Source organism: Peromyscus californicus, unplaced genomic scaffold (genome assembly GCF_007827085.1).
Source record: "Peromyscus californicus insignis strain IS unplaced genomic scaffold, ASM782708v3 Scaffold_6__1_contigs__length_162567912, whole genome shotgun sequence".
Lineage (NCBI taxonomy): Eukaryota > Metazoa > Chordata > Mammalia > Rodentia > Cricetidae > Peromyscus > Peromyscus californicus.
Window position 1 is genome coordinate 12933131 of NW_026294584.1, and position 520671 is coordinate 13453801.

At 40.3% G+C, this 520671-nt stretch overlaps 5 protein-coding genes across 16 annotated transcripts; 2 read left to right on the forward strand and 3 right to left on the reverse strand.

The window, feature by feature from the left end:
- Positions 1-27744: 27744 nt before the first annotated feature.
- LOC128099286 (multidrug resistance protein 2) lies at positions 27745-97753 on the reverse strand. 4 transcript variants are annotated; one of them, XM_052721106.1, is made up of 28 exons: positions 97468-97753; positions 96998-97068; positions 92301-92349; positions 90610-90772; positions 86979-87036; positions 83972-84163; positions 83142-83313; positions 82035-82159; positions 78549-78720; positions 67317-67430; positions 67059-67169; positions 66741-66866; positions 66450-66653; positions 65999-66169; positions 64908-65069; positions 63609-63782; positions 61489-61635; positions 60382-60489; positions 57252-57329; positions 55349-55432; positions 52653-52856; positions 45159-45259; positions 43823-43963; positions 40844-41000; positions 38853-39050; positions 34013-34219; positions 30172-30318; positions 27745-28444 (listed from the first exon to the last, which is right to left on the reverse strand). In XM_052721106.1, exons 2-28 carry the CDS (start codon positions 97060-97062, stop codon positions 28244-28246), a joined length of 3831 nt encoding a protein of 1276 aa, XP_052577066.1. In that variant the 5' UTR covers positions 97063-97068; positions 97468-97753; the 3' UTR covers positions 27745-28243. The 4 variants fall into 4 exon arrangements, with proteins under 4 accessions (XP_052577066.1, XP_052577067.1, XP_052577068.1 ...); XM_052721107.1 differs by lacking the exon at positions 92301-92349 and having other exon boundaries at positions 97468-97752; XM_052721108.1 differs by lacking the exons at positions 90610-90772; positions 92301-92349 and having other exon boundaries at positions 97468-97751.
- A 25458-nt stretch (positions 97754-123211) lies between these two features.
- On the reverse strand, positions 123212-288230 carry LOC128098531 (ATP-dependent translocase ABCB1). Of its 3 annotated transcripts, none has more exons than XM_052719764.1 (29): positions 288096-288230; positions 206297-206338; positions 205823-205893; positions 202302-202350; positions 191598-191757; positions 182327-182375; positions 180166-180357; positions 178991-179162; positions 171219-171343; positions 162012-162183; positions 158165-158278; positions 157910-158020; positions 157622-157747; positions 157331-157534; positions 156887-157057; positions 155524-155685; positions 153601-153777; positions 152607-152753; positions 149206-149313; positions 147261-147338; positions 143987-144070; positions 139621-139824; positions 135101-135201; positions 133376-133516; positions 131118-131274; positions 130486-130683; positions 127955-128161; positions 124511-124657; positions 123212-123788 (listed from the first exon to the last, which is right to left on the reverse strand). In XM_052719764.1, the coding sequence occupies exons 3-29, from the start codon at positions 205885-205887 to the stop codon at positions 123582-123584; spliced, it is 3828 nt and encodes a 1275-aa protein (XP_052575724.1). In that variant the 5' UTR covers positions 205888-205893; positions 206297-206338; positions 288096-288230; the 3' UTR covers positions 123212-123581. The 3 variants fall into 3 exon arrangements, with proteins under 3 accessions (XP_052575724.1, XP_052575722.1, XP_052575723.1); XM_052719762.1 differs by lacking the exon at positions 288096-288230 and adding an exon at positions 209160-209202 and having other exon boundaries at positions 206307-206338; XM_052719763.1 differs by lacking the exon at positions 206297-206338.
- Rundc3b (RUN domain containing 3B) lies at positions 231675-394184 on the forward strand. 3 transcript variants are annotated; one of them, XM_052719765.1, is made up of 11 exons: positions 231678-232120; positions 251338-251453; positions 276854-276987; positions 285667-285752; positions 301216-301305; positions 305693-305773; positions 341076-341244; positions 364815-364972; positions 379087-379233; positions 388857-388978; positions 391808-394184. In XM_052719765.1, the coding sequence occupies exons 1-11, from the start codon at positions 231996-231998 to the stop codon at positions 391951-391953; spliced, it is 1374 nt and encodes a 457-aa protein (XP_052575725.1). In that variant the 5' UTR covers positions 231678-231995; the 3' UTR covers positions 391954-394184. The 3 variants fall into 3 exon arrangements, with proteins under 3 accessions (XP_052575726.1, XP_052575725.1, XP_052575727.1); XM_052719766.1 differs by lacking the exon at positions 305693-305773 and having other exon boundaries at positions 231675-232120; XM_052719767.1 differs by lacking the exon at positions 379087-379233 and having other exon boundaries at positions 231683-232120.
- Positions 394185-422436: 28252 nt separating this feature from the next.
- Positions 422437-450909, reverse strand: Slc25a40 (solute carrier family 25 member 40). Of its 4 annotated transcripts, XR_008214275.1 has the most exons (13): positions 450705-450909; positions 446210-446280; positions 445967-446090; positions 444061-444120; positions 440395-440501; positions 437266-437333; positions 435425-435549; positions 434117-434290; positions 430919-431028; positions 428750-428831; positions 426717-426799; positions 424390-424470; positions 424073-424106 (listed from the first exon to the last, which is right to left on the reverse strand). XR_008214275.1 is itself a non-coding variant. In XM_052719768.1 (12 exons), the coding sequence occupies exons 3-12, from the start codon at positions 446064-446066 to the stop codon at positions 424000-424002; spliced, it is 1014 nt and encodes a 337-aa protein (XP_052575728.1). In that variant the 5' UTR covers positions 446067-446090; positions 446210-446280; positions 450705-450909; the 3' UTR covers positions 422437-423999. The 4 variants fall into 4 exon arrangements, 3 of the variants coding, with proteins under 3 accessions (XP_052575728.1, XP_052575729.1, XP_052575730.1); XM_052719768.1 differs by lacking the exon at positions 426717-426799 and having other exon boundaries at positions 422437-424106; XM_052719769.1 differs by lacking the exons at positions 426717-426799; positions 430919-431028 and having other exon boundaries at positions 422437-424106; positions 428750-428824.
- Positions 450910-450995: 86 nt separating this feature from the next.
- On the forward strand, positions 450996-481895 carry Dbf4 (DBF4 zinc finger). Of its 2 annotated transcripts, none has more exons than XM_052721324.1 (12): positions 450996-451273; positions 452416-452588; positions 462390-462569; positions 464183-464233; positions 465909-465978; positions 466159-466235; positions 468655-468691; positions 469786-469831; positions 472745-472873; positions 473294-473408; positions 478728-478852; positions 480557-481895. In XM_052721324.1, exons 1-12 carry the CDS (start codon positions 451228-451230, stop codon positions 481491-481493), a joined length of 1986 nt encoding a protein of 661 aa, XP_052577284.1. In that variant the 5' UTR covers positions 450996-451227; the 3' UTR covers positions 481494-481895. The 2 variants fall into 2 exon arrangements, with proteins under 2 accessions (XP_052577284.1, XP_052577285.1); XM_052721325.1 differs by having other exon boundaries at positions 469789-469831.
- The last annotated feature ends 38776 nt before the right edge of the window (positions 481896-520671 follow it).

Genomic DNA, 520671 nt, shown 5'->3' on the forward strand with positions numbered 1-520671 from the left:
GCAGTATCACCCTGCATGGGTTGACAATGTCACTCCCAGAAAATGGGTTATTAGATGAAAATCACAGAATAAGGCATGGGATACCCCCCTATGAATTACTGGTCAGGGAGATTACCAAAGACTATTAGGGTCCAGCCTCTAATAGTCTTTTCCCAGGGTTTCCAGATTAGATGCCACCAACGGCAAGAAATAATCTGAGGGAATGAATCTAAGTACACCAAGCTCTTCAGTCCATTCACTTTATTCTTCTCATGCAAAATTCTATCTACACAGCTCAATTTTGTTCTCATACTTAGCTCCTCTCTGTCCCTTCTCCTCCTGTCCTCTCATAGTTTATCTAAGTTCTTTCCATCTCATTCTCATCTTCATCTTCGTTCCTCTCTCCATCCTCATTCCTTCCTCTCCTCTTTCTGTGACTCATGTCCATACACCTCCAATCAGCAATACTCTGGCCCTGCTGCTTTCTGGTCTGCTCCGAGCTAGGAAACCTGCCTCAGAGCTTGAATGCACCTGGTATGAAAAAGCCATTTTGTTCTAAGTTAATAGTTGGAGGGGAAACCTGGGGGTGCCACTAAGACTGTGTAAGAAAGGAGGGTCTGAGCTTAATTTGCACAAGAAACAAGGTCATGTACCTTATCTCTGCCTGGCCTAGACAGTGTCTCAATATGGATATTTACCTTAATTCAGGAGACCATCAGGTGGTGGTCTGGAGTGCTTATTCTGTTTGTTGTTTGTCCTTGGATGTAGCTAAAGGAGATATCTGATTCTAATGCTAAAAAAAAAAAAGAAAGAAAGAGAAACAAAAGGCCTGGAATCAGTAAGACCTGCCTGTGTGGCTGTTATCCAAATACCTTAATTGTATGTGCCCAAAGAATGATCAATCCACAACTGTTTAGAAGTTCTTAGGAGAAGAATCAATTGGGAAAGCTGCCATAGCACACAGAAAATCATTGCAGGAAGCAGCTAGTGTATATTCAAAAGGCTAATATCACCTAGGCTCCTTGAGGCTTGGCTTTTTCCTCTGGAAGAGCCCCACTTCTTCCAGGTATAGTCAGCTGAATTCCTGCTTCATGTTTCTGTGTCCCACAGTGGAGATCACAGAGTTCTCTAAAACAGTACAAGTTATCATGCTTGACTGCCTTTGGCCATCCACCAAAACTATATTGTAAGACCCTGTTACTGAAGACACCATACACTTCGGTTGCAGGAAATGGGGAAATCAATCTCAAATCAACCTGGAAACTCCCTCCCTGCTGGCTTGTTTTCACAGTGTCAAAAAGTGCTATGCAGGATGTTGGGAGAGAAAAGACATAGATGGTCTTAGTCTTACTTAGCACTGGACTCTACATGCTACAAACAATAGACTTGATGGGCAAGATGTGCAATAATGGTATGACAGTTTTAGGAAACTGCTTTCTGGTTGGATTTGAGACCTGTCCCACAGGAAGGAATCTCATGACTGAGCCTATAATTCTGGTCAAAAGCCCATGGCTGGGGAGATCATAAATTCTAGAATAGAACCCAATATTACCTTTTCCTTAAATGTTCAAGGTGTCAAATTGCCTTCTGAGTATTCATACCCATAGACCGTGGCTGCTCACTGCCTTGGTCAGAGAAGCTTATTTTTGCAATGAACAGCTGTCAATGGATTGATGCCTAATTGATCAAAGTGCTGAGAATAAAAAACTGAATGTTCAGCCCTAAATCGAGCATCTATATTAACACTGCACCCCACAAAGCTTAAGGCCATCACAGAGAAGGAGGCAGAAAGAATGTTAGCACCAAAAGATGGAGAGGAGAGCTGTGCTGTGTCATCTTCTGGACATGACATGGGTATTGCATTCATGACCTCACAGCAGCTGTGGTTACCTGCATGAGAACTATACAAAATCAGAATGCCTAAATTTCAGCTTAGATGGAGTAGATGACCTCCAGGCCCCACCCCTTACTGAGGAGCTATTGGTAGTGTGTAGTTGCTGGTGTAGGCATGACCATTTTTTGAGGATGTGGTCACTGGTAGGTTTCCCATGTCAGAGGGTGGTCTCACATTCATGCACATATAGGCATGAGTTAATGGAATATAATATTAGACATGGAGTTGGGGAAGTGCTTGGGGGACATGGAGGAAGTTGGCAGGGAAATGGAGGTAGATGTGATCATATTTGACTGTGTACATGCATGGAATTATCAAAAGTACAATAAAAAAGAAAACAGTCAAGAAATGAATTGTATAAACGTACACACTGTGGTTGGCTGATGTGTACACTCAGTTATATCACTGTGGCCATATGAAGTACAGTGGCAAGGGACTGGAGAGATGTCTCAGCAGTTCAAAGTGCATAGTGTTCTTACAGAAGACCTGAGTTTGGTTCCCAGAACCTATACCAGGTGGCACACTACAGCCTGTAACTCCAGCTCCAGAGTGATCCAACACCTCTGGACTCCATGGGCACCTGCACTTACATGTACCTCTTTACACACAGGCACACACACATATACACAACTTTAAAATAATTTAGAAAATAAATCTTTGAAATACAGTGACAGACATAGTCTTCTGGTATGATTAATCACAGATCTTACTGGATCGCCCCTGCACATGCAAATCACCCAAGGAGTCAAGGTCCTGAGAAATTTTATCTTTTACAAAGGCAGATATTCAAAGAGGAGAATGCCATTTGTTAAAGAGGTTGAGCATTTTTTATACACACTGGGTGCTTCCATATGAGGTATGTGGTGTGACAATGCACTTTAAATTTGCAAAAGATGCCTAAAACAAATTAGGGGTCTCTAAACATCCGTATATAATTTATATTTCAATGTGGAGACTGACTGACTAAAAGAAATATGTACCAGTGGGTAATAAAGAATAAGAATTAACAAAAATTTTGAAAAATAAAAATACGCCTCAAGAAACCAAAACACAAGAATAATGCTGAAATTTAAATAATAACAATAAATAGGGTGGCAAAAGTTAAAAACAGAAAAGAACATTTGACTTTCAGGATTTTAACATTTGGGTTTTTATCTCTCAGGATCCTGATTTTGGGTGTTTGAGATCATGGTGTTGGGGAAGGTGTCTTTTAGGATGATGGTGAGCACCAGTTTATCTGTATCACAACTAATTCAGGGTGCCTTCTGCGTTTCTTTGATAACAAGGAACTAGTCTATCTTGTAAGTCCCTCCAGTTACTCGTGCATCAATTAGCTTAAACCATGGTGACAAACTGTATTTCTTTGTACTATACTACTAAAAGAACTCCCCAGTGTGTGTGTGTGTGTGTGTGTGTGTGTGTGTGTGTGTGTGTGTGCACACGCGCGCGTGCACGCGCCTACACTCGCCTATGTGCATGTGTATGTGCGTGCAGGCATGCTGGATGTATGTAAGCACATGGGTGTGCCAGTGAACGCACACATGTGCATTTGGAGCCCCAGAAGCTGATCCTCAGGAGCCACCCACCTCGTTTTTTGAGCCAGCCTTTCACTGGGACCTGAGGCTCACCTATGAGGCTTGACCGACTGGCCAGCAGCAAGTCCCAGCCGTCTGCCTTTCTCCACCTCCCGAGAACAGGGGTTGTGAACGTGCTACACGGGTGCTGCTGACTGCACTGAGGCTCCTGAGCTTGCTGCTGACTGCACTGAGGCCCCTGAGCTTGCACAGAAGGACTGCACTGTCTGAGCTCTCTCCTGCCCTCTAACTTTCTCTTCATGGCAGGATGTTTAGACACCTGTACACCGATGACGGAGGTTGGTCTTTGTGTCTTTCTCGTAATCTGCTGTCTTACGGTTCCCATTTGTCCTGTGAGAATTTTCCTCTCATATCTGGATTTTTTACTTTCTTCAGATGAATTTTTTTTAATTATTGATTTCGTTTCTCCTCTTTTATTTAGCAGTTTCTGCCGTCATCAGGATTATAACAGGCACTCTTGACTTATCATTGTGCTTTTTACTTCCAGGATAAAGCCTGGATTCTAGAACTCTCAGGCTCACTTACTCCACCCCCAACCTTGACACTAAGTTACGCCATGTGCTTTAATTTTATCTATGTATTTGTGGCTCTTGGAATGTCATCACACCATGAGTTGATACTTTTGCTTTTGTGTGTATATTTATCGTCTTCTTTCTTTTGGTTTCTTCACGCCTCAGCACTCCTCTCTTGGATCATTTTCCCCAGTCTGATGCATTCACACCTGACCTACTTCAGCTGTCTTGGATAATTTTCTTTCCAGCTGAAGACCAGTCTTTTACACTTTTTTTTTAAGTTGATGAATTTTCTCAGCTTTTTCCCTCTGAAAATTCATTTCACTTTTAATTTGAGAAATTATAGGTTATTTGGGAGCTTGGTTCACTGGATATGAAAATTCATCATGCAACTACAGTAATCAAGAAAATGTGTTCTAGAAAGAGACAAAACTAAGGGAAAACAGATCTTATACCTGGTGAGACTTGTCTTTTCTTCAAGATGCCTCCTGAGACACTTTTAACTACAACCTGGAGGCAAGGAAGACGAGACAAATATGTAAGACAGCTAACCACGCTGTCTTTATTTCAGCCTCCAGCCCACCAACCTTTGCACCTGCAATGTTCTCTGTGCCCCCTCTCCTTCATAATTGAAGCTGCAAGCAGCCACATCCCCCTGGCCCTCTCGGTCCTCACAGCCCTGGAAAGCCCCAGTTTCCCACCATAACCCCAAACCATGCAGCATCCTATATCTGAAAAGCACAAACCACTTGACTAGTCTTACCAAGGATTCAATTCGTCCTATAACATATTCTTGACATGCTTACATTTTTCACTGCTTGTCAACTTCATGGCATGTAGACTCACAATGATAAAATTTGTTTTCTGTGTCATTCATTGATGCATCCCAACAATCACAAATATTTTTTTTAGTTCATTCATTCTATCGCTTTCCTAGGAAGTTATCTTCTCAGACCTCTGTCATTCCCTGCCTTTGCATTCTACTGAATCATGGCAAGTCTTATCGTACTGATTAATAAACAGAAGCGATCATAAGGACATTGGCCCTCTTGCCACATCTGTACTCATTCTGTGTCTTCTCAGAGAGGGTGTTTCTCTAAGAGAGCTGATCGTGCCCCTGTGTGCGGCTGTCTTCCTTTGTGTTTCTATACCCTGGAGTCCATCCTTCTCACCAGCTTAAGGAGCTCCTACGCCAAAATAGATGTCATAGCTCGTCGCCATTCCCGTCCCTGCACCCCACTCCTCCTAGCATACACGTGTACCTCCTTCCTCCTTCCTCACAAAACTCTGTTGACCCTCTTCCCTCACAAGCTACCCTCCCATTTCTCTCCTCTTTGAAGGCAGACTTCTTGAAAGAGATGTGCCATGACCTTTATTTCCTGTCCTCTTGTTCTTTCTTAGATCCAATCTAAACAGGAATTTGACCCTTTAACACTAACGAAACTGCTCATGTCAGAGTCACTGATAACCTTTAGATTGCTAAATAGAAAGGTCTCCGTCCCTTTTCACTTGAGAAAGTCAAGGGTTTGATAACTTGACCCCATTGTCTTCCTGGTTCTCTTTCTGCAGCCCAGGATGCTACCCATTTCTTGTATTGTCCACTGCTTTCTCCTCATTCTGTCTCGGTCTGCTCTGGGAGCCTCCTCTTTTTACAATGTTGTTTTGTTTTATTTTTGAGATTACAAAAATTACAAGATTTCTCCCTTCCCTTTCCTCCCTCCAAACCTACACCCCTCCCCTCTCTCCTTCAAAATAATAGCCTCCCTTTTCACTAATTGCATGCATATATGTATATGTATAAACATATTTCTAAACACAACCAGTTCAATCCATGTACGGATACCTGTACGTAAGTTTTCAGGGCTGACTATTTGGCACTGGAAAACCGATTGCTGTGCTCTTCCCTGAGGAACCACCTCTCCTGTTCCTAGCTTTCCTTGGTTGCCTGTAGTTCCTTGTGTGGTGTTGAGGTCTCGTGGGTTTTTCCCTGTCCAGTTTGGCATGTCCACTGATGTCTCCTTGTTCAGCTCACATTTGCACAGTCATGTTGGTGAGACTTTACAGGTATTTCTGATATAACTAGGAGACACGATTTCACAGCCAACTCCCGGATCCTACAGTCTTTGTGCCTCCTTTTCAGCAGCGCCCCCTGAGTCTTAGATGGAGGAGTGTTTTGTAGATGTATCTACAGGGAACCCACTCCACAGCTCTGCGTTTGAATTGCTTGTGTTTTCTATCCTCATCTCTGCTGGGGCACAGGAAGTGGAACCTTGTGGAAGGCTAGTGGACAACTGCCGCCCAAGCATGATGCCCGGACTAGACTGGTGCGTTTGCTGTGGGACCTGGGCCAGGTCTGCTGGGCTGTGGATAAATGAGGCTTGGAGGGCAGGGAGTACTCACCAGGCTAGATGGCAGAGGAGGATGTGGAAGGCTGGGAATGGAGTGAGTGGTGGGGTGCCCTTTTTTAAAGTGACAGAGGTGCTCCACAGCTCACTTATTGATCTTTTATCTCTCTGTTCTCACATTCGTTGTTCGTATCCAACAGTTTCTTGTTGTTATTTTTATCTTAGAGCTCTTTCCCAAGTCCTACCTTTTATGTTCAAGACATCTTGGATGATTGTATTGGGTGTTTAGTGGCACCTCAAATTTAGTATGCTCACTTGACTTGTGATCTGTCCTTCAAGGTGGCCCCTCCCACGGGCCCCTCCTCAGTTGGCAGTTTGAGTTTCCTAGTTGTCAACACAATTAGAGTCACCTTATATCCTTCTATTTCTTTGATACCCCATAATCAGTCAGTCTGGAACGTCTGTTGATTTTGCTTTAGAATATGCCCCAAATCTGAACGCTTCTCCATGTGTCCAGCCTACCACCTCCACACAAGCCACCGCCATCCCTTGCCTAAGTTATTACAAGAACTTAATTGTTCCTCTGCTTTGGTCTCTGCCCCATCTTCTGCCTCTGTCTTCTTTCCAAAGAACAGTCTGGTCCAGTAGCGATTGGGAGGTGAGTCAGCTTCTGTTGCTCCTCTGCTCACAACTCTTGAGTTGGCCCAGTTCACTAGTCACAGTGCTTTGCCCTCTCCCTGACTTCTCCGACCTCACTTTCTTCTTCTTTACTTGCCTAGCTCCGCCACACCCACACTTGTATTTTGGATTTTCCTCAAATAAGAGAGGCAGTAGATACACCAGGTCTGCCTCAAATTCTCTTTCTTCAGTATTCACGTGGCTCACACTTTCGCTTCCTACGAGTCATTCTCCGTTATTATCTTTGCAATGACAGCAGCCCAGTTTCCACTTTAGAAGCTGTATTCCACAGTCCTTAGTCTCTCAGTTCCATCCTTTCCACTTGGTTTGATTTCTCTACAGCATTAACTGCCATCACGTGAGCAAAGGTAATTTTCTGTTTCGTTCAGAGACATCCGACAATCCCACACCTGCTATGTTTCTGGCTTCTTGTTAGAGTGCGAAGCTATAAAGAAAAAGCGTGAGAGTCCTGTCCGCATTCAGGCATTTCCACCTGCCCGACTTCGGGGCCCCAGTGACAGCAGGACACGTCATCATCAGCCGCCAAGACGCGACTGCTGCGTCTATGAGTCACATGTGCTATATCCCCTTGTACAAATCAAGCACTTTCTCTCCCCACTCGTCCTTCCACTCTTGCTCAGAGGCGGCCTCTGCACCCCCACCCCCACCCCCAATAAACCTCTCACATGGGACCTGTTGCATGGTATGACTCCTGGAGTCATACTGTGGAGCTCCTCAGTTCCAACTCGCCGAGGTATCTTCTGCCATTAAATTTTTACAACTCCAGTACAAAAACCATTCAGATTTATATGGCCTCTTGCTTTTAGTACCATAACACATGTGTATATGATATCATCTGAATCTCAAAATAAAAGACATGTTTAAATAAGGAAAGTGCTAGTATTTTCAGCTTAGAGGGGGAAAACAGGAACTTCCAAAGAGTGAGTGGATTTTATACAGCTGGTAAATGATAATTGGGGCTCTGCTTCTGGCCACACGACTTCAACTTATTCTTCTATATACCTGGGGAAGATTACAGCCACTCAGAAACCATGCTTTTTTTTTTTTTTTTTTTTTTTTCCGTTTTTCGAGACAGGGTTTCTCTGTGTAGCTTTGCGCCTTTCCTGGGACTCGCTTGGTAGCCCAGGCTGGCCTCGAACTCACAGAGATCCACCTGGCTCTGCCTCCCGAGTGCTGGGATTAAAGGCGTGCGCCACCACCACCCGGCGAAACCGTGCTTTTTGCTGTTGTTGTTTTGTTTTCTATTAATGCTCCCTTAGCATAAAGGGGACTCATGTGTGGAATAAATCAATGTTTTCAACTATACAATAAATTATTTGTATTACAAATAAAAATCTGCTATGGTAAAGTTCAACAGAAAGCAAACTACATTTACCAAAATATTTTAAATTTGCCAAAATATTGCCAAATACCCCAATAATAGCTTTCTCTGAAGAGGATGTCATGTTGACTTTTGATGATAAGCTCTGAGGTGTTTTCTTCCAGTATTTTGCTCTCATGACTGCTAAAGATTTGGTCTGGCATGCTCCACAAGTGCCATGTGTTAAAGGCCTGGTCCCCAGAGCAGCACTTTGGAGAAGTGGAATCTTTAAGAGACGGAACTTAGTGGAAGATGCCCAGGTCATTGGGGGCATATTGAAGGGGATTGTGGGGCCACAGTGCCTTCCTCTTTTTTTTTTTTTTTTTTTTTTTTTTTGCTGACTTGTTACATAAGCAGTTCAGCTCTGCCACACTTCTGTGCCAGGATGCGATGCTCCACTACACACAAGTAGTGTTCTGAGAACCACCAAAGAAGCTGTAGGGTGATTCATGGATCAAAGTGCCCCGCCTTACTAGCCTGCTCCCTCCTAGGTCCTTTGGCTAGAGAGTGGGAGCTTTTGTCTCTGCATGCTGTTTTTTTCTGGATTATTTCCTCCTTCAGCTGGGACACATGAGGCAACAAACCAACAAATCAGGAACTTGCTACCATGTGCTATTCTTTGGGTCCCAAGACCTTTGGCCAATCTGCCTGATTATCTCCAGTTTTTAGAACTTTCGGAAATTTCAAAAATTTCTCCTTAACTTTTTTTAGATATATAATTCAGTGTTTTTAGTTGTACTTAGCAGCACAAATAGAAATCAACAGGCCTGCTTTATTTCCCCAGAAGTTATTTACTGATTGTTTTTTAAGAGTGTGTATGATTGTTATGCTCATGGTATAGGAGGTTCAGTCCACGGTGCCTTGGCCCCATGTGCTTGGGCAGAACCTTATAATGGTGAGAGGGTGTATTGCAGAGTAACTTCTTTACCTCATGGTGGATGGGAAGCAGGGAAAAAGGAAGGGACTGAGACCCGGTATAATCTTCAAAGGTGTGGACTAGAGGCTTGCCTTTTACAGGTTTCCATGTCTCCCAAGATAGCACCACCAGTTGAGGAACAAGTGTTTACACTTGAACTTGTGGGAAACATTTAATTATTCGAACTGTAATATTCTGTCCCTAGCCCCTAAAAGACTCATAGATGTCTAATAAGAAGAAATGTATTTGCTTCATCTCTAAGAGAGCCTATACTCTTAGCAGTTCCAACATTGTTCAAGAGTCCAAATTCAAAGACTTCTGAAACTCAAGAGAAAGTCTTCATCATGAGCCCATGTAACATTAAAAGGACGTTATATATTTATGGCATATAGTATCACAGACATTATGTATTTATGATATATGATAGCATAGACATTATTTATTTGTGGTATATGGTAGCACAGAATAAACATTCCCAGCCCCTAAACTAAAGATTGGGAGAAAAACAAAAATGAATGGGACCGAAAGAAGACAGAAGCCCATAAGGTTGAACATTAAATTCTATTACTCCATATCCAGCAGCAGTGAGTTTTGAGCTCCAACAGGTTGGGGCAGCCTTGTATCTAAGGCCTCTCTCCTAGACTGTGCTCACTGTCTGTGGCTTTCTTCTACAAACAATCTGTGTTCCTGGCATCTCCAGAATCCTGGGGTCACCATTGCAGCCTAAGATTTACTATTATAGCTTCACACACAGGTACCCCAGAGGCTGCCTGAAGGAATCTGACCCCATCACACATTACCTGGCTTCTTAATGTTTCCTTTGAAAACAAGGAGGAAGCCTCCATCATCCTATAACTTTTGTACTCTTCATGCCTACACAACCAGTATCATGTGGACAATGTCAAGACTCCATGAAATTCTTTCTGCTTGTTCTTGAATATCTAAATACCTGGACCTGGGGAAGACTTCCCTAGGAGAACCTCTATGTGCAGGATCTATAGAGCTCTTTTCTCAATGTAAAGGTCTTTAAATTGGTGAAAACTTTTTCTCCCATGATCATGTTGTGAGTGAGGGCCAGCTGATCCATAAGAGGCTCTTTCCACTTCCTCCATATTTTCCCAGGACAAAATACTGAATTTCTTTAATGGTATCAATTTCTTTAATAACACATTCTATTTATCTTCAGCTCTAAATATAATAATTTTCTGGCCAAATTGCATATTTTCTCAAATAATTCTGTTCTGCTTTTTGCCCCTGATTCTCACAATAAAACTGGCTAAAAGCAGTTAGTAAAAACCATACCATATACCAAATGTTATGCTGGCTTAAAATGTCTTCCTCCAAATTAATTAGTCCATGTCTTAGTTAGGGTTTCTATTGCTGTGGAGAGCTACCATGACCATGGCAACTCATATAAAGGAAAAAAATTTAATTGAGGTTAGTTTACAGTTCAGAGGTTTAATCCATTATCATCATGGTGGGATATGGCAGTGTGTAGGTGTTGCTGGATCCTAATGGTTCCCTCGGGGGAGGGGTTGAGAAGGTACAGCGTCAACAACACAGACACTAGGAGTCAGTTGAAGGCAAACAACAAACTCGTTTATTTAATAATGGGGAAGGCCTCATATACCCTCCTCCCAGCACCCAGTCTGTGTCTCAATCTGGTGGCATTGTGTGTTCATCCCTCATTGGCTGGGCATGATCAGGAACTCTGACAGCACCTGTTGCTAGGCCTTCAGGCAGGCTCCAGGTTGGCTCATAAGGAAGTACATTATGTGCATACTTTGGCAACTGATTTGAGGCAATTTCCTTGACCCTAAATGTCCTACTACATGTAGGCAGACATCATACTGGAGAAGGAGCTGAGAATTTTACATCTTGATCCAAATACAACAGACATGGCTTGAGCACATATGAGACCTCAAAGCCTGCCTCCACAGTGACACACTTCCTCCAACAAGGCCATACCTATACTAATAAAACCACACCTCCTAATAGTGTCACTCCCTATGAGTTTATGGGGGCAATTATCTTCAAACTACCACTGTTAGCATTCAGACCCCCCCCCACACCTTGGGGACCTGACCAATAAGCAGGCAATGTCTTGGCCCACCCAGGATCCTGACAATATCATCCTACTTTCATAGCCCATATTGCTACATCCCTTCAAAAGGCAGAGTCCTGCCTGCCTTCTCTCCTCTTCTCAGCCCTGCCTGCTCCCACTCTACCTCCCTCTCCCCACCCTTTCTCTTCCCACAAGGCAGCTCTGCTCTCCCTCTCCTTTCCCCCCACTAATAAAACTCTCCATGTGAGCACTGTCTGCATCGTGTGTCTCTGTCTCTTACCACTGTGGGGCACCTTGGCTCCAACCCACCCAGGTCTCTTGCCGGTCATTTTTAAAATACAACATTTGATGCCATGCCTTAAAACTCGGCAGGTTTTCCTGGCAGTTTCTCCTGCCCACTGGCAGTCTGAGGCAATGCTGGGACCCTGGAACCTTCCAACAGCATCATCTTTCCACACTGGCATGATTGGTAAGCTCCCCACCTCCACCTCTGATCATTACCCATGAGTGAGGCTTCATTTTTCATCTCTCAGGCCCATGTGTCTCTCTGGCTCAGCCCTTTAGCCCCTGCCTTTTGTGTGATAGCGCCCTGGGCAGCTCTGGCCTTCTCTCGGACCCAGGCGTCCTTTGGGCCCCTGCTCTGTGCTTGACAAATCACTTATCAGCTCGTGCCTTCCCAAGTGATCATTATTGAATTTCTGAGATGCCAGAATTCAGCCCTTGGATCTTATTTCTCTACCTCACTCCTGGAAAATACGGCTAAACATATCTGCCTTTGCTCCAATACTCCTCATTTATCAATCCAAATGGTGACGTGCCAGCACCCAATATCTCGGTAATTCACAGGACCGTTTTTAGCTCCTGCCAGCGATTTGTGTCCTACTTGCTCTCCTCTCCCAGCAGCCTGGGAGACCCGTGGCCTGGGCTCTAGCCCACTGGATGCCTCCCTTGTCTCCTGCTCTCTGCTTCTGAGTCTGCTGACATCTCATGCTTTCGCTCAAAATGTCTCATTCTTCTGTTTGTTCTGTCTCTGTCCACTCCCTCCCTCCTGTGGTCACCGCCACCATCACTGCCATGCCACAGCCCAGAGGTTCCCTCTTCCCCACCTTGCTGTGCTGCTAAATTTCTTCTCTACAGCACCATCTCTGTGCTCCAGTGCATGAAGCGTGAAAGTTTCCTGGGAAAAGTTTTGTTCTTCTTTCTATTTAAAAGTCTATTTTGTATGTATGGATGGAAATGTGTGAGTGATGTGGGCACATGATTGTGTTTCTGACTGATTTTTGAATGCTTGAGATTATGTGTTCCATGTGTCTTGTAAAACACACACACACACACACACACACACACACACACACACACACACAAAACAAACAAACAAAACACATGGTCTGTCATGATGAGGATGACCAGGTGAGGTGGACAGGCATCATCTTGACTAAGGTCAAAGACAGACAGGTCATATGACTTCACTGCCATATTTAGTAAGGGTTACTTGTGGATTGGGTAGATTCTTGTTTGACACTTACCCTGTCCTAAAAACAAAGTTTGTAAGAGATGGGATTTAAAACAATGCTGGTTTACTGAGATATTAAAGCTGTATCTCTGCATTCATGTACAGGGATGAATCTTACTGGCAGCCAGATTTTATAACCTAAAAATACATTTAGTCCTCATGACCTCTCTGTTCATTTCATCTCCTTCTAGAGTAAGGATGTAACAAACCTCATATATTTTGGATTGGTATGCATTTTTGTATGCTGATAGAAATATAAGGCTATATTTGATTCAACTCTGGTTTATAATATACTCTATATGGTGACAGAAATTTAAAGTTATGAAGATCTGTTCAGATTAACAAAAGCTAACTTAGAGATTTACAACTATGTCTTTGCCAAGTGTTCAACACTAAGCTTCTAGAGAATTTAAATAAGTGGTGAAATATGTTTGATAAATACAGTATTTGATAAAAAATATATATATTCTATAATGGAAGGTCCCCTGAGAGGGTCCTTTCCCAGAGTTGGGCATTTGCACAGAGGCCTCCATGGCTTGTCAGGGCAATGCTGGCCTCTGTGCTCCCTCAGTCCCTGCTTGCAAACAAGCAAAGTTTGTCTAGTCAGATACACCTAATAGATAGACAAATCCTTCAGAGATCTGAGAATATGGGATTTAACATAAAAGCTTTTGTGATAGAGAGACATGTCAGCTTCTAGCAGCATCCTGTATCTCCTCTAAGAAGATGGATGGCCTCAGAAGAACTTCAACCTGGAGACTTGCTTCAGGTGTGAAAGGACCAGCCACTCAGTGAAAAGCTGCTTTGCACCTTGGAATGCTGCTGAGATCCTGTCCTGACTGGGAATAAGTGAAGCAATGGGTACTCAGTCGCCCCCTGCTACGAAGTTAAGGTGGGACAATCTCCCGAAATTCCTACTCCACAAAAACTCTGTCAGATCTTCTGGGCTAGGCAGCTAGCTAAAGGCATATACTGCTTCTGGGGCTTGTGTCCGCCCAAGACCATGGAGAGACTTGGGATTGCTGCCTGGGTAGCTGGAAGACTGTCTCACTTCTGCTCATTTACTATCCTTCTTGGATCCAATGAAGTTTGATGACCACGGTACAAACCCTTAGGGGCTCTTCAGATACACCTCCCACTGCTGTGTCAGCTCTGAGGACACCACCCGGGTGAATACTGACAGGTTAACTTCACCCACACGCCTACTCATAAAAACTCTGCTATCTCCTAGCTTGTTGACACCTCCCTCATAAAGCTTACCTTTTCTGGATTTTCAGCCTCCCAAACTATGAGCTAGATACATTTCTTTTCTTCTTGAAGTATCCAGCCTCAGATAGTCTACTATATCAATGGAACATGGACTAAAGCCACGATGTTTGTTACAGGGGTTAAGTTAGGCAACATTACATCCACTGCATGATTTATATTTCTTTTCAATTCTGACCTCTCTTACTTGACTGTGAGCTTCTTCAGAAAAGGGAGTGAAGCAAGTAGACTCCCTGAATATTCCAAGCACTGATATATGCTGCTCTTTCTCTTCAAGTTCATTCTTTTTCTACACCATTTAATTCTGGAGTAAGACCAGAAAGATGTGTAAATTTTATCTACAACTAATCTTGGTTTAATTTTAAAAAGACCTCTGAGGCTGGAACGATGGCTAGGGTTAAAAGCACATAGTGTTCCTGTAGCGGACCCAAGTTCAGTTCTCAGCACCCACACTTGGACATTTACGAGGGCTGGTAACTCCAGCTCCAGGGAATTTGATACTTCTGGCCTTTACAGGCACCTTCATCACACACACACACACACACACACACACACACACACACACACACACACGCTTCAAAGTTAAAAATAAAAACAGAAAACATCTGAATGAATAACCAGGTGGGTCTCCGCCAGCCCCTGAGACTGGAACTCAGTGCTGGCCACCTTCTACCTCACTCCACACCTTTTGAGAGTCTCATAAACGCTCAGCTGAGGGATTGTCTCTTAGAACTGTGGCCGATCTTGTCAGCATTTATTGACTTTTTTTGATGAATACAAATGAAAGAAGAAAAGGATGAAGTGAAGAGCACACTCATAGAACAAGGTTGTCCAGCTGTGGCCTGAAGAGTGCCAGTGGCTGCTTAGTGGCAACCAGGGTCACCTGGCTTGAGAGACACTCCTCCCTTCCCTCTTCGAGGGTTAGAATGCACTTCCAAGGTTTTGAGACCTTTTGTAATGAAAAAGTCATTTAACTTTTCTGGGCTAGTATTTCCGTCCCTTTTCCATCATACTTAACCATTCTCAAAAAATGTAATATTCATATTCTCTTTAACTTTGCACATGAAACTGTTTCTAAGGGAGATATGTAAACATTTCCAAAAGAAAGGAAGCAGCCCCCAAAGACAGCCAGGGGTCAGTAATGGAGCCCTGGAAGAAAGCAGGTGTGACTTTAGTTTAAGGGTGGGTAGCTGCAGTGGTTTGAATGAGAAACATCCTTCATAGTTTCATGTATTTGAACACAGGATTCCCAGGGGGCAGTGCTGTTTGAAAAAGCTGTAGAACCTTTAGGGGTGAAGTCTTGCTCAGGGAGTACCTCACTGACAAGGGTTTTGAGAACTTTCTGAGGTGTTTAAGAGCAAACACTACACGAATCATGGTGTGTGTGTGTGTGTGTGTGTGTGTGTGTGTGTGTGTGTGTGTGTGTCTGCGATGCACATATGGAGGTCAGAGGACAACCTCACAGCTTGGCTCTCACCTTCCAGGATGTTTGAGATCAGGTTTCTTAGTTGTTTTTCCACTGTGTCTGCTAGGCCGGCTGTCCCTTGAGATTGCAGGGATTCTTCCGTTTCTCCTCTCCTCTCCTCATAGGACAGCAGGGCTTAGAGATGCTCCCGCTGCATGTCCAGCTTTCGCATGGCTTCTGGGCATTCAAATTCAGGCCCTTCCACTTGCTCTGCACTCCGACTCACTGAGCCATCTCCCGTGCCCCAAAATTATGGATTTTTGTTGCTGTTGTAATAGTTGACCTGTTTCAGTCAGGGTCTCTGAGAGAAAGAAATGTCATCCTCAAGTTTGGTCATCCCTGCAGGGTTCAATGACAGAGGTTTCACAACAAAATACACAGAACACAGGCAACAGTAGGAACTCCATATGGATAATGAGCTGCCATAAGGCCACAAAAAGTTTTGAAGAGTATTGTCTCTGTAGACCAGCATGGGGTGGTGGCGGGCACAGTTACTTGAAACTGGCTTTAAGTCAGGACTGCATGAGAAGGACTGTGACCCCCCCAAGCTACCTCTTAGGTTCCCCTTCAGCTGAACCCACAGAAGTCAACTCCTAGGGCAGAGATCAGTGTGGAAAGAAGGGTAGAGACTGGACAGGAAGGGCAAGCAGAGGTATGTGGCCCATGCCTCCAGGTAGAGGAATCTGGGAACAGACAAAACCCTGACCATTTCCTGACTATTGTGTCCACTCATTTATGTGTTGCTTTCTGTGCTCAAACACGTGTTAAGTACTAGAAAGGCCTGAGGAGGCAGATAGAGACTCAGCCCTCAGTGTGTGAAAACAGCTACAGAGTGAAAACTGAACAGTTAACGAAAACATAGACTGAAACCTAAGGAGGTGTGGAAAGCTTAGAGAGAGCTCAACGCAGGTAATTTTAAAAACCAAGTCATGACCTTAGCCTTGACCTCAGTTCTGGTACATAGCATGAATGCAACATTCAAGAACTTAAATTGCATTGAAATTTAATTCTCTATATTAACTATAAGTTTCATTATTATTATCCAATACATCCTTTATTCAAAAAATAATTATTTTTTGATTGCTAGCATGCCCGCAATCCCAGTTGCTGAGGAAGATGTATTGCAGTTTTGAGGTCAGTCTAGGCAAGTTAGTGATACTCAGTCTCAAAAACAAAATTTAAAAAGGGATGGGGATGTAAATCTGTGGCAGACCCCTTGCTCAACCATGCTAGAAACCCTGGTTTCAATTCCCAGGGCCCTCCACCAATACAATGATTTCTTTCAGGATTAAGTATATGCAAAAGACTAATTAGTGAATAGTGACTAATGAAGAACATCAGTACCTTGCCACTCACACAGCTAAACACTCCTTCCAGTATTCTTCCAGGGGAAATCTTGTTTTCCCCAATATAATGTTTTTATTATTTATTTGGGAATTCTGTATAATACCCCACAATCACACTCACTTCCTACCTCCCAGGTCCACCCTCCCACCCTTGCACCCTCCCCTCCTCTTCAAAAACAAACAAAGCCCCCACCAAGTCCAATTTGTGTTCCCATGAACTCAGCGGAGCACAGTCAAGCTCCCAGTGGGCAGCTCTTCCCCAGCCCACCCCCAGAAGCCATCAACTGTGAAGAGCTACACTTCATCTTTATCACAGTTTCTAAGGACTCTCTTCAATAGCTTCCAGAGGAAATCTTTAAAATTCAATTCTCCAGGCCTGTGAGATCTGAGTTCAATCCCCAGAACTCACAGGTGGAAGGAGAGAAGTGTCTCTTACAAGTTATCCTCTGACCTCTACATGTGTGCAACACACACACACACACACACACACACACACACACCATACACACATATATATATACACATACACAAACACTACACACATATACACATATATACACATACATGCATGCACACACACCAAACATACGTACACACCATACACACACATACACAAACATACCATATGCACACATACACCACACACACTCATTTATGCACACACACACACACCATACATACACCACACATGCACACACACATCATACATACAACACACCACACACACACACATCATACACATATACCACAATACACACCACAAATACATACCATACACATTCACATGTGCATGCACACACCACACAAACACACCACACACACACACCACGCATACACACACCACACATACACAGACACAATACACACACACTACACACACACAGACACCACAAATATACCACACACACATGTGCACACACACACCACACAAACACACACCATACATACACATACACACACACATACACACATGCACACTTACACACACACACACACACACACACACACACCCTAAGTATTTTAAAATTCAAAATTAAAGTTTGCTTTTCTACTTTAACTGATTCGTCTCCGTTTGGATGCTCTCTCCAGGTTTTGTCTCTGTTTAGGAACCCGGGCTCCCTGACCACAAATGTGGTTGAATATTGCAGCTATGGGGATTTTCAGACACACAGGTAGTATCTTCCATAGCTTGGTTGAAACTAGTACTTTCTCAGAACAACATGGGAAAATCCACGGGTGAATTCTGCCTGAGTCATCTGTTTAAACTATAAAGTGTGGGAGTAATGGGGTCATTGCCCATGCTGACCAAGATTTTTCCCGAAGTCATGTTTATAATGACTTTGTTCCTGACAAAAGAGGGATCCAATCCCCAGAGATCAAGCTGAGAGTGTGACTGTGTATCTCCTAGGGTGTGTGTGTGTGTGTGTGTGTGTGTGTGTGTGTGTGTGTGTGTGCGCATGCGCGCGTGTGCAGTATATTTGTATACTCATTGCACATAATACTGGGCCCATAGGACGTTGTCAAGTTAGTGTGTGGTGTGGTCTCACCATGCCCCCCACCCTCCCATGTGTCCCCTTTCCCGCTCCTCTCAGCCTGTTCCTCCCCCTAAACAGCATGTTTTGCATAAGCCACAGCTGAAGAGTGACAGTGAGCTCTTCTGGAATGCAAACATCTTCATACTCAGACTCTGAACAAGGAAGCCTCCACTGTAAACTGGGCAAAATACAGAACCAAACAGTCACGAGACAGGTGACTGTTGTTCTTTTCTTCACTTTCTTTTTCCAGCTCCTGACTAAAGAGGAGGAAGAGGAGGAATTGTGCCCCCTCCAGGCCCCCATACCTCCCCTCCCTAAGAAAATGCTCTGATTCCTGCCCTGAACCCAGGCCACTGTGTGTCTGCCCACGTGTGGAAACTGAAACTCTAAGAGGAAACACCCTCTCAGGCCACGCACATGCCCAGCTACAAATCGGGGTTCCTAGCGTTATTCTTTCCACCTTCTTTTGAAATATGTACACGAGCTGCATTTTTATCTCTATAATATGAATTCAAGGAATAAAATGTTACCTGTACAGACGTTTAAAACGTGACTTCACCACTTGGGAGGCAGAGCCAGGCGGATCTCTGTGAGTTCGAGGCCAGCCTGGGCTACCAAGTGAGTTCCAGGAAAGGCGCAAAGCTACACAGAGAAACCCTGTCTCGAAAAACCAAAAAAAAAAAAAAACAAAAAACAAAAAACAAAAACAAAAAACGTGACTTCACCACACGATCTAGTCTCTTCTGTGTGGTGATTACCACACACCCTTGCCCACATCCAGCACCCCAAACTCCACCCACCCTGAATCACTTCTGTTTCTCCCCTTCCAGGTTGTTTTCTAGGCTCCTGCCCTCACCCATCCAAGCCAAGTGTGAGCTTTGTTCTCCATGAGGCTTTTTGTTTTGTTTTGTGATCTATTTAGTATGCTATGTTTGTTAGAGGAGTGTTAGATTTATACAGCCAAATTAAATGGATAAGTCAATAAATACACATTTTTATAATTCCCCACCAGAGAGGTGTGTTGGTTATAGCTGATGAACCTACACCGATATACCACGATCATCTGAAGTCTACACTTTATAGTACTTTTCCAGTAGGGTCATTATTGATACTATACGCTCTATGAATCCGGGCAAGTCTGCAATGGCATCTAGCTACCACTACAGTATCTTATAGAATAGTTTTACTGTCCTAAAAAATAAAATAAAATCTTCTCTACTCAGCCTGCCTTCCTGTTCATACCTGGCAGCTGTGATGTTATGATGCCTGTCTTTGCATTACCCAGAATGTCATGTATGAGAAACCTACTGTGTGCACCTTCTCCAGCTAGCTTTTTTCTCTTGTTTGCATTTTTGGTCTCCTCCTTATTTTTCCGTGACTCATTTCTTTTTAGTGCTCTGTAATATCCCATTGAGTGGATATACATAATTAATTTATCCAGTTTCCTGAAGAGCAGCTTGGTTGCTCAGGAAGCTTTGAAACCCTCAGAGTACTCCCAGAAGTGTTTTCTCTTATAGCTTCCCATCTCTTCCCACAGGCTTGCATCATGACACCAACACATCACTAATTCTTAAGACATGAGCTCCTTCTCTTGTGCTCTTGTGCTCCTGACTTGCATTCCAGAAAGCATCTAAAATAGTTGCTAAATTAATTAGGACCAAATAAATCTTACTTTCATCCAAGAGAACAGTATGCTTAAAGATCAAGAAAACTATGGACTATATGTCTATAAATAATAGACATTTATTTTTGCTGTGTTCTACATAATGGATCATTGTCCTAAGTGCTTTTATTATATTTAGTGCCCAAGTCACTCAGTGAAGCAGCCAGTGAAGGATTTTTTCTTTTTTCCTTTTTTTTTTTGCCAATGGGGAAACAGTGTCCTTGAGAAATAAGTAATTTGTCCAAGGAACCATATGCTAAGAAATTGTGGGCCCAAACAGAATCTTGGGTTCTTCAATTGTAGAGCCTAGGCTTCTCTGCCACTAAGCAGCAATCAATGAGAGGGAAGTATTTAAATTTGGCTGCTCACAGAGAAAGGGAAGACTCTCTGGTTTCAACTCAAAGGTCAGTTATGACCCACACTGGCTCTTTTGAAAGAGTCCAGGTGAAAACATTTCATCATTTATCTTTGCCCCTGCTCTGAGGTTTCTCTTTGCTTTCTAACTTCTCCAAGGACAGAGAGAGGTCTTTCACCTTAGTGGTTGACTTTCCAAGTGGGACATAGTAATTCCACTGTGGAAGTGTCGCAAGACAATCATTTGCCTAATCTCCTTTTCCTCCAAGAGCAGCACAAAAGATGTGTTTCATTCAACAAATATTTGTACTGTGGACTTTCGGTGTGTAGTGTTGGTAGAACTATCGGGTACAACGCACAACAACCGCCTACGAGGATACTGTAGTGCAGGATCTCTTTTGAGCAGCAGCAGAATTGCGTTTAACGAAATGCAAAATCTTTCTGGGTCTGGTTATTCATCGGCTTGAAAGGCACAGTGCTTATGATCGCTTGTAGTTGTGTGGACTGACTAGGCTCAGTTCTTGTCTCAGATACCAACTGAGGCTGCGGCCTCCTGAGGGCACGCAGGCCTGTTCACGTGGCTGGCATGTGATGCTGGCTGAGCACCAAGGGCTCTGTAGGATCATGTCACGTAGCCACCTCACAGGACTTTGGCTTCTGGTAGGATGGGGGCTTGATTTAGTGAGCAAAGAGATCATTGTCACAGCTTGGGATCTTGTCCTCAATTTCAAGTAACTCCAACTGCCAATTTGTTGGGCGGGGCTTGTGGCATGAGGAAAGGTCCCTGCTCACGCACCAGGATGTCTCATGCACCTTGTTCAACACACTCCAGCCACAGGGCTCAGTCTCGATCTTCAAATGTTCCTTCAGGTGCTAATTCCTCTGCCTGGAGCTCTTGCTCTCCTCCCCCCTCCTTCCTCCTTTCTTTCTCACTGCTCTAGCATAACTCAGGCTCCTTTTTAGAGAGTTAAGGCCTTATTACTAAATGTACCAAAACTTTTAAACTTTCCATCTGTTGTCTTATTTTTTTCTTAACTTGAGAATTGTAATAAATTAAAACTTGTAGGAAATTACAGATATCTTATACGGGGTCCCGTGTACCACGAGTCAGCATGTCCCAGTGATAATCTGTGATAATTGTAATTCAAAATCAAACCCAGAACTTTGACATCAGTACCAAACTGTTCAGGGGTTTCTCCAACTTCTTTAAAAAAAAAAAAAAAAAAGGCTACATACATGTGCATGTCTCTATAAAGATTTTCTTTTATCTTAAAAACTTTCTCTTTCGCCGGGTGGTGGTGGCGCACGCCTTTAATCCCAGCACTCGGGAGGCAGAGCCAGGCGGATCTCTGTGAGTTCGAGGCCACCCTGGACTACCAAGTGAGTTCCAGGAAAGGCGCAAAGCTACACAGAGAAACCCTGTCTCGAAAAAACCAAAAAAAAAAAAAAAAAAAAACTTTCTCTTTCATCCTGGGGACTGAGTTGAAGGTCTGACAATAACAGTAGCTCCTCTCTCTCTCTCTCTCTCTCTCTCTCTCTCTCTCTCTCTCTCTCTCTCTCTCTCTCTCTCTCTCTCTGTGTGTGTGTGTGTCTATCTGTCTCTGTTTCTCTCAGTGTGTGTGTGTCTGTGTGTATGTGTGTGTGTGTGTATCTGTCTGTCTGTCTCTGTTTCTATCAGTGTGTCTCTGTGTGTGTGTGTGTGTGTGTATGTGTGTGTGTGTGTAGAATTACATGGCTTCAGGTAAGAATCCTGTTGCTATGTCTTGTGTTAAAGAAGACTTGTTAGTCTCACTTGGGCAACACAGTAGAGCTGGCCCTGGTGGTGTGAGTGCAGGTGAGCTGGACCCACAGGTGTGAGAGCAGGAGATCTGGCCCGGCTCCTTGCTGTCTGCTGCATTGGGTGAGCTAGCTGAGGCAGTGCTGGAGAGCTCACTCAGGTAGTGACAAGGAGGGAAGCTGGCAGGCTGACCAACCCAGCTACCACCCAGGCCCAGAACCAGAACTATGAGGTAGCCCACCCCAACATCCACCTCATCTATGATTTGCTGGAGTATGTGAAGGGGCCAGATCTCCAGATTCAAAGCTACAGGATCTCCATGACACAAGGCAACAACAGGATATCCAAGAGGAGTCCCAGTGAGGGACAGTATTGAGGGTGTAGCAGAAGCCAGAGGCCTCAAACCTCAATGACTCATTGCAATGAATACTTACAAGTAAAGGTGTATAGACTAAGGGTATACTGTGTGACTCACTGGGCCATACTACAGCTTTCACACTGAGATTTTTTAAATTTGTTTTTGTTTATTTGTTTGTTTTTACTTTTAATTTTTTGGGGGAGCTTTCAAGGGCAGAGGACAGAAGTGAGGAGACAGGGATATGAGTGGGATCAGGATGCATGATGGGAAATTCACAAAGGATCAATAACAAGTTCAAAAAGAAGACTTGTTAGATCTTAATCTCTGGAAATACTGACACAAGGGTGGTACAAACTGGACCAGAATTTGGTACTTACTGCACCCCTACTGTATGCCCGGGGGGGGGGGGGGGGGGGGGGGGTTTGCCAACATCAGGAGCACAGTGCTGTAAAGTGATCCTCTCCTCCAAAGATCTGCAAACTGGGAGCACTAGGATTCTGACCTGAGTAAGCAAAAATGGATTTTTAGAAAAGGTCCTGTTATTGGGATCTGAGGACAAATAGCTGCTTTGTGTGCCAGGACAGGTTGAAGCATGGATTGGCTTAAATTCAGAGGCTGGTGAATCCAATAGAGGGCTGTCATTGTTCAGAGTTGGGTGTCATGAGGTAGCTTTTGAGATGGAGCAAGGGAAATGGAGAAGGCCAGGCTAGAAAGGGAATGAACTCAACAGAGGATACACATTGGAACCGCCTGTATTTAGTGGGTGTCCTGAGGCCTGTGTTAGCTAGAGTTTTCTAGAGGAATAGAACCTATAAAATGAATCTATACAGAGAGAGCAATTGCTATGTATAGAAAGGGGATTTATTTGAGATGCTACAGGCTAATCCAACAATGGCTATCTCCCAACAGAAAGTCTGAGAACCCAGCAGTTGTTTAGCCAATGAGGAAGGATGTCACAACTGGTCTTCAGTATACTCTCGGACCCTGAAGAGGTAGGCTCTAACGCCAGAGAGCAAAAGCTTCTTCCATCCTTGTCCTTGCTGTGAGGTGTAGGTGCCTTGAGGTAGAGCCCAGATTTAAGGCTCTTCCTACCTCAAATGATCCAGTCAACTGAAAATCCCCCACAAGTGTGCTTAGTTAATTGAGTTTTCAGTTAATTCCAGACGTAGTTGACAACCAAGAATAGCTTTCATAGGGCCACACCTCAAATACCTGTGTCCATGTAAACAAGTTGTTTTCTGCCAAAGGAGTCCTTCAGTTCCATCGGTCACAGCAACTTCTCAGCCAGTCTTTGCCTCTCCTCCATCGTGCTCAACTAGTCTTTGGGATATATATACTAAGACTAGTTGGGCACCATGATATATACATCCATACATATATCCATACATACAAGTTTCCCTCTTAATACTTCTTTTGTTTATACTGTAAGTTTAGGATTGTTATGTGCTCATTCCTATTTGGTTTAATAATTTTTTAAAAATTCTGTTTCTCATTCAAGAATGTTGTGAGGTCTCCATGTATTTGCACTTCCTAGGTTTCCTTTATTGACTTCCAGTTGTATTCCATTGTGGTCAGAAAAGATAACTGTAGTGGATACTTGTTCTAACTACCTATGACCTTGAAGTGCCAGCCCGGGGGCATGGCCTCGGGGCTACTCTTAAGACCTGAGACACACATAGGCCGCTCTCTTCTCTCCCTCACCGACTTGGATGGGGGACTGACTCAGGCAGAGGTGGCAGCAGCTGAGGACAGGACCTCAGCCTTCCAGAACCCCACAATTATTCACCTATTCTGTTCAGTGAGTTGTCTTTTCCAATTCACCTCCTAATAAATTCCTTATAACTCTTAAGTAGACTCCCTTGGATTTCTTGTTATAGATGACCATTGTTTCATTAAAGTTGATTAACATTTGTTTTACCACATAATAAAGAAATACTCAGGAAAATGTTCCATGTGCTGATGAGAAGTTTATTCTGCAGCTGTGTGATGAACAGCTCTGTAACTTTTCAGTTTCTTCTGGTCTATGGTGTAGCTAACACCAAGGTTTCTTTGCCACTTTTCTTTTTGGTTTGGTATGATGGCCACTAAAATAGAGTGTTGAAGTCTCTCATTATTATTATTTGTTAGAGCTCCTCTCTCTTTATACACGCAGTACTGCTTGCTTTACATGCTGCATTAGGGAATATAATTTGAAGCTGTCATATCTCATTGTTGAAGCCCTGGAGTGTTACACAGTGATCCTCCTTGTCTCCTGCAGGTCTGTCTTTAAGTCTCTTTTGTATTAATGTAACCAGCTGTGATTGCTTTTGGAGCTTTTTGTGTAGACTCTCTTTGCCCACCTGGTTCACCTTCAGTCTCTGTTTCCTTACACATGAAGTGAGTTTCTTACAGGGAACAATTTCCCTCTTCGGTGAACTGGTTTGTATCTTTTACTTGTGGTAATTTTAGTCCATTTACATTCAGGTTAGTAATGACATAAAAAATTACTCCTGTCGTTTTGTTGGTTTCAAATGTTTAAACTTTTTCTCTTTCCCTCTTCCTGCTCTCCCTCTCTCATTGAGACAGAATGTCATTATGCAGCCCAGGGTGTCAGGAATTCATGATCCTCCTGCCTCAACCTCAGGAGTGCTGGAGTTTCAGACTTGTGCCGCCTTACCTGGTTTAAGTAGTTTCCAGGCATATTGTCTCAGATGTGTTTTTATAAGGCCTATCTGGAGGTGATAGATTCTATCTTGGCTTATGTCGTTATTTTTATTCCATATCCTCTTGGCCTGCAAAAATTGGACTAAGAAATCTTATGCTAATCTAACACATGCGTGGTGGGCGGGGCTCAGCCCTTGGGTGGTGCTGCAGAGTCTTGCTGGCACCCCCTCCTGTATCCTCCACTGATCCGACACTTCCGACAGTTGGACTAACAAACTGTGGGCTGGATCTCTCCTTGCCAGGTCTACTTGGGGACCCACTGTGCTCCTGGGTGTGTATCCAAGAGAAGTTTCAGCTATGGTTTTATTGGGCAGGTTTTTCTATGTCCGTTCCCCTTTGCTTTTCCTTCATCTTTCGGTACTGTGAAATGCAAGCACGCACTCCTTAGAAGGAGTGGGCTGAGCAGAACAGCCATGGCCTTGATCCTATTGGCTCACATCTCTCCTCTTCTCCCCATCCCTCCCCTTCATCTCCCTCAGGGTGGACAATTCCAGGAGATGGATGTGCTTTTCTTAGAAGCCCACTCTACTCAGAATTCAGTATGTTATACATTGATATATAAGACTGTATGGATTTAAGCATTCCCTAAAGTTAAAGAAAATTCATTAGGGTAAAGGATAAGGGCACTCTGCTCTTGCTCCTATGAAGAGGAAGTTCCTGAAGCTGGTTTAGGCTAAGCCACCACCACCACCACCTATTGTTCTTTGTCTTGTTTTGTCGACCTTCACCAAGTATCAGTTTATCTCGGTCTGGGAGTCCCGAGCTGCTGGTGACTACCACCACTTATTCTTCATGGCCTATTTGGAAAACTCTTTGGTTGGTCCTTCCTTAGCTAACCTGCCTAACAAAACAATGCAAGCTCCCCTTCTGGAGCAACCACAGCACAGACTCCAGGAAGGTTTCTGAACTGGGCTGCAAACCTGTCCCTCCTAACCTTGGTGAAGTCGCTGGTGTCCCCAGCTATGGGGTCTAGGGGCTCTCCTACTCACCCTCTTCCCTGATATGGAGCTTCAGCTAGAGAACAAAGAACACGTGTGTTGGCATGCTTCCTCCCACTCTTCGGGCCGCTATCCTAGGTCTCTGTGTTGTTCGGGCTCCTGGTTCTCCCGTACTGTCTCCCTCACTGAGTAGCACCCCTCACCTCAGGACACAGCTATCCATTTGCTACTCTGCTTCTCTGGGGAAGTGAGGCAAGTTCTAGGTACCATTCAGCTGTCTGGCCTGCTCCCAATTTAGTTTTGTAAAAAATTACATACATTCCCATTTGCGACTATAATGAAAACTTACAAATTTTTGTTTCCTTTTAAAGGAGTCCATTATGTCAAGGTAAACAGATTTATTTCCTCAGTTTCTTTGAGTCAGGGTCTTACTACATCCCAGACTTGAAACTTACTCTGCAGCCTGGGTGGCCTCAAACTCATGATCCTCATGCCTCAGCCTCTGGAGTGCCCAACTGTTGTTATCATTAAAACTCTATAATTCTTAATATTCAAGGTTATGGTTCAACAGCATCGTTTCATGTATCTCTTAACTAAATTTCAAGAATTGACATCGCTATATTGAAGTATATGCTTATTAAAAACACTTGTTCTGTTGTTAATATTTAAGTTTTGATCAGTGACCCAGAGAATCACAAGCGTCATAGAAAAGATGCCTTCTATTTAACAGGAGTTACTAAGCAAGACAGCTATTTTAACTTGCACTTTTTTTTATTATTAAAATTGTACGGATTTTTGTCATGCATTTCTCAGTAGGAATGAGTTGATCATATCGTTTACTCATAGTTTTTTTTTTTCTTTTTATGAGCACTTTATATATTAAAGGTACCAATCACTTATAATAAATATGGCCCTGGAGCTTGTGATTCACAGTCGTGTTTACCTTGTGTTAGGGTTAAGATTTTTGTGACGTTTTCTTGCTTTCCTGTTTATGTCATGATGGAATGAAAATCATGGCACATTTGAAACATCTTCGGTCAGGAGGATCAGCTTTGGAAGAGACCGAAGTGTTATCAAGGAGTAATTCAAGCTACAAAATTGTAAGAATCATTGAAGAGCTCTTTCTTAGAGCAATGAAAGAAAGTTAAGCTACTCTTGAACAATCCCTACTTCACAACTGTACCTCCCTCCACTCCCTAGAGTTGCTCGATGCTCTGTGGGCTGGGTTTGAGATCCATCAGCAATGGCAATATGAAAACCAGTGGACCAAGTCCAGGGAACAGCTAACAGGCGGTTTTGTGAAGCTCCATGTGAAAAGACATCCTGAACGAAAATTACTTAAACTACTTAACCATCTCATAAAAGTAGACAGGTTCTTAAAATCCACTGTTTTGAAAGCTGAAATAATTTACAGCCTTCTATTTGGAAGAATATATAAATTCATACACATGACAGACAGGATGACTCCAAATATAGAAAATTTATTTTTATAGGCACTTTATGGCATATTTCAGAACTTTTTACAACCTTTATAATCTTTATAATAATACAACAAAGTAGGGTTGAAATTAAAAATTGAAACAAAATTACATATTTTATTTAAAAAATCTTTAAGTTTGAGCCGGGCGGTGGTGGCGCACGCCTTTAATCCCAGCACTCGGGAGGCAGAGCCAGGCGGATCTCTGTGAGTTCGAGGCCAGCCTGGGCTACCAAGTGAGTTCCAGGAGAGGCGCAAAGCTACACAGAGAAACCCTGTCTCGAAAAAAAAAAAAAAAAAAAATCTTTAAGTTCTCTTACGGATCACATAATGCAATCAAAAACACTGCCCCCATTCAATGACTTTTTTTTTCAATTTCGGTTCATTTAAATACAAAGTTGCTGGAGACTGTCATCTTGATGAAATTACCTTTAACTTTGGTTAAGTGCCATATTTAAACACCAATATTAAGACAGTCACAGTTCACGAGCGCTTTGCTCCAACCTGGACCATTGAGAAATAGATGCCTTTCTGTGCCAGCAGCTGCTGGTGGGTGCCATGCTCCTTGACCTTGCCGTTCTGAATCACCACGATCAAGTCTGCGTTCTGGATGGTGGACAGGCGGTGCGCGATCACAATGCAGGTGCGGCCCTCCCTGGCTTTGTCCAGGGCTTCCTGCACAACCTGTTGAAAGGTCACACGGAAGATTTAGGATGAAACGGCTTCCTCCTTTAGCTCCCCCTCTACAACCAGACCCAGGCTTTCTCTACCACACCCTTCTTTAACTGTGTTGTCAGAGAAGGCATATTAAAACTAAGCTGATTCTACCATAGGGAAGTCAGAGACTGACATTAAGAAAATCAAGGACGACATATTCTGAGGGGGGTAAGAAGAAAGAAAAACTGCTAGGCACTGCTGGTGGGAATGTGAACTGGAACATCCACTATGGAAACCAGTGTGGAAGACCCTCAGAACAAAAACAGAAACATAACCAGCCATAGCTGTGCCTGAGAATGTAGTAAAGGTTCTAGTCATGATCCCAGAGGTACTTGCATATCTATGTTCATACACGTTTATAACAGCCACCATGTGGACCCAGGCTAGATGCACATGAACAGATGAAAGAATAAAGAAAACGTGGCACATATGTACAATGGGGTTTTATTTGGCCATTAGGGAGAATTAGATGGCATCATTTGAAGGAAATGGGATCGGAGATAATACGCTAAGAGAAATCAGCCAGACTCAGAAGGATCAATGCCACGTTTTTCCCCTATACAGAACTTATATTTAAATGTGTATATGATGTAAAAGTACAAGGGAGATTATGTGGAGGTTGGAAAGGGTCAAGGGGAGAAGACAAAAGAAAAGCAGGTGTAAGACAGATGCAATAATACATCTTTTCTCTCATATGTGGATCTAGGTATAGCAACAACTATATGTTTTACATACATAATATATATTTTTGAGTGTGAAAGAAAAAAGGAAACTATTTGGTGGAATGCTGGATGGAGTAAGATAGTCAGGGGGTAAATAATGAGCAAAGTACAATGATAAAGATGTATAAAATATCATAGCAAAACCCATTATTCATAATAAAACAATAAACACACTGGGTGTGTTGGTGATGAATGCCTTTAATCCCAGCACTCAGGAGGCAGAGGCAGGCAGATCTCTGAGTTCAAGGTCAGCCTGGTCTACAGAGTGAGTTCCAGGACAGCCAGGGCTGTTGCATAGAGAAACCCTGTCTCTAAAACAACAACAATAATTGGTTAAAAAAAGAAAAAAAAACAGTGGTGTAAGTGAACTATGATATAAAGTTTAGAGACTGAGGGATCTACCACATCAGAAAAAAAAAAAAAAAAAAAGAAAAGAAAAGAATCCCTTTAGATAAGTTCTAAGACAGAAGATGTCTAATGCAAGGTAAGGGCAGTCTATAGAGTCCACCCTTTAAAAACACTCTCGGGCCCTGCCACACAACATCCCTAAAGCGTCCTCTAGCCAGCTCCACAGAGCATCAGGAAGCTGGAGCACGCCAAAGCCATCACAGCAGTAAAACCCCTGATCATCTACCTGTCACACAACTGAACTCTTAACCTTTCTCAGGCTGGCAGGTACCAGCAGCATGTGTCTTAGGGCATAGCCAAACTTCAGCCCAGTCTCCCTTCAGCTCTTCACGGGCTGCTGCAGAGACGCTGCCTGCAGGAGCAGACTGCTGCAAGCATGCAGCTTGTAGGCAGACATCACGGAACACAGAGGGCCCAAGATTAATTTGCCCCTCATCACTTCAGGACTCCTAAGGCCCAGCGGTAGGCATTTAAGCTGCGCTGGGAGCCAACACGAGCAGCAGTCAGCTGTCTGGCTCAGCGTTCTCCACCACGGCAGAGAAGGAAGTCAACTTAAACCCTTACCTTTTCGCTCTCGGTATCCAGAGCTGAGGTGGCTTCATCCAGAAGCAAAATGTGAGGCTGTCTGACGAGGGCGCGCGCTATGGCGATGCGCTGCTTCTGCCCACCCGACAGCTGAGTGCCTTTGTCTCCTACTCTGGTGCTGTATTTCTGGAAACAGAATTGGGTTGTTATGAAAACAGAGCTGATGACAAAGTGCAAAGACAGTGTGGCCATAGTAAAAAGAATAATTAGATGAATTTAGTTTCCGAGGTTAAAATTAGGTTCACAGAAAGCTAAACAAACCAGGAAAAAGCTCTGATGGGTAGGCTTTATCTCTGTTTTTGAAAGCAGATATTGGGGCCCCCAAATTATAGCTTTAGTGTAAATAAGCCCTACGCTCTCAGTGCAAGGATATGGCAATCCATTATCTCCCATCTCCTGGTTTCACTGTATTTGTAACAAAGACTGGCAGGAGAAAGGAAATGATTTGAACAGCTGCTCACAATAACAGGAACATCTTGTCACCAGCAGGTGACACCCTCCGCATGACTTTAAACTGAGCAAAGAAATCCTTAGACTATTAGCTTTTGGGTGTGTTTCTATTAAATTATCTCCAACATTTAAGTTATTTTAAAGTGTTGAGGAATTCCACTAAGCTGAAAACAGAGCCTTCTTTATCCGATTCCATTCCCCGATCAACCTCAACAGCAGCAAACTGTCACAAATTACTATATACGATAACAAAGACACAGGCTAAAAGATTGTGTAATATCAGAAAGCAGGCGAGGATGAGATAGCATGAGTAACCAGAAAACATACAGCCTTATTTATCTGTAGGCCTTTGGCAGGCTAGAATTAGTCACACACAGCTCTGATTTTCGTGAATTTGACTATAAAATCCATGCTCAAATAAGGGGCGCTTGTCTTCATCTTGTTTGGCAACTCCAGTTCTATGGCGGGCAGAACAAGGTCAGCATTTGTAGAGAAGAAGGGCTCTGGGGAAGACAGAACAATATTTGGAACAGGCTCCACCCCTGAGCTATGGCTGCCCCAGAGTCCAGGCGCTCTGATGGGTCCTGGCCTGGGTGAGTGCAGGGCTACCAGACTGAATTGACTCAGCAGATCCTTGGGGAGCAGAGAAGATGGTGCTGTTACCTCTGTAGGAAGCAGGATACACACTGTGGCAGAGTAAGGCTAAGTCTAAAGCTAACACTCAGAAGGAAATGCTTGGAGAATGGGGCTCAATGACAGAGTGGTAGATCGGGAGTCCAGAAAGACAGGTCCTTGTGGGAGAGCACAGTCACCCTGCTGTGTCTTCTATTCTGAACCCTAGGACCTGGGCTTTAAATAACAAATGCCTGGGTCTGACTGCCAGGTTTTTGTTCTTTTTTCTATTTTTTCCATTCAGAAGAGATAATATATGGACTGAAAAATCTGCATTTATAACAACTTCTAAGGTGAGGATTCAAGCTTGGACAAGCAGTGAATCTTATTAGCAAAGGGGTCTGTAGGCTTGTACTTTGAGTGTTTCAATCTCAAGAGTCAATCAGCCATGGCTGGACCACACTGGGGAGGAGAAGGGGACAGACCTCCTTCTAGTCCAGCAGGAGCAGCTATCTGTGGAGGAGCCACATGAAAAGATGGAACTTGGGAAGAGTTAGGGCCACTTCATCTTGCCCTCCTTGCCCATGAGGCTTCCGCCTTCCTGCCTGGCTTGAGGCTATTAAAACTTATTTTATAGAGGGCATTTCCTATAATAAGTAACTTAATTAATGATAATGGGAGGAGTATATTATTTGGGTAAGCCCTGGAGCTGGAGAGATGGCTCAGTGGTTAAAAGTACTGGCTGCAGAACCTGGAAACAACCTAGATACCCCTCAACAGAAGAATGGATTAAGAAAATGTGGTACATATACACAATGGAGTACTACTCAGCAGAGAAAAACAATGACAGCATGAAATTTGCACACAATTTGATAGAACTAGAAAATATCATCCTGAGTGAGGTAACCCAGACTCAGAAGGACAAACATGGTATGTACTCACTCATAAGTGGATACTAGATGTAAAGCAAAGGATAATTAGACAACAGCCCACAGCTCCAGAGAAGCTAGCTAACAAGGAGGACCCTAAGAGGGATGCATGGATAGCCCTGGGAAGGGGAAATAGATGAGATCTCCATGAGTAAACTGGGGATGAGGGGTGGGCAATGGAGGGTAGCAGATAAGGGAATGGGATGATTGAGCTGGAACAGGGAGGGAGGGGGAAAGCAATGAATAAGATACCATGAAAGAGGGAGATATCCTGGGGCTAGAGAGAAACTGGGTGCTAGGGAAATTCCCAGGAATCCCCAGGGATAACCCCAACTTGGACTACTAGAAATAGTGGAGAGGGCGTCTGAAGTGAACTGAACTGGCTTGCCCCAGAGATCAGATTGGTGAATATCCTAACTGTCATCATGGAGCTTTTCTCCAATGACTGATGCAGAGATCCACAGCCAGTCACCAGACAGAGCTCCAGAAGTCCAGTCGGGGGTAGGAAGGAGGAGAGAGAGAGAAAGAGAGAGAGAGAGAGAGAGACAGAAGAGGGATTCTATGAGCAAGTGCATCAGGATCATAATGGGAAAACTTCCAGAGACAACCAAACCAAACTAATGGGAACTCATGAAAGTTGATGGCTGTGGAGCCTGCAGGGGACTAGGCTCAGCCCTCTGCATGGCAAGACAGTTGTGTAGTTTGATCTGCTTTGGGGGCACCTGGCGGTGGGATTAGATTCCATCCCGAGTGCATGAGGGGGCTTTGTGGAGCCTACTACGTATGATGGGACACCTCGTACAGCCTTGAGGCAGGGGGAGAGGTTTGGACTTGCCTCTACTGGATGTGCCTCCCCATGGGAGGCCTTGCCTTCTTGTGGGGGGGAGTAGGGGGTGGGTTGGGAGAGGGAGGCTGGGGAGCAGGAGGAGGGAAGAGGAGGATCTTTGATTGGTGTATAAAATGAATGGAAAAATTTTCTTAATAAAAAATAAAAGTATTGGCTGCTCTTCCAGAGGACCCAGGTCAATTTCCAGCACATATATGGCAACTCAAAATTGTCTGTAACTCCAGTCCCATGGTATCTGATGTCTTCTTCTGGCCTCTGTGGACACCAGGTCTGAAAGTGGTGTACAGGCATACATGCAGGTAAAACACCCATACACATAAAATAAAAACAATAAAAATAAAATAACTAAAAGGGCCTAAGATAGAGGCAGTATTCCAATTTATCTAACTTACTGGAAGAAGTGAGAGGTAGTCCACAGGACAACAGCCCAGGGAACATTTTAATAATCAGCTTCATAAGTATAGCCTGGGGCCCATGAAACTCACAGTGGTTAGAAATTGTACAATACTATGGTCTTCTCAATGACTCAGCCTGAATTAGAGAGCTGTCTTTCTGGCATAGGTCCAGCTGTTGGCCTGGCCTAACTCCAGAATGAGGCTTGAAGCTTACAGAGGAGCTGCCGAGTGATAGATGGGCTAGAAATGGAGAAAGGGGAGAGGCAGTGATGAATGTGCTTTTTTGGCAGAATCAGAAGACACAGATATGGCTGCCTGGCCCTTCCCTCAGACTTGGAGAATGGGGACTATCCCCCTGGAGGAGTGGTGCCTCCAGTCTATAAGCTGTGGTCTGCACCAGGCCTCCTCCTCCTGGACAGCTCCTGAATGGATGTAACCCTTTGCTCCTTCCTCACAAAGACTCCTATGATCAGGTAAACTAAACATCTGACAGGCAAGGGAAATTGTGGTCAGATCTCTGTATACATGTGGAGTATGTTTTGACTGCTAAGTTTTCTCTGATAATCTTAGTTTGGAGAGAGACATACATCAGGCAGTGACTCGACGAACTGGTGGATGTTGGCCTCCTTGGCCGCCCTCACGATCTCATCCTGGGACACGACCCGGCTGTTGTCTCCATAGGCGATGTTCTCCGCGATGCTCCTGTCAAACAGGATGGGCTCTTGGGACACAATGCCTAGGTGGGCTCGGAGCCACTGGACATTGAGTTGCTTTATTTCTTTGCCATCTAGAAACTGGGAGCAAAGGTTCACAGATCAACTTCAGGACCAGCACGATTCAGATTTAGCAAAATCAGCACCTTTATTTCACACTTTAAGACTGTGGGTTGCCATGAGATGAAAGGAGGTTTGCTCGTGTTACTTTGGATTTTTAAGGTCTGTTCAGGGACACCATAAGTGTGCACTTTGGGGAAACACCCCATTTCTAATGTTTTAACCTTGGTTTTTGATTTACGCAGTAATAAACAAAAAATAACCCTCCTAAAAATACCCATGTCCTGAGCTCTTGAAACTGTGAATGTATTTTGTCAAAGAGGCATTAAGGTAGCACACGGAATTAAGCTATTAATTGGATAACTCTCAAATACAATGGTTGTCTCGATTATCTTGGTGCAAACAATGTATTCCTGAGGTTCTTAACTGTGGAAGAGGAGGACAAGAGCAGGCTGCTCTGAGGTAGTTGCTGCTAGCTTTGAAGATGGAGGAAGGGGCCATGACCTAGAAAAAGCAGAGCGCCTTGTCTCAAGCAATGCTGCACTACCGTCACTTGGATTGTAGCCCAGTGAGGTCCATTCTAAGGGCTCAAGGGCTACAGCAGTTTCTCTCTCTCTCTCTCTCTCTCTCTCTCTCTCTCTCTCTCTCAGGTGTGTGTGTGTGTGTGATATGTGATGTGTGGTGGGGGGAGGATGGACAAATGGACAAATGTATAGAAGGATTCATGCTATATTTAATACTGGGCCAAGAGTTGGAAGGGAAAGGCCACCTTCTCCCTAGATCAGCAGTTCACAACTTGTGGGTCACAATGCCAGAGAACGACCCTTTCACAGGGCCGCCTAAGACCATCAGAAAACAGACACCTACATTATGATTCATTCATAACAGTAGCAAAATTACAGTTATGAAGTAGCAACGAAAATGTTATGGTTGGGGTCAGCACCACATGAGGAACTGTATTAAAGGTTTGCAGCATTGGGAAGGTTGAGAACCACTGCTCCAGATGATTGTGTAGGAGCTGGGGAGGCCCCTGCATAGGTTTGCTGATTAAACTCTTTTCTGATACAGATGTCAACTAAATAGACCTCCTTTGCAAAATAATTGTTGGCGTTGAAGTGAAGGAGCTGTTAATGGCTTCTGAAGAAGATCCTAGTACCTTAGTTTTGGATAGTCAAGCAACAGTGATAAGAGTATACCTTGTGACTGGCTGAGGCCTTGCAGAGCTCTGCCCAGAACTAGGGTAGATCTTTGCCACAGGAATGCATTTCTGCTTGTGAGACTGGCAGTTATATGGAGAGAAGGCATACCATGACCTTGCTGGTACCAAGGCGAGTTGCCATAACTACTCTGCGCATCTACTCTCTTGGCTTTCTAAACATTTTAATAAGTCGAAGTGGAAAACAAAGGATGGAGAGAAGCAGTAAAATGTATGTGACTGGCATGGCAGTGCTACCCTACTTCCCTAACACTGAGGCAGCTGAGGCAGAAGACTGAAGGATCAAGCCATCCTCAGCTAACATGCCGAGTTCTAGGCCAGTTTGGAGTACGTAGCAAAACTCTATCTCTAAACAAACGCACAGCAAGAAATCCATATAAGAATATAGCTGAACAGGGAATCTTGTTAGGGGGAGGATTGTATTTTACAAATGGAAAATTGAAGAAATGAACCTTAAAGAAATCTATTCTGTCTCTATCCCTGGAAGCAAACACGTATTATCTCACAGAACCACAGGCAAGTCTGGATGATTCCAGTAAGCGTTAGGGAATCTGCACACTTCATCAACTACAATAACACTCTTGGCCCTAATTATAGCTGTAAAACACACCAAGTTTGGAATCTATTTAAAATCAATATTAGCCGAAGAATCCTTCCTCTAAGAACATGTCTGAAAGCCCAGAATATAAAACAGATACAAGCTCAGTGTCTGTGGTAGAGGCACACCAGTGGTCTGACGGGGGACCTAGGAATTTTGGAAATTGCTCACAAGATCCAAGCCCACGTGAAGGCCTGTCTAGAAAAGCAAAACTTAGTATGGGATGATGTAAGGCTAATCAAAATGATCAGCTCTTTCTACTACAGACTGTCACGTCCACTGATCACTAGTGCGGTAATCAAGTGCTGTCTATATATTACTGCATGTGTACGTACTCTGGAATAAAGTGAAAATATCAAGCACTGAAAACATTTTCAGTTCTGTGATAAGCACAATGCACACACTCTCTCATTTATCTTCACAACAACTCTTAGGAGGTCATTGTGACCTGTATCTAAAAGGGACCAAAGACCCCAGCTGTGGGGCATGGGAACAGACTGGAGAGGGGAGAAAGCCCAGGCCAGGAGCAGAGTAAAGTTAATAAAAGCGAGGTGTAGGACTTTCAAGTCCATGTGGATTATGGGAGTAGAACAGCATTCTGGGTGGGAGGGAGGCGAGGCTTCAGGCAGGAAGCCCTTCCTTGTAAGTCAGCTGCTGAAGGAGGAAGAGTCCACAATCTAAGGTTTTGGTATTCAGATTTTTTATGATTTTTTTAATTTAAAATATTCACCTTTTCTATTAGAATGTATTAATCTACAAACTACCATTCTCCTTCCTCTTCCAAAGTAGTCTATCTTCTACTTTGATGTAATTTTTTATATTAAACCCAACTTCCACATACAAGAGAAAACCCAGTTTATATAACTTAACTCTCTTCACTGTACCCTTTTCCTGTAAAGGGCATGATTTCATTCTTTATACCTGAGTAACATTCCATTGTATAGAAAAGCGGCATTGTTCTTCAGTAGTTCACCTGCTGATGGGCACCCAGGCTGCCTTCGGAACACAGCTCTTGTGAGCAGAACTTCAGTGAGCATGCACTCTGGGGGCTAGGGATGAAGCTCGGGTACTGGAGTGCTTGCTTGACCAGCAAGGAGCACTAGGATCCATCTCCAGCACCAGGAAACCCGCGTCATGGCATAGGCCTGTGTTCTCAGCACTCTTCAGGTGGAGGCAGGAAGATCGTGAATTCAAGGTTATCGTCAGCGCCAGTGTGGCACACATGAGACCCCATCTCAAAAGTTTTAAGGGGTCTGGAAAGATGACTTAGCAATTCAGAGCTCTTGCTGCTTAGTCATGAAGATTAGAGTTTAGATCCCAGCAACCCCTAGAAGTGGAGTTACAGGCAGTTGTGAGCCACCATGTGGGTGCTTAGAACTGAACCTGGGTCCTCTGCAAGAGCAGTGAGTGCTCCTGACTGCTGAGCTGTCTTCCCAGGCCTCCAGATTTCTCCTTTTGAGCTCGTTCCCTCGAGTGTCTCCTACCCCGCTGCTGTTCTTACTTACTTCTTTCAATGTTGACTGCATCATAGTCCACACCCCCCTAAATCTCCATGTTTCCTCCCAACCATCCTTCAAGCAGCTAGTCCGTTTGTGCCCATCACCTATTTACTGAGAGTACAAAGTGTTGGGGACAGTCCATTAATTTGCCACCTCCTGTCACCATTCTTCTCAGTCCTCATCTTACACAAATTCCTGTTGTGGAATACTACCTTAATTAGGTAAAGATATGTTACATTTGTTTATTCTGAATTTATTTAATGATGTAAAGGTACGTTACATTTGCTTATGCTGCATTTGTTTAATTATGTAAAGATGTGTTGCCCTTTTACCTTGTCTGACTAAGGCACCCGACTAGTCTAAGAAAAATAGCCAATAGCTTAGTCAGAAGAAGGATAGGCGGGGTTGGTGGGCAGAGAGAGGAGAGTGAAGACAGAATGGGGGAGAACGAGGGGGAGACACCCGGGACCAGCCAGACACAGAAGAAGCAGGAAAAGTAGGACATACTGTAGTGGGTAGCCATTCCAGCTTTGATCTGGAAGTTCCAACCCCCATTGAGGCTTCGGCAACTGTCACGCCTACAAGGCAGGGCCAAGGGAGGCGCCTGGAGACTCAAAATCTGGATGGGCCAGCGCTCGCTCTCTCTCTCTGGTCCTGGACAGTGGAGGTGGACCAAGCAGAGCTCCAGAGAACACCGCTGGACTGCAATACACCTTCCCCAGACCCCGCGACCTACCTATCCCTTAATTTGTAAGTTATGCCATTAAATAAATCTCTTTTTAACTACGTGGAGTGGCCTTAATAATTTCACCAATAACATACAGAAAGAAAAAGAGGTAAAAAGCCCTGAGGAAAAATGCTGATGAAGAGAAACGGGTTAAATTAAGTTATAAGAGTTAGTGGGACAGGCATAAGATAAGGCTGAGCACATTTATAATTAATATCTCTCTCTGTCTTTATTTGGGAGAAAGCCTGCTACAAATGCCCCGTTGTCCTCACTGACATCTTTTCCTTCATGGAAGACAGTAGTTGGTTTTCATCTCCTTGTCACTCCTCGACACTTTTTCTGTTTCCCAGGCTACTTTAATTGTTGATACCTTTCTCGGGCAAAGGAGATGGGAGGTAAGTAGGTCCCTCGTGAAGAAAAGAGAGGAGCAGATGGAGACGGTGTCTAGGGCAGATGGTCCAGCTCAGACACCAAACTTTAGCTGTAGGATGTTTCTCAGTGGGGTTATTATTTGAAGGCGTGAAAAGCAAACATGGCTTATAATCACGAGTTAAGAATATCCAGGCATTTGGATGTTGAAATCTAAGATGGTCTGAGTACAAAAGTGTGCTCACCACTGTGCCGGCCATGGGGTCATAGAACCGCTCGAGCAGCTGGACCACTGTGCTCTTCCCGCAGCCACTGCTGCCCACCAGGGCCAGCGTCTGGCCCTTCTTCACCTCCAGGTTCAGCCCCTGAAGCACCAGGATGTCGGGTCGGGTGGGATAGTTGAACACGACTTCATTAAATTTCACATTTCCTTCCAGCGTATTCTAAAATGATAATAAAGGTAGTCAATTTGATTATGGCAATACTGAAAACAGAGTAGAGCTGACCCTGGCCACCGCCAGCTGCCAGGTGAGATGAGACAGATCAAAAGGACCCACCTTTCCCTGAGTGCTAGGGTGAGTTTTTAAGCACTGTTAAATACTATTAACTACTGTTAGCACTGTACTGAGTACTAAATCTTTATTGTATACACCCTTTTAACCCTTCCCATGAATGATTAAAAGAGTCCAAAAATGGACTATTTGACAGGCCCTTCTCTAATTCTCTGGCTTCCTTGAGCAGAAGGCTATCAGCTGAGCAGCCCCTTCGACAGCTGCATGAACTGCCTTGATGCCACCTTGGCTGCACTGAACACATCAATTTCTGAAGGAAGAAGTATTTCAATTACAGCTGCTTGCTGCAAACGCACTGTTTCAATGGGGGGAAAAGCACCATTTCCAGCCAAACTGTTTCAAAGAGCTTGTTGTGGAAGTCACAAGGATCTCCAGCAAGCACATTCACCCAGGACAGCAGGGTAGTACCAGGAGTACTGGTACCAGTGGCCCAGCAGAGGGCCTGTAATTAGTGTCCATGCAGTCTTGCTATCTAGGTGTTGGCTTGCTACCTTTGCTCTTTCTCATTAGCAGAGTGGACTCACAACACAAAGAGGAGACGGTAGTAGCACCAGTCAGCAATGGCTGCCGTGTCAGGGAAGGGGAGCTGAAGAGTTCCAGAAAATGACATGGATGGGAAGCGGAGGTAGAGACGATAAGGACTGTGAAGAGTGTCAGATGAGAAACTCTAGGACGTGGTTGTTGGAAGAACTGCAAAGCTTTAAGGACCAGAGTCCTGACACCGTAGGCTCAAGACCTGTAATACTAACTGCTCGCTGTAGGAGCTAAGGGTCCTGATGCTGGAGTCCTGCCCTGCAGCTGTAATACTTAGCAAGTCCTGTGTGCTGCTACCACTCACCGTTGTTGGCCAGTGAGACTTATAATAGTTTCAAATTACTGGGGCAGTCGGTGGTTAAAGCCTAGAGCAATGGACCCCTCACATGAGCACCTAGTATCCGTAGTCTCTGGTTTCTAAAGTCTGGAGCAATAGGCACCCATTTCTCATAGCTCAGGGCCTGCTAGTTCAGTCCTCAAAGGCTTAGGACTCCTAACAATGAAAGAGTGCTAACCTACATGCTCATGGATTCTATCCATGGAGAGAAAAAGACCTCATCAAGTGGTTAGTAACATATGTAGTGAAATTCTACTGCAGCTGACCTTCATTTCACCAAGATAGAGATTAATAAATAGACTCTAAAAGAATCAACGCCTTGGCCGGCAAGCTGGCTCAGTGCACAGGGACCTTGTTACTGAACCTGACAATCTGAATTCAATCCCCAGGATCCACAAGGTGGAAGGAGAGAACCAACCCCTAATGTTGCCTTCTGACCTCCACATGTGCGCTGTGGCAAGAGAACATCCACACGCATATATACACCTAAATAAAAACAATTTAAAAAAAAGAAAATCAATGTATCTATGCCACGAGGCATTAATGCCATCCTAATGTATAACACAAATGCAATAAAGCTTTTCCACCATAATCTGCCTATAAGAGGATGGCATTTTATCTCTCTGTGTACTGGATTTTAATTATATATTAGTATTTTATAAAATAAACCCATGACCTGGAAAGTTTTATATTACAATTAATATATTAAAAAGCACACGTTTTATTAAATTTCTTCTTCAACTACTTTTGTCCCTGGGGTTAGCAGCTCATGAAACTGAAAGAATAAACTCACAGGCTGCAGGCCTTCGGGGCTGTAGCTGTCAATCTCGGGGATTTTTTCCATGATCGTGATGACATGCGATGCCGACACTTTGGCTTTGGCATAGTCAGGAGCGAATGAACTGGCATTCCCAGCTGCCATGGCACCGAAGACAACAGCTGAGAATACCCTGCGACACAAAGGAAAGAAAAGACCACATACACAGTCACGGCTGCTGGGACACAAGCTGCCAATTCTACACCCGGAAGCGGGATGCTGAGTGACCACTGCTCTTCGTAGAGAAAACACAAACAGAGGAACTATAAGAAACAACCATGGTCCCTTCCAGAGCCAGCCTAGATGATACCTCTCACCACCCACTTAGCCCCACTGACAATGGCACAGGCACACCAGAAGATAAAGGACCAGAGCCAGGAGCCGGCCTGATTCTCCAAGCTCTAGTTCCCTAAGGAAGAGAGAAAGACGTTCCCTGCAGCCTGTAGTTAACGTTGGGTTCTCTGTCTTACTGTCAGTGGGAACCCTTTAGAAAGAAGCCCACTTGGCTTCTCTAAGGACTCCTCCTTTACCGGAGTGGATTACAACATTTCACCAAGGACTGTGGGTGTCAGGCAAGAATGAAGGGATGTCCTCACCTGCTCTTCTCAGACAGGCCACTCCAGCCTCCCAGATCCCAGAGGCCATGCCTGAGGCCCCCACCTTTGTCCCTTCCCACATACCAATGTCTGGCAGCTGTGGCACACTGCTCACATTCTATGTAAAAGACCACCATGAGATTGCTCTATTTCATGTGTTCACAAGTTTGTTTATAAATTGAAAAACAAAACAAAAACAACCTTTTCTGTGAACACTATTAAACAAAGCAGGGGCTGGAGAGATGGCTCAGAGGTTAAGAGCATTGGCTGTTCTCCCAGAGGTCCTGAGTTCAATTCCCAGCAACCACATGGTGGCTCACAACCATCTGTAATGAAATCTGGTGCCCTCTTCTGGTCTGCAGGCACACATGCAGACAAAACACTGTATACATAATAAATAAATTAAAAAAAAAAAAACAGAGCAGGGTGCTGGCCTGTTTAGCTACAGTACTAATGGCCACGACTCAGTATCTTCATGTCAATTTCATTGTACTTATCTGAACAATAACAATTAAGGAAGTCACCCATTACTTTTTCATTGACGTCATTTTAACGTTTAGGGAAGAATGGAAAGGTACCCAGTGTTGTGATAATGAACGCTTGGTTCCCCAGCTGGTGGCTCTGTTTGGGAAGTATTACTTTTAGGAGTTGGAGCCTTGCAGCAGGAAGTGGTTACTGGGGACGGCCTTGAAGTTTACATCCTGTCCTAACTTCTGGTTCATTCTCTGTCTCCTGACTGCTGTTGCAGTGTGACCCACTGGCCTTGTCCACACTCCTGCTACTCTGCCTTCTGTCATGATGGAATGGAGCCCTCAACTGTAAGCTTGGATAACTCTGTCTCCTGTAAGTTGCTTTTGTCAAGATATTGTATCACAGTAACAGCGATAGTAGCTAATATATCCACAGAAGAAAATGCATTACTTAAAGATGTTCTTTATGGATATTTTCCTCATTTTTAAACAGCACACATTCAAAAAATAGCTTACAGTTATTGAAAAGCAGACTGAAAGCAATAACAAGTTCATAATTAGGAAGGACTACCTCTCATAATTATAAAATAACAAAAGTTTTAAATGAAACACCCTTCCTTAAATGCATGGCAGTGCGGCTAGTTACAAAACAGTCAATTCTTTCATCTTACTCTCTGACCTTTGCAAATACTTCTGTTTAAAAAATGAAGTGTGGTTTGCAACCCTTTCAATCTGGGTTTGCCTTGAAACGTACTTCAGTCAACAAGAAAAGCGGAAGTCAATGTTGTCAGTTGGAGGTTTATGACTCAGGAGGTCTTGTATGATTCGTACGCTTGTTCATTATCATTTGTGTATTCTCTCTCTCTCCTTCCTTCCTTCCTTCCCTCCCTCCCTCCCTCTCCCCCTCCCTCCCTCCGTCCCTCCCTCCCTCCACTATAAGGCTGCTACAAGATAAAGCATACACAGAGGACGACCCTGACTTTTCCCCTAGCCAACTATCTATAGCTTCCTTTAACACAGAAGGGACGTTAGATGAGAACTTTTATGCCCATCTCAGAATTCCATGTCACTGAGGCATAGTGGCTAGTTGTTGGAATGGCATCATAGTCTCACAAAACCTATGACATATGACAAAAATTCCCTTATATATCATGCCACACAGCTGCTAACAGGCCACATCCTCATCTGTGACATGGCTATCACAGCCCAGGCCAGAAAGGACCTTAGAGATATCAAGTCTAGTTGTTGATGTTTATGCTAGACACTTCCCTAAACTGACCTGCGTCTTCCGTTTTAATAGGTACCATGTTTGACTAAGTCTATCGCTAAGCTTACGTTACCCCTCATGAACCAGAACGTCTTTCCACAGGCCCTTTGCTTTGGTGGTGACCCCTCACTGCCTTTCTCCATGTGCACTTCATTATGTCATAAACAGTGAGCCTGGAACTGGCATAAAGCACGAGACTATTCCAGAACCCTGGGAATCCACCACTTCCTTTACCTGGGACTCTGTACACAGGCTAAAGAAATACAATGCAATATTAAAAACCATAACTAAATAAGACACACAGATAGTTAATTTCCCTCATATATTATTTAAACTTTTGGGGGGGATTTAGGTTTTTCAAAACAGGGCTTCTCTGTTGAACTTACAGAGAGCTCTGCCTGCCTCTGCCTCCCAAGTGCTAGGATTAAAGGCGTGTGCCACCACTGCCTGGTGTGGGATCTTTTTTAAATGGCCACTTTTCACAAGTTTCCTCTGGCCTTTACTAATTAGAAGAAGGAGTCTTACAAATCTAAAACTGTTGTGTCAGCAAATTTTATTGGTTCAAAGGCTTGGAACAAAGCAATCTATCAAAGAGTTATCTATTTAAGAATCCAATACTTACAGCATAACATTTTCAAAAGTCATTAATTGATGCACCACCAAGTAGGCACCAAACCGGAAACAGGCAGCATAGGAAAAATACATCATGGCCTGGGTGAAGGAGAATGTGATCCCAAAGACCTGTGCTTTCTTCAAAGCGTTTCTGGAAAGAAGAGAACCCAGAATCACTCCACTGCATTTCTCAGTCATTCAAGTAACTTCCTGTGGTTCACAGTGGGGCACACAAGAGTGACAGACTCAGTGGATTCCCTTTCTAAAGAATTCAGCTTGAGCCCTGCTTACTTAGCAGTGTGAATACAGGGAACTGCCTCATCTCTGAGACTCAGTGGTGCCTCCATCTTTAAGGTAGGAATTGCATCTTAGTGGTTGATAACTAGGCCTGTCACACCCCCCCCACCACCACCACTACCACCACCACCACCACCACCAGAGGAGCCTGTTTTTATATTAACAAATGGCCCTTTCCCCCACTTTGGGACTCAGCACATCTACCAACACCCTCAAGCTGTGGGTGACAGGGCAGCAGGCATGTCCTTGTACTTGGGGATCTAGATGAGGTGCATATCATCAGTGCAGCAGAGGGACAATGTGCTATGGGAAGAAAAAGCACCTAAGTGTCTGCAGCCAGGGGCTTTATAAAGCATTAGCATTCCAGGAATGTCTGAACAAGAAGGACCTGGGGGGAGTCTGGGCAGGAACAGGGTGGAGATGGGCAGCCCTTTGACCTTCCTCCTCCTGCTAAACCCACCAACTTCTTGTCTTTGCCACTTACTGGGATTTCAAATGAAAACTTTTCCCAGAAAAAGAGGACCTGCCATGATTATGACAAAGGTGCTTGGGAACCCTCCAGAAAGATCTAGTTCTCTCCTTGTCCCAGAGAAGCTGAGACTCCAAGGTTGAGTTTGCTCATGTCCTGGTCACCTTTTTTTAGAGCCCTCATCGATACTGCTGGGGTAAAGGGAGAAGAGGTCTCCCCAAGAAAGAAAGGAATAGAAACTATCCTCGAGAGATCCCTGCAGTGTCCCACAACACCTCCAATTTCATGTTCCATAGAGAACCTTCACCCCAAATACAGCAAAGAGCAGGTCCCTGTCCCAACGGGACACCAGAGGCATTCACAGTTGTCCCTTCCTCTCTCCTCCCCATTGTCTCCAGCCTTCACTGCTTCTACCTCACACATGCCCCTGCCTCAGCACAGGTCTCTTCTTTTCTCCCTTGATAATCCTTCTAGTACTTTCTTCATGTGCACACCACCTTCTGGCAAAAGCAATCCTGAAAACCGAAGTCCTTACTAGAGAACTCCTCGGAGCCCTGGCCCACTCCTGAGAGTGTCTCACCTGTATGGTATCTGCAAGCTCTGGGCATACATATTTTCAAACTTCTGCTCCCGAGTCAAAGAGACGACAGTGCGGAAGTTTTCTATCGCTTCAGTGGCAATCTGAAACACAACAGGTACAAGATCCAACAGGCAGTTAATATGAATTCTATATACCACATTAAAAAAAAGTAATTTGTTATAATGTATTTAGCATTTACTATTATCTACAAGCGTCTCTACTGAAAAAGGATATTAAATAATTTCTCAAACTGGACTTCAGATCTGTATGGGAGATCCCCATAGACGATGAAGCTGACAGGTGACCTAAAGCCACCCTCTTTACTTGGCTTTAAAAAGGTGTTTGAGAATTCAGTGTGTCCCTTACGGTGATCTTGCTTCTACAATGGACTTATTTTAACCTTACAATTGCTTTAGTTTATTTATTCATTTATTTGAGACAAGGTCTTGCAAAATATGCAAGCCTGGCCTAACACTGAAGAACTTCCTCCTTCAGTCTGGGTGCTGTTAATACTGCTGTGCACCACGATACCTGGGTTTACATGTTTTTAAAATGTGATATTTATCTCTTTATAAGTTCCGTTGTTTTAAAACATATCTGGAATATGTTACAAAATAAAAAGTTAAACATCAGCATTTTACACAGTCACTCAAACATTGCTTTTTCCCCAAGTGTGTATGTGTATATATATATGTATATATATATATATATATATATATATATATATACACATCTTTAATAGTAAAATAGATTCTGAATTCTAGACTGTTTTGATAAAGAGCATTCTCCAAGGTTATTAAATACATGTAGTGTGGTACTCTAGACAACCTTAACAATGCAGCATGTTTTCAGCCCAGCAGCACTTTCAGTTCTTATTTACATAGATATCTTTGAATGTGAGCATTTGCCGGTATTAAAATGATTTTCTTAGGAAAAGTTTTTGAAAGTAAAAACACTAGGTCAAAGAGAGTAAAAGCTGTTCGTCATTAACAAATATTAATTGTACAAATTAACAGGATTCACTGAAAGTTCCATATATCCACACATCAGGTCCATCTACCCTTCCACCCTCTCCTCACCTCTTCCAAGTCCCATGTAGTTCTCGCTCATCTTTTTAACATATTCTACTCATGAAACAAAACATATACTTGTTTTGTCTCATGTAACGTGACCTACTCCAATTCTGCTTCCCTGCAAACAACAGACCGCCCAACAATACACATATGCCACATTTGAACCGTTCATCTTTCTGGTCTGGGGCTGCAGAAAAAGAATTTGCCAGATGCTTTGAGTGCTGTGGACTCGTCATCTCCCGGTCCCTTTGCTGTCTCCAGCCTCCCTCGTCACTTGTCAGTGCAGAGCAGGAATCAGGGTTGCTCTTAGGGGCTTGGTTGTTGTAGCTGTGAGGAACTGGATTTCTCATTTGTCTTAGTGAGGTGTGGGTTGGTGTGTAGAACAGCTACTGATATGTGTGTGTTACCTTGTATCTTCTCTATAGATATATACACACACGGATATATCATGTGTATGCTTCTCTAGTGAACTCATCAGTTCTGGTAGTTTCTCAGCAAAGTCTTTTTGTGTTTAAAATATCTGGAAAGCAGGATTTCACTTCTTTCTTAATTTTATAATTTTTCTCACATGTGATCTCTAGAGCTAAAATCGAACAGTAGTGATATTAGATATCCTTGCCTTACTCCTGACTGTAAGAAATGCTTTCAGTTTTTTCTCCATTCAATATATTAGTTATATGTTTGTCATGTAACAACCTTTAGTATGTTGAGATATGATCCTTCTATACTAATAAGGCCTTTCATCAAGAAGGGGTGTGGAATTTTCTCAAATGCTGTTCTAGATCTCCTCAGAGGACCGTGTTTACTCATGTACCTCACTTCTGAATTGTGCACACTGAGCTATTCTTGCGTCCTAGGAGTAATTCCAACTCTATCATGGTGTACATTTCCTGTTTTGATTTCTGGAAACAGCATCTCACTGTGTAGCCTAGAGTATCATTACCTCATTAACCCATATTGGCAACTAGCATTCTTCCTGCCTGTCTTGTGAATGTCAAATCACTAGCATTCACCATGCCTGTCAGCACGAGCTTTTCTTAACCAGTGTTCATGTTCACTTTGCACACCTTGAAGGTTTTTACGTCTGTTTGACCAGAGACACTCTTGTATAGTTTTCTGGGTTTTTGTTGTTTGTTTTGCTTTCCTTTTCTGTCCTTCTCAGGCTTTAGTAGCTGGGTCATGTTAGCTTCCTAGAATGAAGATGGAGAGGTTTCTTCCCTTTCTCATCTGTAGTGTGCACTTCTTCATTGGGAAACTTACTATCATTCAATCTCATGTTTTTATTGTATTCTTAAATTCCTTAGATTCAATTTTGGTAGGTCATATTTGTTCAGGAATTATTCTATTTCCTCTAAATTTGCTACGTTATGAACATTTCCCCCCTAGACATGTTCCCTAATGGGTCTGGAGAGATGGTTCAGCAGTTAAGTGCACTTGTTCTCTTTCAGAGGATCCGGGTTCAATTCCCCAAACCACATCAGGTGGCCCACAACCACCTGTATCTCCAGTTCTGGAGGCATCTGACACCTCTGGCCACTGTGGACACCTGCATTCCATGTGCATATACCCACACAAGACAGATATATAATTTAAAGTAGTAAAAAATCTTAAAAAATTAAAAATCCCCTAATGATCCTGAGTTTCCAGTAGTACTAAGCATATGCTTTCCTTTTTTAAGTTCTATTTATTTAGCTCTTCTCTTTTGGCTAATTGAGTGCTCAGCAATTTGATCTTTAAAAAAAAAACACTAAGCTGGGCGGTCATGGTGCACACCTTTAATCCCAGCATTTGGGAGGCAGAAGCAGGCGGATCTCTGTGAGTTCAAGGCTAGCTTGGTCTACAGAACAAGTTCCAGGACAGGCTCCAAAGCTACACAAAGAAATCCTGTCTCGAAAACAAATAAACAAACAAACAAACAAACAAACCTAGCTCTTTGTTTAATTAGCTCTTTAAAGATTTATATTTATGTATGTGTGTATGAATGTCATGTGTGTGAAGTTCTCCACTGAGGCCACAAGATTGGATCCCTGGAGTTTGGAACCCATCTTGGTCCTTTGGACAGGCAGTGAGTGCTCCCACCCACGGAGCCATCTTTCCTCACTGGTCCCTGATGGTGCTCTTTTATGCTCCATTTTAATCGCTTGTGTCCTGACCAGCCTTCTGTTTTTGGTTTGGTTCATTCTCACCTTTCTACAAGACTTGGATGCATCACCAGGGTGAGATCTCTTTATGGGGTAGGCGTTCACTGCCATAAACTTCCTTCCTAGCACTGCCTATTCAGTTTCTCTTACTGTGCTCAGAGAAAACCACCTTGTTAATTCTTTTCCATCTAGGTAATGTACTGGAGAGTGGGATCGTCAGTTCACACACTACTCCTGCCTTGGAACCCAGACAGCCTTCGGGTCTAACAGTGAGGTCAGGTGCTCTGGCACTTGGTGCACAGAAACTTATCTTCTGATGAATCATCCCCTTAATAAATGGCAATCCCCTTTATGTATTCCGATGTTCCCTTAAACTCCATTTTGCTGGCTAAGTGTGGCTAAACCTTCTTGGTTCCGGATTCCGTTTGTTTGGACCATTGCTGTCTGTCCTTTCACTTGCAGATGCTGTATTTTACAGGTGAGCTTTCTTACATATTGCTGCATCTTGCTTCTACATCCATTCATCCAGTCTGTGCCTTTTAATTGTGGAATTAGGATCATTTACACTTAGAGTTACCACTGGAAAACATACTAGGTTCTATAATTTTCTTCTTGTTTGTATCTTAGTTTCTTCTTATTCACCTTTAAAGTCTGATGGCTTACTGTGTTACTGTTCGATTCCTTGCTATTTTTCTTTCATTAACATACCTTTTAGTGGTATTTGAAAACACACTATATTTTAGGAACATGGCAGATATACTCTCCCCAAATTTTTGCCATCCTATTACAATCTGATAACATACTACCACTAATGAGGATATTTGTTTAGTACACACATTCTTTGCCACGTTTTGGAATGTGGGTAAAGGGATGTGGAGAATGCAAAGAACAGAAATACCCCCATGAGATTTCAATCTCTGTCAGCCATGAGACAAACCACCTGTCTCATGCTTCTTATGTGTAAAATGAAGGGGATGGGTAGAAGATCTCTACCGTCTCTTCAACTCTAAAACTATAGATCACCAAGAGAAGTTCCTCTTATTGGTTCAGATATTCTTCTCTCAGGCTCTTTCACAGGTCAGAACTGATTTTAATGATACATCTCATTATGTTGTAATTTATAGAAGAATACCCCAAAATGGGAAGCCCCCTTATTTTTCACTGAATCCTATACAAAGTATCTAAATTTGGAAAGGGAATTGAAAAAATCATTTCATGTGTATCAGTATCAGTGTGTTTTGTCTGTCTGTATGTTTGTGCACCACTTGCATGCCATGTCCATGGAAACCAAAAGAGAGCATCAGATGCCCTGGAACTGGAGTTACAGATGATTGTGAGCTGCTGGGAGTGCTGGGGGGCAAACCCAGTCCTCTGGAAGAAGCCCACTCACAGAGAGGACACTCAGCCGGTAACTCAGCATGGCTGCCTCCTCCCCAGCCGATTTCTGCTCAATGCTCCGAAGTCCTGACTTGCTGTTACCTTTGTCTGCTCTTTCAACCAGTCTACTTTAGTCATTTCTGCTGCATGTTTTGAGTACTTTATTTGATGATGCATTGCTAACTATCTGTTGCTTCTATCTATCTGCTATTTGCTATTATTGCTTTACTTTAGTTTGTTAGCTACACGCTTTATAAATTGATTTAAATCTAAAGGTATGGCTATTACAGATCATTTTCTGGATGTTCAGTGTACACACACACACACACACACACACACACACACACACACATACACACACACTTCCCCTCTCACTCTCCTTGTAATATCAGCACTGGAGAAAGGGAGACAAGAGGATCCTTGGGACTTGCTGAGACAGCCTAGTCTAACCAGTGGTTTCTAGGTCCCAGTGAGGGACTCTGACTCAAAGACAAGGTGGATGGCTCCTGAGAAATGACCCCTGAGGCTGACCTCTGACCTCCCCACACATACGCAAAAGCACCCATACTCACGTACAACTGCATACTCACACACCAAACATATACGCATTTTAGAAAATCCTGAAAGTAAGGAAAAGCAAATGTTAGAGAAAAAAAATTTATCCAGACAATCTTTGTTCAGATACATTAAAATATTTTTAATTATAGGGTTCAAATAAATAGGAGAGCTTTTCTGGGTTAGTAAGACAACTGAACAAACCACAGCAGTGAGTGATGGAAAACAAGTTCCATGGTCAACTTCAATGACGTCTGAAAGACTTCCTGTGCATTGTTTCCTAAGGCCAGGCTGCTGGGGCTCTCGTGAGTTTGTAAATATCATGTATTCTCAGTGTTTGTTGCTGATAAAAATGAGAGTTTGAGGCACAGATTTTTGTGGTCAGTAAAATGACATACTATCCCACAGAATTATCTCTTCATTTAGAGGTGCAATGAAGCAATTAGGAAAAAACCTTAACCAGAAGCTTCTACCCTTATAGCTTCAATCTCCACAAGTTTTAAAGACTAAGTAATTCCCCAAATGAAGAACTTTTAGTTGGAAGAGTAAAAAATGGTACTGTTTCTTTCTGAAAGAATCGTTTACTAAATATCTTTGGAGAAAGAAAAATGCATGATTTTGAAAAAAATAAATGAATAAACTTCTTTACCCTCCCCCTCCTGCCTTCAAAAACTCATGTTTGATTATGGCTTTCACGATTGGAAAAAAACTGCAGCTTTTTTAGTAAGTGCTCAGTGTGTCCATAAGAACATGACTAAACACTGCCAAACACACGCCTTAGACGTCAAGGCTATGAGCGCATTCTGACATCACGGACTGAAGATGGTAAGCAGGCACTTAAGTTTTAGCAAGGAAGACATGCTGTCCATTAATAAAGAAATAGGACAGAAACATCAGAGGCTGATAGGAGGCATGCAATCAGCGAGTGTGAATGGCCTCTGGAAATACAATTCAGAAACCCGAATGATGTAAACAAGCCATCCGTGGTCCAAGGGAATCGAAGAGGAGTGTGATGGGAGCTGCACAAGGCCCGTGGTGGCTGCAGCAGTGTGGACCACAAAGAATGCAGTGCAAGAAAGGAACAGTCATCCAGGACTAGGCCACGTTGGGTTTGCAGCCGGGATAAAAGCTTGGACTATACGCAACTCCTTAGAAGCCACGGCAAGATTTGAAGTGCAGGTTAGCACGATCTGATATGTATCTAATAGATATGAGAATGGATTTTGTGTGAAGAATATAGAGTACAGGAGGATATGACTAGAGGGAGTAGATCAGTGAGACATCCATTACCTTGTGACTTTGGACAAGACCCAGGATCTCTCTAAATTTTGGGCTTTATCACCTCTCCAACAGGGATAATTCTGCAGAGTTACTGACAGCAATAAGTAAGAGAATACACATACAGCTCACAAGATGATGGCGGCTATATGCCAGTTATTTAATAATAAATGGTAACCTGAGAACATAGAACATAGAACAATGAGGTTGATTTTTAGTATTAAGTAGGGTGGTTTGAATAGCCACCGCCATGGTCTCTATGTACTGTATTCCCTCTGAGGAGCTACCATTGAAGTAGAACCTGACCATGACTCTGAAAGTCTGCCATAGACACACCCATCTCCATCTGCACTCCTTGCCTCACTCACGCTGAAGTAACTTCGTGAGCCTGGAACAGTCTCCTGGTTCTTAGACTTGGTTATCTTCCTACCATCACTCTACGGCATTGTAAGCACATCAGTACTATAAAATCGTAATGCTTTTCTTCAAATAAAAAGTCTTCACCACAAAAATCAAGAAGCTCAATAAACACAACACACCTACTACAGTCACTGCAAGAAATAGAACATTTACCAGGAAACCCAGAAAGTCCACCAAAGCATTTGTCAAGCTGTGAAAAAAGAAACAGGTAAAGGTGCAGGACAAACAGGGTCAAGGGAAGAACAGACGTGGGAGGAAAGCGGAGGCATGAAAAGAGGAACGCAACACTCTCAGGACTTTCCATACTGAACCTCCCCAATCATGTGTAACAGAACGCACCTACATCCCCGAACACAGAGAAGGTGGGAGAGAAGAAAAGAACGGAAGGGAGGAGAGGGCCGGATGGGAACACAGGAGAAAGTGGAGGCAGCAGCCTGAAATCAGGAAAGCCTTGACAAGCAGCTGCCAGTCTTCGAGCTCAGAGAGCTGTTGTCCACTTTTCTTCTGCTACGAATCTGCAGGAAACCGAAGTTTTCTGGAAGAACGGTTAGAACCACATCCTCAGAGCACAGCCGGCAGCAGGGAATCGCGAACATCACCACCAAGAAGCGTTTTGCTGCTAGGTAAGCATTGTGCTTAGTTTGACTCACCTTCCCAGAAACCTCTAGTTCTTTCTTGTCCTTCAGAGCATGACCAGACAACATTTTCATTTCAATAATGCCACCCAATATGATGAGCGGTATAATCACTATGAGTAAAAGTGTTAGCTGCCAGCCATAGATTAAGGATATGATAATTCCTGTCCCGAGATTTGCTACATTCTGGGTAATTCCAGCAAGCCTGGAACCCATAGCCTGAAAAACACAACAATTAGAGACACATTTTTACATTAACTGTAAAATACACGTACTCTTAAGAATTAGGACAATTTGCTTTCATGCAAATACACTAATTGTCTTCTCAGTTACTAAAGCTCTGCTTTAATTTTAAGTTTATTGTGTTTCTAAAATGAGGATTTCCCTGACTTCTACATAAATATAAAAGAGATCAATAATCCAGAACTAAGATGTTCTCTCTATTTTGATTCCTTTTTCTTTTTTGGGTGTGTTTGAATCAAGATATGTGGGTGCATGCGTGTTTGTGGAGTACACGAACATGAGTGTGTTGGCGTACTCACCCATATGGAGGCTAGAGCAGGATGCAGGGTGGCTTCCTCTGTCGTTCTCTGCCTTACTGCCTTGAAACAGGCTTTAACCATAGCTTGCTCCTGAGCTCCTGGGGTCCACCTGTCTCTGTCCCCCAATGCTGAGGTTACAGGTACATGCAGCCATGGCCTGGTTTTTTTTACATTGAGTGTTTTGGATTCAAACTCAGGTCTTTGTGCTTGCAGAGAAAGTCTTACCTACTGAACCCTCTCCCCAGCCCTGGCTGATTCTTCAATACCAAGACATCGTCATGTATCAAAGCGTGATCACTAAAGCAAGCTATGTAAAGGAGACTGGCCTGGCAATGGTGGAAGTTTCAACATTAGGCACCCAACTGCTTATAAATTAAGACTAACATTTTTCATTAAGGGTATTAATTCATACCTGGGCTCATTTGAAACACTTATTAGGTGTCATTTACTTGGACTTGGGAAAAAAATATGGAGCAAAAAATTACGAAAAATGTGTGCGTGCATGCGTGTGTGTGTGTGTGTGTGTGTGTGTATGTGTGTGTGGTGCAGTCAACTAAACTTCTACTGAGGAGACCCTTTGCTATGTTATGCACAAGTCAAAGAGCAGAGTGACCTTTAAAGGGCTCTTCCCACACATTTCTCATGTGAAGATCAAGAGAAGTGACCTGGAGACTCTGTAGGATGGGGATGCACTCAGGTGCTCCTGGTCTTAGCTCCTATAATCCTACCCAGAACTCACTCCCCATAGCAGCTGCTGATGGACAGAAACACTCAGAGCATCTCCCATGGGCACAGTAGAGGCATTTCCCTGGCCATAACCTTTAAGACATAGGCAGATCCTGCTTTGGTAGGTCTTAGGGCCAAAGAATCAAGATAGATCACAAGATGACAAAATCTGGCTATCTGAGGAAGGTGGGAGAGTCAGAGCCTTAGCACTAGCCAATCTTATTAGGATATTCCTCCTAGAAGAACTAGGAAGAATATTCCTACAAAAATCACACTTTCCCTTCCATCAGACTCCTGCCTGCATGACATCATTGAGGTCTTCCTTCCTTCCTTCCTTCCTTCCTTCCTTCCTTCCTTCCTTCCTTCCTTCCTCCATCCCTCCTTCCCTTCCAACAGCTAGGCAGTCCCTAACTCTATACCCTGCCTCCAGCCATCCTTTTGCACTTTTTGATAGTCTGACCCACCAAGAAGACTGTGTGAGGGCAAGAGTCTTGTTTGTTACATGACATACATAATTACGTCTTGTGTGTACATTGTGTCCTGCACAACTCATCTTAAGTCTTTACTGTTTGATTTACCCATTTAAAAAAGATAAATATAAAACTAATTCTTGAGCTTTACAAGGCTTTGAAGAATTTTCCAACTCGCCTATGTGGTTTCATATTCCGATCTATTTTAACAGAAGCGCCATCTATTACTGCCTGTAAAGTCAGTGTGTAGTTCTGTCTTTCAGGAGGCTGGAAAGATGAAGACTGGCACCGAGGCCCAGGGTTGAGGGGGACACAATGGGGAACATGTGTGAGTTCTCACACCAGCTTCCTGAAGACTATTGCTGTGAAGTGGTGGGTACAGAAGAAACCAACTTCAGTCAGAAATCAAAATTTGATGATGTGGCAATTCAAAGCTATTCCCTCCAGGCAGGCAACAAGTTTTAATATGTGTTTTGTTTTCTACGATCATTTTAAGGAAGATTTTCTTCCCTCTGCTCTGAACTGTAATGTCTAGAAACATGCTGACAAGATGCACATGTGTCTTTTCTTGAGTAGCAATTACAACTGTCCCTTGATTAACTTGAGCAGGAAAACAGACTGACCCTTCGAAACGTATTATTAATACTTCCCCTTCTATTAGCAACCCTCACACCTCAAATAAGCCTCCTGGGCAGGATACCACACACAGAGGGTCCTTTCCTAATAACTATCCTTGGTGGGCCCTATTAATTGTATGAAAAACAGCAATAACAAAAGAATGCCTCTAAGTTATATCCTATGCAATGTATAGTTCATCTTATACCTTAGCTACAATGCATGTGATATCCCAGTGCGTTAAACGAATATTTATGTTTTCTTAAAGACAGTCACTAATACCTATAAGGGAAAATCAGTCCCATGCTGGGGATCAAAATGGAAAGACACCACCCACCCACAGGAAGGAAGCACGTACCCCTTTAACATTAGCAGCGTCACTGGCGAGCCTGGTGGTCAACGTGCCAGTACTATTTTTATGATCATCAAACCAGCTTATATCCTGTAATATAAAAGGTATTTTTTTTAAATCAGAATGCTCTATTTAAGAAACTCTTAGATATAGGAGAATGTGACAGCATCAGCTATCACATATCCCCGGCATTTAATATTCAAAATTTAATGTTCAATAGACAGAAGAAAGTTCCTATACAAACATGTAACTGGACTATTTGTTAATTTACGTAAAAAATGTCTATTTGTCTCCAGCAGAACTCTAAGTATTAAATTGTGAAGAGTAACATGTCACTATCATCATACAGCCTCAACTCAAGGGAGAGAAGGCACAGGTAAACAAATTCACGCTGTCTTGACAGTTATTAACACTCTGGACAAAAACCTATCAAAGAAGGACAAAGAAGTAAGGGACAAGGTAGAGAAGGGGCAGAGAAGGACTTTCTAAGGGGATGTGTGAGCAGATATGAAATGAAGGAAAAGATGAGAGCCTCTGAGAGAGAAGATGTAGCGCTTGCAAAGACCAGGGCCAAGGCACACTCAATCTTAACTAAAGCTAGCAAGCTGTGTAGCCTAAACAAACAAACAAACAAACAAACAACAAACCCACTGTGTTTATCTCTAAATCTGCCTCTTCCTCTGGATCCTTTTGTCCTACTGGGGTCCCCCTGAACCTTCCACAACCGTTGTTGAAGTTACCTACAGTGTCTTGAAGACACCATGTGCTGGACGGGGGTACCATTGCAGATGACCTCTGTGAGGCAGATGGGAGATGTACATGTGCATGGCCTTTGGCAACTGTGGAGACTATGGACTTTTCCCTGATACACTGCCTCCAGATTGGGATGAGGTTGGAGGTAACACCACCAGCTAGGAGGCTGATGAACAAGTGGAGCAGAGGTGAACATATTAAACAGAAGGGGAGTTATTAGGTTTCAGTCTGAACCTCTGCAGGCCCGACCCTCATGTGCACATTACCCCACTCCCAATATACACAGAATTTAAAAAAATAAAATAAATCTTAAAACACCAATGAAACAACAGCCCAGGAGAAGTCACTGTCCTGTGGAACACTGACGCTTCTGAGCTGGGTTCAAGTGCCTCCAGCTTGCCTGGGCTAGGATGCTTGAACATTCAGTGATCATAAAAGGTTTAAAGTCATATGCAAATTTCTCACAATTGATAAAAAAAAAAACAAAAATCTTCCCTCTTTCAACTGGGCTGTCCTGGAATCCCTTTCCCAAATCCCACTTCTTTAAGGAAAACATCCTCACTGTCTGTTTGGAGGGTCTTGAAGGTGCACACTGTGAGATGCACCCTGTCCTGTTAAGTCAGGGAGCTTACACTGCATGGAGAGCGAAGAAACTAGGCAGTGAGGGGTGGTGAGTTACGGCGATGACCTTGGGTTTGTGGAATGAGAGGCATGGAGGGTATCTCCTGAGGGCAAGAGTCATGACCTGGTATCCCAGCTTCACAGGAGAAGTAAGGAAGAGTGAGGGATGAGGGCTACTGAAGATTACTTTGGCTTCTGTGGTCTTTCAATGCTGGACCAAAAGGCTGGAGGAGAACCTACTCGGAAGACTCTATTTGTCTCAAGTCAGTCTGGTTCCTTGTGCCCGCCTGCAGCAAACAGACTGCAGGTCCTCAGCCTACATCTAACTACAGATGGCCCACCAACATCTCAAGAGGAGGCTGAGGAGACCCGGGCAGCCTACATCTAACTACAGATGGCTCAACAACATCCCAAGAGGAGGCTAAGGAGACCCGTGAAGGATCTCTATTTGAGGAACTTGACAGAGCTTTTACAATCTGTGTCCACAGAGCACAAGAGAGAAGTCCTACCTCCCCACCTCCGGGTGCAACCATACCTGTCTCAGCATGGATTTGAAAACCATGTATCGGAGTCGCTTGGTGAGGATCTCTCCAGCTTTACCAAACATGAAGCCCTGTGAAGAATGAGAATGCGTCACACAGAAGGCTGACCGGAGACTCAGACACCAAGCACACAGCAGGAAGTGGATCGATGCTGTTGCGGAGGCAGGATGAATGTGGAGTCACAAAGCCCCATTCCTGGGTGTGCTGTACTGCTGTGACTCTACCCAGGAGCCAGCGATGTAGCTGGAGTGGTGGGAGGGCTAGCAGAGGCCAGTTTTGACAGTAACCCATGGCTCCCAGTCAGCAACAAGGTGTGGGGGCGGGGGGTACCACAACTGCGTGTACATGCCCCACCCACCCCATCCTCGATGAACAACAGCAAGCACTTAGAAAGCTGGGGCACTCTACACAAGCTGTAAACAAAATTTATCATCCAACGGGAACATTTGCGAGACAAAAAAGATGTGCACTGCTCATGACTGCACAAGAAGCTAAGGGGAAATCTGGGAAAAAGAAATTACAGTCGCCCCTACATGAAGGAGGCAGAGAACAGTCTTAGCTTACAAACTGAAAAAACCAAAGTTTGGGACCAAAGCAGATCGAGGAAGGTGGCTCACCAAGAGAAAGTCTTTCGCACTCTACCTCCCTCCCCATGCTTCAAGGCTACGCACTTCAATGTCTGAGGGAGGGACAGAGTAACCAGGAAAGAACAGCAAGACGTGAGTGGGCCACCATGCCAGGCCACATCTTCGAAAGGAGGTCAGCCACGTCCTCGATAGGATGACCACGGGGACAAAGGAAGCAGCAGTATTCCCCGTTCCACCTGAACTGGTAACCACAGCTGAGACACAGAAAAGCCGTGTGGGAAAGGCTGTGTGGTGCAACAGAAAGGGGAGTCCTAATTCCATCCCTGTGACCTCTGTGGCATCAGGAAGTGGAAAAGGGCAGCCAGATATTCTTCTGTGTTCCCAAGGGTACTCCGGGTGTTACTGAAAGAAGGGGGACTATGTAAGTGAAGGCCAGATGGGAACACAAACAGGTTTCTGCTGTTGGATCAAATGACATGTGATCAAAAGGTCTTCCTCACTTTGAATTTGCTAGACTAGATGGGCTGCTTACTACCTGCCTGCAGTGTGCCACAGGGAAGCTGTCACTGTTGTTTTTGCTGAGAGCTGCCTTCTGCCACACGGTGGGCGACATGATGACCTCATAACCCGATAACCATCATGCTTAAAACCAAACTGGGGGTTGAACAGTTGACAGGTTTCCAGAGGCCACAGGTCAACAGTGGCATAACTGGGGCCTACACCAAGGTATGCAAATTCCTGAGCAGGATGGGACCCAGTCTGACCTCCCGCCCTCACTCATGTCCCTGCCCACTTCTCAGATGAGCAGCTGGGCATATTCCACCCTTCCGTCATGGACTGTGCTAAGCCGTTCTGAAGTTCACCGGCTGTCTCTCAATGTGAGTTGGCAGTCTTACCACACTGAGTTTGAACTCAGTTTCTCCAACAAAGCCAGACTGTGAGGGAATAGCTTTCTCTCCTCAAGCTTCACCATTCTAACTGCCAAAGCAGGAATGACCAGCTCAAAGCCGCCTTCCTTCCAATCTCCTGCCCACTCCACATGGAGCAACTGAACCTTCTCCACACATTTGAGACCCACCCTCTTGCTGGTAGGCAGTGTCTCATTTATTCTAGCAAAGTGTAGTTCTACAATCTTATAAGCATTTAGTCAAAAAAACTCTTTTATTCATTTTTTCCCTCCAACAGTGTTCAGGAACTGCGTTTTGTCTAAGAAAATATTAATACATGTCTAGAATGCATTAACTAGGGGCTGGAGAGATGGCCCAGCAGTTAAAGGCACTGGCTGATCTTCCAGAGGACCCAGGTTCTGTTCCCAGCACCCACATGGTGGTTCACAACCATCTGTAACTCCAGTTCCAGGGGACTGGTGTCCCTCTTCTGGCTTCTACTGGTACATGGCATGCACATGGTGCACAGACATGCATGCAGACAAAACACTCTTACACATAAAATAAAATTTTAAATAAATAAAAAAATGTATTAAAAGAAATATTCAGAGTTTCAGCTAAAAGATTCCATGTGGTTAATCACTGATTCACTCAATAGGACGTTACTTCCCAATGCCTCATACATCCAGGCTTTCTCACTTGGTCATAGTTCTCTCAATCATCCTGAGGTAACCTTTCCCGTATGTTGGAGAAGGGAAGCTCGGGCAAAGGCAGCTATGGCTAATTGTTCCACAGACACATAATTGGCTCTGTGTGCAAATGACAGAAAGATCTAGGCCTAACCCCAGAGTCCACGCTGCACGCCTTTCCAAACAATAGAGCAAGAGCATTTAATGTTTTGCAATTGAATTTGAGTCATATGATTTTCAACCTACAAAAAGTGTTAAAGACGTAAGTGCTTCTCTCCTTTTACTGACTGGCATTCTTTTATCATTGACAGGGTTCTTTCTGCTGGGTGTGGTGGCACACGCTTTTAAGCACTCAGGAGGCAGAGGCAGGCTGATCTCTGTGAGTTCAAAGCCAGCCTAGTCTACAAAAGTAAGTTCCAGGACAGCTACAGCTAGTGTTGTTACACAGAGAAATCTTGTCTCAAAACTAATAAAAAAAAAAAAGAAAGGAAGGAAAGAAGGAAGGAAGAAAGAAAGAAAGAAAAAAAGAAAGAAAGAAAGAGAGAGAGAAAGAAAAGAGAAAGGAAGGGTTCTTTGTAGCAAGAGCATAGTGACAAACATCTCAAACTAGTTTTTAAATCAGTGTGATACACTTGCAGAATTCTCTTAGTTTCTCCCTCTCTCCTTTTTTCAAACATAGAAACACATTTCTCTCAGTATTAAATAGACCCACGATACTTAGCTGCAAACTTACCCGGTTCTGATGTCTCCATCTTTGTTCTAGCACATTGAACATCCCCTTACTCTGATTAGGTCGAGGGTTGTGTTTGGGGAAAGGGTAGAGACGAGGAAAGTAAGAGGTGGCAGAACCGTAGGACTAGTACAGCCCAGGTCATGATGGAGGAACCACACACACAGAAAAATGAAATACTTGTTTGCACAATCTTCAGAAATGAATACAGAAATGATGTAGACACTTACCTGTAAGAAATATGTAACAAAAGAAATCATTCCTAGGACCAGAAAAAGCAGGGAAAACAAATTACAGTTCTGTTGTTTGGTTTCAGGATCATCATCTCTTGTAAAAACCTGTGACAAAGTATTTGAAGGGTTGTTAGTTCTATGGCTGAGAAAGGTATTCCTCATGGAGCCCACTCCCCATCTCAAACAGTCTGGAGGACAAGACAGACCTTGTATACTGGAACAAGGTTGGTTTCCAGAACACTGACCTCTAAGGCATCTGTATTCTGCCTTCCTTCTAGACAGAGGGGGGGTCTGCCATTCACAGATTCACCCAACAATATTGGGGGGGGGTCCATATAGATTAATGCATGCCACCCTACTATGGAATAAATTGCAATAAATTCTCTCTACTTGGAATCTTGGCAAGGAGTAATACTGTTCAACAGCTCATTGTTTTACTCTGTAAAGATTTCAAAGTGTTCCAAGCTGTCTGGGTTGATTATTTGTACTATAGGGAGCTCATCCCTAAAGCAATGGAGTCTCCATCTCTCAGAGGCATTGATTATGGGCCCGTGTGAAATGTCACCCACTCACTTTGGCATGATGACTGGTTTGTCATTATATGGCTCTTGTAAAGGCGATTTTATTGTCACAATTTCATGGGTGCAACTCCCGTGTCATTCAGCAGCAGGTGTCCTGGTTCTCTGGCTCTTACACTCTTTCTGCCCCCAAAGGACAGCCCATTTTGTCAACTGTCTTTTATCCCTATTTCTTTGTGTTTTACCACTAAATGGACTCAGTAGGGTGTGTGTGTGTGTGTGTAACAATAATAATTATAAAAGAGTGGATGAATTTGAGAGGGGGTGGGGAGTAGACCTAAGGAGTTGGAGGGGGTAAAAGAAGATTAAAATGATGTAAATACAGTATTCTCAAATGAAAAAAATTAAGAGCTTAAATAAAAAAAATTATGTTTCCTCTTACAAATTATACTTCTATTCTCCTATCTTCAAGCCATGTGAAGAGTCATGTTTTTCTGGTTTATCGTCAACGGTACAAATAGAAACAATTCATTCACTCTTCATTGGTAAACACAAACAAATACTCAGAAAGGACACCAACACTTACCCCTATAATCCTTGAAAATATTACGGAGAACGCTGGTTGCATGCATCCATTTACAACAGCACAAAGTACACCAATGACCAAGTAAGGCCATTCAGTTATGTTTAGTTTTAGGATCTGGCCAAACGAAACTAGAGGCACATCTTCCTCCTAGAAAACACATCCATTACAATAAGATAGTTTACAAAATTGATAACGTGGGGGCCAGAGAAACATCTCAGCAGCTGAGAGCACTTGCTGATCTTCCAGGGGACCCATGTTCTAGTCTCAGCACCCGTAAGGCAATTCATAGTTATCTGTAACTCTAGTTCTAGGGGATTTGATTCTGGCCTTTAAGGGTACTGCACACACACGGTACACAGGCATCCATGCAGACAAAACACTCATACACATAGAGGTATTATTTAAAAATTGATAATTAGGTTTATCATCTATAGCTCCATCCATATTATCATTAATGAATATAACATAATTCCTTATTGACTGGCAGTACTATTTCTGAAGCTAACTCTGACAGTTTCATTTAAAAAACTAATGATGTTGTTACCAACACTCTTGGCCTAGACTTCACAAAACAAGAATATTTATAATTGGGAACAAACAGAATAGAAAATTTAGTACTGGCAGATCCACCAGCGTCTCACTCCTTTTAAAAATCATTAAACTGTCCTAACACATAATAATTCTGATATTATGGACATCTGAGGTTATAAAGAATATGTGCTTTTAACTCTCATAAGCCTAGTCTTGGTTGGCTATATGTTTATTTACATATATTATGTCTGGACCAGCTCCATCCATCTGCACAGACTCTTCATATATATTAAGAGTACAAGGGCATAAAGGCATACAGGCAGGGCTGCGTCCCACTTGCTATAGTAGATAGTAAAATGAAGGGTGGGGGATGGAGCTCATCGGTAAGGTGCCCAAGTGAAATGTATGAGGCCCTAGCACCACAAAAACAAAACAAAACAGCACGATTTTACTAATGACTTAAGATTTGTTCAACATTCCTGACTTTAGGAATTCCTGAGAGTGATGGCTAATATTGTCAATTTAACAGGACCCAGAATAACCAAGGAGATACGCCTCAGAGTACAGCTGCAAGGGGTGATCCAGATCCAGACCTGCTTAACTGCCCTGAGAAGACCTAACTCTGGGGCTGAGTCAAGGGGCAGGGAACCGAACACAAGCACATCACTCTGCTTCCATCTTAAGCCCACCACGATGAACTTTACCCTCAAACTGTGAGACACAATACACCCTTCCTTCCTCCCTGAAGTTGCCTCAGGTGGGTATTGTGCCACAGCAAGGCCATTAATAATATAGACCACTATTGTGGAATATTAGTTTAAGATGTGTTACATTCGTTTATGTTGTGGGATATTTGGTTAATGATGCAAAGATGTGTTGTATTTTTTATGTTGCATTTGTTTAACTCTGTGAAGGTGTGTTACTTTGCCTGTCTAAAATACCTGATTGGTCTAATAAAGAGCTGAACAGCCAACAGCAAGGCAGGAGAAAGGATAGGCAGGGCTGGTGGGCAGAGAGAATAAATAGGAGGAGAAAGCCAGGTTCAAGGAAAGATAAAAGAAGGAGCAAAAAAAGGAGAAGAAGAGGAGGATGCCAGGGGCCAGCCATCCAACCACACAGCCAGCCACAGAGTAAGAAAGAAAGTAAGAAGAAACGTAAAAAGCCCAGAGACAAAGTGTAGTTAAAGAGAAAAGGGATAATTTAAGTTAAATAAGAAAAGCAGGTAAGAAACAAGCCAACCTAAGGCTGGGCATTCGTAAGTAAAAATAAGTTTCTGTGTATTTATTTGGAGCTAGGTGGTGGGCCCCCAAAGAGAAAAAAAAAAAGAACACAAAAAACAAACAAACAAAAAACTACAGACCACTACAGTTTCTTTACATAAATCCAAAATTAAAAAAAACTCCTATGAATTCTGACTGTAAAATGTTTTGATTTTTATTTCTGCAACAATCTATAAAGCATGACAGAAGGCATCGAAACAGTCATATCTTGTTTTCCCTCCTACACCAGCTCCAGCTCACCCAACTAACAGAGACACAAGGAGGGGTGTGGGGAGGGTTTAAGAACTAAGACTGCAGCCACATCCATACCTGCGCCTCCTGCACACTGACTCTTCTCTCTTGGTCTTGTGGACCATGAGTACCTCTGCAAGTTGATCTCCTTATTAACGGGGATTTTGATTCTTCTGAAGTCAATTCAGAGGCCTCAGTGTCACTTGGGGATTCATAAGTTTCACTTCCCAGTTCAGTTTCATTTCCTTTAGTCTAAAACAAATAAGAAAGACGGAGAAATTGGTTAGGCACAGTTAGACAAGAGGAACAGCTCATAAGCATCAGCCTGAGGAAAACCATGAAATGTTTCAAGTTTTTATGGGACAAGACGGGGTTAAGCTGCTCTGCTTTCTCATGTGATGAAATGAAAACCGTGAAATGAAAAGGATTGCACCAAATACAACGACTCTTAGGTAGCCATTTCTGTGCTGCTCGGTTTGGCAACTGGACACAAACCCAAACATCCAGGAAGCGGGAATCTTAATGAGGAAAATGCCTCTATAAGATTGACCTTTAAGCAACTCTGTCGGGTATTTTCTTGATTTATGATTGAAGTGGGAGGGCCCAGCACACAGTGCCATCCCTGGGCAGGCGGTCCTGGGTTGTATAGGAAAGACCGAGTAAGGAGAGGGAGCAAGCCAGTAAGCAGCACTCCTCCGGGTTCCTGGCCTGACTTCCCTGGATGATGGACTGACTATAAGCTACAGGATGGAATCTACCCTATCCTCCCTAAGTTGTGTTGAGTCCTGGTGTTTTTTCACAGCAACAGAAAGCTAACTCAAACCACCTTTTTCTCTGGGGCATTCAGTCAATCAAGTTTGCTTTGAACTAGTGTTATCAAAGGCAATGTGGTATATTCCATAATGTGAGTCACACCTGCCATTTAAATTTTTCTAGCAGCCACAACAGAAAATGTGAAAATGGTAAAAAATCAATTTAACTATATATTTAATCTAGTGAATCCAAGATATTATTGTTATCCAACTTATACATTCAACATGTAACAGTACAAAAAGCTACTGGAATATTTTGCATTTTTTAATACTAGACCTTCATAATCCCAGTGTTCATTTTGTACTTAAAATATTTCAAAATCCAGATTAACCAACATTTAAACGCTCAGTAGCCACATGTGGCTACCTTGTTAAACCTTAATTATCCTTTTTAAGCTTCTCTCTTTCCCAGAAAAAGTATCACAAAACACTTGCCTGGTCCTGAATATCCAAAGCACTTTTCCTACTTTTCAAGATAATCAAATCAAATCAAACCATCCATAGCATTAAATAGTAATATATTATTACCAATGTAATTTGGGAAGATTCTAGAGTTCCACTGTACCTGTGTCATGACAAGTTTGAAGTAAATGCCCTTCTCTTTCATGAGCTCATCATGATTTCCTTGCTCCACAATGACACCATCATCAAACCCAGCAATGACGTCAGCATTACGAACTGTAGACAAGCGGTGAGCTATCACGATGGTGGTCCGGCCTTCTCTAGCCTGGAGAGAGAGAAACCAGGCTATGAGACATGAATAATTATATGTAAAAACTCATTCAGTTTATGTTTGCTGAATGTCAGTGCTTGGACAATACAAAACCAGTAAAGCTACAGAAAATAGCCTATGATTTCAACAAATATGTGGGCATGAAGTCTCTCTTTAGCCATGGCGCTCTTCATAATTGATAGCTCTGGTAAAGGAAAAAGCAGTTTTCTTCAATGGAGTAAAACTCCGTGCATCACCCATACCGCAGGGCAGGCCCGATGCTCAGGCGCAGTCAGCCAACACAAATGGGACTCTGGCTTTGTATGTTTGTTTTAAGAGAAGAGAGAGAACATGAAGTTGGGTGGGGAGAAAGGTGAGAAAAGATCTGGAGGGACTGGGGTTGAGTAAAGAATATGATCAAAGCTGGGCATGGTGACACATGCCTTTAATCCCAGCACTTGAAAGGCAGAGGAAGCTGGATCTCTGAGTTCAAGACCAGCCTGATCTACAGATACGAGTTCCAGAACAGCCAGGGCCGCACAGAGAAACCCTGTCTCTGAAAACAAAAGAATAACAACAACAAAGAATATGATCAAAATACACTGTATGAAATTCTCAAAGAATAAATAAAAACATTACAAGAAAATAAATAGATTTTTTTTTTTAAGTAGAGTGCTATGGGGAGGTAGAGACTGAAAGATACTGAGACTCATAGACCAGCCAGTGTTGCCAAATCAGTGAGCTCCAGGTTCAGTGAGACACCGTCTCAAAAAATAAGGTGGAGATCAATTAAGGAAGATAATCCATACATGTGCACACATGTTCAAGTGCAGCTATACATGCATATGCATACACACACGCACAGTCACACATACAAGAAAAAACATAAACAGTGGAATACTATTATTCTTATAATTCAGACCTTGTAAGTACAGCTCACAGACCTTATCCAGAGCGGCCTGAACCACGGCTTCACTTTCTGTGTCCAAAGCTGAGGTCGCCTCATCCAACAAAAGGATCTTGGGGTTGCGGACCAGGGCACGAGCAATGGCGATTCTCTGTTTCTGTCCCCCACTCAGCTGAGCCCCTCTCTCACCAACCAGGGTGTCAAATTTCTACAAATTATTAAAAAAAAAAAGAAACAGGAAAATGTAGTAAAGCAACAAACTACTTCAGTTCACATTTCAAATCGGAATGTGGTCATCACTGGAGCCTCGACAGCAATACAGTCCAGTTCTACCCCTAGTAGATAGGGTGAGCGATGTAAAATCCACAGTAAACTGGATTTCTCCTCTAAGGAAGTTCTTCTGATTAACAGGAGTTTTCACATGGATAGTGTCAGGCCAGAGCTCTGCTCTCTGAACCTCGGGGTGACAGCGGACAGGCACAACTCACATGGGGCAGTTTCATGATGAAGTCATAGGCGTTGGCTTCCTTGACAGCTTTCTCAATCTCATCCATGGTGACGTTTTCTCGGCCATAGCGAATGTTTTCAGCGATGGTGGTGGCAAACAGCACAGGTTCCTGACTCACCACGCCAATGATTTCCCGCAGATACCTCACATTGATGGTCCTGATGTCCTGTCCGTCAATGTTGACCTGAAATAGAATGCGTGGTTTTCACTTTAGAATCACGGAGTCAGAATGATGGGCAGTGGTAACTGCTGCTGTTGCATGCCCACTCACCACGCCCTCTATGGGATCATACAGCCTCTGCAACAGCTGGACAGTGGTGCTTTTCCCACAGCCACTGTTGCCAACCAGGGCCACCATCTGTCCACTCTGCACCTTCAGGTTGAGGCCCTTCAAGATCTGCAAAAAAGGTGAGATGCTAATGCTAGGGCAATTCCCAGACACACAGATCTATGTGTGTTCTATGAGCTGAAAGCTGAAGTCAGTACTGGGTTTAAACACATAACATACATGTGATTTTGTTTTACAGTATCTAAAGGAGTATCTCTAGCCAACAAATGATTGAATCACAGATTTATCATATCGCCGTACCTTAACTCCACTTCGAGATGGGTAGCTGAAGTGGACATTTTTAAATTCTAAATTTCCCATTATACTGTCTGGTTTGTGTCCCCTTGTTGAGAAGCTGTCAATGTTTGGCTCCTAAACAGAAACATATGTTAGGCGATCACTAGGTTACGATAACTATCTGTAGGGACACTCTGTGGAGAGAGGAAGTAAAAACAAAACTGACTCGATCAGAAAAATCTTTTAAGTAGATGGATGGATCAATGGGCAGGTCAGACTCACATTGTCAATGATCTTGAAGATTTCATAGGCTGCCCCTCTTGCGTTTGCGAAGGCTTCTATGTTTGGGGCAAGATGTCCGATACTGAAAGTCCCAGTTAATATAGAGAAGAAGACCTGAGGATGGGGGCCAAAGCAAGCCATTACTTAGTGCTCAGCACAATTTTTCTCCTTTTTCCTCTAACATAACCAATTTCATTTCAAAATGACAAGAATAATTGACAGGGAATACTGGTAAGAATAAATGGCAAGAATAGTGAGTACTAAAATATTTTAAGTTTATGACTCAGAGATTCAAGTTTAAAACCTGGTAATCAGCTATATTTACCATTCCACACTATGTACATTGATCAAAGTATTATACTGTAGTCACCAAAAGTAAAATTTTGCGATTCTTTGATTGAAATTAAAAAAATAATGTAAATTTAAATTTAAAGGCGTAATGTGCTTAGAATTTGGAGATAGTGTTACTTGCTTCATCACACAGGGTATACTTTCTATACAATCATCATAGTAAATAGAAAGGTTTTTTTCAAAGATTCAGCATTTTTTACCTAGAATTTCACAAGAATAAAATGAAATAAACACAATGAAAATGAAAGAAGACCAGGTCTGTACCTGGACGAGTACTGTACATCTTCAGGACATTCTCTTCAAATCTCTGGCCTTCAAGTTGACCTGCTCTGTCTAGGCTGCACTGGATGCCACTGACTGCAAATGCTCTCCCAATCCTACAGCACACACCTACGGTGTGACTCAGTATCCCCAGTTCACCATCCCATACTGTGTTCTTTTTGAAGTCTAATGAGCAGGTATTTGAGCTTTTGTTCGTTGTTTTATTCAAAACACTTGCTTCTTGTTACTAAAGACTCGTCTTTTCTCTATTGGAGCTTCACAAGAACTGAGGTCACTGCTCATTTCTAAGCCATACAGGAATACGACTGTGTAGCACGCCTAGTCTTCACGAGGACACTAAAAGCTATGGCACATGCTCCTGTCACATCTGTTTGGTAGAAGAGATAAGAGAAGCCAGAAGAGTTTAGACAAGTGCTCCGAATCATGGATCTGGTAAAGTCCAGCCAGAATTTGAACCCAGTGGGTCTGGTATAAAATCCTGCATGCACTTCTCGGATGTTCCTGCTTGTAAGACAGATTTGCACTCAGTGAACGTATGATGCATATTGCTCATCCAAAGCTGGGGCTGCAGCTCAAGGGTAGAGGTGCTACCTAGGCTAACATGTGTGAAGCCCAGGTTCTATATGCTGTGGGATGTCTTTCTGTATGCCATGAATATGTGTTGCTCTGCTTGGTTGATAAATAAAGCTGCATTGGCCTATGGCAAGGCAGTTTCGACAAAGGTGGAAATCCAAGCAGATAGACAGGAAGAGAAAAGAGAGGCAGAAAGATGCCATCCTGCTGTCTAGGGAGCAGTGTGTAACGGTACACAGGTAAAGACACAGAACACGTGACGACACATAGATTAACAGAAATGGGCTAAGTTTAGTAATAAAAGCTAGCTAGCAAGAAAACTGAGCCATAGGCCATGGCCATGCAATTTGTAATTGATACAAGCCTGCATGTGTTTACTTGGGTCTGAGTAGCTGCAGGACCAGGTGGGACACAGGAAAACTTCCAGCGACATCTATACTCAGCATATGAAATAAATAACACTTTCTCTATATCACAGTAAGCAGGACACAGCTCTTATTACAATCTAAGCTCTTCTACTTAGAAATATTTAACTTCTCAAAAATAAAAAACTACCTTAAGGGCTGGAGAGATGTCTCATGTTGCTCCTGCAAATGACCCGAGTTCAGTTCCCAGCACCCATGTTGGGTGGTTCACAACCACCAGCTAATAACTACCTGTGACTCCAGCACCAATGGACCTGACACCTTCTTCTGGCCTCCAGTGGCACCTGTACACACATGCATATGACACACATATATTTATACATATACATAATGAAAAATAAGATAAAATTTTAAATTACCTTAAAAACTGTAGATGGGGGGAGCCTATTCCTAATCAAATAGCCTCATAAACAGTATTGAATGGGGTTTAAAAAAAATAGAGGCGATTGGACCCTGGAATCTACAAGACCCACTCCGTCACCTAAACCCACCAAACCCATCATCTTCTCCCTGGCCAACCATCCTCCACAAAATCAGCAGCCCCGAGAGGCACAAGCACCACCTGAACTAATTGGAAGAAGAGCAGCCCATGCGTGAACAGCCCTCTCCAGCAACATCAGCAGATCCTATAGGCACAGGCACAACCCACAAGAGCTGGAAAAACAGACCCCATAGGCACAAGTAAAGCCCACACCAGCTGGAAGAACTGGACAATATGCTGGACCTAGGCACCCAAGCCCCCACAAACCTCAGTGGAGATGACCCTACTCAACCTGACAACCACCCTATCACTAGACCCGTTGGCCATTCAGGACAAAAGACAATAAAGGAAACAGACAGACAATAAAGGAGCAAAAGACTCCAGGAAATCTGGAACACCATGAAAAGACCAAACCTAAAAATAGGAATAGAAGAAGGAGAAGAATTCCAGTTCAAAGGTATAGAAAATATATTCAACAAAATCATAGAAGAATACTTTCCCAACCTAAAGAAGGACATGCCTAAGAAGGTACAAGAAGCTTACAGAACACCAAATAGACCAGACCCCCCCCAAAAAAAAGTCCCCTGGACATATAATAATCAAAACACTAAACATACAGGATAAAGAAAGAATATTAAGAGCTGCAAAGGAAAAAGGCCAAGTAACATATAAAGGCAGACCTATCAGAATTACACTCGACTTCTCAATGGAGACTCTGAAAGCCAGAAGGTCCTGGACAGATGTTATGCAGACATTAAGAGACCATGGATGCCAACCCAGACTATTATATCCAGCAAAACTTTCAATCACCATAGATGGAGAAAACAAGATATTCCAAAATAAAACCAGATTTAAACAATACCTATCCACAAATTCAGCCCTACAGAAAGCACTAGAAGGAAAACTCCAACCCAAGGAAGTTAGCCATTCCCACAAAATCACAGGCAATTGATAATTTCATATCAGCAAATCCCAAAGAAGGGACACACACACACACACACACACACACACACACACACACACACACTAACATCACCACCAACAAAACCAAAAATATCAGGAACTAACAATCATTGGTCATTAATATCCCTGAATAGCAATGGACTCAATTCACCTATAAGAAGACACAGGCTTACAGAATGTACACGAAAACAGGATCCATCCTTCTGCTGCATACAAGAAACACACCTAAACTTCAAAGACAGACATTGCCTCAGAGTAAAGGGTTGGGAAAAGACTTCCCAATCAAATGGACCTAAGAAACAAGCTGGTGTAACTGTCCTAATATCTAACAAATTAGACTTCAAACTAAAATTAATCAAAAGAGATGGAGAAGGACATTTCATATTCATCACAGGAAAAAGATCCATCAGAAGTCTCAATTCTAAACATTTATGCCTCAAATACAAGGGCACCCACTGTTAGCATTCAGACCTGCCCCTTGGGGACCTGGGCAATGTGTAGGCAATGCCTTGGCTGGCTCAGGGTTCTAACAACATCCTGCACTCATTGCTACACAGTGTTCCTGTGCATGTGTGGAAGTCCCCTCATAAAAAGTGAGGCCCACGGACCTTCTCTCCTCGCCCCCCTCCCCATCCCTCCCCACTCCCCATCACCCCCGCAACAAGACAGCTCTTCCATCCCTCTCCCTTCCCCCTTCACCACTAATAAAACTCTCCACATGAGCACTATCTGCATGGCGAGTCTCTGTCTCTTACCTGCCATGAGGCACCTTGGCTCCAACCCACCAAGGTCCCTCTCCTGCCATTTTAAAATACAACATTTGGTGCTGTGAACTCAGCAGGCCCTCCCGAAGGTCTGAGACACGCTGGGACCCTGGGACCACAACAGGCTCACCTTCCAGCTCACCCCATCACTCACACCCCCATCCACCAAGGCAACTGTGTAAGTTCCCCCTCAGTCGTTCTAAACATTTCCCTGATTCTAAATAGCAGCTGCAGTTCAGAGCTCTGGGTCAAGGCCAGTTGCGCAATCAGGCTGCCTGGTGCAGGACTGCCTCAGTCCCGGAGGGACCGGCTCCCCCACTCCTGTGCTCTGAGGAATGGAGGTACTCTCCTCACTGAGACCACACCTGCCCCACTGCCTGAGGGATGAGGAAGTGACCTTTGATTATCTGTCACCCCTCTGGTACTCCAACCATAACCCAATATGACAGGCTCTCTTCAGCTGACCCCATCCCACCATCCTTAGAGCTGCAATCCTAAAGTTTCATTAGGCCCAACAGGACTTCTGCGGCCCCATTCCTGACATTTTCCTATGGATGAGACCCCTCTTAGAGCTCGGTTTTCATCCTTGCCTTCTGGCCCTCTACCAAAGCCCTGGTACCTAGCACCGAGTCACTTCTGGCTTAGCCAAGTTAAACAGGACCCCCATTGGGTGTGCTGACGACCCTCTGAATGGCTTGGTCCTCATTCAGTCCTCTCTGAGTCCTGCGGATGCCCGCTACTACAGCCTGCAATAACCCTTTCCTTTTCCTTCTCTCATCCATGGGAACCGTGTCTTCCACACCCTCTCATTCCCCCTTAGAATGCCTCTTACAAAACCTCCAGCCCCTACACCTGGCACCCGACCTCAATGGCCCTAAACTTATTCACCTTGCAATCCATCCATTTGCTGCATACAAGAAACACACCTCAACTTCAAAGACAGACACTACCTCAGAATAAAAGGCTGAAAAAAGACTTTCCAATCAAATGGATTTAAGAAGCAAGCTAGTGTAGCTATCCTACCTAATATCTAATAAAATAGACTTCAAACTAAAATCAACTGAAAGAGATTGGGAAGGACATTACATATTTATCACAGGGAAAATCCAACAAGATGAAGTCTCAATTGTGAATATTTATGCCCCAAATACAAGGGCACCTACATTCGTAGAAGAAACGTTACTAAAGCTTAAATCACACATCAAACCCCATACACTAGTAGTGGGAGACTTCAACACCCCACTCTCACCAATGGACAGGTCTTCCAGACAGAAACTTAGCAGAGAAATAGGGGAACTAACAGATGTTATGACTCAAATGGACTTAATAGATATCTACAGAATATTCCACCCTAACACAAAAGAATATACCTTCTTCTCAGCACCTCAGGGAACCTTCTCTAAAATTGGCCACATACTCAGTCACAAAGCAAATCTCGACAGATATAAAAAAATTGGAATAACCCCCTGTATCTTATCAGATCACCATGGTTTAAAGTTAGAATTCAACAACAACACCAAGTACAGAAAGCCTACAATCTCATGGAAACTGAACAACAATCAAATGAATCACCACTGGGTCAAGGAAGAAATGAAGAAAGAAATTAAAGACTTCCTAGAATTCAATGAAAATGAATGCACAACATACCCAAACTTATGGGACACTATGAAAGCAGTGCTAAGAGAAAAGTTCATAGCACTAAGTGCCTACATAAAGAATTTGGAGAAATTTCACACTAGCAACTTAGTAGCACACCTGAAAGCTCTAGAACAAAAAGAAGCAAACTCACCCAGGAGGAATAGATGCCAGGTAATAATCAAACTCAGGGCTGAAATCAAAATAGAAACAAAGAGAACAATACAAAGAATCAATGAAACAAAGAGTTGGTTCTTTGAGAAAATTAACAAGATAGACAAACCCTTATCCAAACTAACCAAAAAGCAAAGAGAGAATAACCACATTAACAAAATCAGAAATGAAAATGGGGATGTAATTACAGACACTGAAGAAATCCAGAGAATCATCAGGACATACTTTAAAAACCTGTACTCCACAAAATTGGAAAATCTAAAAGAAATGGATGATTTTTCTGGATAGGTACCACATACTAAAATTAAATCAAGACCAGATAAACAATTTAAATAGACCTATAACCCCTAAGGAAATAGAGGCAGTCATTGAAAGTCTCCCAACCCCCTCCCCCCAAAAAAAGCCCAGGTCCAGATGGTTTCAGTGCAGAATTCTACCAGAATTTCATAGAAGAGCTAATACCAATACTCCTCAAATTGTTCCGAGCAATAGAAATAAAACAAACATTGCCAAACTCTTTTTACGAGGCTAAAGTTAGCCTGATACTCAAACTACACAAAGATGCAACAAAGAAAGAGAACTACAGACCAATCTCCCTCATGAACATTGATGCAAAAATATTCAAAATAAAATACTGGCAAACTGAATCCAAGAACACATAAAAAAAATCATCCACCATGATCAAGTAAGTTTCATCCTAGAGATGCAAGGGTGGTTAAACATACAAAAATCTGTCAACATAATCCACCACACAAACCAAACTGATAGGGAAAAAAAAAAAACATGATCATCTCATCAGATGCTGAAAAAGCCTTTGACAAAATCTAACACTCCTTCATGATAAAGGTCTTGGAGAGATAAGTGATACAAGGAACATACCTAAACATAATAAAAGCAATATAGAGCAAGCTGACAGCCAACATCAAATTAAATGAAGAGAAACTCAAAGCAATTCCACTAAAATCAGGGCCAAGACAAGGTTGTCCACTCTTCCCATATTTATTCAATATAGTACTCGAAGTTCTAGAGCAATAAGACAACAAAAGGAGATAAAGGGTATTCAAATTGAAAAGGAAGAAGTCAAACTGTCACTATTTGCAAATGATGTTATGCTCAGATCATGATCCCAAAGAGACCACTGAAGACCGTGGATGTCCAGAATGCAACAGCAAGGTTTATTCTATAGATACAAGTCTAGACAGGGAACTCGTTCCTACACCCAATACAGTGAGGCAGGGAGGAGTTGCTCATTCTTTGTGAGGCTAGCTATTTAAAGGCAAAACCCTCAAGCCCTTCAGGGCGGTTGGGGAGCAGGGGTTGGGGATTTTGCAAGGGTGCAACTCGGATTGGTTTATTTTTATCTCTGTTCTCTTTCAATTGGGTGAGGGTATGTAACCTTTGAATTTACTGGTTGGGGGTTACAATTATCATTTTGGGGGCAGTCTGGCACAAGTCCCAGGCTTTGTCCTTGAGCTGCCATGGGGGCTGGCTGGCCTAGCACGTACTGACTGTGGGGGCTAGCTCAGTGGTCTAGGCTCTGTCCTTGACTCATGCACATAACTCTAAGTTGGTGAGGGGTCCCAGACAGTAAACATCTGGCTGAACTTTGAGCAGTCAGAGTATGTGCAGAAAGGGAGCTACTGCAAGGACTATGTCTTTTGTTCACGGCCCTCCCAGAGACTGCTTGCTCAAGTCTCAGGAAACTGAAATTGAGGCCGGATCTCTGAGAGAAGACTGAGCAGCCTGTTATGGCATCTGCTTGGCCCTTTCAGATGTGACCCCAAAAGTGCTACCAGGCAACTCCTATAGCTGATAAACACCTTCAGTAATGTGGCAGAATACAAGACTAACTCAAAAAAATCAGTAGCCCTCCTTTATACAAATGATAAATGGGTTGAAAAAGAAATCAGAGAAACAACACCCTTTACAAGAGCCACAAATAATATAAAATACCTTGGGGTAACTCTAACCAAACAAATGAAAGACCTGTATGACAAGAACTTCAAGTCTTTGAAGAAAGAAATTGAAGAAGATATCAGAAAATAGATTTCTCATGCTCTTGGATAGGTAGAATTAACATAGTAAAAATGGTAATTTTACCAAAAGTAATCTACACATTCAATGCAATCCCCACCAAATATCAACACAATTCTTCACAGACTTCAAAAGAATAATACTCAACTTTATATGGAAAAACAAAGAACCCAGGATACCCAAAACAGTCCTGTACAATAAAAGGACTTCTGGATGCATCACCATCCCTGACCTCAAGCTCTACTATAGAGCTATAGTAATAAAAACAGCTTAGTATTGTCATAAAAACAGACACATGGATCAATGGAATCAAATCAAAGACCCTGACATCAATCCACACATCTACGAACACCTGATTTTTTACAACAAAGCCAAAACTGTACAATGGAAAAAGAAAGCATCTTCAACAAATAGTGCTGGCATAACAGGATGTCGACATGTAGAAGAATGCAAATAGATCCATATCTATCACCATGCACAAAACTCAAGTCCAAGTGGATGAAAGACCTCAACATAAATCCATTTACACTAAACTTAATATAAAGGAAAGTGGGAAGTAACCTTGAAGGCATTGGAAAAGGAGACCACTTCCAAAATATAACACTAGTAGTACAGACACTGAGATCAACAATTAATAAATGGAACCTCCTGAAACTGAGAAGCTTCTCTAAGGCAAAGGACACAGTCAATAAGATAGACTACAGAATGGGAAAAGAGCTTCACCAACCCCACTTCTGACAGAAGGCTGATCTCCAAAATATATAAAGAACTCAAGAAACTAGACATCAAAATACCAAATAATCCAATAAATAAAATGGGGTACATATCTAAACAGAGAATTCTCAACAGAAGAACTGAATGGCTGAAATACACTTAAAGAATTGTTCAACATCCTTAGTCATCAGGGAAATGTAGATCAAAAATGACTCTGAGATTTCATCTTATACCTGCCAGAATGGATAAGATCAAAAACACAGAAGACAACTTATGTTGGAGAGGATGTGGAGTAAGGGGAACACTCCTCCATCGCTGGGAGTGTAAACTTGTGCGGTCACTTTGGAAATCAGTATGGTGGTTTCTCAGAAAATTGGGAATCAATCTACTTCAAGACTCAGTGGTACCGATTTTGGACATATACCCAAGGAATGCTCAATAATACCACAAGGACACTTGCTCAACTATGTTCATAGAAGCATTATTCGTAATAGCCAGAACCTGGAAACAACCTAGATACCCCTCAACTGAAGAATAGATAAAGAAAATGTGGTACATTTACACAACAGAGTATTACTCAGCAGTAAAAAACAGACATCATGAAATTTGCAGGCAAATGTATGGAACTAGAAAAAAATCCTGAGTGAGGTAACCCAGAAAGACAAACACAGTATGTACTCACTCATAAGTGGATACTTTATCTAAAGCGAAGGATAACCAGGCTACAGGTCTGGGAATCACCTTTTCTGAAAATACTTCTTGTCTTCAGAGACTAAATTTTGCCAGACCTTGCAACCAAGTTAATAATATGCCTTAAGACCATTTAACACCATATAGTCACTCTGTTTCCCTACTGTGTATTCATCCGGTTTAAGTTGAACTTGCCTTTAAGAAAGCAATGTAGCCAACCTAACCATGCCTGGACTTCAGATATACTTTGCTTTTACAACCTAAGCTAAATGCATAGCTTTAATCTTAAACTACGTACTCTTCCATATTCCTGACCCAGAAGAGTGTGTGTGTGTGTGTGTGTGTCTTGAGAGAGAGAGAGAGAGAGAGAGAGAGTGTGTTATGGGGATAATTTGCTAAAAACAGACAATAAATTGAAAGTATCTTTAAAGAAAACAAGTATCCAGCATAAATGTTAGAATCATCAAGTGGGTATAGGTTGATAACATCTGCCTGCAGTTCTGAGTGCTATTTGGTGTCAGGAAAGTAGCATCTTCTCTTGTAAGACTCTATTAAATTTTTCAGTATAAAAGAATTCTTCATTCCTTGTGGGAGTCCAGCTCCCACCTTTCAATGGGTTCTTGAGGGGAGGAGAGAGGAATAATGAAGTATTAGATAGAAAGATAGAAGGAGATGATAAGAAAGTCAGAGACACAGGATAGCTTTGGGAGGGCCCTAGGGCAATACCCAGTCACCTTGAGGTTTATTCCAAAGGGCTTTTTATACAATGCCAAGGGGCAAGGCAAAAGACCTCCCCCTTTCAAGATCAAAGCACACCATACAGCCAAGAGTAGACCCTTCAAAACACCGGGTAACCATGCTCCTGGCCAAATCATCCCATTATGCAGCTCTCCTGGGTAAAGTAAACTCAGATTCTCTGACCTTGAATAATTTGGGCCCCCACAATTCTTTTCCAATACCATGTTTTTCTGTGCTGTTCAATGAATATAGAGCAAAGCCCTTTTAAGGACAGACAGACATCAGACCACAAATAACAAGACAGAAGACACAGGGTAAGAAGTGGAGAATTCAAATGTGGTCTCTAATAGGAATTCTAACCACGCCCCCATGACCGTGCATGCCCTGGGAAGACACCTAGTCATTTCCGCCTAGTCATTTCTGGGGCCATCTGTCCTCATACAGTTACGTAATTTGTGTGCAATGTGATCACGTAATCTATGCACATGCATGGCGCAACCACATGGGCCCATATGCGCATGAGCTAGGGTAGTCCGTAAAAGGCAGATCCCATGCACCCTCCCCGCTCTCTGCACATGTCTTTCAAACAGGCTCATTCTTTCCTGTTCCTTCCTTCTCCTAATAAAACTCTCATAGTGGGTTTTGTTGTGCCTCATGACTTTTCCTTGCAGGGTAAAAGCACCGCATAAAACCAACAGTCTCATTCTTAGTTGTGGTGGTTTGAATAAGAATGGCCCCAATAGGCTCATGTATTTGAATGCTTAGTCACCAGGGAGTGGAACTCTTTGATAAGATTATTAAGGGTTAGGAGATGTGGCCTCATTGGAGTAGGTTTGACCTTGTTAGAGGAAGTCTATCACTGGGGGTGGGCTTTGAGGTTTTAAAAGCCTATGCTAGCTAGACTCATTTCTCTGTGTGTGTCTCTGTCTCTCTGTCTCTCTCTGTCTGTCTGTCATTCTGTCTCTGCCTTCAGATCAGGATATAGTCCTCAACTACTTCTCCAGCACCCACCATGTGTGCCGCCATGCTCCCCGCCATGATGATAACCTCTGAAACTGTGAGCAAGCCCCCAATTAAATGCTCTCTTTTATAAGAGTTGCCTTGGTCATGGAGTCTGTTCACAGCAATGGTACAGTGACTAAGACATTGGTTTATAATGCTCCAAGAGGAAGACTTTTTTTTTAAATTCTTTAATGCAACATTGACACATAAAGAATAAGTTTTTTAAGGCATCTGTAAGAAAGACAACAATATTGATTTTGGATCCACTCTTGAACCTAGTGACTGAATGAATGTTTCTTTATAGTATTTAATGGGTTTCAAAACACATTCTTCTAAGGTTAAATTAAAACGACTTAATTTAAATGGCATTTTCAGTGAATCCTTTTATAAACCACGTATTACTTACAGTAAGCACTTGTCCAACAGAGTATTCATTTGAGAGGACCAAGGAGGTCCCGTACCAGAACGCCAGTGCATACGCTGCATACACCAGTAGGTAGGCAATACCTATGGAAATGTTGGCTGTGATCGCTTTCTTTATTCCAACATTTTTAGCTTCTTCTAAATTTTTATCGTACCTGGAAGAAAAACCAGAGATCATTACATGTTCTCATAAGCGTGGAGGAAGTATGTTAATGTAACAAGGCAGCTGGTTGACAGTTGGAACACACCAGCCCTTCACTACATGTGCTTTCTTCTTTTCTCCATACATTGCCCCTAAGATGTACTATTATTTTATTCCTTCACTGAACAGTACGCTGAGGCTTAAACCCTTTCTGGCCTTAGTAATTGTGAAATAATGAAAAATATCAAAAGCACATATTATTGCACACACACAGGGAAAACCGCTGGTCACGGCAGCTCTGCCTATAACCCTAGCACTAAGGAGACTGAAGCAGGAGGACCACAAGTTCAAGGCCAGCCTGTCCTGCTCGGGACGGAGGATGGGAGAAGGAGAGATTCAGGGTAACGGTGGAGGAGGAGGCTGGAGGAGAAGGAAGATAAAAAGGCGGAAGAATGAAGAATTTAGAAAACGAGAAGAAAGAAGGGGATGAAGAACAAAGGAGGAGGAGGAGGAGGAGGAAGGAGGAGGCGCACAGAGTTAAGGAACTGGGGATAGAATGCTAGAAATTCGTAGCATCAAAAAGCTATTCAAAGCTCCGGACCTGAAGAAAGCTTTAAGGACAGTTTGCTCACTTGGGGGTACAGGAAGACTGAGAGCGCCAGACCAGCCAGGGCCACACAGCAAAGGGCTCTCTCTTAGAAACAAACAAGCCGAACGCGCTATCTTATTTCTATAGATGTGAATTTTAAAGTCACTGATCTACAAAAATTAATTTGGCTTATGACTATATAGTAGGAACAGGCCAGGGAAGCTGCAGGCACCAAATGACAGCACGTCACAGAGGGGGCCCAGACTGGCCCGGAGGTGAGGCGGCCAAGAGCCACAGGCTCCGAGGGAAGGAGCCTGGATCAGGCTTCCATCTCACAGAAGAACAGAGCTATGGAGCTGCACTCTGCCAGCACGCCACGGACACACAAGCTTAACTAAGCTACCAAGCCTACTCATTCTCTTTCCTAACTGCACTCTGCCAGCATGCCAGGGACACACAAGCTTCACTAAGCTACCAAGCCTACTCATTGTCTTTCCTACCGGAACAAACTGATAGGAAGGACACCCCTGGGAGTGACCGGATCCACAACACCTCAATTACAAATGCTGGGTCAACTTTCACCAAAGAAAGGTGATTCAGAAAAAAACCAACTTCTGCTAACAAAGTAACTCCAGATGGACGAATCCCAACACGAAACCAAAAACTGGATGAAAATCCAAGACAGCACACACCCTCCAAAAATTACCAATCTCATGGGAAGGGATGGCACTGACAGGGACTGAGCTCAAATTCCAAACAAAGAATTATAAAATATGACTATAATCACATTCACAGACTTTAAAGAGAACATGTAAACACTTGTAGAAGTCAATTCAAGATATGGAAATAGAATTCAATAATGACAGAAATACTGAAGAAAAATCAAACCAAAATGATGCTCAAAACACAAAACTCAGTAAGTCAAATCCAAAGGCAAGTGGCAAGTCTTACCAAGAGACTGGCTAATGCAGAGGATGGTCTAGCAGGACGTGAATCAAGGTAAAGGAATCGTGTCATTCAGTCTCAAAGACATTGATAATTTTTTAACTTCTTTTTATTTTTTTAAAACATGCTGGAACACATAAAAGTCAGGACCAGAAAAGAAATTCCCCATGTCGAGTTATAGTTAAAACATAGAAAGGGTGAAAAAAAGGGAAGTGAAAGCTGCAGGGAAAAAAGGCCAATCACATACAAAGACAGAACAATCAGAATAACAGCTGATTTTCCCAGAGAAATCTTTAAAACCAGAAGGGCTTGGAGTGATGTAGTTCAAATTCTGAAAGAACACTGCTAATAGCCAAGACTATTATACTCAGAAAAACTACCTATCATCATTGAAGGAGAAACAAAATTTTCCAGAACACAATGGTCTAAACATAAGACTGGCAGATTTGAAACTGCTGGAGAAATAAAGGGCATATACTTGAACATATGAGCCTAATTAAGGACTCTCAGAATAGGACTCACTCAGGAAGTAAATCCAACAATCAAAAATCAGTGCTCCACGAAAGTCAAATGTTTCTGTATTCAGAAGGAAACACGTTCGAAAGACACATAGAAAGAAAAAAAACTGTTAAAAACTTAATGAAACTATTCTGATTACTGAATTAAATGCATTCACAATTGCGGTTAAATTTCCATTCCAAATGAGCTGGTTTCCTCCCACATGGATATTTTGAAGGGAAAGTGGGATGGACTGCTTTAGTAGAAGCTTTGTGATATCATATCCCAAGACATACTGAAGGTTTTGCCATGTTGGGAGACTTAGATGACTTGCTATCCCAGACCCCATCCCCACCCTCACTACAGGAGACTTACTCTCATCTCTCAGGTCTCATGCTAATTGAAATCTCCTCTAAGAGACATTCCTTGATCATATTTAAATATCCCCTCCTCATAATCCTCAGTACATTTCTTTTATCAAAGCATTTTTCAATGACTATGTTTGTGTGTGTGTGGGGGGGGGGGTGTTGGTTAGGGTTTCTATTGCTGTGAAGAGACACCATGACCACAACAACTCTTATAAAGGAAAAACATTTAATTGGGTAGCTTACACTTCAAAAGTTTAGTCCATTATCATCTTGCAGGCAGACATGGTGCTAGAAAAGGAGCTGAGAATTCTACAACTTTGATCAGCAGGCAACAGGAAGTGAACTGAGACACTGGGTGTGACTTCAGCATATATGAGATCTCAAAGCCCACCTCCACAGTGACACACTTCCTCCAACAAGTCCCCACCTCCTAATTGTGCCACTCCCTTTGGGAGCCATTTTCCTTCAAACCACCACAGAGTGTGTATGTGCATATGAGCAAAGATGCCCCTGGAGGCCCAAAAAGGGCATCAGGTCCCCTGGGGCTGGAGTTACAGGTGGTTGAGCCCCATAGAAACTCAGGTCCTCCCTAAGAGCAGTATGCCCTCTTAACAACTAAAAGATCTCTTCAGCCCTATCAAAGCATATTATGTCTCTCTAAAAAAATATTTCTGTAACTCTCATAGGGTCTTTTATCCCTCCAAACTGGTGTCTGTGTACCAGATACTTCCTTACTTGTAGTTTTTGTACCATCCCTTTCTTCTATAAGAATGAAAACAGGCTTTCAAACATATTTCAAAAAGCAAACAGAACATATATATCCCTTTTTCTGAAGGCATACATTAGGAAAGCATAATTAGAACTGCAACTTTGCAGAATATTAGCAATAACACTGAATTTTAAATTTGTAGCAAAAGAAACTCAAACCTTTCAAGTTCTTTCTTTTGTCCTCCAAATGCAATCACAGTTCTGATGGCCACTAAGACTTCTTCAGCAACTGCTCCAGCTTTTGCATAAGCCTGGAGTTCCTTATTAGTAAATGAAGTCAATACCTGTCAAAGTGCAATCTTAAATCATTAAAAATGCTCAACAAATCTATCTTCTGCAGAGTAAAAAAATAGATATAAAAATGTTGCTTATACAGAAATCGTACAAAGAGCATGATCTTTGAATGTCAGGTATCTTTGGGGAGAGAAAAAGTATAATGGTTTCCCTACCAGTGCCCTCTAGCTGACACAATGTATGGGCAAGGAAGAGAACCCTGGATACAAAGGGACTTCTGGGTCAGGTGCCTGACATGCCTGAGACCCTTCTGCTCTTCCTTCATGCCTGAGTTAAGGAGACAGCCTCAAGTCCACAGCAGGAAACAGCTTCTCAAACTAGTAGTGCATCTATGTTGGAATAGAGCTCACAATCTGAGAATCTAAGACATGTGCAGGGTGTAAAACGAAGGGCCCGGGAACTGAAGTGATGTGTAGACCTCACAGATTATGTTGCTTTCCCTTTTCCTCATCTATCCACAAGGTATTCTAAAACATTTTAATTTATCCCGTTCTGACACGAGGCGTTTGAACCTAACTGTTCAATGTTCTACTGAACAGGAAAATCAATTAAGCTTTGAGGCTGGCAAAGGCTGCCATGATAGCTTGTTGGGTAAAAGTACAACTCCAGCCTGATGACCTGAGGTCGCTCCCTGGAGAGTGACAGTAAGTCCTCCAAACGCTGGAGGGCCGTGCAGACACGGGAGGGACACCCGTACACAGCTGACACTTCACAGGGGACAAGGCGCTGTCCTCTACCGAGCACAGATCTTCCCAGTTCAGCACGTCTTTTCTACGAAGGTGGGAAACATACAAGGTCCCCTTCCTTCTTACCCTTTCCCCAAATAAGAGCTCAGTGGGTCTGGATCAGCTTAGCTTGCCCCTTGTTAAAATGGAAGCCTAAAGCAAGGACCAAACTCACAATCAGGGCTGCCGTGGTTTAAGACCCTCCCGTGGGGTTCTGGGGAGGACTCTGAAATGTGGATTTACCTACCTTGGCCCACATAGCAGATGACAATCCAATCAGAGGAGTGACAGCCAAAATGACAAGGGTTAGCTTCCAACCACTTATAAATCCTACAACAAAACCAGCTAGAAATGTGGTTATGGACTGAAAGCACATTCCAATTTTGTCACCAATTCCATCATTGATTTTGGAGACATCACTGAAGAAGAAAGAGATTGTGTTACAAATAATGTCAGATTTGCAAACACAGAAATTAGCCAGTTTTATATTGTATCACTGATTCTGATGTAAATTAATATGTCTACAACCATTGTATACATATATTTCATTTGACAAGCTATCTGTTTCCCCTAGATTTTGTCATTAACAGCTTCCTATGGCCAGCATGGCCTCAGAATACAGACACAGGATGTTTAAGACAATCCACTGTGAAATGACAGACAGACAGGAGCTCCTTCCTTCTTTCCAGTGTTTTCCAAGGACACCAAGGAGCCCTGGCAGGATGGCAGTCAGAGGCTGGATGGACAGGTCACCAAGGAGCCCTGGCAAGATGGCAGTCAGAGGCTGGATGGACAAGACACCAAGGAGCCCTGGCAGGATGGCAGTCAGAGGCTGCATGGACAGGCCATATTGTTGCTTGCTGCACATCACAGCTGTGCTCACTCTCTGCATGTTTCTTGACTCTGCCAGTCAAGGAGCTCCACCCCCATTCCTGCCAGGGTACTGTGAACAAGAAGCCGTGTAAGACACGGGAACTGCTCACAAGGGCGCTACTCTGCTCAGGGATGCACTGACAGTCTACTCCACTGAAGTAAGAACAAGACCGTATCTGACATCAGCTAAAACTAGGTACTCACTCTGTGAGTCGGGTGTTGAGCTCCCCAACGTCATGCACGTCAAACCAGCCTATCTCCTGATTCATTATAGCATGAAAAAACTTCTGTCTAATTTTGTGTATTTGTCTTCCAGCTGCCAGGCACCAAAATGAAACCTGGATGTAGGCAACTATGAGCACGCCAGCACCAATCCCCGTGTAATAGTAGGCGTACCTGAAAAACAAGAACACTGTACATGCTGTTTCCTAATCAGTCCTGCTCTCTGCACACAACTGAGTCTTACTCCTTCAGCTCTCTGGGTATCCCACCATCCTTAACAAACAAGAAGGGGTTGTGAGGGGCAGAGCTGTAACTGTCAGCATCCGCCCATGTCTGCACTAATATAGAGGAACCGCTAACAGTGGCTGGTGCACAGGGGCAAATCCCAGCTCTTCACTTAACTACCTTGTAAACTCAGGCAGGATGCGTAACATCTTGGGCCCCAGTTTTCTAGCTAGTAAAATGGAGGTGAGACTCGTTATACTGGCAGTCTATTGAGACATGGCCTTGTAGTCCTAATTCTATTATATCAGCATCAATTAATGAGTCTCTGCTTGTCAAGGGACATATCACAGGATTTGTCTGAAAGTGGAAACCAGGGATAGAAGTGTTGGGAAATATTATTGTAAGGTGTGTTACCTTTTTTTGTTTATGTTGCTTCTGTTTAACTCTGTGAAGCTGTGTTACTGTGCCTGTCAAAAACACCTGATGGTCTGATAAAGAACTGAACAACCAACAGCAAGGCAGGAGCAAGGATAGGCAGGGCTGGCAGGCAGAGAATACATAGAAGGAGAAAACTGGGAGGAGAGATCTAGGAGGCAGAGAAGGAGGAGGACTCCAGGGGCCAGCCACCCAGCTACACAGCCAGCCACAGAGTTAGAGTAAGATTTACAGAAGTAAGAGAGAGACAAAAGCCCAGAGGCAAAAGGTAGATGGGATAATTTAAGGTAAGGAAAACTGGAAAGAAACAAGACAAGCTAAGTCTGGGCATTTATATTTAAGAATAAGCCTCCGTGTGTGATTTATTTGGGAGCTGGGTGGCAGGCCCCCCAAAAGAGCAAAAGGGCAAAAACAACAACATAGAAGTGATTCCTGTCCCTTTGAACTACTGAAGACCTCAGCTGATAAGTGACAGATGAAAATTAACAGTATTTGTATCTGCCCAATTTGTCATTTTGAACAACCATAAAATGTTTAAGGAATCAAAGAGCACGAAAGCCTTCAAATTAAACTAAGGAAAAGGTGAACTCATGTTCCCTTATTCTGAGTCTTCACATTCACTAAAGCAAACCTTAGGCTTCTTCAATCAGTTAATATTTAGATAAAAGGCAAAGCTTCCAGCGTGAAATACAGGGTACCGATTTCCCCATCTTCAAAAAGAGAAGTTCTACTTGTTATCTTCTGGAAATTGCAGTGTGTCATGGGAAGCATCAAAATGGTTATTTAAAGTAAGAGAGTCTCTGGTGTGATGTTCACAGCTCTGCGCTCAACCTACCAGGATCCTGCTAACATATCACACCCCATTACATCATATAACTTACAAAAAGATATAGCACAACTAGAATGCTTCTCATTAATAGGTGAGTCTATAATTGTTTTTCATGTGCTAATGATATAGCAAGAGTAACCCCATTTAACAAGTGTAACTTATATTTAGGGAACAACCTGTAAGATGTTTAGTTTTACTCATTTGTTCACTTATTTCTGCTTTTTAGCTATTTAAAAAAAAAAAACAAAAAAAAAACAGGGTCTTGCTATGGAGCCCAGGCTAGCCTCAATCTCACAAGCTTCCTGCCAGTGCTTTCACAGTGCTAAGAGGCATCACCATTCCTAGCCTTGGTAATGTATTTCAAACAATCAAGATGTTGCTGTTAACTGGGCATTGTTGCTTAAACCTGTAATCCCAGCACTTGGAAGGCTGAGGCAGAAGGGCTGGCGCAAGCTTGAGGGCAGCCTGGGCTACATCAAGAGGTCAGACCCATCTCAAAAAAAGAAGAAAGAAAAAGAGGGACTTGTAGTTGTCACTATATAAAAATAATGCCTCTCTACAATAGCATTTAGAGTGTTTGCGTCTTATCGTTCAAATATGATCAAGTGTCTCCCCTTCCTTTAAACATGTCAAAGCATTCATAGGATAATGTAGAATCACGTAATCTGAATATCCTCATGGATCCTTGCACATTTGTTCAAAGATATTCTCAGAACAAATTTCAAAGCATGTAATAATTTACAAAATATTTTCCCAAGGTAAGTTAAGGTCAAAATCAAATGTTTATTTATTCTAGGATTTTTTTTGCTTTTAGTTTTTTGGAGTTTTTTATTTGTTTGTTTTTAAAGATAGGGTCTCTCTGTGTAACAGCTCTGGCTGTCCTGGAACTCGATTTGTAGACCAGGATGGCCTCGATCTTACAGAGATCGGCCTGCTTCTGGAGTGCTGGGATAAAAGGCATGTGATACCACCACCCAGTTATTCTAGGATGTTTTATTTCATTATTTATAATTAAATGCTGAGTTTAAAATTTCCTCGCTAGCCAATATTATTATAATTATTACTAGGGATACTGTGCAAGAAGCACACTAATAATTACAAAGCTATAGACAATGATTTTTTTTTTTTTTTTTTTTTTTTAATTTATTTTAATTTATTTTGCAATACAATTCAGTTCTACATATTGGTCACGGATTCCCTTGTTCTCCCCCCTCCCGTCCCCCTCACCTTCCCCCCAACGCCCCCCCCATTTGTGTTGTTTCTTTTTTTTTTTTTTTTTTTTTTTTCCCCTTTTCTATTTTAATAAAAAGGAAAAAAAAGAAAAAGGTTATAACTAACAAAAGAAAAACTATATACAAAAGTACAATGACTATATACAATATATACAAGTAATAAATTAGACAATGATTTTTAATTCAACTTCAAATCATATTATATGAGTGAGAAATTTTATAGATCATTATAAAGATTAACGAAAGAATAAAGCAAGTGTGGAATTACGTGGCCATGTCTTCCTCCAGATCGCCGCTGCTGCTGATCTGAGTACCGTTGGTTTCACCTAGACAACCAGAAAACAGAGCTGGCCCATTTATGGCTCTTTGGACCCCAGTAAAAATAAGCATATAAAGTAAACCAAACTCATTTCACTTGAAACTCTATACAAAACCAGAACCAAGCGATTCAGTTCAATTTAATTTGGTTTCCGTCCCAGTGTTAATGACATCCGTTCAAACACCTCTCTGCTGCCATGCGCAGCTACACAAAGTCTACACGAAGTGACGGTCATTTTCAAGAAGAAACCCACTGTGACAAATAAATACCAATGCGACTGAACACTTGAGCCCAGATTTAAACACTAACCCTGCATTTCTCTACTTTTATTGTTATTTCAAAATTATCATGAAGAACAGAATATATCCAATGTTAGGAAGAGCTAACTGTCTGAACCAAATACATTAGAAACTCCAAAACTTTAACCATTCACACAGACACCAATAACTACCGTTCAATATTTTTGTGTATATGCTGTCAAATTCACATGCAAAACTTAAAAAAAAAATGTGAATCTTGGTCTACATTCAGTATCAATTTTTCCTGACACTGTATGCTTGTATCAATTCTAAGTTTACATTCATTTTGGTTGTTTCTAATATCATACTGTTATTGGGAACATTGCTCAGTGAGTGTATTTACCTAGCAAACACTATGCTCTGGGTTTGATACACAGACAAATAACACTGCATAAGCATATGTGTACATATATGTGAAAATATGGCAAATATGGTATAGGAAAAATTATCATATCAAGACTGCTAGGTCAACAAAAGGCACACTTCAAATCCTGCAGTCATTGCAAAATATAAGATTATAGTATGTGTGGAAGTCAAGTAGAGGGAGGGAAAGGGAGAAAAAGGATGAGTTGCAATGTGAGCAATATGGACATGTGTGAAGACTGGGTGAGCTTCTGTGTCCCCTGACCTTTCTCCATATCCCGTGCAGGACTTAACCCCCCTTCAACTCACGTATTGTCTAGTCTTTAGTCCTATCCGACACCAATTCACTGTCGTTTCTTTAATTTCCTGGATGTCATTAGGCTTCTGTGTGTCCTGGCAGTATCAGAAGCACACACTGAAAACACAACAGCTTTTATCTAGGCCTACCTGTAGATAGCACTTGGTTCATGTAGAGATGTGAATTCAGAGACTACAGAAAGCTCCTGGTGGTTAAGCTTTGTACATACACACACACACACACACACACACACACACACACACACACACACACACACACACACAGTGGCAGAGCTAGAGAATTTCCTGACACTCAGTCATCAGAGTATGAGAGAAAGGCTGGAAAGATTTTAATATCCAGATAAAGAGAGACGGGAGTAGAATGTTAAGAAATCAGACCTCACAATAGAACAGTACGGCCAAGTCTATGCTGAGAGCAGGCAGGGTGTCGAAGAGCTCACAAGGGGACCGTGGTAGCAGCGACAAGGATGGCCCCACTTAAGTCTTTACACAGCTATCTGACCATGTTTTGTGTAAAGGCCTCTAGAACCTGGGCCTCCTTGAGCAATTAGTAAACAAGGAAGCTCTGTAGTCTAGGCCATCACATTCACAAAATGGCTAGAGTTCTAAATCAGGATAAACAATGCATTCTTCAGAAACACAAAGTGGACCCCAGGACCCATGAAAAAATCAGCAAAGGGTCCAACACACTGCAAATTGGTTTGGATATTGATGCATATTTCTTGGGAAAGGATTCAGTGTTTATCATAGACTTAATTCAAATATCAGGCTAGGAAGATAAGCCCAGTGGGAGAGCACTTGCCTAGTGTCTGTGAGGCCATAAGTTCAATTCTCAGCACCTCAAAAATAAGTTCAAATGATGTATAAAGCGAAGGGTTTGGTCTCTAATATCAAATTTTAAAAGTCCAGAGATGAGGCAATGGCTCGGGGAATAGTGTTAACTGTTCTTACAGAGGACCCAATGTCAGTTCCCAGAACCCACACTGTGCAGCTCACAGCCTCCCAAAACTATAGCTCCACATGTCCACCTGAATATCATCTCTCACAGGAATTAAAATGAATAAGAAAAGGATCCGTGTAAGCTAAGAGTATCATTGAGTTATCAAAGGTATTCTCATATAGGCATTGCCAACTTTATTTTTTTGTTTTTCTTTTTGAGATTATAGTATAATTACATCATATCCCTCCTTCCCTTTCCTCCAAACCCTCCCAAATCCTACTTGCTGTCTTTCAAATTCCTGGCCTCTTTTTTCATTAATTACACACACACACACACACACACACACACACACCCCTAAATACATAACTATAACCCGCCAGCATGTTTACTGAGTACAAACTGAACTGTAAGTCTTCCTATAGTTTACTTTAACTCAATCTCCGCATGACCAACAGTGACTGGAAAACTGAAGCTCTGACCTAGCAACCTGTGTCCCCTGAGTCAAGGGCGTTTGTGTTAGATGGAGGCAAAGTATTTCAATAGCTCACTCATTGTTGTATTTGTTGTTTTTACCAGTTATTGTCATTAATCTCTTATCAAGTCATTAATCTCTTATCATAATTTAATTAATTTATAAATTAAACTTTACCATTGGTATGCATGTATTAGAAATACACTGTAAATATATGCAGAGTTCAGTATTCTCTATGGTTTCAGGCATCCACAGGACAGTCTTGAAACATGTCCCTGGTAGACAGGAGGATCTACCAACTAGCAGAAAACATGCAGATTCCCAGTTCCTCATCCACCTGCCTTCAGATCCTGACACTCATCCACATTCCACCTGTTACTGTAGCTGCACTGCTGTGGCTCTACGCTGAGTAAGCATTCCTCTGCTCACTGCATTTGTCCTTCAGAGAGGATCTCTCTAAATCTCTTCACTCTCTTTCAAATATCACTTCCCAATTTCTTATTCCTCAAGAACAAAAGCATTACTTTTCCCATCCTGCACTTCTCCCTCTCTCTCTCTCTCTCTCTCTCTCTCTCTCTCTCTCTCTCTCTCTCTCTCTCTCTCTCTCCCCCCCCTCCCTCCCTCCCTTCCTCTCTCCCTCTCTCCCTCACCCTGACCCTCTCCGTCTCTCTCATAAACAACTGTCTCAGACCTCATTTAGTTCTCCAATCCTGCCTGGATCTGCTTTCTGACAGGCCAACCCATGACAACACCCAAAACTGCCCCTTCCTCTTCCTCATCTCATTTGAGAGTAACCTTGTCCTTCCAGTTTCTCAGGCTAAAAGCATCAGCCTCATCCTGAACTCCTCACTTACACTCACAGCCACGGACTCTCGTAACTATTGCAGCTCACCACTCACAGTTCAGATTACATTCCTGTACTTCCTCCTGACGCTTTCCAAAGCCATTTCTGACTTCACAGAGCTCCTTCCTTTCCTGCGGATCTCTGCCAACACTTCTCTTGGATGTTCTAGTGCCCACAAACATTCTCTTCTCAAATTCAGTACAAACATGAGCTAGAGCTCTGACCCTCCCCCTTCAGTGCACAGAACACAACACTGTATATTTAGTAAAGGCCCTGCAAGTGGTATGTCAAGTGAATGTTATTTGCAAAATTCCAATAAATTCGGTACCACAAATAATCCTTACTTTGATTAGTAATGTTTGGTGAAATAGTGGTTTCTGCTTTTGTAAAACTATCCGTCATGTGTCCAAACACCAGCATCAAGAGCGGAAGTGAAGTCCCATGGATAACAGCAGCCAGCGTCCCCAGAACCATGAGTAGCTTGTCGAGCCAATCCGCATAGCGAAACTAGTAGGAAGTAGAGCATAGGCAGTGAGCACATGGACCCATAGGTGGCGCTCCAAAACAGACTCCAGATTCAAGCACTCTTCAGATGGTCACTCTGCTGGCTCACACCCAGCTCCCCTCTCCCTCTGATGAACTTTGACAATAATCTCACCGGGGCTGTACCAATTTTTTTTTAATTTATTTTTACTTTTATTTACATGTATATGTGTGTGTGTGTATCTATTTGTGTGTGGGGGCACATGAATGTGAGTGCCGTCAAAGGCCAGAAAAGAGCATAAGATCCCATAGAGCTGGAGTTCTAGGTGGTGGAGAGTTGTCTGATGTGGGTGCTGGGAATTGAACTCCAGTCCTCTCTCTGTAAGAGCATCAAGTGCATTTAACAGTTGAGCCATTTCTTCAGCCCATGTAGTAATTTTTCATACTGAATTCAGTGTGTCTTTTCTTCTGTAATATCTGATGATAATTTTTAAAGTTTCCAAAAAGATGATAGCAGAAAAATCGTATTTTGAAAAGATAGAAATCATTCTCATTCTGTGGTGGCTAACATTAGCAGACACTGTGACTGAAATTACAACCACTGAGGAGAAATACCTTTCTCCACACAACTAAACATTTCCAGATTTAACTGAAGAGAGAGAAGACACCTGGCTGCTAAATCCTAGGAACCGATAATCCACCATGACCTTTATTAATGTGTGTTGCGGAAAATTTGTTCACACTGACACTCCGAGACTGCCAATAAAGTTTAACCTTTAATCAGGGGCGGAGTTAGTGACGAGCTGACCAGAGGACCCAGGATACATACAGAGAGGCACAAGAAGTAGTAGGGAGGGTTTAGAAAGAGTCGAGGGCCCTCTTGGATGAAGAGCGAAGGTCACTGGTGGCTTCTCCGATCAATAAGGTTTTTACCCCGATATTTGACTTTGAATTTTATTAATAATAAAAAAAAATTTAGATAAACTCTTCAAACATGGATACATAGGACTTTGAGTCAAACCTGCCAGGAATTCAGAGCCTTGAAGGATGGCATGTTATCAAGCATGGTGGTATACCATGGTAATCCCAGCACCCAGGAGTCCAGGGCCTTGAAGGATGGCATGTTTTCAAGTGCAGTGATACAACAGTAATCCCAGCACCCAGAAGGCAGGTGGTAGAAGGGTCAGGAGTCTGAAGCCATTTTTCCTACACACACAGCAGGCCCCTGCTGTAAACAGTACCAAAGCGATGGCATGTGATACAGCAGCTTTCCTCTACTGGCTGGCAATGACCATCAAGAAAAATATAGGTAAAAGATCACTAGCAACATAACTAACTAATTTGGAAAAAAAACTGAAATCTAAGCCAGGAAGGGAAGCTGCTGAGGTTCAGTACCTGGCAAATTATGATTAGCATTCTTCTGAAAATAAGCTAAATCCAATCAACTAACTTTACCTCCACATTTTCATACTTCCTAAGAAAGCCTTATATCACGTGGAACATCTCCGTCTTGAGGTAAGTATTTTAAATAATGACTACAGCCCAAACTCACCATCCCAAATATGCCAACGGCTGGTTTCTTTTCTTTCTTCTCCTTTTTACTGAAGAACACAACAAAGGGATTATGCAAAGCTACGAAAATGCTCCGAAAACAGCCTATTATAAACTAATGACAACTGGGACAAGCAGGTCTACACAGTACTCATTCAAACAGTCTGATACCATTTGGGAAGTGCAAATACAAATGTTCATACAGTTTAGACATTTGAATATATGATTACTATCACTGAGTATTGTATTTCTATTTTTAATGCTTTATGCGTGTGTGCATGTGTGTTCTCATGAGTGTGTGTGGGGGGGGGGGGAGACACAAACATGCAATAGTGCGTGTGTGGAGCTGGGAAACCTGGAGTGTCATTCCTGGCCATCTACCCTGCTAGAGACAAGGTCTCTTGCTATTCACCGCTGGATTTGCCAGGCCAGCTGGCCCACAAACTTCCAGTGATTCTCCAGGTTCCACTTCACGTTTCTCCACTAGGGTGTTAGTATTACAGGCAGGCGTTACCACGTCTGGCTTTGTATCAGTTCTGGAGACAAAAACTCAAGCTTATGCAGCAAGCACTGTCCCCACAGAGCCACAGCCCCTATCCCAGGTGTTGGGATTTGTATAAGAGTATTTTCTTGTGTGCTAGATGTTTTCTAATTTTTGTGATGAATACACGCAGCCACACATTTATTTGCAAATAAAATACTACACATTAAAAACGAGTTTTCTAGCCGGGCGGTGGTGGCGCACGCCTTTAATCCCAGCACTCGGGAGGCAGAGCCAGGCGGATCTCTGTGAGTTCGAGGCCAGCCTGGGCTACCAAGTGAGTTCCAGGAAAGGCGCAAAGCTACACAGAGAAACCCTGTCTCGAAAAACGGAAAAAAAAAAAAAAAAAAAAAGAGTTTTCTAATTTTTTTTTCCTTTTTTGGTTAATTTTAGTCTAATTAGAATATTATGGCTGGGCATGGCAAAGCATATTTATAATTCCAGTACTAAGCTGGCTAAGGCAGGATTATTATAAGTAGGAAGAAAAGCTGGGCTGCACAGTGATACTCTACTTGAAAAAAGAGAAAGAAAATAAATCATGTTCCAGAATTAATCTACCCAATTACCTCCTTGGTAAGTCTAGGTACAGTTTAATTACTATGTAGACATACATTTATTTATTTATATATTTAGCTAGTTAGTTTGCTTGTTTATTTATTTATTTATTGGCACTATGGATAGTATCTGTAATCATTCTCTTTACTACAGGGAGAGCAGTGATGAGATGTTGGACACAAGTATCCTAACTTGAAAGGTAATTAAATTACCCTATGAGAAAATCTAATTCTACAAGGACATCTGAGGTGCTAAGTGGACTGTAATGGAAACAAATGCAGCCTTAAAAAGCCATGTTTAAAAAACAACAACAACAACTATAAATTGCCAAAAAGCTGCCCTTACACGTAAAAAAGTCAACTATTCTTCAAAGTTGCAAATCAAATAACTCCACCTCCAACCCACGTTTCTCACCACCTGTCACTGCCGGCAGGGATGGCAAGCTATACCAAACCCATCTTAGGAAAGACTGTTTTACAAAGAACATCACTTTGACACAGACTTTTAAGTTTAAAAGTTTTTTCTCATGTACTAAATGAAGTAAGAAGATAGTTTTAAAGGGGAAAAAAGTCCAGTTTTTAGTGGTACAACATGAACACAAACACACAAGCTCAGGATGGGTCCTGTGCTGGCGCATCTAAGACAGCTTCAGTATCCCTGGAGCTAGGATGCAAGAAAAAAGAAATCCATAAAGCATTCCAGCTCTGTGCTTCGTCCTTACTTCTTCCTTCTCTGACACTGATGCTACTCGAGAGGTGGCATTCAAGGCAAGAGCTTGAATAATGCATTAAAAACTCTGAAGAAGGCACACTGTTGACCTTTGACAGATAAGAAACATGCAGAAGAGTTACTTAACTTGCCCCAGGTCCTGTTGCTAGAACAAACACTGAGATTTAGAAGGCAATCTGCTGCTGGACCACTGAGCTGTGAGACAGGAGATGCAAACCTCTGAGACTTCAGCCAGGATGGAGTTCGGGGGTACGGCATTTGCCTATCACTGGGCCAGAGATATAATTCAGTAGTAGAGACTTGTCTAGCATGCACAAGGCCCTGGGTTCAGTCCCTAGTACTGAAGGGGAAGGGTACTATCTGTAATGTATATCTATGAAATTTCTATAATAGCATGTTTGACTATCAATTTGTCTTTTTGAGCACTATGTTCTGAGATGATGGGTGTTCTGAGCAATCTACCAGGAGTGAGAACTGGTGACAACCTGTATTCTCTCTCCCAGAACTAGAACTTAAAAATGACTTAGGGGCTCATCCAGGCACCATCCTAGAGGAGATTCTCAGAACCATAAAAATAAATAAATAATAACAAAATCAGTGCTGATAAGCAGTTTAATAAGAGCCACTAAACAAAATTTAAAAGGAATTTCTCTACTTTGAAGCCACGACAGAACCAATAATATGTGTAGATTCAAACCATCTATTTTCTTTACCTTCCTCTTTGAACATCATGCAATACTTTGTATGTAATATACTTAAGAGTGGTGGTACAAACCTGTAATCTCAGCTCTTAGGGACAGAGGAGGTGGGATGATCTACAAGTCCAGGCCAGCCTGGGGTACACAGTGAGTCTGTGGACAGCCTCCACCTTGCTACACAGCAAGATCCTATCTCAGGGAAAAACAAGTCCAGTGCACACACAGGTGCCCATGTGTGTGTAAACACAGTTCTTTAAGCTATGCTGAGCAATTACCTTCTAAAACATACCACATGTTGGACATATGTGTTTCAAGCTGAGCACAAATGAGATATGAATATAAAAATATGGACTTAGTGTGAAAGAGAATGTCATCCGACTCATAATTTTTATTACATATATAAAAATTACTATGTCTAGGATACCCAAAACTTTTCCGAACTTGATTTCTTTACTTTTTAATGTTGACAGGGGGGGATTTAAAACTACAAATGTGTCTCACAATATTTCTCTTAGATATTACTAACATAGAAGCCTGGCTGGATTCAGATGAAATGTTTTTGCAAGCGCAGTCTCCTCAAATCCCACCACATGCTGAGCAGCTTCACAGCCTGCTCCACCACCACCAGCCACCACCATCAGCCACCACCAGCCGCCACCACCAGCCACCACCATCAGCCACCACCACCAGTCACACCATCAGCCACCACCACCAGTCACACCATCAGCCGCCACCACCAGCCACCACCACCACCAGCTGTGCTGCCTCTGATTACTTGGTGAAGTTGCTAAGAGGGAACTCTCTCCCTGGGAAGGACATTCTCCTCTCTGAATAGCTCCGACCCTAGGACAACCCTCACCTGATGGGTAGTGTGTGTTCCAGATAGCTGCATTTTTCTGCAAAGAAGTTTACAGAATGCTTTACCTCTCATTCCATTCTCTCCTCTCAGAATGTCAGTCAGTGAGTCATTAACGGCATTGTACCTAGCATCTCAAAGTCTTTTAGAGCAATTATTTTCTTTGAAGTTCAAACTTCCCCAACAGAGGCCAGTAGAAATTCCTCCAGCCTGCTCGCATATCTGGCTTTTTGGGTTTTTTTTTTTTTTTTGCATTTTATTTATTTATTGTGCATGGATCCATGCACATTGGAGGGCATGTACCACTGCAAGTGCCTTTGGCGGTCAGGGTCGACTTGCAACCTGCCGATGGTTTCTGCTCCCACTATGTGGGTTCTGAAAACAGTTCAAACGAGGGCTTGTCAGGCTTCGAAGGAGTTGCCTTTACCTGCTGACCCATCTTGCTGGTTCTGCTATGTCTTTGACCTGTCCATTAAATCCTGATTCATTGTTAGTATCAGATACTCCAGGCTCACTTTGTATTTTCTCTGTCCTAGATCCGGCTGAAATTAGCTGTTCTATACAGCATCCCTTTCTTTAACAGAAAGCACCAAGAGTGTTTATTTCCAACATCCATTTCAGTGGACTGAAAGTGAACAACTAAAAAAAAAAATCATGACTTCATATTGAAGTTTCTTATTCTAATTTCACATTTTTAAACATAAAATTTATTTTCTCTTTTGTACTTAACCTTCCTTACACTGAAAACTTTTTATTAATATTAATATATCTATTAATTCCTATTATCTTAGTTTACAATTTTCTATAAACAATGAGCCTGATGAGTGATGTTTTTAATTTCCTGTCACAGGCAGTCCACTGTAATAAAAAAATATACTGAAAATAATTATGTTCTCTTAGCAATTACATTTTCAGTTTTTCTAATTGAAGTATAGGTAACCAGTCTGAAAGAATCTAAATGCTGTTTTGTTCTGTTTCCCTGTCACGCCGCATTCTGTGTTTGTGTAGTTCATCAGACCACAGCAGAGGGTCCAACAAGCAACTCAGGTGCATGAGCAGTCAACAGTGCTCACAAAGCGGAGCTCGTAAAACTTAACGGATCTGAGCCATGGCCCGGCCTAGAGGCTGATCAGGAGCCTCGGTCAGTCACACACATCTGAAGGACTGCTCCAAGCAGGCCAGTTCCTTCCAGTAGCTGGTTTATGTTTCTGAAGGCTGAAATAACAACCACTAATCATTTAGTGCGGTGCTGGAGGCTACAAACGAATTGCTCAAATGTACAAGACATGTCAAGTATGAAAGTGAAACAATCTGGCTACCTCTTTTTGCCCATCTTCGAGAAGTTCTTGTCTGCTCCTCCGTTAAGGTCCTCTTCAAGCTCCATCACGACCTGGGGAGAAACCACAGTTCATCAGCCAAATACCTGCCCGCAGGGTCCAGAGCCTAGGCTGACCTCACTGCCCTGCGAGGAGCCCAGCGGGGAGGAGGAGCCCCGCCCTGATGCTGGCAGGACCGGGCCTGGAGGTAACTCACCCCGGGGATCCGGGGAGCTCCCGGGTCACCCACGTGGACCGGGTGCTGGGCTCTGGATCCTGCCGGCCTGCCCTGCTCGGAGCTGGGCAGCAGGATCCACAGCGCGGGACTGGCGCCGAAAACACCGGGTCGGGGACTCCCGGAGCGACTGGGGCTGTCGCCACTCGGTCCCCACAGACTTCCGAGGCTCCTGCTCCCCCGGACCAGACTCGGGCATCCCGAGCAGCCGACCCTTCCAGGAAACCGTCCACCTCACCTTCGGCTTTCCTTTGCAAAGTCCGCCAAAACCTGGAATTTGGAAGAAGCGACCCTGAGTTTAGCGGAGCCTGGGAAGATGCGGGCAGCGGCCTCAGCCTAGTGGAGCTTCAAGAGCCGCTGCGGGAAGGAGCCCGAGGGCCTCCGAGCGCTTGGTACTAAAGTAGTCTCCAGCCGCCGCCCCGCGGCCCCAGGGCCAATCAGCCTGGTGGGCGGGATTGGGCCAGCCTGCAGGAGAGTTTGCGAAACCAAGGTGCTTCCTGGCTTCCCTGAGCTTTGGAGAAGGGAGCTGGAATCCTCAGTGAGACACTTATATAGACGTGTCTCTACATGTTCAGGTAAGTCTCCATATAGAAGTGTATATGCCTGGATAGCACACCGTTGGATCACTGGTGAGTCATACTTAAAAGGATACTTTACCTGATGGAGCTGATCTATTGTAGTCAATAAAGCAAGCAGGGACCTTGCTTATTCTGTGAAATCCCCTTCTGACAGCATTGCTTTCTTTTTGCGTTTTTAAGGCTGGTAGACATTTTTCTGTGAAAGCCTTTCTTAAGTGTGTTTGGCATTTTCCTAAAGTACATCTATTCAGTTTTTGGCTTGGACGATAGTCCTATACAATGGGCCACTTCAGGGCAGAAATGATATTTTAAAGTACAGAGTATTTTCAAGTTTTAACTCTGGAATCAATGTCCATGTTTTCCCCAGGGAAAGTTCTTACATTTTCTGGAATTCTGATGGATTCAGCTGTTGGAGTGTGACACGACCTTTCTCCATCCAGTTGTGCCCAATGCTGGCAGCTCAGATGTGAAAGTCAACCTGAGACAGAGGTCCTTGTTGACATGCCAGTGAAGAAGCCCTGACCACCTGGAGAGAAGTGGTTGAGCCTCATTTCTTTCTTTATTTTTTTTCTTTTCTTTTTTGGTTTTTCAAGACAGGGTTTCTTTGTGTAACAGCCCTAGCTGTCCTGGATCTCGCTCTGTAGACCAGCCTGGCCTCAAACCCACAGAGATTCACCTGCCTCTGCCCTCAAAGTGCTAGGATTAGAGGTGTGTGCCACCACCGCCAAGCAAGACCCCTGTTTCTTATACTAAGCTTTCTCTGTTCTCACAGATGCCAAGAAATAGCCACAGCTGTTTTTCGTTAACTGTTGTGGGATGATCTGGGGTCTCCTTCCTTCAACTGTGTCTTACCTGCTCCTCAATGGCTTTGGGATGGGGAGGGGGCAGTGCGCCATCCTCAGTGGCCCAGACCTACCTCTCCTCTCTGGTTAGTATGGTTGTCTCATATCCAGCTACAACTCATCTTCCTCGGGATGCAGGCATCACCCGCCATTTTCACCCTTCAGCTTCCTTTTAACGGGACCATCCTCACCTCAGTGTGTGAGCAACTTGTGTTTTCCCTAACATTCCAGAGGGAGCCAGCTCCTTTGGCAGAATTAGTAAACATGACACTTTAGGATGTTATTACTTTATGTCTTCAACAATAGGGACTGGGTCAAGGCTCCACTCCATTCTCCCCAGGGGCTTGAAAAGTTCCCTTTCAATTTGGGAAAAACTGAGATTTGTAGCTTCAACAAAGAAAACAATTTCAGGACAGCCATTAAAAAGCAAGGTTGGATTTGTTAAAAAAAAAAAAAAAACAAAAACACCAAAGATGCTTCAAGAGACAGTAGAAGAAAATCACACCAGACACTGAGAGGAGCTTCTCAAAGGACCATTGGACTTGGGTTTCTTTGCAATGGGTTTGTATTTATAGGATTTGGGAGGCACACAGAAAAGAATTTCCATTTGTAAACGAAGTTGTAAGGTAGATTTGTAACGTTTGATTTAGGAGTGACAGGGGAGTGCTAGAAACTCAAGATCATACATCAGTTTGGCCTCAGCACAGTTTCTTTACTCTCGCTGACAAAATATCTTTGGAAAACATAGATTGTCAGGGGTATCTGAAGTTTCTGGTGTTTCTGAGTTAAAAAAAAAAAAAAAGGTAGATGAGACCCTGGATAAGAGTCAATTTTCCCTAATGCTTTTCTTTCTGTCCCTATAATTTTCCTGTCTTTCTGTCCTGCCTCACTTTAGATTATGATTTTTTTAGTGCTTTTGTTGATCATAGGCTATGCTCTGCTCTAAGTTATACCATATTGTGTAAAACAAAAAAACAGTTGTTTTTCAAGCAACTTTTGGTTCCTTTTTCAGGATGGAAGATGACTGTACCTTGGTGGACATACAGCACCATCTATCTGGTGTGACCCCAGAGGTTCAGAAAGACACACACGTTTCCCTCTTGTTCTGTCATAGCATGCTCACAACTTACTCCTAGCATTTAATATTTTTCATTATACTCTATTTTCAGACTGGCCAAAAATGAATTCAGTCATCTCTATTCAGATTCACAGAGCAGTGTTGATTCACCTCAGATTTTCACCCCTTTATAAGCACAGGGTGGGTAACTGTACCATGGATTCCAAATCCCCAGACTGGCACATGTGACCTCTTCACTTGTTGCCTCTCCAGTATGTCCAACCCATGGTCCTCACAGCTGAGGACAGCTATGAATGCAGCCCAACACAAAATGGTAAACTTACTTAAAGCATTATGAGATTTTATCTTTTTGTATATAAAAAAATGTTCTTCAGCATGAATGTAGTAGATCGTAATGCTGTGCCCCATTATCAAAAAACTGGGCATGTCCAGAAGAAAAAAACTTCATTGTTTGTTGGTGATAAGTATTGGATCCCTGCTGTGGGATAATGCTTTTGTGCACTGGTTTAATAAATTGCTAATTGGCCAGTAGTCGGGCAGGAAGTATAGGTGGGATAAGCAGACAAGGAGAATTCTGGGAAGAGGAAGGCTGAGTCAGGAGACATCAGCCCACCATCCAGGGAGCAGCATGTAATGGCACACAGGTAAAGCCACAGAATACGTGGTGACATATAGATTAACAGAAATGGGCTGAGTTTAAGTGTAAGAGCTAGTCAATGGTAGGCCTGAGCTAATGACCAAGCAGTTTTAATTAATATAAGCTTCTGAGTGATTATTTTATAAGTGGCTGTGGGGTCTGTGGGGCTGGGCAGGACCGGAGAAAACTTCAGCTACAGATTCCTGGTTATTGGGTAACTTCCACTGATGCAATAAGCCAATCAAGCCAAATTAATAAGTCCAGGTTTAATAAACAGAGCAGAGCAACTCCCAGGTGACTCTCAGAAAGATGGGAGAGAAAAATCACAAGGGAGGTCTAGTGACCAGGTCTTAAATATACTATTGGCATGGTCCTGAGCAGCCCCAGGAGAGGAGCTAACCCTTGGTAGGCTTTCTGAGGGGTGGGGTCTGGAATGGGCAGGTCCAGGGAGCTGCTGTTTGGCAAGCTGAGCGCAGGAATTGGGATGGGGCCCCAAGCTGGAGATTCCCAAAAACTGGTAGGTAATGATATTTATTCTTTCTGTACTTAACACACATCAACACCATGGCTTTCTATCCTTTACTCTAAACTGTCCTTGCCTTTATTTATTTATTTTTCTTGATCATGTAATCAAGGTATCATTTCTTTACAAGTTATCAATTAAACTTTATATTAGGCTACTAATTTCAGTTTTCTAATCGGCTGTTCTTGTGTAGTGGGATTGTTCACTGCTTACAGCCTTAATTACAACTATGTGGTCTAGCTGGGGCAAGTGCATGAGCCTTCATCTTCATCATAAGCATTTTTTATCTTATTCGTGCCTCTGCATTCACTTACCACATTTCAGTTTATTCAGTCTTGCTATATGGATGCTGTTTGATCCTTGTGAGTAGTCCTTATGCTACTCAAAATGATACAGGTGTGCAGGACAGCTATATGTCAGCTTGTCACGAGCTGGAGTCATCAGAGAGGAGGGAACCTCAATTAAGAAATGCTTCCTAACCAGGCGGTGGTGGTGCATGACTTTAATCCAGCACTCAGGAGGCAGAGCCAGGCAGATCTCTGTGAGTTCGAGGCCAGCCTGATCTACAGAGTGAGATCCAGGACAGGCCCCAAAACTACACAGAGAAACCCTGTCTTGAAAAAACCAAAAAGAGAAAGAAAGAAAGGAAGGAAGGAAGAAAAGAAGGAAGGAAGGAAGAAAGAAAGAAAGAAAGAAAGAAAGAAAGAAAGAAAGAAAGAAAGAAAGAAAGAAAGAAAGAAAAAGAAATGCTCCCTAGCTGGCCATGGTAGCACACAGCTTTAATCACAGCACTCAGGAGGTTGAAGCACGCAGATCTCTGTGAGTTCAATGCCAGCCTGGTCTACAGAGGGAGTTCCAGGACAGCCAGGGCTATGAAGAGAAACCCTGTCTAGAAAAAAAAAAAGAAAGGAAGAAAGGAAGGAAAGAAAGAAAGAGAGAGAGAGAAAGAGAGAAAGAAAGAAAATACTTCCATAAGGTGGGACTACTGTCAAGCCTGTAGGGCATTTTCTTAATTAATGACTTATGGTGGTATTTTATTTGTACTGAAGTGTGATTTTAATTGTATGTTAATAAATAAAGTTGCCCGGGGGTCAGAACTATTAGAGCCATAGCAAAAGCTGGGCATTGGTGGTGCACGCCTTTAATCCCAGCACTTGGTAGGCAGAGCTAGGTAGATCTCTGTGTGGTCAAGGATACAGCCAGCATTGGAGACATATGCCTTTAATCTCAATACCATAGAAGACCTGGAGGGCTGTACAACAGACAGTGACGAGGCAGTCATGTGGTTGGTTTTATAACCAATGAGAAGGCAGAACAGAAAGTTTATATAAAGACAAACAGACAGGAAGTAGCTCTCTTTCAGAGAGGTCTCTTGGCTTAAGAGGCTAGCTGCAGCAGGTGGGTAAGGCTCTTAGCTCCGATCTCTTGGCTTTCTTCTTTGCATTGGTTCTGTGTTTCTTATTTAATAAGATGTTTGGTTACATTTACAATGACTGATGTGGGAGGGCCCAGCTAATTTTGTGCGGTGCCATCCCTGGGCTGGTGGTCTGGGTTCTATAAGAAAGCAAGCTGAGCAAGCCAGTATTCTTCCATGATTTTTGCATCAGTTCCTGCCTCCAGGTCCCTGCCCTGTTTGAGTTCCTGTCCTGACTTCTTCCAGTGATGAACAGTGATAAGGAAGTGTAAGCCAAATAAACCCTTTCCTCTCCAAGTTCCTTTTGGTCATGTTGTTTCATCACAGCGATAGTAACTCTAACTAAGATATCTACCATTCTATTATATATATAATATGTATAATATAGTCTATAATATATATAATATATTATATAATATCATATATATAATGTTTCTTTGCCACACCGACATTAAAATACAGATATACAGTATAATGGACTTAAAACAATGGAAAGCCCTAGTCCCTGCTATTTTTACACAACAGTCTTTGACTCTCTTAGACACTTGTCTTACATTCTTGCCCAGTTCTTGAACAGTGGCTTCTCTCTGAGCTTAATTAATTTTCAGTGAAATCCAGTTGTCCCTGTTCTAAGTTATCAGTCATACACCTTCATTCAAATGGCTGTTTCTACTTTATGAAGTGTTCTTCTGCACAGTATGCACCTTCCTGCCATTCACCTTTATGACGTTTAACCAGCCTGTTGGTGGTCTTTCAACACTAAAGAGTGTAGCTCCACTACACTCCATCCTATTCGGACTCCTGGGGATAATAATTAACATTTATTAAGTTCTAGTCAGGTATGAGAAACTGTCCCAAGCAGTTTGAAGGGATCGACTCTAATCATCATTGCATTGGCCTTTGAACATTCAAGCACACTCCAATCACTGTAGCTTGAGTCTCAAAGTCTTCCTCCATTTAGCTGGCTGTGCAGTATGGCTCATGCCTCTGTTTCTTGTTTTTTTGTTTTTTTTTCAGGACTTCACTGAAATGTCATGCTACTTTTCTTATAGCACTTGCAGTGTCTTGCATACAGTATGTGCTTGCAAATATGCATTAGGTGAATGAGTGAAAACAGTGAGCAGGTTGACTCAGCCAGTCGTAGCCTAAGGATAAAGCACAGGCATTTGCTGTAAGAAAACATTGCTCTCCTTTTGTATATTTCTTTGAATTTTTGAAATATTTCAAGTTAGGTTTTTTGGGTTCTATCAGTGTTTTGCATAGTTGAGGCTAAAATACTTGAGAGAACAATTTAAAGGCTGGAATCATTGAGTTTTGTTCATGGTTTCAGAGGTGTTAGTCTGTAATGGTAAAGAGGGAGTAGCAGAGCAGAGACATTCATAGCTTGGGCTGGAAGGCAGAGAAAGGATAATACAGGAAGCATCCAGGGCAAGCAGTGGTTCCCAAAAACGTGTACCCAGTGATCTACTCTTTCCAACTAGGTCCTACCCTTACTTCCACTACCTTCCAACAATGACACCGTAAATTAGGAGTCACTAGTCAGAGGTCTTATAATCCTGTCTGGGAAAGCCCCCACTGACACACACAGAAGTGTGCTTCAGTAATCTCCTAATTGTTTCAAAGTTCAGCTTAGTTAAGAGTTAACATACAGGGTATTGCTCCATAAATACAGGCTTCCAGTTAGTCAGTGTCCTACAAACATTACTGAGTCCCTGCTACATGCTAAACATTGTGCTGAATTGCAGCGGATATTGTATCTGTAGAGAAATTGCAGACTTTCCACTGCACCAGATAGCTAAGATCATTGTTGCTAGGATTTCTGTCTCTTGGTTGTTGTTTAGTTTTGTTGAATGGAACTTGATGTAGTTTCCAGTGGTAGGGGTTCTGTATATACTATTGTAAAGCAAGTTGTCTTATTTTCCTTGAATTGGCTTGACATCCAAAATAACACTAAATTCTGCTGGAAACCTCTTAAGGTCCTACCTCACCTTAAGCAAAACTATATGCAAACATATACCAAATAACTCAATGGTAAACAATCTTGTCCATCTAAAATCTCATCAACTGTGTCTCCCAGTACATTAAACATATCAGAGGTAAGGTGCTAGTATTTTAGCTATACCTTTTAACTCTTATTGCCTCTTAACATAATGCACACATGTAGCTTTTTATTGAGATCTAGTCTCACTTTGTAGCCCACTTGGACACTGAACGTCTTCCTGCTTCAGCCTCTTGAGTAGCTGGGACAAACTCTGTGTGGACACTATACCACAAAGCTATCTTAACTCGAATTCTTTGCTTTTTTATTTCTGTAAATATATTGATAATACAATTATTATTGTTGTTGTTATTTTTTTTTTCAAGACAGGGTCTCACTGTATAGCTCTGGCTGTCCTGGAACTCACTATGTAGACTGGGCTGGCCTCAAACTCACAGAGATCTGACTGCCTCTACCTCTCAAGTGCTGAGATTAAAGGCATGCACCACCACACCCAGCTGTTTTGTGTTTCTTCAGTATAAAATTTCTGAGCTTTAAAATTCTTTCATTGCTAGAAAATCTATTATGTTCTATTGCCTAACAAGTTTGATTTATAAATCTGCTGTGAAGAATTCACAAGCCGTAATTGTATCTTATAATTGTCTACTGAGATAAATACTCCTATCCTAGCTTCCCTTGTCTTTTCTATTTAGTGTGTGCATATGTGTTCATGTGCACATGCACATGTAACTGCCCAGTCTCTCACTGACCTGCATCTCACCAATTTAGCTGGGATGGCTGGCCAGTGAACACTGGAGATCTTTGTTTCTGCCTCCCCAGTGCTGGGATTACAGACATGTGCAGCATGCTAGCTCTTTGAAAACATGTACAGAGGAAATCCAAACTCAGGCCTTACTTGTGCCATCTCCCTAGCCCCTTTGAGTATTTATTAACAACAAATTTACAGAAATAAAAACACTTTCCCTTGACTTTTTGCTTTAATTCTCCAGGAAGTTCTTCTCATGCCCCCTTTGACTCATTCTCCCATTCTCTTCCAGCTCCTGGTTCCCTGGTTTGAGTCCAAATTGAATACATTCTGAAAGAGTATGTTTTGTGAGAAGGAAAGTTTGTCCTGATGGACTTCTTCGCCTGATCTAGAAGAGACTACAAAAGGATCCAGCGCAAAGAGAAACTAATGCCTCCCTTGTGTAAGTGACAGGGGATGCCAGCTAGGAAGGGGAGGAATGAAGGGCTCTGGGCAGACAGTAGCTTCTTGGGACATGAATACCAGCATATTAGCTTCCTGAGTATGGAGTACCCAGGGGTCCTGGGGTTAAGCACATCTGGCATGTGATATCTGAGGGGGAAAAAATCTACTATGTTCTTATGTCTGTTAACTTTATTCCTCTAAGACAAAAGTCTATCAATTCAGCTATAGCTCTGTCAGGCATTCAGGATAAGAATAAATATAGATACACCAAACCCTTTATTCATCTACTTTATTTCTCTGGGATGAAACCCTGTCTCCATAGCTTCAGTTCCGTCCAGCTCCCTAGCTCATAGTCCTGCTAACGACTACACTCTCATGCTTCCAGCCTCATCTTTGTCCTCTGTATCCTTTCTCCATCTCTGCTACTTTCTATTCCTGGCACTCAGAAAACTCTACCCTAGATCTGCTTACCCTCTACGGAACCTCTGTCTTCCTCTTCTCTCTCACCATGCAGTTCTGTCTGTTTCTACAGAAAAGGCCTGCCCTTTCTTTCCGTGGGTACTGTGGTTCTCTGCTTCCTCAGGAATGTTATTCTACCTCTCACCTTGATGTGTAAATCCTCTTTTGTTCCCAGTCAGTTGCTCTGGAGAACCACGAGGCCTCTGGTCAGGGGGATGGTCTGAACTTCATTTGCACAAGAAGCAAAGCTATGCGTCTCTGGCCAGTTTGTCTTTGCTTAGGTGACCTAATCCAGGTACTGGCTCCTGCAGGGAAGTTACCTAAAAGTTCAGCAGCTCTGAAAATATTTGGCCATGCAAGAATTTCATAGCAGAAGACAGCTGAAATATTAAAAGTTGGATATCGCCAAATATTCATAATAAATGGCTTGCTTCTTGACAGACCCTTGGTCTGGTCAAAGTTCAGCTTTAATACACAGCTGAATCTCTATGATACATTCTTGTGGCCCGCAGGACCTGAGACCAGTATCATGATCTAAGGTAGTGATACCAGACAGGGAATTAAAATCAATCAAACAAACAAAAAGCCCTACAAAGGAAGCAGGTTTAAAATGCCGTAGTGAAAAATCTCCACACTGCTTATGTAACTCCCTTTCACGTGTGACCTTCAATTCTTCAGGAATAAGCCCACAGCAGCCTTTCAGCCAGTGGTAAAGCACTGTGTGCTTGACCCTAATTGCAAGTTAAAGATGAACCCAAGGCAGGGACTTTAGACGGGTCATAAAGCTGAAAGCTAGACTCCCGATAGTAAATACCGTTAAACCTTCGTTCCCGGCCAAAGCAAATGAAACAGACACACAGATATGAAACAATAGCTGTTGTTAATCCTCCCCGACCACACAGCCGAAAGGTCAACCAGTGACAATAAACCGCCTTAGTTCCTATCTTAGACACCTACCGATTCTTTGCCAAAGAGGACGACTTGTAGCTGGTTACAAGGGTAAACCCAAGGATTAAAGCGACATATTTTGTCCTTTGTTGGCCAGAGAGGCAGGTTTGCTTTCTCACCCAAGGCCCACCTTGCCCTGAGGGGAGCACAGTAAACATGCAAGGAACGATGGCCTCAGGCGACAGGTTCTGTCTTCCTCTCTGCTGTGTCCAACTTGTTTTCCAAGTATCTTTCTACCTGAACTCTTATGAAAAGAATAACTCTTCTCCCCCTCTCCACCTCCCTAGTCTTCAAACATGCCCATATCTCAAGTTTGCCTTGTTTGGTTTCCTCTAATTCCAAAAATCCTGTGTCAGGTTTTAAGTTCTCTCTCTCTCTCTCTCTCTCTCTCTCTCTCTCTCTCTCTCTCTCTCTCTCTCTCCTTTCTTTCTTTCTTTTTTTTTTGAGGGGGGTGTTTCGAGACAGAGTTTCTCTGTTTAACAGTCCTGGCTGTCCTGTAACTTCCTTTGTAGACCAGGCTGGCCTCAAACTCACTGAGATCCGCCTGCCTCTGCCTCCCGAGTACTGGGATTAAAGGTGTGCACTGCCACCACCACCACCACCTTGTAAGGTTTTAAGTTCTTTTGTCAATGGACCAAGAACCTGCAAAGAAGAATTTGTGCATCCTGAGACATTAACCATGATAAGTATTTCATAATGAAGTCTCCTCCCATTTATAAGTAACCGATTATTGTTATGATTTATTGTGCAGGGGACCCAGAGGGTATTCGTTGCGTGTGTGCAAGGAAACATGCTGGCGTGCTGGGCAGATGCAGCAGTGGGCTGACGGGCGACCACTCCATATGTGCATGGCAGTGGTGGCCATGTGATACACAACCCAGACGCTGCATCCACGTGGAGAACTTATTATAACAGAGAGATGAAGAGGCAGAAAGACAGGCAGAGAGGGAGAGAGAGAGAGAGAGAGAGAGAGAGAGAGAGAGAGAGAGAGAGAGAGAGAATAGGGATTGAAAGGGGTGCATACCTTGTGGAAGTAGAGGGGGAAAGGAGAGAGATGGGTGGAGTTTTTCTTTAAAAAGAGACTTATGTCAGGACACAGGGTGGCACCAAGGGGCAGGATCAGAATATTAGCAACTATTATGTGTGAAAGGTATAGTAATGACAGCAACACAGAATGACTACCTCAGCTCTTATTAGATAACAGGATTATATTGAAATCCTTGGTTTTGGTCACTTCAGAGAGGGTAGGTATTTCAGTCAACTCTTGAGTAGCACTGCAAAAGCCAGAGCTGGGTGAAATAGTTCGTGGATAACAATACATTAATTTAATTGAAAATTGATTTATTGATCGACTCTAGGCATTATCTACTGTGTAAAAACATCAAAAGTTTGTGTCAGAGGCATGCCTTAAAGTCAGGATTATCTTGCATGGCTGCTGGCTGCTTTGTCGAAGTAGCAAGCCATCCACCATGACCCTGAGATAACATTTTTGGATTATCTTTAGAAGATAGTTCCTTTTGCAAGGTGGCCCTCAACATTTCCCCAGAGAAATAATGAAATTTCTTCTCTGATACTAGCTTGGACAGGCTCCAGGTCACATGTTTACTTAAGCTCTTTGTCTACAGCATGCAGCCTCGTGTGACTGCCACATACACCTGCTTTGAGGGAAGAATTCCCTTCCTGTTCTAGAAACTGGACGTTAGGTACTGAGTACCAGGAGCTCGGGCATTCCTCTTCTCTTTGCTTTGTGGCCCTCCCTCCTCACCAGATTTTACCAGGTTGACTTTCTCCTGCTCTTTGTTTCCAGGGTATCCCATGGCCCCTTACCCCCTGGGGAAGTTCCACACAGTTTCTGTTTTCATGCTCTGGAGGATCTAATCAGTTGTCTCAGTGTCTTCCCAACCACCCTTCAGAATATGCTTCTCTCTCTGTGTGTGTGTGTGTGTGTGTGTGTGTGTGTGTGTGTGTGTGTGTGTGTGTACGTGCGCGCACGTGCGCCTATTCCCACAGTATGAGTGTAGGTCTTTGTGGATGTGGAGGCCCAAAGTTGTCTTCCTCAGTCTCGCTCCACTCTGCTGAGACAGGGTCTCAATAAACCCAGAGCTTTGGGAATGCCTGTTGCTGTCTCCCGAGTGCTGGGATTATAGGATTTTTGCTCTTCCTACCTAGTTTTATGTGGGTTCTAGAGATCTGAACTCTGACCCTCAAGCTTTTGTGGCAAGCACTTTATCCAGCAAGCCATTTTCCCAGCTAGCAAAATTTAAAAAGACAATCCAGAATTAAGCGGGAAAGGTGAACTTCAGGTGTTGTGCATTTAAGATTGGTCATTCAACAGTGGGTAATGTGCTCTCACTGGGCCTGAAGTCACTCAGTTCTTAAATGACATGAGAATGTATGATGGCCTAATACCTGGGTGTTTCAGTTCTGACTATTTATTTGCGTTGTTTTTGTTAATAAGCTAATGAGTTGTTTACTTAAATATTTTGATTCAAAATAAAATAATGAGCTTATGTGTGTGTGTGCTTAGTCGATACATTACTCACTTCTAAAGGGAAATTCATCTTCTAGCCAATAAGTATTTGATTGGACCAATCCTATTTAATCATTCTCTTTATGGCCAAATCTTTTTTGTCTTTAGACATCAGCACTGAAGAATTTCTGGCATGAAATATCAGTACCTTATAAGGCTGTCGACGTGGCAGGGTTCATGAAAGTGATTTCCTGTTTGATTCTTTTTTAATTGTCTTAGTCAACACGGACAAATCAGTTTGAGCCTGCGTTCACTCTATGTTCTTTCAAAAAGGTGTTGCTTTTTAAAAATCTTTTTAAAATATACCTTGATAAATAAGAGATGGTGTCCAGATAAGCCAGCGCATAGTTGGTTACACCTGAGTTGTACAATTGTGCTAAGTCAGGGAATATTTTATCTTAAATTTGTGCTATAAATTCATTCATTCAATAATATTGAGCCCTGCTTGATTTTATGAGCTTTTCTAGAGAGTTTACAAGTTATACAAGATTGAGCAAACCAAAACCTCTGCTCAGGTGCGTTTGATGTCATGGCTAGGCAGAAAGACAGAAGCTTAACAAGTGATTCGGTGTGTTCAAATGTGGAAGGTGCTCTGGGGACTGACAGCAGCAGCTAGGGAAAGACTCCAAATCTAAATAGCCAGATCATGGGAGAAATGAGGAGATAAATGGGCAGTCCTATTATAGAAGTTAGAAAAATGTACAGTCATATTTTGAATTCTTTTTTCCATATGCCAAATATTGTTAGTAAGAGCAAATAGAGGCAGCAGGTCAGACTTGTGAGAAATTGTTGCAGGTAGTGTGTCATTGTGGTGGTGGGCTTTGAGGTCTCTTTGCTCAAGCTATGCTCATTGTGGAAAACACTTCACTTCCTGTTGCCTGCAGATTAAGATGTAGAACTCTCATCTCCTTCTCCAGCACCATGTCTGCCTGCATGCTGCCAGGTCCCACCATGATGATAATAGACTGAACCTCTGAACTGTAAGTGAGCCACCCCAATTAAATGTTTTCCTATGTAAGAGTTGCCATGGTCATGGTGTCTCTTCACAGCATTTGAAACCTTAACTAAGACAGAAGTTGGTACCAGGGACTGGGGTATTGTTGTGACAGGCCTGACCATGTTTTTGTTTGGAGGAATTTATACTTTGTTACTTTGAGTTGGGAAAGCAATGGAATGTTTTAAGTGCTGCTTGATGCGCTATACAAGTAGAAGCCTGGAAGACAGTTGTGCTGAGTGTGATTTGAACTGTGGGAACTTGGCTTTAAGGGGTTTCAGAGGAGAAGAATTTTAGTATGTTGCCTAGAGACCGGTCATGTGATATTTTGGTGAAGAAAGTGGCTGCTTTTTGCCCTTGTCTTTAAAGTCTACCTGAGGCTAAAGTGAAGATTTTTTTCACTGGCTAAGGAAATCTTAAAACTGCCTAGTAGATGCCGGGCGGTGGTGGCACATGCCTTTAATCCCAGCACTCAGGAGGTTTGCAGGTGGATCTTTGTGAGTTTGAGGCCAGCCTGGGCTACAGAGCAAGACAGGCACCAAAAGCTACACAGAGAAACCCTTTCTCAAAAAACAAAACAAAAAACAAAAAAAAACTGCCCAGTAGAGACTCTGTGGTGTGCTTATTAGTGGTAACTCTAATGAAGATTTGTAATGGAAAGAAGCTGAAAAAGGAAAAGTACAAAATGTTCAATTTAAGGAGAAAAAGAACACCAGGAAGTGGAATGGAGCTAAGTCCTGTGTTCAAGAGATAAACAGAGTAAGAAATGGAATAAGGGGTATGGTGATCTCAGGGCAAAATCTCACCCAGCTAAGTTTCCAACATGTGAAAAGGAATTAAATAAAGGTTTAGAGCTGGATGTGGTAGTGTATGCCTTTAATCCCAGTACTCTAGGGACAGAGATCTCTAAATTTGAGGCCAGCTTGGACTACAGATTGAATTCCAGGACAGCCAAGCTTAGTCAGTGAAGGAAATAATGTAAAACAGAAAGCTGGTAAAGAAATAATTGAATGAAGGGGCCATCTTCCAGCCCCAGCAAGCAGCAGAACTTGTCAGCTTTGGCCACGTGGTTCTGGCTTTAGAGTCAAAGATACAAGGAATGGGTTATGGAATCTTCCTCCACGACTAAGAAAGCTGCTGAGCCCAGGCATGTGCCAGGGGTGTCCCTGAATAAAGGCCTAGAGAGGCCGTTGTGTGAAGCTGTGCAGTTGACTCCTGGATTGCCTTGGAGAACCTAACACGTTGGAGATGCCAGAGCTGTAGGATACCTGCTGAGAAGAGCTCCTAACAGGGAGTGGAACCAGCCCAAGAGAAAGAAGTGTGTTGTAGTCAACAAAGCCAAAAGGAGTTGGAGATCTGAAGAGCATTTTGACATGAGACATGGAGATACAGAATTTGGAGTTTGCCCAGCTGGTTTTCAGTCTTGCTTTGGTCCAATATTCCTCACTATGCTCCCTTCCCCTTGTTTTAGAATGGTAATGTGTATCCTGTGCCATTAGATGTTGGAAGTATGTGATCTGTTTTTTTAATTTCATGGAGGACTACAATTAAGAGATTGCATGAATCCCAGAAGAGACTTTGAACTTTAGACTTTTAAAAAAGTTTGAAACTGTTACAGATTATGGGAACTTTTGAAGTTGAACTGAAGGCACTTTTGCACTATGATATGGCTACAAGCCTTTGGAGGCCAGGGAGTGGAATGTGGTAGTTTGAAAGAAAATGACCCCCAAAGGGAGTGACACTAATGGGAGATGTGACCTTGTTGGAGTAGGTATGGCCTTGTGGAGCAAGTGTGTGGGGGTAGGCTTTGAGGTCTCCTATGCTCAAGCTACTACATCCAGTGAAAAAGACCACTTCCTGTTGCCTGCAGATCAAGTTGTAGGACTCTCAGCTCCAGCTCCATGTCTGCCTGAATGCTGCCATGTCCTACCATAATGATAATGGACTAAACCTCTGAACTGTAAGCCACCTATCCCATGAAACGTTTTCCTTTATAAGAGTTGCCGTGGTCATGGTGTCTCTTCACAACAATAGAAACTCAAATTAAAACACCAGGGAAGCCTAAGATCTTAAGGTGAAGTATTTTAGGTTACAAGTCCCATGTGTTATTTTCACAATTGATGCTTTCTATAGTTTGCATAGACCTTTACCCCAATTTTTACATGAGAAAGGATTGGCCATCATCTCATAATCACTTTAGATTTTATCTGTATCACATTGCCAATAGCTACTGAGTTTAAAGTGAAGGCTCTCATTGTTCAGTTCAGAAGTTTGTCCCATACATGTGTGTGCACACATATACTCACTGCACATAGTCTTGGGTTCACAGGAATGCGTTCCTACAAGTACATGTGTACCTTGGTCATGTTTGCTGTCTTTCTGCCCTCTTTCTCCTCCCCTCTCATGTTAGTGATCCTAGAGTCCCTAGACAGTTTGTGTCTACCTTCATGCATATGTACATATAAAGTTCTATGTATCTATATAAAATCTAGGACACACAAATGAATCATGTAATATCCTTTAGAGTCTGGATTTTTTTAAACAATTTTTTCCCATTTTTTTCTTTTCCCCAAATAGCATCCCCTTGTATGTCCTACTGTTTACAAAGTGAATTTTTTCTTCAAGAACATCTTTATATTTTTGGTTGTGAGCCTAACTTTTAATGGCAGAGCCATGAGTGGATATTAGGAGTAAAGTGAAGGATAACCAACCTACAATCCACAGCCCCAGAGAGGCTAGATAACAAGGAGAGCCCAAAGAGGGATGCATGGATGTCCCTGGGAAGGGGAAATAAAAGAGATCTCCTGAGTAAACTGGGGGTGGGGAGGAGGAAATGGGGTGATGGGAACTTGAGGGAGCTGGTTAGGTGGGCTGGGTGGGGGAGGTGGGTTGGGGCAGGATGAAGAGGGGGAAACAAAAGAGATGTCTTGATGGGGGAGCAATTTCTGAGTATTGGAGAAATCTGGCACCAGGGAATCCCCCAGGAATCCACAAGGATGACCCCAGCTAAGACTCCTAGCAACAGTGGAGAGGGTGCCTGAGCTGGTCATCGCCTCTAATCAGATTGGTGACTACCCTATTGTCATCAGAGATACTCTATCCAGTAACTGATGGAAGCAGATGCAGAGGTCCACAGTCAGGCACTGGGCTGACCTCTGGGAATCCTGCTGAAGAAAAGGAGGAGGGATTGTATGAGCCAGGGGGGTCATGATGGGGAAACCCACAGAGACAGTTAATCTGAGCTCATTGTCTCTGGACCAACAGTTAGGGAGCCTCCATGGAACTAACCTAGGCCCTCTACTTATGTGTGACAGTTGTGTAGCTTGGTCTCTTTGTAAAGCTCCTAGAAGTGAGATCAGGACCTGTCCCTGGTGCTTAGCTGGCTTTTGGGAACCTGTTCCCCATGCTAGATTACCTTGCCCAGCCTTGAGGCAAGGGGAGGAGCTCCATCCTGCCTCAACTTGACATGCTATGCTTTGTTCAAGCCCATTGGGAGGCCTGAGCCTTTCTGAATGGAGATGGAGGAGGAGTGGATGGGGAGGGGGGTAGATGAGAAGTGGGGTGTGGGGGTGGCAGGGAGGAGAGAGGGGAAACTGTAACTGTGGTCAGTTGGTAAAATAAATGAAAAACATGTTATTCAAATAAAATAAAATGTAAAAAAAAATGAATGTTACAATTAAAAAAAAAAAAGAGTATCTTTATTTACAACAAATTTAGCCTGTCCTAAAACTTTTAGTCCAAACCAGATGTCTATACTGACACCCCTTTTAGTTCTACTGTTTGGTCAAGAAATGGCATGAATATTGTTGCCACTGGAAACTAAGAGTTGGTTTTGTTAGTTTAAAATCTAGAATTTTTATCTAAAAAATACCAAATAGTGATAGAATTTTGTGGAGTTAGTCATTTAAAATGTGACGCTTTCCAAGTGTAAAGACTCTGTTTAAGTCAGGTAGGAGGTTTGGGTAAGGAAATAATCATAACACATTATGATTAGTGAGAAGATAAAATATCATAAATACTGTGTTTTCATTAAAATCACCAATTTAATACTAGTTTATAAAAGAAATTATACAAGGCAAATCTGAAATATGTCAGGTAGCTTCTTTAAGTTTTAGATAAAGATGTTGCAGACACAGAATCAACTGAAGAATGACTCAGACGAGCCAAGTGGACTGGAGTTTACTGACTTGGTTTCCTGTGCTTCAAATGTTGTTACCTTTTCAGATATTGATCATATTGTCTTATTGTGTGTGTGTGTGTGTGTGTGTGTGTGTCTGTGTGTGCATGTTCGTATACACGCACGAACACATGTTCATGTATGAGATGTATAGATGTGAGGTAGCACATAGGGGACAACTTTAAAAGTTGGTCCTTTCCTTCTACTGTAGATTCTGAGGATCAGACTGAGTTCATCACACTCAGGACATGTCCTCAGATGGTGTTGGCACACGATTGGGGTGGGAAAGGAGAATTCAGGAGCAATGCTATGAAGAGTTGTGGGACACAGTACTCAGTTGTACCTGATTAGGATCCTTTTAACCACAACTATGAAGAATCTTTGAGGATATAGAAATGATAGGACAAAAGTGTGGATTATTAAATCTACTTTAATCAAAAAACTATTAATCTCAAAATATTATACATTGGTATGGATTTTGGTTTATTGATACAAATTTAAAGTTAATTTTGTTATACTGTATGTATGTTTCTACTCTTGTTTAGGGTATTTTGTTTATGCAGCTCATTTAAAATTGGAACATATAATTAAGAAATACAAATTTGGCCGGGCGGTGGTGGCGCACGCCTTTAATCCCAGCACTCGGGAGGCAGAGCCAGGCGGATCTCTGTGAGTTCGAGGCCAGCCTGGGCTACCAAGTGAGTTCCAGGAAAGGCGCAAAGCTACACAGAGAAACCCTGTCTTGAAAAACCAAAAAAAAAAAAAAAAAAAAAAAAAATACAAATTAATAGGTAGTCATCTATAATAGTCAAACTTTTTATGATAGTCAAATTTATAGTCATGTTAGGTATGTTTTCAAGGTCATACACAGATGTATTTAGATAGACAGATGGTCTTCAAACACTTCAAAGACCTACAGAATATGGCATTAAAATGTTCAATAACCTAAGGCTTTTCATGACAGTGAGACATGTCTGCTCCTGACAGCACCAATTTGCTTCAGAATAGGATGATGGGCATTGAAATTCTGTGCCCAGTGCTTATTCTTACTGATGGAATTGAGAGTCACTCTGTCAGGTTCTGACCTTGTTCCACATGTCATTTATCATGTCACTTGTCCTGATAACTCACTTATATAAGAAATGGCAAAAATCATAACAATTTTATTAATACCTATTGAGTATTTAACTAGATGCCTCTCAGTGTTCAAAATACTATACAAAGAACTACTTATCTGAGAAATCAATAAAAAATAAACTGAAAATGTGTTTTAAAATAAGTACATTACAAAGATCTATTTTAAACAAATTAATAGATTTTCTGTGTAAAATTATAACTAATTAGGAAATGTAGAGAATAAAAAAGCCTGGTCATAATGCTAATTTGGAGCTCAGATAAATATGAGAGTTTAGTCAGTACTTACTAGCTCACAAATGATAAACCAGGATCTCTCTCAGCACACTCAAGTATACATGTCTTAGTTAGGGTTTCTGTTGCTGTGAAGAGACACCATGACAACAGCAACTCTTATAAAGGAAAACATTTAATTGGGATGTGGTGATAGTTTATTTGTGTACCCCAATAAAACTTATCTGAGGATCAGAGCAAAAAGCCAGCCACTATATTAAACATAGAGGTCATACAGTGGTAGCACATGCCTTTAATCCTAGCATTCAGGAGGCAGAGAGCCATCCGGATCTCTGTGAATTCAAGGCCACACTGGGAACAGAGCCAGGCATGGTAGCACACACCTTTATTCCCAGCACTAGTTAACCATAGAGATCTGGAGGTCTGTACAGACAGACAGGAAGTGATAGAGCTGGGCAGAAAGAGGAAGTGATGTAGCTGGGTGGAGAGAGGAAGTAAGATGGTAGGGCACAGAAAAGACATAGGTGTGGGTATAAAGGAAGAAGCTCTCTTTGGCTGAGGATTTCTAGTGGTAAGAATATGGCTGGCTTCTTTCTGCTTCCCTGATCTCTCAGTTTTTACCCCAATATCTAGCTCCAGGTTTTTTATTAATAAGACCATTTAGCAATTCGTCTTATATCCATTTGTCTTACATTGGAGTGACTTACATTTTCAGAAGTTTAGTCCATTAGCATTGTGGTGGGACATGGTGGCATGGAGGCAGACATGGTGCTGGAGAAGGACCTGAGTGTCCTACATCCTGATTTGCAGGCAACAGGTAGTGAACTGAGACACCAGATATGACTTGAGCATATATGAGACTTCAAAGCCTGCCTCCACAATGACACACAAGGCCACACCTAATAGTGCCACTCCCTTTGGGGGCCTTTTTCTTTCAAACCACCATAATATACACATATTACTATCTGATATGTCAGTTGCAAAACATGAATTATTTAGCACTAGTATCATGTGACTGTTAGCCATGTGCATCAATTAGACTGTTGTCAGCTGACTCTCACATGAAGTTCTGTAAAAATCAAATATGAAAGTGCCAAAAAATAAACATACTAGAGACAAACAGAATGGTGTTCATCACTCAGATCTACAGAAATCATTTTTATAAGCCCAACTGTTTTATTATTAGCAGCTTCAACAAACATCGAGTTATTACAAGTTTCTACAAAACTTTGCAAAGAATTGCCATCATTGGCAATTGCCATACTGACCTCATAGAAGGTCAGTAACAAGCAGCCTGAGACCAACTCAGGTGTGAAAGCAGTTGGAGTGATAGTAAAGATACCTACCTTACAATTCAGGGTGGGTTTAAGGTAATATAGCTCAAAGCCTGAACTCTTCTTTGTTGAGTAGGGATACCCAAGTACCCTGGTCTGAAGACCCAAAGCCAGTTTCATGAACCTTCCCAGTTACTGCCCCCAAACAATGCCCTGATTCCCTCTAAGACTTGCAGCTTCTGGGAGAGGGGCACAAGTCAATAAGCACTGAGGGAAGGAGATTCTGGTGGCCACTTAACAGTTTGGGTTTCTTATTTTATTTTATTTACACTTAGTTTTTGAGTAGGTGACACCTGGGTCATCATTCTGGAGAAGATTTCAGTCTTCATGGTTATCCAGGAAAACTAAGCCACCGTGAACAGAGGTGAAGCTGGAGGTTGGGGAAATGCTTCACAGAGGGTTTGTTGCTTTCGTTCCCCACACATTCTGTTACCCTGGAAGAGGGTAATAGCGGGGGGAAGTCAAACAGATGCACAGAGGAACCAACTGGTTGTTGATTTATAGCTTTCTTTTTTGTTATTTTCCTTCTTTGTGTACGTGTGCGTGTGCAGGGTAAATGTGGAAGCCAGAGGACAATCACAAATGTCCTTTCTCAGGAGTCACTATCTTGCTTTCTGACACTTTCTCCCTGTCACCTAGGGCTCACTGAGCAGGCAAAGCTGGCTGCCCAGCGTCTACCTCTCTCTACCTCCCAGTGCTGGGAGTACAAGCACGTTCCCTCATTCCCTGCCTTTTATGTGGTCCTGGGGACTGAGCTCAAGTCTTTTCTACGGTTAGTCACATCCTGTGAGCACCAGCATTAATTTCTTGACTTGGATGCCGTGTGACCCTTGCTTCATGCCTCCCTGCGACAATGGATTGTATCACCATGAATCCAAATAAACTACTTCCTTTGGTGGATTTTGCCAGGTATTTTTTTTTCCCAGCAATGAGAAAAAGTAACTAAGAGATATGCTGAATCACTTCCTCTGGATATATGCCCAGGAATTGATATACCTGAACCAAATAGTAATTATATTTTTAAAGATTTATTTACTTTATTCTATGTCTATGAGTGTTTTGTCTGCCTGTGTGTATGTACACCACATGTATACCTGCTGTCCTCAGAAATCATAAAAGGGCGTTGGATCCCCTGGACCTGCAGTTATGGATGGTTGTGAGTCATCATACGGGTTCTGAGAACTGACCCCAGGTCCTCTATGAGAGCAACAAGTGCTCTTAACCATTGAGCCATCTCTCCAGCTCTAGTAATTGTGTTTTCATGAACCTATATACTGTTGTCCATGGTGATTACCTTTATTCCAACAGTGTATAAAGGTTCCTTACTTTCCATATCCTTGACAGTATCTACTCTTCTTACTTATTTAAAAGGATAAGCGTTTGGACTTGGGTGAGGTGGAGTCTCAGTGAGTTCTCACTTATATTTTCCTGATGGATTGAGGATGGTCAGCGTTTTTTCATCTATTCATTGCCCATATTCCATTTGACTTTGACTAGTTTTTTGGTTGAGTTACAGAGCAATGGGCCTCATTATGGTATTTCACGCCTAGACCACTGTACTTTGCACATGTTCTTTTCACCTCAAGGAGCTCCCTTCAGCTTCCATACAACTGCACATGGGAGAAAACATCCTGTGTATTTTTCTTTTTTACCTACAACCTTATCTTTTTAGACCCCTCCTTCCCTCTCATTTCCCCTATATCATCTCCTCCATATTTTCAGCATTTGAGAGAACAAACTATGTATCTGTTCTTCTGAGTATGATCCATCCATTTTCTAGAAAACAAGATCATGTCATTCTTTTTAAATTTTTAATTTTTTTTTAGAATTTCATACATGAGTACTGTATGTCATTTCCTCTCCCTTCCCATCCTCCAAGTCCTCCCCTATCCCCGCTTCCTGATTTCTTTATCTTTAATTAGTGCTACATGTATATGTATACACACACATACATACATACACACATACATACATATATATAAAAACAGCCTGCTGAGTCCATTTTATGTTACTTTTATGTTTGTGTATATATTAGAGCTGACTGCTTGGGGTTGAATAACCTATTGGGGGATTACCCCTGGAGAGGACTGATTCTCCCTCTCCCAGTTCCCATTAATTGCCTGTAGCTCTTCATATTAGAGTAGGGCCACGTGAGATTTCCCCATCCATGTTGGTATATTAACTGGTGTTGTCACTGTACAGGTTTTGTTTAAGAGACCATGATGTTGAGGTGTCATGGTATACCTTCCCTGTCACATATAGAAGATAAAGTCTCTAGCAGACTCCACAGCAGATGTCTCTGGCTCTTACAGTCTTTCTGCCCCTTGTCCACGATGTCCCCTGAGCTCAACATGTAGGGGCTGTTGTACATGTGTCAGTTGGACTTGCACAGCCCACAATCAGTTGTTTTCTGCATTTTGACCAGTTGTAGAAGCTAACACACATTGTTTCTCAAGGTGCCGTGCAAGCTGCCAAGAGAGAAAAGCAATCACCAGTCCTACCCAGTTGTAAATCATATAAATCTCAACAAGGACAAGCATGGCAAGATAGTCCCCCACACACACTAGCGGTGGGGGTAGGAGTCCTGCTACATGGTTTTCGTTTTTGTGAGAAATAACTAATTTGTCAATTTTGATATTGGATTACTTAGTGTGTTGTTGATTTCTAGTGATTCATATAAACTGGATTAGTAACCATCTGTCATCTGCTAGAAAAGATTTTGCTCCCACTCTGTAGGTTGTCTCTTCATTGGGCTATTTCTTTTGCTGTGCAAAATCTTTTTAATTGGATATAATAATATTTGTTTACGCTTATGTTTATATCCTGAGCACTAGCATCATATCCAGGAAGTTGGTGTCTGTGTCCACATCTCAAAGTTCTTCCCCTATGCTTTCTTCAAATAGATTTGAACTTTGGGAGGTGTTTTGTTATATTAGTCTTTTACCTATTTGGGATGGATTTTGATATGTGAGAATACGGGTCTAGCTTCAGTCTTTCACATGTAGGTATTCAGTTTTTACAGATCTATTTTCTGAAGAGATTCCCTTTTCTCTGATGTATGTTTTGCACACTTTGCTTAAGAATCAGTTGGCTGGACTTATTCCTGAGACCTCTTTTCTGCTCCAGTGGTCTATGCTTTTGTTTTTATGCTAGTACCATGTTGTTTTTGTTACTATGGTTCTGTAATATGCCTTTGTAGTCAATTATTACTTCCAGCTTTATTATTTTTGTTCAAGATCATTATGGTTTTTTCATCTCTTTTGAGTTTACATCTGAGTTTTACATATGTTCAATATTTTGTATTTATTGCCATTTGTACTTCTTTTGAGAATCGCTTATTTCATGTAATTATTTCTTGATTGATCTTTTTGTGTATAATTTTGTGTTCTTTATAAATTCTAACATAATATGGTTCTTAATAGGTATTAATACTTTGTCAGATGCCTACCTGGAAAAGAGTGTTTATTCATCCTGTGGGCTATCTTGTCACTTTGTTGAGTGTATCTTTTACTGTAAAGAAACTTTTTTTAAATTTTATTTTTATTTTATGTGCATTGGTATTTTGTCTGCATGTGTGTCTGTGTGAGAGTGTCAGATCTTGGAGTTACAGACAGTTGTGAACTGCCATGTAGGTGCTGGGAATTAAACTCAGGTACTCTGGAAGAGCAGCCAGTGCTCTTAACCACTGAGCCATCTCTCCAGCCCCCAATGAAGAAACTTTTTAATTCCATGTAATCCCACTTATCAATTCTTATGATAATTATCTGTACTGCTGGAGTCCTCACCTATGCTTATATCTTGAAGTGTTTATGTATATTTTCCTCTAGCAATTTCAAAGTCTCAGGTTTTACATTCAAGCCTTTAATGTATTTTAAATTATTTTGGCACAGAGCATTGGAGAGGGATCGATCCACTGTCATTAGGCCTGTGGAAATCCACTTCCCCAGGAACCACTTATTGGAGGGACCGTCTTTTGCCCAACTTGTGTTTTTTGACACCTATATGAAAAGTCACATAGGGTGGCTGCATGAGTTCATTTCTGGTATTCTATTCCACTGATCTGCATGCTTGCGTTTGCATCAACATGTGCTGTTTTGTTAGTATTTTTCTATAATATAACTTGAAATGAGGGATTATGAAACTCAGCACTATTACTTCTGCTCAAGGCTGTTTTGGCTATTTAGGATCTCTGGGTTTCCATATGAGTTTTTGGATTAATTTTATAGTTCCATGAAGAATTTCACTGAACTGATTTGGATCACATTGACTCTGTGGGTCACTTTTAGTAAGACAGTCATCTTCTCCAGATGAGCTCTGAGTATCCGTGCACATAGGATGTCTTTGCTCTTCTAGTACTGTTTCAGAGTTTTCATAATAGAAGTCTTTCGCTTCCTTGATTAGGGTTATTCTTAGGTATTATATTTTCCTTACTTATTGATTTGTTTTGAGGCTGCTGTAAATAAGACTGTTTCCCTGGTTTTTCTCAGCACCTTATTGGTGTAGAAAAAAGCTACTGATCTACTGAAAGCGCTTATCATATCTGAGCATTTTCCAGTAGAGTGCTTAGGGTCTTTTAATTATAAGATACTCTTGTTTACAATTAGGGATACTTTCTTTTTTCCTTTTAAAATATTTTATTAGCATATATCAGACATACATGATAGTGAGTTTCACTGTGGTGGTTTCATACATGACTATAATGTCCTCCAATCATATTCATCCAGGGACTCTCTTTTGTTCTATTCCCACTCTTCTTAATCCCCTTCATCTTCTTGGCTAGTCCTTCTTTAATGTTTTGGGTTTTGATTTTGTGTGTGTGTGTGTGCGTGTGTGTGACTGTCTGTGTGTGTGTGTGAGAGAGAGAGAGAGAGCACGACAGACAGACAGACAGACAGACAGAGAGAAACTTAGTAAGTTCTGTTGGGGTTGTTAACAGAAACACAGGTGAGCGTCTGTTTATTGGTACATGGGCGCATTACCAGTGACTAGACTACTGAAGAAAATGTCTTTCTCTTTCCAGCCAGGCATTAACTGCGTACAAATCCTTTGGGTGATATGGAGCCTCATAAGCCTCCTTCCCTCTGATGCCAGCATGTTGACAGGTCCAGTCTTATGCAGATCTTGTGCAGGTCATTATGGCTACTATGAGTTCAAGAATGTAGCAGCCATGTTATTCATATAGGTCAGGATTCTATACCTCTCCCCATTCCTTTCTCCAGCTCTCACATTCTTTCTGTAATGTTCCCTGAGCTTTGAAAGGAGTGATATAGATATCTGATTCATGGCTGCCCATTCAAAAGTCACTAACTGTTAGTAGTTTAGTTATGAGTCTGCAGTCACCACTGACCACCGCAGAAAGAAATGTCTCTGGGAAAAACAGATGGGAGCACTAGTTGATGGGTTTTATGAGCACCTCTTCTTCCTTTTTTATCTTATCTCTTTAATTTCTAATAGCTGTGTGTGTCTGTCTGTCTGTCTGTACATACACATGCATTACAGCGTCTGCATGAGTGCACATGTGTGTATACTTGCCTACACAGGAGAGTATAGGGCCAGACATTGACATCAAGATTCCTCATTTGCTTTCCCCTCTTGGTTTTGAGGCAAGGTCTTTCACTGAACCTGGAGCTCCCTGTTTGGGCTGGGTGACCACTGAGCCTGCAGGGTCTGCCTCTTTCTGCCTCTGGCACCAGCGTTACAAAGGCATGCCACCACACCTGCTGTTTATGTCAGTGCTGTGATCTGAACTCAAGAACTCACGTTTGTGTATTGGGCACTTTACCCACAGAGCGGCACGTTCCCCCACAAGAATAGACTATTTCTTAAAAGCTAAAATTATCTCCAATATTCCAGTTGGTAGCATATATAATTTCACATGCATTTTGGACAAAATAACTCAAAGAATATAAATGTTTAGTTTCACTATATATATTTATACAAACGTTTCAGTAATTTTTGATACACACATAATTTGTTTAGCAAAGAAATCAGTTATAGTTACAAATGAGAAAGTATAAATAAAAGTATATATTATCAAACATTTACTTTTAATTCTTTTATGAATTTTATAGTGCAATTTAAATGATTACTCTCCATTTGATGATGAATCTATTTCTGTCCCTTTACATATTCTCTGAGGACTAAACTAGTCTAGATGCTTTTCATTGTGACAGGAAATAGATAACTGGCTATTCTAGCAAGTGCTTTCTTTTTTACTTTGATTAAATGCTATGTATTAATACAAATATTAAAAAAATATTTAACATCTTACACGGTCACAGTTCATAAGCGCTTTGCTCCAGCCTGAATGTTAACCATTGAGAAATAGATGCCTTTCTGTGCCAGCAGCTGCTGGTGGGTGCCCTGCTCCTTGACCTTGCCGTTCTGAATCACCACGATCAAGTCTGCGTTCTGGATGGTGGACAGGCGGTGCGCGATCACAATGCAGGTGCGGCCCTCCCTGGCTTTGTCCAGGGCTTCCTGCACAACCTGTTTCACAGTCACACGGAAGATTTAGGATGAAAACAGTCCTCTTCCTATAGCCCCCTCCCTAACAAGCCCCAGGATTTGTACACTCTGTCCATCAACAGTGGCCTTGGTGGTGAAATGAAGCAGAGATTAGAAACCAAGGCATCAGTCACACCAGAAGAGAAGTGAACACCAGTTTGGATGAGTTCTGAGATAGACGATGTCTAATGGAGACAGGAGATGTCTAATGCAAGGTAAGAGCAGTCTATAGAGTCCACCCTTTAAAAACACTCTCGGGCCTTGCACACAATATCCCTAAAGTGTCCTCTAGCCAGCTCCACAGAGCATCAGGAAGCTGGAGCATGCCAAAGCCATCACAGCAGTATAACAACCCTTGACCATCTGCCTGTCACAAAGCCGATCTCTTAACCTTTCTCAGGCTGGCAGGTACCAGCAGCATGTGTCTTAGGGCATAGCCAAACTTCAGCCCAGTCTCCCTTCAGCTCTTCACGGCTGCTGCAGAGACGCTGCCTGCAGGAGCAGACTGCTGCAAGCATGCAGCTTGTAGGCAGACATCACGGAACACGGAGGGCCCGAGATTAATTTGCCCCTCATCACTTCAGGACTCCTAAGGCCCAGCTATAGGCATTTAAGCTGCGCTGGGAGCCAACACGAGCAGCAGTCAGCTGTCTGGCTCAGCGTTCTCCACCACGGCAGAGAAGGAAGTCAACTTAAACCCTTACCTTTTCACTCTCGGTATCCAGAGCTGAGGTGGCTTCATCCAGAAGCAAAATGTGAGGCTGTCTGACGAGGGCACGCGCTATGGCGATGCGCTGCTTCTGCCCGCCCGACAGCTGAGTGCCTTTGTCTCCTACTCTGGTGTTGTATTTCTGGAACAGAATTGGGTTGCTATGAAAACAGAGCTGATGACAAAGTGCAAAGACAGTGTGGCCATAGAATATATAATTTTCTAGTATACAAAATATATAACATAAAGCATGGGTTTAACAGTCAAAATCTAAGTAAAAACCAAATCCATGGCTCACTCATATATATAATAACATAATATATAATAACTATAAAATTTAGGCCTAAAAGTTAAGATGGGTTGATAGAAGAAAACAATAACAAAAAAGCTCTAAAATGGTGGGTTTCATATCTCTGTTATTTTTATGGGTTTTTACATTTTGTGGGGGGCGGAGAGGGGATCACAGGACAACTTGTAATGGTTAGATCCTCCTGTGGGATCAAACTCAGGCTGTTCAGCATGGCAGCAAGCACCTTTAGTTCCTAAGCCATCTTGTTAACCCTCTGTCTCCTTTAACTGGGTCTCACTACAGGTCTCAGGGAAGTCTCATACTTACTGCATAGACCAGGCTGGCCTTGAACCCCTCCTCAACTGTCATCTGAGATGACAGATGTGTGCGGTTGCACCTTCCTCTCTCTGGAAAACAGATACCCTAAAACCATATGCTTTATGTGAGTTGACCAAAATTTATAAGTGTAGGAATTTTGCAGTGGTATTAACTGTCACCTTCTGGTCTAATTACATTTAGGACATGATTTGTGGGAAATTTAAACAGCTGTTTATTATCATCAAAGCTTGTCTTATTCACAACCTGCAGTTGATGCCCTGTGAAGTATTTTAAAGTGAAAAAAAAAATAAAGAAATTCTTAGGATGTTAGCATTGGGTCTTTGTTTTTGTTTGTTTTTTTTTTTTTTTTTTTTTGGTTTTTTTTTCGAGACAGGGTTTCTCTGTGTAGCTTTGCGCCTTTCCTGGGACTCACTTGGTAGCCCAGGCTGGCCTCGAACTCACAGAGATCCGCCTGGCTCTGCCTCCCAAGTGCTGGGATTAAAGGCGTGCGCCACCACCGCCCGGCGGGTCTTTGTTTTTATGAACCATCACCAACAATTAATTAATATTAATTAATTGGTATTAAGGAATTAATATTTAACCTTGAAAAGTCAAATATTCTCCAAAAATTTGGGTTTCACATTCCATTCAAAATTCTTCCTATACTGTTTCCCACAGTAGGCAATCATCACTAACTAGTCAATATGATGCAAGAGACACTAGTTACAGGGTGTGCATAGGATCATGTACACCTAGGAAACATTATTTTCCTATATTTGAGCCCTTAATATGCTGACATTATAGCCAAAATGTGGGCTCTGATTTTTATACCTGAATTTTGACTATTAAGTCCATGTGCTATATATGGGTATTCCTTTCTTATAGGGGTGTGTGTGTGTGTGTGTGTGTGTGTGTGTGTGTGTGTGTGCGCGCACGCGCGCTGTGTTCCTTGTGCACTTCTTGAGACAGGGCCTCTCACTGAGAACTAGAGCTCACTGATTAGGTTAGGCCGGCTGGACGTGAAGTCTGAGGGATCCTTCTATATGTGCCTTCTCAGGGCTGGGATTACAAGCATGTGCCCCATCCTGTTCTTTGCCTGGGTGCTCAGGATTAAACTCAGGGTCTCAGGGTTGTACTACAGGCACTTTAATGACTGAACTATCTCTTCAGCCTCTGGAGAGAAGGCCCCTGCTAAGGTCTGGGCAGACGCTTTATAGAGGTTCCACCCCTGAGCTGTGTCTGCCTCAGAATCCAGGTGTTCTTGATGTGTTCCTCCCCGTGTGAGTATGGAGTCACCAGACTGCAGGAACTCAGCAGTGATCCTTGTGGGGTCCATAAGGACAGTGCTGTTAACCCCAGGGGGAGGAGGAAACAGACCATGGCAGAGTAAGCCAATGGCTAGGTCTAATCACTCAGAAGGGATGCTTAGAGACCAGAGTTGGTCTAGTACACAGAGAATAGGAATCATGATGTCCATAGAGGTGCTCTGAGTAACAGAAAGAGATTCAAGTCCAGAGGTGGGTCCTTGTGGTAGTCACATACCAGAGGACAGAGTGTTTTTGAGACACTATAGATATAGTGGTTCTGTGTTGTAGCCTGAATCAGCATCATCTGAGCTTTGAAGTCTCAGAGCCCTGACCCTGCCGCCAAATTATTCTTCTTCACCAGTGATAGGGTGGAAGCTGATACTTTGTACTTCCAATGACTTCCAAGGTGACATTGATCCACATTCAGGCTTTGAAAGTCAGTGGCTCTCATTAGTAAAGGGTAACTAGGGTTTTGTACTTTGAATGTTTGAGCCTCAAAAAGTTACTAATTCTTGGTTGGACCACATTGAGGAGAGGAGGGGACAGGCCTGCTCCCAGGTAATGTGTTTGAGAGTAGTAATTATCTGTGAAAAAAGCCAAAAGAGAGGAGAGTTTTTGGGAAGAGTTTTGGCCACCCGGTGTTGTCATGCTTGCCTGACTGATTTGAGGCTACCAAGCCTTATTTTATCATGAGCACTTCCTGTAATAGTGAACATAACTAGTGATAATGGGAGAATGTATATTAGTTATGTAAGATGCATTTAAAAAAATTAAGACCTAAGAAGGTACACAAAAAGGTGAGAGGTTCAATTTATTTAACTTACAGGAAGAACTTAGAGAAGTCCATAGGACAATAGCCCTGGGAAGATTTTGGTAGTCAAGTCTAAGATTGTAGCTCAGGACCCTACAATGGGTGGTACATCAATTATAGATCATGTAACACCATAGCCATCCCAGTGACTCAGCTCTATTTGGAGAGCCTTCTTTCTGGCATGGGCACGGCTCTCTTGTCTGGCCTAACTCCATAGTGGCACTTGGATCACTGAGGGGAGCTACAGAACATTCATGCCTGCTTCCACTGCCGAAGCAGTGCAGAAACAGTGGAGACTGGATGCTGCCTGTCTACCCTTTCTTTACCTGGGAGGGGATGCTCGCATGTATCCCCAGGCCGGAAACAGGTGGATCCTCGAGCCGACAAACTAAAGGACTGTCCCAGTTCTCAAAGTTCCTGTCTCTTCTCCTTGACTCTGTCTAATATTCTGCTCCTTCCTCACAATGACAGGGAAGGAATTGGGCAAACATAATCTCTAACTTGGCTAAGAAGTATGGATAGACGCCTCTCTGCTGGTAAGATACATTTTGGTTGCTAGTCTTAGGTTTCAGATGACAGACCCAGGGGTGTAGCTCAGTGGTACAACACTTGCCTGTTACTTGCAGTGCTGTGGGTTTCATCCCCAGAATGGGGATGGGCAGCATCAAAGAATAAGTGGAAAGAGCTGCTAACTACCAGGCACAAGGTACATACATCAGGCAGCGACTCGATGAACTGGTGGATGTTGGCCTCCTTGGCCGCCCTCACGATCTCATCCTGGGACACGACCCGGCTGTTGTCTCCATAGGCGATGTTCTCCGCGATGCTGCAGTCGAACAGGATGGGCTCTTGGGACACAATGCCTAGGTGGGCTCGGAGCCACTGGACGTTCAGTTGCTTTGCTTCTTTGCCATCTAGAAACTGAAAGCAAGGGTTCACAGATCAACTTCAGGACCAGCACAATTCAGATTTAGCAAAATTACTGCCATTATTTCACAGTATAAAACTCTTGGGTTGCTGTGAGATTAAGGAAAAGGTTTCCGGTTAATTTTTAGTTGTCATATAAAATAATAGGTTAATCATTATATTTTCATGTGTATGTATCAATGAACTTTACTTTGATTTGTCTCTCACTACCTCTACAACTCTATTTGAGATAAGGTCTCACTCTGTAGCCCAGGCTAGCCTGTAACTCACACTTTAGCTCAGGCTAGCCTTGACTCCATGGGAATTTTCCTGCCTCATCCTCCCAAATCCTGAGATTATAGGCATAAACTACCAACAGCTACACCTTACAACTCTTTACAAAAATATTTAATAATATATTTAATAAAATAAATTATTTATTTTTACTGAGAATTTAATCAGAGTTTGAGAACCAACATTTCACTAATTTTGAATGTAGTGATAAGTCCTGTGTTCAAACTTCAGTGATAAAACTGAAACATGAAATCAGAACTCTCAGAAAATAGTTTTTAAAAAGGCAGTAAGGTAAGGAACAGAGCTCTTGTAACTAGTAAAGAACTGATACAGTAAGGCTGTGACTGTGTGTGTGTGCATGCACATTTATTTTTGTTTTACACCCTGACCACAGTCCTGTCCCCGCCCATCCATTCTTCCCCCGTTTCTCTTCAGAACAGGTAGAAGGCCCGTGGATCCCAGCTGTGGCATAGCAAGTTGCAGTGAAACAGGCACCTGTTAAGGCTGGATTAGGCAACAGGTAGGAGGAAAGGACCCCAAGGCAGGCAACAGAGTCAGAGACAGCCCCTGCTCCCACTGTTAGGAGTCCCACACGAAGACCAAGCTGCACACTGTAACAGACACAGAGAACCTAGGTCAGTCCCATGCAGGCTCCCTGGTTGTCTGTTCAGTCTCTGTGAACCTCTACGAGCCCAAGCTAGTTGATTCTGTGGGTTTTCTTGTGATGTCCTTGACCCCTCTGGCTCCTACAATCCTTCCTCCCCATCATAAGTGTTTTTGAATAGAATAGAAAAGAGGCCAGCCTGGTCTATAAAGAGAGTTCCAGGACAGCTAGGGCTGTTACACAGAGAAAGCCTGTCTCGAAAAACCAAAATCAAAACAAACAAACAAACAAAATTCTAAGTAGCAGTGAATAATTAGCAGGAAAGTTAAAAAGAACCGTGGACAGCAGGTAGAAATTTTCTTCTTTTCTTCTCAGTCACTTGTGCTGCCAAGGCCCCTGGAGCAATGGGCCATTTCTGATGCTTCTGCGAAGACCTTCTGAGTACTCATAACTAAACACAGACATAGTAACAATTACCTGCTCTGAATTCTGTTTCTCTCTCTCTCTCTCTCTCTCTCTCTCTCTCTCTCTCTCTCTCTCTCTCTTTTCTCTTTCTCTCTCTCACATTATTAAAATTCATTACCTTCTACAAGACTTCTCTCTCATGCTCAGCACCTAAGATGGTTTCTGAGAGGATCTCAAAGTTTTGCTGAGTATGGAATCTTGATTACCCCCTCACCATTTCAGTTGAGAAAACAAAAGGCATCCCTCCGTATTTCCATCCGCTCTCCAAATGTGTCCATCTTGCTCTGGGAGCCCCGTCTGTTTGGTTGTGCCACGGAATATGTCCTCTGTATATCAGTAGTATTGGCTTATCCTGGCCGTGACCATGCTGGGGCCTCCTCTTGACCAGTTCCCTGACCTGTCTCCCATTCCTGCTGCTGCTCTTCCCTGCCTCTTTTACCCTGGATTCTCTTCATAGTCCACACTCACTTAAATCTCCACATCCCTCTCTAACCATCCTTGAGTCACGCTAAACTGTTTGCGCCCATCAACACTTCATTGAGAGCAGAGTGGTGGAAATAGCCCACAAATTGTATTCACATTGTATCAGAAGTCCCTCCTCTTTCCACCGCCTGTGTCCTTGCAAACCACCTCTCCACTGAAACGCATCCTACCCTTGACTTGTCATCCCATTTCCATCTTCTGCAACTCTCTTCATCTTTCTGGCTACCTCAGGTTTGGCCAGCTCTTAAACTGTCAGCTCAAGTCTTACCATGGCAAAGGAGATAGGTGGTCAAAAAGCTGCTGGCAGCAGAGAGAGAGAGAGAGAGAGGCTGGGTAAACCGGCTAGTGCGGTTGGCCTGGATGAGACATCTGGGTTGTCAGATTATCTAACAGAGGCTCTTGCTGAAGGGTTCAAAAACCCATGGCCTACAATATATCCAGGCATTTGGATGATTAAAAACCTGAAATGGTCTGAGTACAAAAGTGCGCTCACCACTGTGCCGGCCATGGGGTCGTAGAACCGCTCGAGCAGCTGGACCACTGTGCTCTTCCCGCAGCCACTGCTGCCCACCAGGGCCAGCGTCTGGCCCTTCTTCACCTCCAGGTTCAGCCCCTGAAGCACCGGGATGTCGGGTCGGGTGGGATAGTTGAACTTGACTTCATTAAATTTCACATTTCCTTCCAACGTATTCTAAAATGAGAACAGTAAACACTTAGTTTGATTGCAGCGTTATTGAAAACACAGGATATGGTGTTAATTCCTAGTGCCAGGTGTTGGAAGTGAGCTTCTATCATAGTTAAGCTTCATTTCATTTCTGGAATTAAATCTAAAGAGGTAATGGTTTTGCAGCATGAATTCTCAATATAACACCAATGTACTCTCCCAGACTAGAATAACTGCATACTGGAAAGCCTAAGGAACTGGATTTCCATTTACCCTGGGCAGTATTCCTATCTCCCTGTAACATAAAAGTCATGACTATTAATATACAGTATTAACAATGATTGAAATCAGCTCATCTAGGTCTTAACAACAGCATATAATTTTTAAAATTAAAGCACCGATTTTATTAAATTTCCTCTTTGTGTCTTTTCATTGGGGAGTTAGGGATAGAGCAGACTCACAGGCTTCAGGCCTTCCGTGCTGTAGCTGTCAATCTCGGGGAATTTTTCAATGATCATGATGATATGCGATGCCGACACTTTGGCTTTGGCATAGTCAGGAGCGAATGAACTGACCTGTCCGACTGCCATGGCACCAAAGACAACAGCTGAGAATACTCTGGAAAATAAAAGGCAAGCATGAGCAGAGAGTGATAGCTACAGTGTTGGCACTGTGGCACTTCTGTAACGAAGGAGTGATTGCCATCAGAAGGTTAAAGATATAAACTCCCTCCCCTTATGTGTTCTCATCAGCATGAGAGATGCTGCAAAGTAGCCCCTTTTCACCTCTCCTGTTATCCTCAACTTTTTACAACATGACCTTTGCTAACACTTCCTTCTAAGAATTAGAAATTTGTTTTCCACTTTTTGAACCTGGAGTGGCCTTGTGACATGGTTTCATGGACAGGATGTGGTGGAAATCACAGTTCCCAGTTTCAAGTCTATGACTCAGCATATGTTTTGTTCCTTTATTTTTCTCTCCTTGCCTCTGGCCAATGAGCCTACAGCTCACTGCAGACAACATCGATCACAGCAGAGATCTACTATGCCCAACGCAGACAAGGAGAACTGACCCAGAGACTCCAAGCAGGATAAATGTTTATAGTCCCATGTCACTGAGTTTCGTTGCTAGTCATTACACAGTGTAGCTGTGGCAATCAGTAATCCATACAGTCAGTGCCGCTATGTCCAGCCTTAGAAATCCTATGAGCCACACAATAAAGAGAACCTTTTTTAAAATACATGGCTATGATGCCACATTTTAGGAAGACACTGTATTCTTAACCTCTGGCATAGTGCTCTTAAGTGTCAGCAACTTCAAAAATCTTGGAGTAAAAAATAAGCAAAAGCATGATCAAATTAATGTCCGGAGCCAGTAGTGTCTAGCTTTGACCTTGGGTATAATGACACAAACCCGCTGTGAGACATGTGCATTAGAAGGTGAATATTTTAAGTCTTGAATTAACTACAGTGTATGACTAAAGCAAATGCTTAAACAGGGCAGCAATAGTGGGTTAGCACACTAAGGGCCGGGTTTATCTGGTTTGGGGTACAATGCAAACTCTAACCACATTGCACTATTAGGTAGAAGATCTGGTCCGCCAACCACTTGGGAGCTCAGAAGGTTCACTATCACCTTGATGACCAAACTGCATATTTGGTGACATCAATAGTGTGATTTCCCTCAGGCTTGTCTTCCCATGACCAAAGTATAGTGCAGTGTCTGCAGAGACACAGAAGGAAAATTCTAATCCAGATCTTCCACTGTCATTGAAAAATTTCTTCAGCCCCTGAGGAACTAAGAGTTAGTCAGATGCCTGACAGGCAAACAGATAAGGAAAAGGGGCCACTGATAAATAATAACGATGATAACTTCTGGAGTCACCCTTACCCGCCTTCCCAAGACAAAAGGCTGGCAGGCTTTCTCTCCTCCAGCAGGGCCCCCTTATAGCTGACCAGTGCAAGCCGGTCAGATACGGGCAAGGCTGGTCCTGACATGTTTATGTAAAGCCGTGGGCTTCAGCTATCCTTTGTTTGTCTAAACTGACTAATCTGACCAATCGGAAATGATGTAAGATGAACTCATGCAAGGCCACCCATAACACTTAAAAAAACAAAACAAGACAGAAAACCAAAACCAAAACCAAAATCCATCCCTTTAGGAGAAAGGGGATTTTCAGTTTCTGAGTAACCTTCCCACTTTGTGGGGAGTCTTTCTATGTTCTCTTATTCTCTCTCTCTCTCTCTCTCTCTCTCTCTCTCTCTCTCTCTCTCTCTCTCTCTCTCTCTCTCTGTGTGTGTGTGTGTGTGTGTGTGTGTTTGTGTATGCTGTACCTATGTGTGTGTATAGATGTTTCTTTACCTTTAATATCTCAAGTTTGGTAAGAGTTGACACATCACCCACCTCTTAGCTGCCCTGACAGAAAGCTTTTTAAAAGAACCATTAGAGTCCCTGCCTTTCCAAAGGCATGGCCTTCTGGAGATCTCTAAACTGAGTCTATATGTCTAGGTACAGATTTGGAATGGTCAGATATTCGTGAGTCAACACAGGGTGTATACGTTTCTGATGAAATGTGGAGTATCAGTGGTATCACACAGACACTCAGAGGCAAAATGCCACTTTCTTAATCAACAAATGCTCTCCATGACACTTCACAATACAATTTCTCATTCTAGATTTACTTTCAGGGCTAAATTATAAATATGAGCAGAATACTTACAACAGAACATTTTCAAAAGTCATTAATTGCTGCGCCACCAAGTAGGCACCAAACCGGAAACAGGCAGCATAGGAAAAAAACATCATGGCCTGGGTAAAGGAGAATGTGATCCCAAAGATGTGCGCTTTCTTCAAAGCATTTCTGGAAAGAAGAGAACCCAGATTCACTCCACTGCATTTCTCAGTCACTCAAGTAACTTCCTGTGGTTCACAGTGGGGCACACAAGAGTGACAGACACAGTGGATTCCCTTTCTAAAGAATTCAGCTTGAGCCCCATTTACTTAGCAGTGTGAATACAGGGAACTGCCTCATCTCTGAGACTCAGTGGTGCCTTCATCTTTAAGGTAGGAATTGCATCTTAGTGGTTGATAACTAGGCCTGTCACACCCCCACCCCCACCACCACTACCACCAGAGGTGCTGTGGGATGGTCTGTATGTCAAATGTGTTGCTGATTGGTCAATGAATAAATCACTGATTGGCAGTGGCCAGGCAGGAAGTATAGGCGGGACTAACAGAGAGGAAAATTGAGAGAACAGGAAGCTGGGAGGAGAGACACTGCCAGCCGCCATCAGGACAAGGAAGATGTAAAGTACCGGTAAGCCACAAGCCACGTGGCAAGGTATAGATTAATAGAAATGGATTAATTTAAGCTGTAAGAACAGTTAGCAAGAAGCCTGCCACGGCCATACAGTTTGTAACCAATATAAGTCTCTGTGTTTACTTGATCGGGTTTGAGCGGCTTGGGACTGGCGGGTGAGAGAGATTTGCCCTGACTGTGGGCCAGGCAGAAAAAGTCTAGCAACACAGAGGAGCCTGTTTTACATTAACAACTGAAGGGTCCTGCCCTTTCCCCCACTTTGGGACTCAGCACATCTACCAACACCCTCAAGCTGTGGGTGATAGGGCAGCAGGCATGTCCTTGTACTTGGGGATCTAGATGAGGTGCATATCATCAGTGCAGCCAAGGGACAATGTGCTATGGGAAGAAAAAGCACCTAAGTGTCTGAAGCCAGGGGCTTTACAAAGCATTAGCATTCCAGGAATGTCTAAACAAGAAGGACCTGGGGGGAGCCTGGGCAGGAACAGGGTGGAGATGGGCAGCCCTTTGACCTTCCTCCTCCTGCTAAACCCACCAACTTCTTGTCTTTGCCACTTACTGGGATTTCAAATGAAAACTTTTCCCAGAAAAAGAGGACCTGCCATGATTATGACAAAGGTGCTTGGGAACCCTCCAGAAAGATCTAGTTCTCTCCTTGTCCCAGAGAAGCTGAGACTCCAAGGTTGAGTTTGCTCATGTCCTGGTCACCTTTCTTTTAGAGCCCTCATCGATACTGCTGGGGTAAAGGGAGAAGAGGTCTCCCCAAGAAAGAAAGGAATAGAAACTATCCTCGAGAGATCCCTGCAGTGTCCCACAACACCTCCAATTTCATGTTCCATAGAGAACCTTCACCCCAAATACAGCAAAGAGCAGGTCCCTGTCCCAACGGGACACCAGAGGCATTCACAGTTGTCCCCTCCTCTCTCCTCCCCATTGTCTCCAGCCTTCACTGCTTCTACCTCACACATGCCCCTGCCTCAATGCAGGTCTCTTCTTTTCTCCCTTGATAATCCTTCTAGTACTTTCTTCATGTGCACTCCACCTTCTGCGAAAAGCAATCCTGAAAACCGAAGTCCTTACTAGACAACTCCTCGGAATCCTGGCCCACTCCTGAGAGTGTCTTACCTGTATGGTATCTGCAAGCTCTGGGCATACATATTTTCAAACAACTGCTCCCGAGTCAAAGAAACGACAGTGCGGAAGTTTTCTATCACTTCAGTGGCAATCTGTAAAAGGCCACCCATTACCAGGCACAAAGTCAGACACAGGAAACGAATTGAATTCTACAATTAATAGCATTAATCTATTATAATTTCTCTTTCATGCATCATTTGGTCTTATGATAGCTATCTTCCTATCCAAAAGAATGATGACTTAGGAACCTGAATTCTACATCCTTCAGAGAGACCCCATCATGGAGTCTGGTCCTCTACACAGAAAGAGAGGCCAGGACACCAAAGTGTGAAGCACTTGTCTAAAGCCACACAGCATCTTTCCAAGGAGTCTGAATAACATTTATGGTTACTTTTTTCAAAACGTGATATCTATACATAACTTTTCCCCTGTGTAACTGTCACTCATGATAACTCAATAAAGTTTAAAAGATGTTCAGAGAGTAATGAAGATGATCAATAATTATACACTAGTATATTTCACAAAGCAGCTCACACATGTTTTTCTAAACATCTTTAGCAAAATATAGACTAAATTCTAGATTTTGCCTAGCCAATTCCAACAGTATTTTTCAAGTTCATTCAATATACACTAATAATGAGTTGGGGTTTTTGTTTTCGTTTGATTTTTTTGGTTTTTTTGAGACAGGCTTTCTCTGTGTAACAGCCCTGGCTGTTCTGGACCTCGCTTTGTAGACCAGGCTGGCCTTGAATTCACAGAGCTCTGCCTGCCTTTGCCTCAAAGTACTGGGATTAAAGGTGTGTGCCACCATGCCTGGCTTAATAATGAGTTTTTAATGGCTACTTAACAAAGTGGCCAGCTAGGCCTTACTAATAATGGCTTCAATTCTTTCATTAAAAATAACATTGTAATAAATATATCCTTGGACATCAACATTTTCTCATAGTGATTTTCTTAGAAAACATTCTTAATATTGAGATTAAGAGGTCAAAGGGAATAAATTGCCTTTTAATGAATATTGTATTTTGATGAGCATGATACATCAATTGTTTTCAAAAGATTTTCTAATATTTAGTTGTGTTCTAATTGCATTTACTGCCTCCAAGGTTATTTAGTTAGGACAATATGGCTGTCGCCATCCTTTGCGTTCTTCATAAAGGGAAGTGGAGAACATCAAGAACATCTAGGCCACACGAAGGGATTTTGCCTGCACCAATGGTGGGACTTAAACCACCCTTGCCTCTCATTAGCTTATCTCAAAGGTGAGATATGGACCAGAAGTTCTCTAAAGTCCTTTTAAAATTGTATGTTTCCAGAAATTGAAGTTTCTGGTTAAGATTCTGTGCCTCCTTCTGGTGGTTTCACTGATCTAAACTGATCCTAGTAAAAACATTCTACTTACGTAGTGCAATATGCTACTTAAAGCCATATGTGTGTGTGTGTGTGTGTGTGTGTGTGTGTGTGTGTGTGTGTGTGTGTGTACTTTCATTTATGCCTCACTGAATCTTACACAAATTATCTTATTTCAATAACAGCAAATATTTCATAATAAATTTATGAAAAAATATTTTATAAACTTTGCACATTTCAAAAATATATACTGACTTTAGAAAATCCTGAAAGTACCAATGGTAAGAAGTTAGAAGAACTAATCAACTTTAATGAAACTCCCCAAAGACAATCTTCATTTACACATATTAGAAACATTTTGAATTATAATGGTTCCAACAAACTGAATCAGTAAGAAGAATATTATAAAAATGTATAGCTACAGTTGGGAACATGTCTCAGAAGGTAGGGCTATTCCTTTACAATCATGAGGATCTGAGTTTGAATTGTGATCACACACATAAAAAAGCCTGGCATGGTCATGCCTGCCTGTAAACCTCGGAGGTGGGGACAGAGCTTGCATAGTGTGAAGACAACAACCATTTCACAGTGCAGTCTCCTCATATTGATGCACAATGAGGCAGTCAGGAAATGCCGGAAGTAGCGGCCATATCCTCCCAACTTCAGTAGAGACCCAGTCATCGCTAGCAAGAAGGAAGTTAAAGTTCAAAGAAGAGTAAACAGCACTGTTTCCTTTGAAGGGGCTATATACCAAGTTGTTCTGAAGAAAGGAAAATGAGTTTCTCAGAAACAAACTTGTACCTCTCTTTCTGCTCCAAATAACTGAGATTTGATCTGAATTTAATACTAAAAATATCAATGAAGCCGGGCGGTGGTGGCGCACGCCTTTAATCCCAGCACTCGGGAGGCAGAGCCAGGCGGATCTCTGTGAGTTCGAGGCCAGCCTGGTCTCCAAAGCGAGTTCCAGGAAAGGCGCAAAGCTACACAGAGAAACCCTGTCTCGAAAAACCAAAAAAAAAAAAAAAAAATATCAATGAGTATATTACACAAAACTGCTCATTATCCCATAAAAATGGAATAGAATAATATCAAGCCCTGATCATAAGCACAGTAGAGTTTATCTGCATGGTCCATCAATCACACCACAAAGACAGGATATGAATGAGACCTCCTATTACACTGATCTGCTCTGGAATCCCAAACAAGCACATTGTCAAGTGTGGCATGGTATGTATTCCTAGGTCAGGGCCAATATTACTTGGGCCAGAACATAGCCAGACCCCAAGTTTAGCTAGTTCCCAATGACAATCTGCTGGGACCTCACCAAAGGGTGAACTCCACAGACCCTGGCTGAGAAATACTAAAGCTAGTTAGAGCATTTCCCTGAAAGAACCAGTGAAAATAGAGCAGCAGGTCTAAGAACACGCAGAGAACAAAGCATCTTTGGTGTCTCTGGTATCTTCCTCACCTTTCACATCAGTGGGGTGCATGGAAACCACAACCCTCTCACCCGCCTGGACCCCTGCTTTGTTTCTTGGTACCTGGAACGTCAGGGGTCAGCCCTGCTCTGACCTCTCATTTCTGCAGAGAGCATGTGCTGTCTGACTAAGCTCCACCAGAGCAGAAGTTGGATTTCTAGCTAATAGGTGAATCACTGTCTGAGTTTGAATCTTGGCTCCAGGAGTGACTGGCTCTAAGGTAGAGAGGCGTAGCCTTTGTGTCCCTCAGCCTCACCTGAAAAATGAGATAATAACAGAATATACCTGATAGAGTCAGTGTAAGGAACAAAACATTTTCCAGGGAACCAAGTGAATGCCACATAACTCTGTTGAGCTATGAGGAAAAACAGCCGAGTGTGCAGAATAAACAGGACGAGGGGAAAGAAAACAGATATGAGAGGAAGGGAGGAAAGAGAGGGGGACGCTGAAGGGTGTGTGCTGGTTGCAGAGAAAGCAGGTCTAGGGCCAGATCAAGGATATAAAATGGTATGAGGCACCAGAGTCATCCCAAACTGACTAGATTACATAATCTAGAATGAAGAGAACAAATACATTTGGGACTTTTCTACTTTGAATCTCCCCAATCATTCATAATAAAATGCACCCGCCATCCTGAATACAGGGATAGCTTTAAGCCTGGTTGAAAGGAAGACAGAGGAGAACAGAAGGTAGGGTGAGTGTGCTGGCTAGTTTTATGTCAACTTGACACAAGCTAGAGTCAGAGAGGGAACCTCAGTTGAGAAAACGCCTCCATATGATAGGGCTGTAGGCAGGCCTGTGGGGCGTTTTCTTAATTACTGGTTGACGGGGAAGCCCAGCCTATGGTGGATGGTGCCACCCCTGGGCTGGTGTGTCCTGGATTCTATAAGAAAGCAGGCTGAGCAAGCCAAAAGAAGCAAGCCAGTAAGCAGTACCCTGCACCCATGGCCTCTGCATCACCTTCTGCCTCCAGGCTCCTGCTCTGGTGAGTTCCTGCTTTGGATAATGAACTGTGAGTAAAATAAACCCTTTCCTCCCCTAACTGCTTTGGCCATGGGTGTTCCATTGCAGCAACAGAAACAGTACGAGACAGAGAAGAATGAGGTCAAAAGAAAAGATGTAAAGAAGAAAAGGACTGCCTAAGAAGAGAGGAATAGGAAGACAATGGCTTCAAACACAGAAACAAACCCCTGAAAATGCAGGTGTCGGTCTTTGAAACTAAGGATATGTTTCTGTTCTCCAAATTCTAATCTCGAGATAAGTGTAGTAAATGTTGCCCCGAAGGTGGCTATTAAAACATTGTCATAGAATGAGGAGATGGCTCTGTTGCTCAAGAGTTTGCCTGGCAAGCACAAGGGCCTGAGTTTGACCTCTAGAACTCAGAGGTAAAAACAGCTCAGCTATGCATGTGGCATGTGCTTGTAATCCTAGTGCTGGGGGTGCAGGGATGGGTGGAGAGACCCTATCTCAAAATGCAAAGTGGTCCACACCTGGGAAATAATGCCCAGGGTGTTCTCTGATCTCCACACAACATGCATGTATGTGAGCTGAGCACCCACAGGAACACACACACACACACACACACCAGCATAGTCAGCGCATAGTAACAGAGCATAATAAAACATCACTGGAAAGAATATATTTTCTCTGCTTAAGTAACCAATCATGCTTAGTTTCACTCACCTTCCCAGAACCCTCTAGTTCCTTCTTATCTTTCAGTGCTTGTCCAGACAGCATCTTCATTTCAATCACTCCTGCTATGGCAATGATGGGTACAATAGCTAAAAGCAGAAGGGTCAGCTGCCAGCCGTAGACTAGGGATATGATAATTCCTGTCCCAAGATTTGCTACATTCTGGGTAATGACAGCAAGTCTGGATCCTGTAGCCTAAAAAAGAAGAAGAAATTGGAGACATGTTTTATATTCTAAAATATTTTCTAATATATTTTTAAGGATAGTAACACATTTTCATGAAAACTTTCTCACCTATGAAATAAAAGGAAAGATATACTTGTCAGAAGTTTTTGGTTTATAAAATGAAGATTCCCATGATTTAAGAATACTAAATGTAGAGTAATAACCCAAAATGCAAGTACATATTTCTATCTATTTAAATCTTTCAGTACCAAGAAAATGTTTATGTACCAAAGCATGATGATTAAACCAAACTCAGCAATCAGAATGGTAAGAATCTGGCAATTCTATTGAACTGGGAATGGTGGTCGTCGAGGTATAAAACTGCTTATAGTTTAAGGAAGAGATGTGTCAAAAAAGGTGTTCAAATATATTTGGGACTACTTGTTTTTTCTTTTTTTAATTTGGTTTAGTTTTTTGTTTTTCAAGACAGGGTTTCTCTGTGCAGCCCTGGCTGTCCTGGAACTCACTCTGTAGACCAAGCTGGCCTAGGAACTCAGAGATCTGCCTACCTCTTATTTGGACCTATTTGAAACACTTATTTTCTTGGGGAAAAATGAAAATTGAAAGTTAGAGAACATGATCTACAGTTAGCAGACTCTTTGGGTAGAATGCTGGAGGGTGATAATGCATGGCTTTCACTACTATGTAGCAATTCCCAGCTCTAAATCAGCAGTTTAACTAGTCAGTTTAGCACACGTCCAAGTAGTGTAGTCCACATCTACTCTACTTGGAATTACTCTGGTACCTCATACATTCTCATATCCCTGCTGTGGCCTCCACACTCAGTTTCTCTTCAAATAGCACATATCCTTTACCAGTCCTAATTTTTCTTTCACTTAAGCATGGCTGACTAGTCTCAGTAAAGATTATGATGTATACCCTAGGCTGGCCATTGGCCATCTCTCCTAACTCCAAAACTGAGCAGATTCATTATTTAATAATCAAAGCCTCTTCTCCATCTTGAAACCTGGCACAATTCTTCACATATCATTTAATACCTATCTGACATAATCAGTAAACAGTCTAGAGAGGATCTGCCCCATAGGGATGTGTTAGGGTGCCCAGCATCTGCAATCCCACACAGAAGCTGCTAATGGACAGAAGTACTCAGAACATCTATCCTGGACACAGTAGAGACAGTTCCCTGGGCTTATAAGCTTTTAGGCATATGCAGGCCTTGCTTTGGACAACAAAAAAAAAATCAAGATAATTCCAGAGATGATAAATTCCTTGATGTATAGGCAAAGTGAAATAAATATTTTAATCAAATAATTTTGACAATTTAAAATATATAAAAAATAGTAAAATTTTTAATGTCTTCTCCATCTATTAACCCATGGCTCTTGCATATTTTACAAAAAGTGTTTTAGCCATATGTCCATCTGTGATCTTTCTCTTCCTGTCTCTGAAGACCAGTCCCATCAGGCTTTCATTCCCACCATACTTGACTATTCTTGGGACAACCAGCTACGTACACCACACTATGTTCAACCATCTACATACACCCTGTGTTGCTCCCTCCTTACAACACTATCTCAGTTTTACTTCCAGGACACTCCTCTTCTCTTTGTGTTTTTTATTTTGTGAGACAGGGTTTCTCTGAGTAGCCCTGGCTGTCCTGGAACTTGCTCTGTAGACCAGGCTGGCCTCGGACTCTGCAATCCTCCTACCTCAGCCTTCCCATGTACTGGGATTAAAATCGTGTTCCACCACCACCCAGAGACACCATCTTCTATGCCTTGGACTTCTGATTGTCTCTGTTTATCTTCACATCCCTGAGACTTCAGAAGTCAAGACTTGCTCTTCACGTGATTTCTTGGCCATCTTTTCATGTCTTTAAAAGCTACCATCTCACTGAAAAAAATCTACAAGTGAGTATTTCCAGACCAGACTTCTCTGTTAAACTTTAGATATACAAAATGTCCTGCCTTATTGACATGTTCAACTGGCCATCTAATGTGGGCATCAATCACAACTGATTAAGTCAGACACAAAACTCTCAATTCTTCCCCAAGCCTCATCCTCCTATAGGATTCCAATTTCTTTAAAGAACAGCTTCATTTTTTTTTAGTTATGCAGGCCAAACATTTTACTTATCAATCTTATCTCTCCAATCCATCATCTAATCAACAAATTCTGAGGCTATAGCTTTAAACTATATCCAGAATCAGCTGTGACCACCCTAGGAGACTTCTCCTAGATGATCGTGATAGCTTCTCTCCTCCTCTGTTCTTGTCTCCTTCAGCTGTTATTCACATAACAGCCACGTAACTCCCACTTTGAAAACTTAGCAATGCCTTCCGATCCAATTCCTAATATGATGCTGACCACAAACCATGACTCTTCCTTTCCCTTTCATCTAGAGCTTTTGTGCTCCTTGCTGTGAGATGTAGGAACGGTCTAACCTCAGGTCCTTTATCCTGGTTCTTCTGACTACAATGCTCCTTTAGAGTTGTGCAGTAGCACCATGCTTCCTCCCTTCAGGCCTCTTGCTTAGGCCACATCACTGAAGTCTTTCTTCCTTAGATGAGGCCGCCTTTGGTCCTACAGCCTCTCCAACCCCCACCAAGCTACCGTTTGATAATATGACCTAGCATGTAGACTCCACAAGAGCAAAACAATTGTCTGTTTGAGAATGTTCAGAATTCATTCAGTGCCAGGCAGTGGTGGTGCACGCCTTTAATCTCAGCACTCAAGAGGCAGAGGCAGGCAGATCTCTGTGAGTTCGAGGCCAGCCAGGTATACAGAGTGAGTTCCAGGACAGCCAGTGCTACACAGAGAAACTCTGTCTTGAAAAAACAAAACAACAACAAAAATTCTTTCAGTGTCCATTTTCTTCTCTTAAGTTTTATACACCTGTGTCTATAGCATGGGCTCTGTCCTTTGCTTTAAGCCGAGAGAGCCACAAAAAACAGTAATTCTTAAGATTTACACTGCAGTTCCACAGTTATATGTGCTTCAGTTCATAGCTTCACTTATCACAGGTCCTGTTTGTGAGACAGGAGTGTGTGTAGTTCGGCCTCGCAGGAAGATCGAAACAAAAGGAGGCAGGGACAAGACAGCCCCACAGCAGAGATCAGGTGCCACTGAAGCCCAACACCATGCGAAGTTCAACACCACGCTTCACACTTTCGCCATAAAAATTGTCGATGGAAAAGAAACTGTCACTTCATCCAAAAATCAAAACCGGATTGTTCAACAGTTTCTATCTATATCAACTGAGGATTGAGGTAACAGCACATTTTCAGGTTTATAGTTTGCTAAAGTTTTTCTGTCCATGCTACAGTTTTAATGTGCCTTCATTGTTTTCAATGTATTTTAACAACATTTTCTTTGTTTCTTACCAAACTGTAATGTCCCTTAAGTTTCAGATAACAACTACACTATTCTTTTTTCTCCCAACATTTTTATAATATTCTCTATATAATGTCAATCATAAATATTGACTGAGTGTGGAAAGCAGAGTGACTCTGGAGGGAATGCCAAGAGTATTTCCTTTCCTAAGTAACTGTTCTTTGGGGTTCATCTTCTTTATGGCTGACACGGCAAATATAAAAGGGAATTTATAGCTATCTATATCTATATCTATATCTCTATATGGTATATAATCTTTGAATTTTAACATATTTACTGTAATGAATTTGATAATTTGTGGGCTAGAACTTGTGGTTTGAATGAGAAATGTCCCCAGATGCTCAGGTATTTGAATGCTTGGTCCACAGCTGGTGGTCCTCTGTGGAGAGGTTATGGGAGGTGCAGCTTTCTTGAATGAAACACATCACTGGCAGTGGGCTTTGAGAGTTTAAAGCCTCCTACCGCCTCCAGCTCACTTTCTCTGCTCTGTTCCTGCCATTGAAGATGTGACCCCTCAGGTCCCTGCTCCTGCTCCCATGCATGCCACCTGCTGCCCCTCTTCTCTGCCATGATTTACTCTTATCCCTCTGGAACTTTAAATCCAAATAAACTCTTCCTTCTATAAGTTGCTTTGGGTCACAGTGTTTTACCACAGCAATAGAAAAGTAATTAATGCAGATATCTAGTCACAGCATCTTCAAATGGTTACCAGGAAGTCAGTCTCATGCTAAGCCTAAAACAGCATTAGGATGAACACCCACAGAAAGCAAGCACGTACCCCTTTCACTTGAGCGGCGTCATTGGCGAGCCTGGTGGTCAATGCTCCAGTGGTGTTCTTAGGGTTGTCAAACCAGCTCACATCCTGTGGCACAAAGAGATTTGTTATCTTACAGTCCTGCTTAGGCCACTTTAGCTCTAGGAGGAAGGGGACAGAGACACTTTGTTTAGCACTCGCATCCTCTTCATTTAGCATCAGGATATAACAGCCAACAGACAAGAAAGAGTTTTTAAAAAACAAACAAAAATAGAGTATTTCATTTGCCAAAAGTATGTCTTAGTCTCAACTTTGTTTAAAGCCTGACTCTAAGTGTTGAACAATGAACACTAACAACAAAGTTGCCGATGTCTTCAAGACTTCCTAATAGAGTTGGAAGGCACACAGAAATAAGAATACACCATTTCAGATGGTAATAAACATGTTGGAGAAAAAGAACAGGGTGAGAAAGATAAAGCTGTGGAAAAGGTGCTGTTTTACAGAGTAGGGAAGAAACAGGGAAGTCCTTTCCAGAAACACACGAGCAGAGACCAAAATGAAGGAAGGGATGAGAGTATCTAAGAGGAGAAAGACAGAACACTGGCAAAGGCCCTGAGGCTGAGGCATGCTTGATCTGCTCACACACAAGTGAATTACATCCTGCAGGTAGCCTAACTTGTCCTACTGGGATTCCCTAATTCTTTCCTCCCCAACCTTTGTACAGTTACCTACCGTCCCCTGAAGATGACCTCTGTGATGTGGGTGAGGGTTGCCTTTGGCAACTGTAGGTACTACATAGGGCCTTTTTCCCTGAAAGATCCAGGCTGCCCCTAGATTGGGATGAGGAAGGAGGTAATGAAACCAGCTAGGAGGCTGATGCCACATTAAATAAAGAGGGAAGTCATGAAGGTTTGAGTCTGGACAACTGGTAGAGAGATATAAAGAGTAAGTAGGCTGAGTGGTGGTGGTGCATGCCTTTAATCCCAGCACTCATTGTGGAGGCAGAGGCAGGTGGATATCTGAGTTTAAGGCCAGCCTGGTCTACAAATTGAGTTCCAGGACAGCCAGGGCTACACAGAGAAATCATGTCTTGAGAAAAAAAAAAAGGAGTAAATATGAAGTAGTAAGCCTGCTTCAGCAAGAAAAATAAAAAATTCAAGTTCGGAAATATTATAGTGTGAAGCATTTATTAATATCAGAAGAGAAAATATAAACCAGCAGCTAGTTAACTCTAGGCAGGGCAGAATAAATGAACTGATTTAAAAACAAACCAAAAGCAACTTAGATTTTAAAATGCACATACAATGTAAAATGGGATTTTATTCATAAAACTTCTTATATTTTCATTTTTTACATGTATTAATGACTGATTGCATGTGGATGCACCAACTTGCCATGGCACATGTGTGGAGGTCTATGGGAGTTGGCTCTCTCCTTCCATCTTATGCACTCTGGGGATCAAATTCAGGTTAGGCACCTAAATGGCTAAGCTTTCTCACATCCTCATATATTTTAAAATAAACACATTGTGATTTTTAATTATGAATTTATGTCTGTCACAAAAAACTTTAGTTTCTAAGATGTTACCTGAATTGGTAAATTGTAGTAAGGAAGTAACTACCTTTTTATTTTGAAAAGCTAGAAAATGACTCATTATAGTCTACATCAATTAACTTTTTAGTATTTAAGTGTTCCCTCACCGGAACGTGACATCTTTGAAGAGAGAGACCATTCAGATTTAAATGGCTTGCAAAACTTAGTACTATACTTCATAAGTAGTGGCTATGATGTCCTTGCTCTACTGAACAGTTTTTACTACTCATACACACCATCTGCTCAGCTCTCAAAGTATAATAGGCCTGATAGTTGGCCTAGAGGCTGATGGGGTAATGGGGCATAAGGTGCTGTAGCAAGGTCAACTTTGAGATTGTTTAAGCAGAATCGAGGTTATAAATACAGCTTGAAAGCTTGTGATCCCAGAACTTGGGAGATGGAGTTCAATATTATATTTAGCTACATTGTGAGTTTGAGGTAAACTCAGGTACAAACAACCCTATCTTAAAAAAAAAAACAAACAACAACATGAGAGGATGGATATGGCTTGACAGAAGAGTCCAAGGGCAGGGAGGGACTCCCATAAAAAGTGCTCTCTCACCCATCAGGTTCTGCTTCAGCTGTGACTGTCATTAGCCATTTGTATGAAGACACCATTAGCTAACTATTCCTATAAATATGTAAGTGGTTGTAGGTGGGGTGGAAAAAGACTGTCTTCTGGAAATTTGAACACAAGAAACTGGTATTTCTCACTCTTTTTTTTCCCCCAGTGTTGGGGTCTGAATGGGGCCTTATGGATTCTAGGCTCAACCTCTGTGTTACATTTTAGTCTTGTGGAACAGCTTGCAGATATGATATATCCTTTACATATCCCATGAGTCTCATGCATCCCAGGATGCTATTAATGTGGTCAAACAAGTTTGTAGATAACAACATCACATTTTAATGTAAAAAAGTTGGACACCTCTGTATCAAGAGCATCATTTTATGGAGGTAACTAGTAATTTTGAAAGGGAAGATTTAAGATCACATACAACGTTTTCACGATTGCTAAAGTTTTCTACTTTGAATGGGACTGTTAGCAATATTGTCAGTTGTTAGGGATCTGAATGTACAAAGTGTAATAGGCACTCCTAATAAGTCATGACCAGCTAATAACACTGTAACTTGGGTTATTCTTTTAGTCTTATCTCAGCAAAGATTCTCAGCAAAGAGGAATGGGCAATGAAAATGAATCTGAATTTGGGCAAGAGGAATGCAAACTATCTCCAGGTTCAGAGAGTCATGACAGCACTCTGAATGTGCAGGAAAAAGAAGGTGATAGAGAAGCGCAAAGGCATAGCAGATCCCTTCCAACATGCCTCAATCTTTGGCTAAGACAAAGTATAGAGGATCACCTTGGCTTCTATTGCCTCTCGCTGCTGAGATAAAAAGCTGATGGAGAATCATCAGGAGACACAATAGTCTCAACACAGTCTGGTTCCTTGTGCCCGCCTACAGCAAACAGACTGCAGGTCCACAGCCTACATCTATCTACAGATGGCCCACCAACATCCCAAGAGGAGGCTGAGACCGTGCAGCCTACATTTATAGATGGCTCACTAACAACTCAAGAGGAGGCTGAGGGAGACCCGTGCAGGATCTCTATCTAAGGAACTTGACAGAGCTTTTACAATCTGTGTCCACAGAGTACAAGAGAGAAGTCCTACCTCCCCTCCCCCGGGTGCAAGCTCACCAGCCATACCTGTCTCAGCATGGATTTGAAAACCATGTATCGGAGTCGCTTGGTGAGGATCTCTCCAGCTTTGCCAAATGTGAAGCCCTGTGAAGAATGAGCATATGTCACACAGAAGACTGGCTGGAGACTCAGACACCAGGTACACAGCGGAATCAAGGCCTGTGAGAGTTCTGAGCAGGATGGGTCTCAGTCTGAGCTCCCTGCCTGTTTCTCAGGTGACCAGTTGGACATTCCATCCTTTCCAGCACTGGGCTGTGTTTACATATTTGAAATCCACGGATCTACTCACTGTTCTTAATGTGTTTTGTAGTCATGGGGGACTGTCACACCACCATAGCCAGAGTGTGAGGGGACTGCTTTCTCTCCCTCTTCTTCATCATCCCAGTTGTCAAAGCAGAAGTGACCAGGTTAAAGCTGCTGCACTTCCAATCTCTTACCAAATTCACATGGAGCAACTGTACATTTTCACACTCCTGTGACACTCTCACAGGCTGTGTTATTCTACCAAGAGCAATTTCCACATTGAATCCTTTACTTATTTAGTGAAGACACATCATCTTTTCTTTTGTGTTCCTATGTTAAGAACAATGTTTTTTTCTGTTAAAATATTAATATATTAGACTGTGTTAAATAAAGAAACCTATTTAGTTTTAGCTGAGATTATTTACATGTGTGCTAACTGTTAAAATACTAATACAAGCTGGGTGGTGGTGGTGCACACCTTTAATTCCAGCACTCGAGGCAGAGGTAAGTGGATCTCTGTGAGTTCAAGGCCATCCTGGTCTCCAGAGTGAGTTCCAGGACATTCAGGGCTACAAAGAGAAACCCTGTCTTGAAAAAACCAAAACCAAACAAACAAAAATCAAAAACCAAAAAAAAAAAAAAAAAACGAAAAAACCCCTATTATATACTTAGAATGTGTTTAATAAAGAAAGAAATTTTTAGCTTAAAAAAAATACACGAGGAGCCGGGCGGTGGTGGCGCACGCCTTTAATCCCAGCACTCGGGAGGCAGAGCTAGGTGGATCTCTGTGAGTTCGAGGCCAGCCTGGTCTCCAAAGCGAGTACCAGGAAAGGCGCAAAGCTACACAGAGAAACCCTGTCTCGAAAAACCAAAAAAAAAAAAAAAAAAAAATACACGAGGACTAATTATTGATGCATTAAGTAAGTGATCACTTACATTTTTACTCAATAAGTAGAAACATAATACTTCAAATCAGTCTGAACACTTGGTCACATGAGCTCTCTTAATTATCAAGAGGCAACATTGCCCCCGTTTGCAGATAAGGAAACTGGGGCCTAGACAGCCTAAATTACTTGACACAAAATTGTGTATGTGTGCAAATACATATTTTCAAACCTGTGTCTAACACCAAAGTCCGTACTGTATGCTTTCCACATTACACTGCGAGAGTGTTTAGTTCATTTACAAATGTTTTTGAGCCAAATGATCTGCAGGCTGCAAAAATTTCTTAGCATTTTTAAGACTGTCATTTTCTCTTTACTTTCATTTTTTTTCCTTTTGTAAGAGCTTGATAAGCTTTTGAAAACCTTTTTAAATCAGTGTGACTGTTTGGAAGTTTCATTTGTTTGCCTGTCTGTCTGTCTGTCTGTTTGTTTGTTTGTTTTGGAATACAGGAAGACATTTCCCTGACTATTCAAACTGACCAGCAGATTGTCCGTCCAAACTGATATTCAGGGCTTATCCCAAAGTCCCACTTGAGCCCCCACCTTCCATTTCCATACTAGACAGAACAATCTGTTCAATATGATTACATCACTGTTTCCATTTGGGGCATGACTGGTTGGAAAAGAGAAGATGAGGCCAGTCAGAGGCTAAAAAAACAATCTGGCTATCATTGGCCATGGTAAAAGAGGAACAATTTTATTATAAGGACAATTACACGTTTATAAATCCACCTGGGTGGATGAAGTGAAAATAAGACACTTACCTGAAGAAAAAATGTAACAAAAGAAATGATCCCAAGGATCAGAAACAATAAGGAAAACAAGTTGCTATCTTGCCGTTTGGTTTCATCATCACTAGGTTTTGTAAAAACCTATAAAAAATATTTGAAGGGTTGTTAGTTTCATCACTAAGAAAGCATTTCACATCTGCCACCATTTCACATGTTATGCAGTTTAGGAGTTGGGAGAGTCTCTGTACACTGGACCAGGGTTGGCTTCTGCAATAAAGTCAGCCTCCAATGCACCTGCATTCTGCCTTTGTTGGCTGGGGGGTGGGGGTGGGGATGTTGGAGATGGGGTGGGGCGGTGGTCTGTCATTCACAAATACATCCAACATTCTTTGCACTCATGTTCCTCTTGGAGAAACAGGTGTCATACTTCTTTGTAAGAAGAAATCAAACAAATACTCTGCTTTTGACTTTCTTGTAACAGACCGTATCATAAATCATGTCTTTGTGTGTGTCTGTCAGGGGTGAGTGCATGAGTATGGAGGACAGAGGTCAAGCTTGTGAATGGTTGCTTAGGATTTCCACTCTATGTTTTAGATTTACTATTTATTTTATTTTTCTGTGTAGGAGTTTTTGCCTGCATGTATGTGCACCATGTGTGTGCCTGGTTCCCATGGTTCAGATCCCTCTTGAACCAGAGTTACAGATCATTGTAAACCACCAGGTGAGCACTGGGAACTGTGGGTACTTTGGAAGAGGGCCAATCTCCAGACCCTCTACCTGGTTTTGTAAGATGGTGTTTCTCACTGGACCAGGGCCAATTAGGCTAGAATGGTCGGCCTGTTTGTCCTGGGGATCCTCTTATCTCCATATTTCCAGCACTAGAATTACAAGTGTGCATCACCACCCCTGGCTTTTACACTGGTGTTGGGAGCAAACACAGGTCTGCATGCTTACACAGCAAGCATTTTATTGAGCCATCTTTATAGCCCCAACTCAACTACGTGGACATCTCAAAGTGTCTGGAGAGAATATATTTACATGTTCTTGCTGTTGAAAGGAGGTGTCATCCAGTCAACCTTTCAGAGAGAAAGGTACCTTTCCCAGTATGTTTTGTAGGAGTTACAGCCAGAAAGCCAGGTGGCCATGACAGCCAACTGGTTGAGGCCTCACATAGAGACCTTTCCAGAGATAATTAGAAGTGCTAAAAAGATGTTTGGAGCTGAAAGAACTTAACAGCACAATCACTCAACATGGAAAGAAAACACACCTTTCTGTCTCTGGGCCAAATCAGTTTTTCAAGAGCAACACATTTCTAAACCAACCCAGAAAACTTTATGCTTCATAAAAAAGGAAAAAAATAATTTCCAGAAAACATTAACTCAGTTTTTCTTGATTAGTCATTTCAACATTGCACTATATTCTAGGCATGACTGAATACGCACTCACGTGTACTGGTCCTTCCATTGGGGGGCATCTGTTATATTACTGTCACCATTTTACAGAGAGAAAGTGAGGCAGAGAGATATTTTAACCTACTCAAGAGAGCCAGGAAGAGATGAGCTAAGAACAGAACCCCAAGCCTTCTGACCCAGAGCCCACTATGTGCAGTGAGGCAGATGACTGCCTGCCTATCTTAGAGTTAACGTAGTCATCAGTCACCAGATGGAGCTCTGCAGGAAGAATGAGGAAAACCTAAGTGCCATTGTTGATTTTTCTTGTCAAAAACAGGCAAAGCCATTTCCAACTTACCTTTGTTTGCAACAGAAACCACATGGCCAACAAAGCATAAAATATTTGCTCTTCTTACGCTTTACAGAGCATGTTTGCTGGCCTGTGTCCTACACTGTATTTCATAGAATCAGATGATTTTCCTTCTTTGTAGTATTTTCATAGCATATAAAAATGCCTTACACGAATTGGACACTGAGCAAACGTTTCTTGAATGACATATTAAACATGAGTATTAATCGAGCAAGGCAAAGGTAGACTAGAAGAGTTGTGTATGTTTGGTTGTATAATGAATAGTGTTTGTTTTATGCTTCTTATGGTGATGTTTCTTTCTGCAAAAGATTTTTAGCAGTAAGACAAATGTGTCTTCAGTATGATGTCTGATGGTTGCATCTGTGACTAAACCAACAACATGACCACATGGACTGTAGGTGTTCTTTAAGTGCTGCTTTTAAAATAAGGGAGACCCAGCATGTGTATTTCTACCTCCAGGGAGCTTGTTATAGTTTGCATATGAAGTCTCCCCACAAAAGGCTCATTTGGTAAATTTTATTCCTCAGCTGGTGGATCTAGTCATGGATGGGTGATTGGACAATGAGTGCTCAGGCCTCATGAATAGATGGATGCACTACATGAGCATTATAGGGAGGTGGGCCCATGTTAGAGAAAGTAGATTACATCACAGTGAGGGAAGGATTCTTACATGCCTTGTTACTTGTTCATTCCTATCTTTCTTTTGTTTCCTGAATGCCATGAGGGGCAGCTTCTGCCGCATGCTCCTACCACCACAATGCCTGCCTCAGGCTCGCAACAATGGATCCAGCTAACTTTAGACTGACACCTAGGAAACTGTGAGCAAAATAAATCTTCCCCTCTCTTGTATTTCTTCTCTGAGAATCCAGCATGGTAACACATGCCTGCACCCCTAGGAGGCTGAAACAGAAAGCTGAAGTTCAAATTCTGCCTGGGCTATACTGCAAGTTCAAGACCACGCTGGATAACTTAGAAAGACCTTGTCTCCAAATAAAAATAATAAATAAATAACAAGGGTGTGCTCAGTGGTGCAGTACTTGTCTAGAATATGTAAGAACATGGGTTCAAAGTCCCCCGAAAAAAAGAGAAAAATCCCTCAACCGTCTGTTACAGTGATGAAAAGCTCACTAACAGAGAGCTGCTTCCTTCCTTCTGTTTTAGTCTTTGGAAGTGAGTGTAGTGTGTGGGCCTGCTCATGCGCTGGCCAGTGTGTGTGTTACACAACAGGTCATTGTCAACACAGTTCGACAAACATAAAGTGTCCCAGGGCAGGTCAGTCAGGTTCATCAGATCAGTTCATGACTTTGGCTCAGAGCTCAATGTTGACAAGCATGGAAGATTAAGTCCCCAGTTCCATTGACTGTGTCAGTGAGTGGGTACCCAGGGCCCAAGTATAAAAACCACTGGGAACCCTAGATAGAAATTAATACAAACGATGTTTACAAAATTGTTCTTCTTATAAACCAAACTTCAATTATACTTTCATCCAAGTTTGTTTCATGTGAAGGAAAATGTTTTTATGGTGTGTGTGTGTGTGTGTGTGTGTGTGTGTGTGTGTGTGTGAGAGAGAGAGAGAGAGAGAGAGAGAGAGAGAGAGAGAGAGATTAAAGACAGTTCATTCATTTTTCTAATCAAGACTCATAAGTAATGTAAAAATGGATATAATCACTTACCCCTATAACCTTTGAAAATATTATGGCAAATGCTGGCTGCAAGCCTCCATTTATTATGGCACAAAATGTACCAACCACAAAATAAGGCCATTCAGTTGAATTCAACTTTAGGATACGCCAAAAGGAAACTGGGGGTACATCTTCATCCTAGAAAACATATGCATTACAACAAGATAGGTTTTTTTTGCTGGGGGTTAAAAAGGATTCTCATTGATTTTGCTCTGTAGAAGTCTTCTGTTGATGAGGCAGGGTCCTGTATATTTCAGGCTGGCTTCAAATGAACTGTCTTGAACATCTAATCTTTCTGACTTCACCATCCAAGGGGTGGGCTTATAGGAGAGGTACAAGTTTTTGGGTTTGTTTGTTTGGTTGGTTGGTTGGTTTTGGTTTTTTGAGACAGAGTTTCTCTGTGTAGTTTTGGTGCCTGTCCTGGCTCTTGCTCTGTAGACCAAGCTGGCCTCAAACTCACAGAGATCCGCCTGGCTCTGCCTCCCAAGTGCTGGGATTATAGGCATGTGCCACCACCTGGCCACAAGTTTTAAAATAAATATTTTAAAATAAATATTTTCCCTATTGTTACTCATTATCAGTCGATGTAAATTTGCCTTCAAATACAATGATAACACATTATAGTACCCTTTTACCTTTTAAGAAATGAATGATGCCTCCACAAATATTTAGTTCTTGGCATTCAACAGAAGACAAGAATATTGACCAAGAAGGATAATCGTAATAGAAACAGTCATATTTAAACACCCACTGTTGAGGTGTTCCAGGTTCTCAGCTCTACTTCTAGCATCTCTGCATTAACTTTTACTCTTAAACCTAAACTGACTATAACACATCGCCATTTCAGCTTCTGGAACACTATGGAGAACAGAGCAAAAGAATTACAGAAAATACATTGCAGTTCCCACTCCTTCAGTCGAAGCATACTCAATGAGGAGGGCTCAAGGGGAGGATGTAGGACGTACTATTACAGCTTTGTCCATACCGGGGTCTCTTTGGTACTAAGCTTCCTGTCTTGGTCATGTGGTCCATGGACACTTTTGCGAGTTGATCTTCTTCTTATTAGGCTGGATCCCGAATCTTTTGAAGCCATGTCTAAATTATCGATTTCATTTTTAGATTCACAAATTTCATTTCCTAATTCAATTTCATTTCCTGCTGTCTAAAATAAATAAGAAATATGAATAGTTTAAGCTCAAATAATGGAAATTAATCGTTAAAAATAAATATCAAGAAAAAATACTGAATTACTTAAATCAAAGGAAGGGATGAAATTAAACAGCTATTCCTTCCTGTGTGCTATACTGGGAAGAAGAACTTAATATTAAGGATTCCTTGTGAATGTGCTGAAATAAAATGACAAGCCTTTTGTGCATTGTCTCTAGTTATCTCTTTCCTGGGAATATATGGCTCAATCAACTTTGCTTTTGAAGCAGTGTGTGAATAGCAACTCAAAAGAGACTGAAATGTTTTAGATTTTTTAATGAAATGCTATTTTTTTAGTTTATTATTTTTTGTACCAGGCCTTCAGAATCTGGTGTACATTTTCACCATTTAACGTTCACTATCACACGTGGCTAATAACTATTATGATGGAACTTAATGTTTTTTTCACTTTTCCTTAATTATGCTTCATTGGTTCTTCTCTTTGCCAAAAAAGAAAGAAAAAAGTCAATCTAAAGCATTAGTCCTGGATACTATTATATAAAAGTATTAAAGCAGCAGTGATCTGTCTGGAAAGGAAGCTGAAACAATTATAATTCCTTTCCATGAGCTCCTCAAGGCCGTGCTTGGGCCTCAAGGTGGGAGGGAGAGAATTAGACAGAAATAACACAGTTCATGGAGACCTAAGTGTAACCAGGCCCTAAAGAGAAGTTTCCCTTTAAAGCATAGAGAGGAGCTTTGTTATGCATGAAAATGAGAGAAATGGGGAGAGGGAGGTAGAGGGATGAGGGGAGGGGGAGGGAAAGGAAGGAGAGAGAGAGAGAGAGAGAGAGAGAGAGAGAGAGAGAGAGAGAGAACGAGAACTGAGCCTTGGACCAATCCGAAGCACAAAGGAAAGGATTAAGTTTCCATAACCTTTTAGAAGTGGCAAGCAGGTTTATAACACATGATTTAGTTCAGCATAGTGTATATGAAAAGGCGCATGGAGGAACCATGTACCATAGATTGAGAATAATCAAGCTACAGCACAGTGCTTCTTGTTTTACTTGTTTACAACTTTTAATGTAAAGTCATTTATCAAAAGAGACAAACCACAAGATGAAAATGAAGGCAATGGAAAAATTCAACTTCTCACAACCAAAACAATTATCACATCCTTAAAAATAATTTTAAAAAGTGTTGTATATGATAATGTTGCAGATTATGAGCCATATCCAAGATTATGTCAATTTATAATTCTGAATAAAGCTTTTTTAAAGTGTGAGACTTAAAAATAATATTTTTCAGTATAAATATGTTTTATCCCCCACATATGTTTATTCTTGTACTTTGGGGTTCAGAAACAAAACTGGAGTACAGTTTACAGACTTACATCACCATTGAAGTCTTTGCTGCCATAATTATCTTTGTTTTTATGTGTAAAAGAGTCATTGATTTGTTCAGGAGTGGGGAAGTGTCTGCAAAGAGTCTTGAGTTTATTTTGATTCTCTGGAAAGGATGTCTTAAGAACCTAGAAGTACAGTGCTTCTTAACTCTGTCCTAGAGACAGCAAGGGGGCAGTGTGGCCTGCGTCAAGCTATAGAATCAGACCTAAAGGTGCAGGTCCATGTTCTAACAAATCCCTAAGTACCCTTCTCCTACGTTCCAAAATTATACAATCAAGTAACATTTATCTATAGATTAAATTTAGTGACATCAGCTTATCATCAAGATAAATTAGGACATTTCTAGAGTTCCACTGTACCTGTGTCATGACAAGTTTGAAGTAAATGCCCTTCTCTTTCATGAGCTCATCATGATTTCCTTGCTCCACAATGACACCATTGTCAAACCCAGCAATGACGTCAGCATTGCGAACTGTAGACAAGCGGTGAGCTATCACGATGGTGGTCCGGCCTTCTCTAGCCTGGAGAGAGAGAAACCTGGCTTTAGATACATGAATAATTAGAACAAAAACCACTGCCTTTAATCCCAGCACTCAGGAGGCGGAGGCAGGCTCTCTGAGTTTGAGGTCTGGTCTACAGAGTGAGTTCCAGGACAGGTTCCAGACACAGAGAAACCCTGTCTCAAAAAAGCAAACTCCAGCCACAGTCATTGATGTTTCGTGGACCAGAAGGTCTCCAATCCCATCACTCAGTGCACCCTCTCCTGGAGAAAGGGGTTTTTCAGTTTCATAGTCTTCAAGTGACATTAAGCAACTTGCATTTGTGTTTTCCTTTGGTGGACAATACTAGAAACTCTTAAAACCAGATTAATGGGATTATTTCTCTTCTCAATTCCATAGTCTTCAAGTGGCATTAAGTGACTTCCACTCATATTTTCCTTTGGGTTACAATACTATAAACTCTCAAAGCCAGATAAGTAGGGTTATTTCTCTAAATTTTCATAATCAAAATGAAGACTAATTTTCACTTGAGTCTCCATTTTTCATTTTTAATTAAAAGATATTGACATGCCTTTCAGTGAAATTTTATTTATTGTAATTCAAAAAAGAAAGAAAGGAAAGAAGGAAGGGAAATAAATAAATGAATAAATAAATCAATAAGGGCTGGAGAGATGGCTCAGCAGTTAAGAGTGCCTCTTCCCTCGCAGAGGACTGGAGTTCAGTTCCCAGCACCCACACGTGGTGGCTCGTAACTGCCACTGACTCTAGCTTCAGGAGATCTAACAACCTCTTCTCATGTTTGCGTATACATGAAAACACACACAGATATATAAATAAGAAAATAGGCCGGGCGGTGGTGGCGCACGCCTTTAATCCCAGCACTCGGGAGGCAGAGCCAGGCGGATCTCTGTGAGTTCGAGGCCAGCCTGGGCTACCAAGTGAGTTCCAGGAGAGGCGCAAAGCTACACAGAGAAACCCTGTCTCGAAAAACCAAAAAAAAAAAAAAAAAAGAAAAAAAAAAAAGAAAATAAATGTTTTTAAAGATATAGAAGGTACAGAAGTTGAACAACAACAAAAAAGATTTTGGAAGCCTAGTGCTTTTCCTTAGTTACAGGTAATAGAAGCTAACAAACGTTTCTTTCCTAAGACCAAGATTAAGAAGAGTGAACAGTGGAATACTATTATTCTTATAATTCAGACCTTGTAAATACAGCTCACAGACCTTATCCAGAGCGGCCTGAACCACGGCTTCACTTTCTGTGTCCAAAGCTGAGGTCGCCTCATCCAACAAAAGGATCTTGGGGTTGCGGACCAGGGCACGAGCAATGGCGATTCTCTGTTTCTGTCCCCCACTCAGCTGAGCCCCTCTCTCACCAACCAGGGTGTCAAATTTCTACAAATTATTAAAAAAAACAGGAAAATGTAGTAAAGCAACAAACTACTTCAGTTCACATTTCAAATCGGAATGTGATCATCACTGGAGCCTTGACAGCAATATAGTCCAGTTCTACCGCTAGTCAATAGGGTGAGCGATGTAAAATCCACAGTAAACTGGATTTCTCCTCTAAGGAAGTTCTTCTGGTTAACAGGAGTTTTCACATGGATAGTGTCAGGCCAGAGCTCTGCTCTCTGAACCTCGGGGTGACAGCGGACAGGCACAACTCACATGGGGCAGTTTCATGATGAAGTCATAGGCGTTGGCTTCCTTGACAGCTTTCTCAATCTCATCCATGGTGACGTTTTCTCGGCCATAGCGAATGTTTTCAGCGATGGTGGTGGCAAACAGCACAGGTTCCTGACTCACCACGCCAATGATTTCCCGCAGATACCTCACATTGATGGTCCTGATGTCCTGTCCGTCAATGCTGACCTGAAATAGAATGCGTGGTTTTCACTTTAGAATCACGGAGTCAGAATGATGGGCAGTGGTAACTGCTGCTGGTGCATGCCCACTCACCACGCCCTCTATGGGATCATACAGCCTCTGCAGCAGCTGGACAGTGGTGCTTTTCCCACAGCCACTGTTGCCAACCAGGGCCACCGTCTGTCCACTCTGCACCTTCAGGTTGAGGCCCTTCAAGATCTGCAAAAAGGTGAGATGCTAATGTTAGGGCAATTCCCAGACAGAGATGCATACAGAGTCTGTATGCTGGCATTTCAGTTCAATAGCATGCTGATTTTACAAACAAGCCTTTCTCTACAACCTTTTGGAAACATTTCATCTTATAGAAAATTGTCAGCATACCTGAACTTCTTTTCGAGATGGGTAACTGAAATGAATGTTTTTGAATTCCAGATTTCCTTTAATATTGTCTGGTTTGTGCCCACTCGTTGAGAAGCTGTCAATACTGGGCTTCTGCACAGAAGAAAATTATAGGTATCACTAAGTGGCAGTCATGGCTTTATGCAGAACTTTTTGATTAGCTAGAAAAAGTCATAATGAAACTATCTCTAATGGAAAATCCTTTATTAGATGGGTAAACAGGCAGGTCAGACTCACATTATCAATTATCTTGAAGATTTCATAGGCTGCTCCTCTTGCATTGGCAAAGGCTTCGATATTTGGAGATGCCTGTCCAACACTGAATGCCCCAATTAAAACTGAGAAGAAGACCTGGACAGTGTGAAGAAAAACGGCTATGTTACCTTGTTTGTCATGAGTCTCTCCTATTTCCTCTTTCATCCCATACAACTAATTAACATTTTTAAATGTCAAGGTCACCTACTAACACCAGGTGTTAAAAAAACAAAATCTCATCATTGTAAATTTCAAATATATCACCACAAAAATGTAAAGTGGAGTAACTGAGATTATCTTCATGTAATCACTCCACATTGTATACATATATCAAAACATTACACTATATCCCTCAAAGGTCATGTATGTTTTCAATTGAAAAATATAAAAATTTACAAGACGAAAACATCTTTAAACTTTTGGCAATCCCATCTAGCCTACAACACAGAATTAATCTTACCTTTTCAGTGAGGCAGTGATATACAAGCTCTATCTGAGTATTATAATAGAACATATTTCTATTTCTTCAATGACTAATCATTTTTATTTAGCTTGTGGGGGCTGTGAAATGGAAACTAACACTAAAGTGCAAAAGAGAAGACTAAGGTCCAAATCCTGGATTAGTATTAACCAGCTGTACATCTGCAAGACAGTCTTTCGGAATATTTAGTCTTTGGTTTCATGTGCAAAGACATATACGATTCTATTTGTTCTCTCTACAAGTTGTATCAGATGACATTGGCTATGGAGTTATTTTATAAGTTATAAAGCATGCAACCAAGGGATGATTCTTTATGGAATCAGTCTCCCTCCTCATCACACTGTTCCCCAAGTTTTGGAGTTATTTTGATCAAAATGTTTGTTAGTAAGGACTTGGCACTATATACTTCTGTTGGAAGCTGATGAGAACTAATATCCATTTACTTCTAAATCTTTCAGGAATCCTGTTGCTCAATAATTTGCATGGAAGGGGCTTTGCTAAGTGAGTCTGTATTCATTACTCTTTATAGCACCAACAAACAGGTCACATGATTCCTGTCACACATTTGGCACAATAGTGTTGATGATTGCTCAAACCTTAAAGCTAGTATGTAGTGCAGTTGGATGTTGAACCTATTGGGTCTGATATTAAATCTTGCAGTCTCCATTCTGAATGCTTCTAGATTGTGAAACAGCTTTAGATTCCATGAATATGAGATTGAAAGTACTTTATTCCTGGGGTTAGGACTGTAGCTCAGTGGTACAAACATATGTTAGACAATCTTCAATAAAAATAAAATAAAATCAGCTTTATAACAAAATTAAGCAGCTCATATTTCATTACAATTTAGGTTTATCCTAACAAAAACAAAACAAAACAATAAACTATTTTTGTGAATCTGTCCCTATCTAAATAGCTTCACATATGCTAGATAAAGCACAGTTCAAACAACAATAACAACAACAACAACAAAAAAAAACAAGCATTAATTATGAAATTCATATTACAAATCTGAATCCCGAGAAAGGGACCTATTTTAAGGACTCAAAGAATTATGGTTTGTCGTTAATTCCATCTCCTTATGGTTAGTCTTGAAAGACCCTAACCCTTCAGGCTTACACCCCCAAACCTCAGGAAAAGAGAAACTTCAAGCACCAGGAAATGAGAAACTAAAAATCTAGTTCCAAGGGCCACCTGACTCAGCCACTACTCAATCACCCCTGTAACAATATAACAATGTGAAAAGATTTCTGTACAGAAGGGCTTCTCTGCTCCCAAGAGCAAGAGTCTCTCTCACCTTACTGCAGCCCCATAAGGGCTTTTAAAGGAAAAACCCACAAGATTACAATTTCCATGTAATGTCATTTCGATTGATTTATGTCTAGAATCTAATTTCATAAAATCATTGTCTGGTTACAGAGTGATCACAGAGGGGGATACAGTTACATCAGTGTGCACATTTTTCTTGAGACCTCAAGGGGGGTATCAGGGCGGGAGTGGAGTTTACACAAAGGTCACAGTGGTCCTTCCTGGAACACCTGCAACTATCCCAGTCACAGTTGAGCACATCTCTTAACAGAAATCTTTTTACATTTCCTGGTGCTTGAAGTTTCTCTTTTCCTGAGGCTTGGGGGTGTAAGCCTGAAGGGCTAGGGTCTTTCAAGTCTAAGGAAAAGAAACAGACGGAATCTTCTAACAAGATACATATTTAGCTTGGTTACAAATAATTTCAATGCCTTACAATAAAATAATGTCAAGAGTAAAGTATTTTTACTTATCTAAGTTCTAAAATGCAGAAAATATTTATGATGGTGAATAATGATTGTCAACTTGACAGGACCTAGAATCACCTAGAAGGTGCCAATCCGTTTGAAAGGAGAAAGCCTAAACAGAGAAGGCCGCTGATGGTTCCCTGCTCAAAACCAACCTGCTAGGGAAGCGTTTCTCTATGACCAGCCTGAAAGGTGTACAGAGGCCAGTGCAGTGCAACTGTGGCCCCAGGACGCCAACTACACTTTGAACTGGCAATAGAACTTGGTAGCATCATCCACATGGCTTTACAGGCACCAGAGATGCAAAAGTGGTTGAGGGGGTGTGGAGGCTTGTAACAAGGTTTCAGAGAGTCTCTGAGAGAAAGTATTGTGTAGCAAGTTTGGATTCCTTGCAAGGGGGCCCTGAAAGACCAGATGTGAAACTCTAAGTGAGGCCTGTCTTGAAATGGAGACTCCAAGATGTTGAAGATGTTAGGACTGTTAGACAGAGATGCCCAAGAGGTGGGATATGTGTCCTATAGAGAACAAGCTGGAAGGATGGGGCTACCCAAGTCTTTGGAGTCAAGAGGATTTCATCAGAAGCCCCAGATGCCTCACATAGCAATGTGGGTTTTAGAAGTTTCTCTGTTTGGTTTCAGTCATGTGATCTTTCCTTACTGTCTCCATATTTCCCTTTTGGAATATGAATGCTTATTATGGGGGCTCAGTTAAAAGACTGCCTGAGTCTCAGAAGAGACTATATTTATACTTTTGGACAGATGCTGTTGGATTAAAAAAGATCATTGAGACTTTTGGACTGAATGCTTTTTGTATTATGGGACAGCCATGAGCCTATAAAGAGAAGAGAGGAAATGTTATGGCTTAAAAATTATATGTTTAGTTATCAAGTTGGCAAGGAGTAGAATTGTGATGGTTAATCTTGTCAACTTGATCGGATTTAGAATTTCAATAGAGTTTGAGTGTAAATTCAACTGTATATTTTTCTACTTGTGAACAGTAAATTAGAAAATAAAAGTGGGTGGTGGCGCATGCCTTCAACCCCAGCACTAGGGAGGCAGAACCAGGCAGATCTCCATGAGTTCAAGGCCAGCCTGGTCTACAGAGCAAGTTCCAGGACAGGCACCAAAACTACACTGAGAAACCCTGTCTTGAACCCCCCCGCCCCCCGGAAAAAAAAAAGAAAGAAAGAAGGAAAGAAAGAAAATAAAAGTGAAAATTTTAGTAGAAAGTTTGATACAAAGAAAAAAATCTCATAAAATGAAAATCCATGCTTCAGAAGTTGATAATGTTAATATTTAAGCTACACCAGGAGTTGTAATTCAAAACCCTACATTGTTATGTAAGGGATCTGGAACTCCAGATGGAAATGATAGTGAAGTTAATATTTGGGCCACAGGAGAAATTGTACAACATGTCTACAAAGAAAACTGATGCATTTAATTTCCTTTCAGCTCTTTAACCTAATAATGTATGTCTCTAGTATCTAATACTCATTCAAAGTATATTTTTTCAACACCACTCAATTCCATTAGAACTTTTAATGAGCTGCTTCTTTTTTGGTTCATGTATAACTTACAGTGAGCACTTGTCCAATAGAATATTCTTTCGAGATGACCAAGGAAGTCCCATACCAGAATGCCAGAGCATATGATGCATAGATAAGAAGAAAAGCTGCACCCATGGAAATGTTGGATGTAATCGCTTTCTTTATCCCAAGTCTTTTAGCTTCTTCTAAGTTGTTATTGTACCTAGGAGAAAGAAGGAAATAATTATGTAGACTTGCAAACCTTATGGAAATGTGTTAGTGTAACATGAGTGTTAGTGATCAGTTAGAATGTACCCAACCCTGTAGGATACATGTATTTTCTCCACATATTGACACTATGATACGTTATTCCCCATTTTATCCTCTTCTTGTAGAAAGTGATATTGAAGTGTGGAGAGAGTATTTTTCTTGTGGGAGTCTATTAAAGTTCTCTCTTTCCTCTTTCTTTTTTTTTTTTTTCCGAGACAGGGTTTCTCTGTGTAATCTGGCTGTCCTGGAACTCACTCTGTAGAAGAGGCTGGCCTCAAACTCATGGAGATTTGCCTGCCTCCTGAGTGCTGGGGTTAAAAGAATTTCACCACGACTGCCCACCCAGCCTAACAGTTCTGTTTATGTAACATTGAAATCAGGGAAGCAATATTTAGCTAGCTTCTAGAAGAGAAGGCACAACAAAACAATTATTTTTCATTCAATGAATTTAAATTAATTAATTAATTAATAAAAGAGATTTAATGTTAGAAAATCCTAAACACAAGAAGGTCATTTAAGTCTCTACAATTTAGGGAAGCTTTCAGACAGTTTTCTTCCTATCTAGCCTCCTTCTGGGATCATTGGAATGACCAATCACAGGATAACACGTCAGGGCACATTTAAAACTATGAAATGCCTAGCACAACAATTAGGGTGTTTGGCCATCCCATCACCAGAGTAGGTCAGTTCGGGCTGTCTCTCGACCATTGCCGGCAGTCTGTTGTGTGGGTATCTTTGTGGATTTCTGTGGGCCTCTCTAGCACTTTGCTTCTTCCTGTTCTCATGTGGTCTTCATTTACCATGGTCTCCTATTCCTTGTTCTCCCTCTCTGTTGTTGATCCAGCTGGGATCTCCCGCTCCCCCAAGCTCTCTTTCCCTCGACCCTCGCCTTTCATTACCCCCACTCATGTCCAGGCTGTTCATGTAGATCTCATTCCATTTCTCTGTCATTGGGCGATCCCTGTGTCTTTCTTGGGGTCCTGTTTTCCGGGTAGCCTCCCTGGTGATGTGAGTAGCAGACAATTCATCCTTGTTTCATGTCTAGTATCCTGCTATGAGTGAGTACATACCATGTTTGTCTTTCAGAGTCTGGGTTACCTCACTCAGGATGATTTTTTCTAGATCCATCCATTTGTCTGCAAACCTCATGATGCCATTGTTTTTTTCTGCTGAGTAGTATTCCATGACTAGGCCCTGGGTGGATCTCTGGGAGTCCAATTAACGAGAATGAGGAGGGTTTATATGAGCGAGAATTGTTGAGACCAAGGTTGGATAAAGCACAGGGACAAATAGCCAAATGAATGGAAACACATGAACTATGAACCAATGGCTGAGGGGTCCCCACTGGATCAGGCCCTCCGAATGGGTGAGACAGTTGATTGGCTTGATCTGTTTGGGAGGCATCCAGGCAGTGGGACCAGATCTTGTGCTCATTGCATGAGTTGGCTGTTTGAAACCTGGGGCCTATGCAGGATTGTTTGGCTCGGCCTGGGAGGAGGGGACTAGACCTACCTGGACTGAGTCTACCAGGTTGACCTCAGTCTGTGGGGAAGGCTTTGCCCTGGAGGAGATGGGAATGGGGGGGGGGCGTTGGGGGGAAGGTGAGGGGGACGGGAGGGGGGAGAACAAGGGAATCCGTGACCGATATGTAGAACTGAATTGTATTGCAAAATAAATTAAAAAAAAAAAAAAGAAAAAAAAAAACTATGAAATGCTATGCGATATTTTTGCACTTAAATAAGCTATAGAAATTATCTTTCTCCCATAGCAATTGTAAAACAAGTGACTTACTAACAATACTTGGCTTTTTTACTAGCATCCTCACCTTTCCTACTTTGCACACACTGCTTACGCATCCTTTCTAGTATTTGTCAGGCCATGCGTGCTGTGGTCGGGGAAGGGGTGAAGCACAGTAGAATACAACGTGCAGCAAAGACAGGAAAGAGGCCTGTCAACAGCCTTGCAACTGATCCGATTCATGGCACAAGTCAGAGAGAATGCCTCGAGACAGTGCTTCTCAACCTTCCTGATGCTGTAACCCTTTAATGCAGTTCCTCATGTTGTGATGGCCCCAACCATAAAATTATTTTCATTGCTACTGTTATGAATCGTAATATAACATCTGATATGTAACTCCCAGAGAGGTGGCGACCCACAGGTTGAGAACCACTGCCTTAAGACAATACAAGGAACAGGGAACAACAAGAAGAGCAAGAAGGCAGCAACACCACCATACAGAGTTGGTTTCTACTGACAGATACTTTTCCCTCCAGGTCTAACAACTTAATGCTTCTTCTCAAACTACAGTTCAAGTACTTTCAACCCTCAGAGAGTGGACAATTAAAGGAGAGTGTCCATAGCTTTACTTTCATTTGCGAGCATGATGGTCAGATAATAAAAGCTAATGGGAACCAGAGTTAGAGAAAAGGACAGACCTTTACAAATACAGATAAAAAAAGAAAATATTAGGGAACTAGGTAAGGTCACTTTTGAATCTTACTCTTTGTATCTCTTTTGTTGGTTTTTGAGAAAGGGTCTCACTCTTATTCCCAGACTACCTGGAACTCAATGTTTTCCTGCCTTACCTCCCAAGTGCTAGGATTACAGGGTGTGTGTCACCACACCCAACACTTTATGTTCTTTATTTGAACTCCTGACAAACCACAAGAGTCTTCATTGTCTTGTAGAAAGTACCTTACAATTTTTAAACTTAAAAAAAACCCATATTTCTGCATAGAATTCCTATTTGGGGAGGGGGTCTTTGCTCCATTAAATATATAATTATATGACTACTATATACTATCAATTTTTTTGAAAAATTCATTTAATCAGTAAGCACACCAAAAGTTCAAACCCTGGTTCTTGTCCTGGTGACTACATTTTTTAGCTAGTTACTTCACCAAGGCTATGATAACACAACACAATGGTTACATAAAAATCATATCTACTAAAGACTAATTCAGAGAGAATTTTATAGTGATGAAATATATATATATATATATATATACACACACACACACACACACACACACACACACACTCAAGTTAGCAGTTATAATCTTTGAGCAAAAAAATTATTTTTAAGAAACATGTTTCAGTTGTGTGTGTGTATGTGTGTGTGCGTGCACACATGCACACATTTCAAGTTAGAAGATGACCTATGATATATTTAATAATTCACTTGGAATATTTTACATGACAACATTAAGAAACTTAAAGACTTATTACCCACACTCTATCATCTCTTTTATTTCTGTTCTTGCTTACCGAGGCTAATGTTGAAATAATTTCACTGATAGGATGGTGTCCTACGCAGCCAGAGGAAACATTGGCAAAGGAAAAATCAACAAGCAAAAAATATCCATTTAGATACATACAGGTACCAGATAGGTACAAATACCAGACAAATACAGATAAGTGAAAATAAAGGGGTAGAAGAGAAAATTAATAAACAAGACTGCATTTATATAGGTCTTTTTAAAGATTAGTTTTTAAATGAACATGTCATTGATATGAAGCAAGACATAAAAATCATCCATTCATTAAAGGCTATAGTAGGGAAATGATAATTAAAAATGAGTGTGTACTTCAGCAACATAGCAGGATACAAGATCAACTCAAAAAAATCAGTAGCCCTCTTATATACAATGGACAAAGAAGTGGAGAAGGAAATCAGAGATACATCACCCTTTACTATAGCCACAAATGACATAAAATACCTTGGGGTAACACTAACCAAGCAAGTGAAGGACCTATATGACAAGAACTTTAAGTCCCTGAAAAAAGAAATTGAAGAAGATGTCAGAAAATAGAAAGATCTCCCATGCTCATGGATAGGCAGGACTAACATAGTAAAAATGGCAATCTTACCAAAAGCAATCTACAGATTCAATGCAATCCCCATCAAAATACCAACACAATTCTTCACAGACCTGGAAAGAATAATACTTAACTTCATATGGAAAAACAAAAAACCCAGGATAGCCAAAGGAATCCTGTACAATAACACAACCTCTGGAGGCATCACGATCCCTGACTTCAAGCTCTACTGTAGAGCTACAGTAATAAAAACAGCTTGGTACTGGCATAAAAACCGACATGTGGACCAATGGAATCGAATTGAAGACCCTGACATTAATCCGCACACCTATGAACATATAATTTTTGACAAAGAAGCCAAAAGTGCACAATGGAAAAAAGAAAGCATCTTCAACAAATGGTGCTGGCAAAACTGGATATCAACATGTAGAAGGTTGCAAATAGATCCATATCTATCACCGTGCACAAAACTTAAGTCCAAGTGGATCAAGGACCTCAACATAAATCCAGCTACTTTGAACCTGCTAGAAGAGAAAGTAGGAAGTAGTCTTGAACGCATTGGCATAGGAGACCACTTCCTAAATAGAACACCAGTAGCACAGACTCTGAGAGAAACAATCAATCAATGGGACCTCTTGAAACTGAGAAGCTTTTGTAGAGCAAAGGATACAGTCAACAAGGCAAAGCGACAGCCTACAGAATGGGAAAAGATCTTCACCAACCCCACATCTGACAGAGGACTGATATCCAGAATATATAAAGAACTCAAGAAATTAGACATCAAAATACCCAACAGTCCAATTAAGAAATGGGCTATAGAACTAAACAGAATTCTCAACAGAGGAAACTCAAATGGCCGAAAGACATTTAAGGAATTGCTCAACATCCCTAATCATCAGGGAAATGCAAATCAAAACAACTCTGAGATACCACCTTACACCTGTCAGAGTGGCTAAGATCAAAAACACTGAAGACACCTTATGCTGGAGAGGATGTGGAGCTAGGGGAACTCTCCTCCACTGCTGGTGGGAATGCAAGCTTGTACAACCACTTTGGAAATCAATATGGCGCTTTCTTAGAAAATTGGGAATCCATCTCTCCCAAGACCCAGCTATACCACTCTTGGGCATATACCCAAGGAATGCTCAACCACACCATAAGAGCACTTGTTCAGCTATGTTCATAACAGCATTGTTTGTAATAGCCAGAACATGGAAACAACCTAGATGCCCTTCAACTGAAGAATGGATAAACAAAATGTGGTACATATACACAATGGAATACTACTCAGCAGAGAAAAACAATGACATCATGAGGTTTGCAGACAAATGGATGGATCTAGAAGAAATCATCCTGAGTGAGGTAACCCAGACTCAGAAAGACAAACATGGTATGTACTCACTCATAGCAGGATACTAGATATGGAGCAAGGATGACTTGTCTGCTACTCACATCACCAGGGAGGCTACCTGGAAAACAGGACCCCAAGAAAGACACGGGGATCGCCCAATGACAGAGAAATGGAATGAGATCTACATGAACAGCCTGGACATGAGTGGGGGTAGTGAAAGGCGAGGGTCGAGGGAAAGAGAGCTTGGGGGAGCGGGAGATCCCAGCTGGATCAACAACAGAGAGGGAGAACAAGGAATAGGAGACCATGGTAAATGAAGACCACATGAGAATAGAAAGAAGCAAAGTGCTAGAGAGGCCTACAGAAATCCACAAAGATACCCACACAACAGACTGCTGGCAATGGTCGAGAGACAGCCCGAACTGACCACCTACTCTGGTGATGGGATGGCCAAACACCCTAATTGTCGTGCTAGAAACCTCATCCAACTACTGAGGGATCTGGATGCAGAGATTCATGGCTAGGCCCCGGGTGGAACTCTGGGAGTCCAATTAGTGAGAATGAGGAGGGTTTATATGAGCGAGAATTGTTGAGACCAAGGTTGGATAAAGCACAGGGACAAATAGCCAAATGAATGGAAACACATGAACTATGAACCAATGGCTGAGGGGTCCCCACTGGATCAAGCCCTCTGAATGGGTGAGACAGTTGATTGGCTTGATCTGTTTGGGAGGCATCCAGGCAGTGGGACCGGGTCCTGTGCTCATTGCATAAGTTGGCTGTTTGAAACCTGGGGCCTATGCAGGGTCACTTGGCTCGGCCTGGGAGGAGGGGACTGGACCTACCTGGACTGAGTCTACCAGGTTGATCTCAGTCTGTGGGGAAGGCTTTGCCCTGGAGGAGATGGGAATGGGGGGGGGGGGGGCTGGGGGGAAGGTGAGGGGGACGGGAGGGGGGAGAACAAGGGAATCTGTGGCTGATACATAGAACTGAATTGTATTGCAAAATAAAAAAAAAGAGTGTGTAATTAACAAAACAGTGCCCTAGAAAATATTCTCAATTATTATGAAGAAAATTTTAATTATGCAAATAGCTATTTGCATAATTGTGCAAGTAGCAGTTTTAGTTAGGCAAATAGAAATCAATACCAACAGAGAAAGATTTATAAGACACAAGTGAGAAAAAACATACACACAAATTTTGGGTGTGGGAGCATTCTTTGACAGGGTCTTACTATACAGGCTCAGGCTGACCTGGAACTCAGGGTCTTCCCACCTCAATTCCCCCAATGCTAAAGTGATAGGCACAGGCCACCATACTCAACAAGAAAGTACTTTTTGAGAACAACAGTGTCTTATTTGAATTAATTGCATTCACAGTTATGGTTAAATTTCTATTACAAAAAACGTAAATTCCTCATGCACCAGCTATTTTGAAGAGAAAATCAAAGACTGATGTTGACAGCATATAAGAGAGAACTAGAAAGAAAACAGAAAGATTATATTTTGTCTAATAATAATCTGGAGCTAGCAGGATGGCTCTGTTGCTGTCAAACTTAACAACCTGAGTGTGATCCATGCAACACCATGGTGGAAGGAGAGAACCAACTCCTGCAAGTTGTCCTGTGACTATAGTGTGTACCCATTTATATACACATGCACATACCAACACACTCTGACATATGTACCCCATAGTAAATAAATTGAAAAATGTAATTTAAAATCTTTAAAAAAATCTTGTCAATTCTAATTCCAGCTCCAGAATCTAGTAACTTCCCACCACCTTTTTGTCCCTACCTCAAGATCAGGTTAACATAATCCCTTTACTTGGATCATGGCATCAGCCCTCCCATTGTTCTCTGTGATCCCACCCTTTGATGCTCTCATCTACTCAGCAGGCCCCGTCCAGACAGAGAAACAGATGTATAAACCCTATGGATAGCTACTCCTTAGTTTCACACCTTCAAGACTAGCCAGCCCATACCCTTGGAATAAAATCCCATCTCTTCGCTATAGCCCCCAGATCCTGGCCACACCCCAATCTCCCTCCACTGACATGAGCTCCAGGCTCACACACCTGGTAGTATATCTCAAAATACACCAAAGCTTTTGCCACCTCAGAGACGTTGGTAGACTGTCCTTCCTACCCATGCAATCCCTATCCCTGCTTTTGAAGACCTTCCTCACCTCAGTTCTTACCTAGATAAAATCTCCTTCAACAAGAATTCTCTGACCACCATACTTAAATTTTCCCACCTTAGCATACTTGTTTGATCTTTCTGGAACACTTAAAAACTATAAATTAATGTTCCTCTCAAGTGTACCCCTTTGACTCTTTACTCTTCGTTGACAAACCATACAGCCTCTAACTGTGCTACTAAATATGTGTTCCTTTGCAGTTGTCTATGCTCTTTCTCCCCTCTCATATGAGTTTATACTTCATGAGAATATGGGCTACATCTGACAGAATGCCCTCCCATCATTCAAGAAGACTTCCCATTTTACTCATCCATAATTTTTAAAGTAAAATAGAAGATCTTGCCCTAAACCAAACAGAATGTAGATATTGTCTTCTTTGAACCATGACACATAGCTAATACAAATTACGTTTGCAGAAGTGAATTATAGCTTGCAAACAAGAGTTCTCCTAACACAAAAGCACAGTTAATTCTACAGTGACTATTCATGTAAGATCAAGAAATGCTGTTGTTGAATTGGAAAGGCTCTGGCCATATGCCCTAATCTCACCAAACAGCTTCCCTTCTCCCCCAGATATAACCACTATTATGATTTACAAATACTTCTACATTTTCCTTTATAGCTTTATTGCACAATATCTAACCCTCAAAACCATCATACTTTCAGGGATCCACTGAGTAGGAAAAGTTCCCAGGATAATAGTAGGAAGCACTTAATAAAAATATTTTTAACTTTTGTACATATTTTGGATATAGTTCAAGTGTGCAGAAGCCTGAACAAGAAAGAAACCAACTAAAAATGTCCCTACAGTGGGTAGAGAGAAGACTCAGTACTCAAGTGTGCTTACTATTCCTGCAGAGGACCAAGGTTCAGTTCCTGGCACCCAAGCCAGGCAGCTCACAAACAGCTGTGACTCTTGTTCTAGGGCATCCAATGCTTCCTGTGGCCTGCATAGGCACTGGTGCACACAAAAATACCAGGGGCACACATATACACATAAATTTTAAATTGAATTTCAATCAATTTTTAAAAATTGCCTACAGATCTTATATAAAACACTCATTCACTCTTAAGAGAATCCAGAATTAGTTTGACAGGACAAATAAACATCATTAGAGACATTTCAGCCTTAGGAAATTATTTTCATGACAATAACCATCTAGAAAATGATAGAATATTCATTGAATTAGCAGATACAAGAAGAATACAAGTACAAGTATTTCAGAGTATTCTGGCAAGTTTTCCAGAATTTTTCTAATGCCATGATATATATGTATTGACTTATTTAAGAAAATGATGGGGCTGGAGAGATAGTTTAGTGGTTAAGAGAGAGCAGTTGCAGCTCTTCCAGAGGACCCAGTTTCAATTACCAGCACCCACATGGCAGCTGAAAACTGTCTTTAAGTCCAGTTCCAGGGGATCCCTGACCTTCACATAGATATACACACAGGCAAAACACCAATTCACATAAAATTAAAAATAAATAAATAAAATTTAAAAAAGATTCTAGAGCCTTTTTTAAAGAAAACAAGAAAAATATCATAATTAACATTGCCATCCTAAATGGCATGTAGGAGAACAGAATTAATATTTCTACCAACTTGAAAGAGAAACTCAAACCTCTCAAGTTCTTTCTTTTGTCCTCCAAATGCAATCACAGTTCTGATGGCCGCTAAGACTTCTTCAGCAACTGCTCCAGCTTTTGCATAAGCCTGAAGTTCTTTATCAGTAAATGAAGACAATATCTGTTTAAAAATGAAACTTCAGATTATTAACATATTAACAGTTACAAATAAACAAATGCTGGTTGAATATTAATACATGTGAAGAATTAAACATCTTTCAGTTGTCTTTGGCCATTACATTCTATTAGCATATATTTATATACATATGCATGTATACATATATATGTCTTCACTATGTAGGACATCTCAAGTTCCTTTTTCTTCAATGAAGATGTATAACAAATTAGATGAACTGCAAAATCTCCCACTGAGTAGTTCATGGATCCTCATCAAAACAATAATTAGAGCTTTGAGAGATGTTAAATTTCAGAAAGGAAAACATATGCCGCAATATAATCATAAGCCATTACAGAAAACGGGCTTTATGGCCAGGACATGTGTGTGATACCCTAGTTCAGAAGCCTTAGGGTGGGAGAAGAATGCCGAGGACCAAGCCCCAGTTTCCTTTACTAGTGATCCCCGGAGAAACAGCACACTCATCTACCAGGAACAGTTTTTTGTTTCAACAATGTTCTTTGATCTGTCTGATTTCTGAGCATTTATAAGAAACATGCCTAGTTCCCTCAGACACATAAGATTTCATTTACTCTTCTCAGTTATAAAGGGAAATCAGTTTTCCTAGCTTATATAGAAGGAAATAGAAACTTGACAAGTTAAGTAATTAGGTAGTAAATGGAATATCCAGGATTGAAGTCTGAGTCCATGTGGTCAAAGCCTGAAGTAACAACAGCCGGAATGATCTCTGCAACATTTGAACTATTACAACAGCTGACTCAATTGGTATGGGGAAAGGACCAAACTTACCATTTGGACAAGGGATGACAAAGTGGCCAACCATGTAAGTAAGCACTACACACATCTACTTCACAAAATTCTGATTTAACAGCATTACATCCTTACAATGTGAAATCACAGTCATGTGTTCTCATTATTTAAGTAATGGGAATTTATTCCTTCTTGTCATTAAAAGAATCAAAGCTCTTTATTTTAATAGTGCATATCTTCCTTTCTTGTGTGTGAAAACAAAAGGAGCAACCACAGACATAGGAATGAGGTGATGAAGAGAAATGGACATTTATCAATAATATCTATATGTAGATATTATCCTGAAGGTATCTGTCATCATTGATGCCAGAAACAAATCCCACTGATTATCCAGACCTCAAAGACTTCTCAAAGTCATCCTCTTAGGGATGCCCCATACTGATGAATCTTGCAAAGTTCTGGGTCTGAGTGGGGCTGCTCAGCACCATCCCTGAGTGAGCAGAACACAGGGGCTCACACAACGTGCTTTAGCAAAGCTTCTGCATTTCTCTTCACTCCCTGTGGTGCTCACAATGGAGGCAGCCAACAACAGGACTACTAATAGTTAACTAGGAGTTAAAATGAGCCATTTTAATTTATTAATCTACCAAAAATATTTATGAAATCAACAAAATTTTCCACTTATGCCATTCCTTAATTATATGGAGACATGAACATGAAAAAAAATCTATATTAAATTTTTTCCTCATAAGAGATCATGTCTGTCAAAAGAAGAAAAAATTTTCTCAGGGAACCCCACAAGAGAGGAGGCAGAAAGAGTGTAAAAGCCAGAGGGGATGGAGGACACCAGGAGAACAGACGCTCTGAATCAGCATGATCACAGCTGATATGAACTCACAGAGACTGAAGCAGCATGCACAGGGCTGGCATGGGTCTGCACCAGGTCCTCTGCATATGTATTATGGCTTCCAGCTTAGTGCTTTCATGGGATTGCTGAGTGTCTGAACAGGTGGTTTCTGGTTTTTGCGCATTCTCTTAGACACTTCTCCTTCTGTTTGTCTGCTCTGCCCAACTCCAATGTGCTAGAGTTTATCTTGTATTTTATTATTATTCCTTAGAAGCCTGTTTGTTTTCTAGTGACAGTCAGAAGAGATTCAGATGAGAGAGGAGGTGGGCAGGAACTGGGAAGAGTAGAGCAAGGGGAAACTGTAATCAAGATATATTACGGGAGAAAAGAACCTATTCTCAATAATAGAAAATGAAAAAAAAGAAGAAGAAAATTTCTAATCTTTTCTCAGGGTTATAAAAAGTCAGCTTCAATTAATTTCCAATATAAAGTAATGAAAAGTTAAAAGCTGTCCAATATAGGCAATTTTATATTCAAATTAATATATTCAGAAACAATATTTTAAACTATTATAGGTGCTCTGACCTTTGTTTTATCGTTTTATAAATACCTCGTGCTCTTTAAAGATTCTGAGATACTTACGGGGTCACATGTTAAAACAATACATTGACAATATATATGTCCCTATCCAGGGTCTCCCAAAAGTAACATTTTGAAAATTACAGGAATACCATCACAATTAGGAATTTAACACTGATATAATCCAACAATAATTCAAAATTATTCACATTTACCAGTTTACACATGTGACTTTACTTCTAGGAAATGTTGTAACCTATAATTATCAAACTCATGATACAGAGCCTTCAAGCTGCTTTTATAGTCCCCACCCCCTCTGTCCACAGCCCTTCCTCTCCTCTCCCCAACATCTCTAATTTATGGTGTCCGCTAATCTGTTGTCACCTTTACATCATTTTAAGAATGTTGTATAGGACCATGTGTGGTGGCACATGTCTTAAATCCCAGCACTCAGGAGGCAGAGGCAGACAAATCTCTGAGTTTGAGGCCAGCCTGGTCTACAAAGAGAGTTCTAGGATATCCAGGGCTACAAGGAGAAACCTTGTCTCAAAAAACAAAACACAACACAACAAGCCAGGCAATGGTGGCACACGCCTTTAATCCCAGCACTCGGGAGGCAGAGGCAGGCAGATCTCTGTGAGTTCAAGGCCAGCCTGGGCTACAGAGCTAGTTCCAGGACAGGTTACAAAGCTACATAAAGAAACTGTCTCAAAAAACAAACAACAAACAAACAAAAACTAACAACAATAACAAAAAGAATGACCTATAAAATGCAATCAAATAGTATGCTACTTTTGGGGCTAGGCATTAAGTCACCTGATATAATTATCTGGAAACCTATACAGCTTGCTGTGTGTATCAGCAATATGCTGGGTGGTACTGCACAGTAGACATGTACTGTTAGTCTAATTCATCTGTTGAAGGAGATCTGGATTTTTTTCCAGACAGGGTTAATATGAATATAGTTGCTACAAACTACAGTGTGTTTTTATGTCAGCAGCATTTTCTCTCCTTGTAGACAGATGCTCGGGAATGTGGTTGCTAAGTCAAATGATAACTGCAAGTTTGGTTTTAAAAGAAACAGTTAAGGGGATGAGGGAAGGCTCCATGATTAAGAGCATGTACTGCTCTTTCAGAAGACCCAAGTTAGATTCCTAACATCTACACCAGGCAGCTCACAACCACCTAAGTCTAGCGCCAAAGACTTTTACATCCTTTTCTAGCCTCTACTGGTAGTAGACATACACATGGTCTATTTACATTGTGGTGGTTTGGATGAAAATGGCCCCCATAGGCCCATAGGGAGTGGCACTATTAGGAGTATAAGTTTGTTGGAGTAGGTGTGGCCTTGTTGGGGATGGGCTTTGAGGGTTCAAATGCTCAAGCCAGTCCCAGTGTCTCTTCCTGTTGCCTGCCAATCCAGACAGAACTCCTTGTCCTCCACCATGTCTCCCTGTGTGCCACCATGCTTCCTACCTGGCCATAATAGACTAAACCTCTGAACCCATAAGCCAGCCCCAATTAAATGTTTGCCTTTAAAAGAGTTGCCATGGTCATGGTGTCTCTTCATGGCAATAGGACATTAACTAAGGCATACACACATGCAGGTAAAGCACTCACACACATACATTTTCTAAAGTCTTTAAACAATAGCAGATTGTCCACAATACAGCTGTACCACCAGTAATCTTTGAATGATCCAGTTTCTCTGTACTCTTTCTGGCATTTGATGTTTCATATTTTTGTTTCAGCCATTCTGGGAAATGTTCAATGATACTTCATTGTGGTTTAATGATGCTAACTATTTTCCAACTGGTACCCCTTTCTCTCTCTCTCTCTCTCTCTCTCTCTCTCTCTCTCTCTATATATATATATATATATATATATATGTGTGTGTGTGTGTGTGTGTGTGTGTGTGTATAAATATATATATAATATGTATATATAGAGCATAATATATACATTGTGCATGGGCACACATAGACACACACACATAATCTCAGAGGCTTGGGCACAGGGGTGTAGCTTAGTGGTAAAGCACTTGCATAGCATGTGTTAATCCCTGTATTCAATCCTAAGCATCAGGGAGCAACATTAACTGGATAATACTTGCACAGGTCTATTCTTGGTTTCCTATGCTCTGTGATCTGTATGTCTAAACTTGCGTTGATTTTAGTAATGACAGAAATCTGCAATATCAGGTGGACTTCTTTCTTCAACTTTGTCTTCTTCAAAGTCATTTTATCTGTTTTAGTGCCCATGAATTTACTTGTAATTTTTTATGATACACTCACTTGCATATGACTACAAAAATCCTTAATAGAATTAATAGAAATTGCCAACTTATAGGTGGCTTTAAAAAGAACTAATAACTTTTTTACATTGAGTTTTAAATCATGGCTACACTGTGTCTCTTTGTCCTTTGCTCAGTCATTCTTGATTTCCCATCAACACAATAATTTTCAGTATGCAGATCTTTTTTTTTTTTTCAAGATAGGGTTTCTGTGTGTAGAGGCCCTAGACCCTAGCTGTCCTGGAACTAGTAGGCCAGGCTGGCCTCAAACTCCCAGAGATCTGTCCGCCTCTGCCTCCTGAGTGCTGGGATCAAAGGCGTGTACCACCACCACTGCTTGGCTCAGTATGTGGATCTTACAGGTGGTTACCTAAGTTTTACACTGAATGATTGTGAAAGGTATTATTTCAGCATCAGTTTCTACACATTTATCACTATCTACAAAACATGCAGTCCATCTGGCATTCTGTGACGTTTCTACACAGTTATCACACAGATTACTTTGTAGACTCCTTGGAATTTTTATAGACTATCATGTAATCCATGGTTTTATTGCTTCTTCATCAATCAATATGCCTTTTTATTTTTCTTACCTTATGGCAGCAGCTAGAGTTCCAGTGCGTCAATGAAAAAGAAGTTAGAATAGATTCCCATGTCTTATTCCCAATCTGATGGCAAAGATACCTTTTTACTATTCAGGTATCTGTGGGGGTTGTGGGAATGGCCTCTACAGAGCTGAAGAGGCATTCTTCTACTCTTACCTTCTGTGAGTTAACATCAGTGAGGGCTAGATACTGTCAGATGATATGATCATGTATTTTCTGTAGTATATAGTATCACAGATTACACGGGTCTTCAAGTGCCATGTCATTATTACATAGCTGAAATAAATCTCACTTGGTCATAATATAGCATTCTTTTTATATATTGCTAGGCTTAGCTTATTTTCAGTCAAGTTTCCCAAAACAGTTTTTTTTCCTTTTCTGGTTTATAAAAAAACGTCCTTATGCCTTTAGACTTTATGTTATGATAACTCTTGGTTATGATGTACTGTGTCATGGATTTCTTTGATTTTATCTTGCTTGGGATTGGATTAATTTCTTAAATCTGATCATTGTGTCTGTCAGCCACTGGGTCTGCCATTCATCCTAAAGCTCTATTCTCTTCTTCTTTTGAGACTCATAATGATGATATCAATATTTGGTTATTGTCTCACATGACCCCAAGGTTTTCCTCATTTTCTGCCTTTCAGATTCACTGATTCTGAATATCCTGTATTCTACTCTGTAATTTCCGTTTGCATAGACTGAACCCATTATACAGCAAGACTCTTTTTACTGTTATCTCTTTCAGTTCTCTGATGTCATTTTTTTCTTTTCCATAATTTCCTATTTTTTTAGTTGATGAATTTTTGCAATTGCCTCAAAGGCATTTAAACTAATGAAGCATTTTTATGGTAGTTATTTTTAAATCATAGTCTGATAATTCCAATATCTTATTTACCTCAGTGTGTTGATCAGTTAAGTGTGTGTGTGTGTGTGTGTGTGTGTGTGTGTGTATGATGGGGTGTTTGTGTGCATTTCCCAGTTGAGGGCATGACAGGGGCCTTTCTATCACATTCTGGACATTTTGTCTATATTAAGGAACCAGGCACATATCCTTTTTAATTATAGTCAAAACCCAAGATTAAGAAATATGCAGAAAATCATATCAAAAGAATATTATGAGCAGAGTATAAAATAAAAGTCCCAAAAGATAGCCAAGGGCTCCCTTTATTAAATAAATAGTATCAGAAGCAATGCAAGATTAGTTATTAAAAAAATAAGTTATGGTCTGTTTTCCCAACTTAGAGTAGATATCAATACATTTTAGTTTTTCATTAAGTTCTGTTGTGAAGAATTTGCACCTAATTTGTTCAATGATCTACTAAACAGAAAAATCAATTAAGACAACGGAGCTTTGCCAGCTTTCAGCTAACTGATAACCATCAGGAACACCATTTCGATTACCTTCCCAAGCAGCAAATTAACAGTGTTCAGGACTTCAGTCACTCTGTCTGCTAAACGAGTTAATGCCTAGCTATACTTCAGCCGTATCTGGTGGACACAGATGATGCCTAATAAAGGAGCGTTACTGTTTGCCATAACAAAACAGCACCCGTTAGACAAGGAATTGATCCAAAAACGTTTACCAGTTACAGCCTGATTTACTATGTGTCAGCCTTCATTTTGGTTGGACTTTCATTTCTTATCATTTTTATTACATGTAACCTCACAAAATCTAAATACTAGGCCAATCTTTCCACCAGACAGCTATACTTACATCAAATGATTTTATAAAATGAATTACATGCTGACCCAGACACAGAAAATGAATCACAAAATTGTTGGAGGCGTGTGGATGGAGTGAAGAGAACTTCTGTGTCTTCATGACAGAAAGAGGTAACAAGAGGCTACAGATTTACATGTGTCCATGGCTGGACATGTTTCCATAAACTATTTTTACTGCAATGGATTTAAATATATATTTCATACATATATGTGTATATGTATACAGAACCATTTGCACCTATGACAAAATGGTAAAATTAATTTATAGAATAAACAAATCTATACACATACCAAAGATTAGAACAGAAAATTGAATGAGGCATTTGGTGTTCACTGAATTTGTTTCTGTAAGAAAATGCCACTGTCATATTTAGTAATTGTGGTGGTTTGGATAAGAATGACCCTCATGAGCTCATATATTTGAATTCTTGGTACCCAGTTGGTGGAACTGTTTGGGAAAGATTAGGAGGTATGTCCTTGTTGGAGGAGGTGTGTCGCTGGGCATGGATTTTGAGGCTTAAATAGCCGATGCCATTCCCAGTTAGCTCTCCATGCCCCAGTCTGCCTTGTGCTTACAGATAAAGATGTAACTATCAGCTGCGGCTCCAGTGCCTGCCTGCCGGCCTGCCGCCATGTACTCTGCTATGACGGTGATGGACTAACCCTCTGAAACTGTAAGAAAGCCCCCAACTCTTCATTATATAAGTTTCTTTGGTCATGTGTCTCTTCACCACAATAGAAAAGAAACTAAGGTTGATGTTTATAGCTCTTATGGGTTCACATCTTTTCCCGTGGGAAAGAGTTTAAAATCTGGACTCACAGGCTTCACCTACCTTTGCCCATATACCAGCTGACAGTCCAAGAACAGGGCTGATGGCCAAAATGACAAGGGTCAGCTTCCAGCCACGAGTAAATCCAATTATAAAACCACCAAAAAACGTTGCCATGGACTGAAAGAACATTCCAATTTTGTCACCAATTCCTTCATTGATTTTGGAGACATCACTAAAAGAAGAAAGAGATTGTGTTACAAGTAATGTCAGAACTAAAAATGCAGAATTTTTCTACTGAGACTAGTTTTTGTTGTTGTTGTTGTTGTTGTTGAGAGGGGGTAAATTAATTCGTGCCTAGAATCTTCGCATACACCTGGTCCTTTTGGGGAGCAGTGATGGAGGAAGGCTGTCAGTTTCCACTGGGAGATTTGTCAATACAGTGGCCCATGTGGCCTCAGAATACAGACACGGGATGTTTAAGACAATTCACTGTGAAATTTCAAACTGCTCAGAGGATGTGCGCATATGGCGCTGTTCTCTATGAACACAAATCTTTGCGTTCTTCGTGTCTTCTGTGAAGCAGAGACAGACAGACAGGAGCTCCTTCCTTCTTTCCAGTGTTTTCCAAGGACACCAAGGAGCCCTGTCAGGATGGCAGTCAGAGGCTGGATGGACAGAACACCAAGGAGCCCTGGCAGGATGGCAGTCAGAGGCTGGATGGACAGGATACCAAGGAGCCCAGTCAGGATGGTAGTCAGAGGCTGGATGGACAGGACACCAAGGAGCCCTGGCAGGATGGCAGTCAGAGGCTGGATGGACAGGCCATATTGTTGCTCGCTGCACATCACAGCTGTGCTCACTCTCTGCATGTTTCTTGACTCTGCCAATCAAGAAGGAGCTCCACCCCCATTCCTGCCAGGGTACTGTGAACAAGAAGCCGTGTAAGACACGGGTACTGCTCACAAGGGTGCTACTCTGCTCAAGGATGCACCGACATTCTACTCCACTGAAGTAAGAACAAGACCATATCTGACTTCAGCTAAAACTAGGTACTCACGCCGGGCGGTGGTGGCGCACGCCTTTAATCCCAGCACTCGGGAGGCAGAGCCAGGCGGATCTCTGTGAGTTCGAGGCCAGCCTGGGCTACCAAGTGAGTCCCAGGAAAGGCGCAAAGCTACACAGAGAAACCCTGTCTCAAAAAACCAAAAAAAAAAAAAAAAAAACTAGGTACTCACTCTGTGAGCCGGGTGTTGAGCTCCCCAACGTCATGCACGTCAAACCAGCCTATCTCCTGATTCATTATAGCATGAAAAAACTTCTGTCTAATTTTGTGTATTTGTCTTCCAGCTGCCATGCACCAAAATGAAACCTGGATGTAGGCAACTATGAGCACGCCAGCACCAATCCCCGTGTAATAGTAGGCGTACCTGAAAAACAAGAACACTGTACATGCTGTTTCCTAATCAGTCCTGCTCTCTGAACACAACTGAGTCTTACTCCTTCAGCTCTCTGGGTATCCCACCATCCTTAACAAACAAGAAGGGGTTGTGAGGGGCAGAGCTGTAACTGTCAGCCTCCGCCCATGTCTGCACTAATATAGAGGAACCGCTAACAGTGGTTGGTGCACAGGGGCAAATCCCAGCTCTTCACTTAACTACCTTGTAAACTCAGGCTGGCTGCTTAATAACCCAAGCTTCAATTATGTATTATGGAAGTCAGAGAAGTAGTATAATATGTCTGAAATGTGCCCAGGCCAGAGCCTGGAACATAATAACTACTCAAAGAATGCCAGTGATTTTGAAAGATCATTAGTGTCCTGGCACATCAGTTAAGGTGCACAGTTGTAGTCTTGTCTGCTTTTACTACATCAGTATCAACTGATGAAGCCTTTAAGGTGATCTCTGCACCTTGGGAGGGGGAAAGACGTGATGGAACTTGTTAGAAAGCAGAACCAAAAGGTGGAGATGGTCCCCTGCTCTTTTGAACTCTTAGTTGAGCAGAGCTTGGAAGATGAATGACAACAGAAAATTGATAGTTTCCATGTTGTCTACTCGACTTGTTATCGAACCTCAAATGTTCAATAAATCAAATAGTTTCTCTCCCAGTTTAAACATAAAGTTGAACAAGTGTTTTCTTTATGTGTCTCTATAGCTAAAAATCCTATGGCTTTACTAAGCACTCTATATGTAGGTTACACAGAAACTCTATTTCTTGTTGTAGTTATTTTTCTGGTGCTTGCAAGGGAATCTGGGGTCTCATCCATGCTAGGAAAATATACTACCACCAAACCACTCCTCTTTCAAGGCAAATATTCTAAAATGAACCAAAGGATACCATTTGGTATATTTTTAAATGTTCTTGACTTGCTATCTTTGAATAAGAATGCTTATGCCAAGCACTAGATTTAAAAACAGACACAAAACACACAGCTAGCCTTTTATGTTATGTTCACAATTTCAAGAGCAATCTATCAGAATGTTGCTAAGTAAATCATCCTTCAAGCTGCATCTAATAGACTATATTTATTAAAGAAGATGTCATGGGAACATTAAATTTTAGTTAATGGATAACTATATAATTAATTACTGTCCAAATGATAATGCAAGAAAGAGTTCAAAGAAAGTTCCTTTTAACAAGTAGAACTTATACATGATGAAATACTGATGTACTTTACTGTAATACATTTTATCCAATTAAGATAATAGTTTCCCCTGTATTAAAAATATGCCTCATCATAGTAATATTTATAAGTATATTATTTTCATCTTTCAAAATGTTATTATATCTCTACTTCTTCACAACTATCAGAGAAATCGTAGTAAAGTACAGGATCATTATCATCTGATTCACCAACACATACCTTTGTACATCTATTACAAGGTAGTCCACAGACTAAATGTCAATATACATAAATCATTAACAAAATAAAAAGTCTGCCCAAGCCATTTAAGGCCAGAGTAACTATATTTTTTCTGGGATGTTGTATTTTCCTGTTTAGAATTAGATGTGGGGTTTAAAGAATTTCTGCTGGCTTATCTTACTTACGATTATATCAGGACTGGAAACAGCCAGGAAGCAAGCTACTCACTAGGGAACTATTGAAAATAATGACTGTGAATTCAAATATATCTAAAAGGCTCTCCATTTCTTTAATTGCCCTGCATATGGTATTTTATCTTTGCAGCTGCGTACATGAGTCTAATTTGGGCTCAATCATAACTTAGTACATTTTATGATAGAAACACTTTGCTTAAAAAAATCTATAATGGATCTTCCTTGAAAACTAATAATAGTAGTCTCAAAACTTCTAATTATATTATTATAATGTACACTATAACTATGTTACTGTAACTACAAGCAGAAAAGAGTAATAAGATAAGGATAATGTATAATTACGTGGTCATTTCTTCCTCCAGGTTGCCAGTCATGTTTGAAATGTATTCAGCTGGAACAACACAAAACAAACATAAACACTTTATGTTTCTTTGGTTTCCGTTAAAGCTCAGCATACATAAATAAATATTTTTATGTGTATTATTTTCAGGTCTTTCAAGTATATATGTATACACATGCAGAAATATATGCACACAGTTTCTTTAAAAATTGAATTTCAATGTCAATTGAGGTTTTTGCTGTCTGCGACACTTTACTGTTACAAGCTATGATGCACTACATACTGATATAATATGTAGATATTTATGGCAAATATTTTATAGGAGAAATTACCACAATTAAGACTGTAGATGAAGACTTTAAACCTTACAATCACTGCAAAAAAAAAAAAAGGTTACCGTATGTGAAAGACTCATAAAGATGGTTTGATAGGCGTGGAAAATAAATAAAAACCACCGTTGGCACACTAAGCAGAATGTATTGAAAGTCTGGAGCACATATGGAGAGGGAGTGGGGTATGGGAATGTTTTGTGTGGATGTACAGAGCAGGACATACCGTTAGAAACATAGTCTGAACTAGGCAACTATGGGGTATGAAACAGACTAGCAGACATTCAACAGTTTTGAAGTAAATGGATATAATCACAAGTGTGACCTGGAAAACTTTAGTATTCAGAGATGTCTAATTTTAAGAATAAAATTTAAGAGGCTTCAGCATTTACAAGAACATAGGGAAAGAAGGTCTGAAGGGATGAGAAAAAGGAGAAAGCACAAGACTCAAGGGAAGAGAGTCTACAGGACCTTCCAGTGGACGGAATATAAGTAGAGAGTAAAAATAACGTTGATCAAGCCCATAACGACCTGAAAAGTGCTAGTTTCAGTAGGAAACCTCAAAGAGGAGGTCTAGGAAAATTAAGGAAGATTATGAATTCAGTGTTGAACACTTTCTTTTGTAGCAGCTGTGCCATTTAATTGAAGATGTCCAGTAAGTGTCTAGAATGTGCCTGCCCAGTTTTGGAGGGAGTTCAGACATAAATACTAACGAATCCTATACTAGAGAACACAGGTAAATTTGGGAAAGAAAAATGCTATGTCTTCTTAGCTATAAAAACAAGATGTCACTCAGAGAAAACAGCAGGACATGCCTAGACACTTGGGGAACTGAAAGGGTCTGACAGAGAATGAAGGAGCAACTCAGAGCTGAGGAGGCGGCGGAGTCAGGCAGAGGCAGGGGCCTCTCCTGTGCGGTGCAACAGTACATCTTCAAGACTGCATGCTTAAGAGTTTTCCTCTTCTAATTTTTCAAATAGAAAAAAAGATAATGAATCGCTTGGTGAGGATTTTTCACAAAATCAATCTTGGAAAAATCTCTTTTTGTGGATTTTCTATCTTCTTTAGCTAGCCAGGAAATGTTTCTAGGTAATTTGTTGCCACAAACGTCTATTGCAGCCAAGTCAAGACAAAATTCTCTAACAAAACACGTTTTTTTTTCTCCGTGTGATTCTAGGTTGAATACTCCACATCTAAATACTCCTTATCTAAAATGCTTGGGACTAGAAGTATTTCTGATTTCAGAATTTCTCAGTGTGGAATACTTTCACATCCATTACTAGCATAACACCACTAAACTAAACATCTTAAATCCCAAACGAGGCCAGATGTTCAGAGACTGTCAGACTCTGGGGCAGTTTTTGAGATGGTCAGTCTGTGTTACTATTTTAATTTTATCAAGAACCAAAAGAATTTACACATATGCTCTTTGGCTATTGTGACTTCTGAGTCTTGAGTCATTTTTATACAGCTTGAAAAGAATAAAATTTCAAGGTCGAAACTGGCTCCTGCTCACATCTACCATCACACTATATCTAGTACCAAGAACTATTGCCCGAAACAACAGCAACAATGAAGAATACTTGGGAAGTATCTAAAGTTGATTTTATTTGGGGGTGAGAAAAGCCAGGGATTCTCTAGGTTACAATGGTTCTACCGGCCATTAACTTAGCGAGGACGGTAAGGCTAAACTTCTCTTGGTTTTAATAAAGTACTTAGACCCTTGACTGCTCTCCTGTCCTGGATGCTGGAGCCTCACCCTCCTAATTTCCACCACTCTTACTCTCCTGCCTCAGTTCTCCTTCACTGGTTCTTTGTGCATTCCCTATCTCCTATGTACCAGTGTTTCCCAGAATTCCATGAGCCTTGCCAGGGTGAGCTTAGCCACTTCTATAGTGTCTGTCATTCCAAAATATGAATCTGGAGATGTTCAAACCCATCCTATCTCATGATTAATGCTCTCGGTCTCCACTGTATTTTTGGTTTTTTTTTTTTTTTGTGTGTGTGTATGTGTGTGTTTTATTGTTTGATAATTCCATACATGGAGATAACATGCTTTTATCACATCTGTCCCATCTCCTCCTCTCAATTCCTTCCCTATTCCTCCACTCTTCCCTCCTAACTTCATGTGTCTCACTAAAGCCTGCTGAGTCCACTCCATACTGCCTCTATGAGCATGGGTGTCAGAGCACCTCCTGGAGCAGAAGTTGCCTCTCATGGCTCGAATTCCTAATGAAAATCAACTGTCCTGACCCAGAAGCTCTCAGCTGGGTCCAGCTCCTCAGCTAGGAGTGGGGCTTCCTGAGCACCTCCCCTATCATGTTGGGGTTCTGACTGGCTTGAGCATGAAGTCACAGCTGTGTTATCCTTGACGGTAACAAACACTTCCCAACTGCTCTTTCCACTCAGATCACGTCATCCATGTTGTCATAACATCTCACCTTTGGAAATAACAATATAATCCATTTCATTTCTAATCTTCAGTGATAGTTCGCACTACAAAAGGATACAATCTGTGACAGATACCTATATTTACCCCTTTGCAATCTTTCCATAGTATACACAACAGAAGAATCCTCTTGAAATTTTAAACATGATTTTATAGATTTTTTTTAACCTCATGTCTTTCTTCTTAATTCTTGTAGCGATGGAACTATGCAAACACTGTTCCAGCAGAGAGCTGCCATCATAGAAATAAACAAATAAATAACAGGAATATGTAAGTGTCTTCCTGGTTTTTGTATACCCAAACCCTCTTCCTTTAAGAATTGGGGAGGAAAATGACCAAAACCAAATACTGTTTAAATTCATGGGACAAAGCTCCACTTTTTAAGATTCAGAAATATTTTCTGCATGCCTTAAAGAAGAGACACAGTTGAGAACTCACGACAGTATAGACACTGAATAGTCCAGGAAAGAGAAGCCAGTGTCTGGCTGCCTACACAGACCCCAGAGTGAGACCTCAGAAAAGGAATAGATTGCATAGTGCATTGCGAAGACATCCACAGGACCTGGGGAAATTCAGAGGGAGTTGAATGATTCCAGTGCTCCCAAGAGAGGGGAACAAAAAAGCTTGAGTCAGTTCCTGCGTAGATAGTGCCAACATCATTTGGCCCTCTCACCTGAAGTTACGTTGTGGGGCTAGAGTGTATCTCAGTGGTAGAGATTGTCCATGCGTGAAGCCTTGGTTCACTCCCCAGTATCAGTCTAGTGAACGCATATATGTTGATCTCTCAGGCAGCAGCCAGTGGAAGGTAAGAGCTAAGACATCTAAGCTTCCCTAAACAACTGCCACGTGAGATATAGAGGGTCTCAGAATTTAAATTGTGTTGTATAAAATAAAAGGGTTTTTTTTTGCACCCTTGGGTTCTGAAATATCACATTCACTACATAAATTTCTAGCCTGCACTCATGGTACTTCATCATTCCCACCTGGCAGGGCTTTTCTAATTCCACAGAGCCCACTTCTGAGCATGCCGAGGAATTTGCTGTTCTCTAAGTAGTCATCTAAGTTTTCTTCGGCACTTTTTAAATTTTCTTTATTCTTTACTATATTTTCCCTCCAAGAAAACACCCCTCCTTCACAAATAAGCCAAAAAATGACCGCTTCTCAAATGGCTTTGCCTTGGCATAGTGCCTCACCTTGTCACAGAATTCCATAGCAATTGACACATGATTAAAATTGCTAAGTCAATGTAGAATGGAAATATGACTGCTTGTATCTGTCCCCTCTCATTCTCCTGGGTGTAAATTGAGAAGAACTGGGCTGTATTTTCTCTTTTTATCCCCATGCTCAGCTAGTTGAGTCGCTAGAACCCAGCTTGTTCCAAAGAGGGACAAGTAGTCTCCTAAAGCCACCACCTACGCCAGATAATTTATCAAAAATAGTCTGTCCCAGAATTCTTCTACTTGTAATGTTAAGTCACATAAGATTAAACATAAAAATAGTTTAATGGATTCTATAAAATCAAGTAAGACCCCAGAGGAACTTCACTGTGCACACAGCATGACTAAATTACACTCTATGCCCTTTAGAGATCACATCATGTTACAATTTTATCCTAATGAAGTACTTCAGAATGTTTAGAAATGTCAATTACTGAGCACTTAGGAAAAGTGTAAGTAAAAATTATGTGACACGAATGTATGTATTTAGGAATAGGTATGTCCGTATGTAACAATTTATGAGAAAGTGACTGGATTTGAAAGAGAACAAGGAGGGGTCTATGGGAAGGTTTAGAGAGGGCAGGGGAAAGGGAGAAATGGTATAATTATATTATAATCTCAAAAAATAAAAGAAATAATTTAAAAATAATAAAGCACTAAAAAGGAGAGGGAAAGTATGTGACATGAATACATTGGTAATTTTTCCTTACTGATAAATTGAGGTTATATTAGAGGTATTATTCTTTTCTCTTTTTGTAACTAAAAACTTCAATTTTTTAATAATGAAACAAACAATTCTACTATTCGAGAAGCAATCTCAGAAGAGAAAAAGCTTTCCTATAAACATAAATTAAAAGGGTATTTTTCAAATCACCTTTCACATGGTCTCATTTCTCAGCACTAGGCACACCTAGAAGGAGAACCACCCTTTCTAATCCCATTGGTTACTGTTCTAGCAGGGAATTCTTCAGCCTCTAAGTCCCAGATTTCATGAGATAAGGTGTTATTGCCGAAACTCTGGCCAAGTTTTGGTGTTATTGCCGAAACTCTGGCCAAGTTTTCCCATGAACTTCCTTTTTACCCCTTATGCTTTTTCCCCACCCAGGAAGTCCCAACAGGCAAGCAGAGAAACCAATGAACAAGACAATTTCCGGGTAATAAGTTCTGGTAAGCACAGAAGTGATGCTAACTATAACACCACTGTGAGAAGCACAGACATGGACAGACAGGTAGGGGCTGAACCACTCCAAGTCAGGAAGGAGAAGAAGTCCAAGAGCAATGAGATTTATGGAACAAATGGGGACAAACAGAGCATGTCACACAAGCCACTGAATACAAAGTGAACTTATTCCATGTTATGGGAAGCCACTGGGACAGAAGTGAACTGATTTCTGCTTTTGAAAAACTCGCTGTGACAATCTGTGGAGAACTGGACAGAAGCAGGCAGGAATGAGAGCATAGGAAGGGGTCAGGAAGACAGAGCTGTGTATGAGGAAGACTTCAGATGCAGGCTGTAGCGTCCACAGAAGGCTGGACTCTCAAAGGGAGCCCATCGCTGTGGAAGGTGGTAGAAGAACAGGCCAGCAGCAGAGACCCCAGCTCCGGATTCCCTTCTGCTACTGTCACTTGGGGCTGTCTCTCTTTGAGATCTTCTTCCTGGTGAGCGTTCAAGACAGATGCCGCTTACCTAGAGGGCTCTCCGGTTGAAAAGGCATAGTAGGCCATAGACATGTATGATCCACAAAGCCCCTTCTAGCTTTAAAACGTTGTAATTCCAGATTTCAGAATGCTTTGTCAACCACAAGCAAAAGAAACGGAACCTTTTGCCTAGATGATCCACCTCCCAACACCTGTCCAGATGGGAGCCTGCCCTCAGCAGGCTAACTGCCATGACACAGATGATCAGGCAGCCATAAACTCCCACCTCCACTCCTTTTCCCTCTAAAGAGCTGCGCCTGCTGAGTGGCCTACCCACCGTTCTGTTCTGGCTACTTTCATAATGGTGCTGATCCTACTGCCAAGACCTAACCACCTAAGCCACTGCCTCCCAACACCATTACAGCAAGAGTTAGGATGTCCCAGGTGGTTTTGAAGGACATAAGCACTCAGGCCATAGCACTGGCTGTCCTTATGTATAAGAGGCTTCTTCAGTAAAGTTAGTAATAAGTAGTACTCCTGTCAGAAAAAGTTAATTGTGTCCTTAAAGAGGTCAGAAACAATTCATGTCTAGGTGATGGAGAAATAAAGCAATATGAGACATGATAGAGTTGGAAAAAAAGACCACTAGATAAAATATGACATAACATAAAGTGTCCCTGAAAAAGTCTCAGGCTTTGTTGGTGGAAATGAATGGATCGTGACAGCCCTAACCTGAGCTGTGGGTTAATCTACAGATGGATTCACAGTTTGAAGACATTCTGGGGAGGGAATGGAAACATTTAGGGTTGGGGACTAATGGAAAGAAACTGGAAGTAAAGTGCCTGGGAGCATGCCTTTGAAGAGTACCTTGGCCTTGGGCTGACTCTGCTTCCCTGCCCACCGCCCCGCAATGTCCTTCCATCTGCTACTTCCTGGCCACTAGGAGGTGAACAGCCCATCTTCCACATGCCCTCTTGCCACTGTAAGTTCCACTTTTCCTCAGCTCCAAAGCAACGAATTCCAATAAACTCGGAATCAAATCTTTGAAAGTGTGGGCAGAAATCAATCGGACAATTCCTTTGTTTAAGGTCTTTCTTTCAGGTGTTTGTCACAGTAGAGGAAAACAGATGACCGTGACATGCTTTCTTGATTGTTGCTCATCAGAAGTCAGTTATTCCAACTTCAGGAAGTTACCTTATAGTCTCTTCCCAAACAAGATCAAATTGTAACCCTTGGATAATTTGTTGATTGACAGCTAAGTTCGACCGCTGCCCCTCATGCTGTGTTCACAGCATGTCAACAGCTCTCACACTGGTAGAGCTGGCTTTGTATTTAGACTTCACAAAACACTGGGTAAGGTTGGAATGACATAAATGCATGCATTATGTCTGCTGAGCTGCTAGAGAACCCTAAAGATGAGATTATTCCACTAGAAGCCAACGAGAGAGCCAACTTCACAGGTTGCTGCAAAGTATCAGATACATAGGATCTAAAGAATTCAGAAGGCATTGAGGACTTTCCTTGGGAGTTACAAAGGAGACACAACAGTTCAATGTTTGCACAAGATATTTTTGCAAGCTCTTTGAATATCATGGGGGCAGGGAAAAAGCATATAAATTTTACATTACTCAAAAATACTAAAAAAATTTCCAGCTCAAATCATTATTTGTATTAACAGAATTGAAGTAGCCTTATCTCAGGTAAACTATGGGTTCTTTAGGACTACAAAGAAGCAGCTTCCAGGACCCCAGACAACTAACAGAGATTCCATAAATGTCCCTATTAATATTTACATGACCATTCCCAGGGAAAAGAATCCACGGCATGCACCAGAGACTTAAAGTTCAGATGTTGACATGCAAATCTCCAGGTTTAAGCCCTAGCATCAAATAAAAAGAAAATTCCAAACATTGAAGTATCTTTATAAGCCAAGAAATATCAATATATTTTCAAGGTATTTCTTTTTGGGGTAGTACTAGGCACTGAACGTAGGATTTCATGCATCCTAGGTGTACCACTGAACTAGGGCCTCATACCTTCATAATATTTTCCCCACCTGTATGGAAACTGAGCTGTAAACCTTTGAGTAGTTTCGTTTAGTAAGAATTCAATCTCTGCTTGGCTGAAATGGCCTAAAGATTGAATCTTAGAGCTATTAATCTGTTGTTCCCCAATCAAGTGTGTAACATGCGGATTCTTTCAACTGCCCATTCACCTTCCTGTTCTCATCTTGTTTCCTATGAAGCAAATTTCTTACTTTCAAAATCATGAGAAAATTGAAGTGCAAGACCTCTTCACCACATTTAGACTTTTTGTGGTTTCAGTTTCCTGCAATCGACCATGAGACTGTAAGATCTCACGTCACCACAAGAGGAAGGGGGTGTATGAGAACAACACTGTAAGGTATTTTGAGAAAGAGAGAGAGACCATTCACATAGCTTTGAATGTAGTATATTGTTATATTTATTCTATTATTTTTGTCATTAATCTCATATTGTACTTAATTTACAAATTAAACTTTATCATGGGTATGTATGCATATGAAAATATAATATATGCAGGTTTCTGTGCTATCCATTGGTGAGGACTGCATGGTAACCGTTGCTGCTTGACAAAGTGCTGGCATTTCAACATTGCAGACCACACTTCTCCAGCACCTTTTAACTTTCATTTTTAATGTTTCTCACTATCAATGCCTTTCCCTTTGGGAAATTTTGTTTGGGCTTTGGTAAAGGATGGAAATGTGTACAATGGTAGCTTCTCTAAACAAAATTATTCTTTGGGAAAAAATCCCTGCCAATTTGGAAGCAGGAATCCCATGTGCCCTTCTAATTACACCAAGAACAAGAAAGTTAAAGATTTACTAGGCACACCTGATCCCAAGGACAAAATGTCTACAATTCAGATTCAGAACCTGAGGCCAGTAAGGGCAGGAACTTCCTCACAGTCCACCTCCTCGGGTACTCACTTTTGGACTCTGACACTCAATATTCTCTACCTCTTCCTGTTTTTGAGGATAACTGTTGCACCTATCTTATGCAAACATTTCCTGAGCACTGGCTCTCACCCTTTCTCACAAATCCTTTCTAACAAACCTCTTTATATTTTTCTTGGTCCCATTTCTCCATTCCTGGATTTGCTCCCAGAAAGCCTAACCTGTAACAATATACAAAACACAATTGCTGGTATTTGCTACTGCTAAAATCTACTGGACTCCCATCTTTCTCATCTTATTTAAGAATGATTATGTTCTTCTAGTTTCTCAGGCTAAATGCTTTAGAATCATTCTAGAATTTTCTCTTTCACCCACAGTCAATCTGCCACAGCCTCGCTAATGATCTCAGCTTTCCATTCAAGGACCTGATGAGATTCGTGTACTTCTCCCTGAAGCTTTATGGGATATTTCTTACTTCAGAGGTCCCCCTCTCTATTTCTACATATCTCTGTCAGCACTTCCACTGGTTACTCTAATGCTTGTATCATCTTCTGAAGCTCACTACAGGGATGAGCTGGAGTCCACACGCTCTACCACCTGGACCACTGAACACAGTGTACCCTTATTAAGACCCCACAAAGAATTACTTTAGGTTAGTGAATTTTGCAAGTTTCCAACACAATCAGTACCACAAACAATACTTACTTTCATTAGTAGTGTTTGGCAGGAAGTTTCCTGCATTTGCAAAGCTGTCTGTCATGTCTCCAAACACCAGCATCATAAGTGGGAGTGCAATTCCATGGATAATAGCAGCAAGAGTTCCCACCAGCATGTACAACTTGTCTAGCCAACTTGCATAGCGAAACTACAAAGAGAGGAAAATAAGAGCATGGGCATGGGTAATTTCCACAGATGTTTCCCTCTACCTCCAAAACCTCTTTCAAATCAAAACTTTTTTTCAGACTACTAGCTACTAGTCCAAGCTACCTATCCTCTTGACTTTGCCTCTTTGCCCTCTACCCTCTTACTGCAATAGCTTGATTAAAAAGAAAATGGGCATTTGATTCATTTATTGAGTTCTGTCTTAATTCTTCATATTGGAATAGCCTGTCTTCTCTTTTTATATGAGAGAACTATAAAAGTTGCTCATGAGATAATATCAGAGATATCAGGACTATTGCTCCAGTTTCTAAGACTAGAGACCACTTTTTAGTTCATGGAAAAAGTCCTGAATGCCAAAGGCCCCTTGAAGACACCAGTGAGGAAACATTTTACTAATTTTTAAAATTGTTTTTGATTAAAGATCTGTTGCAAAATGGTATTATTATATCTATAAAGTAGCTTCAACATACTTGAAAAAGAAAAATAATTACTTGGATGAATATTTCCCAAGAACATTTTTCTCTAAGAGGTAAAATATGGTCATACTGAATGACTACTACAGATTAGCACCATTTCTCTAATCATAGGCAAGATACAAGAAGAAAGCAAGGCTTATCTGAATCCAAAAAGTGATGGAGGATAAATATCATAAGAAAGGGTAAGTAAGCCCAGGGTCTGTCTAGGGGGCAGAATGACTCAAGAAACACGAATCTGAAAGAAAAAAAAGTACGAGAAAATGAAAATAGAAAGTACCGAGCTAACTGCAAGAGCCTGTAGATAATCTCTAAGAAAAACGGTTGTCATATAATGTACCATTTATCTCCAGGTAGCATGTCTGTAATCATGGGAGGGAAACCAGGTAAAAAGTCTAAGCAGGAAATGAAAGAAGCATGAAGAGCAGGGATCAGGCAATAGCACAAACTGCCCGTGAGAGTCTACAGGACAGACTCGGAAGCAGGTGGTTGTCATGTGTAGCCATGTAGCTGTAGTCAAGAGCTTTCTAACACAGGGGGGAAATCAGGTAAAAATTCTTAGCTCTAGGCAGAAAATGGGAACCAAAGTAAAGACCAGGGATCTGGGAACACAGAAACAGAAACCAAGACTTTAAAGCTTATATCGACTTCAGAATGAGACAGAACTAGCCCTCCAGATGCTCAGCAATGGTGAAGTGGAGCGAAGAGCTGAAAGGAAAGACAAGAAGTCAAGGAGCTCTGGCAGCACGGAAAGGTACTCCATACAGCAGGGGCCGAAACAAAGGCACGTTTCAGGAAACACTGAGTGAAAGCTAAGGCTTGGGATAAAAAAAACATATTAAATATTACAGTTCTTAGGTATCTGTCTTTAAATTATTTCTTGCTACTAAAAATGTAACCAAATGAGATTAAGTGTGAGTTAATGGCATAATTTTCAAAACATCATCTTCTTTACAAATTAAACCCTGAAGGAAAGCAAAGAATAGTGTCTGGGCATATTTCATGTTTGGTTGAACCACAGGCTAAAGGTCGCCAGTGCATTCCTTATTTTGTGCAAGCAACTGTCTTCTCCCTTAAAAAAAATATAGAGTAATAAATAGGTAGAAATTACCTTTTTTGTTTTTTTATTTTTTCCAGACAGGGTTTCTGTGTATAGCCCTGACTGTCCCAGAACTAGCTTTGTAGACCAGGCTAGCCTCAAACTCACAGAGATCCATCCACATGCCTCTGCCTCCTGAGTGCTGGGATTAAAGGCATACACTACCACTACTTGATAGAAATTATCTTTTTTAAAAGAATTTATTAAATACATCAAATATCATATTCTTCAGAATAAGAAGGTAAGATAATTGATAGGCAAAAATTTCACTCATCATCACCATCATCAATATTCCACCTCTAGAACTTCTCATTGGCCAAAATCAAAACAAGGGAGGCGATGTGTGGAAATACTTCCTGACTGTTTAACTCAATGACAGATATGAGCCGCAGAGTATATACCAAAGATACCTAACTTCAGAAAGCTTGAAGGCAGGAGGAAGACAAAGGAAACAGTACAGGCTGTGTGCACTCGGCATGCTTTGGCAGCAAGTGTAAAGAGCAGACATGAAATTGAGCCAATTTTCTCTCCTGTGGAAATCCATCAGAGTAAATCCCTCCTAGTTTTGAAGGGAGAGCAGATGTTTAGAAGCAAGATGGAAGGCATTCTAGCCGGAAAGAAAAGCAAGCCGAAGCAAGATAGATTCAGATGGGCTTTGAGAAGATTAAAGTTGCTCAAGTTAGAGGTTTCATTTATGAAAGCACAAAAATAAAGCATATTAACTAAGAGGGACCCTTCAAGGAGATGGGGGAGCTGGAAGAGTCAAGTGTTTGAAAGGATGGAGAGTAGGAAAGTCTCGAGTGCTGGTTGCATTCTTATCCAGGATGTAAAACCCTCGCCATCTGAGGCAGTCGTCACAGGAGTGGATGAGGTCATGTAGAAAGAGAAAGGGATGCACGGAGTAAAGACATACCTGGACACAAAGCTACAGAAATAGAATGTTAACTTCTCTTGACCTTGGGATAAAAAAAAGGAAGAGAAAAGGTAACTAGCAGATTGTGGTGCAATGCCGATGGGACTACTCAGGATGCCCTGAGTAAGCCAGACAAAGAGACAAGAGGTAAAAACACAGGAAGTAAACAGGGGTGAGAGCCTACAAAATACAGGAAGTAATTATTTCAGTAACCTGGGAAAGGGTATCATCTATAGAAATCAAAGTTAGTAAGAGAAGCAAGATAATCCCTGGATGCCGTAGGATTCCTTTTCATTGCTGGAGGAGGGTATACGAGCTGTCATCATCACATTAAACAAGTGATCAGAGAGCACCATAAATAGTGGGGAATACCTTGATTTTGATGTTTTTAGAGTCATGAGTCATAAAGGATACAAAATTCCCCTATTTAATTTTTTTTACTAAAAATGTTTCATATGAATGCAATAGAACAGTTAGATGTAACTTCTATATAGGAAAAGCCAAGCATGGAAAATAAAGTCCAATGATGTCACAGGGGAGTCACATAACTAGACTAGCAGGTAGGACATTCTACAGGCCACTGGAGCATCCCTTTCAGGCCATTCTAAAGAGAAAACAACAAAGGATGTCACCAAATGTCTTATTTTGAATAAATCAACTGTAAAACATAATTATTAGATAATCTGGAAAATTGAACATAAAAATTTTCATATTAAGAAAGTATTGCTCATTTTGCTAAATAGGGTAAATACATTATATTTTCAGGAAAAGTTTTACAGAAAACCCTTTGAAATGAATAAAATGAGAAGACTATATATGAAATACCATGAAATTTGTGGATGTAACTGAAACATGACATGGCGATATGCTAATAATTATTAGCAATACATGGTGGGTGTATGAATGTGAAGTTTCCTATTGTATCCTTTTATATTTGAAATTTTACAAAGTAAAACTTGAGAAAGAGAAGATGGTTTCCAAAGCATGGAGAGGTATTTCTCTTCATCTCAGACTGGAATAAATGAGCCAAGAATGAATTCTAGCAACAGACATAGAAAGGTAAGTCAGCTTTGTCTTATTTCTCTGTGACTTCTGGAAGAAAGAATAAGATTTGAGGAAAGTAGTAACAAAATGTTGAGTAGGATGAAAGCCTCCATCAAATGTCTAAACTTTACAATTTATGAGGAAAGAGACGGGCGAGTAGAGGATCTCTTAGAAACCTCGAGTCTCGCAGGGGACATTGATTGCAAAGAGGGGACAGAAGACTGTAAGAGTTATAAGAGCAGGGAATCTGCTGTGAGGTTGCGTCTCCTAGTAATGACAGGGGAACGTACTCAATTAGACTTAGACCTGAACAAGGACAGCACTAATAAACATGCTAATGTGGATGGAGAAAGTCTCACCTCACCTCCAGACAAAGAACTATAGACAGCTAAGAACTGCTGAGAGAGGGAGAATTCATCTTTCTCAGGGATGAACCCCTAATTGGTTCTCCAATCCCAAGTGGTCAGTCCTGACATCATGTACACACAAACAACACTAAATGGACTCAGTGGTTGTATTTATATGTCGATGTATATTTACAAAGCAACTTGGCCAGGAGGCCAGGAAACTGAGGGACTGGCACACAGAGCTGGAAATGGAATGGGGGGACATTATGTAATTATATTATAATTTAAAGAATTTGAGCCTCAGGTTTGGTATTTATAAAATTAAAATAAATTCACACACCTGTTACAAAGATTACAATGCAATACAAAAACTTTTTATCAAGAAGGTAGTATGAAACATAAAATATCCCATTACTATAATTAGTTTGCAAACATAACAATAAGAATTTACAGTCAAAGACTAAGCAGACAAAGTTGTAACATATCAGGTGTAACATAAGACTGGATAAAGGTATTAACTGGCTATAGGTGAAGGCCTTTAAAATAAAAAGGAGCTGAAAAATATTTGGTTAGAGGCTGGCAGAAAGGACAGAGAAAGTAAGCCACAAACACAAACAAAGGTAACCGGTATTGAAGACTGAAGGCAAGCCATCCCAGGGAAAAGGTGGACGGCACAGGCAGGCAAGGAGCTGAGACAATGTTCACAGCATGGTTAGCAATGTGACCCTACTGTGACCCCTGGGTTAGAGAGGAAGGTCACTGGGTTCATTCACTCATTCAACATTTTAAATTTCTTTAACAAGATATACTACGATTCACATTTGGTTTTAAATACTGGCAATAACAGTGGACAACACGGGTCACCCGTCCTTAGAAAGCATACAACGTGTGCAGTTGCTAATTAGAAATAGATACGGTCACTATCCACTCAGTATCTAGGTACCTATTAGGTCTCCAGCACTGTTCTAGACCTCTGAGGAACAAAAAGGAACAAGATGTAAAAACACCCTACTCTCATGAGCACACATTCAGGAAGAAGAAATGTCAGAAGTGAGGAAGTGGTTAAGCATTTAGAGGCTATAACTTCAGACTGAGACGGTGACTGACAGGTCAGTGAGTTTAGACTGGTAGGTCAGGGAACAGCCACAGGAAGGATGCAGTTTATTATGTAGGGATCTCTAAAAAAAGCATTCAGGTCGGAAGAGCACATGCAAAGATGCTTGGGTAGACACGAGGCTGGTATACATTAAGGAGCAAACACTACAGTAAGAACAGAGAGGGCGGAAGATCTTTCTGTGGTCAATTCATAAATAAGACAGGCCATACTATAAGTGGTTTGTGTATTAGAAAACGGCTTGGTTTTTTCACTCCGAAATTTCCCTTAAGGAAAAAGGAAAAAGCATTACAACCCTTAAGCAGAGAAGAAAAGCTGTAGAACATTTGAAGGGAGGGACTGATGTTCCCATATGACTCTGACAGGTAGATGTTGAGAAGAACCAAACTGGAGCATGGATGCTAGAAGAAAGAGTGGCCGAGAGAATAAAGCCTTGCTAGGAACGAGAGACAAATGGATGTCACTCCTAACATGTGTGCAGTCTAACCCTGGGACCCTGTCTGTGAATATGCTTTCTTGCTTTGTCTGACGTGATAAAAGAGACCGCAGGTGTTATGGATTTGGGAAGATTATCCTGGGGCATCCAGGTAGACCCACTGTAATCACAGAGGTGCTTCCAAGGCAGGAGGGTGCTCAGAGGCTAGAGCGACACAAGGAGGGGACACAGAGATGTAATTGCCCCCTAGAAGTTCAAAATGGGAAGGAAGCACATTCCAACGAACCTCCAGAAGGAGCGCAAGCCTCCTGATGCCTTGATTTTAGTTCACTCCAGAACCGGAAGAGCATAAATTTGTTTGTCTTCAACCTGTCTAGTGGTATTTTCTGTGGTAGCAATAAAAATGAATCACAGTGCCAAAAGAGAGACAATAAAGGAGCAAACTTTCCTTAGAAAGAATCAGAAACTGTAATTGAAACTGATACATTTGAGCTTACGACATCATAGACAGATGCTGTCTTAGAAGGAGAGGACCAAGGTCCTCACCCTAGTATAATTGACAAAGGAAGAGTATGGGTGGGGATGTTGTAACTGAGTCAAAGACTATAGAGTCTGGGCTTACAAGGTTACTAAAATAGAAGCATGACTCGAGCGTAGGTAAACGAAGCTGGCAAAGGAGGAATGTTATCAATTGGTAAGGAATATCATTGTAAGTGCAGAGAAGACAGAGAAATGAGGAAGAAGGTTCTGCTTGAGGATCAAAACATAATTTGAAAATGTCTGTGTAGAAGCAGATGAATGTCAACATCGTCAGTGATTCAGGGGATAAAGGATTGAGAAACTCCAAAAAGGCAAAGGTGACTCCAGAAGCCAGAGGTGGGAAAAAACCACACCATGTCATCACAGAAACAATGTGGTGGCCAGTGACAAGAGCAGCTTCAAGGTCAGACAGAGTTTTCAAATGTCCACTAAATTGAGTAAGTGATAGGAGTAGAAACCAAATCCCAAAACATTCAAGCTAATTGGCAACAAAGATGGAAGAGACTTGACAACGTAGCAAATTCCACTCACACAGACGGGGATATGGAAGAAAAAGGACCATAATAGCAATGCCGGGCCTAGAAAGGGCAAATAGGTGGGAACCAAAGTTCAAGTAAGTGATGTGTTGTAAGAATCGGGTGTGGTGGCTAATCACATTACCTCTACTAAGGAAGAAGGAATATGAGTTAGTTTCAAGCCAGCCTGGACTACACAGTAAGACTTTGCCTAAACAAGCACGCCACAGAAACTGGGCATCAGTGTTTTAACATGAAAAACAGAGTGAACAGATCCAAATTCAGGTAGGTTTGCAAGATGGTTAATGTTATAGAGGTCAAGGAGTGGTTACTCATACAACAATAAAAGTCACTGAGTGAGTAAGAGGATCAGGATTGGAAAGGAAGACTCTAAGACAGGCGGCAAAGTCTTCAATGACAGATGGTCATAAGATAACAGCATTAACAAAGAACTCTTCAGCTTCAGGGAGGTTACATTTTAACCAATCATAAGCTGTCATAAACAATTACAGTTTTTAAAAGTAATCATTTACTTGCATAGATGGACAAAAGTTGGGCCTTCCATTATAACAGGTGACCGTGACTTACAGTTCAGTACTGAACTTCTTCTTCTTCTTTTTTTTTTTTCTTTTTTTTTTTAAGTTTTTCGAGACAGGGTTTCTCTGTGTAGCTTTCCTGGAACTCACTCTGTAGCCCAGGCTGGCCTCAAACTCACAGAGATCCACCTGCCTCTGCCTCCCGAGTGCTGAGATTAAAGGCATGTGCCACCACTGCCCTGCAGTACTTAACTTCTTACGTGTGCATTTTGCCCAGCAATGCATAAGGATAAGAGGAGCTTGACCAGCACAAACTGAAATCAAATAATGCATGGAAGGTACTTACAAAGGCTGGTTCCTGACACGGATAGTATTGTCTGTTCAGAACAATGGGGACTAATATGATGCACAATGCAGCTTAGAGTTAAATCTGCCACAAATGATAACAGAGTATGTAATCTTTGAGGAGTTCACTTTGTAGGAACTGCAGACAACTTACGTTTTTCCTGCTTTTACTTACTTCCACTTTCCCAGTTTCCCCACTTGATTTCAAGTCAATTCTACATTTGTGTTTCTGAAAAGACTAAAATGAGGCCTGACATAAAGTGAAACCTAGTATAAATTTTGAGTGAGTTGTTAAACTTTGTAACTATTCTCTCCACACCTGTAAGTTCTCCTAGCAAATGTAAATTAACTCTGGGAGCAGAAAGAGTCCAGAAATATTTAGAAAAAACTACTTGAAAGATTGGTGCTTGGTTGGCATCTAGAACGTGAATCTGGGAAGGTTCTATCATTGCAGCTGGTAACTGTGGCCAGTTTGAGTGTGGATTTCGCTGAATGACTTGCTTTCTTTATGAATCTACAATTTTGGTACCTACCAGATAGAGGGTTTCTTAATAGCCAGGCCCTGGTGAAAACCTTGGCACTGTCGCTGAAGCACCCCACTGACAGAAAGCATTGTGCATCTGCTGTTACAACGTACAGCTCCTTGCTGGGGAAATGGGTGTTTTGAGTAGGTGACTCGGGGAGCTTGTGTCTGATTTCTTCTGAACCTCACTCCATGTGACTCTTGCCATTACTGTTTTGCTTTGCATTCTTTTGCTATAATAAATCTTAACTGCAGCTTTTCATAGCCAATGAGGTTTATCTAAGACGGGATTATTGCTGAGTACATTACCCAATCTTAGCTGTGAGTATGGCAACATTCTGAGTTCTGAGTCACCCTAGTAAGTCATTAGACTCAGAGTCCTTTGAAATCCCCAACACACACGTTTTACTTTTACCTAGAAACTACTAATAAGCATTGCAATAGTATTAGAATTTTACCCTAAAACCTTCTGATTATATCCCTACGTTTATAGGTTTTATATAGAGGTTAGGGTTCAGTTTTCTACATCAGTGTTTTGGGACAAGAGAAAGATGCCTGTATTGGCTAATTTTGGTTGTCAACCTGACATATCCAAGAAGAGGGAACCAAACTGCAGAACTGCCTCAGTCGGATTTCTGGCCTATGAACACATCTATAGGGCAATTTCTTGATTGCTAATTGATATAGGAAGACTCAGCCCACTGTGAGAGGCACCATCCCTAGACAGGTGGATCTAGGCTGTAAGAAAAGTATGTGAACTAGGAGCAAGCCAGTAAGCAACTTTCTAACACGGCTTCTGCTTCAAGCTCCTACCATGTCTTCCCTCAGTGATGGACTATAAGCTAAAATATGAAATAAATCCTTTCTTCCACATGTTGCTTTTCATCAGTGTTACTAGAACAACACCTAAGAAGTACAGCACTTCTTAAAAAGGTTTAGAGTACCTGCCCTTCATCCTCACCTTACTAGGTATTTGGGGGCAAGAAAATGCTTAAGGATTAAATGAGTTTGTATGGGAAGTAATTATAACAATGTCTAGTACATATTGCTATACATGTGAGATTATTGCTACTTCACATTCAAACTCTTTATTTGCATGTCTGTATGTATATGTCTCTGTCTGTCTGTCTGTCTGTCTCTCTCTCTCTCTCTCTCAGTGTGACTTGAATTCAATATTGATAGCACTAACTCTATATAGTAGTTAGGGTACATTTTCTGAAATATAAAACTCTCAAGTCTTTAAGAAATTATAACCACAATTATAAACCACAAGAAGTAAACTACGGGGATAAAGAAAGAACTTTCTGGCAGCGTATGCTCCGCATGCACAAAAGGCCTGAGTGGATCCCTGCCACCAAACAGAACAAACAGGACAACAACAAAAACCTAAACCTAAGAGAGAACCATGTCGATATCAAAGTAACTACATAAATTAAATTTCAAGAATGAATCCAACTTTAACGTAAGTTTCCTCCTATGTAAAAGTATAAGAATGAAATCTTTAAAAAGAAGAATAAAATCTAAACCAAAAAAGCTGTCATTTGGTCATTCAAGAATTATTTCTGTGATGACCTGTGCGGGATTCTTGCAATCTCAGCACTCTGGAGGTAGAGACAGGAGGATCATGAATTCAAGGTCATCCTCAACTACACAGGGAGTTAGAAACCGAGATACTTGAGCTGCTATCTCAAATTAAAACCACCAGCAATAATAATGACAAGGGCAAAAAGAGGGGTGGAGATGTGTAACAAAAGGAGCCATAGCAAGAACACATGTAAGCAGCGGAAGATATCGATGGTCTAAGATAACCAGAGTCTTCAGTGCAAGGCATGAAACTGTTTTCCTACCTAAATCTATTTTTATATTGAATGTTCAAAGATGCACTTTACATGGCACTCTTCCAGTCCTCCACACTTCATGACACGTCTAGTGTGGAAAGGGTGAATTATAAGGAGAGTGCTGAAAGACTCAATTGGTTGAGCATTGTCCCAGGTTCTGGTGCCTGGAACAGTTCATGTAAATTTGCATGAACCCTTAGAAAAAAGGAAGTGTTCAAGGAAACAGAGATCATTTTAAAAAAGCCACACCTATAAAATTCCTGTCATATTCCAAGTGAGTTTTTAAAAATGCTTTCAAACAACTAGTATGCAACCAGAAAACTCAATAGTTACTTAATTTTTCAAGTTTTACATTTTCAGCTATTCAGCACAGAATAATAATGGCATATGCTAAATCATAGTAATAAATAAGCCATTGCTACCTTTTATTATTATATGTATTTGGTACTTTGACCCTGCCAGGATGTAAGGGACATTAAAAATGTTATGCAATGTACCCGTGTCCCATAACCAGATGGCAGAGATCATGAAGAGGAAAGCTGTCTATGGAGACCATAGATCAAAGAGACCTAACTCACAAAGAGAATACTGAAATCTAGGCAGGAAGGTGTGCTTACTAAACCACAATTCATAAGTCAAATTATAAACAGTCTTCCCTTGAAAACAGGAGAACTTTAATCTAGCTTTACCTCCTCATTACGATAGTCTCCAAGGAAATACTGTAACAGATGATTTATCTCTTCTTTAGGGGACAAAAGGAGTAGATAAATTTGAAAGTATTTTAGTAATAATTTCAAAACTCACCATTGTAAACACACTGACCACTGGTTTCTTTTCTTTCTTCTCCTTTTTACTGAAAATACAGCAGAATAATTACACAAAACTTTAAAAAAACTATACAAAACCTTACAATTACTAAATCAATTTACAGAGTTTTGTTAAACAGCAAGACAAAATTCATGTCTATATTAGTCAACAAAAACATAATAGTATGATATTGATGAGTTTAAATGTAAATATGTTTGCATATATCTTAGAAATCTATCAGTGTGTTGTTATTGATGAGAATTAGAATCTTTATATAAATATGTTCTTTGTACCTTAGATATTTCTTAATTTTCCACATTGTGTGTATACACACACACACACACACTTTTTACAATGAGAAAAACACATACTAAAAGGAAAGTTTTGCTTTTTTATTCCAATTACAAAATTATTCATGCTTTTAGTATTGACCACCTTGAGTGTCATTTGAGTAATGGTGGTGATAGGCATCCTATCTATAGACTGAATGTTGCTCTTTCCGAATAGAGCACAGTGATGCTCAGATGCTTCACACAACCAGCCTAACACACAGAGTAATTCAATCAGCCTAGGAGGAAATCTAATTGTGAAAGGTTAGCTGCAGCACTAAGTGAACCATTATAGAAAGAAATACAACCTAGAAAAGATGCTCTGTAAACAGTCAAAAAGCTATCCTTAGACATACAGGGTCAATTCTTATTTTGAGCCCAGATGCAAACGATTAAACTGTTTTCACTATACATAACCGCCACCTAAGATTAAAGGCAAACTAACCATACTGAGTCTCATTGTCCCTGCATAGAAACACTGTTAGAACAGAAAGCCTTATTTTTACATGCGTTTTTAAGTTCAAAAAGAAAATTGGCTTTTTCCTTTGGACTAAATGGCATTTTTAAAAAAATCCACATTCAATACCTTTCACAAGCACTCTCCACTTAACTTTTCAGACACTCTGAATTTGGCTCTTGCTAATTTGGCTCCACTGGTCACCAACCCTTAGGATCTCAGGCACAGATGACATGCCTGACTTTTTTAATGTGGGTTTTTGTGGTTAGAACTCAGGTCCTTGTGCTTGCATGGCAAGCGTTTTACAGACAGAACCATCTTCCCAGTGCCAAGAATAAGCTTTCTAAAGAAAAAGGTCAGAGGTTGCTTGCATTTGGCTTGATGTAGGTGAACAATGGATGTACTATACACAAATATCTTCAGTTTTGTTAAATGAAGAAGTTTTGTTAAACAGACATCTTTGGTTCCACTTCATTCTCAGTGCAGACTCATTCAGTATCCCAGAATCCATGATAAGAAGAGGACAATAACCATAAATGGCAGAGTCTTAGTTCTACGCTTTTAATGCTTCCATTCTCTAAACCGATGCTATTTGGAGTTGTTATACTAATATCCCAGACACTAAGTAAGCATTCCCCATGCAATTTGTAAACAATTCTAAGGAAGGCAAACTTTATCTTTCTTTCAGGGATGAGAAAATTGCAGAAGAGTAAAGTCCCACAGCTGGAACAAAACCCAAGATTTAAACTTCCGAGTCACGGGGATAAGCTCCAAGCTGTAGGATACTTCCTCTGACTTTTAAGATTGTATGGCTTGAAAATGTACTTTTACATCAATTCTCAGCCCTACTAGATTATTCTCTATCCCATCAGCACAAACCATCTTTACAGAAGTGCCAACCATCATTTTAGAGCACTTGTATAGAGTGCTCAGGGCCTTGGTGTTGAACAACAATACCATGAAACAAACAAACAAAAAACCAACACATCATTTTTTGTGAAGAATGTATGCATATGCATATAATCCAGGTAGTACTATTACTAGTCCACCATTTTCTGTCAACAAAACTAAATGCTTCTTTATATCCTTATAAAACATAAGATTGAGAACAGATTGAAATCAGTGGTGACGAGCAGTTCCATAAAAACTGTTAAATAAACAAACAAACAAATTCTGTTTGAAGAACTGTAGGAAAAGATGGTACTAATACCAAAATGAAGATCTATGCAGGACTGGACACTCCCATTTCCTTCCACATGGCCTCATACTTACTCAAATGTCAAGTGTTTGTGTATGGATGCAATTCTTTAAACTATTCTCTGTGTAGTCCTGGCTGTCCTGGAACTAGCTCTGCAGATAAGGCTGGACCTCAAACTTAGTGCTGGAATTAAAGGCATGCACCACCATGCCCGGCAAACTATTTTTCTTTTTTTTAAGGCAAAAGTTAGGCTACTTTCCTTCTACTATGTGTCTTCCTTGTTTATTTGAAGTTTTTATTACTGAAATATGAAATAAACAGGAAAGTATAAAGGTTAGTATATAATTCACCTAGATTAATAAATTACTAATATTTGACAATATTTATCCATACAAAGAATATGTTATCAATTGTTAATACTCTGCAAAACTATTAAGCTACAAATATTACAATATTCATATATTCCACTATCATTATCATACCTAAGAAACTTAACCTCAATGTTGAGATTATTTAAAATCCAACCCACAAAGTTCCTAAGTGTGCTTTCTTTCTTCTTTACTGAACTCTGATTTAGTCAGAGCTCACACAACACATTTGTTGGTCATGTTTCTTTAGTATCTCTTAATCTAGAATCCCCCTTTTGTTGTGACACTGGCTTTTCTTAAAGGACAGAAGTGTCCCATGGTTGTGTCTGCTTCAGACCAAGCCCAGATGGAGGTATGTAGTGAGCAATGGTATTTAGAAACCCGGTATGTCACAAAGAGAGCTTATTTCTACTCTCCCTTCTGGTGGACTGAAAATGAATTATAATGCCATAAATCAGCACACTTAGATGTGTTCGGTGAGTTCATCAGGTAAGCAAGTTATTGGTCTCAGATGTTATCTGATGACATTCTAACTTGTGGGTTAATAGAAGCTTGAGATCTGTTTGGTTAATACATACATAGTCATAGGAATGTTAGGTCAGACATAGAGGTAGGCTATCAATAAGGGTATTATGGGGACTGAAGACTGCCTATGATAGTTTATAAGTATGTTCTAGACTTGCAATATTCCTTTGTAGAATTTTGAATGCAAGATATGGCTTCTTTCTTTCTGTGCTAATACAACCATTTTATACAGAAACAGCCATTGAGAGATAAACAAAACGTAATTTTTGCCTTTCTTCCTCTGCCACAAACAGGCGATATCTACGGAGTTACTTTATCAGAAGCAAGACAATGGACCACAGAAAAGCCCAAGCAGCATATGGTTCAGATGTATGAGGATCAACAGTGCTCATAAAACTGAGGTTGTAAAACTAAAAGGGTGTGAGCCATGGCTGGCTGGTCTAGAGGCTGAACAGGAGCCTCGGTCAGTCACACACATCTGAAGGACTGCTCCAAGCAGGCCAGTTCCTTCCAGTAGCTGGTTTATGTTTCTGAAGGCTGAAATAGCAACCACTAATCATTTAGTGCGGTGCTGGAGGCTACAAACGAATTGCTCAAATGTACAAGACATGTCAAGTATGAAAGTGAAACAATCTGGCTACCTCTTTTTGCCCATCTTCGAGAAGTTCTTGTCTGCTCCTCCGTTAAGGTCCTCTTCAAGCTCCATCACGACCTGGGGAGAAACCACAGTTCATCAGCCAAATACCTGCCCGCAGGGTCCAGAGCCTAGGCTGACCTCACTGCCCCGCGGGGAGCCCAGCGGGGAGGAGGAGCCCCGCCCTGATGCTGGCAGGACCGGGCCTGGAGGTAACTCACCCCGGGGATCCGGGGAGCTCCCGGGTCACCCACGTGGACCGGGTGCTGGGTTCTAGATCCTGCCGGCCCGCCCTGCTCGGAGCTGGGCAGCAGGATCCACAGCGCGGGGCTGGCGCCGTAAACACCGGGTCGGGGATTCCCGGAGCGACTGGGGCTGTCGCCACTCGGTCCCCACAGACTTCCGAGGCTCCTGCCCCCCACCCCGAACCAGACTCGGGCATCCCGAGCAGCCGACCCTTCCTGGAAACCGTCCACCTCACCTGTCTCTACCTTCGGCTTTCCTTTGCAAAGTCCGCCAAAACCTGGAATTTGGAAGAAGCGACCCTGAGTTTAGCGGAGCCTGGGAAGATGGGGGCAGAAGCTCCTGCAAACCGCTGCTTGACTGAGCCTGGGTTTTCTGAGGACAGGAGAGTACACTTGGTGTGCTCAACCTACGCCCAGGCGAAGTCCCGCCCAGTCAGAGAGCTTGACCAGGAGGTTAACCAGCTCCCGGCCCAGCTTGACTCAAGGATTATTGCAGGAGAAATTGCGAAACAGGTTGGACTTCTAGATGAAACGCGCTGTCTGGTTTCCCCTCGCAAAGGTCGAGTTGACAAACTCACATACCCCGAATCATCAGAGACACACTTGTAAGAGTCGCTTCTCTACAAGGCCACACATGCGTCCATATATAGAGTTAGTTGAGTGTGTGTAGATCTGCACTTGGCCTTCTGCACGTGACATATTCTATGTATAACGTCTAATAGTCAATTAAACAATGGGTGCAGACCCTGCCTAGTTCCCTTCCTTGAAGAGAATCCCTGTGCAGGTGCTTTTCTTTAGTATGTTTCAGTTTCTCCGGTACATCGGCTTATCTCTTTTATTTAAAAAATAAAATAAAGCAAATTTCCAGTATATAAATGGATCATTTCGCTGTAGAAATGGTATTTAAAAATATGTAGTATTTTGAACTGTTAGCTATCAAACCAAAGTCCATGTCCCTCCAGGGCATTTGAGATTCTTACAGTTCAATTTGGATTATTAAACGTAACTTTTAACACATTACTTTAGTCGCTATTTCTTTCAGTGTTTACATTTTATATTCTTCCTGGGATTTTCTTCAAACCGACCAGCAGTAAATAAATGCAGTCTTCCCAATACAAATTCACAGAGCAGTTTTAAAGCCTTTGAGTGCTTCCTTCTTTTGTAAAACATAAGGAAAGTGGTTGTTTGTAACCTCTAATTCGCATTATTTGACTCAAGTTGCCTCTGGACTTGCTGCAAGTATTGAGAAAAAGCAAAATCTGTCATTGTTTCTGCAGAACGTGAAAGTGTAACTTCTTCCTTTAATATATTTCAAAGCCATTTTCCCCCCTTTTACCCGAAAATGTCCTTGCTTTGACTCTTTTGGGAGGGTACATGTTACTGATTTCTTTAAACTAATATTGTTACAGACTTTCTAATAAGTCACTAGTTTTTTGTTCCTCTTGGTTTTGGTTTGTTTGTTTGTTTTCTCTTTCTAATTGGCTGCGCTCTTGGACAGCACCTGTAGTCTACCTGGGGCAAATGTACCCGCTCAGGTTCATCCTAAACATTTCTAGTCTTGTTTATGCTTCTGCCCTGTCTTTACTCTTCCAACTAGAGAGATTGCATCTCTCCTATATTTGGTGCTGTGCATACTTAAGGAACAGTAGTTAACTAGCGTTTCTTAAGCATTGGTCATACATGAGAAACTGCACTAAGCACTTCAAAAGGATAAACTCATTTAATCCTCCCAAGAACTGATGAAGCTGTTATTATTATTATTGCTATTCTTAGTTCCCAGTGAAGGAAACAGGTCTACATTATTTGCTAAAAAACCACATAGCTGATAAGCATCAAACCCAGAACTTGGAAGTATTGTAATAACTATCCCTTTTTTCTTTCCTTCCTTATTGTTTTGGTGGGTAGGTAGACAGTGTATCAATATATATTTCCAGATTGGACTTGAACTTTCAATATTGCAGCTTTAGTCTCTGGACTTGGATTACAGACTTGTACCACCATACCTTCACCTTTAGCTACACTACACTCTAGAACATGACTATAATTCATTTCTACCCTACCTTTTTTAGACCCATGAAACTTTTCACCTTATGGCTCAACTTTAGAAATGCTACAGTGGCCCTCTGCCATCAACTGTATTTCATCTTAGAATTTATTAGGTTTTAAGGATTGTAACATAGTATTCTCTCTACTCTTCTATTTCACCTCTTCAGACCTCCCCCCCCCCCCCCCGACACATGCATGTTCATTGCATTTCAACCAATTCACTGTACCTCTCAGGTGACTTGCTATTGTCTTTTTCCACCCTGTGTTTTCTTACATGCAAATCTTTCTGTGTTGAAGGCTTGGACCCAACACAGTAGGATTTAGAGGTTGGGCTTTGGGAACTGGTTGGATCATGGAGCTCTGACCTAATCTACTGAAGGATTCCTACTCTGCTGGACTATTGGGATTTAACTGGAATTTGGAAGGTGGGACTTAGTTCCAGGGAGGTCCTTGGTGGTCTGTCCTCAGAAATTATGCTTTGTCCTAGACTCCCTTCACTGCCCCCCACCTTGTTTTCTAACTGCCGTGATGTGAACACCTGTGCTGTACCACATAATCCCAGCCATGATGCTCCACTTCTGCCTAGCCTGTGGACTGACATCTCTGAAATCATGTATCAAAATAAACCTTTTCTCCTTTGACTGTTTCTCTGAGATATTTCATCACAATGATGGAAAACTAACATGTATTCTCTCAAGATTTCTAATTATTCAAGTTCTGCTCATGACCCTCTTGTAATTTGTGTCTCTTTCCTTGATTTCTGTAAGAATACATTTTCTCTTCTTCTCCTAGCTCTTCTGTTTAGCTACTTTGAGTCTAAATTTAATATATCCTGAAAGAGGAGCAACGTTCACCTTGATGAACTTATTTGACTTGAGACAGAAAGACTATCATAGGATCCCAGTGCAAAGTAAATGATTCACTTCTGCTAACAATAAAGGATGCACAATGTTAATGTCCACCCATTTATGTGTAACTGATTTTTATGTGTGAAAGACATATGACTATCTAAGTGACAAGGGCATGGGATGACTGTACCCAAACTCACATTACCTCTAGACTGCTTCTTAAAGTCCTGCATTAGAACAATGCCGGGCAAAGGCTCTTTCCATCAAGGCTGAGAAAGCGAGTGGAACTCCTAGAATACACATGATAGAAGAAGAGAACAACTCCCGCACATTGCCTTTGACCTCTGTATGCATGCGCACAAACAAACAAATAAATACAATTTTTTACTTTAAAAAGCTAAACCTTTAAATTTGGTAATTTCCAAAGATGTTGTCCTGTTGTCTTTTAGCCTATAATGTGACAGTCACAGCTCAAGTAGAATGGCGGTCACAATAAAGCAACTCAATTTAAAATTAAGTGATTTATTAATGTACTCTGGGCAGAGGTCATTTCTACCCTCCACCTACTCCTAATTAGCCTTGATTTTAACTTGATAATTACCAGTATTTTACCTGAGGATGGATTGTTTGTTATTTGTGGTTCACATAAAGATTACATATCTTCTTATTAAAAATACCCTTGCTTGGGTATTAGTTAGCAACAGCTTACTGAAGTTGGACTAATAGGTTAGCTGCCTGAGTTATCTTTAAGGTGTTTGGGGATTCCTTTGTCACAAAACATCTCCTCTAAGATCCTCTAGGATTATCTTTCAAACTCCATTAGAAAATCATCCCGCTGAGGAAGGCCCTGTCTTCTAAACCGACTATAAGACTTCTAAGAGATTGATAGAAAAAAGGGGTAGGCTCAGGTTACCCAGCCTTCAAAGCATGGATTGCAACATTGTTAAGCCAGAGACAACACAAGGATCTACGTCTTCAAGGAAAAAATAGGTCAAGTTTTAGAAATGTTCAGTATAAAGCATGTTATTAGCTGTACTTCCTAACAAAGATGGCTGGACACCAAGGCAAGAGTAAAGCTTAAAAACTCAAGCACCAAGTTGTAATGACTGAAACGGGGTAGTGAAGGATACTGAAAGTAAATATGATGTGAAAATAATTATAAATAATTGTTTTATATACATAAACACAGAAGCCTTTTTATTTTAAATGCAACAAAAAGTTAAATACATATTTATTTAAATTATTTCAGAAGAGCTATGTTTTAATATGTAAAGAAACTCATATAATGGATAAGAATAATACAAAGGCTCAAATATAGCTGGGAAAAAATAAAAAAGAAGACAATGCATATAAAAGGAAATAGTACACTAGAAATTAAAAAGTGGGATACCGAAATATTCATGATAGCTACAAAGAAACACAAATTAAAGCACAAATATATTTTGGAAAAGTGTGTCTATAAACTGTTCATTAGAGTAAAGAAAAATAAGGTGGTATTAAAATGAATAAAGAAACAACGTGGCCATATATATCTTAAATATATTTGATCCAATAATTCAATTTGGGAAATATATCGTAAGTGATCAAAAGCAAAAGGTTAGGGATAAGGACCAAATATATCCATTTCTGCCTTATTTTCTTCTGATAAAAAGTGAGATAAAGCCGGGCGGTGGTGGCGCACACCTTTAATCCCAGCACTCAGGAGGCAGAGGCAGGCGGATCTCTGTGAGTTTGAGGCCAGCCTGGGCTACAGAGCGAGATCCAGGAAAGGCGCAAAGCTACACAGAGAAACCCTGTCTCAAAAAACAAAACAAAACAAAACAAAACAAAAAACAAACAAAAAAAGTGAGATAAAAAGTGGCATGTTGAACCACATACGCATGGCTGGGAAAATAACAATAGTCTCTCTTAAGCTTTATTCTATTATGACGTATGTGTATAAGTATATGGTGTCTGTGGAAGAGCGCGTGTGTGCACGGAAGGCAGAGGGCACTTGTGTTGCTGGTTTTCTCTGACAAACTTTATGGAGGCTCTGGGGAGTGAACTCCTGTTGCCCAGCTGGCATGGCAAGGGCCCTGACGTGTTGAACCTTCTTGCCTTCATGTGATACAGTCTCTTAAAGAGAGTAGGAATATAAAAATCACTTACCGAGCTTGTAATGACACTGGACAATATCCATGCTAATGTTGCCAGAAAAAGGGCAAGGGGAAATTGTGATAGCATAATATTAACTACGAAAAGCAAGTCAGTCACTGCAAAACTAGAAATTAATACACTAAAACATTAATGGTTGTTTCAGTTTTTAGTGGTGGAAGTTAGATGAAGTTTTTAAAATTGAAACTCCTTATATTTTGAAAATTTCCTGCATTAAAAGTGTATTTTTTCATATTGGAAATGGTAAAAATGATTTTTTTTTTAAATTAAGAACATGGAAAAGACAGAGGACCAGAATCCTAGCCATTGTTTCTCAATGCAGTTTGCTCATAAGAATCCGCCACATTTGGGGAAGGCCAAAATTAACAGGCTAAACTAAGACAAGTGGCACTGAGAATTCCCAAGATTCTTTTTCTTAAATTTTCTCATATATGTGAAAACTTTCCTCATTGTATTTCTAATAAAAGGAAGGGAAGAGGGAAAGAAATAAAACAGAACTACATATGCACTTGAAATAGGATGAGTGAGGCACGAGATGCCCTTTGTTTTGCCCATCAACTGCTTGTATACCCTGGATATACTTTTTCGATAACTGATGAGTTCTTCAAAGCCTTAAGGAGAAGATCAAAGATCTGATCGTAACTTCCCAGAGTAAACACTGGCTATAGCTACTTGAAGAAGACAGAAGCAGGCAAGAACAATTAAGGACTTAATCGTTGTACCTCAGAAGAGTTTAAGTTCCTAGAAGTTGGAATTGTACCTTTTTAATGCTGAATGAAAGCACAGCACAAGTAATTCAGTGAACTCAGAGACTAAATTCCGTTAATGTCATTACTTCATATTTTAAAATCTATCCGGGCAAATAGAAGAACTTTAGCAGGGGAGTCATTTCCATTTTGATCCTTCACTTATAATCGTTGATTACTGTGTAGTGGGCACTTTGTTAGCTGCAGATGACAAACAGGTGCAAATCTGCTTAGGCTCTGTTTGTGGGGTAAGGAACTTAGGGCTGAAAAATCATTAGAGTAATGTTAGCACATCAGCTTTTGCAAACCAAACTGAACTTATTCATCTAAGGGAACACTATCCATTTCAGAGAAATACTCAAGGGAACTCTGTGCCAATCGATGCCAATGAGTCTGCCAAGAAATAAGATGATTTAAGATATATACATATAGATATATGTTTTTAGAATCTACGGAAATACACCTTCAGTTGAATGATGCCAATAGTAAACCTTGCTGTTTAGTAAAACTTCCTAAAAGGTTAGAAACAAGAGGTAGTCTAGCATGCTAGTAGACAATATGGATGTTAGTATCAAACTGAATTCAAGAGTCTCTGGTCTTTGGATGTCTCAAACTCTTTGGTCCCCTTGACCCTCACCCCTTAGTTTCCAGAGCAGTTGTGGCAACTGGCAGGAGAGTGGGTAAGTTATGGTTGTCTAACACTGGGAAACTTATTTTTCTTGAGACTCAAATTCCTCGTTTGTAAAATAACTTACTGAATGAAAAGCAGTTGCTTAGTATCTGAATGGTTAAATTCGAAGGTGGTTACTTGTGCTCTTACCGTTGTTAATGTACTAGTGGGTAATTTTAATTAAGAGTTTCAGTTCAAAATGAGATGTGAGCTGGGCATGGTTGTGCACACTTGTAACACTTAGGAGATAAACTCAAGATCAGGAGTTCAAATCCAGCTGGGCGTGGTGGTAGCGCACGCCTTTAATCCCAGAACCAAGGCAGAGGCAGCCGGATCTCTGTGAGTTCAAGGCCAGCCTGGTCTACAAAGAGTTCCAGGATAGCCAGAGCTACACAATGAAACCCTGTCTCAAAAAAAAAAAATTAAAAGTCAACCTGGGATACATAGTAGGACTATGTTTCAAAAATCATGATAAATAAAATAATATGAATAGCTTTCTTACCCCCTTAGCAATTTTTTTTGTCAAGATGACTCCTAAAGGGACTTTCTTTAGATATTCAGTTACCATTCAGTTGTAGCAATCCTAGTGTGTATCTAGCTCATTCTTATCTCAGTTTATAGCCAACCTTTTACCCTCAGACATCAGCACTAAGAAATTCCTGATGTAAATATAACATTATCTTTAAAAGTTATTTTTTTACTCTTGGCAGTGTTCATAAAAAGCATCATTTCCTGTTTAGTTTTTTCAATTGCTTTATGACTCACAGACTTTGAACCTGCCTAATCTCAAATGAACTTTCTCTTGAGAACAAGGTTAAATCAGTTCAAAGAGCCTGTGTTCGCTCATTTCTGTTTTTCCAGTTTTTGTATTATTTCAGGTGATATATCTATTTAAAATATACTTCCATGAGCAAAAAGCATTGTTCTAGTACATGGATTCATTGTTGAATACATCTCATTTTGCAATTGAAGTGTGTTAGTAAGTACTTTTCTGAAAACGTTTGCCTGAGGGTTTCCCTCACTCATTCAACAATGTTAACAAGTGAGAGAGTACCTCCTAGATGCTCTCTATATGCTGCCCTAGAGTGCACAGTGTATCGTGACAAGCAAACAAAAGCCTCTGCTGGGGTATAGTTGTTCTTGCATCTAGGCAATGAGACTGAAGCTTAATAAGTGATTCAGTGTGTTCAAAGACGGAAAGTGAGCTGGGGACAATGGAAAGGGGACGGAGACTGGTGGCAGTAGGTAGGGAAAGAGGCCAAAGTTGAATATGGTCAGGGGAGACCTCACTGAGGCTGTGGCACCTAACCAAGACAGAACAGAGCTGCAGGGAGTTTTGAGTGGTGCAGTTAACATTTTAGAAGTCTTCAGAAATGAAGACTTTTACCCTTGTTTAACGTGGTTTCTACTATAGGATGTTTCTCACATACCAGTGCTTCTCAATGTTGGGGCTTGGAAAGAACATGGAGATCATCTTTTGCAGTCCTGCATTCCGCTGAGTCTCTGAAGTGCTAAAGAACCAGTGCCCCACGGACAGGTAGGAAGGTGGCCTTGTTAACAACATAGGCTCTGTGACTTGGAGCTTGCAGTTCTAATGGTCAGGTTTCAGCCTGGCAAGTGTGGGTACGTGTTGGAGGGAGAGGGCAGTACTGGTCTATGGCTGTTTCCTTTTCACATCAAGTTTCTCTCATCTTGACTCTACTGTGCCATTAATCAGCTAAGCCAACCCATTTTCCTTGCCACTCCTCAGGATCCCCTAGAAAGGCTGTCAGGACAGGAACGTAGACTATAAGGCAATCTATTCATCTTTCTAGCATCTGCCTGCCGTGTCCCTAGGATTCCAAGTCTGGATAATTATGGTCAGAAGTTTATTTTAATGTACAATATTTGAAAAAGAGTGAAATAAATGTTTCTCATTACAAGTTGCATTTTTAGTCTAGTGATAAATTATGTCTAAAATATACAAAATAATATTAACATAGAAAATGAAGGATGATGCTAGTTACAGTACTCTAAAATAAATTATAAAACCTATAATTTATTCTATGACTGTCTTGAGGTCATAGATAAATTCTGATTCTTATCTTTCCAAGAGGGGAATTCTGTAATTCTGCCAAATATTTGAGTGTGAAGTCTCTATTGTTTGACATAGTATGCACACATCAAACTGCAGTATGTTCATGTTTTTAAAAAAAGCTTTATTATACAGTTGATAGTCTATCATGTGTGTTCCACTTTATGTGACCACTGCATGTTACAATCAGATAGTTCTCACCAAACCTGACACGTTGTCCTTAGAGTCAACTTTTTTCTTATTCTCTATCAACCTTGTTGTTGCTTGAAACAATACAATGTACAAGTTTCTGATGTATGGGGCTGGAGAGGGGCCTGAGTCAGGGGTGCTGGCTGTACAAGCATGGGGACCTGAGGTTGATCCCCACACTCACGTAAAAAGCTAAGTGCAGAGCGGGCATTGATCATGCCTGAACTGGGGGAGTGAAGACAAGAGGGCCTCTTGGGGTTGGTGGCCAGCTGGTCAAGAGGGATCAGCGAGCTTCAGATTCTGTTGACTCGGTCTCAGGAAATAAGGTGGAGAACAATTTAGGAAAACACCCAACCCTGATCTCTGGATTCTACATGCATGCACACACACACGTTCCCTTAATCTCCGAATTCCACATATGTGCACACACCGTGCCACTTGCATGTATGTCCACATGTATGTATATGCACACCTCTCCCACACAAAGTTATATGGTGGAATTTGCTGCTTGGGTGGCATAATGGCATTCAAGCATTGAACCTACCCAAAGATAACTCTTAATTCTGTCCCAAACTGTGCTTCCCTTTTAGCATGCACCCATAAGCACATGACACCATCATCTATCTGGTGTCAGGATCTTTGACTCCTCTTTCTTCCTCACTCTGTACATCCAGTTAGAATCCACTATATTTTAAAATAATAGCACTAATTGTCCTAACCACTATAACTACCATGCTCTTTTGGGCTACTTTAAGAGTATCATAGCCAGAGATGGTGACATATGCCTATAATTCCAGCATGTAGGAGCTAGAGGCAGGAGGATCTGGAGTTCCAGTCCAGCTTGAACTACACAGTGAAATCCATTCCTAAAACAGAAAAACCACAATACTTCTTTTTTCTATATCCCCTTTAGTCTTCTAATTCTTTTTCTACATAATAGTGGAAGTTATTTATAAAATACATACAATACAATATCATGCTCCTCGAGCAATGGTTCCTTGTTCTCAGGTTAAATTCCAAAACTCTATATGATCTGCCTTCTCCTTGGTTCTCTAACCTCAGTCCATTTGCCTTTCAAGATCCAACCAAATCATTAGAGTTTTGCTCTGAACTCAGTTATTGCTATCTTCTCTCCTGATACCATCTTTCTCTTCTTTCCTGTGACTCAGCACATGCAGTCTTGTACACACACACACACACACACACACACACACACACACACACACAGAGGAGTGGGGAGGGGGAGAGTTGCATCCTTGGCCTTGTCAACTAGCAAATAGAGATTCATTCTTTAGGCTTTGTTGAAAACTCACTTCTCTAGGGAAACGTTCCCTGTACTCAAATAGGTTTGGTCCAACTGATAGCTCCCAATTCATGAAGTACCTTGTACTTCTCTCTCCTACTACGTTTATCACAAATTGCACTTCTAACATTACAAAATGGATCTTTCCTATTGAATTATGAGCTTTGTAAGGGCAGACCATCTCTGTTTTATCTATTTCTGTTTTTCAACATAGGAAGCATATAGTAGGAACTCATTGAGTAATTACCAAATTAAGGAACGACTAAAGTGCTGTGAGTCTCCTCTTGTTTTCCTTTCTCTATAGCCTACTGGTCACCTATGTTTAGGTCATCATTCTACACTTTAGAATAATATCGCAGAGACAGTGGGAGAACATGATCACTATCATTTGACATTCTCGAAGGATTCCTCTTTGAGAACATGAATAAAATAATATATCATAGCTTTTATTTTGTAATGCTTAAAGCACATCTGTATTCTTTGGTTTACAACTTTTTATATGGTGTAAAAAATTGAGAAATGATGTTTAATGAAGGAACTGTTTTCAATTTATAACTTTACAACACATTTTAACTTTTTCATAGCATGCTACAGGTGATTCCCTCATCACAGATGTAAGAACTTTATAACTACAAAAATTTAACACATATTCATTGGTTAATTGTAGTGAATAATCTGGCTATAAGGAAAAATAAGTTTTTAGGTTTTTTGTTGTTGTTTTTTGGAGACAGGGTTTCTCTGTGTAGCCCTGGCTGTCCTGGAAGTCTCTCTGTAGACCATGCTAGCCTTGAATTCAGAGATCCATCTGCCTCTACTTCCTGAGCTCTGGGCCTAAAGGCATATGCAACCAAACCAGGCTGTAAGTCTTTGTTCTCAGAGGAGTGTCTATTGCACTGGAGAAAAGAAAGTAATAATGTTAATAATACTGACCACTAAGTTGAGTATTTTCTTAATTTAATCTTGATATAGACTATGGTTTTTTTTTTCATTTTAAAGAAGGAATTAAGATCCTGAAATAATTGAAATTTGAGTCAAGTATCACACAAAAATTGAAACTCTGTAACCCATATATTCTTTAGCTACTTTCTAATATTTCCTCAGGTTCAGAATCAGAGTTGAGATTTTCTTATTTATAACATAGTACTTAAATGCAAAACCATCTGGAGTCTGAATTTCTCCTTTTGATGTTTTCCTCATTAAATATTCATTTAAATGCATCTATATTTGTGGTGATTTGAATGAAAATGTTCCCCATAGGTTCATAGGGAGTGGCATTATTGAAGTTGTGGCCTTGCTGGAGGACATGTGTCACTGTGGCTTTGAGGTTTCAGAGGCTCGAGCCAGGCCTAGTGGCTCACTGTCTCTTCCTACTGCTTGCAGATTCAGATGTAGAACTCTCAACTCCTTCTCCAGCACCATGTCTGCCTCTGTGGCACCATGCTTCCTGCCATGATGGTAATGGACTAAACCTCTGAACTGTAAGCCAGCCCCAATTAGTTTCCCTTTATAAGAGTTGCTGTGGTCATGGTATCTCTGCACAGCAATAGAACTCTAACTAAGACAATATTGTAGTTTGAAGTGTATCACTTTGTTGTTGGAAAGAAACTTCAAATTTTCTTCATCAACATGCCAAAGAAAGCTATTCAATATCATGAAGACTTCAAATCATCTTGAAAAGCAGTTGTTATTGTCCAAAGTAAAATTTGGCTGGCCAGTGAATAAAATATTGTACATTAAAATAGTTTGATGAGTAGGTTTCTGAGTTAATTACTGGATAACTCAATACTCCAGGTGGCCTTGGAGCCTGGTAAGACAGGCAACTAAACCCAGAAAGGTGTTGTCCTAGTCTCTAAAAGGAATGTGTGATTGCTGGCAGTCTGGGGTGAGGGTGTGGACCTTAGTCTAGGTGTCAGTGTTGTGCAGTCTCATATAGTCATTGATGTTCTGTGGAATATAAATCAAGATAATGCCTTGTGTGCTGATTCATGATTCTAAGTATTCTAGATAAGTAGAATGCTTACCTAAAGACATACCAAGACTTACAGAGCTAGTAGAAATATATGTAAATTCTCACATTTATATTTGGTGGAAAATCACATGTCCTTTCTAGTTGCACAGTGGGCAATCACTTGCCGCCATGGGCATAAAGGTAAGGGCACATCTTACATGAATGAGTATCCATGACATACTAAAAACACAGAAAAATGACTAAGCTTTTGAGTCTGACCAGTCCAGAGTCTATCTGTTGGACTTCGATTTCTCTTAGATTTTTTACTATTTTAACATATAATGATCCTGTATGTTTTATCCTGGCAATCTTATGTTGTAAATATTCTAGAGTATTTCCATTCTGATTCACTATATGTAGGTTTAAAAGCAAACTGTCTAAAGACAGTCTATTTTCTGGTTCATTAGGCAAACTTTACCTTAGCTCTTTGGAACAGAGGACAACTTCTTTCAATACAATCATTTTGGCCCTTTGCAGTTTATTTTTCAGAAATTTCTAGATTGGGTTATGGCAACCTTATTATTTTAAAAATGTCTTGCCTCAGATATAAAAACTGTTTCCTTAGTAAAACCAGCATCTACAAAAGGGAAATTACCAATGTAGAAAGGTTCCTACTTTTCTATGATCCTGTAAAAATTTCATTTCCTTATTTCTGAGATCTTAACAAAATTTAATATCTTTTTTCCTTGATCTTTGTTTTGACCAAACAATTCTAAATAATTTTACTTCATGAAGCTAGATTTCTTCTCCCAACCAAAAACTTAATAAATGAAAACTGAAGTGTGATACTTACATTTTGCAGATTACAACATTTCTTAGTTTATGCCATTAAGTTCATGAGTGACCTTATATCACAAATATCAGACTAAAGATATTCAAGGTATTTGTTGAGTAAGCAGAGTGCTGTAATCTAACATAAAACACACTAAGATGTGTTAAGACTCATCCTTTTTGTCTTTTTATTTTTATTTGTTTCTTATCTGTCACACTGTAACTCAATAAAGAAAGAAACTTAGTACCCTGTCCAGCTTTATAATCCTCAAAAGTCTATGCACACAGTACAGACCCTCATAAACACTGCCTGAATTAAGCTGTGTAGTATGTCTAGCTGACAGAAGGTTAACAGAGGTCTAGGAATGAGGAAGGTAAATATGAAGATTCTCTAGAACAACTTACCTTATTGGACTCCTTGCCTGTTATCTCAGTCCCTTCTCATTCAAAACCAACCTTACTTGTACTACTATAAGGACAAATCTGACCAGGAAATATTTCATTGGCCTCCAAGAACCTAAGTGCTACTCCGAACTCTTTGCATGATACACAGTGGCTCGTGAGTTTGGGTTTCCATTTCCTGTTTCTGTGGTAGGATACCTGAGTGCAGGAGGCCATAGAATTATACAGCAGGTGACAACTAGTGTTTAATAGCTTGACCCACCAGATGAATAACTCTCTGTTGGGGAGCCCCACTAGGCAAAGTCCGTGGGGTCATTGGCTGTGGAAACTGGTTGCTTTCTGTCTGTAACTTTCTCAGGTGCCACCACTCACCTCCATAAAAAGAACAGCTGTGGGGTTCCTTCCACAGCCCATTGGTAGTGTGTTTTACATCTTTGGGCCCACTTATGGCTGTGGATGGTCAGGAAGATGATTTCTGTTTAAGCTGTATAATTCTGATGATTAGAAATAATACTAGAATATTTTTCATAACTGACACAGGAAAGTAACAGTATTCCCAGTCACAAAGACAGCTAATTTTAGATTTCAGAACAAATTTAAAACCAATTAGCTGCCCCTGCAGAGAATACACAAAGACAAGTTCCCAGGTGTTTATTGCTGAAGCAAGGTCAAAACTGAGACAACTTTGGTAGACATAACCCGAACCCTCTGCAACAATTGACTTTCTGCATGTACCCCAAACACTCAAAGTTCAGCCAACTACTGTTATTGTTAAATCCTGAATTTCAATGTCATTCTCTGTCTAGGAACACTAATGACTAAGGCAACATGCTTGGCCAAGTGTTGCTCACTGGCCAATCAGCAGGACCTTCCTAGCCTGAGAAAAACTGTGTGACTTATCATGTGTTATGAGAATGGGTCAGATCCTGAAAACGTAACATGTAATTGTCCAGAGTTTGGCTGTGAGAGGAGAGGGAGGAGTTAGGGAGTGTGTGAGTGAATGTGTGTGTGTACTGAAAAGATGTAGCTGAATCTGCAGGAGCAATGTGAGAGAGTGTGCTGAAAGAGACTGTGTGTGTGTGTGTGTGTGTGTGTGTGTGTGTGTGTGTGTGTGTGAGTGAATGTGTGTGTGTGCTGAAAAGATGTAGCTGAATCTGCAGGAGCAATGTGAGAGAGTGTGCTGAAAGAGACTGTGTGTGTGTGTGTGTGTGTGTGTGTGTGTGTGTGTGTGTGTGTGCTGAAAAGATGTAGCTGAATCTTCAGGAGCAATGTGAGAGAGTGTGCTGAAAGAGACTGTGTGTGTGTGTGTGTGTGTGTGTGTGTGTGTGTGTGTGTGACAGAGAGAGAGAGAAAGAGCTGTGTGAAGGAGCCGCTGCTATGTAGAGGAGCTGTGTAAAGAGCTAGCTGTGAGTGGGTGTTAGAATGTGTGTTTAGGTGCAGAGGAAGCTGAGGAAAGAGAATGAGCAGGTAGGCAGGAGAGAAAGCAAGAGAGATTTTCAGAAAGAGATTCTGAGATGTATGTATGTAAAGAGAGATATATAGCTATATGTAAAGAGATGTAGCTGTATGGAGACAGAGATTTTCAGAAAAAGAAACTTTTAAGATGAAGTAAAAGAGAAAGTTACCATCAGAAAGCATGTGTGTTTCCTTATTGTTCCTTCAGATAAAAAAGGTCTAGCCCTCAGATAGATAAGAATTTTTCCTAAGCCCTTGCTGCATTCATGGATTTTTTGCATATCTTGGGTAGCTGGAATCTGGCCCTACAGCTACCAATACCTGAGAGCCAGGGAAAAGAAACAGAAAATAGCATGTGGGCCAATCTATACATAAACTTGATCACATCTCTTCTGCAAAACCCTCCTTGCTTAATATGCCATCCCAGAGACCTTAAAGGAAGGACAGAGAGACTACCATGTGGTTCAGCACCACCCTGAAATAGCCTTCCTTTACTTAACAGTTTAAGACTTTAAAATAACCAACAAATAATAATTTACCATATACAGGAGACAAATAAGCCAGTTTTCCTGTGTTATCTGTCCAACTGCAGCTCCAATATCCTCTGCCCGTCTTTGCTAATGTTGGTTGTACGCTTTGCTTAAAGTGGTGTTTTGCTTTCTCTTTTCTTTTTTTAAGCGGGTACAAGGAGCCTAAACAAGAGGTTCTTTCCTCATTTTCTTTTTTATTAAGATTTTTTTATTCATTTTACATACCAACCACAGATCCCCCTCTCATCCCTCCTCTCCTCCAACTTCCCCTCCACCCCGTCTTTCCCCCAACTCACCCATCACTTCCTCAGAAAAGGTAAGGCCTCCCATGGGGAGTCATCAAAGCCTGGTACAATGTGGGAGCCCATTCTCAGGTTCCTCATGGCTTTACCCAGCAGGTCCGCATAGAGGATGATTAGGACCACGGGCCTGAGTGCAGGTGTCTGGGATGGTCTGCACTTGGCTGTGCTGGGGGAGGAGGTCTTTTGTGCCACCCCTTGGCGTCTCTATAAAAACCCTGGGGCAGAGACAGTCAGGGCCCGTTGGAAAAGGTTCCAGGCCCTCTCGAGGCTATCCTTTATTTTCTATCTGTTTATCTCCGCAAGATTCTCCGAAATAAATCCTTCTATCTAATATTTCCTGCTGCTCGCACTCAAGAAAACTCTGGGGAACTGTGGGGGTGGTTGGGTAAACGCCCCACAGTACAAGAGGGGTTTTTCTTATGTCCACAAGTGACCATTCTACTCAAGAAGTCCTTTTTTTTAAACCTCCTATGGTACCCATTAAATGTATCATGTATGTGAAGAAATGATGCATGTACTTTTTTTCCCACAGGGTCTCAAGCTAAAGATGATCTTGAATTTCTGGTCCTCTTGGCTCTGTCTTCTGAGTCAGTGCTGAATACTGACTCCATGGCCTTACGTGTGCTAGGCAGGCAAGTACTCTGCACACCTGCCACATCCCTACCCCATCAGTGTTTTGTTTGTTTTGTTGTTGTTGTTGGTTTTTTGGAGTTTTTTTGTTTGTTTGTTTTGTTGTTGTTGCTGTTGTGGGTTTTGTTTGTTTGTTTGTGTTTCGTTTTGAGACAGGGTTTCTCTGTGTAGCTTTGCACCTTTCCTGGAACTCACTCTGTAGGCCAGGCTGGCCTCAAACTCACAGAGATCCACCTGCCTCTGCCTCCTGAGTGCTGGGATTAAAGGTGTGCGCCACCACTGCCCGGCCCCCATCAGTGTTTTTAAATTATTGATATCAGTGTTTGTGTTTCTCACCTGTCTATCAAAACCTCAATGGAAGACAATGTTTTATTCATTTTTGCAACCACAATATAATGTGTGCACAGTGAATGATGAGTACATGAAATAAGAGGTAAAACTAGAAAAGAAAATTAAGGTTCATTTCACTGATTTAAGAATAATAATCAAGCACATTTTATGTGTCAAGTATATTTAGTATATTCGTAAACAAGGCATGAATTGTTCTCTGAAGGAGTTTATAGATTAGTGAGTAAAGATAAAAAGTAAACAAATACATGTGTGCAAAATATATTGAGATGGAGATAAGTGCCGTGGAGACAAAGCAATGAAAGAAAATAAGGACAGCCTTGCTGTTATTTATCTCTCCTCCCCTAATTAAAGCCTCCTCTTTTCATAGTCTTGCTTGAATCACTTGTACCTAAAGAGCCCAGGAATGTGAAATTGTATGCTTATAGCCTGATAAAGGCCTTGAAACAAGCTACTTGCCCTTTGCCCTACATTCTCCCAGATCGGGAAAGCAGTTAGAACAGACCCAGGCTACTTAAACATCTCGAACTAACCCCTGTAACCAGAGGTTGTAAATCATGATACCAAGGGTAGAGACCATAGGAGTTGTAGACCCTAACCCTAAGAATGCTTCCTGAGAGGACCTAAATCCCGATATATACTCTCTGCCCTGTGTATAAACTTTGGCTATAAAAAGATGCTTGTAGCCCCTCATCGGGGTCACAAAGTCGAGTAACTCTCCATGACCCTAACTAGTTAGAAGTTGTTTTTGTTTCCCATGGTGCTTTTAACAAAGTGGCTTCTGGTTTATAGACTTTGGTGGTCTGCTCCCTGTTATTTGTGCAATTCCAGGACCCAAGAGTATCCTGCTATTCCATCTATACTGCCCCGCCATGGTCTCTTTTTACTTTCCTGACTTCTGAAGTTGCTTCAGGATATGTAATCTCTTTAGAAGATTTGGATATAGGAACTGCAGATAAAAGATACCATGCAATGGTCGATTTGGGTTATCTTACTCAATATAATCTTTTCTAGTTCCATCCTCTTACATCAGAATGTCTTTCCTGTAGGGCAATGCTTATGTTTTCTTCTGGTAGTTTCATTTTTCACATTCAGGTCTTTGATTCGTTTAGAGTGACTTGTTGTGCAAGGTGATAGATATCTGAGCTGACAATGTTTCCCCCAAGAGCCATAGACTATCTAAAAACCCCCCAAATCAGGCATGAGAAGCCTCTTTTTGAGATGTTGCTCAGGGTTGTCCAAGAGATCCCCAACACATTATGGGCTATTGCTGTTGCCTTGGTTGCCTCTCAAGATTGAAGTCTCTATTGCTGAAGACATCATTTTCTTTGGACCTAGGACCTTGTGGACCTGAGCTGGATCTAATCTGAAAGCCTCCTTCCTGAGGACTAGTGTCCATGATGCCAGACAGTACCATGCAAGCTTCCAAGGGAGGGCAGCAACCAATAGTCCTATCCAGCTATGATGCCTATGAACTACAATGACCAATGCTGCATAATAACCCCGTGGGAGCCCAGCTGGGAGACTGGCTCCCACATTTTACGACAGGGTACTCTTTAGGAGAGGGGGATAAGAGATATTAGATAGAAGGATAGAGGGGAGAGAAACAGATAGAAACACAGGATAGCCTCGGGAGGGCCTGGATCCTTATCCACCAGCCCCTTCTGTCTCTTCTAAAGGGCTATTTATAAGAATGACAAGTGGTGGAGCAAAGACCTCCCCCTAGCTCAGCCAAGCATAGACCCTTCCAATCACCTAGTAACCATGCCTGTGGTCAAACAATCCTCTAATGCAGCTCTGCTGGGTAAAGCAAGCTCAGATCTTACTAGGAAACCTTTGTGGGCCTCCACAAAACCCTAAGGGTGTAATACTGGCACACATACCTTTGCAATAACCAGCAGCTTTCTAACTGGACTTAAGGCCTGCTCAACAAGAAAGAGTACTGTGCCTAATACCATAAACCTAGCCAGCTACCTGAGGCTGTTGCAGTCAAGGATTTTGGAGAAGAATCTACAGCTACCACTTTACTAAACCAGTATAATTCTAACTACATTAGAATCATACCCGCAGATAATGTAAGTCTCACCCTTCGTCAAAGAAACATCCTATGGCAGGATTGAGACCATTACAGAAAACCACAACTGATCAAAATGCCAAGAACAAATAACTGTGTAATGCTCAGCCCCAACTGATACACCTGTAACATAACTAAGGCTTAGGGGTCACAGCTGCAGAAGTGGTGGAAAGACTGCATGCACTAGATGAACATGAGGTCTGCTGTGAGATTGCTTCTCATGGAAATGTGAGAGAAGCTACACCCGTGATCTACATCAAGATGGCTGCCTAAACAAGAACTGAACAAGAAAGATACCAACAGACATAAAAAACATGGAGGAGCCTCATGGGCCCTTAACCCTACACAAAGAGCTACAAGCAACTAAGAGGTCCCCAACTGGTTATCCAATATCAAGTGGTCAGTCCTGAAATTACACACATATAAGTAGCATTATAAAAATTGAACAGATTGTACTTAGGAACACACACACACACACACACACACACACACACACACACACACACACACACACACACAAAAGAAATAGAGGCCATGGATTTGAGATAGAGCAAGGGGAATACATTGGAAGGGTTGGAGGGGGAGAACAGAAGGTGAAAATGTTGTAATTTTAATTTTAAAAAGAAAAAGAATTCAGAGGAAAGATGTTTACAATTTAAATTGTGTGCCAGAGTAAGTGACCTTCTGTTAATAAAAGAATGAGCCCTGTTGGTTATCTACAGTACACAGCTCAAAAGCTCTAAGGCAACAGCATCCTAGTCATATTCAAGGGTGAGTGGAAAGCCAGAGTGGATGAAACGGGGTGACCAAAAAGAAAGAACAGGAGATGATATTGGAGAAGGGATATGTTTATTAAATCCTGTACAGCCTGGTAAGTCATTGCAAGGACTATGAGGTTAACTGTGAAGGAAAGAGAAAATGCAGATTTGGGAGCAGAGCAACTACACAGTCTTACCAGTCTGCTGTACCGCCTTCACATGCTATCTAACACAAGTTGCAAATTTGTATAATAGTTGTTAAGATAACCTATTAATAAAACACAATCAAAAGGGGGAGGTGAGCAAGAAGTCATGTCAGATTCTCTAGTTTGGAAACTTGACAAGGTTTAGTTAATTTTGCACTGGAAAATGATTTTGGAATATAAACTATAAAAAGTAAAGGTCTACAAAAGCATCCAGATGGTGGTGATGGAAATCAAAGGAATAAGCAAAACTAACTTTATTTTTAACTCTTTTTAATTGAAGAGAGGGAGCCTAACAATTATCCCTGTGTTTAGCTGTGTTAATAAGTATGTTCGTAGTAAATTAGCAAATGAATACTATGAACTGGTAAATTAGCATGTTGGCCATTGCAGTATAAATGTAACAAGTTTTAAAGAAAGCAGATTTTTTTCGTGTGTGTGTGTGTGTGTGTGTATTGGGTACACTCACCCATGGGTATTTGTTCAGGCCAGAGGTTGATGTCAGGATGCCATTCCTGGGTTCTACATCTTGGTTTTGAGACAGGATCTCTTACTAAACATAAAGATTGCTATCTTGGCTAAACTAGCTGGCTAGCAAGAGCCCTGGGATCTGCCTGTCTTTCCAACCCAGGGCTGGGGTTCCTGGCATGCACCGGGCAGGTGGTGCTAAATTATATAGGAAAGCAAGCTGAGCAAGCAGCAGAAAGCAAGGAGTAAGCATTATTCCTCTGTGCACCTGCCTCAGTTCCTGCCTCCAGGTTCCTGCCGTGAGTTGTTGCCTTGGCTTCCCTAATGGACTGTGACCTGGGATATGTAAGCCAAATAAACCCTTTCCTCTCCAAGTTGCTTCGGGTCATGGTGTTTTATCACAGCAGTAGAAACCTTAAGTGAGATAATTAGTAAAAGAAGTTTCTTGAGATCTGCCAGCTTTGTAGTATATTTAAATAGCTCAAGGCCTTACATGTTTGCTATCTGTCACTTAAGTGAAAATTCAAGCATAAGCAGGATAATTTGCACCCAAGCATTCTTATTAGTCTTTAGAGCCAGGAAAGATAATACAGTTTCAACCATTGGAGAGTCTGGTGCATCAGGATCTCTTGAACACAGGAACTGGCAATATAGAGGCACCCTATCTAGCAAAACAAACAGACCTCAGCCACACAGGACATTACTGTCTCTTCTGAAATTTACTATGGGCTTTTAATGGAAATTATGGCTGAGGATTCTAAAACTTTGATGAGATACGTGCCAAGTGGAGAGTCTCACACGAGGGGAGAATTTTCCAGTAGCTTCAGCTGTTCTGAGTTAGGAAACACCTAACAAAGGCATATGACCTTATGAGCTAAAACCACAACCCTGGAAGGGCAGCAGAGTTTTTAGCACAGCTTGGTTTGCTATATGAGACTGCACCGTACAACAACCTGTTATCAGGGAACTAACGACTCAGGCTTTAAAGTAAGAAATAGTTTCTATCCACAGAGACAAAAACCAACCGACCAATGGAAAAAAAAAAAACCAAACCTCAGGTCATTAGTGAGACTCTAATGAAGTCTTGTGTGCATTTGAGTACTGCCAAATTATTGTGGACAGCACCCTGCCTGCACTGGATGTTTCAGCCACCCTCCACATCACCCAGGTGACCATTTCAAAACTCAAATCTGATCTTGTTAATCACTTCTTTCCAACCATCTCAAAGACTTCTTGTTGCTCTTAGGAGGGTGATGAAAATCTTAGTGTGATCAGTGAGCCTGTGAATAAAGCAAATCCTATCTCTAGGATTTTTAGCCTTGTAACCAGCCCCCTCCCTTACTCTGAGCTGCTTCCATATTAACCTCAGGCAGCATATTTCCTGGAGTCACAGGTCACTTGGAGATGTTATTCCTTTAACCTGGATACTTCCTCTCAGAAGCTCTTTCTTAGCTCATTTTCCTTTTTCCTTTACCTCAGCCCAATCATTAGCTCCTGCCCTGTCAACCCAGCAGGGCTGTGGTTTGTTAAACTTCAAAAGCACAATTGACTTGGTCTTTCCCAGAGCACCCAGATAATAACAGCTCAGCTGACATCTGGATTTCAACCTCAGGTGATTCTGAGCAGCAAACCAACCGGACTGTATACAGCTGACATCTGACATAGAGACCATCCAGCTAATGAATGGATGTGTGTGAGATACTGAACTGGTGAAACTTTGTATATGATGAAAACTAACAACCATAATGCACAGTCTTCCCGATGCCAAGAAGTAATTCAGAAGATAATAACATTATTATCAAGGTCAAGTTTGTGAGCCAGGATGTATTAAACATCACCTTGGGTAAGATCTGAATGATGACTCTCTAGTTAATTTCTTTTATTTATATTCACTAATTGACTGAAGTAAATATATTTGGCTAAATGTCTAAGTTGAGTGATGTAGTTAGTCAAGCTTGAAACATTAATCAGAGATTTTTGTGGATATAAGTTCATATATAAATAAATGTACACACATATATACATATATATGAATAAATTGACCCCAGGATTTCAAGAAAGAATCATTACTATCATATTCATGCATTTAAGCTTGTATATACCAAATTTACTGTGAACATTGTAGATTAATGCTAAAATAAAATTTTATTCTCTTGATTTTATAGATCTCACAAGAATTTTCTTAAAAATTATTTTAAGGTAATAATTACAATTTAGTCATTAGAATTAAGTTGGAATTTTCTTGTATCATGACTGAAAATCCCATTTAGAAATTGGTATTATTAGTTTTCCTAGTATTTTTTCCTATGTGGTTGCATAGGTGAAATGTTTGATTCTAAAGTTAAAACATAAATTGTGATAAGCTTGTTAATATCTGGCCTACAGAATTTTGTGCTTGAGGACTTTTATATGTTACATGTATAATTTTGTTTCTTTTGATGATGAGGAGAAGATTGGGGATAATGGTGTACAAGTAAGAATGATGTATCCATTAGCATCATAGGATTCCTAGAGGCTGGATTTAGTATCTATGTTTTCACATTCATCTAAGTGAATCTTATTTTTAGTGTGTATGTGTATGAAAGTGCTGTTTGTGTGGATGTGGATGTGCACCTGGGGGTTAAAGGTCAAACTTTGGGTATCCAGACATCTGTAGTTCCTCAGAAGCCCTCAACTGTTTTGTTTTTAATAGAGGTCTATTGGTCTAGATTTTGCCAGCCAGCCTTGGCTGGCTGACCAGCAAGCCCCAGGGATCTGCCTGCTCCACCTCCTCAGTGTTGAACTTACAAGTATTGCATTAAACCAGGTTTTAATTTTTTTTGAGACAGGGTTTCTCTGTGTATCCATGACTGTCCTGGAACTCACTCTGTAGACCAGGCTGGCCTCACAGAGATCCACCTACCTCTGTCTCCTGAGTGCTGAGATTAAAGGAGTGCACCCCCACCACCTGGCTTAAACCAGGTTTTAAAAATACGAGTTCTGGGGATTGAACTCAGGTTCTTTTAATGGATTTAAATATTATGCAAATACTCAAAGAGTGAATTGAAATATTTACCAAGAGAAGTTAAAAATAGTGTGAAAACTCATTGAAGTTCTATAGTAGGAGTATACTATATACTAGATGTAACTGATTTTTAATCTTTCATTTCTTGTTTCCAGATTAGTAATCTGGAAAACACTCAGACCATGTCACTCAAGGTACATAAGGGGGGAAATTCTTATCAAATGAGGCCCCCAAGTGGCAGTTTAATAACTGTCCATGTAAAGGCAAATGGATTCTTACCGTAAAAGGTTGTTAAGCAAGTATTTTGTCAACTGAACCCACTAAAAGCGATGGAAATTAACATTGTATCCTGGTAATTTAAGGTGAAATTTTACTGTTTTCAGCTAGAAATACAACTTTAGATTTCAAATGACATGAAAGTGCGCTTGATGCCTGAAATCCAGTCTCGCTTTACTTGTTCTAAAATGACTACTCACTTTCCTCCATGTGCTTCCCTTCCAAAGCTGCCAAACCAGGTTGCCTACAATTTAACTTCACATCTCTTCCCACCCTACACCTTTTTTTATAATATTTTTATTTTATAATTAATTTAATTTTACATACCAGGCACGGATTCCCCTGTCCTCCCTCCTCCCACCCCCAGCCTTCCCCCCCAATCCACCCCCCCATTCCCACCTCCTCCAAGGCAAGGTCTCCCCTGGGGAGTCAGCCCAGCCTGGTGGATTCAGTTGAGGCAGGTACACCTTTTTGAGACAGGTTCTTACAATGCAGCCTAGTATTCAATTTTATCTATGCCTTCCCCAGAGGCACAGGTCTCAAATGCTTTGTCCCCACCTGGTGGCTTTGTTTTGGAAGGTTGTGGAAACTTTGGGTGGTAGGACCTACTTGGAGGAGACAGGGCCTGAAGGGGGGCCCTCGTCTTATTGCTGGTAGATGTTTCATCACGCTACATCCTCTCAAATTTGATGTCAGCTTCAATGCTCTCCTACAGCCCCCACGCCATGAAAGTTCTGAAACACGGACCCAAACAAACCCTTCCTCCCTTTAACTGTCTGTCAGATGTTTTGGTCACAACACCACAAAGGTAATCAACAAAGCAGGGTATTCCTTCGACCTAAGTCATCAGAACTCTGGGATTACAAAAGCACGCCACCATCCTTTGCTCTAGAAATCCTCCTCGTCCTCTTCATTAATTAAAGGACACACAACCACCGCCCATCTAGAAATTTTCTTCATAATTAATAGTTTTGTACTCTATTCCTTAGACACTTACAAATTCAGGTTTAAAAATGATCTCCAGTTTGAGTTCTATTTGTCATTGCTAGTGCAGAATTTTGCCAAGACTGGCTGCATAGTCCATGCATCTGTTTTCTGGTGGCTAGTTCTGAAGTCATACCATTAGGCCAGCAAAAAAAGACAAGATGTAGCTCCTAGGAGGGGAACCTCCCGACAAGCATCTATGTCAGTTGAACAGATAGGGAATATTTGACGACATGCGTATTGACAAAATTACATACCCCTGTATGTGGAAACTTCACCTGCTTTTAGTCATGTGAAAAGTAAAGTTTATAGCCTAAGTTGTTTCATTTTAGAAATGCATAAATATTTGCTGTAGTAACTTGGTCAAGGTATGTATTTTCCCACATATATTTTATTTTAACATAATTACATTTAATAAAGAGGTGAGACTTTGTCCTGACGATTTTAGGTTTTCAAATTTTTAGAAATCTGAAGTCTGGACACAATGGTTTAAAGGCAGGTCTGAGGTGAGTGTCTAGAGGTCACAGCCTCAAGCCAAGATCCTCCCACAGGCAAGGCCGGAGAGAAAGTGGAAACTCTGCAAAGTGGTCCTTCCAAGCTGTGTTTCAGGCCTCCCAGGCAGCATTTCCCTCTGACCTTGGTCAAACCTCCCAAGGCTCACTAGCTGCTATCCAGTTCAGATCTCAGTACCCAGGCTGCACACTCACACAACACTCGTTCTTCTATGGCTGTGCTGGAGACTGACCGGGAAGATAAGGGGAAGGGAAGCAAGAATTCAGACCTAACCAGACTCATGCGATGTGAAATGCCACGGGCACATTCCCTGATGCCATGGTGTCGATCTTTGTCAGGCTCGACGAGGGCGTTGGGACAAAAAGAACCCCTCTTTTCTAGGTAATCACTTCCCAGCCCCCTCCCTGCACTCTGTCGTTCTCCTGCTGGGGCTAGGGAGGCTCCAGGACCAGGAATCTGTCGTGAAAACCTGAGACTTAGCCTCGTCAGGGGGTGCTTCGGACCAGAGTCGCTGTGGACCCGGCGCACGGAAGCCGGCTTTGCACCATCCGCACCAGCCCACCCGCTGCCTTGCAGCCCGCACACTGACGCCGCACGAGCGGGCTCCGCGGTCTGACAGCGGCCCACGCGCCGGGGCGGGGCTTGAGCGAGCGGTTTTAAAGGCGCCCGGGCGGGTCCCGCCCCCCGCCTCCCGTCATTGGCTGTCTCCTGCGCGGCCTCGTTCCCATAGGTGCAGGGGGCGGGGCTGCGTGCGACAGGCGTGGGGCCTCACCTCCGCGGCCCCGGCCCCGCTGGGAGCGTGACGCGCGGGTAGGCTTGCGGAGCTGCAGGCTCGCCCGCGCGCTCGTGCGGCGTCGCCGGGGAACCCGCACGCGCCTTCCCGGTGCACGGCGGCGGCGGAGGCGGGCGCGCGAGGGCGGAGGCGGCTCGCGCGTGCGTGCGTGTGTGTCTGTCTCTGTGTGTGTGTGCGTGTGTGTGTGTGTGTGCGTGCGTGGGTCCTGGGGGCCGGGCGCGGGTGCCCCATTGCCTTCCACACCCTGCCTGCTCCTCGGCTCCTTCCTCGGTCCCTCCCGCACCGGGGGTGGCGTACGGAGAGAAGGCCGCGCGCGCGCGCGGGGCACAGGTGTGCTCGGCGTGCGGGACCGCCGGAGACAAAGGGGGCGCGGAGGCGAGCCCGCCATGGCCTCCCGGAGCCTGGGGGGCCTGAGCGGGGGCCGCGGCGGCGGCGGCGGCGGCGGCGGCAAGAAGAGCCTCAGCGCCCGCAACGCTGCGGTGGAGAGGAGGAACCTGATCACCGTGTGCAGGTGCGGGGCTGCGGGCGCCGCGGGGAGGAGGGAGGTCCCGGGGCTGCGCAGCCGAGCTCGGCCTCTGCCCTCGCCGCGCCCCGCGTGTCCGTGGGGGAGCCGGGCGACGAGGCCGGGGACGAGCCTGGGGTCTGCCTGGCCAGGGCCCGGGTGGAGCCGGGAGGATCTGTTTTGACCGAGCCAGCCAGTGTCTGAGCAGAAGAGGGCGGAGCAAGAGCAGCAGCCAGCCGCTGGAGTAGTGGCTGAAGTCGCTCCATCGCCCCCAAATGCGAGTGCGCTCTCTTTTTCGGTTTTTGGCGGGTGGTCTTCACTCCTTTCATTCCGCGCACATCCGTGTCGAGTGTTTAAGTCTCCTCAACTACAGTACCAGTGCTGCTTGTGGGACTGTGTCTTCTTCCCCTGGCCCTAGGAAGCCCTCCAGTCAGTCATTTATTCGAAGATCCGCCTTTCCTTAAATGATTCCTGATTGTAAATGTATCTCTTCCTCTAGGAAATATAGCAAAAAATAACCACTACCTATACATCTAGAATTCAGAGGGAACTGATTTTGAATAAGCTGATATATTTTAAGTCTTATAAAAATTCTAGGCATCCATTTCTTAGGAACCACTCAGCCAGTAAGCTCTGTTAAAATTATTTTGTCCCATCATACTGTTTAATCATCAACCATGACAATTGCCAGGTAAATGATGAACCCTTTCCCTCCTCTGCGTTTTATGCCTGTATTTAAATCATTTTTCCTCCCGTAAAAGCGTGTCTAGCCTCTTAAGCAGATTGCAGATATATGTAGTAGGAGTTATATTCAATATTTAAGCAACTTTTAAAAAGTTGGATTTAATGAACGCTTATCTATCAGGAAGACCTCCACTCACAATTTGCATTATAAGTGGTAAAATAGTATGGACTTTATTTATTATTTGTGCTGTGTAGAATACAACCTTTTAGGACAGATAGGCTTTATTAAATTGAGGCAAATTTCTAAGTTAGGTACGTAGAAAAATAAGCTAGGTGGATAGTTTTATCTTTTTTCTTTCTTTCTTTCTTCTTTCAAGACAGGGTTTCTCAGTGTAGCTTTGGTTGTCCTGGAACTTGTCCTGGAACTCAATCTGTAGACCAGGCTGGCCTTGAACTCATAGAGATCCTCCTGCCCCTGCCTCTCAAGCTGGGATTAAAGGCGTGCACCACCACCACCGGCTGGATAGTTTTTATCTTTAACAGTTATCAAAATGATTTTTTTTTAAGAAGTGAGGATGGTTCCAAAACAGGTTTCAACCTAAACTGTGCTTCTTGAGTCATTTTCAAAGCTCTAGCAGAGGTGACATTCTTGATGACTTGACGTTGGAAATTGGAAGAAGCTGATCCAGTGGAAATGTAACCGAGTTCATAATAGATCATTGACTAGTGTCTTGAATACCACCTCCCATTTTCTTCCCTTTTTTTGTCATCTGTACAGCAATGCTGGACTAGATCATTGGGAATTTCAAGCAATGTGTGATCATGCTTGGTTTTGGATGTTTCCAAATATGAGCTGGATGATAATGATAGAAAAATATTTATAGCAGCTAGATGAGGCACATGCATTTTTCTTTAAACGTTTGAATTGCACTGTCACTTTGTGATTTTTTTATTGATGTTCTGGAAAAACTGAAATTTATAAAACCAGAAAAAAATGAAACCAGCCCCTACCCGCTACATATTGTATCTTATACTTAAACAGTAATGCTTTTTCCTTCCCTTAAAAAGTTAGGTATGGTTTTAGTTTAGGTTCAATGCCATTTCATAAAACTACACAATTCTGTAGATTTAAAACCATATAAAAGTACAATATTGTTACTGTTTTGGATTTTGATATTAGGCTGTGTGGTTATGTAGGATAGTCAGGAAAAGGGCTGAATTGAATTTTGGCTCATTATGATTGTGTGTTTGTGTATAATTACTTCAGTTTGTTAGAGAAAACATTTATGTATTGTATACTAAAACTATTGTATAGTGCTTGTCTCAGCAAATAAGTAAAGTTTTTAGCATATTTTCCATAGCTTGTACTGCAGAGAAAGTAGGTCATTTGAGAACTCTAAATTTTTCATACTCAACTCCAAAATATTTATAGACCGAGTTTAGTTACTCTATTTTGTGTAAAGAATCTCTATTATTTAGAACTTTGAAACATTAAGGCACTTTTCCCCCACATTTCTCCTCCCCCTTTTTTGATACATGGCCTTGTTGTGTAGCCTTAGCTGACCTGGAACTTGCTATGTAGATTAGGCTGGTCAAGCTCATTGAGATCTACATGTGTCTGCCTCCTGAACGCTGCAATTTCAGCCATGTGCACCATGCTGGGCCGGCCGGTGGGCTTTTTAACTTGCATTTTTTATTTCATGTATGGATGGTTTGCTTACATGTATGTCTGTGCACTGTATGTGTGCATTGCCCTCTGAGGCCAGAAGATGTGTCAGATGCTCTGGAACTCGAGTTACAAATAGTTGTGAGCTCCCGCATGGGTCCTGGGAATCAAACTGGAATCCTCTGAAAGAGCGGCCAGTTCTCTGAACCACCAAGTCACTCTACAGTTCAAGCTTGTCTTTTTAAACTGGCAAATTTCTTCCACCTTAGTTCTACTGGCAATACAACTAAAATCTAACTCATCTTTCAGTTTATAATGTTATATAAAATACTAAAACATTCATGTTTAACAATTTGATTACACACTTAGAAACAACATTTGTCAAACTTTTAAGTCAGTACTGGCTAGTTTTATGCCAACTTGACACAAAGTTAGATCCAGCTGTAGGCAGTCCTGTAGGGCATTTTCTTAATTAGTGATTGATGGGGGAGGGCCCAGCCCATTGTGAGTGGTGTCGTTCCTGGGCTGGTGGTCTTGGGTTCTGTAAGAAAGCAGGCTGTGCAAGCTATGAGCAAGTTAATAAGCAGCTCCCCTCAATGACTTCTGCATCAGCTCCTGCCTCCAGGATCCTGCCCTGTGTGAGTTCCTGTCCTGACTTCCTTTTGATGATGAACAGAGATTAGTGTAAGCCAAATAAACCCATTCCTCCCCAACTTGCTTTTTGGTCATGGTGTTTCATTGCGTCAGTAGAACCACTAAGACAGAAGTTAAATGGAACTTCTCATACAAAAAAAAAATCATACTTTTCCTGTCTTGTGGATAAAAAAAAGACAAGGGTGATTTAAGAAGATGCTATACAATAAGTTAATCAGGATAGAGACAAATGATGATTTCATAATTAAAGTACTTTAATAACATGAAACATCATTTTCTGTATGTCAAGATATTATTTCAGAATACCAGTGTTATTTCCAGTTAGAACAGTCCCGCAGCTCTTCAGTGTGGTGAAGGAAATAGGAGCTCATATTTTATATGTAACTAATATCCACTCTGAGCTTAAAATTCTTCCATAACCTGTACTGCTTCCATCAGCACTTCCTGTGGAATATAGTCTTCTGTATAATGAAGCTTATAATTTAACACACAATAAACAGTGTTTAGACATTTTAGATAAATTGCTTATCAAAAGAAGGTTGCATATTTTTCTACCTTTAGAGAAGAATGTTGTAACCACTGATAACTGTACTCTGGATCTGTGTCTGTGAATACATGCGCAGTGCAGTGGCTGTCCTTGGAGACTCTTGAGGTACCCTAGTATGGTTTGCTAAATGGCCCCATAGACTGTGTTTAGAGTTCTTTGTTTTGACTGCCTGCTATTTCTTCCCATTGACTTCACTGTTGTTTGTTTAGGTGTGCTTCTGGAATCCCTTTGCTTTACACTTCACATCTTGGCTTGCTCACTATAGTTGTGGTGAACTAGGAAAGGGGATACCTAAATTTGTGCCCAGAGGCACAAGTTAGCTGAGAGAACTTTAGCAGTCTTAGCATTTTTAGATATTGGATAATCAGTGGGAAATGTCTTGTTCCACTTGAACTTTGTAGGAGTTCCAGTGTAGGTATATGAACTCTTACTGAATGTATTGACAACAATATCCTTTAAGCATAGTAACCTATTCTTTGTTACTACTTGCTTGAGTATGCCTTGTAAGAGTGGCCGTACCTTGGTATGAAGAATATCAAAAGTTATTTTAATCATGATATATGTAGTAGAACATTGATCAACATTTTTGGTCAGTCCATATCTTCATAGAGCTTCTGAGTATGCAGAATGAATTGTGCCATACTCTTTCTATTGCCAATGGCTGTTATCCAGTTATACACAGATTACTTGTGTTCATTGAGAGTTAAGATAAGCAATGCCGGGGGCGGGGGGTTCTTGACGCTATTGTCAGGAGCAATGTGTATCATAAGGGTAGCTTACTTTGTGAACAGTTCTGTGAGAGAAGGACCTGTCTTATTTCAATGTTAACAGTTGCCTAATTCTAGGCAGTTGTTTTATTTACATTTATTGGGCACACTTAGAACTTTCTTTGTCCTAGATAGCTGATAGTGTTAATTCTGTGGCCAGGTTCTGAAAGATATGTGATAATTCATTCAGCTCCACTATATTTCTACATTTCAAGTATAATGAAAGGTCAACCTCAGTGTCATTCCTCAGGCATTGTCTACCCTGATTTTATGAAATAGGGGCTATTAATGGCCAGGAGGTCACCAAGTAAGCTAGACTGGCTGACTGGTGAGCCTCAGGGGTCCTCTGCTCTGCCTCCCCAGCCCTGGGATTCCAAGTACAATGCACCATGCCGGAGATTTTTGGTTGTTTTCTGGAGATTGAGCTAGCGTCCCCATGCTTACAAGCCACGCGCCTTACTGACTGGCTATCTCCTCGGCCGTGAGAATTGTATCGACTTAAAACTCACATGTTAAAAGGTACACAGAGTATAAACATACTACCCATGCACTTTTGTTCCTCCTGTTTGTTGGCTTGTTTTCACTCTACAGTGAGGAAAGAATTCCTTATTTATAAGGCAGTCTGTAAATTTCCTTCATGTTAATACTGACCAGTTTAAGTCTGCTTCCTCCCAAGTAATCGAATACTCTCCTATTTTCTTCTAAAGCTCTGTCGTTTTGCTTTTTATATCAACATTTTTGCATTTATATCAACAATCCATTTATAGATTATTTGTATTTGTGTGTTAAGTGTGGGAACCAGGATTAAATATTGTCCTTAAAAAATCAGTTGACCTAGTACCACTTATTGAAAAGATCTTATTTTGTCTAATACCTCCAAGTGTTACTTTTGTCTTAAGTTAGGTCACAGGATCCTTCTGCCTCTGTTCTGGGCTCTTTCTCTAATTTCATTAATCTATTTGTTTCTCTGTGAAATAATATCATACTGTCTTAATAACTATTATTAAGATTTATAATACATCTTGTTGTTTGATAATAAAATTTTCTAGCTTTATATTTGAAGATCATCCTACCCTTAGCCCTTTGCCAGCTAAATTATGTGATCTGCTTATCAGTTTCCATGAAAAACAATCTGTGTGTTTAAAAACTTTACAAGTTTTAAAATGTGTATAATTATGTATTGTGTTCATTTTATTTGCCTCCATCACCCCCTCTTATCTCTCTCATGCTCCCCATGGAACACTTTCTACCCAAGAAATTCCCTTTGTATTTATATGTGATTTGTTTGCTTGCTTTGTTTTGTTGTGGCCCACTGAATTTAGTTAGGATTGCTTGCATAAGCGTGGATGGGCTGTCATTTACCTGAATATGGGCAGCTTAACAGTAGATACACCACTAACGAAAATGACACCCTTCTTCCAGCAACTATTAACTATCAATAGGACTCTTGGATTTTTCTTATGTTTGCACTTACTCTATAAAGCAGTTTTTGGTAAACTTTCATATATGTAACATTAAAACATATATGTTCAATAAACATAATAAATGTTTTCATATATTTAAATATTCTGTTTTTCTCAAAAATAGGTATTAATTTAGAATATAGCATTAAAAATCTCTTCTTAAATTTATTCTTGCATACTGAATATATTTTTATATTATTATAACCAAAACCATTGCATTTTCCCCCTTTTTGCTGGTATGGAGACATAAAATTGATCTTTAAACATACTACCCTTGAATCTATAATCTCAAGTAGATTTATTAATTCTGGCAGATTTTCTATAGGTTTAAAAAGATTGATCAAAAGTCATATATGCATGTTTATTTCTTCCTTTTTCAATCTTTATCCCCCCCCCATCTTATCACTTACTACATTGGCAAGGATCTTTAACACAGTGTTCAGAAAACAGTGAAGCATGTGTGACTTCAGTGGGCATTTGCAGCAGATTTTTCTTCTCTACTATTTCTAGATTACTGAGATTTTTTTTTTAATCTTAAGTAGGTACCAAAAACTATGTTGTTGTCAAATGCTCTTTAAAAACAAACAAACAAAAAAAAAACAAGATTAAACATGATGCCCACCCCCTTTTCCTGTTCATGTAATGAATTCTGTTGTTTGACTTTTACATGTCAGACTACTTTGGAATAAAACACCAGTTGGTAGGTTATACTTTCAAGATTTCTTTGCTTTCAGTTGAGCTAATATTTGGGATTTTTACATATTTACTCATGGGAGAGATTGGTCTACACTTGTCCTTTCTCATTATATTGTCTTCTAATTTTAACCTTGTCTTTTTTTTCTTCCTTTTCTTCATAGGTTTTGTAAGATTGATACTATTTCCTTCTTTAATATACAGGACAGTTCATCAGGTAGCAATCTTGACCACAAATTTCTTTGTGGAAATAAAAAATTTCTATGAGAAAATTATTAACATATTCACTTTTTTTAGTAGATACTAACAATTCAAATTTCTGGTTTCTTTTCATCTTTTTTAGTATTTTTCCCCAGGAAATACATTTTTATATCATCATATGTATTAAGTCTTCTCTTAATGTTTTAATATTTTTTTCCTTTTTGAGACAGATTCTTGCTGTATTTGTAGCCTAGGCACCTTAAACTCAAAATCCTCCTGCTTCAGCATCTCCTGAGTGCAGAGTGCTAATGCCTTTTTATTACTTAAAAATCTGTAGAGATTTTCCACTTTTAATTCTGAAATCTGCCTTCCTCACTGTTTTCCTTACTGAGGCTTTATAGAGGGTGTTTTTTTTTTTTTCTTCAAAGAATCATCTTTGGATTTCATTAATTTTCTCTGTCTAATAATAGATTTTTTTAAAAAAAATGTTTCTTTAATTTTCAGATAAAATTCTTCTAGTTATCTTTTACTGGTTGTGTTGGTAGAAGTTTCTCTCCCACCTGCCTGTTCCCAAATACCCAGCAGCCTCTTCTTAAATGATTGACTCTGAGGCTTAATATTACTTACAGACTGTTTGGCCTATGGCCCAGGCTTATTACTGACTAGCTCTTACACTTAAATTAACCCATAATTCTTATCTATGTTTAGCCACCTGGCTTGGTATCTTTTCTCAGTATGGCATTCTCATCTTGCTTCCTCTGTGTCTGGCTGGGGTCTCCTTACTCAGCCTTCCTCTTCCCAGAATTCTCCTACTCTGCTCACCCCATCTATACTTCCTGCCTGGCTACTGGCCAATCAGAATTTTATAAACCAATCAGAGTGACAAATCTTTACAGTGTACAAAAGCATTATCCCACAGCATTTCCCCTTTTTTGTCTAATTAAAAAGGAAAGTTTTAACCTTACTATAGTAAAGCAAAAACAGTTATTAAGTAAAAATTACAGTAACAATATTCAATCCATTTGCATTTGACAAAATTAGAGAAAATACTAAGTTATCTGTCTTATCTTGGTAAGTCTAAAGTTTTGTATCTGAAGTAGTCTAGAAAGCTACATCCAAATTCCCAAAATATTGTTTATGAATGTTTATTTTTATTTAAATGGGGATATGATATAGAAATGATGAAAAAAGATAGATTATTAAATCTACTTTAATCTAAAAAACAGCTGTTAATCTCAAAATATTTTACATTGGTATGGATTTAGGTTTATTAATAAAAATTTAAGGTCAATTTTGTTATACTGTATCTATATTTCTACTCTTGTTTAAGGTATTGTGTTTATGCAACTCATTTAAAATTGTAATGTATAATTAAGAAATGCAAAATACAGTACTCTAGAATAATCAAACTTATAATCATGTTAGTTAAGTTTTCTAGGTATACAAAGATATATTTTAATTAAATAGGTAATTTTCAAACACTTCAAAGACATACAGAATATAGCATTTAAAATGTTTTGAGAACGTAGACTTTTCTGGACAATGAGACACAGCTGCTCCTGGCAGCACCAATTACTTCAAAGAGGATGATGGGCATTGAAGAAACTCGTTATGGAGTTTGCTTACAAAATGGAAAAGGCTAGCCATTTGAGCAAGAAACTGCTTTTGCCTGGACTGCTTGACAATATGTTGTTTAAACTGGACACGCAGGACCCATAAGAAAATGACCACTGAACTTTGCCAAAACAAGGTGGGATGATCCTTCAGGTTCCTGCTTCACAGAAGAAACTCCCAGATATTCTTCAGGACACAGAGAAAAGCAACTGATGAATTTTGCCCAAATAGACAGAACAGTCCTTCAAATTTCCTGCTTCATTGAAAAGTCTGCCAGAGACTCTATGCCTATAGGCTGAAGATGGATGCCCTAATATTACAAAAGAACTTTGGGTGACTGTCCAGACAGTCAGATGTCTCTGTCATTTCTAGAATTATGGAAGTTGCTTGCAATGCACTTCCTGTTTACTCAGATAATATTATATCCTTCTGGGGTCTTTGATGGAGTTGAAGACTAGATAGTTATAATTATAATTTTCCTTAGTCATGATAAAAGATAAATTAGATATAAAACTTTAGACTCACAAAAATAGGATAGATGATAGAATAATTTCTTTAATTTTGCCAAATACAAATAACTAGATATTGTAACTGTAATTCTTGCTTGATAACTGTTTTGTTATATGTAATTTTACTATGTTAAAATGAAAACCTTCCTTTTTGATTAGACAGAAAAGAGGAAGTACTGTGGGATGTCTTTTTGTATTCTGTGAATATATGTTGCTACCATTGGTTAATAAAGAAGCTGCTCTGGCCTATGGCAAGATGGGTTATAGCCAGGCAGGAAATCCAAGCAAAGACACAGGGAGAAGGAAGGTGGAGTCAGGGGAGATGCTGCTGGCTGCCAGGGAAGCAAGACGTAATAGAACACAGGTAAAGCCACAAGACACGTGGTGATACATAGATTAATAGAAATGGGTTAATTTAAGATGTAATAGTTAGCTAGCAATAAGCCTGAGCCATAGATCAAACAGTTTGTAATTAGTATAAGCCTCTCTGTGTTTATTTGGGACTAAGCAGCTGTGAGACACAGGAAAACTTCTGTGTACATGACTGTTTTAAACTTAATTTCACTCTGAAAGGTTATATGCTGAACTTCAAGCTTTTGAAATTTTGTTGATGGTTGCTTTATGACATAACATATAGTTAGTTTCCATCAGTGTTTTCTATGGATTTGCATATTCTGTTGCATCAATGTGCCCTGGAAGAACAGCTAGTGTTCATAAACATGCCATCTATGTTTAGTGTGTTGTGTCATTCATAACTTGTCTCTATCCTAATAATTTTTATATACTTAGTCTACCTAGTAATATGAGAGAGATGGTGCAGTACCTGGGTTTAGATCTGTTTTTCCATTTTGTTATTATTTATATATTTGCTATATTACTGAGTGTGTATTTAGAATTGTGTTTTTTTTTAAAAAAAAAAAGGTTTATTTATTTTTATGTGCATTGATGTTTTTCCTGCATTCATGTCTGTGTGAGAGTGTCACATCCCCTGGAAATGGAGTTGCAGACAGTTGTGATCTGCCATGTAGATGCTGGGAATTGAACTCAGGGACCTCTGGAAGATCACCCAGTGCTCTTAACTGCTGAGCCATCTCTCCAGCCCTGGAGTTATGATTACAGTGTGTTTATAATTGTGATCTTTTCCTTGTTGCCTGATGCCTTTGTAATCATGATATATCCCTTTTTATCTCTTAACAAAGCTATTTCCTTCAAGTCTACTTTGTCAGTTGCTAAAATTGTCAAAAAAGCTGTAGTTATTATTTGTATATCTTTGTCTATACCTTCACTTTTTCTGATATTTATATTTAAAAATTTTCTCGTAGGATGAGAAAGTTTTCTTTTGTTTTTTTCATGTGTGGTATGGGGCCCCAAGCAAGCTAAGTGAGTGCTCCATTTCTGAACTGTCCTTCAAGCTTAATCAACAGCATACAATGGAATTTTGTATCTTATCTAGCCTGGTGGATTTTGTTTAGGATTCTCAGCTTACTTACGTTTAATGTTATCCTTATCTTTGGATTTTTATTTTAACATTTGTATTATACTTTTTTCTTTATCTTATGTATTAGTAAAGTACTTTTATAGTTCCATTTGTCTACTATTTTAGTTTGTATCAGCATGTTAGTTACATGTTATTTTGCCTTTCCTGTGTATATATATTTACTTTCCATTCCTTTGAAATGAATATTAAAACAATTTAAAATTTTAATACATTTTATACACCCCACAAAACATATCTGTCTAACATCAGAAGAAAATACATTTACTTAGTTTTAGGGTAAGATAACAGACTAGCTTCTCCTCCATATCTGTCTAACATTGGAAGAAAATACATTTACTTAGTTTTAGGGTAAGATAACAGACTAGATGCTCCTCCATGGACTCCTTAAATGAGAAGAGTCAGAGTGGTAAAGGGGAAGCTAGATCCTGAGTAGAAAAAGAGAGGATGGGCATTGGGAATAAAACAAAATGAAAACAGGGACGGGTCAGCTAAAAGAGCACAGAGAACACAACAGTGGTGTCCGTAGCTGCAGCCTGACCTCCGGAGGACGGGGAAGTAGAGCAGCTCTGGGGAGGACAGACCCCATTTCTAGCCTCAGGATGAGCCTTAAATCTAGGGTGTGTGTCTGCATGGAGGGGAGTAGGGTTGGTGTGAGTGGCTCCTGTGGAGGCCAGCCAGCATTAGAGGAGTGTATCGCACTGGTATATCTATCTCAGTGTTCTAACCTGACGCCATTTTATGAGAAGGCCTCTCATTTGAGAATGAGCTTTTCTGGGGACCTGAGAAGAGTGAACAGTCGGGTCAGCAGTCTTTAAGTCAGCAGTCTTGGATGCCCTGCCACAACATTTGGTTGAGAGACTGTTGTGAGAGGCAGTCTTAGTAAAAGGGAAGGTTTGGACAGATCTCTCCCTCAGCATCTCCACCCCTTCTCACCAGTTTTAGTACCAGAGAGTTCAGACTGGAGGGCAAGGTGGTCAGTGGCTCCATGTCAAAGTTTAGCACAATATACTGTATAGATTACTGTGGCGATGGAGAGCTCTGAGCCTGTGCCCAAGTGATTGTCTACCTCCAAAGCTGTCTCCCTGCTACTTTTTTGCTTTGAGGAAGGACTGTGAACTCTAAGCCCATGCCCAGTGGATTGCCTAATATCCTGTTTCCTCCCAGCTGCAGGGTGGAATCTGAAAGATACAAGACTAGCTGTTTTAGTTAGGGTTTCTATTCCTGTGAAGAGTCACCATGACCATGGCATCCTTATAAAGGAAAGCTTTTAATTTGGGCTGACTTACAATTCAGAGGTTTAGTCCATTATCTTCATGGCAGGAAGCATGGCGGCTTGCAAGCAGATATGGTGCTGGAGAAGGAGCTGAGAGTTCTACATACAGCAGGTAGCAGGAAGAGAGAGACTACTGGACTGGCTTGGGCTTTTGAAACCTCACAGCCCAACCCCAATCACACAGTTCCTCCAACAAGGCCACACCTACTCCAACAAGGCCACACCTCCTAATAGTGTCACTCTCTGGTGATGTCAAGCATTCAAAACTATGAACCTATGGGAGTCATTCCTATTCAAACTACCACAGGGCCAAAGAGAGGTAATACAGTAGATTCCACTTATAACCCCTCACCTTTCATCTGGTGAATTCCAATATTAGACATAAAAGTGTCTCAAAAAATGTTAAACTTTTTAATATTTACTACTTTATTTTTAAAAGATTTATTTTTGTTTAGTGTATATGAGAAAAGTATGTGTATACACACACACACACACACACACACACACACGGGCAGGAGGGGTGGGTGTGCCCAGAGGAGAATTTTTCCAGAGTCATTTCTCTCCTTCCATCCTTGTTTTGAGGCAGGGTCTCTAACTTCTGGCTGATTTTCCTGTCTCAGCCTCCTATTGTACTATAGGAGTGCTGAGGCTGGGATTACAGAGGTGAGCCACCACATCTGGCTGTTTTTCATGGGTGCAGTGGGTTCTGTCAGGGTTGGGTGGCCAGGATCTTTTAGCTGCTGAGCTATCTTGCTGGTGCCTTTCAGTATCTTTTAAAAGTATTTTAATGGGAGCTGGAAGATGACTCAGTTTCTTGTAGAGTATCTGGCACCCACATGGCAGCCTGGAACTCCAATTCTAGGGGTCCAACACCCACTCTGGCCTCCTTGGGCACATTGATGCATGCAGGCAAAATGCTCATATACATAAATAAAAAATATTTTAAAATGTATAATTTAAAATGTATAATTCTCTTAAATTTGTGTTCTTTTTCTTTATTTTTTAAAAGATTTATTTATTTAATATGTATACAATGTTCTGTTTGCATGTATTTCTACAGGCCAGAAGAGGGAGCCAGATCTCATTACAGATGGTTGTGAGCCACCATGTGGTTGCTGGGAATTGAACTCAGGACCTCTGGAAGAACAGCCAGTGTCCTTAACCTCTGAGCCGTCTCTCCAGCCCTTTTTCTTTATTTTTTGATGTTTTGCTCTTTTCCTTGTCCTCACATTCTTTTCCTTTTCTTTTATTTAAAGCTATTTTTTCTTTTTCCCTTTTCCTAACTCTTCCTTGATTTCATTCTTTTATTATTAATATTTGTACATTTATTAACTTTTAACTTTATAATATACAATATTTTTCTCCTTTTCTGTCATTATTGGTATCATAGTGTATGTAATAATAGATTATAAAATTGTGAGTGACGTATATGTGTAGTGTATGCTTACATGTGTCAGGTACTGTGGAGGATGGAGAAGGATGATGGCAAGTGTTCCGTCTACCGTTCTCCACTTCATTCCCTTGGGGCGGGATGTCCCACTGAACCTGGAGTTGGACTGGCCACCAGCAAGGCCCAGAATCCTGCCTCTGTCTTTCATAGGCCCAGCTTTTAATGTGGTGTTGGTGCCCAAGCCCAGGCTCTCATGCTTGAGCTGTAAGTGATCTTACCTGTTTAGCCATCTCTCCAGTTACCTAATCATTAAATTTTTAATGATAATTTTTATGTTTGAAATTATAATTACATCATTTTCTCCCCTCCTTTTCCTTCCTCCAACCTCTCCCATGGACTATCCTTGCTCTCTCTGCAATTCATGGTCTCTTTTTCTTTAGTTGTGTGTTTTACACACACACACACACACATATACACATATGCACACACACACACACACATATACACACATGCACACACACAAACACACACACACATACACACACACACCTAAATACATAACTACAACCTGCTTAGTCCATATAACGTTACTTGTATATGGTCTCTGGGCTGGTCACTTGATATATGTTTTACTGTATTTTGATTCTGAGTTTGCTTTGGTTACCAAACCATTAACATTATGACTGTTAATGGTAGTTTGTTTCCTCCACTTTGAGTGGTACTAAGGATTGAGGTCTTAAAAGAAGAATACTCATTAAGCAGAGCCCCAGAAGAGAAACCTATCCAAGTGGATACATAGAAACACAAGAAATACAAAACCAGAAGGTACCAAGTAGTTTATAATACTTCAATAATTGAATCCCAATACATAGAAATGAAAAACTGACAAAGAACTCGAAAGTCTGATTTAAAATAATCAGTTAACTCAAAAGATTTATATAGTCACATGAATAAAGAAGTCAATTTGGATCCTTTATGAGAATTTCAGCAACCAGGATGAGAAATACAGTATTCTAAATGACCAAGATGAGGAAAGATGGTTGGAATATTTATGGTCTGTGTTACAATGAAAGCTATTTAAAAACCAGAAGCAGAAGGCTGGAGAGATGGCTCAGTGCTTAAGAGTGTTGCTGCTATTGGAGAAGACCAGGGTTCAATTTCCAGTACCCACATGATGGTTAACAATCATCTGTAACTCCAGTTCCGAGGCATCCTCTTCTGGACTTCTCAAGTACTAGGGGCACATGCAGTGCATATCCATATATGCAGGCAAAACATTCATGTACATAAAATAAAAATAAATCTAAAAAAACCCAAAAACAGGCAAATGGTTGAAATTAACGTGCAATATAGTCTGTATATGGGATACATGGGAAGCATTTTTTTCATCGAAATTTTTTTCTTGGTAGCTTAAAATAAAATAACACAGTGGCTGGAAATTCTTACATTATTGCTTGAAAAGGAAAGCAAAATTTTGATTTCTTAAAAAATGTCCGGTATGGAATATACATATAAAAGAAAAACTAGCTGTATTTGAACAGGTATCTCCAGGTATCATGTTTAGTGTTTTGTATTGTATTTGCTGTGACTTGTGTCTTATCACTGTGTATGTGCACATGAGTATAGGGGTATAGTGCACATATGTGTGTCTGGAGGCCAGAGGTTGAAGTCAAGTGTCTTTTCTATTGTACTCCATTTTTAAAAATTTATTAAAGACAAATTCTCTCATAGAACCTGGTGCTTAACAGTTTGGTTAGAGTGTCTGGCCAGCAAGCCCCAGTGGTCTTCTTGTCTTTGCCTCCTAGTACTGGGTTACAGGCATGTACGACTATGCCTGGGTTTCATGGGTACGAGGGTTCGAACTCGGGTCTTCATGCTTGTGTGGAAAGCACTTTATCCACCAAGTCATCTTAGCCCCTCCATCATAGCTCTTGACAGCCATTTCCTTGTTGATTATTTGAAGATTGAAATTATTTTTTCCAAAGGATGATGTGATTAAATTTGGTATGAAATAGTAGGAAAAAAACCCTTATCTTTGAATTTGCACATTCTTTTTTTTTTTTTTTTTTTTGGTTTTTTTTTTTGAGACAGAGTTTCTCTGTGTAGTTTTGCGCCTTTCCTGGAACTCACTTGGTAGTCCAGGCTGGCCTCGAACTCACAGAGATCCGCCTGGCTCTGCCTTCCGAGTGCTGGGATTAAAGGCGTGCGCCACCACTGCCCGGCAAATTTGTACATTCTTTATTAATAGTGTTAGTCTTGGACTTGAGATGCTCCCATGGTGAAGGTACTTACTGCCTGGAGAGCACTGGGGAAAGCTTACCGGACTAAATCCTAATCCAGCTTCTTGGTGAAGCATGCCTTGTTATCCTTATTTGAAAAAATGCCAGTTTGCTTGATGGTGCGCATTACGGTTTCAAATGGCATACTTTTCTTCTACTCAAGTCAGCAATAGGGGTGGAGGTGGAAGGCAGGGAGAAGGGTGGGGACATTTTCTAAGTATGACATGGCCATGGCAATTGTGAAGTCATATTAGTTACACCAGCTGACATTGGTCATAGACAACTAACAGATTCTAGGAGAGGAAATGCTATATCTAACTGTGTGCCCACCAGCTCTAATGGGTAATTCTAAACCATAAATCTGGAAAGAGATTTGTGGGGAATAAGAGGGGCTGACAAGGGGAGGGGGAAGGAAATAAGAGAGAGTGGGGGTGGGTAGTAACCAGAACGCAGTATAAACATGCACAAAAGTATCAAACAGATTTTATTAATAAAGAAGAAGATAAATTGCTGCTGTCAGAGAAGATGAAGATAAGCACCTCTAGGAACTTAGCAGAGGTGCATGTGTTAATGTCACTGAGAAAGTGGTTGTGATAGAAAAGAAGTTGTCCCAAAGGAAGTGACCCTGAAAACACACTTCACAGTAAGGGCCTGTCAGAAATGTTTCATGGCAGTGATGTAGGGTTCCACGATGGGGAGTTGCCACCATGGAACAGTTTGAAGACTGGCCAGGTAACTGACTTCACCTGGTTTGACTCTAGATGTTTGTGGTGAGTGGAGGGACTAACTCGGGTGGAATTGGTGTGACCATTGTGTGTAGCTAGAGTTTTCCTGCCTGGCCCACAGTCAGGACAAATCTCTCTCACCTGCCAGTCCCACAGACACTCAGACCCGACCAAGTAAACACAGAGACTTATATTGGTTACAAACTGTATGGCCGTGGCAGGCTTCTTGCTAACTGTTCTTACAGCTTAAATTAATCCATTTCTATAAATCTATACCTTGCCACGTGGCTCGTGGCTTACCGGCATCTTCACATGCTGTTTGTTATGGTGGCGGCTGGCAGTGACTCTGACTCAGCCTTCCACTTCCCAGCTTTATTCTCTTCCTTGTCCCGCCTATACTTCCTGCCTGGCCACTGGCCAATCAGTGATTTATTTATTGACCAATCAGCAACACACTTGACATACAGACCATCCCACAGCAATTGTGAGATCTAGCTTTTCTGATAGGTGCTCAAGAAAGATGCCAACAAAAGCTTTGCCACCTCACTTCCTAACACTTTCATAATCATCAAACACAACAAACTGTGTGTCTCTCTACTCCATGGAAAGTGAATCCACTTCATTATTGCTGAAGAGAGAAGACACTAGCAGCCAAACAGTGAATGAAATGCTCTCTAAGTAACATGTGAGAGAGGTGATTCTACTCTTTACATTAAGTCTCTATAGCATATGCTTACAAGTGTTTGTATAACATTCCAGAGAAAGAGCTTGATAGAATAAAAGTGCAGAGAGTTAATTCAGTTACAGAAAGGAATAGAATAGTTTGCCAAGGTTACACAAGAAGACTAAGACAACCACCACTCATTCTAGTCTTGATACTTGTTTTGTAAGGAAATGAAGGACTTTAATTCCCAATGTTTCCAATATTTTAAGTTACAATATGTTATAATAAGCTATTTTTCTTTTTCATTTTTTCTATATTATAATTGGCTAGAGAGTTTTTAATAGTTTCAGAAAACAAAAATTTATAAAGATCACGAAAATGTATTTTTTCCACTAAGATGACTTTTGTGTGGTTTCTGCTTTTTCTTAGCTAGGGTTATGAGAAAACAACGTGACCAAAGCAAGTCAGAGAGTAAAAAGGGTCTCTCTCAGTGACAGCTGCACGTCACAGTCCATTATTGAAGTCAGGACAGGAACTCACACAGGGCAGGGATCTGGAGACAGGAGCTGCTGCAGAGGCCATGGAAGAGTCCTACTTATTATCTTGCTCCCCGTGGCTTGCTCAGCCTGCTTTCTTACAGCACCCAGACCCACAAGCCCAGCAGTGGCTGTACCCACAGTAGACTGGGCCCTCACATCACTCACTAATTAAGACAGTGCTTCACAACCTTGCCCACAGGCCAGTCTGGTAGGAGCATTTTCTCAACTGAGACTCACTCTTCCAAATTACTCTAGCATGTGTCAAGTTGACATAAAACTTGCCTACAAATGCTTACAATCATTTTTGCAACTTTCTATAACTATGCTTAGGACTATTTTTGTTTAAAGTTTTTCTGTTTAATCTTTTTTAATATGGAAATGTAAGTGGCATTTTCTGTTTCGTTTTATTTTTTGAGAGTATAATATAATTACATAATTTCCCCATTTCCTTTCAACTCTCTCCAAACCGTCCTGTATACCACTCCTTGATTTTTTTCAAATTATGGCCATACTAAGTTGAAAATACTGTAAATTAAAAATTCATTTATATTAGTTAATTTTGTATTATTATGTTAAAACACCATGACTGAGGTAACTTATGAAAGAAAGAATATATGTGGGCTTATGGTTCCAGAGGTGAGTTCATAATGGCAGAGCAGAGGCATGGCAGCAGAAAGCTAAGGAACTTCAAGATGCCGGGAGCCCAGAGAGCTAACTTGAAATGGTGTGAGTTTTCAAATTCTCCAGGGCCACCTCCAGTAGCATATTTCCTCCAACAAGGCCACATTCTAAACCTTTCCAAACAGCGCCACCAACTGGAGACTAGGGGCATCTCATCCTAACCACCACATATCCCTGAAGAATAAGATAACTACAGCCTCGCCTACTCTTCAGAACTGTTCAGAACATTTCTGTTCATCAACAGTTAGACAAGATCATCTAACATCGTCTGTTTTATAGTGAAGTCTTAAATTCATAGGGCCATAAGATGGCTTAGTGGGTATAGGCACTGACTGCTAAGTGTGCTGACCTGAGTTCAATTCCTAGGACCCACGTGAGAGAACGAGAAAACTGACTTGTTCAGGTTGTCCTCTGACCTCCACATGTATACTGTAACCCTTTGCATGAACATGTGTACACACAGACACAAGTAAATAAGGAAATAAATGATTGTAATGAAAAAAAATTTTTTGTTTTTCTAGACACGTTTCTCTGTGTAGCCTTGGCTGTTCTGGAACTTGCTCTGTAGTTGGCCTCAAACTAACAGAGATCCTCCTACCTTTGTGTGCTGAGTGCTAGGATTAAAGTATGTTCCACCACTACCACCCAGCCCTGAAAAATTATTTAATATAATTTATTGAATAATATGCTGAGAATAAAAAACAGAATAATGATATAGATACACTTTAGCATTGTCATAAAGTAAAAAAAAATATTTAAAGTCAGAATTTTGTTTTGTTTTGTTTTTTGTTTTTCAAGACAGGATTTCTCTGTGTAACAGCTCTGGCTGTCCTGGAACTTCACTTTGTAGACCAGGCTGGCCTCAAACTCAGAGATCTGCCTGCCTCTGCCTCCTGAGTGCTAGCTTAAAGGCATATGTCACCACATCCTGACTCAGAATTTTTTGTAGTATTAAGAAATACTAAGTTATAATTGTATCATATGTTAGTTCTGATAGCTGTAATGCAAGGACAGAAAACTATCCCATTCTCCTATTTGGTACCTTTTATGTCATTTCATAACCGATGAGGTAGTCAAGCTCGCTTAGGCCTCTTTTACAAAGATACTAACGGAAGAGCCCTTCTTCCTTCTCCAACGCCTAGCCTGTTGACGTTAGTGCCCAGGGCCTCCCCAGCCATGTAGGATTTTGGAGAATGCCGCAATCAAACTTCAGCAGTGACTGGCATGTGGACTCCTGTTTTCTGTAAAATTTTAAACTTGCAGAGCACATTAGATAAACAAAATTTTCAGGATTCTTTTCCAAATACCTTCTCACTTTCATACTTAAGTGAATGGATTTACTCTCTCTAAAACAAATGATCATCTTTCTTTTTTCATAGATTTTCTGTGAAGACCCTGATTGATCGATCTTGCTTTGAAACAATTGATGATTCATCTCCTGAATTTAATAATTTTGCAGCTGTTCTGGAACAGATTCTGAGTCACCGGCTAAAAGGTAACAGCATTAATATATTATTTATTCTTCCTAAATAGTCTGTGTAGGAAAATAAACTTTTACTGTCTGTTGTGGTTTGGGTAGCAATCATGCTACACTTAAAAGAACAACCATAAATCTGACTTCATAATATCTGATCTTTTGGTCTATGTTATTCAAAAAGAATCTGTTTTTAATATTTACACTCATTTCTAGAATACATTACTAATGTTGAGTATGGATGTGGTGTCACATGCCTTTAATCTCAGCATTTAAGAGACAAATACAGATGGATTTCTGTGAGTTCAAAGTCAGCCTAATCTGTATGGGGAGTTCCAGGCCAAGCAAGGCTGTGTGATGTGACCCTGTCTCAAAACAAAGCAAAAGTGTGAGGATGGAGAGTTTGCTCTGCAGTTGAGAGCACTTGTTGCTCTCACAGAGGACCTGGGTTTGATTTCCAGCACTTATACAGTGACTTAAAAATATCCATAAGTCTGATTCCAGGCATTCCAACAGGCATGAGCATGGTACAGATACATGCACAGAGGCAAAAACATTCATATACATAAGGTAAAAAAATTTTAAACATGAGTATATCCATTGCCATATACAAGAACAAAGCCACTTTCCCAAAGTATTTACATTCAAAGCTTAAGTGCTGGCATATCCTAAGCTTATTTACTGGTTTAAGCATTAAATTGATATCCTTATTAACTGTATATGTTCTTAAATTAGATAGAGTTGAAAACTTCAGCAATAAGTACTGAAAGGCCCAAGCAGACGCCGTAACAGGCTGTCAGTCTTCTCTCAGAGATCAGGTCTCAGTTTCAGTTTCCTGAGACTTGAGCAAGCAGTTTCTGGGAGTGCCGTGAACAAAAGACATAGTCCTTGTAGTAGCTCCCTTTCTGCAAGTACTCTGACCACTCAAGGTTCAGCCGGTTGTTCACTGTCTAGGACCCCTCACCAGCTTAGAGCTACATGTATGGGTCAATGTGAAAGCCTGGGCCACTCACTGAGCCAGTCCCCATAGTCAGTACATGCTAGGCCAGCCAACCTCCATGGCAGCTCAAGGACAAAGCCTGGGACTTGTCCAGGCCTGCCCAAAAATGATAACTGTAACCTCCAACTGACCTTAGTCAATTGAAAGTTACTGACATGAATACCACTCACATAAACCAATCCTGAGTCTGTTCTTATGTAGTTTGTAGATCCCAAGCCCCCCTTGCTTTAAAAACCCTGCCCAATTGCTACTCAGGGTCTCTCCTGCTCTGCTGCTACATCAGGACGGAGAGTCCCAAGTTAACTCATAACAATACCAAGATTCTTTGCTTTTGCATCGGATTTGGTCTCTTGGTGGTCTTTGGAGGACTCTGGGTACAACAGTACCTTACAATAAAAAGTATGATTTTGATTTTGTTTTTTTAAATCAGTAAGCATATTTATATCACAACTATGAATCTTTTAAAATTTGAAGGGCAGCAGTGGTAGTTAGTGGTAACTGCCCATGCTCAAGTAAATAGCCTCTACCCATGCTTATTCCAGCCACCCTAGTTAAATGCAGTGGATCACACACAAAACACAGCAAAGTAGGAGAGTGAAGACAGGATTCAGAGGAAAGGGGACAGAAGAGAGTAAGTGTGGAATATGATCAAAATATATATATGCATGGGATTGTGAAGAAGTCATTTTGTAATTTAAAGAGTTTATGGGAAATGTTGTCTCAGAATTCATATTTTTTAATTGAAAACTAATATCTAAAGCCAGGTGTGGTGATGCACACCTTTAATCCCAGCAGTTGGAAGGCAGACACAGGTGGATCTCTGTGAGTTCGAAGCCAACCTGATATACATAGTGAGTTCCAGGCTATCTAGGGATACACAGTGAGACCCTGTCTCAAAAGTGGATAGTATTTAAAGTATAATTAATGAAAACTTATAGTTTGATAAAATTAGATCTTTTTAAATTTGTGCTTATATCAAAACATTAGGAGTTTTAATTAAAATAAAATGAAAATTTAAGTATTTAGTGTAAAATAAAATACATAACCTCTCAAAATATTTATTATATTACATTATTAAAAATAGGAAAACAAGAATTTTATAGTATAAGTCTTAATAACAACAAATAACAACTTTATTACATCAATTCCATTATCTAATCTTCAAAAGAAAACTTGGGGCCGGGCCGCCACATGCCTTTAATCCCAGCACATGGGAGGTAGAGGCAGGTGGATCTCTGAGTTCAAGGACAGCCTGGTCTACAGAGTAAGATTTAGGACAACCAGGGCTATGCAGAGAAGCCCTGTCTTGAAAACCAAAACCAACCAACCAAACAAAAATTTATCAGTAGAAAAGTATAAGGGCATCTTCAAGTTCCATGTTTAATATTGGACAGACTCACTGGACTCCTTTTATACAGCCAATAGATGTCTTCTGAGTTGTGCCTTGGTAAAATATAGAGGATGAATGTTCAGAACTGATTCCATATAACCAAATCTGTTACTGTTATTTCTGAGAAATACTGTAATGAAACTATCAAATTTAGTTAATTTATCAATATAAATTTTAGTGGTATAAGTAAGGAAGCTAATATAAAGTTGAGGAAATAGCTCAGTGGTAGGGCACTGTATGAGCAGATACAGGGCCCTAGCTTCAGTCTCCAGGGCCACAAAGCAGCAAGAGCAGAAATCCCATGGTGGCGCATGCCTTAATCCCAGCACTCAGGAGGCAGAGGTAGGTGGATCTCTGTCAGTTCGAGGCCAGCCTGATCTACAAAGCGAGTCCCAGGACAGCCAGGGCTGTCCCACAGAGACAGCCTGTCTCGACCCCCCCCCCAAAAAAAATCCCATGGACATAATAACGTATTGCAGGTTTAAGTTAAATGAGATCAGTAATTAAAAGCATGCTTTTAAAAGTGTTAATATAAATCAACTATTGTGGTTACTGTGGTTGTTAATAGATATGGATTATAAAATGATTTTTGAGACTATTTGAAAATCTCAAGTGCCTAGAAATTTCATGTTTTCCTATTTTTAATAATGTAATATAATAAATTATATTTTGAGAGGTTATGTATTTTATTTTACACTGAATACTTAAATTTTCATTTTATTTTAATTAAAACTCCTAATGTTTTGTTATAAGCACAAATTTAAAAAGATCTAATTTTATCAGACTATAAGATTTATTTTTATCAAGCTACTACTTGTTTTTGAAATAAAGATCCTTTGGCTTATACATTAAATTTTCTCCAGACAAAGATAAATATCTCCCTCAGACATAGCGTAGGCTGTGCTGCCACAGGTAAAATGAAGAGATGACAAAATTATCTAATTTTAATTCATTTTAAAAGTCATAATTGGAGAAAAGGAGACTTTTAAAATCTGTCATGTATTATTTGCATTAATCCCTTGATCCAATGATGGTCTTATTTTTTCTAGAACATAGTTGAGAAAGAAGAATTCATCACAGAATATTAAAAATAGTAAGACCTGAGTTCTGTTTCTTCAGCTCCATACCATTTAAACTTTAGTCATTTTAAAGTATAAGTTGAGCACAATAGCTCCTTTCTGTAATCCCAGCACTGTAGAGGCTGAGGCAAGAGACTGTGAGGTTGAGGCGAGCCTGAGCTATGCAGTTAAGACACTTCTTCATCTGACTTTGTGTCTCCTAATAAAAGCCACTGCAGAAGCTGCGCATGTAAGTGTTCTGCTGAAGTCAAGCGTTTAGCCTCCTCAGCAGTAACTGCATCCTCACCATGTGTTTCTATAGCGCTGCTTTAGTCAGGACAAGGGATTGCAGGATGAGAAGTAGCCGTCTCTTGTAGTCTGATGAAGAAGAAGTATGCTCAGTAGTACTTCTATTTTCTTTTTCTTTTTTTATTTTGAGACAGGAACTTTCTATGTAGTCTTGCTCTTCTGGCACTCACTTTATTGACCAAGCTGGACTCCCAACTCACAAAGTTCTGTCTGCCTCTGCCTCCCATGTCAGGGACCTTCTCTGACCTGTCGAAGGGTTCTTGGGAGGAGGAACAAGGAATGAGGAAGTATTAGATGGAAATATAGATGAGATGACAAGAAAGACAGAGACACAGGATAGTTCAGGAGGGCCCAGGGTCAACACCCAGCCACCCAGAGTTTTATTCTAAAGGGCTTTTTATATACTACCAAGGAGAGAGGCAAAAGACCTCCCCCACTTTCAAGATCAAAGCACAATGTACAACCAAGTGTAGACCCTTCAAAACACCTGATAACCACGCCCCTGGCCAAATCATCCCATTATGCAGCCCTACTGGGTAAAGCAAGCTCAGATTGTCTGACCTTGAGTAAGGCCTTACTAGGGAGCTTCTGTGGGCCGGCACACTCCCAGTGCTGGGATTAAAGGTGTGCACCACTGCATCCAGCCCACTCAGTAGTATTTCTAATTGGTGGACTTACAGCCTTTTGTTTGAACACGTCTGATCTCTGGGAACTAGTAAGGCAGTTCATGAAGGTTTTGGACAGTTTAGGTAGTTAGAAAATTCTTCCATTTATGAGTCAGCAAGATAGTTCAGGAGGCAAAGGTGTTTGCAGCCAAGCATGACTTCTCAAATTTGATTCCAGTGACCCACAAGGTAGGAGGAGAGAACCTACTTTCACAAATTGTCCTCTGACCTCTACACCTGTGCTGTGACATGTATACACACACACACACACACACACACACACACACACACACACACACACACACACAATACGTGCACACACTAAATACAATTTTAAAAATTAAAAAAGAAAATTCTTATGTATGCCAAGCCAATAAATCCCAGTGTGCTTTGCCTTTTTCCTGGAAAATTTTCAAATGTGAGCTTAACAACTGTTACAGGATTACTGTTATAAAATGCCTCTCTCCGGGTCTCCTCTTGTCACTCCCGGGGAGACAGCTGTCTGTAGACCCTTCAGTCTTCTAACTACTCCAGTGTTGTTTGTTATTCCTCTTGTGTGTCACTGATCTGTTACTGCTCCTCTTAAAAGCTGGTGCTGAGACTGTGGAAAGTGACTCCAGTGGTCTAAATCCTGTAGTTTTCATAACTTAGGAGTCGACTGTTTTAAATCTCCCATGCCACATATTTGGTTCATAGTCAAATTAAAGCCAAAGCACAATCTCAAGGCCTCCTTAAATTCTGCTTCTTTTATGTTTTATGTCACTGAATTATTTAAGTGAGATGAAGTTTCTTAGGGACAAATGCTGTATCTTAGTTATTTGTTATTGATTATATTTCTATTCTATAAAACACTGTGACTACAAGCAACTTACAAAACTTACACAAGAGTTTGGGCTTGTGACTCTAGAGGGCTTAGAGCCCATCACGGCCGGAGGCCCAGGATCAGGTAGACATGGCAGCAGGGGCAGAAAGAGGAGGACTCACAGCCTGAACCACAAGCAGGGAGCAGAGAGAAAAACTGGGAGTATTGTGAGGCCTTACATTCTCAAGCTGGTCCTAGTAACATGCTTCCTCTAGGATGGTCACACCTTCCAAACAAGGCCAGCAACTGGGGACCAAGTATTCAAATACCTGAGGTGATGGGCCATGTTTATGATTCAAGCTACCACATGCAGTTTTATTTATCTTGTCACCTACTTCAGAAATAGACAAGATGGCTATAAAATTGCAAATGTTGTCACACCTTACTTTATAATGGAATCGTGTTCTAAGAAATGCATTATTAGGCAATCTTGTCACTTTATAAATCATAAAGTATACTTCCACAAACTGAGGGGACTACATCACTAGCCAATATAATCTATGGAACTTGTCTGTTATATGTAGTTCATGGTTGACTAAAACCTTATTATATGGCACCTTATTGTAAGTGGAAGCTATATCCCATGTTTATGGATTAAAGTATTAAAAATTAATAATCTATATATACCACCCCAAACTACAGATTCTAGCAAGTTTCTATACCAGTGGTTCTCAACTTGTGGGTTGTAACCCCATTTGTGTTGAATGACCCTTTCACAGGAGTCTTGTATGTCTGATATTTATAATATGATTCATAACAGTGGCAAAATTAAAGCTATGAAGTAGCAACAAAAATAATTTTATGATTGGGGTCACCACAACAGGAGAAACTTCATTAAAGTGTTGCAGCATTAGGAAGGTTGAGAACCACTGTTCTATACAATGATAGTTTTCATAGGTGTAGAAAAATCCTAAAGTCCACATACCACTACTTAAACCCCTGAATATCTAAAACTGTCATGAGCAAAAGAAACAAAACTGGAGACTCTCTGAACCAAAATATATTACAGCTGGGAATGGTGGTACATGCCTGTGAGTCCAGCACTCAGGAGGCTGAGGCAGAATTGCCATCTGTAGGCCAGATTGGTCTACAGTGTGTGGCCCTCGGCTGGGGATTAGTGGGAATACCACAGACAAACCAGTGAAAAAAGTTGGCTTCATTTTTAACAGAGGTACCAGTAATACATGATTGGAAAAGGACAGTCTCTTCAGTAAATGATACTGGCACAACAGAATATCTGCATGTAGAAGAAGGAAATGTGTGGCCTCACATCCTATGCAAAAACAAACTGAAATGAGTTAACTATTTAAGTGTTAAAGACTTGACACCTACCACAAGAAAACGTAAGGGAAAGCCTTTATGACATTGACTAGGTAGTGATATTTTCGATGTGAATCCAAAAGCAAAAATTCACGTGAGATTATGGAAAATTAAAAAGCTTTTGATTAGCAAATGAAACAAACTGCAGAATGAAGAGATAGCCTACAAAAGAGAGAAAATATTTGCACATTGTACATCTGATGAATTAATATCCATAATATAAAAGGAACTAAAAAAACTCAGAAAATAACTGATTTTAAAAATTGGCAGTGGTTCAGGATGTACCCAGTGGTAGTGTGCTTACCTAGTGTGCTCAGAACCCTTGGATTCCTAGCACTGAAAAATGAATTATTAAAAATCAGTAATTAAAATTCTTCAAAGACCTGAAAATACATTTTATCCAAAGAAAATACAAATAACTAGTAAATGTGAAAAGATGTTCAACATCACAGATTATCAGGGAAATGCAAATTCAAACCACGGTGAAATATTTCACTCTAGCAGTAACAAGTCCTGACAAAGCTGTGTAGAAACAGAAATACGTTCACTCCATTGGTGAGAATGTAGGTTAGTATAGCCATTGTAGAAAACACTGTGAGAATCTTAAAATGATTAACAATAGAATTTATGATGCAGTAATCCCACTGTTGGCTATATATCCAAAAGCAATAGGAGAAATATGCCAAGGAGATACCTTTTACTTATGTTATTTGCAGCATTATTTGCATTGTCCAAGGTGTAGAGTCAACTTAAGTATTTTTCTACAGATAAATGGATAAAGCTGGAGATTCAATCTGATTTCAGAATTTAGTATCATGATAATAGCAGTGTACCAATGAAATCTTATACACAGATCAAATGAATAAATAGAAAATTCATAAATAAACCCATTAAAAATCTTGACTTGTTTTTTGTTTTGTTTTTGAATGTGCATGTCATTCAATTGAGAAGTTAACATATAATGCTAGAACAATGAATATATATGAGAAAAATTTTAAAAAGAATTTAAGGACCAGTGTGGTGGGATTTGCCTTTAATCCCAGCACTTGGGAGACAGAGGCAGGCAGATCTCTGAGTTCCAGGATAGCCTGGCATATAGCATTAGTTCCAGGCCAGCTAGGGCTACATAGCAAAAAGCAGAGTTTAGATCCATAGCTAGCACTATATCTGTCCATCTACCTACTGTCTGTCCATCTGTCTGTCTGTCTGTTTATCTATCTATCTCTCTATCTCTCTATCTCTCTATCTATCTCTAGCAATCAATCATTTATCTGTCTATCTGTCTATCTATCTATCTATCTATCTGGCAATCAATCATTTATCTGTCTATCTCAAATAATGCAAAGTGAAAAAAGCTTAAAACTCAAACAGAATTAACATATTTATAATGTCCAGTATAACAAAATTACAACCTGATAAAATATATTGTACTTTAAAACAGTAACAACAGCAACCACAAAATCCCTAGAAAGCCCTATTGTCTCTGCAAAGACAAAGTTAAGACAGTGGGCAAGCCGCAGACCAGGGTACATGAACTAATTACACATTTGAAGAAGGGTTTCTATTCAGAGTATCCAAAGACTTGATATATAATGTAATTGTCAGTACATAGAGAACACATACAATAAAATTAACATTTATGTAATGGAAATAAACAAGAGTAAACCAATTATATAAATCAGTAAACAAAACTGTACGTGATAGTGTGAAAATGACCAAATGACAAGCTCAGTTAAAAATACACAAAAGAGTTGAGCAGACAATATACACACATACACACACACACACACACACACACACACACACACACACACACACACACAAAATGATATGTAAGCAGCATGTAAATATGTAAAAAAGATGCTGTCAAAATCATTACTAGAGAAATAAAATTGGTCTGAGGAGCTGGGCATTGGGGCAAATCCTTTAATCCCAGCACTCGGGAGGCAGAGGCAGGTGGGTCTCTGTGAGTTCAAGGCCAGCCTGGTCTACATAATGAGTTCTAGGACAATCAGGGCTATGTAGAGAGAACCTGTTTCAAAAACATGAAAGAACAAATCCTGAGGGTGTCTCAGGATTCCCAGGCTTTAAGCAGAATTCTGTTTAGGAAAGCAAGTACTACAAAGAGAATGAATGGGCATGACACAATGATTAGCAGTTCACTAAGCTCAGAACTGTGGATTTTAATAAAATTTTCATGAAAATTGTTAAAGTGAATGGCACATCCATGGGGATATGAGAGACTGTGTTTCCCTTTAGGGCATTTATTCTTTTGGTCCTCTAGAAAAATACACAGTGAGGGTGTTGAAACCATGAATTAAGGGATAGTATACTGAATCTGAGATCTTTCAAGGCCAGAGACTTCATGAGGGCATATGTGTGGGGAAATTCCCTGGTACCTTAGGTTTTTGCTGTAGGGCAAACACCTATTTCCAATTCCAAGAATGTTTAACCACACAGGAACATTCTGAGCATTCATAGGAGCATTAGAAGGCACAGCTACCAAGCTAGAGCTGTTGTTTTGTTGGTACCTCATGTCTAACTCCTTTCTGAGACTGTTTCAGGTCTCAGGACTGATCTTACAACTGTTGGTTAAGACATTTTGTGATGTTGACAACTGAAGTTTTGCAGTGAAGACTGGGGTCAGAGTTTCGTGTTAGACTCACGGGGTCCACAAAGAGGGAACGGAACGTGAGCTGACTGTAGGACTCCCTCTCCCAGCCCTGCATTCCTCTACCTTCTGCCTAACAAAACCACGGCGAGCTTCCTCTGTACACTTACCAAATTCTGAGAGATACATGGAGAGAAGCCAGAGCTCTCATGCATCGTTGCTGGGATAAAATCCTATACAGCATCTTTAAGAAAACTTGTGATCTTTTATAAGATAAGTATACTTTAATTTCCCAGAAATCCTGGGTCTTTACTCGAGAGACATAAACACCTATGTTTATGCAAAAACTATTTAGAACAGTTTTATTTATACTTGTCAGAAACCAGAAGCAACCCAGATAACTTCCACATGATAAAAGGCTAGCTGTCATATGCAATGAAAAAATTCAGTAATAGAAAATATATTTCTACCTTGCAACATATGTGAATATCAAATGAATTATAATAAATATGTGATGCAAAATTATGAAAACTTAGTATATGATCCATTTATTTGACATTTTGGAAAAGGCTACGCTGTACTGTCCAAAACTAGGTCAGTGGTTACAGTTTGGCAGGTTGACTACATAGCATCAACATGCTGGAGGGGTTTTGGGTGATGGAATTGGTATGCATCTTTTGTTTATAGTATGTCTCCTGTGTTTCCAAAGTTTGATACAAATGTCTAGGAACAATGAATTTATTAAAAAATGAGTTTATAATTCCCTCAAGGGAGGATCGTGTGTTTTCATTATAATACCTGAAATTCAATTCTTTGATCCCCAGTTACTTTAGAAGGTTGGATAGTCCGTCACAAAGTGTAGTAGAGTAAGTCTCAAGGACCATTCATTTGCTATCACTTCTCCACGTTTTTCTTGACTAAAGGTTACTTGTTTCATCGATTTGGAAGTGAGTCATAACCTGAAGTCTCTATTCTTTTCTGGAGCAGATGCCTTAACTTTGTTATTTTGTATGTACTTTCTGGTTTTTCTTTCCATTTTAAACTCCTTACAATATTATACACATATTCATGCACTATTCTTTTTATTCCATTTATTCTGGTTGTTCAGCAACCCATCTGTCTTGGTTAGGGTTTCTATTGCTGTGAAGAGACACCATGACCACGGCAACTCTTATAAAGGAAAACATTTAATTGGGGTGGCTTACAGTTTCAGAGGTTCAGTCTATTATCATCATGGTGGGACATGGCGGCATGCAGGCAGACATAGTGCTGGAGAAGGAGCTGAGAGTTTTAATCTTTATCATCAGGCAACAGGAAGTGAACTGTGTACCACACTGAGTGTAGGTTGAGCAAAGGAGACCTGAAAACCCACCCCCATAGTGACACACTTCCTCAAGAAGGCCACACCTTCTCCAACAAAGCCATGCCTCTTAATAGTGCCACTCCCTTTGGGGGCTATTTTCTTTCAAACAACCACACTGTCCATTCTGGTTATTCAGCAACCCATCCAGGCAGGATTTGGGCTACAAAGATTAATAAGGTATGCATTTCTTGACACCTGTATTTAAAGGGTATAAAGAAGATAATTTAGCAGTGTTATATGAATGAGTCATATTTTAAATTTATTACTAATTGTGATGTAATACAAAGGAGTTAGTAATCTCTGCTTGGTTGAGGGGAAAGTTTCAAATGGGAAAGAGGCATAAAAGTGCCTTAAAGGAAATGCAGCTTAATTTTTTAAATGCCATTTGTAACTTTGCTCATTTAATGAGTTAGTAATCAACAGCTAGGGAGTCTGCATGGGACCAGCCTAGTCCCTCTGCACATGGGTGACAGTTGTGTAGCTTGGTCTGTTTGTGGGGCCCTGAGCAGTGGGGCCAGGATCTGTACCTGGCGCATGAGCTGGCTTTTTGGAACCTATTCCCTATGTTGGGCTGCCTTGCTCAGCCTTGATGCAGGGGGAGGAAGTTGATGTGCCATACATTGTTGTCTCCCATGGAGGCCTTACCCTTTTGGAGGAGTGGATATGGGGGAGGCTAGAAAAGAGGTGAGAGGAGGGAACAGGAGAAGAGAAGGGAGGGGAAACTGTGGTTGGCATGTAAAATAAAAAAAAATATTAATTATAAAAAAGAAAAAATTAGCAGTTAAGTGGTCAGAAACAGTCTTATAAAGTTCAACTGGGTGATATGGTGGTTGAATTTATTAAAGGTTATACAAAATAGTTAAGTGGAAAGGGTTCTGCAGCATTCTAAAGAGCTACAAAATAGTGCTAGCATACCACATATTAAAGAAAAAAATCAAAATGTGACATGTCATTTCTTCTGAATTAATCTGCTCATTATTCTTACAAATATTGGACTAAATGACTCACATTCAATTGGGGATTTGCATTGATCCTGAACATTTTCTCAGTGGCTCTGTGAACAGTTAATCTTTTCTTTGTCCTTAATCTACCACACTGTCCTTAGCCTTTTCACCTTTCTGACAGTACCAGGTGCATGCCAACACAGAATGTCATTGCCTGCCTTTCCCTGTGTAGGGGCCCTCTTCTAGTATGTGAATGGTCAATGCCACAATTTATTTGAGCACTACTCAGTGAGGTCTGCCCCATTCACAATGTTTAAAAGTATGAATCATCTTTCCATCTTTTACCACCCCCTCACACCTGACATCTTTTTTCTCTGTATTATTTTTAAGTCTATCTAATATATTGTATGATTTACTCATTATTATTCACTGTCCTTTTTCAGGGCTAATAACTTTGTTTCACTGTTAATATATTCCAAGTATCTGTTACATTGAGGTGGTGGATGTTCAGTGAAAATTTGTAAATTTGAACATTTAATGCAGAAACCATAATTTCCCCCAATAACATTCGAGTTCAGACACTTAGAAAGAGCTAAAACTCCCTTGGTTTGACACTTCATAATTTCTGTAATCCAACTGAACTGCTCTGATACCTAAGCCTTGGCTTCAGCCTCAAAGTGCTTCCTGACTTAGATGGTAAATAGTCACCTCCCTATGAGGCCGTCTTTTGAAGTGAGTATAAACACTCTTAGAAACAATAGGTAAAGATAAACCTGTCCATTTGGCTTTTGAGTTTTCTTTGTTCATTTCTGAAGGCTTTCCAACTTCTGAATCCTGGTTTGCACACAAAATGAGACTTGAATTGTTTCTTAGTGACATGAACACAAGTCATCCAATAAGAGCCCGTAGACTCAGGCCAAAACATGATACCAGAGATAAGAGACTGCTCTGATTGCCAGGATTTGGTGTTTAGACAATGGACAAGGCCATCTGAGAAATGCCCTTTTTAAGTTAAGTGCTTGGAAATTTAAGAAAGTCTCAGCAGATTTTTAAGTTAAAAAAAATCATATTTAAATAATTTCTGAAGCATAGTGTTTTATGTTCTACGGAAAATTCGATTTACTGTCTTAAATCTTACAGAAAATAAAATAATTATCAATGTGTCTTAGTAAATTTAAGGTTTAGTTGTTTAACTGCAGATTCTAAAAATAGAAACTCAGTTTCTAAGCCAACTTTAGAGAAAACAGTTAATCACTGGAAAACCAAGTCTTTAAATGTCTGTCCTTTTCACCTATTATTTTCAATATCCATTCTACCCCTGTGCTTTCTCTTTTCTGCACTGCAGAGCCTCATCATCTCTTGTTTTTCTGATGCTTTTTGAGTGGACTCTTGACAGGGAAATTTTATTCCGTTACTATTATATGGATGCCGGAACTACTTTACATTTCTATTAGAAGTAGAGGAAAAGCAAGGGGGAAAAAGGATGAAAGCCCATCATGATTTATATTTCTCTGTACATACCTTCATCTTTTGGGGGTACCCAACTCCTCTTTGCCCTTTTTTCTTCTCACCATTCAGAAAAGAGGTATGGCATTCAAATATAAAGTTGTAATAGTGTAAAAATGTCCAAAATTATCAAATATAACTGCAAATTACAATTTTGTGTATTTATCACCATAATTCATGACATAAAGTATACTGTTTTAACTAAAGTATACTTTTCATTGGATTTTGGTATATTTGCAGTTATGCAGCTATCATCAGTGATTCCTGCCTCCAGAACATTTTATCAGCCCTAAAAGCAGCTCCTACCTATTAATGGTTGTCTTTCTCTGCCTTCATCCACCCCCTGGCAACCATTCAACTACTGTCTATGCCAATGTATTTAGTTATTCTGGACATTTCATAAACTATTAGTCCTCCTGTATTTGGTTTTGTGTATACTTTCTTTGACTTAGCACAGGGTTTTCAAACCATGTTATTGTACATCAGGACTATATTCTTTTTTGTGATTGGATGATGGTCCATTATATGGATATGCTCCCTTTTATGCATCCATTCATTAGTTAATGGACATTTGCACTTTTCTGTATTTTTGCTCTTATAAATAATGCTGTTAGATGTATCCATGTACAAGTTTTTGTTCCTGCATGTTTTCTGTTCTTGTGGATATGATTTCCATTTTATTTTATTTTTGTCAAGTATATAGTATTTATTATGTGAACTATCAACGGTTGATTTCTTCTAAAAGTTTACTTCCTACAGACATACTGTGTGTCAGTGAAATCTATTTTTACATAGCACTTTAATTTCTTCAAAGTTATTTCCTAAAAACAGTAGCTAATGAATTATTGGAATTGTGGTTATTGAAAACAAAGTATTTATAAAATTTGAATTTTATATGTTGTTAAATTCACTACCAAAAAGGATTTTACCAACAATAATGTGTGTGATTGCTGTTTTCTTATATCTCATTTCATTGTTATTGTTAACATTAAACTTTTTGTTTCATGGAGAATAAGTATTTATATAGCATTGAAAGTCGAAAATTCTAAAACAGAGCCCCTCCATATTAAGCACTTGCTTCTGTTTGGATCATGTGATTGTTGTAGTACTAACAACACTGTATTTGAGGGCTGGGGCTGATGAAAAGCAAAAACTGTATCTCAAGTATTTGTGCTTGTTAAATGATAGCGATAAATGGCCTTCACATTTTACAACTAGATCATAGAGTTCTTTTAATCTGTGAATTTGAAATTTACTTATTTGCAGAGAATTTTGTTATGGTTTTAAGCTTAAAGCCTAGGAGAATTTTTCAACTTTATTTTATAGTAATACCACTTTTACTTTTTTTTTTTTTTTTTTTTGGTTTTTTGAGACAGGGTTTCTCTGTGTAGCTTTGCTCCTCTCCTGGAACTCACTCTGTAGCCCAGGCTGGCCTCGAACTCACAGAGATCCGCCTGGCTCTGCCTCCCAAGTGCTGGGATTAAAGGCGTGCACCACCACCACCCGGCCTTAATACCACCTTTAAAACTCAAAGAAATCATAGAATTCAAAGAAGAAATGTGTTCTACCACATATGGGGGGATTATCATTATTGATAAACATAAAACTCCATGTTTATTTATTTGTAGCCTTTTGGGTTTTCACCAGAGGAATTGGACATTTACAGCTTAACCTGTAAATTACTTGTATAAAATAATTTGCAGTTTTATAATCATCAAAAAAGTCATATTTTATTTGCTTGTAAATTTTATTATATAAAGTTAATAACAAGTTAGGTTACTTTATTGCTCTAACATTTCCTTTTATAATAAACATTTCTTATTTTGTAAAACAGAGAGAAAATTATAAAATGTAGGAGACTGTTCATATTTGGAGGGTGTCCTAATCTGAATTCTGTATTTTTCTGGTTTTCTAATTTTTTTTTTTTGGTTTTTCGAGACAAAGTTTCTCTATGTAGCTTTGCACCTTTCCTGGAACTCACTCTGTAGCCCAGGCTGGCCTCGAACTCACAGAGATGTGCCTGCTTCTGCCTCCTGAGTGCTGGGATTAAAGGCGTGCACCACTACCACCCGGCTTGGTTTTCTAATCTTAGTGAGTTGCTTGTCTTAAATTATTGGTAAATTTTTGGTATTGTTACACATTTCTAAAAAGTAGAAATCAACTGCAAGGTACTCTACCAGAGGACTAGTGCTTGGTTCCCATTGTAATCTATAACACGATCTCTTTGACACCATGATAGAGTAGTTAGTTTGGAATGTCTGTTGTGTTTGCACATATACTATACTTTAAATTGTTGAATTGTTTTTTACAGCTTTTTTGATGCTTTACATAAAACTGAAATGACTGCATGTTCAGCTGTATTTGATATATTTTGGAATTGTTTTGATTATATTCTTATTCATAAATTCAAATACTTTAGTTTTATGGGAAGTATTAATTTCCATCCATTAACAGTTGAGTCTTATATATTTACTTATCCAGTTGTCATTGTTTAGTCTAATCTATATTTTATTAAAATTATATACTTATTTGTTCTAAAGAAATTTTTATTTAAAACTTTAAGAACATTTGTATCATTTAGGTATTCATAATTTTTAAATTGTTGGGTCCATAAACACTTCTCTTCACAACAGTCTACCTATAAATAGCATGTTCTTTTATTTTATGTATATATTTATTTATATATAATATTTTATTCTGCTTTATCTTTTTAATAGTGTCTCACTCTGTGTTCCTGGCTAGCTTGACACTAACTATGTGAGCCAGGCTGTCCTCAAACTCACAGAGGACGGCCTGCCTCTGCCTAGAGAGGCTGGGATTAAAGACATGCTCCTCTGTGCCCAGTTTGCTTTTTTTCTTTTTTTTTTAAGGACAGGATTCTTTTTTTAAAAAAAAAAATAAGAGATTTTCTATTCGTTTTACATATCAACCATGGTTTCCCCTGTCCTCCCTCCTCCCACCCCCAGCCTTCTCCCCCAACCTTCTCCCCCAACCCCCCCCCCCCATTTCCACTTCCTCCAAGGCAAGGTCTCCTCTGGGGAGTCAGCCCAGCCTGGTAGATTCAGTTGAGGCAGGTCCAGTCCCCTCCTCCCTGCACCAAGGCTGAGCAAAGTATCTCAGCATAGGCCCCAGGCTCCAAAAAGCCAGCTCATGCACTAAGGACAGGTCCCGGTCTCACTGCCTGGGCCCCCCCTAAACAGTTCAAGCTAAACAACTAAGACAAGATTCTTACTCATAGCTCATGTTGGCCTTGAACTTGCTAAATAGCCTAGGCTTTCCTAAAACTCATAGTTCCTCTGCCTCAGCCCCTGTGTACTAAGACTAGATATGAGCCTTCACATTCAATTTATAAATAGCATTTTAAAGCAAACTTTTAACAGTTGAAGAAAAGTTGTATATATTTTAAGATCATTTTACATTTTAACCTATGAAATGATGAAAATGGCAACATAGAAAAGCATTGTTTTATTTTTAGCCAAATTGCAGTATGAGGTGTCACCTTACCTCCATTCCCTGCCTCCTTGTACATATCCAGCTTCCTCTGGCCTTTTTCTGCCACCCCTCTCAGCTTTTCCTTCCAGCCCATTTCCACTCCTTTGTAACACTTGATGACCCTCAGAAATACTTCATACCAGAGATACCCAGGGGCCATACTAGGCTGGGACTGAGTTAGGTGACTTTCACTATCTTTTCTGTCCTTACTTTGTTTGGTCTCTGCAGACTTGTTCTTTGTTCTGCAGCCGCCTGCTGGAAAGAGCCTGTCTTCAAAGCCCACCTTCATTCCCTAAGAACTCAGCATCTGGGTGTGGACCCAGGAAGCCCCTGTTCATTCCCACCACTCTTTTCAGCCCTTCTCTGTAGCACATCTCCCTTCATTCTTTTGTGACACTTGCTAACCTCCAGAAACACTCTTTACCAAAGACCCTGTAGCCAACAGACTTGACTGGGATTAAGAGTGAGCAATAGCAAGTGAAGAAACAGAACACTAGTAAAGATGAGACCAGATATCTATCAAGAATACTTCAGACATTGTAACTCCAGATGCCTAGGTCCTAGCACAAAAACATAATCATGATCACTCAAGATAATATGCCTCCTCTAGAAGCCAACAACCCTATTGCAATAGGCCCCGACAAAAGCAGTTTAGTTGAAGCACAAGACAAGGATCTCAAAATAGCAATTATGAATGTGATCAAGGACCTTAAAGAGGACACAAATCTGAGAAAGCATAAACAGTGGAATGAAATAATGAGAACTTCAAAACATTAAAGTAGAATTTAACCAAGAAATAAAAACCCAAAGAAAACTCAAACTGAAAATTAAAAATTTAGGATGTCAAAAACCTCAGAAGTAAGCCTCACCAACAAGGCTAAAAGACATGGAAGAGAGAATTTCAGGTCTTAAAGACAAAGTAGAAATGGATAGCTCAGTCAAAGATGTTGAACCCAAAAAACTCAGGCACAAAACATCCAGGAAATCTGGGATATTTTGAAAAGACCAAACCTACAACAATAGGAATAGAGGAAGAAGAAACCCAGGTCAAAGGCACAGAAAATACTTTTAGCAAAATTGTAGAATAAAATTGCCCCAATCTAAAGCTGCCTATCAAGGTACCAGAAGCATAAGAATACCAAATAGACAGGACTAGAGAAGAAAAGTTCTGCAACATATAATAATCAACAAACTATTGCAAACCAAATCTAAGAATCCATCAAAAAGATCACCATGATCAAGTTGGCTTCATCCCAGAGATTGAGGGATGGTTCAACATATATGAATCAGTAAATATAAACCACCATATAAACAGACCGAAAGACAAAACACACATGATCAGCTCATTAGATGCAGAGAAGGCCTTTGACAAAATCCAGCATCTCTTCATGATAAAAGTGCTGGAGAGACTAATGATACAAGGGACAGACCTCAACATAATAAAGAAGATAATGTAGAGCAAACCCACAGCCAGCATAGACTTCCACAGAGAAAAACTCAAAGCATTTCCACTGAAATTAGGGTGTCCATTCTATCTATACCTAGTAATTATAGTACTGGAAGCCTTAGCTATAGCAGTAAGACAACTGAAAGAGATCAAGGGGATGCAAATAAGAAATGAAGAAGTCAAAGTATCTTTATTTGCAGTTGATATGATCTTATATATGAAAGATTTAAAAAAAACTTCACCAGGAAACATCTAAAAGTTGATAAACACTTTCAACAAAGTAGCAAGATACAAAAATAACATACAAAAATAAGTAGCTTTAATATATATGTATACATACATACACACATATATAAAAATATACATATATATGACAAACATACTAAATTATGGAAATACTACCATTCACAATATCATCATCAACAACAAAATCTTGGAATAACTCTAACCATTTAAGTGAAAGATTTGCATGGTAAAAGCTTTAAGACACCAAGATGGACCGATCTCCCTGATTTCAAGTTGTACTACAGGCTATAGTAATAAGAAAACATCATAGTACTGGCATACAGACAGACATGTTGACCAGTGGAATTGAATTGAAGATGTAGATGTAAGTCCACACAACTTATGGACACCTGATTTTTGATAAATCAAAAATACACACTGGAGAAAAGTCAGCATCTTCAACAAATGGTACTGATCGAACTGGATTGTTGCATGTAGAAGAATACAGCTGTATCCATATTTGTCACAGTGACTAAAACTCCAAATGTATGAAGAGCATCAACATAAGACCAGATGCTCTGAATCTTATAAAAGAGAACATGGCGAACAGGCTTGAACTCATTGACACAGGAAAGGACTTTCTGAACAGGACACTGATAGCATAGGCACTAAGGCCAATATCAAGAAATAGGACTTCATGATACTGAGAAACTTTTATATGTCAAAGGACACCATCATGAGAGAAAATAATAGCCTACAGAGTATGAAAAGATCATTACCAATTATATATCTGATGTGTGGTTCGTATTTAACATATATAAAGAACTAAAAACCTGAACATCAAGAAAACATTAATGAAGTTAAAAGTGGGTGACAGAACTAAGTGGAGTTCAAAAAATGAAACACAAATGGCTGAGAAACACTTAAAAGAAAGGTTCGACATCCTTAGTCAACAGGGAAATACAAATTAAAACCACTTTGAGATTTCATCTTCCATCAGTCAGAATTTCCAAGATCAATAAAACAAATGACAGCATATGCTGGAGAAAATGTAGGTAATGGGAAACACTTAGTCATTGCTGGTGGGAATGCAAATTTGTACAGCCATTATGAAAATCAGTGTGGTGGCACCTCAGGAAGCTGGGAAATTGGTCTACTTCAAGATAACAGCTACACCACTCCTTGGCATATACCCAAAGGACACTATCCCCTATTTACAAAGATAATTTACTGATCCATGTTCATTGCTACACTATTTATAATAGTCAGAAGTTGGAAACCACCTGAATGTCCATCAACTGATGAATAGATAATGGAATGGGGTTATTTATGCAGTGGGATATTGTTGAGCTGTTGAGAAAAATGATATTTTCAGGTAAATGGATAGACCTAGAAAAAAACCATCCTGATTGAACTAACCAAGACTCAAAAGGCAAATTCTATGTTTCCTCTTGTATGTGGATATTAGCTTTTAAGCTTTCTGTATGTGTACTAGAACCTGAATAACCACAAAGGTGAGGTGCCTAGTAAGGGACCTGGGGAAGGAGAGGATCTCCAAAGGAAGGGAAAATAGAACATAAGGTTATAGGGAGGATCTCCAAAAGAAGGGAAAATAGAATATAAGATTATGGGGAGATAAAGGAGGAACTAGAATCAGAGGATTAAGTAGGGAGGGAGATGGGAGAACAGAGTAAAGGAGGGACTATGTGAGTGACAACTAACACTAAAAGTTATTTGAGAAAACATATAGAAACCTACTACTGTAGAAGCTTCCTAAAATACATATGTGAAAGGCATCTAAATGAAGTCACCGTGTAATGGAGACAGTGTCCTCAACTAGACATAAGCCACCAAGGAAACCCTTAAGTGCCAGGAATTGATTACATCTTGCTGAGTTTTTGGCCTACAGGGTCCTATGGAATTCTTCAAACATTACAGGGTATTGCCAAGGCCACTGGCTGCTCTTCACAACCTGATGTTAAGACCGTAGTGCTGAAGACAACACTTGTATAATCAAATACAAAGAAGTCTAGCTGGTGCCTATCTAGAAGCTTCATCCCTACTGAATAATGTTCATACTGTGGGAATGTACTCTGTACACTATGAGAGGAGAGAAGTAACCATCAATATAACCCGAATATAATCCATATGACCTTCAACAGTGAACTACTGCAAAATATACTGGTGCAATAGTGGTACAGATGTTAGAAAGCAACCAACTCTTTTTAAATGGCTGTAAGGCTTACTCTAGGAGATGGACTCCATTCCTGACACTGCTAAAGTGTTCGAGAACTTGAGACTAGAGAGGTTATGACCCTAGGCGAAACCTAATACTGTTATTCTGCCAAAGGAACACAGAGATAAAATTACTCCTAAGGAAATACTGCTATAGCCATAGATCCTTGCCCAGCCTTCAGAGAAGCTTCTTTTTTCAGTAGATGGGACCCAGAAAGACCCAGAGAGACCCTCAACTGGACAATACGCAGAGAGTGAGAGACTTTGGAATTATCACTGCTAAATGAGATGTCTTCATCAAACCCCTCCCCTCAAATTCCTGGGATCTCTGCAGAAGAGGAACAGAATGATAATGAGTCAGAGGTGATGGATGACTCGAGTGGAATAGCGACTTTCAGATACAACAGGAATAATACACATAGGAACTTACAGAGATTGTGGCAACACTTTTTTTTTCATTATTTACAGGAGGAGAACAGGTATACTAAGGATTTAAACATATGTGAGAAAGTCCCAGATACAGTATGTTTCCTTGAGCCTCTCCCACTTCTTTCTGGGCTGTCAGTGAGAATCCAAAACCAACAGGAAAACCAACTAGCCGATTCTCCTCCATTTGTCATTCCTATGGTGCTAGAAGAAAAATAAATCCTTGGTTGTAGCAGTCTCTGAACCTCCCTTTTTCCATCCACAAAATGGAAACACTGTGGAAACTTGTCTACAGATAACATGGAATCCATTGTATTCTTGTTTGGTCTGTATTCTTCTGCTTGCTTTTATTCTGTCTAGAATAAGACTGCTAATTATGATTATTATGATTAAAACACTTGGGGCTGGAGAGATAGTTCAGCAGTTAAGTGCACTGACTACTCTTTCAGAGAACCTGTGTTCAATCCCCAGCACCCACATGTCTGTAATGTCAGGATCTGACACACTTACATTCAAGCAAAACACCAATAAAATAAAAATAAATACATTTTTTAAAAAGGCCAGGCAGTGGTGGTGTATGTCTTTAATCCCAGCACTAGGGAGGCAGAAGCAAGTGGATCTCTGTAAGTTCAAGGCCAGCCTGGTCTACAGAGCAAATTCCAGGACAGCCAAGGCTACACGAGAGACCCTGTCTTGAAAAATCAAAACAAATCAATAACAAAAACCCAAAAAACAAAAACACCCAAAAAGCCACTTATATTCTACAAGTAAGTGTACATTTTAAATCAGACATTTTCCTATGACCTCTTCTAGTGAAGTAAAAATAGTAACCATGCTAAGAGAATAATGACCAGAAAACTAACTGTGTCATAAACTGAGTCTGAGATTCAGAAAGTTTCATCACTTTATATGACAGATCAAGCAAGCTTTGACATAAGCCTAGTTATGTAATAGGTCATTTTCCTTCAATGATATTTCATGAAAAACTATCTTTAATTTAGTAAGTTTTTGGTTCTACTAATAATAAACAATACAGCAAATCTTTAGGGATAGAGATAAGAATGGCTTAAACATTAATAAGAGACACATTCTTACTATTTTCAAGGGGAAGCATTCTATTCTGATTTGCATTTTCATGTCAGAATATTATTATACCTGGGGTTTGATATGGCTATAGATCCTTTCAGATATGTTTCCAACTTTAATATTTGTTAAACAGTTATAATCTGAGGTAAGATAGATGTGGTATTGCTGTATAAATCTTCCTTTGATTTTTCATGAAATGTCAGTGTGATTGCTTGTTGTATGGTTTAATAAAGGATCTAGTTATTTGGAATGGTGTCAGACAATGTCCCGTGGGACATTTCAGTGTTTGCTAATAAGAGAAGGAAATGTCGCCGGGCAGTGGTGGCGCACGCCTTTAATTCCAGCACTTGGGAGGCAGAGGCAGGTGGATCTCTGTGAGTTCGAGGCCAGCCTGGTCTACAAATTGAGTTCCAGGAAAGGCGCAAAGCTACACAGAGAATACCTGTCTCGAAAAACAAAACAAAAAAAAAAAAAGAGAGAGAAGGAAATGTCATTTATTTGGAGTATGATTTAAGAAATTTGGCCTTGGAGTTTTCCCATAGAAATGTACTAGAATTTATAAAACAACTTGGCCAAAATTCATGATACTTTCCCAAGTGGTGATTGTTAAACACTATATGAACTGAGCAAGTTAATTTGAAAGACGGCAAGGAAGGTAGAACTATGGCAGGGTTTGGAGGGAGGAAAGGGATTGGGGAAATGATGTAATTGTATTATAATCTCAAAAATTAAAAAGATTATTTTAAAAAATAAAATCATCTGAGAGGGATTTTTTTAAAAGTTGGAAGTTATAGCAAATACAAGTCTGTTCCATAGAGTAGAAATTTAGTCAGTGTTGTTAAACTGATGAAATTGGAATGCTGTTTCCAACTTTCAGAAAAAAATAACATGAACTGTAACATGCTGGGCAGAAACGGACCACTGCTATTTAAAAATGTATTTGTTTATAATTTACAGAAATGTTAAACCTAAAAATATGTATTTATTTTTAAAGTTAAAAGTTTCTTAGCCAGATAGTTCCAACATCATTTTTCTTAATCAGCCCTACAAATTCTAAGATGAAAAGTGAGCAAATGCATTCCGGCTCCTGCTCATTTGAGGCCCTGTAAGTTCTTACTTTTGGAGAGAGTGGTGAAGGTAAAAGAAAGAGGAACCCTTGCTGCCTTGTGGAGACTTCCACACCCCAGCAGACCAGGCCACAGGCAGCAGCCAGCTTACTGTTCTTCCTGGAGGAGAGTCTCACATTCGTCTCAATTGGGTTCATTTTATTTATCAGATGAAAGTAGTGTGCTTATTTCTTCAGGATTATATGTACATTCTTATTGGACTATTCAGTGTAGAATTATAAACTTAATGGTAGGTTTCTTAAATATCTATGTGTTGTTGTGTAGCACAAATCCTAATTGGTCTTGATAATAAGAACCTGGAGCCAGATATCAGGGTAAATGCCAAAAGATCAGAGAAGCAGAGCAACCAGCCACTAGATATGTTGTTTTTAATAATGCTTACTTTTGAAACAGAGATTTCCTAAGGTTGCAGATGGCTGGCTCATCTCCAGTATGCTGGTGATGTCTCCTGCCACTGAGCTGCATGGGAACATGGAATTGACGTTCTGGGGAGGGCTGTATCTGCCAAGCAATCTCTGCTGGTACACTGCATGGGTTGTGGAAAAATTCCAGTTTTGTTTCTTTAAATCCAGAGGGTACTGATGTCTTAAACGAATTTTTAAGATTAAAATCTTGTTTTAGGCTAATTTATATGAGTCTGTTCTTCCTTTCCCTTATGACTCTTGTGTATTTCTATTGTTTCCTTCTTTAATCCTGGTTTTATTAGAACTCACAGTCAAATTATTATTTTTCAACATCTGAAGTGCATATTTGATGATATGCAAACTGTTGGTTCAGAGAAGCTGCATGAATTGTCCAGTCACTCAACAAAACATACATGAGTTCTATCAACAATAACTGCTTTGCAATCCATTAACCTGTATCAGGAGTATATTTAGTTTCTTTTCTCCCTGTTAGAATGAACAGCTTTATTCACTCACTGAAAATATCTTACTAAATTCCCTGCCATATGCAAATGACTGTTGAACCTCTCTTTTTGTTTTTGTCTTTCGAGACAGGGTTTCTCTGTGTAACAGTCCTGGAACTCACTCTGTAGACTAGGCTGGCCTTGAACTCACAGAGATCCTCCTGCCTCTACTTCCCAAGTGCTGGAATTAAAGGTGTGCATCACCACTGCCCAGCTTTGTTTTTGTTTTTGTTTGCCTCTGTATTATGATCTAACATGTTTTCATATGTTTAACTAGAAAACGGTTATTTTTTCAAGATTAGGACAAGTGGTAAAACAGAAAGCAAGGTTTGTTTTCATTTTCTCAATGTGGATTCACACAGGTAATCATTTTAAACAGTTACTTTATCGTATATGCTGTATCTATAGCCATAATCACAATAAAAACAAGTTATATTTTATTTCTGTAGAACTGACATTTATGTGACCTTCAGCTCACAACATTCTAATTCAGTCTGTCAGCAATGAATTGTTCAGGACCTTACTTTCAGTTTAATGTTTTTGTAGAATTCCTGAATGTGTGAATGAGTAGGTCTTTGATTCTTGTGCCTTCTTTTGGGCTCTTTTCCTTCTGTTTGTTTAGTCCTAGTCCAAAGTGTTAGTTTTTGTTTTATTATATTTTATTATTATTCCTTAGAAGTCTGTTTTCTCATGAGAGACAAAGGGAGTGGATGGGATGGGATGGGAGGTGAGGAGAGCAGAGTTAAGGGAGGGAAACTGTAATTGGATATAGTGTGTGAGGAAAAAAACCTATTTTCAATAAAAGGAAAAAATAAAGGGCTGTGGTTAAATGCAAATAAATAAAATAAAATCCATAAAAATGAGGGTTTTTCACAGGTTGGTGACTAAGTGACAATCAGTGAATGACTGTCATAGGAGAGTTTTGTAGGTGACGACAGGAGAGTGTCAAAGGAGAGTAAGACTCTTAGTGAATGAGGAATGCTAATTAATTTCATTTGCTTATAGGGTCAATCACTAACTGTCTTGTGAGTTGAAATATAACCTTATACGGAGGAATAAAAGATTTGTCATCATTTATTTTCTGTTTCAAAAAGTAGAAAGGGTTTAAATCCAACTCATCACACATAAATGAGTGCTTACCAAGTGTCCAGGAAGCACAGGAAAAGTTTCCTATGCCCCAGTGAAAACCTGAGACAATAAGGTATTTTTAGTGTCCAGTTCCTTTCCATTTCATGTGAATAACTACAATTCAGAGTGGCTAAGTCAATATTCAGAAGTAACCCCAGTAAATACAGAATGGGACTGTGTTTAAGATTTTTCAACACCTCGATCAGTGTCCTTTCCTTACTAGCACACTGCAGTGTTTATTGTTCAGAATTTTACTGTTCATGCCTTTTGAGTTTTCTGGACTAGTTTAATTTATTCTGTGTTACAATTATCTCCTGAAGGTCAAGTAACCTGGTTTGGTTATGAAAGTCCTCGTAGCTTCTGGGACTATATCAGAGTGGCTTGCCGGAAAGTTTCTCAAAACTGTATCTGCAGCATTGAAAATATGGAAAATGTCAGTTCCTCCAGAGCTAAGGTAAGATTTGACAATATGAAGTATGTCTAATCTAATTAGAAGTTATTTTACCTGGACAGAAAATATATGAACTCTATATTGAAAAAAAGGTTTCATTTCTTTTCTTTGTTGCAGTTTGAACATTACCCAAGTTAACATCCTTTAGAGGTTTTATTTTTATTTTTATTTCATTGTATGTATGTACTTATTTATAATACTCCTTGTTGATTCATCACTGTTGAATCCTGAATAGCAGGAGGATATGACCGACTCACTACAATTTTCCTTTTAAGAAGCACTTTAAAATATACGCTGTTCAAGCTGGGAATGTTAGTGAACACCTGTAATCCCGGTACTCAGGCGGCAGAGGCGGGCAGATCTCTGAGTCCTAGGCCAGCCTGGTCTACAGAGTGAAGTCCAGGACAACTGTGGCTACACAGAGACCTTGTCTTGGAAAACCAACAATATATATAGTCCTGAGGAATCCTTGGGGTCTTCAAAGGCCTTTCTTTGAGGGTCTGTAATCTCCAAACCAACACACTGTGTTCCTTCCCTTTTCACGGTGTTAACATTTACACTACTAATGCACAAACAGTGGTGGTCAGACCTGCACAACGGAAGGCAGGCGGTGGCATCAAATGACACCAGCAGCCATGAGTGCTTTCCTACCGTACAGTTTGTATTAGAAGGCCAGTTTACTTCAGAATGTCTGCTCTTGACATAGTAAGTATTGATTGTTCATTTAAGCTTTGACTGTGTATTGACTACGCAATTGGTATGACAGTGTGTAATATGACTGAGCATTAATGTGCATGCCTGGAATCTCAACACTAGGGAGGCTGAGGCAAGACGGGAGAATGAAGGTTTGAGGCCAGCTTGGGAGACATAGTGAGTTCCAGCCAGCTTAGATTTTCTAGTAAACTATATCAGAAAATATTTCTGTAGCATATTGAAATGCAATGGTTGCTTCAGTAAAGACACTGCAATTGTCTGTATTGTGAGCTGATCTAGGTACTTTTGTGTGACGTTATCTTTATTTTGAGGAAACTTACAACATGTAACTTGGGAGCTGAAGAGAGAGAGACCTGTCATTTAAGTGCTTACCACACAGCATAAGGACCTGTGTTTGATCCCCAGGATCTACATGAAAGCCAGGCGTGGTGGCATATGTCTGGAATTTCTGCTCTGGGGAGGCTGAGACACACAGGTCCTTGGGGTTCGCTGGTCAGCCCAGTGAGAGGCCTCGTCTTAAATATCAGTGTGGACAGCTTTCGAGGAGTAAAGCCAAGATTATCCTTTGACTTCCATGGACACTTACACACATGTACACATGAACACAAACACATACACACACACACACACACACACACACACACAAAGAAAAATATTTTTTTTTCAGATTTTAGCATTTGGAAGACATTTCTTGAAAGAAACAGCCTTTCTTCCTAAAGAATATGTGTAATGAAACAACTGACAATATTTGTCGCTAGTGGTCAGCTTTTAAGCAAAAATTAAACTTTTGGAAAGCTTGCACTCAGTGCTTTAAGCTTGATAAAGGCTTTTCTGATAACATTGATGTTATCAGGAAATATATTTTTAAACTGTTTAATAGAATTTAATATTTGATAGACTTGCCTAACTTATATTTTCCAAGTGACCAATTCATGTGATCACAAAAAAATGCATAAGTGAATAATTCAGTTTAAGATAAGCATGTAAATTTAATGTAATACAGTATTAAAAGTTCATTGTTTTAGTTAAATACTCATATTGCATCTAACTCTTAAAAATTACCATTTGTTGAAGGTGGGTTTGTGTGTGTGTGTGTGTGTGTGTGTGTGTGTGTGTGTGTGTCTGTCTGTCTGTCCGTCTGTGTGGTGCATGCTGTATTCAAATGTACAGATGTGCATATCTGTGCATGCACATCACATACAGTAGTCACAACAGGATGTTGGGTGTCTTCTTTCATCACTCTTTACTTTGTTGCCTCAAGTTAAGTTTTCTTCCCAACTGGAAGGTTGCTGGTTAGGGCGAGGCTGCTGGCTGAGAACCTCTGGACTAGAGTTACAGGCGTGCACAGTCATGCTGGCTTTCTGTGTAGCTTGGGTGCTTACGCTTGCAGGGCAAGTACTGTTACCCATTGAGCCATCAAACCGTCCCCACTGACTGAGTTTTAGAATGTTAGGTGTAGTAAATATTAATAGAGATAGTCTAACTGAAAGCTTTCTTAGGGTCCTCCATAACTTTAAAATTTGTAAAAAACAAATCAAAACAGACTTTTTAAAATGTCTGAGATGCTAATGTAAGGTGTTTTAGTCTTAATTTGGGAAATATTTTGTTTTGTTGGGCTGTCGTAAGTAGAAAAAGAGAGATTTACAGTCTGGAGATAAGTAGTTAGTTTTTTAGAACTTTAAAATTGAAATTGCATCTCAGCTGAGTTTGTGTCAGTCTTGCTTTCCCTGGGACTTAGGAATAGTGTCTCGATTTCTTTAGGTCAAAAGATTGGTTGTATTTTGGATGAACTGAATCTATACAAGCAAAAACCTGTGGCACATAAGCGTTCTTATTTTTATTAGGTCTTTTCACTGCCTGCCTGGGATTGCAGTCAGATAGCTCTTACGAAAATGCTTAAGCCTTCTTCCTCTCCCCTCCCATTTTTTACTGTAAGCAGACTTTTTCAGACTGTAAATTCTGACTATGATTTCCCATACCCTAGTCCTCCAGTTCCTCCCCTCCACTCTTCCCATCCAGATCCACACTTTTTCTGTCTCTCATAGAAAAAAGCCAGGCATCTAAGGGATAATAATAAAATAAAGTAAGATAAAACAAAACAAGCAATTCAGAATAAGACAAAATAAACAGAAGAAGTTCCAGAAACACATATAGATGCAGAGGCACATATGTTCTCACAACGGGAATCCCTTAAAAACTCAAAACTGGAAGCCATAATATATGCACAAAGGACCTGCATTTAGGATCTTAGCTTCTCACTTTTCTATGAGAAAAGTGTGTTTTGGAATCAGTCATTTTCATAAAGAAGATCTACGAACATAATCAAAACCTTTCAAACACATCAGTTTTCCAGCGTTACTTTCCTCCAAGTCTCATCATGATATCTGAGTTGAGAAACCATGTCTAGGATTCATCCAGATTCAGCTAGATGCACTTATGTGAGGGGAAAGACTCCTCCGTAAATCTCAGTTTCTCATCTGGTAAAGGGAATAGTGACATATTGCCAAGGTCTTTTAATTTGTTAAGTTATGTATTTAATGGTCTTCTAAATATTAAATGTCAATGTTAGACAACATTTGAAATTAAGCATCACTTCTTCACATTCTTCATAAATAAATACTGTTGATGATCTAAATGGCTTTGAAAATGCAATGAATGGCAAAAGTAGGGTAGTTGGGCTTTAACTGCAAATTTTACAGAAACAAAATTTGCCCCATCTGGTGGTAAAATCAGAAAGTTAGATGCTTAAATTTTGTGAGAGAGTAGATTCCCCTGATGCCTGGGATAAGACTGAGGACCAGAACATGAAAATGCTGGTAGCTTCCACAACTTGAAAGGGGACACAACTAATAATCACAAAGACAAGAAAGGGGGCTTCAGTCGCCAACCTACAAGAGCAGAATTTGACTATCAACTGGCATGAACTTGGATGTAGATAATCCCCCTGTGGCCCCCATTGTGTGTGACCCTAAACAGGAAGATCCTGGTGTTGTCCACCCAGACTAATGCATAATGAGAGATGCTGAGTCAGTGTGCTTTATAGCCTCTAGATTTGTAGTTTACTGCTGAGCAAAAGAAAACTAATACAATTTTCTGTAATAAAACCTAGTCCTCCACTTAGTTGGCTATAAGCTGAGCTTATTGCCTTTCTTTCCCCAGCACAGCCGTGTGCTGTGTGTAACTGCTGCATTGAGAGAATGATGTTTAGCATAAATAAGTCTCTCGACAACTGGATAAAAAAGTGTTTTTACAAGTTTTCAGTATTGTATTACACAGATCAAGTCATCCTTAGAAGTTCAATAATTTACTGCTTGAAGCACTTCCTGAATCTGGTACAGCTCTTTTACTACTGGATGATGAAGTCCCCAAATTCCAATAAGTAAAGTAAATTTTAAGGGAAAAATACATAATCATAGTGTAAACACACAGAATCATGAAGAAGTAAAACAAATTCATGTTACAGAGTTTTTGAGTCATTATGAAGGAGTATCGGTTAGATCATTTACATTGGTCTTGATTCAGTGACATGCGCATTGTGGCAGGGCTGAAGAAGACCAGAAGATAGCTGTGTCTAATCTACTCCTATTGACTCCCATTTGAGAAGTTGTTCAAGGGAAGTCACATGGAACATAGATCTATAAAGAGTTTAACTTGCTAACAAAATACTTGATAATCTAAAAATAAGAAACCAACTTTTTAGTTTTCAAATTTAAAACAGGAGACATGAGCATAGCAAGTGTTGTAAACCCCTTTAATACAGATTGGAGCAATATGTACATAACTGGCTTGTCCTCAAAATTCAGAAAGTAATTGAGAAGACAACAAACATTAGAAATATAGCACTTTAATATATTACTCTTCAGAATGAGCCTTAGTTGAAGAGAGAATGTGATAACCACAGGGCCCATAATGCAGCCATGAAGTCAGAAAGCATTAGAAGAGACAGAGCATCAGACTATAGGCAGGAGAATGGGGCACTGAAGGGAAAGAGCCTTTCTTCATATCCCAAGAGGAGCTACATCAGGAGAGATAGCCACCATGTAGAGCAAGACAGGCCCCTTCTGAAGGGAGAGACATTCCAGAAAAGGGGTGGGTGCTGTTCTGACACTTAAAAGGAAAAAATCAACTGTGGAGAAAGGAATACATGCTGCGAGTCACTGTTACCAGTATCTGTTAATTCAATCAAACCAAGCATATCAAAAACATCAAGCTAGGTGTGGTGGTACATGCCTTTAATCTCAGCTCTCAGGAAGCTGAGGAGGGAGGATCCAGGGTCAAGGCCAGCTTAGGCTACATGGCAACACTGTCTCAGATCTCTTCTTCCTCAAAAAGAAAAAAAAAGATGACTGATGCTAAGAAAACTACAAAGAAATAGAACTATGTATGGATCATAAATATGATAAACTCTTAAGTAATTACAATGGCTAAAAAAATAGAAGCAAAGATGAGTATTAGGAAACTCAATGTTTTACAAGAGAATTCTTATCAAACACACATAGGACTTATACAAACATCAACCATTTGCTGAGCCGTAATTGATCTCAGTGGCCTCCGAAGGACTGGGGTCATGTGAAGCAGGTTCTCTAACCACAGTGGAAGTAAGCTGGACTCAATAACAACAAAACAGCAGAATGCGTTTATGAGTGAAAATTTGAAGGACCTCTAAGTAGCTCATCAGTGAAAGAGGAAATCATAATCAGAATTGAAATGTATTTGAAAAATGACAATGAAATACAATATATAAAAACTCGACTCAAGGAAAGTAGACTTAAGGCTTTTGTGTATGTTTGAACAACCAAAAGTGCTAGAAATCAATTAGCAAAGATTTCATTTCAACAAGCAACCACAGAAGTAGTAACCGTGAGTAGAAGGGAAGACAGAATACAGAGCAACACTTGAATCACACTGAAGCAAATTCATTCTAGAATAGCAACTAAAAGCTGATGACTGGCATAATTCATAGATTTTAGCAAATTTCTTCACGAAGTGAAATGGATTGTAGAATAGCAGGAGTGAAGACACCACCAACCCCATATATCCTGTAGACCAGTGGTTCTCAACCTGCAGGTCGAGACCCATTTGGGGGTAGATATCCTGCATATATAATATTTACACTATGATTCATAACAGTAGCAGAATTACAGTTATGAAGTGGCAATGAAATAACTTTATGGTTGGGGTCACCACAACATGAGGACCTGTATTAAAGGGTTGCAGCATTAGAACCACTGCTGTAGACAGTAAAAATCCTGTGAGGCTATTATTAATAACTTCACATTGATAAATTTGTAAAAATGATAGAAGCAGGAAAATCCTTTGAAAAATAATCACTTACCCAATCTGAAATAGAGAACGTCTGAATATCCTAATAATTAGGCTGTACTATAACTAAAACATGCTCCTACGTGCAGATCCATTTTTAATTTGGTGGAGATTTATATGAAATTAGACTTTTGTATTCATAAGTGACAGTCTTTTGCCAGATGTGTCAAGGCAGATATCTTGACTATTTGATGTCTTTTTGCTCTTTTAATTGATGACATCTCATTCTCTGGATGAGAAAGAAAGGGAGAGTTCAGAGACTGGCGTATTTGATGATGAGAGATTTTTTTCCCTCTACTAATGGCATTTTTTCTTTGTTTCATCATATAGTAAAATAAGGATAGTATCATAACCAAAACTCATGCAGTTCTTATGGGGACTATTTTAATTATACACAAAAATTTTGAACAGAGTCTAGCACGTACTAATTATGTCCTTGAGAACTATCTACATCCATGGCTTTTTTTTTCTTTCTTGAAGTCTCAATGATTCACCATTGCCAAATAATAAAGTGTAAATTTCTTAACATTACTTCAGGTTTTCTATATCTTGGTGCCAACAACCTTCATAAGTCTTGTTTTTCTATTCTAGTAAAAGCTCTTTCATTGAAAGAAAATAAATCATTAAAATTAGCACAATTTGTTACCACAACAGAGAGTTCCACACACATGCAAGGACAGGAAACTAAGTGCAGCCCAGCTCTGTGTGGATTGGAATTAATAAATCAGGAAGCAGGACTTTCCCCACATCTCTTATCTAGCCACAGCACAGCCTCCTGTGCCTAATTTTCTCTGGATGGTGCCTTCCCTTGCTTCTATACTTGTGACAGTGGAGCTTTTTGATTCCACAACGTACTGCTAGTTTCTGTGTCTGTTAGACTGAATTTCGAATGAGACTCTTGGGGCTGTTGGGCAGCCAGCAGCCTGCCTTTTCCTTCCTCTGTTTCAATCAGCTCCATCTCTGTGGGTTCCTCCAGGCTTGCTCAGAAGGAACAATGGGCTGAGTGCAGAGCACACTGGAAGTCAATGGAATGGGAAGCTCGGCTTGCAAGGCCATCCCCATTGTTGATTTTCTTCCCAGCAGCATTGCTGTTCCAGCCTGGCTGTTTTTATCACTACCTAGACTGCTTCCTTTCTTACCCACAAGTATGCTGAATTCATTATACCTGTGGACATTTTCATGCTGTCCTCCAAGCCCATGGGTTGAGCATAATGCAGATTGATTATGCACCTTTATTCCCATTGCTATTTCAATGCTGTTGTTTTCTGTGTTATTCGGTTGCCAGGAATTTTCCTGGAGATTTGGGAAGGGCTAGGTAGGAATGAAAGTAAATGAAATTTTATGTTCTCTACTGATATTATTCCTTACATTCTTTCAGTCTAAATAGGCTATGAGAAGGATTAGGGAGGTAGCCCAGTGAAATAAAGTGCTTGCTGCACAGCATGATGACTTGAATTCAAATCTCCAGCATCTACAAAAAATCCTGGTGCAGTGGCCCTGATCTATAACTCCAGGTCAGGGGCCTGGGGGATTAGAGCAGAGACAGATGGATCCCATGTGCTTTCTGGCCAGTCCAGCCAAAACAACCAAATGAACTCCGGGTTCAATGAGAGACATGTCAGAGAGAGAGAGAGAGAGAGAGAGAGAGAGAGAGAGAGAGAGAGAGAGAGAGAGAGAGAGAGAGAGAGAGAGAGAGAGAGAGAGAAAGAGAGAAGAGGGAGAGGAGAGGGAGAGGAGAGGGGAGAGAGGGGGAGGGGGAGGGGAGGGGGGAGGAGAGAGGGGAGAGAGGGGAGAGAGAGAGACACACCTAGAATTGACTTCGGACCTCCACACATAGACAGGCAAGCGCAACCACATACCCACACAGAAACACACACATCTATAAGGAATATTTTGGAGTATTAAGAAAGACTAGCTAATGTCGGGTACTAAGAGGGGTTAACACTTTCTAGTATTGTTAAATGATTCACAAGTCAGAAGTTCTTGTCTCTGATTCTGTGCTGACATATGCTAATATCTGAGTTGAGATTTTGGGTTTTTGGTGAGGGCGGTTAAAACCAGAGCCTGGAGCATGCTAAGCCAATGCTGTACCACTGAGCTACACCCCTAGTCCCTGGCTTCCTGCTGCTGTTTTCTATTTTAAAATCTTTGGTAGCATCTTTTAGCTCCAAATTTCATAGCTCATGAGATTTGGGCTTGTGACTGGTCATATAGTGTAATTTCCTATCGGTATGAAAACTTCCTCTTGGGGCATCAGTAGAAAACTCTCAAACTTGTGTTGTTAGAGAGACTATGAAAAGACTGTTTCATGTATTTTATAAGGGGACTCTTTTTAATTAGCATGCTGCCTTTGATATTGAAGTAGAATTTTATATAAATATACTATATGATTCAAAATATATCTCAAACCCAAGTAGCTCATTTTCATCAGAGGATATAGTGGTAGTTTGATATGTCATATAGCTTCTGAAAAACAAAATATGTGCTTAATAATATTATCGAAGTTTTCTGCTTTATCTTCTAAGGTATTTTCATAGTCATTCTTTGTTTTGAATTATTTGTTCCATATTGTTAATATGCATATATTTAACAGTATATAGAAAATATTTTTAAGTTTCTTATTTGATCCTTTCTTGTTCTTCTTAGGGTAGAGCCTGGATCAGAGTAGCACTCATGGAAAAACATTTGTCTGAATACATCTCTACAGCTTTGAGAGACTTCAAAACAACCAGGTTTAAAAGTCCTTTCAATTTTCTAATATTTATGACTTGAAAAATCACAATGAAGAGATAATCTGAAGTTCTCAACTTTCGGGTCATCCGTTTTTCTTGCTGCTCAGATAAATCTATTGTCTTCTTAGGAAAGTGTAATTTGTTACCCGAATATACATTTGACTTACTGGTTTGTGTAAAGGGTACGCATGGTGCCTGGGATGTCTTGTCTTTGAATCATTCTGATTATCGATCGTTCAGTGCTTGGAGCTTCATTCTCCCCATTCACTTTTCACTGACAAATTTGAAGGAAGTTTGAAATTCTTAGCTATCTATCTCTTTCTCCAGCATAGTGCTTCCTTATTTCTTTGCTTGGGGAGACGTAAATAGATCATTTATTTCTTTCATTCGTGTACAGAATTAATAGTGGCTTTGCTTTCTTTTCAGTGTACTCTTTGAAGGTATTATTTTTCTAAGGTTACATTTTAAGGGATGTCCTACTGTGTGCTCTATAAAAATGAAGACCTTATTGCTTTTTAATTAGTGGTGAAAGGGTTCATACTAGGACAACAGCCATGAATATTTAGTTCTTGTCTGGTGGTCTATATTTGTTGCTGTTGATAATACTACTTCCCTCCATCTCAGAAGTATTTGTAAATGAAAACATTTAATAATTTCATTACCTTAGACATATACTGTATAGTGCCATGGGCATAGGACACTATGTAAGATAAAATTAATAAGGATTATTTAAAATTCAAATGTAGTTATTTAGTTGCCGTGTCACATTTCAGGTACTTCATGCATGGCAAGTTGTAGAGCATTTCCCTTCTCACAGATAGCTCTGCTGGCTCAGGCTGCCTTAGGACTTCTCCGTGGGTGTGCTTCTTTAACCCTGCTCTTACTTCTGAAAAGGGTGGCAGAGTGGCGGCTGTAAATCAGCCTTGACAGAGAAAAGATAGGTACAGAGAACTCAGGGATCTGGCACCCCAGTTTCCGTGTCCTCGGATGGTGTTTAACATTGTAGATTGTGAGAAAACCTTGACATTTGCCATGTTCTTTTAGCCAGCTAAGTGATGCAGGCTTTCACTGAGAGGACTTCATCTTTGTAGATAACTAAAACAGTAAGCCTTTAACCAGCTAAGTGATGCAGGCTTTCACTGAGAGGACTTCATCTTTGTAGATGATAACTAAAACAGTAAGCTTTTAACTTGGCAGATACAAAGAAATTTACAGCCGGGCGAGATGGTGGCGCACGCCTTTAATCCCAGCACTCAGGAGGCAGAGCCAGGTGGATCTCTGTGAGTTCGAGGCCAGCCTGGGCTACCAAGTGAGTTCCAGAAAAGGCGCAAAGCTACACAGAGAAACCCTGTCTCGAAAAACCAAAAAAAAAAAAAAAAAAAAGAAATTTACTATGATAATCAATTTGATTAGGAAAAAGACGTTTTGGCTATGAAGGTGTTTTCACAAGATTAATATAATATGTATTTATTGAGGATTTTTCTTAGCAACTTAATACTCTTAGCAGACATCTAAAGATGGATGGTGAGATGATGATAAACTCTTAGATCTTTGAAATGAACCTGACAAAATGAAATATTTATGATCACAAAGAGATAAACTTAATTATGAAAGAAATTGAGGGTACAAATGCTTTGTATATAAAACTACAGCACAGTATCAGAATCTAATATGCTAAACCAAAAAAATCCTAAATTAAAATTCAGCTTACACAATAATTAACTCTTATGTAATTAAAATATTTCACCTTTTCTAAATAAACAGTAAAACATCTATCCTAAGTTGTTAGTCCTGTTTCTTAGTTGAAATGATTGGGTGTGGTAGAAATAATTTTTGAATAGATTGTTTTTGGAACAAGTAGTTTAAATATTAAAGGGAACCATTTTAGCCTTGTCTTACACCTAGCTGTACTCTGATGAAAAGGAAATGATTCAGCCCTAAACACAAAAGTCTCTGAAATAAAAAGTCTTGCAAAAATATACAAACATATTCTATTCAAAACAGAAACATGGCTTAGTGCATATTATATGCATGTACGTATATATTCATAAACATACCTGCCATAATAATGGTGCTTAAATATGAATACAGTGGCTTCATAATTTACAAGAAGGAAAATAAGCACGAAGATATTTCAAAATTCTCTTCTTGAATTCTGACCAATAAATGTGAAAACCCAGAACGTTTTTCTTTTTACTATTTAATGCTATTATTTTTACTGAAATAAAACCAAATAAACTTTTTAATTATAAGTTATTTTGAATGTAAATCCCTGGCCTACAATCACATTTGGAAGAGTGAGTTTGTAAAACAGAAGTACTGGCAAGAAGAGTTGTACATTACCTTTTATTTGGATGCTTCTTGACGTAAGTGCTTATAGAAGGAGAATTTAATCCTCGAAGGGTCTTGAGAGTGTCTGAATCAAGTGGATTTCTTCTTGTTCTGTCTAACTTCACAGACAAAGAGAAATGATAGTCTTAAAAATAGTGACAGAGCGTTTACCCCAGTGCAAGGGGAGGAGCCAAGGCAGGCAACTTTGAAGCACTAATCTGTGGCCATCCAAGGATCATTGTGGGTGGAGGAAGGGTGGGGAGCTGAAGTACAAATTCTTGGAGAACACGACTGCCTTCAAAGTATTAAAGAATTTCATGTGAACTTCTGCTGGGGTGGAAAGTGTCTTGAGGAGCAACTGAAAAACAAATAAAAATAAAAACTTCAGGAATTTGGGTGTTACAGATAGACAGCCAGAATTGGGAAGTGATAGAGAGAGTAGAATCTACTAAGATTTGTTTTTAAAAGTGGAAAATTGCTTTGATAACATCCTGGTAAAAATCTCAAGTGAAAAGTGAACTTAAAACTGAATTAGTTTGCTCAAAGATTAATTTCTGCCTAACCAGAGACTAAAAAGTAATTAGAAAAAATAAACTAAGTTTTATAAATGTGATATTTGAAACAATATTGAAAATATTTTGGAGAAGACTTTAAGTAATAAAAATTGCCAATAATAAATTTTGAAGATACAAAGATAAAATTATCTTTATGGAAACCCACATTCAGCTGCTTTAGTATTTAATTTCTAACTATAAATTATGTTATAAACAAATACCAGTTTTCACAATATTTTGGTATAAAAAAAGGAGGGAATAAAGTATAAAATAAAACTGTAAATTCCTGAGTAATCATTAAAGATGGAGCTCTCAATTTTTGAAAAGTAGATAGAATAGTAATAAGTTGCTAAATCTTTCAAGAACCAAGAAAAAATTTTAGAATCTATATATATGCTAAGTGTTTGCATTACTCATTGACCGGAAAATCCAGAAGTAATTCATACAATTTATATAACTTGTGTTACAGGTTGTTGGTAGTACTGCTTTAATCTATTGTTACTGTTAATCTCTTACTGTAGCTTGTTTATAAGTTAAACTTTACTGTAGTGTGACTATACAGGAGAATCAGCACAGCAGCTGCTCCTGGCCTCATGAAGGCTTATGTCTGAAGAAACTCATGGTGTGCTGAAAATGCTATGTTAAAACCACATTCAGTACACCAACCTGCCAGCCGCAGAGCTTAGCCTGTTGTGCTCTGACATTCTCAAGACTTACAGAAGCGAGTCTGTTTATAGATAGTCACCATGTGATGGCAGGCCTAACTGGGAGCTATAGCTCACTGCCACTGCCCAGCTCCTGCCTTGGCAAAGATGAAAATTCAAAATCTGGAACACAGTTGCTATTGAATGCCCACTGCTTTCATAGTACCTTCCGACAAACAAAATTGGAAGCCACACTCATATATTGACTGTCTATACAGATCTTGGTATTGTTTACGGTTTCAGACATTCAGTGGGTATCTTGGGATGTTCTTCATAGATGAGAAAAGCTTCTGTATTAAGGTGAAAAAACAAATATTACTAAAAGTTGCTTTGGATTGGCCTAACTCATGACTTATACAAAAACTCTTAAGTAGATCATACTTAAATACAAAATTATTGAAAGAAAACATAGGTTTAATCTTTGATTAATTCACTATTTCCTTGACATAATATCCTATGTACAAAGACCAAAAAAAAAATAGATAAATTGGACATCAATATTCACAACTTGATTCTTCCATGGACACCACCAAGAAAGTAAACAGAAGAACATAGACTAGGAAAAAATTAAAAATCACTTATCTGATAAAGAACATGTATCTAGAATATATATAGAACTTTTGCCACACATTAATAAAAATGAACAACTTTTTCTCTGATGGAGGTATACAAATTGTTCATAAATAGCAGAATGAAGCCTTGATGGTTAATTTCATTGTCAGCTTGACAGAATTTGGATCTCTGGATATATCTGTAAGGAGATTTCCAGAGAAATTTAACCATGGAGATTTGATCCATGGAGATGATCTGTGAAGAGATAACCATGAATATTGGTGACACCACACTACCTGTGGTGTCCCCAAACTGAATAAAAAAAGGAAACAGGAGAAAGCCAGAGGAGTACTCCCACTTCTGTTTCAAGATCTGCTAAAAAATGAGGATAGCCTTATGCTGCCACCCTAATGGACTCTACCATGCTTTTCCCTCCATGATGGGTTATAGCTTCAAAATGTGAGTCTCTTTAAACACCTTTCTCTTAAATTACTTCCTATCAAATATTCGGTTATAACAGTAAGAAAGTAATTAGTACAAAAAAACACAGCATTATTGTCTATAAATAATACAAATCTGAAGCATAATGATATACTATTTGATATCAAGTGAGATGCATATATACAAAAGATTATATGAAAACATGTTGATGAGAATTTAGAAATTTTGGATCCCTGCCTATATCTCTTGTTTGAAAAGTAAAATGGCATGTCCACTTTGAAAACAGTCTGCAATTCCTCAAAAATTTTAATGTAAAATTTCCATAAGACATGCCATGGTGGTGTGTGTGGATGTGAGTCATATCTATATATCGATGCATGTATATAAAATTGATAACATAGTTATAGAAGTGTACATACATCTATTTGTAGCATTACTTATAATAGCCCAAAGAGAAAACAACCCAAATGTTCACATGATAAAGAGACAAAATATATTGTATCCATTCATTCACCCATAAAAATGATTGGAGTATTGAAGTATATTACAATATAGATAAATCTTGGCAATATATAAAGCCAAAGGAGCCTCTTACAGCAAGCCAGATAGTGTATGATTTCCTTAGCTTAAATGTCTATGATAGCTAAATAAATATATAGGAACAGGACTAAGGTTAGGGTGTATAGACTGGGGTTGGGAGAATTGATGGCAGAAGAGTTAGAGGAAAGGAGGGGTAACTGCTAATAGCTGTTCTATCTAGTGTTTTGTCAAGTGACACAAGCTAGAGTCTTCTGAGAAGAGGGAACCCAACTGAGACAAATTCTTCTGTCACATTGGCCTGTAGCAAATCTGTGGGTCCATTTTCTTGATTAATGATTGATATGGGAGGACCTGGCTCACTGTGGGCAGTGCCATCTCTGAGCAGGTAGTCATTGGGGGTATAAGAAAGTAAACTGAGAAAGCCAGGGGGAAAAAGCCACTAAGCAGCACTCCTTCATGACTTCTGTGCCAGTTCCTGCCTCGGTTTCCCTCAGGGGACTGTGACCTGCTGTGGGATGTTCTGTATGGCAAATGTGTTGCTGATTGGTCAATAAATAAAACACTGATTGGCCATTGGCTAGGCAGGAAGTATAGGCGGGACAAGGAGGAGAATAAAGCTGGGAAGTCGAAGGCTGAGTCAGAGAGACACTGCCAGCCACCGTGATGACAAGCAGCATGTGAAGATGCCGGTAAGCCACGAGCCATGTGGCAAGGTATAGATTAATAGAAATGGATTAATTTAAGCTGTAAGAACAGTTAGCAAGAAGCCTGCCGTGGCCATACAGTTTGTAACCAATATAAGTCTCTGTGTTTACTTGGTCGGGTTTGAGCGGCTGTGGGACTGGCAGGTGAGAGAGATTTGTCCTGACTGTGGGCCAGGCAGGAAAACTCAAGCTACAGTGACCTGACATATGGAAACCAAATAAACCCTCGCCTCTCCAAGTTACTTTTGGTCATGGTGTTTACTTATCATAGAATTGAAACCAGAGTAAGACAGGTACTGTGACAGTTGATCTTCATTGTCAATTTGACTGGGTTTATAATCACCGTGGAAATACACTTCTAAGTGTATCTATTAGAATATTTTCAGAAAATTTTAACTGAGAGGAAAGATATACACTAAATGTGAGCAGTACCATTTTGCTGGAGTCCTGGTCTGAAAAGGACAGAGAACAGTACACTGGCTCCATGTTTCCCAGCTTTTTGAATGTGGAAGCCATATGACCAATGGCCTCACACTGCTGCCACTGTGCCTTCTCCACAGTGATAGACTATACCACCAGATCATGGGCCCAAATCCTCCTACAGCTGCTTGTCAAGCATTTGGTCACAGCCAAGAGAAAAGTAACCTATTCAGGTACATGGTTTCCTGTGGTGGAGTAATGAAAATGCGTTACCAAGAACGGAACTGGCAATTGTAAAACCAGTTAAACTGTATTGTAAGTGTACTTAAGTGGGTTAGTTTGTAATCAGTATACTGTTTTTAAAAGGCTCAATGAAGTTATGTGGATATGAAAAATAACAGGTTTTTATGAATTTTGAAAACCTTATGAAGTGATATGGCCTGTGTTCTAGAATTCTTTTTCACATTTAATTTAAATTGGAACATACAGGATACTATATTGAAATAAGTATGCATTGTGGAAAGGCTAAACTTTCTGTAATTGCTGTTTTCCAGTATATTCTATCTTGCTTTCTTCTTCAAAAATCCGACATGTCATTGTTCTCTGGACTCAGTCTTGCATTATCTTTTTTTTCTCTATTCATGTTTTTTTCTTTTTCAGGAATTTTACTCATTTTCTTGGCTTTAAATATTGTTTATATCATCCTGAGCCCACATTTAAACATCTAGATAAATAGTTCATATATGTATTCCCCCTCCAGTAACACTGTTCACTCTTATCAAACAATTTCTCTTTTTACACATGGTTAAACAAGTTGGAGTGTAAAATTCACACTTGAATTTTCCGTTGTTCCCTGCCCACTAGCAAGTCTTCTTGATCCTATCTTAAGTTTATTTGGAATCTCTATCTTTACTCTCCAAGGCTCTTAGAATAAGATAGACACCCTTTATTTCCTGCCTACATTTTTACCTACTAGTTTCCAAATTGAACTTTTACTTTGTCTTCCTTCACCAGGAGCCATACACCTGCTGACCTATCTTGAAAGTCAGAAATCATGTCAGTTTTTCTGTAGAACATTTAAATGACTGCTTATTGCCTTAGCCAGCATGTTTCAGTTGTAGGTCTTGAAATCTTTCCTGTTTTTTTTTTGTTTTGTTTTGAACTGTTGTCGTGCTGGGTCAACAAGTAATGAGTTGCTTGACTTCTCTGGAGGGTAATATATAGTGTAGCAGGCTTTCTTCTGGACTACTAACCAGTTCCCAAATAAATTATGAAGACTTGGTCTCATCTCATGCTTGTCCCACTGGAACTTATAACTTAGGTTAACCTGTTTCTGTTCATCGACATTTTGCCTGGGGCTTTTTACCTTTCTTTCATTCTGTAGGTCTTACTCTATGACTGGCTGGCAGCTGCCTGGCAGGCTAGTCCCATGTGTCTCCCTCTCTTTCTCTTTCATTCTCTTTTCCCTGTTATCCACTCTCTTTCCTACTTACTCTCTGCCCGCCAGCCCAACCTGTCCCTCCTCTGCCTAGCTATTGGCCATTCAACTTTTTATTAGACCAATCAGGTGCCTTAGGCAGGCAAGGTGAAACAGCAACACATCTTTACATAATTAAACAAATGCAGCACATGTAACACATGTGTAACACATCTTTACATAGTTAAAATAATAGTCTGCAGGATAAACAAATGTAACACATCTTTACATAGTTAATGTAATATCCCACAACAATATAGTAGCAAAGTTAAAGAAAACAACTTGAATAAAATAGTTATAATTATGCCCTATGTTCAATATAGTTCACTATTATTGTAAATCTTGCACAGCCTACAAAACCTTCTCTAATTAGACTTATATAGGCCAACATTTCAATTTAAACACTTGAGTGTACCAGTTTTTTAATGACTCCAAAGTTATGATCTCATCTTTCTCTCAACAAACTATTTACTTACCTTTTAGTATTCACCATAATCTATAATTACCTTTTTCCTTTGTTTGTTGCCTATCAATTCACTGGGTCTTTGATATGCTCCAGAGAGAAGGAGCTGTGTCTGGCCTGTTCACTAATGTAAATGCAGGAAGCAGCACAGTTCTTGTCTCATAGAAGGACTTGTGGTCATTGGTAAAATAATGAATCTCACATTCTTAGGATCTTTGTAGATTTTTTTATTTTAATAATTTTTTATTAAGATATTTTCTATTTTTTACTTACCAACCACAGATTCCCCTATCCTCCCTCCTCCCATTCCCCCAGCCTTCTCCGCCAACCCACCTCCCATTCCCACCTCCTCCAAGGCAAGGTCTCCATGGGGAGTCAGCAGAGCCTGCTACACTCAGTTGAGGCGGGTCCAAGCCCCTCCTTCCTGCACCAAGGCTTGTTTTTGTGTGTTATTTGTTATTGTGTCCCTGTTTCACATCCTTTTTAACTCCAGGCATAATATAATGCTTATTTGTAATGCTGTCTTTGTCTACCATAAGAGAAGATGTTCTCTCACATGTTCCTTACAATTCCTTGTATACAGATTAAACTGGAAACAGGAAAGACGAATGTCAGTAACACCATTTCTTCAGCTTATAAGCTCTCTTATATTTTAGTAATGTACTTTCAGAGTAAACCTTATGATCATTACAAAAGGGTAATTTAAAGCATGACATTGTTCTGGACTAACTATTTCATTCCTACCCAGAGGTTATTTGTTGTTTGTCTACCTGAAAGGCCTTAGAGAGGCTTACAGAATGAATACTCAGAAGGCATTATAAGGACTCATTTCAATTAGAGCTAACTAACATGTGTGATCAATAAAAAGTATAAAGATGCTACACACTGCTAGTCACTAACACTTTTTTAGAATGCTTCTAATAAAAATACAGATCACAATAATATAAAATTTGCTTTTAAAATTTTCTTGCATCCAAAATATTGAACAGCACTCAATGATATGCTCTTTTATTTGTGTGGAAGTTTTATGTATTTTTACCTCAGTACTTTAAATATTTATCTTCTTGGAATTCAGTGTACTGTTTTTGTTAGTGTTCTCAAAAAATATTTTCTTTAGAACAAAAAATATTGTTAACAAAGGAGTGTTTTCTTAGTGTATGCTTACTATTCTTGGGTTAGATGTCTCAAGCTTTACACTTGGCTTTTCTACTGCATACTTAGCCAACTTTTTCCATTACAATTTTTCTATGAGATAGTATTAAATGGTTGAAATTATATGATCTCTTGAAATCTTGCGAAGTGATGATAGAAGTTTTGTTAAGAACATAAATGTTAACTTCCTTCTACATCTTTTTTTTTTTTTTTTTTTTTTTTTTTTTTTTTTTTTTTGGTTTTTCGAGACAGGGTTTCTCTGTGTAGATTTGCGCCTTTTCTGGAACTTACTCTGTAGTCCAGACTAGCCTTGAACTCACAGAGAACCACCTGACTCTGCCTTCTACATCTTTAATGTATAAATATTATTTAACTAAATGATAAAGGTATGATTTCTTCAGGTTAGTTCAATTCACTGTGTTTTTACCATATTATCGCAGGCTTAGATGTACATTTCTGAAATTTTCCCTCACGCAGAAACAGTAATGGAAAGTTGAAACCATGGCAGGCAAACCTCATAAGGAGTTTTCCTCTCGCATTTATTCTCTACACCATTGGGTTACATGGTCAGGCCAGTGAGGGGTTGGGTTGAGTTATGGTTTGGCTGGAATAAGTTATTTAACATTTAGCAAATATTTCACTTAGTGTCTTAAAAATCATTAGCGTAAAAAGTTGGCTCATTTATTAATAGTAGAATTAAATTACCTCATTTTATGAAAATAAATTATATAAATATGAATATGAGAGGTCCTTGACTCAGATAAAGAGTTCTCTAAAACCAATTAATTTTTTTTGTTTTGGTATTCTCTAGCAGTCCATAATATGATGTGGACACTAGGAAACAAGTAGAATATTGCCTTTTGACTTTAAACTGTAATTTCAAACTATGATTTGCTCAAAATGGGGACTAAAAAATAGACTTTTCAGGTTTGGAGAGAAGATGGTTTAGTGGTTAAGAGCACTGGTTGCTCTTCCAGAGGACCTAGCACCTGCATGGTGGCTCACACCCATTGGTAGCTCTAGTTCCAGGGGGTCTGATGCTTTCTTCTGGCCTCCAAGGACCTAAGGCACACTAGTGGTCCATGTACATACATCTAAACAAAACACTCATACACATAAAATAAAAATAAATAAATCTTTAAAAATATTTATTATAAGAAAATAAAAGGCAATTGGATGATTCCTGTTATTAAAGAAGTAGATTTTTTCTAAGTAATTTAATTAATTTGTTATTATTATTACTATTATTATTTGTATGTAGTTGTTATTAGTTAATGTTCCATAGAATTGAATTGTCTAGAACGTCTGAAAAGAAGGTGGTACAGAGTAAGGACCAGTAGTAAGGGATAGCAGGACATAAAGGTAGTAAATTAGGTATCAGTGGTACCCGAGTATGACCTGCGCCAAGCTTCGGAAGTGTGAGTGAATCCTGTGCTTTCATTGGCCTGTGTTGTATAAATTGCATAAAGATAGCTATAAGAGACAATCAAGCAAAATACTTTTTACATTACAGTGGTTAATATAAAGAGATGGATGGGAGTTAGAGTCTGCAAATATGTGGACACCAGTCTTCAGAAACTGACTCATCAGGATGGTATGCAGGAGGGGAAGTGAGGGGGCTGCTCAGGAAAGACCATGTCTGGACTGCAACAACAAAAAACGAAAAAGAAAAAAGAAAGAAGAAAAGAACTGTTGTAGGGAAAACAAAATACAGCAAACCAAACACTAGGAGGTGGTGGCAACACCAATGAGATATGTCCACCTCCTTGAGGAAAAGGATACATGGGTAGATTCTGCCGTTGAAATAAGTGAACAATTTCATGGTAAGGATTGCTGCAGAACTTAGAACATGGCATGTTAATGACTAGTCAGAGCCTGCTTACCAGACAAAACCAGCTGTTTTTTCAATCTTTTTGTAAAAATGTGGATCCCGTTCTAGGGGATTTGGAAACTATGAGAAGTCTCAGGAAACACAGATAAAGAGGACTGCGGTGCTGATGTTGTGGCACTTCCACAGAGTCTAGTACAGAGAAATCCTCGCACATCACCCTAGACCCGTGTCCCAGGTGGCATGGGGGACACATCAACTGGGTATTTATGTAAATTAGAATGATGCTGACCTGTTCGCCTCTGAATGAGAAGAATGAGAAGAGCTTTGTGTCTTACTTTGATATATTTGTGATTTTTCTCAAATACTAGACAGTGAAACCTGCAGCTTTGGCGAATGACAGTGATTAAGTAGCAGTCTTTCCTGAACCATTAGAAAATTGTTTGAGGGGCATTCCCACTCATGTGTTTGCATCTCTGTGAAAGCATCTCTGTCCTTAGGCACTTTCATGTACAGATGATAGACTTTAAGTATGTTGGTATCTAACAAAATTAATGGTTTCTGTTATCTTTTAAATTCCGTTAATATTTTAGAGGACAAAAATAATAGTTCTAGTATGAAATGACATAAATCCATACATGTATGTCTTGTAGTTGGCTCATATTCACCTCTCTATTACCTTTTTTATGTCCCCATGATTCTAATTTCCTTTCTGTTGCCGTAATAAACAATGTGACCAAAAGCAGCTGGGGGTGGGGCTATTTGGCTTACACTTCCAAGTCATACTCTGTCATTGAAGGAAGTCAAGGCAGGAACAAAGGAGAAACTTGAAACAGAAACCATGGAGCAATACTGCTTGCTAGTTGCTCAGTCATAGGTTCATGATTAGCTGGTTTTCTTATACAGTCTAGGACTACTTGCCTTCCTGCATCAATTAATAACCAGTACAGTTCCCATAGACATGGTCATAGGCTAATCTGAGTCAGGCAATTCCTCAGTTGAGACATCCTTTCAGATGACTATGGTTTATGTCAAGTTGACAATTAAAGCTAACTAGGATACTGTGTGTGTGCGTGTGCGTGTGCGTGTGTGTGTGTGAGAGAGAGAGAGAGAGAGAGAGAGAGAGAGAGAGAGAGAGAGAGATTCTGTTTTAAGAACAGAATCTCTCTCTCTCTCTCTCTCTCTCTCTCTCTCTCTCTCTCTCTCTCTCTCTCTCCCTCTCCCCGCTGTGAGTTCGAGGCCAGCCTGGGCTACCAAGTGAGTTCCAGGAAAGGCGCAAAGCTACACAGAGAAACCCTGTCTCGAAAAACCAAAAAAAAAAAAAAAAAAAAAAAAGAACTTATACTTGAGCCCTAATCCTCCTGTGATCAACACACACACACACACACACACACACAAATAGACTCTGTTTTGTGTTGTCCAGCTACTCCTGGGCATGGGGGCTGCCTTGGAAAACTGGCTTTCCCTTTCCCAGCAGGTATCAATTACAAACAGCTTCTTAGTTAGGGGTGGGACTTTGTGTCGACTTCCGCTTCTCAGTGTTGGGATTTTATCTGTTTTGAACTTGTGCAGTTCTTGTGTGTGGTCTCATGGTCTCTGTAAGTTGATGTCTATCAATCTTGTGTCTGAAATACACTGTTTTCTTGGTAATCTCTTCATCTCCTCTTACACATAAATCCCTGAGACTTGAGAGGAGTTTAATAAAGACATCTCATTTAGGCCGAAATGCGTGAAAGTCTCTCATTCTGTATATTGTGGATTTCTTTGTTAATTATCATATACTTCAAGAAGAAGCTTCCCTGGTGACCGTTGAGTGATGCACTGATCTATGGGTATAACAATATGTCATTAGAAATCATTTTATTGCTATGCTCCTGTAGTGCAAATTTTAATTGGTCTTAATAATAAAAACCCAGAGTCAGATATCTGTGTAAATGCTGAAAGATCAGAAAAGTAAAGAAGCCAAGCCACTAGAGAGACTCCTTACCTCTACTGAATCTTTGGACCAAAAAGGCCAAGCTCCTGTCTCAACCTTGACTTATTACTTCCTCTTTCCACCCATCCATATAACTTCCTGTTTCCTCCTCCCAAGTGCTGATATTAAAGGTATGTGCCTCCCAAGTACTGAGATCAGAGGCATGAGATCTCAAGTGCTGGGATTAAAGGTGTATGCCACCACTGCCTGGCCTCTAGTGGCTAGCTCCACTCTCTGATCTCCAGGCAAGCTTTATTTGTTAGAGCACAAACAAAATATCACCGCATGCTCCTTTAGTAGAATAAAATTATTAGATTATCCCTTGTGCCTATGACCTATCTAATCTCAGGTTCTGGCCACTTAGCATTGTCATGTATGGGTTCCATCTCATCAAGGAAACTAGAATAGAAAGATTAAATTGGGATGGGGGTGGAAGAGAAGAGTAAAGAGGGAAATCTGGGGAGGAACAAATACCACTAAAGGCCTTTTAAAAAGTATGGAAACCCACTACTGTAGAAGCTTCCTAAAATATATACACGTAAGAAAAGAATCTTAAGTGGAGTCACCATATAATGGGGAAAACAATACCTTAAGTAGACATCTTATACCACCAAGTAAAACCTCCAGTGCCAGCAATATATTACATCTTGTTGAATCATTGGTCAAAGGGATCCCATAGATCACCCAGCTAAGTATCACAGGCTATCACCAAGGCTGTGAGTTACTCTTCATAACCTGAGGGTAAGACCCTATTGCTGAAGATGCAACTTACTTTATGTCATTGAATGTGGAGGTATCGAGCTGGTGCCAAACTAGTAGCTACTACTGATAAGTGCTCATGGTGCTGGAAGAGAAAAATCATCAGTTTCACCCAGTTTCAAACCCTGTGACCTACAACAGAAACCATCCTGTGAGATATACTGGTACAGTAGTAGCATAATGGTATAGGTGTAGATTTATTTTATGGTTCTTAAATCATAAAAAGCATTTGGGTTTTTTTGGACCCTATCATTTGCAAGTCCTGTACATTGTTCTTTTGGTATCTTCACACAAACTGTTACAGAATTTTTCTTTATTTGTGCCTAGTACATACCAACATGATAGACACAATTTATTGCATAGCTACAGTTTGCTAGAACAGTCAGTCTTTTATGAATTGCTTTTTAGATTTTAGGATTTTTTCTTTTAATTGAAAAAGAAGAAACATTAGAAGTATAGTTCTACAAGTCTTTAACATACTCTGATAAGAAACAAGACTGGAGCAGAAACAAAATTAATACATGTTTTATCTAAATGTATGTTTTGTGGAACACTTCCATGGAATTTATAGAAATATCACCGATTTCACTAATCTTTGTTAGAAGCTTTGCTTTTCCTCCTTTCATGTAAGTCAGTAAGAGCAATTCTCAGAAGGTGTGAGGACCCAGATGACATTTGTCCCAGCCTAGTCCCCCTGTGTGTGTAGGTGGACAGAGAGTGGTGGACTCTCATTTTCTTCTTCATAGTTTATTAATCAAAGCTTCCTTGTGATCTATAACATGGTTAAAGTTTCTTCAAATATTTTTGTTTTAAAAAAAGTTGTGTGATTTAGTAGAAATAATTTAGAGTACTGAGTAGCCTGCTTGAGCAGTTCATAAATATGAAATTCAGCAAATTGATTTGACTTTTAATAGCTGGTAAATTTCTTAATATTTCCAAAAGGAACTTTAAATGAGGATTAACCAGAGAAAATGGTCTATAGGCATCAGCAGAGGCAGATTCACGCTCACATTTTTGTTAGAGAATGGGTAGTGTCTTCTTCATACACAGGCATCTTGGTAACCATTTGCTCTGGTATCACAGCAGTATTAGCAAGATTACCAAACACTATTCTTTCTAAGTTGTAAACTTGATCAGTAACTCTTAGAATTACAGAAAGACAAAAAATTCTTCTTCCTGTACATGAAGAACTAATGTCTATACAATTTTGAAAACAGATCCTGAGAATTGAGCCTGAATTTATCACCTCTCATTTGACATTTATATTATTCCATATTAAGAAAATTTCTGGGCACCCAAGGCCCATTCAGATTATTACTTTAGAGATTTTTGTTCAGAGAGAGTGAAGAAATATTTAGGAATAATGATTTTATTTAGGGTAATGAGTTTGGATGTTCTTGATTATTTTTATTTGGTGGTCTAAATATCTTTGAAACTGCAGTGGTCAATTTTTCAAATATGAATTCAACAAAACTGAACTCTTGCTGTGTTAATTTTTACTGTGATTTCTATTCATCAAACCTTAGTTTGTTTTTAATCCTTATGTGTTCTCTGTATTTTCAGGAGGTTTTATGAAGATGGAGCCATTGTCTTGGGTGAAGAAGCAAATATGCTTGCTGGCATGCTGCTTGGACTCAATGCTATCGACTTCAGGTACTCAGGATTCAGCCAAGTGAATTCAGTTTTTAAATGATTAGACCTCATAGTTCCTACTCATGACTTCTCTTTCAGTTTGTAAAGCACAGTTGGACTTTGATATTTGATTGATGTTGTTTTCAGATCAACTAGTTTTCAAGTGGTCTAGAAAAAAGAAAATGAGGTGGCTTCTAACTTCACAGGCCTACTCTCTTAGGTTGAGTGGAAAGAGAGAGTGGACTGTCCTGCAGCAGGCCTCCACTGACAAGGAAGGGAATTTCTGGGTCTTACTCTTGGTATTTTCAGCTACTGCTAAAAAAATGTCAAGAGATAGATTCAACGCGAATTTAAAGTAAGCAAGATTCTCCTTTTTCCGTGTCTAGATAGAGAAAATTCTGGGAGAATGTCTTGAATACCTTATACCTCTTGTGTTATTAATATTAATTTGGAATATAAAGTATTGTTCATTTTTCCTTTTCTTATCAATAAGATGAATCAGTTCCAGACTGATAACAAATGCTAAAAATGGCTGTGGTTAGATTAATTTCAAGATTCTGAAAGCATCATTTTGCATTTAATTTATCTCAAATTATATGTTATATTAAAAGTAAAAAAGTTGTCTGTAAGAAAACTCAAAGATAAGAATGAAGAATTTTTTATAAGTAGAATCATTTGAAAATTTTATTTTTTTCTAGTAACTTACTTTCTCTTCAAAATATTTGCTACTTCATAGGTCTGGACTTCTCCTATATGCAATGTAGTAAGCTAGTATTAGCTTAATTTTTAGGATGAACATCACAAAGTCTGAAGGTTGTCTCTTAAAGTTTTGTATTGCATTTATTTATTTGGTATGCGTGTGCATGTGTGTGGGTACATGTAAATGTGGAGATCAGAGGACAACTTGCAGAATACCAGTCTCTCCTATCGTGGGAGCCCTGAGGATTGAATTCAGGTCATCAGGACTGATGGTGGCACCTTTACTCACTGAACTGTTTTGCCAGCCTGAAGATTGTCTTTTGATCCTCGAGTGTTGTTAACTCTTCATATAGGGTGTCCCATCATCATAGTCCTGTAAGTCCATGTTTTATGTGTTTGGAATTTTATTTCATATCCAGGCCACAACATTCTACCCCTGCTGATATACATTCATGGCCATGTCATGGTGCAAAATACATATAGTCAAACTTTTAAAGTTCCCATAGTCTTTAAGAGCCCCAACACTGTTCAGAAGTCTCAAGATTGAAGTATCTTTTGAGTCTTAAGACAGTCTTTTGACTGTAAACCACTGTTAAATAAAAGAAATAAATTACATACTTCCAGTATATAATAATACATTTCCATTCTAAAAGGGAAGAATGTGAGCATACTGAGGTTAGACCAAAGAAAGATTTCAGCAGAGTAAACACCAAAACCAAGTAGTTCTGTGTCTGTGGCTTTAGTTTCAAAGGGAATAGGTGGATCCATCCCTCCATACACCACGCAGCCTATAATATATGCCGCTTTCTTTGGCTGTTCTCACTCCTGGCGTGCAACCCTCCTCAGGATGTATTTCATGGCCTGGCATCTCCAGCATCTTGGAATCTACACTATAACCTTGCTTTCACCTTCACAGCTTCATGCAGTGGCCTCTGAGGGCCTCCTTGCGGTACTCCAGCCAGTCACACTGTCACCGTTGCCTGCCATCAGCAGTTTTCTGAATTCTTGGAGGAAGAGTCCCTGATCCCTCAGACTTACATCTTTTATGCCACCAAACTAGATTCACTGCCAAATTCTGCTTCCTGCTTGGGGTGGAAACTGGCCTCCTGGGATCACAGTTGTAGCAGTTTCTGTATGCTGAAACTGGTGAAAATGTTCCCTATACAATCTCTTTCTAAGAACAAGAAACCTCTCTCCTTTCAAAACTTGGAGCCTTTGATATGTGGGATCTTGCCCTCAGAGTGTCTTTCCTGTTGCTCCAGTGCAGAGTAGAAGGTTTCTGCTTCACAGCAAGAATCTCTTTAGCAATTAAAGTCTTTTCTTAGCACCAGCCTTGACTGTAACCTTAGCTTTCTAATGCCCCTTTCCTCTCCAGACTGTACATTTCCCCCTTTCTAACTCGTGTGTTCTTTTTCCTTGTAGAACTGAATAAGCTCAATCAGTAATAATCATGCCACTCCACTAAATGCTAGTCTGTCTTGAAAGTTCTACTGCCAAGGAAATTAGTACATTACTTTTAAATTTGATCCCACATAAGTTCTCAGAATTGTTCCTCACTGAAACCTCATTAGCTGGGCTTCTACTGTCCAGGTTTCTCTGGATTGCTCTTACCAGGTTATATTGCCTTCCAAGGCTCTTTCAAAATGCCTTATTAAGCACTGCTTACAACAGTCAATGGATTTTCCAGCTCGAATATCCAAAATCGTCCACATTCCTTCTATACACTAAAGGCCTAGAACTACATGGTGTGGTTTATCACAGTAACGATCCATTTCTGATTCCATTTATCTGTTAGTTTCTTCTCTGTTGCTGTGATACAATTCCCTGACTTGAACAGTTTAAGGGAGAAGGAGTCTGTAGTTTCAGAGGAATGAAATCCATCATGACAGAGAAGACATGACAGCCAGTAGGGACGACATGGTGACTGAAGCAGGAACCTGGAGATCACATTGTGTCCCTGCTCAGAAGGCAGAGTGAGAACAGCAAGTGGGGCCAAGCAACAAAGCCTCAAGCCCTCCTCCCTGACATAATTCCTCATCAAGACTTCACCTCCAAAAGATCCCATAATCATGTCAGACACGTGTTCAAAACAGCCTTTGGGGATATTTACATCCAAGCCACAGTGTGTGTGTGTGTGTGTGTGTGTGTGTGTGTGTGTGTGTGTGTGTGTGTGTGTGTGTACACACACATGTGCATGCACAGAGGTTAGGGAACAATTTTATGGAGTTGCTTCTTTCCTTCCACCTTTATGTGGGTTCCAAGGATTGAACCACAGTCACCGTGCTTTTGCAGCCAGTGCTGAACTGCTGAGGCATCTCACTGGTTATTACTCACTGACACTGTGTGATCGGGTGAAAGCAGATATCTAAACCATATGTTAGTAATGTTTGTGAAAATGAGGAACAACCCGTGTGAAGTGATGCCACTTTAATCTGGTCCTTATTCGAGCCTGGAAAAGTAAATGCAAACTCTTTGTATAAGTATGTTAGAAGGAATATTTTAGCAGTCAAACTTTGAAACAAAATCAGGTGAGAGTTCATAGGTGTTTTTTTTCCTCTGAAATATCAATCTGCTTTTTTTTAATGTGTTCCTACGTTTGTATTTTTGGAGGATATGATTTTTTGTTGTTTTAGTTGTTTTGAGCAAAGTTTTGTTTAAAAATTGGATAATTGGTATGTTTTACTGCACCCAACTCTAGAAGATGTGTTTTCAACAATAGTAATTATCAATCAGACACCTTTTTTATCTTTTTGTATGTGCTGTACAAAAGTAGAGATTATTGGATTGGGGTCAAGATTGGCATTGTGAGCATCACAGCATATCCTTGGGCATATTGCTTAATCATTTCCATGGCCTTATGGTCTCAGAAGAGGATAATTAGAGGATTTTCAGCACCTCTTGGAGGTCTAAGATCTAAGCTTTTTCACTTATTCAGATAGTTTAGAAGATTATTGTTTGCTAATCAATCAGACCTTTCTAGGGGATATAGAATGTCACCTGAGAATTTGTATTTAAACATGGAAAAGAAATCTTTTGAACATTCTCTGGTGATATTTTGAATGTCCAATAAAAATCAGCATATTACCAAATAGAAAAATGAAGTTTAGCTTTTGTAATGGTTTGAAGAATAAGGGTCTTCATGGCTCATATATTTGAATGCTTAGTTACCAGGGAGTGGATCTGTTTGAAAGGATTACAAGGATTAGGAGGTGTGGCCTTGTTGGAATAGGTGTTGCCTTGTTGGAGGGAGTGTGTCACTGGGATTGGGCTCTGAGGTTTCAAAAACCCATGCCAGCCCCAGTCTCTTTCTTGTGTGGATCAGGATGTAGCTCTCAGCTACTTCAGCAGCATACCTGCCCGCTGCCATGCTTCTACCATGATGATAATGGACTAAGCCTCTGAAACTGTAATCAAACCCCCCAGTTAAATGCTTTCTTTTGTAAGAGTTTCTATGGTCATGTCGTCTCTTCATGGCAATAGAACAGTGATTCAGACTTTGATTTCTCAGTAAATTTTATTGTTTCTTTACGAAACGTTATGTAATAATATATTGACCTGTCATATAATGCTTGTCATTGGTATTGAGAATTAAATACTTAAGGTATTTATTTGTAGCAAGTAATAATTAAATTATGAATAAAAACATTCCTGTGCAGTTGGACTTTAATATTTATGTACTAATATGAATATTCATTGTCTGCTTTCTTAGCTTCTGCCTAAAGGGAGAAGGATTGGATGGCACCTTTCCTGCTGTAATAGACTATACACCATATTTGAAGTTTGAGCAAAGGTACTTGCCATTTTGAAATATGTTGTTGGAATCTTAATTGTAACTTAATGCTGTCAGCAATTTTTATCTGATTTAAACTTTATAGCATTCGTTTCCTATCAGAAATTGTTAGTTAGAACCAAGGAGATGGTCGGTGAATAAAGTCCTTACTTTGCAAGCATGAAGTCCCAAGTTGGCATCACCAGAACTCATGTAAGAGATAGCCATGTGGACTGGACATGTCATGCTAGCTCTGGAAGGCAGCGAGGTGGGTGGTCTCCAGAACTCATGGCCAGCAGTCCAGCTGAACTAGTGAGCTGCAGCATCAGTAGAGACCTAGGCTTAAGAAATAAGGTCAACAGTCATACAGAAAGACACCCAAAGTTGACCTCTGGCCACTGATACACATACTCACACACACACACACACACACACACACACACACGCACACACACACACGCACACGCACGCACACACGCACACGGGTGGGAAGACATTGAGAGATTAATTACTAGTGAGTGCTGTCTCCAATTGCACTTTCAATATTTATGAAAATACAATCTTATATTAATCTCAGTATGTAGTTTATATAAATGTATCTATTTATATTGCTAAAGTAATTTTAAAACAATAAACTGTACATGCTCTGAAATAACCCATTGAAACTTCAGAACTATAATTCATTAGATTATGTTCCATTTTGTAGAAATAAATTTTACTATCTTTCTGTTGTAAAATTTCAGTTATTTTAGGTAAATTCAGTGACAAGTTTATTGACCCTTACTGTTGTATTTTAAAAAACAGCAGGAAGGAGTCACACCATACATCAGGGCCCACATAGGAGGTTTATTGAGGGGAAGGGGAGAGAGAAGAGGCAGAGAAGGAGGCAGGGACCGGTCCCTGGGAACTAGGAAGGGAAAGAGAAAGGAAGGAGGGAGGGAGGGACTGCAGGTGTACAAGGGGATATAGGGGATATAGAATGTCACCTGAGAGTTTGTATTTAAACATGGAAAAGAAATCTTTTGAACATTCTCTGGTGATATTTTGAATGTCCAATAAAAATGAACATATTACCAAATAGAAAAATGAAGTTTAGCTTTTGTAATGGAAACTTAGCGAATGCCCAGGGTGTGCTCTAGTGGCTGCAGCTGAGGAATATCCTGTCAGGTCCTAAGGACAGGCCAGTACAGATGTCTGAATGCTAACATGTCTCCCCTTTGTTTATTATAAAAAGGTGAGGAGTTAGAAAGGGGTAGCAGGTGAGGCCGGGATGAGGGTGCCGTGTTCTTGAGACTGCTTCCCACTGACCTGGGGGCCGTTGAACATCTTTGGGGGACCTGAGAAAACTAGGGTGCTGGCCACGTCCTGGGGCAGCTGGCTGTTTCACTTTGCTGTCCAGGCTCTTGGGAACTGTCCAGCACTGCTTGGACCTGGCAAGATGCTGTTCATCTGTTCAGATGGCTCCAAGTCACAGCACCAGTGTTATTTATTTAGCGACGTTATTTACCAAGCGCAAGAAAACATGAAGTGCAGCGGAATCCACTATAAGAGTTTTTATTAGGGAAGGGAAAGGGTGGAGGTGGGTAGGCCTACCAAAAAGAAAGGTGGGGGGGTTGGAGATATGCACACACTACCTCTGGTGTGAGGGGGAGAGAGTGGGAATGAGTAGAGCCTGCTTTTATAGGTCACTTCGTGCATGTGTGCATACATATATGGGCTTATGTAGCTACGCCAAGCGTGTGCATAAATTATATGGTCATGCTGCACACAGATTACGTAAGACATAAGACCCTGGAGTGACTAAGCATTTTGCCTGACTGCTGACAGCACATGCGCAGTCATGTGATTCCAGAAGTAGCTAGGAATAATAACACACTGTATGTTTCTTTAAAAATATCTAGCACCTAATCCCACTGCTAGTTTGCATAACATTATTGTGTAAGAATTCTGGATTTCCTATAACTTCATTGAAAATTAATTAGGTGAAATCTGTAGATGTTTTTGTGTTTTACTGAAAAATGATCTTGTGAATAGCATGAAATTCTATTATACTTAAATACTGTAGTCATGCCAAAGTTATGAAGTACTTTGTAAATTATGTATGCATGTAATATAGATACATAATCATTCAAGGTATATTTGTTGCATACTTAATCTTCCGAGAAAATGTCTTTACTAAGACATTTTCTCATTGTCTCTCTCTTTCTTTTCTTTTAAGACTACAGGGTCTCTTTGTAGCCCTGGCTGTTCTGAAACTTACTATTGTAGACCAGAGTGTCCTCTATTTCAAAGAGCTCCTCCTGCCTCCGCTTCCTAAGTATTGGGATTAAAGGCGTGTGCCACTATGCCCAGCTTAAAAAGACATTTTCTTAAATGCTAGGTGTGTGTGTGTGTGTGTGTGTGTGTGTGTGTGTGTGTGTGTGTGTGTGTGTGTAAAATATTAGATGTTTCTGAATGAAAGTTCATCCCCTGGCTTCAAGAAAACCACCATCTAGTAAGAGATTTCAAGTAAAAATATTTGTGACTTTTTCTGGGGACATGTGATAACAACCAGAGCAATTATTCCCTGTAAGAGTAGCTTGGTGAACCTCTGAGTTCCTCAGGGTTAGTTACATGAGCAAGCATGAGGGGTTAGTTACAGGAAAAGGAAGAATAAAAGGCAGCTGGGTCACAGGAAAGGCCACATTGCTATGGTAACGACTCAGAAAAGATGCACCCTTTGAGCTCCAGGGAAAGACTCTCCTTCCCACACTGGTGTTCACTGTCTTTATAGCCCAGGAGAGGGACTTTATGAATTGAGGAACTTGTGAGCTTCTGGAGCCTGGTAACTTTCACGAGCTTGCTGAGACCTGCTTGCCCCACCTGCCTCCTCCTGGGAGATGTTTCTATTCAAAGGAAATTGCTACACAACAAGTAGCTAGCTGTGATCACCTTCACCCTGAATGGGCAGAATCCAAAGCTGGACTTGAAGAGTAAGATGCCTCCTGAATTAGAAGTTAGGTTGTCAAGATATGAGTGGGAAAGGCTATTTTTACTGCTTTAGGAAATAGCTTAACAAAAACAAAGAGAAATGTAAATACTGATTTTATTCTCTCATATAGAAAAGTCTATAGTAATTATTACACTGAGTTTGAAAGATAAAGGAGGGGATCTCTCAACCAGTCCATTCAGAATGATTTTCATATTATAAATATGATATTCTAAATTATTGAGTTATTGCATGTCTGAAATTTTTATTTGGTGTCTTCTTTTTATACACTAATCCTAACATGTATATGTAGCCCATTCATATACTTATATGAATTCTATACCATAAAGAATTCTTATCATCTTGTATAAGGGATAATAAATTGAGATGAAAAATCTAGTTAGGAGCCAGTTAGCAATTCTTACCATAGAGGTTTCCTTTAAGAAATATTTAACAATGCTAATTGTTATCAAGAATCCACAGATTGACATTGGAATTGCCTCATTGACATGGTAGACACTTTAATCCATAAAGTTCTTAATTTATTTTAAAAATCCCATATAATTATATATAGTGTGCTGATAACTGTCTTCTGCACCAGCCTCCTTCCCTTTTTCTCACGCTTCCCCTTCTCCTTAGTCCTCTGTGTTTCCCTAGACGGTTTCACTTCTTTTCTGTCATAGAGATATATGTATGTGTGTTTTATCAATTTTCCTGCAAATATGATTTGGCTCTTCTTTATGGCTGAAAAACATTCAGTTTAGTATATGTACCATGTGTTCATTATCTATTCCACTGTTAGAGAACATGTAGGTTGGTTCCAGAACTTAGCTATTTAGAGAAGTACTTAATAAACATTGATGTGCAAATACATCTCTGTGATACACTGACTTGGAGTCCACGTAAAAGCCCAGGAGTAGTAAATCTGGTTCACATGGTAAATCCAGCATTAGTTTCTTGAAAACCTTGTACTGACTTTTATCCATCTGAACTATTTTACATTTCTACCAAAAGCATATAAGGCTTTCTCTTTTGTTCACATCCTTGCCAGCATATGTTGTTACCTGTTTCCTTTTTTCTTCATTGTATGCTGTACTGGCTGGTTTTATGTCAACTTGATACAAGTTAGAGTCATCAGAGAGGAGGGAGCTTCGTTTGAGAGAATGCCTCTGTAATATCCAGCTGTAAGGCATTTTCTCAGTGATTGATGGGGGAGGAGGGCCCAGTCCGTTGTGGGTGGTGCCATCCCTGGGCTGGTGGAGAGAATGCCTCTGTAATATCCAGCTGTAAGGCATTTTCTCAGTGATTGATGGGGGAGGAGGGCCCAGTCCGTTGTGGGTGGTGCCATCCCTGGGCTGGTGGAGAGAATGCCTCTGTAAGATCCAGCTGTAAGGCATTTTCTCAGTGATTGATGGGGAGGAGGGCCCAGTCTGTTGTGGGTGGTGCCATCCCTGGGCTGGTGGTCCTGGGTTCTATCATGCTGAGCAAACCATGACCTCTGCAGCAGCTCCTGCCTCCAGGTTCTTGCCCTGTTTGAGTTCTTGCCTTGACTTCATTCAAGGATAAACAGTGCTGCAGAAGTATAAGCTGAATAAACCCTTTTCTCCCCAACTTGCTTTTTGGTCATGGGTTTCATCGCAGCAATAGAAACTGAGACTAAGACATATGGTCTCTTTATTTTTATTTTTTGTATTTTTATTTTTAATATACAATTTTTATTATTTCAGAACTCTATACATGAATACAATGTATTTTGATCATATTCACTCCCACCCTCTCCCCCTTAACATCTACATTCACCCCCTGCCTCTCCTTTTAGACTTCAAGTCCTCTTTAGTATTCTAATAATCTGCCGAGTCCAATTTGTGCTGTCCATATACTCACAGCCGTGGAGCCATCCTCTGGAGTATGAGCCTCTTACCAGAGAAGACACCCTAAAAAATTGGCCCACCTTTGCCCAAGAACTGTCAACTATGCATGAAGGCTCACAAGCCCCTCCTCTCTCTATGCTGGGATGTTTACTGGCTTGAGACTGTACAGGCAACTTCAGTTGCTGGGAGTTCATGAGTGCAGTTGTCCTCTCGTGTCCAGAAGACATTGCTGTGCTTGGGTCCTCCCTGGTCTCTTTCCTCTTGCAAACTTTCTACCCTCTTCCTTGGGTCCCTGATCCTTGAGTGGAAGGATGTGATACAGATGTGTCCCATTTATGGCTGAGAACTCCACAGACACTTATTCTCTACACTTTGAACAATTGCGTTTTTGCCCCCAAGAAACTTCTCTGTTTAAATCTGAGAACTGTACTAACCCATGGGTATAGAGATACAAACTTAGAAAGGAAGTTTGATACTATGTCCATTTAGTGCATTAACAGTAGTAGGTTTATCCGTGGGGCCTGTGAGATCCCCAATCATGGATTATTGGTCAGATTTACAGTATTAGGCATGCATTTCCATCCAAAGCCCTGTGGCATGGGCTTTAATCCAATCAGAAAGCAATTTTTTTTATTCTTCTCTCATACATTACATCCCAACGGCAGTTTCCCCTCCTTCCACTTCTCCCAGCTCCCCCAACTGCCCTCTCCCCCAGACCCACTCCTGCATTTCCCTTCTAAAAAAGAGCACCCTCAAAAGGATATCAACCAAACACGGCTTAACAAGATACAATAAGACTAAACACAAACCCTCCTATCAAGGCTGGATGAGGAAAAGGGTTCCAAGAGCAGGCAGAAGTGTCTGAGACTCCCTCACTACCTCTGTTAGGAGTCTCACACGAACAGCAAGATACCTAACCATAATGTATATGCAGGGTCTGTGATTGCTGCTTCAGACTCTGTGAGCCCCTATGAGCCCTGCCTAGTTGATTCTGTGGGTCATGTTTTATTTTTTCATTTTTCTTTATTAAGAAATTTTCTACTCACTCCACATACTATCCACAGATCCCACCTCCTCCCTCCTCCCACCCCCCAGCCCTCTCTCCCAAGCCACCCCACATTCCCACTTCCTCCAAATCAAGGTCTCCCATGAGGAGTCAGCAGAGCCCGGCACACTGAGCCTAGGCAGGTCCAAGCCCCTTCCCACTGCACCAAGGCTGAGCAAGGTGTCACACCACAGGTACCTGATTCCCAAAAGCCTGCCCAAGAACCAGGGATGGATTCCAATCCCCCTGTCTGAGTGCCCCCCAAACAGTTCAAGCCAAAAAACTGTCTTCCATATCCAGAGGGCTCCACAGCCACTAGTCTACAGTTCATGGGCTTCCACTAGTGTGGCCAGTCATCTCTGCACGTCTTTCCATCATGATCTGCACGTCTTTCCATCATGATCTCAACGTCCCTCACCTGCAGAATCCCTCCTCTCTCTCATCAATTGGATTCCCAGAGCTCAGCCTGGTACCTGGCTGTGGATCTCTACATCTGCCTCCATCAGTTACTGGACAAAGGCTCTATGGTGGCAGTTAGGTTATTCGCTAGACTGGTTACCAGAGTAGACCAGTCCAGGCACCCTCTGGACCACTGCCAGCAGACCAAGCTACCTTGGTCATCCTTGTGGATTCCGGGGAGCCTCCCCATCACCCTGCCTCTTCCTATTCCCATGATGTACTCATCTATCATGGTATCTTGCTCCCTGCCCTCCCACTCTGTCCCTGTTCCAACTTGACCCTCCCATTTCCCTATGTTCTCATCCCCCACTCTTCGCCCTCTGCCACCTCCCCACACCCAGTTTGCTCATGTAGATCTCATCCACTTCTCCTTCCACGGGTCATCCATGTGTTGCTCCTAGGGTCTTTCCCTGTTAGCTAGCCTCTCTGGAGCTGTGAGTTGCAGTCTGGCCATCCCTTCCCTCACATCTAGTATCCACTTATGAGTGAGTACATACTATGTTTGTCTTTCTGAGTCTGGGTTGCCTCACTCAGGATGATATTTTCTAGTTCCATGCATTTGCCTGCAAATTTCATGATATCATTGTTTTTTACTGCTGAGTAGTACTCCATTGTGTATATGTGCCACATTTTCTTTATCCATTCTTCAGTTGATGGGCATCTAGGTTGTTTCTAGGTTCTGGCTATTACAAATAATGCTGATATGAACATAGTTGAGCATGTGTCCTTGTGGTAAGATTGAGCATTCCTTGGGTATATGCCCAAGAGTGGTATAGCTGGGTCTTGAGGAAAACTTATTCCCAGTTTTCTGAGAAATAGCCATAATGATTTCCAGAGTGGCTGTACAAGTTTGCATTCCCTCCAACAGTGGAGGAGTGTTCCCCTTGCTCCACATCCTCTCCAACATAAGCTGTCTTCAGTGTTTTTGATCATAGTCATTCTGACATGTGTAAGATGGTATCTCAGAGTTGTTTTGATTTGCATTTCCCTGGTGACTAAGGATGTTGAGTAATTCCTTAAATGTCTTTCAGCCATTTGAGATTCTTCTGTTGAGAATTCTCTGTTAAGCTCTGTAGCCCATTTTTAATTGGATTGTTCAGTGTTTTGAAGTCTAGCTTTTTGACTTCTTTATGTATTTTGGAGATCAGCCCTCTGTCAGATGTGGGGTTGGTGAAGATCATTTCCCATTCTGTAGGCTGTCGTTTCGTCTTGTTGGCTATGTCCTTTGCTCTATAAAAGCTTCTCAGTTTCAGGAGGTCCCATTTATTAATTGTTGCTCTCAGTGTCTATGCTACTGGTATTATATTTAGGAAGTAGTCTCCTGTACCAATGTGTTCCAGACTACTTCCGACTTTCTCTTCTATCAAGTTCAGTGTAACTGGATTTATGTTGAGGTCTTTGATCCACTTGGATTTGAGTTTTGTGCATTGTGACAGATATGGATCTATTTGCATTCTTCTGCATGTTGACATCCAGTTATGCCAGCACCATTTGTTGAAGATGCTTTCTTTTTTCCATGGTACAGTTTTGGCTTCTTTGTCGAAAATCATATTTTCATAGGTGTGCGGATTAATGTCAGGGTCTTCAATTGGATTCCATTGGTCCACATGTTGGTTTTTATGCCAGTACCAAGCTGTTTTTATTATTGTAGCTCTCTAGTAGAGCTTGAGGTCAGGAATCATGATGCCTCCAGAGGTTGCTTTATTATACAGGATTCTTTTAGCTATCCTAGTTTTTTTGTTTTTCCATATAAAGTTAAGTATTATTCTTTCCAAGTCTGTGAAGAATTGTGTTGGGATTTTGATGGGGATTGCATTGAACCAGAAGATTGCTTTTGGTAAGATTGCCATTTTTACTATGTTAATTCTATCTATCCATAAGCATGGGGGATCTTTCCATTTTCTGATATCTTCTTCGATTTCTTTCTTCAGAGACTTAAAGTTTTTATCATACAGGCCTTTCATTTGCTTAGTTAGAGTTACCCCAAGGTATTTTATATTATTTGTGGCTATTGTAAAGAGTGATGTTTCTCTGATTTCTTTCTTCACCCATTTATCATTTTTATATAGGAGGGATACTGGTTTTTTTGAGTTAATCTTGTATCCTGCCACCTTACTAAAGGAGTTTATCAGCTGTAGGAGTTCCCTAGTAGAATTTTTCGGATCACTTATGTATACTATCATATCGTCTGCAAATAGGGAAAATTTGACTTCTTCCTTTCCAATTTGTATCACCTTGATCTCCTTTTGTTGTCTTATTGCTCTAGCTAGAACTTCAAATATCATGTTGAGTAAGTATGGGAAGAGTGGACAACCTTGTCTTGTTCCTGATTTTAGTGGAATCGCTTTGAGTTTCTCTCCATTTAGTTTGATGTTGGCTGTCAGCTTGCTGTAAATTGCCTTTATTATGTTTAGGTATGTTCCTTGTATTCCTGATCTCTCTAGAACCTTTATCATGAAGGGGTGTTGGATTTTGTCAAAAGCTTTTTCAGCATCCAATGAGATGATCATGTGGTTTTTTTTTTCTTTCAGTTTGTTTATATGGTGTATTACATTGACAGATTTTCATATGTTGAACCATTCTTGCATCCCTGGGATGAAGCCTACTTGGTCATGGTGGATAATTTTTTTGATGTGTTCCTGGATTCAGTTTGCCAGTATTTTATTGAGTATTTTTGCATCAGTATTCATGAAGGAGATTGGTCTGTAATTCTCTCTCTCTGTTGGATCTTTGTGTGGTTTGGGTATCAGGGTAACTGTAGCCTCATAAAAAGAATTTAGTAATGTTCCTTCTGTTTCTATTGTGTGGAACAATTTGAAGAGTATTGGTATTATCTCTTCTTTGAAAATCTGGTAGAATTTTGCACTGAAACCATGTGGTCCCGTGCTTTTTTTGGTTGGGAGACTTTTGATGACCATTTCTATTTCCTTGGGGGTTATTGGTCTATTTAAATAGTTTATCTGGTCTTGATTTAACTTTGGTATGGGGTACCTATCCAGAAAATCATCCATTTCTTTCAGATTTTCCAATTTTGTGGAGTACAGGTTTTTGAAGTATGACCTGATGATTCTCTGGATTTCCTCGTTGTCTGTTGTTATGTCTCCCTTTTCATTTCTGATTTTGTTAATTTGAATGTTCTCTTTCTCTCTGCTTTTTAGTTAATTTGGATAAGGGCTTGTCTATCTTGTTGGTTTTCTTAAAGAACCAACTCTTTGTTTCATTGTTTCTTTGTATTGTTCTCTTTGTTTCTATTTTATTGATTTCAGCCCTCAATTTGACTATTTCCTGGCGTCTGTTTCTCCTGGGTGAGTTTGCTTCTTCTTGTTCTAGAGCTTTCAGTTGTGCTGTTAAGTCACTAGTGTGAGATTTCTCCATCTTCTTTATGTGGGCATTTAGAGCTATGAATTTTATTCTTAGCACTGCTTTCATAGTGTCCCATAAGTTTGGATATGTTGTACATTCATTTTCATTGAATTCTAGGAAATATTTAATTTCTTTCTTTATTTCTTCCTTGACCCATTGGTGATTCAATTGGGTGTTATTCAGTTTCCATGAGATTGTAGGCTTTCTGTAATTTTTGTTGTTGTTGAAATCTAACTTTAAGCCATAGTGGTCCAATAAGATATAGGAGGTTATTTAAAATTGTTATTTCAAATTTTTTTTTCATTTTTTTTAAATTTGTATTTTTATTTTGCAATACAGTTCAGTTCTACATATCAGCCATGGATTCCCTTGTTCTCCCGCCTCCCACCCCCCCTCACCTTCCCCCCAGCCCACCCCCCATTCCCACCTCCTCCAGGGCAAAGCCTCCCCCGCGGACTGAGATCAACCTGGTAGACTCAGTCCAGGTAGGTCCAGTCCCCTCTTCCCAGGCCGAGCCAAGCGATCCTGCATAGGCCCCAGGTTTCAAACAGCCAACTCATGCAATGAGCACAGGTCCTGGTCCCACTGCCTGGATGCCTCCCAAACAGATCAAGCCAATCAACTGTCTCACCCATTCAGAGGGCCTGATCCAGTTGGTGACCCCTCAGCCTTTGGTTCATAGTTCATGTGTTTCCATTTGTTTGGCTATTTGTCCCTGTGCTTTATCCAACCTTAGTCTCAACAATTCTCGCTCATACAAACCCTCCTCATTCTCGCTAATTGGACTCCCAGAGATCCTCCCGGGGCCTAGCCATGGATCTCTGCATCCAGATACCTCAGTAGTTGGATGGGGTTTCTAGCACGACAATTAGGGTGTTTGGCCATCCCATCACCAGAGTAGGTCAGTTCGGGCTGTCTCTCGACCATTGCCAGCAGTCTGTTGTGGGGGTATCAACTCTGAGCTACCACCTTACGCCTGTCAGAATGGCTAAGATCAAAAACACTGAAGACACCTTATGCTGGAGCTAGGGGAACTCTCCTCCACTGCTGGTGGGAATGCAAGCTTGTACAACCACTTTGGAAATCAATATGGCACTTTCTTAGAAAATTGGGAATACATCTCCCCCAAGATCCAGCTATACCACTCTTGGGCATATACCCAAGGAATGCTCAACCACACCACAAGAACACTTGTTCAACTATGTTCATATCAGCATTGTTTGTAATAGCCAGAACATGGAAACAGCCTAGATGCCCTTCAACTGAAGAATGGATAAACAAAATGTGGTACATATACACAATGGAATACTACTCAGCAGAGAAAAACAATGACATCATGAGGTTTGCAGACAAATGGATGGATCTAGAAAAAATCTTCCTGAGTGAGGTAACCCAGACTCAGAAAGACAAACATGGTATGTACTCACTCATAGCAGGATACTAGATGTGGAACAAGGATGACTGGACTGCTACTCACATCACCAGGGAGGCTACCTGGAAAACAGGACCCCAAGAAAGACACGGGGATCGCCCAATGACTGAGAAATAGAAGAGATCTACATGAACAGCCTGGACATGAGTGGGGGTAATGAAGGGCGAGGGTCGAGGGAAAGAGAGCTTGGGGGAGCGGGAGAGGAAAGAGAGCTTGGGGGAGCGGGAGATCCCAGCTGGATCAACAACAGAGAGGGAGAACAAGGAATAGGAGACCATGGTAAATGAAGACCACATGAGAATAGGAAGAAGCAAAGTGCTAGAGAGGTCCACAGAAATCCACAAAGATACCCCCACAACAGACTATTTCAAATTTTTTTGTGTCTGTTGAGATTTGCTTTGTGACCAAGCAAGTGGTTGATTTTGGAGAAGGTTCCATGGGGTGCTGAGAAGAAGGTATATTCTTTTGTGTTAGGGTGGAATATTCTATAGATATCTATTAAGTCCATTTGAGTCATAATGTCTGTTAGTTCCCCTATTTCTCTGTTAAGTTTCTGTCTGGCAGACCTGTCCATTGGTGAGAGTGGGGTGTTGAAGTCTCCCACTACTAGTGTATGGGGTTTGATGTGTGATTTAAGCTTTAGTAACGTTTCTTCTACGAATGTAGGTGCCCTTGTATTTGGGGCATAAATATTCACAATTGAGACTTCATCTTGTTGGATTTTCCCTGTGATAAATATGTAATGTCCTTCCCAATCTCTTTCAGTTGATTTTAGTTTGAAGTCTATTTTATTAGATATTAGGTAGGATAGCTACACTAGCTTGCTTCTTAAATCCATTTGATTGGAAAGTCTTTTTTCAGCCTTTTATTCTGAGGTAGTGTCTGTCTTTGAAGTTGAGGTGTGTTTCTTGTATGCAGCAAATGGATGGATCTTGTTTTTTTATCCATTCTGTTAGCCTATATCTTTTTATAGGTGAATTGAGACCATTGATATTAATGGATATTAATGACCAGTTATTGTTAATTCCTGTTATTTTTTGGTGGTAGTGTTCTATGTTTCCCTTCTTTGGCATTTGTTAGTGTGGGACTATCTATTGCCTGTGTTTTCATGGGTGTATCTAACTTCCTTAGGTTGGACTTTTCCTTCAAGTGCTTTCTATAGGGCTGGATTTGTGGAGAGATATCGTTTAAATCTGGTTTTATCATGGAATATTTTGTTTTCTCCGTCTATGTTGATTGAGAGTTTTGCTGGGTATAATAGTCTGGGTTGGCATCCATGGTCTCTTAGTATCTCCATGACATCTCTCCAGGACCTTCTGGCTTTTAGAGACTCCATTGAGAAGTCAGGTGTTATTCTTATGGGTCTGCCTTTATATGTTACTTGGCCTTTTTCCTTTGCAGCTCTTAATATTTTTTTCTTTATTCTGTGATTTGATTATTATATGGCGAGGGGACTTTTTTTTGATCCAGTCTATTTGGTGTTCTGTAACCTTCTTGTATCTTTATAGGCATTTCCTTCTTTAGATTGGGAAAGTTTTCTTCTATGATTTTGTTGAATGTATTTTCTGTGCCCTTGAGGTGGTATTCTTCTCCTTCTTCTATCCCTATTATTCTTAGGTTTGGTCTTTTCATCGTGTCCCAAGTTTCCTGGACATTTTGGGTCATGACTTTGTTGGCTTTAGCATTTTCTTTGACTGATGATTCTATTTTCTCTATCGTATCTTCAATGCCAGAGATCTGCTCTTCCGTCTCTTACATTCTGTTGGTTATGCTTGCATCTGTAGTTCCTGTTCGTTTACTCAGATTTTCCACTTCCAGCATTCCCTCAGTTTGTGTCTTCTTTATTGTTTGGATTTCAGTTTTCAAATATCGAACTGTTTCCCTCACTTGTTTAATTGCTTTCTCTTGGCTTTCAAGGGATTTACTGATTTCTTCCCATTTTTTTGTTTGACATTTCCTCGAATTCTTTAAGTGAATTTTTCATTTTCTCTTTAAAGATCTCTATCATCTTCTGAAGATCATTTTTAAGGTCGATTTCTTCTATTTCTTCTTTGTTGAGATGTTCAAGTCTTGCTGATACAGGTTCTGATGGAGCCATATTGATTTTCTTGTTGTTGACTGTATTTTTGTACTGGCGTCTGCTCATCTCATTCTCCACTTGGTGCAAGTGGTGTCTGTGTCTGAGGGAAGCTCTCTTGGTCTGATAGATACTCTTGGTCCAGTGGGAGCTCTTGGTCTAGTCAGTGTTGATGGACTCTTTGTCTCAGGGAGCAGCTCTTAGTCCAATTGGCACTTGTGGGCTCTGTCTCAGGGAGTAGCTGCAATCTTGGTGTGAGGGTGGGTTGGGAGGGGTGGGGCTTGTGGGTTACAGGGTCTGGTGGGGGATGGTGGTAGTGGTAGTCTGACCTGTCTGCAGTAGGTTTGCCTGCTGACTGGCCTGAAACTGGGACTGCAATGGGTGGTGGTGTAGGGGTGCAGGGTTGTGCCCCTGAGCCCAAAGCCTAGGGGCTGGGATATTCAAGTATGTGGATAAAGACTCACCTCTTAGTCTAATCGGGTGCTGGTGGGCTCTGTCTCAGGGAACAGTTCTGTGGGTCATGTTTTTGTGATGTCCTTGACACCTCTGGCTCCTACAGTCCTCCCTCCTCCTCTACTGGGTTCCCCTGGCTCCACCTAGTGTTTGACTGTAGGTCTCTGCATTTGTTTCCATCAGTTGATAGATGATGCCCCTCTGATGACAGTTAGGTTAGGCACCAATCTATGAGTATAACAGAATATCATTAGGAATCATTTCATTGACCTTTTTTTTTTTTTTTTTGCCAGTAGTGTTTGCTTCTATCCTGGGTCGCTGGGCCATCCAGGCAGTGTCAGATGTATGCTGCCTCTGATGGCATGAGCCTCAGCTTGGACCAGACAATGGTTGGCCTCTCCCACAAGTTCTGCCCCACCATTACCCCAGCATATTTTGCAGGCAAGACAGATTGTAGGTCAAAGGTTTTATGACTGGATTGATATCCCAGTCCTACTGCTTGGAGCCTTGCCTGGTTATAGAAAATGGCCATTTCAGGCTCTCTATTCCCCATTACTAGGAGACCTCACTAGAGTTACTCTCATAGATTTCAGGGAGTGGCCATTGTGCTAGGTTTCTACATAGGCCCCAAGTGTCCCCAGTTCTACTCATCTCTCCTAGTACTGTCTTTCTTCATCCCACCCACCCCTGCCTGATCCCTTCTGTTTCCATCCCCACCTGCCCCCAGTCTACCTGCAACATCTATTCTATTTCCCCTTCCCAGGGAGATCCATACATTCCCCCTGGAACCTTCCTTGTTACTTAGTTTCTCTGGGTCTGTGGATCAGAAAGCAATTTTTACCCCTGTAACATTCACGCCACTGTTGCAGCCCTGGGCATATCTTGCCATGCCAATTGTTATTTCTTTTCTTCGTACCATTCTGACTAGGGTGAGATGGAATCCCAAGTTTTTATTTCATTTTACTGATGCCTTAAGGATGCTGACCTTTTTTCATGTTCATGGGCCATTTGTATCTCATCTTTTGAGAACTGTAATTTCATTTCATTAGATGATTTTAATTGTGGTGTTTGATTTCTCGCTTAGATTCTGAGTTCTTTCATTTTTGTAGATATTAATCTCATGTATAGAGAGCAATCATTTTGATCCTATTCTGTAAGATGCCTCTTTGCTCATTTACTCAGTGTGACACTGTTGCTGGAGAGACATAAACAAACATCTACTCAAATTAAAATAGGGAACCAGTGGCAGACTGGAGTGTGGACACTACCTAAGTGCAACTTGATGAACCAATTAGTTCTATTGGGGTTACTTACAGGAATATAGGTGAAGAGTTATAGGAGCAGAAATGACACAAATACAAATGCCATCACCAAAAGCTCATCCCAGCATGGACGACATCTCACCGAAGCTGGGAACCTGGAGTGCACAATCTCCAGGCAGCTCAGCGGGTTGGAGAGTGACCTTTCTGTGACTCAGTTGATATGAACCTCTCCCAAGCAACTCAACTAGTCTGCTTCCTCAAATAGCATGGCTGGTCTCTGTTTCTCCCAGGTGACTTGGCTGGTCTTTGCTTCTCCTAGTCGACTTGTGTCTTGGAGCTTCTTCTAGGCTGCTCAGCCTGTCTGAGAGTCTTCTGGGCATATCAGCTTGTCCCTGCTTCTCACAGGCATCTTGGCTGATCTGTATTTCTTCCAACACATCTCTAGTTCTTTCAGATGGCTTGGCTGGTCTGAGCCTCTATTAAATAGCTTGTCTCATCTGGAAATGTTCTCATCAATCCATATGTTTATATTATGCTTGGGGAGAGAGGAACTTGGTGAATCTGGTCAGTTTCAGAGACTTCCTGAAACTATGGAGTTACTGACTTCCTATGCTGTATGAGCTTTCTTGCTAGATGGAATGTTTCATTTTCCTTAGACTATCCTGGTGTTTCTCCTCCACTTTAACATCCTGTTTTAAGGAGCTTCCCTCCAAGATACAAGGTCTTTATCTCAGAAGAAACCACTGCACAATACCCAGTTAACTGTTTTCTGACTGTGTAGGGTGTCTTTATTTTATGAAGTTCCATTTGTCAACAGTTGGCATTATTTCTTCTGCACTGGTGACATATTCAAGAGTACTTGCTGCATCTTCACGTGTTTTCCTGTAAGAGTTTTAGGACCAAATTGAGTATTTATTAAGGCCTCTGATTCATTGGAATTGATTTTTGTACAGGACAAGAGATGGAGATCCAGTTTCATACTCTACATATATATTTTCTAACTCTGTTTGTTGAAGAAACTGTCTTTTTAATATATGTACTTTTGGTATCTTTGTCAAAAATCAGATGGCTGCAGATGTGTGGTCTTACACATGGATCCTCTCCTCCATTCTGTCACATTGCATGTCTGTGTTTGAGCCAGTATTGTGCTGTTTTATTACTGCGATTCAGTAGCATGACTTGAAATCGGGTCATGAGTAACATCAGCATTATTCTTCTGCTTAGGATTGCTTTGGCTATCCAGGGTCTTTTGTGCTTCCATGTGAATTTTAAGATTTTTTTTGTTCTATTTCTGTGAAGAATGATTTTGGAATTTTGATTGAGATTGCATTAAATTGGTAGGTTGCTTTTGTTAGGATAGTCATTTTCATAATATTAATTCTTTCAATCCATGAGCATGGGAGGCCTTTCCATCTTCTAGTATCTTCTTCAGTTGCTTTCTTTAGTAGAGAAAAGTTTTCATTGTAGAGGACTTTCACGTCCCTTTTTCTTTTGTTGAGGCAATTGTGAATAGCATTGTTTTCTTAATTTTTGATATGAACCTCATCCCACTGAGTCAGTGGAATGGTTATTCTTACACAGCTCTACAGTGAAAAACAGCAATGGAGCAGAAAGAAATACAAAATATAGAGCTTGAAGTGAAAAGGAGCTCCAGGAACCTTTATGTTATAGCAAAGGCATGTGTTGAAAGAGAGAGACTGTAATTGTTAAGGAGGTAATCCCCATTAAACCAAGGCCTCCTACTCTGCACTAGAACAACAGGAAAGGTGTTCTCAGGACAAAACCCTACCCACCTGAGCTTCCAGATTGTGAAAAGAGAATGTTCCTAGAAATAATTGTTTCGGCATATAAAAGCTGCTGCTGAAGTGGCCCAAGGGGCACGAGTCCACCCCGAGCTGGCACCTGAACTTTGCAGTGTCATTCTCGTGGTGCTGGCTTTGGACACATGAAAGATACAAGAGTGGGGTTCTGATTCCTTCTGTATGGTTTCAGAGAGCCACTGAGCCGAGCACTGGTGCCAGTGCTAGTGTCACTGCCAGAAGGGCATCCCGGGGTACCACTGTGCGACCCCGGGTTTCAGTGGAGTGGGTTTGGAGATACCTGAGCTGTGAAATGTCTGCCAAGGAGAACTGCATACAGCGAGTGGAACCAGGCCAAGAGAGAGATGTATGTTGCAATCAGCAAAGCTGGAGGGGCTATGCCATGTAATCCCTTTGATAGAGGACACAGAACTTCAGGATTTAATGTTTCTCCTACTGTGTTTTGGTCTTCCTGTGGTCAGTTTTTCCTCATTAGACCCTCATGCCTTTGGAATGGAAATATATATTCTGTGCTGTTGTATGCTGGAATCATATAATTTTATTTTATTTTTTATTTAATAGGGGGTCATATAAGAGATTACTTTGGGTCCTAGAAGAGGCTTTGGACTTTGAAACAGTGTTGAGATGGAGAAAGACTATACAGACTTTTAAAGTTGAACTAAATGCATTTTGCATTATGATATGACTATGAGCCTATGGGGTTCAAGGAGTGGAATATGGTGGTTTAAATGGGATATACTCCTGTAGGCTCATATATTTGGACACTTGGTTACTGGTTGGTGGTGCTAGGGTTTTTGGTGGGAGATGAGTGGTATAGAACCTTGATGAGGTAGCCTTTCTGGGGGAAGTATATTACTAAATTAGGGTATGGTGGTTTGAATGAAAATGGCCCCCATAGACTCTTAAGGAGTGGCATTATTGGAGGTGTGGCCTTGTTGGAGGAAGTATATCACTATGGGCTGGGCTACCCGCCATAGAGTAGCTCAAGCCCGCATGTTGTAGTGTCTCTGCCTGCATGAGACATGAAGGAGACATGTTTTTGGCTGCATTTGGAGTTGTTTATTAAGTATTTCCAGGTTTCAGGTGGAAACTGGAACCGTTGGGTGCCATTTGTAGTTGGAGAATACTCCTGTCCCTCTGGGGCCGCAGCCACTCAGACCCAAGTAAACACACAGAGACTTATATTATAAGCTGCATGGCTATGGCAGGCTTCTTGCTATCTAGTTCTTATATCTTAAATTAACCCATTTCTATTAGTTTGTAAGTTGCCACGTGACTTGTGGCTTACCGGTACTATACATCTTGCTTCTCATGGCGGCGGCAGCTGGCAGCATCTCCTGACTCAGCTTCCACTTCCCAGAATTCTCCTCTCTCCTTATCCTGCCTATACTATGCTTCCTGCCTGGCTACTGGCCAATCAGCACTTTATTTATCAATCAATAAGAGCAACACATTCACAGCATACAGAAAGACATCTCCGGCACATAAGGAGTGGCATTATTGGAGGTGTGGCCTTGTTGGAGGAAATATGTCACTGTGGGCTGGGCTTTGAGGTTTCAGATGCTCAAGCCAGGCCTGGTGACTCATTGTCTCTTCCTGCTGCCTGCAGATCCAGATGTAGAACTCTCAGCTACCTCTCCAGCACCATGTCTGCCTGCATAACACCATGTTTTCCACCATGAGGATAATGGACTAAAACTCTGAAACTATAAGCCAGCCCCAATTAAAAGTTTTCCTTTACAAGAGTTGCCTTAGTCATGGTATCTCATCACAGCAATAAAACCCTAAGACTTGGGGCTTTGAGAATTTATGGCCTTGTGCCATTTCCAGTTTACTCTCTCAGATTGTAGTTGAAGATGTGCTCTCTGCTTCCAGCTCCAGTGTCCTCCTGCCACACTGCCCCTGTCATTGTGGACTCTTCTGCTGGAACTGCAAGCCAAATGAACTTTCTTCTTAAGTTTTCTGGTCATGGTGTTTTCTCACAGCAACAGAAAAGTAACTGACAGCTGAATCTTTTGAAATTACCTTTTAGTGTTTATGTTGCAGTCGTGTTGAGTTATCATTTCCACTGCTAGACTGGTATTTGGGGTACCAGGATAGATTTCCAGTATTCCAGTGAGAGTAGAAGAGGTGGGTGAGGGAAGAACACGGAAGGAGCAATGAGAGGTGGTGGGAAGGAGAGATGAGGCAGTTCGTGCTAAAGGTAGAATGGAAAGAGAAATAAAGAAACAGCAATCAGAATCTTTAACAGTTCCAGCTCACAGACACCCCCATCGACACAGGTTTCTCTCTGTTCTTTGAGATAGCCAATCAAAAGGAAAGGGGAAAAGGGAAAAGGAAGAATAGGAGGAAAAGGAATAAAAGAGAAAATGAAAAGAAGGGGGAAGGGGAGGGGAGAGGAAGGAGGTAGAGTATGGCCATTAACTGTCATTAGCTGGTACATAAAGGGGGAATATCTGAAAAGGAGACAGGGCTAGATAGCGCATAGAGTCTGAATGTAGTGTAGCCTGTCCATTGATTGTAATTTCACATCTCTCAGATGCGTGTCACACCCCTCCCTTCTCAAGACTGAATTTCAGATTCTGGCAAACAATGAATGGTCTCTTCACAGGTCAAGTCACAGATGCCGGTCACACCTCTGGGTGGTGTGTTAGGAGCACAGTTGAGAATGCCAGCCCCACCTCAGAGCTGTCCTTTGTAGGGATGAGTCATGGATGCTGGTTCTGGGTTCATGAGTATGGTTGTGATTGTTGCCCCACGCTTATGAGATCCTTCTATGTATCTGTTGATATGCTGCTTGGAATCCGAGTCTATACTCCCCATAGACTCTGGCTCTAACCAGCTTTCTCCCTTACTGGTTCTTATTCAGTTTCTTCCTCTCAAACTAGAAGTACTCTGCTGTCCTGCTTTTAGTCTGTGGACCCGTGCCATTTGCTCTGAGTTTCCTGAAAGTGCAGTTCACAGAGGGTCTCTGGCCACTAGATTGCTCACTTAGCAGTGGCAATCTTTTCAAGTGCCCCATGCATGACTGCTTTATCTTTTCCTGGCAGGGGGTCCCCCCAGAACCCCTTGCCAGTGCTGCTGCCAAGCACCTCCTACCTGACTCCTCTGTCTTCCTGCTCTTGGAAGTATCTGCTCTTTAAGGCCCAGTGCGGCTTTTCTGAGTCTCACTCACTTAAGCCTTGTGCTTCCAGTGCCTCCTCACAGCAGAAGAGAGAACTCCCCACTTTAGCCCAAGGATCTTCATTTTTAAAGGACATCTGCATTAGTTACTTTCTCATTTTTTATGGCTAAATATCTGACTTAAACAAAGGAGGAAAGATGTATGCATCCCTCAGTTTCAGAAGGTCTAGCACATGGTCATGTAGTGTCATGCTCTTGGGCAGAACCTCATGGTGACAGAATTAGGTGGCAGAGCCACTTCTCACCAAAGGGCAGAGAGGATGCAGAGAGAGGAAACAGAGTGATGTAATCTCCAGAAACATGTTCTCAGGAGCCTCCTTCCAGTGCTGTGCTCCCCTCCTGAGCTGCCTGCCTCCTCTGGAAGCAGTTCCACCAGTTGCATACCAAGAGCCCAACCCTGGTACTTGTGTGGACTCTTCACACTGAGCCAGAACACCATGGGAGTCTCCCCTCCTCCATACTACTGCCTTTAGGTTAGTTAGAGTAAGACATATTCACTGAGGAAAATTAAAACACAGAACGGGAGAAGGAATGATTCTGTCACTAATTATCTACCCTCAAGGAACAGCTGTTAGAAGCATTTCCAGGCTTTTCCAGGCACAGATACGTTTTCTTTAATAAAGATACAAATAACACACACACACAGACTGTTTTCTTTTAAAACCATATAAGAACAATTTCACATGTTGTGAACTCTGCTTTTATGGCATCATTGACTAAATTGCAAACATTTTAGTAGTTATGTTTGCCTGTTGGACTTTTAGAGTTTGTTCATTTATTAATTACTATGTGCAGTTTTATAGCAAACATCCTTATAAAATTTTTATCATTTTATACAGAACCAGGACTTTCTCTTATATTAAAAGAATTCCTAGTGAAGGAATTTCTGGAATAATTAGCATATGTATTATTAAAGTTTCCAAATATACTATAAAATTGCCATTCAGAGAGGTTATTCCATTTTAGTATATCAGCTATATATGAGGATGCCTGCTTATTACTCTTTCCAAATAAGTAATAAAACTGTGACCAATTTTATATGAGAAAATTATATTGTTTTGATTGCTAATAAAATTGAATTTTTTGTTTGTTTGTTTTTTGAGACAGGATTTTTCTGTGTAACAGCTCCGGCTGTCCTGGAACTTTCTCTGTATACCTGGCTGACCTCAAACTCACAGAGATCTGCCTGCCTCTACCTCCCGAGTGCTGGGATTAAAGGCGTGGGCCACCACCACACGGCTGATAATTGAATATTGTACAATGTTAAGTGAAATGCCCTTCTTTAAATAGAGGTATATCTTTCTGAAGCTACAATGTGAAATAAGTAAATGGAAAACATCTTAAAATATATTACGTGTTTAAATCAGTGTTTCAAGTTGTAGAACAGTGAGAAAATAGCTGCTTTTTATCAAACTGCTATTTGATATAATGTTAATCATTTTTCTCACTGAGTATAGTGCTCCATACCTAGGATCCCAGCATGGATTGAGGCAGAGTGGTTTCAAATTCAGGGACAGCCTGGACTATATATCAGGACCAGAAAAAAATACATTTTTCTTGAATACATTCTATGCTGACATTTCTAGTAGGAAATAACTTTTTCTTTTGTGGTGCCTTCAGTTTTGCTGTTTTCCCCTCCGTCTCCGAATCCCTTCAGATTTTCCTTCCAGTAGAGAGTCTCATTGTGTAACAAGGTAGCCTAGAACTCAGTCTGTACCCTAGGCTGGCCTCAAACTCTAATTCTTCCTGCCTCAGCCTCCCAAGTAGTGCAGTTACAGGCCTTGCCACCACACATGCACTTATTTTCAAAAATTATTTTACACTTTTTTGTGTGTGCATGCATGTGAGCATGTGGTATGTGTTCGTGCGTGTGTGTGTGTGTGTGTGTGTGTGTGTGTGTGTATATGTGTGTGTATATAGTACATGCCATAGCAAGTGTCTTTATCCACTGAGCCAACTTGCTAGCCTCAGTTTTTACTTTTAAAAAGAATATCAGGTTGGGGATTTAGCTCAGTGGTAGAGCAAGCACAAGGCCCTGGGTTCAATCCTCAGCTCCATATAAATAAATAAATAAATAAATAAATAAATAAATAAAATAAAAAGTATATCACTATTTTTTCTTTAAAATGATTATTTTCTATATTTATCTATATTATTTTCTATAATACCTGTGAATATAAATAATTTATCTAAATATATGTGTTTATTAGATATTTATTAGAAAAATTTATCTAAATAATACAAATATCTATAAATATAAATCTATATTACTTTTTATATATATTCTTTTCTTTAAATATTACTTCCTGAAGAGCTATGTTTCCACATACAGTTACTGAGTCAGACAATGTATGATTACATATGCTATTAAACGTTCCTTTGTATACTTAGAATCCCAAGTTCTCTGCCTCTTTGCTCCTCTTAGCATAATTAATGAATCGTTTCCTGTGTAATGCCAGCCCTTTGACCTGTGAGCTACATCTGACCCTCTCTGTTCTGTTAATGTCTTTGTCCCAGTAATTGTTCCCTCTCCTTCATTATCCCTTTTTCTTGATCCTCCCACATTTCACAGCTCAAAAGACCTACTGGAAAACGAGCTCCCTTACTACACAGTCACAACCCAGGTCACTTCTAATGATCTGGAAGTGCAGGGCTTTCTCTCCATCGGCAAGCAAGCATGTAAGTTTGCAGTGGACAGTCGCTGGGTGTCTATAACTCAGTTGAAGTCCTGTGCTGTCTACCTCCTTTGCCACTCTGTGAAGCATGTCTTCCTCCCGGGTATGAGAAAGCCTTCATCTGAAATAGGATGTTACCAGATATGGTAGGCCGGAGAACTGTGTGATGGCCAGTTCTAAGAGAAGAGGCAAGGGAGGGTGGAGGCATCACTCTATCTTCTGTTGCCGCTTTCAGGAAGAGAAGTTGTAGTCTTTAACAGATGAATGGAATGAGGGGGAGGGAGACCAGAACATAAGGGGACGGAGGGAAGGCCAGGGAGTCAGAAAGACAGACAGACAGGGACAGAGATACTTGGTTCTGTTTCCTGAGGCTCCAGTGCCCCAGTGTTAGAAGCCAGCCTTTCATCTCTTGCTCTGAAGCTGTTCCAAAGCTGCTTCAGGAGCCAAGGACAAAAGGCCAAATAACATTAACCTTATTGTTCTAATCGCTCAGGAAAAACAAGGACTGTGGGAGTTATCAGCCAGTAGCTATGGATGAAAATAAGTAAACAAGTAGGGTGTTGGAAGCTCCTTCCTCTGAGGTATAGAGCCCTTTTTATGAGGCTATCCAAAACTCACCAAGCCCAACCCAACACAACAGCACATAAACATAAGCACCTTAATTTTCCTCACCTGAAAATGAGAAAAATATTCCTGGTCCATATTTACTTTTGTTCTCTATCCTTTCCTTTTATTAAAGCAATTTCTCACCAGGCAGAGGCAGGTGGATCTCTGTGAGTTTGAGGCCAGCTAGTCTACAGAGTGAGTTCCAAACAGCCAGGACTGTTATATAGAGAAAACTTGTCTCAGAAAACAAAAAAAGAAAAAAGAAAAAGGCAGTTTCTCAAACCTTTGCCATAGTTTCTCTTGACCTGTTTAAGCTTTAATACCCACATCTAAAAACTACTATTGTCAATATCAGTGGTGATGTGTCTTGCCACGTATATCTAGGATTTGGTGATGAGATGTGCTGTTTCTCCTCACAGACCTGTGATTGCCTGCCCTGTTTGTTCCTGCTCTCTTTCCCTTAGTGGTCTGTCCTCACCCCTCCATCCTCTTATTTCGTGCCTCATCCTGAACTATCTTCTCTGCTTAGACTCTTTCTCCAGCTACTTTCTCATCCAGTTTCTTGACTGCACGCTGTATATATGCTGCTCCTTTGTAGGTGTGTGTTTTCACCTAGGATACACATAAACTCTAGACATACCCATATAACTGCCACCTGGACACTTTTTGAAAGTGAACCCCTAATTTCTCCTGCACAAGACTTCCTTCCTTTAGGTTTCTCCATTCTGAAAATAAAAGTTCTCTCATTTATAGTTGCTTCAAAGCTGTTCTTATCAACCCCACTTTAACCTGCTCCTGGACCTTTACAATGCTCTCCATGCCTTCTACCGTTGGCTACTAGAGTTGATTCTTGGCAAAGCAACCAGAGTCTACTTTTGAAATGTGAATCCTATCATTTTATTCCTCTTTAGAAAACCTCTTTTATGTCTTTTAGTGTAACACAAAGTAAAAGGCAAGACCTTTTGTTTATCTTGTTTCTACTCCATCTGTGACCTCATCTGCTGCTGCTGGCCCTTCCCACTGAGCTCCAGGGTGGCTCTTGTTTCTTGAGCAGTCCAGGCAGACTTGCCCATTGTGTCTGAGTCTTTCCACCCTCCACACTGAGAAAGCAGTCTCTTCGTTATTTCTCACCTTCTTGTAGACTTAGTTACAGGAAATGAGAGAAGAAATAGACCAACAGTGATTATTGTCTATGAAAAACCAAGACCAATAAAAGCCACCACCACCATTTTCCAATGACAATTGGAATGAGGTCAAAGGTAAACTTGGGGAAAGTGGTGGCTTATTTGGTGTCAGTTAAAATATGTCCTAGGAAAGGAAATAGTAAGCAGAGCTCCATCAGCAACGACGATTAGCATGCTGTGATGTCAGAACACTCGTGGCTTATGTTAGAGCTTTGCTGAATACCACATTTTTCATGAAGCCTTCACTGAGCTTCCCACCTACAATAGCACCCCACCCACCCAGACCACTTTTCCTCCTCAACCCCTTTTCATACTCTTTGTTTTTATTTAATACTGTTATATTATTTGCTTGTTTCCTTCTATAATAGAAACTACCCAAAAGCCAGTGAGTTTGTCTTAAGTGTATCCAGGTATCTATTACACATTGAGCACACCAGCCCCACACACCTGTACTCCCCCTTTTCTCACTCCTCCCCCTCACCTTTGTCCCCGACCTGGACAGTTTCACTTATGTTTACATATATGCATACATGATTTTCTTGAAACCACAAATGAGAGAAAACATTTCAGTGTTTGTCTCTGAGACCTGCTTAATTAGCTTAATATGCTTGTCTCCAGTTGCATCCATGTTCCTGCAGTGAAAAAGACAAGGACTTGTGTTTTGCTTCATTCATGCATGCTTGGTGCCTTGTATAGTGTTTGCACAGATGTGCAGGAGATATACTTTGAGAATTAAATAATGAACCTTCTAGATTTTTCTCTAGTGTTTATAAGATTAAAAATATTTATTTGAAGGAGATAATAATACTTGTAGAAACTTCATCAAAGCTTACCAGGTTAGATATCTTATAGTCTATTTTTCATTTGTCATATGCCTTTATAAAACTTAAATTTTAATTCATAAAGAAGTTAAATAAGAATCACTACCCTCTATTTAATAATTATAAATGGTGGCATGAGCAGGAGAGAGATACCCCCCACCCCACCCCACCCTAGACCATCCATGCCTGAGGCAGATGGGAGAGCTGTCTCCATTACTGATCTGTCATGTAGCAGCATGGGTGGGAGAGAGTCCCCTCACCCCCACTCAGGTTGGAGAACTGTCCCTGAGGTCCTAAGAGCAGGAGAGCTGGCCCTGCCCCTCATTGGCTGCAGCACTCTGGAGAGTGGCCCCTGCACCTCACCTGGACAGCACAGCAGAGCTGGCCCTGAAGGGGTAGGTGTGGAAGAACCGACCCTGAGGACATGAAAGCAGGAGAACTGGACCTGCCCCTTGCTCATCACTGCAAGGGTGAACTAGCCAGGGCAGTGCTGGAGAGCTCACCCTGGTGTCGAAGACAGGGGAGAGCTGGCGGGCTGACCTACCCTTGAAACTACATAGGCCCAGAACCATGGTTATGTGTTGGCCCACCCCACAACATCTACTCTATCTGTGATCTGCTGGAGCACAGGGTTGGGTGGGGCAGGGTGAGGGGATAGGAGTAGGGGGGGCATGGGGGAGGTATGGTCCTGTGGACCTAAGGCTACAGGATCTCCACGACACAGGGCAGCAACTGGGATGTCCAGGAAGAGTCCCACTGAGGGCCCAGTGTCGATGGTATAGCAGAAACCAGGGACCTCAAACCAAACCAATGATTCTCTGCAATGAACGCCTGCATGTAAAGACATATGGATAAGGGGGTTTACTTCGTGACCTACTGTGTCACACTGCAGCTTCCATGATGAAAATTTCCCTTTCTTCCTGTTTTTTTCTTTTTCCCCCTTTTTTATCTTAAATTTTATTTTGTTGGGGGAGGAGGCAGGGGCAGAGGGCAGATGCGAGGGGACGGGAGATGGGATGCATGATGTGAAAGACATAAAGGATAAATAAAAAAGAAAGTTAAAAATAACAAAATATTATCATTAAATTAAAAAAATCTTTTTCATTCTTCAGTGTAAAATTCCATTCATTTTTCAGTATAAATCTCTAGAATATTTTGATCTTTAAAGTGCTTGAGATATATTTTAAATATATTGAGATTATTTTTATTATTTAGCATGTGTGGGGGATGTTTTACCAACATTTGAACATTGCCTACATAGGGCAGAAGACCGCATCAGAGACCCTGGAACCAGAGTGAAAGATGGTTGTGAGCCACCATGTGGTCCTGGAAACCAAGGTTTCTGGAAGAACAGCCAGAGCTCTTAATCACTGAGGCATCTCTCTATGCCCTTATTTTAAAATTCTTAAATATAATTTACTATTAAAATATTTAAAGGATTTCTGTGTCATATAAACTAAAAATATATCTTAAAGAATTGTAGCTTTTTATTGATAAGTTACCTAGACTATCAAAACTTACAGATTCTCCCAGAGTTGCCAACTTACACCCTATTTAAATTTTTTATTTATTTACTTATTTTTATATTTTATAGTATAATTACATCATTTTCCTCTTCCTTTCCTCCCTTCCATGTCCTATTTTTTATTTCTCACTCATTCAACTTATTTAAACATTTGTAGCTTTGGTCATTAAAACATTGAAAGAGAATAAGATATTGTTAAGAGTCTGTTACATAATACCATTTCTTATTAGGGTGACCCTGAATGAACTGCTTATTCTTGTTTTCTTCCGTTGTTGGATGAATATTTATTTTGAGAATTCACTAATGGTACTTGGTTCAGTTTTTAAGAGAATTAATGATAAAATATTACAATGTATATGTAATGCTTAAATAAATGAAAAACATTGTGGACTAAGTATTTTTTCTCTTCCATGTCCTTAGAAAGAACTTTATTATCATTCTTCCTTTTCTATTTTTATGGATAATCATTTCTTGAATACCTAGGAAATTAAGCATTTGAATTTTAATACCCTTACATAATTATCTTCTGATTATTAATAGAACTACTATACTGAAGAGCGAGCTACGTGTCTCATTCCTTTTTTAATATTAGTATTTAAAATGTTTAATTACATTTATTTGTCTTGTCTGTCTCTGGAGTGGTGAGAGGAAGAGAAGAAAGTACAGTTGCTTAGGTCACAGCACTTACAGGGAAGTCAGAGGAGGCTTGTAGATGTAACAGTCTTAATAAATAAGAAACACAGAGCCAAATGCAGAGTTAAAAGCCCAAGAGGTCAGAGCAGTAGCTAAGAGCTGAAACTTACTTTCTTACCCTTGGCTGCTGCCATCCTTCCCCTCAGAAAGAGAGTTACTTCCTGTGTATCTGTCTTTTTATTGACTTTCTGTTCTGCCTTCTCATTGTTGTAAACCCAACCACATGACCTCCTCGTCACTGCCTCATCTATACAGACCTCTAGGTCTCTATGGTTGGTATTGAGATTAAAGGCATGTGTCTCCATGCTGGCTGTATCCCTGAACACACAGAGATCTGCCTGTCATGTAATCGGGATTAAAGGTGTGTGCCACCACCACCTGGCTTCGGCTATGGCTTGATATTAGCTCTGACCCCCAGGCAACTTTATTTATTAACATACAAATAAAATCACATTTCAGCACAAATATCACCATAGAGGCTCGCTGGTCCTCTTCTTGCACTGTGAGAGTCCCGCAGATAGAACTCAGGCCGTCAGGCGTGGTGGCCAGTGCATTTACCTCCTGAACCATCTCCACAGGCCCTGATGGGTTTTTCAACTAAGCTTACATTAATGCATAACATCCAAGGAAAACTGCTCATTGATATGTCTTGTTCTCCAATTTAAGTTTAATTAATTTAATTTTATTTAATTAAAAGTGATATTGTAAGGGTCTGAGAATTGCTGAAGAAGACTCCAGACCCAGATAGTATGTAAAAGCAAAGAGCGTTTATTCCAGCATTTGTCCAAATGATGACCCCAAAAGGAGCACATAGGTCCCTTTTAAGCTCAGCTACAGGAATTCTCGGAACAGTTAGGTTATCGCAAACACAAATGGTTAAGCTGCTGTAGCTACATTAGTACAATTTTAATTGGCTGTGGTTATAGTTTTACCATTTTGGGGCATACTTGTGCAAGGCAAAGTATGTTTTAGAGAGATTCTAGGAACAACCTTTTTGGTCACTGCCTTGAGGTACTGTGGGGGCTGGCTCAGGCCTGGTATGTGCTGTCTCCCTCCTTGTGCTTTTAGGAAACTGAAACTCAAGCCCAGTTATAAAATGGGGAAAGTTCAGACCTTTCAATATTTTTAGAGAGTGACATAAAAGATTAGGAGTTTAACACATGTTATCTGTGATTCTACTGAAGTAATATGTTGTTGTTTGTTTTTACTCTTTGGGGGGCCCACAACCCAGCTCTCACATAAACCACTTATGGAGGCTTATTCTTAATTATGAGTGTTCGGCCTTCGATTCCTTGTTTCTAGCTAGCTTTTCTTAACTTTAAATTATCCCATCTACCTTTTGCCTCTGGGCTTTTCCCATTCTCTTACTTCTGTAAGTCTTACTGTTACTCCATGGCTTGCTGTGTAGCTAGGTGGCTGGCCCCTGGATTCCTCCTCCTTCTCTGGCTGCTACTTTTTGATCCTCTCTTCCCAGATTTCTCTTTCTATTTATATTCTCTCTGCCTGCCAGTCCCACCTATCCTTTCTCCTGCATCACTATTGGCCATTCAGTTCTTTATTAGACCATCAGGTGTTTTAGACAGGCACAGTAACACAGCTTCACAGAGTTAAACAAATTCAACATAAACAAAAGTAACACACCTTAAAATAATATTCCTCAACAGTAATAGTATAGAATAATATATAAGTATACAGAAAGAAGGAGAATAGGAATGTGGTCATTGGTTGGTAATTGATAAAACACTGTCAGTTGAAAGCTTACTAAGTTCTGGGCTTTGTTCTAGTTGTTGAGGAAAAAGCTATAAACAGTACCGACAAAAATCTGTTCCTCACCGTCCTTTACATGGCAGAATATTTAGGGTCGTGATGGCAGTAAATGTTATGTCATAAAATAGATGAAAGGAGCTAAACTGATGGTTTTGGTTAAGGTATAGTTTGAAATCCAATGGTTAAAAGCTATGCAGGGAGGTAAGAAGAGAAGGAAAGAGGGAGGGAATGTTCCATGGGGAAGAGGAGGGATCCAGAACTTATACTACAGAAAGTACATTTTTCAGCCCAGAGTGGTAGCTCATACTTATAGTCTCTGAACTGAAGGGTGAGGCAGTAGGATCTGGAATTTGAGGCTAACCTGGACTAGAAAGTGAGATCCGTTTTCAGAAAACAGAACAAAAACTTAATGAATTTTTTAAAGAAAATAATAAAATAGATATCTGATAAGAACAGGATATGAGGAGAACAGAGGTAGTGTAGGAGGGTGGTGCTTTCCAGTATAAAACTATTTCTTTGAGGGTGTCATCTAAGGTGGAAATCACTCACTTATATTAGACACCTGAGCTCTGCTTGTATAAATGAAGATTTGGAGTTTGTAGCTCCACCAACATGAACATAGATTTTGATCTTAGAACCTTTTCTTGTCCTTGAGTTTCTTACCTGGATCTCACCTTTAGGCCTTTGGGGGATTTTTTCCCCTAGAAAGTGGTGTAGGATAATTGTTTCAGTCTTTTTTATTGATAAAAAGACGTGTTGTGATCTGTTTTATTTATGAAAATTTAATGTTGCATGTAAGTAAAAAGGGGCAGAACATAACTGAATTTTTACTGATATAATTGAATAATAATCTGTAAAACTGATTAACATTTCTATATTACTTATTCCATATTTCTACATCAAAGATAAAATGTCAGTGATAAATAGTGATAGTTATAATGTATTCTATAGTATTACTTCAATAAAATCACAAGATAAATATATGTGCTAAACTCATAATCTTTTACTAGTCACTCTCTGTTGTAGAACATTATTTTAAGGTGTTTTATATTTATTTGTGCTGTGGAATATTTGTTTAATGATGCAAAGATGTGTTGCATTCTTTTATGTTGCATTTGTGTAACTCTGTGAAGCTGTGTTACTGTGCCTGTCTAAAACACCTGATGGTCTAATAAAGAACTGAACATCCAATAGAGAGGCAGGAGAAAGGATAGGCGGGGCTGGCAGGCAGAGAGAATATAAATAGAAAGAGAAATCTGGGAGGAAAGGAAGAAGGAATGAGAGAACAAGGAGAGGAGGACTTCAGGGGCTAGCCACCCAACCACCCAGCTACACAGCCAGACACAGAGTAAGAGTGAAAGTAAGATATACAGAAATAAGAAAAGGAAAAAGTCCAGAGGCAAAAGGTAAATGGGATAATTTGAGTTAGGAAAGGCTGGCAAGAAACAAGTCAAGCTAAGGCCAGACATTTATAATTAAGAATAAGACTTCGTGTGTGATTTATTTGGGAGTTGAGCCCCCCCAAAAGAATATAAAGTAATAAAACCAACAACATTTTGGTGTTCAACGTAGGGCTAGAGTAAAAGAAAATTCAACAACTCTGTAAGTTAGATGGCCTTTGGACTACACTAAAGCCAGATTGGTAGTTTACAGTTTATTTTCATACATGAATTAAATGTACAAGATTAAAATTTTCATATGCCAAAACCTTTGTTAATGCCTTTTAAAGTAAATTTATATCTCTCTTAGCATTCTCCTACATCACTTTGATCATTAGAAATTTGAATCAGTGATAATTTTAATAGTTATTCTCTGGGTTTTTGTTTGTTTATGGCTTTTGTGGTGCTGAGGATTGAGACCAGGGCCTCACACATATTGTCTAAGAGCTTAACCACTGTTCCCAATTTTCCTCTGTATTCTGCACCTTGTGGGCCTAAAGATGTACTCCTTTTATTTCACACTCAACATTTCTGACAATGAATGGCCTTGCATAGACACTGAAGTGTCTTCCCTCTGACATGTTGATAATCATTTCATGTCCTCTAAAAATTTACTTAACTTGTAAATACTATAGTTATACTTGTGTATGTGTGTGTTCAAGTGTTTTTGTATAACATTGTAAGACTCCTTAGTGTTACTATATATAGATGCCACTCATCTCCACAGCATTATGATATTTTGTTATATGATACAACACAGTTATGTATCTATTTCAGTTTCAGCAGAGCAACGTCTCAATGTAGGACAAGGATGTTTAATGCTCCTATGGATTGTTATGTATATTTCCTCATATGCTTTGTACACACATTTGTTTATAAAACTGCCAGAGACAAAGGTATATTTGCCTTCAACTCTAGTACATGATATGAGATATTTTTTGAAAGATTTGTATTAAGTTAGACTCCCATTGCTGATGCTCCTCACCATTAGGTGTAGTATGATGAATGCAGGTCTGTGCTTTCAAGTGGATGTTCCTAGTTACTAGTGAGATTGAGCACACATCCATGTATTTATTGGCTGTAGAGTTTCTTTTTTCTGTGAATTGTATCCTCAGATATCCCTCCCCCCTTGTATGGTGTTGTCCATCTTTTCTTTACTGATTTATAGGAGTCATTTATGTGGACTGGACGTGAACTCTTTGTTGTATGTATGATATTTTCCAAAGCTATCTCTTGTTTTTTCTCTCTATCTGATGATATCTTTTGGTGTGTAGGAGTCTCTAATTTAAGTTTTGAAGTCTTGCATGTTCAGTTTTTGTGAATACTCTCTGAGGTCATTTAAATGAAGACTATTTTTTTCGTAGAGGTCTATTGTAGTATATGGATTATATAGTCCTCAGTTTTTTCCTGTGCCCATAGATAAAGTTTCCAGCTAATTATGTTCCAGTAACTATGTTGTTTTCAATATCTTTTGTAGATTTTCCTTTTTGAATGTTGATGCTATGTTACCTGGTAAACAAATTTGGAATTATCATATCATTTATTACTATCCTGTACACTTCTGTAGGGAGGTAATGTGCATGTTTGTGACAGGTACACATGACTGTGCCAGTGTGTGGAAGCCAGAGGTCAATGTTGGGTATCATGCCTCAGGTAGCATCCAGAGTCTCTCCCTGGAACTTTGTCAGTTAGGCTAGGCTAGCTGGCCAGCAAGCTGCAGGGATCTTCCCGTCTCTACTTCCTGTTGCTGGAATGTGCTATAGTGCCCAGTTACTTTGCTTGGTGCTGGGTATCCAAACCCTGGTCCTGATACTCATGCATCAAACACTTTATCAACTGTGCTGTCACTGTCTAGCCCCTCATGTTTTCAACACAATGGTAGCTGCTTTCGATGCTAAGAATTTAACCCCAAGAGTCTTTTTTGATATTTATCTGGTATATACTTTTTCAGACTTGTTTCAGCCAGCAAGATTGACTTCTGCCAAATTTTTAAAATAATTTAAACATTTTTTAACTTATTACTACTGTGTACATGATGTATGTGGAGGTATATGCATGGCACAGCATATGTGTGGAGGATACTGGACAGCTTTGTGGAGTCATTCTTTCTTTCCACCCCTACATGGGTCACAGAGATCAAACTCGGGTCATCAAGCTTGTGTGGTTAGATTATAAACATTCCTCTAAGATGTTTGCTTCAGAGTGTAAGCTTGTTAGCTAAAGTTAGTGAAGTGAGCATTATATTTGTAGTAATTGATCATCTCCAGGTATATATATATTATATATATATAATATATATATTATATATATATAATATATATATATGCACCTATGAAGAGCCTATGGAGGAAAATGCTACAACCAATATGAACACAGAGTGAATAAATCAAGATCTCAAAACAGAGAGTAGACACGGGGGCCCCAAGATCAGTTGAGCCCAGGAAGCAAGGCCAGCCAGAGCTACACAGTGAAATAGTGTCCAAACTGAGCCTGGTGACACAGGAATGTAATCCCAGCACTGAGGAGGCAAGGCCAGCCTGAACTGTACCTGAAGACCTTGTCAGGAAAGAGAGGGACAGGAGCAAGGAGAAGATGGGACAGAAAGAGAAAAGAAAGAGGGAATCCCGTGTGAGGGAAGAAAGGGGGAGAGAAAAAGAAAGAAAAAAAAAATAAAAACCTCTGTAACAAACAAAAATAGCAGACCTCAGTCAAAAGCATGTCAAAGGTCAGTGTGAATGAGCTAAAACATGACAAAGGTCAGTATGAATGTATGAATGAACTGAAACCACTTGATAGGAGACAAACTACCTCAAAGCAAAACCAACCATATGCTGTACCTATAAAATGATTCTAAAACATATTTTTAAGGTGTTGCTTAAAGAAAATGACAATGCTGGATGATGGTTCAGATGGTAAAATCACTTCCTATGCAAGCCTGATGACCTGATAGATTTCCTGGACCCCTTGGTGGAAGGATAGAACTGACTTCTGAAAGTTGTTTCTCTGACTTCCACATGTGTACACACGCACACACACGCGCGCACACACACACACACACACACACGCACGCACGCGCGCGCACACACACACACACACACACACACACACACACACACACACACACACGCCCCAGCTGGTGAAGTACTTGCCAGGACAAAGCAGTGTTCTACCCCTTTCAGGTTGCTTTCTGACTCGGGTGTTTGAACCTCGGTCCTCATGAATATTAAGTAAGCTCTCATCCACTGAGTTACATCTCCAGCTGTGTATTATCTTTTAAACCATTTATTATATTCCATGTTATGTATTTTAACTAGTTTTATGTACATGTGTTTTGTTTTTGCATTCATGAATGAAATTGACTTTTCCTTTCTTACAGTATTGCCTTGTGAAATAAAGTTATATTGGGGATATAATGAAAAATTTTCTTTGTTATCTAAAATTTTATTGAAATTACAAAAAAACTTGAATGTTTGATAAAATTTAGCCTGCAAAAACATTTATATAACATGTTTGTGGAAATTATTTTTGATTATTTCTTTTATTTTTGAGATTATATGTAATTACATCATTTCTCCCTTCCCTCTCCTCCCCAAGTCCTCCCATATACCTCTCCTTGCTCTCTTTCAAATTCATGGTCTCTTTTGTCATTGATTGTTGTTGTGTGCATATATGTATATGTACTCACATAGCTAATGTGTGGATGTTCTCAAGGCTGACCATGTGTTATTAGATAAGCAACCAGTGTGCATTTCTCTGGGGAAGACTATTTCTCTGTGGGATTATTTTTAGTTACTGATTTAATATCACTCATAGTCATATGAATGTTCAAGTTTTCTATTTCTTTTTTATTTATTTTATGTGAATTGGTGTTTTGTCTGCATGTATGTCTGTGAGAGTATCAGATTCCCTGGAACTGTTACAAACAGTTGTGAGCTGCCATGTGGGTGCTGGGAATTTGAACCCAGATCCTCTGGAAGAGCAGTCAGTACTCTTGACCACTGAGCCATCTCTCCACTCCCCCCCCCTCCAAGTTTTCTGTTTCTTATTGAGTCTATTTTGGCAAATTATCTCATTAATATTTAAAAAATTTTTATATAATGGTCTTCAAAGAACTCTTTTTAATGTCTTTTAAAACTCTCTTACACTGGAGATGGCCTTACTTTTGTGTTTTGCTTTTTCACCATTTCAAACCCTGACTCAGAGTCAACCTTGTCCTTCCCGCTTCCTTTTCATGTGTCCTTTTCACCTTTGTTCACCGCTGTCACACAGGGTCATGGGAATTTAAATATGGATGAGCAGTGATTGCCTGGGGCAGGAAGAGACTCCCACAGGAAAGCCACGCCCAGCTTATCTGGAGATTCTCACGGTCTCTGGGGGTCTTTTCCTTCTTTGGCTGTTCTCCTGTGTTTTATGTTAATGCTTTGGATTGTAAACCTCGCTTGAAGTGTAGGTATCTAGACGTGGCTTTGTGACCAAGGAATCAAAGGGCAATCAACAGGGCATGCTAACCTGCCATTCTTGAAGACATCTAAGTCTTTCTAGTAGAATTATTCTATTCTGTCTTTACTGCTAAGTATTGTGAGTTTGCTCACCAGTGCTTACAATACCGAAGTGTTAATTTTAAGGGTCAAATTGGAATATACCATTTCATTCTCTCCTTTTCACCCTTGATCTTCCCAGTTCTGATAGCATTAGCAGTGATGAGGAAGAACTCAGGACTTTTGGAAGCAGCGACAGTGAAAGCAGCACTCCAGAGAACGTGGGGCCACCTCTCATCATAGATGAGAACAGCTGGTTCAACAAGTGTAAGAGAGTCAGACAAAAATACCAGCTGACCCTGGAGCAGAAGGTATTTGCCAGTTGTTAAAAGTCACTTCATTTGTCTCTGTATTTCACCTTTGGACTGTCACTATTCAAAGATCCTTTAACTAAAGAAAAGTGTGTGCTCACTGCTATTCCCCTCTATTTCTGAATCAAATCTTATTAAAAATCAAGAGAGATACGAGGTGGCAGGTTAGAGGTGCCCAGAGGAACTCCCTACAAGACACAAAACAACTGAGGAGGCTAGGCATGATGGCACAAGTGTGTAATCTCAGCATTTAGGAGAAGACAGAAGGATGAGAGTTGGAGGCTAGCCTAGGCTACAGAGCAAGACCCTGTCTTAAATAAAGCCAAGGGCTGAGCAAGGGTGGCTTAATGGTAGAGCATGTACATTGCATGCACCAATCACTGGGTTCCATCCCCAGCATCACAGAGCAGCCCTTGGGGAGAAGCTACTTAAAGCTGTGACTATAGGAAAACAGTGATGCTCAGCATCCTACACAGCACTTGGAGAAATCCATGCACTTTCATAGTGAGTCAGTTTATTAGCATCGATTGTATAAGGACTTCAAGGTGAACAAGGAAGAGACCCAGTGAGCACAGCTGGACCAGCACTGTGCAGAGGTGCAGTGGGAACACAGTGACCAGATTTAACAGGATGACTAGGCACTAGAGAATTTCTCTCCACTTTTCAGCATATGTTTGGGAAGCTGTTTTGAAAAAGTCTTGTCTGAGCTTGCTACTCCAGGAATCAAAGTGCCTTGCACCTGTTTCCAGGAACTGGCAATAAACATGATTACGGTACTGAGTTGGAGCCTGGTCCCCTGGGAGAATTCTGATCAAAGTGTAACCTGTCTATGACAGGGAGGGGAACTGAGTACAGTTCCTCTTAAGACTGTCAGCTGATTCTGCTTAAGAGATAAGTAGAAACACTAGAGCCCTGGGCATTAGCAGTGACTGGCAGGGCCCATGCTGTCCAACCCTGTTGTTGACTTATAACCTCATATCCTCTCACAAGCCCCTGAGTGGCCACCACAGATAGTGCTAGGGATCCTGATGCCCTTTAGCATCCTCTGCCCCCCTTCACCCCATGAAGTATGCAGAGCAAGTGTTTGCAGAATAAACCTGCAGGGGCCTATGTACTAGCTCTAGATCTTACTCAGAGCACTGGTCCTCAACCTTCCCAATGCTGAGACCCTTTAATACAGTTCCTCATGTTGTGGTGAACCCTGACCATAACATTATTCTTATTGTTACTTCATAACTGTAATTTTGCTAGTTATGAATCATTATGTAAATATATGTGTTTTATGGTGGTCTTTGTTGACCCCTGTGAAAAGGCCATTCATCCCCCAAAGGGGTTGTGACCCACGGGTTGAGAACCGCTGCTCTGGAGCAAAGGCACTAAAGGTATTTCAAATGCTGGTGCCACCTGTCAGGAACAAGTGGATGAGGAAAGGAATGAAAAGGACCTGCATTTGCTCTCCTGGAGGGGCACGTAACTAAGAAATGTGGAAAGAAACTGATCATGGAGAGTGTGTATCTGCTTTAGTAGAGAGGACATTTTCATTTTTATTTTAAAATTTTAATTTTTTATTTGTGTGTGTGTGTGTGTGTGTGTGTGTGTGTGTGTGTGTGTGTGTGTGTGTATGCACGTGCACGCACACACATGGATGTAACTGTCACAGCATACACGTGGAGGTCAGGGGACAGCTTCGGGGAGTAGGTTTTCTCCTTCTCCCGTGGATTTCAGGCTTGACATAAGTGACTAGGCTTGAACAGCAAGCACGTTCCCCAGCTGATCCATCCCTCTGGCCTGTCTTATCTGACTTGCTTGTATTTATTCTTTTGTTGTTGCTGTTTGTTTCCTCTTTTTGTGTGGTTCTGAGGAGCAAGCCTAACATTTTGAGCTCATTTGCTTGACTCTCTGTTACTAAGCTATGTATTCCCAGCCCACACAGTAATATTTCCACCACCCTGTGCTGATTGAACCTTGGTACATACTTAAAGAACAGAGGATCTAATCCCCCAGCTGATGACCTAGCTCCTGTTAGACATGGCTGAGCTAAGATCCATTCTTAGACATCCATCCCCATAGCAACAGCAGAGAGTAAGGTTGTAGACACTGTACCTGAAAGACCTCTACATAGGCTTTCTCCAGACCCTGTGTCAGACTATCCCTTGCAATCAGATCTGGAAAACTAGGCACAATGAGTTTGTACCATATATCAGATATTCTACTGTCTGTATCACACTACAGCAAGCCCACTCTTCTGAGACCTACAGAAAAGGTAGGTTCTTCAGACTCCAAATTAGCATACATTGTATGAAAGCCCCATTACCAAGCAAAGGAGCTAAAGGGAAATAGTACACCATAAAATAAACGTACATCCAAGGTCATGTTACCTAGAGAAACTGCTTACTATGAAGACCCCTCATAAAAACTGTGACAGAATGCCTCATTTGAGAGAAATAATTTAAAGGAAAAATAAAATGTTTTATTTGGTTTCCAGGTTCAGAGTTTTCAGTCCATATTTGGCTTAGTCCATTGCTTCCAGGATGGTGGTAAAACAGAACATCATTATTTCATGAGCCTGTAGTAGACAAAGCTGCTCACCTTATGGTGGTAAGGAAACCGAAAGAGTTAAAAGTGACAAGGACAATGTGTAGCTCCAGAAACATGCATCTGCCTTCTTTTCTCAACTAGGCCCTACCTCCTTCAGTTCCCAGTGGCTTGCAGTAGTCTGTTAAGCTAAGTGGATTAACTCATTGATGAGGTTTGAGTCCTCGTAATCCAAAATCTCTGAGCAGGGCCATGTCTTCAATGAATGAGCCTTTGGAAGGCATTCTATACTAAAACTATAATAAAAGTGGAAAAATACCCATCTCAACAGATGCTTATACACAAAATTCAACATACAATTAGGAGACATTAGTGCAAAGGGGCATGATCACTTAAAAAGTTCATAATTCTCTTGTAATTGATTCCAAAGATATCAAAATGAATATACCAACAGATATGACAAATAATTAAAAAAGAATGCTTTTTAAGAGTACTTAATAACAGTCATAGTTTGACATGAATTTAATCCCAGTGCTCAGGAGACTGAGGCAGGAACATCACTATGGGTTTGAGACCACCCCGGGCTACATAGTAAGACTCTTGTCTCAAAAATGAATAGCTATTGTGAAAAGAACCAAACAGATTTCTGGGGAATGAAAATCTCAATAAGAGTCTTTAAAATGAAGTTGGAAGCTCCACTCCTAGAGTAGATCAAGCAAAAGAGGATATCCAGGCTTAACACACACCCATGTATGTATGTGTATATGCATATATGTGTATATGTATATATGGATGTATGTGTGTATGTATATATATGTGTGTATGTGTGAGTTTATATATGCATGTGTGTATGTATGTGAGATCTCTAGGACATCATTAGAAGATAAAAGGTCAGCAGGTCAGTAGGTAAATGATAGATGTGCATATAGACTGACTTAACATATGTATATGCTTATTAGACATAGAAAAGAGGCTCAAAATATAGAAAACCCTTTCACTGAAATAGTAGAAAATTTCCCAAATCTTGGGAAATACATGGCCATACAGATACAGGAGGTATTTATGACCCCAAATAGACGTGACCACAGAATCACTTCTTCATGACATAGCTGAACTGCTGAAAGTATAGAACAACAACAAAAATGAGTATTAAAAGCTGAAGAGGCCTCAACTTGAATTTCAAGGCAAACCTGTCAGAATAGCAGCAACTTTCCCAGCAGGAATTCTCAGAGCCAGGGGGTGTGGAATAGTCTGTCTGACATGTGGGGTTTGGAATAGTCTGTCTGACATGTGGGGTATGGAATAGTCTGTCTGACATGTGGGGTATGGAATAGTCTGACATGTGGGACGTGGAGTAGTCTGTCTGACATGTGGGGTGTGGAATAGTGTGTCTGACATGTGGGGCATGGAATAGTCTGTCTGACATGTGGGGTGTGGAATAGTCTGTCTGACATGGGACAGAAAGTACCTACCAACCTGATCACTGTGCCTCTCAAAGTTAACCTTCAGAGAAATAAAGACTTTCCAGTAGTGTAAGCTAAGACAAGAATTGGACCACTGGACTAGCACTCGAGAAGATAATTAAGGACGCTGGTATGTAGCTCAGATGGCAGACTACTTCCCCAGTGTACACAAAGTAAGAGAAGATGGAAGAGACGGTGGAGATAGGATCAAAGTGTGATATATGCATGTATAGAAATATCCCTGTGAAACCCATCAGTTTAAACAATATTTATTAATAACTAGTATAGAAATAAAAGATAAGTTTTAGGAAAGGCTTCTGTTAAACTTTTCATAATTTTATGTTATAAAATGAAACTTTTTAAAAATTTATATTTTTATATATTTGAGATGTTAATTCCTGTGAGCAACTTTATGAAATATTATTTATGAAAATCAGTGATAGCCTTAGCACGTAGATGTCTGCCTTTTAAATTTGACTATTTTAGCAATTCTTGTTTCCTAGGACTGAACTGGGCAGAGTAGATGAATGGAAAAAAAAAGAAGTAAAACGTAAAATAAAGAAACGTGACTGCTCCTAGGTATGGTAGAGTGTAACTAGAGTTTTCTGTCCAGGTCCCATCAAGCCCCGGCAGTCCGACAGCCCACTTATAAAATAAACACACAGACACTTATTTACAAACTGTATGGCCGTGGCAGGCTTCTTGCTAACTGTTCTTATATCTTAAATTAATCCATTTCTACAAATCTATACCTTGCCATGTGGCTCATGGCTTACCGGCATCTTCACATGCTGCTTGTCATGGCGGCGGCTGGCAGTGTCTCCCTCACTCAGCTTTCCACTTCCCAGAATTCTCCTCTCTCCTTGTCCCGCCTATACTTCCTGCCTGGCCACTGGCCAATCAGTGTTTTATTTATACAGAACGATATCCACAGCAGTAGAGGAAATGATTTATTGTAGATAAAAGGGAGACATAGTCAGAGGCAGGGACATCTGGGTGAGTTCAGAGCGGACATGTTTAGACTGAGCTGTACATGTGGGATGAAGTGGGGAGAGATGGGAACAAGGTGCAGCAGCCAGGAGACCCCAAAGGTACAAAGAGAGTGGATAACAAGCATGGTTGGATTATATAGGGAAGAACAGCCCAACGCTTTGGGCTGGAGAGTTGGGTCGTGGTACAGGAGGCCTGTGACAGAGAGTGATGGAGGATGCAGGGAGAACCTGGCTGCCAGAGTCTGCTTTGGCATGTGAAATAGGCACCTCAGCCATTTGTGCCTGGTTTGAAACCTAACAGTAGATAGACTCTATAATAGAAAAACTCAGCCTCAACTCAAGTCCATTGAGTTTGTAACCTTCACTTTTGAACCACATTATGTTTTACTTATATTCATTCTTCAAATTTAGCAATATTCTTAAGTGACATATGTAAGGAAAGCCAGGAGAATTTGCAAGAGAAATATTAGAACAACAAAAAATACAATCAGGAAAATGTTTATAAATACAAATAGATTTCCTTTTCTTAATTTTAAAAAATTTATTTATTTTTATTTACTGGTTCTTTCTTGTATACATATTTTTGTTTAATTTATTTTTTACATCCCTACCAGTTTTTCCTCCCTCCTTTCTTCTCAGCCCCTCTCTCCTACTTCCCCTCTGCCCACCCACCCTCCCCCATCCACTCCTCCTCAATTTCTATTCAGAAAAGGGCAGGCCTCCCATGGATATCAACAAAACATGGCATCTCAAGTTGCCATAAGGCTAAGCACCTCCCCTAATATAAAGGCAGGACAAGGCAACCCAGTATGAGGAATTGGGTACCAAAAGCCCACAGAAGAGTCAGAGACAGTCCCTGCTCCCACTGTTAGGAGTCCCATAGGAAGACCAAACTACACTACTGTAATATATGTGCAGAAAGCGTAGGTCAGTCCCATGCAGGCTCCCTGGTTGTCAGTTCAGCCTCTGTGAGACCCTGTGAGCCCAGGTTAATTGATTCTGTGGTTTTCTTATGGTGACCTTGGCCCCTCTGGCTCCTACAATCCTTCCTCTCCTCTTCCATAGGATTCCCCAAACTCTGCCTCATGTTTGGTTGTGTTTCCATCAGTTGCTGTGTGAAGCCTCTCTGATATCAACTGGGCGAGGCACCAATCCCAGCACATCCCATAGTCAGGACAGACTACAGGTTGAAAGTTATGTGACTGGATTGGTATCCCAGTCACTCCACTGGAAGTCTTGCCTGGTCACCGGAGAAGGCCAGTTCAGGCTACATATCCACTATTGCTAAGAGTCTTAGCTGAGGTCATCCTTGTAAATTCCTGGGAGTTTCCCTTGCACTAGGTTTCTACCTGACCCCAAATGTCCCCCTTTTTCTAGTGTCCTTCAGTACTTTTCCCCCTCTATCCCCGGTTGCCTTTTTAAAAAATCGTTGCTGCCTTTTAAGCCACAGCTGTCCAAATCAGCAACTGTTGCTATCAGCAGCAGTAGGACTGCAAGAGCTGCAGCCTGGGGAAATTCTGTTCCCTCCGGCACTGACTCTCTCAAAGCTACAAAGGGAACTTAACTAAATCTCTGTCATTTAAAGAACTCAAGATTCAAAGGGTAAAGTGGAATTCTGCTCCTCAGAGAGGCTGAATAGCAAGTAGCTCACCTCCTCTCCTTGCTTGCACCCTCCAAAAAGCCCTCACGCTTTTCTCGCCCCTCCTTAAAAACTCTTCTCCACCTGACTGCTCCCTACCCTTTCCTGTCAGCTAGTTGCTGACTCAGCCTCCTGACCGCAGGTGAATTTTATTTACTCAAACGTATCTTTGCACCATTAAACAAATGTTTCAGAGCATAAACAAAAGCAACACACCTTAAAATAATATTCTACAGCATTTTCCCCTTTTTGTCTAAACAAAAAATGAAAAGTTTTAACTTTAACATAAGACTGTACACAATAAGAACAACTATCAAGTAAAGATTACATTCACAATGTAATGAATTCCAGTTCATTTGTGTCTGGCAAATTAAAAGAAAATACTCCATTATCTATCCTATCTTAATGAATCTAAAGTTTTTTACCTAACTTACTCTCTATCATAACTAGGGAAAACTGCAACTATAACTATCTAGTCTTCAACTCCATCAAAGACCCCAGAAGGATGATATTATTGGAGTAAACAAAAAGTGCATTGCAGACAACTTCCAGAACTCTAGAAATGACATCTGACTGCCTCAACAGTCACCCAAAGTTCCTACTGAAACCTTGAATTCATCTTCAGTCTACAGGCCTAGAGTATCTGGCTGACTTTTCAATGAAGCAGGAAATTAGAAGGACTGTTTTGCCTTGTATTGGCAAAGTTTGTCAGTCACTTTCCTCTGTGTCTTGCAGAATATCTGGCAGTTTCTTCTGTGAACCAGAAACTCTGAAGGACCATCCCACCTTGTTTTGGCAAAGTTTAGCAGTCACTTTCCTGTGGGTCCTGCATGTCCAGTTTATACAACATACTGTCAAGCAGTCCAGGCAAGATTAGTTTCTTGCCCAAATGGCTAGCCTTGCTGCATTGAAAGCAAACTCCATAAGGAGTTTCTTCAATACCCATCATCTCTGAAGTAAATTGGTGCTGCCAGGAGCAGATGTGTCTCATTGTCATGAAAAACTTTAAATTAATAAAACATTTTAAATGCCATATTCTATAGGTCTTTGAAAGATTTGAAGACCATCTATCTATCTAAAATATATCTATATGATCTGGAAAGCATACCTAGCATATCTACAATTTTGGTTGTTATAAATGATTAACCACTAATCTATGTTTCCTGATTATCCTATATAGTTTTTAATAATATCTTTCAAAAACTAGAACTTCACCTTACATTTCCAAATGAACAGCATAGGCACAATACCTCAAACAAAAATAGAAACAAACATACAATATATTGTAACAAAAATAACCTTAAATTTTTATCAATATACAAAATTCCTTTAAACAAGAGTAGAAACACATATACAGTGTAACAAAATAACTTTAAATTTATATCAGTATACTCTATTCCCCTAAATGATAGCAAACATCCATAACCCACCAAATTACAAAAGCCTCCCACACCTCTCTTGGGAATGGACATCATGTTCTCCAAACTGTTTTCTGCTGTCTATGGATGAAGTTTCTTTAGTGTCACAGAGAGAAAATTTTGAGATAATGGCCAAGTCCTGGGAAGACCAGCAGTAGCTTTTGTTGATAGATATCACCGGTCAAGGTTCAGGAGGTCTCCCCTGATCAAACCTGATCTATATTATTTCTGAAGGAATCCACAGCCTCTCATTTCCTGTGGAAACAAAAGCAACAACTCTTCAAAGCATTTTTTATTTCCATTTGACAAATGTAATTTTTGAAAGTTAAGGCATTCATAAAGTATACAGGCTGATTTATTTCAACAGTCTCTCTTTCAATTCCAGGTCTCTTTGCAGCTGTCCTTTGCTTTTCAACAATCAAAAAATTCAATACTATACAAGATCCAGACTCCCTGTGTGTTTCCCATCTTACATGGCTTTTTCTTTTATATTATTTTTTCTCTCTCTTTAAAGACTTTATTTTTAAACTACTTATTTCTTTCTACGACTATCTATACTCAATTCTTTCTTTCTTAAGCCTACACACATTGTAAAACACACTGGAACCTGTTTAGAGTTTTTTTTTTCTTTTTTTCCCGCCTGGACCTCTTTTACTGCAAATCTCTTAGTCTTTTTTTGACCATGTGAGCAGACCTTTAAACTGCTAACCTATACCTGGATCCTCCACAAATTGCTCTCTGCTGGCTCCACCTGCTTCTCGGGTTGTGAAAAACAGCTGTGAAACTCAGGGCTGGTCAAAGGTTTGTCTGACCAGGAAGTGCATTCAGCCTTCCTAGAGTCGAACTCTAGAGTGACGGTGCTTGTGCTGTGGCAGGCCTTTTTACTTAGTTAATTGTTCCTACTTAATGTACCAGCTGCTCACGGGCTCGGTATCTGACAGAAACTGTCTGGCAGAAACTCTTAAAGGAGCCATTTTTTTTCTTTTCAGCTTTCTCAGGCCCTAGGGAAATTCGAGTGTCACCTTGGTACGCCAAAATGTTGTTGGTTGTCTTTTCTCTTTGGAGGCTCACCACCCAGCTCCCAAATAAATCACACATGGAGGCCTAGTCTTAATTATAAATGCCTGGCCGTAGCTTGACTTGTTTCTTGCCAGCTTTTCTTAACCTAAATTATCCCATCTACCTTTTGCCTCTGGGCTTTTACTTTTTTCTTTCTTTCTTACTCCATTGCTGGTTGTGTAGCTGGGTGGCTGGCCCCTGCTGTCCTCCTCTCCTTGTTTGACTACTTCTTTTATATACCTCTCTGCCTGCTACCCCGCCTATTTCTCTCTCCTGCCTTGCTATTGGCCATTTAGTTCTTTATTAGATCATCAGTTGTTTTAGATAGGTAAAGTAACACAGCTTCATAGAATTAAACAAATGCAACATAAACAAAAGTAACCACCTTAAAACTATATTCTACAACAATCTCCCACAACTGATCCCTCATGTTCCCATACTTACCCCCCCCCATACCACCCACAAAATCTCTTCTATTTCCCTTTCCCAGGGAGAACCAAGCATCCCCCCTTGCTCCCTCCTTGTTACTAGTCTTTCTGGGTCTGTGGATTGTAGCATAGTTATCCTGTACTTTACAGCTAATATCCACTTATAAGTGAGTACATACCATGTTTGTCTTTATGGGTCTGAGTTACCTCCCTCAGGATGTTTTTTTTTTCTAGTTCTATCCATTTACTTGCAAATTTCATATCATTGTTTTTAACAGCTGAGTAATACTCCATTGTGTAAATATACTACATTTTCTTTATCCATTCTTCAGTTGAAGGGCATCTAGGTTGTTTCAGGGTTCTGGCTATTACAAATAAAGCTGCTATAAACACAGATGAGCAAGTGTCCTTGTGGTATGATTGAGCATCCTTTGGGAGTACAGGTTTTTGATGTATGACTTAATAATTCTCTGGATTTCCTCAGTGTCTGTTGTTATGTCCCTCTTTTCATTTCTGATTTTGTTAATTTGGATAGTACCTCTGTTTTTTTGGTAATTTGGATAAAGGCTTGTCTCTCTTGTTGATTTTCTCAAAGAACCAACTCTTTGTTTCATTGATTCTTTATATTGTTCTCTTTGTTTCTATTTTTATTGATTTCAGCCCTGACTTTGATTATTTACTGTCATTTACTCTTCTTGGCTACATTTGCTTCTTTTTGTTGTAGAGCTTTCAGGTGCACTGTTGAATAGCTAATATGAGACCTCTCTAAATACCTTACGTAGGGACTCAGTGCCATGAACTCTCCCCCTAGCACCACTTTCATTATGTCCCATAAATTTGTGTGTTGTACATTCATTTTTATTGGATTCTAGGAAGTCTTTAATTCTTTCTCCATTTCTTCCTTGACACAGTAGTCATTCAGTAGGGGGTTGTTCAGTTTCTATGAGTCTATAGGCTTCCTGTTGTTTCTGTTGTTGAAATCCAGCTTTAATCCATGATGGTCCTATAGTAGGGGGTTATTTCAATTTTTTTGTATCTGTTGAGACTTGCTTTTGTAACCAAGTATGAGGTGCTGAGACGAAAGTATTTGTGTGTGTGTGTGTGTGTGTGTGTGTGTGTGTGTGTGTGTGTGTGTGTTTCCATAAACTGTTCTGTAGATATATGTTATGCCCATTTGGTTCATAACATCTGTTAGCTCCAGTATTTCTCTATTTAGTTTTTGTCTCAATGACCTGTCCATTGGTAAGAGTGTAGTATTGAAGTCTCCCACAATTAATGTGTGAGGGTCAATGTGTGATTTAATCTTTAATAGTATTTCTTTTGCAAATATGGGTACCCTTGTGTTTGGGGCATAGATGTTGAGAATTGAGACATCATCTTGGTGGATTTTTCCTTTGATGAGTATGAGCTGTCTCTCCCTATCTCTTGATTAATTTTGGTTTGAAGTCTATTTTGTTAGATATTAGAATAGCTACACAAACTTGTTTTTTGGGTCCATTGGCTTAGAAAATCTTTTTCCATCCCTTTACTCTGAAGTAATGTTTGTCTTTGATGTTGGGTCTGTTTTTTGTATGCCGCAGAAGGATGGATTCTGTTTTTGTATCCATTCTTTTAGCCTGTGTCTTTTTATTGGGGAATTGAGTCCGTTAATATTGAGAGATATTAATGACCAGTGATTGTTAATTCCTGTTATTTTGTTGTTGTTGTTGTTGTTGGTGGTGGTGGTGGTGGTGGTGGTGGTGGTGGTGGTGGTGGTGATGGTAGTGGTGGTAGTGTTTGTGTGTGTGTGTGTGTGTGTGTGTGTGTGTGTGTGTGTGTGTGTTATTTCCTGTCTTCATGAATTGTAGTTAACCTCCTTAGGTTGGAGTTTTCATTCTAGCACCTTTTGTAAGGCTGGATTTGTGGATATTGTTTACATTTGACTTTATCATGGAATATCTTGTTTTTTCCATCTATGTTGATTGAAAGTTTTGCTAGGTATATTAGTCTAGGATGGCATCTGTGGTCTCTTAGAGTCTGCAGGACATCTTTCCAGGCTCTTCTGACTTTTAGAGTCTCCATTGAGAAGTCAGGTGTAATTCCAATAGGTCTACATTCATGTGTACTCGCCATTTTCCCCTTGTGGCTTTTAATATTCTTTCTTTGTTCTGTACATTTCATTTTTTGATTATTATGTGTTGGGGGAACTTTATTTTGTGGTCCAATATATTTTATGTTCTATGAGCTTCTTGTGCCTTTATAGGCATGTCCTTCTTTAGATTAGGAAAGTTTTCTTCTGTGATTTTGTTGAAAATAGTTTCTGGGACCTTGAGGTAGGATTCATCTTATTATTTTTTTGCTATTATTCTTAGATTTGGTCTTTTCATAGTGTCCCAGATTTCCTGGCTGTTTTGTGCCAAGAACTTTTTTTTGGTTTCTCAAGACCGGATTTCTCTGTGTAGCTTTGCGCCTTTCCTGGAACTCGCTTTGGAGACCAGGCTGGCCTCGAACTCATAGAGATCTGCCTGCCTCTGCCTCCTGAGTGCTGGGATTAAAGGCGTGCGCCACCACTGCCCAGCCAAGAACTTTTTATATTTAACATTTTCTTTGACCGCTGTATCAATTTCTTCAGTCATATATTCTATGCCTGAGATTCTTTCTTCTGTATCTTATGTTCATTGTTGATACTTGTATCCATAATTTGTGTTCAGTGGTTCTGGTGACCAGCAAGTCTTCAGGTCCAATAGTATGTCTCCAATAGGGTTTTAGGTGCTCCCTTTGCTTCTGAGGTTCTGGGATTCTGGGAGCTAGCATGGCCTCTGGGATTCTGGATACTGGTGTGTTCTCTGGAGTTCCATGAGCCTGGAGTTCCCGTGTGGCCTACAGTAGAGCAGAAGTTGTCTGCTGGGTTATGAGCAGAGATATGGAACCCAGGGAAGGGGATTCTGTTGGGGACTGCTGGGCAGGGCTTAAGGATTATTAGGGGGCAGTGTCTTAACTGGGGCTCCTGGGTGAGAGTCTTCTACCAGGGTTTGTGGGCAGGAATATGGAGCCCATGGAAAGGGTGCTATTGGGGACTGCTGGGTGGGGCTTAAGGGATCTTAGAGGGTGGTGGGTGGTGTTTTAACTGGAGTTCCTAGTAGTACTGGTGTGGCTTCCAGTAGAATGGGATTAGAATAAACTGGCCTCAGACTTGCAGTAATTCCTCTACCTTACCCTCCTGGGTGCTAGGATCAGAGGCATAAGTCTCTATGTATGGTAATATTGTCTTTTCATTTAAATATTTTAATTTTTGAGAATTCATTTATAAGTAGTATAATTACATCATCTCCACTCTTCTTGCCCCCTCCCCCTTCTACTATGTTCCCCCTTCTCCCTCTGAAATTCATGACACCTTCTTCTTTAGTCATTATTGTTACACATATACACACATACACAATATGCAACCTACTGATACTGTCTTTTAAAAAAGAACAATTCCTAATAATATATAGTAATACTGAATTCATATACATCTCATAATGTGTCAATTATGAACTTAAAATTAATAGAATATCCAGAAGAAATAGTCAAATCCAAAATTATGGTTATTTTAATGTCTTTCAGAGTAATTTATGGATTGAATAGAGAAAAGATTAATAAGAATATAGGAAACTTTAACAAAACAATAAACTTACCATCAGAAAGCATGTATTTCCTTTTTGAATATCCCTCAGATAGAAAAAGTCTAGCCCTTGCTGCATTCATGGATTTTTTTTTTTTTGCATACCCTGGGTGCAGTCTTGAAGAAGGCTCCCTAAAGGCCACCAGTATTTTCCATCTCTGGTGTTCCCTCAGTTTGTGTTTTCTTTATTGCTTCTGTTTCCATTTTCAGGTCTTGGGTGGTTTTATTCATTTCCTTCACCTGTTTATCTAAAATATATAAAATCTGATGACTAGAATATTATTAATATTAACTAATTAATTTAATGTGCCTACTTGTCAAGCACAAATGGAATAGCTATGTAACTTCCAGTAAGCATACTACAGTGCAATGCTGATACTCCAAATTCCAAAGAGATAATAGTGATCACAGTATCACAGTGCAGTAAAGGCAGATGGTAGTTCTTAGTTATTTTCTCATTGCTGTTATAAAATACCCTAACAAAAGCAACTCAAGGGAGAAAAGGTTTATGTTGTTTTGTAGTGTCTAGGCATGCAGTCTATCATGATGAGGAAGATATAGCAGAGGTGGGAGAGCCATGTTGAGAGGACCATAAGGCTAGTCAAATTGTATCCAAACTCAGAAAGCAGAGAGTTAACAGGAAGTAGGGCTAGACTTTAAAACCTCAAGTCCTGCTCCTAGTAATTCACCTTCCCCAGCAAGGCTTCACCTTCTGAAGCCTTACCATATTACACCACCAGATAGGGATCAGATGTTCAAACACATGAGCCTATGGGGACATGGCACATTCAAACTACAACATCAACACACAATTTATTATCACCCTCGTATATCACGTACTTAGATTAAAAAAAAAAAAAACTTCTGAAGTATAGGGCAAAAGAAGCAAATAGAAATAATTGCAACTGAAAACAGTGCATATTGATGGATAGCAATTATCCATTATCTGTAGGACTTAGAAGAATGAAATTAGAAAGATAATTATCTAAAACATAGGCAGAGAACAAACAATTCGAAGGAAGGGAAATAATAAAATCATTGATATGGACAAAATCAAAAGAAGAGAGATTAGCAGAACCAAATGGTGATTATTTGCCACATCCAATGAAACAGAAAAGTCCATGGCAGAATAATTTATTCTAAAAAGTTAAGACAAAGATAAACAGTTTTTAAAATGAGGAGAGTAGGCAGCATAACTAAAAAGTAACCAAAATCTTATCAGTAATTATTAGAGAGTAATTGTAATAATTCCATGTCAGTGCCTTAGGAAACTGAAATGAAGAACTTCTTAAGTATCAAAACTGATACACTTACACTCTTTTGGAAAATGAACTTTTAAAAATTGTTCCCCAGAACTGACTAATGAAATCATTAGATCTGTGGTTTGGAGATACACTGTAGCAACTATTTTAACAACAGTGCTTCCTACCACATAGTGACTGTTTCTGATTCTAGACAAACCAGTAATATTCTTCAGTGAACTGATATCTGTGTGAAGTCATAAAAGTATAATGCATGATAGGAATATGATTAATATAAAATATAAAAATGGTAGTAAGAACAATTAGACATTTGATAACTGAGAATGTATGGGGCCTCTGCCCCAGCAATTCTGCTCCTCAGAACACTGGGATATGTGATCCAGGAAACATATAACTGTGCTTATAGCATTATTGTTATTATCAAGAAAATTCTGAAATCATTCTAATGGCCATTGACTGGACAGGGATTAAGCTGTAATGCAGGTGGATTTTCTCTTTCCTGCCAGTCAGCTCTGTCCCACAAGCCAGCTCCCAAATAACCACACAGAGACTTTTTATTCATTATAAATGCTCAGCTGGTAGCTTAGATTTGTTACTAACTAGCTCTTACAACTTAACTTAACCCATATTTATTAATCTATGTGTTGCCACATCACTCATGGCTTGTTACCTCATTTTGTACACATCCTGCCTCTTCTGCATCTGGCTGGCAACTCTATACTTCTTCATCTCAATGTGCTCTCAGGCTGGCTCTTACACCTAACCTCTTCCTGCCAGCTATGGGCCAGTTAGCTCTTTATTAAGCCAATGAGAGCAACACACATTCACAGTGTACAAAAGGATTATTCCACAGAATTTCCCCCTTTCTGTCTAATTAAAAAGGAAGGTTTTAACTGTACCATAGTAAAACTATGTATAACAAAAACAACTATCAAGTAAGAATTGCAGTTACAATATACAGTCCACTTGTACTTGACAGAATTAGAGAAAATATTCTATTATCTATCTTACCATTGTGAGTCTAAAGTTTTATATCTGATTTACTTTTTATCATAACTAAGGAAAACTTTTAAGTCTAATTATTTAGTCTTTAACTCCATCAAAGACCCCAGAAGGGTGTAATATTAACTAACAACAGGGACATCTGATTACCTGGACAGTCACCCAAAGTTCTTCTGTAATGTTGAGGTATCCATCTTTGGTCTTTAGGTCTAGGATATCTGGCAGACATTTTTGAGAAGCAGGGAATTTTGATCGAATGTCCTACCTTGTCTTGGCAAAGTTTGGCAGTCACTTTCTTTTGTGTCCTGCTGGTCCAGTTTGGACAGCACACTATCAGCAGTCAAAGCAAGGGCAGTTTGTTACCCAAATGGCTAGCTTTTGCCATAAAGAAAGCAAACTCCATACGGAGGTTCTTTAATGCCCATCTTTTTTTTTTTTTTTTTAAAGTAAATTGGTGCTGTCAGGAGCAGACATGTCTCACTATCATGAAAAGCCTCAAGTTATTAAACATTATAAATGCCATATTTTGTAGGTCTTTGAAGTGTTTGAAGACCATCTATCTAAATATATCTGTTAAACCTTGAAAACATACCTTTTATGACTACAAATTTGATTATATAGATAACTACTAACCTGTATTTCTTAATTATACATTACATTTTTAAATGAACTGCATAAGCACAATACCCCAAACAAGAGTAGAAAAACATACATACAGTATAACAAGAATAACTTAAATTTATATCAGTAAACCAAAATCCATACCAATGTAAAATATTTTGAGATTAATAGTTGCTTTTTGGATTAAAGTAGATTCAATAATCTAACCTTTTATCTCATCATTTCTATATTATAACCCACTATTTTCCTTTAGAAAGAGCTCTTTGAATTTAACTCTTTTATTTAGCTTGTTTTTTTGACCATAACTAATAACAACTTGTAACCAACCCCCTTTAAATGATGACAAACATCTGTAACCCATCTTTTGGGAATGTGGGCATTGTTTTCTCTAGACTGCTTCCTATAGTCTGGGAGGAGGGTGCTGTCATCTTTAGGGGACCCTGAAAAAAATCAAGATAATGGTCAAGTCTTGGCTGGAGTAGTCTGTGCAGCTAGACCATCTCAGCCAACAGCCTTGAAGCTGTTCTGGTTACAAAACTCATGAGAGAACTGCAATAGAGGCATTCTGAGATGCTAGATCGCTTGGGCCATTTGTTTTCATTGGTGTCTGGTCCCCTTGTTCTGAAAATACGTAAAGTTTCAAAGGTAACATATATATCTACATTAATACAAGTATAGACTATGTGTTGTACACAAGTCATCCAAAGATGATTTTTTTTTGTTTTATGTTTGAGCAGGTAAAATATATGTCACCTATCCTGTAGTTTTTTTTTTTTTTTTTTTTTTTTTAGGTTTACTTATTTATGTCTGTAGCCAAGATTTTCAAGGGGTCTTCCTCAGTCAAACCTGATCTTCAACCCTGAACAAATCCACAGCCTTTCATTTTCTGTGGCAACAAAAGCATAACCTCTTACCCAAAACAACATACCTTTTGACTTCCATTTCGAAGTCAAGACATTTTTAAAATATATAGGTTGGATTAATCTAGCAGCCTCCATAATCCAATGTCTCTTAGCAGCTGTTGCTTGTTCATAATATACAGAATCTAGACTCCCCTTGTATTTTCCATCATTATGTGACTTTTTCCTTCACACTAGTTTCTTTTTTAAAAGACTTTACTATTTTTAAACTATTCTCTTTTCTATGAGAAAAGAATAAACTATTGTTTTCTATGTACATAGGTTTGTACATACCCTGTCTCCTTTCCTTCTCAAGCCTATGTACATTTTTAAACACATTGTAACCTGTTTAGAGGTTTCTTCTGTCTGGATCTGTCTTTATTGTGTATCTGTAATCTTTTCTGTTTGCATGAGCAAAACTTAAAACCACTGAGCAGCTTAGCTCATAGCATGCTGGCAAGTGGCTCCCCCGACTTGGTTCCCTGGGAGCCTAGCCTCATGGTCTGGCAGGAGTCGTATTTACCACCCCAACTCTGGGAAGTTTTTTTTTCCATGCTCCTATAAGCATTTTTACCTAGTCTTATGCTATCGAGTATTGTCCCACCCACTGCTCACAAAGCCCATGCAAGTGCTTGGAGGCAAGGCCTCTTAAAAGAGCCACACCTCTATTAGCACCAAGCCTACCAGAGAGAAGGAGGTCATCAGGAAGCCACATTTGACTCAGTTCCAAACTTTTTTCAAACTTTCTCAGTCTTTATATGGATGCATGTGGCCCCACATTGAATGCCATTTGTAGCTGGACTTTCTCTGTCCTGAAAGTCAGTTCTGTCCCACTAGCCAGCTCCCAAATAACCACACAGAGACTTCTTATTCATTATAAATGCTCAGCTGGTAGGTTAGGCTTGTTACTAACTAGCTCTTACAACTTAAATTAACCCATATTCATTAATCTATGTGTTGCCCCATCACTCATGACTTGCTACTCATTTTCTGCACATCCTGCTTCCTCTACATCTGGCTGACACCACCACTCTTCTTTATCCTAGCATGCTCTCAGTCTGGCTCTTCCACCTAACCTCTTCCTGCCTAGCTAATGGCCAGTTAGCCCTTTATTAAACCAATGAGAGCAACACACATTCACATTGTACAAAAGTATTCCACAGTGCTATAATATTCATACAATGAAATAATATATAGTATTGAAAGTAAATGGACTGTTTGGCTAACCTCATCAATGTAGATGAAAAAAACATGTTTCAAAAGAATACAGACAAAACTCAGGGAAACTAAGCAATATGTTAAGACAACATTCATGATAAAAACCAGGAAGAAAAGGAGTTGATAAACACATTTCTCAAGATACTACCTTTCCTCCAGATTATAGAATATCATTATATTGACTCCTACTGTAGTGATAATTAATTGAGATAATGGATTATGTATTCTTTAATAGCTAATGTTTGAAAGTATTTGTATAAATATATAAAAAGATTTGTTTATAAAATTATTTTCAATCATTGAGATTCAATTATAAAGTAAATATATGAAATTTACTATGGAAACCAGTCTTCAGAGGCAAGTAATACTAGCCTCTATTAACAGGTATCATGAAGCTAAAAGAAAGAAAGCAGTTTGTTAATGTCACAAATGAGATAGCATGTACTGTGATATAAGTGGCAAAGCTAGACTATGACACTCAGCAGTTCATAGCCAATAAGCCTGCAGTCTAATGAAAATATGATACTTCCTCCTGATGTTATGCTAAAATGTTAATATCTATGTGATTTTTGAAAAGTAATTGCATAGAGTAAGTTTTCTAATAGATCTTTATTTCAAAGCTAGGAGGTATATACTTGCTACTATTAACAAGGCTTGAGAATTTTTAACCAAGACTTGCCTTAAATTACATATGAAATTTCTCAAATTAAAAATAATTATTTTTAGGGGTTGTGGAAATTTCTCAGTGGTTAGAGTTCCAGCTGCTCTCACAGAAGACCCATGTTTAATTCCCAGCACCCCCATGGCAACTCACTACAATCTGTAGCTTCAGTTCCAGGAATCTGAAGCCCTCTTCTAGCCTCCATGGGCACCTTTTATGCACATGGAACACACGTGTGTGCAGTCAAACATTCATCCATAAACATAAATAAAAAATTAAATATTTTTTTAAAATACCTTTAGGGGCTAGAGAGATGGCCCAGTGGTTAAGAGTGCCTGCTGCTCTTGAGAAGATCCAGGTTCAGTTGCTAGTACCCACATCAAGTAGCTCACACCCTTAACTCCAGTTCCAGGGGAACTAATATCTTCCTGCCCCTGTGGGGAACCTGCATGTTCAGTGGTACACATAAACTGACTCATACATCTACATTCACATGAATAAAAAAATCAGTAGAGGACCTGAAGGTTCACAGCATGCATCAAGGCCTCAGGGCAGGATGGGAGCTCCAAGCTGCCAGAAGCTCCCATCCTGCCCTGCGGCCTTGTTCTGTGATTTCTGGGTCCTGTCCCTCATGGTCATATGGTCTGAAGGCAATTAAACTCAGAGATGAGCCAGGAATAATGGCACCCACTTTCAATCCCAGCACTCAGGAGGCAGAGGTAGGCAGATCTCTAAGTTTCAGGACAGCCTGGTCTACAGAGCAAGTTCCAGGACAGTCAGAGAAACCCTGCCTCAAAAAACAAACAACTACAGGATCTCAGCTACAGGCACAAAATAATCTAGCAGATAAGAACAGCAAATGAGATAATAACATTGAGAATTCAAAAGTAGGAATGGCTGGCTTATCAGTGTCATACATTTGAACTGGTGCTTAAAGGAGATGTACTTGGGGTAGACTTACTTGAAGGAAAGAAAGAATTTTATTTGTTCAGGGAAAGTCTAGCCTCTTGGTGGCAGAGTGTAACTGCTCATACTGTTTCTCATTTGAGAACTGCAAAGTAAAGCAAGATGTGTGTGGATCCAGTACCTTGGGTGGCCCAGTTCTTGACTGCACCACATTTCAAAACTTCCTACTTGAAGTTGTACATACTGCTGAACAACTTACTATAAAAAAGTGAAAGGCATCCAAGACTGTAGGGCAATCCACATTTGGAAATACACAGAGAATTTTTTTGCATCATGAAAGGATATTTTGATCACCTTTGGGGCCAGCTGTTAATTTTAAAATTTTCTGAAACATCATGCTTCCTGAAGATAAATGTCAGGAGATGCATCCTTTTAGAGAAGAAGACTTACAGCTTTCCCAGAAAGGGAACTGCAGATACAGGAATGTACTGTGAGTACTGGAACTGACGAGGTACAGGAGTGTGCAGTGAATACTGGAACTGCAGAGGTACAGGAGTGTGCAGTGAATACTGGAACTGCAGAGGTACAGGAATGCACAGTGAATACTGGAACTGCAGAGGTACAGGAGTGTGCAGTGAATACTGGAACTGCAGAGATAAAGGAGTGTGCAGTGAATACTGGAACTGCTAAGGTACAGGAGTGTGCAGTGAATACTGGAACTGCTGAGGTACAGGAGTGTGCAGTGAATACTGGAACTGCAGAGGTACAGGAGTATGCAGTGAATACTGGAACTGCAGAGGTACAGGAGTGTGCAGTGAATACTGGAATGGCAGAGAAACAGGAATGTGCAGTGAATACTGGAACGGCAGAGATACAGGAGTGTGCAGTGAATACTGGAACGGCAGAGATACAGGAGTGTGCAGTGAATACTGGAACCGCAGAGATACAGGAGTGTGCAGTGAATACTGGAACCGCAGAGATACAGGAGTGTGCAGTGAATACTGGAACTCTAGAGATACAGGAGTGTGCAGTGAATACTGGAACTACAGAGGTACAGGAGTGCACAGTGAATACTGGAGCTCTAGAGATGCAGGAGTGTGCAGTGAATACTGGAACTACAGAGATACAGGAGTGCGCAGTGAATACTGGAACTGCAGAGGTACAGGAGTGTGCAGTGAATACTGGAATTGCAGAGGTACAGGAGTGTGCAGTGAATACTGGAACTGCAGAGATACAGGAGTGCGCAGTGAATACTGGAACTGTAGAGATACAGGAGTGTGCAGTGAATACTGGAACTGCAGAGGTACAGGAGTGTGCAGTGAATACTGGAATTGCAGAGGTACAGGAGTGTGCAGTGAATACTGGAACTGCAGAGATACAGGAGTGCGCAGTGAATACTGGAACTGCAGAGGTACAGGAGTGCGCAGTGAATACTGGAACTGCAGAGGTACAGGAGTGTGCAGTGAATACTGGAACTGCAGAGGTACAGGAGTGCGCAGTGAATACTGGAACTGCAGAGATACAGGAGTGGGCAGTGAATACTGGAACTATGGAGATATACTAGTATGAGGCTGAATACTGAAACTGCAATGATACTGACTATGGTAGTTTGAATGTAACTGGCCTCCATAAACTCATAGGGAGTGACACTATTAGGAAGTGTGGCTTTGCTGGAGTTGGTATGGCCTTGTTGGAGGGAGTATATCACTGTGGGGGTAGTCCTTGAGGTCTTTTGCTTAAGCTTCGCTCAGTGTCACAGTTAGTTGACTTCCTGTTGCCTGCAAGATGTAGCACTCTCAGCTCCAGCACCGTCTGCCTGCATGCCGCCATGCTCCCTGCCATGATGATAATGGGCTGAACCTCTTAAAATGTAAGCCGCCCCAATTAAATGTTTTCTTTGTAAGAGTTGCCATGGTCATGGTGTCTCTTCACAGTAATAGAAAACCCTAAGACACTGAGTATGTGGCAGAATTATGTACCAAGCAGGCCTTTCTTTCAGAATTATAAGAGCAAACAACTGTTCAAGCCAAATTCAGAGACTTTATCTGATGAACTTGAAAATGGTATCAGAGAACATGGAACTAGTGATTTTAGGGAGAATTTGGTGTTCCTGGTCCAGAACTCCAGAAAACTCCAGAACATTAAAGACAAGGTGGAAGGAGAGACAACGCAGTGGTTAGATTACTGCTCTTCAGAGTACCTCAGAGTTCAGTTTTAAACACCCACAAGACAGGCCAAATCCTTTCTAACTCCAGTTCCAGGGAAACTGGAACCCTCTTCTGGCCTCTACAGGCACCAGGCATGCACATGGTGCACAAACATTCATGCAGGCAAAACTCCCACACACATGAAAATATTGATAGATAGATAGATAGATAGATAGATAGATAGATAGATAGATAGATAGATAGATAGATAACAATGTGGAAAGGAAAGGAAATCCTGGGAATGTCTTAATTTCTCAATAGTAAAAGATGAACATTTAAAAAGTAGCTTCTTTGCTTACTCTTCTGTTTGCCTCTTCTGTTTTGGTCTACTTTTCTAAAGTGTTTACACAGTGCCTTGAACTAATCTTGAAAATATCTGTCAACGAGATCTCTAGCCAATATGTGGGAAGGAATTCTTGATTTGGCAGTGGCTTATTGGGGCATGCCTAAAGAAGTGAAGCTAGATGCCAAAGACACTTGTAAAGTCATACTTTGGTTATGAATCTCTTGTGCTCTCAGTGAGAAAAAGGTCAAACAGGTGACTCCTTCGTTACCCAATCATTACACCATGCTCCAGCCAACACAGACCTTTGCTTCTGTTAGTCACTAATAACTTCATTTACATGAGAAAGTTGATTACTGGTTGAAAGAAGGAAGTAGCAAAAACCAACAACTTTGGTCTTTGAAACAGAAGAAAGAAGTTGTTTCTGTTCCAAAAGAAATCTTTTCAACAAGCAAGGCCCTGGTAGTGTTAAGCAGTTAACCTTGGAGTCTATCAGGAGAAGACAAAAGAAGCAGATTCCAATGGAGCAGAAAACATGGGCATGCATACCCAGAAATGAAATAGTATTTTTATTCTTGGGTTTTATACCAATTATGTTAATAGTAAGTTAAGTCTAATTAACTTATTGATTAACTTCTGTAAACATCAAATATATAGTGCCCACCAATCCAGGAGAAGCAGTGATTACTTTGAAGGTGTCATCTGCCTTCTATTTCTTCCTAATGAGTGGGATCTTTAGTTGGTTTCTTGTATATAGAAAGTGAAATTTAGAGTATTGATATTTGTTTGGTTTGTTTGTTTGCTTGTTTGTTTGTCTGTTTTTGGTTTTTTGAGACAGGGTTTCTCTGTGTAGCTTTGGAGCCTCTCCTGGAACTCACTCTGTAGCCCAGGCTGGCCTCAAACTCACGGAGATTCACCTGCCTCTGCCTCCCAGTGCCAGGATTAAAGGCGTGCACCACCACTGCCCAGCGAGTATTGATATTTGTAATTAGATATTCATGGACTTAGAAAACCTGTGTTTATTATCATGAAGTCTGATTTAAGTCCTGTGCATTAAATAACCCTTTCACTCTGGCAGGGAAGACAAGGGCAGGAGATGAAGTTCAAGGTCATCTGGGAGTATATAACTAGACCCTGTGTCCCAGTCCATTCCTCCCAAATAACATTCAAAAATGGAGAATGCATATTAAGCTTCTATATATGATTAAAATCATTCATCAGTAATATATGTTTCATTATAAAATAGAAGGAAGTAATGCTGGTGGTGCTCAGCATTTATCTTAAGACGTCTTAGAATTTTGCAGTTGACATTATCTTTGTGATATTGTTTCCAGGGTTATCTTGAAGAACTCTTACGACTTCGTGAGAACCAACTTTCTGAATCTGTCTCTCAGAATAAAGTACTACTTCAGAGGATTGAAGATTCTGATCTGGCCCACAAGTTGGAGAAGGAACAGTTAGAATACATCATTGTGGAGCTTCAAGATCAGCTGTAAGTGAGATCCTTTTATAAGAACTTTGGCAATGCATAGACATCAGCGTGGAATGTGCTTTGCTATACAATTCAAATTCCAGGAAGTCTGCTTGCCTCTCAGATCTTCTCACTTTTTTTAAGGTGTTCTTGTTCCTTACTAGAAAAGTAATCTGTTTTCGTTGTGGGAAATTAGAAAAAAAGATGAAAATTAAAATACCTTCACTTGTTCTGTGTAGTATACATTCTAAAGGCATGTTTTTGCTCAAGTCTCTGTTTTGTTTTTGCAGTGCTGGGCATCAGACTTATTGAAGCACATCCTCAGCCTTTAAGCATTCATGTAGTTAATTCGTTGTTGATTGACTGCGAAAGGATTGTACATTAGACCATATTACTAAGTGCAATTGTGATGGATGAAACTGATGCCAGGCTCTGCCAGGGTATCACTGTGCACAATTTAATGCAGTTTCCTCTTTAAAAAATTCATAGCAGGCAGTGTTAGATGAACAGATTATTGTATATGGAACTGCATTCTGTATGAGCTCCTTCACCTGTCACTGTTAAAGCACTCACACTAATTCTACTATTTTGTCAAAATTATGTTAATTGTTTATAGTGAAAAATCTCCACAGAATGGTTTTTACTCTTAAAGGATGATTTTTAAATATTACTAGACTTTCAGAAAAATTATAAGGATTAGTACACAGAATTTTCATATTTATTTACCAAGATTTATCAGATTTTAACATTTTGCCTTGTAATTCTCTTCCTCTCCTCACATGCATGCAGATTTTTAACCATTTAAATATTGTATACATTATCAGACCTTCTGCTTCTATGTCTGAAGTTTGCTAAGAATAAAGATATTCTTGTGTATAGCCAAAGTTCATGAATCAGTTTTCAAAGTTCAAATTGATTAAATGCTCCAGTCTTCCCCACCATTCACATTTCAATGTCATGAATTCTTCTAAAACTGTCCCTCAGTGCAGTTTGATTCTCTGTCATCAAGTCCAGCTCAAGGTTGTTCTCTTTGGTTCTGATTTTCAGTCATTTTAAACTTAAAGCAGTTTCTGTTTGTCTCACAGGAGATGGATGCTATAAGAAATACAGGCCAGTGATCCTTATTGTATTGTGTTGTTCCTTTGTTTTTGCTTTGATAAACTTACCCTTTTTCCCCTCATACACAGAAGTTACTTTTGCCTTAAGACTGTAACCCCAAAAGCTTGTGAAGTCTATTGGCTCTTTATTAATGGTATAAATTGTAATGAGTTGAAAAACTATTCTGGAATATTCTGTCTTTTGTATGGTTGCTGCTATTTTCCTTTGTAATTTATCCATAAAATATGATAAGAGATTATGAGGCCAATTGAACATGACAGATGGCTTTTTATTTTACCTACTTATTTATTTACTTATTTATTCATTGTTTTTTTTGAGACACAGTCTCACTGTGTAGTCTTGACTGTCCTGGAATTCACTGTGTAGAACAGGCTGGTGAACTCAGAGAGATCCAAACTCCTTCCGCTACCTCCAGGGTGGTGAGAAAATATGTGCATGGCCACACCTGGCAGGGGATGGCTTTTTTAAGTAAAAAATTCTATAAGTAAACAAAAACTCACAATATTTTCTACGAGTTTGTGTGTTGATAAAAATAATTTCTCCACTCGTTGTTCCCGTTCCTTCTAATGTAGAGGCTCATCATGAGTCACACTCCATAAACCTAGCTTCTGTTAGGATGGATAAAACTAGAAAGACCAAAATAGTAAAGATGGCTGGGATTCCTTTATAATTAAAAGATTAAGAAGGTAATTATAGGTTTAAAAAGTAATACTGGTAACTTGTCTAAATATTTTCATCATAAAATCAGTCTTTATGAGCTAGACTCAGCATGAGCCTCTAATCTCAGCACTGAGGAGCTGAGAAGGTCATGAGGCTGAGCCCATCCTGGCTATTATATATCAAGACTTTGTCTTTAAAAATTAAGTATAAACAAAAAAAGTTAATTTTACTTTATTAAAAATATTTTCAATTGATGAATTAAGTTTTGATAAGTTTAATTTGCTTTTTATAATTTAAATGAAAACTCCCATTTTTTAGCATGCACTGTGTTATAGTGTAGTAAAGTAAAACTGTTATAGATCCTTTTGGTTTTGCAAAGGAACTTTACAGTTATTCCTAATACCTTTTAAAGAAGATTTTAACAAAACAATATTAATAAAGCAACAAATAAAAGTTATGTTCAAGGCTGTAGAGATGGCTCAGTAGTTAAGAGCATTGGCTGTTCTTCCAGGGGACCCAGGTTCAATTCCCAGCACCTACATGGTAGCTGACAACCATGTATATATAACTCCAATTCCAGATGATCTGATTCACTTTTTTCTTTTTTTTTTTTTTGGTTTTTCGAGACAGGGTTTCTCTGTGTAGCTTTGTGCCTTTCCTGGATCTCGCTCTGTAGACCAGGCTGGCCTCGAACTCACAAAGATCCGCCTGCCTCTGCCTCCCGAGTGCTGGGATTAAAGGCATGTGCCACCACCGCCCAGCTCTGATACACTTTTTTAACATCCATAGGCACCAGGCACAGATGTGATACAGAGACATACAGGTAGACTAACTAACCATCCATACAAATTCAATAAAATAAATATTTGGAATGTATCCATTGATAAAAATTGGACTGTTTTCTTGAACTTAGAAGTTAAGCGTTTGCCATGAAGTAACAGAGCTGTGACCTCCAGGTTGTTGTAAGTTGTCTCCCAAGATTCCTTTGCATAAAACTACTTTAGAGGATCCTGAATATTCTCATTTGACTACTTAATTCATTAAAATCATTTGTATTAATTGCTAAATTAACTAATAATTAATGGTTAATAATACTAAATATTAACCAGCAATTGAATTAATCAGTTAGTGCAGATTAGATTTGAGATGCAGAATAGTGTGAGCACTTTCACAGCTATGGAGAGAGTGAGCATTTCCCCTTATTGTTGAGGGCCTTTATCCATCGCCAAGTAGCCTGCATCAGAGAGGATACTGCGGTTCCTTTTGCTCCTTCTGAGAAGATAAAATATTTAAATACATCAGTGTAAGATTCAAAGAGGAATATTAAGAGAGAGAATAAAAGACATGTAATGCTTCTTCCTATATAGGTTGAATATCTTTTCTTGATGAGTTGAATCCTTTTCTACTCAGCTTGCTTTTTTTTTTTTGAACATTTCTTTTCTTGTTTTTTTTTCTTTTTTCCTTTCTTTCTTTTTTTCCTTCCTTTCCTTCCTTCCTTCCTTCCTTCCTTCCTTTCTTTTTCTTTCTTTCTTATTTTTCAAGACAGGGTTTTTCTGTGTATCCCTGGCTGTCCTGGAACTCACTCTGTAGACCAGGCTGGCCTCGAACTCAGAGATCCGCCTGCCTCTGCCTCCCGAGTGCTGGGATTAAAGGTGTGTGCCACCACTGCCCAGCAACATTTCTTAATATATGTAATTTAAATTACTATATTATTCTTGGATTATGTTTTTAATGCTCATAAAATGTGAACATTTTGTAGTTTTGGTTACACTGTAATTAGTAATGCATGTAATACAAGAGCATTTTGACAGTTTTTACAGATCAGGACTGTCCTCAGCTAGTAGCTGTGACCTTGCCCACTGTCAGCTTGGTCTGAATTAATGTCTTGAAGCTGCTGGCCCTTCACCTCAAAAATAAAGATAGTATTCACTTGGTGTATTATTTAAAAAGTTAAGGCAGGCCAGGCAGCACACACGGATAATTAGTACTTAGAAAGTGGAAGCAGGAGGGTTAGGAATTTGAAGACAGCCTGGAGCTTCCTAATATCCTGTGTCAGGCAACCAAAAAATGAAAAGAAATGTTAATGTTGGTAGACAAAGTACTAGCAGGGGTACTCAGATTATTATTTCTTCTGCTTTGGTTTTGAGTTTCAAGATACGAACTTTTGAGTTCTAACTTTTAAATGCCAGTTGGATGAATGATCAAAATCATTATACAAGGGTATGTTCACAGTGTATAGGGATGCATCCTGTTTAATTACCAATTAATAGGTGTCACCTGTAAATGTCATCCTTTTTCTCATTCATATATTTGATAAAATGATAAATATCTTACAAGACACTGGAAAAAAGGGCACTTTTTTTAAAAAAGCTGAGTTCACAGTTAATAAAGTTTAAAAATATTAGGATATTTTAAAATTTAAAACTAATTTTTGAATCTGAAAATATTAGTAATATTACTTCATTGTAGATACTGCATTATTCTAAGTTTAATTCTCATAGTTTTAAGATATGTGGTTCATATTGATTTTTTTTTACTTCAATAAATATTAACTCCAGTTCATGCATTGAACTTTATCCAATAAAATGAATATCAACAAGCTTACAATATTACTTATTCTTTGGATCAATATATATAAGATTTGTTATAGTAGGAGAAATGAGTTTAGCTCTAGTTAATAGTCATTTATTTATATGTATGCTTTTAGGATCTCTTGCTTAATAGAAGCTAAGAGCACATGATCTTTTCTTACAAGTAGTTTGCAAGATAGTGAGGTAGAAGATTGACATCATCAATCCCATGGTTGTTTAAAGACCATGGATTGTTATATGTAATAGGGATAGTCTGTTAACAGGCACAGATTTGGGCCCTTGAGTAGATTTGCTGTTTAAACAATTGTAAAGCACATACTACAAACCTCAGAAATAGAGATCCATAGAACAACGTGTAAAATCTGAAAATCTTGTCTTATGAAGATTTCTTATATGAAGAATTCTTAACAGCTCACGGTGCATTTTTTTTCCTGTTAATGACTTGAAAATTTTAGCAATGGTAACATTTTCTGTAAGATCTTGTAAGGGAAGGAACTAAAGAGTCTAAACAATATAAGCAGCTACTCATTGTCGAGGTAATTCAAGAATCAACCCCGTTGCTGAAGATCACAGTAAATCATTGTGGTATCATCCATCAGCCAGCAAAACATAAGTCTGTGGTGTGATACTTTGGTTCACAGTTAGGGTGAGTGCTGCAGATCCTGGCAAGAGAGTACAATGATGTCATCATTGTCTACTCTAAAGTAGATGTCATGACCTATCCTAATCATCTGATCATAATACATTTAGCAGATGATACTTGTTAATACTTAATAAAAGTTTAACTAAAATCATGTTAATATGAGTTGCATACTCCATTATCCGTATTAGAACAGATATTAAAAAAGTACAGTGAGGACTAAGGAAATGGCTCAGTTGGCAAGGTTCTGGACCTGAATTTGATCCCTTAACCTATGTGAAAAAGCCAGGTGCTGTGGCCCATACTTGTCATCTCAGCACTGCAAAGGGAAGGCAGAGACTAGCCAGTCCCTAGGTCTCTCTGGCCAGCCAGTCCAACCTGCTTGGCAAGCTCCAGTCCAGAGCTAGATGCTGTTTGAAAAATAAAAATGGTGGATGGTGCCCAAAGACTAGCACCAAAGGTTGTCCAGTAGCCTACACATGTGTGCACAGATACAGATGTGTGCACACAGACATAAACACACACACAAAGAAAGCAGAAAAAAGAAAATGCGGTCAAACTAGAAAGGTAAACCACATTGTATTACATTTTTCCTAAATATTGATGGGAAATCCAGTAGAATACTAAATTTTAAAAGACAATCATTTGATGTGAATTGTACTCCATTTCCTCTACGATATACTCCATTAAAATACAAATTTTCCTATTATTATTTTCAATTTATAACACTATTTTATTTCCACATAATTTGCAAGATTAGTGCATTTTAAAGAAACATTACATTCTATTTGGGGACAAAAATGTATAAACATGTCATTTATAGTATCGATAACTAGAGAGTGAAGACAGAAATAAAGGAAAATAGTTCTTTTATATTCATGAAGTTAAGTTGATATAAATTCAAATTAGAGTATTATAGCCTTAAAATGTTAAATGTAATCTTTATAGTAACCCAAAGAAAACATAAAATATATATGAAAGGAAGTAAAGAAATTGAAACACTGTGTTACAAAAACATGAAAAAAACAAGTATACCAGTAAATGAGGGACTTGAAAATTTTAGCAATGGTAAAACACTAAATGATAAAGCATCAAAATTTATGAAGAACAAAACAGAACTGAAGGCAAGAAAAAGCTATGTAATAGTTTGAGAATTCACTACCATTCTGAGCGATGACTAGAACAACCACAAAGGAACTAAGGATTTCACAGCACGTTAAAGCAGTTAATATTGTACCCAGCATCTGCATTCTCAAGGGCCAGGCCAAGATATGCCATATGTGAGAACACAGTTCTTAACAGATTTTAAAAGATAACATGAAGTGTCTCCTCTAGCAAATAAGCAAATAAGTAAATGAGGGACTGATAATTTATAGATATTGAAAACAAATTCTATATTGATCAGAGTCTCCATTATTAGAAGTAAAGCTCTCTAAGAAACAGATTGGAAGCATAGGACAAGAAATCATCTGGTCCATATGAACATGCAGTCTACAAGAGACTCGCTTTAGCTCCAAAGACAACAGAGGGAAAAGGATAATACACAGGAACAGTAATTAAAAGAGAACAGATATACTTACACAAGTATCAGAGGAATACTTTAAAGCTGCAAAGCTATAAGACTGTTTGAAAGACACGTTAATAAAAGCTCATATAGTTATACACTAAATGATAAAGCATCAAAATTTATGAAGAACAAAACAGAACTGAAGGCAAGAAAAAGCTATGTAATAGTTTGAGAATTCACTACCATTCTGAGCGATGACTAGAACAACCACAAAGGAACTAAGAAAGCAGACGGGGGTTTATCCATAAAATAGAACGTTAGCTAACTTAAAATAGAGGGAAATTCTGTGATGTGCCGCAACAGGGGTGAAAGGTATGCTACAACAAGGATGCTATTCATGCTAAGTGAAAAAAGTCATTCACAAAAAAACTGACTCCACTTACAGGAGTGAATTAATCACTTTTCTCCCTGCTGTGTCCAAATAACTGACAAGACACAGCTTCGGGGAGAGAGGGAGTTTAAGGAGGGATGCACTCCACCATGGCAGTGAAGTGTGGCTGTGGTAGAGTGGAGCAGCTGGTCACAGTGCAGCGTTCAGGAGGCCAAGAGAGCATGAGGGGGCCTGGCTGTCCAACCTCCAGTCTGGCTGCAGTGAGTCCCTCTCTCCACAAAGACCTCCTAAAGGTTACACAACCTTCCAAAAAGTGGCACTAGTTGGGGACCACAAGCTGAAACATGAACCTATGGAGGATAATTTACATCTGAAACATAAGCAGTCAAAAATCACAGAGACAGAAAGCAGAGTAGCTGGGCATTGTAGCACAGGCCTCACTGTCTTTCTCCTATTCTGTTTATTTGTATCATTTAGAGTCTAGAGCTATTAATGTTTTCATTGAGAAAGTATCAAATGTTTATAAAAGAGTGATGGTAAGCCCAGTTAGCCATTGCCCAGACTGGTCAGTTTTCTTTTCTTTTCTGAACTGTTTCTGAGGCAAATTATGTCCTTCCATTCCTATATTCTTCACTACACAGCTCTTTAAAACTAGACATTTTTTCACATAATCTCAGCCAATAAAACTAGAAGCATTTCTTTTTATCATCCAATCTTCGTTAATAACAAAATCCTTGCAATTGTCTAAAAATATCTTTTCTATGGTGTACTTTATTGAGTCAGAATTGACAGCTCGACTATCTCAAATTACAGCCCAACTCCTCTTATATTTCTATTAGATAACCTCTACATGTGCCTTAGTCTAAGTCATTGTCTCCATTGGCATCCTCTCTGGATGGATTAACACACTCCAGCCTAGGTTCAGAATCTGATTTTAACAAGGTTCTCCAGGGGGTTAAATGACTCATTAAAGTTTGAGGCATGCTCATATTCTGTAAAGTAGATCCTTTGCGTCCAGATTAATGAGTTCTGGTTGATCCCAGTCACATGTATAGAAAGAACTTGAGATGGAATGGAGACCAGGAGAGAATATAAATAACACAGTGAGCCAGGTCTGTTCTGTGGTTAGCCAGACCTGTGCCCAAATAGATGGCAGAGTGGTGGTGGTAGAAAAGGTGGAGTGATATTGATGGCTTGCATTAAGATCAAAAGACAAAATACTAAAAATGAGTGGGTACCTGTCTAACTTATTCCCATTCAGTTTCTAAGATCTGTAAGGTCTGTTCTTACAGTTACAGTTCTTCTCATATGTCCCCAAGTGCTCGTTTTTCTAGATTCCCTTGAGAATGTGTTATGTAAGATTTCTGCTTCTTGCAATCCTTCCCTCCTCCCCTCTGTTCTTCTCTCTGCCACCCTATTTCTCCCTATTCCTTTATCCCCTTTGTTTTCTTCTTTATCTCTGATGTAGTTATTTAATAGAAACGATTTATTATGTGTAATGGGAATAAAATAAGACAAAAAGTCATACATAGCTGAGACTTACCAGTTATTGCTTTAGTTGGTGAGAGATAGAATCCAGGCAAATGTATACTAAAAAGCCTCCCTGGCATTTCTGATATGTGTTCAGGGCAGAGAATTGCTCTCATGTAAATTTTAATTGAGCTTTTGGGACAAGAATATCTTATAGGTAGTATGTACTTCAATTCATATCATGGCATGTTGGGAAGCACAATGATTATCTCAGTTTTGATGATCCTAAGAATGAACACTGGATTTAGATGGTGACAACAGACTTCTCTTTATGAAAGTTTGTGTCAGCCTTTCATCTGATGGCTTGAGCCATGGGTGAAAAATACCTAACCAGTTCATTCACTGGTTAATTGGGGTTTATACAACGGGACTACCTCATTGTTATTCCTTCTGTACTTACTGCCTACAATTATTCATAAAGAGCTTTCCTTTACTGATTGGGGCTCTTTGATTTTTATAAAACATTCCATGGATAACAATATATTCATTCTCATTACTCTTGCTTGTACTTAGTATTTGCCTTTTTAGTGTTCTTGCATTCATTTGGTAAGCATTAATTGAAAATAATATGATAAGTCAGGCCCAGTTCCAGTTGCCGATGATGGAAGAGCAAGTAAACTGTCTGTGCCTTCACAGGGTTGCCTTGGTTCAGAGCAGTGACTAACAGGGAACTAGCAGTGTCTGGAAGATGGTTGTTTCCCTCCTGTAGCAGTAATTCCTAATGAAGTTACTTCATCTTTGATGACTTGCTCTTTCTTTGAACTTCAGTTCTTTTACTGAGATGCCCTGTATTAAATGCATAAAAGTCTGCATTACTATAGTTGTAATATATTCTTTAATTTCATTAAGGCTATAGCCCAAGATTTTTTTCAGTCTGCCATGTCTCAGAGCACTCGAATACACCAAGAATTGTGGCACATTAGACAAGGAATAGGTGGGAAATCACAGGTTTTCTGTAGTGTGTCTCAGTTCATTCTCTGATACTGTAACATAATTCCTGGAGCTGTAATTTGTAAAGAATGCAGTTCTGGAGTCAGGAAGTCCAAAAGCATGGCACCAGCCTGTGATAAAGGTCCTTCTTGTGCTGTCATCCCACAGTAGAAGACAGGAGGACACAAGTAAGAATAAAAAAAAATCCAAGTCCACCCTCAAGCCCCTTGGTTGTCCATGTATGGATTAATTGGCACTAGTATATTAGCCTGTGACTTGAACATCTCCCATGAGCATCATCTGCAACATCTTTGCCTTTGGAAGTACGTTTCCAGTGAATGCTTCTGGGTGGATGCATTCAAAGAACAGCCAATCCTCGTGCAATTGGATATTCACCTTTAAAACAACTTACACCGTGGCGTCCATGCTTCAAGTGTTTTGTTTTATCACAATTAAAGATTGTTTCATGTTGCCAGGAGGTGGTGGTGCATACTTTTAATCCCAGCACTCGAGAGGCAGAGACAGGCGGATCTCTGTGAGTTTAAGGCCAGCCTGGTCTGCAGAGTGAATTCCAGGGCAGCCAAGGCTACACAAAGAAACCCTGTCTTGAAACACAAAAACAAAAACAAATGAAAATTGTCTCATGTCTTGGACCTTTTGGACTTTTTATGAGTACTTGGAACCACAGATGTTAACTCCCTTAGTGCAAAGGATCATAAACCTTATAGTGTTTCTCCAACCGATACAAGTATGAGTTCATCGTGAACACAGCATGGTCTCTGATCTGAGAAGTGAGCAAAGTGATAGAGAGAGGATGGCCCTTCTCAGAATGTACCAAATAAGAGTCTGAAAATCTTCATGGAGAGTCAGAAAGTGAAACAGATGCTGAGGAATGGATAGAATTTGGACTTTTAAGAGATTTTTATTTTTATTTATGTGTATATGTGTATCTGTGTGAGTGTATGCCACATAGGTATATTGCCCTCAGAAAAGGCACTGTATCCCCTGGAGCTAGAGTTACAAGTGATTGTGAGCCACCCACATTGGTTCTGGGAACCAAATTTGAGTCCCTTGGGGAGCAACAAGTACTTCTAACCACCAAGCCATCTCTCCAGCCCTATAATTTGGTTGTTTTAAATATGGTTGAGGTATGATTAATGTTTAAAGAACATAGGCAAGGTAATGATAATTTTTCAAGAGTTAAGTAAACTTAGATTTTGTATATGGTTCCCTCTGGGGTCCTCTCAAAGTCACTGTTTGAGCATCAGATATGTCAGAATGTGGTTAAGCTTGATGGAATTAATCTGACTTAAAATCTGTAGCATGAAGTTCTTTCTCTAGTGATCTTTTAATCTTTGTATTCATCAATACTGAATTACATTATTTTGAGAGATGAAATTCCTGAATAATTCCTATTAAAAATCCAAAGAGAAAAGAGCTTTTATTAATTTAGAGATAAATATCACAGAAAAGTTTTCAAATTTAATTGATAATTATTGGTGAAATTATTAAAGCAACTCCACATAGTTAAAAGGGAGGTTTATTTTGTGGGGTAGCTTACAAGTGAAGGGATAGGTTGCAGAGTCTGGGAAAGGTGTAGCGCAGTCCAGCGGTGTCCTCTAGAGAACTCTGCTCGATCTACCTCCAGCGTCCAGGGTCCAGGAACCAAGAGAGCTCCTCCATCTGGATCTCGGGTCTTCAGGGGTCCTCTCTCGGCTCCACCAAAGCCTCAAGGGGGGTGGTATTTCCAGGTCAAAGCTAGAACAGCTACCCACTACAGATAATATATTATTGTTACTTAGTTGATTAAAAATTTTCTGAAGTGAACCTTTCTGTAGAATCTTTCCCTTAGTGTGACTGATAAGTTGATTTATTTCCATCACATAGGATGTTTCCACATTTAGATTAGCCGATTAATTTCAACCCTAATTAGAGTTTTTAGTAAAATATGAAGTAATGCATATTTATCTTTAGTCACTGATTTAACGTGATGAACAATTATTTGGTAATGTAAGGTAACGTCACTTTTAGGCTAGGCACAGGTAAGAACAATGCTCTTCCTTTTACTGACCTTACTTGAGTCACTTTGAATAGGACTTGCTGTCAGTTTGATATAATTTTAAGAGAAATGATGGGATTGTTTAGTTTGAAAGCAACTACAGTTAACTCTTGGCTACAATAAAATTTACTGGAAAGCTACGAGAAGTTTACAGGCTAGTAGAATGGAGAAGCAGGCCTGGAGAGAGGCAGGCTGAAAGTAGGAACTGTGGAAAGTTCTCCGCTGATCTTAGTCAGGGCCCCACTGCTTGAGTAGATAAATACCCCTCCTTTTTGTCACGCAGATTAGATTCTTGTCAAGATCTGAAATACGGAATGAAGTTTTTAATCTAACTTAACTCACATGCCTGTTCTGTGGTGTGCCCAAGAATGGAAACCTAGGTACAGTTTACTCTGGAAGAGTTCCCTATGAACCTATCTGTTCCATAGGGGTAGGACAAATGCCAGGATTTCCCGATGGCACGTTTCCTATAAAAAGTGGAAAGTGGGTACTACATGAACCAAAACTATGCCTATTCCACACACTGAAGTCTCTTAGCTCGTTTCAAAGGACAAGCAGCTGTGCATAGAAACAGTATCGTTGGGATTTCTAAGGACAAAGGTCCAAAGATAATACTGAGGGCCAGCGAGATGGCTCAGTTGCTGAAGGTACTTGTTGCCAAACTTGATGACCTTAGTTCATTTCCCACAACCCACATGGTGGAAGGAGAGACCAACTCCTGGAAGTTATCCTTACACCCCTGTATACCAGTACACTAAATAAAAGATAATTCCTGAATTCGGTTTTAAGCAGAAGTTTTCTTTGGACAACTGTTGTGTTGTAACCTTTGTGAAGCCGGTTCTGGTTGCTTCACTTTGCAATGAGAAACTGCATTATACATTGGAAATTGTGATGTTACTCGCCCTTAACAAACGGCCAGTGTCAGTTACTCACAGATGCACAGTTGCATTTCTCACACCGTAGGGAATGCTGCCTGAGATCCACTCATGACAATGAGGTTGAGTTTTCCATTGGTATTCACTAGAAACCTCCAGTGAAGCAAGTATCTAATAGAGAAAAATCTACTAGGAAAACCCAAAATAATGTAAGGTATTGTGGTAGATCATCAAGCCAGTAATCGTTATTTCTTCTTTTTCTAACAATCTTAAAATTTCTGTAAAGTTTTATTTTCAGTAAGTAAGCGATGTTAAAGTACCTTGAAAGTCTTTTTAAATGAGTTTCATGTCTTTTTCCATTGAAAAGAATTGTGGCAGCTGTCCAGGAAAAAAAAAAGTATTTTAGTAAGATTCATTCTCTCTGACTTTTTAGTTTAATGAGACAAGATCTAGTGTCTGTATTAGATGATGTTTCTTTCTGTATATAGTGAAACCCATTTTTAAAATACAGTTATAATACTATGTAAAATCAGAACTGTACCCTAGAGAACTAGCCCGTTAGAGACATGTAAACATGGCTATGATGTAGACCCACTGCTGGCAGTTAGAGGCTTGTGCTGGTCAGTTGTCTTCAGTGCAGGATTGTGCTGCCAGCTGCTCACTGAACTCTCCCCATCCAGAACAGGACTATGGGTTGTGGAGGTTAGTAGTAGGCACCCATCCCTTTCCTGTGCCTGACCTGATGATTCAGAATCTTAATACACAAAGTTCATAGGCTCCTGTTTGAGAATGCGTGCTGCCAAGGTGTTCTGTAAGGTTTTTTAGAGCTACAGTAAGACCATTGCTTTTAAATTTTCTTTAATCAGTTCCAATGTTGACTTAGTCTCATGACAATAGTCAGTTGGTTTCTATAAATTGAAATTTTGTCAAAACTTGAATTCTTTTGCAAGTTGTTTCTGTCAAGTAACAATACTATAAAAAGTAAAGGAAAACATGGTGAAACATTGCCAATTGATTGATTATAGCATTCAGTACAGTTTTGAAATTGACTTAATTATTTCATGAAACTTTATTAATAGTCATTTCTGTCAAAAACAATTTTATGGGTCTGCAGAGATGGCTTGGCAGTTAAGAGCAGCAAATACTGCTTGTGCAAAGGACCTGAGTTTAGTTCCCACCATTATCTCAGACAGCTCCAGGGGATCAGACGCCCTCTTCTGGCCTCAAAAGGCATTGTACTCATGTGCACATACTACATGCACACACACACATACAGACATAATTAAAAATTTAAAAATTAGAAGGGTTGATAAGTGAAGGAAATTTTTAAATTAAAATATTCTTTAAAATATATTGCATGAATTTTAAAATTTCTTATATTTCTATTTTTTTAATTGATTTAACTGTTCTTTTTACTTGAGTTAAATTACTTTCAATTATTACTCCGAGTTTTTAAGCCAGGAGATCCTTAGACATGGAATCTATATTTTAGCTAGCATCTGGTAGTCTGTATCTAGGATACCGTTGCTTTTGATTTAGGTATAAAGTGCTGATGGACCCTTTAATTCTTTAGTAACACCTCATTGGAGAAGACAGGAAGTCTGATTTTCAGTGGTAGTGATTGATCCTAGCCAGCACAGAAAGTCTAAAAAGCACATGCTGCAGAAGATTAAACAGCCCGAGGCCCAGCCAGCCTTGCTGTGTTTCTGCTCAGTCTATTGACATAATATTTGTAAACGATTACTTTGGGGCCTAAGTACAAGTTAGGTTCCCTGCCATTGAAAGAATAACAAATAGTAAAGACAAAAGCACTCACCATCTTAATATTCACAGGACTGTGCTAAAGAATAATGATTTAAGATCAAGACAAGAGTTAACTGCCCACCTCACCAACCAGTGGCCTTCCCCAGGAGCTCTGGATGTCAATGCTGTTGCCTTGGATACGTTGCTTTACCGAAAACACAATAAACAGTGGTATGAGTAAGTGTAATATTTTTTTCCAACTAATTACACATTTAGTTGTACCAAAACATGTGGTTATCCACTTTGGCACCTCAGTTATTTTTCTGCAGCAAAGATAGGCTTTAGAACTCCCTCAATGAGGTTCCCTTAAGAAGCAGGTGTCTGAACATTTGAAGCCAAGGCACTCTGGGGAAGCAAAGTATCTGAAGAATTCCTAGGTAATAGTGTCAGACCAACTGTCTCCTGCTTCTGTTATATTCCCATTCAGTCTTAGTTGTATCTATGGACTTGTTTTCATGAGCCATTTGTTTTTAAATTTTAGCTTTAGGATGTAGTAGCCTAGAATTAATTTTCCAGATTCTTTTTTTTTTTTTTGATTTTTTGAGACAGGGTTTCTCTGTGTAGCTTTGTGCCTTTCCTGGTTCTCGCTCTGTAGACCAGGCTGGCCTTGAACTCACAAAGATCCACCTGGCTCTGCCTCCTAAGTGCTGGGATTAAAGGCATGTGCAACCATCGCCCGGCTATTTTCCAGATTCTTAAAAATTCCATATTCCATCTCCTAAAAGTATATAAAGTTACGGTTCTCAGTGGATCTGAGTTTTGTTCATTCATCAGTCTAATTTTGAGAAGCTGTAGCACAATCACTCTACCTTGGGTTGTGATTTCTTTGTCCTGATGTTTGGCCTTTCGTTTGGTCAGAATGTTGTCAATATTGAATGAGCTGCAAAATCTCAGACAATCTACATTTGAAATCAGGTTATATCAGCAGCTCTTGGGGTTTGACACTTCTATCTTAATCATATGTTTCCACTGTATTTCTTCTTCAGTAAGTTTCTAGCTTGTGTCCCTAATCTTCCCTCCCAGCCCCTTTTATTTTTATCTTTCCTTCTATTTCTCCCTTTCACTCTTTTTCTTTCTCCCTCCTTCTCTCCCTTCTTCTTCCCCTCTTCCTTTATCTCTTCTTCTTTAGAGTCTCTGTGCTTAGAAGTCACTGGCAAAGTCATACTTTTTTACCTATGCTTCTTAGAGTGCCCTATTAGCTAGGGTTTCTGTTGGCTTGTCTGTCTGGCGTTCATCTAGTTTTCTGCATCTTGACTAGTTACTTGAACAGACATGTTTTAGCAAAAGCATAACTTCCACCTTCTTTATTCTTATGATTTGGGGGGTTGTTGTTATCAAGGATAGGGTGCAATTTAAATTTGACCTTCTGTTATTGAAAGTAGTACTAGAGACTTGAGCTCTTTCTTGTCTCATTGATTGTTAGAGACAAGTAGAGGTGAATAGACACTTTGTGGAATAAACCAGAACCCTTTTCATCTATTAAATCATTTCTTAATATGACTCAAAGTATTGGCTTTGGGCATTCCATAGGCTAGCATAGAGTTCCTTTATATTCTCATATGAAAGTTTATAGTGGCCAGGCAGTGGTGGCGCATGCCTTTAATCCTAGCACTTAGGAGGCAGAGACAGGCAGATCTCTGTGAGGTCAAGACCAGCCTGGTCTACAGAGTGAGTTCCAGGACAGCCAGGACTGTTACACGGAGAAACCCGGTCTGGAAAAACAAAACAAAACGAACAAGTTTACATAGCTATAGCCTATGCTGGGTATAACTTTACCTTTCTGTGTCACACTGAATTAGTACAACAGTTTGCATTTCAAGTTTCTGATAGAAACATGCTTTATAGAAGCATATGGTATACTTTATATGTGACACATGAGAGACTCTTAAATTTACAAAGATGAGCTGTTTTATGGCTCAGTTGATAAACTACTTGTGCAAGCATGAGGACCTGAGTTTGGATCTCCCTCACCCACATAAAAAGGGAGTAGTGTTACATACCTATAATCCTAACACTGGGAGGGCAAAGACAGGGAGATTTTGGAACCCACTAGTAAGCTAGTTTTGTCCAATCCAAGGGCTCCAGTTTCATTGAGAGACCCTGTCTGAAAATTATGCATGTGAACATGGGTGCACACTCACATGGATACATATATATGCATATATCATGCACACATGTTCACTATTGTGACAGGGCCAGTGGGCAGAACTCAGTCATGAAAGTGTTGAATGTGCCACCTTGAGGACCTATGATTTGATCCCTAGCTCCCATGTAAAAAGCTAGATACGGCTGGCCATACTTGTATTCCTAATCTTAAGAAGACAGACTCTGATGGATCCCTGGGGCTCACTGGCCAGGCAGCTCAGCCTGGCTGGAAAGCCTTAGGTCTGTTTTTTAAAAAAATGTGGATAGCTCCTATGGAATAGTCTCCAAGGATGGTCTCAGACCTGTAACCATACACACACACACACACACACACACACACACACACACACTAGGATTGCATTAAATCTGCTAAATTAAAACGTTTCTTTGCATTATCCACATCACTGTAAAAAGATAAAATATTTTTGACAGAAGATGTATGCTTTTACCTGGTCACACATTACCTATTGTAGTGTCAATAAAGAACCCGATGTGGGCCTGCCTCAGCCACAAACCCACACTCACACACATACAATAGTAGTAATAGATAAAGGTTTAAAATAAAGGCCCACAAGTGGGATGTTTATCGCTGGTTTACACTTGCATGGGTAAGGATAACTTATTTACAAAGCAGTATCACAGGAGTCCAAGTGATTGCAGTCTTGAAACAAAGGCAGGGGACCAGCCTGTCTATTCAGCATGAATTTAGTTTGTGCTTCTTGACTCCCATCATCAGCTGAGAAGGAAAGTATCCTTTTCTAGTATTAACTTGACTTGCCCTCATTATGTTCTTACTGTTTTTAGATGACCCTGTTATTGTAACACGAATCTTAAAAGGTCTTATAATAAAAAACCCAGAGCCAGATATTAGGGTGAAAGCTGAAAGATCAGAGAAGCAGAGCAAGCTATAGCCACCACCTTTTAACTCACCAACTCCACAAATCCTGAGTGAAAGCCTCTGAGTCCTCACCCAAAAAGGTCTTAGCTGAACTGCTTTAGTTCCTGTTTCCTCATGCCTTATATACCTTTCTCTGCCAGGCCATGTCACTTCCTGGGATTAAAGGTATGTGTGCCTTCTGAGTAATAGGATTAAGGGTGTGTGCCACCACTGCCTGACCTCTATGTCTAATCTAGTGGCTGGCTCTGTCCTCCGATCCCCGGGCAAGTTCATTAGGGTACATAATATATCACTACATGCTATCCCTCAGCAAAAAGTATTCAGGCGCAGTATAGTACAGAGGAGTCTGGACCCAGAGCTCAAACTCAGTGATTGTCAGTAACCACCACTAATTGATTACATTGTGATACTGAGTGATGCTTCCTTCCCTTAACTTTCTCTTTCTGTCCATATAATTCCGAAAGTAAGGCCTGTCTAATAGTCAGGTGCATCATCTGGCACTTCATAACTTCTCAGCGAGTATTAATAGTTGACATGGTCTTTTCTTTATTAATCTTCCATACAAAGGAGTGCATACTTATCTCACATTCCAAGATCTGCTTTCTGAACCTTACAGAAAATTGATTGATCCTTAATAGTTCTGAGTATGTAATCCCAATTACTTCATTTAAAGGTGGAGGTCTGGATAGGGAGCTTCCTATAAATCATGTTTAAAACTAAGCAGATTTTTCCATCATTTATGAGAACTTACAAATTATGGAGGGAATGGCTAGATCTCTTTTAATAAGGATTATCAGCTCTCTTGGTAGCTGGCCCTACAGTTCACTCATTTTGGTGTTAATAAGTTTCTCCTACAAAGGAGGTACACTGCCTAAAGCTCTAGAAGATTAATCAACCACCTAGCCTAAGATGAATTCAAGGAGAAAGTGTCAGAAGCAAGCTTGGGACAAGTTGGGCTTAACAGTGCTTATTTGAGGTACCAGCAAATTTGTGAACTAGGCAGCACTCAGAACAAGTTCAGAGAACACTCACCTAGCAGCAGAAAGCAGTGGCTTTTATAAAGGGAGCAGAAAGCAAAGTAGGAATATCATTTGACTGGTTATGTTTAAGCATGAACCTCACTTGAACATAGAGGGAAGAGGCGGTGGCCTTGTTTGGGGGTGATGTGACCAGTTGGCCCTCTGGGGTTGGCTGAAACTTGGCTTGTTGTTACTAAAAAGTATAGGCCTGTGTTAGGTTTCAGTTTGAATACAAAACTGGCTGTTACAGTTTGTAGAAACCAAAAGAAATAATGGTGCCTTTTGTGTGCACTGTGTGCATGTCTGTGTGAGGGTGCCAGATCTCCAGTAACTAGAGTTACAGTTGTGAGATGCCATGTGGGTGCTGGGAATTGAACTTGGGTCCTCTGGAACAGTCATTGCTCTTAACTGCTGAACCTTCTCTCCAGCCCTCACAATTTTGTTATTTAAACATATCCCTGTGAAAAACAAGAATTAAAAATAGCTTCTCTGTTTCCATGTGCATACATATGCCTGTGAATATCATGCACATGATTTTTTTCTTCATTCTTGTCTCATACATTATATCCCTTCCACAGCCTCCCCTCCCTCCACACCTCCCAGCCCCTTCCCACCTCCACTTTCCTCCAGATCCACTGCTCTTCCATTTCCCTTCAGAAAAGAGCAGGCTTACCAGGGATATCAACTGAACACGGCATAATAAGATGCAGTAAGAGTAGGCACATAACCTCATTATCAAGAGTGGAATAAGCAACCCAGTACAAGGAAAAGGGTCCTAAGAGCAGGCAAAAGAGTCAGAGACGTCCATCCCCCACTGCTAGGAGTCCCACAAAACCCCCAAAATAAGCTGGGTGGTAGTGGTGCTTGTCTTTAAGCCAGCACTTGGGAGGCAGAGGCAGGTAGATCTCTGTGAGCTCAAGGCCAGTGTGGTCAACAGAGTTCCAGGACAGCCAGGACTGCACAGAGAAACTCTGTCTCAGAATACAAACAAAAACAAACAAAAAACAAAGCTAACAACCACAACATATACAGAGGACCTAGCATAGACCTATGCAGGCTCTGTGATTGTCACTTCAGTCTGTGAGCCCTGCTTAGCTGATGTCTATGGGCTGTGTTCTTGTGAGGTCTTTCCTCCATCTTTTTTGTGGGGTTCCACAAGCTCTGCCTAATGTTTGGCTGTGGGTGTCTGCATCTGCTCCCCTCAGCTGCTGGGGAGGAAGCCTCTCTGATGACATTGGGCTAGACACCAATCTTGAGCTGTGAGTATAGCAGAATATCATTAGGAATCATTTTATTGACTCCCTGACCCCCACCCCTTTGGCCAGTCGTGTTTGGAACTGCCCTAGGTCTCAGGGCCATCCAGCTTCTGGTTCCTGGCCATCCAGGCAGTGTGGGGCATGAGCTCCCTCTCCTGGTGTGGACTTCAAGTTAGACCAACTCCCACAAGCTCTGAACTACCATTGCCCCAGCACATCTTGCAGCCGGACAGATTGTAGATTGAAGGTTTTTTGGCTGGATTGGTGTCCCAGTCACACCACTGGAAGTCTTGCCTGGTTACAGAGGATGGCCAGTTCAGGCTCTGTACCCCCATTACTAGGAGTCCTCGCTAGGGTCACCCTCAGAGATTCCAGGGACTTTCCACCATACTAGGTTTCCATATCTTATTCCAAATGCCCCCCAATTCCAGTTGTCTCTCCTTATACTCTCTACCTCTGTCCCTCCATCCCCCACCTGATCCCTCCTATTCCCATCCCCACCCGCCTCCAGTCCACCCACATCATCTATTCTCTTTCCCCTTCCCAGGGAAATCTGTCCGTCCCCCCAGAGCCCTCCTTGTTACTTAGCCTCTCTGCGTCTGTGGATTGTAGCAATCAGGCACATGATTTCACTTCTCCCTGTGGCTAATACTCATTTCCCTCTCTGCATCACAGAGTGTGTTGTGCAGTGACTACCAGATAATGTGAATTACTGACTTTAGAACACCTTTTGAGCAAATATATAATATAAAAACTGTATCGTTATTTCTAATCATTGACTGAGAGAAGACTACCCATGACACAAGACACCATTCTTAGTAGTTTAAATTATATTTAGCAACATAATGTATTAAATGACATGGTCTTGTGTTACAGAAGGTGTTCTTCTTGCTGCTTTGGGTTCTCATTTTTATGACCTTGAACTACTTATATTTTAAAAATTCTGTTCTGAGAAGCAGCAATATGTATTAGTTTATGTATCTCTCTGGGTACATTAAATCTCATGATGTTAATGAATCTAGAATTCTCAGGACTTAGCTATGACCTCTTAATGGCAGAACTCCCATAGACAGTTTACTACAAACCTACAAATGTTTATGAGAATGAGTCTTTTTAGAAATTGGATAAGAATATGTAATCTAACACCGTTCTTCCTCATCTGAAGCTGAAGTCTCCTTCCTACTGGTGGGTTTGTGCTTGTCTTCAATAAGAGAGGTAGAATGTACAGTAGGTACTGCTATTAATGTCTTAGGAGTAAAGGGTTAATTTAGGGATGAAATATTTGGTATTGTTTTAAAGCATCATTGTTTCCAAATTCTGTTTCTTCATTCATTTCCCTTGAATAAGTAGCAACTGTAAACTCAAGGATTGATACTGACTGGGAAAAATTAAAGAAAAAGTTTCAATATCAGTCCCTCTGAACTTCAGCTTTGTGGGAAGCTCATCCGACATTGTTATTCTCAGGGTCTCTTTCAAAGTTTCCTTCCTCTAGTAAGCAGCAGACCTGGAGATTATTGTAAATATGTGCTGCCAAACTCTGTTATGGTATTCAACAAATTCCTGTCTTTTGCTTATGAGTATTTTGTTTTTAAATGTTTCTGCATATAAATTTCAAATAAAAAATACTAACACATTTATTACAATAAAAATAGTGTCAGAAAGTCATCTTAAGCCACTAGTTAAACAGCAATAATTCTGTGTGTTGAACATAGAAAATAATTTGTGAAGATACATTTAAAATCACCCATTAGAATCCCATGTTCTGGGCCAGGAAGATGGCTTAGTGGATAAGAGTGTTGTTCTGTAAACATGAGGGCCTGAGATTGAATCCCCAGCACCCATGCTGAAAGTCTGGACATGGCTGCTTGTAGTTGGACTTTTCTTTGGGCCACCAGCTCACAAAAAAAAAAAAAAAAAATGACACTGAGACATCCTAATTATGAAAGCTTGGCCGATAGCTTAGGCTTATCTCTAACTAGCTCTTATAACTTAAATTAATCCATGTCTATCAATTTACTTTCTGCCTCATGGCTTTATTACCTGATCTCCATAGTGTCTATCCTGTTTGCTTTGTATCTCCTGGCATCTCTACCCTTCTTCCCAGCCTCCTCTGTGCCTGGAAATCCTGCCTAGCTGTTGGCCATTCAGCTTTTTATTAAACCAATCACAGTGACACATCTTCACAACAGCTGTAACCCCAAGCATAGGTTGGGACTGGATTTCAAAAGTCAGCTTCACTGAAACAACAGGCCTCCATTTCAGGGAGCAACCTCATCTCAAGTAATATTAGCCTATAGAGCACATCCGAAGGCCTGCTCTGTTGTGTGTGCATCTGCACAGGTGTAGACACACATACACACCTCGGAAAAAAGACCCCCACGTTCTTACCATCCTCTATAGATAAGAAAATACAACTTTAATGAAAGCCAATGAATTTTACAGGGACAGAATAATTAAATACAGATGCGGGCTCTTTGAGAAGACCTTCCATAACGTAGGAAGGCAGGTCCTTCCTCTGGTGCTGGAGTGGAGATGACAGCAGCTAGACGATGGTTAGGTCCAAGGGCAAACTGCTAGGGCTGTTTACTCTATGTGTGACCCTGTTTCCATTAAAAAAAAAAATAGGGGTAATAATAATAATAATTAATATCTAACTTCCTGTTCAGTATGAAATAAAATTGTATATGTGTACATATGCTCATACATGTGTGCATCATATACATTTAATTTAATGTATAGCACTGTATTTTAGCATATACCAAGTGCTTTATAAATATTGGGTATTGCTTTATTGTATACTATGTAGCTTATAAATGCATTATCTGCTCTATCAGAGTTTCCTGATCTAAAATTATAATTAAGGACTTTTAAGCACTAAACATTTGAGAAGTCATCTTAGTATAAATTGAGAACACTGTTTGTACTGTAAGTTAGTAAAGTCATTCTGCCTTCTCTTTTTCTTCTTTTTTGAGAGAGAAAAAAATGAATTCCTGATCAATGTATTCTATCACTGTGGCAGCCTATAAAATTTTATCTTAGTAAGATAGATGGGAAATAAATAATACAAAACTGATTTAAAATAATAATTTTTTTAGTAAACTTATTGGTTCCTGCCTTTTGTTGTTATTGTTATTTTGGTTGTTATTATTAATGTAATTTGTGTTCATGTTATTAATATAAAATCTACTTTTAGTAATGGAATAGTTTTCCATGTACTTTTCATTTAGCATAAGATAATATCTGGACATAAGTATTCAAAACTTTTTCCTTGAAACAGGGTCTCACTATGTAGCTCTGGGTGGCCTGGAACCTGGCATGTAGACTAGGATGGCTTGAATGCATAGAAATCCATTTGCCTCTGCCTCCCAATTGCTGAGATTAAAGGCCTGTGCCACTATATCCAGCTTTTAATATATGTTCCTTTGTCAGATCTGTGACCAGGTCTGCTCATGTTGTATACATACAGACAGCTATAAAAAGAGTTCATTTGATTCATATGTGCTTTCCTGTAAATATTATATATGTATGTATATATATATGTGTGTTTATATATATATATTTGTGGATTTATATAGGATCTGACTACCATATGAAAGACGTTCAGTTTGAAAAACCTTTTCTTAGTCCACTCATGTTGGTAAACAATGATCAATTCTGATTTTACATGAACTACAAAGGACACCAAACCTGATTATATCTTTTTTGTTGGCCTTATCCTGAAAACTAAATTAATAGTCTTTCATTAATTTTTTATTTCTAACTGAAATAGCCTCTGATATAATATTTCTAAGTAATTGGTATAATACAAAAGGGTCTTGAAACACCAGACAGATGAGGAGAGGAGATTGTCTTGACGGTCTATAAATACAATAGCTATTTATTCCTCAACATTTTTAAACTTTTAAATTGCAAGAATGTACAATATCGGTTTTGTTGAGCAGCACTGAAGGCACTTTGTAGATGACACTGTAAAGTGCTCGAAATGATAGCTCATTATTAAATTTTGCCTTTTGGTTTTTGTTTGTTTTGTTTTGTTTTCGAGGTAGCATTTCTCTGACTGTCCTGGATCTCACTCTGTTTACCAGGCTGGCCTCGAACACAGAGATCCGTCTGCCTCTCAAGCGCTGGGATTAAAGGCATGCGCCACTACTGTCAGGCATCTTTTGTTTCTTTATTGGTAGTATTCCTTAGATTAGAAGTTCCCGTTTTAATTGTCTAGATAATAGATAATCAATTTGATAATTTGCTTGACAAATTATTATTCTTTTCTGTTTTTCAATGAACAAAATAGATAAGCTTCCAAAGTAGATAGGGAGAAAAGTATAATGGAAATCACACAGAAACTATGATAAAGGCAAAATTTAGGGAAGATGTTGTGAGAAAATTCGTTACAATTTTAATGCATTATAAAACATTGAGGACTATCACAACATGTTCTTTTTAGTGAAAAGAAATTTCAATATTTTTTATCCTTATTTTCAGTAAAAGTTACCAAAGCCTTGACCAGTTATCAGCAGAAGTTAGCCTGTCTCAGGCCTCCTTGGATCCCAGCCACTCACAAGAAGGAGATGGGAAACAAGACTCATTGAATTTCATTGGTGAAGGTAAGTGTGCTAACTAGTTTTAAGTCAACTTGACACAAGCTAACATCATTTAAGAGGAGAGAACCACAGTTGAGAAAAATGCCTCCGTAAGTTTGGGCTGTAGGCAAGCCATAGGGCATTTTCTTATTAGTGATGGATGGGGAAGGGCCCAGCCCATCTTGGTTGGTGCCAGCCCTGGGCTGGGGGTGGTCTTGAGTTCTATAAAAAAGAAGGCTGAGCAAGCCATAGGGAGCAAGCCAGTAAGCAGCACCCATCCATGGCCTCTGCATCAGCTCCTGCCTCCAGGTCCCTGCCCTGTATGAGTTCCCGTCCTGACTTCCTTCAGTGATGAACTAGGATGTGGAAGTGTAAGCCAAACAAAACCTTTTCTCCCAGCTTGCTTTTATCATGATGTTGCGTCATAGCAATAGTCACTCTAACTAAGACAGGAAGGAAGTGGCTTTGGTATTCATGAGTAGTTTAACATTTCTGGTTTTTAAGAACAAAGTGTTCTTCCGTAGCCCACACTGGCTTTAAACTTGTAATCCTTTTGACTGCCTCTGGTGTTTGGGATTACAAACATGTCCCACATACATGCACATATGCAAATAAATAATCATTAAGTATAATTAAAATATATTTATTCTTAATTAATAAATTGTGTTCATTGACAATTTCATACATGGTTTAGTACATTTTGGTCACCCCTTCAGCTCTCCTTTCCCTCCCATACCTGCAGGCCCCTCCTCTTCCTTACAGATCTTTCTCTCATATTCATTACTTTCATTTGTTTCATGACTCACAGAGTTTACGGAGGACTGACTGTGTGACCCTGTATTTATAACTATCCATCAGAGCCTGGTGTGCTCACCAGGGCCTATACAACTAGATGCTGTGTGCCCTGCTCTTCCCCCAGAATGCATTATGTTGCTAATAGATCAGCAGTAAGTGAGCATCTTCCTCTCCATGGCTGACTGCTGGGGGTCCCAAGTTGTGTGGGCCCCGTGCCAGTAGGCACATTTGCTCCAAGTGCTTGCTTTATCTGTGTTGTGATTAGAAGTTGGCATTTCACAGCCGGCTCTCTACATCCTGGCTCTTACGGACTTCCTGCTCCCCTTTCTGCAAATGTTACTTGAGCCTTTAGTGATATAAATGTCTTCATCAGAGCTGAGCCCTCGATTGTTTCTATTCTCAACGTCTTGCACAGTCATTGATTTCTGCATTATTTCCATTCACCATAAGGAAAATTGCTCTCATTAAACTTGAGAGTAGCTTTAGTCTAATCTGTCCTGGTAGGTACATATGGTAAAAGATTTTAAGTGTGTAAGTATTTTATTATTTGGTTAAATTTACTTCTAAGTATGCCATTCTTTTGGATTATATTATAAATCGAATTATTTTCTCAATTTCTTTTTTTCAGATTTTTTATTGCTTCTTTTAGATTTTAAGCATACTTTTTTTGTTAATTACCCTTTTTCCCTGTCTATCTATAAAAAAAAATAAAAGTGACTTCGGTAGCTCAGAATATTTTATTTTATTTTTTATTTATCCATTCATTTATTTGGTTGGTTGGTTGGTTGGTTGGTTTTTCAAGAGAGGGTTTCTTTGTGTAATCCTGGCTGTCCTGGAACTCACTCTGTAGACCAGGCTGGCCTCAAACTCACAGAGATCTGCCTGCCTCTACCTCCTGAGTGCTGGTCATGTACCATCACCACCTGGCTTTTATTTTATTTTTTTAAGACAGGATTTCATATGGCTCAGGATGCTGAGAACTTACCATGTCACTCAGGCTAGTCATGAATGCTAAATTCTAGAACTTCTTCATATTCAGCTTTTCATTGGGGATGTTTAGTGGAAAGAGAGAACCAAAGCCTGAAAGTTGTTTTTTCACATACTCTGTGACACACACACAAATAACTAAAAAAGTCTATATTTTATATTTTTATAATTACATATAATTAAAATATATTTATTTAAATACATTATTTATAATTAAATTTTTATATAATATATAAATATATATTAATTTTAATTTAATTAATTAAATTTAATTTTAAATGTTTAAATATGTTTTTTCACATACTCTGTGACATGCACACAAATAACTAAAAAAGTATATTTTATATTTTTATAATTATATATAATTAAAATATATTTATTTAAATACAATATTTATAATTAAAAGTTTATATAATAATAAATATATTAATTTTAAATTAATTTAATTTAATTTTAAATGTTTAAATATATAATATATATAATTAAAAACTCAGACCCCAATACGCAGGATATACTGAATATAAATGGTCAGGAAGTGAGTATTGTCTGATCAGGGTAAGTTTGTTTCTAGTGCCCTTCTTAATGTAAGTATGGGATTCCCATATTCTCTCTGGCTAGCCAACAGTTAGTGTTATTTAGTTGACTGGATGAATGAGTGTGAATATATTCTCAAAAATATATGAGAATTTATTTTTGAGGGGCATGGTGGTACACACCTTTAATCCCTGTACTTGTGAGGTAGAGGCAGGTGGATCTCTGTGAGTTTGAGGCCAGCCTGGTCTACATAGTGAGATCCAGGACAGCCGGAATGTCATAAAGAGATCTGTTTCAGTAAGTAAACAAAAGGCAGCTGTTCCCTTTTTACTCTAGAATACATTATCTCAAACATCTATACAAGAAATCTGAAGAGAAGTGCACATACTCTAATGCTTTTAAGGGTGATATTAAAAACTGCTGAAAGGTGAAGTATGTTTAGCCACTCGGATACATCTTCACTCCCTTAGAAGCTATGGTCTCGCTGTGTGATTCATGAAGGCTGTTACTCTTGTGTGATTTTATCTTAACTTCCAGGTAAAGAAGATACGCCCTCACTGCTTGGTCTCTGTGGGTCACTAACATCAGTGGCAAGCTACAAGTCCCTCACGAGCCTAAAATCCAATGACTGCCTTGCGAGCCCCACAGGCGAGATGACAAGTCCAGGCCTGACTCCATCCTGAAAGACTACGTAAAATCCCAGAGTTTCTGTATTGTAAATATTCAGTTTCCATAAGTTTGGCTGCTGGGGAGATCTTTGAAATTTTATATTATTCTGGCACACACGTGGCATTTTGTCGTTTGAGGATTTCAGCCCAGCCCATGTAAAGTCTGAGGGAAAAGCATAATAGTCCTGCTATTTTTCTTTTTTTTAAATCTTACATTTGTCATTGAGGATGCTTAAAATTGAATAGGCTTTAAAGAAATCTTACAAAGATTGTCTGAATCCATTGTAAACTGTACAAAGTTGTTACTCAACTGATTTTTATATATTTGTTTAAATGCGTCTTGGTGTGCAGAGACTGGGCTCAGATTTTATTCAAGACTTAAAATTAGTGTTTTCTTTCACTCCTTTATTTAGTGGTTAAATTTGCACAGAAGATAACTAATTTCATTAAGTATTTCCTAAGTTCCGATGTCCACGTGACATGTTTGTACAGGAGAAGGCTCTCGGCCACAGTGGCACAATGGCTCTTTTAGTTTTTCTTCTATCATTTATCATTTGGTACCAACTTTTAGCATTTCATAAATTTTGTAGATATGTACCTTTTTAGGCATTTGCTGACTTAATTTGTAAGGTATGTAGGAAAAGCATTTTATATCTAAGAAAATGAATACATTTCTTGACTTACTTTCTCAGGATTTCCTTTTAAAATTATCAATTTTAAAATGTGATCAGTTGTGCCTGAGAAGTTGGAAACATTCCAAAATGCAGAACAAATGTTGGAAAGGTGTTATTTACATCAGAAGTTTAGAGTTTAGTTTAAGGATTTGAGAAACTTTTAAATGAAGGACTCATGAGTGACCAGCATGTCTGACTGTGAATATGTCTGAGCTACAATGCTATTTTCCCCCTGTGTACAACAATTAATTATATCTTGGATGTTTCACACCCTTTACCATTATACCATGACCTCATTTTTAAACTGATCTTAGTGTTTAAAAATCCTATATGTCTATGGGAAAAGTGGTTTTCTTCATATCCGTGTTTCAAATCTTTTTGCAGTTTTTGAAACAGCTTCACATGTCCCTAAAAATTCCACCCATTGAAAATGAAAATGTATGAAGTATATTTTCTATAGTGAGTAATATGAGGAAAACAAGTGTGCCAAAGAAATTTTCTATGTTGTTTACATGAGGAGGTCACAATACTTACTGGGGACTTCATGTGGCATTTTTGTTTGTTAATTTTTATATTTAAACCTAGCACCTGTGACATGTAGGAATCTGTTCCTCCTATAAAGCTGTCCGAGGAGAGCTGAACTCACATTTTCATTCTTTGTGTCCAAAGTGTAGGGATGGGAGGTTCTCGCAAATGCTTGGAGCTTAGTCTCATGGTGTGGAATATCAAGTAATTAATAGTGATGTGAGCAGCCTTACAGCGAGGCAGAACAGACAGTCATTTCAGGGGCAAAGGAGGTGTGGAAGCTCATGATAAATTTTTGTATTGGATGTGTCAGAACATACTGGGACCTTTCTTCCCATAGCTGAAGGCTTTAATACTTGTACAAATGCATACATTCTTAAAAATTAGCACCTCCAGCTGTTCTGAATAATGTACACCGCATTAAGAATACAGTGTCCAAAGCTGCTTTTAATCAATGTGACCTTGGGGCCTGAGGGAGGGCACATGGGGAAATAGATGGTCAGGAAAACTGAGAATTTCAGGCTGGTCGTGAGCACGCCTCTACTTTCCTAAGAACTATCAAAATGTTTAATGCTTTATCATCATGACCTGCTCTCACCTGACATTTATGATTCTTTCATATATTAAAACCTTGTTAAGATCTTTTCATACATTTTTATAAAGTAAAAGGGAACACCAGGTTCCCAGTTGGTACACTTTTTCAGATTTGTCTGATAGAAACACTAGTTTGTGCACATAACCCTACTGCAAACCGCAGACTGAGACATGACACATGAGGATCATGGCTTTCCCTTCATTCTTGGAGTTCTTGGTATAAAGTTCATCTGCTACTATGAAATCCAAGTTTCTGAAGTTCATTTAAAACTAGAGGCAGTTTATAAATGTTGCATGAATAAACTGTGTGTCTCAATCTTTAATTTTCAGTGGTAGTATTTATTTTTCAGAACCCCACAAAGAATGCTGAATTATGTTTATCTTTTCATGTTTATTTTGTTGCCTTGATGTACTATAATTGTTGCATGTGTATTAAAGTTTTTTAATAATACAGTAATAGTCTTGTTCCCTGACAAAAATAATTACCCAATTCAAGTGTTCACTGAATTTCTATTTCAGCAAATATAGTGAATAGTGGGTATTAGTTATACCTAAAATATTAATGAATGTGATTTGAAGAAATCCTTTTATTCAAGACAGATTATATATGTACTTTAAGAAATACTCTTTATAGACCACATGACATTTTGAGAATTATTGACTACATATAGAACAGGGGTCCCATATACTAATGGAGTTGAGAATTCCTATCCCTCTGTGATGACGTCACAACTCTTCTAATATGAAGCTGACAGAATTCTGACACTCCAGATTTATTATTATTCAAGCACTCAGGATAGGGGAAGATAAGGAAATTAAATCAATCAGTAGCTTACAGCAAAACCTTAACAAAATTATATAGTCCTGAAAATATGTTGACATGTGGTCATCTTGTGGCCATGTGATGTAATTACAATTTGGATTTGACTGCTCTAGTAAAGGTAATGCCAAAATTCTCTGAATATAGGACAGATTTCTCCTTTATCCCTCCCAATCAGGGGCATTTCTTGGAACTTTCCAGAAGTATCAGGACGTTGCCCATGGTGTACAATGGACTCAGAGATTCCTACCAAAGAGTCCCTTCTCATCACAATATGGATTGGTCTATATTATGTACATGCGTGTATTTCCTTCATCCATTTCTTTTAGATTTTCCCAGGTTAGCAGAATATATATATAGTTTAAGATATCTCCCAATAATTTTCTGAATTTTATTTATATCTGCCATAATGGCTCTCTTTTCACTTCTAATTTTCTTAATCTTGGTCTTTTCTCATGCTTTAGGCAAATTTAGTTACATTTATTTAACTTATCAAACAACTACCTTGTTTCATTAATTCTCTGTAATTTTTCATTTCCATTTCATTAATTTCTACCCTGATTAATTTTATTTTGATCTGATTTGAGTTCAGCCTTACTGGTTTTTCCAAGTCCCTCGGGTGTGTCATTAAGTGTTTGTTACTGTGTTTTCATTTTCTTTTATTTCTGGGAACGTCTGTCTAGATTCCTTTCTTGATCTCATCGCCATCATCAAGTGGTGTCATTTGGTCCCCATGAGTTTGTCACTGTTCTGTACTCTCATGCTGGTGATTTGCAGGTTTAGACCATTGTGGTCAGATAGAATTCAGGAGCTTTTTTAGTTTCCTTGTATGTGTTAAGACACACTTTCTGCCCTAATAGATCAGCGATTTCAGATAAAGTTCTTTGGGCTACTGAGAAAAATGTGCATTCTGCAGTATTCAGATGGAATGCTAGCTAGATGTCTGTTAAATCTATCTGATCTGTGATCTCATTTAATTCACGTTTTCTGTTGTCTTTTTGCCTGGATGATCCATCAATTGGTTAGAATGGGCTATAGCAATCTGCCACTATTATTATGCAGCTGACTTTACCTTTACCAGAATCTGTTTTATGAAATTAGAGCTACCAACACTTGATATGTATATGATTAGGATTGTAATGTCTTCTTGGTGGATTGTTTACTTAGTAAGAAGTGACTGTCTTTCTCTCTTCTGAGTAGATTTAAAGTCTGTTTTGTTGGATATTAAAACAGTGAATCCTGTTTGACGCTTGCTTCCATTCACCTGAAATACATTTTTCTATCCTGTCCCCTAAGGTAGCATCTGTCTTGTTTGTCTTTTGTGATGAAGTACAGTTCTTGAACACCACACACACACACACACACACACACACACACACACACACACACACACACACACACACAAAGAATGGGTCTTGCATTTTGATACACTCTATTGATCTGTGTCTTTTCAGTGGTGGATTGAGACCACTAGTATTCAGAGTGATTGTTGAGTGATGTATATTTTTGTTTTGTTTTGTTTTGTTTTTTGTTTTTCGAGACAGGTTTTCTCTGTGTAGCTTTGCGCCTTTCCTGGAACTCACTTGGTAGCCCAGGCTGGCCTCGAACTCACAGAGATCCGCCTGACTCTGCCTCCCAAGTGCTGGGATTAAAGGCGTGCGCCACCACCGCCCGGCTGAGTGATGTATATTTATGTTCTGTCATCTTGTTGATCTTGTAGAATTTGGTGTTTCCTATTCCTCTCTTGCTTAACTGCTCATCTGAAGTGGTTTGCAAGGCCTGCTGGGTGTGTTTGTCTTTCTATTCAGTCAAAGAATTCCTTCAGGTATCTTTTGCAAAGCAGCTTTAGTGAATACCTTTAGCCTGTTTTTGTCGTGGAAAGTCCTTTCTCTCTCAAACTGTTACTGGTAACTTTGCTGGTATAGATGGGGTGGGCAGTTGTTTTCTTTAAAACTTGAAAGATGTCATGCCAAGATCCAGCCTTTGATATCTGTCCTGAAGACCCTGTCTTCGTGTATCTGTCCTGAAGGTCCTGTCTTCCTTCATACATCTGTCCTGAAGGTCTTGTCTTCATGTGTCCATCTTAAAGGTCTGTCTTCATACATCCATCCTGAAGGTCATGTCATATTTGGCTTGGTGCTTCTTTCTTGCTATTTTCAATATATTTTCTGCTTTCTTAAGTTTCCATCAATATATTCTCTTAGTTCTGAAATTTTAATTAAAGTAGAATGAGAAATTCTTTTCTGGGATTGTGCCTTGTGTGTCTGCAGAGGCATCCCTTTGCCCAAATAAGGGAAATTTTCTGCTATGATTTGGTTGAAAATAGTTTTTCGTCTCTGTAAGGAAATTCTTCACATTTTTTATATTCGTGATTCTTAGATTTGATCTTTTCAGTGTGTCCCAAATACCTTAAAAGCCCAGCCCACACTGTTTAATTAATGTTTCTGACCTGTCAGAACATTGCAGATCCTCTACCTTGTCATGGGGGACAATGATTCTGAAGTATAAGCCATATAAACCTCTTTTCTTCCCAAGTTGCTTTTGGTCATGGTGTTTTACCACAGCAATAAAAAGCAATCTACAATACCTCTGGATCAGCAATATCCCAACTCACCACAGTCACAGTGTTCTAATCAGCTTTGGAATCTCTATCATAGGCATGGTATTTTTTTTTTCTGGTGCCCATTACTCATTTTTTGGCACTTGTATATATGTGTGCTATAAATACATGCATGCATGTTCACACATGTGAGAACATGTGTATGTTCATATGTAAATATGGACACATGATTGTGTATGCATGTGAGGGCCCATTGGGTGTGGTATTAGTTACTTTGTTTTTTCTTGCTGTTATAAAACATGGCCAAGGTAATTAATAGAAGAAAGAGCTTCTTTGAGCTATAGTTTCTGAGGTTAGAATCCATGACAGTGGGGTCAGGGTAGCAGCCAGCAGGCATAGTAATTGGAGCAGCACCTGAGAATTCTTATCTTAAACCACAAGCACAGAGCAGAGAGAGCAAACTAGAAATGGCACAAGTCTTTACATTCTCAAAGCTCGCCCCAGTGACTTACTTCCTCCAGCAGGGCCACACCTCCTAAACCTACCCAGTCTATGCCACCAACTGGGGACCAAGTGTTCCATTGCTGGCGACACTAGGGAACATTTAGCATTCAAACTATCACAGGTGTCTTCCTCCATTACTCTCCACTTTACTTACTGAATCAGGGTTCCTTGCTGACTCTTGAGCTTGTTAGTTCTGGCCAGTCCAGCTAGAATTGTCCCAAGGACTGCATTTTTGCCTTCCATGTGCTTGAGTTACAGGCTCTGGTCCTCACAATTGTGTGGCACACACTGAATTATTCCCCCAGCCCCCATTACTCATCTTTAGCTGGCATATTAGAATGGTAGCCTAAGAACTTAGCCTGAAGAGGCTGACAGAGATGGAACCAGGGCTTTCACCCTAGAATTCGGGTAGAGAATGAAGTCAGGGGATCACATTATAGTTTATTAATAAGCAGTGTCAGTGCACTACACTCCAAGATAGAACGAAGAATCTGCCATGGGTCTACCGTAGGCGCTGCTTCCAGTTCGTTCACCTTCCAAGAGAGTGTGCATCTGGCGGCCCCTCATTTATTTGGGTCACCTACCCTCTAATAAAAATTCCACCCTCTGGGCCAAGCCACTCCTTTCATTGGCTAGTAGACCAATGACAGAATTCCTATAACATTTCCCCTTTCTTTTGTCTAATTAAGAAGGAAAATTCTAATCCTAACATCATAAAACTATATACAGTAAGAACGCTTATCAAGTATTATTCAGATGAAAGAAAAGGTAATAACCTAAACGAAAATGAACTACATATAACAAAAATAATTATTAAGTAAGAAATACATTCTAAATGTCCAGGCCATAAATAATTGAAGAATTTATAGAGATTACTCCAATAGCTGTCCTCTCATGAAGAATCCAAAGTTTTGTACCTAATATATCTTTAGCTAAGATTCGAGAAGACAATACCTGTAACTGTCTAGTCTTCAACCCCATCAAAGACCTGAGAAGGAAAACAATAGTACCTGAGTCAGCAGGAAGCACAAGCACGCCACTTCTAAAAGGTAAGAAAGACAAATATAGTTGGCTTCCTGGACAGTCACTGTTCAGGGTGGTTGGTTCCTGGGCAATGAGGGGCATCCATCTTTGGCCTACAGGTTTAGTATCTCTGACAGAACTTTTTCAGAAGCAGGAAATTTTGAATAATTGTCCTACCCTCTCTTGGCAAAGTTTGACAGTCACTTTTCTTTGTGTCCTGCTTGTCCAGACTGGACAGTGTACCTACCTACTGTCAGCAGTCTAGGCAAGGACTGTTGCACAAATCCTATTATAATAAAAACATAGAGCCAGATATCAGGGTGAAAGCTGAAAGTTCAGAGAAGCAGAGCAAGTCACAGACACCACCTCTTACCTCAACAACTCCTCAGCCTGACAGAGCATCTGCAAGAAAGTGAATTTCTGTCTCCTCCTGCCTTATATTCCTTTCTCTGCCCAACTATATCACTTTCTCTTTCAGCCTTCCTAGTGCTAAGATTAAAGGTGTGTGATCCCAAGTGCTGGAATTAAAGGTTTGTGCCACCTCTGCCTGCCTCTGTTTCTTTTTTAGACTGGCTTAATAATCTCGTGTAGCCCAGCATGGCTTTGAATTTACAGAGATCCATCTGGATCTCTGCCTCTGCCTCCTGAGTGCTAGGATTAAAGGTGTTGACACCACTCCCTGATCTCTATGGCGGACTCTGTCCTCTGATCTTCAGGCAAGCTTTATTTCTTAGATTACAAACATATCACCATATTTCCCCTTTTTTGTCTAAAATAATAAAAGAAGGCTATAACCAATATAAGAAAAACTGTGTACAATGAGTACAGTAGCTATATACAGTCAAGAATTACATTAATAATATCCAGTCCATTAACAATTGACAAATTCAGAGAAAATGTTCCATTATTTATCGTATTTTGGTGAATCCATAGTGTTGTATCTAATTCACTTTCTATCCTAACTTGTATTACCAACCCAAAACTATCTTTTGATGTCTTTCAAACTTATACACTTTACACCTCTTGAATGAGTTTCTTTTCTGAATTTATTAGCAAGGAAAACTATAACTATCCGGTCTTCAACTCCTGAGACCAGGAGAATGAAATAATATTGCCTAAGTAAACAGGAAGTACAGGCCAGCAACTTCCAAAAAATGTGAGAAATGACAGAAACAGTTGGCTGCCTAGACAGTCACCCAAGGTTCCTCTGCATTGTTGGGGTATCCATCTTCAGCATACAGGTTTAGCATATCCAACAGACTTTTCTGTAAAGAGAATATTCTGAAGGGCCTTCCTACCTTGTCTTGGTAAGATTTGGCAGTACTTTGTTTTGTGTCCAGCTTGTCCGTTTTGGACAGCATACTGTCAATAGTTGAGGGAAGGGCATTTTGTTGCCCAGTGGTTAACTTACCACAAAGAAAGTAAACACCGTATGGAATTTCTTTGATGCCCATCTTCTCTGAAGTAGATTGGTGCTGCCAGGAAGCAGACATGTCTCATTGTCATAAAAAAATGAATCTATGTTATTAAAACATCTTAAAGGCCATAATCTGTAGATCTCTGAAGTGTTTGAAGATGACCTATCTAAAACAGATCTCTATTTGACCTTGAAAACATACCTAATCTGACTACAAGTTCCATTGTAATAGGTGACTAACTACTAACCTGCATTTATTAATTATCCTAAATAGTTTGTAATAATAACTTTCAAGGACTAGCAATTTACATTACATTGTTAAATGAGCAGTATAGGTACAATACCTTGAACAAGAGTAGAAATGTATGTACAGTATGTTCCAACAAAAATAATCTCAACTTCATATCAATATACACAATTTGTATACAATATACAAAAATCCAATCCAATGTAAAATATTTAAATCATCATCCTTTTGGAGACTTCAGAGATCGCATTAGGTCAGATTATTCCTTTTCTTAGGAATTTTTTTCTAGGTAGTTCCTCCTTCTTCTTTGGATGCTTATTTGTCCAAAGGTCTTTAAATTTTTCAAGATGGTTGTTTTTATTTTCTTGAAAAGATAAACATAAAACCCTGACCCAACACTAACTTTGGGGAGTTTCCAAATCTAATCTTTATCAATTTTGATTTATGGTTTTACCTTAAATTTTTGTTTTATTTTCTAAAGCTGCTCTGTTATCCAGAGCAGTATGGTTTATTACAGTAGGCATTAGGTGCTTTAATTGCTCTGGAAAGGAGTTTTTTCCACTATGACAGGAAAGGACTGAACTGAATTTGACAAGGGGGCCTGCGAGAGGCCCCTTAGGGAATTTCCCAATGGCAAAGGCAAGGGATTACCTTATCTGTCCCTTGTTGATCTACATTCATTAGTCCAATGTCTGCCTTTGCCACACCTTCTGCATAATCCAGAAGGGAGGGGCATTCTGTTAGGATTATTCCTGAAAAAACATTGTTTCTAGGAACGCCCTGTTTACAGTCCCTTTTTAGGTGACCTTGTTTACCACAATTGAAACATTTGACATTTTGATTTTTCTTCAAGCCTCTAGAAATTACCTCTCCTATCTAAGCATCATCATGGTCTTGAGATTCAATATTGATTGTATCTTGATCCATTCCTCTAAGGGTGCTGATCTCACCTTTAATGGCCTAATTACCCTTTTGCATTGTGCATTAGCATTTTCAAAAGGCAGATATTCAATTATTATTTGTCTAGCTTCTGAATTTGGTATTACTCTATTTATATCTGAAGTCAGTGTTTGTAAGAAATCAGTGAAGGTTTCTTTTGGGCCCTGTATAACTTTTGTAAATGACTCAATCTTCTTTCCTACTTCTCCAATTCTGTTCCAAGCATTCAAAGCTGCTGTGTGGCATAAAGCCAGGGTGTGGTCATCATATAAAGATTGTCTTTGTATATCAGCATAATCACCTTCTCCAAGAAGTTGATCTTGGGAAATTTCCCTAACTCTAGCCCTACATCATTGTTGAAGGCTCTTAGCCTCATCCTTCCACCAGATCCTCCACTGTAATTGAGGACCATCCTCTAAGACTGCTGTAACCAAATCTCTCCAGTCTTGAGGGATAATTCTGTACAAGCTGACCACAAGTTTAACATCTGCTTCACAAATGGTGAGTGCCTGCCATATGAGACTATTGCTTCTTTGAATCTCCTCAAATATAACATTTGCAAAGGAGCCCAGTCAGCTCTTACATAGCCTTGAGGATATCTATCCACATTTCCTGTAAAGTTACTGGATAAATTAAGTTTGGCTGTTTGAAAGCCTTAGGCTGTTTCTCTGTAACCTTATAATGCAATGCTGAGATTGGTTCTCCTTTAAATTCCTCTGTCAGGGTCTAAATATCTCTATGATCTGTTTTAATAAGTTTTTCTAAGACTTGTATCTTGGCACTCATAACCAACTTTTTTAGGGTTGAAACAAGAATGATCAAACTGGTAATGTTTATAATTGACATTATGTAAATCCCATCTGAGTTAATTATCTTCTCATTTAATTGTTCTATTTTCAAATCATCTATCATATTATCAAACAGAGACTTAACTCCTTTCATTGTAATAATGTTTCCCTTTTTTTTTTAATGTGGGAAAAAACTCTTTAATTTCTCCCTTTAAGAAATCCCAATTGACTCACCAAATCTGACAATGACGATTCAGTTGAAGATGTGGCCACAGCCGGAGGAGGGGGCCAGAGAAAGCCACAGCCCTCCAGGAGAGGGAAGAAGCAGAAGAGCCAGCTGTGCACAGGGGAATGTGCAGAGGCTAACTCCTGGGGCTTTTGGAGCCCAAAAGTCTGTGGAGTCTGCTGCAGAGAGGCTGCAGCAGAAACTTAGCCAGCAGGGTAGGGACTCTGGCTATGTGCAGCTCTGGCCTGAGCTGGTGGCTGCAAAGCTACAGACAAGTGGCTTTTTCGTGAATTTATGTCCCAAAAGTTGGATGCCAGATATTGCATGAATCTTAAATGGTCTTATGATAAAAACCCAGAGCCAGATATCAGGGTGAAAGCTGAAAGTTCAGAGAAGCAGAGCAAGTCACAGACACCACCTCTTACCTCAACAACTCCTCAGCTTGACAGAGTGTCTGCAAGAGAGTGAATTTCTGTCTCCTCCTGCCTTATATCCCTTTCTCCGCCCAGCTATATCACTTTCTGTTTCAGCCTTCCTAGTGCGGGGATTAAAGGTGTGTGCTATCACTGCCTGGCTCTGTTTCTTTTTTATACTTGCTTAATGTCATATAGCCCAGCATGACCTTGAACTTATAGAGATCCAGATGGGTCTTTGCCTCCTGAGTGCTAGGATGAAAGGTGTGTGACACCACTTCCTGATCTCTATGGCTGACTCTGTCCTCTGATCTTCAGGCAAGCTTCATTTCTTAGATTACAAATATATCACCACAAACGGCAGTTTCTTGCCCTATAGGCCAGTTTGTGCCATATGGAGTGTCTTCAGTGCCCAGCATCCTCTTTAGAAGTAGATTGGTGTCACCAGGAGCAGACACGTCTCATATCAAAAAACAGATTCTAAGTTATTGAAACATTTAAATGCCATATTCTGTAGGTCTTTGAAGTGTTTGAAGATTACCTATCCATTTGAAACATATCTCTGTGTACCTAGAAAACCTAACTAACATGACTATACATTTGATAATTATGGGTGACTATAACCTGTATATTATCTTTTGTTGCTCTTAAGGACTAAGACTTCACCATATATAAATAAACAAGCAGTATAGGTGTAAGCTGTATAGGTTAAACGAAATTAGAAACAGATGTACAGTATAAGAACAATAACCTTAAATTTGTATCAATATACAAAAATATCTTAAACAGAAGTAGAAAGGTATTTATAATATGACAAAAAGAACCTAAATTTGTATATTGATATACAAAACTCCGTGCCAATATAGATTTGAAACAGATAATTGCTTTTTTAGTTTGCCAGTAGATTTAATAATCTGCCTTTTTATCCTATCATATCTATCCCCCCTTTTTCTATTCCAAATGAAATTCCTGAGTCTAATCTCTTTTATTCAGCCCTATAACAACTTATAACCAACGCCCCCTACACAATGACAGTTATCCACAACCCTGAGGAAGATCAAAAACCATCCACCCCACCTATTGGGAAAGTGGGTGTCCTGTTCTTAGAATTACTTCCTGCTGTCTGAGGAGCAACAGTATCTCTAGGGGACCCTGTAAGGAGGGAAACAATGGTTAAGTCTTGGGAGAACTAGCTTCATCATTTGTTGCTAGTCTCTCAATAATGGGAAGTGCAGAGCTTATCTGAAGCTCTGGCTGGAGTGATGCACGAGGGTAGACCATCTCAGCTAGCCACCTTGGAATTGTCCTGAGCTGTTTATAGTCCAAAGCCAATCTTTGGGTGGTGTTTATCGGCTCAGTGGCATTATTACAGTCCAGGTAGAATAGTCACATCTTTTTGGAGACTTCAGAGATCACTGTTAGGAAAGTTTATTGTTCACTGTGGAAAACTTAAACATCATTAATATCAAAACAGAAAGTTTAAATTATGAGATAGTAATATACCTAAAGAAAGATTTTTAAAGAGTCAAAATAAATTGGAGGGGTAAGGGATTTATGACAACAATAGTACCTTCAATCATTTATAGAAGTTTGCCAAAATATTTGCTTTATGGTTTCTCCTGAAATTTTTGTTTTATATTCTAAAGCTGTTCTATCATCCAGAGCAGTATGGTTTTTTACAATAGGTATCAGGTCCTTTAATTGCTCTGGGGAGGAGTTTCCCCCAGGGTGACAGGGAATGACTGGACCAAGTTTGACATGGGGGCCTGTGAGAGGCCCCTCAGGGCATTACCTGATGGCAAAGGGTGGCCTTGCCTGTCCCTTGTTGATCTGGATTCATTGGTCCAGTGTCAGCATTTGCCGAATCTTCTGCATAATCCAGAAGGTTGAAGCCTTCTGCTCAAGTTATCTTTAGAAGAGACATTGTTTCCAGGAACGCCCTGCCTACTATCTCTTCTTAGATGACCTTGTTTACCACAATTAAACCATTTGACATTTTGATTTTTCCCTAAGCCTTTGGAAATAACCTCTCCTTTCCAAGTATCATGGTTGAGAGACTCAATAATGACATTGTGTTAGATCCATTCTTCTACAGGGGCTGATCTGATCTTTAAAGGCCCAATTATCCATCTGCATTGTGAATTAGCATTTTCAAAAGCCAACGATTCAATTAATATTTGTCTAACTTCTGGATATGATATCATTCTATTTACAACTGAAGTCAGTCTTTGCAAAAATTCAGTGACAGGTTCTTTTGGGCCTTGTATAACTTTAGTAAATGGCTCAGTTCTCTTTCCTAATTCTTGAATCTTGTACAAAGCATTTAAGGCTGCTGTATGGCATGGGGACAAGGTGTGTTCATCAAACGTAGCCTGACTATCCACATCATCATAAGAGCCCTCACCAAGGATTTGATCTTTAGAGTTCTTATAACCTCTAACCTTACCTTGTTGTTCAAGGGCCTTAGCTTCTTCTCTCTACCAGCTGCTCCATTCTAACTGACGACCATATTCCAGTACTGCTGTAACTAAATCTTTCCAGGCTGTTGGTGTAATTTTGTTCTGAGAGGACCATGTATTCAACATCTGCCTCACATAAGCTGAATGCATACCATAGGAAACTATTGCTTCCTTAATTCTCTCTAAATCTAACATTTCTATAGGATCCCATTTCACTTCTGTATATTCTTAGGGATACTTGTCGTTTGGTGGTTTTTCTTAATACTAATTGGACAAATCATGGTTGGTGTTATATAACCTACCACTCTTCTCTAATTCCATAAGGTAATGGTGATGTTGGTTCTTTTTTGAATTCTTCTGTCTGTGTCTGAACACTTTTATTATCAGTTTTAGTAAATTCGTCTAAGGCTTGTAATTTACCAGTAGTTGCTCTTTCTACGGCTTGTATAGTTGGAGTAGTAAGCTGTTCTAAGGCTCACATATTATCCATCACCCTTCTACTCTCTTCATCCGTAAACAGTTCTAAAGCCTGTATCTTTTAGTCAAAACTGTATTATTCTCCTTAGTAACTAATTGTAAGGTTTGCATATTGTCAGTCACCTTCTTGATCTCTTCAATGGTAAATATTTCTAAAGCCTTTGTCTTGTCACTCAAAGCTGTCTTATTCTCCTTAGTTACTATTTGTAGGCTTACATACCATGTTCTAAGACCTGTATCTTTTCAGTCAGTTTCTCACATATGGAACCATTATCCAACCATTTTTTAAGGATAAGATATGGATTGCCAGACTAATAACACTTTAACTAAGTTGTTTATCTCCTCAGTTAGTAGTCCTAGCATCCCATCCACAGTAGCAGTGATCAGGGTTCTAATTCTCTGCATTGTGATATTCCCAGTCATTGACCTGGGAAAAGTTTTAAGATTGTCCTTTCCCTTTTTTCATTTATTTACTTTTATTACTTATTTACCGTTTAAAAGTTGTCAAGTGACCTACCTGCAGTTCAGATCTTTGGAGAACTGTTATAGATGTAGTGATGACGTTTGACCAGCAGGTGGAGCAGGTGCGGCACCAAAGCAGCTCAGGCTCTGCAACTGAGCCACAGCAGACTGAGTACCACACTTGTTCCCGTTGAACAAAATTGGTTTGAGAGAGCAGCTGTATGCCAGACTAGATTGTAGTCTAGCGCTCACCTGCACTGGGCTTGGGAGGGTAGTGGCACACAGCGAAAATGCTCAAGGCAGTGTGATCACGAGGACCAAGTGGCAGGCGGGCTGGCAGACTGAAGGGGCTAGCCTCGGGTCAGGGTGGGCACAGGCATCGCTGGGCGCCAGATAAAGAAGGAAGTCAGGGGATCACATTACAGTTTATTAACAAGCAATATTCAGTGCACAAGACAGAACAAGAATCTGAGCAGGTCAGCCGTAGCCACTGTCTCCTTGTTCCCAAGAGGAATGGGGAACCTAGACCAAGGCCACAGCCATGCTTGCTTCCAGTTTGTCCACCTTCCAAGAGAGCACGCATCTCATGGCCCCCTCTTTTATTCAGGTCACCTACCCTATAATAAAAACTCCACCCTCTGGGCCAAGCCACTCCCTTCAATTGGCTAGTGGACTAATGACAGAATTTCCATAACACTCTGGGCATTCAACCAAACTTAGACAACTGCTCTCCTTTGGGGTAGGTGATCTGTTCTGTGAGGATCATCATTTCTTGGGGATGTTCATAAAGGTATTCCTGGAATCCAAGGTGTCTTCAGGTTCAGCACAACGAATTTGAACCAAGGCATTGTAAAAGTTGAAAGCAAAACATCTACAGGAGAGAGCTGTGAAAATGCCAGACTTTTTCCTGCTTTTAGTTACCTTCTGGGCCCACATGAGGAGTCAGTGCCTTCTAGAAAAACAAAACAAAACAGTATCTATGTGCCTGTATGTTAATATGACATGAGAATATTGGAGTATTGTAGTAGGACAGGCCCATAGGGTCAAGGAAATTGGCTCAGACCAATTGCTAAGGCATGCACATAATGTACTTCCTCATGAGCTAACCTAGAGTCTGCCTGAGGCCTAGCAACAGGCGCTGTCAGAGTTCCTGATCATGCCCAGCCAATGAGAGGCAACTACGCAGACTGGGTGCTGGGAGGAAGGTATATAAGGCCTCCCCATTACAGAATAAACAAGTTCGTTATTTGCCTTCAATGGACTCCCGGTGTCTGTGCTGTTGACACTGCACCTTCTCACCCCCTCCCCCGAGGGAGCCGTTAGGATCCAACAACAGGGTATGGCTGAGAACGATGGAAATTTCTCAGCTTAACTAGGGGTGTGGAAAACGCCAGGGCCGACAAAGCTGCCTTGAGTCAGTAGCTCTAGATTTCTTGGCTCAAGATTGAAATCCATAGACTACAGAATGTGAATTTGAGAGACTTAGATGGGGGTGAGTGAGTAAGCAGAACCCCATCTTGCAGGAGAGTTCACAGGAAATAGGATACCATTGAGCTGCCAGTGGAGGCCTTGAAGAATTTGTTGCAGAAACTCATTTGAGGTAGGGGAGAGGAATGAGCAGGTCAGTCTGGTTGGCCCAACCAGTAGCACCAGTAGCAGAGGCACATACAACCTTAGGAGAGGAGCATTTATCGGTGGCAGCAGGGGCCCAAGCTCTGCTGCCATCCCTGGCCTGCAGCGAGGACACTCCTGGACCTGCTGCTTTGGGGTCCCTGCCCACCCTGACTAGTTCCTGTGTCTGTACTAATCTGCTCTTTAGCCCATTTATGCAACTCTCCTGCTTCAGAACCTGGAAACGTAAAGAAAGCTACATATTTATAAAGGTTAAGCCCCCAGGTAAAGTGGGCAGATGCGTTCTTTCCCCTCTTCTGTCAGAGCTTGTGCTAATGTCATCAATCCAGTAAGAACACAGCTGTGGGCATGGCGGCACTGACCTGTGAGCTTCCAGCTCAGTAAGCTGCAGTGGATGATAGCAAAGTCAAAGCTGTCCTGAGCTGTGCAGACCTGTCTCAAAAGAAAAGGAGAAGTGTCCAGATTATGCTGTACCCTAAGCCATGCCACACTGTATGAAGCACTGAATTATCAGGCTACAATGCCATAGAAGACTCAGGCAACCTTTGGCTCCATTTTTGGGGAGAGTGACTACAGCTCTGGGTGGACCCAGAACTGTGTCATCTGTCAGGTACCACCCAGCCAACAAAGACTGATAGATTAATTATTCCTGGGAAAAGTATGTAGCCACTCTGTAAGTGTATTGAGGATAATTGAAACCATGGGGACACATGGGCATATTAAAATCATATCAGAGAAACCAGGCCCAAGAACTTACCAGACACACCAGACCTAGGAAAGAGTATAATTCTTTCCTGGATCCCATAAAGACCTAGACACCTAACATTACAGCGATGCCATGGTCCCACACCAACCTATCATCTGATATCTGGCGTGTGTGGCAAGGACTGAGGACCCTCTGCTCAGCTTGGTCCCCCCACTGTTGATAGCTTACTCTACTGCCTGCCTGTCCGTTTGCTCATCTGGATCTAGACATGACCTGTTGTTTCCTGCTCCTGACCAATGGGTCATGTCCAGTCTGGAGAGGGTAGACCATTTCCTGCTCTTGGACACTGGCTCACCCCTTCACTTCACAGCTGAACTCCACAATTGCTCTCAAGGCTGACTCCTGCGGGCCTAGCAGCTCCCTCCTGTTCCTGTCCTGGGTTGTTCTTGCCGTACAGTGCTTTCTCAGTTACTTCTGAATCTACTTGACCTCTATTGCAGTCCCTTTAACTTGTATTTATTCTGTGTATGCAGAGATTATACTTACTCTGTGCTGTGTGACATGAGCTGTAACACTAGTAATCAATAAAAGAACTTACTTGCATTTGCCTCTGCCAGTATTAGCTATAATCTGCCTGTATTTGCAGTATACGTGGATTACATGGTAAACTGCTCTCACTAAAAATAGCACTTGCCTTGACTCTAAAACTGCAATGGTTTGGCACTTAGGATGGCTGTATTTAAAGCTCTTTTTAAAAGGTTCCTACAAAGGAAATTTCAGGGCTTTAGGCTGTCTCCCTCTTTGCAGACCATCCTAACACTAGAGAATGCATTAAAACCTTCATAAGGAAATTTCAAGGCTTTAGGCTGTCTCCCTCTTTGCAGACCATCCTAACACTAGAGAATGCATTAGAACCTTCATAAGGAAATTTCAGGGCTTTAGGCTGTCTCCCTCTTTGCAGACCATCCTAACACTAGAGAATGCATTAGAACCTTCATAAGGAAATTTCAGGGCTTTAGGCTGTCTCCCTCTTTGCAGACCATCCTAACACTAGAGAATGCATTAAAACCTTCATAAGGAAATTTCAGGGCTTTAGGCTGTCTCCCTCTTTGCAGACCATCCTAACACTAGAGAATGAATGCATTAGAACCTTCATAAGCCTCACGTTTGCTCATTTGTTTGGAACAGGGTCTCCCTAGTTAATCCAAGTTGTCTTGAATTTATCTATCCCAGCTTGACCTCACTCTCATAACCTCCTTATCCCTTACCTTCTGAGCCATCTCTCTGGCCCCTATTTTTTCCAGGCTTTTTTTTTAATTAAGAAAAAATATTGAAATAGTGTCTCATATATCTCACCTGCCCTTGACCTTGGTGTATAACCAAGAGTGGTATTAGACTTCTGGTCCTCCTGCCTCAGTGTCATTAACTGTGGAATTACAGGTGTGTTGTGAAGGATTCCAGGCCTAACTACCTTGGCCTTTTTGTCTTGCCCAGTCCCTGTGCCTTCTCAGTGAATATGGTCTTCAGGACTGGTATCTTGAGGTTTTCTGTGTTGTTACATTTCTGTCTTCCTCTCGAAATATAAACTTAGGATTATCAACTGCTTCCATTGCAATGGTGGAGGAAATCACACCCTCCTTTAACAAAGCAAGGGGAAGGAACTACCCTGAAGCTAGCAAATAGAGAATCAGCTAAAGAGAAGCTGTGGGCTGGGGAGGTTCATTTCCCAGGAAACTGAGTGGGTTGGCCCGTACATCATCTGTCACTCCAGTGAAGAAAGATGGACCAGAAGTTTAATACCACTCTTGGTTACATACCAAGTCCAAGGTCAGCCTGGGATACATGAGACATTATTTTAAAAAAAAGAGACTGGAAAAAAGGGGGGTACAGAGAAGGATCTCAAAAGGTAAGGGAGCTTGCCACATAAGTCTGACAACCTGAGTTTGGTCTTTGGGCCCCACATGGTAGAAAGAAAAAATTGATTCCCAAATGTTGGTCTCTAGTCTCCATACACATATGCTGTGAAATGTATATACCCCCATGCACACATACATATGCATACACATATGCTGTGAAATGTATATAACTCCCTTGCACACGTACATATACATATATATAAATGTAAAAAAACAAAAAAGCAAAAATCAAACAAAAAACATTGTTTAGGTATGTCTATGAGCTTTTTTGTTTTTGCTTTTTTTCAGACAGGGTTTCTCTGTGTAGCCCTGCTCTCCTGGAACTCACTCTGTAGACCAGGCTGGCCTTGAACTCAGAGATCTGCCTGCCTCTGCCTCCCAAGTGCTAGGATTGAAGGTGTGCCACTACCACCCATCTTTATGTCTGTGGTTTTATGTATATATTCCAGCATTTGAATGCTTAGGTAAGAGGATCCTGAGTTGGAGACCAGCCCAGGCTACTTAGTGAGACACTATCTCAACAAAACAAAAGAGTTAAATTCTTCAGTATTATTGACCCCAAAACACAATGGTCACCTTTAAAGGAGGCAAGAATTATTCTGGTGCTAAATATGAGTGACCATAGCATAGGAACACAGATTTAGGCTTCCTCAGATTCCATGTTCCAATGAGGTACTAACTTCATGAAGTTTTTGTTTTGTTTTGTTTTGTATTTTTGTTTTTAATAGAAACAGGACAGAGAAGGTCATAAATCAAGATACTTTTCAAATGCATCAGTGGAAGCATCAGGTAAGCAGGGAACAGCAAAGTGGGGTACCCTCAGCTGCAGGCCACAGATGCTACGCCATTTGGTTGTTTTATTCATACATTCTAAAGGTTTTCGACAATAGTCTCAAGAATGCTAAGTTACACAGCTCTCCATATAGACTGAAATTCTTAGAAGTCAGTCAGTCCTGTAAAAAGTTCAATGTAACGTGTGGCTCTTCTCGGGGGCTTTAGTTCACAATATCAATTATTAAACATAGTTTATTTTTCATGATTCAAAATGCTAAATATGCCTGTTCCCTGCAAGATGAAGGACTCTTGGCTACTTCCCAAGCACCATGTCTGCCTGTACACTGCCATATCCCACCATGATGGTAATGAACTGAACCTCTGAACTGTGAGTGAGCCACCCCAACTAAATGTTTTCCTTTGCAAGAGTTCCTGTGGTCAGGGTGTCTCTTCACAGCAATAAGACAGACCACCTGGTTTCTTATGCCTTCACTTGCCAGCATCACACAGTGGCTGAGACACCAGAACTAGGAAATACAGCCTGGTGATATGGCCGTGGCAGGGAAGAATGGACCTGGGACGGGGTCAGAGGACAGAGCTTTATTCTTCTCCATGGACAGATCACCACCACCGGCTCCATGTGTACAGCAAAGGATACTCTGGGGTCTCCCTGAGCTTCCAAGCCAGATTCAGCCAGTTCCTGCCACCTGATAGAGAACAACAGCAGCTGATGATCACTTCACACCCACGGGATAGCACCAATCAGCTGACTGTTCTGGTGGCTTGCTCCAGCATAGCCTAGGAAACCAGACCTTAACAGTGTATCTTTAAACAGACTGACAAAAGTTAATGCTCTCAAAATTGGTTGGAGACTTGAAAAAAAAGCAAAGGGATGTTTCCTGAATGTCCACATTTCTAGACTGGGACACATATCTGCTTCAGGAAATACCCATATTCTGATGTCACTCCTAAAGTGACATCTTCTTCTTCAGAGCCACTTGACTGGGGTTTCTTGTACCTAAAATTATGGGTATGTTCATTATTCTAAAGTGTATGAGGCTATTTAATGAAAAAAAATTTTTTTACTTTATTCAACCCAACTCTCTCCTGATAGATGAATAGTTAAATAAAATACAGCATACCTTGAAAAAAAATACTAAATACACTGAGTCTATATGTCCTGTTTCAGGTTTTGTAAATTATATGTGAGTAAGTACCTCTAAAAATTCAAAAATAGTGTCAATCTACAAAATCCTGTCCACAGTGACAAAGAATAAAATTAGTTAATAGTAACTGCAACTCCATCTGGGAAGCAGCTCTTCATTCTACTGTTTGGTCAAGAAATGGCGTGAATAGTGTTGCCACTGAAACTAAGAGTTGGTTTTGTTAGTTTACAATCTAGAATTGTTATCTAAAAAATAGCAAATAGTGATAGAATTTTGTGGAGTTAGTCATTTAAAATGTGAAGCTTTCCAAGTGTAAAGACTGTTTAAGTCAGGTAGGAGGTTTGGGTAAGGAAACAACCATAACACATTATGATTAGTGAGAAGATAAAATATCATAAATACTGTGTTTTCATTAAAATCACCAATTTAATACTAGTTCATAAAAGAAATTATACAAGGCAAATCTGAAATATGTCAGGTAGCTTCTTTAAGTTTTAGATAAAGATGTTGCAGACACAGAATCAACTGAAGAATGACTCAGAAGAGCCAAGTGGGCTGGAGTTTACTGACTTGGTTTCCTCTTCTTCAGATGTTAACCTTGTTAAATATTAATCATATTGTCTTATTGTGTGTGTGTGTGTGTGTGTGTGTGTGTGTGTGTGTGTGCATGTTCATAGATTTCTGAGTTTGAAGCCAGTCATATACCTACATTGAGAGTTTCAGGACAGCCAGGGATACATAATGAGACCATGTCTCAAAAAACAAAATACATGCTATAGTAAATTAGTAGCATACTCAGAGGTTGAGACAAGGAGAAGGGAGGGATGGTTTTCTATTTCAGCATTTAAAAATTTAGTTAAGTATATTTAAATTGAAGTACCCATTGAAGGCAGGTGTGTTAGAGTTCTCTAGAGTAACATCTTATAGGATTTATATATATATATATATATATATATATATATATATATATTTGTTAAATATAACATACAATATTATATGTATAAATATATGAGATGTAGTATAAATATATATATGGAATTTATGAGACTGACTTAAAGGCTGAATTAAAGGTTTATCTTCCCACTTCAAAGATCTGATTAAAGTGGATCTTCCCATTTCAAATTATTTAATTAAAGAGAAATCCTTCACAGGTATCTAGTTAGGGTATCTATTGCTGTGAAAAGACACAACAACTCTTATAAAGGAAAACAATTAATTGAGGTGGCGGCTTACAGTTTTAGAGGTTTATTATCATGGCGGGGAGCATGGCCATGTATAGACAGACATGGTGCTGGAGGAGCTGCTACATGTTGATCCACAGACAACAGGAAGTAGGCTGAGATACTGGGTGTGGCTTGAGCATATATCAGACCTCAAAGTCTGCCTCCACAGTGACACACTTCTTCCAAGACCACATCTACTCCAACAAGGTCACACCTTTTATATAGTGCCACTCCCTTTGGGGACCATTTTCTTTCAAACCATCACATTCCACTCCCTGGTCCCCAAAGGCTTATAGCCATATCATAATGCAAAAATGCATTCAGCCCAACTTCAAAAGTCCCCATAGTCTATAACAGTCTCAAACTTATTTATAAGTCTAAAGTTCAATGTCTCTTGAGATTCATGTGATCTCTTAACTGTAATCTGCTGTAAAATTAAATAAAAGAGCAGATCATATACTTCCAACATATAATGGCACAAGATATACATTACCATTCCAAAACATAGGGACAGGAACATAGTGAGAAAATACTGGACAAAAGCAAGACTCCAAACGCTGTATCTCCATGTCTGATGTCAAGATGCTCTTCAGATCTCCAACTCCTTTCAGCTTTGTTGGCTGCAATACACTTCTTTCTCTTGGGCTCGTTCCACTCGCTGTTAGCAGCTCTTCTTGGCAAGTATCCAGGACTCTGGCATCTCTAACATCTTGGGGTCTCAAAGGCAATCCGGGAGTCAACTTCACAGCTTCACACAGTGGCCTCTCTAGGCCTCCATTCAGGGACACTCCTGACACATGCGTGGCCTCTACAACTTTCTGTGGTTGGTGGTTTTTTTACTCTTTTGGTGGCGGGGGAGGGGCACCACCCAGCTCCTAAATAAATCACACACACAGAGGCTTATTCTTAATTATAAATGTCTGGCCTAGGCTTGGTTTGTTGCTAGCCAGCTTTACTTAACTTTAAATTATCCTGTTTAGCTTTTGCCTTTGGACTTTTCCTGTTCTCTTACTTCTGTAAATCTTACACTTACTCTGTGACTTGCTGTGTAGCTGGGTGGCTGGTCCCTGGAGTCCTACTCCTTCTCTGGCTCCTAGATCTGTCCTCTCCCAGATTTCTCCTATTTATATTCTTTCTACCTGCCAGCCCCACCTGTCCTTTCTCTTGCCTTGCTATTGGCCGTTCAGCTTTTTATTACACCATCAGGTGTTTTAAACAGGCATAGTAACATAGCTTCACAGAGTTAAACAAATGCAACATAAACAAAAGTAATATGCCTTAAAATAATATTCTACAACAGCTTTCCTCAGTTATTCCTTTACTCTAAAGCCATAACCATGTGGTCAAAGCTGCCAAGTTCTGCTGCTTGCTGGGGCTGGAACATGGCCCCACCTTGTTAAGTTACATCTTCGCCAGCTTGCTGTTTTTGATGATTACCTTCACTGCCTAAGCTTGGCTGTCCTAGAACTTGCTCTGTAGACCAGACTGACCTCAAACTCAGAGATCTGCCAGGCTCTGCCTTCTGAGTACTGGGATTAAAGAAGTGAACCACCATGCCTGAGCCTAAGCTGTTCTTTAATTCCTTGACACAAGTTGGAAACAAAGCTGTGGGATCCTACCCTGAGGTCACCACCCCCTTTATTCCATTTCTTAATCTGTTTATCTCCTTGAACATAGGACTTAGCTCCATTCCACTTCCTGGTGACCCTTTTCTCCTCAATCTGTATATTCTACCTTTTTCCTTACTCAGCTTGTTCCTTTTCATCATAAATAAATCAGAGTTAATGCTAATAAACACACAATAGAGTCTATACTAGACTGTTTTGAGATTTCCTTTGCCAATGGAATTAATCCAAAACTCTTCACTTAAGCCTCAGGCAGTCTTTTCAGACAAGGGCAAAAAGCAGTCACATTCTTCACCAAAGTATCCCAAGACTGGTCTCTAGGCCACAGACTGACATTCTTCTTCTCTGTAACCTCTTGATCCAGGCACCCACAGTTCAGATCACCCTCAGCACCACTGTCTTCCATGTTCCTATGAGTATGGTCCATTAAGCAGCACTTAAAGCATTCACTGCTTTCTAACCCAAATTCCCAAAGCCCATATTAGTCCAAAGAAAAACATAATCTAGCTTATCAAAGCAATACCCCAGTCCCTGGTACCAACTTCTGTCTCAGTAAGTGTTTCTGTTGCTGTGAACAAACACCATAACCACAACAACTCTTATAAAAGAAACATTTAATTAAGGTGGTGGCTTAGTTTCTGAGTTTAGCGCATTATTATCATAGCATGGGGTATGGCCATATGCAGGCAGACATGGTTCATATTTAAAATATAAAAAGCACATATATACATACATATACATGCATACATCAGATAATATTTCAATCAAGTTAAACATATTCATCTCTTCTTCAAACATGTATCAATCTTTTATGCTGAAATTCTTTCTTCTGGGGTTAAAGTTATAGAATGCTGTTTTCAGTTGCTCCAGTATACAACAGCACATCAGAATTGATTTTTCGTAATGGTAAGTTAGTACCTGTTGACCCACTTCCTCCATCTTTTCTTCCCCCTTTCTCTCTTTCCTCTCTCTCCTTTGTGTCTGCTAACCAGCATTCTACCCTGAAGAGCTGTAAGATCAGCTCTTAAACCCTGTGTGAGATTACATAGTACTTTTCTTTTTGCCTGGTTTATTTCCCTTAACATTATCTCCAGTTCTAGCTTCATTGCTGGGAATGGCAGGATTCCATTCTGTCACGGTATTCCTCTGGGTCTATGTAGTTGTTTCTTCATTAACTCATCATTTGATGAACACTTACATTGTTTACATTTTGTGGTTATTGTGCAATGGACATGGGAGTCCAGATGTCCTTTCAATATACTTAGATATAAAATCATAGTGGAATTCAACATATGCCAGTCTGTTTTCATTTTTCATAAAGCCTATGCTGACTAACAGTCCAGCCAATGCCATAGAAGGCAAGGATTTTCTTATTATCCACACCATGTCCAGCACTTGTTAGTGTCAGTCTTTTTGATAATAGCCATTATTACTGAGATAACACATCACTGTGATTTTTGACTTGAGTTTTCCTGATGATTAGTGATGTATTAGGAGATGGCTATTATGTAAGTTCTTAGATAGCTGCATGTTCCCATTTGAGAAATGTGTGTGTGTGTGTGTGTGTGTGTGTGTGTGTGTGTGTGTGTGTGTGTGTGTAAGTCTGTATGTATATATCCTATGCTTTAAAAATCTTACTATATTTATTTGTGTGTGTGTGAGACAATGTGTGTGCACACATGTGGGTAGGTCCGAGAACAACTTGTGGCAGTAAGTTCTCTCGTTCCATGTGGTTCCCAGGGATCCAGACTTAGGTCATCAGCCCTGGCATCAAACACCTTTACTCACTGAGCCATCCTGGCAGCCTCTATCGCTAAGGGTTTTGTTGTTTTGCTGTTGAGTTTTAGGTGTTGTTTATATAGTCTGGATTTGAACACTGTATCACAGGTAGTTTGTAATTTCTCCCTTTCTATTGGGTTGACTCTTCACTCTTGTGATCCTTTGCTGTAGAGATTTTGGCTTATTGTAATTTTGTCTGCTTTTGCTTTTGTTGCCTGTATTTCTACGGTCTTGACCAAAACAACCCTGCCCTTTCTAGTATCTTGGCACTTGATGTGTCTTTCATGGGTTCATAGTTTCGATCTTAAATTATGTCTTTAATTTCCTTGATTTTTAAAACTAGTCATAAATATGAGTCTAGCTCTTGGGGCTTTTCCCCACCTAGTACTGGAAACACCAAGCGTTAAACCTGCTGGCCAAGCACTACAATCACAGTGACCTTCCCAGTTCTGCTAGGAGCACAAAGGTCCTTGTGCTCACAGATAGCACTAGGGAAACCAGGAATGTTAAACACTCAGAGTTGTCTCTTCAAGGGAAAAGATGTGTCACCTTGTTTTCTACCCAGAAGGCTGGGGCTGGAGGTGGCTAACAGCCTAGGTGATCCTTGCACCACCTGTACGGCCAGGCCATACTAAGCTTCCACAACCAAGGCTGGATGTACCTAATAGTCTAGGTGACCTTTGCATTATCTGTATGGCTAGGGACTCCCCCAAGGTCTCACAACCAGGACTGGAGGTGGGTAATAGCCCAGATGACCTCTATGCTACCTGTATGACTGAGACCACACCAGATCCTCCGCTAGGCCCTTAAGATAGCACGTGTAGCCTATCTCTGGAACCCATCTCCGTGGAAGAAGTGACAGGCACTTTGAGTGTCAATGTAATTATGCCTCCTGTGCACACAGGCTTATGTTACACTAGGAAACATTTTTCCAAATTGTACTGTACTTAAATATGCCAAAAATAAACTGCCTAGTGTCACAGTCTAGAAGTCTGAATGGCTACTGAGTATTGAATTGGATTTCCTTCTTGCCTCCATGGATCCTTACTCTTCCAGTCCTGGTGTTTGCAGAAACCTCACACAGTCCTGATGGTATTCTTCTAGATGCTGGCATTCAATCTCCCCAGTATCACTTACTAAAAACACTGTCCCCTCTCCAAGTGTTCACTTAATACCTTTGTCAAAAATCATTTAAGAAATCAAAAGGCTGCATGTTAGTGCATGGGTTTATTCCTAGAATCAATACTTTGTTCCCTTGGCCTATGTGTCTTATGCTAATAACATGTTGCTTTGATTAGTAGTTTTGTAGTAGTTTTTAAGTAGGCAGTATAAGACCTCCAGTAGGTATTTTTTATTCAAAATGGATTTGGTTGATAAAAGAGAGGTAGTCAGGGGTAGGGAGAGACAGAGACACTACATTGAATCTCTGATTAAATTTGCTTAGTGAGATAGTTTACCTTGTCAACTAGGTTGGACTAAGAAATACCTAGGAAGCTAATGAAGCACACCCTGAGTCTATGTGTGAACATTCCAGACACAATCAGATGGTGAAGGCTCAGACCTAAAAGATTTAACTCATTGATGGATTGAACATCTGAATGGAATCTGAGAGGTGACAGAACTATGAAGGTGGAGACCAGGTTGGAGGCTACGCAGTGCCCTGGCTTTCTCTTACTGTTTATTCCTGCCCACCATGATGTGGGTTGCTCTTCGGTTTGCCATCTGCCTAGGTGAAGAAGCCAATCTGCCACTGCTCCCACCGTTGTTAAATTCTGTACAGTGCTGTGGGCTATGCAGTCCTGGACTGAACCCTCTGAAGCAGTGAGCTAACTTAAGTCTTTCTTCCGGCTAAGTTCCTCTCCTCAGGTATTTGACCATAGCTGTGTAAAGATAACTCAAACAGACAGTATTGGCTTTTCCTAAACTAGGAGCATACATTTCTTTTCATCTTTGAAAATTTCATCAATATTTTATAATTCTTAGTGAGTAGACCCTTTTCTAGTTAAATTTATTCCTAGGAATCAATGTGTACATGAATGAGAGGACAACTATTGTAAACACGTTTGCTTTATCAGTCTCTAGTGCAGATAATTTGCTATTGGCAAATATAAGAATACTACTGTTTATTTTGTATCCTGCAACTTTGTTGAATTCACTTACTGGTTCTAATAGTTTTAGATGGATCTTGGGTGTGTGAAATGAAAACTTCTCTTCCAGTGTGGAAACTCTTCTTCTCGCCTGACTAGTACATCTAGCGTGTTGAGTAACAGTAATGAAAGTGATTTTTGTCTTCTAAAGGGAAATAACTTAAGGGATGAGAGGGGAAGAGTGCCCATTTTCGAACATGCCTAGGCCACAAGGAATAATGAAAAGAATATGTCAGAGCAGGGAGAGAGGGCAGTGCTGGACAGACGTCATTGTGGAGTATTTTTGTAAGGCTGTGGTTCTTGTATAGACGTTATCAGCTGCAAGTGAGAACCCTTCTCTCGGCCCTTTTTTTTTTTTTTTTTTTTTTTTTTTTTTTTGGTGAGGGTTAGTATAAGCTATTCATTTTGAATCTGACCACTTTCACTAGTTTTAAACAGATCACTGAAAAATGCAAACTGGTGGTTACAGTTGGCGCAAATTTAAAAAAAAAAAAGATGAAACAAATCAGTTTTTGTCCCTCTAGTTTTTTTTTTTAAGTGATTTATTTTTATGTGCATTGATGTTCTGCAGGCATGTGTCTCTCGGGTTCTTGGAACTGGAGTTACAGACAGTTGTGAGCTGCCATGTGGGTACTGGGAATTGAACCCAGGTCCTGTGGAAGCACACCCAGTGCTCTTAACCATTGAGCCATCTCTCCAGCCCATCACTCTAGGTTTTGATAAACATTTTGACGTGATTATCAGTGATCTCAAATCTGTTGTTTACTGGGGTCTTTGCTAAAGTCCCCAGCCTCAGGTAAATGTCCAGAATGTGCTAGGCTAGCACACAGTTCAAGATTATCTTGAGCCTCAGAGCTCTCAAACAGAAAAAGAAAAAAAATTAAATCAGTTCCCTTTGCTCTCAAGAAACAAAAAAGCAGCTTTAGCATTTGTTCTTGTTAACTGATAAAGATGACAACTTTGTAGCTTTGTAGGGTACATTTTAAATATAAATAAAAACTTTAAAATTGTTTTTGGACATTATAAATTCTATTTTCCATGCCTTTAGTCTCACTTCCAATCCACAGCTGCAGCAGAGGCTCCTGGCGTCCTATGGTCTTGTCTCTCCTCTGACACACAGTTCCGGCCACATTTCCAGTCGGAGCTCCCCCCAGCATTCCCACGCATGTGCATTGCTCAAGCCATATGAACTAAAAGCCATGGCTATTGACTTTTGTCACGTTTTCTCTACCTCAAGACTGGATGACTAGGTCTTCAACTTCTCATAATTCTCAATCACATCTTTGAAACCTCCTCTATGACTGACAATTTTCAACATGTCTTCTTTTCCAAGATATGCAAGTAAAGGTCAGAAGTGATTCTCTCCTATGTGGAACCCGGGGATTGAACTCAGGTCATCAGGCTTGGTGGCAAGCACCTTTACCCCCTGAGCCATCATAACAGATCTAAAATGTCTTGATAAATGTTGACAGATTAACAAATAAAAGCAATAGTCTTAATTTTAAAAAGTTCATTTTGGAAAAATGTAAAAGCAATACATTGAACAAAATTTCCATGTATCCCTGAATTTGTGCCCAAGAAAAATGGAGAGAAAATTTTATAAGTCATATGTAGTTAAATAAGAAAAAGAGTAGTTTTGGGGATTAAAAATTGAATTTTACTCCATACCTACTTTTTGTAAAAAGCCAAATATGTATTAGGTTAATGTGCATGTGTTAAAGGTTGTATTACCAGAATATTCTATACATTTCTTTAAAAACAGAACATTTAAGTAATAAAGTTCATGAGAATTTAACATTTAACATTAAACCTGGGAAACTGTGTCCTTATAACCATCACTAGTATTGTTGCTGTGCTCGACTCCCTGAGAAAAAGCAACTTGAGAGAAGGGTCCATTGTGGCCATTTTCTAAGGACACAGTTCATCATGGCACAGCAAGAACACCAATGAGAGGAAGAGGGAGAGAAACCGGTGCCAAGCTATCAAACCTGAAGCCCTGCCCACAGCGACTCACTTTCTCCATCAAGGTTCTAGCTCCTAAAGGATCCACAACTTCTAAATCAAGGCCACCAACTGTAGCTAAAGTTTTCCTGCCTTGCCCACAGTCAGGACAAATCTTTGTCACCCGCCAGTCCCACAGCTGCTCAGACCCAACCAAGTAAACACAGAGACTTATATTGCTTACAAACTGTATGGCCGTGGCAGGCTTCTTGCTAACTGTTCTTATAGCTTAAATTAATCCATTTCCACAAATCTATACCTTGCCATGTGGCTCATGGCTTACCGGCATCTTTACATGCTGTTTGTCATCATGGCGGCTGGCAATGTCTCTCTGACTCAGCCTTCCACTTCCCAGCTTTATTCTCCTCCTTGTCCCGCCTATACTTCCTGCCTGGCCACTGGCCAATCAGTGATTTATTTATTGACCAATCAGCAACACACTTGACATACAGACCATCCCACAGCAACCAACTGTGGACTGAGTGTTCAAACATTTGAAGCTATGAGGAACAGTTCACATTCAGACCACAACAACCAATCACATTATAAAGAGCATGAGTACAGGCTATACTTGCAAAGATGGCAAATCCTTCAAAAACCCAAGAAGCACACATGGTCAAAAGCTTAGTTTATCTACTATTGTAGTTTCTGAGGATACCCAATCACATCAATAATGGTTCCACTATTTTAGAAGACAAAACTTTTAGAAAAAATTCAAAGTGTAATATTTTAGCTATTTCCCAGACCAAATTTATTCAAATACTCCTACAATACAAAAAAGTTATTTTTAAAAAAGTGTTAATGCTTCTTTATGAGTTAAATGTAGAGAAAATGTCAATTTATATTTCTTTAAAAAATGTATCGTGTATGTTTTGCCTACACATATGTACACCATGTTTGTACAGTGCCTGTGGAAGCCAGAGAGGGCAATGGGTCCCCTGGAACTGAAGTTACAGACAGCTGTGAACCACCATGTGGGTGCTGGGAATTGAACCCAGGTCCTCTGGAAGAGCTGCTGTTGCTCTTAACCTGAGCCCTCTCTCCAGTTCCTCCAACTACACTGCATGTAATGTGTTAGATATACTATTGGAAAATTAGATTTATTTAACTTATTGTGTCATAATCATTTTTCGTGCAGTACTGAGGGGTAGAGGGGAACTTTTCCCATAATAGATGATACTCTTTTAAATATGTTTCTGTGCTGAGTTTCTTGCCCTTTTCTAACAATAAAAAGAAATATAAAAAAACTAAGGGAAAGGTTAAGTTTAATAATGAACTTTCATGTATGTATTTCATAGCATTATATAGTGATTGAATGTGAAAACCATTGCCAAAAAGAACAATGGTACTTTTAAGCAGCATAAAATATTTTAATGAAAAAAAAAGAATATCACAAATATGTATATGGATATATTAAACTTTTAATGTAAATCAACACAGGATTGTAATGTAAAACACCATGATACAATAAACCCTGTATCATTTATTTCTGATGAAACACACAAACACTTTCTACTATGCATTTGTTCTCCTACCAACACTAGAGATCACTGTTACCAAATACATTATGCTGTTGGGGCAGGGAGGAGAGACTTCATATTTCATAGGATGCAAACAGAATGTAATAACATGCTTTCTGCTTTACTGGGATAAGTAAAACAGAATAGCATTTCTTGCTTTGCCACCTTATTTATTAATAAATTATTTATCATCTGTGCTGAAGATCAAACAGAAGAGTTTCACATTCCAAAGGCAAGCGTTCTTCTACCCCTGAGCTACACTTCAATCATACTTAAAAATCTCATTCCTGGGCCATTAAGATGGCTCAGTGGGTAAAGGCACTTGCTGCTAAGCCTGAGGACCTCAGTTCAAATCCCAAGACCCACATGATGGGAGGTGAGAGCCAACTCCTGAAAGTTTTCCTCTGACCTTCATATATACATAGATAAACACAAAAAACAAATCTAATTTTCAAAAACCTCATTCCTACTTAGTGATAAATATATTCATATATGTCATGTACAATTTATACAAACAGCCTGAAGGCAATTTCTATAATGTTTCTATGTGCCTACATTCTGTATGCTATCACCCAAGGGAAGGTGCAGGATTTTCCACTTGTAGAAGCATTATTTGGGGACATCACATAAAGAGTTGACAATTTTGGATCATTTTATATTTTGGCCTTTTCGTATGTTGATTTTATTGGAAAAAGTTGTAGAACTGACCTAAAGAACTCTACAAGCAATGACACTTGGAAGAAAAGCTAGGTAAAAAGCACATTCCCATGCCCAAAACTATTTATTTTCACTAGTCTAAGTACAGCAGGGTTTTCTACTGCAGACCCAAATTTGAGTGAATTAGTCTTAAAATGTGGAGCCACATCCTGTAAATGATTGTACTTTGGTTCATACAGATAAAGTGGCTGCAGCTTTCATCAGGGAAAGTCCAAGCTCCACGAGGCCTTAGGGCAGCAGTAAGGAGAGTGAGGGAACACCATGCACCTGAATGAAGGGGTTATCAGCCACCATCTGGGGAAGGTGAACTCTGCCACTTGACAACTCCTTCCACTCTCTGCTGTGCGTGAGACTGAACTTAATTCTCTAGACCGCATTCAGTACACCATCTAAATGTTCTGATGTGCCGCCACATTCACAGCATTAACATACTGAAATATATAATGCTATATGTACTCAGAAAACTTCTTTCTCTCCTAAGGAGTAATTTTCTCTGCAATAGTACAAAATGGCTGCAGCTTCTGGATTATGTTTTAAAAATCTCAAAAAATTAAAACTAGGATTATGGCTTAGAGGTAGATTAGAAATTATTATTCACTTAAATTATAGGGAAGACAGATAAAGTCACACTGTAAGAGAATAATGTTGAAAAAAAAACAGCTTGCTTATCAATCTTCATCTCATTTGGCTCTGGTTGATATTTTAAGACAAAAGTCCATCAAGAGAATTACTGCCTTTCAATATTTTGTTTCTGGAAAAAAGCCTTTCCAAGTTCATATGTGCTGATCATAATGGCACAAGCAGGAGCAATTTTAACTAATCGAGGAATTAGACCTGAAAAGGAAAAAAAAAATTTTTACCTTATTTTTTAAAAATGTAGCATTTAGCTTCATAATAACCAAATTAAATGAACTGCAGTACCAAGTCCATATCATAAATAGGTAGCAAAGAACAGAACAAACTGCTTACTCCCAACTTCAAAATCAAATTTTCCTCATAACAAAAATCTACTATTGAACATTACTTTACCTTATAACAATATTTAGGAGAAAATAATAAATATAAAATGTTACCTATCACTTCTTCCTAGAAGTTAATTATAAGCAAGGGTTCTTACCTGTAAACAACCCAGAAAATCCATTTTCAGCAATAATGTTCTTCATTATAGCCCAGGTTGACAAACGCAAAGGCACAGGAACTATAAATGTTAAAAGAAAAAAAGTACTATAGCACCATAAACCACAACTCAACAGTTTGTATCACAGACCTGTCCTAGCTTTTGTTCTATTGTGGGACACCATGACCAAGGCAGTTCTTGTATAAAAAAGCACTTAATTGGGGCTTACTCACAACTTTGGAGAGTTAGTCCATGATCATCATGGTGAGAAGCAGATAGGCATGGTGCTGGAGCAGTAGCTGAGAGGTTTACACCCTGATCCTCAGGCAGCAGAGGGAAAGGGAAAGACCAGGCCTGGCCTAGTCCCTCAAAGACCACCCCCAATGACACACCTCCTCCAACAGGCCATACTTATTCTGACAAGGCCACACTTCTTAATCTTTTCCAATCTTAATCTTTTCCAAACAGTTCCACTAACTGGGACCAGGCATTCAAATATATGAGCCTATGGGGCCATTCTTATTCAAACCCTCACAAGATCATATATAAAGGTGCTTATTACCTCTGATAATATAAGATTTCATTATATTAAGAAAATACCTGTTTATCTGGGAGTTACTTTCAATCTGTTTTGTTATGCTCAAATATGTTCTTACTACATAGCCTAGCCTGCCCTGCTCTCTGCTCTCTAGCTGAGGCTAACCTCAAGCTCACAATCTTCCTGCCTCACCTGAGAGCTGGGGTACAGATGTGAACCACCAGACCCAAGTTCAATTTTTAGTAGCTGGCTTCCTTAAAAAGATGGCAGCTCTACTGCAAAACCGTGCACACATCTGTATACAAAGCACGGAGGAGCATACACAATCAGTGGTGTTACTGTTTGTACTTTCCTTCATGTCAAGAGTCTTTCACGAAGAAAAATGGAAGACACAGAAAACCCACCTAATATATCTAACGTATTTGTAATCTAAGTCCAGAGAAACACTTTCATTTCAATTTTATTATCCATAGTTTAACTGAAGAAAAAATTTTTTTTGCCTAAGAATGGTTCTGAGGATGGGTCATTCTAATGGTGCTTTGCTTTAATCAAAACCCTTCTAATTAGATCTGCACTATTTCCTTCAAATGACAGGTTTTAGGTAGCAATGCCATCTCAGTTATTTCCACTCAAAAAACTTTGCTAAAGGAGGATGCCACTACATTTAAATATAAAGCCTATAAATAACTGTACACACTTGACCTTCACTTCCCATAGTTTCTGTAGAGTTGGTTGAGTCCACAGAATAAAGACACAGTAAGTTTGAAAACACCTCTCAGAAGCAGGCAAGCTCTCGTGTGAACAGCTCACTCACAGCTCAAGAGTTCTGTCTTCGCCTGGGACCAGCTGACAATGAACGAACAATCCTGTGTTGCCCTCTCTGACCTTTGAGAACTGCAGAGCACAATTTTATTTACCAATGTTTATATTGATGACAATCCTTAGTCACGAAGGCAGACTAAAGGACATACCCCTAAGCAAGCTGGACAAAAAGGGAAAGATTACAGAAAAATATCCTCTAAAAATGCCTATTTTAACTGTAGACTGAATGAATGGACTAAAGAAAACCCAAGCCTTGACAATATGCTGATGGACAAGACTCCTATCTCTCGTGAAGAAACAGACTGGCTGTGAAAGGCAGAAATAAGACTCTAGTAAACAGAAGACAAAGCACACAGGGAGGGCTGTGCTTAGGGCTCTGGACAGACTCCCTCTCAGGGTTCCTATAAAACAGTCTTACTACGTAGGCAGCTAGACCTCAACTCCAGATCCTCCTGCCTCAGCATCCCAAGTTCTTGGGATTATGATCATGTACCACCACTCAGTGATTGACAAAATAGATTTTAAGGCAAAAATGATCCAAAAAGACAAAAATCACTATAATGTACTAATACCCAAACTATTTCTTAATTAAGAATTAAAATTATTAAAAATTCAAATAATATTTTAAGTTATCAAATATGTTTGGAGAATGTGAAACTTAACCTCTAGAAAACCGACAAATTTGGGTCAAGTTTAAAATGGTGAAGCTAAGCATCACATTGTTAAAAAATGAATTAATCCGTGCATTTATGAATATGCACCATGGCATACATGTGGAGGTCAGAGGACAACTTGTGGGAGTCAGTTCTCTCCTTCCACTGAATGGAACCTGGGGAGTGAAATCAGGTCATCAGGCTTGGTGGCAAGTATCTTACTTACTGAACAATCTTAGTGACCCAAATTTTAAAAAATGATATAAAAATGACACATTCATAGATGAGGTAAATGTTATAGAACTGGCACTTACTACAGCCTATGTGCTTCTGCATGCTCCCTGTCTTCTGGTAGGTTTTTGAGTGCCTCATTTCTTGTTGTACTGCTGCCTGGTACCTACCACAGAGTAGACATGCAATAACTGAGTAACAGATGAAGAACGGACGTATCATTCCATATCAACTCACTTTCTTTTATGCCTAGCGTGGTGGTTTGAATGAGAACACCCTCTACAGGCTCATGTATTTGAATCCTTGGTTCCCAGTTAGTGGAATAGTTTGGGAAGGGTTAGACATGGCCTTGTTGGAGGAGGTGTGTCACTGGGGGCTCTACCATTCCAGTGTCTCTTGTCTGCCTCTCTCGGCCTCAGCTGTAAGCTCTGTTACTGTTCAATCCCATGCCTGCCTGCTGCTGCCATGTTCCCTGCCATGACAGTCATGGACTCACCCTCTGAAACGCCAATCCCCCATTAAACGCTTTCTTCTAGAAGTTGCCTTGGTCATGGCGTTTTGTCACAGCAACAGAAAAGTAACTAAGACACTTAGAGATAAGTGAAGTCATTTCAAAACAGAGCAAAGTTATTTGGGGGGGGGGGCAGATAAATAATGTGTAATACAAATGATGGATAATACAAAACAGTTTCAAGTGATTTATTGTATAACTTTGTAACCCATATGTATCTTGTTAGAGTGGTAAGCAGTTACTCAAGTGGAATAATAGGTCAAAGTGAGCAATGAGAGTCACAGAAAACGAAACCCCAACTCTTCTCTAAGCTTCCCCATTGTGAGCTGAAAAGGAGAGGCACTGATCAGAAAAAGCAGTAATACTGAAAAGATGGCTTCCTTGTCCCGGTCCCAATGCCATCACCACAACCATGCTGCTTATGAGAAATTACACCAGATAGAACACTCCTACCAGATACTTAATGGATCAAACGTATTTTGATGAGAAGGAAGAATGAATTAAAATAATTCTAAGCTATCAAAGGAAGACAGTGCTTAGGCAGCTAGAAGGCTCCTACAGAGAAAAGAGACAGAATATAAACTATAATTACCTCCCAGGCTTCATTAGTGTCTGATATTAGAGGAAACTTGGTATTTAGTAGGTCAAAGATAAACCCATTCAGATTAATTTATAGAGGTCTATAAACAACATTTCTTTAATATTATACTGCCAACTTTATGCAAAAAAAAATTCACAGGCTAGAAGAGTATTTACATCAAAATAAGCTGTCAGGAAGCTTATACAAAACACTGTACCAAGGGTAATTCCTTTAGGCCTGTTATATACTGTTTCTTTTTTCTGTTCTCATCTCCCTCTCTTTTCCAGATGGGTCTCACCACGTATATTAGGATGGTTTTGAACTTACGATCCTGCTTCCACCTCCTAAATGCTGGGATTACAGGCATGCACAATCACAGACAGGTTTGCTAGACTTTTAAACCAAAGTAAATGATGGTATGTGTGGTGAGGTCCGGTAGAAGTAAATAAGAGTACACTTCGTTCCAGAAGAAATTATAGGTTACAAAGAAATACAAAATAAAGATGAAGAAACAGGTAGGGAAAAAAAGTAAGAATACAGAAGCCAAACATCAACTTCATGAAAAAAATTCCTTAGTAATTTCCTACCACCTTTTGTGGAGACAAGGTCTTGCTATGTAGCCATGGATGGCCAGGTTGTTTTTTGTTTTTTTGGGTTTTTGTTTGTTTTTTATCATTTATACTGATTTGTCTAGATTTATTTTATTGACTTATTTCAAAGAATACTTATATGGTAAATAAAAATATAAATTTGAAAACAAACTACAAGAAAAATTATAACAACGTAGCTTTTTGTGATAAAAGTAATTTTTTTTCTTCAGAGCAGTTAAGAGACAGATAGGAAACAGGCTTTAAGATTCCTGGACACTTGTTAGTATTTCTCTAGGTATTGCATTCTACCAGCACATCTCTATCAGTTTCATTAAAGAGGACTAAGGTCTAAGAAAAACAATGGTGTTTCCTGACTACGTATTCCTAACAAAATCACACAAGGAAACAGTGACATCTGTAAATGCTTCAACTCACCTTTACCACTCTCATACGTCCAAAGCTGTGTCTGTTTCTGTGTTTTCACCACGTCAAATGGTAAAGTTGCAACAGCTGCAAACTATCAAAAAGTCAATTTAAATCCTTACGTTTTCCAAAAATATTTTAAAAATGTACTATCACATTATTTAATATGGATAATGACAAAATAATAAGCTGAAATGTAAAATAAACCAGATATACATAAAGAGTTTTTATTGATGAAAACAGGTTACATCTCAAGGTTTCATCATAAAACTCCAAAGTAAACTGCCTCAGAAAACTCCATTTTCTTTCCTGACCACATAGCTGCCAATGGCAAAGACAGCATCAGTCCTCTGTGGCTTTACACCAGTGTTTGTACCTTCGGATTCTACGTGTCATACAATACTATTTTACTATGTACTGTCGGTGTGTATGTGAGTGTGTGTGTGTTGGGGGGGGGGTCTCATGTAGCTCAGTCTTGCCTTCAACTCAACTGAGTGGCCAAGGACTACCTTGAACTCCTGATAACCCTGTCTATATACTTGTCAGGTGTTGGGATTACAGACATGAGCCACCACACTCAGCTTTTTAATATATTTTAAAGTAGAAATTCTCCAGTATGTATTTAGCATATGAAAATTTCCAGCAAACATTGTTCAAATATTAGACAAAATAAATTTAGAAGTTAATGAAAATGTACTTCAAACTTTTAGTTTCTATATATCTTTTAATGGATTTTACAGTTGCAAAGGTTCAAAAATCACATTTTCTAAACTTTTCTCAAAGTGATACAATTTAACACCCTTTCCCATATTGCCTTAAGTAAGATTTTAAAAGATACTTAAATTCCTTTAAGAATGGTCTCATATCTGATACAATATCCATATTGTTTTTTTGCTTCCTAGCTCACATTTGAATAAATACATTAATAAAATGCCTCTTAAGCATCACATTTTATCTCATCTCAACTCTGCTGTTCTTGAACTCAGCTGCAAAGATTGCAAACGTGAAATACACTGCCGTTTTCTCATCTCCAGTCAAGAGGCAACGGGCTGTGACTCCACGTTCTAAGTGACAACAGTTAAGACAGCTCTGTTTGTGGCATCATCATATCCATGTGCTTTTTCAGTTGCACAGACAAATCTTTATTTGAAAGCTGTTAAAGCTACCAATAATTTCCAGACTTAAAATGAACATTTACGTTCAGTAGCAACATTAAACTGGAGTCTTTCTATTCCTGAACAGCTGGTGTGTCCTGATACCGCCGTCACTCACTGCTAATTATTTACTTCTGTGTCACTGCAGCTGTACTGAGCGACATTAGATCTGAACTTGTTTTCTCACTTCTGCATGTCCAGCACCAGCATCCTTATCCTAGGGTTTCTGGCACATTGTTCAAATTTTCCTGCAACTTTTCACCTCTCCACTCAGCCCTGTAACTCTCACTTGTCTTTCTTAAAGACAAAGGATGTCATCACATAGTCCAAGCTGGCCCCGACCCCAAGTCTCCTGCTTCCACCTCTCAAGCACTCAGTGCTGACTTAGTCCTGTTGCTCTGTAACTACCATCTGTCTGTGTCATGCGGTAAATGATCATACATTAATTCTGGAAACTCTTTATGGCCAAGGCGGTGGGGAGATGAATCTGCACCACCTGAAGGTTAAGGAGGGATGAGCTTCCTATTCCCCAAAATGGTCCTTTGTGAGTCTTCCCTTCTGGTTTCTGTTTCTCAGAATTCCTTCAGAAACTTCTAACAGTCAAAATGTTCCCAAAGAATCACAGCAGCAGAGGCTAGAACATTGTCTGTTTGATTTGGTGATTCATATAGACAAAACTCCATGACTATTAGCTAACCATATCTACCAGCATTTACTGAGTTAATGTACTGTAAAATACTCTGTAAGAAAAGTGTTGTATCCACACAATCATGATGGTACCTATAATTAGCTAACCAATACAAGTTTATTCAAAAATGAATGTGTATAGAATAAAAACATAAATAGGAAGTACATTTGAAAATATTTTAATGGCTAACAATTTATTTCCTGAAAACAGGAAAAAAGTGTCCTCTCAACATACATGAAATGCTAGATAAGATCTTGTTCTGTTTTAATACTAATTAGCAAGTATCTGGAATATTAACAACAACAACAACAACGGAAAAAAAAAAAACAAAAAACTTACAGAACCAGACAATGCCCCTGAAGTAAAGTTGATCATAAATGTCGGTTCATATAAACCAGATTTCTCACACAACCAGTTCTTTAAAATCTCATAGTTATACCAGTACATTGCTATAAAACAGAGAATGAAATGAGCACAAATTTAGAAACACAATGTAGACTTTGGAGAATAGAGCTATGATGTTATAAATCAAAGTAAAACACAAACTCTAGCCTTGATACACCGTCCTTTATGCTTAAAACTAGACGGGATTAAAAGAGGGGACTGAAATTCTAAGTAATATTTTAACAGTCTTTTAAGAAAACAAAAACTTCTCCATCAATATAGCTGAAGTATAATAAACACTCGACAGGGCAAGCAGAAGAATGGACATACACAGGGTGATCTACAGCACAGTGTAAGAATGCACACCAAAGACAAATCACACTGAACAAGAATACCATAAAAGGCCATACACGATGCCTAGATGGAGGTATCCCATAAATCAGGGTAGTTAGTATAATTCATGTTACATACTGCATGAATAAAACCATGGGAGAGCCTACTTATGATGGAGGACATTTAATAAAATTAACACTTCCATTTAAAGCAAACTCAAATTTCTTGGAAATATGGAGATTAAAAAGTGTTTTTTCAGACTGATAAAAGATATGCACCAAAAACTTGTAGAAAATGTGACAGCTAATGTACAGGAAGAAAAAAGTTAGGATAAATGAATATAAAAACATTTAAGTCCTAATATATATTATCTACAAAGAAGCTCAGAAAGATATTTAGGCAAATTAGTGTTTATTTATCTTTTAAAAAGTAGCTAGACATCAACTAATAGGGAAAATTCAATTGCAACTATACTACCCACAAAGCTTTATAAAGCATATTTATTATAAATATACAACTTTAAAAAGAACTAGCAAGGCCTGATGAAGCAGCTCAAAGAGACAGCATTGACCTAGCACATATAATGTCCGGGGTTGAGTCCCCATCAAAACCACACACACACACACACACACACACACACACACACACACACACACACACACACACACTACCAAAGCCTAGAGGATGTAGTATACCTATAAAATATATAAAAAGTGTATATAACCTTTATGAAGAAAATTTCAGATAGCTACTGGAAACTTTAAAGAATATTATTAACACAAATATATCATTCTTATAAAAGAAAAATAAGGCAACATCAAGATTTTTTTTATAAAGCGATCGTGATTTGGACAGTATTACTAGCAAATGAGTATTGCTCAAATGAACCAGTAAGACCAAACTCCATCCATACATGAAAATCTCTTTACAAACTAAAGTTACTCAATGAATGATGCTGACAGTGACTTATATGTTGGGTCATATCCACAAATCAATTATCTCTAAACAAATGGCCAATGAAACAATGCCAACCTTTATAAGTAATCACTGAAATGCAAATCAAAGTGAGACACTTTAAATGATCAAATAAACATAATTTAAGGACCTTGACAATGAAGAACTTATGGAAGTATAAGACAGCAGCAACCATCATAATTGGTGATATATGTATCAATCCACACAATCACTTAAATTTTGTTTTATTGTGTGTGGGTGTATGAGTCCACATGTAGAGGTCTGAAAATAATTTTCAGGAATTGGTTCTCTCCTTCTATATGTGGGTCCTGGAGATTGAACTCAGGTCGCAAGGGTTGATAGCAGGCACCTGTATCTACTGACTATTTTGTCCCCTCTGCTGTTCTAAATAATTTAAAATTTGATTTTATGGGTTTTTCCTGCATATGCTGCCATGCCTGGTGCCAAGAGAGATCAGAAGAGATGTCAGATCTGGAACTGGGTTATGATGATTATGAGCTGCCATGTATATCTGGGAACCAAACTCAGGCTGTCTACAAGAAAAGCAAATGTGGAAAGTGCTCCCATCTGCCGAACCATCTCTTTGGTCTTGTTCTTGTGTTTTTGAGACAGGGTCTTACTGTATAATCTCACCTGGCCTCCAACTCATGGTAATCCTCATCCCTCAGTCTCTCAAGGGTTGCTATTACAGACATGAGGACCACACCTGGTTTTAGTTGGGCACAGCGGCACACACCTTTAATAGTAACACTGGAGGGGCAGAGGCAGGCAGATCTCCATGAATTTGAGGCCACTTTGGTCTATATATCAAGTTCCAGGTTATCCAGGGCTACATAAAAAGACCCTGTCTCAAAAAAAAAAAAAAAAAAAAAAAAAACAACAACAAAAAAACCCCTCACTTTTAACTACCTCAATTAGAAATACACCTAAGATATTTAAATGAATCAGCAAGTCCACTATGGAAAACTGTTGCACAGGTAAAATAAGAAACTATATAAAACTTATTTCAGAGCAGTACTATTTTATTTATACATAGAATAAAAAGTAAGGAAACGGTTACCTCTAGAATGTATCTTATGAAAAGTTTTGAGTAGGAAGAAGGTGGGAAGGTAGTTTTAAAGATCAAAAACTAACCATTGTATTTTTAAGCATAACACTTTAGGAAACATATTATAACCAAATAGATGATAGAAACCCAATATGGGGCCAGTGTGGTGGCCCAGCAGGTAGGGCACGTGCTGCTTTGTCAGAGAACCTGGGTGTGAAATCCAGAGCCTGCATCATTGAAGGAGAGAACCAACCTCTCTACTCTGACTTTCATGAGTGTCTTTAAAAAGCTGGTATGGAGGTTACCACTGGGTTACGGTGTGGGGCAGCAGCAAAGGGGCACAAATGGCTTCATGATCTAACACATGACGTCCAACCTCCTGTGGTGACAGGGCAAGCCCACAGGTGTGCATTCATTTTAATTACTGAAAAATTAAGAGTTCAGTTAATTTTAAGATGGTCTTAAGTACATTTTATAATATTTTGATTTGTTTTTTAATTGCCTTATTATGACTTGTTTAGGACAGTGTTAAGGTAGTCTGTTTTATCTGAGTATGAATATGTACCATGAATGTTTAGCAACAATTAGACACAATAAGAAAACACAAGGACCTGAATTAGAAACTGTTCAATCAATAAAGGCTTGTGCAAGTCTCAAATTTGAATAATGAACTACAAATCTGTGGTCAATACAGAAAATTTTACTTTTAACCATAAAGAGTTTAAAACCTAGTAAAATTAATACATGACCTAAGACAGAGGTCTAAAATGAACAGCTACTAATAAGACAAATCCCACCTGAGAAAGGCACGTCTCTAAGTAGAGTTGGAGCCCAGCCCTTCCAGAGGGAAATCCAACCTTCTTCAGACACTTTCCCACTCACAAATCCATGTAGTTCCTTGTAAGAAAACTTCTTAGACTGCATCTTAGTTCTGATCAGTTCTAATGGACTTATCACTGTTACTGCACCAACTAATACAAACACAAGAACAGAAAGATTAAGGTGTATACGGTGGGAGCCAAATTGAACACTCTGTTTTGGTTTTTTATCCCCTCTCCCACTTCCACAAACTATGCACTCAAGTTTCCTGCTTTGGGGAACCTGCAGCAGTCAGCACACCAAGAGTGCAATGAGCAAGCCTCACCCTGGAAAAGAAACTCTCCTTCTAGGTTAAGTCTATGTTTTGTATTTTTAAAAACTTAATTAGCTGACAAAGTAAAAGGCTCCTTGTGGCATTTACAGATATACTTTGTTTTGGTTGACTTCTGTTTCCTGCCCGCACCTCCACGTGGACCCTTTCCTCCCTGCATGCTTCTGCCCCCAGTAGTCTACCTTTCTACATTAATATTTCATGTTCTATGTTACCCTCAGTTACTTAATGTCTCTAAAGATTGAAAGAGAATAGCTAATGATGTCAAAAGTTTTTTTCTCATGATAACTGTGCCAAAGTTATACCTCTTCTTCATTTCAACTCTTTCAAGGGTGATACTAAAAATGCTAGAGCCAGCCAGAGAACCACTAGAAACCCCAGTTAGTACTCCCAGATAGACAGCAACAACTACTTCATCTCCTCTGCTCTTTTGGATGAAGGGTCTCACTATGTAGCCCTGGCTGGCACAGACCTCTCTATACTGGGCCAGGCCTTCAGCGATCACCTGGCTCTGTCTCTCAGGTGCTGGGATTAAAATCATGTGCTACCATGCCCAGCATAAGCCTATTTAACAGGGAATGTTTGCACAGACACAATTTTCCTTCTGACTAAGCTCTGAATCCTAGAATTTATAAGAAATGTGATTAAAGCTTTGGCTTGAAGTCATGTATGGACTCAAATATATTGAAAATTTAGGTGAATAACAATCAGTTCTAACATCACTGTTAAGTAACTATCTAAGATTCAGTGAAGATGAAATAACCCTATCTCATTCTGATGGAAATCACTTCCTTACTGAATGACTTGTGGAGTATAGATAGCAATAATTAATACAAACTAGAATGCAAAATACATCATACCAATATTCTGTACGTTAAACAGATTCTCTGTAAATATCAGAATCTAAATAGATGTTCTAAGTAGAAATCTAAATGAAAACAAGCTCATTACTTACATCTGGCAACAATCCCAGCAACTATTGGTATTCGGGTTTCATTTTCTCCTAATTTAGTTCTCAAAAAAGCACTTAATTGTTCATAGCAGGTAAAATAAATAACTGTGGCAGGAATTGCCATCACTCTGTTAGAAAGACACAAAATATGTTCACAATTATCAAAAGTATCAGCTATACTGCTAAGCTCATATGTTATAAGTTTTTATATGGGATAAACTAAAAAAATTACCCCGTGAGAGAAATACGCTTGTGTGCATATCTGCACGTACATATGTGTATGTACCTGGATAGGCCTGTGTGTGTACATGCACAAAGCAACAACGTCAAAGTTGGGTGTCTTATCCAGTTTCTTTCCATCCCGTTTCTCTTTGGGATAGGGTCTCTCACTGAACCACAAGCTCAGTGATCTGGCCAGCAGGCAGCAGGGACATTTCTGTCTCTGCCTCCCTGGTGGTGTGACTACAGATGCGCACCAGTGTGCCTGACGTAAGTGAGTACTAGGGAGTGCTCTGCCATCATTTGAGCCGGCTTCCCAACCCCAATTTCTCTAAAAAGTCTAAGAACAACTGTAAAACAGTTTTAAACCACAGATCATACATCACAGTGGCTTATAAGAAGTAGATTACAGTTACACTGCCAGGATTATACATGTTAATTGTGAGGGAATTCTGATATCAAAGGGAATTACTAACTAAATTCAAGTAAAACTTTCAGGCAGCAGTATGTCATATAGATTAATGCAGTAAGAAATCACCTTAGGGGACTGGAGAGATGGCTCACTGGTTAAGAGCACTGGCTGCTCTTCCAGAGGACCTGGGTTCAATTCCCAGCACCCACATGGCAGCTCACAACTGTCTATCACTCCAGTTCCAGGGAATCTGACACCTTCACACCAATGTACATAAAATAAGTTAAATAAAAATATCTTTTTAAAAAGAAATCATCTTAGGCATTAAAATATATGCCTCAAATATGACTCAAGATTGAATAATCCTCTCTGAAAGACAGACAAAGTTGTGAAAAACAAATAAAACAAAGGAAGCCAAAACATTTGCTGGAGCTTTTACATTTAGCTTTGCGAGTTTACCATATTCATTCACAAATTTGTACTTAGTAGAGAACCAGAATTGGATATATAAATATCCAACATACCTTACAGTTTTAGTACAATAAAAAGAAAAACACAAAATTATTGATTTTTATTACAAAACCAAAACAAAAAACGTAGACAGCAAAAACAACACAGAGGGCATAGTTGCTTAAGTTTCCTATAATATCTTCACGAGGGCCAATCTGTATGCTAACCTTTAGCCACTAGAATGTTCCTGAGGATAGTACTTTAGATATGTCTGAAGTTCTACAACAATTTGTCTAGACTGACTATGTAACAGTGTGATTTGTGATATACAACTACTTTCTTTCTGGGGTATGACATTTTTTCAGCTGCAAAAACAGAATGTTCCATGTAGCCAACATGCAATAATCACTACATTCTGAAACTCAGGTGAGTTTTCCAAGGCAGAAATACTTCACACACTGCAGTTACTTGTTGCCAGAGTAAGTACATCCTGTGCTATGCCAGGAAAAGGATTTTAGAAAGTGACATGTGTCTTTTTCCTTCCCAATTATACCTGGTATGCTGTAACTGTAATGGACCATATACATGAATATAACCTTCCCTGAGTTCTGTGAGTCCTTCTAGGACATCAAATGTACAGTTGTGAAACTCATAAACCAATACTTCAGGAAATGAAAGAGTCCTAATATTAAAATGCAAGAGTCTGTTCAACCAGGCTGATTATAACCATGCTTAGCAGAAAACATAGTAAATTTCAACTTACAGAGTAGGAGGCAGGCCACTCCAAAGGGATTTAATGCCCTCATTTCGAAGAATTTTTAAAAAGGCATCCTAAAATTACAATAGAAAGGTAAACAAAAATATATCTTTAAACCTGATAAAAATTTATAGTAATAATTGATAATCTAAATATTTTAAACATCCATTTCTAAAATACAAGTTTCTTGGACTTGTGGATGCCCATTCTTAAAAAAACAAAGACAATTTCACATATATAAGGTGGAATGTATTCTTACACACTGAAGTTTCCATTACTTGTTCTTTTTTTTTTTTTTTTTAACTTATTTTACTTTGTTTCTACCTAACAAGCTTTTGAGGGGCTGGAAAGATGGCTAGCAGTGAAGCTTGCTCTTCCAGAGGTCCTGAGTTCAGATCCCAACACCCATGTTAGGTGGCTCACAACTGCCTGTAAGTCCAGCTCCAAAGGAATCTGATGCTGTCTTCTGGCCTCTGTGGGTACTGACACACATGTGGGCACAGATTCACACAGACACATATACCAAAGGGATCTGATGCTGTCTTCTGGCCTCTGTGGGTACTCACACACATGTGGGCACAGATTCACACAGACACATACACATAAATTAAAATTTTTTAAATAAAAAGTTTTTATAAGATTACTATAAAAAGGAAGTACAGAATTGATCACAGATACTCTCTTAAGTATGACATTTGAGACAGTGTCATTAAAGACCACTTTCTGAAGTATCTTGAGAGAAATTAAAAGCAGTCAGAAACTAAAGTGAAGCCTGCCATGAACAGACAAATTCTTACAACTTAATAATACAAACTCAGAATGGAGGGAAGGAGGACGGGAGGAAAGGGGAGAAGGAGAAAAAGGTCCCAGTGAGGACTGGAGAATCTGGAAGCCTCATATATTGCTTATGAGAAAGTAAAATGGTACACCCACTTTGCAAAACAGTTTGGCAGTTTCTTAAAAAGTTAAGCAAAGTGGCACCACAAAACCCCAAAATTCAACTCTAGATACACATGCAGGAGATATTAAAACACACGTTCACACAAAAATTTAAATGTTCATAACTACATTATTCACTTGCTGAAGTGGAAATAACTTAAATGCCCATCAACTAATAAGCAGAGAAATAAAACAAGTTATAGTCATAAAGTAGTATGCTATACAACTAAAAAGATGTGGACACAATCACAACACTGTACCTTAAAAGACTGTTGAGAAAAGCCACTCACAAGTGGGTAAAAGGACGCTTGGGAAGAGAGAACTTATAGGACACATTTGCTCTCCTCCAGCTAACCACTGCTCGGAACCACACCAGCAAAAACCAAGAAGGTCGTGGAGATTTTCCTCACAAGGCTGCAATGAGGCACTCTAACACCTTCAGTGGGTTGGCATTACAGAAGACCAACAAGGTGAAACTCCTGTCCCTCAGATAACATGTCTGTCTACTACACTAAGGAGGTGTCAGAAGAGGAATAGTGGAGAGGGAGGATCCGTGCCATCGTCTGACAGTCATGAGGTCACTCCATCTCAGAACCAGTGGCAAGAGCCAAAACTCCCACTTCTGCCCAACAGTAAAGTTTCCCCCCAAACTTGCTGCCAATTGGAGGTGAGTGAAGAACCTAGATTTCTAGCTATGCTGCATTAACCATGTGATACTCACTCTTCCTTTGTGAAACAGTCCCCTACGCCACCCCCCAAAAAAAAGTTTAAACAAAATGTTTAACTGGAACTTGAGATTTAATAACAACACTCAAAATGCCCATTCTAAGAACTAGGAAGGTGTTATACTAAATGAAGACAAGACAATAATAAACACTGGAAATGAGCTAAGATGTCTGAGTTCCCTGACAAAGATTTCAAAACAGCTAATGTTAAAAACAAAACAAAAACATAGAATGATCATTTATCAACATACTTGAAGTTAGAAAAAAGAATTGGACTGCTTCAGCTAAGAAACACATACACAACAGCATGACTGCTGAAAACGGAATGATAAGACACGTGACACAAAGGAGGGCAAGAGAAGTAACAGAAACAAACAAAAGAACAGGAAGAGGCAAGTGGAAACCCTGACACCTGTAACTGCATTAATAGAATGTGTCTATTAATTAAATGACAAAAATTGACAGTGAATTTAAAACTTATCTTTAAGAAAAAGAAATGTTTCAATTATAGTGTTGCAAGTAGATTTAAAATGCACTGGAAGCTGGGCTTGGTGGCACACAACTTTAATCCCAGTTCTTGGGAGGCAGATCTCCATGGGTTAGAGGCCAGTTTGGTCTACATATGAAGCTCCAGGCCAGCTAGAATTATACGGAGAGACACTATTTGAAAAACCAAAACAAAACAAAATTCAATGCAAGACCCAACAAATTAAAGATGTTGTTTCACCCTAAGTTGGAACAGAAGTGTAATATAATTCCTCCAAAAAATCTTAGAGATATTAAAGAATAAGTTTATCTCACATACTGCTCCCCCGCCCCAGGCAAACAAAATGAATGTAGCAGCTTTTACTCACAATATCTGAGAACTGCAAACAACCCTAAATGGAAATGTGGCACATCTACACCAAACTGTTGAGCAATAAACCAGAAGCAAATAATGGACTCATACAAGAGCCTGGATGCATCTCCAGACTGTTATGTAAGTGAAAAATGGCAGGCAACACCTAAAGTAGCATATTGCCACGATTCCATTTATATAGCATTTTTTACAGGACCAAGTTTTCTAAATTAAGAACAGATTAGAGGTTGCCAGGGGTTACAGAGTGGCTGAGAGAACAAATAAAATGGGTATTGTTCTTCAAGGGAAACAAGAAAGTCCACACAGTACTCTCTTTAGAAGTGCATTAATGTTAATACCACCAAGGATACGGGACAAACATACATGAGTCTGTTTGTATGTTTTTAAAAATATGGGAGAGTTACAATTCTCAAAAAATTTAAAAATAACTTTAAAAAGCTACTTCTTTTTCCTATATAAACAAGATGAATAAGTTATAAAGGAAAGAAATACTTTTCTTTACCATGATTTGGTATGATGAATTTTAATTCCTTTATAATTAGAAAGCCATATATAAGAATAAATGAAAGAACAGAAAACATATAAAGACTCCAAACAAAAGCATCTCCTTACCAACGTTCCCTGGAAATTCCCTGGCTTCTTATACCATGCTTTCTTGCTTCCATTGTCACAGACACACATATGGTCCATGAGTCCGTTACTGTACACAAAACACTTTCCTAATAAAGAAGAATCCAATAACCAGGAGTTACTTCCTATAATTACATTGTTTTTACAGATAAACTGCAAGTACAGTGAGACTAGAAAAGTATGGAAAGAGAAACTCTAGGATGGAGCACACACAATTAGTTCAATTTTGCTTAAGGTAAGTCAGTAGTGGTCTCTAAACTCACACTGTGAAAAGTGACAACATGAATTAGTGGCTTTTATATTTTCAGAACCATAGCTTTAGAAAAAAAATTTGCAGTAGTATATTTTTGGTTACTAAGGGATGGGAGATGGAAGACAGAAAGAGCAGCATGTTTGCATGTCAACTCCTGCACACAAGGGACATTCATGTGAAAACATAAGTTACTAATGTAAGTAGTGCAATGCTTGTCCTTTTCTCCATTTGTACTGCTCTGTCTACCAGCTGTCAGCTCTACTAACTTAACACAACTTGTTCTAATGTCTTCTCTGTTCAATGACATGTAATTCTGTGTGTCTTAACCTACAAGTCTAAGCATCCCCTTCTGCTTCCACAACGTTCTTTAATGTACAAAAGTCTTTTTTTACTATTCACTCATCCTTATCTGAAATACGATGGTTCATTTCACCTTTATTTGTATATACTCAAGACTGACTATAGAATTGGTATTCTTTCCTTCTGATAAAATATAGAATTACTTTTATCAAATTCCACACAGAGTCATATAATGAACTGTAGTGGGTAGCCATTCCAGCTTTGATCTGGAAGTTCCAACCCCCATTGAGACTTCAGCAACTGTCATGCCTACAAGGCGGGGCCAAGGGAGGCGCCTGGGGACCCGAGATCTGGATGGGGAGAGCACTCTCGGTTGCGGGACCCTGGATGGTGGAGGTGGCCCAAGCAGAGCTCCAGAGAACACCGCTGGACTGCGATACACTTTCCCCAGACCCCGCGACCTACCTATCCCTTAATTTGTAAGTTACGCCATTAAATAAATCTCCTTTTAACTACGTGGAGTGGACTCAATAATTACACCAATAATGAACAATCTTGCAATATAAAATAACAGAGGGAAACAGGTAAAATAACAGGGAAACAGGTCTAACTGCAGACCTTCATCTCTCCCTTCTCTCCTCCAAATCCAGTTCCCCAGTCTCACGCCCATCTCTGTAGCAGACAATAGCTGTGGCCTCCCCCTCCTTTCTGCCCCCATGTCCAGTTAATCAGGAAGATCCTCTCCAACCTTCCTCCCCACTCATCCTATTATTCCAGGCCCAACTCTACCAAGTTTTCCTCTGGAATACTAAATGTACAGAACAAAGAATTTTTATTAAAAGCTGCAAGGGACAAGTAACATATAGAAGCAGACCTATTAAAATATCACTTCTCAACAGAGACTCTGAAAGTCTGGACAGATGTTCTACAGACTCTTAAGAGACCACAGATGCCAGGCCACACTCTTATATCCAGCAAAACTTCCGATCACAACAGATGGAGAAATAAGTCATTTCATGATAAAACCACATTTAAACAGTATCTATCTACAAATCTACACCTACAGAAGGTGCCAGAGAGAACACTTCAATGTAAAGAGGTTAACCACCCCCAAAAGCACAAGGAACAAACAATCCCAGACCAGCAAATCAAAATGGGAAACACACAAACATGACCCATCCTTCTGCTGTATACAAGAAACACACCTCAACATCAAGGACAGCTGTCAACTCAGGGTTATAAAGAGTGGAAAAAGATATTCCAAGCAGATGAACCTAAGAAGCAAGCTGGTGTAGCCATTTTAATATCTGACAAAATAGACTTCAAACCAAAACTATCAGATTAGCTAGGGAAGGACACTACATATTCAAAGGGAAAATTCACCAATAGGACATTTCAATTTTTAATAATTATGCCCCAAACACAAGGGCACTCAAGTTCACAAAGGAAACACTACTACAGCTTAAATTACATATTGACCCTCACACACTGATAGTGGGAGAGAGACCTCAACACCCTACTCACACCAACAGACAGGTCATCCAGACAAAAACTAAACAGTGAAATGCTGGAGTTAACTGTTATTCTAAACCAAATGGACCTAACAGATATTATAAAACATTTCAGCCAAACACAAGAGAATATACCTTCTTCTCTGCACCTCATGGAATTTTCTCCAAAGCCGACCACATACTAGGACACAACGCAAGTCTTAACAGATATAAGAACGCTGAAACCCTATATCCTGTCTGACCACCACAGATAAAACTGGATATCAACAACAGACAGAAGAAAGTCTACAAACTCACAGAAACTAAGCAACTCATTACTGAATGAAAACTGCATCAAGACGAAAGTTAAAGACTTTCTAGAACTGAATGAGAAAAAGTACAAGGCACACCCACACTTACAGGACCCAATGAAGGTGGTTCTAAGAGGAAAGTCCATAGCACTGGGTACCTACATAAAATAAAATTAAATTAAAAAAAAAAAAACCAAAGCAGAGAGACCTCACACTTAACAGCACTTCTGAAAGCTTTAGAACAGAAGAAATCACACCCAAAAGGAATAGATGGCAAGAAATAATCAAACTCAGGGCTGAAATCAAGAAAACCAATAAGTTCGTTAAAATACTTTAAAAATATGTTCAACATCCTTAGTCATCATGGAAATGCCAATCAAAACTACTTTGAGATTTCATCTTACATCTGTCAAAACAGCTGAGATCAATAACAAGTGGCAACTCAGGCTGGCGAGGATGTGGAGGAAGGGAAACATTCCTCCATAGCTTGTGGGGGTGTTCCCCTTACACAAGGTATGGAGGGAGTGCAAACTTGTATAGCCATTCTGGGAATCAGTGTGATGGTTCCTCAGGAAGACGGGAATCAACCTACCCCAAGATCCAGTTACACCGCTCTTGGGCATATGCCCAAAGGACACTTCATCCTACCACAGAAACACTTGTTCAATCATGTTCACTGATTCATAATAGCCAGGTATTAGAAGCCATCAAGATGTCCCTCACCAGAGAAACAGCATGCACAGAGCCTGCTTGGGTCTGTACCAGGTCCTTTGTGTGTCTGTTATAGCTTCCAGTTTAGTGTTTTTATGGGACCCTGAGAGTGTAAACGAGTGGGTCTCTGATGCTTGTGCCTTCTCTTAGGCTCTTTTCCTCCTGTTGGCGTGTCTTGTCCAACTTCAATGTGATGGTTTTGTTTTATCTTACTGTATTTTATTTTGCTATGTTTTGTTGTTATCTCTTAGAAACCTGTTCTTTCCTAAAGGGACAGAAAGGGGCTATTCTTACCTGAATAGCATATACTCACATATATAGTCATTCTCTACTTCAGTAAGGTAGTCCATAAAAATGTTACAATATAGATGGATAGATGTATTTATATACAATAAATAAAGGATACTACCATACACATTTTTTCTGCCTACACCTCATTGGGTACAATTAAAAGGTGAAAAAAATGTTTCTAGATAAGGTATTAATTCTAATAAAATTAACAGAAATATTATGCAAACAAAAATGAGCACAGTAACATTTTTAAAAAGTCTAACAATACTGTCAGGGTATCGAATATACATACCTTTGGGGAATGGGTTGTTCTGGACTTGGAGTCGAATCTTAATAACATCCAGGGGTGTCACTATGAATATAGAAATTTTAATTAAGATATGTTATCTCTAATTCTCTAAGACATATATGGTCATTTAAAAAACTATACATCAATTCATACTTTTCCTCATTTCTATGCAATGGATAAAGTGTTTATCTAAAAACAGCACTGAATGTGTGTTTCACCACTGAGGTGTTCTACTTACTGCTCCTAAATGCAGTTCTCCATATTTCTGTCCTCAGCTAGTGAAGACAAACTTCGAATCACTTCTCACAAGTACAAGTCATTCCTATCTGCAACTACAATTCCAAATGGAATTTAACACAGTGTGTTAAAACCAAAGCACTACACTTATAAAAAATATGTTCTTTAAAGCAATGAATGAAAGTCCTAAAAGTCTAAAAATTTGAGAAAAACTTCATATTACAAGTAACTAAAACTCAGACAGTGCTAGTCTTCCCAACCTGATCAATTTATCTGCATCAAATAAAGCCTGTAGGAAACAAAATTTGGGGTAGACTAGCCATAAATCATCTTCAGCATTAGGAACAACAAAGAAAATCTGCATCTTATTTTCATTTGCATCCTCTATTTCATGAAAATAAGATAAAAATACCAAATTGTGGTTTCAAGAAAACTATTCTCTATCAAAGAACAAGAAAGTCACATTAGATAATTTGTAAAGTCATTATTAACTTGAATGCTGACCTAAATATACACCACAAAGCAACTGGTTTATATGTTCTAATCACTTCTTATCTTAATTAAATAAATTAGCCAACTTAAAAATCATTCAAATGGTAAGGTATCATGTATGCCATTTGGCTATGTCTATAAGAAATGCACTATATGAAACATAAAAACGTAATCCTTAGAAACTTAAATTAAGTTGCCCAAAATTATATTATTCCATATGTAAATGTTTTATTCCTTTTCTATTTCCTAAAAGACATAAGGGAACTGTAAAAGTTTAATACTGTTTTTAGGGACCTCCGATAACTTATTTTAAAACCAACCAATTTTCTTCCTCCATTTTCTTTTGCTTTTTTGTTTTGTTTTGTTTCTCTATTATGTAGCCCTAGTTGTCCTGGAACTCTTATGTATACCAGGCCGCCCTGCAAAGATCTACATGCCTTTGCTTTCCAAATCCTGAGATTAAAGTCATGTGTCCCCGCACCCAGCTGAAACTTCTTATTTTCAATTAAAAGATAAACCTCAGAAAAATTGGTATTCGAGAGTGTAGCCACGACCTGTGAGTGAACAGGCAAGGACAGAAACTCAATTCTCTTCCTTTTCTGTTCTTTTTCCCATCATTGTGCTGATGAAGAAATTCTGGCATCCTACATGTTGTATACTATCATTAGTCTGGGAGCTGAGATGACCCAGTGAAGTGCTTGCTACACAAGAATGCAGACTAGGGTTTGAATCCCCTTCACCCATGTTAAACATTGGGCCCAGTGGCACTGGACTGTAATCCTAGCACTGGGGTGGCAAAGACAGGAGGATCCTTGGGGGCTTGCTAGTCAATCATTAAGCTTCAGCTGAGTGAGAGGCTGTCTCAAAAAATTAAGTGGAGCAGGACTGAAGAAGACATCCAACATCGAACTCTGGCCTCCACACACACTTGCATACACATATGCATGCATGCATATGCACACACATATATACACAGGCACACACAGGAATAAGGTAAAGAGCACAGAAGATGTTGACATTGACTTCTGGCTGTCACATGTACTCATACACAAACAACAAGTATGTATACATACACACATCCCATACACACATCCCTCAAAAATAATATCATTACTTCACAGATAATAAACTCTAATGGAACATTCAAAGTTGCATAATCTGTACTGGTACATAATTTTACCCATTAGTGATGTCAATATAGCTCCAGTACAAGAGGCAATCATTTGCTGAAGAGGTGTCACTTGGACTGTTGGTGGTGGCCCCTCGGTTTCTGGCTCCATATTTTTAACTAGTCGAAAAAGAATCTGTTGAAGCAAAATATAAAATAATATATGTGCACACATATATATAATACATAAAATGTATATGTATATATATATATATATATGTAATAAAATTGAGTGGAAAATATCTTCAACATTACCTGCTAAACTATAAAAGCAATATCAGGAGTGCTTGCCTAACATGCTCAAGTCTTGGGTTTGATCCAAAGCACTGCAAAAATAAAACAGAATAAAATTCGTATCAAAGCACATTTTTATCACTGCCCAAAGTAAGTAAGTTACAGATGAAAGCTAGTGTGTAACTGCCATTAATAGCACACGCCCTCTGATAAGAACGTGTTTGGCTAAGCTGTATGAGTAGCATTACATTTGCAGGACAGGTAACCAATAGGTAAAGAAACACCCTCTGCCCAAAGCCAGAGGAAAAGCAGCTAACCAACAAGAACATACAAAATCTGTATGTTTAAAGATAAACATTGCATAGATACCTTCTCTATTCTAGAATAGAATACCATTTAATAATGCATAACTTTATTGCATATCAGTAGTTGTTGCATAGTTATAAAATAAAAACATATGATCTTAATGGGTATCTCATAAAAACTTCTTGAGACAGACAATATTTATTACTTTTTGGAAGTCATATATACATATATATGTATATATACATACAAACACATTTAGACATTGATATATGTACATGCTGCTCTGAAAAAACAGTAAATACTGTTTATGCTTAGTACTCTGCTATGAATATAATACAGACAGATAAATATTATATCACTTTTAATGCTTTAGAGTGTATAATTATGCTTAAACAATCTCTTAGACTTAGGTTGTTGTCAAATTCTCAATGGCAAGCCATTCTGATATAATCTCCTATTCATGTATCTTTTTGTAGTCTCCTACACTCCCTTGTTGAGGAAACTAAGGCAGCTAGGCTATAATATTTAAAAGCTTACTACAGAGCTGGGAGTAGTGGCACATTCCTTTAACCCCAGCTACAGGAGGCAGACAAGAGAATCTCTATGAGTTCAAGGCCAGCCCGGTCTACAGAGTGAATTCCAGCACAGCCAGGACTACACAGGCAGACCCAATGTCAGACAAAACAAACAACCACTAATACAAAGCCTGGTGTGGTGGTGGACATCCCAGCTCTTAGGAGGCGGAGACAGAAGGATGGAGCGACAGACTAGTCTGGACTTTACAGCAAAACTCGGTCACTCACTCACAAACAAATTTTGATACAAACTCCTTTCCAGGAGAGACTAACGTACCCTTTCACTGGCTGTACGCCATTCCAATCACTCTTATGTTCACAAACCCTCTCTCATTACATGTGTCAGCCCCTCCCTTCCCTCTGCTTCCTGGATGTCATGAGCTGAACCTCTCTGCTCGCCTGTGCGCTTTTGCCACAATGTTACATAATGACAGCTGGCAGATGAATCTAATACAAATAATTATTAATGGAGGCCACAGTGAGCAGTAGATAAAGGTTAAGTCTATGAATAGGAAAGAAAAAAAACCCCCAACTTTTGGCGAGAAAGGCTTAAGTGGAAGGAAAAAAAAGGAAAGTAACAGGTATTATAAAAGTATTCATCGTCTAAACTCAAGACTATAAAATGTATATTTGGTTATGTGTGACATAATCTGAAAAAAGCAGATTAGGCCTCCTTTGATAATCACAAAAGTGGTGAAGTAGGCTGAGCAGATATTAACTTCATTAACAGACAAAAAAATTACAGAATAAGGGTTAATATTTGGCTACAGATGTAACTCAGTGGTAAAACACAAGGTACCAGGTTCAGTGCCCAGAACACACACACACACACACACACACACACACACACACACACACACACACACACACTTACAATTTGCCCATGGTCATAAAATTACTTTAAGGCTAGACCAGTTCTAAATGAATTCATTTCTCTTGATTCATAGCCAAATACATGGCCAGTTAATTCCAGGGCTGTCCAAACTTTTGACATTGTGACATATGTGGTTATCTACAAATGTGCTGGGCCACAAGTTGGCTTCCAGCTTTAATCCTAGAACTTAGGAGGCAGAGGCAGGCAGATCTCTGAATTTTGAGGCCAACCTCATCTACATAGCGAGTTCCAGGGCAGCCAGAACTACATACTGAGACCCTGTCTCAAAAACAAAACAAAACAAATAAACAACAACAAAAAACTACCAAAATTAAACAAACAAGTTGGACACACATAATTCTGCTCACTGTTCTTCAGTTTTTCTCAACAGGATGCTTTAATACAATTTCTTACTATAAATAACTCTGGCCCCATTCACTTATTCTTGAATGAAAACCCTTCATCTGAAGGACTCTATGAGGTACATTTTCAAGATCTACTTTAAGCTGGGTGTGGTGGCTCATGCCTGTAATTCCAGCACTTGGGAGGCTGACACTAGAGGATCTCTACTGAATTCCAGGCCGGCCTGGGCTACGTAGTGAGTCCCAGGGCTAGGATGGGCTACAGGCAGACATCATCTCAAAGAGAAACAACAAAAACAAGATCTAGCCGGGAGGTAGTGGTGCATGCCTTTAATCCCAGCACTCGGGAGGCAGAGCCAGGCAGATCTTTGTGAGTTCGAGACCAGCCTGGGCTACCAAGTGAGTTCCAGGAAAAGGCGCAAAGCTACACACAGAGAACCCTGTCTTGGGGGTGGTGGGGGGGACCACAAGATCTGCTTTAACATAAACCACATTCTTTTATAGGCTTGACTACTGACAGGACAGGTAAGGAGATTTCTGTCTATGACCAAGTCCTTCTTCCTGTGGCTACTATAAGATTTGAGTTTCACTAACTTTTTTTTAAAATGACACTGCATGATAGATTGAAATACTACTAACTACATGGTGAGTAGATTTTTTTTTGCTCATTCATGGCTTGTAATTATCACTTACGTAACACATAATGGAGTCTAACAGCACAGGTCCAACACTTTTACTGTCCTGTCTCAAAAATATAACTCACCTTTCACAAGAGCATAAAATGCATTTCCACTTTTCATCACTTTCAAAAGAAACATGATTATATCTTTCCCATATCCTGAAAACTTCAAAAAACCCAGTCTTTCCTTCTATCACTCTTTCCTTACTGGCATTTTTTTTTAAACAATCAAACAGTTTGCTCAACCTGTGACTTCAAACCCACGGTTTTAAACTAGTTCTTAGCTATATTACCATTCAAATTGTACTTATCTACATGATCATTCAAACTGTCATAAGGAAATGAATGGCATCTCCCACATCGAAACCACAGGCCTCCACTTCAGGTTTTAGCCGTTTTGAACTGTCTTGGGAATGGAGAAGTTGTGCAAGGCTCATCAGAATGACAGGAATTTTTGGAGCTCTTACTGTGCCAGGCTATACTGTGCTTTCAAGAATATCCATCTATCTCCCCCTTTTCACATAGACTAAAACTAAGCCTCAAAATTATCCAACTCCTATAGTTTAGTGAAGCTGGACCCACCTCAATTCTGTAAGAAAATTCCACGACTTCCCACCACGAAGTTTTGTTCCGAAGTTCTCTTCCAGCTCCTGAGCCTCAAGCTCATTTCCTTATCCTCTGACCATCTCTACTTCTTTATCACACACACACACACACACACACACACACACACACACACACACACACACACACACGCTCTATCTACTCCAAGGCATTCCACCCCTCACTTGTGGCTTCAATTCTAGTCTGTATTCATGCTTCTCAAACATTTAAACCATTTTGCAAACATGGAAATTCCATGTTCTTTCTGTAGTTTACATTACATTTTGAAAATTGAGTTCCCCCCCAAAAAAAATTAAATGCTTGCTCAAACTGTATCGCCTCCTTCTCAAGATCTGTTAAGCACGTGTATATGAACTCAAATCCATCAGTACAATGTCTCTTAATGTATATCTCCCCTTCCGGGCTCTTGCTCCCAGTCTTTTCTGTGAATACAGAAAAGTATCTCCAACTGTCTTATAAACAGTGTAATAAAGACAGTTCCACGAGTGTTGCTCTGGACTCCATCCTTAACCTGTTCAAATCAAGATCATTTCCTTTAGCAAACCTAATCCATCTTGGTGTCCTGACCTTGCCTAGCAGTCTCACAATTCACTGTCTGTGCTTCAAGATACTTATTTGCACTGACTGGTCTGAGGTACTACATTAAAGATCAATACTAAGGACGGTCTACTATGGCCAGGAGTTAAGAAATGCAAAACAGTACCAAACAAGTAAGGGTGAGTAAGCAGAAGTATAGTCAGAACAAGTGTTGATGAGGCGTTCTCTCATCTATAAAGCAAAATTAAAACAAATCACAAACCCCTCAGTTTCGTCTTAACCATTATCCCATTTATCACTACCGTTTTACAGGTGAAAACCCTGACATTTCATTTTCCACTCTTTTATTGTTGCCAAAAAAAAAAAAAATCATACACACACACACACACACACACACACACACAAAGGACAGGCCTGTACAGAACAAAAGTCCCCAAAGGGCAGCGAGAGTCGGGTCCGGGGGCTGACCCCCGCCCCGCGCCACCCCGGCCACCTCTGCGGCCTGTCCAGGTCGGCGGGAGCCGGGGCCCCGCGTCCCACACGCGGCTAAGTGGCGTACCTGGTGGCGAGGCGACTGCAAGGCGGGGGGGGTCGCAGCAAACGCAGCGGGTGATGCTGGCCACACGGCCTGCGAGGCTCGCGGCACCCACGGCCCGGGGGCGCTCCACACTCCGGGGTGTGCAGCGCGGCGCCCGAGCTGGACGGGGACGCCGGCCCGCCGGGGTCTGAAGCGAGGCAGGCCGGCGCGCCGGGGGGCGGGGCGAGGGGCGGGGCCAGCGCCCGGGGGCGGGGCCTGCGGCGCGCGCGGCCCGGCAGGCGGAGCTTGCGCGAGGCCGGCCCGGCGCAGGGAGGGCGGGGAGCGCGTCGCCTGGGCGTCGCGGTCGCGTGACGCGTTTTCAAATCTTTAACCGCCGCGGCTCGCAGGTCGGCGCTGCAGCCCCTTCCTGCTCGGAGGCTCGGCGCCGGAACCGGCCGTGGAAGTCGGCCCGCGGACGCGGCGGCCGGGCCTCGGAGCTCCGTGTTCGCGGCCGTCCCGTGCGGCGCCCGGTGCGGACCCAGCATGTAGGTGCCTGGTGGCTGCCATGAACCTGGAGACCATGAGGATCCACAGCAAAGCGCCTCTCCCCGGTACGGAGCCCCTCCCTCCCCCGCCCGCCCGCCCGCCCGCCGCCGCGGTCCCTTTAATCCCTTCCTGCTCGGCCGGTTCCACGGTGGATTCCAGGGAGGCTTCCCGCGGGGGGCTCTGCTGCTTCTGCACTTGGGTGGGTTCTGGGCGCCCCGAAGGCGTTCGGTCTCCGGGGTCTCCGGCAGGGCCCGCGTGCCCTCCGGCCGCAGCTGCCGTCCCCCATTCCCGGGGTGCAAGCTGGAGACAATGCGCGGGTCCCCGACGGCCGGCCGCGCCGCCCCAGCGCCCCAGCGCGGCGCCCGCTGCGTTTGTGACTGTTAGTTCCTTCCCTCATAATTAAAGCAGTGTTTGTGTGTGTAACGCGCCCTGTTGATTTCAGCCTCCTAGACACCTGAAGACAGAAACAGGTTCCTATTTCAGCTGCATTAGGTCGTATAAAAAATAAAAACTTATGATGAAAAGTTTTTCTGAGAGATGCATGTGTGTCTGCTAACCAGGCCATAAAATGCAGGTTGCGTTTGAAAAGTTTATAGAAGTTGCTTAATTCTCATCTGCTTTTAAAATAAAAGGAAGAAGATAAATGGCGATGTCCTTAGTGGGCCTAAGTCTTTAAAATGTAAACAAAGTGCATGAACTAGATCATTTAGTTCTTTTTAGTACTAGACGAAACTATGAAACCAAAATTTGAGCACTCAGTAACCCTTGAGGATTGGGTTGTTTATTCTAGATACTTTTTTTTGCCTAAGTAAATAGTTTTAAAATTTGAAACACCTGTGTTGAGTTTTCACAGAACTGCTGACTTCAATAAGTAAATACTCCCGTGAAGTATTTCTACATCCTGAGAAAGTAAGTTTTTCAGAAAGGCTTTATAGAGTTCCCTTCATATATGAACAGGAATAAATAATGACTACTTTCTGCTGATTCAGCTCTTGTTCTCCACTATAGAATTTATGGAAAGCATACAGGGCAGTTTGCCTTCATCCTAAGTGGTAATATTCAGGAATACATTAAGATTCTAACTACTTAAGTTGGTATGACTAATAATTTTCCTTTCTGTGGTAAGGTCATTTAATATTTTCTAAGCAGGTAAATTTTTGTCTGCATAAAGCAGACCTGATTACCTGATTCTTTTTTGTAATCACAGGTGGCATCCAGGACAAAAATGAAAAGAACAGACCGTCTTTGAAATCCCTGAAAACTGATAATAGACTGGAAAAATCGAAATATAAGCCTCTTTGTGGAAAAATATTTTACCTTGACTTGCCTTCTATCACCGTATGTGAAAAACTCCAAAAAGACATCAAGGATCTTGGCGGGGTAAGTGAAAACTGCACACTCACGGAGAGTAGAAAATTAGCCTAGCACCTTATGATATAAAATCATTAAAGAATTTCATTTTGGCAAACTATAGCCATTTAATCAATAGCAGCCTAAAAACTATGAATTGTTTATTATTAATGAATTTTTTGGGGACTGGGAGTGTAGCCCAGTGGTTTAGCACCTTCTGGGCATGTGCAAGATTTTCTGTGCTCGAGTCCCAACACCAAAGGACAAAACACACTTTTTTAGCCTTTTGTAACCTGACAAAATGTTTCTGTGATGAGTGGTTCAGAATAAAGGAAAGAGAGTCCTTTGTCCTAGTGAATTGCCTTCCAAATCAGCAGGAACTACTTGACTGATACTGAGGGGGGCTGTTAAAATAGTTCTTTAGTGATATATCTGTGATGTGACTTTTATAATGTACTCGTGTGTGTGTGTGTGTGTGTGTGTGTGTGTGTGTGTGTGTGTGTGTGAGAGAGAGACAGAGACAGAGACAGAGACAGACAGAGACAGACAGACTACTGAGTCAACAGCAGCCCGTTATTGAGGGAGCAGTTTGGAGTTATAGTTAAACTGTCTTCCCTGTTATAAACATTACTTAGATGATTAGAAAACTTAGGCAAAGTCTAAAAGATTTCTTAGTTGTAATGTTAATATTACCTAAATTCCAGCAAATGAGGTTATTAGGATTTTTACTGTTTCAAAGGTTTCTACTGGACTGGAATTTTGAGTTTCTGAAAGTTCACATTTCCAGTCTGGAAATTCAAAAGAGTATTTCACAGATTCCTTAGAATTATTTGTTAATGTGATATTCTACTTACCTGCCCTTGAAATTTTTCTATTTTTCTTTGGGGGGGGGGGGCGGTAAATAGAATTTTTTTCTTTTTTGTCGATTACATTCATATACGAATTTTAATGTAATCAGTTACCCCTTATTACCCTTCCTTCTCCTTTATCTCTTGCTCACTCTCTCCTTTATAGCTAGGCCCCTTCCAACTCCCCTGAACATCCTACTTTTCTGATACTCGTTTTGTTGACTCATTATCACGTATTTATGGTGGCATTTATCATAATGACCCATATGGCTGCACTTCTAGAGGTCATGGTTGATAGACCTGCCACCATTGATAGTGTGGTCTATCAAGGGTATGGTAATGTACTTACTGCCCTAGATATGTGTGAAGACCCCTCTGCTTTAGAAATGAAGTGCTGTCTGCTGGTCTAACTCCCAGAGTGACATGGCATGCCACCATTCTTTCTTGTAACTGTCAGTGGCTAATAGATGCTTGATAGCTTTCTCAGATATGTTGCTCACTCTGTTAACTTTAGGTTTAAATCACTGATGTTTGGATTTGTTTTTAGCAGTAGATGCTTCAGATAATGGTATATCTATAAATCCAGTGTGGGAAACCTATGAAAAGGAAGCTTTGACTAAATTAGCAATGTGACCACCAGGACAGGAATTATTTCCACTACTCATTTCTTTCTCTCCCATCCTCACGGCACTTTCTAAGGTATTTTCAAGAAACAACTTTTGAATTACTTCTGCCATAGATAGTAGTTAAGGAAGATTTTGATTTTATATGTGTCAAATTTTACCATCAAATGGTTTCAAGTATCTCAGTGGACATATTAGAAGCATAAGTTTTATACTTATGTGGCAGGGGAGTTACCATGATCACGAAGGTGATTCTCCCATGGTAGGGCTGATCCATGGCACTCTTATCATAATACTCATAGTACAGTAAGTCCATCTGTCCTGACCCTGTGATTTCCTAAATGCAAAGAGCTCTGCTGCACAGTTTGTTATTGGAGATTGCATCTGCACTCTCCCCCCAGGGAAAAAAGTACTGGGCCAGTGAGGTAGCTTGCAAGTAAGGGAGGGCATTTGCTGCCAAACCTGGCAACCTGATTGTGATCCTTGGGACCCATATGGTGAAAAGAGAGAGCCTACTTCCACACTTTACTAACTTCCTTATTGGAAAAAAAGTACTTAGTTGTGGTCTTTATCATACTTTCCTATATAACTCAAAGATGTCAATTCACTTCCTAGGTCCAAACACTAATTTTGTCAAGTAGTCATTTAAAAGGTTATGTTTTTCCCCAGTTCCTAGTTTTATATAACCTTTCTATCCTTTTTATTACTTTCTTTGCTTCAGATCATCCCAATAGTGTCATTGTTTAATTAACACATTCTGTATTTTTTCCTAGTCTTAATGAAAGCATGTTAGTATCCTATTCATTTGCACAGAATACTCATGATAATTAAATTGCAGTCAGTTTTCACAAACTTTGTTTTATAGTGTTAAGAAGAGTAGCTAAATCAAAACCACATAAGGACATAGAGCCAGACTTGCTGGCATATATGCTTCTAATCCCAGGGTTTAGGTAAGGCTGGAGGATCATGAGTTCAAAAGTTCACGTGGCTTGGGCTATGTAGTAAGACCTTCTTTAGAGAAACAGAAGGAAGGATAGGCTGGCCCATTTCTAAACAGTTTAGACTAGAGTAAAACAATTGGAGAAAGATAAATATAAGGGTAATGGTCACTGCTTTATTGGCAGCATGGAACTGGGAGAGCAGAGCCTACAAATGAGGTGGACTAAAGTCTCGTGCAGTAGCCAACTTTATTCAGAGCACCAGGCAACTTATACTATGAGGGTTAAGTGAAAGGGGCCATTGTTTGCTCAGGACACCCAAGACCACGTTCTCAGCACAAAGGAGATTTATTTCCCCCAGAGGGATAAAGGGCAGGGAATAAGAGAGAAAAACAGGAGATAGAGGACAAAGGAGAAGGGGTGGGGGACGACAAAGGACTGTCTCTGGATAGAGAGGAGACAGACATGCCCATAGGAAAATAAAGGTACAAGGGGAAACCCTGTGTTAGGATGAGTGTTTTAATTTTAACTGGGCATGTTAATTAGGAGAGCCAAAGGGGGCTATGGATTGCTGGACTTAAATACTTTGATAACTGGACCGTGGCAGTCAGCCTCAGGAGGAGGAAGTGGCCAGGTAAGGGAGTAGTCCTTGGTGGCCGGCTTTAGGGATGTCATCTATGGTTTTTAGCAAGGCCGAGGGAATGGGGGAGAAGGGCGGGCCTGTCAGAGCCATGTTTGCCATGCTCAAGCTGGCCAGAGTTCCTTCATTAAGAAAATCACATTCAGCCGGGCGGTGGTGGCGTACACCTTTAATCCCAGCACTCGGGAGGCAGAGGCAGATGGATCTCTGTGAGTTCGAGGCCAGCCTGGTCTACAAAGTGAGTTCCAGGAAAGGCCCAAAGCTACACAGAGAAACCCTGTCTCGAAAAACCAAAAAAAAAAAAAAATGACATCCGTAAGGATAAGCCACATGTGGAAAAACCATGATTTTCCAGAGAGGCACATGAATAACAGCTGAAGTAACTCACTCCTGTCTGCTACACCTGAGGGGCATGAAAACACATTCCAACAACAATTCTATGTTTTGAAGAAACTGAGGTCAAGACTCTTGTCTTCTTGGAGTTTTCTCACTAGCACTCAGAATTCTCATGTGACTCCATTCCTGGGCTGTGTTCCGACAGGGCCAGACCTTACTATGTTGTGCTCCTGAGGACAGAGTTAAGTATAATTTTATGTTGAGCCATTAAAAGACAGGGGCAACAATTTCCAGTAAATTGAAAGCCATGGTAAAACTATAATTTGTAGACGAATTGCTAAACGGTCTTATTGAATAAAAAACTCTGAGTCAGATATTGGGGTGAAAACCTGAGACATCAGGGAAATAGGGAAAGCCACAGCCAACCTCACCTCACCAACTCAGAAGCTTCCAAATGTGAGCTACTTCCTGTCTACCCACACCTATATGCCTTTCTGTTCTGTTCTCTCATTCACTCTCTCAGTCCAGCTACATCACTTCCTCTTCCTGCCCAGCTCTGTCACTTCCTGTCTATACAGACCTCCAGACCTCTATGGTTGGTACTGGGATTAAAGGCGTGTGTCACCATGCCTAGTTCTGTTCTCCAGTGTGGCCTTGAACTCACAGAGATCCAGACAGATTCCTGTCTGCCAAGTGATAGGATTAAAAGCGGGTGTTACCATTGCCTGACATCTGTTTAATGTAATGGTTGGCCTTTTCCTCTGATCTCCAGACAAGCTTTATTTATTAGAGCACAAATAAAATATCACCACACTTATTTAAGTATGGTTTGCAGGGCATGGTATTGTGTTATGTTAGGCTCAAAAATAAATCCTGTGCCTGTCTTTCCTGAAGTTCTAATCTAGATAGAGATGGCATGGTTTTGTGTGAAAAATCTTTCCTAGGGAGACACAACACACATCTACTCACCCCAGGTAGGGATCCCATGACAGATCAAAATATGGATACCACCAAAGTATAACTTGGTGAATTAATGAATTTTATTGGGATTACTTATAGGAGCAGAAATGATTCAAAGACAGCTGCATCACCAAGCCCCACCCCAGTGTGAGTGACAGCTCACAAAAGCTGGGAAACCTGGAGCACACTGCCCAGCCTGCAGGCAGCTCAGGAGGTTGGAGAGTGTCCTTTCCAAGTAATTGGTCTAACCCTCTTCCAGGAAGCTTAGCTGGTTTCTGCTTCTTCCAGGCAGCTGGTCTGGTCTCAGAGTCTTTGCAGCTTTCTACTTTGAGAGTCTTTACAGTTCAGCTTCCTTTCATCTGAGAGGAACACTCAGCTTTTATTGTTTGCTCTATCAGGGAGGGACCTAGTGAGTCTGGTCAGTTTCTGAGACTTCCTAAAGCTATTTTGAGTTGTTTACCTTCCTGCTTAAGGAGCTTCCTGTAGGATGAACTGTTTCAATCCTCTAGGAAACTTACACAACACATGGGTACAGTTGATTATAATATAACATAAAAGGAAGGGGGAGATTACTTCCAGCTGAAGGATTTTAGAGGACATTGTGTGGACACAATAACTAAGTCATTATAGAACAGCCCTGTGAATTCTTTAATAGAATATGTAGAAATTGCTTTTAGGACACAGATGAAAATGCCTCCTTGCCAATATGAATCAGCACAGTTAATGTTTGAGTTGGGTCTTAAAGGTCTGTTAGGGATGTACTTAGTACACTGTGCATAATTTTTGGAAAGAACATACTTACGATGTATGCCTGTGTAGGTAGGTGTATTTGTGTACCTGATGGTGCTACAACATATCTTGAGGTTGAAATTTAGATATGGAAGTGGCAATAATCAGTTACGTTAGAACCAGATTATAAAGGACATTTCCTACATTATGAAGGATAGAGGAGTAGGTTTAAGTTTTTGAGGGGGTGAGGGTGGACATGGCTTTGTGTTAGGCCAGATCATCCTTTATACCGCAGGCTGGCCTAGAACCTTATAATCTTTTATCTGCATTTCCCCAGTGTTGAAATAACAGAGACCTGAGCTGTTGCTACACCCAGCAGAGGTGGTTTTCTGGTTTGGTTTCCTTTTGGTTTTGTGGTGATGTTATTTTTGAGTTTTAAGACAGGGTTTCTCTGTGTATTGTACTGTGCCCAGAACTACCACAGAAAGTATTATTATTTATTTTAAGGTGTGTGTACACAAAAGCATCACGGGTGCCCAAGGAAGCCAGGAGAGGGCAGCAGACCCCCTAGAACTGGAGTTAGGGATGGTTGTGAGCTGCCATGTACGTGCAGTGAGCTGAATCCAGAGTCTTCTGTGTAGTAAGAGCTTTATCTGCTGAGCCATCTCAGCCCTTCCACCTCCATTTAAATTTTACATTAAGGAGTTTTAACTTTGTTTATAAGAAATGTAAAACTGGGAACATTTTATGGTATTATAGTAGTGTAACATGCAGGCCAATGAGTGAAAGCTTAGAAATAAACTATTTTATATATAGTTGTTTTTGTTTTTTAAATGACAAGTCAGTTTCAGGAGAGCTGGATATCTACATGCAAAAGGATGAGTTTAGACATTTACCTTACATCATATGCAAAAAAATTAACTCAAAATGGACCGAAGATATAACTGTAAGAGGCTAAATAATTAGAAAATATTAGAAGAAATATTTATAATACTGAATTTTTGCAGTGATTTCAGTAATACCAAAATTGTATCTGCTCATCGGCAGCAATTTTAAAAGACTCATAAGTTAACTTAGTTAAAATGAACAACTCATCCCTCTTCTAGGACATTAACAAGAAACCCACCAAATGGTAGAGAATATTTTGTGAATCATTCCTGTTCACTCAGTTGATAAAGTGCTTGCTAGGACTACATGGAGCTCTGGGGTCAGTCTCTCCATTGCATAAAATGCAAACAGTGGCACAGATGTGTGGCAGTGGCATCAGAGCATTCGGGAGGTAAGGGCAGGAGAATCAAGACATTCAAGGTCATCCTTAGGTCAAGGTCATCGTAGACTCTGAGTCCTGTTTCAAAGCAAAATGGTATATCATATATCTAATAAGTGATTTATTTACAGAATATATGGAGACCTGCATTTCAGCAAAAGAAGGATAATTCAGTGGGTGAAGCGGGCTGTAGAAATGAGATGGCTCAGCAGTTAAAAGCACTTGTTCTTACAGAGGACCTGGGTTCAGTTTCCAGGACCCACATGGTGGCTCACTATCATCTGTGTATAGTTCTAGGTGACCTGACACCTTCCTCTGGCCTCAGCAGGCACTAAGCACACACAGATACACACACACACACACATATATACATGCAAACCCTTATACACATAAAAATAAATAATGGGTGAAGGGCCTAAATAGACATTCAGAAAAGATGTACCAGTAGCCCACAGCATTCTAATCATCATCTAAATGCAAATCTAAACCTTAATCATGCCATTAGCTACTGGCAAAAAAAACCCAGAAAATGAAAGTGTTAACTTTCACAGTCTTTTACTTGTCCACTGGTGGTGGGAATGTAAAATGAGGCGACAGCTTTGCAGACCGTATGGGTGGTCTCAGGAAAAAAGGTTTCTTAGCAATGTGCTTAAGGTATATATACCTGAAAGAATTGAAAGAAAGCAGGGTGTCAAAGAGATGTGGACATCTGCAGGCTGAGCAGCCATGGAGAACAATCTGGTGAGCAGCATTCCTCCACAGTCTCTGCTTCAGTTCCTTCAGGCTCCTGCCCTGGCTTCCCCTAGATGAGTGGTTCTCAACTGGTGGGTCAAGACCCCTAACCCATTAGAAAACTCAGATTTACATTGCAATTCATAACAGTAGCAAAATTACAATTATAAAGTAGCAATGAAATAATTGTATGGTTGGGGGTCACCACACCATGGGGCACTGTATTATTAATGGGTTGCAGCATTAGAAAGGTTGAGAACCACTGCTCTAGATGATAGACTGTTACCTGGAAGTGTAAGCAGAGATAAACCCTCTCCTCTCCAAGCTGTTTCTGGCTGGTGTTTAGCACAGTAACAGAAAGCGAATTAGGAAAGGACTACTACTCCATGAGCTGATGTTCTGGACTGAATAAAATTGAGAACACTAGCGGAGCGCCAGCATTCGTCTTTCTCTGCTTCATGACTTACTGTGATCAGCCACTTCATGCTCTTACTGTCACACCTTCTCTGCTGTGTTGGATTGATTATATTCCCTCAGATCCTGAGCCAGAACGCCCTTTGTTCCTGAAGTTGCTTTTCTGAGGTATTTGTTAGAGCCAATGAGAAAAGTAACAATACAATGACTGCCTGATCATCCGGTTTTAGGTCTCTTCCTTTTGTATAGCCAGAGCAGTAGCTAGGGCTTGATCCTGCCTTTATGGTCTATCTAACTTTCAAAGAGTCTGTCTCCAAAGACCATAGAACGGCAGTTCTCAACCTTCTAATGCTGTGACCCTTTAATACAGTTCCGCATGTTGTATTGATGACCCCAATCATACAACTGTTTCATTGCTACTTCATAACTGTAATTTTGCTACTGTTAGGAATTGCAGTGTAAATATCTGATATGTGATTCCCACCCCCCCATGGGTCATGACCCACGGGCTGAGAGCCACTGCTCTAGAGTGCTTTCACCATTTTATGTATCTATTTTTATTTCAAGTGTTTGAGTGTTTCTCCTGCATATGTCTATGCACCACATGCATGCAGGGCCTGAAGACTTCAGAAGAGGGCCTCAGATCCCCTGGAACTGAAGTTACAGATGGTTGTGAGCCGCCATGTGGGTGCTGGGAACTGAACCGGGGTACTCTGGAAGAGCAGCCAGTACTCTTACCTGCTGAGCTGTCTCTCTAGCATGTTTTCACCTTAATACCTCACAACTGGGATTAAATTTCTACAATATAAGTGGGAACATTCAAACTATAGCAGTGAAGTTCCAGAATAGTCAGATTCATTGAGACAGAAAGTAGAGTTTATCAGCATGAGGACGTGGAGGATTAAAGGATTTAAATTTGGGATGAAAATGTTCTAGAAATGGATAGTAGTGGTGGTTGTTTAGCATTATAAAGGTGGGGATTGCCTCTGAATTGTTACACTTAAAATAGTTGAACAAAGCTGGGTGGTGCTGGCACATAACCTTTAGTCCCAGCACTCAGGAGGCAGAGGTGGGGCATTTCTGTGAGTTTGAGGCCAGCCTGCTCTACAGAGTGAGTTCCAGGACAGCCAAGGTTACACAGAGAAACCTTGTCTCGAAAAAAAAAAAAAAAAGTTAAATTAGTATACATATATACACCGTGTGAAGTGTGTGTGTGTGTGTGTGTGTGTGCGCGCTGAGAGAGGGTTACTAGAGACTTGATGCAGTTTAAGACAGTATTTCATATATAAATTATTATTTACATTCTTTCCTGTCTTTATACAAGACTCATATTTTCTGGAATAAATGTGAATACTTTATTAGCTAGTCAGTGAAAATGAATGTTGCCTGAGGGTAAAAGAAAATAGTTTGCATTTCACTAAGGTTGCTCCTGTCAACAGCCAATTTTGAGTTAATGTAGCTTAAATTAACTTAGCTATCACAAGCTTTGCTTCCTTTTTTGTTTTAGCATCTTAAAAAATTTTTATTCTGTGTGTGTGTGTGCACATGCATGTGTGCGTAAGTGTGAGCGCATGAGAAGAACTTGCAGGAATTGTTTTTCTCCTTCTGCCCTGTGAGTCCAGGTGATCAAACTCAGATCAGCACCAATCTATTGAGGCATCTTGCTGACAGACCTTGTTATTCAGAGTGTGACTGTAGAAATTAGACAGAGCTTTTCAAAGTCCCTAGTCTTCCATGTCAGCTGTATTTATATGGTATGCGTTTTAATAACATTCACTTTCATGTGTGTGTTCCCATAAAGCATGTTAGGGCAAATTTTAGCCTTGTTGAGTACAAGTTTCCTCTTCTAAGTTTAAGTCTTAGAAAATGTTATAAACTTAGTGATTTAGAACTGTGATGTACCAGATAGTAGCTAATTCATTAAGATTAAGTAAAATTTAAAATTCAGTGGCCTGGCTATAATAACTACATTTTGAGCGCTTAGTCGCTGCATGTAGCAGGTTTGTGCAACGTTGTTACGTGGTGCAGGCAAAGAACAGTTCATCTCTGTAGGAAATTTTGTTGGTATGAATGACTCCAGCAAGTCACTTCAGTTTTCATCTCCATATACATAGATAAGTGCCATGGGAGTACGTGGACTACATTAATTAGGATAGAGTACTTAAGAATAGTAGTTAGCACATGACACTATTATACTGTTAATGGAACCCCCATTCTACTTTCTCAGAACTACTGGTAATTTTCAGTTACCAATTTGTGAGATACTAGATTACATCAAATTGGAATTTGCAGTGTTTTTAATTAGCTTTGGAGTTTTTATTAAAAATACTTTGTTTTCTTGTAGCGAGTTGAAGAATTTCTCAGCAAAGATATCAGTTATCTTGTTTCAAATAAAAAGGAAGCAAAATATGCACAAACATTGGGTCGAAATTCTCCTGTACCAAGTCCAGAATCTGCGTATACTGCAGAAACCACCTCACCTCATCCTAGCCATGATGGAAGTTCCTTTAAGTCTCCAGACAGAGTAAGTGTGCTCTCCATGCTTTGAGACTCTAGGAAAGGGGATCTCATGGTTTCCTTGTTGTGAGACAAGCTCTCGCTGTAGCCCTCTGAGGCTAGTTTGGAACTCCCTACATAGCCCAGACTGACCTCAAAATTCTCAGCCCTCCGGTCTGTCTCCCAGGTACTGGGATTATAGATGTTTACCCTCACCCCTGACTCTGGGTTTTCAATTGCAGGCATATAGCATATAGATGGATTGGTTAGAATAAAGCAAAGCTCTATGCTTTCTCACTTTGATAGCGTTGGCCGTCATTTTGAAAGGTGATAATTTTTCCTTAATAATACAGTGTAGTCAAAGTTGTACCCTGACTCCTAAAGTGTGCTTGTACTTGTACTTTAGAGGGTAACTTTTATTTTTAGAATACTTTACCATGAAAGTTAATAGCTAGTCATTCTTTTGAAGAAAAAATAGAAACTTAAAATTTTCAAAGTAGAGAAAAGCAAATTGACCAGTTCCAGCTTACTGCCTATTTCACACACACTCAAACAATTTTTTTAGGCATAATTTTACACATCCAGGAGCTTGGTGGAAAAATCAAAACAAGTATTTTGTGACGGGTAGAAAATATGTGTGTGATAAGATAAGTTAAAATCCAGGCTAAAAATGTACTGGCAGTACATTCCTGTCAAATCATTGCCGTTAAGTTGGAAGACAATAGGAAAGACAAACTAACTGATTTAAATACTTAGAGAAGAGAGTGAGAGAAAAAACACTTCATGGATCTAAATTGTTAGGTTGACATGTAATTAAGTTGCCATTTAAAGCACACCTTCCTTATCTGTGATAGCCTTATGGAAAGCAGTTTCCCAGTTCTCAATACAGAGAAAAGGGAAACCTGAGTTACATTGGAGATCACTTGGGAAGAGGAGGCGTCAGGCTTGTGCGTTAGTGCTGTTTGGGGAGAAGGTCATGTTCTAGCAACAAGCTCTCAATTTGTTCATAGCCTTTCAGCAACTTTCCATGCTGTCTTAGTTTAAAAGTGAGATAGTTTATAAAAAATTGTGTATAAAGTTTATTTTTCTTAAATCTTCAGTTAATACAGAACTAAGCCAGGCCTGTTATCCCAGCTCCTTGGGACTGTGAAGCAAGAGGATTGCAGTTTCAAGGCCAGCCTGGGCGACTTAGTGAGACCATATCTAAAGGTGTTAGAAGCACTGGAGACATAGCTCAGTTGTAGGATGGCTGCTAGAATGTATCACCAAAAAGGAAAGACTAAAATCTAAAATGTTAACCTGACAATTGTAGATTTAAAATTGCAGTGGATGCTAACTATTTTAATCTTTGTTACATTTACTAAAACAGTTGACCCTCTGGGATCTCATTCAGTTTCTTTTTGTTCTTGGTGTGTTTTGTTGTTTTCTCCACTGGGGAGAAAAAAAGAGGAAAAGGAATTTTTTTACTAATCTGTCTTGCCAAGAGAATAATGAAGTCACTTTTGACCATGTGTTTGCTGTGTTCCTAGCCATTGGGGCTTGATATAAACAAAATTTATCTACTTTAATGATTTCCTCTTTCTAGCCCTTTCTATGATGAAGTACTATAACTGTTTGTTTGTTATCTTGGTCTTCGTACAGGTGTGTCTGAGCCGAGGAAAGTTTCTAGCTGAGAAAGCTGTCAAGGATCATGTGAGTAGGAACTTTAAGTTCACAGTGTGTGGCTGCAGCTAGAGCTCATTGGGATGGGGCTGGTCTAGCACACATTCGGTCCTAGGCTCCACCCCAGCTCTTCATAAGCCAGGCAGAGCAGCATTAGGGAAGCCAGCCAGGGCAGGAGACCCTGTCATGCAGAGACAGGCAGGGAAAAAACATGCAGTGCATAGTCTACTTCTTTATTGTCTGATTTGCTGAGACAGAGTCTCATGTAGTTCAGGCTGGCCTCAGATTTGCTTGACTTCCAAGTGCTGGCATTACAGCTATATTTTATTAAAAATTTAACTGTAGGCTGGGTAGATGTCTCAGTGGGTAAAGCCAAGACTACTGACCTTAGTTTGATACCCAGGATCCAAATGGTGGAAGGGAAGAACTGACTCGTGCAGATTGCCCTCTGATCTCTAGGTGTGCACTGTGATATGTGTGCACCCACACATACACAAAGACACGAACACATGGAGAATAAGTAAATGTAAAAAAAAATTATTTGACTTGGACTGGCTGTAAAGTTAGTAAAAAAGCCTGCCATGAAAGCATGAACTAAATCTGGATGCCCAGAATCCACATTAAAAGTAAAAAGCCAGGCATGGCAGCAGGTGCCTCGAATCCCCAGCCTTGGAGTTTTTTGGCAGTTTTGGTGGGGCAGGTGGGTCCCTGAAGCAAATTGACTAGCCAGCCTAGCTGAATTAGCATGGGAGACCAGCTCCGACCTGTTGAAGGGTTCTTGTGGGGAGGAGAGAAGAATGAGGAAGTATCAGATAGAAATATAGATGAGATGACAAGAAAGACAGAGACACAGGATAGCTTCGGGAGGGCCCTGGGTCAGTACCCAGTCACTCTGAGATTTATTCTAATGGGCTTTTTATACACTACCAAGGGGAGAGGCAAAAGACCTCCCCCTTTCAAGATCAGCGTACCACATACAGCCAAGTGTAGACCCTTTGAAACACCTGGTAACCACACCCCTGGCCAAATCATCCCATTATGCAGCCCTGCTGAGCAAAGCAAGCTCAGATTCTCTGACCTTGAGTAAGGCCTTACTAGGGAGCTTCTGTGGGCCCCTACAAATTAGTGACTTTCAGGTTCAACAAGTGACCCTGTCTAAAAATATTAAAAGTGGAGAGTGATTGAAAAAAGACACCTGACATTGACCTCAGGCCTCTGCATGCCACACAGACATGTACACACCACACACAGAATTTTTAATTAAAGTGCAGATACTCTAGAGATATCCTTTAGTTTTTAATGAGAAAAGTTTAAATCAAGGCATCATCTCAGTCTGTCCAAAGCAGAAGCTACTTTTCCTGGAGAAACATCCCCATCTTGTGGCCATCTGAAATATTAGTGTAAAGCCAAAGTTTGCCTTAGACTGTACAGTAATTATTAAGCCAGGCATAATGGGCATTTCTTTATTCCCAGCACTTGAGAGGTGGATTTCTGAGTTCCAGGCAAGCCAGGGCTACAGAGTGAGACATAGGAATCTATTAATTAGGATTGATTTAAGAATGCCAAAATATAAAACAAGGTCCTCATTACTGTTGTCATTCTTTAGGGACACTTATGCATAAGCTCTTCAGTGGTTTAGCATTTATATAGCTTTTTTAAAATAGTAATTTTTAGACCAGCTTTGTTTTTTGTTGTTGTTTTACAGGATTTTATTCCTGCTAATAGTATATTATCAAATGCCTTATCATGGGGAGTAAAGATTCTTCATATTGATGGTAAGGGTCTTTTGACAATATTTGTTGTCTGTCTCTTAGTTCTTAACTTTACATGGTAAAAGTTTTGATAGTAGGGGTACTTTCAATGGTGAACCGTTAACCTAAGTTTACTGCCACTTAAGATATCGTTGTTTAACTCCAAAGGTAAAATTGCTAATCTACGTCCTTCTTTCAATAAAGACATTAGATACTACATTGAACAGAAGAAGAAAGAGTTATGTACACTCAAGAAATCAAGTACTTCTGTGAGGGATACGGTATGTTGTTTTCTTTATTTTTAAAGCACTGTTCAAAGTGATAGCTTAGTTTTTTTATTTATATATCTACGAGTAATTTCCTAATAAGTCAAATAACACTTTGTCAGAATTTTTTTTTTGAGTAAGCCTATGTAATGTTTGTGTATCATTTGACTTGAAACTTACATTCATGAAGTGAAAATTATTTCTGGAGTAGTGACGTACATTCTTTCATCCTTTTTTATTGCTGCTGTTTGTTAATAGATACTTTTGTTTGTTTATTCTGCGGAAAGATACTCAAATTAACCTGTATGTAAGAAAATTCAAATACACATTTCATTTGCTCTGAATGGCAGTGTGTCACAGTCTTGTGCCGTCTAGCCATTGGTCTGGTGTAAGGCCTTGACTGCGGCGTTGTGCTGCAGCTGTCCTTGTGTTCTGCCGCCGTCGGTGTTGGCGGCTTCTGCCTTCTCCCTGGAGCCTCTGTACAGAGTCACCCTTTTTCTGTCCTTTAGACTGCTTTGATCTCACACTCCGTCTGTCTACTCTCCAGTCTTCACAGTCCATCTTCTCAGTATTTCACGGATGTCTGCTCCTATACTCCTTCCTCATTTTCAACTGAAAAGGTATTGAACGCCTGAGCGGCTTACCAGCCCCTTTTGGTGCCTTTGAAAGCCAGCTGTGTTGGTTTTCCTGCTGTTGTCCATCCTTTCCTTGAACTCTGTTCATCTCTTCGCTTCTTCCTGCTTTCTCTTATTTCTCAGACCATTCTTATGTGGTTTGCTTTTCTATCATTCAGTCCTTAAATAACTTGGATATAAAGAAAATGAAGTTAATAGAGTAAATAAAAAGTGATGGAGACAAACGTAGTTTGGTAATTTGGGTTATTTTATGTAGTATGATAGGCATCTTAACACTTTGCACAACTCCAGTAACACTAAGGACTTGTATCTGAGGTTCTGTTGGTTTTGATTTTCCTGTTTTGTTTTGTTTTTCTGATTCCCCCCCCCCCCCCCCCCACTTCCAGTTGGTTACTCATTATCTTTGTGTTGACTGGCACTTCACTTTGTCATTTGCATTCTGGTGTTGAGTCCACACAGTAAATTTTGTATCATGAGTGCCATACTTTTCAGATCTACAATTTCTGTTGGGGTATGTGTGTAAGCTTTTATGTATCAGGTAAGTTTTGAGTACACACAAGATACTGCCAGTGTTGTGCAGATTCCATAGCTGTTATAACAGTTAGGCAAAGCTGATTTTGGTTTTGCTTTGTTATTTTTGTTGTTCTTTGTTTTGTTTGTTTTTCTCGAGACAGGGTCTCTCTATGTAGTTCTAGCTGTCCTAGAACTCATTGTATAGATCAGGCTGGCCTCAAACTCACAGAAATCCACCTGCCTTTACCTCCCAAATGCTGGGATTAAAGTGTGTGCCACTGCATTACTGTTGTTTTAACAGATATATCCATCCAGTTTTTATTCAGACTATAAATTCTGTCTTAATTTTGTGATTACGAGGTCATTCTAATTTGTTGCAGTTTTTCAAGGACTTGCATGCAGCCTTGGGGTTTTCTTACATTACTGCTCACGGGTTAGTCTGAGATTGGTCAGTGATTCAAATCTTAGTTCCACTTCCAAAGCTCTTTTTGTCTTGTACTTTGGATCTATTGATAGCATGTGCAAAGTTGAGTTATGCCCAGCACATCTGTGGATTTACACAAGCAATTGGGTGTGCCCCTTTCCAGCCTGCTCCTTGCATCCTCTGTTCAAAGCTCCCTTTCCCAGCTCCTGTAATAAGAACTTGGGGATTTCTCATACTGCCTACACTACTGCCCATACTGCATTTGCACCCTCGGGACAGCTTGGAAGAAGCAATGCGGAGGCTTCTCTGGGCTCCTGGAGCCTCTTTTGCTTTTTCTCTAGTGAGAAAGACGAAGTTGTGTAATTTTTGAGTCATTTACTCAGACACCTTCATGACTGAAAGTCCAGGTTTAGCACCATCTTCACAATCTACTTCTTCCTTAAATTTTTTATGTACCTACCCAGTTGCTTATTGAATGCTGTCTAGAGTTTAGTTATAAGTGGATTATAAGTATTTGTTTCATATAGGTCTCAACTGTTAACTGTACCTTTTTCTTATTAATTCATGTTGAAGGCTAAAACTTAATCTAGAATGCAGGGGATGAATCTATAGTCAGGACTGTGAGGCACCACAATAAAGAATGCAAAATAGGACTAACTTCTACATAGATAATCAAGATCTTTAGTTCTTGAGTGCTATTCAGTTTATTTGATTGAATTGATTTTAAGAAACAAGATTTCCCCCTTGAACAATAACCATGCACTTTGTGCAGTATTTTCCCTATGGATTTTTTCTCTCGAAGGTACAGAACAGTTGTCTACAGTTATTGTATTTTCACTGCACCTTTTTTTTTTTTTTAAAGGGAAAAAAAGCTGGTACTGGAATACAGAAGGCAAGAAGTAAGTATTCTGATACAATGTTTAATTTTCTTTTAGAGAGCAGAAAAAAATTACATGAAGACTGTAGCTTGGGACTCTTAATTCAGTGGTAGAGTACTTATTCAGATACATGATGCCCTAGATTAAATTTCCAGGGTGTCCAAATATATATACTTAGAAAGATTTTCTAAGTTAGCAAATAGTGCTTTAAATGACTTATTCAAGGATTTCTTCGTAATTTTTAGAACATGGAACTCTACAGCAGTCTGATGGCACTACCTTACCCCGTGTTAAGTTGTTTGTTTGTTTTTTAAGCTATTTGTTTTATTATTTTGTGGGAAGGGGTTATGTGTACATTAGTACAAGTACCCAAAGAAGCCAGAAGAGGTTGGTGGACCTTGGAGCTGGAGTCACAGGCAGTTGTGAGTCTCACCTAACGTAGGTGCAGAAAACTGCACTCCTCTGGTCCTCTACGAGAGCATTATGTGATCTTCACTGCTGAACTCTCTCTCCAGCACTCAAATAATTTTTGTTTTTGTTTTTTTGAGACAGGGTTTCTCTGTGTAGTTTTGGTGCCTGTCCTGGATTTCACTCTGTAGACCAGGCTGGCCTCGAACTCACAGAGATGCTCCTGGCTGTGCCTCCTGAGTGCTGGGATTAAAGCCATGCGCCACCACCGCCCGGCCCCAAGTTAATATTTTCAAAAACATTTTTTAAAGCTCTGTAGAGTCCCAGAAGAAGCAATTACTCAAACCCATTCACTGTGATGAGCATAAAACAATGCTTTGAGATAGTTTTACAGTGTGAAAATATCAGCACCATTCAGTTTAAGAATCTTGTATGGCTGGTTATGATGGCACATGTCTAATCCCAAAATTGCAGAGACTGAGGCTGGAGTATTCGAAGTTCCTGCCCAGCTTGGGCTGCGGTAGAGAGATTCTGTCTTCTCGGATATGACAGAGCTGGTATGGGGGGGGGAGTGATATTGGAAAATATTTTACCTTAGGCCTACACCTTTCAATTCTATAGGTTTTAGAAGACTTTGAGGGGATTTTACCCACAGTAGAGTCTTTAAGTACCCATCTGAAAGTTCTAATGATATTTTTCTTCTCAAGCAGGGAGACTCAAAAAGCCTTTTTTAAAGGTTGAAGATGTGAACCGGTAAGTGTCAAAGTCCAGTGTGTGGGAAATTGAGTTGGTATTACAGAGAAAATCTCATTAGACCTATTTCCATTAATTTATATGACAGTGTTGTGCCTTGAGCGTTAATTCTCTTATGTTCACGGATTGAATTTAGCTTCATCCTATGTAGATTTAAATTCAGAGTATTTACTGTAGACTGATCATAAAATCATCTCTTTTTTGGTATTTTAAATAATCATTCTGACTAAATTCAGTGTCATTAGTTTGAACAGTTACTAAAGATTTCCCCTATAATTGTGAAAAATGATAGATACTACTTGGAAATACAAAACCTAAATATGACATTTACTATGATAGCTTTCCAAACTCTTTCGTTTTCTAAGATAATCTTAAATCAACAGGTAAGTTAATTTGGTATGTTAGAAAAGTTGGGTTAATTTCTCTTAGCTCTCTAGTTACTTCTTTGGCCGAGTATAGCTCATTATCTCAGTGTTCACTGAAGTGATTACAGTGTTGAAAGCTTCCTTTTAAAACTGTGTTATGGGGCTGGAGAGATGGCTCAGTGGTTAAGAATGCTGGCTGTTCTTTCAGATCATGTGAGTTAATTCCCAGCATGCGTGTTGAGTGGTTTATAATCACCTGCAGCTACAGCTCTAGAGGATCTGACGCCCTCTTCTGGTGTCCTTGACACCCAACATACATGTATACACAAATAAATAATACAATCTTTAGATACATGAAGTTTTTAAATGTGTTACTGTGAGGAGAAATTGCAATTTAAAATTAGGCCTGGCTAAGGTTTGATGGTAATCTAACATGCTTGTAACCTCAGGAGGATCTCAAGTTCGAGTCCATCCTGAGCAGCGTAGCAAGATCCTGTCACAAAATTTGGTAATGGGTCAGACATCCTATAATCGTAGACTGCACTAGAAGATTAATAGTGCTGGTAATTCCACCTTGGCATTTGGGGCCGGAGAGATGGCTCAGTGGTTAAGAGCACTGGCTGTTCTTCCAGAGAACCAGGGTTCAATTCCCAGCACCCACAGGGCAGCTAGCAATTGTCTGTAACTCCAGTCCCTGGGAATGTGATGCATTTTGCTGGCTTCTGTGGACACTGCATACATATCATGATGCACAGATGTACATTCTGGCAAATACCTATACACGTACAAATAAATAAAAATTAAATAGATTCATAATAAAGAAGCCTGGCAGTGGTGGTGCACACCTTTGATCCCAGTGCTAGAAAGGTAGAGGCAGGGGAATCTCTGATTTGAGGCCAGTCTGGTCTATAGAGCTAGTTCCAGGACAGCCAGGGATAGACAGAGAGACCTGATCTTAAAAAAAAAAAAAACAACAAAAAATAATAATAGTGATAATAAAGACAAAAAGCAGGCTGATGAAGGCACAAGCAGCAAACCAGTGAGCAGTGTCCTTCATGGCTTCTACTTCAGCTTTCGCCACCAGGTTCCTGCCCTGAATTCAGCTCTGCCTTCTCTTCAGGATGGCCTGTGATTAGAACATGGAGGCAGAAATAACTCTTTCCTCTTCAGGTTGCTTTTGGTCATAATGTTTTATCATAGCGATAGAAACCCTAACTAAGACAGCAATATAAAGATTAACCCAATAAATGGAAGAAGGCATATATTTATAGAGTTAATATCCAGAATAATCCCTACAGTTCAAAAGGAAAAAAAAATAGTAGAGAAATGCAAATCCAAATCACAGTGAGACTTCTTTAGTTCCATTAGGTTAGTTCCATATGTATCTGAGAAACATAGAATAGCCAAAAGGTATAAGCAACCCCAAGCCCATCAGCAAATGTATGGATAAATGAGGTGTGGAAGATATATGTGCCTGTGTATTCTGACAGTGGAATGTTTTAAAGAGATTGAAATTCTGACATGCCACAACATGGATGAACCTTCTGGACATCATCCTAAGAGAAATACGAAGGGAAAAATATTGCATTATCCCATGTACATAAAGCATCCGGAGTATTCAGATTCAGTCCCTGGTGGTTGTTAAAGGGCTGGAGGGAAATAGTTATTGTTCAGTGAGTAGGGTTCTTGCTTTTGCAAGGTAAGCCTATAGAGGATAGGTAGTGATTTCACCACTTAATGCTTAATGTGACTAAATGTACATTTCAAATAGTATCTAGAACAGTGGTTCTCAACCTGTGGGTTGCGGTGAGGGGGTCAAATGACCCTTTCATGGGGGTCGTCTACGACCATTGGAAAACAGATATTTACATGACAGTTCATAATAGTAGCGAAATTACAATTATGAAGCAACAACAAAAATAATTTTATGGTTGGGGATCACCACAACATGAGGAGCTCTATTAAAGGACTGCAGCATTAGCAAGGATGAAAACCACTGATGTTAGATTAGGAGGGGGTACTCTTTCCAGAACTTCATGCTTAAGTGACTAACTGTACAGTTTCAAATAGTTAAGGTGGAAGGCGTTTTGGTATGTTTTAAATTGTGATTTTTCAGTGGGGAGGATCTGGGAGATGAGGGAGGGGGAAACTGTGATCAGAATATTGTGTGAAAAAATATTTTCAATTTAAAAAAGTGTTTTTTAAATGTTAAAGGAGCAGGCCTACAAGCCAGGTGGTGGCGGCAGCAGTGGCAGCGCACACCTTTAATCCCAGCACTCAGGAGGCAGAGCCAGGCGGATCTCTGTGAGTTCAGGGCCAGCTTGGTTGAATTCCAAGACAGCCGGGGCTACACAGAGAAACCCTGTCTCAAAAAACAAAAAAGAAGAAAAGAACAGGCCTACAAATTGATTGTTTGAAAGGAAGATGACCCCTACCAAGTCTCTATTGTTTATTTCAGATTGGGGTGAATTACATGATTTTGAAATGCAAGGCTTTAAACCTCCCTTTCATTCTAGAGAAACTCACATATTTGTTTTTACTCCTTTAGGTCTTACAGGCCATTTTACCTTCAGCTGACCAGTATGCCTTCTATAAACTACTCTACTCAGAAGCCTTGCAGCCCATTTGATGGAGATAAGCCATCTAACATCCAAAAGCAAGCTCAGCCTAAACTCAGGTTGGTTTGAAACTTTATTTTTAGAAGGAATGCTCTTCAGATTCTCACTATTGCCAATTTTTTTCTTCATGAACATTTGGGGTATCGCACTTGGTGCCGTGGTAGTAGTATGTGTACTTGTTTTCCTGTGTATGTTTTTAATACCTCTATGCTAGGTTTAGTCTTATTTTAAGTGCATGATTTAGAAATTCTCAATGAGAGTGGTGCTCCAGTAATGAACCTGTTTCTCTTGACCATTTGAACTGTTCTTCAGAGTATTTATTGCATTTTTTTTATATTTCTTGAAATGCAGTTAAAGGTCTTTGCTCTTATAAGTCTCTGATTATGGCAGATTCTGCATATGATTGTTTAAGAAAGTAATTTTTAAATTAATCATTGAGTTTAGCAGTTAATTTTGTTACTATGTATTTTTATCACTAGAATTACTACGGATGGCGATAAATGTGGTGGAACCCCAGTTCAACTCCAGTTGAAGGAAAAGAGAAAAAAAGGATATTGTGAATGTTGCTTACAGAAATATGAAGATCTCGAAACTGTAAATGTCATTTTACACTTGGGATTGGTGTTTCTCAAAGCCCAGACACATTCTTACGTTTAAGTCTTACCTTACTATTCTGATGGTAGTTTGCAGCATGATAGTTACAAGTATATTCTATGGTAGGGATGGAACCTAGAACTCTACACATTATGGGCATGAGCATCAGCACTGCTACATCTTTGGCCGGAAGCACTTGAAGTTTTAAGAACCCAAAGAGGGAAATCAACATTGAAAGAAATAGTTTTTGTTCATTCAGTAGCTATATTGAGTACTTAGTATATAACTACAAGATAAAAATAACAAAATCTATGTAGACAGTATTAGGTCAGTTGCAAGGAGCATCAAAGCAGGAGTCAGGTGTTGCTTTTTATTTAGATTTGGCAAAGAAATACCTAAGTGATGTCTAAGTAGAAATACAGAAAAGTTAGATAACCAGATTTCTCAATACTGACTGAAAATCATCCAGGGGAATGCCCAGAACTGGTTGATGGACTCAGAGTACAAGATGTACAAATACCAAGCGGTGATGGGAGTTCTTGAGGCACTTGAAGGATGAGACTGAGAAGATGTATATGATTCTGGATTGAGAGATGGTGGATAAGTGAAAAGTTACTGTATTTTGGTCTGAGCAATTACAAAAGAAAAGACTTGCAAGAGCGTATTAGATGAAGGTAGTTTTTAAAGATGGGGACTACTGGAGTTTGTAAACTGATAAAAAGTAAGAACTTTGCAGTCACTGGCAATCTGTGTGCCCGTGTAGTGCACAGCAAGTGCTTCTTCATCTTAGCAGTTATTTCTTGAATTCTTAACTTTTAAAAGATAGACAGATATGGTGTTGCACAACTTACACTTCTCTAGTTTCAAATACTCAGGAAGCTGAGGCAGGATGAATATTTGAGTGCATAATCTCTAGGACAACATAAGCAACATAACAAGACCCGTATTTAAATATAAATATACTTATATATCTTTTTGAATATATTATAAATAAATATATATGCATGTATATATGTGTGTGTGTGTGTGTGTGTGTCTCAGACACACAGAGGGTTTTAGTGTTTTGTTTGGATTTAGTTGGAAATTTAGAGAATTAAGCCTGAAAATAACTGATTCATAAAGCATCCCTGACTTCATCTTTTAAATTAGTTTGTTTTGTAACCCAAAATATAGTAATACTTACCAGGGGTTTTGCTTTGTTTTACTTATATAATAAAGGAGAAAATACAGTTAGTTTAAAATTGCATTGACTCAGAAGCTTAAAGTATCTCAAATTTTTCCCTGTTCTTTCTGGTTGTTTTGAAACTAAGGTTATCGGTTGGTTCTGTAATTACTTGGCATTGGGAGAACAGAATAATCTAGAATGTTTGTTTTTCTTAATCTTTGAGGTTCTAATGTGATATTCAGAAAATGTAAGAGTAGTAGGAAAGTTGTCCACTGGTTGCCACAAAGAAAATAAATTTCAAAGTAGATGTGATAATGAAATTTAAGATCATGACTTTGATAGGGTGTTTTGTTTTGTTTGTTTGTTTTTTAAATTTAAACTAAAGAAGCTGAGTTAGGTAGGTCACTCTTATTTGTAATCATAGCACTTTGGAGGCATGGGCTGCAGAAAGGGTCTTGGGTTTGAGACCAATTTGGGCTACATAGTGAGATCTTTGAAAAGAAAAAAATTCGTTGTTTTTGAACCTTGAGTTTCACAGTGATTCTACACATGCCAAGAGACTGAGTTAGGAGATATTTTTGAGGACTTAGGAGATGGCTTAGTCAGTGATGTGCTTATGAAAGAACTAAGATTGATCCCCAAAACCCACATAAAATCCTAGGCATGATGGTGTGCATGCTTAGTCCCAGTGCTGGGGCAGAGACAGGGTAGTTTTGGGGCTTGCTGGTCTACCATCTACTTTCCTTGATGAAGAGTTCCAGGTAGACAGCCCCTGAGGAAGGAATGAGAAACAAGGTTAGCCTCTGGCCTGTACACAAATACACAAATATTTTTGTGTACTAGAGGTAAAGCAGACATTCCCCACCTTTTCTAGCTTGTGTAGCCAGCATATAATAGGTTTATATCTATGTGCAAGTGTGGTGAATTATATTTTTTTACTACTTCTCCTCACCCCAAACAAGGTTTCTCCTGTGTAACAGCCCTGGCTGTCCTGGAATTTGCTTTGTAGACTCAGCCAGCCTTGAACTCCCCTTTCCCTCCCCAATGCTGGGATTAAAGGCATGCACCACCACTCCCAGCTTTATATTTTTACTTCTTAAAATAAACTTTATTATTTAAAAAAACTATGCAAATAAATATAAACATCATACACTAAAATTAAGTGGACTCAGAGTCTATACAATTCAGTGAAATTCTATACAGTTAAATTAGGCATTCGGATTGAAAATTGTGGAGCTTCATACTAAATTTAGCACTTTCAGTATCAAATATATTTTAGGCACTTAGCTACCAAATGAGTGGACTTAGAATGTATAATTTTAAGCAAGATCACACAATCTCAGAAAAAACCTCCATGTTCTTTTTCCATATGTGGAATTTATCCATTAATATATATAAGCATGTAAGCAAATATGAGTACAGTATAACATGTAGAAAAGAGAACAAGAAAGGCTAACTACAAGGGGATGAGGAAGGTCTGTCTGAATGCAGGTAATGGGCATGAATTGTGAAGGATGATATAAACCTAATTGTTTTTCTAATTCTAGTTTGAAGAATGTTCAAGTAAAATGGACTATATATAAAGCTCAATGGTATTCAATGATGAGAAGGGATTAGGCAGTGTAGTCCAGTAGAAAGCATAGGCTTAGCACATGTGAGACTATGGGTTCAGTTCCCAGACACAAAGCTAAAATGAAATAAGATTACTTGACTTACGGTGTTAGAGAAGGCACAGACAGCGGAGGCATTTAAATCAATACCTAAGTAATAAAAAAAACTAAGTGGATGTAGAGAGGAACTACATAAAATTGGAGTTTCACTTAAAATTAATAAGTGCTTCTTTTTCCTTCCCAGAATATAAATGAACTCAGTCTGAACTTTAAGATGGGATTTTTTTTTTTTTTTTCTTCCGAAAGAGTTTCTCTGTAGCCCTAGCTGCCCTGGAACTAGCTCTGTGGACCAGGCTGGCCTCAAACTCAGAAATCTGCCTCTCCAATGCTGGGATTCAAGACGTGTGCCACCACACCCAGCTCTAGGCTTTAGATATAATATACTGAATCAGCTAACAGACAAATGGTAAAATTAGCCTGGTGATCTCACTCATTCAGAAGGAACTTGGTTTCCTGTGAGTTGTACACCATAAATTTGTTTGTATTTTATTTGACAGGGTCGCCCTGTGTAGCCTTGGCTGGTCTGGAACTCATGTTGACAGGTAGCCCTCCAGTTCACAGGCATCTACCTGCCTCTGGTTCCTAAATGCTAGGATATGTCCTACCATGCCCAGATTATTTTTCCTTCTAATCACTTCTAAGATTGAAAAGTTCCTCTGTTATGATCAGTATGTGATGAGATAATTTGTTATGATCAATAGATAATGAAATAATCTGTTTGCTCATATGTGGATGTTTCTTCAACCATGAGTCTTTTTGTAATGTATATATTTTGTAGCATTTATCATAGGTTTTGAGTTTTAAGTTTTATTTTTACATGTTCGTGAGCATATGGCACATGTGTAGAATCTAGAAGAGGCCATTGGGTTACCAGGAACTGGATTAGAGGTGATTGTATGCCATTAGATTTGGATACTGGGAACCAAGTTCAAGTTGAGGAAGAGCAGTTAAGTGCTTGTAACTGCTGAGCCAGCTCTCCAGCCCTCTGGATTGTGTTTAAACTCTTACCTTCTAGACTATTACAGGTTTTAGATTTTTGTATATTTTTTTTTTGTTTGTTTGTTTTTTTTTTTTTGTTTTTTTTTTTAAAGATTTATTTATTTCTTATGTATACAATTTCCTGTCTGCATGTATCCCTGCAGGCCAGGAGAGGGCACCAGATCGCATTACAGATGGTTGTGAGCCACCATGTGGTTGCTGGGAATTGAACTCAGGACCTCTGGCAGAGCAGCCAGTGCTCTTAACCGCTGAGCCATCTCTCCAGCCCAGATTTTTGTATATTAAGTTAAAAGACTTCATTTAATTCTCTAAGCCCTACCTTGGTAATTATAAGCAGTAGTAGATGAAAAGATGTTTTATAAAATATTAGCATGTTACTGGATGCTAAAGGTAGTTCTTAACTTTTTGTCTTGAGAAAAGGTTTTTGTTTGTTTGTTTTTCTCTTTTTTTGGTTCTTTTTGAGACAAGGTTTCTCTGTGTAACAGCCTTGGCTATCCTGGAACTCGCTTTGTAGACCAAGCTGGCCTCAAACTCACAGAGATGTACCTGCCTCTGCCTTCCCAGTGCTGGGATTAAAGGCGTGCTCTCCCACTCCCAGCTGAGGAAAGGTCTTTCTAAAAATATCTAAATTAAAATATAAATACATCATTTCTCCCCCTTCCCCGTCCCCCATCCACCCCAATTACTACCACTTGCTGTCTCTCAAAATTCATGGACTCTCCTTAAAAATTGATTTCTTTATATCTTCTCTTCAGTCCATAAAATGTTACTTGTATGGATACAGTACCAGGCTGGCTACCTTGTATAAGATGGTGTGCTCTTCCTGGAGAAGATACTTCTTCCACCCTCAGCATTCCTTAGTTGCTGCCCTTCTTTGTCTACAAAGGGTTGGAACCCATGAGAGTTCTACCTTCTGTCTTAGTATGCTATCAGAGTTGTTCTCTTCAGCTCTTTGAGACTTCGTGAGTGTGTTTTCCTGTCATTTCCAGGAGATGCCGTCTCACAGCAGACTTCCTGTTCCTCTGGCTCTTACAATCTTTTGACCTCCTCTCCTGGGATGTTCTCTGGACACCACACAATCACTTGTTTTCTGCATTTTCAATTTGTGGTTTTCTGTGGTGTCTGTCTGTTGCAAAGAGAAGATTTTTGATGGGGGTGAGAGCTGCACTTATTCTGTGGGTCTAAAGATAAATATTTAGTAAGTTTAGTAAAGTGGCGGTAGTCACTGTCTGTCCCAGGCCGACCTGAGGCTCACAGCTGCCCTCCCACCTTCCCCCCAAGTGCAGTGATTGCAGACTGAGGCAGCACAGTGCCTGCTGTCAGAGTTTGGGATGTATGAATAGATAGATGGACAGACAGACAGACAGAATTGATATAAATATATATAATGAGAGGCTTTTTATGTGGTTTGGAATTTTTTTTTTTATTTAATTGATATAATTATTGAACACAATTTTATGATGCTTTTGTTTTGTTTTGTTTTAGCACCTTCTGAGTGAGAAACACAGAAACTTTGCACAGAGTAACCAGTATCAAGTTGTTGATGATATTATATCTAAGTTAGTTTTTGATTTTGTGGAATATGAAAGAGACACACCTAAAAAGAAAAGGTAATTAATTTGCCAAAGTTCTACTTAGGTTGTTAAGCTATTTTATAAACTAAAAATTAATCTAAAGTTTATCTGCTCTTAGAAGGAATATAGCTTTTTTTTTAACATGACATAAATATGGTTTAGAACTAATTCCTTCTTCCCTTCTTTTTCCCCACCACCAAAGGTACGTAGTCTCCCTCTGACATGCTTTTGAAAGGGAGTTCACAATTTTTTCTATTAAGGTCAGTATAGAGTTGATATTTTAGGTTTTGTGAACTGAAAGAGCTCAGTGGCCTCTGCTCAGCTTTGTTACAGAACATGGCTATGTTGCAGCAAAACATTAGTTTGAAAATAAAGTGAAGACCAGATACTACCAGTAAGCGATTTTGTCAGCCTCTGGTCTTAAACCATGAAACTTAGTATACTCAGATTAAAAATGTTGATTACTAAGTAGGACATTGGCAATACCATGAATACCATGCTGTTCAGTTTCCAGTAACTGCACACTGACAGTTTGGATCCTAATTAGAGTATACTCATAAATCTAAAATTTTAGAAATGCTTTTATATGGATGTGCTATAGAGTAGATAATTCAGTTTTCTGTTTTTATCCTAATCTTAAGGCATAAAGATTAGAGATGTGATACTAAAATACAGCTTCTGGAAAGTGAGCAGGAAGTGTTCCATTTTTAGATTCTGGATTTTTGCAGTGCTCCGATGGTACTTTATGGCTGACTTATTAATGTGGCCGTGTGGGGCTAACTGAAAACTTAAAATTTTCTGAAAGCTTCAGAAAGGTCCTGAACATAAGTTTTAAACTAGTCATTCCCTGATCATTTTATCACCACTATTTTTACTTGTTAGTCCATGTACATCTCTGAAGTACAGTGGGACTAGTGTTACCAACCATTTGTTGAAAGGAACTCTAGTCCCCATTTTGGTTTTGCTTTGCTTTTTATGGATCAAACCTAGGGCCTCACAGATGAGGCACAAAAGGAATCTTAAAGAGCAAACCACATTTATAAGTAAAGGAAACCATTCTGGTTGTAGAGACGGGTGAATTTCGTGGTTTCTTGTCATAGATAATGCGAAGTGTGACTGGTGACCAGTTAACTTGTCATTCATTTGTACATAATTTGGGATTGTTCAAGAGATAGTAGTATCCCAAGTATTCTAAGATTCTACATGAAGAAGAGTTTTGGCTCAAATATTTGTGTGAAATTGAAGGACTACTTTGTTACCTTTAGAAATACAAAGATCTAGTTCACTTTGATATGAAATGTTTTAAATATAAATAGAAAATGTATGTTTCTGCTTTCAGCTTCTAATAATACTTTCTTTAAAAAAGAAAGAAAAGAAAACTAGTAAAATGTACATTAATAGGAACCAAAGCACTGAAGTGCTGACCTTTTCTCAGGATAACTACAAAGTCAGGGTTGGAGACAGATCCTGTCGTCTCCCTTTGGTTACATGATTCATGTTTTAGTTTCTCGTGACTACTTCAAGGTTCAGCATATTGGTTACTCAGGGAGGGAGAAGAATGTGGATGGGAAATGGGTACACTAGAGTTTTCAGCTGTATGGAGGTGGTTTTTGTTTTTCACTTTTAAAACATCTGAAGTAAATGTTAAGATTTATCTTAAATCAGTCTCTTAAATAACTCAGATAGTTTTACTAATTTCTATCTTCTGGGTTTTTTGTTTGTTTTGTTTTCTTTATAAAGAATAAAATACAGCATCGGATCCCTTTCTTCTGTTTCTGCAAACGTCCTGAGAAACACTGAACCAAAGGAGAAGCAACAGTTGGAGCCCATTTTCCAGGACATGGGAGAAAGTAATGAGCAACTACTCAAGCAGAATTTTCAGTATGAAGAAACCCAGCAACCTGAGCAAAGGCTTGTGTTTGCTTCAGAACCCATGTCCTACTGTTCAACTGGATTGAAAAGACTGGATGAGAAAACAGTGAGCATGTTCAATGCAAGTGAACCTGACCTAAAACAGAATTGCACACCGCTACCTCCATGTAAAAATGAACAGGAAGGAATTCTTGATGCTTCTGAACATAAATTAATTATTAATAGAAATGATTCAGTAGAGAGGGGAGGTGACTCTCTGGGTGTGCCACAGTCATGTGTGCAAGTTTCTTATCTCAGTTCAGAAAATAGTACACCCCAACCAAAATTCACTGCAGATACTACACATTCTTCAGCAAAACGTCTACAGCATGATTCTGACCTGGTGACATTAAATACATCAAAAGAACACCTAACAGTGAAGGCTAGAACTCCATTCTGTAGTCCTCAGGAGCCTAATGAATATGACACTGAGAATATGGATAATTTGCCTTGTGGTAAGATCCAGCGGAAAGTGAGACTATTGTTAGGGCAAAAGAAAAAAAATGTGGACCCAAGTGCTGAACTGGATAAGAAAAGAACTGAGTTTCTTCCTGCATGTGAAGACAGAACTTGTGGGTCACCAGTACAGTCTCTCCTGGACCTCTTTCAGACAAGTGGAGAGAAATCAGAATTTTTGGGTTTTACAAGCTACACTGAAAACAGTGGAATGTGTGATGTTTTAGATATTTGGGAGGAAGAAAATTCAAGTAGTCTGCTGTCAACATTTTTTTCTTCCCCTTCAGCTTCTACATTTGTTGGATTTTAGTATTTAATGTGTTTTTCAGAAGTGACAGTTATAAAAATTCCTGAATTTTTAATAAATATATATAATTCTTAGGAATTATGGGTTTTTGTTTTGTTTTGGCTTTGTTTTTTTGCCAGCTTTGTTTATGAAACCATATGTAAATATTAAGATGTTTGTAATTTTTTTTTACAGAATTGAGTAGCTATTACAAATTATACAATAAAAATTTGTGATTTATGCCGGGCGGTGGTGGCGCACGCCTTTAATCCCAGCACTTGGGAGGCAGAGCCAGGCGGATCTCTGTGAGTTCGAGGCCAGCCTGGTCTCCAAAGCGAGTTCCAGGAAAGGCGCAAAGCTACACAGAGAAACCCTGTCTCGAAAAACCAAAAAAAAAAAAAAAAAAAAAAAAAAAAAAAAAAAAAAAAAAAATTTGTGATTTATTTTACATACTATGGTCATAATTGTTTCCTGAGAGTTGTAACGAATATCATTTGCTTTATCACTGAAAATAATTTCAAGTGAGATTTTAAACATCAAAAATTAAGCTCTATACATTGTGTACTATTAACCATTGCCCATTAGCATAGATTTCCATGATTAACATATTATTGCCTAAAAACAAATTTCAGTTAGAAAGGGAAAAAATTATACTAATTGGTATATTTAGATTTTTGAAGTTACTAGAAACATTGAATACAGGCACTGACCCAGCCAGATCGTGCCAGGATCCTGACACTGCAAACTAAGGTTATTGTAGGGATTAAAACAATCCTAAAAATTGTAAAGGAGAATTTATATCAATGGTAAGTGATGTGGTGAGTTGTTGGAATTGTTTTGAAATGCATGGGAAGAATAACATGATCTGGTACTTGATGGTAAAATAACTTGGTACAGGGAAAATTTAAGGTGAATTTCCTCTTACCTTTGAGTATTTTTATATAGAAGTGAAATATTTACCATTAAGAACAATTTTTCATGGCCCAAAAGATGGTGCTATTAACTACTGCATAAATACACAATGTTACTAAAAGTTGGTTATCAGTATTCACTTGAAAATTTTTGTTGCATTTATTTATCTGTGTGTGTGTATGGGAGTGGGGTTTCCACAGGCCATGGAAATCAGTTCTTTCCTGACATATGGGTCCCAAAGAGCAAACTGGTTGTCAGGTTTGGTGGCAGACTCCTTTTACCTGCTAAGCTGTGTAACTTGTCCAGGAGTATTAACTTTTTTAAACTAAGTCAAAATGTCAAACAACTTCAGGGGCAAAAAAAAGTACCTCTGTGAATTGAAAAGCCTGTTACTTTTAAAGTATCATGCATCACATAGTTACCTGGGAATATAAAAATCTAGAAACTTGAAAAAACTTTTTATGAAGTCTTTTCTTACCTTCCTATGTCTCCAAATGGTTTTCTGTTATTTTGCCTTAATTATATTTAAGAAAAGCTAAATGCTTCAGTAGTTTTAAATTTTAATTTGACAACATCTGAACTGCAATGTGGTGTTCTATCTTCAGCACAGTGGCTACACCTTAATCTGCCATTTCAGCCAGCAGTTGTGACTCCACAATTACCAGTCTGCTTCTCTTGCAGTGGCCTGGCTGCTCAGGCCATGGCCTGGCAGGAATTCTGTTCTAAGACTTAAGGTTCAAAGGCTGGGGGGAAACCCTGCAAACTCAGAGAAGCTGAGTAGCAACTAGCTAACCCTTTCTCCTTGCTGGTGTCTCCAAAAGGCTCATGCTTCCATTCCACCAAACTAAGAAATGTGTTATCACTCCAAATCCCTCCCTGCTACTTCCTGTGTCTATCTCTTCCAGATGCCCTCTGGTGCTCCTATGATTGCTTTCTGTAAACTAGTTGCTAACTCAGCCTCCTGACCCAAGATTAATTAATAAAAAAATAAAATTTTATTTAATCAATGCAAATGGAAACTCAGCATTCACAGTGTGATCCAGTATCCCCCAGCATTCTCCTTTTAGTCTAAAAAGGAAAGGTTTTAACTAACACAGTAAAACTATATACAATAAGAACAATTATCAAGTAAGGATTACATTCACAATGTCCAGTCCATTTGTAGTTGGCAAATTCAATCCAAATGCCTGAGTAAACAGGAAGAGCATTGTAAGCAACTTCCAAAAATCTAGAATGACAGAGACAGCTGGCTACCTGGACAATTACCCAAAGTTCTGCGATGTTGGGGCAGCCATCTTCAGCCTACAGACCTGGAGTCTCTCAATTGTTTCTCTCTATATCCTGTAGAATGTCTGGCAGTTTCCTCTGTGAAGCAGGAACCTGAAGGACCATCTCACAAAGTTCAGTGGTCACCTTCCTATGGGTCCTGAATGTCCAGTTTATACAAAATGTGGTCAAGCAGTCCAGGCAAGAACAGTTTCTTGCCCAAATGGTTAACTTTTGCCATGAAGAAGATAAACTCCATATGAAGTGTCTTCAACACTCACCCTCCTCTTTGAAATAATTAGTGCTGCCAGGAACAGACATGTCTCATAGTCCAGGAAAGTCTAAGTTCTTAAAACATTTTAAATGCCATATTCTATAGGTCTTTGAAGTATTTGAAGATTATCTACCTAATGGAAATATATGAATACCTAGAAAACTAACATGACTATAAGTTTGATTATCATAGATAACTAATATATTTCTCAACTATACATTACAATTTCAAATGAGTTGCACAAACAAAATAAACAAGAGTAGGAATATACATACAGTATAACAAAATTAAATTTGTATCAATAAAATCTATAGCAATATAAAACATTTTAAGCAAGTTGTTGCTCTTTAAAAGATTCAATAATCTACCCTTTATCCTATCATATCTATAGCCTATATTTCTATATCATATCCCCCTTTTTTTAGAAAGAGATTGACTATGACCAATAACAATTTGTAATCAACAACCTAAACAAACACAAACATCCATAATCCATTTTGTGGAAATGAGGGAGTAGAAGTCTATGCTACTTTCTGCTGATGGGGGCACTGGCAGTCTTATGGGGATCCTGAGAAAATTAAGAATTATGGTCAAATCCTGACTGGAATAGTCTGTGAGGCTGCATTGTCTGAGCCATTTGTCTTGAAGCTGTGTTTGGATGTTTAATAATCTGGGCCATGGTGTCATCAGAGACCTTTCAGGGGGTCTTCCTTGATCAAACTAGATTAGCTTGGAAGCAATTCACAGGCTCTCATCTGTGAAAACAAAAGCAGAACCTCTTTTCCAAAGTAACATATCCTTAGACATAAACTTTGAAGTCCAGATACCTTTAAAATATCTATATTGATTTAACTCAGCAGCTTTTACAATCAAATGTCTCTCTGCAGTTAAAAATTCCAAAGACAACATAATCCAGACTCTGTGTGAGTTCCATCTTTACGTGGCTTATGTTTTTTTTATTACTTTTACTTTCTCTCTAAAGACTTTATTCTTTAAAACTTTCTATTTCTTTATATAATTGTCTATATTCCAAACCTACATATATTTTTTTATACACAATGTAAACTGTTTAGAGGTTTATTTCATCTGAATCTGTTTTATTGTGAATCTATTGCTTTAAACTGCAGTGGCTAGGACTGAAATGGCAGCTTTGGCTGCTGGCTCTGCCTACCTCAGCTTCCCAACATAGTGGAACTAAGTTTACCACCAGCTCTGTGGGAATCATGCTCACCACCAACTCTGGGAAGCAGTGGGTCCATGTCTCCATCCAGCAGCGTGTAGCCCAGAAACCTTTTTTTTTTTTTTTCTTCTGTACTAGCAAAAGCTAAATCTGCCAGGCAGTGTGTTGTAGGCTTAAAGAAAACTGCTGTGTAACTTGACTGGAATCCACTATGCTGTAGCTCAAGCCCACACACCATGAGCCTGCCATACTGTAGCTCAAGTCTGCATGCCACAGCATCTCTGTACCTTGCTGTCTCTATATCTTGGCCCACATGAGCCCTGAAGTAGAAAGCTATTTTGGGCTCCATTATTGTGTGTTTAGAAGTCCTTTTTAAACTCTTTTAGGTCTTATGGAAATTCGAGAACCCCACGTTGGGCGCCAAATTTAGCTTGAAGTTTTCCTGTGTCCCACCTGGCTGGCAGTTGGGACAAGTCTTTCCCACTCACGTTCCCCAAATAAACGCACAGAGGCTTATATTAATTATAACTGCTTGGCCATCAGCTCAGGCTTATTACTGACTAGATCTTACACTTAATTTAACCCATAATTCTTATCTATGTTTAGCCACGTGGCTTGGTACCTTTTTTCAGTTCTACCTTGTCATCTTGCTTCCTCTGTCTGACTGGTGACTCCTGACTCTGCTCTTTTTCTTCCCAGCATTCTCCTCTTCTGCTGGCCCTGCCTATACTTCCTGCCTGGCTACTGGCCAATCAGCATTTTATTAAACCAGTATACAAGGGTATCATCCCACAGCATGTACAGGAACTAGATGAAGCCTATTTCTAGAATTAGTACTCTATATGACCAATAATACCATGACAGAAAGTTTAATATATTTATAGTAATCTTTTTTTTTTTTTTTTTAGGTTTTTGGAGACAGGGTTTCTCTGTGTAGCTTTGCGCCTTTCCTGGAACTCACTCTGTAACCCAGGCTGGCCTCGAACTCACAGAGATCCGCCTGCCTCTGCCTCCCGAGTGCTGGGATTAAAGGCATGCGCCACTACCACCCAGCAATATAGTAATCTTATAAATTTAATATCTATACCTTAAGAAAAGTTTTAAAGAGTCAAAATAAAACCAAAGGATTATGAGATTAGTGACAGTAGGATAGTCCCTTAATTTTGGTTTCCTCTGTCCCACATCAGGTGACTCTTCTGACATGAGACAGAGATTTGGATTTTCCTTTAACAAGCATGGTTGGGTTTACAGAAGGAGAGAACCATGCTCCAGCTCCAAAATCAGCTTTAATTTTTAATTGAACTGGGACTACAAAAAGACCATTTGCTTTTTATGCTTGTAGAGAGCAGCAGGAACAAATATTTGGGAAGAGTTATGAAATTTTATCCTATTGGAAGTGTGCTATATCATTAGGTCAAATTTACTCTTTTTCCTGGGGCATTTTTCTCTGAATGATTTGTCCTTCAGATGTCTCATTTGTCCAGTGGTCTTCAGATTCCTTAGTTGGATGCTTTTATTCTCCTGGAAAGACAAAAACAAAACCTTTCCCCAACCCTAATGTTGGGGAGTTCCTTTTTTGTCAGGTTATATCTTTGTTAAGACAAAATTGTTTTGGCAACAGTAAAAGTATTATCTTTTCATAATAATTTTTCTCATACCTAATCAAATGAAAGGCATTTGTTAGTCTTAGAAGTTTGGATTGAATGACCAAGCTGTTTGATGAACTATCACCTCTCCTAATCAAGAGGTCTCTCCTGTTCGAATCTAATTTTTATCAATCTTGATGGTATCCATAGCTTCTCTGGTGGAAACAAAATCAAAACCTCTTCCCCAATGTAACACATGTCCTGGTTTCCATTCTGAGATCAACACATCCTTAAAATATATAGGCTGATTTAATTCAATGTTTTTTTCCCCTGTTATCCAGTGGCTCTCTGCAGTCATTTTTTATTGGTACTTTAAAAATTTAATATTTACATAATTAATATTTAATTTAATACACAATAAAGCACTGTATAATCTATCTCGGGGGGTCATTATTACACCTTTCTGTTTATTAAGCATATCTTTTAAAGTGTGACTAGATCTTTCTATAACTGCTTGTCCTGTAAGATTGTGTGGTATGCCTGTAATATGCTTTATGTTGTAATGTGCAAAAAACTGTTTCATTTTCCTAGAGACATATGCTAGAGCATTGTCAGGTGTACCCATGATGGCCATAACCTCTAATAGATGTATAATTACAGAATCCGCCTTTTCAGAATTTAAGGCAGTTGCCCATTGAAATCCTGAATATGTATCTATGGTATGATGCACATATTTTAATTTTCCAAGCTCTGCAAAATGAAACACATCCATTTGCCAAATTTCATTTCTTTGAATACCTTTTAGGTTACTTTCTATAGGTAATGGAGTTTGGTTGTACAAAAACAAGTAGGAGATTTCCTTATAATTTCTTCAGCTTATTGCCAAGTAATAGAAAAATCTTTAAACCTTTGCTGTTAACATGGTATTTCTTATGAAATTCTGAGGCTTCTAGCACACTTCTCACCAAAAGCTGATTGACTTTATCATTACCTTATACTAGAGGGCATGGTAGACTTGTATGGGATTTGATATACGTTATATACAAAGGATGATTTCTATTTCTGATTACTTTTTATAATTGAATAAATAACAGTTAATTCTGAATCATCTGGAATAGTTCAGAAGTTTCAATATGTAAAACAACTCTGCATATTGAGAATCAATTACTATATTAAGAGGTTCTGGAAGATCTAATAAAACCATGAGACTAGCATATAATTCTGATTTCTGAACTGAATCATATAAGATTTGAGCCATTTTAATTTTCCTGACTTATAACCTGCCTTTCCTGAATTATTTGCATCAGTATAGAATGCAGGGGCTCCAGAAATTGGTGTTCCCTTTATTATTATATGAAGGAGAATCCAATTAGTTCTTTTTATAAACTGAAGTCTCTTGTTTTGGGGATATTTGTTGCTAATTTCTCTCAAGAAATTATTGCAAGCTCTTTGCCAATGTTAATTTTCTGCTCATAATGAGGCAATTTGAGCATCAGTGAAAGGTACCACAATTTCTACTGGGTCTACTGCTAATTGACAAAGTCTCAATTTTCCTTTCAGAATCAATTCAAAAACCATTTTTTACATAGGTCTTTAATTTTTTACTCTGTTTGTGTGCTAAAAATATCCATTCTAAGATATCTTCTCTCTGCATAAGAATCCCTGTAGGAGAATGAGTAAAAGGTAAAATTATCAGAATATAATCAAGTTCTGGATCTAAGTGATCCACATGTGCATCCTGTAATTTCTTTTCTTCTAGAGCCAATATTGTCTCAGCCTCAGCTGATAGTTTTCTTGGACTGTTTAAGTCCTTATCAACCCATTAAAGTTTGAAATAAATCACTTAGTTATTGCATTGTTAATCCAATTGTGGTCCATAGCCAGTTAATATCTCCCAGCAATTTTTTTAAAGTCATTAAGAGTGCATAATTGATTTCTCCTGATTTGTATTTTCTGTAAACCTGCCTTATATACTAAATAGTTAAAAGAATCTCTTCTTTGTGTTTTTTTTCAGGAGCAATTTATAATCGCCAACAAGGCAAAATTCTCTGTACTTCATCAAATATTTTTCTAAAGTGTCTGTGTCTAATCAGCCAAGAAGATATCATCCATATAATGGTAAACTGTTTATGAATTAGTTCTAATGGCTATTGTACAAACTATTGGCACAGGGTGGGACTGTTAAATATTCCTGGTGGATGAATCTTCCAATGGTACCTTTTAACAGGCTGGGAATTATTATAAGCAGGCACTGTGAAGTCACATTTTTCTCTATCCTGTTCTTGTAAAGGTATAGTTTTTAAAAAGCAGTCTTTTAAATCAATCACTATAATAGATCATCACTTAAGCAGTAAAGAAGGCAAGTGAATTCCGAGCTGTAAAGAGCCCATTGGCTGAATCACCTTATTTATGGCTCTAAATCTGTTACCATTCTTTTTAGTAACAAATATAGGAGAATTCCAAAGGCTGGTATATTCTTCAAATGTTGAGCATTTAGCTGCTCCTGTACCAGCTGCTCTAGTGCCTGTAATTTTTCTGGTGTCAAAGGCCATTGTTCCACCCACACAGCTGTTGTGCTCTGTTTATGTACAACCTGAATGGTTGGTGACTGTTATTGATAATTCTTTTAATATTATTCTCAGAAGGGTGCACTAATTTATAGTTTGTTTCTGATATTGGGGGAATGTTATTTTGTGCTTTCCATTGTTGCAACAAATCACATTCCCATAAATTCATTGCTATGTTAGCCACATTTGGTTTTAATTTTCCTATCTGTCCTTCTGACCCTATACACTTGACCCATCTTACACTTTGTTTTACCTGATAAAGTTCTAATCCCTAGAAGATGAACATTTATCTCCTGAAGAGGACAATCTGGATGCCAAGATTTTGGTGAAATGATTTACATCTGTGCCTATATCTACTAAACACTCAATTTTTTTGTTTGTTTTTTGTTTTTTAGAGACAGGGTTTCTCTGTGTAGTTTTGAAGCCTGTCCTGTAATTCTCACTATAGACCAGGCTGGCCTTGAACTCACAGAGATCCACCTGCCTCTGTCACCCAAGTGCTGGGATTAAGGGCGTGTACCACCTCTGCCGTTTGGTCTTTGATCATTTATGGAAGTTTGACAAAATACTTGTTTTATGATCTCTCCTGACAATTTTGTTTTAGCTACTAAAGCTGTTTTGCCATCCAAAGTAGTATGGTTATTAATAACAGGCATTAAGTCTTTTAATTGATATGTGGAAGGGTTTCCCCAATGCTGACAGGGAATGATTGAACCAAATTTGACATTGGGGCCTCTTAAGGCATTTCCCAATAGCAAAGGGTTATCTTGCCTGTCCCTTATTGGTCTGCATTCATTAGTCCACTGCTGGCCTTTGCCACATCTTCTGCATACTCCAGAAGGCTGGGGCCTACTATTTGGATTATCTCTAGGGAAAACATTGTTTCTAGAAACACATTTTCTACAATCCCTTTTCAGATGACCTAGTTTACCACAATTAAAACATCTGACATTTTGATTTTTCTTAAAATTTTTAGAAATCACCTCTTGTATCCAAGTATCATTGTAAGTATGAGACCCAATGTCAGTTGAATTGTGGGTCCATTCTTCTGTGGGTGCTTATCTTCCTTTTAAAGGCCTAATCACCCTTTTACATTCTGAATTAGCATTTTTAAAAGCCAAAGATTTAATTAATATTTGTCTAATTCTGGATCTGATACCACTCTATTTACAGCTAAAGTTAATCTTTGTAAAAAAAAAATCAGTGAAGGCTTCTTTTGGGCTTTATATAATTTTATTAAATGACTCAGTCCTCTTTCCTGATTCTTCAACCCCATTCCAATCATTCAAAGCTGCTACACATCATAGAATCAAGGTGTTATCATCAAATATGGAGGGTCCTTTGCAGACTGGCATACTGGCCCTCACTGGGAAGCTGGTCTTGGGAAATTTCATGACTTCTAGCCCTACCTCATTGTTCTATAACCCTAGCTTCCTCTCTCCATCATGGTCTTTATTGTAACTGAGGACCAGCTTCCAATACTGCTGTAACTAAATCTTCTTAGTCTTGCAGAATAATTCTGCTCCAAGTGGTCTATGAATTTAACATCTGCTTCACAAAGGTGAATGCATACCATATGAAATGACTGCTTCCTTAAATTTCTTCAAATCTAATGTTTCTACAGGATTCCAATTAGCTTCTGCATAGCCTTGGGTGTGCCTATCATCTGGTGGTCATTCTTGTATGGTAACTGGATAAATTAAGGTTGGTTTTCTAATAACCTTGAGCTGCTCCACTCTTCTTCAATTTCATAATTCAATGGTGTGGCAGGTTCTGCTCTAAATTCCTCTGTCTGTGTCTGAGTATTTGCCTTATTTTCATTAGTAGGTCTTTCTAAGGCTTATATCTTATCAATAGTAAGTCTTTATAAAGCTTATAGCTTATCAATAGTAAATCCTTCTAAGACTTTTATCTTATCAGCTTGTTTTTATTATTTTCTTTAGTAAGCCTTTCTAAGGCTTGTATTTTATCAGTAATAAGTCTTTCTAAAGCTTATATTTTATCAGTCAAATTATCATATTTGGCAATTATTAAACCTCTTTTTTAAGAATAAAATATCAAACTGATAGCAATTACAACTGACATTATTTCAATGCCAGCTAAGTCATTTATCCCCTCATTTAAATTTTCCATTTTCAAACCATCCATAATACCACTATATTGCATCCTAGCATCTTGCGTTGTGGTGTTTCTCATTCTTTTTGTTGTTGTTGTTGTTGTTTTGGTTTGGTTTTTGTTTGTTTTTCGAGACAGGGTTTCTCCGTGTAATTTTGGTGCCTGTCCTGGATCTTGCTCTGTAGATCAGGCTGGCCTTGAACTCATAGAGATCTACCTGGATCTGCCTCCTGAACACTGGGATTAAAGGTGTGAAACACTACTGTCCGGCTGGTGTTTGCCATTCTTAACATGGGAAAATTTTTTCTTTTTAATATTATTTAACTCTCACCTAAAGGCTTCCCAGGTATCTCAGCAAATCTGCTGATTTCCCACTGTTTGTGGGCAGTGTTGGTGGTGAACTCAAGCCCCCTCTACAAATTTCAAGTGCCAGCCTGCTTTCCAGAGTCCCAGCAAGCAGCAGAGGACTGCTATGAGTGCTCATGCAGAGGCCCAGCCTGTAACTGTAGCAGAGCCAGCTGGCGTTACTTCTGTCTGTGTGGTCATGCCACACGATGGAGTGGCAAATGTTATTTTATCTTATGCGCAGTGTCTGTGCCTTAATCTACTGCTATTTCAGCCAGCAATTGTGACTTCACAGTTACTGGCCTACTTCCCTAGCAGTGGCCTAGATGCTCAGGCTGCAGCCTGGTGGGAATTCTGTTCCCCAGGCACTGGCCTGTGGTTAAAGGTAACTTTAACTAAATCTCTTCTGTTCTATTTATAAATAAGACTCAAGATTCAAAGGCTGGGGTGAAAACCTAAGAGCTCAGAAAGGCTGAGTAGCAAGTTAACCCTCTCTCCTTGTGGGCATCTCCAAAAGACCTGTGCTTCCTCTCTGCCAAACCAGAAAAAGCAGCATCACTCCAAATCCCTCCCTACAACTTCCTGTGTCTCTCTCTCTCTCCCAGATGCCCTCTGGCACTCTTATGATTACTTTCTGTCAACTAGTTGCTAACTCAGCATCCTGACCCAAGGTTAATTTTATTTAAACACAAATGCAAACTTGAGGTTCACGGTATGATTGACTATCCCCCAACAACAATGCTACAAACACTGGATATTTAGAAGATCTCCAAGACCTTCCTAATGAATACTGGACATTAAAGAGTTTAAATGTTTGATAAAAGCAAGACTATAAATGATAGGACAACTGGAGGTACCTGATTTGTAGAGGTTGGGTTATGCAGAAGGCACTCAGACAAGACATTAAAGCAAGTAGAGATGTAGTCTGTACTGTGTGTAGGCCATGATGGTACATCACATGGAGAAAAATAGTTAATTTTAACTAAGTCTTAGCCAAGTTTCCTCCCTCCCTTGAAACTTCTGGCTTGGTTTCTAGGTTTACATCTTTACATCTTAAATGTGACAAAGAGCCATTAGAGGAACATTGTTGTTTGAATTCTCAAGGTCTTATAATAATTAACCTGGAACTTGATATTGGGGTAAATGCTGGAAGATCAGAGAGACAAAGGAACAAGTCACTGCCAAGTCTCACCTCGCCAACTCCATGAATCTTCTGACTGAAATCCTCTGAGTCCTTCGCTAAAAGACTCCAGCAGAAAAAGCCTCTAGTTGAAAGGAACGCTTCTGCTGAAAAGCCGTTAGTTCCTGTCCCCTCACATCTTATATACCTTTCTCTGTCCAGCCATCACTTCCTGGGATTAAAGGCATGTGTGCTTCTCAGTACTAGGATTAAAGGTGTGTGCCACCACTGCCTGGCTCTGTTTTCTCTCCTAGACTGAGTCAATCTCATGTAGTCCAGGGTGGCTTTGAATTCACAGAGATCCAGAAGAGTCTCTGCCTCTTGAGTGATAATATTAAAGGTGTGTGCCACCACTGCTTAGCATCTATGTTTAATCTAGTGACTTGTTCTGTTCTCTGATCTTCAGACAAATTTTATTAGGGTACATAATATATCACCACATTTCCCCTTTTTTGTCTAAAATAATAAAAGAAGGTTATAACTAATATCAGAAAAACTATTTACAATAAGTATATACAATATATACCATCAAGAATTACACTAACAATGTCCAGTCCATTAACAATTGATAAATTCAGAGAAAGTATTCCATTATTTATCCTATTTTGTGAGTCCAAAGTGTTGTATCTAATTCACTTTCTATCCTAACTTGTATTATCAACCCAAAACTATCTTTCAATGTCTTTCAAACTTATGCACTTTACATCTCTTTAGTGAGTTTCTTTTCTGAATTTGTTAACAAGGAAAACTGTAACTATCTAGTCTTCAACTCCATCAGAGACCTGAGAAGGAAATAATATTACCTAAGTAAACAGGAAGTGCAAACAAGCGACTTCCAAAAAAATATGAGAAATGACAGAAATAGCTGGCTGCCTGGACAGTCACCCAAGGTTCCTCTGCAATGTTGGGGTATCCATCTTCAGCCTATAGGCCTAGCATACCTGACAGACTTTTCTGTGAAGCAGGATTTTCTAAAGGTCCGTCCTACCTTGTCTTAGCAAGGTGCAGCAGACCTTTCTTTTGTGTCCTGCTTGTCCATTTGGACAGCATACCGTCAGCAGTTGAGGCAAGGGTACTTTCTTATCCAGTGGCTAACTTTTGCCAGAAAGAAAGTAAACTCCATAAGGAGTTTCTTCAATGTCCATCATCTTCTCTGAAGTAGATTGGTGCTGACATGTCTCATTGTCATTAAAAAAAAGAATCTATGTTATTAAAACATTTTAAGTGCCGTATTCTGTAGATCTCTGAAGTGTTTGAAGATGACCTGTCTATCTAAAATATATCTCTGTTTGACCTTAAAAACATACCTAACCTGACTACAAGTTCGATTGAAATAGCTGACTAACTACTAACCTGCATTTCTTTATTGCCCTAAATAGTTGGTAATTATGGTGATATTTTATTTGTGCTGAAATGTGATTTTATTTGTATGTTAATAAATAAAGTTGCCTGGAGATCAGAGGTCATAGCCATTAAGCAGAAGTCCAGCAGTGGTAGCACATGCCCTTAATCTGATCACATGGCAGACAGAATCTCTGTGTGTTTAAGGACACAGCCAGCATGGTGACATACGCCTTTAATCCCAGTACCAACCATAGAGACCTGGAGGTCTGTATAGACAGGCAGTAACAGGGAAATCATGTGGTTGAGTTTAGAGCCAATGAGAAGGCAGAACAGAAAGGCAATAAAAAGACAGGTTACACAGGAAGAAGGTCTCTCTCTCTCAGGGGAAGGACGGCAGCGAGTGGTGAGAGAAGTTGGTCTCAGCTCTTGGCTACTGCTCTGATCTCCGGGCTTTTAACTCTGTGTTTGGCTCTGTTTTGCATTTAATAAGACCATTTAGAATTTCATCTACAGGTAATAACTGTCAAGGACTAGCAATTTGCATTACATTGTTAAATGAACTGTATAGGTACAATACCTTGAAGAAGATTAGGAATGTATGTACAGTATGTTCTAACAATAATAATCTCAACTTTGTATCAATACACACGATTTGTACACAATATACAAAAATCCAATCCAATGTAAAATATTTAAAACTAGTAGTTGCTTTTTAAAAGTAGATTCAATAATCTACCTTTTATCTTATATCCATATTTTCCTTTTTTTTTCAGGGTAGATTCAATAATCTACCTCTCTTCTATATCCTTTTTTCTTTTCAGAGTAGATTCAATAATCTACTTTTTTATCCTATTATTTCTATATAATATAATGTGGTGATATATTGTGTACCCTAATAAAATTTGTGTGAAGATCAGAGAACAGAACAAGTCACTAGATTAAACATAGATGCCAAGCAGTGGTGGCACACACCTTTAATCCTAGCATTTGTGATGCAGAGATCCACTTGGATCTCTGTGAATTCAAAGCCACCCTGGACTATATGAGATTGACTCAGTCTAGGAGAGAAAACACAGGCCAGGCAGTGGTGGTTCACACCTTTAATCCCATCCTTCAGGAGGCAGAGACCTTTCTGGATCTCTGTGAGTTCAAAGCCACCCTGTACTACATGAGATTGACTCAGTCTAGGAGAGAAAACAGAGCCAGGCAGTGGTGGCACACACCTTTAATCCCAGTACTGGGAATCACACATGCCTTTAATCCCAGGAAGCAATGGCTGGGTGCAGAAAGGTATATGGCCTGAGGGGACAGGAACTAAAGGCTTTTTGGCAGAAGCCTCCCTTTCAGCTAGAGGCTTTTTCTGCTGGAGCCTTTCGGGTGAGGACTCAGAGGATTTCAGTCAGAGGAGTCATAGAGTTGGCGAGGTGAGACTTGGCAGTGGCTTGTTCCTTTGTCTCTCTGAGCATTTACCCTAATGTCAGGCTCCATGTTTTTTATTATAAGACCTTTAGAAATTCAAACAGAACAACTTCAAATATTCTTAATCAGGATAGACAGGTAACTCAATTTGCTTGGTAAAAGTAGCATGCTTTACCAGATAGTGTCCAAAGAGGAAATCTCCAAGCTTGCATTTAAAAACAATCTTATTTAATATTGTTTGATGAATTAGTTTATTTCAAGCCTTGTTTTTTATGGTTGTCAGTTCAAGCAAATATATACGTGTGCATACCTTGGTCCAAAACAGAAGTTCTGCACATTGGTGGTTCTGTTTGTTAAGTTGTGACACTAATTTTTCAGTTTTTTTAAAACTTTCTTTTTTTATTTATTCTTTCTGTCTTTCATATCATGTCTCCACATCATGTTTCCTGATTTCACCCATCTTTCTTCCCCCCCAAAATAAAACAAAATAAAATTTAAGAGAAGAAAAGGGGAATAAAAAGGAAGAAAGGAAGAATCTCATCATGGAAGCTGCAGTGTGACACAGTGAGTCACACAATAAACCCCTTTATCCATACATTTTTTACATGCAGGCGTTCTTCCCAAAGAATCACTGGTCTGGTTTAAGGCCCCTGGTCTCTGCTACACCATTGATGCTGGGCCTCACTGGGACTCTTCCTGGACATCCTGTTGCTGCCCTGTGTCATGGAGATCCTGAAGCCCTGGGTCCATAGGATCAAGGCTCCCCACCCCAGGGCTCCAGAAGATCACAGGTGGGGTGGATGTTGGAGTGGGACAACACATAACCCTGGTTCTGGGCCTGGGTAATTGCAGGGTTGGTCAGACCTCCATCTCTCCTCTTTCTTTGCTGTCTTGGCCCTCAGGACAATGAACTCTCCAGCATTGCCCTGGCTAGTTTATCCCTTGCAGCAATGACAAGTGGCAGGGCCAGTTCTGCTTTGATGTCCTCAGGGTTGGACACCTACACCTTCAGGGCCAGCTCTACTGTGTTGCCCTGTCGAGGTGTAGGGGCCACTCTCTCAGTGCTGCAGCTGATGAGGGACAGGAACTGCTCTCCCACTCCTGTGACCTCAGGGCCAGCTCTTCCGCCTGCCTCAGGTGCTGATGGGTGGAGGGGTATCTCTCCCCTGCCCGTGCCCATCCCGAGAGACAGATGCATAACGGGGACAGCTCTCCCATGCTCCCAACTTTGGGGCTGGCTCACCTACACCTCTGCCAACAGGGTCAGCTCTACTGTGCCGCCCAGGTGAGATGTGGGGTTCATGTTCCCAAGTGCTGAAGCTGGTAAGGGGGAGGTCTGCTCCCTCGCCCACCATAGGTAGCAGGGGCAAAAGGGAGAGGGCATCTTTCCCTCACCCTTACCATGGCATGGCAGACTCTGGGGTGTGGCTACCTATCCCACCCTCACACACTCAGGCCTATCTCAGCCACGCCTCTGCCAATAGGACCAGCTCTACTGTGCTGCCCAGGTAAGGAACAGGGTCCTCCTACCTGAGTGCAGATGATAATGGGGGGAGTCAGCTCGTCTGTCACAGGTGGTGAGGGGGCCACCTCTCCCCCACCCACACCACCGCGTGACAGATGAAGAGCAGCGACAGCTCTCCCACGCTCACAGCTTCGGGGTTGGCTCACCTGTGTCCTTGTCAACAGGGTCATCTCTGCTGTGCTGCACAGATGGGGTGTCGGTCTCCTTTCCCAAGTGTTGTGTCTGGTAGAGGGGTCAGTTCCCACCACAGTGCGGACTAGGGAGGTGGCACCAGCTACGCCCCTGTCATGCCCTCCGTCTACAGGGTCAACTCTATGGTGCTGCCCATTTAAGGCAGAAGGCCCATCCTGCAGCTGGTGAGGGGTTGGGTCAGGTCCCCCAGCTGCTGCAGGTGTGGAGGGGTGAGGGGAGTGTAGCCGGAAGGTTTCTCCGGTCCTGCCCAGCCCTGCGGTCCCACAGCTGCTTATAAAATAATCACTCAGAAGCTTATATTAATTATAACTGCCTGGCCATAGCTCAGGCTTATTACTCACTAGCTCTTGCACTTAAATTAACCCAGAATTCTTATCTATGTTTAGCCACCTGGCTTGGTACCTTTTCTCAGTTCTGCCTTGTCATCTCGCTTCCTCTGTCTGGCTGGTGACTCCCGACTCTGCTCTTTTTCTTCCCAGCATGCTCCTTTTCTGCTGGCCCTGCCTATACTTCCTGCCTGGCTACTGGCCAGTGTTTTATTAAGCCAGTGTTCAAGGGCATTATCCCACAACAGGGGAGGAGGGCATCTTTCCCTCACCCACACTACCACATGGCAGACTAGAGGGGTATGACCTGCTCTCCCTTTCTCATGCCCTCAGGGCCAGCTTGCTCATGCCCCTGTGAACAGGGTCAGCTCTATTGTGCTTCCCAGGTGACATGTAGGACTCTCTCTCCTGAGTGCCTCAACTGGTGAGGGGCGGGGCCAACTCTATATAGGCCCATCTTCTCTGCCTTCATCAGGTCATGGACCAAGTCCCGGCCCTTGGCAGAAGCCCAGAGCCAGACATCTGGCCCTGCCTAGGTAGCAGGAGAGCATCTGCATCAGCCTATCCCTCACTGCCCTAGCCTCTTCAAATCTGCCCCTCTCTCTCGTATATCCCCACCCTATACCACTCACCGTAATGGTGCCCGATTGCTGTGGTTGTTCTCTGGAACTCGCCAGGTCTGGAACGGTGGGCTGTTCGTGGGTGAACTTCTTATCACCGCAAGTCCAGGGACCTGGGAGGAGCTGTGGTTGTTCTCTGGAACCTGCCAGGTCTATGAACAGCGGGCTGCTCATGGGTGAACTTCCAGCTCAAAGTTTCATTGCTAACTAGTGAGTTTCTATATTCCTGAGTACAATCTTTTTTTTTTTAATTAATAAATGTATCCTATTTTTAAACATGAGTCTTAGGAAATTATAAACAAGATAGATCTATTGTTGAGTTTGAGAATTCTTATAATGAGTTATAATTATCATTTCCAGTAATAAAACAAAAGAAATATTTCTGAGTACTCCTTTTCAAAATGATGATAGTGGTATTATGACCTTTTCAAGAGGCAGTTGTTTCTCTGTTACCAAAGCTCTGTGCATGTTAGTTTGTGTCAAAGACTAATCACCTGGGAGGGAGAGCCTGGTGTGGACAGTAGGCATGTCCGTGGGAGTGGAGGGAGAGCCTCGTGTGGACGGTAGGCATGTCCGTGGGAGCAGAGGGAGAGCCTCAGTGTGGACGGTAGGCACATTAGTGGGAGCGGAGGGAGAGCCTGGTGTGGACGGTAGGCATGTCCGTGGGAGCAGAGGGAGAGCCTCAGTGTGGACGTTAGGCACATTAGTGGGAGCGGAGGGAGATCCTGGTGTGGATGGTAGGCACGTTAGTGGGAGCGGAGGGAGAGCCTGGTGTGGACGTTAGGCACGTTAGTGGGAGCGCAGGGAGAGCCTGGTGTGGACGGTAGGCACATTAGTGGGAGCAGAGGGAGAGCCTGGTGTGGACGGTAGGCACATTAGTGGGAGCCTTTTTAAAAAAAAATAGTTGATGTAGTAGGGCCCTGCCTGCTGTGGATAGTACTAACCCTGGGTCCATTGACCTGGGTTGTAAGAAAGCAGGCTGAGTAAGCCGTTGTGAGCAAACTAGTAATCAGTGTTCCTCCATGGCCTCGGCTTCAGGTCCTGCCTCCACACTCCTGTCTCCAGCTCCTGCCCTTGCTTGTCATCTTTCGGGACTATATTCTGTAATCTGAAATAAACCCCTTCTCCCCTCAATTGTTTTTGTCACTGTTTTATCACAGCAACAGAAAACAAACTTCTACGGTACTGTGGAACGACCTTTTCGTACACTGTAAATACGTATTACTCTCATTCTTAATAAAAAGCTGATTGGCTGATGACTAGGCAGGATTTTCAGGACAGAGAGAATGCTGGGGAGAAGAAGGGCGGAGTCAGAGGAATTGAGAGCCAGATGCAGAAGAAGCAACATGGTAAGTTCATAGATGAGGTAAACGAGCCTCAGGCAGCACATAGATGAATAGAAATGGGTTAATTTGCCGGGCGGTGGTGGCGCACGCCTTTAATCCCAGCACTCGGGAGGCAGAGGCAGGCGGATCTCTGTGAGTTCGAGGCCAGCCTGGTCTAGAGAGCGAGATCCAGGAAAGGCGCAAAGCTGCACAGAGAAACCCTGTCTCGAAAAACCTAAAAAAAAAAAAAAAAAAAAGAAAGAAATGGGTTAATTTAAGTTGTAAAAGCTGACTGGATAAGTTGAAGCTATCGCCAGGCATTTAGAATTAATATTAAGTCTCTGAATGATTATTTGGGAGCTGGCCGATGGGACAGAAAAACTCTGCCTACACTACAGTCTGTTACTGGAAGGAAAAAATTGAGTAGTGGTTATTTTTACTGAAGGATCCCCAAAATTAATGAAGCATCCAAAAATATATTTTAGGTATCTCTAATCCCATAAAATATTTTCCTTACCCCATCAGAGCATTTTTATGTATTCTGTATATAATTTGAAACAGACATTAAGCCATCAAAAGTCTCCTGAGTTCCTTGAGTGCCTCATATTCCAGTAAAGGTTTGGTTCCCATATGAGGCAAACTCAGATGAAATTTGGTTTGCAGGATTTTTAAGGAGTGACTTTGGGTGTCAACTGACTTCTGGGGGAGCTTCTTGGAGTTGCTAAGTGAAGATAACTGTTGGTCATTGAAATATGAGCTATTCTTTCAAGGGTCCTCTCTGTGGCCCACAAGCCTAGCAAGCTCCCCGTGGGAGCTGATAGCGGTCTGCTGTCAGTGACCAAGGCAGGTGGAGCTCAACATCACTGATGGATCAGGTTTGACAACCCCAGATGGGCCTGCCTGCTGATGCACAAGGAAACGAAAGTGACTAGGTGGCAGCTGTAGCTTAAAGTTTGGTAGGAGTTTTCCCAGTCAATAAACACAAGTACAATAGGGTCACAGGAGTAATGACAAGGACAGCCACTCGTGTCTTCATCAGTTGGCTCTCACATTTATGTATGTTTTTTAAACAAGGTACTGGAGTACCATAAAGTATCTTGAATTCGAATTATACAACATTCCAGTCAATACCCTAAACTCAAAAGATAATGGCCACTAAGCAGATACTACTGAACATGCTATATTCTAATACCCCCATCATTCTGGTTAATTCTATGTGCAGTAAGAGCCAGTGATGGCATGATTATGGGCCCCTGGCTATACTTCTTCTTGCTGTACATTCAATCCTCTTATCTAACACACTATTGTATACAGAGTCATGCCAATACATGACACCCTCTATATACTCTCAAAATATGGTGGTGGTTGCTAAGTGTTGTGGCAGATACCTGTAAATCTTAGCACTAAGGAGGCTGAGGCAGGAGGCTAATGAGTTCAAAGACAGCCTGGACTGTATAGTTAGATCCTGTCTGGGGGGGTGGGAAACGACACCTCACACCTAATATATATCTACTACTGTGTCTGGGATACTCATCAATAAGTATCTGGTTAATCACGTCAAGAGATTACATGGTTAGTTTCTGGTGAATAGAAAGCTTGCTTCTACCCCTACCCAGCACAGCACTTTGTTCGCACACTTACGGGGTGACAGTCACATGGACATGAAGGTGCTTGCTGCTGCCACCTGCTTCCACCACTTATACTCAATCCTTCTTTTTCTTCTTAGGCTCTTTAAAAGCCAATAATGTAGGATCCCATTCAGCTCAGGCAGGTGCTAGCCACCCACAGGCCAGCCTGGGTCCTCAAGGCCTGGCTTCTGGGAAGACAGCCATGGGGCAGATGGGTGCATCCCATTATGATGAGCTATTGTGTGGTAGAGAAATGGGAAAGAGAAGAGGAATAGCTCATGCACTGTGAAATGAGGAAGAATGGAAGATGTGAAGGTGATGAGGAGTGGGCTGATGTAGGTGGCCTGCTTGCCACCTGGGGCCATGGTGATGTCTAGGCCTGAGCTGCTGCTGAGGGCCATGTCTGGTCCATAGCCCTACAGGACCCAGGGTCTGAGTTGATGTCTGTGGCTCCTGTTGCAACCAATGACCGTGTGGTTGCCTGGGGTCTGGTTAGATACTCGAGACCATGTTGGTGTCTTAAGGTCATGCTGCAGCTGAGGGCCATGTCTGGGTCCATGGCCCTACTGCCGCCAGGGTATGTGTTGATATCTGTGGTTCCTGTTGCCATCAAAGGCTATGTGGATTTGCAGTGTCTGGGCCTGCACCTAAGGCTATGTTGGTATCCGAGGGCCACACTGCTGCGGGGGCCATGCTATTCTGAGTGGCCTGTGCTGCCACCTGGGGTCATAGTGACATCCATACCTGGCTGCTGCCCAGGACCATGTCTGGGTCTGTGGCCCTACCGTAGCCAGGGTCTGTGTTGAAGTCCGTGGCCCAAGTTGCCACCAGAGGTCACACAGAGCCCCAGTTCTGGGCTACAACCTGTGACTTTGTTGGTGTCTGAGGACCATGCTGTTGCTAGGGCCATGCTGATTTGAGTAGCCTCTGCTGCCACCTGGAGCCATGATGTCATCCAAGCCTGAGCTGCTGCCAAGGGCCATGTCTGGATCCATGGTCCTGCTGCAGCTGGGATCTGTGTTGATGTCTGTGGCCTGTGTTACCACAGGGGCTCAGATGAAATCAGAAGGCTATGCTGAGCTGGCCCCACACTTTGATGGCCCTAGGAAAGCTAGCCTGCCCCTCACTGGATAATGCAGCAAGAGAGCTGGCCTCAACCCTCACAGGAGAGCTGACAGCCCTCCCCTTGCACTGGGGAGGGAGGGTCCCATCCCCTCACCACAGGCTTAGGAGAATTGGCCCTGATGGCATGGGCATAGGAGAGTTAACTCCACCCCTTACCTGAGGGGGGTGGCCCCAGTGGTCCAGACTGACCAGCTCAGCTACCACCCAGGCCCACAGTCAGGCCTTGGGTTGGCCACCCTAACATCTACTCCATGTAGGGTCTGCTGGAGCTCCTAAAGGGGCTGGTCCTGTGGAATGATACCTGCAGGATCTCCACAACTCAGGGCAGTCACGGGATGTCCCAGAGGAGTTTCAGTGAGGATCCAGTGGTGGTGGTGTACCAGAAACCTGAGGCCTTGACCAGATCAGTAACACTCATTTGCAAGCAAAGCTGATTAGACAAAAGGGTATACCCAGTGACACACTGAGGCTCCCACTGCCACCACGACGAATGAAGAGGTGCTGGAGTGAAGAGGTTTTTGTTTGTTTTGTTTTGGTTTGATTTTTTTTTAAATTCTTTTGGGAGGGACGCTGCAGGGGTGGTGGGCGGATACGGGGGGACTGAGAGGTGAGTGGAATTGGGGTGCATGATGTGAAGTTCCCAAAGAATCAGTAAAGAAATTATGTTAAACAAACAAAAACCCAGGAGGCTGGGGAGGGGGGGGAGAAAGCTAATCATGTAATTTCTCTTTTCCCTGAAGTCCAAATATACTCTAAACTTTATCCGTTTTTCCTTCCACACGAAGGGATGACCATGGCCGTTGGGAAGGCTGTCACTTAGAACTGGCTGGATGCGGTTCCTGAGTAGAGCTGAAGGATAGTTTCATCTGTTTTTCTTTTGCACCCATGAAGTCAGCCCATCCATGGGCTAAGTTTAGGCTTCCTGCCTCTCCAGCTGGTCTTAGGGATGGCCCCTCCGGTTGTGGATATGACCACATCTGTACAACAGAAAGCAGTGATGGGAAGCTCCGAGCCACTTGCTCATGTAACTTACTGAGTCCTCTGACCACATTTTTGTTCAAACCTGCCCAGCTTACAGTGGGTTGTTGCTTTATCTGCCTAGTTTTACGACTCGAGAGATCTTATAAAACCCCAGCTTGTGATTGGCAAATGTGACTAACATGAACATTGGGTGTCCCATTGGTCGAGTGTTTCATTTCACATACAAGATACTATCACCGTAACCAGCCCCTAGACCTTAGCACAGCTGACTCCATGGAGGAAGTACCATTCGGCCTGTAAACCTCAGCAGGTAGACAGGACTACCAGCTGAAAAGACCTAGTACATCAAAGTCACAGTTCTGGGAATGTCTTTAAATGTACTAACTTTGCTTTTTTGCCTCTGTAGTTCTGCTTTTGGCTACCTGTTCTTGTTAACTGAAGTATTTCAACCCAGGATATAGTTTTGAGTATAAAGCTCAAAGCTTGGTGTAGTCTTAGGGCTACACTAAGATCCCAAACACCCAGTGTAGTTGCTGGCCAGCTAAAGAAGACTTCCTATTGTATCTGAGCAGTTTTTTTCTCTATATTTCTGGAGGTCCCACTGAGATCTCCAGAGACCAGTGTTCAAGACACTGGGGGGCGTGGGAGTCTCAGAGCTCCTTGGAGAGGGAAAGAGTGCAGTGGTCAAGGGACTCTTAGGGGGTGGACAACCTGGGATGTTCTAGGTCCCCAGGACTCCCTTTGATCAATCACTGCCTAATGCTTCAGAGGAGTCTGACGCCTCCACCCTAAAAGGAAACACATTAGAAAGTTGCCTGATCTCTGGAGGTAAGTCTGGACACATAGGAGAGGTCAGACGTGGCCACTGATCCATTCTCCAGGGTCTGTGTGAGACATCACTGGGTCCCCCTCTCTGTTTCAGGTGTGTGAATGTGTGGTAGCCACCCCTAGTTGTCTTTACCATGTGTCTTTCTGGTGTCTGTTTCTCTGTATGTCTATGTGTCTTTGTCAGTTCTGTTTCCTTGCATTGACCAGTGCCTTTCTCGGTGTGAGACACCCCACCTCCCCTGGCTTAAGACCTGTGTCTCTTTCTGGGGACCTGAATCCTTTTGGCTCTGTCAGAGAAACCAAAAAAACCTCTGCCTGCCTGACTCTGGAGAGCTCACTTGTTTTGTGGCTTAACTCCTGCGTATGGTCCAGATAGGTCCTCGTCCGTGTGTGGAGGTGAGGAGGGGCTGGGCCTTTCATCCAGGGCCCCTGCCATCTATTCAGAATACACGCAGGGAGGGAGAAACAGCCCCCTGAAGTGTGTGTTTCCTCAGCTTCCTTGTGTGCTCTAAGATGTCCCAGGGAAAGGGAAAAAGAAAATTACGTTTCTTCCTTTTTCATGATTTATGCCACCTTCTCAACCACTGATCTGTACAATTCAAAACCTCAAAACCCACTATCCTCTGAAAAAAAAGGAGAAAAACTGCCCCCAGGCCAAGCAAGGGGATTCCTGCTTGACAATGCAGCCTGCATAGAACGGGTTTTCCCTTCTGCTCCACACTGACCAAGGAGACTTTACACTTTTTAGAAGAATTAAAGACAGCTGCTAAAAAGATTTCCTTTGTCACCCAGTCAGCCCCAAATACTAGGAAAGTTATAAAAGTCAGAAACATGTAAAGGTATAAATAGGTCCCAGTTGCTGGAGGTAGCTCAACAGGTGTTTAGAAAAAAACTCGATTGGGACAAGACCCTTTGCATGAACTGAAAGCCACTGTCACCTTCTCAATGATGAGACATGGTTAGACTTACAGATACACAGCAAAAGTTCTGTGTCTTGCCCTCTGTCAGAAGCTATCTCCTAGCTGAAAGTCCTGCTTCTAATCAAAAGGTACAGTTGGACTATCCCTCACGTTAACAACAGATTCTTGGGGGTGCTGGCAGAAACCAACCCCCAGGACTGACCCAACATCAAGTTCCCATAAATTGTTCAACTAACCAGCCCAACTACCCACCCCTGACCAAATTAAACAATACCCAATGACCCTGGAAACAAAAAGGAAAATTACAGTCCAGATTGCCTGACTTAGAGAGACAGGCATCCTGGTGCCTTGCCAGTCATCCTGGAATACATCTCTCTGGGACCTCTGGTTCTCATGAGTCTGATTTCTCCAGGGAAACATGTATACACACACTGTCTTGGACCTGAAAAGTGCATTCTTCCAATCGGTAGAGGTGAGTCACTCACCTTTTCTTTTAAATGGACAGACCCAGAGGAAGGTTATAGGAGGCAACTTACATGGACCAGGTTGCCCTAAGGATTTACAAATTCTCCAACTCTGTTTGATGAGACACTACATGCTGACCTCCTGCCCTTCTATCAGAGGTTTCCAGGGACCATACTCCTAAAATATGTAAATGACCTCCTCCTAGTCTCTGCCTAAAATAAATGACAAAAGGGCCACTGAGGGACTGCTTCAAGAGTTACAGACCTTGGGCTACAGGATGCAGGCTAAGAAAGCTTTATACATCAGAGGCTACCTGTCTTGGCTAGCACCTGAGAGGAGGCACAAGGAGCCTGTCTCAGAATAGGATTGCTGCCATGCTTCAGATCCTAACTCCAAAGACTAAGAGACAGGTTTGAGATTCTAGGTGCCGTTAGGTATTGCTGCCTCTGGGTAGCTGAGTTTTTGGAAATATCAAAGTCTCTATACACCAGCACGAGGTGGAGGCAGTAACATTCGGTGGGTGGGAGGAATCAACACTGAGTCCCTAATCTGGACTGAAACTAAACAAAAGGCATTCGAGGCTTTAAAAACAACTCTGACTTCTGCTCCAGCCCTACCACTTCTAGATGTCTCAAAACCTTCTCATCTGTTTGTCCATGATGAAAGGATTTTATCCAAACTTTGGGGCCACGGAAGCACCCTGTGACTACCTGTCCAAACGACTGGACCCTGTAGCCACAATGGCCCACTCGTCTAAGAGCTGTGGCAGCTACTGGTAGTTTGAGGAAATTAGCAAACAAGTTAATTCTGGGTCAAGATCTACTGACAGCACCCCACGCTGTTGAGGCCTTTTGAGGTTCCACGCTGTCGTTCCTCCGAGGAACATCAGCAGGCTGTCTGTCTAATGCCTGTGTGACCCAGTACCAGGCCCTACTCCTGGACCACTGTTGAGTCCAGTTTGCGAAACCCACCATCATCAATCCTGGTACCCTCTAGACTGGTGATGACCTGCAGGTACTCATCCAGAGTATGAGATGAAAGATGAAACCAGGTATGTGGGAGCTGCAGTAGTCTTTTTAACCAAAATGATTTGAGCCCAAGCCAAGTACCTCAGTCCAGAAAGCAGAACTGATCAAGCTAACCCAGGCCTCCATGGGGTAAAGCAAAGTCCACTACTGTATACATGGACAGTTGCTATGCTTTTACTACCATATGTGTCTATGTAGGAACTACAGAGAAAGAGGACTTCTTACCACTGGGGAAAGAACACTAAAAACAAGGAGAAAATCTTGGCTCTCCTGGAGGCTATTTGGCTTCCTCTGCAAATTGCTGTCCTCCACCACTCCACTTGAGGACAACAAAAAGATGACTCCTCTGAGGCAAGAGGTAACTGGGCCACTGATCTGGATGTCCAACAACTGGCCCTAAGGCCACTGAGGCCTATTGACATTCTAATGACATACCCTGACCACTGACATCCCTCCAACCAATGCCTGAGACTCCATGAAACAACCAAGAGGTTACTAAAAGAAAAAACAAAACAAAACAAAACAAACCAGCTCAAACCCACAGGTTGGTGGAGGCCACCAGAGGGAAAGATCATTCCCCCAGAAACAACTGGAAGGTCTCTGGTAACTGACCTTTACCAGGATACTCAACTGGGGTCCACAAAATATTCTGAGCTGCTCAGACCAAGGTATATTATACCTAGAGTGGACAGCCTGGTGATAGATGTCTTAGCCAGATGTCAGGTTTGTGCTCAAGTAAATCCAAAAGAGATATCCCTTACCCAGGAAGGAGTCTGAATGAGAGGCCAGCACTCTGGCGAATCTGGGAAAACTGACTTCACTAAGATCCTGCCCTCCAGGGGAGGATGAAAGTACTTGCCAGTTTTCATAGATACCTTTTCTGGGTAGGTAAAGTGTTCCCCACCTGGACTGAAAATGCTTAGATGGCATCTTAAAAGCTCTTCCAGGAGCCGGTCTCCTGATTCGGCCTTCCCCTAGCAACGGTGCCCCGACAATAGCCCGGCTTTCACAGCCATAGCTCTCAATAGTGAAAGCTTTAGAAACAGAGTGGAAACTTTGTTGTGCATATAGACCTCAGAATTCTGGGCAGGTAAAACAAATCAGAACAAAAACTAACAAAACTCTCCTTAGAGTCTAGTGAAGAGTAGATTGGCCTTCTTTCTCGGTTTTGCTTCAGGCGGGCTGCACCCCATGTAGGGAGGATTCAACCCCTCGCAAGATTGTTTGGAAGACCTGCCCCCACTGCCTCCCAGTTGTCAGAATTCTCTAACCATTTCTTTCTGAAGATATTACAACCCCCCAGTCCTCCATAAAGGCTATTCACTGGGCCATGTGAGAGCCCCAGCCGACTTCTGAGTCCGCCAGTTTCCCTTTGTTTGATTTTGGTGACGCTGTCTAGGCTAAACAGGTAGCCAAAGGGGCACTGGAGCCAGCTTGGAAAGCCCCCTACAAGGTGATTCTTTCCACTACTGTGTCCGTGAAAGTAGCTGGCATCACACCGTGGATCCACCACAACCAGGTCCAGAAAATGGAAGTCATAGATGAGGATGCCAAATGGACTGTCCAAACCCATTGAGGGTCCATCAGGCCCCAGGCCCTTCCACTGCCTGTCCCATTAGCTCCTCCTGATTCTTATGTTCGGTATAAATACAGGATTGTAGTCCAAGCCCCACCACCCTCAGGCCTGGACCTGGGAACTGAGGAAGACAGATACAGGGAGCTGACAGTTGGTGACTACAGACCAGCGACCCGCATCCATCTTGACCTTTGCTCACTGGGACCCACTTTAAATGTCTGGTTGTATTGGGAAAAGGGACAATTTGGGAGTTTGTATGACAAATTGCTAAACAGTCTTATAAATAAAAAACCCGGAGCCAGATAATGGGGTGAGAAGAGATCAGAGGAGTAGGACAGGCCACAGCCAACCCCACCTCACCAACTCCTCAGCCTCCAGAGAGACCTACTTCCTGTATACCCACGCCTACATGCCTTTCTGTTCTGCCATCTCACTTCCTCTCTCTGCCCAGCTACATCACTTCCTCTTCCTGCCCAGCTCTGTCACTTCCTATCTGTCTGTGCAGACCTCCAGACCTCCATGGTTAACTAGTGTTGGAATTTAAGGCATGTACCACCACACCTGGCTCTGTTCCCAGTGTGGCCTTGAACTCACAGAGCTCTGGATGGATCTCTGCCTCCCGAATGCTAGGATTAAAGGCATGTGCTACTATTGCCTGACTTCTATGTTTAATATAGTGGCTTACTTTTTCCTCTGATTCTCAGATAAACTTTATTGGGGGACACAGATAAAATATCACCACAGGAGTTTATCTTTTGAGATAAAAATACAGAGTTTACAATTCTATGCATGCCCTGTGGCTGAGCCCCCTAGTTGCCAGGAACAAGGGAGTTTCCATTGCAAAAAACAGGGTTGTAAAGCAGAGGCTTCCTGAAAACTCACAGATAAATATATATAAATATATATTCCTCCTCCCAGGAAATGCACAATAGAAATATGTAATTCAATGGCCATAAAATTAAAAATCTGGAAATTCTATAAGAAATATTCTGGCCTTTGGAAAACAGGGAAAACCCAGGTAATCAGATGGTATGCCACAGGAAGGGACCCTGAGGTTATTGAGTTAATCATTCTCAGCCAAAAATTGGCCAGGATGGCTGGTTATGCTTAGACACTCTGCCTCCATACTACACAGGGTTAGCAACTAACCAGACTGTCAGCCCATTGGCTGACAAAACTCACTGTGACTGAGGGCAACCCAAATTAACATTAGAGGACTTACAACAGACTGAAAGTTGTCTAATATCCTTTGGCCTCAGCACTTCGACTTATTCTGGTGCTTGCCATTCTGCCTTGTGGGTTAATTCATCTGGTTAACAGCAAGACATTCTGCCCTAGGCATACCTATATAATGAGGAGGAAGGGAGAATACATTTTAACATGCATCCTGGCTTACGGAAGAGGAGGAAGAGGAGGAGGAGGAGGAGGAGGAGGAGGAGGAAGAAGAAGAAGAAGAAGAAGAAGGAGAAGAAGAAGAAGAAGAAGAAGAAGAAGAAGAAGAAGAAGAAGAAGAAGAAGAAACAGCAGCAGCAGCAGCAGCTGTGCCCATCCGCATTCTACTCCCGGCTGGAGCTGGCGACAGCCATAGACACATTAGCCTTATCATGGGAGATTAAAAACTTTAAAAACTAAGTAGGCAGGTTGGTCAGGACCTAGAGGTATTACAAGTTCCTGTTTCTGAACTGAAATAACAAATTCTCTAGCAGAAGTGGTCTACAAAATTAGAGGAGTTTAGACTTAGTTCTTATGAGATAAAGGGAACTTTGTATGACTTTGGGGGAAACCTGTTGTTTCTATGGAAACCAATCAGGAGTAATTAAAAAAAAGTCTTGCCATGGTTGGAGAAAAACCTCAAAAAGAAAAAGACAAAGACATGAATCAGACAATTGGTACCAGTCTCTGTTCCTGTGGTCCCCTGGCTAACTGCTCTGCTATTAGCACTGCCTGGGCCTCTAATTTTCATCCTGATTGTATTAATGGAGGGCCCTTCATCTTAAACTATAGAGCAGTATGAATCCATGATTTGACTCATTCACTAAGACCACGGGGAATGTAGCAGGCCCCTAGACCTTAGTAGGTCACCAGACCGTAGCACAACTGACTCCATGATGGAAGTACAGTTCAGTCTGTAAAACTCAGCATGTAGACAGCACCACTGGCCAAAATGAAACAGAGACCTAATCCATAAAAGTCCATAGTTCAGGGAAAGTTTCTAAAAGTACTAACCTTGTGTTTTGGCTTCTGTAGTTCCTGTTCTTGTTAAATGAAGTATGTCAAACCCAGGTTATGGTTTTTGTGTTTAAAAGCTCAGCCTGAGAAAGACTCAGGGCTACACTGGGGTCCCAAACACCCAGTGTAGTTGCTGGCCGGCTAATACAGACTTTCTATTGGCTTAAATCTGTGTCTAAGTAGTTTTCTCTGGTGGATACTCCACAACAACCACAGAACAAACTTCCTCTTTCAGAAAGTACATAACTCTACCCTGAAAATGGTTTGATCTTATCCTGAATCTCCCAGGGCCTAGACTGTGACTTTCCCATTGGGTCTTGCCATAATTTCTTTTTCAATTTTTAAACATTTAAAATCTACTTATTTTATTTTGTGTATGGGTGCTTTGTCTACATGTATGCTTGTGTGTACCATGTGTGTGTTTGGTGCTCACAAAGGCCAGAAGATGGCATCAGATACCACCCCCCAGAATTGGAATTACCATAGTCCCGAGTCACCACATGTGGCTGGGAATCTAACCCAGGTCCTCTGGAAAAGCAGTCAGTGCCTTTCCTTCTGGACATGTACAACCTTTGAATCTACCTGGTATATGGCTGCAGAGGCCTTTTTCTATTTGATGGCTTCACTCAGAGATGGCAGTCTTTCTTATTGGTCAATTCAATGTTCCCAATTGGAATTTACTGCACGGGGCACTGTTGTGGAGTATTACTTTAACTATGTAAAGGTGTGTTACATTTGTTTGTGCTGCATTTGTTTAATGATGTAAAGATGTGTTGCTTTGCCTGCCTAGGGTACCTAGGTTGGTCTAATAAAAAGCTGAAGGGCCAATAGCTAGGCAGTAGAGGGATAGGTGGGGCTGGTGGGCAGAAAGAATAAGTAGGAGCAGGAATCTAGGCTTGAGAGAGGAGAGAGAACGAGAGAGAAAGAGAGGGAGACTCCTGGGGCCAGCCAGCCAGGCAGCCGTCAACTAGCCAGACATAGAAGAAGCAGGAAAAGTAGGACATATAGAATGAAAGAAAGGTAAAAAGCCCCGGCAAAATGTAGATGAACAGAAACAGGTTAAATTAAGTTATAAGAGCTAGTGAGACAAGCCTAAGATAAGGCTGAGCAGTCATAACTAATAAGAAGTCTCTGTGTCTTTATTTGGGAGCTGGTTGGCAGCCCAAAAGAAAGCCTGTATAGGGCACTATACTTCCTTTTGTGTGTTTTGAAGGTTTGTTGTGCAGTAATTTGTTACTTTGGATGGGATGTTCTGGAATGACTCTAACCACAGTAACTACAGTGTTACTGACTTGGTAGGCCCTGAACCTCTCACTCCCTGGAAAACATGTTTATTATCAATGTTTATAATGTGCAACCTGATTTGTGGTCAAGCAAGGATGATATAATCAAGGTAATGGATCAATGCAGTATTTTTCAGGGCATCTAGATGGGTCAGAGCTCTTCAAAATATAAATATAATGAAGTAAAGAATAAGAAACACCGGGGTAAATTAATTTTTTTTTTCCTGTAATCTCTTCCCCGTGAATGAAAGAAAACAGTTCCAGATTTTTCTTTTGATGGGGATGAAAAGTCTGCATTTTCCTGATTCAGGGCTGTGCACAGTACCATAGATATCATGTTTCCCTGTGAAAGGAATCACACACATCTGACACTGACTACAGTTACAATAAGGCTACCACTTAATACGGTTTGTGCTGGTATACTGTGCTTTATTTTGTCATGTTTAAGACAAGGTCTCGTGTAGCCCTGGCTGGTCTGAAACTGGCTATGTAGATCACGCTGACTGCCCGGCTGCTGACCGACCCACTGACCTTCAAATTGCAACAGTGCTCCTGCTTCTGCTGCCCAAAGAGCTAGGATGCAGGTGGTCACCACCACATCCAGATCTCCTGTCATTTTCAATGATGCACCTGAATAGAACGAACATTGCCATCCCTGTGTGTTTTGAAGATACACAACACTGACATTAGTTTCCTCCTCCTCCACCACTGCTGCCTCAGCCTGAGATATTTATTACTTTTGATTTATTATCTTGGCTAAAGGGTAGAGACATTTAAAGAATACTATTTAGGTTTTTCTTCTGTAAGAGTTCTTACCCTACACACATTATGGGTGGTTGCATTTCTCTCCTAATAATAAATTCACAGACAAACCAAACAGCGTAAAACTCACTGTGAGCTAACCTTACTCTATTTCACTGCTCCTGTATGTTCCCGCTCTTCAGCTGCTTTAAATGCCAGGCATCATTGGTCATTCAGACCATGCCCAGCAAGTGTTGATGTTCTTGTCTTCCCAGAGCAGTTACTGAAGTTGAGGGAGCTATGTGCCTGTTGGGATGGTCTTAGCATGTCCACCAGAACTGTACCTACCACAGGGCCTGCCCCCAGTGACATGGACTCTTCCAGGCGATGGTCACTGCACTGCAAACTGAACAAGACCTCAAGACTTGCTTATCACTGGACCTACTGTCCTTTGGTTCCTCAGGCTGGTTTCTTTCTTTTTTTCCTTTGGAGCAATTGACTTTAATGTTAAATTTCAAATGAGGAATTTTTTGGTGAGCTATTTCATTAGTTTCACTCGGTATAAGTCACCATTTCTTACATATATCTAAAATCCATTCCATCAGTAAATTCACCCCAGATCCTGGACTCTTGGTTTCAATAGTCTATTTAAATCAGTAGCTCCCTTTTTATAATCACAAAGATCCCTTGATGAGGCACCCTCAAAATTCAGCACCGCATTCATCAAAATAGAACACATAATGACCCATAAAAGGAAAGTTAAAAAATTTAATAGAAAGTATGCGAGAATCTATCCTCAGATAAAAATGGAAACCTAGCTATTCATAAATACAGACCAGAAAAATTAAAGATAATATGCAGCAGCACTTGTTAAAGTTTGTGGGATTCAGTTAAAGCAAGGTTAAAGGAATCTGTTTCATTACATATTACATAGTAGAAAAGAAGAAGAACCTGCCCATGGTGGCTCATGCCTGTAATCACTCAAGAGGCCGAAGGCAGGAGGATCACAGTTTGATGCTAGCCTGGGCTCTGTGGAAATCAGTCTCTCTGTGTCTCTATCTCTGTCTCTGTCTGTCTCTCTCTCAAAAAGCAAACAAAAAAGCAATTTAGTCCAAGCTGGCCTGAAACTCTCTCACAATTCCCTGCTGGAATTGAAATTACAGGTATGTTAGGATCACATTTCACTGTTCTCATTCCTAAGTGGGGTAGTCTTTTTGTTTTGAGACAGAATTTCATGAGCCCAGACTGGCCTCAAATTCACTCTGCAGTTCAGAATGACCTTGAACTTCTGGTCTTCCTGCCTGTACCTCCCAAGTCTCGGTGTTACTAGTGAGTGTCATCATGCCTTGTTTCTGTAGTTCAGTCCTTTATGGATGCCAGATGAGCACTCTGTCAACTGACTTTCCTATTGTTGAATTTTAAGTTCTTTGTTCAGCTTCAGCTTCCAGGCCTTTTTCAGATAATGTGTTTTGGAGATGTTTCCTCCCAGTTTGTGGCTTATCTTTTTATTCTCTTGACAATGTTTATCACAGAAGTCTCTTTTCTTTCTTTTATTAAAAATAGATGTTTTTCATACAGCATATTCTGATTACAGTTTCCCCTCCCCCAACTCCTCCAAGATTCTCCCCATTTCCCTTCTATCAGAATCCACACCTTTCTGTCTCTCATTGGAAAACAAACAGGCATCTAAAGAATAATAATACGATAAAACAAAAATAAACCATGATAGGACAAAAACAGAAGAAAAAGAGCCAAAGAAAAAGAACAAGATATACATGAAGACACAGAGACAACCACATTTGTACACACAGGAATCCCCTGAAAACAATAAAGAATCTGTAAGGTTAAAAAAAAAAAAAGGCCCCACCCAAACATTAGGAGACAAAGGGCTTCCCAAGATGCCAAGATGCCATTGAGTTTGTTTGGTTTGGTTTGGTTTTGGTTTTGGTTTTTCAAGACAGGGTTTCTCTGTGTAGCTTTGTGCCTTTCCTGGATGCCATTGAGTCTGTTTGTATCACAGACCTTTCTAACGGCAACGACTGTGGATCATGCTTTTGGTCTGGGTCTCACAAGCCACAGTCAAGCCAAGGCTAGCTGGCTTTGCTCCTCATATCTTCCAGGTGTTTTTATTTTATTTTCACGTTGTACTTCATTCAGAGCTCGTTGTTGTTGTTGAAGGTATGAGGTTGGCATCTGCGTTCGTTTTCTGCTTGGGTTATGACCACGTCACAGCGAGGCTATGCTTTCCTCCCACGTGGAGTAGAAGGGTGAGCTTTCATATTAGAGCCTTGTCCCTGATCTGAGAAGAACAACACTTGGTTTTCACCGTTAAGTACGTTTTTAGATTTATGCTTTTCATGGCTACTTCTCATCAAGCCGAGCAAGTTCTTCCTTTTTCTGATTTTGTGAGAGTTTTTACCTCAATGAACGATTATTTTTTTGTCATCTCACTATTCTATATCTATTAATATGCTTTTATTATTTTTCCTCTTTAGTTTATTGTTGGACTAGAGTACATTAATTTTTATGTATACGACTAGCTTTGCATACCTAGAATAAGTCCCACTTTTTACTTTCTATGTTTGGAGACTGGATCTCATGGATCCCAGCTTGGCCTCCATCTTGCCCTGTAGCCAAGACTGACCCTTAAACGTCTGGTGTTCCTACCTCTGCGTCCCGAGTGCTGAAATGACAGGCAAACAACACACCTAGTTTATGTGGGACAGGGGATCAACCCAGGTTTCAAGAATGCTAAGTAAATGTTCTATCAACTGAATTTTTTATTTTTACTTTGTTGAACACAATTTGCCAGTTTCTTCCTGAGGCTTTCTATGTCTGTGCTCATGAGAGATACTGGTCTATAGTTTCTCTTTCTCATAATTGAAAAGTTTGAGGCCCCTCCACCGACTCAGCAATCCAAATCAGACCAAATCAAACAGAATTAAGAAAAAGCCATGGTTTAATGGGCAAAATGCTCCCGGGTGATTTTCCAGTCCCGAGAGAGGAGACAGGGAAGAGAGACAAAAAACAAAACAAAACAAAAAACAAAACAAAAACAAAACAAAACACCAAAAAAAAGAACCCCATGTGTCTTTTTTCTGGGGTGTAGTTTAAATACCCTGTGGGAGTGGTCTTGAGCATCTCTGGGGAGGAGTGGTGTTTTGCGGGCTTAGGACAGGGCAGGGTTTGCAGAGAGAGATGAGGAGGGGAGTTGAGGTGAAGCATCCACCAGAACATTCCAGTTTCTTTGGGTGTCTGGGTGCCAGGGGCTGAAGTGCAGCTTCCACCAGAACAATAATGTTTTCTTTTCTGTGCCCTGGCAATGCTTAACCTCATTTATGGTTAATCTATTTTCCAGAAGAAATTTCACAGAATTTGCTACCATTTCTTCTTTTAAAGCTTAGTAGAATTTGCCATTCAGTGTACCAAGGCTCTGTAAGCTCTGTGTTTTGAAAGGACATTATTATGGATTCAGTGTCTGTGGTGGTTGGTTTGAATAAAAATGTGCCCCATAGGCCCATAGGGAGCAGCACTATTAGAAAGTGTGGCCTTGCTGGAGTAGGTGTGGCTTTGTTGAAGGAAGTGGGTCACTAGGGGGTGGGCTTTGCTTAAGCCAGGTCTTCCATGGCATTCTCTTCTGCTGCCTGAGGATCTAGATAGAGAACTCGCAGCTCCTTCTCCAGCTTCATGTCTGCCTGCACATCGCCATACCTTCTGCCATGAAGACTAAACTTCTGAACAGTAGGCCAGCCCCAATTAAATGTTTTCCTTTATAAGAGTTGCCCTGGTCATGGTGTCTCTTCCCAGCAATAAAATCCTAACTAAGACAGTGTCTTTAATGCTGTCTGTAATATTCCTTTGAAATCTTTTTAATGTCTATGTGACCAGCATTCATTTCTACTATTAGTATTTGTGTCTTCTCTTCTTATTAGCTAACTTGACGCCATGTTAATTAGTGTTATTGATCTTTATAAAGAGCCAAATTTGGAGTTTGTTGATTCCCTGTTTTCAATTTTATAGATTGCTGCTTTAATTTTTTTTCTGCTGCTTCCATTTTTTAAAAGTATATTTCTTTTGAGACATTTGTTAATTAGAATGTGTTGTTTAATTGTTTTGGTGGGTGTGGGTCCAGTTATCTTTGTGTTAGTGATTTCTGGTTTAATTCAAGCAGATAAAGACAGGGGGGCTGGAGAGATGGCTCAGCAGTTGCTGCTTCTGCAGAGGACCCAGGCTTGTTTCCCATCATCTGCATGGCAGCCATGACGGCCTGAAACTCCAGTTCCAGATGATCCAAAGCCCTCCTCTGCCTCTGTGGGCACCAGGCATGCACACGGTGCACATACTGACGTGCAAGCCAACACACATTAAAATAAAAGCACATAAATTAAGAAAATAGATAGACATATGAAACAGGCAAGTGACCCTGGAAGCACCCTCATTCAGAAAGATTTGGGGAGCCCTTCCTGGCCCTTCCAAAGTGCATCCTGAGAAGTTCTGTATATTTTTATTACATATGTTGATTATAATATAATTAATTAATATAATTAAATGCAATTAATATAATGCCAATATATTTGATTAAGCATATTATCTTCTTACTGTCTTGGTATACTCAACTGTTGCTGCTTGTTCTGAGCCACACAGGAAATAAACACCCTTTGATACAAACACACTTTAATTATTTTTCTGGTTTGGAAGTCACAGAGGCTGTAACATTTTAGTTTTTTTATGTAAACAAACATTTATGTGTTTCTCTTTTCTTATAATAGTCATTCATATTTTAACTAAGACAAAAGTTTATAAGCTTTTTGTCATTATTTTATTTTAAACCTTTTTTGAGAATTCCACACTTGAGTCATTTCTAAGCAACTCTCTCCCCACTCCAGTTCCTCCTGTGAGTCCCACTCAAATTCATGATGTTTTCTTCTTTTATTATTATTGTAACATACACACATGTATGTATAAGTACAATCTGCCGAGTATATTGAGTCTCCCTAGGTGAAGAGCTACAGGCAACTATTGACCGTTAAGAGGAAGAGAATCAATCTTCTCCAGGGATGGGAACTCTGATGTATTTATTATCCAATCCCAAGTGGTCATCTTTACACACATAATATACTTAAGAGTTTATAAAAATTTTAATCAACAAAATTTTCATTTTTCCTCTTAGGAACTTCTCCATTCAAACATACATGAAGAGACGGTATAATGACCTATAACCCCAGCACTCAGGAGAGGGAGGCAGGAATAGCAGAAGTTCAAAGTCAGGCTTCTACATGCTTGTACGTACACATGCACACATATATGTGCCCATGATGTACACACATATACACACAAATTTAAAACTTGCATATATATTCATGAAAACATAATTTGTCATTTATTAGTGTTTTCTTATACATGTCAAGCATGTAGCAATTCAGACTCATAAGTCTGATGAGTGAGATATTTTTACCTCTACTAATAACTGACTGTATCACTCCAAAATTTATGTATTGAAGCCCCACTATGATGGTATTTGAAGATGGGGCTGTGAGAAATAATTGGGTCATGAGGGTGAAATCTCCACGACTGGATTAATGTCTGCATTATAAAAGAGAGATAATGGGAGAACAGGAATGCTCTGTTTGTATCTCACAAGGACAAAGACAGGGCGGCTGCTGTCCGTGGGTCAGGAAGTAGCCCTTACCTGACACCAGATCTTCAGTGTTGTCCTTGCTTTCTGACCCCCAGCACTGTGACAAATGTTTCACTGTTCTTGTGTTTTGCTTTGTGGTGCTAATGGTCAAATGCAGGACTGAGTTACATCTTAGTTCCTTAAATGTTTGTTACTTAGGTTACCCGGTCTAAACTATTATTGCTGTAGCAACACAAGCTAGGACAAACCTTTGAAAAAGTATTTAAATTTTTGTTACATCAAACTGATGTGTTTAGCTTTTGAAATGACTTAACATATTCCAAACGTCCTAAAAAAGTGAAAAGTAAGCATGTTACTGGGAGCAGGTAATACTTATAAAGCTTACACAGCTCATTCTTTCAGACAAGAGAACCAGGTTGGGAATGGGGCTCATGGCGTGGAGAACACAGAACACACTCTTCCGCTCCGGCTCTAATTCTCTCTTACTGGAGTCATTACAGAATACTGTGTATTGAGGTCTAATGGACCCTTGAAATCTTGTTTAAGCTATAGACAACCGTATGCCACATAAGACTCTTAACTACGTCACTGATTGGAAGACTTGAACATTTTTGAAATTCCAATATGCTTTGTAGCTAGAGTTTTCCTGCCTGGCCCACAGTCAGGACAAATCTCTCTCACCTGCCAGTCCCACAGCTGCTCAAACCCGACCAAGTAAACACAGAGACTTATATTGGTTACAAACTGTATGGCCGTGGCAGGCTTCTTGCTAACTTTTCTTACAGCTTAAATTAATCCATTTCCATTAATCTATACCTTGCCACATGGCTCGTGGCTTACCGGCATCTTCACATGCTGTTTGTCATCATGGCAGCTGGCAGTGTCTCTCTGACTCAGCCTTCCACTTCCCAGCTTTATTCTCCTCCTTGTCCCGCCTATACTTCCTGCCTAGCCAATGGCCAATCAGTGTTTTATTTATTGATTGATTAATCAGTAACACATTTGCCATACAGACCATCCCACAGCAATGCTTCATGACATGTAGTTCCCAAAAATATGCCCTCCATTTGACCAGCTCCATTTGTTGAAGATGCTGCCTTTTTTTCCCTCAGTGTGTATTTTTGGTTTTGTAATAAAAAGAAAATCAGGTGTTCATAGGTGTGTGGGTCTTCAGTTTTGATTGCATTCATTAACATGTCTGTTTTTGCGCCCAAACCATGCTGTTTTTATTACTATAGCTCTGTGGTACAATTTGAGATCAGGGATGGTGATATCTCTAGCATGTGTTTGGTTATGCAGTTTTGCTATCCTGCTTTTTTTTTTAAATGTTTCCATATGAAGCTGAAGATTTTCCTTTCAAGATTTGTGAAGAAATGTGTTGTGATTTTGATGGGGATTGAATCTGTAGATTGCTTTTGGTAGGATGGCCATTTTTACTATATTAGTCCTACTAATCCATGAGTATGGGAGATCTTTACAACTTCAGATATCTTCTTCAATTTCTTTCTTCAATGACTTAATGTTTTTATCATGCAAATCTTTCTTTTACTTGCTTGGTTAGAGTAACCCCAAGATACTTTCTAGTATTTGAGGCTGTTATGAAAGGTATTGTTTCCCTGATTTCTTTCTCAGTCTGTTCGATGTTTATGTTTGATAAGGCTACTGATTTTTTTTTTGAGTTAATTTTGTATCCAGCTCTTTCCTGAAAGTGTTTATCAGCTGTAGGAGTTTCCTGGTGGAATTTTTAGGGTCACTTATATATACTATCACATCATGCTCCAATAAAGATTCTTTGACTTCTTCCTTTCCGGGTTGTACCCCCGATTTCCTTCAGGTGTCTATTGCTCTAGCTGAGACTTCAAGTATGGAGAGTGGACAGCCTTGTCTTGTTCCTGGTTTAGTGGACTTGCTTTGAGTTTCTCTCCATTTAATTTGATGTTGGCCATAGGCTTGCTGTAAATTGCCTTTATTATGTTTACATATGTCCCTGGTATCCCTAATCTCTCCAGGACTCTTACCAAAAAGGGGTGTAGGATTTTGTCAAAGGCCTTTTCTACATCTGATGAGATGATCATGTGCTTTTTGTCTTTCAGTTTGTTTATATGGTGTATTACATTTATTGATTTACATATGTTGAACCATCCCTGGGAAGAAGCCTACTTGATCTAATTCTTAATTTTCTCTTTTCTCCTGTTTAAATTTTTGACCTGAGGCTCAAATGCCAGCGTATCTCAAAATCTGTAAAGTGCAAGTGCTAATTATGCTAACAGTTATGTTATTACTATTTTTATTCCGGTGAGTCTCTACCATTTGTAATGGGGTGGGGTAGGACAGCCTGAGAAAGTACCGTTCCCCTCTCTGTTACCTGTACAGATATTGGAGGAAGCAAACAAACCACCGAGAATCGGGCTCAATCACACTTCAAATGCCCCCCTAGACCTCTGGGATATGTCTTCAGATTCTCCTAGAGTTGGGTTAATGGCCCTCCTCTCGGTGTCCAAAATAAAATGAAATTAAAAGCCACTTTAAAAAAATGGCTTGCGGATGGAGACACGGTTCAGAGGTTAACAATACTGGCTGTTCC

Excerpts from the sequence above, each read along its gene's own strand:
- LOC128099286 (XM_052721106.1), bottom strand. The coding sequence starts at position 97,062 with ATGGAGCTTGAAGAGGACCTTAACGGAGGAGCAGACAAGAACTTCTCG. Across the intron at positions 43,964-45,158 it reads AGCTTGCAGATACCATACAG|AAACGCTTTGAAGAAAGCAC; the intron begins GTGAGACACTCT and ends TCTTCTTTCCAG. Across the intron at positions 30,319-34,012 it reads TCGTCGAGTCACTGCCTGAT|AAATACAGCACCAGAGTAGG; the intron begins GTATGTCTCTCT and ends TTCTGTTTCCAG.
- Rundc3b (XM_052719765.1), top strand. The coding sequence starts at position 231,996 with ATGGCCTCCCGGAGCCTGGGGGGCCTGAGCGGGGGCCGCGGCGGCGGC. Across the intron at positions 276,988-285,666 it reads TCAGTTCCTCCAGAGCTAAG|GGTAGAGCCTGGATCAGAGT; the intron begins GTAAGATTTGAC and ends TGTTCTTCTTAG. Across the intron at positions 341,245-364,814 it reads AGCTGACCCTGGAGCAGAAG|GGTTATCTTGAAGAACTCTT; the intron begins GTATTTGCCAGT and ends TATTGTTTCCAG.
- Dbf4 (XM_052721324.1), top strand. The coding sequence starts at position 451,228 with ATGAACCTGGAGACCATGAGGATCCACAGCAAAGCGCCTCTCCCCG. Across the intron at positions 465,979-466,158 it reads AAAGATTCTTCATATTGATG|ACATTAGATACTACATTGAA; the intron begins GTAAGGGTCTTT and ends CTTTCAATAAAG. Across the intron at positions 478,853-480,556 it reads GACACACCTAAAAAGAAAAG|AATAAAATACAGCATCGGAT; the intron begins GTAATTAATTTG and ends TTCTTTATAAAG.
- LOC128098531 (XM_052719762.1), bottom strand. The coding sequence starts at position 209,187 with ATGCAGGACTTTAAGAAGCAGTCTAGAG. Across the intron at positions 171,344-178,990 it reads CAGCTGGTATATGGGCAAAG|ATATTGTCTTCATTTACTGA; the intron begins GTAGGTGAAGCC and ends ATTTTTAAACAG. Across the intron at positions 155,686-156,886 it reads TTCAGGCCGCTCTGGATAAG|GCTAGAGAAGGCCGGACCAC; the intron begins GTCTGTGAGCTG and ends CTCTCTCTCCAG.
- Slc25a40 (XM_052719768.1), bottom strand. The coding sequence starts at position 446,066 with ATGGAGCCAGAAACCGAGGGGCCACCACCAACAGTCCAAGTGACACCT. Across the intron at positions 434,291-435,424 it reads TGCTGGGATTGTTGCCAGAT|TTGGTGCAGTAACAGTGATA; the intron begins GTAAGTAATGAG and ends TGTTTGTATTAG. Across the intron at positions 431,029-434,116 it reads TAGAGACGTGCCTTTCTCAG|CAATGTACTGGTATAACTAT; the intron begins GTGGGATTTGTC and ends TCTGTTTTATAG.